The following is a 576,716-nucleotide window of genomic DNA, read 5'->3' on the forward strand; positions in this document are numbered from 1 at the left end:
GTGGCTGGTTCACTACCACTTATCCCACCATTTCAATGACTACTGATCATTTTTAAAGCTGCCTGCTTTTTGCTGAAATAGCCAGCAGTGGTAGAGCCACTGGGCTTTGATTTCCTCTTGCAGGGAAGGCTCAGGTCTCAGTTGCCACCTTTGATGTTTCCTGTACTACTAATGACTTCCGTGGAGCTCCTCTCTGTGGGAGCTATGACACAGAGAGCCATTTCACTACTGCTGTGAGACACATTCAGTGGAGTTCCTTGAGTGTATATATATATATACCTCACTGAAAGAGTAAGCCCAGCTAGAGAAAGGCACTTAATTCTATACAGATTTCAAAAAACATTTTTTATTAACCTGCATTAAAAAATGCATCTGAAAAAGCTGCTGGTTTAAGGAGGGAAAGTAGCAGGAGCCATTTCATGTACCAGCTTGCTACCAAGAGAGCCAGTGAGTACTGCAGAACTACTCTCTCAGACTCATGCATAAACTAAAATAAGTGAAGACACCTATCTTAGCATCCAATACAGATTAATACACATCAATAATCAATTATGAAAGCTTTTTTTAAGCATTTCCTTTTTATATAGGTAATCTAAATAGTTATCAATTTTTTGTAAACTCCTATTGTTGAGAAAAACTTACAAGAGTGCTATAACAAAACAACTAAAGTCTCAAGGCTGGAGCCCATATATTTTTAGATCCATTACAAAGCCAAAAGTTTTACTTCCTGGCAAAACCTTCGCTACCACTGAAGTCCTTTTTTAATATCAGAATAGCACTAGAGGTGCTGAGTAGTCACAAAGCAGCAAGAACTAGACATTCCCTTCATGAGCTTTTGGAGCTGGATTTAGGTGCCCAACTGTAGACACATGTGACAGCTTTAACCATCACTTCAAACTGGTTATTTTAGACCTATCATCTCTCTTGGATACTGTAGACCATGTGGTTCTGCTGACACATTGTGCGAATGTTCTTGAAATAGATAGATACACTCTTAAATCATTATTTTCCTTTCATTCCATATGGTCTGGGTGCCCTTGACATAATTTAAAAATACAGTGCAGCAGCACAATTTAAGATAAACCACTACCAATAAGCCAAGCAATTTAAAATCTCATATCCCCTTCACCTTCGAACAAATCCCCCCCAACTTACCATTCCTCTCAACCTTCCTGGAGGGAAAAAAAAATAAAATAAAAAAATGAACTCAGCAATGTTACTTAAAAAACCATTTGAAATTTTACTGTCATTCAGTAGTAAAACAGCTACTGGGACACCAGATCTATAACATCCCTGTATCATTGCAAACAAGTTGCAGAGACAACAATCTTTCAAATGCAGATGATGAATTAAAGATATAATTTTGGATAAATACACACTTATGCCATTCTGGTGTGTTGTCTGTTCTTTCTGCCTCACAGTTCCTGTCTCTAACCTCCTCTGCAACGGGCCCTATATAGTAACCCCTACACCCCAGAATTGTTCCCACACAAAGTAGTACTTTGTCATTTTTTTAAATCTTCAGCTTTACATTAATTGTGTCCTTATCTAAAGTCACTTGAGAGGTTCAGAGTCTGCCCAGGATGGGCTCAAATCAAGCCCTGCCTGGGGGGTTACACACTGCAGTGCCTGCATCCTCCCGACAGCAGCTCTACATCACTGTTCCAAATGGCCAGACTGCAGCAGTCAATCTGTTAGCATTTTACACTTACTTTTCCTAGGTGCAAACAGCAAAGAATTGGGCCTTCCATCACTTCCAGTTTTTATAAGGCTTCAGCAAACCAGGTAACATTTTGCCTCCTGTTTCACCCCTGAAACTACATCCCTGCCACAGGTTCACAGCGGCGTAACTGAGCACAACACCTGGCAGAAAGCCCAGAATTTGACCCAGCAGGTTTATGGCATATGGAGATGATATTAACACACACCATGAGCCAAATCTGCACTCTGGGCTGCTTAATAAAAACCCTACCATCTCCATCATTGTGTTTAACCTCTCATATTAACAAGAAAGCAGGCCAAAATGATCACTAAGAACAAGTTAGCCTAGAAAATTTACTATTTATCAACCACAAGCATTTGCATTTTGTAACCTTTTTTCACTATTAATAGCTTTTTGAGTAACAGGAACTGAAGAGTGACAGGTTCACAACATTTCACTAAACATCTAGAGTTTTTATTAAGTTTACCATGTGATTGCAGATGCACTTGAAAACTATAATCACAGAGCAAAATTTTCAATCTAAGTTAATACAAGGAGTTTAGTTAAATATAGACATCTTAGTAAACAACTGGTTTTTAGTACCATGACTAACACATATTTTTTCTGCATAGCAACATTTATGAACTGATCTTTTTTTTCCTCACCTGAAAGACAAAAACAAAATAAGCTAAAATTTTAAAGAGCATTCTATTAAGATCAAAGGAAAATATTTCACTTTCCTTAGGACTTCTTAGCTGTTTCTGTCATTAAGCCTAAGCATTTTCATAAAGAATGTCAAGATGTTTTGAGACACAGAATGATTTCAGGCAATGTAAAAGATGGAAAATGTCATTCATTAAATGAGTGGTCAGCAGGCAGTGGCAGAATGGTCACAATTCATTTCCTTGCCTGTATTCAGCTAGTTGTAATTACACATATAACAATAAATGAAGTGAAACCAACATACCATACATTGAATTGATCCCTAGTTTATCCATACTACCCTGCCAAGCCCCAACTGCTATTCCTTCAAGCCAGGTTACAGTATATGACTAACAGCTGAACACTACTGCTGGGCTGAATTAACATCAATTAGCATTTAAATTACATGTTTAAATGAGTGCATTAATGGGTGCATGCAATTTATAGTTCTCTCCCATCCACCTCCAGTCTTATCTAGTGCTAGAGATTTGTCAGACAGCTGGTATCAATCTGCCTAATCTCAGACTTAGAATGACTGCTTGCCTGCATACATTCAGCTGGCACCCACTGATTAGAGGAAAATTTTCCTAGGTTGGCTTTAAATTTACAATGTGGTGTGACTTACATCTTATCATCTGTATCTGATTTTACAGCCAGCTTTTAGGGGCCAAATATTATCTGATTTACAGTCACTTCCCAGTGCATTCAGATGCGCTGCACTTCATGTTAGGCTGGAGCAAATCTGACCCTGTGTTTTACTCTCTATCCATAGAGATATTGATGAATTGCCAACTGTGCCATGACATCTCTGCCTTCCCTGGAGGTGAAGCTCTGAATATCAAACCATGGTTCTTGAAGAGCAGTAAGAGTAAACAGCAAGAGAAAATTGCCTACCACTAGCTGCTAGTGCCATGAATGAGTTCATTCTGTACACCAGAAATTTTAGTCAGGGATATTCTGGAGGCTTACATGATACAGAAGTTCTCCTCCCTGAAATGAATTGGTAATGTTGCCATATTATGAGAAATAACTAGTGTGATGTTTTTATTATATCATTATATTACTATTTTATGTAAAAAAAAAAAATAGCCTGCAAAACCTCAGGTAATGAGACAAAGTATATGTTGAGGTAAAATAAAAATCACTTCAAAACCTTTTGTGCTTTGTCTGTCAGATCTGACTCCAAGGCTAAAATCAGATCAGTCTCACCACAAAGACTATGAGCTTGGGGGCCCAGCTGGAGGCTCATCTTCAGTGCATGTGTGCCCCAGACACCCCCACAGCTCAGGCAGCAGACCAAGCCTGCTGTCCAGAGATGCCCAGAGACAGACTAGAGAATGTCTGCAGGATTTCTGCATGGCAGCTCTGGGCATCAAAGGCTACAACAGAGAGAAGATCAAAATAGGACTACCTCCATGTAATGCTGTTAATATCAGACATAAGGGTCAATTACATAAAGATATGGATCCAGCTCTGGACCATACCAATACTGAAAATGTAACACCAATACCATATCAGAATAAAATTTCAAAAGCAATTTTTCATCACCACATTGAAATATAAAGCATCAGAGACAGTAAAAGCCATTTCAGATAGATTTTATGGGAATCATCTTAACTACAGTTAGCTGAGAAACACCACTTAGCACAAGAAATTTACAATAGGTAGAGACTTGTAGGTATAGAACAACAATTGTGTGATAATTAAATTTTGTTCTGGTATCTGTCCTCAAAGATGTTATGCTATTCTTTAAATATTTCATGTCTATGTACTGTCTTGAGATTTATTATTTATGCAATAGATGAAAGATTCTAAACTTTTCTTGAATAACACACTACTATGGCAAAACGACTCATCAAGGTTAACCATCCTTCTTGCTTACTACCTTCAAAAATTATGTCCTCAAGAGGGATGGCACAACCAAGTCAGGTAGTGTGGACAAATTTAATTAACTAAATGTCAGAGTCCACAGTTGTTACAGATGACATAAAGAGAAAAAAGAGATAGGGCATAACCTTGAGGTACTTATTAGTGCTGCCAAATGCTTTAAAGAATTGTTCACTTGGACACAAAGCCTTCAGTCTGTGGCACAATTAATATATATGTGGATCACATTGTGTCACTCAAAATAAAATTCCAATATGATGTTTCTCACCCTCATTGAAGAAAGTCCAGGGTGTAAGGGAATAAAATACAAAGGCCTCTGCCAGAGCAGATCTGACACTCACACACTTGTTAAACAGGAGAGATCTGGACCCAGTGCTGCTCTTTAATTGCAGCCACAGCAGGGAAGTCCAAGATTTCCCCAGCTCAGGCTTACACTGGCAAAGGGCCAGTGACCTTGGGCTGGCCACATGTTTGCATCAGATGGTGCATCTGAAGATGTCCTCTGCCTTACATCCAAACAGGGCTGCTGGCAGCTGGCTGCCCCAGCCTGGAGGAGCTGGGCAGCAGGACCCCAGGCATTGCCTTGAAGGTTTTTTTCTGTAGTCTAAATACTGAACAAATCTATCATTCACTCTTCCATCTATACTGGTTTGGGGAAGAAAATGTGTTGAAAAATATTTGTTCTTTCTTTTAAATCCTAAAAGAGTGATTAAAAAATATGTGCCACTGACTGAGCTGTCATATCTGGTTCTTATGGGCCAGAGAAAGTTTGAGGTGTGAACATGAAGTCCAGCCCCTTGATTTGGGAGAGTAAAAGGAGACATCTAACTCAATGCTTGCCTAATTTCAGCAAGGGGGCTCCTCGCTGGTCCCTTCTGGGAGCCCTTGGTGCCCATCCAGTGCCATTCCTTGTAAAGGGACAGAAAAAGTCTCGAACTTGCTTTCCTCCATCCGTGCACACCCAAGGGCATGCAAAGATTTTACAGGACTGACAGAGAAAAGAAGAAAACCTACTGTCCCCATGATGGCATTAAATGACCCAACAACTGAAATGACCCAATGACTTAGCATTGTGAAGAAGAAACTTGTATAAAATTCCCAACAAACTTTTTACAGTGCATCCATATTCATTTAAAAATGGCTTGTGAGTGGCAGAAGGAAGCAGCAAGAGTACAGAGCTCATTAAGTTTTCAGAAACAGAAAAAGAAATGAAGGAGAAGTCACATAGAGAAATAAACATTTAACAGAACTTCTAAAAAGGTCTGCAATAAACTAACCATCTCACAATAAACCCAAGAATAAAATGGAGGAAGGGGAAATTAGATACAGTGGCTTATAAGAATAATTCTGCCCTAGCAAAATAATTGTAATGCTTATAAATGAGACAAATATATCAATTCTCAAGTATGAGCTATCATAAATAAACAGGAAACCTCCCTTCAGGCTATTAGTTTTTGGAACAATGACATAAAGCAATTTTGTTTTCTTTTAAGAGAATACTGGATATTAATAAAGTAACATAATGATTACAAGACAGTTGTTATTAAGGTTTAGCAGCCAATACTCTATATTTGATATTTCAATAAGATACAGTGGGGTAGAGGAATTTTTATTATTGTTCGTTGAGAAGTCCTAGTGCCATCTTTAAGCATTTATGGGGAATATAGGTGTTATTCCTAGCAGAAACAACCTTCAAAATTTTCCAGGCAGCCTTGCAATGAGAGAAATTTTCCCATACTGTAATCACTGCTGGGAAATTGCCCTTTCTAGACATCCTTTCTTAGGCTTTGTTATGATAGGAATGAGCTAAAATAAAAGCACGAGAAATGAATGTGCACAAATAGAATTTGTTGTTTGATTCACATTCCCCAAAGAGTGTTAATGCCTTCAGAGATGTCAAATCATAAAGGCTATACTGCACAAAAGCACTGTGTGAAAGAAGAGATGAACATTGTTAGAATTCAAAAATAATAAAATAACATGGTTGTCTGGTACAAATGGCACTTACGATTTACACCAGCTTAGGGTCTCTCACTGCTGGTGCTTTGATACATATCTGGAAACACACTCTGGTTAAGTAGACTTTTAAGACCATTTTTGAGTACACATACCTTGCTTAAAGTATAGAGTTCTCAAAGAGGTGACCAAAGGGTTATCAAATTTTTTTTTCCTGAAAATTTGGGCTCTGTGTTAATGAGGAGAATCAGTTACTGCAGAGCTAGTTCCCACAGTGGGCTCTGTCTCTGTTCCCTGGTAGTTTCTTCTCCCTAGCAGTCTTACTACTTCCCTGATTTCTGCTATTCCCTTCTCACCTCACCTAGAAAGACAGAAAGGAAGAAGAAAGGGAGGACCTTTATCCCCATCTGCCTCACCTGGATGTAAAGTGTCCTGCTGCATTGGAGGGAGGGTGCTAGAAGCACTGGGCTCTACAAGGATGTGGATGTATGAGTAGTACTACACAAAAATACAGTCATTTTCTCATGAAAGTTTTCTTTTGACAAATATTCTCAGAGATAATTATAAAGGATCAGAAGGTTGTTCCTCTTCCTGCTCAGAAATCCTTCTTTTTGCTATCAGGCTGAGGTGCCAATCATCATACAGTGATGACATGCCAGAGGTGGTACTGCAGTGTTGTTGTGTAGGGAAATGTAGGGAAATTCTTTTTGCCCGCTACCAAAGTGCTGTGTCCAAGCAGCCGTGTTTTGAGGGGGTTTTTTGAGATTTTTTTTTTCAATTAAAACAGCTCCAGTTGGGATCACAGCACAGCAAAGTTATCCCACTCTCAGCTTGTTTAGAATGAAAGGGAGGAGAGGGCACACTCCCTTGTTGGACATCCCATCAGCCTGGGGTAATTGAAGAGAAGATTCCAGGTGAGCCTGTCTTTGGACCTCCTCAGCAGACCAAAGGAAAGACAATTCTTGATGAACATTTCCAGTTAGGGATGCACAATTCTTGATGAACATTTCCAGTTAGGGATGCACCCATTTTCTCGAGGATGGAGAACAAGAAAATAACCATATCCTGTCTGCCTGCCACAGAGCTCTGCCTCCCAGCCACGCTGGGTTAGGGGCAAGCCTGGTGAACAGCACTGCAAGTGGATTTTAAGACTACATACTGAATGTAGCAAATGTCTAATTGGGATAGAACCTCAGGTCTGAAAGGGCTGAGTACTGAGCACCTTCATTACCCAGAAAGTAATTTAAAACAGAATAAACAATTAACCTGCAGTCACTGATAGGCAGTGGCAAGCACTTAAGCACTCTCACAGACACTGTTCATCTTCTTTTTAAGGGAAAAATAAGAAGTAAACCATTAAAACAAGACATGCATGTTGCATTTAGCAGGGAAAATCAGCCTTCATTGAAGCTGGATATGGCAATCTCATTTCCTACAATGTTTCTCTGTCCAAAGGCAAAATCATTCACATCCTGAATTCTTCAAAATACATTATTAACAAAGAAACCCTTCCTATCACTGTATATTAAAAAGGAGATTCCTGAAATATAAAACTTGAAAAGGGAGGAAGGAAGGAAGGAAGGAAGGAAGGAAGGAAGGAAGGTTCATAGCTCGGAGTATATTCAGACAGAATTTATTTCCATTGATGTTTTTCTATGAATTCAAGTACCTGGAAAAAAATGCTTTATTTCTTTTTTAATGGATCTCTGCTGTTGGAATTAACCCTTCAAGGAGCAAAGAGACTGATGGATATTCCTGCATGCACTCAATGCCAATTGTGCTACTTACACCTTTAGATCAGCTTCAAATCAAATCATAGCAGGCAAGCAATTGCTCACTCCTAAGTGCTTATGTGGTTCTGTTGTTTAGATCTCGTGAGACTGCTAAAGCCATCACTTCAGGCTCACTGGTAAGAGCTACGTCAAATTATTTTGTAACAATTTGAGTTCTTAGATATCTATTATTTACCACTTCAGTGATTTAAAACACAGTGGAAATTTCTATGTGTTTTGCTGCTGAACTGAGCTAGATTGACTGGAGAAGGGGGAGAGAGAATGACGTGACCAAACAGTGCCACTATACCAGTTAAATGATGCTGCTGATTATTTTTGTGTTGGACAAGTCTGCCACAACAGGTATTACTCACAGTGAGGTTTGTAATAGTGGCAAGTGCTGTTTCAATTTTTTTTTCCTCTTAATCCTTCTCCTATATATTAATCCTTTTTCTATATATTCCATCTCTTTTTTGTGATTGCTGTTTTGTAAGTCTTTCAAAGGACAAGTAATACATTGCAGAAGTAAAAACTCAAGACCTTTCCTGAAAAAAACAGTGGGATATATCTATAACTGTGCAAGTCAGAGATGGACTTGGATCATGCAGTCCTCTCAGCCTCTGCCCAGCACAAGATTTTCCTTCACTGTAGGCCAGTCCACTTTTAGAGGTCTCAAAAGATGGAGATGCCCCCTTCCCTTCTGCCATAACCTCATCCTCTGCACTGAATGGTTGCCATCCCAAAAAGCTTAACCTGAGAGTCTTAACCTGACTTTTTATGGAATCTAACCACCTTTCCATTACAGCTGTGCATAACCCCAGGGTAGTCTGAGAGCAATCAGTGACTATTACATGTAAATACCACTTTGTAGGAAGAGGTGCATGTGCTGTTAAAGTACATAATTGGAGCCCTGCAATGCCCTTACCTTGGACCCAGGTGTATTCCGGGATATGCTGCAATAAGGCATTTCAGGAGGTATTCACACATCTCACTTCAGCTGGACTGTGTAGCCAATGATGGCAAAAGGCAGCCCCCTGACTCAAGCGCTCGAGATTGCTGCTCTTTCCATGAACTGTGTGAGGTGTTTAGGTGGTTCATTTGAGTGTTTCATACAGTTTGAGTTGTGAATACCCTATTTGTGACTTCATTATCTTAGATCTCTGCTGGCTATGCTATATATCATACTACTTGACAAATTTGGGCTTACAAGATGGTAATTACCAAGCTCAACGCCGTTCTTTTCAGACTTTCTCACCTAAATTGTCCTTTTACAGCAAAGGGCTGGGACTTATTTCTTGTGAACAGAATTGCTCTTCCCAATTGCTTTATCTCTGTTGTGCATGCTTCTGCTGTATTTCTCAGCCTGTAGTAATTGTTTTTATTCCCACTCAGTCTGACGTATGTTCGATTTGCATAATAACTTCTTCATTCCCAACCTGAAGCCAGCAGGATTATGATCTATGAGATTTGAGGAAAGTCAAAAAGACAAATATTCCTTAACCTGACAGAATATTAATTTTCCATCTCATTAAGAATATCACATATGATAATATACATTTTTTTTCCTGACTGTGTAATTGTCATAAGGAGGTAAAATTCTATGCCTAAATACATTTATCACTTGTGTTACTTTCCCTTCACTGTTAAATACTTTTATTACATTGGCTAACTAAAAAATTATTTGCTACAGATCTTGCCGAGCTGCTGACAGAGCTAATTGCTAAATTGCCACTGATTGTACTCTGGGTAACTTCATTACCAGGTTTGATGTCATCTCCAATCCTTTTGCCCAGAAGCTTTGTAAGACTCTAAGATTTATTAAATTTGACCAAACAAATTGACCATCCTGCTTCATGTGAGAACAAGGTTTAGTAATTTGACTCTATCTTTTACCTGGGAAATTTCAAACCAGCACATCAATTTTCAAAGGTCACTCACTTTATTTCATTTCACTCTCCTTACCCCAATCTGTTTGCCTTCCAGTCAGTCATTTCTGTTTTTCAGTTCATTCTGGGGTGACAGAGCTCATTACCTCTCCAGAACTCAGGAGAAGAATACACTTCAGTGTCATGTAGTGATCCAGAATCACTAATTATATTTACCAGTGTTTCCACGTGCTGAGGATCTTGACAAAACAGAGCATTCCTGAAGCCCACCTGCATTCTTCACTGCAGGTACCATGCAGTCAGAAATAATGTTTGTAATGCAGACACAGGCAGAAACCCAACAGAGCAAAAGAAGGGCTCCAAATAATTAGTTGTTTAACTCCAGATAAAAAAAAAATAAATTGAGAATTTATGTGGGCACATGGCCTAAATGATATTACTTTTTAAAGGCTGGGTTGCACACTTTCTTTCTCTTCAGTAAAGTTACATTTTTTCTGGCTTCTTCCCCTACTTTCTGCTTCTGCCTAAGCTCTTCAAGTGATATTAAGTTTGTTATGTCAGCATGTTAGTCAATCCTATTGCAGCTTTTATCAAACTGGCAGACTCTGGCTCTGTGGTGTTTTTATGACATGGTTGCTCTGACAGATAGCTCCCACATGACACTGGAAAATACAGAGACTCAAAGGAGCAGCTGGGAGCACACACTTTCAGCCAGCTGCTTTGATGGATTAGAAACTCCCAAAACCTATCATAGGGAGAGGTTTTAATGCTGCCTTCCAAACACATTTGCTTGCATCACACCTGTACTGAGAGACTGTGCAAATCGTGGCCATACTAATTTCAGCGATAATTAGGAAAAGCATAAACCCCAGGTTCCTCTCTGTTTTGGTGTCTCATACAAGCACATATAGGGAGTTTTGTGATCAGTAGTTCCACAGTCCATTACACTGTCTTTTGATAACAGACATTGGATATTTCAGAAGACATGCACAAGACGGTCCCAAAATAATGGGCCTTTAAAATTACTGGAGTAAGTTTATTGCAGCCCTCACTGTCTAAAGGCAGGTTTATGCCTTGAAGTAAGTGAGATTGCAATCAATGGAAGCCTCTGTTAAAGTTTACTGTTCTTCCTATTGTAGATCCTGGTCATTTTGTTCACTATTGAAAAGACGTATTTAAGAGTTCAGCTAAAATCCAAAGTGTCAGTAGTAACATGCAGGAATTAGATCAATAGACTGCTCTTTGTGGGGAAAAAAACCCAACTATTTTTCCATCCGGGCACTTTGAGTTTGCCAGTTTCTAAGCTTGTTGTGTGCTTTTCTAAGCATGGATTACTTGCTTTGGTTTAAAAAAAAAAAAAAAAAAACCAAAAAAAAAAAACCAAAAAAAAAAACCTAATGATTTGCCTTCTATAAACTTCTTGTTATCATTAAATAATTTTTACATTAGGTTTCTTATTTCCATCCTTCAGAATGGAACAAAGTTCACCCTTCTTTTTTCCCTTTTTTTTGTTTTTTTGGGGTTTTTTTTCTCCCTGTGTCTATATTGTTTCCATTGCTTGTTTTTTCATTCCTTGTTTGCTTTTGGCCACAAATCACACTCATAAATCCCCATATAGACAAATATAGCACATATTCAGACAGTGTCCATACCCATGCAGGAACCATTTGTGCTGCTTCTAAGTAGAGGATGTGGCAGAATGGGAAAGTGCAAGTAGGAGAGGGAATGAAACCAAGTGAGGTTCTGTGGTGATCAAAGATAAAATGAGCAATAGAAATTTCTAAACTCTCTAGAGGCTGCAGGAAGCCCAGGTGCCTCCTCACAGGTTCCATCACCTTGCTGCCTGGGCATTAATAGTGATCTCCAAAGGCTGATTTGAATTGTGGTTAAGTTCCACCCCAGCAAAATTTGGTATTAAATTTGAAGGGAAACCCAAAAATGACTATAAGTTCTATTTTTCCTTTTCTCTTCCAAATTCCTTTATTTTTTTCATATCTGGGCTGTCTTTTATGCAGTGTCTGATGCCTCAGAGTTCAACATGAACATTTGGTTTGTGGGAAAAATTATGTCTACATTTCAAGTAGCTATTAAGATCAATACTGTATTTTTATATGTTACTTTTTGGTCATCTTTACCATGAAAAAATAGATGATCATTTACATTATCTTCACTTCAGAACCCAAATATTTTTTATTCATGAACTCAGGCAGAGTAATACAGAGCATATAGCATTTTTCCAATGAAGAACCCGTTCATTAACACGTTGTAATATTAAGGATTAAAGATTAGTTAGCACACCTTACACCTTGCTGTGTTTAATTGTTAGAATTTAAAGAATCAATATGAATCATTTCAAGATTTTAATTTCCTTTATATTATTATATGTACACATAGTGTCTATGTTCAATTTTCTGTCGTATTGAAAAGGCAATTTAAAAGTTTGGCAAAATCCTTGGGCCAAAATATTCTGGACTAAATTTTCTGAAGTCAGTTTAGCGATATTGCAGTAACTTTCCTCCTTAATATAGGAATTTCTGCTGTTGAATGCAAGATATCAAACATTTATTTCAAAGTATTTGTCCAAATCACAGCATTAACCCTTTCAAAGATAGAATTCTGTGCATGTTTGTGACTACTTTAAAGTATTTAGGCATCTCTAATTGTAACCTGAAAATGTGGAATTTTTTGTTGTTGTTGTTTCCTTTTTCTCCCTCCCTCTTCAATGTCTATCATGGCAAATGCTAGGAAAAGAGATAAAAAAGCAGGTTTCCCATTATAGGACTTATGGCTTTGGGACTGCAAGGTGCACCATGAGATAAGAATTCAGAATTTAAAAAGAGTGTGATAAGGCTCCCTAAGACCATTTCACTCTCTGAAACTACCTGTTCTGGGAGACCTTTCCCGGGTGTGCATTTTATTTATCAGAGAGCTGTGGTCACTGAAACAGTGGCAATTGGCTACTGCAACTAGACTGGAACCAGCAAATAATACATCTGCAAAGAGCTGTTCCCTGTGAGTCAAACTCTGCTGAACAAACTGTTATAAGTATCTTCAAATATGTGGACTGTGAGAGGGAAGGAGAGAATCAGAGCATTTTTGATATCAGTGCTTTTTCAGGTTTGGGAGTGCATTGTGAAAGTTCAGCTGTACACCAAATTACTCGTAAGCTGAGTGAAGTGTTACTACAGTGCATCGCTGGTAAAATGTTTAAATATGGATCAGAGTATGAATGTGAAAACCACGTACAATCCAGGCTGCTTCCCACATGTACACCAGAGCAAATAATGATGTGATTTGAGAGACATAATGACAATATTGTGCCTATAATGCATTTGCCCAAAGGTACACTTGTGAATATGTTTTCTATTCATTTCTGTTCTCCATTGCACATTTCCCTCAACTTAATTATTCCACTGATTGTAATTAAGCTCCCTCTAAGTCTGTGAGTGTGGAGTGCATTTTCAAAATAAATATGAGCAAGCTGACTTGCTTCTGAAGCTTTTTAAAACTCTGTCAGCTCAATAAAAGCTGCCTGACAGGCACTTTATATCTGAAAACACAAATTCATTTTAGAGACTTTCTACGACTTTGTCCATTTTAAGAAGAGAGAGAGAAAATCTGTTGATTCACAAACAATTGAAATCAATCCTATGGCAATTTTTAAAACTGATTATTCTTATTATTGGTATAATATTAGCACTTATTAAAATGTGAGCACCCCTGCAGAGATTAATATTGTTTCACAGTTGTGACTGAGCAAACATGCATTAAGGAATGCTCACTGCCCAAAAACAATGCTTGTACATGGATACCCTGAATGGGCTGAAGAGAAGAGCAGAAAGTATGAGAGTAACTAGACAGCAGCAAAACTAACTGTGAAACTAGATATATTTTTGGCATAAAACTGTAGTCTCAGTTTGCCACCTGTCTAACCATCTCAACATTGCAACCTATTTTCATAACCTGAAGAAATTCCTTGGATTCTCAAATGTTTATATAATATTGATCTGCCTCAACTGCACTGTAGTACCCAATATCTGTTTTTCCTCTCTCTGCCTCTGTCTACTTCCCCAAAGCCACAATCTCTCCTGTAAGAGCAAATGAGGCTGCAGTAGCTTCATAATATAAACCATAAATTATATGCATGTTTGTTTGCTTCTGAGATGAAGGTGCTGTAAGAAGCTTGCGTGTAGTCTATTTTCATCTAGCTTAATTAATGGCCACTAAGATTCCTTTATACCTCAGCATTACCATGTCCAGTTTAGTGCATCAATATTATGCAACTGTAATATGTTCCAAAATAGGATAATTTGAAATCCATAGATATTTAAAGATTTCTGGTAGCAATGGATGCTGGATTTGAATTTAAAAAAAAAAAAAAAAAAAAAAAAAAAAAAGAAAAAGAAAAAGAAAGAAAAATATTTAATTAGAAACAGCTAGCAAAATCTCACATACAAAATAGGGTATAGATTTGGATACAGTAAATCATCAGATGAAACATAACACATGCAAGACCATATTGTAGCAGGATGAAGTCACTTTCTTACATTAAGCCCTTTTGTGTTTTTTTAATTTATCCAAAATAGAATGGTTATCCAAAAACATATTACTACAGAAAACTGATATTTGATAACTCTTAACAAATATTGGTTGAAACTAGTAATGAATTTTTTGCAGCACTCTATAATATTTTGTAGAGTGTTGCAGAGGTGTAGCATACCAGGTGGTATAGTTATAGTGTCACTCTGAGTTCCCAGTTTAAGTTCCCAAGTTTCATAAGTTCAGTGCTTAATTTCATAAAAAGTGGTATCTAAAATAGATCAGGTGAACTGCACCACGAGCAGTTTTTTTTTATTTCTTTATCAGCTCTCAAGGGAGCACAGAGCAGCTGTCGAAACCCAGACTGTACAGATCTAAAATAAGGCAAGATAGCTCCCATCCTTTGCATCATTTGACTTGATCTTTTCTGGTCAATCAAAATGGTAACAGTGAGGACTTAGCTCTGCATTGAAGCACATGAAGTAGTACAGAAAGAGGGATTTACAATAAAATAACAAGAAATGTGGCTCATCTTTTCATATGTTTGCAAGAGTAGACAAAATAATCAGAACACGCATTTTGTTGCATCTCTGGCGAGACACATCAACTTGTAGCTGCCTCTAGATCTCTTCACTATTACTCTTCACAGTCCTCCAGCTGTTTATTTATTTCTGTTTATTTATTAAGTCTGAGTGGAGGAGGGTATGATGCAGTATTAGAGTCCTGCTCGCTACTCACCTCATACACTGAAGCTTGTGAAAGAGGAAAAGTAATGGTTTGCTCCTCAAGGGGTGATATTTTCACTGACTTTTTAGCTTTAATATTCCCAGAAAAATGCTCAACTTCTCTTTCTGTTGCAGCCAGCAAGAGTGAAGCATCACTGTTATCTCATACACCACCTTGTACAAAGTGGAACTTGTAGCAGAATATGTAAGAGGAGGTCATGGGGTCATGGACCTTCAGTGACTTTGTGTCAAGATGGAGCAGTAAATAAACTGCCCAACCTCAGTATTTAGCATTCCTGGGATGATGCAGGAAAGGTAACCAAATTTATGGTGGCAGATGTAGCTTACCTGAATCACTGTTTTGGCATAAACATATCAGGTGTTTTGCAGATCATATGGTAAGCAATGTAACCGTTTAGATCAACTGATGTTGATGGCTTGCATTCACTACACCATGGTGTCTTACCTACTTACTCGTGTTACTGCTGTGCTTGGATCAGTTCATGGATAGATGTAGGGAATAAGGGGGGATTCTGTGTCCTGATAACTCTAAGGTGTTCCATTTCTGTACTGCCTTTGGCTGGGATGGAGGTAAGTTTCTTCTCAGCAGCATTTACAGTGCTGTGTTTCAGATTTGTGGCTAAAACAGTGCTGATAGCACACGGTGTTTGGGCTGCTGGTGAACAGTGCTTGCACATTGCCGATATTCTCTTTTTTCCCACTCTGTCTCCCAGCAAGTACACTGGGAGAGGGCAAGGAGTTATGAGGATACAGAGCAGGAACAGCTGATGCAAACTGTGCAGAGGTGTCCCATACCATATGATATCAGAAATAAAAGATTGAATTAGAGAAAGAAGAAACAGGGAACTTTGGCTTTCAGGGTGGCCATTACTCAGTCTGGCTTGACATCAGTCCTCTTGAGGCAGGTGGTGAGAGATTTCTTTGTGTCAGCTGGGTTTTTTTGCTCTTTACTTGGCCTATTGTACTGGTTTATCTTTACCTACAAGCTTTCTCCCTTTTTGTTCTTGCTGGTCTCTCCCCTGTCCCCTTGCACCTGCTATGGGTATGACATGCTTTCTTTTATTTGGACAATTACTTCAGAAGTCTCAAGTGGCCAGCTTGGGTAGCTGTCACAGACAGGATTTTATGAAAAATCCTTTTGCTAGGATCTTTTCTCCTGAGAAGATGGGAAACTTCAGCTTCTTCATGTTTTGCTGTTTTGGAATGTGATTTGGAGAATTGTTTACCCAGCATGTGAAATTGTTTTTACTTGATGACCAATGACAGCCACCTGTGTTGAGGCTGAGAGCAGTCACAAGATTTTGTTATTCGTTTCCTTTTCTTTCTTTTTTGGCTTTCTGATGGATCCTTTCTCTCTATTCTTTTTAGTATAGTTTTAGTATAGCATTTTAATATAATATCATATCATAATATAATAAATCAGCCTTCTGAAACACGAAGTCAAGATTCTCATCTCTTCCCGCATACTGGGACCCTTGAACACAGCCATAGGTAGCTGCTGTATGGTGCCATGGGAGCCAGGAGCAATCAGAGTCCCTGTAGGGACACTCACAGCAGAAGGCCAGGATACTGCTCCAAATGCCAGCAGTGGTGATGCTCCTTTCTGCTTTGGTTCTGAGTAGGTTTCAGACACAACACAAAAGTGGATCATGTCCTGAATGCTCAGAAACACTGGCTAGAGTCCAAAGTGAATATCAAAAAGGTGGGCTTGCAAACCTGTGTATTTGTCCAAGTGTAATTATTTCCCAGTTGTGCCCGCACAATTGAAATGAGGAATAGGATTCTCTCACAAACAGGATCTCTGCAGATTTTTACCAGAGACTGTCCTCTAACATTTTGATACAGTTTTCTGTGGGGTTCTGTTTGCCACTCTTTAATCCCTTCAATATGGAATACACTGATTTGGTACAGTACTCATTTTCATCATCTTTAATTAAACCAAATATTTTACAACAGTAAATTCACTATGTCAATATGGTTACTTTAATCAGCTCTACATGTAATCTCATCAAAAACAAACCAAATTTATTCAAAAATAGTTGGTTTCATTAAGACTATATTCTCTGTATTAAATGTATTAACCTCCTTCAATTCTTTATAGATTGTATCAATGTCATCTCCTTTATGATTTTTTAAATGATAATTTTATGCTGACCATTTTAACACTTTCCCAGAAGTCCCATTTTCTATGTTTTTCAATTACTGATAAGTACTTTTGTGGGTTTCTTTGTCTTGGAATAGTCTGTCTTTTAATATTTGTCACAAATCGATGTCAAGACTTCAAAAAATCCACTGATCTTTTCAAACCAATTCAGGCACTGGAGTTGTTTCATCCTGAGAATGAAGTTGTTTCATCCTGAGAATACCTTTAAATATGACAGTTTTGGCCTGATATTATTCTAACCACTAACAATAAAAAAATTAATAGTTGCATTAGCATCATTTGTCAGATATCAATGTGAGATGGGTAAGTCTGATAAATATACGGCATATAAGTCAATTTTATTGGGACATTTCTAAGTTTTTCAAGTGGTATCTTATCTTGTTTTCTCTAAAAAAAAATGCTGTAGGGAAGTAACTGATGAATATCTGAGACTTTCTTCTACTGTGACAAATAAGTCAACATCTTTTTCTTGGGCTCACACCTGTATAACACATCTCATGCTCTCTTGATATATTTAAACATTCTTTCTCACTGTATTTGTGAAGAAGTCAGTGAGAAGAGTGTAAGCGTAGAAAACCCTTAGAATACTTAAAGATAAAGGCCTTAAAATCAGCAGATGGCACCTCGTTTTTATGAGCCCTGGGCATGCTACTGCTTCTTCATCAGACCATGTCCTTATCCATTTACATCCTGAGTCTTTCATGCTGAATGTTTCCTATGCTCATCCATGGTCTGCATTCTAATCTACTGATTTATTCTATTGTCTTCACAAATTCTCTATTTTCCTTCTAAAAGCAATTCAAATGGTTTTTTCACCTTTTTTATCAGGCTTGATTTTTGTAGCAAAAAATAGCTTTTGCTATTGCTGAATTATGCTCTGGGGCAAAGGTTATCACCTATTGCTTCTGCATGCAATGCCCAATTACTATTGACACGAGTATATCTCATTATTTTTTCTTTTCAAACTGTGCTTATTTTTTTCATTTTGTAGAACTGGCCATTCAAAAGAACAAACTATCAGTATTACTGGCCAGAAGTAGTGTTTTGTTTAACAATAGCAAAGTAAGTCCATAAGAAGCACCAGACTTTCAAGCAAGGATCAAGTCCTGCTCATAGATCTACGGTAGAATTACTCTGAACTTGTTTCACCAGCTTTTCTTTTAAAAAGTTTTTCATGTAATTGATTAGGAAGATATATTTTTTTATAACAAATAAGAAAACCCAAACCAACAAAACCCTAAAATTATCAGTGACCTGGGATCAACATCTCCTCTCCTGGATCAAATTCTGCTATGACCCAGCAATTTCTGTCCACAGGTGTCACATAAAAGGTGACTATGCCCTCTAACATATGAATTTTCTCCCTAAAATTAACTTTAATCAATATGTTCCTCAGTGATTTATCAGTCTTAATACTACTCCATACATTTTCTGCTTCCTGTCCTTTTAAACTTTTGATTACTTTGAAGTTGAGAATGCCTGTACACATTTCATTAATATCCACCCACTCAGATATAATTTTAAAAATGAGTACTTATTATTCTTGTTTATTAGTATTCTTAGCTAGTAATAATTTAAAGACCACAATGAGAAAGATCTTATCTCTCCATATCCTAATGTCTAGATTATTTTTATCAACGTAATTTATAGACCCAAGAATAGAAGATTGCATATTATTTCACAGTTCTTTGAAAGTCACTGCAAGCTTTCATAAAATGAATTTTGATTTGATAGGAATTGTTTTAGATTAAAACCTTCAATACTGTTGTATTGGGGAAAAAAAAAGAGAAGTGAAAGTGAACAAATTAATTAATGTTCTGCAACAAAAAAAAAAAAAAAAAAATCACAGTGTTACTAATATTGATAATTGGAACTACTATAATGCATTACAGTTATAGCAATCAAATTACCAGTCTGGAATAGCTATTACATTTTTAACATTCATGAACAATGATGTAAATGATGGTTCTCTAGTTATTAACTCTGCAGAAAAACTAACCCCCCTTCAGAATTCAGCATATTTTTTTCAGCTGCAAATTAAGGGAGAAAGCAACACAGCAACAATTTTTCCAATACAGAATTTAAATGTTTGAATAGTCTAGTAGGAAGAAGTGATCAAATCAAAATTTAAGTGAATACCTTACTGTGACAAGTCTGCTCACTTCAGTACACATCTCCCAGGAGATCACTTTTAACATCTTTTATTTTCAAATAGATTGCTACAATGAGAAATATTTTTAAAGGATTTTAAAAGTTCAGCATGGTAGGTCCTCACAAGACTGAGAGTCTGGACACTACCAACTGCAATTACTCTTTTTGAATATAGGCCAGTGGATTATTTAAACAAATAGTTTAAATAGTAGGTGTTTAAGTAACTTATTTCCTCTTGAACCAGAGAAGCAAGTCTTTACAGCGTATTATTTTTATGTAGATTGTATTTCATCAGTTTCAATCTTGCTGCCTGTTAGTTTTCCTTGTTTAATTGTAAAGAGAAGCATGAAAAATGCTGATCTAAATGCTAATAAAAGTTGAATACAGAATTTAAAAGGACTTGACAAGGAGGTGAATATTTAGAGTAAGTCTTCTTTCACTTGAACCTTTCCTCTTAAATCTCAGCTTAAAAGACAGGCTCAAGGGTCTGTCAATAATTCATATTTCATAATAGAATAAAATTAAGAAGGAATTAAGAGGACCCCACCTACCCTTACGATCAGCTAAAAAATAAAATAAAATAAAAAATAAAAATAAAAGAGATTTACTTGGGATTCTGAACAGGTTCTAAAAGTCAGTTATCTCCAATCATGTTGTGTTTAAATAACTTTTAATAAGTATGGACTTCTAAAAATCAGGATATTATGGCCAGTACATTACACTGAATCTCCAGAGATTATTTGACTTACATTTGCCCAATTGAATGAATAGCCGGAAAAGTTCCCTTCTTTCCACACCCATCTACTTGCACATCTTCCCTTTAGAGATGAGAAGACAAAGGAAACTCTCAGAGTGTGTAAAGACTCAGAACTTGTACACTGACAATAGTCCTGCTGTGGGATCACCAACTGGCACTTCCTCCATGTATCATCCTGCATAAGCTCTTCTGAAATTCTGAAGGAGCTAGCAGATGCTGTGGCAGGATCCCTTCCTCTCATCTTGGGAGGCTGGGGAGGTTCCTGCTGGCTGGAAGCCAGCCAGTGTTATTCCCATCTACAGGAAGAGTGTGAGGAAAGACCCAGGGCCAGTCTGGTCTGTTCTGTTCTGTTCTGCTCTGCTCTGCTCTGCTCTAGCTTGGGATGAATTGCAATACTTCAGATCTAAACACTGCTAAAGGACAGAGCTGGGGGCAAAAGGGGGAGATGGCTGGGTACAAAAAGAAAAAAAGGGCTTGAAAAAAGTATATGACTGGATTGCTATGAATCAAGATTTGATAATCAAATTGCATTTCAATCTTTCATTGGTAAGTGTCTCAGGACTAATGATACCAATTTCTGCAAAATGTTCTTATGATGTGTCAGAGGCAAAATGTTGCTTTGTCTTCTTCAGTAAATTTGTAATCTGCTAACCTTGATTTAAGGACTGATATGGACAACAGAAACTGTGGCCAAGAAATGTTCACTTCCAGGAACAGAAACTGGTTTCTGTGAAGCTGAGCACCCAATGCAGGGTTATGATCAAGAACTACATCAAGGAATTTTCCCACTTGTAGGCACAACAATAGACAGGACTAAAATGTAAAAAAAAATGTGATATTTTGGTTAATGTCAATATTTAGAAAAAATTGAGAAATTAATTCTTCTGCCCTGTTGAACTTCTAGCAAAGTCGACATTGGTACTTCATGGGGGAAAAAATTTTCATACATTGCAATTCAAGCATAAGAAAGTTTGATTTCAAAGAACTGAGATTCTTACTCCCTTTTCTTTTACTTTTCACTCTTTCTTAATGTTCTTAATAATAAAGGTAAAAACTAGACATGTCCATGTACAAAGATGTATTTATTTTCTTCCTGTTTAAACTTAGACCTCCAAAAAATATTCATGCATCTTCCTATCACTAAGAGATTTTTATACAAGTGTAAATCAGCTGACCACACATAGGTACTATTACCTATTTCTGTATTTATAAATGAGATAAAAATCAGGGTCATAGTTTCCTACAGTGGTATGCAACACCCCATGTTTGTGAATGGGAGATAGAAAAAATCAGAGCAAATATTTTTTATTTTAAAGTATGCTTTTTAAATGGTAAGGAATATTTACACATGCAAATATACATTCAGGAAACATACTGTAGTAGTCATAGAATAGCATAAAAATAAATAGTAATAAAAAATGTGGTTTTGAATTACCTCATATATATATATATATATATATATATATATATATAGGGTAGGTTTTAATAGATTGGGAGACTTCTATATTTTTTTGTAACTTTGCAAAAGTGGCATCATGTTTTTCTTATATAAGACGTGAGTGAAGTTCAACATGAAACATACCACTTTAAAGGAAATAACTATCAATATCCACAAGCTATAATTTCAAATTACCAACAATAATGAGGGGATTACTATCCAGGTTTAGAAGCAGAACAGTTTACGACAAAGCTCTCTTTTCAGTACATTATTATCAAAGGGAGATGACAGAAAAAAACCCATAAAATTCTAGTTTGCTGGAGAGTTTTTATGGCGTAACAGATTCACAGCAAATAATTTGGTGTTTCATTGCTAGTTCTTCTCCTGTCCTCCTGATACTGAGAAATTAAATTTCCTGATTTTCTTTCCAGCTAAAAGTCTTCACTGTCACATCCATATAGATTTAAACTTTTACGTAATAGGACCTTTACCTATCACTGACCTCGGCTCACCTGCTGTAGTAGCAGCAGTAGCAGTGGCTAATTTGGGTTTAGTGGCTCAAATATAATGCCAGTGTTGCAATCTACTTCAGTGCAGTCAGCAACGTTTGTCCAAACAAATGAATCTCCAGGTCTGAAGCGTTTCTCATTATTCATGCACACTGCCATTAATTTGTTATGCAGCAGATTCTGGATGAGGGAACGAGCTGTGTTGCTGGTTTTTATATGATTTGTTTTTTATTACAGTAACAGTGACTGATAGAATTATTCCCTTATCTACAAAAACACGGGCAGATTTATGCAATATTAATATCTACAGCTAAGTCCAGGCAGGTAGCTCAAGAGTCCAAATATTCTTATGCAGCTCTAGTTATCCAGAGGTTTAGAACATCCCTTCACTGTCAACAGCAACCATAAAGGTAACATAAAATGTTTAAATTGCATTTAAACATTTACAGACAATAAGAACCATCTTTCCTGACCAGTGTACACCAAGCAAGGTAATAAATTCCTGGGAATTCAAGCTAGTCCTTTGTTTTTCTCTTGCTGCTTTTTATTATCCTGTCACTGTAAACCAGCCAGGCAACCTGCTTACTCAAGCTCATGCTTTATCCTCACCCACTGCATTTTTTAGCAAGACCCATAACCTCTGGCATCAGCAATCAGCTGCAACTGTGCTCTGCACAGAGTGCTGTCATCACAGTACTTTTCCAGTGATGTAAGGAAAATTCCATAAAGACCTCACCAAGCTTTTCTGAGTTCAACCACCTACTTCTGATTTCTCAGCTCTCCTTGGTGTTAAATTTGTCTTTCTTAACGTCTTCCTTCCACCATCCCATTCCTTCCTATTCCCTAGCACAAAATCAGTTTTCTAAATGCTTGCATGATGCCTGCAATAGCTCTGCTTATCCTTGCTCACAGTTCCAGCCAACACCATGAACATAGCAGCATTTACATAATTGTAACATATATACTGCAAAAACAAATGTTTTAAATATTTGTAAGATTGATTTGATCAAAAAAAAAAAAAAATAAAAAGCCAAAATTCTCATGATAGATTTGAGAGAAGTGGGAAAACATCATTTTTCTATATCAGTTTTGGATGTTATACTGAAAAATTATATAAGTAATAAAACATACTTATCTACTTGTCAATCTGGATGCTCCCAATGTTCTCAAATACTTTTTCTCTCTGTGGTTCTAAGACTTTCACAGTACATCAGAAAAATTTTTTCAGTATGAGATGTAACTGTGCAATATAAGGCAGGCTCTTTCATGCCTATTTTACCTTTACAAAGTGATTGCCATTCCTGGGGGAATGTCAAATCATAACTAAAGACATTTGTTTTTTAGTACTATCCTAATAGCTAATAAATTGTACTGTTCTTGTTATTTATACTGGGGTTATCATAAGCATTTTTTTTTTCTGTGTGAAAACTCATACACAAATTTATGAAAAACCCTCTTAAAATTTCTCAAGAACTTCAACAAACAAAGGCATGATAGTTTCCACTTTGTCTAACAGGGCCAGAGACATGTGGCCTCATTTTAGATTTTCAGTAGATACCCAGTAGCTGGCTAGGACAAACTTTATTCTGGAGCTCTAGCTAATGGAGAGAGAAAAATACATTCATCTTAGTTTATATTTTCTAATGAATTATGTATTAGTGCCTATTATGACTGATAGTTTTGGTGGAAGGTTATGGTATCTGTCTTATCAACCAAAGGTTTCTTTTCCTCATCCTTTCACACATGTATAAATAGTTATTTTTTATAAAATCAAAAGGTGAATATTTCAGGCAAAATTAGTATTTTGTTTCATTGATCACTTCTTGATGATAAATTGCAATAGTGTATTTTCCTAGATAAACCTTCTAATTTCAAACAGTTGTTTGAAATCAGTACTGAGTTATTAAAGATCAGTACTTTCAGTATTTCACACATTTTTCTAAACAAGTGTGATTTCAAATCTTCCTTATATCTAGTCCTATCTTATTTATCCTTTATCATAAATAGCATAGCAGTCAAATTTAAAAAAAAAATTGTCAAAGCATTTATAGAAATCTAAAGAGAAAGTCCAGTATTTCACTTCACCAACTTTTTGTCATGATAGTGTTTGCTCTATAAATTTAGGGGTTTTTTTTCAGGCAACCTATATGCGTATTATTTAGCATATTCTTCAAGTATTTAGCTTTTCATCAAGGCCTTTTATCTATTTCTTTACTAAGGATCAAGGAAAGAAGCAGGCAGAATGTTTATAACTTGAGAAAATGAAAATATCTTTTCAAAGATGCTTTATCTTATCAGACATATGTAGTACCACAAAAGAGATCTATTTTCTTAAGGAAAGTAATTTTTGTCAGAAAAAAGTCACTGTTACAAGACAGAAGTTGTGTGCCACATAGTAAGGTTTTTGAAGATGGGAGAATTAATAGTTTTTGGAAGTCCTAGTGTAGATTTAACTATTGCTCAGTGCTGATTTTGACATTGAATAATGTTTATTAAAAAAAATAAAAAAGCACAACATTTTCCTTTCAATACACTTCATGATAACTGCACCCACTGATGGAACTTCTGGTGTGAGTGAGAACATTGAGCCACTCTGCATTCATACACTGCCAAAATGCACAGTAATACCCTGAATTTTGTCCGTTTACTTACTAATGGTCAATATCTGCATTGATAGGAACTTGCTGTGATTTATTTCACTGAATTAATCAGTGTTCCCATTAGCTTGCTATTTAACATCAAGCCATTCTGGTTTAAAATAAAAAGGGGAAAGACATTATGCCACATATGTATGTGAACAGGTTAAAAAAAAACCCAAACAAGTAAAAAACCACTATAAAATCAACTCTCACTCTGTCTATAGCCAAGAAATGGATCAGAAGTGATCTCAAAAAAAATGCTTAACACATTGTCTGAACACTATCTGCCTGATCTTTTAAAATAAATTCTGAAAGCATATGAGAGCCTGTGCTCTTCACATATGTTACTAAATTTTATTATTTGGTCTTCCTAATACAGTGAGGCATCAGTAAACTGCACACTGCACCTGTGGATGTTTCAGAGGATTGTAACTGTCATAACATCTTATGCAGAAAGATTAAAACAGAGTTACTTCTCTGTTGGCACTGACACAGATAGGAAAGCTATTTTCATAAATAAAGTGTGCCAATATCCGAAATGATAACTCAAATCTGTCAACTGACAGGAACAGGACATTTTGAAGAATAATCTGCACATCTGCTAGCATCCTTTAAAATAAATGCTGGGTTCTATTAGCAAGAGAAAGAATGTGCTCAAATAAAAGGATAAAGAGTGTGTGAAAAAGTCAGTGAAAACTAGCTTCTCAGTTTTCTAATTGCAGTTGGAAATATTTATATTCTTTTAGGTAGGAAATATGAAGACTAATTACACCTTAATACAGACAAGTCACTTTACTAAAGCAGAAATATAGTCCTGAATTAAAGTCCTCGTGCTTCTCTTATAAGCATGAGAAAATTGAGAGAAGAAGATATAAAATTGACCAGTTTGATAAAGACTTCTCCATGATCACAATTACTGGTAATTGTATAATTACTGTGATTTAATTAAAACCAAACATAATTTTATTTATAAATTTTTTCATCATCATCATCATCATCATCATATTTTAATCCTGCATGTCCCTTGAACAAGAAACTGAAATTGGTTATCAAGAGCATCTTATACTCTATTTACATGGGAAAGATTCATTGTTATTTTCAAAATTAGTCCTAGGAACTTTCAAAGAAGATGGAGGTGCTCATAGACCATTCTTTTAGGTTGGGATGATGCAGAGACAACTTCTGAAAGTGTTGCTCCAGAATTGAGAAAGGCCACTCCACACTTACACAGATTTTACATTCTTTCCCTGCACACACAATCATTACTGGCACACAGAGCCAAGCACTGCTGGAGAAAGGATACTGACATTTTGTTGGACTTAAAAAAGCTGTTTATATCTTCTTCAGTGATAGTTATTCTTTAATAGAAAAATGTGAATTTTAGCATCTCTTCCAAAGACCCCACTGTTAAGGGACAGATAAATTTTCATATAAATACCCTTTGGTAGATTCAAAAATTAATTTATAAGCCATTCCAGTTCTACATATATGTCAACAAAAGTAATTCACCACTATAGTAATGGGCTTTTCCTGTGAAATTCATGAGAATTCAAATTCTTTATAACTGTTCCTTAATCAATCCTCATATCTAACCTAAATCTGATTCTTGGATTTCTTTGTGGTTTATATGAAAGCTTGAATATAACCAGAAAATTGCTCATGAAGATTTATTTGTTTCAAAAGGATATTTATATCAACATAGATATAATATTGGTCTATGCTCATCAACAACAGCTGAATTAAAACCAGTCAAAACAAACTCTGCAAGTAAATGGTTTAGTACAACTTTACAATCCTCAATTTAGTAACAAAATCCAAGGAGAAAATTGCAACAAAATTCTGGACCTTGAATATGTGGTTTATCACAATATGCAGTCTTTAGAGTCCCAGTTTTCTCCCTTAAAGGCAAAAATATGACTTTGAAGAAGAATAACTTAGGTATGCACAGAGATGTGAATAAGAAGGATCCTCTCAAAGGCATTCTTAATGTGTGATGAAAGAGACACAAATCAAAAACAGTCACAGAAGACAAAGGAGAATTAATTTTAGACCAAGATTATAGTCAACTTTAATAAGCATAATTGATTTTTCAGGAGTGTGAGACTGGAGGAAAAAAACTCTAAAAAAAGGTTTTCATTATACAGAAACAAACAGAAGAGTAACTCCTCAGAGAAATTCAAGGTGACTGTTCTAAATGCTTTCAGTGTCAGAGGGCAAAAAGAGTGAAGGAGACACCAGCTCTTGTGATACACTGGAAACCACATAAATATGGGACATAAAATTTATCTCACCTTATTTAGATATCTCAAAATTATTTACCATATATAAATCACCTTATCACAAAAGAATGGCTCTCTCTAGGTGGGCATCTCCAAAGACAAATCTATACCCTGAAGGGGCTCAGGAGTTTTTACAGCTTGTAGAGCCAAGACAGCATTTTACTTCTAAAATAGTTCTGTTTAAGTCAGGAATTAAAGAGTGGTGCAGTAATAGAAGACACAATATTCAGATAAGTATCCAAGTATTATTGGTTTCTACAAGGCCAGCTGCTATTTGTCTCTCCTGCTGTGAAAACTGACATTTCAAAGACCACTCAGCTTTTTGCAAACTAGCATTCTCCCAGCCAGGCAGACCACTTCAGAGCCTATTTCTCCCATTAACAGCATCTCCCAAATATTTCAGTCCTTTTTTAAATACTGATTTACCTAAAGATCAAGTTTGCGTCTTACGGTTCCCTTATTCCAAATTTCAGTAAGGATCAGACAAAAAAAAAAAAAAAAAAAACTTTAATGGACTCTAAATTGAATCAATACATTCAGCAGCCCAGTTCCAGAGTCTCCAAAACATACCAACCTTCAATCTTAACTCAGTTCTGTTATTAGCTATTATCTGCCTTTTAGTCATCAGCAGTCTACTGTGCCTTTAATTAACCATATGCTAAAATCATAAACACAAACATAAACATACATAAACATACATAAACAAGGTGGAAAATTTTTAAAAATTCATTAAATTAAATCATTGCCATATACCAGTTCACCTGTAAGGCATTGTGTAGTACACACATTCATATCATAAAGTGACACCAGCAGTCTTCATTGATCTTGTGGAGGATTGCAGACACCCGACTTATTAAGGGGTGTCCAGCTGTTTAGCAGACCCATTTCAGCATTCTAGCACTCCTTTTGCACAGTCACAGTTAGTTTCAGGGGCATACAGGGGTATTTCAGAGATTATTCATAACAAATATATCTGAGTGTGTTACAGTGTACACTAAAAAACAAATCAAGTGAACAGGTCTTTCAGTGACTGGTGAAGATTAAACAATAAATCAAGACAAAAGAACTCAGAAAATTAAATACAAGATTTTTGCATCTACAGACCACCAGCATTGGTGCTGAGATCGACACACAGGAAGGAAGACTGAAACATGGGCGTCATAGAGAGGGGGTAGAGCAAAAGAAAGTGTTGCTGGAAGATGACAAAGATAGCAGAATTGAAGAGATTTGTCAAAGGCAAATCAGTGTATAAATTAAGAGAAAGCACAACTAAGAATGACACAGACTGAGGAGATTTAGTTCTAATGTCATTCCATGTCAGTACATGATTCTGTGTCCAAACATTATTTTGAAGACTTTTGAAAACATGTACTTTTATATTTGATCATTTCCAGAACACCAAATTTGAAAGATATTTTGTTTACTATTGGTTTGAATCAGGACTTGACCTTTGAGCTTTGTGTCATACAGAAGCATTCAACAAAGCTTTTCCTTTAAGCATTTGTCACATGGAAGTAGTTTAAGTTAAGACACCTGTTCAGTTTGAGTATTTAAGCCAAAATAAGGCTTGTTATAGATGACAGCTGAGCTAAGAATTTCACAATATAAGCATTTGACAAGGTCTCTGGAATATCCTTCTATAAATTAGAAGTAATCAATGCAATTTATTGTGAGAATTAAAAAAAAAACAATTTTTCAGCAAGAGCACAGAAAGATGATAGTGAGTCTAACAATTCCAAGCAAGAAAAATTAGCATGTTAAAAAGCTCCCTGCTTTTCTAATTTTCTAAACTCTAAGTTCCTAAATTCTAATTTCAGACGTCACAAATGTAAAAGAAGGGAAAAGATCTCTTTGAACAATTTCATATATTTTTATCAGCTCTCCTGCAGTTGAAACAGCTTTGGAAGGAGCAGCTGTGTCTATCAGGGTTTATGTTAAGCAAGAAAAAGATAAATGTTACACCTTATGAAGTGGAAATTATTGAATTTGATAGAATACTAGGTTCTACCTAGCTAAAACCTAACATATTAGAACCAAGGAATCACAGATTATGCTGAGTTGGAAGGGACCCATCAGGACCATCGAGTCCAGCTCCTGGCCCTATGCAGGACACCCCAAAAATCACACCATGTGCCTGAGAGCCTTTTCCAAATCAAACTCTGCCAGGCCCAGGGCTGTGACCAATTCCCTGGGCAGCCTGTTCCGCTGCCCAGGAGCCCTCTGGGAGAAGAGCCTTTTCCTGATATCCAACCTAAACCTCCCTGACCCTGTTTCATGTCATTTCCTTGACTCGTGTCACAGGTCATGAGAGTGAAGAGATCAGTACCTGTCCCTCCACATCCCCGCATGGGATGTTGAAGGGCACAAAGAAGTGTCCCCTCAATCTCCTCTTCTCCAGACTGAACAAAACAAATTTTAAAATATGAATTAAGAGGGTTTTCATAAAGTTATATTTCTTTTATATTTCTTTCTGTAAGGTCTTAAGGCAGCTAATTGCTGAAATCTAACAGAGATCAAAGGTGAAAATAAGCCCATTTTTTGATAATGTGGTCAATAATTTTTGGGGCAAGTTTCTATTACTGGCTCAGTGAAATCTAAATAAGCCAAAGGAATGTTATTGAATTAGACATATAGAAAAAAATATAAACCATTTAAAATAACATTGATGTTTGCAAGATTTCATTTAAAACTCTTCATTTTTCCTTCCTTTATAAATTAAAAGAGAACAAACTATAATAAACGCCAAAATCAAACTACTTCTATTTTATAAAAAATAATCCTTTTGTATTGACCCAAGCTGAATTATTTCTGAATACCTTGTTTCATAATGGACTTCATATATAATTAGATTTTTGTGATGTAAGGGGAAAAAAAACAATCAAAGTGAAGAAATTAACTCTGAGATGGGAACTCAGTTACAGCCAGTTCCCCTGCTTACCTTTTTCTCCACCTGGCCAGGATCCTGATCAGCTTCAAATGAAAAGTTTTCTTTCACTACACACCACTAGACAACACTTAGAATATTCAGCTCTGGGTAAAGAATTAATGCTTCCTGGAGGCAGGCCTTCAAGGTTCCCCTTTAGAGTCCATGGGCCACCATTTCTCACTCTGCCAGAAGAGACAAGTATTTAAGTTTTGCTTCAATTCTCTGAGAACACAGTAATGGCAAGAGTGTTCCTTCTGAGGTAAATATCTATACCTAAACATTTTGGCTATTTTATTTTCTTCATGGAAACAGGATCCAGTTCAGGTCCCAGCCCAAAAACAACTACCTCAGAAGTGGCTGCAATAGGAAGTGGATTATGTTCTCTCTTTAAATTGAATCACTGAGTGAATGTGTAGACTGAGAAGCAGAAAGGAGACAAATGATCCTTTTTCTAGCCATCCTTGGTTCCTAAAGGCAGTTGTGACATGGACACATTCAATGCACCTTGAGATCTAATGTAGTGGGTGGATGAGGGTTAGGGGCAGATACTCTCTGTCATACTTACAAAGAATGTCTGTTTCACAAAGCTGTGTGCATTCTTTTTTTTTAGATATTTTCATTAATAATTTGGGTACCCCAGTTGCAGTAAATAGTGTATAGTGCTGCTCCAACTGTTTAGTATGTGTTGGATTTGTTCAGGTCCATGTTCTTAACTGACCTGCAGAGCACCTGGCTGTTGCTTGCTTGATTAGCCATGCTTATTATGCAAATGAGAAGCGTGGCTGAGAGAAGTCTGAAAAATCAGAACGCAGCAAAATACAAAATACCATAGAAAAAACAACACAGAAAAAACATGGTGCTCCAGAATCTGCCAATTCCAAACCAAGAGGCTGACTGCAATTAGACAAAAAATTACCAGAACCTGGGGGTCCTTGTGGACACCAGGCTGAATATAAGACAGCAATGTAGCAATGCACCCTCCCCACATAGAAGGTTAAACATATCCTGGTTAAATTACACAAAATATTGCCAGCAGGCTGAGGGAGATTATCCTTTTCTCTGTTCTAGTGATACATCACCTGGAGTATTGTGTTCAGTTCTGGGGGAGAGGCATAGTCATCCCAAAGAGAGTCCAACAAAGATCCACAAATATGATCAAGGGAACAAGGGAGGAAGGAAGTAAGGAAGGAAGAAAGACCTTGACTGCCACCTAAATTCACTCTCCTTTCTTGATCTTAATATTCCTTTTGAGCCCATCACTTCCCTTCTGAGCAGGTCCAGATATGTCCTGGGCTTGAGGAATTTGCTCCTTTCACATGATCCTTGATCTCAGAAGCCAGACATCTCTCTCTTCAATTCACAGCAAGAGTTTATAATCTTCTGCACGTGCCTAACAAATCCACATAGGATTGGATTTCTCACAAACACAGTTACAAGCTCAGGCAACAGAACCCAGCTTCTGTATAATTTCTGTACCTTACATCATAAGGGGGAATTGCTGGTTTCCACTTTATGCTGAATTAATTTAGTAATAAATTACATTAGCCAAACTTTAAAACATTTCTGAGATTAGAGGACTAAATTCAGGGTATTCCCAGCCAAGTGTGTTGAATTGACCTCCTATGTGCTGTCCCATGCCCTTAGACATGTACTCCAACAGAGGGCTGAAGAGCTGCACTCTGAGTAAATCACTGAAGCCAAGTCTCTGAACTTTGACTAGTCTTTAAGCATGGAACTGATGGGCAAATCATGAACCTCACCAGCACTTTCAAAAATCATGCCTATGCTCAATATTTCCCATTGTCTTCTGACTTGGTTGGTCTACCTCTCATAGGAGGTAAAATAACTGTATATACAAACCAATGAGTTTTATCCTAAGATGTTATTAAAAATTTTGTTAAAACCACCCTTATAACAGATATAATTAGTATTGTAAAGTTACTTTTAATTATATCACCAACCAATCCTTTGCAAGTGTGTATTAATTGTAGTGAATTTTACTTTTTTTATTTCAATGTACGTGCATTGCTTAAAAAGGCCATAGAAATATTAAGGTTAGTTTCCTAACATTTTGCTCAAAGTCCATTACAGCACCAATAAAAAGATTAAAATGTTTAAATTTCCTCTAGACTGAATTCCTACCAGCATGAAGATTCATGAAGCAATTGCATGGAGGCAGAACCTAGCTGTGCTTCATTCCAGCTCCCATTTCATCCACACTCCCACTGTGGAACCAGATTCCTTCGAGTCCCCAAACCTACTTGTGCAGGCCAGAAATCTTCAGATTTTCTGTTATCTGTGTTGAAGAGAACACTTTCAAATTCTGTATTAGTGAATACAGAAATTAAGACTATAATTTACTGTAGGTTTGATTATAGAGTCACTTTGCTGATTGATGGAGAATGAATCCTTTCAGGTATGGTACAAAACTCAATAAAATTAAGGAAAAATCCGTCATAAAGAAGGCATACCAAATCTTCGTAGTGAAAAATATATTTGGTCATAAAATAACAAATTTTTAATTTCAAAACACTGGAGATTAACTTTTTTATTTTTGAACACAATGTCAGGGAACATAAAGGAAAAATTTTCTTTTAATTTTAATTTTTGTTTTCAAAAATTGGACCTTTTTTATTTCATTTGTTCTTTTTTAAGTCATAAATAAAATGAAATACATTTAGTTGATTCTTCTCCTTTTTTTCTTTATACTGTCTTCCATAGGAACTTCTCAACATTTTTCTCTTTTCCTAAAATCTAAATGGTAAAAATAGGCACAAAAGATTCCAGACACCTCAGATTCTAATGGAGCTACAGATAATAAGGAAAATGCATTTTTGTGACAGTGATCAAAATTATTTTTTTTAATTAGAAATATAAAAATGTATTAAAGCAATCCTAAAAGGAACGAAGTATGAAAGGAAATTTAGAACAATTTTATAAAAGAATATCCTTTCTTCACAGCTTTTTCAGTAAGTTGTTAATTATTCTTTGCAACCTGAAAGTCACATATTTTTCAAGCATTTCAGTGTGAAAGGGTACAGATAAATCAGCAGGTGCCTCTTTGCTTTTCCAATAATATAAATAGCTTTAGAAATCCACCTATGTATCCCAGGGACCTTCTCAATTTTTTGAACATTCAGACCATATCAGTTTTGACGTATGTTTGAAGAATGGGCAAAGGTTAGGGCTTGTTCCTATTTCATCTGAGTTAGTTTGGCCATGATGATTCAGAACGAACTCATTCGTTCCCATGGCAATACGGTGAATTCTGTAAAACTCTGCTTCTGTCATTGCAAATAAAGCTCTTTTTTTGGTGAAAACATACCAGTTGAAAGAAAATATCAGGTAACAGACAAGCTTGAGGTCCTCAAAGATAAATAATTAATTTCAAAGGGATTTGCAAGTAATTCATAAACTGAAAATAGGTCACTAGAAATCTGAGAGGACTCCAGTAGGAAAAAGTGCAGATGAACTCCAGATAGGAATTCTTAATAAAATAAAAATTTGAAAAGTTCTCTTCTAGGACAGATTCTGTCATGTGGCCATCCTTGGGTATCATGGAGGGTTCTTGAAGCCAAACCCAAATAGATACCAAGGAAACAGGAAGTAATGCCTTTGCACCTCCATCTCCACAAGGGTGCAAGACTATTCCCCAAAGTTCACCTTGGTGGGGCTTTAGAGGAAGGACACACCCCTAAAAGGATGGCCCGTCAGGGAGCAGGAATCTTCTCAAAGAAGGCAGGAGTAGGCTTTTTGGTGGAAGTACTAGGTAGGAGGGCATTTCTCTCCCTGCAGTTTTTCCTGACAGCATCACTGGGCATTACCCAGGTCATTACACCAATTAACACATTGCAGATCCAATTCTTTTAAAAATTATTTTTTTGGGGGGGATGCATGAGCTATTCTTTACAGTATTGCATTTTGGCTAAGTTGCCATGACCCTTCAAGATGTTAGAATAATGATGAATCTACTTCTCTGTTGTGTCTTTATTCATGACCCTCCAGGAAGAAAAACCAACAAACAAATCCAAACAATACAAACAAATCAAAAAAAAAAAAACCCACAAAACTAAAATTTGTCACAAACCACACCAAAACAAAATTGTCCTCCACATTTCTCCTTATGCTTTTGAGGCTCTGCATTAAGGGTTTGGGGTTTTTAACCACTTCAAGGATGTTTTATCATTGTAGACAGACAAAACTGATAACAAACATCTCTGAGCATGCTGTGTCTCAGTTTCTGGATCATCTTTCCAGACCCAGTTCTCCCCTTCTCTCAGAGGTTGTAACACCATTTGGAAAGCAGTGGAGGAATTTTGTTCCTGTAGCACTTCTGCCTCAGCTCATCTTGTAGTGAGTTAGATTCTGCTGTTGAATAAATTGGATCTCCTGCTGCTACAGCTGACTTTTTCTCCATGCAGAGCCACAGATTTATTTTACCATCCTTGTTGCTTTGGGCAGAGAGAGGTACAGGCACCTTGTAGCAGGTGTTTGTGAGCCACCTTAGGGAGCTCAATCCAAAAATTGAGCTCTTTCATCTTTTGAACCACTTCAACAAATTGCAGTGTCTTAAGGCAGAACCCTGAGAGTGAAGCTGCTGCTGGGGAACCCAACACAGACAATCCTCAGACAGGTCAAGGTAAGCTTTGCTTTACGAGGTGTGGAAGCAACACAGCTCTGCCAGTACATCCACACAGTAATGATGAACTGAGGGCTATGTCACTCAAAAATGAAAAGACTCTGTTTGAACCCTTCAACAAAAACTACAGCCAGAAGGAATTAAGTTCCTCAGCCATGGCAGAAACAGCCAATACTTATTTTCAGGTAGGGAATAAATGGCAACAAATGCTACATGCCATGCATACAATTCCAATGTTCATTTATTATTAAAAAAAATCTATTTTAACACTGTTTACATCCCTCTGTAGCCCTCATAAGGCAAGAAGACTGGAGAGGTAATTCAGACAGACACTACACAAAGGTGTATAAGGCATACAGCATCTCCACTGTTCCATAACTCCACCAGTGAGACCAACAGTCCTCATGACCTGGTGAATATTTGAACTTAACCATGACATCTGGTGTTGGCCTTCTCTCAAGAAGCAGCACAGATTAACCATAAATGTCACAACGGTTGCTCAGAGGAAGAAGCCATCTTGCATGCAGATTTATGAATCTATCAATGTTTCACATGTAATGTCAGAAACAGGAATCCAGTTAATGGCCACACAGTTAGAAGAGCTCTTTGGGAAAGTTCCCGTGGCATTTAAGAGAAATGCCACTCTTGAACTGGGATTCTTGAATCTGTTGAATCATCAACAGATTTTTTATTTTAAGCTTAACAATAACCACACTTCAAACCTTGACTTGACTCTTGCCAGCACAAGAGAGAGAGTGCTCAGACACACCGCTCACCTGAGTCCCTTGCAGCACCTTGGCATAGCACTGCTGTGTGGCATTCTCATAGTGAGAATGGGGAAACCAGGCTGCAAGGTGAGCAAATCTTAACAACTGCAGGTGGAATCAGCACATTTTATCACACTGCTCCCAATTTTATCACTAAAGATATTGCTCTGGCTGTGGTGTCTTCTGCCTTTTTAACAGTTTGTCCAGTATAGACCATACATGTATTTCTATGCTCTGACAAATAGGCCAAGTTAGCATTGCAGCATCCAACTGTTAGGGGCCAGTTTTATATAGAAATAAAATAACTCTTATCAAATAGCAGTATCTGCTTGGGGGAATATGATTTAGTTTGTCAAAGGAAGCTTGGAAAGCTATCTGAGAAGAAGGATTTTAAATAGTTGTACCAGTATAACTACCATGCAAAACTGTTTCTCATTAGATTTTCATGTTTAGTATAAAGGTGTCTTATGCAAGTATAGAATATCCATCTTCCTATACAAAAATATCTGTACAACAAAAAGTTCTTTCCTAATAAATGAAATGATAACTTATTTGAAGGTGATCTGTATTGTTTTTCCATCACTGGATTAGCTGAAGTTAAGATTGGATTAGACTTTGCATTAAGATTTATATTGTTTATTTAAATAAATGACATGAAGAGAGGGTCAATACAACATACAAGGATTTTCAAAGTTGTTATTTAGTTTCATTTCAGCTTGAAGGAATACCTTCTCACCTCTGCCATATTTTTAATGAAAAATTAAAACCAGCAGACTACAGTTCCAGGCAACTCCAGACCTAGAGGTTCAGGGTAAACAGCTGACCTCCAAACATAAAAATACAGAAATGTCTATGCCCATGACTTCTGACTCAATATGACAGAGAAGCCCAAAGACCTGACATTTTTTGTCACGTGAGCTGCAGAAGACCTGAGCCTGACAATCTGAAAGTTGCATGTGTGTCCATCTGGTAGATTGGTAAAACTGGGTTATACAATTTTGGAAAAAACCAAACATTACAAATGGAACCCACAACACCAGTAGAGTTCAGCAAGGACAATGCCTAATGGCACCCAAAGATTCAACAATACTAAAATATCACCATGATCACCACATAGCGTTTCATACACCATGAATTAAAGTCCTTCAATAAAATCATTAAGTCAGTGAATTTTCATTAATATCTTTGTCTCCAAGTCACTGATGTCCTTGGAGGAAAAAAAAAAAAAAAAAAAAAAAAAAAAAAAAAAAAAAAAAAAAAAAAAAAAAAAAAAATAGAAGCAATTTGGATCATTCATTGATTTCAAAGCAGATATGAACCAAAAGTGAAAACCTTCCAAAGTCAGGTTGCTGGTAGGAAGGTAATGATTCATACTGCTTCTATTATAGCTAGGGAAAAATGAACCTATCTGGATATGAAACAGGAATAAAACATCAAGACATGTGGGTTCTACCAGTGAACTATTAAATTGAAGTTAAAAAGTTGGCAACACAGCACGTAAAAATCTGGAATTGTTAGATGTGCTGCCTGATTCTGAAACCGAATCATTTTGGCTTAAAAAAAAAAAAAAAAAAAAAAAAAAAAAAAAGTGAGAAGGGGAGAAAGAAAAAACAGGAGGGGTTGAAAAGGGAGAGACATTTTAGCTGAACCACCTTTAAATCCATCTGCATTTATCCAGATGAAACCACAAAACCTTTTGAGGTCCGCTAATTGTTACCCTGCTGCTCAAGCTCCCCTGTGTCATCCAGCAGAGATTTTAACCTTAGTAAGTATAGGATAATGAGTGCTTATATGGCACAAAGGAACTACAGTGCACACAAAAAATAATGATTCTGTCAGTTATGAAAAAAGTATTTAGTACCATAAAGTGATTTTTCTAGTGTTGCAGTCAACTGCCTTCAATGTCTGTTGTCTCCAAGGCTGAGTGAATCACCTTTTAAATATATATAAAGATCTCCTGTGAAATCACTTTGTCAGTAGCTCAGCTGCACAAGGTAGAGATAACCTATATCAAAAATTCCTGACAGGGACTGTGCTTCCTTACCAGGTCTTTGAAACCTTCCCACTCAGTGACCTCAGGCTCCAATGAGTCACTGTAAAAAAAGTCAAGCTGCTCTATGTAGGTAATGAATGCACAGATTCATACTGCTGCTATTACAGCTATGAAAAAAATGAACACTTCTGAAAATGAAAATCTGTGGAGTTTATATTTGGAAAATGAAATATAACAAAATCTCACTGATTTCACAGTGTGCATCTATACCGTCAGATGGGTTCAGCACCTCTTTCACTCTATGACACCAATCCCCAAGTCATCTGCACTGCATGTGTATTGCAAACCAAGTTCTCTTCTTAGCAAAAGGAGCCAGAAGAGATTCTTGGTCAGGAAGCTGCATTGCCCAAGCAGTATGGATGTGGTGAGCCTTGCCCATTGCATGAGGCTCTACACTTGAGTGGGACAGATATGTGCTTGCTTGTCTGGAGAAACAAAGCCATGGTGAGTTTATTCATGCTGGAATGCAGCATTAAGAAGAAAAGTTCTTTCATTTCTGCTCTAATCAGTCTTTGTGGCATCACTCCATTATGACAGATACATGGAATTGCTCTTTCTACCACGGCCTAGCACGGAGCTTTGCCAAAACTTACTGTGGTCAGCTAGAGGAAAGGGTAAAATGAGATTTTCTCCTATTACCTTCCCTTTTTTTTTTTTTTTTCTTTTCCAATATAAAACCTTTACAGCCTAGATTGTAGACTAAATGTAGTCTTAGGTGCCAAACAGCACCTGGCATTCATTGCAATGCATATGCTCTTATACAAACTCAGCCTACTATACAATTCATTATATAGTCCTTAATTTCAAAAGTCACTAGAACCAGTGTATTAGAAATGAGCTCTTTCACTAGAGTCTTTCTTATAGGTTTTCATAAGGAGAAAAAGTTGCAGATGCATTTCTTAAAATTCAGTCAGTGGCCAAACTGCAGGGCTGCATAAGTGTGAGCTGAATGAGTTCTCTATTTTACTAAATTAATGTGAGCCCCTACTCACCTAACCCAATAATACATAACAAAAGGCCTTAAGTCAGGAGCGCAATCTCCACAAATTTTCCCTTTAGTTTGTCTAAAAAATACAAACACTACAGGGAATGATTCACTCCCTATAATTCCCTGTTACTGATCAGTGTGGGGTTCAGATGTCTGAATTCAGCAGCTGCACAGAAGGGACATGACCCATGAGGCAGCAGCGTGGCTCCCTGGATGTGTTTTTGGTATCTTATAAGTGTTTTAATTGGCTTCTTCTCCTATACGTAAGGTTAAGGACACACATCCATGTTGCTCCCTCACACGTTTTTGAGCAGATGCCCACATCCAGACCTAGCTGTGCTGAAAGCCATTGCTATTCCCCCCTGCCTACATATGCAAATACACAACTTGCTCAGAACTGTGCAAATTCACCCCAGAAGCACGTGAAACAAAACCCATGCTCCCTGTGTGCCACTTCTTTTGTCTAATTAATACTCCATATGGTCTCTCAAGGAGGGAACAAGAAATCATGGGAGAAATATATTTTTATAAACACTCCATGAAACTTCAGAAATGGTCCTCTAATAAACATCATTATTGTTTGTATGCGACTAGATAGGTACTTGCACACATGTATAAATTTGTATTATCAATCACACCTTGGAAAAGCACAAATACAGGGATTTGCAGTTAATTACAGGTCCATCTGGTCTCTGTGGGTTGTTAGCAGGGTAGTTAGTTATATAGTTGCAAACTCAGAGCTCAAAATCAAATCCAGCTTGTGGGCTGTGGATCACACTCCAGTCTGTCATCATTTGCTGCTCTCAGCCTGAGGGCCATGCTCGATCTCCAGGGCAATTTTGAAGAACAACTCTCCAGTTTTGGGCTGTGGTTTTCCTACCTTTTATTTTTCTAGACATGTGTACAGGATTTCTTTTTCTTTCACATCTGTTTAATATGAAAATCTCATACAACACACAAGGATGTATAGTTTATGTATTACATATTTTATGACATCTTTTCTAACTTGTACTCAGTCAGATGAAATGGAGTGAGTAAGCTTTCTCTAAAGTCCTAAATATATATAGGTACACACAGCACACAACACTCTGTCAGGAAAACCAGCCACGTAGGATAAAGTCTGCTTTTGCCATTTGATAAACTGGGAATTTTTACTTAAAATGGATGCAAATTGTATGAATAACTATGTGTTTTTCCTAATAAACTAGGCTGTGTTGTCATTTGTTTTGAGACATAGATATATGTTCCAATATAAAATAGTTGACAATATTTCTGACAAAATTCATTAAATGCCAAATCAATTGATATCACAAACAATGAAGCTACTTCCTATTGCCCATATTCCCCATAGCAACTCCCCACAGCACTCTGTATGGTCTGGATGACATGGTCTTCAAAACCTGAAAACTGTAATAAACTAATTTCTAGCAGAGCTTTTACTGGTATTGCAATTATTAAAATAGGCACGGACACAAACAGGTCAACTTGAGGGAATGCATTCCTTTAAGACACATAATTTCCTAGGATTTTTAAAGCAGCCCATAATTCCCACCTGCTGTTTTGTAAATTGACAGATCAGAGTGTGACCTGACTGCTTTTTAATAAAAAATTATTATTATATCCTCACTGTCCTGTAGCCAGTTTCTAAGGTTCTGGACAACAAAGACAAGGGATGAAATATCCGAACCCATAATTTTCTTGCAAGCTGCTTCATGTCTGCAATTCCACTGACATTGCTATGCCAGATTATCACATCTGTCAAATAATATTGATTTGCATGAACACAGCAGTTTAATTTCCAGGAAGACAGTCCTGGGGAAGAGAGAGCAACAGGCAAATGTTTGTTTGTTAGCGTATTTTCTCAAGTGAGTGCAAGCAGGTCTGCTTATTTTATTCTGAGACTGGTCATTTCCATTTTCCTAGCCTGGTATTTTTGTTTAATTTGACCAATGTGTTTTGCCAAACAGTGAGCTTTAACTTTGCCTTCAATGCTGTTATTCACATGAGATCAGTATAAAACATTTTTGTGCTTTCCTTACATTTTGCAATTCTTACACAATGTGTATATTTTTCCTGTTAATCCCTTTGGATGACTTGTACATATCCCTTTGGAATTACTTTTTTAAAAGTCCTGCATAATATTTGAATACAATTCAGACTGAAAACACAACCTTGAAACATCTTGTTCCAGCAATACTGTATTAGTAGATCTATTCTCTGTGTAAAATGTTGTCTTCAACCATTTCAGTTCAGCTTAGAAAGGTGAACATTTTCTTTCTTGAGAAGGCAGGTAGATACTTCACTTCTTGAACTGACTGCACCATGCTTAAGCCAAATGATATAGAACCTGAATTTTAAAAGAAAAAAAATCTGTTTTGTCTTCAATTAGGAAAATATTTACTTTAATTATAAAAGTGATCCCTGTGTGTTTGGAAGTGCACAGAAAGTTTTAGCAGTAAAATTAGAGCTCTGTAGTCTCTTTTAGATATTTTTGAAGCACGGAAATTAACATTTTTCTGACCAGCATATAGCCTCATTAATCTTGGATGGCAGCAGATATATGAAGCTTAGAAAAACGGTCTGGTATCAATCATAACTCAAAAAAACTTTAGAGTGAAGAGCATTCTCATTTTGCATAATTTAGCCCTAAAACTCTGCTTAAGAAGTAATGTGCCAGCTTTACTGACCAGCGTGGGTTTTTTTCATTCCAATTCTACTTATTCTACAATCTTCAGAAAAATATATTCATTCAAGATTCAAATTTAGAAGATGGATGGTTTGTGAAGTTCTGTTGACACTTTCCCTAGAACCATAGGGCATGTTGTAGGGCATGTTGTAGTCTTCTTTAAAGATTTGGGATTTCCATCTGATTTAGCCCTGCCTTTTTCTTACCTGCACTGGATTTTCTTTTCTTAATAGTGAAGAAGAAATTAAGTATTTCTTTTTCAATTTATTGTTTCCCACATTTTTGTATCTGGGTTAATTCCATGTGGTGATTCTACTTCCAAAACTTCAAAGAAAGATCTGTGTAAAGTTTCTAACCTGCTAAAGCTCCATTCACAGTCAGAGGAAGTCAGAGCAGGAGATTCTCAAGATCTGACCTTACATGAGTCTACAGATTAGGAAAGTCTTTTACAGAGAGAAGACATCTGTACTCCATTTAGACTTTGATTATTCATCTACATTTAGGTTAATTCAGCACTAAAAACTGAACTCCACTCCTTTACCTTCAGGTGCTTGGTATAACTTTCTTTCTTTCTTTCTTTGTTACTTTCATTGTTTTGACTTGCAAAGTTCTGTTGTCATCTAAATCTATATGCTTTCCAAATTAATTTAAATTTACAGTGCATTTACCTCACTTTGTGCCAGTGTTGATTTTTTCTGGAAAGAGTTTCTCAGAACTGACAATTTTTACCATTATCTTCTTTGTTTAAGCTCCTGTTATCACTTAAAAACCCTTACATACTGAGATAATTCACCAGAGTAGTTTCTGGAGTCTTCCATCTCCTGTGAGCTACCATTGTGCTCTTAATTGTGAACTACTCAGCATGTCTTCAAGCCTGAGGTACCATCCTTGCAGTGCTTCAGATCTTCCATTAACTCAAACATGAGTAAACACCATGGTTCAGGGGCTTTAGCAGACAACTTCCTTGGCCTGGAAAAATTATTTTGTCAATGGTGAGCTCTGAATCTTTTAGTAGCCTCTTTCTGAGTGCTTTACCCTATATGGTCTCATAATTTAGTCAGATGTTAAGGACCAGGTTTAATCCAAAATTGAAAGATATCCTTGTATAGCTTGAAATTGTACAAATTCCTCCACAATTCTTGCAAACCTCCTTTTTCAGTCGAACAATTGTTCTGATGATTCATTTTTATATGAAGTGTGAAGTACTCCTTGAATTTTTCACTTCACTTTCAGAGTTGGCCTCTCTGCTTGAGTTACTAAAAACCATTTAAAAATCAAGTAGTTCAAAACCACCTACTGTCAGAAACCAGGCTCCTTCTGCCTTCCTTTTTAGTTGCTGCCCATTCCTTGTAGTTCCTTTTAAACTTCCTCCAGTTGTTCTCCAGGTTTTCCAAAGTGTTTAACTCTGCTGGGGTCTTGAACATCTCCTTTCTTCTATTCAGACATAGCTCAGCTGATTTTATTCCTGTTCCACTGTTTGGCTCAGCAGCCGCAAAGAACAGGCAGAGACCAGCTCCACTTCACAAAGGCATTCTCAAAAGGCAGAAAAAATTAAGTTATCCTTCCTTCAAAACTAGTCATTTTCTTCCTATTGTCACAGACAAACACAGCTTAAAGGGGGAGTTTCCCAAGACGTGAAGGGGTAGCAAGAGACAGGACATAGAGAAGATGGGATGAGAAACTCTGTGGAGACCCCAAAATTGATGTGGCCTACTGAGAAATGTCGGATTTATTACAGAGACTCAAACACTGATAAGCCTAAATAGCAAGCACTGCTTTTGCAGTTGTATTCTTCCTCTTTTGTCTTCCTAGCTCTTTGTGTAATTAATACCCTTTGAGGCAGAAAAGAGCAATGGTATCTCAAAGGAACTGCAACCTGAGCTGGAACTGCTGCTCTATTCAGGTTTGTTCTGCCACCATAGAAGACCAGCATTAGAGGAAATGGACACATCTCAAAGAGAGGAAATGGTATCATTTTTAGCAAAAGTATAAAAATAAGTTGGTGATGCTATTCTCAGCTTCACCTTTTTTAATCTACTGAGAGTTTAGAAATAGCTTCATTATCTATATAAAAGCAACTCCACTCAACTGAAAAATTTTCTCTTCTTAACATTTGGTTTTGTACATTACTGGCATAGAACCAGAATATTCTAAGTTTTTCAATGAGGGAAAAAATAATTAAAAAAAAAAAAAAAACAAGAAGCAAAGAGAGATGGAATACAGCCAATAGTCCAGCTAACTAGGTCACTTAGTAGGGATAGGAACTCTCCTTGCATCTCTTTGTATGCTTCTCTCTGTATAAATAACTAAATATTCACTGCATTACAAAAGGGTGGATTCACTATCTATGGTCTGATACAAAGTGTTATGGCTAGGCTACAAGACACTAATGGAAAAGCCTCTTTTCTTAATTATATAAATCAAAGATTTTATCTGCTCATAAGATCCAAATAAATCTTGTAGTGGCTGGCATATTGTCGCCCTGTAATGAAGATCACACTTTTTGTGTCCCCAAATATCCTTCCCTGATGCCAAAAAAATATATACACCACCTAGAAGACACTAGAATACTTTGAAGACACTTTTTTTTCTCCAGAGGTTTTAATGGCAAGGCTATTAATTGAAAAAATTGTGACCACTTTTGGAAAAAGCTTTATGTGGGATTTATGTGCAGGTAACTGATGAAAATGGACAAATGTTTCATGAGAGGAACATTCTTGCAATGCATATATTTTCTTCAAATGTAAATATAATAAAAGTTAATCACCTTCAACAAAATTGGAAAACTAAAAATATTTTAGTAAAATAGAGATTTAATTTGTAAAAAGTATTCGCAATATTTCACTGAGAAATGTTTCTTAAAGTTTATTAATAACCTTTCCATCTCTTATTCTATTTACAATGTATACATGACTTTTATTTGAAAGTTTCCTAGTTTTTCTCATTGATGGCAATAGAGTTACTTCACTACTACAGTATTCCAGTTGTCTGCTGACACAGTTGGATGGAAACAACATAGGTAGGCATTGGCAAACATTGAGTTACACAGGAATAATCAAGCTTCCATAAATGGAGGAAACTTGTTTGCATACAAAATATTTTTTAAAGGGCCATGTGAAAGAAGATTAGATTTGGTTGCAAGGAATTGGCACTTAAAATCACTACAGAGAGTTCAGTGCTCACTCCTCATCACAGTGCAGGGCTGAGCTCCATGCAAGCACCTGACCCGTGTGCTTTGGATTCTAGCGCATCACAGCAGCCTGTGGTTGTTTTGATGGGAAAGAAGGAGTGATGAAACAAACTGGGCATTTCAGCCTCTGCTCTACCCCAGCTTAAAACACAAGATGCTGTGAGTGCTGCTCTGTTGTATGCTGATCAATGTGATTGCACCTTTGAAGCTGGCTGTACATCACGCAGCAAAGATATCTTTGATTAATCCCCTTCTGGTTAGTTTAAGTGATAGAAAGCCCCCTGAGGACTTAAACTTGCTCTCCTTCTTTTCAGAGATCAGAGACAAATAGTTTCTTCCTGTGTTATTCTTGTCTTGTGTAAAGAGGATTTGTACAAGGAAATCCCTGGTGTAAACAGTATTGAAAAATTGTTCTAAAGGATTAAAGCTTCTCTAACGATCTGTCCCAGGGAGTGTGTCTCCCAGCAGCTGCTCTCATGTAGAGAGGTTTGGGCTTCAAGTAATGAGGCAGTGCACTGTACATAATGTTTTAACAAGATGTGAAAGACAGCAGCCTCACCCTATTCTGTTTATTAGAACAAAAAAGTAATGACAATTCTTGCGCTTAAACTGAGGTAATTTCACTCAATAAATTATATGCTCAAGAGCACACTAGTGTAGCATCAATTTTTGCCTCTTTCTATGCCTTGAGAAAAAAAGCAGATGAGTACTAAGGAAGTGGGATGAGGATGAAATCCTACAGGCTCCTCTGAATTCTCAGACTTCTGTTACTGTTACTTTAAGATGAAAAGGACAATTTTTTTTCCCCAAAATCAGAATGTTGTCTGATTTCATTTCTAATTCAATAAGGAGAAATGCTTCTCTGACTGTCAAAAAAAATCTCTACAGCTCACTAACTTTTCAACAATATTATCCAATATTTATTTCTCTTCCCTTTAGACTCTGCCAAAAAAGACCAAATTTTGTACCTGAAGTAGAACTTTAGTCAGGAGTTAATGCTTTGAACATATTTTGAATTCATTGGCTTTCTCTTACTAAATGGGCTTTTATTAGTTTTTCTGTTAGACCAAAGTTTTTCTGTTTACCCTCAGAAAAGGTAGAACGATTCTGTCTCATGGGTAGAATTGTATGAACATCCTGCCAATTACTTATTTTTGGAAATACAGAAGCCAATGGAGCCACAGAGCTATAAAGTCATATTTGCTTAGAGCATAATCTGTGTCAAAGATTTCAGTCTGCCTATAGTTATTTTCTTAAAGCAGGGAGACTACAGAGGAAAGGAAGATATATACTGAATGCCAAAACAACACTATAAAGAATTCTTTTTGTTCCACAAAACAACTCAGAGAGGAGACATAAAAGGAGAAGAAAAACAGTTGTTGCTTCTCTGTATAAATTGTGACTCTGGAAAAAACTACTGTTTGCACATATGTATATGTACACTGAGATCAAATTAAAATGGCCTGACAAACTCAATTCTTTTTTTTAAGATCTTCCTAAATATTGAGTGAGCAATTTGAATGGTCTTTATTGATCCATATTTGTTTGTGTTTGAATGGGAAATTCTTCTCATTTTTCACTAAAAAAAAATCTATATGTGAAATATTTAAGACTATATGAACCAAAAGTGATGTAATTTTTCTAATTTACTACCATCTGCCATGTAAGTTAGTGGAAGAATAGATTACATCACTTATCTTATTAATGGACTACCTCTTTACTCCATTTTAGTCTCAAAGTTACAGAAAGAAATCCAGATACTTGGGTGCACATCTGCCCCAGCTCCAGGGAGCATGGCCTGGGTCACAGATCACTTTTCCCTCTCCTGGCATCATTCACTTCCCATCTCTCTGTGCTGGATCTGTTACCCTCACAGCTTCCAACTTCCCTCTCTCCTTGCATGGTCTCACCTCTGCTGCTCCCTGCCTCAGTCCATGCTCAGGAGACATGAGCTCTCACATGGATATCGTATTTGAGTGCAATGTAGCAAACTGATAAATTCTTAAAGATGGCACTGAATTAATTCCATATTTTTACCTTTCCCATTTATCTTACTCCTGTCTAATGTCTTGCCAGCCTTAGAGCCTGAATCTGCCACAAAGGAGCCCTGATTGAAGCCTGCCCATCTTTGGAGTCTCCAGCACTTGCACTCCTTATCCAGGTTTTGCATCCTCATCTCACCAGCATTGTTCCCATGGAGTAGCTGTTGTTTCACAATTCTTCTCCCAGCCCATTCACACCTCTTGTTCTCCCCTCTGACCACATTGTCTCCATTTCGATCCTCTACCCTACTTTCACTGCTGGCTGGCAACAAGGATAAGTGACTTGCTGCTGGGCACCAGGGGCTGCCAGGTTCCTGCCCAGGTGTGAGCACCAAATTAGTCCAGCATAGTGAATCAGAGGTGCCTGCAGGATATTAATACAGAAGAATGCAAAAGAGAAGTTCTTTAGTAGAGGCAGAGGTGAAACCAAGTAGACTAGACAGGATCTTTATTTAATAAAAATCAGCATAATTCCATTATTTTATATTTGCAAACTCCCTATCCCTGTGTATGAAATGAGAACATTGCTAACACAGTCCCCATTTCATCAGGGCACTTAAGCATATATTAATCATCTATATTTGTTCAGCAAAGTATTAAGCAGATGTTTTACTTTAATTCTCACAGAGGTCAGCATATAAGAGCATATTTAAATGCTTACGATAATAGAATTAGGATGGAGCATCTGGGCCTAAGAATAAAACCACTGTGCTGCACAAAAAGTAAAAGAAATTTGAAGAGATAAAAATATCAGATTCACTCTTTTTTTACACAGCACCAGCTTATCAGATACATCATCTAACTTCGGTGCACTTCTGTAAATTTGTTGCCTTCCATAAATTTATTTTCTTAGATGCATTTCTTGGTCAGCTAATATTGTTCATATAAAGATTTCAGTTACTTTTCCAATCTGTACTTCCCCACCTCCCTTTTTTTTTGCCATGCTTCATATATGATCAAGAGAGAATGAAAAAGAGAGAAGGACTAAGGAAAGCAATCACAGGTTTTCTAGTAACTGCTGAAATAACTCCCTGAAGATGTTGTGCTGTGCTTCCTTTCCATTTTTAGTTGGCAATGCTCAAAAGCACATCAGATGAGTGACCTCTTTTGTCCTATCCTTGTCCTCAAACATTAATTAGTTTATGCGTTGTGACTGACTCCTGCTGACTAGTATCTCTGAAGTTAATCATGTCACTAGGGACATTTGTGTAAGCTTAGGTTCTGTGTAATAGCACTAATTATAAAAGGAGATGTAAGGTTATTTGGCTAACGGAGTGTGTTTTTTCAGAAGGGTACAGAAAAACAAGAAACATTTGCAGATATCACTGGTAAGAGGAACCAGTCAAATATGAACTGGCTTCATGTTGCCCACCAGTTCATTAACACCTCCATTTGTCTTTCTTCACTCTCCTTTCCTTCACTCATGGCAATGTCCTATGGCAATGGAATTAGTCAATGCTGGGGGAAAGGGAGTAAGGCTTTAGTGCAAATTTCTGCAGAAAAGCTTAGTGCAAAGGAAAAGGTGAGATGGAGGACAGGTTGCTTGAGACAATTTTTATAGGAATAGAGGTATGTATATTTTTTTTTAATTTATCCTTTGATAGGGCCTTCATATCACTATAAGGATGCTAAGTATCCTGCTCTTTGAAGTGAAATTATACTCTGAAAAGCTCCTGAAACTGTAGTTTTGTATGTGGATTTTGTTTTGGAATGGAGAGTTCTGGCTTTTAAAATGTTTCCATTGCCCGGAAAGGCAGAGTGAGGTCACCTTTTGTCAAATAGCTGCAGTTTTTAACAGTAAAGGCACTGGGAATTCTTACAAAGTTAACACTGGTTGTTCTAGGAGTAAATCACAGTGTTTGTCCTTGTAGTCCGGCTCTGAAGGAATCTTCATTTATGATAGTAGTACAAATAGAGATGAACTGAGAAGCAGTTTGAAAGTTCATCTATGACAGTTATTACATTCTTTTCATTTTGCACATGCAGCAAGAAGCTGAAAAATAAAACTACTGGAAAGCAAAATTATTAACCACTGATATGAAAGGAAAATGGCATAAAGTTTTGCCAGTGCTAAGTGGATTTGAATTAGAAATTATTATGTTTTTATTTAAGCAAAGAGGGTCAAATTAACAAATGTACAAAATTATGTCTAAAATTAATGGATGATTCTATAATATTTCAGAGAGGATGGGTGAGGACAGGACAGGACAGGACAGGACTAAAGAGCTGCATTTTATGTTATATAATATGCCACTGGAAGCATTTAAGTGCCAGAAAATATGTCCTGACTATAAAAAGATTGCCAAGGAGGATAAAGATACCTATTGAAATCAGAATAATTCTGACCCTCATAATGCACCTCCTGCAGTAAATGTGGATAACAGAACAGCTGTTTCAATAACTAACACTCCCCACAAATGACAGCTTGAAGACTTCTGCCAATGTCAATCATTCCTCCTGATGCTAGATCTTAAGTGCAAATGAGATAACCTCACTTATCCTGCCCTATCAAGAACAGGAACTAAAATGTCTTCATTTGCAAAGCGCTGGTGGCGCGATCCAAGCCCAGACCCTTTTGCAGAATGGCAGCCAGTGACAGGCTGCGAGACTGAAATGTTCTTCAAAGTTTCAATCACCCAAGGTGAGAAGAGACAGCATTTCTCCCATATGTTCCCATTGCACACATTTTAAAGGGGCAGTTAAGCAATTTAAATCAGGGACGGTACCGATCACATAATTATACCTAAATATTTTCTGAATATGTGCAATGAAAATGTAATTTCTGCCTAGGACACTGATTGGCCTATTACTTCCTCCAGCTACTTGTCTGAATGCAGAGCAGACTGAATTTCTGAGAAACTATTGTGTTTCAGTATGCTGTTATTTATTTTAAGTAAAATGCATAAAAAGCTTTATTCCAATGTTGTCCAAAACTATCAACACAACTAGGAGTTGAACCAGGCCCAGCTCTGTCAGCCTTTCCTCATAAGAGAGATGCTCCAGTCCCATAATCATCTTCATAGCCATCTACTGGACCTGCTTCAGGAGCTCCACATCTCTCCTGTACTGAGGAGTCCAGAATTGGATACAGCACTCCAGAGTGGTCTCACCTGGGAAAAGGAAAGGGGTAGGACCACCTCCCTCGACCTCTTCCCAATGCACCCCAGGATCCCATTGACCTCCTTAGCCCCTGGGCCCTGCTGGCTCCTGGACCCCCCAGGACCCCCAGGTGTTTCATCGTCCACCAGAACCCCCAGGTCCTTCTCCACAGAGCTGTTTTCTTGTAGGTCAGCCCCCAACCTGTACTGGGTTTATTCTTCCCCAAGACCCTGCATTTGCTTTTGTTGAGCTTCAGACTGTCTCTTGACCTGTTGAGGTCTTTCAGAAGGGCTGCCCAGCACTCCAGGGGACCAATTCCAGCTTTGTGTCATTACTGAACCTGCTGAGGAGGCACCTGCCCTTTCATCCAAGTCATGGATGAAAACATTACACAACACTGGACAAATATTAAATCTTGGAGGACACCACTAATGGCAGGGCTCCACCTAGACCCTGTGCCATGACCTCTCAATGCACCTCACTGTCCACTTGTCCAGTCTACACTTCCTGAGCTTTTCTATAAGGATGTTGTGAGAAATAGTGTCAAAAGCATTGCAAAAATCATGGTCAACTATACCCACTGCTTTCATCTCTACCGTCCAGGTAGTAGTTTCATCAGAGAAGGCATTGAGGTTTTTTTGTCACTCAGTTCTTCACTTGATCCTACAAATCCTAAAATCAGTAACCTTTCACCAAACCGTCTGTGAGAAGGAAAAGGTAATGTCTGACATGCAGGAGGAGAAAGGCGATGTCTGACATGCAGGAAATGGAAAACTCCGTCAGGTAGAAATGGCATTTAGATGTTGTTTTTTTTACATAGCTCAGCTTTAGCTGTATAAAGGCTAAGTTTCTCCATTATCTGTGGTGAGAACTGGCAATGGACAGCTATCCTGAAGCACATATTCCTGAAGGTTTCTGTCTCTCTTTATTGACTATTGGGAAAGCCTGTGAAGAGCCTTGGCCCAGACATCAGTGGTTTTATGTCTAAAGCGTGGATAAATTAATTCTCTCCATGGCCATCATAATAACTGTCGCAATAATCTTTAGTTATTGCAGTAAGTCCTTCAGCACAGGAAATATCTTTGTGGATCAGTTTTCCTGCATTTGATTAATCACCCTTTCCTCAGTGCTGTGCCCTGTCTAGAGCACTGAATAATCTCCAGCAACGTAAATCACTGTAAAACTTCTAATGCACCTCAGTGTTACAAACCCTGGCATTTCAAATTCCCTATGTTTTATACAAGATACCATATTCATCCCATCAAAAAGAAAGCTGCTTCTGCAAGGGCACTGTACTGATTCAAAGAGAAGTGTTCAGGGAAAAAAAAAAAAAAAAAAAAAAAAGAGTGACACTAGGTACCTAATAGGGTTAAACAGAAAATTAGATTTAAAATATTCATGATACTAATAACAATTAATAACAGGAATTTTCCACTTGCAAGCAAGCCCAATCTACAAATATCTTTTATAGAACATCATTCTTGGTAGTGTAATGACAAAGTGATTTCCACCTCAAGATAGGAGAGTAACACACCCCAGGGGCATTAAGGTTGTTTTGTCTGCATGTCTTCTGGGTTTTAAATTGGAATGAAAAACTGCTTTTACTCTTCTTATTGGAATAAGGAAGGCAGGAGAGGTCTGCATTTTCTTGACTAAATTCTTGTCCTGATAAAAATGGGTGTGTTATAGACTAACAAACTTGAAAATAGCAGTGCTGGCTCTTCAAAATATTTGTGAGCTGGGAGGTTGCAAACAGGTTAGACATAAGCTAAAAGAATTTGCAAAATGGTGGCCACTTGATCTGTCCCTCACAAAAAGCATCAATCTCCGAGGGATTATACTTATTAAAAATCTGATGAGATTCATGATTTTTAAATACAATATAGCTTAATCTAAAGGAACTGTCCTATTTCTTACTGACTCCAGCAGAGTCAGTCCATGTGCTATGATGGCAAAAATGTCTTTAAAAAAGACAAACACCTTGAGGCAAAGGGTGCTACTAAGTCTTCATCCCCATTTACAGGATTTATTAAAATAATATAAAAAGGCAATCATAGAAACCATCATTTTATCAAGGTGACCTTCAAAAAGGACATTTCAAAAGAAGAATCTGCAATTCTTTACATATAATACACAATACATTCAGTCTGCAGCCACCTAACTCTGAACAGACTGCACTTAAAGCTTTCAGCAAGTTAGTGGAAAGATTAGGTATGTTAATTGAATAATTGAAGCTTTATATAGTGGTATTTATTCTAGATGAATTTATAATTTACTATTACAGAATGTTGTAACAGATTAATATCCACTTATCAGTCTCTGAACAACCCTGTATCCATTACAAGGAAACTCACTGAAAGATGGAATAATCACACTAATAGAATAAATGTACTGCTCACAGGGCAGTCTCTTTATTTAAAAGAACATGTGAGGCATCAGCAAGGACAGAAAGTCCTTGGAAGGGGCATCTGGCCAGTATTAGCCTAAAGGATGTATCTGGAGATGTTCTAGGCCTTCACTGAAATCCAATTTTAGCATAAACTTCAGCAGTAGGGAAAAAACAGGTTAATATAGTTTGGTCCTTTGGATTGCTGAGCATCAGGAGAGAAGCCATTCCGTTTCACAGTCCATCTGAATAATGAGTGTGAATAGCCAATTAAGTTAATAAAGATACAGGACATCAGTACATTCACATCAAGGTGATGTATAAACTACTATCTAATGAATGCCTGATAGGTATATCTGAACTTAATTGACCCTTACCCTGTTCAAAATGGGAGTTTTAAGCACCTTATAGCTAGGTTGCCTGTATTTGTAGCAAATTGTCAGTTATCAACACTTACCCTCCTTCTAACAAAGCCTAAAATGCAAACAATGCAAGAAGAGTACTGAAGCAGAATACCAGGAAGAAGTAGCATAAATTTAATATAACACTAAAAAAAAATTTTAAAAAAAAAGCACCAAAACCTATTGCATAATTCTACTGGATTATTAATGGTTATACAGAAGACCCCATCATTTTCAAAAGCAGATTTACATACTGCATCACCCCAGAAACCAGGGTGGCATGCCGTGTTTTGGTCCTCCAGACTGTCTCAGTGGCACACTGATAGAGGCACATGAAGAGATTGGCATCATATATGGGAGATATAAGGACTGCACAGGGGTTCTTTTGTTTACAAAAGGGGATTAATTTTACAAGGGATTAATCCAGCACTTTGACTTACTTTGAATATATGAAGTCTAACAACATGATGCAAACACTGTGTACTGAGAGAGCATATTAGTGCAGGACCAATGTTTGAGATCTGTACCTGAGGTAGCTATATCTTTTCCTAGTATGCCGAGTGGACAAAAATAGGTACTGCTAGGTTGCAATTCATTTTATTCTAAAATTGATATCTAAAATATGTCACATCTGTAACATTTATAACATGCATAACACCCAAGAATTGTCTATGCTCCATCAACAACAAAGGTAGCCTAAAGCTAGATCTAGAATACACATTGTAGGCATTTTTGGTTTTGTTGAAATCAATTGGAACTTTGATGACTATTAGATATCCAAACAGTGCTCATGGTTTTTGTCCTGTTTTCTTTGGTTACAGGTATATTTATTTTTAGTCAACACTGAAAAGAAGCAGCAATTCACAGGCAAGGTAGAGTGAATAAGCTTACAGCTATACTGATGAAGAATAGGGGCCATAAGAAGTACAAGTCACACTTACAGTGCATGAAGATCACAGAAAGCATCGACAGGATAATCCAGAGAGCATCAAAAATGTATTTAGAATCTAGCCCCCAGTGCATTTCTGGTGTGTGCATGGGATTTACTACTTAGATGACAATTTGGTTTGCTCCAGAGCAGAGCCCTGGTAAATACAAGAGTTATGTTTCTAAATAAAAGATATTTCTATGTCTTAGAAGACAAAGCTTAATCATACCTCTTTGAAATATTAGCAGCAAATGTTGGCACTACAAAGAATAGCACTGTCACTATCTATAGGTGTCCAAAGGTAAAGACATCACTTTTCAGTGGTGCAGACTATTGATGTGGCTTTTGGTTCTATATGCAGATATGAAGAAACGGGTTTAATGAGGCTTTTTTAGTTTAGGAACATATTTGATGAGAGATTATACATGTGACAACCCCTCTGTTTCTACCTTTATATGTATTCGAGACAGGCACAATCTATTTATTTTGATAATGTAAGATTAGTTTATGAACATCCCTTCTCAGTAAAAGCAGTGAGGCAGAGATCACACCTCCTGGCTAATTTTGTGCATATAAATAGAAAGATTTTGTGATTTATTTTAGATTGTATTTCTGTTCTGATGTGCAGTCCAGGGATATAGCACCTGGGAAAATACAACTCTTTTAACATTAAGCATCACATTCTGATATCTTCAGGATCGTGATTTTCTCCACTGAAAACATACTAGTTTTTTTCACAAACCATCAAAATATTTCATCTGTGCAGAATGCATGAGTTGTTTAGAGTAACTTGTATAGATGAGGTACTAGACTTGGTCACACAGTGCTATTTTCATGTCTCATTTCTATTATTAAGCAAAATTGCAGCAGCAGTTCAAAGTTCAGATATACCTAGGAAGGAAGATAAGAGAAAAAAATAATAATGTAAAATAAATGCACTTTGAAAGTGCAAAAGACACAAAGCATTGATCAAGAAAATAGTGACTGAATGAGAGTAGCTATAGCTGAAAGCCCTCTGCCAGAGTAGCTAATGGCCATTTATGCAGGAAAATAAAATTTCTGTATGCACACAGAGATGTCAAACACCAATGTAAATGTGAAGAAATTCTTCAAACAGCACAATGTGACCACAAGCTTCCATGTCTGGGCACTGTATTTTAAAAGTAAAATTACATAAATAAGGACTGAGAAGAGGACAAGCACAACAACAGAGAGACTCAAAAATTCCTTTGGCAGCTCAAAATGTTTAGAGAAATTGCTAGGTAGGCTTTTAAGAGAGAAAAAACTGCACTGAGTCTAAGAAATAACTCTTCAAGAAATTAAAGTGTTTGAATGGAAATTGCAGTCATACCAGCAATGAAAGTAAAACCTACAGTATTTAAGCAGTCCAGAGCTTTATGGCTTTTTATTTTTAAGCAGAGAGAACTTCTTCCACACCTGCCTCCTACTCCAGCTCCTGCACATACAGAACTCTTCTTAGCAAACGCAAATATCCAGAGACTTAAAGAATCCCAAAACTTAACAAAGTCTTTGTCCATATAATTCAAAGTTAAGTTAGATAACTGAAGTTAAGCTGTTATGATTTACATGATTGGCAGCTCCACAGAGAGCAGTAAAACCGTACTTGACAGCCATGTGTCCTGAGCACGTGTCCATACATATACCCTAAACAAGACTGAAATTTGCTCCTCTGGTTTACAGCAAGATACTTTAAATGTGCTACAGGCATATGCCCACAGAGGGGCCAAGTGTGGTGACAAGCTGCCCAAATGCTCAGATTACTGACAGGCAGGCAATGCCTGGACATAGCTCAAGTTCCACAGGGGCCATGTGGAGTGTTTGCTCATGCACTGAGACCAAATGACTTCTTACAGTGGTCTTCAATCTCTGATTTGTGCTTTAAAAATTAGTTATTTGTGTTCTTTCTCTCACTTTAGTCCAACACGAGATGCATTTACTCTTTTTAGAGTATCACATATCTGAACTAGGGTAACTGGGTAAATTTCCTCAACTAGGATACGTTAAATGAGTAAGTGATGCCTGTGAGATACTACTATGGAAAATAAGGATTTACAAGCTAGAAGTTCCTTCAGAGGTGGTGGTATGTTGATAATATAGGACAATTTCCATCCCAAATTCAAAGAATGAAAAATTGAGTAATCCTGTGGATTAGCTGAAGGCCCAAAGAATCAAGCTATAGCAGGAGAGGGGTGAAACTGGAAAAAAACTCCAAAAGTGCCAGAGAAAATAATATCTATGCAACCACTGTTAGAATTTATTTCTTACAAGTAAAATCATTGCAGTGTTTCCCTAAATTAGGAATATTTTGAAAAAAAGTATATCTCCAGCCTTCATTTTAAATCAAGTTTCAAAATCTCACCTCATTGTAAGTTTGTGTTTCATCAAGAAGCACCTTCATGACTAGACCAATCTCAAGTATTTAAAATTTTTAACATCAAAATAAAATTTTTGTATTATTCACAAAGTGTAAAACAATCTATCAAGGATCATGTGGAAGATTTATGCTCTCTGCCCCAGCTGCATTTTTTTAACAAAGGTGAAGGGTGAAAGGACCTTAACCATCCCAGAATGTGTTCTACCTTCCCTACTACCTAGTTTTCTGAATTCATGCAGACATCTCCAAAGGACCATATATCCCACCTGGAGATAGGCCTGCAAGGCCGGGGCCTGAATTGCTCTCCTGAGTTACTTCTGACCTCTCACCAAGATCAGTTTGGATTAGCCAGTGAACTATCAGCTGACTCCCTTGAAGGCAGGGAGGTCCTGAAGGGAGGCTTGAACAAATTGGAGGGCTGGGCAATCACCAGCCATATGAAATTTAACCAGGGAAAATGATGGATTCTGCAACTGAGATGGAGCTGCCCTGGATGTACAGACAGACTGTGAATGAGAGGCTGGAAAGCAGCACCATGGAAAGGGACCTGGGGGTCCTGGTCCATGGCAAGTTGAACATGAATCATCCTTGCCCTGGCAGCCAGGAGGAACAACCCTGGCCTGGGGCATCAGGGACAGCACGGCCAGCCGGGCAAGGGAGGGATTGTCCCGTTCTGCTCTGGGTTGTGGAGGCCTCACCTCGAGTGCAGGGGCAGTTTTGGGTGCCACAATATAAAAAAGACATTAAACTATGAGAGAGTGTCCCAAGGAAAGCAACAAAGAGGCTGAAGGACCTTGAGGAGAAGCTGTGTGAGGAGCAGCCAAGGTCGCTTGGTCTGTTTGGCCTGGAGAAGAGGAGGCTGAGGGCAGAGCTCACTGCAGTCACAGCTTCCTGTGAGGGCAGAGGAGGGGCAGGCCCCGATCTCTGCTCTGTGGTGACAGGGACAGGACCCGAGGGAATGGCCTGAAGTTGTGTCAGGGCAGGTTTAGGTTGGATTTTAGAAAAAACAGAGGGTGGTGGGGCACTGGAACAGGGTCCCCAGGGCAGTGGTCACAGCATCAGCCAGGCAGAGTTCTAGAAATGTTTGGACAATGCTCTCAGGCACCTGGTGTGATTCTTGGGGTTGTCCTGTGCAGAGCCAGGAGTTAGACTTGATAATCCTCCTGAGTCCCTTCCCAGCATATTCTCTGATTCTGTGACTAATAAGTCAGTTCCCCATATCTATGGTACACACTTTCTACAAATAAAGCAGAAAATAAAGGCAGCTAAAGATTCCAGGGCTGAATCATAACTTGTTGAGGAAAGTGTAGGAAAAGATGCAAAGCCTCCATTTTTCCTGTTACTAAAAAGAAATTTTAAAAAATTACATTATGTTTAGCACTAAAAATAATGACGTTATATCAGGTAAGTGAATACTTTGGTTACCAACAAATACCAATTAAATGCTAAACAGAGCTCCATGTGTGGGTCCTAGAGGGAGTGTGAAAGAGGCAGGATTATCCTAAACCTTCCTATTGTGCTGGAATCTGTACTGTCGACTCTCTCTTACCTTGCAGATCAGAAACCCAAGCAAATGAAGAGCAACTATTTCAATTTATTCTTCCAATTTAAGGTTATTTAGGGTCTTAATGCATGACATCCCTGAATAGTTTGGTAAATTGACTTAGGAATGAGGACACATTTTCAACAGGTTTACTCAGCATTTAGTTATGTAGATTGAGAGAAAAAAAATGTAAGTGGAAGTAATATGAAGAACATATTGTTTCTTTCAGATAAGAAATGTTTTATGAATTCCTATGAAGTGTAAGAAAATGCATAATGAAAAATTATGTCATCAATAATATAAAGTGGAAGGACAGAAATAGAACAAGTTAGGCCTGCAGCACTTTATGTATGTAAAATAGTTCTTCTATAACATTGTCCTGATAAACAAAGAAAAAAAATTTAAAAAGTTTTTTTAATATAAATCTTTATGGTTTTGCTCTACTGTTGAAATAAGATAGACAGCAATTAGTAAAAGATATGGAGTGTAGCACCATGTCTTTAAAAGCAGGATATACGAAATATTTACTTTGACCGTGTTTAAGTCAAGAGTGAAAAAGAAAAAAACCCTACAACTTATTGCTCATTCCATTATAATACTTCCTATCAGTAGAAGCACAGTGGGAGATACTTACCTTTACTTATCTCTAGCAGTAATACTGTTTGCACAGGTGACATAGCAATTTTTATGCTCAAAGGCACACTTAGTGATACAAACAATTGTCTTAGTGCTATGTATGAACCGGCCTGTACAAATTGTACTCAGTAAATGTGCAGGAAAAAAAGAAGTGGATAGAGGAAAAGTATGATGTGGTCACCTTCTGCAGCAGAGTGCAGATGTTCCATCATAGTTATTAGGGAATTCAGTCTTAGCATTGTCCTGCCAGAATATACCACATTCATCTATGAGATGGGAGGCAGTTCCCTGGGTGTAAAAGCTGTTGTCCTCAGAGTGGGATCATTTGAAAGGAAGGACAAAACCTGATCCAATGTCATCAGCTCAGAAAGGATGAACAGAGCTCTGCCAGCTTGTAAAAGCAGACAATCAAATTCGAGGGAATCCCAGTTATCTGCTGTGGCTCTATTTGTGCAATGGCAAGCTATATTAAAAGTAAAATGAAGAAAGGTAGGCAGAAGTATTCAGAGGAGAAAAAAGCTTTCACAAGGTACCAAAAAAAAAAAAAAAAAAAAAAGGGCTGGCCTTCAGCACATTTAAAGACTGTTTTAAGAGGACATTATGCTAAAGGACACATTGGAGTTATTCATAATATATTATAATTAGTGGTAAAGGTAGGATCTGGCAGTAAAGACTGGACCTTTCTTGAAGTTAAGAGCCAAGAAGATTTCAACAGTTCAGAACTCTGTAGTTACTTATATATTGCATTTTGAACATCATTTTCTGTCTACAGGAGCAGAGAGTGAGGCAGTCTGCTCTTTGGATAGATCTCCAGAGATCAGTGGAAATGGCTGGAAGCTGTAGATTTGTAAATCTAAATGTGGTTTGAACCTTTATTTTGCTTCCTTTATAAGATGGGAGTGATTCCTGTGAGCTTAGGAAGCTCTTTTGTGCACTGTTGTTTTGCGCATTGCTGTGCTCAGGTCAGGGGTTATGACTAAAGCTGCTATTGACCTCTCTGCACTGGAGCCCCACAGGGGGGACAAAAGGCATTTTTAAGTTCAGTGGAGCAACCATTTTACAAATGTAACCTCTTTATAAATAAATAAATAAACCAAATTTAAAGTATTGCCTAGAAAAATAGATGAATGAAAAGGTGTCTCAGTATTAGCTGGACTTCTACAAGTTTAGATAAAGGAAGGAAACATTTCTTGGAACTGTGAGGATGCTGTTAAAAATGGTCAGTCTGGCTGCAAACTCCAGATAAGTGCCCAAGGACAAAAAAACTGCATCACGGTTCCAATGCTAGTGTTTAATGTGAAATTATATATTTGGCTGGAAAAGAGCTCTTTGTCTGACACAGAGCATGGAGCTTTTGTTTATGATGTTTATTAGGGCTTACCAGGAAAGGTGGCTAATGTAGGGTGATAAGAGCATTACTAATTTTCTTTGACAAATGGCTCTCAGATATTTTCCATTGTACATTGGTACATTAGACTGCAATTTCCTTCATGAATTTCCTTTCCTTACAGCTATGCAATACTGATTCCATGGTAATTCTAATGCTCAGACACAATGAAGTAGTATAAAGAGTGCTAAGAAAACAAGATTCTAATAAATAAACATAAGGCTAAATATTTTTGCAGTTGTGCTTCTTCAAACAAGCTGCAGCTATATGAAGCCTGGAGTAATTCAAAAATGCATACCTAATACTGGTATGTTAAAAGAAATTATTGTCTTGTCTTACCAGTATAATTTTCAGTTTCCCTTTATTATAAGATCTACCTGTATTAAAAATACTGCTTTCAGCTAAGTTAAAGCTGAAGGACCTGCTTAAGAGGTGAGACCAGAGTAGGCTTCTCTGCTTCTACTCTTGGCAGCAATTTCCTGACTAGAGTGAAAGACAGACCAGTACTGAGATGAGATACTTTTGTTAGAGAAATTATCCCCTGTCATTCTCAGAAAGGACATTTGAAACTGTTTATTTGAAAATAGCTATAATAAAATCTTAATTTCATGAGCATTTCTAGCTGTGATAACTAGTTAGAAAATCTCTAAAATATTAAAAACTCTCTGGTTTTAATCAATTAAACCAAAAAGCTTGAACTGAGCACAACCAAACCATGGAAGCTGTATAAAGTATAATAGAAGTTAAATAGATGAAAATTGAAAGCCTTAGGAATGTGGGGTAACAGTTATCTTTCAACTTCCACCAGAAAATATTATGCAATTGATATGTTGTTTTTTTGGTTTTTTTTTTACTTGGACAGAGAGTATCTGAACCTGATCTGAGGAGCTGTGGCATTTTTCACAGTGATCCTTTTCACCCAGACAGCCTCTTGACAATTTTTTTAAACCTTGAGGAGATCACATAACTGGATATCAAACTCTGTACCATGTTCTCCCTGAAGACCAACAGCTTTCCCATGTAAGTGCTATTTCTAGCTGCCAATTTCATTACTTTGGAAAGAGAGGCTGAGAGTAAGGAGTAATACCATGTACCCCTTGAGCATCCAGCTCTAATCCCCAGAGCAGAGCTCTTCATTACTAGGTTTGGTTTAATGGTACAAGCCCCTTCGAGGTGAAGGTCTTCATTGTTGTGTTCAGTGCTGCAGGATATTTTAAGAAAATCAAGTTCATTCAGCTCCATATGATCATAAATTATTTAAGCCATGTGTAATAGTAACTGCAGTAACTTAGTCCTGCAGCGAGAAACAATTGATGTGGATGGCATATTGAATTCTTGTGAGAGAGGTATTACTTGTGTTGTAAGGCTGGACATTGAAAATGCCCAACTTTGTTATTTGATATGAAGGAAAAAGCCTTTTCCCCAGCTCCAGAGAGCTGAGGCACTGAAATGGTCTCAGGGCTTGGCAAACCTGTCTTTTCTCTTTGAAGGCAAAGGCATCTCACCTTTCACTTACCAACCCTGCCACTGTCCCCAGGCAAGAGTTTTCTGCTGCTGGCATGGCAGAAAAACTCTCTTGGGCTTGTTCATCCTGAAAGTAATAACAAGAATAGGTCCAAATCCTTTTTGTTCCACAAAAAACATAGTAAAAGAAGTGGGATTGCAAGGATCCAGGACAGCAAAAGGGAGTCTTTGCATTGGAAAATGTGCTGAGATGGAGTAATTTTTGGTAATTAAAGCCAGATAATTTGCCTTCAAGGAACAGAAATGGGAATCATCTGCTATGGACTCTATTCATTCCTGCCTGAGAGATTATTTCTCAATGTCTGTGAGTCTGGGGATTTATTCCAAACAACTAAGGCTTTTTTTTACAATTTGAGTTGCTTCATCACTCAAGGATTCAGTACCTTTTAGAAATCAATACAGAAGTGCATATACTCTTGAGCACTTAACCTCTGCATGTTTTTCATGTCCCTCACGACTTCTTTGATTTTTTGGCACTTCTCTTCAATATCTTTTACTTTTGACTGCAAGAGAGATGATTGCTTGGGGTGGAACAGAAAGTTTTTCAGTATTTGTCTTTTCTTCTGTTCTAATACAAGTATGAAGCTTATCTTCACTTGTTGACACTTTATAAAATTGATCTGGTTTAACAAAACTGGTGTTTTGTTACTTGTAATTCAGGAATAGTACTGGAAATACCAAAATACTGAGTGCAGAGCATTGAACAGCCATCCAAGGACCACAGTGTTCTAAAGTTAGCAAGAAATTGAATGAAATTCAATTGAAATTCAACTGAAATTCAATTGAAATTCAATTCTAAAGTTAGCAAGATTTTAATGAGCAAATTCTGGAAAGCTCCAATCATTTACATCACCCTGCCAAGTCACTATATATGTCCCTACAAAAATGATAATATTGTGTGGATGAAGGAGTGTGTGGTGGGTTGACCGTGGCTGGACACCAGGTACCCACCATGGACCTCCGTGGGCTGCAGGGGCACAGCTGCCTCACCATGGTTGTCACCAAATGTTGAAAGGGAATCTCAGCTCCGGCACCTGGAACACCTCCTGCCCCTCCTTCTGCACTGACCCTGATTGTTTAGTAATTCCTTTAGTCCAGGGATTTTCCAGACACCATCTGTCCCTTCATGCTTGACAGAAACTGATGGCTTGTGAAGGCTGACCTAGAAGAGAGGAAGATCAAAGTAGGTATGTATTAAAAAGGCCTCAATGGATACACCTTGGCCAGTACAAGAGCCCAGCCAGGGCTACACCAAAGATGAACCCAAAATGGTCACAAAATGGATGACCAGTCGCAGGGTCTCTCACTTTTATAAGTTCTGCTCCATTTGCATATTGGAGTTAATTGTCCAATTATAACTTTAGCTTATGAAGTCCCATCCTTCTTATTTTTCTCTCTTCAGTCCATGTTGTCTATGTTCTTGAGGCTGAGATTTGGGTGGTTGTCCTTAGTCCCAAGCCAGGCTCTCTCTCCACAAGTACCCACATGGAGAAGACAAGCTACACCAGGAGGGGTTTCAACTCAAAACAAGACAGACTTTTTTTCTTTTCATTTCTTCAGTGAGAACAACCATTCCCTGGAACCTCTCCAGCTATATGGCAGAGTCCCCATAACCAGAGCTTTTCAGTGGGCAATCGGAGAGGGTGCCTGATAATCTCACATACTCTCTCTTTCTTACAAACAACCAGATGTCCTTTTAAGGTCCCTTCCAACCTGGCTGATTGTATGATATGACAATACTATGGCATTTCTATAGCAATGATTCCATTATTTTACCATACATTGTGAAAATTTATTTTTGTTTGCTTTAAGATTGCTACCTGCTCATTTCACTTGAATCTCCTTTCCTGAAGCAATGAATAAATATTTCCTGTTCACATAACTTATGAATAATTCATGACTTTATTGATCTCTGTCTTAATCATCTTTTTCCTATACAGAGAGCTCTAATCAACATAAGCCATTCCTTACTTTTGATCTCATCAGTCGCCTTTCCATTTACTCTTTATAGTTTCCTTTATGTTTTTTTGTGATAAGGGACACCAGAACTGCTCTCAGATACTCACAGAGTGGGCAAACCACTGAGCTGCGTGTGACATAATAATGTTTTATGGTTGGTGTGGTCATGTTTGTTTGATGCCTCTTAACAATTCCTAACATTTGTTTTGCTCTTTTGACTGGCTCTTCAGTATGGAGCTGCTATTTTCATAAAACTGTCAACTACTTCCCTGACATTTTTTTTTCCACATTGCAATCTGCAATATAGAAACTGAGGTTATTTATAATGCTGGGGTTTTTTTCTCCACATGTACTACTTTGCATTAATGAACACAGGATTTCATCTGCCATTTTGTTACATTTTATCCATTTACTCACTAACATAAGCAGTCAAATTCCTTTCAACCAATCTGTTCTCATAAAACACACATTTTGATAGCACAAAAAAAAAACCTCTTTGTGCCCTATACTCCCACTATGTCCTCTGCTTGGGGGATTAGAGCAAGTTGAGAAGACTGTAGGAAAAAGATCTTGAGAGACAAATATGTAAATCTAGGTTTTTCCAAAGTTTCTCTTCATAGAAAATCTATTTGTGGCTTCCAAGTTAGCATAAAGATAGCCTGTCAGTCTCCCTTGTGATTGTGAAGATGGCACTACTGAAAAGTACAGATTCTTTCCATTAGGACCATCCTATATAATACCTGAAAGGTATTTTTGGATAGAATTTTATATATAATCCAAGTATGAGAAACCATATATATAATTTTAAGAATTTGGATCACCCAGTTTTGCAACACATGTTATGTCATTGCCTGCCAGGCCTCTAAATCCTAGATTTAATCCTAGATAGGCAAATTGCATATCTGTGGTGAGGTTAGGGTTAGAGTTAGTGTTAGGTAGGGTATATCACCATTAGGAATATCACAGACAAAGTGCTAAATTTTGCATTTTGAGAAAAATTCCTTATCTGTGTTGAAATACAGAAACTACACTAAGAATTATGTTTTCTGCATTAATACACCATGGAAATGGATTAACCTAACCCATTTAAGACATTCTTAGAGTTTCCTAAGATGGTAGAATTCCTCTCACATCATTTTAATTTTCCTCTCACATAATTCCATTAAAGATGAGGACTTTAAAAATCATCATTGAATGTTATTGTCATGAAACAGATGCACTTTTAAGATATTAATTTTCTGCCTACTCTAGCAGAGGGTGAATCACCCTTACATTCCTCTAACTATACTGACCAGATCTTCAGTGACCATAAGGACATTTAGGTGGTCAGCTGGGTTGGAGCACATCTCAGAGTAAAATGAAGCCAATACTCTGCATCAGGTATTTTAGGCTGTAAAGCGTACTAAAGTGCATTCAAAAATACCATATTTTCCAATTGAAATAAACAAGAGACTTACTGAAGAAAGAAATAAGATAATGGCCACTGAAGCAAGAACGAAAGTTGTCAAAGATCTAAGCACTCTAAGAATGCCACTCCATTTTGCATTCAGGCAGAAATCTGAAATGCTGACAGTCCTGGGCTGGAGTTTAGGATGTGTTAATTTCTTGATAGTTCTAATGTGCTTGTCTTCCCTCTCAGAAGGAAATATGTTACTGAAAAATTTTCAGATGTGTTCTCACTGGAGAATTAGCAAAATTAATTTATAGAAAGATCAAATAACATTGATGGACTAACAAAGACAAAACCATTATTGGAATAAAATTTCACTTGGTAGGCTGGGTTAATTACAGGAGTAATTTACCCCTTTATTTCCGTTGCATAAATTCTGCAACTCTGATTTTGTGTTAGAGTTTTGCCATCTGGATTTTCTGTTTGACTGATTTTGGTTTTTATCTGGCTTCTGGAAGAATAAGGACTATTTGTGTTGACAGTTAGTCTGTTGTTTCTTCCCATATTTTTTACACAAATATGACTGAACATAATGAAAATGTCAGTAAACTTATTAAAATCTCTCTGAAATCAGAGAAAGAGAGGCCTTCAATGCTTGAAAGCCTGAAGTAAGATTGCAGCTCTTACTAAATATGATACTAATATTGATACAGAAAAGCAAGTACAAAAAAGTGTCATAAGACTTCTTCTTGTGTAACCACTAATATGCATTTAATTATTTCATTATTTTGTTTAATATATTGCTTTTGTGTTTGGTGTAACTGATATGAAATGTCTATAGATTTTCCATATCCAAAGTAATATATTTTTTAAAAAAATATAATGCTTGATGTCATGACCATTTTTAATCTTGTAAAAAATCACCTGGTTTCTTTTTGAAACATTTTACCAGCAGTCTAAGATAACAGTCAGAATGCTGAGAATGATGAGTTGACAACACATTTCCCAATTTCTTGGGAAATTAATTATGCACACGTATACACAACATACAAATCTCCTGCCCATTCTATAAGACCAATACATATGTTACTGTAAATGTTCAAAAGCTGAAAGTAGTACATTACAAATCCCAGCTGGAGAAAAATTAGAGCAATAAGACTCCACAAAAATTCCTCCATAATAAATTTGCTACACAGTTTGTTTTAGGGCTTTTTTATTGCATATATTTTTTAATTGCTTCAAAAAATCAAAGTGACTGATTAAATTTCTCTGGATTATCAAAAATCTCTTCTAACTCTTCAGATGGGCTTCAGTGTCTCTTGTCAGATTAAAAGTTCTTAAAGCTTGAAAACCATGAAATGAAACTGAGTGACTGTCACTGTGAAGACTTACCACAGTCACTAACACCAGTCTTGGTGTGATAAAAATTCAGACAGGCAATGACACTGAAATATCACCCACTGTTAATTTTTAGTCATTATAAAAATATTTACATTCTTAATTTTCTTTTTTTGTGAGTATAACGCAGCAAACCTGATCCAGAAATACGGAAGAGGCCTCTTGAATCCTGATATATTTTTTTGAGTAGAGAGAAGATGTATTGAAAGCAGCTCAACAAGAGGTACTTTCCCAGAATGAAGAACATCTTCTTACATCCCCAATGCCTTGGTAAACCTGCAGGACTACGTCAGTGTTCAGTGTCATCAGTGCAACTCAAAGTATCTGAACTTGTCCAAATTGCATCTCCATTCTCTAAAGAATAGAAATTTGGATGGGCTAAGATGCAGAAGCAGAATTGTAAGATTTTATGAGAATAACTTAATGCTAGTTTTCCACTGCAAATGTTTTGTAGAGTATCTACAGGCTTAGCAAGCTCTTAAGATCCCATCACATAGTCACTGTAAGATTGCATTTCACTGAAATCTTCAGTGAAAGGATTATAAAAATGGAAATTTCATTTGTTTGCATTTCTTCTTCTGTCTAGCTGAGAACAGCAACCAAATCTATAATCTGTAGTTCAGTAGAAGTTGGTGAAGTTGCTCCATGAACTTCATGGGAGATGGAGAAACTTTTACCAGCTAAAGACCTGACCTTATGTCAGATGACATGGTGAAAGTTACAGGGAAGTTGGAGGCAGTTGAGTCTGACACAAGCCCTGTTACCACAGAAGGTTTGTGTGTCATGTGGGCTCTACTCCTGCATGAAGCCAACCCCATCAGGTGCTTTAGTATTTGACTTTGTGCCAGCCTAGGCTTACATCATGCTTGCTTAGCTTTGAACTTGTTTTTTCCTCTATTATTTTGCAAGATTCCCACTGAGGTGCCTGCAGGATTGATCCTTTTTTCTGTTTGAAATGCAAATTTCAAGGTAAGAACAAAACTAAATAGGTCATGGCAGCTGACAGAAAGGCAAGACCATAATCTGTATAAAAATGACTGGCAGGATATTTCTGGTGTTGTCACATCACCAAAAGTCTCATAAAGCTTTCAGACTTTCACAGTGAGCAGCACCATCTGATGCCAGATAGATTCCTGGGACTGCTCTTCCTTTTTCTGGTGTAATTCAGAGGCAAGTTAAGGATTGCTTAAAAGATGCCAATTTGCTCTATAATTAATTGCCTTTCTCCAGCCAGCTTCAATTCACTGCAGACAAGGGCCTCATTCTTAATGATGTTGCACATTTTATCCTCTCCAATTGTTTAGCAAATCCTTTATTCTGTCATAAGTTTTTCATTTCCCCCTGACATTTCACCTACTATATTATGGGCATCATCTGAGGATTTAAATCCTAAAGCTATGCTGTGGTTCCAAAGCTTCAAATCGACATTGAAAGATGTAGTTCAGCTGCTCTTCTATAAATATGCAGCAATTATAAAGAAATAAGGGTCAATATAGACTCCCAGAGAGCTCTGCATTAACCTGTACTCACTATATTTAACTAGAGACATGAAAGCTACTTAGTTTCAAGGAAGCATTTAAGTATTACAAATTCATGAATTTACAAATTCATGAATTATTGATGAAGTAGAAACCTCTCTGGAATTTGAGCAATTTTTATTTGAACATATTCCCCATATTTATGTACAGGCATCTTAACAGCATTTTTCAATTTCAGTTTTGGGTTTTGAATATACAGCAGGAGGCTCTCATTTTTTAAGCATCTGGTGCATTTGCATTACAAGTATGGTTTGCGCCAAGTGTTGTGAGCTTCTTGTCACCACAGCCTAAAATTCAACTCACAACCGCATCCAGTTTCCCTCTGTCCTTCCCGCTCTGCTGGAGAAGATGGCATTTGGGATACAGAGGAATCCCAGGGGTGTGCTAGCGTGGGAATCAGGCAGGTGAGACAGGCATCATTTGGGAAGGATTATGTGGCTTATTGTCAGTTTGTCTTTCCTCTGTTTTATTCCAGAAAACACTTCTGTTACAATTTCCATCTACAGGACTGTCTCAAGCAGATCAGGAAGCTCAGAAGTTGCTGGTGTGATTGACAAAGTAGCAGGCCTAATTAGCAAATATTAGCAAACACTTAGAAATTTACAAAAGAAAAATTATTCACTTTGCAGAATCTATTTAAAACATATAGTGATTCAACACTCTCAAAAAAGGAAAATGCGTCCTGTGACTGCAGTTCTTTTGTCAGTAAAATTTAGAAACAGATAAATGACAGATAAATGATATCTCTGAGATTAGCTGACTTGGTTAGAGGATGGTGCTAAAAACACCAAGATTGTAGATACACAAGGCCTGTATGGGCCATTTAAGAGTTGGACTTGATGATCCTTATGAGGTGCTCCCAACTCAGAATATTCTTGAACTTGTGAAAGCCTGTCCATTGTTAAATTATGAAGAGAATTCTGGTTTTGGCCTCCTGCATAAAAATCTCAGGGTCAGATTTGGAATGCCATAACTAGGGAGGTTTGGGGTCAAGATTTCCTCTGCTGAAATAACTTCATGAAGCTGCAATTTCCTAGAGAGGCAAGGTGAAGTCACTCCCACATCACAGACACTGCATTTTGCAGCTCAGTGACATGACCACAAAACCTGGACAAAAACAGGTGGCCCATGAGGAAGGTCTAGATCCTAGAAGCCAGTCATATTTAGGATCAACACACACTGATTGGTGTTGGTCCCCAGTCAACCTTCCTTGCTGATTTTCTGTAAAGAAAGCTCTTTCTGGAGGGCATTTGACCTCTCCTTCTATTGGAGGAAGTGACCTGAAAGGAAAGTGAGAGGAGATAGAGATCTCCCACACTGTATTTTAAATAATTATGGTTTCAGCCACATGAAATCAGACAACTTTATCAGCTCTGATTTTCTACCACCTCTCTTAATCCCTGGTCATGTAATAATGCTTCTTGCCAAATGAAATTTGGAGTTTTAGCCATTAAAATGCAAGACTCACACTGTCTGTAACAATTTGAACATATCAGTCACATAGCCCAGATTTATATGTTTGCCCTGTCAAGCCAAAGACAGACAGACTCTGTTTGATTGGTGATAATTAGCACAAGTGAGTCTGCAAATCTACCATCATTGTCAATACAGGGGCATCCCATGGAGAGATATCAGTTGGATTTCCCATGGCACCCTGCAATATACCACCCAGGTTAATCTTTAACTGAGTCCTGAAGAGTCTGCATCTCTTCCCTTATCTTCAGCCTGATATCATTCCCTGGAGATTGTTTTCCATTATTTCTTCTTCACAGGATTTTCCTCCTCTTATTTTCTTTCTGTTCAACTTCACTGCATTATTTTATTCAGGACTGATGTTACCATCTAGGATTTCACTGCTGTGTTTCTGAACTATGTTTCTTTCCCAAGAGAGAAAGAAGCTGGGACAGGAAGTCCAGAACTGCCAGTCCAGGCAATACTGGTTTGGTACCTTTTCACACCTACAATCTTTATTATTTTATGAACCACATGACACCTCAGACTCTGCCAACCAGATGGAACATGACTGCCCAAAGCTGCAAGGACACTCAAGCCTACAAATGAGTTGTGCGTACCAAGGGAAGAAACTGCCTCTTCAACTCCAGGGCCAGTAGCACTGGGACATTTAATAAAAGGTGAAGTGCTGGGCTGTAAAATCCAATCTTAACTTTGTTTCCAGCACAAAGGTCTGCTCACAAGTCCTGCCCGTCATTTCTGGTCCCTTTCACTCTCCATAACAAAACTCTTCTGAAGCAGAGAATATGGACAATGTCCTTTGTTTCCAAAGAAAACAATCTCACTGACTGCAGCAAAGGACTTCTTGTATTGTAACATAAAGACAAAAGGGAAAAAGATGGTTTTTGTGTCTGGTTTCACATTATAATTCTAACTTGAGGCTTAGTTGGAGTCTTAGTGAATACTTGCTGTAAAATGTGAACACCCTCTGCGTTAATTCTGGGACAACTCTCTCCCTTGTGTCTTTTCATCCTCACTGATGAATGGACTGGTAAAATTTCCCAATTTTCTTTTGCATTACATGTTTCAGCTAGCATGTGATGTATTTCTGTTCCACTGGGGCAGCCTGAGCATCTGACAGCTTCCTAAACTCTGAAGGAAGACCAAGGTTTTTCACCATTCCTTTTGTAGTCCCTCAGTCTGCCCTTGCCAGACATTGGGAGCAAAAGTGATGCTGTTCTTTTGGTGAGTCTATTGATACATACAACAAAAATTGAGGAGACATACCCAAAATAAAAAGCTAGTTCTTTTGGAATATAGCAGCAAAGTTTTCTTGACAGGACAGAATGAGGACAGCAGGAGATGTGAGAAGGGGTGCTGTAAGGAGGGGAAAAGAACATTGGTTTAGTGTCTCATTTCTGCATCCCAAGAACTAGAACAACAGTTTACCATTTCCATCCCATGACTACCTGACCACCTGCAGACCTCAGCGATCTCAGGACTGGCTCAGACTGTTTGCAGAGCTTAATTCTGTAATTCTGAGCAGCCGTTCTGAAAAGCTGACTGGAGCAGAGCATACGTAGGGCAGTGGCAGCGGGCACAGGTGCTGGCAGAATTTTATCTGAAAGGTGAGTCCTTCAACTGTCCCTGTTCTGTTTTTTAATTATTTACTCTGCTTTTAACATTATAAGAACTAAACCTTACAGGAAAGTGACCTGTTTTATGTATTAATTGAGAAGAATGAATGGAAGAAAACTAGGTGCATAATAAGGGTTACTTCTTGAAAATGTGATGGCTGCTGGTCCATTCATTCTTTGGTCTGATGCTGTGTAATTTATCCTTTTGTCCCTCATCCCTTTGCAAGATGATTCCCAGGCTGTGTTTACAGAGGAAAGCAAGACTGTGCTGCATCACTCTGTTCAAAATGAAAAATTTCCAAGCATTCAACTTTAAAACCCTTCTTATTAAATGAAATTTGCACTGAGTAAGTACTATTTATTCCATAATGTTTGCTTAATTTCTGTTTTTATCATATGAAGAGGAATTCTGTAGTTCTGTTTATGATAGCAAATGCTCTGATTTTTCATAATTAAGAGCTTTGTTTGTCAAATTGTTGATGTTTGCACATCACATTAATGGAGAGAGCAGTGCTGTGTACACATGGAAGATGTTCACAGAGAATGCAACTGCAGGCTGTTGGTGTTTGTACAAGCTGTAGCTCTCAGCAAAACCTGGTGTTGTGTGTTGGGACATCATTGTATAACACACACTCATCCCAAAATTTCTTCTCTACTTGCATTGGGGAAATCTTTCATTCAAACAACGACCTCAGAACTATAAATCCATTTCCTGCTTGACTTAACACTGTGGTCTCGTTAATCTGGTGTCTAGGATTATCCAATTTGCATAGGAAGCAGGAGTATTTTCATTCTGGCACCTGGATGAAAAGTTTTGCCCATGAAGTGAAAATGACCTTTCCACTGAAAAATTACCAAAGCAGATCTGTTTAGTCTGCTACCACTCCACGATCAGGAGAAAGGCTTACATCATTTGCATGATTCTTAGCTCTTTACAAGGAAAAGAGTGGTGGATGCCTTTCTGCTCTATGCTGTTAGAAAGAGAAGTTGCTTAGCCTGATGCATTTGTTTTAGCTTCTGCACGTAGAATTCCTGAATTAACACTATTTTCTTACTGGTTTCTAATATAGAGTTGTATATATGTATAAAGATGAGTTGGTTACAGTCAGTGAACAGCACAGGATGTTCCTATTGGTTTTCTTGAAATGTGGTGAAAGTCTGCCTAAAACCTTTAAGTGTCTAATTAAAGAAAATTACTGTTCCTTCCTGCTACTATGGAAGAGATGTGGTGAAAAGTACAGTTGGTGACAGTCTCCCACGCATGTGTGACTGCCTTCAGAACTGTCCATAACAAAATTCTTACTTTCTGTCAAAGTTTTGAAGAATGTCTAATCTTTTCTAGATTCTATTCTGGCAACCACCCTTTCACAAAATTAAACAGCTTTGATCATTTTCTCCAACATCTCTTTGTGATTCATGTCAATGCTTATTGTGAAGACAGCATTCTAAAACAGAAGTCAAAGCTGATCAATCTAATCCATCCCATATTTTTCATGCAACAAAAAGCAATCATTTTTTTCTTTTTGCATATTTCTTTCATGTAGTTTTGAAATATATTGGTGCACAGATCTCTCATTGTTCATGGAAGACACATCTACTACAAAAAAATAGTAGTCCACTACAAAAAAATTGGAGGGCTAGGCAATCACCAGCCATATGAAATTCAACCAGGGAAAATGATGGGTTCTGCAACTGAGATGGAGCTGCCCTGGATGTACAGACAGACTGGGAATGAGAGGCTGGAAAGCAGCACCATGGAAAGGGACCTGGGGGTCCTGGTCCATGGCAAGCTGAACATGAATCAGCCTTGCCCTGGCAGCCAGGAGGAACAACCCTGTCCTGGGGGCATCAGGGACAGCACGGCCAGCTGGGCAAGGGAGGGATTGTTCCACTTTGCTCTGGGCTGGAACAGCCTCACCTCAAGTGCTGGGGGCAGTTTTGGGTGCCACAATATAAAAAAGACATTAAACTATGAGAGAGTGTCCCAAGGAAAGCAACAAAGATGGTGAAAGTCCTTGAGGGGAAGGCACATGAGGAGCGGGAAGTGGCGGGAAGCCTGACTTCAGAAGTGTTTGGAGAAAGCTCTCAGGCACATGGGGGGACTCTTGGGGATGGTGCCGAGCAGGGCCAGGAGTTGGACTCAATGATCCTTGTGGGTTGCTTCCAACTCAGCTCATTCTATGATTTTGTGATTTTTGAATAGCCAAAATTTAGTAAATTTCTGTTTTTATAGCTATGACTCAGTGAACAGGCTTTCAAGTTCCTCATCCTTCACTGGATCATTAAAATTCTGATCTGGTACTTTATCTGATGAAAACTTCACATGGTATGAATTTCATTTCCTTTAGTAAAAGTAATAATAATTAAGTTATAGATAGAATTAGTTAAGCCTACTAAGATGTTTATGTGGGAAGCTTGTCCTTATTCCTTTGTTGTTGTCTTTCATTCCTTATACTATTGAATGTTTGTGCTTCAGAGGGATGATACATAACACTACTCTGTTTTACATTTGAGGACTGAAAGATGTTCATCAGGGAGAAACACAACTTGTCTCTGAGATGTTACACAAAGTTTTTAGAGGAAGAGAAAATCGAATTTGCTTTTACAGACTTTGGGTTAGTATTAGAAATAGTGTCATGTTTTAATGTGGCATAAAAAATCACTTTTCACTTCTGCAACAGAGATTTTCTGTTAAAAATTACTGATTACCTGAAATCATGGGTAGCAGTTTTTTACTGATTTTGACAGCAATAGCTGCCATTGCCCAAACAGATGTCCATGGACTAATACTGCCTCAATAAAGTTTTTGTTTCTAACCTGTTGTTCAGACCAGAGTATCAGTTCAAATAGCCAAACTTAATGTATAGTGCCTTTATGTTGGAGATGTTTCCAGGGTTACAGTTCCCACTCTCCAGTAAGAAATCATTGTGTCCCTGATTGACTATGCAAATATATTTCTTATGTTAAACTACTATTGAAGTTTTGTTTTGGAGATAACATGAACTGATGTGTGAACAGTGGTGCCACAGACATGGTATCACAGATATGTTGAATTTGCAGTAAAGATTCTTTGCTGCAATTACTCTAACAGTTTTGTCACAGACATAGGCATTTTGTAATAAAATGTCTTTTCACAGATACATTTTTAAAAAATCACTTCATTCTTTTTTTCTTATTTTGCATTCCATCCTATATGGTGCCTGAGTTAGTAGGATAAATTTTATAATAAAAATTTGAATTAATTTTATAACTATAATTTTAATGCTAAATCATTGTATTTTGCAAAATTTTTGTTCTGCAAAATGTGTATGGATGTATTAAAATGTCAGCATAGCTGTCCTGGAAAACACTCTGACTTTTTCTTCTTCAATGGACTCCCTATCTCCTTGTTTTCTGTTTCAGTAATTTACTATTAGAACAATACTTTGAAGAGATTCTTTTATCTCTGATAATCACGAAAGCATTACTCTTCAGGAAATTATTGTTTAATAAGCTTGTCAGAAGTACATGTGTGATGAAGTTTAATCAGTCAATATACAATGTATTGATATTCAGTGGTGCAGAAATCACCAATCAGAGTTTTACCTTCAAATACCAGAATTTAAGGTTGATGGTTCTGAAAAAAAATATGATGCAGTTCTATTCTGCTCTACATGGGAAAGATAATTTTTATAAGAAATTTGTAATTTAATTTTTTTTTGATTGTTCAACTTGCTTCCCTTTTTTCATTAGCTGATGCCCAAGTGAGTACTTGACTGAAACCTGAGCTATTTGAGCTGCTTCTGAAGTGGCTGGCACAGTTGTGCTACTTTGTGCATCATGAGTGATCAGCGACACTAACAGAGAATGGGTTGTCACAGGGGAGGAATTTGCTCAGTGATTGCCAGTTCTCTGGGTGTATTACACTAACTGCTGGCTTTTGCATTCCTGTGGAAAGTGAGCCCTAATTAATCCAGCCGTGAAAGTCCTGCTTCATCTTCTGAACCTAGCTCATTATGAAAAATGTAAACAGCTCTCTCAAAGCACTCTGTGTGCATATTAATTTCTTCTGTAATGATGCTAATTGTCCGATTGACTTAGCTTTATCTTATTTTTTACTGTAACTGCATTATTTCTAGTTTTTGTTCCATCTTCATCTTTAGCATTCAGATTGGTGTTTTCCAATAACCTGCCTTAAAGTAAACCTTTATTTTTAGTACTTCAACTAATTGGCATCTCTCTGATATGCTCCAAAATGACTGCTCTAATACTGGTGTGGAGTGATCCTCCCACGGGCATGCAGTACAGCAAGGATGTGGCAGCAGCTCCCAGGGTGGGAATCAACTGCCTCAGGGAAGACTCAAAGAGCAATTTACTTCTTCATTGTTAGATATCTTCAGATTAAGTCATTTATCTAATAGAAATCATGCCTAGGAAGAAACTTTAATGGAAACAATACCAAATTCTCCTTGGTGCTTCCAAACTCCTTGAGGATATAGAAGCCATGTCACCAGGAGAATTAAAGCCCCTTAGAAAAGGTGGGGCCTTTCCCCCCTTTTGCCTCTGAAGGGCTGAGAACACAAGGTATTTATCAGTGCAAATCAGGATACCCAATCCTTTGATACACATTTGGTGGATTTCCTTTCTACGCCATGAAGTAGTTCCATTCTACTGCACAGTCATGTGAAAAAACAATTCATGAATGGAAGGCATGAGAACAGGCACATCATCTCTTTCCACAGGAATAGGTCCAATGTTTTGACTCATTCATTTGTGATTATTCAGGGAAAAAAATTTAAGAGAAAGATCAAGGATGCTGGAGAAAAGAAAGTGCAGGTGGGAGAAAAGAGGAGGAAGCACAAGGTCCCCATTTCTAGCATGACCACTTGCTATGGCTTTCATTTCGAGCCCATGCACTTGCCTTTTCCACTCTCAATGATGGAAGCCACTTTCATCTTCCTTCTCTCTTACCCACGTCTTCTAGAACTTGTTTGTCCCAAAAAGATAAAGGATCTTGATTCAGAGTGTTGCCAACTACATGCTGCATTATGGATCATTTTGATCTTCATTTAGCTGTACCTCATTAGAGGAACATGTTTTTGTTTAAGTAGTGATGAGGTTATTCATAAGTAATTCAGTGCCACTTAGAGAAAAATCAATTGTAGGAACATTAAATTTTCATTAAACATGTTAAATACAACCTGACAGTCAGCTGGTTTCCAATCTTATGTGTTTTACTGCAAGATTACTGTAAGTAACAGACTGAATGCAAGATTAGGTGGTAAAGAATACTTTACATGCTTCAAGATAAAGGATAAAAGTGGGGAATTTTTCCATTAGCATTCACTCTGTAGGTATCCTCACTTACAGGACCATCTGCACTTCTGGAGATGCTGTGAGTTTGAAGTGAATCGTGTGTGCAAGATAGCAGATTGGAGCTGTCTGGGCAAAGAAAAATCAGACACACTGGGTTTTGTGGGAACATGACACATTTTGTAGCTCCTGTAGGCCTGGGAACATCACACACTGCAACTTCTTGCACTTCATTCTCTCTAATCCTCACCTTTTTCTGATGATTTTGACATGACTTCCATGTCTTCCTGTCCCATAACATTGATCTCGTCCCCCTCAACACAGAAATTTCTATCTGTTCTATCCCAAACCTCTTTCTCATTTCACACCAGTGTTTTACCTACCCTCTCCCATTTGCTACTGCTCTGACTTTCTGTTAACATACCCAGTCATAGTCCACAGTCCATACTTCCCCCATAGCTGATACACAGCTCACAGTCCTGTGAGAGAGCCATCCTTAGCCCACATTTACCTGCACCCTGGTCCCACTCCTGCAATCTGACTGTGCCCTGTTTTGCTCTCCTCTTCCTCCAGCCTCTTCCTCCCTCCCATGCGTTTGCCGTTCATCCCCCTTCCTTTTTCTACTCCTTGCATTTCTGCCTGAATTCCAGACTTCTCCTCCCCACTTCCCTCCCCAATCCTTTTCTTTGCTGTTCTTGGTTTCCAGCTTAACCAAGCCCTTTATTTTTTGCCAAAGGGCAAGCTGCAGGCAATCCCTCCTGCTAGGAAGTTATGATGAAGCTGCTACTGGTTGCACATCCCTGGGCTGTAGCAGGGGGTAGTAAAACTTCTCCCCGACTACAGCATAAAGAGCTGTGCCAAAGTCACAGCAAGAGAGTCTTTCAAACAGAGCTTTATGGATGGAGCACAACCATCATTCAGCTTGTGCTGACTGATATTTATGACATTCTGAGAATCTCACAGCTGGCCTTACCAAGTTTAGCATGTAACAACAGCACGGCATGATCCTATTAATTTGAGTGCAAGGTTTACCTCAGCTCTTTCTGGTGGTGTTTCATTTCTGTTTATCTATCACAACTAACTGACTGCTGCTCAGAATGGGATGTGCATATGTGACACGTCTTTCTCTGGTTCCTTTGATAAGCCAGTGTGTAGCAGTCAGTTGGGCACTGGTATCAGAAGAACCTGAATTTTATTTTACAGTTGCTGCCTGTCTCTTTTGTTCTGATGCATCTGTCCAAGCATAGAAAATTATACTGTAGAAGTACTGAAAATCTGATTAGATATATGACTGCTTTTTCTGGCATCACAGATAACTACAGCAATGCAGCTATAACATATGATATCATTTTTACCTGTTCCAGCCTTTGGAAGGCACCAGCTACTGCTCTTCAGAACAATTCTATACTGAAGTTTGCTCTTGACTTCTATAGAAGAGAAAGCAAATGCACACGTTTTGCTGTTAGTACCTTGAGAGACTCATCTGCCTGGACAGTGTCAGGAAAAAATATTTCATCTTGATCTTGATCCACCAAAATTAAAGAGAAAATCATAATGTTATACAAAAGACCTCCACTGGCTTATACACACATGGGCTGTGGTAAACACATCTCTTTGCTTCAGAATTCTGTATATTTAACACCACTGCCTCTTTAAAATAAAGACGGCAAAATGACAAAGCAGGTTGGATTCACAGACAAATCACCTTCAATTAACTTTGGAATATAAAAAGCTGCCGTTCAAATGCAATAAGAGTGCAATAAAAGATGTTGAGCATTGTATTTTCCAAGGTTTCACCTATAAACATATGAAAGTAATTTTGCAAAGAATGGTCTCTTGCACTGATACTTAAAACTTTTATGGAACAAAAAAATTTTATTTGTATGTGAATGCTGGCATATTATCAAGATAAGTGGTCTGAGGAATTCAAACTAAATTATTGTCCTTATGATGGTGTTTACATCTACCTACCAGGCTGTTTCTCTTTGAGAAATTTTGATTCCTGGTGAATGATATATATTTTTTTCTATGCGTTTCTACAATGTTCCAAGAGTTCCTAAGAATTAACTGTTTCCACTGAGTAATAAACCTTTGAATTTCAGAGGATAAGTACAAGTCATAAAACAGCTGGAACCTGAGTGTTGAATATTGTACTTAAAACCCTTTTCCCAATGACTTCCAGGGATGAGGAAGACTGTGGCCTCATGTCTTCCCCTGCTGAGCACACCCTTAGCTGACCAACAGAGTAACACTATTAATGCACTATTGCTAAGGATGATTGGTTTTACACATTAAAAATAACTATTTTATGCAGTCACAAGTTTGAACAGACTTTTCAATTCAAGAATATGCTACTTTGGCTCCTTCCAGCCTTTTTTAGTGCTGACCTCCCTGGGGAGTTTCTAAACAGTTATATGATTGGCAATTTAGGAAAGCAACAGAATTTCAGGCATTCTAGAGGCAAGAAAGATGTCACAGCAAGTTCAATCATTATTACTTCAAAAAATGTTGCTGGCTTTTGATGGATGACATTTCAGAGCATGGGGTAATGTCACTCTAATTTGTTTTTAAGGGTAAATAAAGGTGGGCCTGTTCTTGTCCCCTTTTTGCTGTTGTTTAAAAAGTAAGCTTCTGGTCACATGCCCTAGCTTTCACTGTATTTCTCTTTGCCTTGGTTAAGTGATGCATAGATAAAAGATGATTTCTTGCTTGTATTCAAAAAAATGCCTTAGTTCATGCAGTCCCCAGCAGAGAAGAGCATCTCACAACAGAGAACAGTAGTGCTCCTCAGTGCCCTCCAATCAGCAGAGCCTTTATCAGGGTATCCTTTTGTCTGCCACAATCTAGACACATAGATTAGTTTACAATAAACTGCAGCAGCTCGTTTCTGCGTGATGAGGGGAACAGAAAGGTGCATTGCATCCATCTTCTGTTAAAAGCATAGAACTGCTATTAGTCAACTCTTCTGGATATTTTCTTTTTCAATGTGCTCAACAAGTTTTTACAAGACTCCTAATTAGGAATATATTTTCTTGAATTTCTATGGGCAGTGAGTAAAAACTGAGTGAAGGTTGTGAGATCTGGCTTACTGTGGATAATTTACTATTCCACTTCCAAAGATATACGCAAACTTTGCATGTTCATAATGACAGAGAGGCTGTTTTGATAATAAGAATGTTGGAGGGGTTTTTCCTAAGACTAGACAGGCATGAAGAGGGGCATTTTAGGCTGCTGTACCAGGTGAAATAATTTCAGTAGGGCTGACAAAGCCAAACAACAGAATAGCTGAATACAAAACATGATTTTAGAATACACAAAATATGCTGGAGCAAATCTATTTCTGCATTAGTATGACATCAAATAAAAGTATAGTAACATTTTTCAGATTTATTTATAATTCGCGTATGTCCAAACCAAATAAATCTAAGTATGTGGTACCTAGATATTTTGAACTAAGCCTTTTGGCAATATCTCTTACTTGAGTACAATTGAAATGGGGTTTAATTTCCTGCTTGCTAAATTCTGAACCATTTCAAACTTTAGAGTGAGAGATATGTTCCAAAGAATATCTACGGTATAATTTCTCAGTTACCTTTAGTTCATATTTACCACATAATGTTTAGGACAAATTCACAAATCCTTGGAAATGCACAGCTGTGGGAGCTTGATGCTAATCCTTCATGTTAAAGACCACTCTCAATGAAAGCAAATTATTACCACCAGGCTCATATTTGTATACAGTGAGAGTGAGAATGTTTACCAGCTTGTGTGAAGCCTTTGCAATTGCAAGATTTTGCTCCAAACTAAGTGCAGGCACAAGGGATCCCCACATGAACATTATCAGTAAGTCATTCAAGATAGCAGAGGATTTGACTTTAGTCTATTTGTATTTCCCTGTCATGTGGATTTATAATTCATCCTTACCATACATTTCAGTCAGATTCATTGCTAAGACTTAGCTTTAATTTTTTTATATTAAATTGCCATAAATTCCTATGGAAAAACTAGACTAAGCTTTAGAGAGATCTGTATTTAAGAGTTTGAAACTTCTTACAATGGCCATTTAAAAATTTTGTACCTTAAATTAAAAAATGCATTGTAAAAGCTAAACTTGACTTGCTCTAATACAGGAAATTGCAAGAATATTTTGTTCTTATTATGTGCATTATGTATTATTATGTGTAGTTATGAATATATCTGTCAAGTCAGATCTCACACTATCAACACTTTGTATTTTATGGTACAGATTTATGAGATATTTTTTCATGTCATACTTTTGTGAAGCCCTAAAGGGTTTGGAATTTGCTCCAGAAGTGCCTTTGTCATCTTCAGAGATTTCCAAATTGGAATAGTGTCCATGAGAAAGATGGAGGGTAGAAAAAAGAGTGGTTCTGGGGTCTGGGGTCAGTTCCACTTACTTTCCTTCCATTACATATGTCCTGCTTAAGTTTTTATTTCATTTTGCATTTCATACGTGAAAATGAGGTTGACTTCTTGGGATGAGAACTCCACAGGGTATTTTTGTGATTGTCCATGGAAGATGGAGGGCTGGGATCTGGACCCTGTAGACTTTCAAAACCATCTCTTTCACTGCCAAGAAAACTGCCCTTGCTGTTTATTCTGACCTCTCCTATTGAAGCAAAGATGCTATGGAAAATTCAGAAAGGACCCTTAAGTGGAAAGGAAACCTAATGCCAGCAGATAAGGTAGTTCTGAGGGAGTTATCAGCTTGATTTTTTTTTTTTTTTTGTGTCCAGCAGTATTTTCTCTTTGGTAAAACCCTCTATAGGGGTTTTATATATAAATGGACCTCTATAGATCCATTATATAGATGGTGTAAGTCAGTCTTTGGAGTCCTGCATGCCTCCTGTCCTTTGGTGAAGACCCTTATCTACTAGGTCTATACTTCTGTCTTCCAGCAGCCTTTTCTACAGCAGTTATGATGAGGTCTGACTCTGTAGTGTGTGACAGACTGAGCCTGAAAGTATGAATCTCCCTTCACACTTCCTATCTGCATCCTAATGAGGAGCAGAGATATCCAGAGCCCATCACTTGGGGGGTAAACTTGTAAGTCCCAAACAAAAAACGCAGATGTTGAGGGAACTTTAAGATCAAGAGGTCAGATGCAGTAAATACCACCTGATCAGGCTATAACACACTGTTCCTGAATATTTTGGTGTTTTGGACATGGTGTTAATTTTTTCCTCTATGCCAATTCATGTTTTGAAGTTCAAACCAAACAGAAACTGAATAGCCAGAAGAAAATAGTTTTGAGGAGTGAAACACTCTCAAAACAATATTTTTCTCAATTGCATTAAATTATAAAGTGTAATTACTGGAAATTTTTCATCTTACCTTATTTTTCCCTTGATTTCCTTTCATTTGGAAGCACTGTTCTGACATTACAGGCTGGCTTTAATGCACAAAAATCCTTCTAATAAATTTCAGTCTTGTTTCAGATATTGCTACTGTGCTGGAACTGCTCTTGAGAGAGTTTGTAATGAGGATCTGTTGCTTCAAGCTAACTGAGAAGCTCCTTCTTTCATTGTCTTGATTTATCAGCAGCCTTTGATGCTGTTGACGATGGGGCCCTATTACATTGCCTTCAGCACCTCCTGGGTTTTCCAGGCTCCACGCTGCCCTGTTTCACATCTTATTTAATGGAGCCCTGTCTTTACAGTTATATACTGCAGTTCTCTTGTCATACTTATGCCCGAAGCTGGGTTGTGCAATTGGATTTTGATGGTGCAATTTGCCAGACAGCACGGCGGTGTAGTAAAATTCTCACTTTTGTTTGTTAATTTTTTATATATAACACACACCAGGTGTGCAAAAGCGATAATCATTTGAGAAATTATGCAGCTGCTTGTTTATGGATCTGTATGATAATGTGATCTGTAACAGTACTTGACACTTCCATGTAACTGACTTAAGTTCTAAGACCATATGGTGTTAAACTTGCAGGTCTTGTGTTCAGAAAAAGCTATTTTAAAACAATTTTAAAAGGTTTATTATATTACTACATTAGTTTTTTTCCTTCTCATTACCATGCCTTGAAAGAAAGCTGTTCTTCCTGTTAACAAGTAGTGTCTGTTGCATACAGACTTTCCTATTTGCATCATTCATTGATTTTAATGTGGAGCCAGTAACCTGGCAATGGAGCTTGGACATCAGAAAGGTAAACTTGGAAAAGGTCTCAGGGTGAAAGTTTGCTCTCTGTCTCTGCTTCTTACATTCATAGGCCAGAGACACCTTGCTTTCTATTCTGGATTTCCTGCCATTTCATGCTGCCCTGTGAAACAGAGCAGACATACCTCCTCTTTGCTGCAGGGCTTTTTCCAAAATGACCATAAGATACATGTGGAATCCTCCTCATGCTCGATATGGAAGTTTCTCTGGTGCATGAAGAACAGCCTTCATTTGTAATGCCAGCTTCAGACCTTCTTTACATATTTTTTCCCATATAAAGTCTAATCTCTAACCTAATGGGGTATTATGCCCAGGAAGCAAGATGCCTACTTGTAATGACATGATAAAATTTCCTGCTGCATGGTTTTCTGATAGATTTGTACAATTTTTCTTTGCTAGTTTAAAAGCCAGTGCTTGTGGCTGTGGAAGGCTGCTTTCAGCACACCAATAGGTAAGGTATGCCTGCACTGCTAAACAAAACTGCCAGCTAATAAGCCTGAGCTCTGCATCCCAGACCACTTACTGGGTCAGTGTTAGCATTTTTGAGCTGGAGCTTGGCTGTCCACCCAAGGACTGCATGAACACAGGACACTGGGCTCTGAAGGGATGGACACAGGGGCAGGTGCTGCAGACCCAGCCACCCAGCGCCAGCCAGCCTCAGGGCCAGTGCATGGCTATCATTTATACTTTGTTCATTTTAGACACAACTAATGAAGCTGCATCTTGCTAGAAAAAAAAGCCTGAGGGGACAGATGGTAGCTGCTACCAGAGAAAGCCAAAGGCAGTTTAGGGTTAATAGCTGGAAACTTGCTGAGTCAGACCCATTAATGGGTCTCTGCTAGAAAAAGAAATTGAGCAGATTAGGGTGTATTTCTGCGGCACTGGCAATTGCATTTGGTTTTCTCTGAGCTGGAGAAGGTGTAAACAAATGACACCTACCAGCCTTCTCTGTAATGACCTTTGCATCCCTGCGGGCAGAGCTTCCACCCTGGTTCCTCACCTTCAGCTGGGCTAACTAAGCAACTGCTGAGCTTTTTGCAAATTAGCCCAGATTTCTCGATCTTTGGGATCCTTCTTATATCAACCTGACCTTCAGCATGCTAGGACATTATCAACATCAGGGTTTTTTCCATACTAGAGATGCACTTACAGGATAAAATTCAGTGAGATTTGCTAAGGTATGTAGCTCCAATGTTTTGGTTCAGCTTCATTTCTGCTGCATTATACTTTGCACTTTCCATTAGGTGAAGTGTAATTTAAAATGTGGGAAGAAGCCCCTTTTTGAAAGCACTTGCTATCATATTTGTACAGCCTTCACTTCCAAATGTGGAAAAGTAAGGCAATGTGGAATCCATTCATTAAATGACACATTAAGCAGCCAATGCCTTTTTTCTATATTGCCTGCAATAAAATATATTCAAAGCACTTCATATTTCATTAAAATTATCAGTGAAATGATTTTCATCTAATGTTATTTCTGCTTTTAATAAAAAGGCCCTGCAAAATGAATAACTGAACATTTTTCCTTCCTTTCTTTCTCTTTTTACAATTATGATATTGAAAATACCCCACAAGTGAGGGAATGACCCATAAATTGAGTTATGAAGGTCATATTCTATGAAGAGCAGATATTTTCCATATATCTTTAAAGGCATAATCATTGTGTATAAGCTGGTTTAGTTCACAGTGATTCTTTAACTGTGCTCTGAGCATGATATGACTGTTTACAGTAGACCATGCTGACTTTGAAGTGTGTTTCAAATACCTGCATGTACTCTATTGTTGTTTTTTTTTGCATGCACTGTGGCCATTTAACATTGTAACAATAGGTTTTGCCAAAATTGTCAAGTTTAAAGCAGTCTTGAAAGCTTTTCCTGAAAGTCAGAGCTGTGACAATTAGATTATTTCACTGTGATGCTGTTCATTGTTTACTGATTAGAGACTTTGAAATCAGAGAAATTATTAAATCTGAAATGGTCATGTAGGAAAAAAATACTTCCCAGACAGAATAATTATATTTCTTTTGATCTTAGGCTTATTGTGAATATAAGTAAATGTAAGCTTTGCTGCAGGTGTCTCAGATGGGTGTCAGATGCCCTGGAAAGCTTGAAAGTGGGAGCATAACTCACCCAAGAGTTATAAAGAATATCAAATTTGTGGGATTAGTGGAAATAATCTATTTCTAGAAACAAAGATAATTCATAGAAATGTGTTTAAAATAATCATACAACAAATAAAAGCAATGGTTTCCATTTAAGCAGTTTTAATGTTGCAAAAGGAGTACTTTGGAAGACTTCAATAAGGCAGTTAGTTGACATTTTCTAATTTTGAATGTTAATGTAATAAGAACAGGTCATGTCATAGAAAGGAAGTTATGAGAAACTGCTTGCCCTGAAGCAGATCAACAAGGATTAATATAAAGCACGCAGGTTAATCACACAATAATGCACAATTTTTAACAGCTTTAATATGATCTGTAATTATAAGTATCCCATCTGCAGAATTAGGAGAGAATACTCAGATAAAGACAGAAAAGAAATTAGAGTTGGGTCAGGAATTAAAAAAGAAGAAGCAAAGAACAGGCAATTATCTCTTTGCACTACAATTTGGAAAGTCACAGCTATATTCCATTCCAGATTCCTGTGACAAAAAGCAGACAATGAAGTACAAAGCTGAAGTAGTACTGAAGAATTCATGCACTGGAGAAAATCATACAATGAAACAAATTATTTGTTGGCTTCTTCTTTTAATGACCAGAAACTAAATCTTCTGTGCTGAATGGTCTTCCTGAGCTAAAAGATTATCTTCTCCATGTGTTAGGATTTAGAACAGCAGCACTCCAGGGTCAGTGAGGCTGATGAGCCCCACACTTAAGCTGCCTGGTTTGTTGTGTTTGAATGCTGTTTATCGCATTTTTTGCAGGTCACCTTAATTCCTTTCTCTTAGATCAGCCTGCTTAGCTTCTGCTCCTCACAGGCTGCAGGTGTCCCCTTAGAGATACCAGGGCTCCAGCCCCATCAGTGCCCTGCCGAGACCCTTATCAGCTGCAGGCAGAGAGATTTCTGATGGGATTAAAGATTGATTGTACGCTAATCACAACATCTAGACAGGCAAACAGGCAGCTTGTGGTCAACGGAATCTTGTAATCAGTGCTGGGATAATAACATGCATGCAGCTGGGATTGTTGAACAGCAGGTTTCAACACACAACCTCCATACTCAGGAAAAAAGACCATTTACACCTTAGACATCTTAGAGAAGAAATGGATAGTCAATTTGCCAGCAGGCACATTAGTTAAAAGTATTTCCCAAACCATTAAACCTGCTATTCTAGTAGTGTAAGTACTTTCATTTCCAAAAGCTATCTGTAAAGGTCTTCACAATAGGTCCACAAAAATAGCAACAGCCCACTGGCTGCACGCTCATAACAGCCTCAGAGGTGTTCAAAACTTGCCAGTTTCCAACTCTATCAGACAAACACTACAATGAAGTTTTACTTACCTTCAACTCAATCTTCACTTTTGAGAACAGCAAATCTCCTTGAGGTGAATTTGCCCCTGATACCTCAGCTCACTGCGGAAGGCAGCCCTTGCATAAACAGACAGGTGAGATAAACAACCGCAGAGCAAATCGTCTCAGGGGTTGATTTAAGCAGACATGCATTCATATGCCTCTGAAAAAGAAATCACCACACACATAAACACATCCCTCCAGAAAATAGATGGTTCTGCAGCTGAGAAAGTGTGCTGGTGGCTCACTGTTTGAGCATGGGGAGCAGTAATGGATGAGTAGCCACTGGAGTTGTCATTTTATGCCATTAAGATCAGAGGTCCAAACATGTTTTGACACTACTGACTGCTACGTCTCACAAAGATATTCTATTTTGGAGGATAAAGGCTTCCTTGCTTTTTGAAAGGGGCAAGGGTGAGAAGGAAAGAATCGTCTAGTTTTGTTTCAGACTGGATTTTTCACAGAACAGGATTTCAAGAAATATGAGAATTAGGAGCCACTTTTGGAAAAGTCTGCTCTGCTCACACATATTTTGCAAATGCACTGGTCAACAAAACAAAACAAAACAAAACAAAACATTTTCTTCCCCCCCCCCCCCATCCAAAGATTAGGAAAATTACATCTTCTTTAGGGATTCTGGCAGCATTAATAAATGCACAGGCTCAAACATATGAGGTGTTTTAGGATTTTGTCAGCAAACAGTAACATAGGCAACTGGATGGCATTTCTAGAGATCACTTTTTTCTTTCAACTGCTGTGTGTTAAACAGAACCATGCTTCAAATTATGTGCATTTGAAAACACCAGCTAGAACTATAAAGATTTGCCTCTGCTTCAAAAGCAAACAGAACCATATGTTGAAAAACTTATAACAATCCATAGCATGGCTTTTTCTTACCTGCATATTTAGGACTATCATCTGATTTTTTTCAAGAAATTGCACAAGAATAAGTTTGGATGGGAGGCTGTGCAGCCACAGCAAGTATCACTATAGTACAGTGGGATAGCAAACATGTGGGAACATTCACACTTTCAGTGAGGAGTGGTAAAATATATTTCAGCATTTTCTTTAATGTGTAAACATGTACAGATAATGATTATCTTGTGCTCTCAGTTTGCAAGTTATAATTAAAATACTGAACAAAGGCAACAGTGAATAGAATCCTAATCACAGAGGGTGGCTGCTACCTAGCAGAAATTCAAGTAATATTTATTTAATTTTTAAAATTGAGCATTTCCTTCAAAATTTATGGTATGAATACAAGTCAGAGCTAAGGGATCGTCTACTTTCATTTTTTCTTTAAGGAATAGAAAGCTTTTAAAAATTTGTCAAAAAACTTTAACCATTATGTTAAAGCAAAGGTCCATTGATTTTTCTTTTATTTTACACCTGTTTTTCCTAGCCAGAAAATTCTGAAGTTTTTTATAAAATTAAAGAAAAAAAGAAAGCAATAAAACAAAACAAAGCAAGAAACAAACACCAATCCATCCTGTATGTTTAACTAATTATTTTGAGTAAAAATTGTGGAATTCAGGCTTGACAGTAGGTTTTGTCACAATCAGATTTTCTTTACTACAGGAAGACTGCATATCACCATAAATGCTGTATCATTTAAAGACTCAGGATTTTACTTCCTCTAGGTAATGATGGGTAAATTAGACAAGTTTTCCAAATCTTAAATAAACTTAATGGCTCTAGTAGTTAGTGTCTAAATGTAAACACTGTCTGTGAAATTTTCTTTTTACCTAAATCATTAGTAAACTACAAACTAACATCCTCTTTGTTGTGCAGAATAACTTCTGAAGTAGAATACTTTGCATTTTATTTTGCAATTTTAAATGTTACTGACCAGGTTAGCCCTCTTTCCAACATCTCAATGGAAAAGTGGCAACCCTGGTTAGAGCACAGTTGCTGCATCACCTGCTCCTGGGAGTGGACTGTGGCTTGGTGTTATCAATGCAATCAATGACCTCGATGGTTGAATGACATAGTTGTTCTTACTGTACCCAGCAGCACTTCTATATTTATAGTGTGACTGTGAGAAACCCGTAGTTTTTTAATGTCTGTCCATTGGGAGTGCAAGTTTTAGATCAGTACATCTTTCCTTCCTTTCACTTTCAGTGCTCACTGAAGGAGGGTTGGATTAGAAAACTTTTAAGGATTCCTTCCCACCCTGAATTTTCTATGATTCTATCATTCCTTCCAAAATGGGTGAGAAGACTCCCCCTGAAATGCAAAATTTCTTTCATCCAGTTCCCTGTATGGAACTCTGCAAGGGAGAACACAACTTCCATTGGGACTAAAGGCAGGGGCAAGTGGCATTTCCTCCTTCCACATGGGGTCCCAGGTGTAAGTGAGGATGAGTTCTTCCTTCCTCAGGACCATGGAGACAAAGGCAGAGAGGGTAGAGAGGAGATGACAGAACACCAGGAGACTTCCTGAAGAGGATGGCAGAAAAAAAAAGACTGGTGTTAATCACATCCTCTACTTCATGAATGATGACATAGCAGAACTGAAAATCCAGGAGTCACCAGTGACATTAAACTTCTGCTGAAATATTTAATCTCATATATGGATACTATATAGGAGGGAATATATCCAATAAGAACATATGGAACAGCAAAATCTTTTAATTTCACTTATTATTTTAGTTTTGCTTTAGGAAAAAAAAGTCCTTGTCAGTTGTTTCACATCTGGAAGTAATCTCCAAAGTGAAAAGAGGCATTGGTTTTGAAAATTAAAATAATTGATTTTTCCTTTCGGCAATTTGAAAACCCTGCATAAGTTTATTCAGAGTCTTATTATCTTATCCATTTCTGTCTCCCTTGAATTAACTATTCTCATATTATATTGTTCTATTCTCTTAAATCCCAAATCCAAGCATGAAATTAAGTTAAAATTTTTCATCCTCCTCGTGATTCAAATACTGTCAATACAACAATTGCAGACTAGTAAAATCAGTGAAAATCAAACTTATTGTCCAGTTTGTGTTCCACCCAAAATTCATAAATATGTATGACCTTCCAAACATCTCTAAAGAAAGACAGTTTCACTCTAAACTATGTAACAGCATGCATACATCCTATGTTTGCCTAGGTTGCTCCTACAAATATTAAGTTCTAATCAATCCCATTGGGTAATTTCAAAAAAATCTAATGAAATTTTGTATAGAACATTTACATTGAAATCTCATCTCCTGAACAGAAACATCTCTGATTGAAATCTGCATGAAATTCCTTTACACAGGGAATGTACTGATTTAAAACAAGACCTGTCTATTTACCCTCATTTAGTTACAGATTGCCATAAAGTAATTCATATTTAGCACTTAAATTCAAGTAAAGGGGGAGAGGGAAAGTTGGGAATCAGCATAAAATATGAATATATGTGATAGAAATTCTGTGGCAATGATCACTGCCTTCTAATAGAGTCGTTGAAGGAAAAGGTTGTCGAAAAGAGATAGGTTTCCCATCATTTAATGTTCTGCTGATTAAATGATAAAATAACAATTTCACTCAGTGTTGTGAAATTGGTATGAAGTTGGAGAAAGTAGGGATGATTCTTCAAAAGAATAAAAGACCCATTTCCCTGCTAAAGATGGAAGAGCAAAGGCTTTCCACTCGGTGGATTCTGAAAGTAAAGTGGCCTCTAAGCAGGAACCCAGCAAGGAATAAAACTGAAGCCAATAAGGAGGTGTGCTAACAAGTCATGAGAAATCAGGGGAAATTCCTGAAGTGATATTGAGAGTTGGACAGGATCAGTGAGTGAGCCAAGAGCTCCATCAAATATAGGTGGAAAAAGTCTGAGTAAGGAAAGGCAGTATTTATGAAGGGGAAAAAAAGGAAGTTTCAAGGGTGCCATGAGGTTTGGACCTAGGATGATATCCTACAAAGCAAAGTCATAATATCTGCAGGTTTGGATTTGAAGTGGGCTAACTGAATAAAACCCTCAATGCAATTCTCTTAAAAAATAGATCATACTCTGACCTCAGATTAATATCTTTATGTAGCACAATATACTTAGCAAATACAATGGTGAATAATTTATAGTTTCATTTGTTTCTTTTATATCTGAATGCAGTTTCCCTAAGCAAATCACCAATGGTCATGGCTTTTTTAATAAAGAGATTGCTAGCTTGTACACCTTGTGAGGAGTTTAGAAATGGTTTTGTTCATTGGAAAAAAAAAAAAAAAAAAAAAAAAAAAAAAGGCAAGTCCAGTGTCAGGATGTTATGCATCTTATTTCAGACAGTTAATGTTGCTTGATTATTCCCCACAGTCCTGAGAGCAGAATAGAGTTTGGTCCAAGGGAGGCTGAACGCAACTGGGAAAATATCTTTTATTATTCTTAAGGGGAATTTTCACTGGAAACAGAGTGCTTGGGGTAGGCAGCATAGAAAAAAAAAAATACCAGGACGCTGTTTCAAAACAAAATCAAAATATATAAAGTAAATAAATAGTAATGCCATAGGGATTTTTGCTTGCTAGAACTGCTGGGAGTGTTGCAGACAAGAGGGTCTGGTATATGGATTTTTTTTCTTAGTATATTTGTTTGTTGTCTTGTTTTTAAGTTGAAAAATCTATTTATAAGCCTTAGGTCTTCAAGGAAAACTCCTCCAAACTTTTTAGAGAATGTAACAAATGGAGATCTATAGCAGGGGTTCTAGAAGCCAAATAAATTTCTCTCTAATCTCTAAACACAAATGACATTAACTTTCTCTGCTTTCATTTTTCTCCTGTTTTTACTGTATGTTGCTCTGTGTTACCTGTAGTACTCCCAGCTGTTTTGTAATAAGGCATGTGAGGTGCTAATTCACCAGTGGGGGGAATATCACTGATGCTGAGCTGCTACATTGTGAAAGACTTCTCTCAGATAGAACACCAAACTGAAGAGCTTCTTCTTGGATAAAGTCCACTCCCACACTAGATAAACAACTTTGAGGAATAAGTAGTTTATTTTATAGTTTAGTAATAAAATGGAGACAAGCTTACTTTGTTTACTTAAGGAAAAAAAAAACAATATAAGTGTTCAATGTTATAATTTTCAGTATTATCTCCTGCATTTGGAAATAAGAATAGATAACAAGGGGATTTTTAAAGATTAAGGTAGTTTCCTAGTACAGACTGCTGTGATTGTAACTTGAGAATCCACAATGGCCATCAATAAATATGTGGAACAATTAAATGCAATAGAAAAATTTAATTGTAGAGACCCAGAGCATGAAGTATGTAGTGCTTACTGGGTTTGGATCATGATGCTTACACAGCACACATAGCTGACTAATTAATCTAGGGTTTTCTTCTTTGGTTTTTTTGTTGTTTTTTTTTTTTTTTTAAAGCAGTTATGACACTTAATTATGTGCCATTTCCTCTCTTCACTGCTCTCATAAATATTGTTACTTGTCCTACAGGATGGCATGGTTGTGCCGTACTAAGCAATCTCTGACATTAATGGAGGGAATCTAAATAAATATATAGGTTGCATGGAAATAGATGTGCATATAATAATGCAGCAAATGACAGACTTCCTTATCAACAGCATCTTGAGATTATTGCTGTGTTTCAATGAAAGAGCCAGCTTTTATTAATTTGGAATCCCATTTTGCAGGTAGTTCTATTTGCCTGTATGTTTTGGTTCAAAGAAACACACAGAGGTCAGAAAGGTTTCTTATATATAAAAATATATATCAAAGGACTTATAATCTATATTATATAGAGTATATTTTAAAAGACTGGAATCTTGCAGAACTATTGCACCTCTTCCTGTGGGAAATGTTGCCTCAGTTCCTGTAGCAACAAGCCCTTCTGCAAAGGTGTCTGCTTGTGCATAAATGCAGATAATGTTATTTGTGTCTGCAGCTGGATGTGACTCAGGTGATGTTCCCGTGTAACAAGCTTCTGCCTGTTCAGTCCCTGTTAGGTCCAAGTGACTGCTCAATTCCCATCAGTCCTTGGCAAAGCCTGCTCCCTTCCTGTGCCTTTCAAGTGCTCAGCAGCAGGCACAGGACGAAACCCTGACTCCACTTCTGCACACAGGGCACAAAAGAGAGCTCACACATCGAGCCACAAGGCTCTAGCTGATCAGCTGTGTGAATTCCCATTCCTACATGAATTCCCCTTTCTGTATCCCTTAAGACAGGAGCAATAGCCCAGCAGTAAATATTGTTCCATCTATGCCCTTAACCTAAGGGAAGTTAGGGGGCCTTCAGTGGACTGTGATTCAGGATTGTGCTTTTGTTGCAAATGAGCCATCTTGAGCTCCAGAACTGGTCTTGTTAAAAATCTCAAAATATTAAGCCTCTCACTTAGCTCCTTCCTCCCGAGACAGATCTCTAATGCTGAAGTATTAACTGGTACAAAAGATACATTTACTGCTCTTCTCTCAGCCTGCTCCTTCAATAAAAGTTTTGCCCATTGAAAAGTAACTGGAAACACTTCAAATGTTATATCATATCATGGGATCTAGATCTGATGTCAGATGCTTCACAGTTCTTTATCTTCATTGAATCACTGCTAATACCTCCATTCTTTCAATGTCAGGAAATATATATTTTTAGAAATAGAACTATATGATGTAGCAATCCCATCTCCAAACAAAAAGATGACTACAGAAGACTAAAAACCACTCACCAAGAAGTCTTTAGGGTTGTACAACCATGAAAAAGGCAGAAAACTCATGGGGAGCCATGAGTGGAATTAACAACGTGATCCCTTAGATCATGACATTTTTGACTACTGTATTAATTGATCTTTTTTCAATCGAGTGAATTTTCTCTTTAGAATAAAATTGCATGAGCCATAAATAAGAATTATTTCTTCCAAAAATCTGGACATCTGTACATCAGGACAAACATAAACCTGTAATCATGCAGCCTTCCAAAATCAGTTAAATGCACTCAATTTGATTTTGGACATCTCATACTCAATGAACTGATCCCTAACAGCAATGGATTTTATAAACAACCCAATACATAGGGTTTATAATGTTGCATGACTCCTTTTCCTTAGAAGAATCTGGATGTGTTTCTCTAAAATCAGAACCTGGTCTTTACTTTTCCTGCCCTACCACACATTATCTCTGCTTAAAATTGGTTAAGGAGGACACATACAGAAATAAGTGTAAACAGCAGAACAAATTGTATTGGATTGGTTGTATTAATGAAAAGGCATTTCAAAAACAAGCATTCAATATTATCATTTTCAACTGAATGCATGAATAGGCATTTAACAAGATAATCAGATTTTATTAAAGAATAAAAGTAGTGTTATAACACAGGCATCTAACAACTTTTTTTATGTGCTAATTATAAATTAAGATTCTATAACAACCGCCAATAAAGACATGAAAAATTGAAGTACGATGGTGGAACTTCAATATAGGAGCCCACCGTGTGACACAGGTAATCCTTATTGGTTTCAATGCACTGTGCAAACATCAAATATAGCAAAAATTTGATTTCCTCTGAGTCTGTGACACATGGTCAAAAATATACTCTACTGTGCAATAGAAGGCTCATATTGCTGTCCTTTTACTTGTTAGCACAGTAGTAAAGTCTTTGAGCAGTAGTGGCCACCTTTTTCCATAAAATATGTAGATATAGAATATCTTTGAAATTTCTGCCTATTAAGTTGGGGTGAAATTGGCCAAAGAATCCCAGAAGTTTGCAAGGTGACAGTTAGGGGAGTAAATACGTACATAATTCTCAGGAAACTGGGTGGAAGAAATGACTGCCCAAAATAGACTGGGTCATACAAGAACGAGATGAAGTTTGTGCCAGTGTCAATTACTACATAAATTTAGTGATATGATTCACACTGACACATTTTATATTTGTACTGGTGATTTTCACTGACATTTAACTCAAATATGTAGCTCCATAGAGGCAAAGAAAACTTGCACATGTAGAATAGTGAAATCCAGATTATTTTTTTAATGCAGAGTGATAAGTCTGAACTACTTATTTTACTGTTAAGGATTTGGCACGATCAAATTCTATGTGATAAATCTATCTCCCAGACAAAATCCATCACTGGCACAAATTCCTCTTTACTTTGAACTCATAGTTTTATTTATGGCTATAATTTGATCAATGTTTTGAATAGGAGGCTTTATACTCTATCTGTTACGCAAAACAAAAAAAAAATAGAACATGATTTTCACTGTGTGATGCATGTGAGGAGCTAATACCAAATGCTGCCATCTATTACTCAAACAGCTCTGCTCACTGAAATGCATATGTGTAAATTTAGTGTGTAGTTCCATTTCACATCTGAGGTATACTGCTGCCAAAGGGGGTTGCTGATCCACTCTCTCCTAGTATCACATTCTTCTTCTCCTTGCACTGGATGCAGAAATTAGAAAACAACAGGATGGAACTGAACTATATATGTCACAGGTTACTTTTATGTCATATAAGCCAGTCAGCCTCTCCTGCAACATACTAAATGTTGCTGTCTGGCAAAACTCCTCAATGCTTCACTGAAAGCAATATGTAACTGGAAGCTGGAAAATAAGAATAAACTCCTTCTGTTCTTGTTTTCAGCAGATAAAGGAAAGAGAAATATCTTCTTAAACTGCCCAAATATGAGACAATTGCAGTTCCTGTGTCTGAGCTCTGACATATTTTCAGCTTGTCCTATCAGACCTTTTTGACTTAGCAGAGTGTATGTTGTGGCTCTGTCCATATGGAAATAAAACCCTACCATGGCAGTTCTGGATATGTGGCTGGATCTATACATAAGCAGAGCAAAGAATTGCGGTATGCAGCAGACAGTTTGGAGAAAAGGGATAAGTTGTAGCTTCAAAGACAGAATTTCCCAGACATCTTTTTAAGGGAATTTGATTCCCACAAATTTTAATGAGTCAGTAGCAGAAATTGAGGACTATCATGTGCTGTTGAGTTTTAAAGAAATGTAGAAGTATCTATATGGTGATACATCAAAGCATGTTAAATCCACCATGTGGCTGAGCTTTTTGTGTTTGTTTGTTTGCTTGGGATTTTTTCTCCTGGAATTCAAAGGCAGATTGTGTATTGTTCACTTTTGTAACTGAGATGGAAGAATATGAAATGTAATATTGGCTCAGGATCTAACCAAGACTCAGTCTGGTGGGAGCAACATTGAGAAGGTGTTGCTGTGTGCCTGCCCAGTTCTGATATTCTTCTTCTAAGTATCTTTACTGAAGAATATATAAAAAAGGTTTGGAGGAAGTCCATATTTAATAGCAAAGAACCTTTGAAAAGGAAGTGATGGTCAGAACTAAGAATTGATACAAAAATGCAAAACAAATGAAGAAAAGGACAGAAGGGACGTTCAAAAGAAGGAATCAACAGAGTATCCCTGGTAAGACAGCACTCCCTGAGAGCATCAGAGGATCCTGTGGGTGACACCCAACAGAGCTATGCAAAGAGCTGTGATATCATTGAGGACCTGAATTAGACTGAAACCTCCCTATTAAGTTCCCTCTGCATGGCTACAAATGAAAGGAGATAAAAGAGAACTCCTTTGCTTTTCTGGAAGAATCTCTGATCAGAAAGCTGCAGCAATAAATTAATCCAGGATATCAGAAAATCCAGAGAAATGGAAAAGGTCTGAAATCTGGGGCAGGGAACCTAAGTGAGTAAACTTTCCTCTTGCTACAAGATGGAGCAGAAGAGTGCAATGAATTTAAACTGACCCACAGGAACATTTTCCAATGGAAGACTTTAGAATTAAAACAGATTGAAATCTATCCAAGGAGGACATTTTTGAGCATTTTTGGTGATAGGATACCTTACATTTTGGTGTTTAGACGTGGCAGAAAGCTGTGGAAATTGAGAATGTGAACGACGCTTTCAAAATGCAGTATGCAGTTATCTGGCTGAACAGTGTTTCTGCCACTGCTAATTGCTCATGTGACTTTATGGGATCATTTTAGGGTGATCTCTGTTGGATTGGGAACTAGGAGCAAATGAAGGCTTCTCTTCCACAGAAGAGAATCATTTGCCAGTTATGGTCAGAAACAGGGCATAGAGGTATATTTTGCAGGTGGCACACTAGGACAGTTCCCCTCCTAAGAGAAAAAACTCAGAATGTATCTGACTTGTTGCCTCCTCAGCTGCTTGTATTACAGCACAAATCCTGGGAACATCCAACATACATTAGAGCTCTCTAAATGCAACTGAAGTAAGACAGTCACAGTGTTGCTACATCTACTAAAAGACAGCCTTGGGTTAAAATGATTTAACAAGTTTCTAGCAAGTTCTCATTTTCTGACATTGGATAGAAAGAGGAGTATGTTCTACTAAAAGCAAGCCTTGGGTTAAAATGATCGTTCCTAGCAAGTTCTCATTTTCTGACATTGGATAGAAAGAGGAGTATGTGATGTTTATTTCTTTTTAAGACAAATCTGTTGTAGAGACTTGAGTGGTTGAAGTTGCAAATCCCCAAGGAAATAAGTCAGGAGAATGTCAAGTGTACAGAAGGACAGCCACATGTGTAGGCTGCCATTAGCTTTATCATTAGTTTGAGATTTACCAGAAGTCAAACCAACCTGATTACAAGCATGGTAGTGTTTAAGTTGCCAATAAGGTGCAAGTACACCTGTCAGTGAAAGTACAGATTTTTCACTCTTTGAAACATTATCTGAATGTAACAAATATTTTTTTAACTTCTGATTAAACTCTTTTCACAAAGTCTCATGATACAAACCATAATCACCTTGTTGTTATAAAATTCCTCATTAGCTTACTTAAAAATAATTTCCACAGGCATTTCAACAATGACTTATGTCCCTGTTGAACCCTGGAGTAGAGAACCTGGAGTGGAAACTGTCAATAATAATGTCACATACATTTTTTTCCTCCCTGTTCTGAATTACAGCAATGATTTGAGAACGAGAACCATCCTGCTGAAGTGCACTGATGTTGCAGTGCTGAGGATCTGTGCGTTGAGGAACGCACTCGGTGCAGGTACCCCGAAGTGCAGCTGTGGTGGAGCTGCAGGTTGAGCTCTGGGTGGCAGAGCCCAAGGCAAGAGGCTGTGATCTGCTGTCCCTTGCACAGCAAAGGCACAACAAAGGGACCCGTAGCCAGCCAGGTGAGGGACACCCAGAGATGCAATAGGAGCTGGGAAACCCAGACTTTCACATATTTAGACTGTAAGGCTATAAAACCCCAGGAGTTCCTTTGTTCGGTTTCCTTTTCAGAAGCACCAGCTCGAGCTGTTACTCAGTTGATGCACCATTTTAAGGATCCAGACAGCTAAAACTCTGCTGTAGGAAACCTGGAGATGAGCCAGTAAGAAAACCTTGTGAAACTGCAAGAGAGTGCGGGCATGGCTGCAAAGGAACCTCAGTCTTAGCTAGAGGGGGTGAGAGTGTGACTGTCAGAGCTGCTCCCAGATGGTCAGACAGGACACTTTCCTTAACATTTACTCTTGGCCATGCATGTAAAATAAACATACTGTTCAATATTTTGATCCCAGTTTTAAAGCAACTCTTTGGTGGCATCTTCTGTGGCTTTTTTTATTTCCTTTTCAAGATTTCTTCTAAAGCTTCTAAAGGAAGATTACTTAGAAAATGAATTTCCTTTAAATAAAGCAACACTTTTTGTTAGACATGGAGTGAATTTACTCTGTGTGCATCCACATTGCTGAGCATGTGTTGTGAAAAGAGCCCTCAGCAGTGTACCAGTTTTCTGGGTCTTGTCATCTGTGTGATGCACCATCACACTCTGGGAAAAACAGTTGTATAATTTTGCTCAGAAAAAGTCTTCGGGGATATTTCATATAAAGAGATTTTATTCACTGACTATGATATGAGTCAAAATCTCTTAGACTTGTTACCATAGCTATTCTTGACTGCTAGTGCTGGTATTTTCTATACATATAAAATGTACTTTCGTTCAGAATTCAGGGATGAATTCTTGTAAAAAGCTTCAATAAATGATAGAAACACATTTCCTGCCTTTACATATAATTATGCAAAATAAGGATCTTCAATTTTAAACTTACTCTTCATTCTAGCACAGAAAATATGCTCTAAGAAAGGGTAGATGATATCATCAGTTGGAGTACTGCTGTATAACTAAGGATAAAAATTGGGGTTTGAAAAGATGTCTATCATTTATTGAAAAAGCAGGGATGTACAGGGACTCAGTCTATTAAAAATTTCTGTAGATAGTGTTATTCTATGCTTGTAGCAAACTCGAGTTTTTGCTGCCACTCCCACATCTCTAAACCAGGCACAAGCTGAAATATGGAGAGATTCCACTGATTGGCTGGCAAAAGGAAGCAGAACTGCCCTGATAGTCTGCAGATTCAAGAACAGTTTGCAGGGGAAGCTGCTCCATCAGGTATTACTTATTCAGGTCTTAAGATGAGCAGATATCCGGATAAAATACTTGCAATATGAACAAGAGAGTTTGAGATTAATTTAGACAAGAGTGAAAGTGGGTTAGAAGAGCATATATGTTGAAACAAATGCAAAGATCCAATGAGTCAGTTAATGTTGTCTTTAAGGTTGCCACTACTGAGACTCAGCCTGAAAGATTACAGTGCTTATCATTCAACAGAATTGGAAAGAAGCTTCCCCAGATATTTAATATAATCAAATATGAGCATCAAGATATGTTTTAGATTGAGTGCTTATGTTTTTCTCCCGGTCTCTGATGGGACTGGTGCTGTTTAACATCTTTGTCAACAGCATGGACAGCGGGATTAAGTTCAGCCTCAGCAAGTTTGGCAAGGACACCAAGTTGAGAGGCTCAGTCAGCACTCTGGATGGAAGGAATGCCATCCAGAGGGACCTGGGCAGGCTGGAGAGGTGGGCACATGTGAACCTCTTGGAGTTCAACACGGCCAAGTGCAACGTCCTTCACCTGTGTTGGGGCGATCCCAAGAGAAAATACAGGCCGAGCAGAGAATGGATTGAGAGCCACCTCCCCTCAGAGGAGAAGGACTTGGGGGAATTGATGAACAGGAAGCTCAACAGGTCTCAGCCTTATGCACTAGAAAGCCAAATGTGTCCTGGACTACGTCCAAAGCACTGTGGGCAGCAGGATGAGGAAGGGAATTCTCCCTCTACTCCACTCTGGTGAGATCCCACCTCAGTTCTGCTTACAGACCTGGAGAACCCCAGCATAAGGAGAATGTTTAACAGGAGTGAGTCCAAAAAGGGCCATAAAGATAGCAGAGGGCTGCAACACCTCTCTTATGAAGACAGGATGGGACAGCTGGGATTGTTCAGCCTGGAGGAGAGAAGGCTCTGGGGAGAATTATAGAGCCTACAGGTACCTAAAGGAAGCTACAAGAAAGCTGGAGAAAAACTTCTGACAAGGGCAAGAAGTAATATGTGAAGGGCAGATGTTTTTTTAAACTGAAAGGGTAGGTTTAAATAAGATTGTAGAAAGAAATCTTTTACTGTGAGGGAGTTGAGGCACTGGCAGATATTGCCCACAGAAGCTGTAGCTGCTCTACCCCTGGCAGTGCTCAAGGCCAGGCTGGATGGAGCTCTGAGCAGCCTGGTCTAGTGGAAGGTGTCCCTGCCCATGGCAGGGGACTTGGAAAGAGATGATCTCTAGGGTCACTTCCAACCCAAATAATTTTATGATTCTACAATTCTAGGATTTGGGTCTCATTTAATGCTGCCAAAACATTTCTTGTGGTTTAAATCATAACAGTTTCCCCACTCTCTAAATAAAAAAACATCAAGAGGAAAAGAAAAATCCTTTATGAAAAAATGTGCTGGTACAATAGTTAGGAGGAGAGAAATGTCAAGTGTTTCATGAAACTTCAGGAAAAGATTATATTGTAAGGTAAAGGAGAAATTTTATCTTTGGTGGAGCTTCTCCTCTGACTGTTACATACATTTGACAAAAATCTGTCCATGATGTGACACTCTGGCTGCTGAGACTTTTGAAACTCAGTCAAGTGTGCTGCTTTCTGAACTGTTTTGAGCATCAAAGTGAGCTCTCTAGCATTAAACTCATTCCTCTGCTCACCTTCCACCTTTCCCTGTATTCCTGACCTGTCCAATAATTTTTTAGCCCTCTGGACAGTTTCAGACAACTTGGAGATTGTAGCTGGAGAAAATTAAGTTCCGACAAGTACTGTGAAAAGCAATGACAATATGACACTTTTATGAAACTGCTGCCACACACTTCTGAGAAAGTCCTGCTTTCTAGGAAGCTTTATCTGATTTTGTACTAGACAAAATAATAGGCAAAAACCCCTAACTGTTTAAGATGCAGATTTGTAAATGGCTGAAGAAAGTATCTGTACACATCACGGTGCTGCTGTGCTGTCTGCTTCTCTTCATGTTCTCATGTTAGAGATGGTAATCTCACTGGATGAAGCCATGCTGCTAATATAAACAGAACTGGGACCCCAATTTGCTTTGATACAGAACGAAAAGCCCCATTACACAAAGGCAAGAAAGCAGCTCAGAAACAAGAGTGCTCAGGCCCAGTTTAAATAACTCTAAAAAAATTATGATGAGTATCCAGCAGCCTGCTCAGTAATGTGACCATTTATTTCCAACTTCATAACGTAAAAGAAAGCCTGTTAATATCAGCAGCTAATTACAGCGCCTCCTTCTCTCTCCAGACACATAAAAGAGGCTGTGAAGTGCAGGAGGAGAGACTGCAGCAGTGGCAGATTGAAGCTCTTTTTCTTAAATTAAATCTGGCTGAAGATGGAATGTGTTAGAGTGGACGGCAGTGATAATGGGTACTGTTTCTTCCGTGTGTCTGTGTATAAATTAAGTACCTTTCAGTGCTATCTGGACAATAAAGCTTCAGCAGTTTTCCTCCTAGTTCCACATATGCTGCAATAATTACAAGCATAACTTTATTTACCTCTGGCAGTAAAAGTATGAATAAATGATGTCTCATTGCTGTGGTCGTGTTCTTTTTGGCCTCTTCTCTCGTTCTGCTGTATCGCAAATCGTGTCCTCTACTCTGTTAATGCAAAGAAACACAAAGTTGGCGGATGTCTTGCTGTGTGACATATTTCCCTTGCACTTAGGTCGTAAAACATTCAGACTATTTTCTGAAAGGAATGTGAAGCTGTGATAGAAAAAGAGAGTGCCTGTAGTGCTCATGCAATGCACCGGTGCTGTGTCATGGCCCATGTTATTTCTAGATTATTTAAAATATTGCTATTACCTTTTTCTTACTTTATTTGGCTTCCCTTTCAAATCATAGTATCTTGCCATCAATGCTGAAACTAATTTGGCTGTGACCCTTATGTTTGGTGGCTAAATTGATTTTTCTCTTCCTGATTCTTGTTTTCCCTTCCATTACAAAGCATCACCAGGATTCCCATATGGATAATGCATCAGAGTTTTTGGACAACTGGGTAAAAAAATCCGGTATTCTCATGACTTGCAAAAAAGTAGTTGAAAAATAACAATAACAAGCAGAAATTAAAAAAAAGAAAAACAGCCTGTGAGTAAAATTTAAATAGATTATGCCTTGTTATTTCTGCACAGGGAAATTCAGAGAGCTAGATGCATTTGTGTTTTATTCCTGTAATGCCTTCAATTATGTTTTCAGTTTATTTATAAGATTCACATTATTTAAGAAGCGTGTTAGGCCAGCATTTGCAAATAAATGAATTTTGACCTGAAAAGACAAAATATAGAGGGGAAAAAAGATACTGTCATTCCAGTAAAGTTGTAAAGCCATCTTTATCTGGAATACTCAGTTGCTATAAAAATTAGATAAAGGTATTTCAATCAAGGCCAGGGTTGAGGTTCTGGGTTCTGCAAGTGTGTGTGTGTGTGTGTGTGTGTGTGTGTGTGTTGCATTTGCTGCTTTTAATTCATAAGCTCAGAGCTTTATAGAAAAGCACTGATATATTTTGACAGCAGCAAAGGCTTGATTTTTCAGACATCCTTCATATTCACAGCTTGAAGTAAATTTGTTTTTTCTCAAAAAAATTAAACTAAGTTTCCTAAATATTAGAGCTTACTCCTAATTTTGGATCTCAAAACTGTAGTTAATTGGAGTTTAGTATTGCCTTGACATTAAACTTAATGTCACTGTACAGGGCTGCTGATTCCTCCCCTCCTTGTAAACAAATTCCTGAACATGTCCCCACCTCTTATGTTAAACCACTCTTTGACAGAGGTAGGTGCATTCAGGAATGTTGCAAAAGCAAGACAGATTTTGGATTTTTTTCAAGCTAGGGTGCACCAAAAAAAATCTCTTTTTTAAGTAAAAGCCAAAGTTTTCCTTTTTCTTTGCTTTGGAAGACTTGGTGAGAGGTCATTTCATGTGACACAAGCGGAGCTGGATCCCCAGAACCTTGAAGGGTGTCTCACTTTTCCTGATTTTGGGACCTTGCTACAGGAAAGATCCTGGGACCATGTCCTGTGCTGCCCCAATGTGTTGTGAGCTCTCTCCCGTGCCCCAGAGTGCTGCTAATCCATCAAGGAGTAAATGTGATGGTTTTGAGTTTGAGCTCCCATCTGGAGGTTCCCTTAGTGACACTGTGCACCTTGCACGCGAGCAGCAGCTTTTCCTTTGTCTTCCAGGTGCTTTGTGGCAGCTGGCTGGAGCCCCATGACTGGTGTCTGGGTATGGATGATGCCTCAGGTTTTAATTTTCATATTATTCAGATTCTGAAAAGTACTGCTTTAGTTTGTTGTTCTGAGTTTCATATTAAATGATAGTAAGACTTCTCCACAAAGTAGGTAGACAAAACAATTCTTTCTCTAGCTGGGGACAAGAACATAAACAAGGGTGAGCTGAAGAGAGGAAAACAAGAAGGATGAGATTTCATAAGCTAAAGCTGTAATTGGACAATTAACTCCAATGTGCTAATGGACCAGAACTTGTAAAAGTGAGAGACCCCGTGACCAATCATCCATTTTGTGACCATTTTGGGTTCATCTTGGGTGTAGCCCTGACTGAGCTCTTGTGCTGCCCAAGGTGTATCCATGGAGGCTTTTTAATGCATACTTACTTTATTCTTTAGCTCCATCTAGTCTCTGTTCTAGGTCAGCTTCCACAAGGATCACAGCCAAGGAGAAGGTTGTGGCACTGCTCAGAGGGACCCAGACCTGCCAGAGCACAGGCACACCCACACCAAGAGGCTGGGATGTCCTGTCCACCCATGCAAAGCATCAGAAAGAAGGAAAAGCCTGTAATTTCCTGGCAGTGTAAAGAGGTCTGCCTCTTGTGTCCTGTCACAGAAAAGCATCATATCTATAACAGCAACAGGTATTTGGGCCTAAACCTCTTTGTATCTTAATTTCTTCCAAGTCAAAATAAGTTTACTGCCAGCCTTACAGCTGTAGTTTCTGTAGTTCTTTGATGAAAGATATTTCACCAGTGTAAATTATTATTTTATTACTTTTGGCAGACAGAATGTTTAGCAAGTCATTTGAAATGTATGCTTCTTCAAAACCCACTAAATGCAGTGGGAATCTTTACACAGAATCTTAATTTATCCCCTTATACTTCAGTTGTTTTTTTAATCTTTCTTTTGAACCACTGAGCAATTTTCAGTCTGAAAAGAGAATGAGGAACGATATGCAATTGTCACACACATCAGTCTTTTTTAAAAATGGGTAAATGACTTTGATGTAGTCTAGAAAAATGAACATATTCCAGAAACTTCTGAAGCTATTGACTGACTCACGGAAGTACTGCTTAATATTTTCATAATTGCCTCTTCTTGCTTTTGAGATATGAACATCTGCAAATGAGAACTTTACACAGGAAGTTAACTCAGCTTCCACATTCCCCTGCAAAGCAAGAGAGCAGATGCTGCTCACCAACCCCTGTTCTGTAGTTTGGAATATCTCAGCTAAGCACTGCAGTCCTTTGCCATTGATCAGTGAAGGTGGATGAACCATGGGGAATAACAGGGAGATACTAACTGCTGTGTGAACAGAGGTCCTGATACTGAATCTCTCCTTAACATCATGAATATACCCATGTGTTTATAATATATATTTATTTAAATGCAAATGCATTTTATATTGCAATGATTTTTGGCAGCTAGGGATTATGTTTTATCCTTTCCTGTATCATAAGGCTAATGAAACAGTCAATTAAATTAATCCTCTGCAAATTTAAAGTGGATGAGAAATGAACACAGATATAAGCTGTAGAATTTGCAGCCATAAGATATTGACAGGGAAAAAAGTAGTGCTGTTTGATAAAGAATTAGATACTTAGTCCAAACTGCAGATGCGCTGTGCAGAGATCATCTGCAGTAAGGGTAGTCTTGCAATGGTTGCAATTCTTTACAAACCTATATTTTTCTCGTGTTTATCTTCCTATTGACTCTTATTCTACAGAAATCACTTTTTTTCTGAAATTAAAAAGGATTCTTTCCAGCCTGGAGAAAAGTAAAAGGCTTTCTGTCTTCTCCACATCCACACCTTTCCATTCCCAAATTTTGTGCTTCTAAAATTATCCCTACCTCTAAGATGTAGCTCCTTTTGGAAAAAAATTATTGCACTGGAACAAGGATAAGCATATGAAATTTCCAGTACAGTTCTCATTAATCCTTTTAACAGAATAAGGTTCATCACTGGATTCTGAAATAGGAAATGCAATGGTCCCTCCTTTGTTAATTAGTTGGTAGAATTAATTAACTGCTAACTAATAACTAAATAACCAACCCTACAAACATTTGAGCATCTGCATGTCTTTAGGCACAAGAGTAATGATAGCAGAATTGACAGGAGATCTGTATGTTGAAAATTAAACCAGGTTGTGTTAGCAAAATAGAACTTTTAATATTTCTCTATATAAAGCCTGCATTGCTGCCTAGCTACTACAGCAGTGGATTTCATATTTACCTGCAGCAATATTTGCCTATCTGAAGAAAATAATATCTGAAGAAAACAATATTTTAAAGTAAAAATAGACATGAAATAAGAAGGAAAAGAACAAGAATCTTCTATATTGGGGCAGAGGGGAAAGATGTGTTTCAGTAATTTATAATTAGTGAAATAAATGAACCATGTATTGGTTAACAAATTTCTGTCTTGTTATGATAATACTCAGATTTTAAAAACACAGTGTTCTGGAGTAATCTCAGACTCCAACACAGAATAACAACACTATGATTTGTTGTTCATTCATATTAATACGCTACACTCAGTTTTTAAACTCCATGCCTTTTCTCATGCTGTTCCCTCAGTTACAGATGTTATAATTGCCAATATCTGTCTGTAATTGTCATTGCTCTGTGACAGGACACTCGCTGTCACCACAGTAGATCCAAAAACCATGGCACTCTGCAGCTTGTTGATGTGATGACTACTACCAGCATGATGGTTAACATCACCCACCAAGGATATTTATCTTCAAAATTTAAAAAATATTTCTGGTGCTGTTCCATGAGTGCCACGGTGAGTATTTCAGACTTTTTACAAAGAATCAACAGCAATCAGTCACCTGCACCTAACTTGCTTGTTTTTGTTTTGTTTTGGTTTGGTTTTTTGGGGGGTTTTTTTGTTTGTTTGTTTTTTGTTGGGGTTTTGGGTTTGTTTTTGTTTTGTTTTTTTTTTTGTGCAAGTAGAGAAAGTACAAAGGTGGCAGCTTTACTCTGAGATCACCGATGAGAAAGAACTGAGTGGATTTTATTCAGGGAATAATACAAAAATAATGTAAACTGCAGAAACTTTTTCTTACTCCTGGAATGATTTGTAAAGGAGCAATCAGTGTTCTCCAGGCTGTGGAGTAAACAGGAAGGAGGGATTTAATGAGCACTTTGTGAGTTACACATCTCTGTATATGGAGAAAGGATTGCTGCAGTTTTGCAGTGTTGCTGTTGCTCTGCTCATTTTGTTTTCATTTCTGTTTCTTATATATCAGAGACCAAGCTTCTACAGATAACCTCAAATTCACCATATTTAAGATAGTATAGAATCAAAAAATGGTTTGGGGTGGAAGACATCTTAAAAATAATCAAGACCCATCACTCTTCCCATGGGCAGGGATGCCTTCCCCTAGGCCAGGCTGCTCGGGGCCCCATCCAACTTGGCCTTGAAAGCTGCCAGGAATGGGGTATCCACAGCTTCTCTGGGAAACCTTTTCCAGGTACTTTGATACCCCCTCAGCTTTAGACCACCTCTTCCTACTTCAGACTACAGAGCCACGGCCACTGTGTGCCATACACAGTGGCCAAGGCTCCTGAGATGAGCTCCATATTTTTCATGCAGTGTGTTTTATTTTAAAAAGCTTCAAATGTTCAAGTTATTTGATCAGTTGAGATATACCTTTTGCACTAAGACAAAATGTACAAGACATGTCAGTGCTGAAGTTTGCTTTGTGCTTAATGAGAAGAGATAGATTTGTGTAAGGTGTCAGTTGAGTAAAGAACATTTGGCAAATGAGTAGATGCTGATGAAGTATCATTGCTGTGAACCAGTTATTCAATGTTTCATGACAAATTTACTGAAGATACTTAACATGCCTAATTTTTCTCAGAAAATGTGGCCTTGGTGCTGAGGAGTCAAAGACAGCTGCAATGGCATAACACTTTTCTTATACACTTTAATGGACTGCAAAAGTATTTCAGTTCCTAAAAAATTGCCTCAAAAATGTACCTCAGATTTTTATTCGTAAAATATTATTTTTTTACATACATCTAGTTACCAGTAGTCTACCTTGTTTTTTTTAGGCTTAGCCTTAAGCTTGAAAAAATTTGTTCCCTTTAATAGAAGCAAATGTGTAGTAGGTTAATGAGGAGAAGTATAAACTGTCCTCTGTCATTAGGATTGTGTTAATTCTTTTTTTTTTTTAATCTATCACAAGGGATTGTAAACCAAAGTATGAAAAACATAACAAGCAATACTGAAACAGGCTGAAAACTAAATTTTGCAACTTTGGACTTAATATTCTTTTAATGCCCAAACAATGCCATGTCTTAGGAACAAGATAAAAGCACTAACAGTGTATCAAATTCCTGTGAAATGATTCCCCTACTTTGCATGGTATAACATCACCTATTGAGAAACGTATTTGTTTAAGATGCTGCTACATCTGATTATGAGATTATGTTTAAGAAGATAATATATACTTTGCCAAGCATTACTTTACCACTTATTTAGTGCTGAAGTATAATCCTGTTCTATGTAAATGGCTAGAATACAAAATAGATCTGCCCTGACTTAATGAAATATATTTTCCCCCCTCAGTTTTTATGCTTCTACAGATGTGGGCTTTTCTGAGTTGGAAATGCTTTTTAGAGTTCTTCTTCACACCCTGGAGGGGCAAAAAGTAGATTAGGATTTTGGGGGTTTGTTGTCTTTTGGAAAAGAAGTTTTTCATGAATACCAAAATGAGAAGTGTAGCATGAAGAATAACTTAAATGGCTTTTCAGCATCGTATAAACAAACCATGGAAACCTGAAATAAATGAAAAATATTGAACTATGGAATTGGCACTCTGGGTGAAATTAGGTGCAGTATGAATTTCATATCCAGAACAGGTTTTCTATGTGAGATTACAAAGACCACCTATTAAAAAGTCCAAATTTACCAGCAGCTACACCTTGCTCTATGTGTATTTATGTGTATATTTCACATGTTCAGTAATTGTTACTGCAGAAAGTTATTCATTTTTCTATGAAAATCATTTGTATTTTGCACTGTGTTCACAGACTAGCCAAATCACTCAGTCTGGGGAGGAGGTTGACTATCTATTAAAGCTCTGAAAACTCAGACTTCTAGACTTAAAATATACACCTTAATGAGGGAGCTGCTGGAGACAGCAGCACGGGATGGAAAGGCACAGTGTGTTGATTCAGCAATATTTTTTTCTTGCTTCCATCCCTGTGTGAGTTCACACAGACTGACATTCCTTCAGCCCTGATTTTCCATTCGCCTTTCTGCAGGTTGTGCCCCTCAAGGAAATGATACTCTCATGGCTCTAGTATCCTAAAGCCATATAGCTATTCCCTGACAAGGACTTTACTGACGTCAAAAGATAGTTACATCTAGAAGGTATAAAATAACAAACAGTACTTCAGAAAAGATGCTCTATATATAGACCCTGTCTCACTCCTATGGGCCAGCTCTTTCTGCCAGCCAGGCTTTCCAAAATCTATGGCTTCTCTTGGGGCAGACATTTGCAGAGCATTTGACAGCTGGGAAACCCAAAGTACTTTTTCAGGTTGAAGTGATGGTGTGATGCTTTCCACCTGGGACTGAAGGAGCATTACAAATGAATCCATGTGAAAAATCATCCAGGCAGATCCTTTCCTCCTCCTTGGCACAAGACTGTTCTGGAAGTTCTGTGCTGCTCAGTCTGCCCTGAGCATTCTGCTGTCAGTTGTGCAAATTCAGTACTTAAACTAAATTGGGGTTAGGTATGATCTGACATAAGCTTTGACAGTCACATGCTAACTGTGTCACACTTCCAAGTCCTGTAATTGTGAACTTCAGTCATATGGCCTCCATTTCTCCAATTTCCACATGCTCAATCTGCAGTTTTATCAATCTTTGCCATTTTTTCCAAGGGCCTTATCCTTCCCAGTAAATTACAGCTGACAAGGACAATTGCAATGTGATTACTAGGTGCTAACAGAACCAGTTTATCCCTGTTTTGGAATTATACCCCACAATAATGAAACAAGGTCCTGGTTTGCTGTTTTTTCCATTCAGGATCAACTCAAGAACCTGGTAGATGGTTGAACTCAGAACTTGTTGACTCTTCCCATTTTAGTAAACATCAAAGCCTCACATACCATCAAAAAACATCTTTGCATGAGGGACTTTCTCAAATAAGACAATCTATAGCAATATTTTGATTATTTTCCTCAGAATGAGAAAATATTAGAACTATATATCTGGCACATACTTTTCTACTCTCTACTCAGCCAGTGCTCTGTATCAGGCAGTAATTTATGTAAGGTAGTGATGAGGCAGGTACCCCTTGCAGGGGAGAAAGATTTTGTTTCTTTAATATTATGAATGTCAGCAGCTTCAGTTTTTCCCTGTGCATGACAACTTTATGCTTCTAAGCGATACACATAGAAACAGGGAATTATTTAAGTTAGAAAAGACGTCTAACATCAAGTACAACCACTAACACAGCATTGTCAAGTCCACCACTAAAACAGATCCTCTGCTGCCACATCAACATGTTTCTTGAACCCTTCTAGGGGTGTTGACTCCACCATTTGCCGGCATCATGTTCCAATATCTGACCACCCTTTCAGTGAATACATTTTTCTTGATGTCTAGTCTAAACCTCCTAGTGCAACTCTTGTCCTGTGGCTTGTTCCTTGGAAGAAAAAGCTGAGCCCCTCCTGGCTCCAACCTCCTTCCTCTCCTGTAAAGAGTGACAAAGTTCCACCTAAGCCTCCTTTTCTCCAGGCTAAACACCTCCAGCTCCCTCAGCTGCTCCTCATAAGACATGTGCTCTAGTTCTTTCACCAGCTCATTCCTTTAATAAGACACTGTTTAAAGGACTAACCAGCAGCTCTGGTTTCTGCTGCTTCTATAACTGTATTGAAATTTAGACTTGCTAATAATATCTTTGTTTTATCCATTTAAATTATTTTCCAAAGAACTGTGAATTTTTCTCTTTCTGACTTTTCCTGATAAGCTTACGTGCTAAAAAATACAATGAGACTATTGGTGCAATTTGCTTAGCATATAACATTGTGTGATGTTAAGGTCAGGAATGGTGCTTGCAAAAAGGAAGATGGTTAAATTTAAACAGAATATTGTCCAAATGTTATTGGCCAGTTACAATGCTTAAAATTTAAAAAAATTAGCAAAAAATCCTCTTTCTTACTAAATTAATTTGAATATGAATGGAACAGAGGAGAAATATAATCAGAGGTATAGCTACCTGGTAGATCTAAAACTGGTGATATTGTATGTGGGAGGAAAATGCACACAAAATATTGGTTTTCCTTGTTATGACACCAAGTAAGCCCCAAAGAATTTTAAGAAGAAATCTGGGAATTATTTTATATTGAGAAGACAGCAACTGTGTGGACATAGGCTAGATTTTACATGTATCTATCACTTTCATTTCCTTGTATATGCAGCACACAAAAAGAGGAAGGTTGTATATAATTTGGCACTCTCATTGGCAGCATGAAAGAGAAGCGCTTTGTCAAAATTTAAGTCTAAAATTATCTTAACTTTATCTACAGTGGCTGTGCCATTGCTCGACAGGTTTTAGGGAGCTACTGGAGAAGCATCACTGTTTCTTCCCCAAGATAGTATAGAAAATAGCCACACATAATTGCAACCTCTCTAATTTGTTTTTGACCCAAGATGACAAATAAAACTTGAACAAATCCTATTTAAATTAAGATAATTAGGCGAATAATGCCCACCCTGGTTTCACAACTTTTTGTGAGACAAAATAGACTAAAAACCGTAGACAGTAAAGGCCTACTCCTCTAGAATATGCATCTCTATCCCACTAGGTCATCTTCCTTACAAGACCATATGGATGCATTTGAATTCCCCAAATTTTCAGATATATTGCAGTTAAGTGAGACTGAGAGTTAGTATTTTCTTTCCCAATATTCAACTTTCCTTTCCTGCTCCCCACCACCAGCCCTAAGGGCTAGTGCAGATTGATTAATGAGCTCTACATTCTCGTTGTTGGAGTTTTTATCATATTAAGGCTGTAGGAGTTTTTCAACCCCTCTGCAATCGGAGCAGGTCAAGAATTATGTATGACTGGTTATAGGCTTTGCAGACAATTTTTTTCTGTTACCAGAATCCCCTCCATCAGGTACCCATTTTGTTTTAACTAGTTGTTCTTCATACCAGAGCTACATGTAGAAAGAACTGCTGTACTCTACAAACGTGGGTGGTATAAATGCAATATATAAATACATATAATACACTTGGAGGACAGAGGAAATGTTTAATTTACCTAAGCTTTGCTTTATCATGACTCTTATTGCCAGAGATTCCATTAACAAGGTCATTTATTCTGCAAAGCAGGATGCCATTTCTCTATATTTTTGCAGTAACCCATTAAGGCTTTCTTGAAAGAGGAGATCTTTCTGTTATATAACATTATTTTTTCATAAATAGTCTTGACTAGTTTGGAAGTAGAGTTTTCTCTGACATCAATAGCTTGCGTTGCAATTCTGTGTTTCAAGTTCTGTCATGCCACTGAAGTTGAAGGAAAAATAAAACTGAACTCTCTTAAGCTATTCTCTTTGCCTTACTATAACTAGATTTGCAACTAGATACAGACCTGTGTATTTCTAGCTGGGCTGTAACCACGTGCAGCATATTCTTTTTGTTTAGGCACACAGCTAGGAAAAAGTAAAAAGAGAATGAGCTTTCAACAGCCTCAGAACTGTTCCCTTACAGCAGTGTGGTAGAATTCTGTTTTTAAATGTTTTATAGATCCAGAGTATTTTTAAATTTAATTAATGTTTAAGTTTAATAAAATAATGCACAAAATCATTATTTTGTGACATTAATGAAGTCTATTTTCTAGCACAGTTTGAATAGGCCATACTAAAATAGCACTAAAATACATTAACATTAGGTCATCTGCTTTGCATTTATAACAATAAGCTCACATTTTCAGAAAAGATAATCTTAAACAATGTTTTTTCTGTGCAAGCTGTACATCTTTATCTTAAAATTCCAAATATTTCAACAATAGATGATGATTAAGGACTAGACAATTATTCTTCATCTTTCAATGATTTATGGCACAGAGAAAGACCTTTCCTCAAGAGTTCAAGGTGCTAAAGAGGAGTTGGCAGCTCCCTACCTTCCTCCTTTTTTACAAGGCACAGAATTTACTTCATTGTTGCCATTACACTAGAAAATGAGCTTATTGACTTTATTGCATGTTTGGTCCTTGGTGTGGACATACATCTGGTTGAGTCCTCCAGCATTTGTATAAGCATACGCAGAAGATGAAAATAAAAGACACACATTCCTCGAGTAGCTAAAACAGGAAGACAAAATGCAATGGCAGGACTCATCTTCCCATAATGGGTTTTAGTATTTATTTGCCTTAACATGCATAATGTGCTATGTGATTTCCAGGCATTAAAATAAGCACTTTGCTTGTCTCAAGGAGCTCAGTATTTAATCAGGAGAAATAAACAGCCAGTAGGAAAAAGAAAAGCAGTAAATATTTGAGAGTGTTGACAAAACCCTCAGCTCTTTTTTCATGTGTATGTAATTTGAAGTTCATTGTTCTTTAAATTTTGAACACACTTGCAATAGTCTTTGGAGTCACTACCTTCAGGATTTTAGGAAAGTTGTATTCAGTATGAATAAAATAAGTGGGGAAATTGAGTGTAGTTTTGTCTGTTTCTCTTGATATTGAAGTCAGTGAACATTCATCACTTACTTGAAAAGGGCTAATACATCACCTCAAAATTCTAATTGAATAAAAAACCAGGTAACCAAAAAGCAAAAATATGATAAGATTAAATAGTCTACCCACCCTCTGAAATAACCACCACCAAGCTGAGAGTATTTTAAAAATTACTGTTAATATCCTGTGTATTTCTTCCACCTACTTTGTTTCCTGTTGTTTCTTTTTCACATGCCATTTCTAACTCAATAATCTCCCCCAGTGGTTGTCATACTGAGGAAGGTAGTTAATAATAACTAAAATCATGCCTGCAGCTCTTCGGTTCCCTGTTAATAAGTTGGTATATGAGCTGGCTACAACACCTTAGGCCAAAACTGTCAGACCTTCATCAATTTGAATTATACAAGACATCTCTCTAGCACTGGTGTGTGGACTGGCTGTTGAAGCAGCACAGGACAGTTCCATCCTGATTTTCTCTGACCTGGTGTTGGGATGGTGTGTGGGAAGGCTGGGGCAGAAAACACACACGTGCACTGGCCTTGGAAATTCTCATCTATTTAACAAAGTTATCCAATAAAGGATAATAGTTTACATAAAACTGCTGAGTTTGCAATGGTGAGTAGTAAATCAAAAGGCAATGGAGGACATATTACTGTGCATAATCTGTGGGGTTAACCCAGTGAAGTGTGTAGGAATAATCCTTCTCATTCTCCCTCTTTTCATCCCATCCTTAAGGCAGCTGTTAATGTCTTTTGTGTGTTTCTGTTTGTTCCTTTGCCTTCTTGCCATAAATGCAATGTTTTACTTCCTCAGTTATTCCCTAAAACTACAGCTCCTACACTGACCAAGGACTGACCATTTGTGTTAACGCCCTGCAGACCTCTCTTACCTTCTTGGCTTTGTGTGCTCAAACCCTCTGCTCTCATTCTAGGCTCTCCTCCTGGGGACTCTTACAACACCTCTTTCTTCCAAGGATTAGTCACTGCCACGTGATGTTGTGTACATAAGGAACATCACCTTACACAAACTCCCAGGCCTCCTTCCCCACCCCCTTCATGATTTATTTGTGTGTCCCAGCATTTTGAAGAGCTGTACCTGTCACTGGGTTTTCTGGGAGTGCTGAGATTGAAGACCTGATCCTGTTTTTATTTAGATTTTGGGAGTCATTAAACTATTTAGATTTTGGGAGTCATTTATTTAGTCATTTTGGGAATCTGAGGTGGACAAGAGGCCATTCAGATGTGCTGTTCCAGGCAACTTCTGTGGCCTTCACAACCCAGCCAGTGTGCTGGCAGAGCTGGAACGGCTGGTAGAAGTTAACTGATGTCCATTTCTGCAGTAGTCCTCTCAGGAGAAAAAGAACTATTCTGTGTTGTTTGGGAAACTGAAGATTTAGAAGATTTTCCACAAAGTTTCCCAGGCTATATGAAGGTTGTCAGGCAGATCTCCTAGGTGAGTCACTGAAACAGATTGTTATAGGTACATGCTCCCAGGTGATTTGTAATCTGCATGTGCCCTTTATGCATATCTAGCATTAAGGATAGAAGTACAAAAAGAATATAATTCTTAAATTGTATTAAATGGACTAAGAGTTTTCATTATTATTATTATTATTATTATTATTATTACCAAAAAGATTTTGTACTTCTATTTTTAAACCCCGTGTAATTCTATGATGCTTCTCCATTTATTTAATGTGCCAGTACAATAAAATAACACACAAAATCATTATTTTGTGACATTAATGAAGTCTACTTTTCGAGCACAATTTGAATAGGCAATTGAACAACAGTGCACTAAAACACATTAAAACCAGGTCATCTGCTTTGCATTTCTAACAATAAGCCCATACTTCCATGAAGGGTAATCTTAAACCACATTTTTTTCAGAGCAGCCAGTACATCTTTATCTTAAAATTCCAAATGTTTCAACAATAGAAGATTGTTAAGAACTAGACAATTATTTTTCAGCACCCATTGATTAATGACTTAGTCTATGACACACAGAGAAAGTGTAGAACAAAGGAGTGCATTATAATAATGCACAGGCATTAAACCATCTTCATTAATAGGGCCTTTTTGGATTCTGCTTAGCATGAAACAAAGTATGCCATAAAGAAAGTGAAGTATTAGCTTTAAATATCTCTTTAAACATGCCTGATAAAAATAAAGCCTACATTTGTACCCTTAATCTTAAAAATATTTTGTTTTCTGGGATTCACACATTCTCCCAACTAGGTGAACTGCAGCAGGGTTTCTGAGCTATCAACTGAGTTCAGTTCTTATAGGCCACATTCTTCATATTTCATATGTTACGTTAGGGCATTGCAAGAAATTTTGACTGTGTCATCCTTCCTCTGCAAAAGAGGGTTTTAAGGTACTGCTCAGCACTACCAGCAGGAGCAAAATCTGAATATTTTAAATCAGTTAACCTGTTAAGATTTAATAATGCAAAACTGTTAAAAGGCCCTGATAAGAAATAAGAATGAGCATAGTGAAACTACAGCTTTAACTACAAAAGACTCACCTTTATTAATGCTCTGTTTCAACTAGAACTCTGTAAGTGCTTTCAGGTTTTAATCCATGAGATGTTTAGGCATCTCCATTTATAAATAACTGTTTAACCCTGACACCATCCCTACTCCCACTGATCTTGTCAAGGCTGCTCCTTGGAAAGCACATGCCCACATGTTTGAGAGACTGTCCACTGTGCTCTCCACTTTTTCACAGCTATTGGTACTTAGGGCTTTTTTGCTTGTTTGTTTGTTTGTTGGTTCGTTTTCAAGCTTTTAGGTTAATTTTAAATAAAATAATATTGTCTTTCCCCATTGCTATTGTGAGTTTGTGTTAGTGATCTACATCACACACAACTCAAAGAATAAGGCTAAAATATGAACTAGGCATAGACCATGTTCATAGCACTTAGGAAGGACAGAAGAAGATGGATTATGAACAGGTTGTTGGAGCTAAGTGAATAATTCACAGTGAATAATTAATTTGACAAACTTAGCCTCTTTGTGTGTACAGACCAGATAACAGTCTCTTTCATTCACTCATTATTCAGATTTATTCAGTATCTTTTGAATAGGGCACAGCAGCTAAGGCATCCCATCACGGATCCAAAAGCACGAATTAAAATCTCTCCCTGGATTCATATTTCATTGAACTCCTCTGAAAACGGGGACCTCCCCACCTGAGACAATCAGGCAGCCAGAAGAATTGATGTGGTGTGGGCCAGAAGCCCATCCATCCCAGACCATGGAAAGCCCCACTTGTCTCCAAGAAGTCCATGTGAGGGTAGTGGGAAAACACCCTAAAAAGAGAATTGCTGCTGAGGATGTGGCTGGCTTGGATGGAGGATCACAGCTCACCCTGGCTGTTTTAGAGTGCCAGCCTGGTGGAAGAACATGGCTTTTTTTCCAAGTTTTTTTAAGTTTTTAATGTATCGACAAGCCTGAAGGATGAAGTCCAGTTCACATGTGCTACCTCAGACATTTTTTGCTGCACATATTTTCTGCACGCACCTACAGCATGCAGGAGTTGTTAACTGGGGTGCTGTTTTGGAGGAGAATCTCTACTCTTGAGTTGACACTACTGACATTTAATGGGAAGTGAGAAATACTGGGAATCACTAGCTAAACCCATCTATTAGGTGGCTGACAATGAAAAATATAATTGATACTGACTATAAGTTTTTCAGTTGCATTCATGGGCCCAAAATAAAAGTTTTCTGCCCCAAAGACCTTACAAACAGACAAGATGAGAGAAGTACATGGAAAAAAGTGAAACATATGAAACCATTATGTAGCAGGAATTTTGCCAGGCTAGCTTTAATTTATAAGGATTTTGTTTTTATTCACTTGCCTAAAAAACCTCTACACACAACTTTTTTTTCTGATTTGGATTCTATTTGGTGTAATGTCATATACTGCATGCTATATCTAACAATGGTAATTAGTGTTGGTTTTGTTTTGTACTCAGATGTAACAATGCTTTGATGAACTGCTTTTCACTTTAATTGCATTAATTTAAACACGTGTATCTGATAAAATATTTACTGACAACTTATCTGGCAAGGACATACACGGTTCAATAAGCACAAATCACACTGTACTTTGTACATATTTTATAACATTAATTCGTTGGTCAATGTTTAACAGCTTAGCACTAGAACCATTTCATCACACATTCTATTAGTTCATCAACAAACATTCATATTCTCTAAATGGTAAGCTGTAAAAAAGAAAGAATAATCCTCCCCATCTCTATTAGCATGTGACTGATAAAAATAAAATTAATGTTGATTGAAATGTAGTGATATCACAAAGCAATCATGATTTTGAACTTGCACATGAAAGAGAAAGTAGTTTTCTGCAAAAATTTAGAAAACTCTTTCTTCATATTATCAGAGATACCCCAAGTAAATTAATTCAGGAGAAGTCGAGAGTCATAGGTATTGCGTTTTCATCAATTGTTTTGATGAAAAAGAAAGCTAAAAGCAATAATTAAGGGTTTTTCAGGCTTCTAGGCTTTAATTTGCTTAATTTTATGTCACTTCAATGACAAACTCAATGGTTTTGAGGGTTTTAAGTCATAACATTAGATAGTCCCATTTAGGTCATGACTAAACAGGGTTACAGTTCCCATCTGCTCTGGACACTGACCATCCTTTAGGCTTTGTCTCCTCCAAGTGCACACCAGAATTAAATCCAAACTGAACCTTTAGAATCAAGGATTTGAAGGACATTTCACTGGATTCAGGGTCAAGGCTGGTGCTCCTGCTCCTGTGCCTGATACTCTGAGCCTTTTGGCAAGCAGGATCTCGTCCACACTGCAGCACAACTCTGGGACATTGCAACAACCACAGGGCCAGATTTGGTGCTGAGTGAATCCCACCCAGGGCTCACAAGTAACTTGGGAGTTTGATTTCTGTCACAGCCACAACTGCATTGCTCTCATCACACAAACTATGTCTGTTAGTTCAAGTTTCTTCCTTAGTCAACCTCACTGCAATTTTTTTCTTCAGTGACAATTAGAGGGAGCTTAGAGGAAATATTTTCCTTCACATAACAGGAGTTGATTTTAAGAACTGACCAAAGCAATGTATCTTTGACAAACTATGAGAGCCATGATTTACACAGAAAGAGACCACCTGCAAGACATATGCATAGAGATGACTTACCCAAATCCTCCTCAACTTTGGCTTACTGGTTTGTTTACTTCAGAAGACAAATTAAGCTTTGATAAAGATTTTTCTCTTCTTGAATAGTTTTGCTATAGTGTTTTGTACACATATTTTTGTGATTTATTTTAATGGAAAATAATTTTATTAAATGTTTTCTCATATATTCTTTGGGCAGGAGGAGTGCAGCTACAAATGCCTTTGAGTGGCTGATTTGAAGACTGAAATCCACTCTCAGCAGGTTGAATGACTCCTACACATAGCAATACATGGTCCAGGGAATATTTGACTTATGCAACCCAGAGGAAATCAGAATGAGGCATAATCTACATGCTCAGCTTGTGCCTTGCCTTCCTTCCATACTGTCACCTGCAGGGGAAAAAAACAATGCTTTTACACTGAACTGTAACATTTGTCATCTCTTTGCAACATTCCTGTTTGTACAAGAAGAGGGATCAAATAATGAGAGGTACACCAAGTCCTGATGCAGTAAGTTGGAGGTCTTGGAATTTCATGAAAAGTCATCATGTTCTAAAATTAGGGTTTGGGTTAGATGGTTTTTATTTCCATTCATAAGTTTACATTAAATTCTCCTCTTTTTAAATCCTTAAAATCATAATTTATTTTACTTCATATGGTCTGTTGCTGAACACTGCTGGCCTCTTTCTTATGCAGTAGATTTTTCCCTTCCTTGGAGTATTCGCAGGGGACTGCCTACCACAGCACCTGTTTTACAAAGAAAGAAAATATCCACCGCTGATTTGTTCCTCTCAATAGCCAGCCCAGATATCGGCGTGATTTCATTCATTAATGTAGAAATTAGTCCATTCATACTGGGTGCTCTTTTTCAGAAGGTAATGGCAGTGCCTAGTAAAAATGGGTCATGATTTGTAGTGGATTCTGTGGCAACAGAACTAGATCCTGACTCTCAATTTGCCTTGTGAGTTCTGTTCATTACAGATGAATAAATGTCCACAGCATGAAAACAGCAATGAAATGGTCTGACTAAATTTCTGACAGTTAGCCAAATTCTTGATATTCCTTAATGCACTCACCAATGCCTATTCTTATCCTGAATAGCACTTGACTTTACAATCTGGTAGCAGTTGATGAGGCCATACCCATTCTAGCCTACAGCTCCATTCCATGTCTTCCCTCATAAAAACCATCCATTTTCTCAGGCATTCCCTGCATCTCACTCTTCAATTAGATAGCTTTTTTTTTGCCTTTGGTCCACATTTTTCCAAATGTGCAGTGCACAGAATCACAGACAGTACCTGAGGATTCAGCAGTGCTGAGTAGGGCAGAAGGATTGCTTTCTGAGCCCAGTAGATGGTACTCCTGTTTAGATAGTTCAATACAGTATTTGCTCGTTTTGCAGCAGACTGATGTTGCTGACAAACACAGGGTGATTGAGCCAAAATGCTGCAAACACAACCCCAGAAAATGATCCTACAGTAAGTAAAAGAGATGACCTAGACAAGCTCATTGATATTCGTCATATTTTCCCCTGTATGATGAATACATATTCATTCATATATGTGAACTGTAACTATATTCAGTATTAGATCTAATCTTGTTGGTATTAAAGTTTTGCATTAAACCCTTATTGGCTTCAACATCAATGGGAATGGGTTTGTCATTTCTGTTGATTATATAGAGGCACTCAGTGCAGTTATACTTTTCATAGTCTATTTGCAATGAACCATACATGCATTCATAAAAGATAAGAAGACATCAGACTCAGTACTTTCAATGCCAAAAATATAAGTTGATGCTCTTTCAACTAAGCAGAATGCTGTCAATAGAAATTAGCAGCGTGAAAAAACGCCGTGCACCACAGGGAGATGCAATCAAGGCTTTCACAGACAGACCAAGTGTTCTTGGAACACTTTTTATTTTATACACCCTTAAAACTTAAGCAAGTTAACTCAAAGTGCATTTTATGAATCTGTAAATATTATCTCACTGCTGTATACATGCTCCAAAGCATTTCCCTTTCTACCTGGATGTTCAGCTCTCCTTTCCAGCAAGCTAGATTAAGCTTCAATGCAATCTGAATATTTGTGATTAAAAGGCTGATTTATCATTTTGTTAAAAGAATAATCATGCTTTCATAGGGGGACAGTGGGTTGATTTGGAATACCCATCAGCCACAAAGGAAATCCCTGCAAACAGGTAAAATAATTGGAAAAATTGCAAACCTATTTACAAATTTCTTAGCATTTTGTCTTTACACTAATACAACGAGGATTTTTGACCTCAGTAGCTTTCCCCAGCAGAGGCAAACAAGCTTTGAATTATTGTTCTGCTGCAATGTAACAATTCCATTGCTCTGACCCTTGGTGTCTTGCAAAATACAATAGAACAATAATTGTCAATCCTTCCTATACAATGTGCTAGATTTGACAGAGGTCAGCATTAGCTACAAGACCTTTGGCTGATGCTCAAAGAGGTAATATCTCTTCTCTAGTTCAGTTGATAAAATGTTAAATAGAATCAATTTTTGCCATGCTTTTGTGGAGACAGAGATAAAAACAGTTTTTACACTGTAGCGTTTTTTAATAGACAGAAAATAGATGACAGTATAGCTCAAAGTGCTTTGGTAAATATACTATTTAAATGTCAAAAGTTTTTATTCTTCTAAAGAGAAATGCCATAATTCTTCCTTCCAATTTGCAGTGTGATGAATCTAAGAAGGCTTTGCTGTGTGCAGAAAATAGAGGATTTTTGTTGCAGATCTTACATGAGTAATACATGAAGGAAAAGACTGACTCATAGACATTTTGTGTCAGCATGTGATTTGTATAAAGCAAGGATATAATCTGACATGGAAATAAAATGTGTGGTAGATGCTTCTCTTTGGCACCATGGAGAAGCTGGTGGCAAGGTCAGCAGCTACAATGTCTGAGCTCCTCACATTGTAAGCAGTTGTTAGTTAAAATTTTGCTTCGGTCCTAGAGCCTGAGTCTTTTGTCTGTCATCTCTGAGCATTTTGATCGAAAAAGCTTAAGAGAAAGAGACATTTATGGCACGCGGCAGTACTCCATATCTGAGGGGGAAATCAGACTTCCAGACCAGAAAGAAGAACTGGCATATGAAAAGAAAGGAAATATTTCTCATAATTCAATTTAATAACATTATTCCTTTTGGTATATTTCTAGACTGTGCACATAAAACTGTCTAATGTTGAAATAAACAGCAACCAAATAATTCTCCTTGTGATTACTTTAAGTGTACTGCCTAGTCTTTACCCATACAAAACATGAACCACACAAATCTTTTCTTCCCACTTCTGATGCTTGATGCTGAATACACTATTTTGAATATGCTGTCAGCTCAGGTTCACAAAGATTGGGGCAAAAAAAGCACCATTTTTAAATCAAGAAACCGTCTGTTAGAAAACAGCTATTTCACAAGACCATAATTTGACACTTCAGCATCTACTGTGATCTCCATGAAAAATATAAAATCAGAATCTGATTGAATTACAGGAATCCGAGCCTTTGCAAGATTTTCTTGTGGTGCATTTGTGAATTTTCTCTGTGCTGGGACACTGCTGGTCCCAAGAGTTTACTGTTACACACTAAAGGCACTTCTTCAGGGCAGCAAATGTGAGAACAAGGGAAACAAGGTGGAAAATAACCACTTGGGAGATCTTTCATCTTTTGAGAAGCATTTGTATTATGTTTATTCACACAGAAACTATACTGCCATACTGGTGACATTGCACATACTAGTGGAGTCAAGCACTAAGTGTGCTGAGCCTGTCTGGCAGGCATCACTTCAGATCTGCTTACTTCTCCCATCTCACCCCATGCCTGTCCCTGCCTGTCCTCATCCCCATTCTGATCCCTGTCTTTACCCCTGCTTCCTTCATCTTTGTTTTCTTTAAACCCAACAGTTACTGAGGCTCTGTCTGCTGATACAGAAGTGGTTCTACAGCAAGATAACAAAGGAGATAATCATCTAACTGCAACATGTGATGGAGAGTCTTTGCAATTTGCAAAAGGTCTTTGCAATACTTACTGAAAAATGCTTGCTGGAGTTCAGATGTCTGTGTCCTTCAATCCCCCCTTGTCCAAAGCTGAGCTCACCTAACTCTACCTCGCAATGAACCTCCCATATCTTCAGTGTGCTGACAGTGATGTGCTTGGTTTTAAGGCTGAGACAGTTAAAACACTTTAGTTATGAGATTGGCCACTCTTAGTCTTGGTCCAGCGGTCCCTGGATGTGAATTTTAAAAATTATTGTGAAACATGTTAGCAATTTTGAGTAGTAATTATGTTGTCCAGAAATTAAATGCTGACCTACAACTCATGGGAGAGAAGGGCAGCAGAAGACTGGCCTCCACAATTCCTAAGGAATTTGTGTTTCAGAGATCCCTGATTCAAACAGGAACAATCACAATAATTTTTCACAAGAAGGTTGGGATGCAAACAGAGAAATCCCTAAGAAATTTCATTTCACTTGATACGCAAAAGGAGAAGGGAGGTATACTTCAGCAGAAGCACATTAGAGGGAGCCAGGATTGGTAAGTAAGGGAGAAAGCAGTGAGAAAGGTAAGTAATGGGAAAACTAGCTGAAAATCTGAATGTCCCTGGAGAAAAAAAATGCCTACCTCTTGACCTTTGGTAAAATATGTTGTGTGGAAAGACATAACAATGAGCATGAACATTTATTTTCAGACAGTGTGGGAGAGAGGTTTACGAAGCAAAGCAATCTGTAATCAGTCCTTTTTTACTCCTTCCTGCATTTCCAAAAGATTAGTCCAATGCCAAACCAGCTATCTATCCTGCCTCTAAAAGAGGCACCTGGCAATTACAGCTCTGCAAAGATACAGAGCTCCCTTTGTGGCTGTGTGTGAAAGAAGCAAAATACCCACTTTCATCTTTGCATCTAAGTGCATTTGTACTACACACTTACACGGGATTTTTCTACAAAGACAGGAAGGCAAGGTCTGTTTTTTCATCATACATTTGAAAGTGAACTCTCACTGCAGGCATGGGGCAAGCAGCTTGCTCTTGGCTTCGCACACTTACTTCTCAAGAACCCAAGTGCACTGAGCAAATATGCACATTTTATTACTAATACTACTAGACAGTGTACACTGATGGTTGTACATACATATTTGTCCATTTACCAGCACTACTGCTAGAAGGTAGGGAGAAGAAACACAGTAGCAAAAAAAAAAGTCTATTACCAGGAAAGGTAAAAATTTAGTGACACAATTTAGTAAACTGTATGAAGCATGGCATTCAATGCTCAGGAAAACCCCAGATATTCAGGTCCTTATCTAAAGTATGTCCAAACTATCTGCACTTCTTGAGTCTGCAAAGCTGAACTGGAAATTGGACAAGACAGGCTTTTCTGGTATTGCCTGTTTCTGGCTTGGGCAGATAGCAGATGATAGCATCTCTCTTTACACACTTCTGCAGAGCAGCAGCAGTGCAGGGCTAACCAGGAAGCACAGTGATGTGAAGGAGAGATAATAAAGCCCAGGATTAACTATGGCAGGCCCTTGATTTTGTTCCCAGTGGAGGTCACGTCCCACGTGCCCCTTTGTGTGAAAGTGCTGGCAGCCTGAGCTCCCAAAATGTCTCCTTCCCACCCAGTGCTGGGGTGTCAGAGGCTGCTGGGTGTCTTTCTCAGTGGCAGATGGGCAATCCATTTGTGTCCTGCAAGATTTCTCCTACATAACCAAGGGAAACAATGGAAAAATAAAACACACCACAGGCCCTAAATCCACCATATATTCCTTGCAAGCTTAACTCCTGCAGCACCTTCTTGTGTCAGGAAGTGTGGTCACCTGTCAAAACTGAGATTTTTGTGGCATTTTGCTCACTATTTGAGGGTGCAAACCCCACTGTGGACTTCATACAATTTGGGAAATACACCCACCCTGATTCATTTGGAAGCTTTCTGGCCTAAATAAACTAGAAGAAAAAAAGACAGGGCTTGTTGACTCTATAGGGGAAAAAAAATAAAAATCAAGAGCTTGATTTTTTTTGCCTTGAATTATTTTCATTTGTAGGTAGGTTCATTTACAAGAACCAAACTGATTCTATACGACAATGAAAGCAAGCAGCCATACCGAGTGATTAAAGACAAGGTTACAGAATAAATACTGATCTACATTTGCAGTGCATTAATAAATACATTGAGCAAGTATTCTGTTATGTATAGCTTTTACTTCAACCATAAAAATGTACATTTCAGGGCTAAGGTGAAGAAAAACATAAATAAAATTGCCTGGTATTATGAAGAGGGGGGAAGGGATGTATGGAGTGTTCATAAATAGCTGAAAGTATCGACCAGTGATGGTGAAATACCAGTGAACTGTGCAGAGCACTTTGAGTTACCTCCTTGTCTTTGATTAGGTTCAAATGTTAAACTTAATCTGTAAACCTTTAAATGGGATTCTGAGTCAAGAGTCTCGAAGACCTGAGATTTCAGAAAACAACTGCTGATTTGATCCAAATGTCAGAACAAAATGTAGAGAAGGACTTCATATTGGACTTGGAAATGAAATTAAAAATCAATGAACACTTTTTTAGACATTCTTCTCCCCTTGAATATTAATAAGTGGATAAGAGGAATAGTGGCATCTGGAGAATTGTCTGTACTAAGACTCTATGTGGTCAAAAGTTTTCTTCCAAATTTTAAAAAATGCCATATAAGTATTTTTTAACATAAAAATAAGAAAATTAGAGGATTTTCTACTTTCTATGTATGATTTTTTTTGTTTGTTTGTTTATTGAAAGAAAAGGCTTTTTGCTTCTATATTTCTCTGAGGCAAAAGCATGTAGGTTTTTTTAGAAGAGAGAAGTTTCACCCTATTTCTTACAGGACACTCTCCACTCTTCAGCGTGGTTCCAAGGACAGCCTTGTTTTAACGACAGCCTTCCTCATTCTCAAGTAAATTGAGTTTTCACTGTTTTCTTGGTCCACTTGGGAGGTGGGCACTGACACTGGGGATCAGCTGCTGGCGGCGAGGGCTGCATTGTAATGCAGAACAAATGAGGGCTGGATACGTGCCCTCCTCGCATTCAGCCGCCGCCGCTGCCACTTACAATTACAAAGGACAAGAGCAGGAGACACTCCAGCAGCGGGGAAGCATGACCTGCGAGCCGCAGCTCATTTTGCACCGCACTTATTCAATACAGCGCTGCCCTATAATTTCCTATAGCATTGTTATCTGTTCGCCGGTTACACACTCACACCTTCATTATGTCCCCGGCTGCCGGCGCCGGCTGCTTGTCACATCTATTGATTGCGCTGGGGCTGCAATTTGCATGGATCACCCGCGACTGTCCTCAGCCACACCGACACCGTGCCTGGGACCGACACGGCAGGGACCGACATCCCTGCTAGGGACCAATATCCCTGCTAGGGACAGATATCCCTGCTAGGGACCGATATCCCTGCCAGGTACCGAGACCTCGTCTAGGGACAGGTACCCCAAACAGGGGCTGATCCCTCTCTTAGGGATCGGTGTCCCCTGTAGAGCCCGCTGCTCCTGTCCAGGCTGGTACCCCTGCTGAAGTGTGACACTCTTGTAGTGACTGGCATTCCTGCTGGCAGCGATGCTCCTGATAGGCACTGATGCCCCTTAGAGGCATTCATTCTTAGGGGCACTGGTACCCCTGCCAGGGACTCTGCCAGGGAACAATGTCACTTTTGAGGGAGCAGCAGCAAGCAGGGTCTCAGGCAGGTCTGGCAGGTCTCTGGAGCAGAGCTGAGGGCTCTGGGCAGCTGCACCCAGCAGCTGGCAGCCCCAGGCAAGGGTCTGGACACCCCTTTGGGAAGCCCGATACATGAGCATCTGAGAGAGACTGTCCTGGCTCTGCAACCAGCACAATGCTTGGGTTCCAGTCACTGTGATTGCCTCATGGATAGAGTTCCACAAGGAACTGGACACCCAAATCCCTCTGCCAACAGTTTGGCATTAATTTCCATCAATTATTGGGTGGGTGTTCTATCACAGAGGCTTGAGGAAAGACTGAGATACAGGGAACAAAAAAGGAAAAATGTATTAGACGAATGTCAGTGCTGTCTGTACTGCACTAGGTTTTCTATTTCCCTGTCATAATGAATGAGACTATCGGAGGGTGCAAGGATGTCTGTGAGTCTGAGGGTGTCTCCTGCAGATGGAAGCTGGTATGTCAGCAATCACAGCTGGCACATGCATGGAAGAGAACATCCCACAGCTGGGGAGTTGTGAACTTGACCTGAAATTTGGATGCTGTGCACTGAGCAGGTCTGTAGATGTGCAAACCCAACTGAGATGTCAGTATTTAGCTGGGACTAATGAGATATAATACTTAATCCCATTTGTCTTTAAAAGTCAGTAGGACAGGTCTGATGTCTTTGGCTGGAGGCAGGACTGGATCTGATATCAGAAGTAGCTGAAGATCTCTGTCTAAAAACTGTTTAAGTGGTTGCACAAGCAGAAGACAACAAGGTGATCAGATGGGGCTAAGAAAAGCACTAATTGTGTTCTAGGAGGAATATAAATAGCCTCTTAAAAGGTTTGGTGAATCATTTGCCCTTTCTCTTCTGCACCTTTGTGTTTCAGGCGGAGGTTTTGTGAGATTTTGACTGCAGAAGGAAGGAGTCCAAGCACCTGAATGGTGGTGGCTCAGTGGGATAACAAAATCCTCACATTACTGCAGAGCAGGCAACTACGCAAACCTTTTCAAATCCTCTCCACAAGTAGAGTGCAGATAAAAGCAGGCAGCAAAATGTTTCTGAAATTATCTGTGATGGAGTAAAATCATGCATCATTTCATGAGGGATGCTGAATCAATGCTTATTACTTACAAGTAAGGTGTTTAAATCTTTCAATGGGTATGGGAAGAAAAGAAAGGGAAGGGAGTGTCTGAGATGAGCACAGTAAATTGTACCATGAATTTAAAATAAATCCATCCTAATTATTCTTATTTTAAATTGTAACATATATATTCCTGATCATTCTCCATCCTTTCCTTTCGGTTTATGAAATTGTTCAATGTACTGATCCATTTGCTTCATTTTGTCTTCTCTCTTGCTGTCACACACAGCATTTAAAAAAAACTACACCAGTGCATATGAAAGTCATAGCTTGCAGGAAAACAATCTGATCCCACTAAAATATTTGTAAATGAGAATTTTGTCTTTGATTTCTGGGTGAGAAAAATCAAGTTTCCATTCCCAAAGAACAAGAATTATCACAGCTATTTTTGAGAATTAGTTCTGAAAAAGGCAATCATGCCTCAGATTGGTGTTAATGATTTCAAAGTTTCAACATTAATAAATAACAACTCTCAGTTCAGAAATGTTCAGTATCTATGGTAATGCAAAATTATAATTTTATTTATTATTGCATCAAAATAGATGATACTAAACTACAGCTTCCTACACACAGCTGAGTCTGGAGTTGTTGTTACGGTTGGATTTTTTGGTGAAGTACTGTACTTCTATTCCCAGTCGGAAGGTCATGAGAATCATAATACACCCAGACATTTACCTTTCACCATTCCTGCAGTAAAGAACACAGTGTCACTTTAAAAATTTACAGCTGAGGTCAAGGCCACAGGAATCAAACAAGCCCACACAGGCAGGGATTGGTGAGGAGAGGTCATCCCTGTGTCAGTGGGACCGCAAAGTGCAGCTGGCGGAGGCAGGGCAAGCTGCTCACCTCTGCTTTGGGACCCCACACAGACCGTGCTGTACGTGGTGGCCTGAATTTTGATAGTCACTAATATTTGTATCTTTAAAAGGAATCTGAAAATAGCTAACTTGCGACAGGATTGGAAAATGTGCTGTAGTGTGTGTGGGCTTCTCTGACAACAGCAGAGCTCAGTCTGATACAGATCAGGGCACCGTTTCCATCTTCCTGCCTGGGCAGAGTCACTTCCACAGATGAAGAGAGAAAAAGGAAAAACCTGCTGAAACTTCCTAAAGACCTGATGGGCCATGTTTTCTATCCAAATTGTCCTCTGAGCTCAAGGAAACTACACTCCCAGCCTTCAACCTAGTATGATTAAGGAGGCATCCTGTATAACAAACAACACTCTAAATTACGATTTTTCAATATTTTTACTTTTTTTTCCCAGAACTTTTTATGTGACTTGTTTAAATCCAAGAACAATGGTGAAGATAAAAGAGCAAGAAAGCTTTCTTGAGCTATTTCAGTATTTGCTGAACTAATAATTCAGTGTCATATATGATGATGTAGGAAGTCAGCAAACGTGAAATATCTCTAGGGAGCTCTTTGTTCTGCTATTTTTTTTTTCCTATCCAGTGCTTCTGGTTGTCAACAGAAAAACATAAAATAAATTTTCAGATTCTAAATAAGGCATCTTACATATGATCCTAATACCTCTTTCTGGAAAAAAAAAAAAAAAAAAGAAAAGAAAAGAAAGAGTAAAGCACTGATGTATAATTTTCTTTAACTGTTTCCCCTTTGATAAGATATAATGGGAATTGAGCATTTGAAAAGGATGTGAGGATGTTTAGTAAACTGATTCTATAAATGGAAATTATTATTTTAAGCCCTAGGATTCAGGAGAATACTTTATACTTTATATTGGTGTCATTTCAATCTTACTCTCCTTTGTCCCACTAAAAAAATCTAGAGAGAAAAAAATCACAGCCATAAAATTTTACCTATTTTTTTAGGGGAAGGTCTACTTTTCCCAGTTTTGGCTAGTTTTAGATTCAGAGAAACACTGAAAAATCCCACGTTGCCATAGCTTCAGTCAGTGAAGCTATCCAATTTTCTTGTGTTTAAATAAGAAAGCAGTTTCCAAAATAAAGTTGATGCTACTGTCTGAAGGCTTGTCTATCTCCAGTTGTGTGCCAAGGAGTGCAGGGTGACAAGACTCTTCACTTAGGTCTTCAACTGAGTCAAATGTAAAGAATAAGCGGGAACAATCCAGGCTTAGGTCTCCAGTCTTATGGTTAAATGACAGATTTAAAAGTGTATTCCCACTGAGTCTTTCCCTACCACTAAGCATGGCAGAGTTCACATCTGCAAATTTTATTCCAAAACTGTCCAGCAGTAAAGAGAAGTTCATTATTTTAAAATAACTCTTGTCAGTTTGGCTAAGGCTTTATTTGATACAGCACTTGTGTTTTAAGGCTTCAGTGCTGCCTGTCACTGTCATCTTGTAAAACTGATCTTCACTGGTATGATACACAGAAATTAATGCCTGAATGTAGATTCAGTGAGCAAAACTAAGGGAAGAAGGATTTGGACAGGGGGCAGAGACAAATCTGAAGGGTTCCATAGCTACTACTAATTAACATGGTAAGTGCAGAGTCACCAAGTCACTCTGGAGGAAATTGTTATTAAGTACAATGACTTTATCTATTTCTTATCTAAAGAAAGGGCTCAGGATTCACCACTGAGATGGATACATTTGGCTTTAACAGGTTTACCCAAGATCTTAAAATAATGTCTTTGACTTGCATCTGCATGTTAGGCATGAAACTTTTGGTCATATGAATCATCCAAAGATATCAGGTGGTTCTTTGGGACTTCCAGGGTAAGGGAGACACATAGATTAATTACTGTGCTCTCTGTGCTTCTTGATACCCCTGCTTCTCCTGATGCATGTTTTGAACCTGTTATCCATCTTTTCTGCTGCTTATGTTTTCCTGAGCTGTGGACACCATTCTGCTCCAGAAACTCAGTTGTAGAAGACCTACATGCAAACACCTCTAGGTATCTCTCTTTTCTGCAGATAGAGGCTTCAGCACTGCTACTTTCCTGAGGACAAGGAAGGAAAACTAGTTGTAGTTCAAGAGAAAAATTTAAAGGAAAATTGATGTGGGAGGTAGAGGATAAACCTGTAATAGTATTGACTGCATTGCATTCTACCTTTCCCTCTCTCATGATAATTGAAGGAGTTTATTTTTTTATTCAGTAACTGCTACTGTTTTTTCAGTGGTGCTTGTGGGTATTTACTTAGCTCTGTGATGGCAATCATCGCTCCATGACATTTCCTTATCCACATTATAATATAATCTAGACACCTCAAGCAAAGTTGCGACTCCATATTTGTAGGAGCTGCATCCAGACACAAGACAAAAACAGTATTTACCTCAACAGTTTACTGACCCAATGAAACAAAACTTCTGGGGAGCAATATGGCTTGCTGTCATTAACCAACTCAAGTACTTGCATAACTTATCTAAGGTCAGACCCTTTAGTGTGAGTTAAGACCTGACATCAGACCAACAGACCCTGTACTTATTCCATAGGATAGTCTGGTAGAGTAGGAAAGTCTACAAGAGATGGGCATCAAGGGATGCCCATCTGCATTTACCAGTTACACACCATAGTTTAGAACTGTCCTAGAGAGGGTTCTAAATGAAAAAGGACCAAGCAGCTGCTGGGTGCAACCATCAGGAGAAACCAGAGTCAGAACTTAGAGCTAGACTTAAATCACCCCACATCAATTTGCTATCATAGAGGAAATAAAATACAAAAAAGGGTTTTTTTAAAAAAAATACAAAGCAGCCTTCATGTAATTTGCTTTTCTCTGCCTGCAGTATGTATTCTCTATGACTCCTGAATGGCCACACAGCACACAGCAATCTTACCCAGGAAAGATGTATCAGATGTTTATGAGAGGGTTATCCAAGGATAAATAATAATTTTATGAACTTCACTATAGAGTTTATAAGTTAGTTCTTTCAAAAAAAAAAATTTTCTTTATTTTCTCAATGGCCTTACTCTTACATCTGTGGTAGGGTGCTCAGTAGGGGCTGTAGAGCCTTACAAATCTCAGAAATTTGTAGCTGTCTGCTGCTACTGCTGGCCAGCTGTTGGAAAACATATGCTTCTACAGCAGTCTTCTTGTATTTCCATACACTTTTCTGCATTTACATTCTGAACTGTTGTGTTCAGCTTTGCAGTGATTATATATCACATAAATCTCAATGCCTTTTGAAAAGTATGTTTAAAAATAAGTTGACAGAAAATTGCAGTGAAACTCCTTTTGTAAAGTGACTGGATATCACAGAAACTTGATGAATCTGGTAGGGGATTAACCTGTTAGCCAGAGGTAAATGCAATGCAATAGACTTTTCCTTTACTGACTATTATTACTTAACCTCAGCCACTGTCCCTAACAAGGTCAGTGACTGCTGCTGGAGGTCTCCAGGAAAAGGCTGTAACACAAAACATATGTCAGCCTGCAAATGTAAACTTTAGTCAAATTATACTTCCATAATAACTTCTTTAAACTGTAGCACACTACATTACTGAAATAATAGCAATAACTATGCTGTAGCATTTTTCAGTACTGCCTTAATTCTCTACAAGGCAGCTACTGCAAGATTACTCTATAAAACATTTTTAGAGTCCTAGAGAAGTTGGTTAAGGTTTCTCATGACACAGGCTTGCAGCATTCATTTTAGAAGATGGTAGCCTTTCATCAAAAATTCTGCAAGTCTTTGTGATCCACATGGCTGCTATGGGGAGAATTTATTCATCATTTAATTTTTGGAAGTTTTCCAAACTGAAAAGATTAGGGTGAAACATATATTGTGTGCAAGCAGCCCATGGTCATTTCAGCTTTCCTTAATCCCCTGACATAAGTATTTGCATCTGTATTTTACTGATGAAAAAGCTGTCAGCACAGAGAAATGAACAGTTTTGGACAATTCTCTTCTCAGGTGCCCAATTTCCCAGCCTGAGGCAACTGCATGATGAGGGTGATGCTGTGGTTCAACCTCTTGGAAATTCCTTGCAGTCAAGGCATTGGGTGGGCTGGGGACCCACCAGTGACACTGCACCCCTGCCCCACCAAAGGCTGATGAGGTGTCCCTCTCCTCTGTCCCAGGGTGTTCTACACAGCCCCACTGCAGCATGGGGGGCTATCCCCCAGCAGCCTTTGTCTTAAAGGTTTTATTCAAAGGATGTAGAAGACAAAAATGTGTTTTCAGTATTTCAATGTCAGAGAATTACTATTTCAAAAGAATAACAGTAATAAGAATTATAATAAATTAATAATAATAAATTAGGGGTAATAAAAAATTAACAATAATCTGTCACAACTTGATATATTTCCAAGTGGTTGAAGAAAGTGGATTGGGGTACTGAGCACAGAAAGAAAACTGTAGAATGAGGGCATTACAGAAGGCCTGTAAACAAGTAAATCTCATATGAACAAACTGTCTATGACCAGTCTGGGCTGGGATTAAAACATCTGATGACAGAATGAGGTTTCAGACATCTCTGCTTTTGGGACATTTTCATTCCACATTTTGATTCAGTTTATTACAAACACAGGAAACACTACTAAAATCAAAACTGTTTCTGGTGATGAGCTGTACCTCTACTCCCCTGAAGAGTCAGAGCTGCTGAATTATGTTCTAGTATGCCCATACAAACATCTTTCAGAAAGTTTTGTTTTATCTCCAGTGACTGCTGCTGGTTTGTGTGGCATGTACAGGCTTACTAATTACAATGATTTGCTGTCTTTGGTATCCAGGTGTTTTCCCCATTAAAGAGACTATTGTCTAAGCAGCTTTGAAATGTTTACCTCATGCTCATCAGGGAGTTGGATATCGCCTATTGCTGGCACGTTGCACTAAAGCCCCATCAGACTAGATATGGGTTTTGGAGAAATAAGGGGGACAGGGAAATAAGCTTCTCCTGTGAGAGAGGAAACTTGGCTGCTGTGGCTTTCCCATAGCAGAGAACACAGACTCCCAGATCCCTTCAGTTCTGTTGAAGTTTAGTGAGGGTGCAAATCCTTTTAGCGCTGCTTTAACATCCAGCTATGCAATACCACAGTGCTACCCAGCCCGGGATATTTCATGTGCAAGAATATGCGAAGCAGACAGGAGGACCTGTCTGCAGTGAGGCATTTTTCTGACAAACTTGATACACTGAATATGGATCCCTACCCTCATTGCTTCATCACCACCCTGTGATGTTTGGCCCCAAAGCTAAAGTGGTTTTTTGCTGCAAATAACCACACTGACAGCTCCTTGTAAGTAGGGCAAGAGTGGATTAGTGCAGGCATTTTGCGGCAGAAGGCTCTGGAGTCTCACCTGCACAGCCACACGATTGCATTCATGTCCTGCTTTAACGCCCTTGAGCATCTTTTATCTTCCAGATTCTAAGGGCTTTTTTTTTTTCCTCTAGCTACACAGACAGGAGGAAGGCAAATCAAACAAAAATGGGATGGAGAGGAGGGAGAAAAATAGATGGTGGCTACTGCATCTCTGCCCCTTCTCAGGAGCCTATAGGGCACGTCTGCTTCCAAGCAGTAAATTGCAAAAATTTCTACCATGGCCTGCTGCTTGCAGTGTACACAGCTCCTTAGGAAAGGGACAGTGCAGCTGCAAACTGTGAATAAGGCAACCAGATGGCCTCTTCTTCAAGGGTTTGTGCATATTCTGGGAAGTGCAGAGTCTGGAGCTTGCCTCTCCCACTTTCTGCGCTGTTCAGCAGGACCCTTTTGCTCTGAGAGGTGCACCCCCTGCAAATGCTGCCACACTTGTGCAGGGCATTCCCTGAGACACCTTAGATGTTCAACATAATTTTACATACTTGCATTTCTGTATGTTCAATATAACATTTAAATTGTTTCACCTGCAGTTTTTGTATTATCATGTCACTGAAAATCAAACTACTCTAAATTTAAAAAAAACAGGAATAATGAAAAAAGCTGACCTCATATTTATTTTGTTTCATCTAAATATGTTTGTACAGAAGAAGTACTGGCCACCCATAATACACATGGACCTAGTATTCAGATTTGTAGAACTTTCTCAAAGATTTTTTCTCTAAATTTGCTCATCTGAAGTCCTTAGCTGAAATAAGGGTGGACTGCTTTTTCCCTTCATCCATTTTAATTTTTTTCCTTTTCTGTTGATTACTAACTCTACACTATATTGCTTAGGCACGGAAATTTAAATGGTAATGCATAATTAAGGTGTGCAACCTGCCATCCAGTTTCACACACTCTTTCCCCGTCATACTCTCATAGTCACCATCAGTCTCCCAGTTAATAAAATATTTGGACTGCCCTTCAGCTCTCCTCTTTTGAGAGAACCTGAGTGAAGTGAATTGTCACAAATCCCGCAAAGCTTGGACTTCTTGCTCGGATACCTCAGGCACTGAGAGACACCTGTCTATCTCACAAGAACAGGACAGAGGTTTTTGATGTACTGGCTGGGATCAATGGGTTCATGAGAGGAGTCACAGCTGCCAGACAGCACAGGGAAGAGGAAATTACATCAGGACATGCACCTTAAACTCTCCTACCTGGCTGACTCACCTAGGCCTGGATAGGTGACTCTGCATTGGTACGATGTGCATTTCTTCACAGGCTGTAAGTCAAGGTGTGTGAATGCCTTTAAAACAGTCTGAATTACTTCAGTTTGAAGGTAATATTAACCTCCACAGGTTTTTGGCCCATGGAGATGAAAAAATCCTAAGATGCTTTACTCAACAAAACGGAGCATGGAACACCACTAACAATTGTTACCCGGGCACTGAGGAACAGCCATAACTTCTGTGGCATGATAAAACTGTCAAGTACATTGGCTAATAGTAGACATAAGCACATAACTGGGAGAGATGGTGTTATTTTATAATTTAGCTTTTTCCCACCTCATTGATACTGGTTTTGTATTTCCTAGTTTGAGTTTATCTCACTTTAGCAAAGTGCTTGAAAACATGTGCATGTTTTTCTGAGCAGAGTGACAGACCCAGTCGAGTGGGACTGGTAATCTTGCATCCAAGTTAAAAAAGGCTGTTGAAAAAGGGCACTTCACTGGGTGGAGAAGCCAACTCCTTCCATTGCGGGGAACAAGAGGAATGAGCACAGCACATTTAAGGAATTTTACTGACCTTGTAGCTGGACAGTATAAAAACATGACTGCCTTTCACACCTTCTTGAGCCAAGGGGAAACCTTTCACCAGCATGACTTCAGCTGTCTTCATGCCTTCTCCAGTCCTGAAACCAGCCTAGGAGGGAGCTGTACCACCAGTATAGGTCTGTCATTGCTAGTGCTGCCTTGCTGATACTTTCTTAGAACTGTGCCTAGAAATGAAAAGCAGTTCATGAATCTGTTAGCACTGAATAACAGTTTCTGAGAATTGGTGGCTTTTCACATTGGCTTGGTAGCATGACTTCTCTAGGGACTGGCAATGCTAGTCTGTCTTCTTAACATGTTAGATTCCAGTAATTTTGAGAGTATGTTAACAAAATATTATCAGAAATAAAGCCTTCAGAAAATTTAATGAGCTGAGCTTGAAGCCACTCCTAAAAATGAATTAATGTCCCAGGATGCTAATTTTTCTTTTAATTGGATCTGGCTTCCTTTTTAGATCCATAATGGAGAGAACACACATTGGTAGTGAAATACAGAAGACTCTTTTCTAAAGCTGGCTTCTAAACTAAGTGACTGAAATACCAGACTGGTCAGAACTTTGATGTACAGCTGAACATGAAGTTGTGTTTCGCTGCAGCAGTCACTGCTTCACACTACTTCACTACAAGTTCTTGCCACACTAATAGATGAGAGTCAGCTGTGGTCAGAACAACAGAAATCAGAAGGAAAAGGGGAGGAAGGTTAAAGGCTGAAACTGAAAATAAAAAATACTGATTGCCTTACTGTTTCCCTGCAGACAAGTTTTTTATCCCTGAAATAGACAGAAGCACTTTAAAGAGATGTTTACTTAAGCTATGTAGCAGTTTGGGTGACGTGTATATTGTAAAAAACTCAGCCAGTAACCTGTAAAAACTAAGCAAGTAAGAACCTACTTTCATGCAGAGCTTCCTGAACTATATCTGACATTCAAGCAATGCAGGTCTGTATTCTCAGGCTCTCTTTCTTTAGCTGTTGAGAGGGCAGGGCAGTTTCCCCCTTAGCCACATATTTGAAAGCAAGGGTACATAGGGCCTTCTTACCATACGTAACCACCTTCATGGAGCATAGAGGGTCCAAGAGGTGACATCATCTTGGCACACCTGAGTTATCCTGGTTTAAATGAGCACCTTTAAAGACTTTTATGGAAGTGGTTTTGTTTATTTTATTTGAAAATCTGTAACGTGTAGCTCTGCCTTATCCAAAAATTACAGAGGCCTGTATACCAGCCAAACACAGAGGGTTTCTAATAGCTGGGAGGGTTGCAGTGGAAGTGGTTAGCAGCAGGAGCCAGGTAACCTACATTCCAACAAGAGGAAGTTTTAGATTTAAAGGAGTTCTGGTAAACAAGGGTTTGCTGTACTCCTTCAGCCAACTGCAAATGCAGTAGGCACTAATGATGACATTCATTATTTAACACAATTTTTCTTGATATTCTTCCATTTTCCAGTCACCACCCAGGTTTCCAGATACGTATTTTCAAATGAGATAATATGCGAGGACAATAGAGCATAGAAGCAGTAGGTCTCTCGTAACTCAAAAGCAGTATCTTCTCTGTTGTGTACCCTGGCTTTTTGTAACGAGCATGTAATGCCTTGTAGTCAAGCTTTTCAGAGGATTGCTGTTGTCATCTTTCCTCTCTGTAAAAGCCCCTCTGCTCCCGACACTTTAATTGCACAGTTGCCGAAATGAGGCACTGCAGAGTGTTAATGTGTGAGTCTGAGCGACAACACACTCCTTTTCACAGAGCTTTTGCCCTTCATCGTGAATGTAACAGAGCACGTACCTTAAAAATAACTGGAGATTCAAGGGGAATCGCTACACTTATCGGCTTGCATAAGGTTTGTTGACACAGGGATCCTTCAACAGTAACTCATATTCTTTCACTGGGAATAATAAGCACCGCAATTAGTGAACTAGTTAATAACTGCGTGGCTGGGGAGGACAGCAGAGGCATTTCTGTGTATGTGGAGCCGGAGTGTTCAGTGTCCACATGGTCTAGAGCAGACAAAAAAAAAAAAAAAAAAAAAAAAAAAAAAAAAAAAAAAGCTTGAAATCCTCCCTGCAGCCTCCCTTCTTGCGACCTGCCCCTCCGGCTTCTCCAAGACGAGGCGGCAGGATGTTTTTATTCCCTACGGGGCCATTCTCCCTCGCTTTCTCCCGGGAGCCGGGCACAGCCGGCAGCCCCGGGGGAGCGGAGTTTGGGGGCGAGGGCTGGCGGAGCTGATGTCAGCGCCGGGCGGCGGGAGCGATTGGGCTGCGGGAGACTTTGCAGCAGCAAATCCGCCCCCCTCGCCCCCCCCACCCCCGCACCATCGGCTTCAAAGCGGCCGGTGCCCGGCAACTCGCAGAGGTGCAAAAAGTGGGCGCGGGGCCGGCAGAGCCGCGGCGGCGCCCCCGGGCATCGCCCCGGCCGGGCCCGGCACGTCGGGGCGGAGGCGCGACCCCTGCGCGGCGGCAGCGCCGAGGAGCCCGGGCACAGCCCCGGCACAGCCCCGCCGGCCCGACCCACCGCCCTATAAAAGCCGCCTCCAGAACGAGGAGAAACTCCGCGGGAGGAGAACACGTTGGCGCGGTGCTGCTCGCTGAGGTACCGGCATGACATCCGTCCTGGGCAGCGGCAGGGCGTCGGGAGGGCCGAGCGGGCAGCTGAGATGCAAGTCCAAGAGAAGGAGGAGGAGGAGATCAAAGAGGAAAGGTAAGAGAGATGTAATTTTCTTCTTGTTTTCTTTTCCCACTCTGTCCGCCTGCCATCTGCACAGCATCGGCTGCTCGCAGCTCTATTGTCAGCGCCCGGCGCTCGGCGGCACCAGCCCTGCGCTGCCCCGACGGCCGCGGCGGGCCGGGCGGTGCCTTGCTCGGGGCCAGCCGGGGACGGGAGCGGCCACCGCTGCCCCGCGGCCGGGCACAGCTCGCCGCCGTCCCTGCGTTGTGCCGGCCCGAGGCTGAACCCACGGGGGTGCGGCGGGGGGAGCTCGGCAGGCTCCGTCCCCGAGCCCGCGGGCAGCAGGTGCCGCTGCCCGGGCGGAGCGCGGCGCGGAGCCCCCGCGGCTGTCGCTACCGCTTCTGTCCTCTTCTAGACGGGGTCCTCCAAGTTTTTCTGTCTCGGTGCTGTTCCCCGTCCGTAAGCGAGCCCTGGTTAGGAAGGCGCTAATTGCCGTAAGCAGGAAAAGTGAAGCTACAGGGTGTCGTTGCGAACAGGGAATATGCCCTAGATAACAGCTCTTCGCAAGGCTGTCTTGCTTTCTCCTGTAGAGGGGATGACACACTACCGCTTGATTTTTGATGTTTTGCCTGAAAAAGACGAAGTTAACAGGCTGTGAGCATTTTAAAGTAAAATAAACTGATACGAGGAGCAGAGTGCCAGAGATGCCCAGCTGCAAGGTAGTCAGCTGCAGAGATGTGAAGTCCGAGTGTTTATCCAAGCAGTAAATATAATCTAACGTGTAATTATGATCTCTATGTGGTACTCACACAAGTTTTACTCAGCACTCAAGCTGATGCTCTGGATGCAGTGTTTCTCCTTCAGATTCTAGGAAACCTAATTTATAGGTGCCATTAGCTAAATGTCTCTTAATTATTGATTATGTTGAAGTCAGTAAGTGCAGTATTTGATAACTTTTTTAGGAAGGTGTCAAAAGCAGCTTTTGGATAGTAGCTGGTAAAAATGGGCCAGATGCTAAATGCAAGGCTGTGTCATTTGATTGTCATTTGTCACTATTTTTACTTTCATCTGTTAACTCTCTGTATTCAAAATCATAGTAACAAATAGTGACCTGCACACAAATAGAAACAACAGGCGTGCAGATATATCAGGGCTTCGGGCAGGTGTGCAGCCTGAACTTGTTACTCTGGATTTTTAGCAGGTTATAACACCTGGTGAGAAAGGCTGCCTTTTACTTGGCATTACAGAATAAATTTTAAAACTCTCAGAAAGGAGCACCTGCATACTCAGTACCCTTTAAATTTCCCTGTAATCAAATAGTGCTCTGCAGACTTTTTTAGGTTGATTTGTTCTGGAAAAACTGTTTTTCTATGGAAATGCAAACTTAGCCTAGCTTTAGTGACCTGTACTTGGCCAGGAGAAAAGAGTAAACCGTTAATCTATGCAGTGGAGGAAAGGTACTTAGTTTAATTTTGTTTTTAGAAGCAGACAAAAGTTAGGGTCTTTCAATAAGACTTTTCTGATGCATCCTTTTTTGCTTTGTTTTGCCAAACCAGGTGGAAGTTGAATGTCTTAAAATAAACAAACATGAAAACTTGCTCAACAATAACTTGGTAGCTGACAGCTATTTGCAGAATGCACAGCTGGAGGTGAATTGCATTCTAGAAAGTGCTTAACTGGCCAACATCAATAGGATGTGAACTTGAAGTGTTCATTTTTATTCTTCCAAATGTGCTATTTGTAACCACTTTTCAAATAATGTAGTTGGTTGGTATACTAATCACAGATTTGTGTCCGTATGATTTTGATTTTCCTTTCTTTGTAATTACAGTATACATTCAAAAAAATACACATTCCTATAAAATCATGCTGGCCAAAAAATACCTGTGACTTAAAGCATGCCCTGTATAAAATCCTGTTTGGATTTTACTGTTATGATATTTTATTTTTATTTAGTGGCCATCCTTTTTTCTTTTATTTTTATGGTATCTCACAAGGATGTGTTGCTTAACAAACAGACTGTGCAGGAAACTGGTCAAGAAAGTGTTTATTAGGCTATTAAATTACTATTTTTTTAATGAGATTTTTTGTTGGCTCCACTGTTTTGCAGGTTTGATCTGTTTAATAGATTGTCTTTGCAGAGAGTTAGACCAAAGACACTTGCTTTGAACTATTCTCCAGCACATATTTTGTTGTTTATAGCAGGAATGCTTTTAGTAGCCACTTTAAAGTGTGTAACTACACACATGTTTACACATCCATACACAGGAATATCTATGAACACAAGGAGGCAAAAACATTCACTGTAGTCTTAAATTTAAAGTGAGTATTAGACAAAGTAAGGAAATTAATTTATCTGTCACATTCCTAGTCCTTACAGAAATGGATTCAAATTATTTATACAACTTACTATATTTTATTACACGTTACATAGAACTGTGCTTAAAACCAGGTTGAGACATTGCCTAATATAATATCTAGGAATGTACAGCGGCAGAAACAGTTATTATTCTGTATTTAGCAGTGTTGCTTATCTCTTCTGTTCTACTTTCCATGTTTTTAGTCATCTTTTTGCTCTGGTTAGTGTGAATTATAAATTTGTGTGTGTGGGTATAGCAATTCATTTCTTTTTTACCTGGATGCTCTGTTTTAGGAGTTTCCTGGGGGCAGAAAGCAAGTTCAAGCAAGGAAAGCAAACAGCATTCTCTGAATATCTGAATTTCCTTGTGTGTTTGGCCTAAAAAAAAAAAAATGCAAAACACATGCAGTGAGAGTCAGAGAGCAAATATCCATATATGCGAATCAAGCACTGAAAAGTGTAGGACACTGAAAATTATTCCCCATGTACAATATTATCATCCAGTAATTAATTTGCATGCATCTTATTTTCATGCCTATGAAATCCAGCAACCCTTTCAGTAAGAAGATCCTGCCTTAACAATAAATGTCTATGCAGTGAATATCATATTGCAAGCCTAGACTTAGAGTGATTTTATTTAGCTTTACACTCTGTGCAGAATGTGTATTAAAAAGTTAAAATGTGGATACTTAAACCTATTTGTTCAATTAGTATAGGTAGAAATATTTTCATTGTCATTTAAAACACTATGGTAACTCTCAGTGGGAAGTAAATATCTTAATTTTTTAAAGATCTAATGAAAAATAAATATGGATGCTTGACAGATTATCTGCATATTAATTTCATGTGGTAGCAGTAATAGATATTTTATATTTCTCTCTATTTGCTTGGTTTTGAGTTGTTAGGGGTTTTTTTTAATTGGTGTGTATAAAATGACCAGAGAAGAGAGGATTATGCCTATTGATGTAGAGAAATCCATTTAAAATTTTTAGGGGTTTATAGGCGTTTACAGTGTTTGCGGGTTCTTGTGTCTTCTTAGGACTCTGGAATATGGCAGAGTACTGGCAGAACTCAGCACAGCTTGTGCCCATTTCGTAGCCTGTGGTATAGATTTTGAAAAGAAGGCTTGTTTTCCCAGATAAGTCATTACAAGTAGACCAAACAAAAGCAGAGTTGCCATTTACTGATAAAACTAAGAAGGCCACACTTCAGCAGCCTCCAGCAACTTCCTAGTAATCAACACACAGAAAGTAAGTATGAAATAGGGGATACGATAGATAACCCTTCTGAGTTATTTTCCAGTGTAAGACAACAATTAAGACCCCTTATTTGCAATGCCATTTATAGGGCTACTGGGTGAGGTTAATTAGTGGAAGCAGGAGGGCATCAGGTATCCCTGATGTGGTAGAAAAGCCATGGCCAGAGTCGCTGCTGATACAATGGGGCATGAAATAAAAGTTGACAATGTAAACTAAATAAGGGCAGCAAGTGGATGAGAGAGGCAAAATGATTGTGAAATGAAATTCCATGAAAAATTAATGAAATAGAAAGATTGTGCTGAAGATGAAGGGAGGAAACCAGCTTGGTTCTTCATCATCCTGCAGTGCCAAAGTAATAAATGAGCGTGTTTCATCTTGGCGAGGTTCAGGGACACAACTCCTTCCCCACAAAAGGATTGTGTTGTGCTTCACGACGTGTTCTGCTTATCTCGTGCCCTGACAGCTCGAGAGGAAGGCAATGGATTTGGTGATAAAATTAAATTGATTAAACCTTTATCCATCATCTAATTTGGTAGCTTTCTTTTTTCTTTTCTTTTTTACTATTACCTCCAATTTCTAGTGATCCGTGTAATGACAGCAATTTGAGATAGCATCAAGGACATTAGCTACGATGACTGAACTTAAATTTAGAATAAAAATATGGGATTCATGAGTCCATATCTAAATAGCAGACGATTAGGTTATAGCAGAGTTGTAAGTTCCTAGCAACAGCATGTAATTGTGAGGACAATAGAATGGTGTATTTTACTTTCAAAGAGAACAGCATGTAATTGTGAGGACAATAGAATGCTGTATTTTTCTTTCAAAGAGAACAAAACACTTCAACTTTATCTTGAAGTATTAATTATGTAAGTAGAAAAAGCACGGGTATGAATATTGACCACATCTTACATGAGCAATAATGTATTTTGTAATTTTTGCCTTTGTGAACACAGATATTGTCAGATGTTTTGCTTTCCTCAGTGGCAATACACAGGCATATAAAGCTAGTGGCAAGGAATCCTACTGTTGGAAATCACTTCATATTGCTTAAAATTTTGTGGGCTCTCCTTGGTGACTTGCGTAAGAAAATTCTCCCGTAAGGTGAGAGCCTTCCTTACAAGTTCCAGTTTAAGTGGTATAAATGGAGTTTTGAAAAATACTTAAAGACAGCCCTTTCTGAAGTGATACCCTAAAATGGAAAATGCTGCACTAAAAATTAAAGGTTAGATGAAATTGGCTTGTGAAATGCCAAGTTACTAAAGGTCTGTGCAAACTGTATTCTTAGGTTCCTTTAATGCCTTATAGGTTAGAAAGCCTCAAAAAAGCGAATGTGAGGATATCTGTCTGATCTCTGTTACTTGTACTACTTTTGAATTACTGCTGGCCAATATTGTATAGGTTTTGCGAGTAGTAATGAACGTGAATTGATCCCTGTGTTTACGGCTAACTATCTCTACAACCTTTCAGGCAGTTTACCGTTTTTCCCATGTAAGTGATTAGTTATCCAGACAAAAAAGGCTGATATGCATCAGTAGATAGATCATTCTCAAGGCATGTGGGATGAACTTGACGTCTGCTGTGTAAACCAGCTTGTTTTGCCTGCAAATTATGCAAGTTTCAACAGTAAAACGAAGCGCTTACCTTTCTGCTGTGGCTGACCTTTGTTCCCCGTTGTATGAATTTGAAACGAAGCAGCCAACCCAGAGGAGTTTTAACAGCATATTGTGATATATAACATATTAAAAAGACTGCTTTGTTAACTGGCGGAAGCAGCTTGTCAGCCCATACTAATAGGCAACCCTCCCTGAGTCATAAAATAGCCAAATTTAATGCCTTAACACAAAGCATTAAATAGATGGAGTTATTGTCGTTCAATCAGTCTCAAATTTCTTGCTTCTTACAGCAGATTTGAAATACGAGGTTGTATTTTTGGACCCTGAATTAAAAATACACACTCCGGACTAAGGACTGGACACTGCCATGGCTGGTTTAATGAAAATCTCTGCTAAGCAAAGCGTGATAACAAGGGAAGCACAGAGCAGGGCACAGTGTGTAGAGAGCAGGATGGCTAATATTGAAGATATTACCGTGACATTAATGAATGAAAGGTGTATTTTCACTGAGTATATTCTATTTCGTTCTGGCTGTTCTAGCTCCCAAATGTTTACTAGAAATAGTGAGGTCTCTGAATCATATGGCAAAAGGGATTAGAGATGTGTAAAATTTCGGTAGAAGAAAATTGATAAGATTTATGTTGTTTACTTTGGAGATAAACATAAGGAAAAATACAGTAAAATCATATTAAAGAAGAAAGATTATAAAGAAGGTAAACAGGCTACTCTAATTTATTCCTGATTTTTTTATTTACTGAGACAGATGCCTTTAAGTAAGGAAAATTTCAGCATTTTTAGTAGGAGTGGAAGGACTTTTTCTGTTGAGACTGTACATAGCTGGTCTGGGAATTTTGTTCATTCATGGTATGGAAAAACAAAACTTATTTGTAGGGAGTTTGAGATATTTGATTAGCTCAGCTGAGACTCGCACTACTAAGTTTGATGCTCAGTTCAGTGATTGTAGGCTTTGGCTTTGGATAGGGTACATTAAGAAGGATTTCATTTTTTTAATATGGGATATGAATCCTTTTTTTCAGGAAATTATCTGACTCCTGACTTGCTTGGATTAGGTGGAAAGGTGATTTGCAGGCAGTTTAATCGCTGCTGCTCACTGTGAGGCTTTTTGCACTCTGGCGTTTCCCCAGCGGAGGCCGTGGCGTGGCAGCGGTTCAGGAGGCGCCTTTCTGCTCGGCTCCGCGGCGGTGGCGATGCGCGTCCCTCTGCCCTGTGCTCCCAAAACCAGCAGCACAGCTGGGAGGGAGGCAGGCACATTTCCCTGGACTTTTCCTGACAGCTTTTTAAGTCACCTTCCTCTCTGTTCCCACTCTCTGCCCTTTGTGGTATATGTAGAAATAGACCGAAATTGAGACTGATTCCTACTCTCTTACTTTGATTCTGTACTGAGGTTAGAATGATTACAATAAAATTAATTCACCCCACCCATTTCTTATTCTCTTGAAAAAAAGAAACAAAAGGGTGAAATAAAAGGGGGTGAAAACAAATTTTACAAACACGAGATGATTTGTTAAGCAAAAAACCCCACAGGTACTGGCATGACTGCCAGTGCATCGTCATCAGATGAGTATTGTGTCATAGGGGATTACCCCTGCAAGCTAATCTGTGTTTTTGAAAGTGTTTCTGCTGGGTTCGGATTTGGTCTGGGTTCAGATTTGGTCTCAATGCTAAACCAACTACTGAGTCTGATTTTGGAGCTGTGCCACTTGTGAGTGCTGTTTCTGAACCTGCATTATGTGCTGGTGGCATTTTTTGTGCGAGTCTGGAATGAGGAACGAGCAATAAGTAGATCTCAGCAAAATACTTCGTGCTAAAGTGTGACATTTTTTTCCCCCATTTTTTGTTCCTTGCAAGAGAAATGGTGCTCCGAATTATTAACAAAATCACCTTTCTCCAAATGCTAATGAAACATCAGCGTGAAGAGTCAAAGCTGCTGGGAAGTGTGGGAAGAAATAAGTAGAATTTGACAGATATTTTATCTCCATCTTCTTAAGGATTTACACACAACTGATTTTATGCAATTGCTTGCTTCTTGCCACTTCTCAGAGACTGTGAAATGGCTATTTATTCCTTAAATAGTGGGATTTAACAAATGTAAAATGATGGCTTTCAAACCAACTGTAATAATGTGTTACCTTTGTATAAGGCCTAATTCTGCTGCCCCTACTCAGAGTAAAATTGAAATTGTGTCAGGGTTGCAGAACTGTGTTTCTATGTACATATACGTCTGTGCCTTAATATATAGGTACATATATACATTTTTGTGTGAAATGTAGTTGTCTAGCTGTATGAAGTGAATGACTGTAATAAACTCCAGGTTATATGAGACAAAGGGTCTTAAAGCCTGTAGAGTTCAAATTATATGAAGAATTTTTATATTCCATTGAAATATTTTATTTAGTGATGTAAAAATAAAATACTCTTATATAATTTGTGTTTCTTCACATTGATGCACCCAGACTGTATGAGTTTGTATTTAAAAATGTATGTATAAAATTCTCATCGTATTTGTGTGTGATCTTTCTCTATGCAATAACAGTCATCTTATAGACAAATCACAAAGGCACAACTGCACAAGGATTTTTTTTGTTTTGTTTTTAGAGTGAGAAATAAAGAAATGAAAGACAGTTCTTATAAGCCAGACTTTTTAGAGTATTTCTACATTCCATTTGTGCAGGTATGTTTTTTGAGCTAAGTAATTCAGCATGGTGAAGTCAGGTGTCTGTGCAGGAACCCATAATACTCAATGTCAGGAAACCCCAATCCTTTACCAAAAAGGTGGATTTGTTCTTAAGTTTCTTTGTGTGCTCATCTTTCTCCAGCTGAATCCTACAGAAGGACTAACAGAGCAGAAGCCAACTTTGAGCTCATGCTCTACATTGCATCCATGCCAGCAGCCCTGCCGCAAAGACAAAATGCCCAGGGCTTCCTGAACAAAACTTACCCAAAATTAACATTCATTAGCTGATTTCCAGGTTGTAATTTCCCTTCTTCTTGTCAATCATGAATTGCTATTTACATGTCCATATAAATGGGGATTTTGTGAAGCAGGCTGCAGTCATCGGCAGTGCCTCATTGTTGAGCAGCGCAGTAATTAAAGTGGAGCTCAGCTCTTGCTGCTTGTGGATTTAGGAGTTTAAAAGAAACAGTACAAAAAGGGAATGTTCTTTAATACCACTGACAGCAGGTTTCTTCCACTTGCAACTGCTTCAAAGATTATTGATTGACCTGTGTTTATCATTTATTTATACTAAAGCATCTGATGTGTGTCTGTTGTAAAATCTGTTGTTTCTAAAATCAAGATACTTGACTTGTTTGCAATTCATGTTTGTAATGATCAGTTTTTAGAGTTGTGTAACAGAGAATTGCTTTAACCGGTGCTGTGCCCACAAATAGGACTTCTTGTGCCTTTAACTGGAATCCATAAGCACAAGATGCTGTGGTTTTTTGGTGGTTTTTTTTTTTGTTTGGTTGGGTTTTTTAAATAAAACTGTTTGTGCAAATCCTTTAAATTTCGTACACAAGAAGAGGGAATATATAGGAGTGTTCAAGAATAAATGTGAAGCATTTCAGTTCTGCTAGAACAAGTCAAAAGCTAGTCTTTCTAGGTTAACTTGTACCCTCTTATATTCTTTTAAAATAAGACTTTATCTATGCATTCATTTTGTTAAAAAAAAAAAAATTAAAAAGAACTTTGAAGTCTTTTCATGTTACAGCACAAAGTGTAAACTGCAAGGTAAAAATGGGCAGCAAGTTACTAACACAACCAGTTACCAGGAGCTGGTTATTAGGTGTCAAAAAACCCTGGGAATTTAAAAATATATACAGTTTTTGAATAGTCAGAAATGAAATAGTCTTTTGCAGTTAGAAGTCTGGTTTGTAACAGAAGTAGTTTAACAGAACACTGCTTTATAGATTGGTTAACCCAGACACATTTTTAAGCGAGTGATGCATTCTGCTTAAATGTGGTAAGAAGCCGTAGACAAAGATGTTTTGTCAGATTTTCCTGAAGCTAACACTGAAATCCTTATTAAATTTGTGCTTTTATGATGTCAGGCACATTGGACTATTTTTCCCTGACAATGGTAAGATCATCCTTCTCTTCAGCTAGTTCAAACTCATCCCAGACAGCAAGGATTCTTATTGCCCAGAGTTAATAAAAATGCATCAGTGTAATCATGCTAGGTACACTCTCAAACTACTTATGGAAAGTTATTAACTCTCACAGGCAGACAGGCTGTGTTCACCCAGTTTGCAGGAGGGAAATTGAGTCAGAGCGGTTAATCTGTTGCAGAATTAATTAGCAAGAGGTAGGAATGCAGGAGTGTGTGGCTCCACTTTCAAGTGTCCAAGGAGCCTGGCTCTGGTTTGTAGCAGTCCGTGCCGTGGCTATGTCACAGCTGCAGCTGGATGTCACTGCCGGGGTCTGGCCCTGCCGGGATCCGGCACTGCCGGGGTCTGGCCCTGCCGGGATCTGGCACTGCCGGGGTCTGTCACGGCTGGGATCTGGCACTGCCCGGATCTGGCACTGCCCGGATCTGGCACTGCCGGGATCTGTCACTGCCCGGATCTGGCACTGCCGGGATCTGGCACTGCCGGGATCTGGCACTGCCCGGATCTGTCACTGCTGGGATCTGGCACTGCCGGGATCTAGCACTGCCGGGGTCTGGCCCTGCCGGGGTCTGGCACTGTCCGGATCTGTCACGGCTGGGATCTGGCACTGCCAGGATCTGTCACTGCCGGGATCTGGCGCTGCCGGGATCTGGCCCTGCCGGGCTCTGTCACTGCCGTGTGACACAGCGGTCCCCAGGAGCTGCTCGTCCCAAGGTGAGCGGTGTGCCCGGCTGCAGGCTGGCAGGGCACCGGGGCAATCCCTGCCTGCAGGGCAGCCTGGGCTGGCCATGGCAATGGCAAAGCATTCCGCCTGCTGCTGTTGGAGAGAAGCGCGCTTCGTGTTTACTTCTCTGTTTTGTGTTTGACAAAGGCGTGGGATCTGGTTCTTCTGTGGTGTTAAATCACATTTGCTCTTCAGCTTCTGTTTCTCCCAGAATGGTTTGTTATAGGTGCTCAGGCCGAGGTTTCTAGGTAGCAAAGTTTACATTTAAAAGGCAACTCTTTTTCAGTATTATGCAGCACATTGCGGGCAAGTCTGCAGAATAACCAGTTTTGTAATATACATTACTTCCTTCAGATGCTGCAAGAATTTGCTTATGGAATTCATTGAAACTGTTACAGATTACTTATTTTTTTTTTTAATGAGATTTATCCTTTTAGATTAATCACTTAATTTCACAAGGATTAAATACTAATTTTTAAATTCCATCACTTTCATTTCCATTAAAATCATAGTAACAGTCCCTACATTTGTACCTTGACTGTAGTTCATCAATTTCATTTATGCACAAGCTCTTCAGAAGACCAAGAGACTATTTCACTTTAGCTAAAATCACTCTAAATTCACTCTAGTCTTTAACTAGATAATTTTTTGACTAAAGTGTGGCAGATACATCTTAAGATGAAAAAAGAACCAAGCACTCATTTCTGAGTCTGGGAAAGTAATTTATAAAGTTTTTAGAAAACTTAAAACTCTATCCCTCATGCATAATTATCTTAATTTTGCCTCAAAACAATTGTCTCTGAAATTAACTGAAACTAAGCAGCAACAAATTACACTGGTTTGGGTCTTGCAGAGTGCTGTTTTAACAGGAGAATTAATTAAGCACTGCAGAAGCCATCTCAATAAAGATAATCACAAATCTTCCAAAAAATCACTCCTGAAATAAACATGTATGTAACCTTGAAAATCCACATATTTGCATTTCTTCAGTTTCTTTCTTATTTAACAAAACACCCATCTCTTTGCTCCCCTTCTTTTTTACTATCTTACTTCCCTTGTTTGTATCCTCACCTACTGAAGCAGCTGCTGTTCATACAAATTATGAAAAGGAAAGTATATATGAGGTTGGTGCCTGGAGAGGCCCAATATATCATCAAAGGTCTTTGGGGTAACGTATGGCCTTGGTTCAGCAAAATCACTTCTTCAGTCATTCCATTGCTGCTCAGAAAAGCAGTAAATAATAAGTAACAAGATCTGCATACAAATGTGCTGGTGCTTAGGTTTCTTCATGGAATCAGAATCTGGATAAGAAGTAACTATTATTTTGCTAAAGATTTTCTATATACAAAAACAAAATCATAATGCAGCTTCTTATGGCATATATTTCTTAGGGCTTGTTCTATTTTAGCATATCTAAACTGATCTTGCTACCGGTTCCTGAGCTGAGTAGATGTTTCTCTGATGCTGGCACATAAAAGTTGCTTCCTGTGCTCTTCAGGCAGAAAAGGGAGACAGCAAAAAGTCAAGATAAGAGGCTGAGAATATTCTTTTAATGGCCATTATAGCAAAAGCGATGTGTGCATCATAGGCAGGCAGTTGACTGGGAAGTGACTTGTTAATCTTGGTTAATTTTACAAACCTTGTTAATCTTGGTTAATTTTACAAACCTTGTTAATACTGGTTTCCAGTACCTTTCCTGTTGCTGGTTTGCCCCATACCATCCTGTTGAAGTGCTGGTGTCAGGCACACACCTGCCTGCAGGTGCAGTCCCGCCCAGCCCTTGTGCAGGCAGGCAGCTGAATTTCCATCAGTCATTTCCCCAACAGGTGTCAGTGAGTTTGCACGTTGTAGAAGAGATGATGACTCACAGAAACCCACATGGCAAAAGAGGCTTTTTGGTCATGATCAGATCAGGCTTTGCAGGGAGGTGCAGTACAGGTGGGTTGGCATGCTAAAGGCACCAGGGCATGGGATGCTCTCAGCACACCTTAGGACAAAAGCATGGCTTAAGGGTAGCACAAAAACATCTCCCTGACCAAATGTAGGAAACTGTTTCTATCAGCCCTTTCTGGCAGACAGCCTGTCTTTGCTGAATGTTGACAACATATTATATAAATTTCTCTGCAACAGCTTGTTTCAGAAACTTTCCCCAGTAATATAGATTAAGATAGAATTTGTTTTGACTGCTGTAATGCATATTCATTAGATAAAAGCCCAGACAATTACTATGATAGTTTCACTAACAGGTGGAGCATGTTTTAGGATTTGTTTGGCATGGGATTTGCTGGAATAATCTCAGACAAATTTGGGGGATTATTTTTGTGATGAAAATAATTTTGTATGGGAAGTGAGAACGTAAGCAGATTTGAAGGTGATTTCATTATGTTTTTACATTAGTTTGCTCTTAAAATTTTAAATCTAGAATAAGTTCATACTTTGAACAAATGCAGGTCTCTCAGGGCAAACAATGAACCACACAAATAAATGGTACCTTTGTAATACAGCTTAAAATTGCATACATGGTAGGCAAAGGTATTTCTAACAGGATATCACTATATTGCATTCATTTTCCAAAACTAGAAAAGAACTAGAAATTATTCTTTTTCTGTCTTCACTTGTATCATATCCACTTTCATCCATTAAAGTTATCTATTAATTTCAGTGGAGTAGATAATATTATAGCAAATATGCATCCATCAATGTTGTTGAGAAGTTGCAAACTAAAGCACAATTTCCTTTTTTGTTTCCACTAGAAAAAAGAGAAAGATTGAGAGCAGAATCAAGAGGAAGAATATAGGAGCTTAATCCTAGCCTATTACATGGGAATCTGTACTTTTGAGGAGCACCAAGCCCTACAGTTTATGGGACCTGCATCTCATAGGACATTCTCATATGGGAGGTGACACTGTCTTCAGCACAGATTGGTCTTGGTGATCATTTTTATAGGGATTGGGGTCATGCTAACTGGCACTATCAGAAGTGGATCACTGCCAAATTAGTTTCATGAAGTAAACAAGGAAGTTAAAACTGCACACCCAGGAAAGCACCTTACTTCATCCCTACAGGACAGCACCAGAATTTAATGTTAAAGGAGGTTTAAAAATACTCTTGCCTAACACAGAAGTTATCAGTCTAGACTCCCCATCTGTTGAATGCCTTGTAAGTATCAGTAGCACTTCAGTATCTGACTTAGGCTGATGATCATGTAAATGATCATGTAGAAATGCTAATAATTTCTCTACGCTGTTTTGTTACGAATGGAACTTCAAAGCTATGAATGCATATGTTTATATTCCATTTCTATTTATGTACTTAAGCACAGACTCTCTTCTACTATGCATATTCATGTGCCAATATGTGCTCCAGCAATGCCTGTATTAATGTACATTCATATTTCTGTAAAGGGCTGGACTCAATGGAAGTTTTGTCCTAGGCTTCATAAGGAGCTTCATAAAGATCCAACCCTGTATTTTTTTTAAATAAACATTGGATCAAATGTCCAGGAATTAATTTAGTTTATAACATTGCATTTTTGTTGTTGTAGTTGGATTTTAATTCTTAAGCACAATTTTTTTGTGAGCTGCATCATTTTCAGCTGCTTGTGTAGAGATGTTTCTCTGTTGACTGAGTTGCTTCCATACTTCCTTCTCCATCCTCCTTTGTCATTCTTGTTTTCAGTTTGTTTTAATTGTGCTCTGTAATCCCCTACACCATTATAACTGATTAATTATCAAACTTTCACTTTCAGGCTCTGAATTTTTCTCTTAGGCTCAGACCATTTATAATCTCAGCTGAAAAGACAAGATTGAACATCTGCCTTGTATTTAATCTCTTTGCATCTTGTACTCATCATGATTATTGTTTATTCTTTATTATAACTGGGGGGTTTAAGGGTGAAATGTTACATTATGCATTATCTGGGCTCTTAGCCTGAAAATAAATCCATGGGGAAGATGGGCCATGGGGAAATACAGAAATCAAGGAGTCCACAGCTTGTGGGTTTTTGTAGAATTTTGGACCTCTGATGTCCATTTTTTTTTTAAGAATCAGCTTAAAGAATCTTTGAGTGGAAAAAGAGAATGATGAATTGTTTCTTGCAGAGCTTGCATCAGTTTATATTTTCACAATTTTCTTTGCAAAGATGTGGGATAGAAATATCCACTTATTTGTGTACCTGCAGTAAGTAAACAAATCCAACATATTTATTCAGTTCTCAGATGCCAAGATCTGTGCTTTTCAAAAAATCCCATTAAGGGATCTGCAGCTGTACCAGCTGCTGGTGACACTGAAGGACCTTCCTCCTTCAGAAGCTCAGGTCTGAGCTTCCCTCAGCTCCTTGGCAAAATTTCCATGTGAAACCTGTTTGTTCATAGCTTCTGCAGGGAGCAATTTTCCCTGTTGCACTTGCTTGCATGTTTTTTGGTTTTTTTAATATAGTTGGGGTTAAGATTTTGAGGGATCAAGTACCTGTTTGCCATTACCTATTTCCAGCTGGAAATCTTGGGATGGCAAGCTTTCTCTTCCCCCTCACTAACTCACAGCATGAAGAGATAGTGGAAATTTCCCCAACACATTGTACATTTGTCAGCATAGGTAGAAGAGTGGTGAATAAAATAATTTCTTTGCTCATCCCTCCTACTGTCCTAGTCACAATCTCAAACACCAGGTAGCATCACATAGAGGGTTTGGTTGTTTTTTTTTTTTTCTCCAAAAGGAACGATCTGTCTCCAAGTGTCACATAATTTATGCAGAATTGAGTTTGCTTCCCCTTTCTGCTGCAGCTGGTACCCCTGTGACATGTCCACCCAAGCACCCGTGCTGTCTTTGGCCTGAATTGGGCCATGGGGTGTATTTGGTCTCTCCCATACATAATTTCTTTTATTAATTAGATAGTGCCACCCAGCTGCTGATGTCTCTTGCATATACACTTTTCTGTTATTCATGCTATCTAAGCTTTCCAAAATCTGCAGCAGCTCCAAACACATTATTGCAGTAGCGTTAGTGCAGGTTTTGGAATAATGCTGTAATATATAATATACAGCACATACAACAAATATGCTGTAATATATAATATAGTTTAAAATATTTTTATTCTGGAATTATAGGAGGAAAGAAGCTCATGTCTGTTACTTTTTGAATTGTTTTTTTTTAATTATTTCTTTCAGAACTCTCTGTGGTCGTTGTGGGTATTTGATTAAAAAGTAATTTCAAAAATGAATAAGAGATAACATGTGCAGGAAGCTTCATTTTGGCTAGAAGTAGCAATGTGAAGCACCTTTCTGGGGCTGTGGCTCCAGTCTGCCAGTTTCCCATGGAGCACAGAGCAAGTGTGGCTGAGACCACAGAGCTCTGTTGCATTTTGAAATAGTCTCCAGTGCTCATTTCTTTCTCCATTAAGAAATACTTTTAAGTATTCCACGAGGCCTTTCAGGAGAAATGGCATGTTCCTGTTCCAATTGCCTCTGTTTTTAGAGATCTCTCTTGCAGGTGTTTTTTCACTTACAACTTTGCATTGCCTGGATGCAGTGCTCTCTTCTCACACCGGTGCAATCTGGCTATTGCCCTTAGCTGGTGTCTTTGAACAGTAGTGTGTCAGCAAGGAGCAGGTGAGGCTGAATTTTGTGTCAAGTGTTTCTTCAGAAGATGGCTCAAGAGTTGATAGGATTTAGGGCAGCTGCAAGACCCCACCTACAACAACCTGCCCTCCGGCAGGAGAGCTGATGTGATACTTGCACCTGAGACCCACGCCTGTGTCGCCTTCTGCACATGCTTTCCATGGCCAGAAAACTCTGATTTATGGAGAAGTCTATGAAATGTGTGTGTCTGTCCAGGTGCAAGTCAGAGCCTTCAGTTTGGTGTGTGCTAGAAAGCTGTTAAAGGGCTGGGGTCATGGTGGTCCGAGCAGCTCCAGTTCTGCTGGATGTGCTCACACAGACCTGTGAGAGCTGCAGTTGTAGGAAGTCACACAGCCTTGGTTCTTCTGTGTCTCCTGGTGGAATGGTAGGAGTGCAGTGGGCTGTTGGTCGCCCCAGCCCTAACAGCAAGGAAGACCTGTCTTACCTGATGATTTTCTGAGCTTTGGGGGCAGGTTCCCACACTTGCAAAATGGATTTCCTCTAAATGAAGCTCTGTTCTGAAACTGGCAGTGCTGAAAGTTAAAATTAGCTTCTCCTTTATTACTAGGACATAATTTTAGGCCCTAATTCATGTCTCATGTGAACGCAGTCCTCCCACTCCCACGTTGGGAGTACTGAACTGGAGTCTGCGAGCTGTGCATTACATTTTCCAGAAATAGGTGCAACCCAAGATTTTGAATATTTACATCTCTGCCTTTTAAAAAAATGCACTTATTGATTTTAGGTGCATATATGAGTTTAAAATAGTGAAAAACTAAAGTAGAATCTGCTACCCTTTGGTTTTTTGTCACTCCGTTCTATTTTTATTTTGGTTGCATGAAGGCGAACTTACCTTAGTTTGCATCTAGGTGCTGCAAAATGCAAAAAAACCCCCCACAGAATATAAGCTCAATTGCTATGAAGATATTTTGGATGTCTCCTGTTTTCTGCCCTCTCTTTGGACCTCTGGAGTCTCTAAGCCCAGCCACTGGTGTGAGCCCTGGTCCAGCAGCCACTGGCATTGCCCTCCTGTCAGAGCATCTAAAGTGGTGTTCACAGAGCTCATCTCTGCTGAAAATGTTCTCCTGGGAGCCCTGATGTGCAGCAGGGGCAGGGCCTGGCCTTCAGAGCAGCTTCCAGCTGGTGCCATCAGGCGGCAGTGAAGGGATTTTGGAGAAATTGGACCTGCCACAGGCGGGGTGGCAGAGATGGCTGAGCAAGCTGGCAAGCCATGGGAAGGAGCTGCAGCTGCCTGTGATGCTGGAGCCCCTGCCCTGCAAAGCTCCTGTCCTGGTGACTCCCCACCAGCATCCCTGGGAACATAGGCAAGGAGAGCTGGGTCAGTACCACTGGCTGTGGACAAGGAGTTCAGAGGAACCCAGCTCACTGAAAACCCTGCCAATGCCACTTAGAAAACTGTCCAGCAGAATGAGCTCCAGTGAGGAATGGAGTATATTTACTGTGGAAACACAGCCCCTGTTCCCTTTAGGGCTGGTTCAAGGGCAGGGGACAGTCTTCTCCTGCCTGCTGATGCCCTGCTGTGCCCTCTCCAGTGTGGTGTGTTTTGTGTCTGCTTCCAGGTGTTGATGAGAGTCCTGAGTGTTCCTGGGGTTCATGCTGTGCTGGCAGACAGAGAGTGGCCTTGCAGCCTGTACCAGGAGCTGCCCTTAGGTGTGCATGCCTCCCATTCAAAAGGGTATCTGAGCCCAGGTATTGCAGGGATGGGCCCTTAAAGCCACATCAGAGCAGCCACAGGCTCTTGATGGAGAGCGCTGTGATCTTGGACATTGTCTGTCATCATGTGTTCTTACCAGGGAGATCCATTCCAAGGAACAGAGAAACAGAATTTTAGCAACCCCTCCCAAGGGCTGTCCCAGCAGCTCTGCACTGGGAAGGCAAACAAGTCCAAAAGACTCTGATTTTGCAGGGATGGGCCCTCAAAGCCACATCAGAGCCACAGGCTCTTGATGGAGAGCGCTGTGATCTTGGACATTGTCTGTCATCATGTGTTCTTACCAGGGAGATCCATTCCAAGGAACAGAGAAATAGAATTTTAGCAACCCCTCCCAAGGGCTGTCCCAGCAGCTCTGCACTGGGAAGGCAAACAAGTCCAAAAGACTCTGATTACTGCCACTCCACAAATTATAAAAAAGAGTAAAATATTTGTATTGCCACCAAATATTTGTATTGCCTCTAAATATTTGTATTGCCACCAAACAGGGATGGAATTATACATCACATAAAACTTAAAGTAATTATTTTCATTAAAGAAATATTAAAGTCTCTTATTCTGTCAGCATACTCTGCAGACTGATGTAATCAATCCAAGAAACATTGAAAAAGAAAAGAAAAGAAAAAAAAAAGTATATTGAGTTTGGAAAAGATCTGTTTCATACTATTACATAAATAAGGCAAAAATAAATGAGACATTTAGAAAATGCAAATCAAATCTTGTCTTTGTTTTTATCTATTGTTATGGGAGCTTGCAATAGGTAGGATTAGAAAATTATCACTGAGAAATATTGTTGGAGTACTAAATATTTCGAATCACTGAGGACTCTTTAAAATAAAACCATCAGCTATATCAATATATGAATGGAAACGAATCAGATATTTCTGCTTCTACAAAAAATTAATAACATAAGTCATTAGCATTAGTGCAACTTGCTTCTCTTTCTAATTTACAGGCACATATCTAGATTAACCATAAAATATTCCTGGGTTTAGGACACACTGTCCTCCATTGAATGCTTAGCCTGGAAAGGTTATTAACATTGAATGGGGACTGTTCTCTCAGGAGAGCTGCAGATAAAATGACCAGGGAAAGAAATAGCACAACTTCTCAAATTAGCATAATTAGTAATTATCTCTTAATAGCCCCACTTGGCTTTGGAGACTTGGCACTTGAAATTCCGCTTAAAGTTCAGTGAGGAAAAACAAATTTCACGCTGAAATGTCTCAATAACACAGCTGAGTTGCTGAGGTAATCGTCTGGTTTAGGTAAAGGAAAGGAGATGAACATATGGATAGGAAAGATCTTTGCTGTAAGCACTGTGTTTGTGTTTGCATATGTAAAGCACTCCAGGCTTAATGGTACAATTGCCACTTTCTCTGGGGGGTGAGGGGAGGGCAGGAGCATGAGTGGGACTTTTCTGTCTTCTTTAGTGGAGAGAAACAGATGAAGATAATAAACTAAAATGAGCAAACCTCATTCATTTTACACTAGAATAGTGTAATTTCTTTTGCAATTCTAGCTGAAATAAAAAACCCAGAGACAGACAAGCCAAGCAGTGGATAGAAAAGCAGCCTTTCTTGTAGCCAGTGGCAGAACTAAAACCTTTCAAATGGGGACAGTTTTCCAACATTTAACTCAAGGTAAAATTGGATGAATAAGCACAGGCAGCCTGGTAACCTTTTTTTTTTTTTTTCTTTCTGTGGCAGTGAAACAGATGGCTCTCTTAAGATGCTTTTGGCTGGGAAAGAACAAAAACAGAAGAGAAGTATTTACCATTTTTTACACACCTAAAGCCCAGTCCTCTTTATCCTCAGGCAGAAAGCAATTTATCCATCCATCCTGATGGAAACAAGCCTTTGTTATTAAGTAGGCACATTTTGATTTACATGTTGCACAGCTGGTTGGAAGCTTTCCACTAGGAAACACACACACAATTGATAAGCCTTCCTCAACTAGTTTGAAATAGAAAAAGAAGTTGTCTCACTCTGCCCTCTTTGGCAATTCATGTTGGGTGCCAGCACTTCAGCAGTGCATTTATTGTGGTGATTGTTTGGGGAGCTTTGTTTTTAGTGTAGGTTTATGTTTTGTCTGTTTTTTTCAGGGGGACTTGGCATCTTTTGGGGTTTTTGGTTTTTTTTTAATGTTGGTTTGTTTTTTGGGGAGTTGGGTGGTTGTATATATCTATATATATGTGTGTGTGTGTATATATGTGTGTATGCACATAAAAAAGCATGTATATTTTGAAGTGCCAGATTGCCGTATCCCAAAGGTGCAGGGTGTCAAGGCTTGCGGTGGTTCATGCCACACATGGCCCCTCCTGGGGCAGAGTCAGGTGCCCTCTAGAAGAGGCACTTTTTGTTCTGTCTGTAGAGTGAAGGACCCCTTGGCTGCAGGGAAATTACTCTTTTGGTACTGTGTCAACACATAAAATAGGAAAGATTAAGACAAACTAGTGAGAGGAGGTTGACAGCTGTTATAAAACTGATAGGCTGACACACTCATGGTCAGAGGAGGAAAGGGTTTGGCTTAGAAACTCTAATTAAAGCTGGCCAGGGTCCATAGCTCATCTTCACTAGTGGCTTTGCAACCTCACACCCTATGTATCACCCTTTTTATACAGGCTCTAGGTGAGAAATGTGATTAAGCAAGCTGCTATACTATGTTTCCAAGGCCCAGTCTCTGAAAGCAATTCAAATGCCTCTATCAACCAACAAAATCCATTTCAAAATTCAGAAAGAGCATGAAAGCAAAGAGGGAGAAGGGAGAAAAGAAATGGAAGCAGATCAAAAGAGATGAAATGACATTTGAAAAGTATGGAAATGAGGAGAATATTGAGACTGAATTAATTGCAAAAAAATCCTAAAAGATGCAGTAATCCAGCAGGTCTGATGTAAATATTTGCAGTCTGACAGAAAGCAGGGAGATGGGCCAGTATCATGATGAAACGAACACATTTCTCCCTGTTCCCCCCAACCAGTCCTACTCCCAAAGGAGCACTTGACAAATAAATTAAGCTCAAGCACCAAGAGTGGAGAGAATGCAGAAGAATATTCTGATGGACACCTGAGATATCTCCTGATAGAGTGTACGTGGGCAGCTGCTGAGAAGAAAATGCTACAAAAGAAAAATACCCACTCCCTGACAAGCCTCTTTGTGAAGTGATTGATATGTTTCTGCTTTCCTCCTTCCCTATAATATTGGGAATGTGATCTGCTGCTTTGCGGCCAGAACTATTAAAAAATAATAATCTGTGAACACTAGCTTGACTTTTTTTCCCCCAAAGCATGTAGCTGTAGGTAGTGAGTGTTGATTTTTCTTGATACCTCAGACTGGATTTTTTAGGGTAGATTTTTCAGAGCCGGTCTTTTGTCATTTTGCTCTTAAATTTCATCTTAGGAAATACAGTAGAACCAGTTGGGTAGTTGCACATGTGCTTGAAAAGCTCATTAGAAAGATGATTTTGTTAAATTCCAAGCTTGATTTCTGACTCTGCTGCTGCTGTTAGTGTAACTGTGGCAATCTGCTCACCTCCCCACTGCACTGGGTCTGCCAGGACAGACAGAGTAACTGTCATCACTGTTATTTCTAATCTCTTAGTGCTGTGAGCCCTTTAGGGACCATTAAATTATGCCTGGGATGATGTGATCCTGATCTGATTTGGGATGTCCTGGTTGCTGTTGTGAAAGAAATAGGAACATTCCTATGGTATTGTCACTTTTAGGCATTGCGGAAGCTGAGTGTGCAGCCTGCAGGTGAACATCCAAAGGCTATTTCTGTGACACTAGGTCTTGTCAGACCGCAGTTAATTATTGGGTCTAGTTCTGTGGTTCTTGGCAAACCTTAGTGAGGTGGTTAAAAGGCATTTCTATTCTGCTAAAACCAATGTTAGAGAGGAATGCTCAGCATTTCAGTCAGGATTGGACTTTTAAAATTGGACGTGTGAAGAAGAGAAATAAGCAAAAATTACCTGAGCAGAACACCTCAGGGTATTTCATTCTCTTAAAAAATTCCATTGGTTTATACTGACTTCATAGGTAGCATTTAATTGTGTCAAGCTGATGATCTGCTGCCTTGTTCCATTTTTTTCTCTCCCTTTCCAATAGGAACCACCTATTTTGGTTATTTCTTGAATTGCTGGTAATTCAGAACAGAGAATGAATAAGAACATATTGTGTATTATATTTGTCTTGCTTTCAAACAGAGTTAAGCATAACCTATATATATAGTTCATGGCAAGGAAATATCAGTAATTTTCAATGGAAGAGTAAAATGGACAATCTATCAGGTCTATTCTCCTTCGTTTAATAAAAGTAGGTCAATGTAGGTTTTATGCTGTTCACATTAGTGTCATTCATTTTAGCTTTACTAATAAAAGTGAATGGCTGGTTGAGCATTACTGGAAGAGGATATCAGAAGAGAAATTAGAAAAAAAAATGGGTAAAGAAACATTGCAGAAAGTAAAGCCCTACGTCATGGGGATGTTCCCGTAAAATTTGTTAAATAATGTCAAATCACACCCTGGTTTTAAAACTCCCATTTCTAAATGATTAAAGTTCAAATGAACTGGAACATGAGAAAAAATACATCTTGTGTACTTGTTTAGCTTCAGATCAACTATTAAACACTCAGGAGATGCTGACAGTGGGCTTTATGCAATCCTATCATGATTGCCATTTAACTCTTGAAGTGTTTATCAGATAGTTGAGTATGCCATGATCTGCTCTGGCCTCTGCAGTTCTGCTTGAGCTGTGACTAGCTGGTTTGGTTCCTATTAATTTCCATGGTCAGGTGCCTGCCTGAGGGGATCATTAATGGCATGAGGAAGGCTGGGTGGTGATTCTAAGTTAAAGACAGGGAGAATGTTATTTTATCTGCTGCTACCAGCATAAGGCTGTTTATTGGAGCAGATCAAAGAAGTATGTAAACATGCATACACATGTGCACACACATAAATCCCATTGCATTTCTTTAATTTGCCTCTTACAGGTTTTTTTTAATAATTTTGCAATTTTTTAATAATATTGCAATAATTTTTAATAAAATTGCAATAATATTGCAATTTTTCCATGTACTTAAGAAATAATCATTTTAGTATTTCTAATACAGGGCCTTGGAAACTGGTGAGTGAGAAGAGAAAGAATCAAGATTCTTTTTATTTGCTTTTCAGCTTTTATTTAAGGCATAGACTATGCTTTCATATCTTTCCTGAAAGACTAAAAAGCTTTCAAAACCCTTCAGAAAGGGTGAAAAAGTTGTTCAGCTTCACACAAAAAAGCACACAGATTTCCTTCATATCCTGCACCTTAAGTCACTCATTTTTTGTAGCCATTTCCTAATGATACTTGAAAGAGACCATTTTTATGTGTACCTAAAACTAGTTCATGTTAAAATTCGGCATCTATCATTACAGCATTTGAGGAACCATTATTTTTTAGTGCATTTGTTTTAGATTCTTTCCAGGGTCTTGTGAACAGTCCCAGTCTCAGATCACAAGTTCTGTTTGGGTTATAGTCTGGAATTGCTACAGGATGTGGGAAACCTTTTGGAGTCTTCCTAGTCCCTTCAATGCCCTCCTTTCATAAACCACTCTAGGTTACAAAATAAAAATTTAAAAAAAGGCACATCAGCAGTAACAAAATCAACTAACATAATAGGTAAACATAAGAAGATTTAAGGTATTTTAAATACCTGGCTTCTAAACACTGTTTCAAGACATGACTTAGATTCAGTTTGGATCCATACAGACATGACATACATTGGGCTTTGCTATTTTTTACTAAACTAAGAGGGAAAAAATTCCCATTCTTTTACATTTAATAAAGTAAAATTCCCCATTGCATGCTGAGCTAAGGATATCTCTTCTCTGTCCCCAAGCAAAATACTCTAGTAGCAACTGGGAGCCTTATAATTAACAGAAAGTGTTATTTCAGGAGGTCATTCTCTAGTAAGTGGAAAACGACAAGGCCCTCTGTGCATCTCACAGTGCTAAATTCAGTTTAGGTGCTCTGGGCTGTGCGTGGTCAGGAAACCAATGAGAACACTTCTCTTAGTCTGTCATTTGCTATGAAACACAGAAAGCCACAAGCTGATGTCAAAAAGAATGAGGGGCATAATTTCCTGCAGGGCAGCTTTGTTGTAGAATAAGACCAGTCCCTAGGTAGAAGTCATCAGTGGCTGACCTAAGACAGGGTTCAAGGTAGCACATGTACTTTATGTGAGGTACTGTGGAAAGCAGAAATGATGTTTTACTTGTTTGGAGATGGCAAAATTTTGGATGAACTAGAAGCTGGATTCTTTTGTAAAATGGGAAAAGGCAGTCTCTAGAGGAGTACAAGTGGTATTAGACCCTATTAGTGGTACTGTAGAAGGCATTTGAATTTATTTGACAATCAGTGAAATCAATAATTTTAATTTTACCCCTCAGTATGACATTCTGTTCTAAAAATTCTTTGAATTCAGTTTTGATGAGAAATCCCAAGATTTTTTGCCCTCACTGCTGAAGGATTGTTTTATTTTACACTCACATAAATTGTATTTTCATTTTGGGGTTGTTTGTAAAAAGAAACAGAGAATTCAGTAGAGTTCTTTTAATTCAGTCCCTCCGTTTAGTAAGTGAGCCATTCCTGAAAGAACAATATTTATGCATGATTTCAAGGAGGTGCCTAACCACAGCCAGGTCTGCATCAAAAGAAGCATGGCAGGCAGGTCAAGGAAGGTGATTCTGCCTTTCTACTCTGCTTTCACGAGATCCCACCAGTAGTGCTATGTTCAGCTCTGGAACCCCAGCAAAAGTAAGATGTGGACATGCTCAGGCAAATCCAGAAGAGGGTTACGAACGTGATCAGGGAGCTGGAGCACCTCCTGTGTAAGGACAGACTGAAAGGGTTGGGGTGTTTCAGCCTGGAGAAGAGAAGGCTCTGAAGAGACCTTACATCACCTTCCAGTGCTTAGAGGGAGCCTACAGAAGAGACAGGTATGGACTCTTTATCAGGGAACATAGTGATAGGATGAGGGATAACAATTTTAAACTGAGAGTGGATTCAGTGTAAATATTAGGGAGAAATTGTTCACTGTGAGTGGTGAGGCAGTTGAACAGGTTGCCCAGAGAAGCTGTGGCTGCCCCATCCCCGCAGTGTTCAAGGCTGGGTTGGATGGGGCTCCGAGCAGCCTGGGATAGTGGAAGGTGTCCCCACCCATGGTAGGGGGATTGAAATGAGAGGATCATTCATGTCCCTTCCAACCCAAACCATCCTGTGATTCTATGATTCATTCTTTCATTCTGCCATTCAATGTGTCTCTCACATATCTTGAAGGATGCACAAAGCTGTACACCAGCATTGCAACTTGCTCCAGGCTGGCAGCTCACTGATGAATTCTAGCCCCAAGGCCACGTGTAGCTTCGGTTTCTGCAGCACTGTCTGAACATCTAAGGCATGATGCACTTGTGCCTACACAGCGTAACTCCCAAATTGCACATACCTAAGGTTAAGCAGCAGTATTTTCAATGTGTATTTATCCTGATCACTTTAAAAAATTTGATAATAAAATCTATTTCTTCAGCAGTCAGTCCACTGCTTGCCCCTGCCTTTCCCCCAAACATCTGTGGTCATGCAAAGGATCTGGTGGCATCACAGAGATTAATTGCAAAAGTTAAGTATGCAGAGTCCATGCATACTTAACTTTTAAACATAGCATTTCTCTTTAACTCCCACTGACCCCAGATGGATTTGTGTGAGACTTTATGTGTTTTGAACTTCTAGATTTGTTGTATCCTTTTTAAAGAACAGGGGACAATAAAGCCTCAGTTTCGGAAATAATAATTTTTTAAAAAGCTTGGGAGACAGGATCAAAGCCCAAAAGATGTCAGCCTAGATAATTATATTGAGATTTTATAACCAACAGGTTGATGCAGTCACAGTGAAATGAATCAGAACAAACAGTAGTTCAGTTTGCTGTGGCATGAGCTGCCAGTTTTCCTTCTGTCTCCCAGAGAGGAAAGAGCTGCACTCTGCTTTAAATTCTGACATCTAGTAAAGCAGAGTGATGTATGATTCGGCACACAAGCTCGTACATTGCACAACAAAGTATGCCATTTATGAGGCTCTCTAAATATAGGGAAGCAGTTTATTTAAGTAATGCAGTAAATAACAGAGTAGATATTTTAGTTCAAGGGAATGTATAAGCCTTGAGGCTGAATTCGAGCAAGGACATTTTTATGTGGATACAGATCTTGGGTTATTGAGACTATATGCCTACCTGTCTATAGTTTCTGTATTACCCAGTGATCATTACTGCCTGGCACCTTGCAAGAAATGTTCATAATGGGCTAGAGATGGTGCAAGAAACAAATAAAACTCATTTAATTTGGCCTCAAAATTCTGACCTTTCAATATGAGAAGTACCCTTATGCAAATGTCACTGTGGTTCTGTGTTTTTCAAATTGGTGTAAATTAGGAATTTCAGGATCACCAACACTTTTCCTTATGAAATCCCAATTTATTTTTTTTTCTCATTCCTTGGCCATTGGTTTTAGGACTAGGATTTAGATTCTTCAGTCTAGAGTAATACTTGCTGTGTTAGCTCAGATCTGGGAGCCAGAGCTTAAACAGTGTACAGGGTAGGCAGGAACTCTTCCCTTCCTGTATGTTTAAAGGAAGAAGGTTATGGGAATGCCAGAGCCAGAAGTTACACTGAGCAGCCGTGTTCAGAGGCCACTGGTGAGCATGAATCAGTTCAATCCTTTGGAACATGTATAATTTAGTATATACACAGTCTTGCTTAAGCCAATGTCTTCACTGAAAGGTAGGTACTTGCAATTATAATTTTCCTATAAGTTACCTTTGATAAAGGTATAATGATGATTAACGTCTATAATTAACTGTTCAGTTCTTTATTTAGCAGCAAAGCACACCCCAAATTCTGCATGTGTGGCACAAAGTAATAGAGATCACATTCTGAACCCCTCTCCTTTTGCCTGCAAGCTGAAGCCAGCATGTGGGGGCTTGTTCAGGTTTGGTCTGAGATATTCACTCTCCTTGACCTTCCATCATGGCCCTGATGGGAGAGCATCCCTGTTCCCCCATGTGGGCCCCAGATGCCAGCACAGAGACCCAGGAGAAGGGCAAGGAGCACCAGCATTGGGAACTGCAGGATGCCCCATGCTGGAGCAGCTCTATCCTGCCACAGTGACTGCCCCAGTCTCGGATGGGTTTCATGGGCAGGGAAGACACCTGCTTCTCTTCCATTGTTCTTGAGGCCACAAGGATTTAGGTGAGGAATCAATGGGATCACAGGTGAAAAGTAACCCCTGTGGAGTCAGCAGATTGTACTGATTTATGTCAGTGCTGTGGTTACCCAAAATTCCTTAATTTTTCAAAAGAAGCTCTAACTCTCTAGTTTTACCATTAAGAGATTTCAGCTTTTTTTTTTTTTACTTTACTATTTTACCACATTTTTCTATTATTTACTATTATGCTACTGTGTAGTAGGTTTGCATATATTCATAGGCACAATCCTATTTACTCTGGAAGTTACTGCTCTCATGATTCCTGTTATTTAATACCACAACATAGTGAGTGAGAAAAAATAATACATCTATTTCTCTTTTTTATATCGGCTCCAGAGTTTTATAATCCATCCAGCTGGCAAGGCCCAAAGAAGTCATTTTCCCATAGAGCATGAGCAGCTCAGAGTCTGCAGCTCACAGTGTCAGGGGACCTGGTCTCCTGTACATGACCCTGTATCCAATTATTCTTGTAACCTGGCTGCTTAGTGTTTCCATTGCTGATTACAAGTTGTCCTTACCTCAAAATGATTTTTTAAAATCTGTTGGACTGGAATAAATGTTTTGATATTGCAAAAAATCTTAGATCAGGTGCAGAGAATTGACTATAACCAGCTGCATGCATGCATCCATAGATGCAATAATGTGCTCTATTCTTACCTGACTACATTCATAGACCTGTTAAAATAAATGGTACACTGTGAATCTAAAATATGTACATTTCTAACAAGCTGTGTTGGACTGAGGTGAATGCAAACACTCATAATGGCCACAGGCAATAAAAACAGATTGTTTCCTGAGCACCTAGCTGGCCTTTGTGCTGCAGGTAGTGCTGCATGAAGCCCTAGGAAAGCAACATCAAACTAAATTAAAGCAAGTGATGGCACCTTTCAATGCCTTGCTGAGTTTACTGAGCAATTCCTGCACTGCCAGGGGCAGCGTGGCTGCCCCAGGTGATGGAGGAAAGTGAGAGAGGTTTAACACGGTGTTGTATCTCCACCTTATCTCGCTCTTTCCAAAGAAGCTGCAGGAAAAGTACAAGGTTGGAGAAGAGAAATGTGGCCTTTGAGCTTCCCATTACCTTGCCAAAGCCATCATTAATAGCTGTGAGCATGTTCCAGCATGTTGCAGTGAAGCAATTGAGGCATTTTGTGCATTAGGTGCAGACTCCTGTCATAACCCAAACAACATTAACTTGCTTTCAGTTTCATACAAATGAGCTGCTCATCAGCTCTGTTATTACACAAACGTGTAGCAGCTGCACTGCAGAAGCAGATTGCTGAGAAAGGGCTTCAATTCAACTCTCTTATGCAGCCTTCCTATCATTTTGCTCAATTGATTAACTCCAATTTTGCTATTAATTTAATTTCACTGTTGTCAAAGTCCTCATGTATTTTTTCACATGTTTGCGTCTTTTGGTCCTGGCTGTGTCTAATACACCCTTAAATCAATTATTTAAAGAACTCTGTAAAGCCTTAATAATTTTTAATGTTATCACAGGCAGCAAGTATCCAGTAAAAAATATTTTGATAGTTATAAAACCTGCAAAGTTTAATGGCATGACAACATGCCATTGTTTTTTCAATGATTCGGAATTTTATTTTCTACCCCTTCTTGCTGTATTAAATAAAAATTTTAGCTAGATTGTGAAAAGCTCAGAGAGCAGTAAATAAATAAATTAATAAATAAATAGAAATTAAGGTTTGAAGAATTTAGAGCTGGCATTTGTGACTACAACAATTGTCAGTTATTGTCAAGTTTTTCTGTTAGGTCTGATACATTCTGGATGCGTGCACTCAGCAGATGAAAAAGCTTATCGTTTTAATTTGGGAATGAAATGTGAGTCAGTTCTCTGCACACTTAATTCAAATTAATTCAGTCTTACAAAACCTATCATACTGGTCATCATAACTAGTATGTGGCTGAGAGAACTCTTTTTCTCCTTTCCTGCTTCTGTTTTTCTGTTCCTATTACCCATCAACCACACAAAGAGTTTTACGTAAGACTGCACCTTATGGAATGATTCTTCTCCAGATTCTCCAGGCTGTGTGCTACACTTCCATCACCCACCAAACCTGTTGGTACCTGGCTGTTCCCTAAAGGGCAGTGTTTCTCTATCTATTTTATCCTACCAACTAATCTGAGTCTCAGGGCAACTTGTCCTGCAGCATCTATGGGGGAGCATTAAGATCCTCATGCGAGATGCTGAGAAAGAGTCACTGCCAAGAGGCAGAGCCCTCTGCATGGAATGGAAGGATTGGGTTGCCTGTGGTGGGGAACACTGGGAATGGGGGAGCTGGACAGTCAGAAACTGATTTGTTGCCAAAATAAATATGCCATTGTGCTACTTGTACAGTTCACCAGAGCTTTGTGTGCCTGAAGGAAACACTGAGACTCTTCTGGAAGTCAGCACAGGCCAACAATGGTGTAATAGCCCTTGCCATGGAATCATGGAATCTGCTTGGAAAACACTCAAACATCACTGATTCAACTATTAACACAGCATTGCCAACCTAACATATCAAAGTCATTGTGCCCACACCCTTTTGACATCTTCATTTCTATTAGCCATATAGTAAAAGCCTAAGGAAAAGAACTTACAGCTTAATGTTCAGTTTCTTCTGCATCAGAGTAAACGTGTCTCTTTCACTTCTGCTTTTTCTGTTACAGCAGGAGACCTGTACTTAGTTGCAACAGTCCCTCTGATTTTATCTCATCCAGAGGTCCTTTATTAAATAATATGAAGGATGTTCTTGTATTGAATCTGTCCTATTGAACATAATTAATGGACAGATAAGTTTGAAAGTGAGGGATTTTTTCACTCTAGTTTTCTGATGGAGTATGCATCAAAATTGTCCTGCATTTAGAAGTTAATCTTGTTCTTACACAATTCTTACCTTCTCTGGGGAAGAAGTTTTCCAGGTGTGAGTTTCCTAGTTCTCTAAAAAGTTCATGAGCATGACAGCCATGGTCTGACTGCACAAGACCTCAAACATTGGCCTTGCTTTTCTGTTTTGTGTTATTTAATGCCTATCATGACAGATTGATTATTCTTGCATTATAATACAATATAAATGATAATAATAAAGTATGAAGATTATTTTCTAAGTAAACCAGCAAGCAGTCAGTTCTAACACTATACTGCTATTTGTTCTGTGTAGATAAAACCACAGGTGCTCTTTTTTTTATATGAAAGGTGACTTATCTATAAAACAAATAAGGTGGGCACCAGCTGCCCAAATTGCTCTCTAATGCTGTTCAAATAGTGAGCTTTGTGTTTCCAGGAGAAAATCCTTCCTTTTTAAGTCTATAAATGGCAGCATAAATTCATTTAGGTGCACAATAAATTTTCTGCTTAGGAAAAAAAAAATCGTTCAAATTACTGAATGGGATAAACAGAGTATTTTTCATCAAACACCACTAACATGGGTCCTGCTATTAGGAAAGTGCTCATTTGGTGTTTCAAATTATGAAGCTGTAGATAAATCAGGACACTCTAAAGGGCCCAAGAATGTATCTGAGCATTACTCACATTTTGTGAGAGGCATAAGCCCCTAATGTCCTCTGTTCTTATCCTGTGACCCATGTAAGACTTCTGGGAAGCCCTTCTAGCTTCGTGAAGAACACAGTGGCTCAAGCAAGTGCAAAAGGAGAAGTTTTGCAATAGGACTTTTTAAATGTTGGGACTTTCAAGACATACAGGGATATCTTGGGGAGTTCACTCTCAGTTTTGTATCGTGCTTCTTTAGCCTGTGGGCCATATAGACAGATACCAAATTTTAGTTTTTCTCAATCAAAAAACTGTTCCTTTTCTTTTCTAGACTACTGAATCTTACTCTTTCTTGCCCCTTTCTTGCTCTTTCTTGCCCCCTCCCCAAGCTAAGCAATAGGAGCAGATGAAATGCTGACAGAATGTCCATTGCAGAGGGCAATTTCCACTGATGGATGATGTGTCTATAACAGGTGGATCATCATTCTCACTTCTGTCTTTGAAATACATTAGTAACTATTAGTCAGTGTTATCACTGGACTTGCCTTTGCAGCAGCTGCACTGCTCTGACTGCTCCACTTTGTCACTGTCTTCGCCCTTTTGCTTGCCCAGCATTTGACTTTACAGACATTGACCTGCCTTGGCCTCCCTCTTATTGGTATAAATTATGCTATTCTAATCCTCTGGTTTCTTTTCTCACTTCTACCACTTTTGTTCGTGTTTAATTTAAAATATTTCAATTTATCCAGGCACTTTTGGGTAGCCTGAATCCACTCTATGTATTGAATGCATCCAGACTGTGAGGGAGCTGAAACTCAAATTCTGAATCTTCTGACTTCATATTAGATGCTGAGTATCCCTTTATCACCCTTGATGTGGTTGGCTGTTTCTTCTTAGAGGGCTCTTTGCTTTTTTACAGTATGAAATGGTAATCAATAAGGAAGGAAAAGAAAAGGAGCTAAACAGATGTCATAAAAAAGTGGTCATCCAAATATCTGAATTGAAAGCATTCAAAATCATTAGCTGTCTTCACTGGTTTCACTAGGCCTATATAAAAGGCATGCAATATATATTACTCAAGACTCTCATAAAGTGGGAACGACTGGGATCGGGTATTTAGTAATGTCAGGTTCCTTGAAGTTTAGTACTTTGAACTTCAAGTGTACATGAAAACCTTTTTCCCATTCAACCAATAATAAATATATAATAAGCATACAAAAAGATGAAGGTAAAATGAAATTGCATTTCAAATAAATGTTGGTGATGATGACAAAAAAATGGTTCTTAGAAAGCTCAGGGCATAAAACTCAACAGGAATCAGGACCCTCATCCCTCCTCATCCTTGAGGCTTTTGTGTTCCAGGAACTGTGGAATAGAAGCAATAGAAGTTGTACCAAAAGGATGGAACACGCTTGAAGCTCCTTCTCTCTTTGGGGTTGTCTGTTGCCTGCACTCTTAAGTAAATAGCCAGGCCACAAAGAATTAATCTTGGAGAGGTCACAAGTTCCCAAGCATTTGCCAATCAGCCTTTCAGTGTGGAGCACAGATTAAGCAACCACAATAGAGAGGGAGCCTGCTGAAATTGATCATTCAGCTTGGGAGAAATCATAATTAGCTTTCCTCTAAAGCAGTTCCACGGGAATGCAGCTTCTGAGCCTCCCTGAGACCCTGACAGATCTCTTGGAAACTGGTTTACTTATTCCTTTTGAGATTCAGCTCGTCTGCTGCATTATGAGCATGAGATCTGCAAGTCCAGGGTGCTCACAGGCAGGGTTTGAAGGGTCACATTCTTGTGTGGGTACCACACAAAGGCTCAGTCCAGTTTCCTTTTCCCAGGGGTAGCCCCATACTGTGCACTGACCAGCAAGGCAGGAAACCACAAAGGGAACCAACAAAGAGTCCACTTGTAGCTTCTTACCTTCCCAAATCTTTCCTAGTTGTTCTACACTTCTACACTGCTGTACTATTCCTGAGCATGTATTTGTAAGTGTACTGGCTGCAATAAGAAAATATATTGACTCTCATTCCTGCACCAGTTACTCCCTTTGGTCCTGCTGGAATAAAAAATTATTTCCTGCAAAGTCGCTTACACTTGCTGCTAACTTTATTGTAATGAACACTGACCTTTTAAACCACTAAGCCTATAGAAGGCTAAATTATAGAGTTTACCTCCCTAGATGCTCCTTAGCTGTCATAATGAAGGAAGTTTACAGTGGGAAAGTGAATGAAGCAAGCATGTTTCTAACCATATGGTAATTATCTGCTATCTGTGCCAAAGACATAAAGTGTTGTTTACTTGATGTGAAAAGAGCATCTGAGAAAGGATTCCCTGGAGAGGGAGTGAGGGAGATTTGGCACAGTGGCTGCTCTTCAGATGGCTTGTAATAGACCCTATAAATTTGGAATATGCTATTGTTAATCAGTGGGGATTGGAGTTGCTTGGCACATAATTTTTTAGTTTTAAGGGGCAGGTAAGTGTCTTGCAGAGCAGATTTTTTTTTTAACTGTAATGGAATTACGCGAACATATAATTGTTTGTTGAGCTTTGAAAGTGAGAATAAAAAAATAAATGTGTAAAATTACATCCTTAGCTCTTTGCTGTCAGTAGCACATTAAATAAGAAGGAAAACTTACTCTGGCAGTAGAGACCAATAAGATATAGGCTGTGTTCACTCTCCTAAAAAGCATAATTTAGTTTGAGTTCTCTTTTCCTGCTTCCAGTACCAAAGCATTATATTATTTGCTTATTAAAAGAAAAGGGGGGGTGAGGGGCAGGGAGGAGAAGGGAGAATATGTCCTAACTGCAACCACACATGATTGCAAATCATTTAATTTTCAGTACATAAAGTTACCCAGAGTAACTGCCAAGGCTCATTTGCACAAATGTACTTAAACTGCTTTAGCACTTCTTTAACACTAGAAAAATCAGTTGTGAAAATCCAGCCAAATCATTTGCACTATAGTGGCTGAGTCTGGTGCACACTTAGAATCCCATAAATCGGCCCTGAAGTGCACAGACTCAGCCGCAGACGTGTGAATTTTTTTTTTTCTTTTTGGAAATGATGTGCTAAGTGCCAGATAAGAAACTTCTATATCATTATTTTATTTTTTGATTGATGGTATTCAGCTTTAGCCATAAAACCAAACAATTTTTTCTGTGCTATGTGGTAAAAATATTCACTACATGATTAATGCTTATTTTTTATGAAATTTTCTTTGTATTCAGAATATTTGAGAAGATTTCCAGGCTAAGCATACCAAATTTAAGCAGTGAGAACTTCAGGTAGAGATTTCAGAGAGGTAGGATGGGACGCTGAGTTGTATAGATGGAATGAGCTGAGAAATAAAGATATAGGAAATATAAAGAAACTGAATAAATCATAGAACATCCAGAAAATGATATGAAGAAAATGGAGATAAGATCCTCAGAGTATGATCCTTGGAGAAGAAATGAATGAGCTGGACAAGAAGGGTTTAAAAGCAGAAATCTGGGAAAGCTGTGGGAAGGCAGGATCATGTAACATGCAGGTCCAAAGGCAGCAACAAAGAAATAACACAGCCAAAATAAAAAATGTTTTCCACTCCATGGTGTCCCTCAGCAACGCTTGAAGATGTAGGATGTTTGCCTTAAAGTCCTTCCTTGTATGAGAAGTCCTTTGATATCTGTCAGACTTCCAGTTGTGCTAGTTACTTGAGTAGGTATTTCAAGGAGCAAGTCCTTAAGGTATAAATTTTTCATGGCAATTTTTCAAACCAGGCTCTAAAGCCCAGTGCACATTTATGGTACCATTTAAATGAAAAACAATAATATATGATATGGCCTGAATATTATACTTAATGAGCTATATTTTCTTTTAAAATAAGGTTACTGACTATAACCAGAACATTATGCTGCCATAAATTTCATGAGACTTTTTTCTAAACACCTCAGTCTATAAAAGTCAATGACTCACAGAGTAGACATAATCTAAGGGAAACTTTGACCTTTTGCATAATAAGAAGCCTTCCAGCCTGTCGTGTCAATGCTCTGATTCCTCTGAGTGTACTCTGAAAGCATCAGTAAAATACCGGTTACGGCAATTTCCATCTGGAACTTGCATTTTAATAATTCTGTAATTATGTTTAAGCAGTAATCTCCTTTGTGCGATTCCCCTTTTTTTGCATTGTTACTCAATGGCCCACATGATTATTCACCCCTTAACCCACAGCAGTTCACCTCGTAGGATTTGAGGAAGCAGGTTGCAAGCCATATGATGGGGATGCTGTTGTTCCTTATGGCACTCAGAACAAACAGGGTGTCTTTACCTAGATGTGAAAAGTGCCTTTTTCACTGATATACCTGGTTATAGGTTATTTAAAGCTCACAATATTCAAAACCTCCTGGTTCTGCCTGCACATCAAACCCCTTCAGTTTTACACAGCTTCCATTCACAGCATTTTTGATCAGGTACACAGAGACTGAGGTCAGATAACATTTCTTTTTTCTTGGAAAGAGAGCTGAGATGTTCTTGTGCCTATGTCCCTCATCACTTTGCTTATGTCCAAGTTTTACTTGATACTTGCAAGAATACAATGCCTGTCCTTACTTCGCAAGTTGTTATTTTTTATTCTTCTACATTTCCCATACTGTAGAGTTTGTTCTGCTCTCAGGTAAAAACAATGTACATGGACTTCACAGAAACAGCTTTGGAGAATTTGATGTCTGTGGATATGTTTATGTGATGGAGAAAGTAACCCTTGATTTCACTGGCAGTAATGGTGGCAGAGGATCTGTGCTGATTTGCCAAATAATTTTGCCCTTTGCCTTTCCTTATCTCAACAGTCATAAGCCAAGATTCCTCTGATATAAAGTAAACACTGGTAAAATCAACTTTCAGTTAACAACGTGGCATTCCACAGGAGCTGAAAATGAATTTTTGTGACTATTTTTGTTGAAGTCCTTGGGTCTCTTGGAAGTGTTTTTTGGGACCAGACTGAATGCTTCCCTAAAAGGTCAGGCAAGCAGCTTCCTGTGTCCTTCATGATGGAGAGAATCCTGCTTTGATAAACATTTTTCTTATCAGGGATCTGAAAAGGATCTGATCAAAAGCCTATTAAATAAATAAGTTATGCAAAAATGTGGGTTGAGCCCTCCAAAATACTTGGCAATCTATAATTCTATGAGTTAGGTGGGGAAAAAAGGTAAAGGATGAGAAAAGAAGGAGAAAGATAGGAATTTAAAAATACCTAAGTGGATTATTTTGAATGATTGCTCCCCTGAAAAAAAAAAAAATCAGTGTATTGTTTTGGCTACATTTCCCTGTTTTCCAGAAGAACCTATATCTGTACTAAACTTTTATTCATATACTGTGTTACATATTTTACTGTATTCATGGTTGTGTCCTTTCTTCAGCAAACAATTTTTCTTTAAAAAGCAATAATCTTCTTTTCTATAGAAAGGACACACAAAAAAAAACCCCATTGTGATTATATTTTTTTTCCTGACTTAACTACTAAACCCATAATGGAAGTGAGCACACTTCTACACAGCATCTTGTGGATTCCAGCATGTCATCTCTTTTGTATTCGGGTGGAAGGGAAGACATGAACTGGAAAACTCCATGAGGAGGGAATGGAGACCTCAGGTAGCCTTTCTAATTGTTATGTACTCAATTATCTGCTTTTAGTTCACTGTAGATAAGCTGTGAGCTCCAACCATCAAACATCTGGTGAGGTACATCAGCCTTCAGGGTCTTGGCAGCTCTTGAAGTGACCTGAGATTGGGTTCAGCACTGTCCTATCTCATGACTTGTGGTGGTTTGAGGTTGATAGAATAAAGTGGACAACTAAGAGCAAGTTTTATTACCTGTCCTAATTCTAAGATGCTGACCCTGAAGTCCTGGGAAAGCCTTGTCAGGTGTGTTATGGGATGGCTGTGTGCACTGGAGGTGTGACCTGCAGCAGGACGTACAGACTGCTCTCCTCCTGCCTGTCTAGCAAGTGCCTCACCTGGGCTTTGAGCTTCATTCACCTATAGTCTGCTTGGTACTCTCCTATATTCTTTATTCACATTTTCTGATTTATTTGGTATTTTTATGTTTACTGACCCTCACTGTTTCACTGTGAGCCTTTTCCTTAGCTTTTGATTTAGTCTATCACTTGATTTTTATCCCTAGTCCAATATTCAAGGTAGTATTTTACTCCTTGGGCACATATAATCAAGCACAAATGCCTAATTTCATGCATATTTCTAGTCCCTTTAAATTCACTGCTGCTTTCACTTTAATTTCAATGAAACTGCTCTTTTTATTTTATAGTGTTCTCAAAGAAATCATTTCTCTTATCATTAACAGACTAACAACAGAAAGATTTTATCTTTCCCCATATACCCCTCACTACTTCTTTTTCCAGTTTATTCATTAAAATTATTTTGACCTCTAAATGATGAAGTGCACAGGTTAGTAACATTTATCTTTTAAAGTTCTAACCTTCAGGTTTTGTACAGAACATCAAATAGGAAGGTGAAGAATGAATACAAAATGTTTAATTCTGCTTTCCGTGCAGAGGATGCAGGAAATTGGCAAGAAATAATTGCAGGGGGTTTTATTTTATGCTTCAAGTGAATAAGCCTGACTTTGTGATGTTTGTACTCTTCCTGTATAAAGACCAAGTGACTGAAAATACTGAGTGAATTGATGGGGATTTATTTTGCAGTAGTACAAGTCTAGTGTGTTTTTTGAATGTGAATGTGATCTCATTGGCAGGGTTTGCACACAGATGTGTGGCATTAACACAGTGGATAATTGGATATTGCAAATGAATTATCCAAATGTGGTGACTAACAGGATAATGTCCCTAGCTGATATATTCAACACTCCTTTAACATTAAGATAAAAAAAAAAAAAAAAGTTATAAGAATAAATGTGCCTCTTTACATTTGATTTTTTAATTAGTAACAGACTAAATTTTCATGACATAATTAACTATATTTATGTGTACACATATATTCTTATATGTGGAATATATCTTCACAGCACTATGCATATGTATATAGAGAGACATATGTTTATAATATCTGAATGCTGTTTTAGTAGATACATGAGGTATATATATATGAAAATAAAAGATTCTACCAGAGGGCCTCAGCACATTAATAAAAAAGTTGATTGTATGTCACAACGACAGAGAAACTCCTGTTACATCTTTAAGACTTATGAGAACAATGTTCAGATAAATAAATAAAAAAGCTAAAAAAAAAAGAGATGCAACTATTAGGAACATTATACTTTGTCAGAGATACAGATCAGTCAGGAAAGATGCACTGATATTTCCAGTTAAAAATCTAAAAATGATATTTTTCTTCCACTTTTTAAATAATTAATAACCTTATTTATGTTCAATCATATTATGTAGTGGTCTGCCTTCATCAATACTGTCCCTTGTTTCATACAAAACTACATTTTCAATTTTTACTGTAAAATAACAATGCCTACTGTATTTGGTATTTTTCCAAGCTTTATTTTCTTCCCAGCTGAAATGAAATTAAAATATCACAGTGATTTATCCTTTTAGGTCCTACTGAAAACAGAATCACTTTCCTCTCTGAATCTTTATTGGTAAAATATTATTCATTTTATTTCCTAATTGAGTCCAAGTTTCAGAAAAATGGTTAAATGATAGCATAGCATTATTCATATAGTGTGACCTGCATCTTATTTCTTATTTGTGTAATGTGCCTGCAATGATTATTTCTTGTTAGTATTCTGAGGGATGTTTTAGGTGTCAGATGTCCTACAATACTGGTAATATTTTCTTTGAGATTTAGCCCTGGAACAAACTTGCTGTTTATCTCTGTAGGTACAAAAATTGCTGGGTCTTTATTATCCAAATGTAAAATTACTTTTCTTGTCACTATTATTGTCAACTGGATGAATTTGTTTCCAAAAGTATATGACTGTGCTGCTGCTACCTTAAAATATAGACATTCTGGGTAAAACTTAAGACACATTTCCCTGTAGTACATTTTTTAGAAGTAGCTACACAACACATTCAGTGATTTCATTTAAAGCATTGGAGTTTAGTTTATGTAAGCCAGGAAATAAATTGTATGTTACCTTGGTCTCCTGTTATTTGTGCTTTTAATGTAATTTTGGGGGGCTATTTAGTGTGGAATTTTACATCATAACAGTGTCATCTGTGGTGTCAAATTAAATTCTCCTTCACTTTTTAATGGATTAAAATAGTGTTTTACAAAAATGCTTTTCAAGTTTGCTTGCTAGGCTATGCTTCAAATATAAATTCAGAAAAATAGATAACTTGCATTTCTATCATCTTGAAAATTATGCACAATACTGGGCATGAAGGTCGCAACAGTTTTAACTATTTGAATTCATAAGATGTTCAAAGCAGACTAAATCCATCAAAGGACTCGCTCCTGGCTGACTTCTGTACACCAGATGGATGTACATGCTGTTACATTAATTTTAATGGGCTTGCCTTAAAAGGTGTGTGTTTAGGTGTGCCAAAAACCTAACATTTGTATGCAGTGGGAAAAGAATGATATTTTACTTCTGGGGTGTCGTGGTTTAACCCCAGCCAGCAGCCAAGCCCCACACAGCCACTCACTCCCACACCAGTGGGATAGGGGGGAGAATCCAGGAGGGTAAAGGCTGGAAAACTCTTGGGCTGAGATTAGCACAGTTTAACAGGGAAAGCAAAAGCCACATGAGCAAACCAAAACAAGGAATTAATTAATTCAGTGCTTCCCACGCGCGGGCAGGTGTTCAGCCATTCCCAGGAGAGCAGGGCCCCATCACACACAGCAGTGGCTGGGGAAGACAAACCCCATCACTCCAAACCTCCCCCCTTTCTCCTTGTCCTACACTTTACACACTGAGCACGGTGTCACACGGTCTGGAATGTCCCTTTGGTCACTTGGGGTCACCTGTCCTGGCTCTGTCCCTCCCAGCCTCCTGGCCACTGTGGCTGCAGGGAAAGCAGAGAAGGCCTTGGCTCAGTGTGAGCTCTGCTCAGCAATAACAAAAACATCTCTGTGTTGTCAACCCTGCATTCAGCACAAATCCAAAACACGGCTCCACACCAGTTCCTGTAAGGAGATTAACTCTACCCCAGGCAAAACTTCTCCTCTCAACCCCCACAAGGAGTGGGAAGGGGTGGGAGAATGGGGAAGAAGGGTAAGAGGACAAGGCAGAAAGAGTAATGAAAACCTACCAGGCACAAGAAGGGGGTTTTTAAGGCATGTGGGACTGTAAAAAAATCCTGTGTTATTATGGGAACCATCTTTTTTGCAAGAAGCAGAATCTTCCAAAACAACTTTCCTTATAGATTTTGAACACTGTTAGTTAATAACTTAGGACAATGGCTGCATCCCTGCAAGTTAATGAAGGACGTTTCTGACAGTACATGTATATGGTGCATGATTTAAAATATTTTTTCCTTTTGCCTCTCTCCTTGAGTCTACTATGATTTTACCCTTACCTGCATGAGTGAAGGACTAGCTTTTTTTTGTTTTTGTACTTGTCCTAACTCTGTCCAAAGCTCTTAGATGAAGCCATAATTTTAAAATTATAAAAAACATCTTCTAAAACTTAATGGGAAATGAAAACATATTTTAATGTTGGAGTGGAAAGGGGAATAAGAGTTTCAGGAAACAAAACCTGATCAGAGTGATAGAATTTTATCTTCATTTATACCTGACCCTTTCATCACAACCAGCAAGTTTAAAACAGTCTTAATATTAACTTAGCTGCAACTTGATAACATGCTATGAGAGCTTTGCAGCCTCAGAAACACGTAAGAGACCTACTGATAAATTTTATCATATAATCCACAAAGTGCCCAGTCCTTCAAAATGTGCTTAAATGGGAAAGGGCAGCAGTGTTGCATGCTGGAAATGTCACCAGAAATGAGAACCATTAGCAGAACATCACGACACATGTCTGGAGGCTGAGATGGTAACTGCAGCCACACTGCCAAGGTCAATGTTTAAATGGAGTTCCTGAGTTCAGGAAAGGCACACAGGTGTGAAGCGTGTCTTTGTGGAGATGAACAGGAAGGAGTGTTACAGTTAGCCAAGAGGCAGCAATTTATATCATGTACCTGAGGATCCTGCAAACAGCAGCAGGATCCTCAGAGGATGTATTTCTCAAACTCTGGAGAAGCTGAGTCCTTTCCTGAGATGTGTATCTTCATGCAGACTTTCTTGAAAGCAATCCAGGTTTTCACCAGAGGAAATGACAACCAGTTACCTAGATTCCCCTGCTTATCCCCAAAAAAATGAGCTGCTGTTAGCCATTAGAAGGAGTCTGCAGTTCCCTGTAAAATATACAAATGTAAAACCACAACCTTTAATGCCATGTGACTTGGAGGAATTGAGCAGCCACTCTCTAAAGCTTTGCAGTTCTTTGAGTTAAATGGTGTTCTGAAAGACAGTAGTTTGTAAACACTGATGTTTGTTAGTAATTTTTACTAGCCTGTAAACTACAGAAGTTCATAATGTGTCTGATCAATGTAAATAAGGAAAAAATACAAAAGAACTGACTTTCAGCTCTATAGCTCTTACTAAAGGAAGTCAATAGGTGGGAATAATTGGAATTGGTCCTTGATTTTTTTTCTAGTTGATCAGTGCATTTAAGTCTGTCTAAAATAACCTTAGAAGGATTAGGAAGATTTTCTCTCAACAGTGTGAGAAAATCCAGGAATTTTTTTTTTTTTTACATTTCTGTAAAGAATATTCATTTTAATCATCATAAAGAAGGGAGGAGATATTATATACACCTTAACATGGTTCAATCAACTTCTTGTCTGATGCTAGTAAAGGCAGGATTCTAAGTCTGATTGGCAGAAGAAACCCTAGGGCTAGCCACTAAAGATGGCCATTATCATTTATTAAACAGGTGTTGAAATGAATTGGTCTTTTATCGTAATGCAGATTTACAGTGCATTAGGCAATCCATTTTTCAATTTAGTGTACTGCCTCTGATAAATTAACAGATGTCGATTGATTTTTTTTCCTTCAGTCCCCCTGTTTACACCTGACAGCCAATGCTTTATAGCTGAGCAGTTATTTGAAGTTATAAACATTATAATTAGCAATTTTTTAATTAGGCTGACAATTAACAAGAGATTTGCAAAGCTGCTAATTTGACATGTCATACTCTCCACAGTGTTTATGTTAACCACTACTTGAGTGAATTCAATTGAACAGAACTACGGTGTCTGAAAAATCAATCTCAGAAGAACCCTTTTCCCCACTTGGGTAACATTATGGCACTTCAGGCACAGAAGTGGGACTTCAATGAAATTTTACAATGTGACAATTCCAATACTTGAAGTTTAAACAACATGCCCATGTTAGCTCAGAGATGCAATTAAATGTGATGTGCCAAACACATGCATGGTCTGGGCTCTTTTGCTATTGTTAGGCTTTAAGAGTTTTATTTTTTATGGACTAGGACCAAAAGAAAACAAACAGCTGTACAGCTCCAATCAACAGAGCGTCAGCCCAGAACATAACCTTAGCTGTTTGAGATGAACAAAGAAAAAAGAAAATACGTCATTCTAGTGTCTGTGTGGTCATTGATGAAATCTTTGTAGTTTTTCCCGTAGCATTCTGCATATCCCATACAAACTGGAGTAGCACGTGAATAGAAGTATTACAGAGGTCCTGCTGAAGCAGGTGGGAGTTTCCTGGCTCTTTCCAGTAATCTCTCCTTCCTCACAGGTTGTACAAAATGGCCTTCCTTGTGATTGAATTTCCTGTGTGAGCGTTTCCCATGGAACGTCACTGCCACTCCTACACAGAGAAGGTTGGGTGGATGCAGGGCAGTGATGGGTTGGAGTGCTCAGCAAGAGAGAAAAGGCTTGGGTATGGAAAGAGACAGCTGCTAAGAAGTTGCCTGCCAACATCAGGGTGAAGATAAATCAGAGGGGCAGCCTGAGAAAACATGTTTCTCATTGGTTTGGGTTAAAAGGATGTGTTCTTAGGTAATTTCTGTGAAGGCATTTAATCACATGCACTTGGTAAAGGAAAGAAGGCCAGCTTTTAAATGCAAATGGACCTGATTTTGACTGAGAAAGCTGCCTGCCTCAAAGAACATGAGTATTTCTTTCTCTGACATAGGCATTTTCTTGGTTTTATTTCACAGGGGCTTTTTTTCGTCAAGTCGTGTACTTTCATAAGATACTTGCTTCCTTTGTATTCCGCTTCTGAATTGTCTCATTCTTTCTGCTCATGGCTCATTTGGTGGAAGAACCAGGAGCCCTTTACAACACAATAACAATAAAAAGAAAGAAAAAAGTGCAAGTTCTTGCATACCTTTTGAAAATCTCTCTTTTCAATCTTCTGCAGCCATCCAAACACACCTCTTTCCATGTGAGCCTTTCTTCTCTGAGGTCCTCCCTTGTAATGGAGGCAAGACACATCCTGTTTCCCTCCCATCCAGGAGGAAACAGAACGTGCACCCCTCTCCAAAATAGTCACACCCTGCTGAATTCCCCCAGGAGCTCAAAAAGAAATCTAGACACAAAGTTATTGAAATTTTTCATTTTAGTGATACTTCAACTTCCACATATCTGTGAGTTTCGTCACTTTCTGAACTCATCTGCTTTCCTAAAAAGTACAAAAGAGTGAATAAGGTGAGGGACTTAGAATTCACTCAATTGCAATAGTAATGTAAAGAAAATAGCCAGTTTAAGGGGTGATCTCAATAAAAGTCTCAGGAGTTGATTTTGACATGGTATTGCAATAATTTCATTTGAATGGTGAAGTATTTTACTACCTAGGTGCATCAAGTCACCAAAGAACAGGTCCTTGGCTGGTACAGGTTGACACTGGCTCTGCCTCTGAAATATCCTGTTTTCTCACACAGTTAGTGACTGAGTTTTTAATTTCCTTTCAGTGACTAAATAGACACAGTTTTGGGTTCACAAACCAATATGTTTTAAAACTTATAAGTGTTAATACTGGTTTCTTTCTGGAGCAATTAGACTGTGTCTGAACCAAATGAGTTAAAATTAAATATGTGAAGCTGTGATGCTAGCATCTGACTGTTTTTGAGCTCAAACAGTCCTAATTAGTTACATGAATAATACAATGCTTGAGATGAAGTATATTGAAGAGTGTGTCTAATACTCGTTTGATGTAAAATCCTGGTTGCTCATTTCAAACAGTCAAACACTGCTGCCAAGGAGTGCTATTAATGGGTGAAGTATCCAATTTGTTTCCTGTGGTACCAACACCCATCCCCGAAGCAGCAATTCTCCTCTGAGAATGAGTCAAAAAAAAGTATTTAATCACAACTAACATTCACTGCAGAGCTCATCTTCCTAACACTGATTGGGCAGGAACGAGAGAAAGTTCTGGATTGTAAAGATGTCCTTGGGAAACTAAGAATCAAGGAGAATTCAGGAAATGAATAGGCAGGGCCTTTCACAGGGAAATTTTTGAAATGGAAGAAGAGAGGGGAAGAGGTAGTTTAAAACCTCCAGTAAAGATTTCTAGATAAAATACATCAGGTCACAAGTGAGTCAAGAGGAAGGAAAGTAATTTCAGGAAAAAGTCGAGGCAGGGGGTGGGGGGGAAGGATAAAGGTGAAGGGTACTTACCAAGGTGGTAGAAATAAGTTCTGGAGAGTAATTTATGGGCTGTGAGATCACTATTTGAGGAGATCTGGAGGCAGTGTAGGGTGCTGCAGGGGTGGTGCTGTGGCACTGACAGGCTCTATCAGGGCAGCAAACCCTGCAGGGTGAAGCTCAGGGAGAACAAGTCTTTGCTCTAAAGTTCAGTAAAATGATGCTTTGGGAGAGGTGTGGGAAGGGGTTTAACTCCTCAAAGCAAGCTGGTTGATGCCATTATAACTTTTAAAACCTTTGCATAGTGTCAAGAAGGCCCTGTCCCATTAGGAAAAAGTAGACAAAGGAGGCACTCTGTTAATGAATATGCCAGAAAAGATGTGATAAAAACTGTAATTGAGAAAACTATTTATTTTGAGCTGTTTGTTTAAGCACAGGAGGATTCCTAATGGAGCCATCAGACCTCACTCATTGGCTAATAGTTTAATTAGGCCCATCTGGTGGAGGCTGTGGAGAGAACTGTCCCAGCTCTCATACTGGCAGAGAGGTAATTTGTCATCCTGTGGCCCAGTGACTGGCACGTGAACATCTCTAAAGCCAAACAGAAGCTCAGCAATCTGTCTCACATGAGAATAGCTGAGAGCTATTGGAGGCATTTATGTGGTTCACCTTGGCACACGGAGGAGAAATGAAACTATTGCACAGTATCCTTCAGATAACCTCAGCAGAGAAATGCAGGCAGAGCCCCTGAAAGCCAAGTCAATCTTGACATTGTTAGCCAACCCAAATATAAGGAACAGATTTTTCCTCTCTTTTTTCTCAGCATCTCCTCTTCTATGTGATCCTAATAAAACAACAGGGTAAAAATGTTTTCTGTTTAGGAGCTTGTATACTTCAGATACAAATTTCACTCCTAGTATGTCAAGAAACAAGATAATTTCCCTTTTGGATAGGAGGAATGTGCTATTTTTAAGAAATCCTAGTTTTACAAAATGCTATCCAGTGATGCAGTTGCAAATAAAGAAAAGCACTGCAGAGACTACATATAACTGTAACCAGTCGGTAAGGTAAGTTGATAAAACTATGGGTTAATTCAGCTAGAGAAAGAAAAGAATTCAGAATGCTAGCAGTAACTGCCTGAAAAGCTGAAATCAATATTTTCTTCTCATTCTAGTGTTACTGTTAGCATTAGATAATAAGATGTTAAAACCACCACTTTAAGAGTAATATTTGAGAAAGCATGGGACAAGATGCCAACAAAAGTTACATCTCACTGTGCCTATCCATGAGTATTTATGTGGCACTTATTAATCTATTACAACCCACTGCCCATTACAAAACCCCAAAAGCACTTAATATGTGAAATATTTTACCAGCTCTTTTTTTTACAGGCTTATATCAGGTGCTCTCCTGCTCACCTGTGATCCCTCTCCAAGCTCTGGGTATCTATGGCTGGCACTGCCATCCAGCTGGTAGGAGTGGGACAGACTGAGGTTCCCTGCCCCAGAAACCTTTGTTTAAAGCTCTGTTCACCACCTGGGCGTGCCCACCACCTGAGATGCTTTTCCCATCAGCACTGTTTAGACCCAGTTTCTCAAAGCAAGTCCCATGATCTCAGGAGCCAAACACTGGCCCTGGCTGTGGCACCAGTCCTGTAACCATTTCCTGAATCACCAGATTTGACTGGCCCTTGCAAACCCTTTTCCTTTGACGAGGAGGATTCATGAAAAATTATCTGGGCTCCAGAGTCCCTTACTATCATTCCATGAGCTCTTGATACTCCCCAGACTGCTGCTGGCTGTATCAGCCCACGTAAAACACCATCAGAGGATGGTGTGAGGCTTGGTAGCCTCAGGGTGGCACTCCTGGTACAAGCCCTCAGAGGAGGCATCATAGCTTAAAAAAATCTGTATGTCAGTAAATCACTACACTTTGTGTATGTCATCTATACCTTAAGAAGCAAAAAATTGAGACAATAAAGAGGTTGAAAGGAGCTACTATTTAAAAACTGAAAGCTGCTGAAGTGAGTGTTGAAAGTAATCTCATGGGCAGTCAATTGTGATCTCTTTATATTAACAACTATTAGTAAATTTTTAATTACTTTTAAATTATTTTTCTGTGTCTGGTGGTGTAGACCATCATTTCTTCAGTGTAAGTTTTTTGGGGGTTTTTTTTATCATATGATTTTTACATGGGCTAGACTTCCCAGAGGCAATGTGCAGTGTTTGAATACCATAAACTGCACTTGAGCAACCTGATCTGGAGAAGGGTGTCCCTGTCCATGGCAAAAGGTTGGACTAGATGATCTTTGGAGGTCCCTTCCCACCCAAACCATTCTATGATTCTGTGAAACTGGGTTTTGCTGCACTTCTCACCTGGTCTGCATATACATGCCATTTCAGATGCACAGACATGCATTCACAGTTCATGGATGCTAATTTCTGTGTATGACTCTTACAATGAATAGACACATGATTTAAAAGTCACACATGTGAGTTCAGAGTCTCAGTCTGCAGTTTCAAACCTAGGAATTAATGCAGTTCACAAAAATTCTGCCAGTCTAGTTGCCCCTTTAATTAATTTTGCTTCATATGCAAGTGCAAGCATCATTAGTTTGTATCATTTTTAGCAACATCTCGAAAGAATCAGCAAGTCAGTTTTGTGCTCAGCCTGATAAACTGTCAAGACAATTTTGCCAGCAAAGCTAACTCACACAGTGCAAATATTTACCAAGAGATTATCTATTCTTAAAACAAAGTCACTAATCCAGGTTGTCTCTTCCAGACATAATTCTGAACATGTATACTGAGTGAGCTAAAAGCATAGTAACAAAAATGTTTTGCAATGTAAGAGCTTTGTGATCATCTCTGCCTTCAGCCAAATCTCTTCTGAAAGCTTGTCGTGTTTCTGGCTGCAATGGGATTTCTGCTATGTTTACAAAAGTGGAGGAGGCAGTGGGTAAAATGGAAATATTTTTCAGGTTTTATCTGCACTTGACTAGTATTAAGTGGTATTTTTGACTCCTGCTGATCAGATTTCTCCTCACTCGTCTGTCTCGCTTGTCAACGCCGTGTGGAACAAGTGACAGTCTTGTTCTTGTTCCTTGTATTTGAGCTCATGTGTCTAGATTTGAATTTGTTTAGGTACTTCTATGATACAAATACTTCATAATAAATAAAATGCTACTAAAATTTCTCAGCCTTTTTGCTACTGAAAAAGGACAGGAGTGCCTCATGTTGCTAAACTTGGAACAGAATTCATCTGCCATCATTTTTGCGCTGGTAAAGGTGACACACAGAAGGGAAGCCAGGAAGGTGGGAGCAGTCTGAAGCTGTGGCATGGAGCTCCGTGAGCCACAGCAGCCACATCCAGCTTGGATGGTGCAAGAGTGGCTTTCCAAGGAGGGATTTTCCACAGGAACTGCACCCCTGAGTAAAAGAAGAGGCAAGCAGGGCAGATGCCCAAGACACAGACACTGCCCAAAAACGTGAGGAATAAAGCAACTGCCCAAACCGGGCAATGAAAGGCAAAAATGGCAGCAGGACAATCGATTGCTTTGCTGTGACCCAGAGCAAAGTACTGGATTACTTCAGGGAACCCCAAAGTGCATTAAAAGGCTCTTTTTCTTATGAAGAATGAGAATAAAGGTATCAAAGGTTTCTTTACTCTTTTATGTTAAAAAAAGACAATCCAACTAGAAAGGCTCAAGCTATCAAGTTATCTTCATTGGAGACTGTATGGTTATTTATCTTTTTTAATTATGCTTCAAAAGAAAGATGGTGCTGCAGTAGATAACATTAGGCAACAATAAAGGGAAGAGCACGGAGTGCTGCTTGTAACGTGTTCTCCTCACCCTCTTCATTTTAACCTCCATAAAAGTGTGGGGTTTTCCATGTTTGAGGTATTGAAGATGGTGATATTTCTGGAAGCAAGTGAAACACAGCTGCTTGCTGATTAAGGGGATACAGGAGATGGCAGGATTACATTAGTATGATGCATGTGCTACTACTCAGGGACCAGCAAGCTCCCAAATTTAGTGCCAGATACACACACACAGTTGCACCTGAGCACATCTAAAAATGTGGCCCTTTCACCAAAGCCTGAGCAGAGTTTACTAGCATGTATGTACTAGTGAAGAAAAGAAAAAAAAACAAACTAACAAAAAATCAACAACAACGACAAAAAAAAAAGCCAACAACAAAAAAACTAAAACCACAAAGCATAAAATTTCTGCATGAGGACTAGGAAAGCACTGGTACTTCTTTTAAGAGAGTTCAGGTAACTTTGAAGTATTTTTTTCACTTTTGACTCTAAAGACACCATCTAGGAAGGGCAGGTGATCTTCAGCAATTTTGTTGGTCCAGATTTCCTGCACATTAAAACATTTTCAGAAATAATAATTTTTACAGAGCTTCCTTTGAGACATTTTCCCTTAGGACTCTTACAAAGAGATTTGCTTTCCAGAAGGTCGAGTGAATGGCATCTATCTGAAGTTTGCATCTTTCTTAATGTTTGACACAGCTTGGGCAGTCAAATTCACTGCTCTTTAGTGTTGTTTAGTATTTGAAAGCAAATTAAAGGAAATTAGTTAAGACTTTTTCTTGTATAACTTGGGCCCTAAAGCTTTTTTGTAATCATGGTGGCAGTAATGTAACAATTTATCTTACAGACAAGTCTAACAGCAATGTCATAATTTCAAAAGCCAAACAGTCTTTCATATTTCTTTCAGCAGGAGAGAACTGTTGGGATTTTCATGTATGTTTTGCCTTTGTAAAAATAGAAGTTGAAGTGTGAAACATAGATCATCCTTCACACTCATTAGCATTTTAATGGATTCTCAATTGTTAACAGATTTGATGTAGCTACTAGAAAGATAAGACTGGGTTGTGATTTACGTCTACACTTTCCAATCCAGTAGTAGTCAGTTATAATACATTTTACTAAATGTAATGTCAGGCCTCTGAAATAAATTTTCAACCCTTTTAAAAAAATAATAAAGACAATGACAAAGAAAAATGCCAATATGCCCCTCTAATGTCTTTGCAATAGCCATAGTTCTGATTTGTTATTTTGGAAGAGCACAAAAAAAAATTCCCAACAGAAATAAATAATAATTAGCTATATAATTTGAAAATTAGAGATGGTGTATTCTGCCTAATGTAACCTTATAGAGTAATAGAATAAAGCAACATCAATATTCACAGCAGAATGATTTGCAGAACTTCTAATACAGAGAAGTTGTTTGAGGATTCATTTTTCACTGTATTTTCAATGTATGATTCTGTGTTTTTATCAAGAACATTATGGCTTATTGAATCACAAACTCCCTTCTGCACATGTAGGATGTAGCTATTACCATTTGCACACACTAACTTCTCACAAGCTATCAGCTCCAAAAAAGAGCTGTCAAACCCAAGGGCACCATGCCATTATATTTAGAAATATTCTTAGTGTCAGGAATGATTTGAACTATCCAAATTAAACTACAGAGCACAAATACACAGAGTCTGTCTGACTCCTACCATCTGAACACAGTCTGCTGTAGCCCCATGAGTCATTCATGGCCTGTCCCTTTTCCTTTCCCTCCCCTAAAGACAGGGCTGAACCAAACCCTGAATTTAATACAAATTTTTAGGATCTAAACACTCTCTGTGTGTATTTGACATGCCTCTGTGGTTGGAATCCTTTGGAATCCAGCACTCCTTGCCCAGTAGTTCCATGTCCTTAGCATCAGAGGAAGCCAGAATCCAGAACATCACAAGGATCCATCACCAGAAGGTCCAACAGAAGGTATTTTGTTGGCAGGAGCATCATTACTGACATAGCTGAACCAGAGTGAGGACTTCTGAATAAACTAAAGACTGTTCTGAGGAGTCACTATATCAACCAAATACATCAATTAACATTTTGGATCAGGGGTTGGTTTTTTTCATTTAGAATTTTCCATTCTCTCTGCCATCTCCTAGGCAACTGTCCATAGAGAGTATTGATGGGGAAATAGACACCACTGGCATTTTTCCATAGGATATTGTTATAAATGAATACTCCAATTCAATAATTTTATAGTATATATCACAATATTAATGTACTAATGATTCTGTTGTCTATTTTATCTGTACTGGCTGTGTTATGGCCTAGAAAGTCTCCAGCAGAAGTTGAACAAAACTTCTTCCTACATGGTTCATTTATTTCAGCAGTGGACTTGTAATACAGCACATAGTGACTTTCAATATTATTGTCTGTGCTGGGCTTTCTGTATCGAGGCAGAGTATTCGAATTTTCAGGTGTGCTACTTCAGTGTATCATGATTTTTGGTGGACTGGAGGGAAAACTGCTTTTTGATAGCTTTTTTAAAAAGAATGAAAGTAATCTGAAAGGCTCCCTTTCATGACCTGTCCAGTAGGTTTATGATCTAATGGCTCTTTTGGATAAAGATGTGCTAATGTTCCTCCAACTGTGAGGGTGATGTGAATGCACTAGATGCAACTATCTGAGGATACCTTTTGTGTACTCAAAAATCATTCTGGAGTGCAAGATCATCAGGCTGGCAAGGGGGCAGGAGGGTGGGGGTGTTGGGGCAGAGGAAAATTGGGGAAGGGGGTAAGAAATGAGCCAGCCAGTTTTTCTCAGGGCATAGCTTGAGTTTATATTTGCCCAGTGCTGTTAGTAAGGGCCTTGAATGCACTTTTCATCACATGGCACATTAGATCTCTTCCTGTCAGAAAGTTAGATTCTAAAAATGTAAAATGTCTGTGGCAGAGATTTCCAGCTGCCAACAAAAGGCTCACTTTCATGAGGAAAATAATTCAAAATGCTTCTGAGTCATTGTGAAAAATAGAGGCCATGACTGTGTCTGCAAAATCCCATTGAGTCGAGACACCGAAGACAAGAAAAATTGCATTCATACCACTGTGATCATCATCTGTCCATTCAGCACAGGGCTCTCCAGGAAAAGACAAAGCTGGAGTGACAGCACAAGGAGCATCCTGTGCCTTTCTGTGTCACTGCTCGCGCTGACCTGTGGCACCGCACGGGCGTGGGCAGGCACAGGAGTGTGAGAAAGGAAATGGGGTTTCTTTTTCCTCCACTTTTTCCCTCATCCCTGAAGTCTTGATGTAAACTTGCTGTGATAGATGCAGGTGGCTAAAAATAGTGTGGGTTTTCTGTACCATACTAGCAAGTGAATAACTTCTTGCTGCAAGCAGGTGCCAAGGATAGCAAAAACCTGATGGTAATGGCAGGTGAGGTACAATGATGGAGTGCAGCTTCCAGCCCTCTAAATCAGTGGCAAGCTACTTGGCACATTTGCCAATGCGGCTGCAGCCAGAAAAAAGCCCTGGGGACACTCTCCCTGCATTTAAAAATTATACTTGAGATGTACTTGCTTTATCCTAGGAGTTTGATGATTTATCCTAACAGCGTGGGAACCGTGCAGTAACAAGTGATAGTTCTTGTTATATTACTTGTTGCAGCTTTCTTCTTCCTGGATTTTCAGGTTCTCTGCTTCTAGCTTAGAAAATACCACATGTATCTCTGCACAAGTGTAATTGTCTTCAGGCATGACAGTTTAAAAATTGCAGTGAGTGTTGGACAGAATCTAGGAAGAAGCTATCATGATCTGTTCAGGCTGTCTTGTTTGTATCTGTCATACCACCAGTACTTATTTAGGAAGTTGTTTTATACAATTACAGCAGATGGGACAGTTCTTTTGTAGAGGTTTGTGCTATGATTTTTCGACAAGTAGGAAATCCTCTATAAAGATTTACATTTTGAGACTGATTAATATAAATCCTATTATTATTTAATGTTCTAATGTCATACTGATTGTTGCTAGGAGGAGTTTTCATCATCAAAAATGAAATCCTGATCTTTTGAAGTCAAATGGTGAAATTCCTGTTGATTTTGGTAGGACAGATTTGACTCCAGAGCAGTGCAAGAGCTTAAGTGATTTGCCACTAGCCAGATCCTTCAGCAGTGGGTATTTTTATCAAGTCAGCCTCATAATGGAGTTGCCTCAGAAAGTCTACTTAGACTCCAGAAAGATGTGACTGAAATAAAGCAGGTGCCTTCCTAATTGGAAAGTGGGGGAGGCTGAGTTTTACAAGAACTATTTAGTGCTAAATAAGGAATAGAATAGTTTCCCTAGGGAGCTTGAAATACTTTTAAAACTTTTATAGCTTCCTATTTCTTTGCCTCTCATTCCCACTGCCAGATGGAGCATTTCATGTCCCATTTCATGTGTCCTCACCAGGCTTGCCACACTGGAGGCCATGGAGGGAGCAGCTGGGAAGCTCCTGCTATTTGAGGGGTGATGGCAGTGATGCTGCTCATGGGGGGCAAAGAGGCAGCACAGAACAGGGTGCCTTGTCCCTCCTGTGCTCAGTGTTATTAATTGTAAGAGTAATGGGATGTGAATTGCATCCCTACTGCACCAGTATGATCTAAGAGAAAAAAATTTTCTACTCATCATGTTTGTTTGTCCCACCATTGCAAGAAAACCAGATTTTGGAGGATGCTTAGATCCTTTCCTCTGGATAATGAATGTAGTCTATAGCCACACTCTCCTCATTATGCAAATAGTTCAGACAAATCTTCCTTCCCTCCATTTCTCTATTTAAGTGTGCTTTAGTGAACTAAAGACCTGGTACCACTGCAAGGACTAGTATTAGATTGTTCACATCATTAGTTGAGATGAAATTGCAATTACACCATCTGCATTTGGTTGCACTTCATTCAAACCTTGTCATTGCCTTTGCCAAACTCAACGTCTTCTGGGGTGTTTCTTTGAACACAATTTGTCTGTGTTTCCAGCCTATTCACTGCCTGTAATGGCTGCATTTAATTTCCTTTACTTACACATTGCTGATTTGCTGGGTCTTTATGTCAGATTTCCCGTTCCACATTATTAGTATTTAAACTTGCACCTTTTTAAAATCGGATGATAAATTAACCTCACATTGCTCTTTTTCCAAGCATTAGTCACTTGCTAGAGGCCCTGGAAATTAGCTCATTTTCTCTCATGCCTGACACTGGCAACCAGATATGGAAACCAACTTGATCAGCTGGCAGAGTTCACCATCCAGTGGTTGGCCCTGCTGAGCACAGGTTGGACTCAAAGCAGAAGCCCTGTGATCCCCTGGCAGCAGATTGGTGATATGGATGCCTCCTAGATAGCTGTTAAAAGGAGCCATGTCCTGTGCTAGTGAGCTGAGTTGCTGTGAGCTGGAAGCAGCAGTTCCCAGCTCTGCCCCTGCCATGGAATGCGGTGCCTCCCACGCCGATGGTCCCAGGGCTGGTGACACCTGATGGCCTGCAAGGTGCTGAGCTCTCAGGTGCTCTTTAGTTCTTAACAGCAAAGTCCTGCCAGTCTGATTGATATCCCTCCAACAGCCTGCTTTGTGTGTAGTGGGGCATTTCCAGTGGTACCTCCAGTTTTTATATTAATGTTCTTTGTTCATGACATTCGCCTGTCAAGGGAGTCACTCTCCCTGCCCCAGCTGCATTTAGCAGCTGTGCTGGTGGCAGGTCCCCACTGCTGTGTCCTTCCTCAGATCCCTTCTCAGGATGGGTGAAGGTTGCCAGGCACACCTGCCAGCCTGCTCCTGCTCTGTGCCTCGTCTCAATTCCCTCTCATCTGAGGGAGCTGAGCAGAGGTCACGAGTGATCATCTTTTGGCTGCTAGAGGCGGCTCTGGTGCCCAGTGATGAGGCAGCTGGTCATCCTCTCCCCCTGCTCATCTGCCTCGTTTCTGATGTCCTTGCAGGGACAACTAAGAGGCTCGGGGAGAGGATGCTGAGATGCTGCTGTAGGGAGAAAGAGGCACAGAACTAGCCCTTTGCTTTTTATTTAAACAGGCTGCAGCCACAAGAGCTATCTGCATCTTTCCCCCATCTTCCAGAATAATTTGAGGGCAGCCTGTGACAGGTTCTGCATCATTTCTGTCATCAGAAGTAGAACTTTTGATTGTTGCTGCATCCAGGGTAAGGTTATGGCCATTGCAGATTAATAATAACAGATAACACAGATCATTAAATTTGCATAAAATTGCGCAGGGAGGACAACACAAAGTGGCTGCTTCAAACAAGATACATTAGGGAGAACAAAAGTAGTCCAATTTATGTATGTGCAGGAATTAGTTCCTCTGATTTTCTAAGTCTTTCATTTGCTTCCTTATTAGAGGACTATCAATTCAGTGTAAGGACTTTCTTTTCTGTATATTTTAAGGCTCTATGTGTTGTGGAGGCTTAAGAAATAGCAGTAACCGTACAACAACACAAAGTTACAGCATATGTGCACAGTATACAGCACAAATCTTTTATTAAAGGGAAATGAAAGACAGCCAGAGTTAAATTACTGACCTGGGTCTCAGGAAAACTGAAAAATTCCCTGAAGTCTATGTCATTCCTTCTCAGCATTTTCAGTTTCCCTAGAATATTGCCCTAAATATTTAAACTGCAAGCCAAACTTTGTGTACTGTCTTATGGCATATGTATTGTCAGTGCTTAGTTTGGCCAGCTGCAAGCTTTTACAGGACCCCTAGATGCTACTAAAATTTAAGTTACAAATAAGTAACCTTGCAATATTTCCTGTCACATTCACCAAAGATCATTTGCTGAGGTTTGGAATGCCACAAGATGATTCAACAAGGTTTTAAATGTCTGTTTAAAGTGTCACAGACAAAACTCACCAATTCACATGGTTTTAATAAAATGTATTCATTTTATTAAATAACATTACAGGTATTTGTAATTAAGAAATTAAAATCAAATTTTAAAAAGGTAGCTGGCATCTGTCTGCACTTAGCAAGGAGAAGTTAGAAGATGAGTACAGGACCCTGAGCTGTAGTTTATTACAGCTTTTGTGTAGACCAATATTAAATTTGCTTGTTAATTTGCATATATCTAAACAGCATTACTGGTTTTACATGAATGCTTTGCCAATATGAATACTTATAAAATGACAATATTTTCCAAAATTTTGGACTTTTTGTTATTTTCTAAGGTTGAAATCGATATTTTAGGCTACTTTCCTCAGTTGCAATAAAGGGCATCATTCTTGCCATAATATTTTTTAGAAATCTGTTCATTTTTTTACATTTAATTTCAAGTTTAACATAGTCCTTTGAGGATGGTAATGCCAGCTAATGAGACTTGTGAAGAGAGTCTTCTGGTGTCTCAAAGTGCCCGTATAGCAAGGAGTGGAAAGCTAAGATTCCTTTATTCTGTTTATGACCTGACTCCAAATGATCCACACTGTTGGAGAGAAGGTAATTTAATGGCCATTATTACTATACAATCCTGCATCTTCTTTGAAGCTGTCAGCTTGAAAACCAGCTCCAGTCATGTGTGTTCATTTGAAACATGTGCCTAGCTTTTTATCAAAGCAGGACATGGAGATGATTCCTAAACAGCTTCCCTTTCTCACACACCCAAATTAACCATTTGCTCCTCATCTAACCAAAGGCAGAGATGTTTTGAGGTCCAGGTGTATGTAGTGACTGTTGAAACATGGCATAAAGAAAATGAACATACTAATCAGATTGCTGAGGCACTTTGAAAGGAATTGCTCCCCTTACAAAGTGTGCAACATGGCTGGGAAATTAATTCAGTCGTAAAATAAATTATTTAAAATAATAAATAATTAACTTGGCATTTTAGTGCAGTGTCTCATTAAAAAGCAAAAACATGGAAATTTGATGCATTTATGAAAGTACAAGACAATGCTCAGGTTGTTTGTGAGGTGGCAGGTTTGGCTCCTCCTGTGCTGAAGTGAGAAGAGCAGATTCTCAGCTGTGGGGTTGATGTGCTCTACAGGTGTCCTCCAGCCCAGTCCCTTCATCTGCTGACCTTGGTACCTGATGGATGGGCACATCACTCACAGCCTGGCTGCAGGGGGGTTGGACTACTTGTAAAGCTTTTACAAGCTGCAAGGGAACGTGGTATCTGAAATAATTTCTTTGTGGAAGGACACAGGGGAATATTTTATGACCCTGTGCTTTTTTTATAAACTGAGCCTTCTCTGTGAGTTTAATTTGTCTGCCCTTTCCTGATTCTCAATTATGATGGGGACAGTGCTGGCTCTGTCTGCTTGGAGCTGTTTCTCTTGGATAATGTGTTCTGTGCTGTGGTCTCCCTTGCTCCTTTGGGTCAATAGTGGCCAAGTACACCTAGAACATGGTTCTGGATGGCTTGGTGTCAGGAAATACAGGAATTTTTCATCAGTAGGAAAAAAATTGAGAAAGACTGTGGCATAGATTAACTGTATTTTTTTCAAGGAACATGTACAATCCTGACATTACCGCAACAAAATCCATCCAATGCCTGAGGGAGTCAGAAAGTCACCCATGCCCAGGGATGAACCAGCTGGCAAGGAGGTTAGAAGAGATGACAACAGTTTGGGTGCAATAAGAGGGAAATAAAGACTTTGCCAGTTTCTGGATTTCTAATTTAATCTGTTAAATCAAAAGGGAAAAAGAAACTGAAACAAAACAATATGAAAATTAAGGAAGGAATCCTCACAGATCCTGTTACTGTTCTTTTGGGCTTCCTTTTCACCTGAACAAAGGCACACAGGCCTTTTTATACTGGTGGAATCCATACAGAATTCACCTTTCAGGCAACACAGCAAAATCAGTGTATAACTGTGGCTCATTTCTTGATGGCTTCAGAGGGTAAATAAGTGTCAGGAAGGCAAGGAACTTCTCTGTCATTGTGAAAGTCAGAGGAACAAGGCATCTCTATGGATTTGGACTTCAATTTCAAATCACCTTGAGCATTAGCAAAGCACTACTGGATGTGCTTTGTCTTTATCATACTCAAGTCTACTATTAATAGCAGCTGTACATACACTTCAAAGAAGATTGTTTCTTCATGAAATCCTAGAAGAGATGGGACTGACTTCAAAATTACTAAGTAGAAGGAGGGGACATTGTTAATATGTACCAAAAATGTTATCAAGTGCCTAGTGCTGTAAGCAGAAAAATCTTACAATTGATCCATGAAAGTGAGGTGAATTCTGGAATCCTTGATAACCAGTTTCAAATATTTGTAAGCAAATTTCATTAATTTATGTATTCCTGCTGTGCAAAGACATTATAAAATAATTTTTAATAGAAACATCACAGAACAGTAGCTACCTTTGTGTGCTTGACATTGGCATGCAACTTTTCATAATAAAGCAATGTTAAAAAGCAGTAAGAGATGACCAAGTAAAACTGAAATAAAAAGAATCCACTTAGGATGCTTTGAAAAGAAACGGGGAGATAGAACACTGTGTGTCCTGCCCTGACTACACACCAAACTCTGCATGAAAACCTGTGCATCACTTGGAAATCATACACAGAAACTCCTCCACAGTCAGCTTTTAAGTACAGTTGCCAGTAACTTTTGAGAAGCTGCTTTCAAAGGAAGCCCAAATATTTAGGCTGCAATATGGGATCACCTCACTGGGACAGCTGAGCTGTCCTGAATACAGAGTTTGGCACTCAGATGTGCTGCACCCACACTGCACTGTGAGATCAGGGCAGCACTGCATGCTGTAAGGTATTGTTGTCTTCACTTCAGATTTTCATGACAGCTTTGTGATTCTTTGGGTTTTAAAAGCAAGCATTTCTTACCTAGTCGTTGCACTTTAGCACTTTTGTAGGAGTACAGGGTGTGTCCTGTGCTGGTCTGTACCTCATAGGAAAGTGGTTCTACCCCTGGCTTAAATCCTGAACTCCTGAAGTTGCTGTCCTAAATCAAAAACCAAGTGTTGCTGGATGTGTCAAGTAAACTTCACATAGAATTACTGTCTGCATGCCCATCATCACTGAGGGTCATTTCAGTGTCCTTAAGCTCTGGCTGCTGTACTGGAGATTCCTGGACCAATGGAGTCCACAAGCATCAGATAAGGGGAAGCACCAGCTTGGTGAAAATGTCAAGGAGTGTATGTGGAGGTTTAAGTTTGCATTTAAACCTTAAGCCAGTCCGTCCTGTTTACAAAAATGGTCTGCTTAAATTATTGGGAGAAAGAGAAAAATGAGAGTGCCATTAAAATAAGATCCTGTAGTAGTATCAGTAACAAGTCTACTGCATTTCAGAAATGTGTTCATTTCAGTTAATGAGCAGTGGGTGCTAAAGAAATGTTTAAACTATCTTTCAAGGATTTAAATGAAAATTGGCTCCTATAAATACCAATTGGTTTTCTTAAATGCATCCAACTGTGACAAAGAAGTAGTAAATAGAAGGAGAAATAAATTGTAAGGAATAAAAATGCATTTGTTTTGAGAAGTGACTACTGATTTTAGTGAAAAGCCATATCAGGTTGAATAAAAGTGGTGAATATTTGCTCATTTATTTAAACCATATTCTTTCCATATATCAGTATCAGTTCGACTGTTAATGAAACAAATTCAATTAAATGGGTTCAGCAAAACTATATCAATTAGAAAAATTAAACTGGCAACAGTAATGGTAACACCTAAGTCTTTGATGCAAAAAGAATAATCCCATTGAAATTGATAAAATAAACACAGAATTAATCCCAGGTACAGGATTGAATATAAATGAAGTGAGGATAAGTCTTGGATGTACAGTTTGTGTATGTTTCTACTATATAATATAACTGTGAGCAGCAATCAAGCATCATAGTTGAACATGGCTGTAACTGTTAATAGATGTGTAACTGTTCTTTAACTAATCCAGACAGAAGATGCAAGAGTTTAGAAGTCTGGGATCATTTAAAAAATAAATTAAAAAAAAATTAAAAGAAAAATAAATAAAAAACACCAAGAAACAATAAAGACATTAAGGAAGGTCAGAATCATACAGCAAGGCATGTTCATGTAATATTTTGTCATATAATTATCTTGCTTCTTTTACGTAGTTTTAAACCTGTGCATAGCTTTCAGTGTATTAGGAAGTGGATTTATGTGTGGCAGTAGAGACATAACTGAAGTACATTACAGAGGCAAAGATTTAATACAGAGAGGAGCTGATCTTCTGCGTGACCTTCCTGCTCTTTGTCCTTTTCCTGGAGGAACCACAGCTGTGGCTGAGGCAAGGTTACACTGAGGAGAGCTCTGAGCAAGCAGGTGCCATCCTGTCACTGCCTGAGCCTGGCTTGCTGCAGTCGTGTTTCCTTGGGCACATGGAGGAGCTGAAAGTAAAGTCCAGGCAGTACACAAACTTTTGAGAACTCTCTCTCAAATTCAGGAAACCCCATGTTCATCTGTCCACGTACATAGCTCAAAAAACTGGTGGCAAATGTGATTAAATACATTTGTTCTCATCCTCGAAACTCAGCTCGATAATTTTGGAGCACTCTACTAATCAGAAGCTTCCCATGCCAGTTCTCACTTTGGTGGAGTTTTTGCAATGGGATTTGTAATTAGCAAAGGAAATTAAAGGGAATGCATTTTTCTCAAGCTGAGGAACATTCCTGTTTTGTTTTGATTTCCATGTGTGGGATCGCTTCTTTAAGATCAAGACATTCTTACTTTGAGAGGTCTCTGTCTTGTCTTAGTGTCTTGTCTTGTCTTAGAGTTCTAAAGTGCATTTTCTTATGTTTGAAACAATTTCCTCCACCTCTCCACAAAAACCAAACAAACACACAAACAAACAAAAAAACTAAAACCAAAACCAAAATCTGGTTTATCTACTCATATTTTTAGCATACTTCCTGTGCTGGGATTTTGCCCATTGAGGCCAGTGTATTTATTCATCAGGAGATTAAACTGTCAGAGATGCAAAGAGAGTTAGGACAGTAGTTTCGACTAGTGCACCAGTATGGCACAAGTCTACAGTTTTACCCCAGGTGAGGAGTAGGTCATAGGTTGTGCTTTGTAATAAACATTCTTCTGCTGCCACACCTCTTTTCCATAGCTTAGCAGCTCCTTGCTTCCACAGTAATAAAATAACTGAGCAGATATTAGTGAAGTGCAGATACATTTGAACCGGGGTCCCTTTGCATACCAGAAGAAATGTTGGTTTGTTCTGCAGCATCTTTTCCAGATGGCTACACAGAATGTGCTGCTGGTTTTGTTCACTAATGATTTTATAATGTCTTTTAATCTGGCACAACAATTGACTAGATCATTCTTACAGATATATTTCTTAAAACCCAAATAAATATATCTAGGAGTACCACATCATTGAAATGTAATTGGAGGAAGCCACAGGCTTTCTTACCTGCATTAATCAACTGTTGATGAGCTTAATTAATCTCTCAGATCTAAATGAAGGAAGAGAAATGAGAGCTATTTGCTTGAAAGACAGTATAGCAGGCTTTGAAAACATAAGAGCTGTCTTGTTTACAGGTAGAGATGTGTAATCATTGATGTCTTTCTTAAAACTGTTCATCTCTGTGAAAGAAAAACACTCAAACCTTAGGGAATTGGTTTAGTTCTAAAACATAGTTTCTCTCACAAGACAGACTTTGCTTTAAGCTCTATTGTGTTATATCATAGAAACATAGAATCATAAAATTACTTGGGTTGGGGGGACCTTAAAGATCATCTCGTTCCAACTCCCTTTCTATGGACAGGGGCACTTTTCACTGGACCAGATTGGTCAGAGGACCAGGTTGGCTTGCTCCAACCTGGCCTTGAGCACTTCCAGGAATGGGGCATCCACAACTCCTCTGGGCAATCTGTTACAGTGCTCAACGCCCTCTCCGTAATAATTTTTTTCCTAATATCTTATCTAAACCTGCTCTCAGTCTGAAACCATTCCCCCTTGTCCTGTCACTTGGTAAAAAGTCCCTCTCCAGCTTTTTCATAGACTTTCTTCAGGTACTGGAAGGCCATAATTAGGTCACCCCAAAGCCTTCTGAAGAGAAGGCTGTTCCAGGATGAACAGCTCCAATTCTCTCAGCCTCTCCTTGTAGGAGGGGTGCTCCATCCCTCTTATCATCTCAGTGGCCTCCTCCAGACTCATGCCAACAGGTCCCTGTCATTGTTCAGATGGACACAGTGCTCCAGGTGGATGTCCCCTGAGCAGAGCAGGACAGGATCATCCCCTTGATCAGCTGCCCACGATGCTTTTGCTGCAAGTCAGGATGTGGTTGAAGGTCTGTCACTAATACCTCACAGTACTTAGTTTCTTCACTAACTCTTCATTATTTCCTAGGAGAGTAAAAGTAAATGTCTACTTCTTATTAATATTTTATGAAATTTATAGAGGTGAAAAGAGCGAAAATAGTAACCGGCTGCCCAAGTACAATCTCCTTTTAGGCTGTTGCATTTTCCAATGTGTTTAATAGATTGCTAGTAGGAATTTATGCTTTAGGTGTAAGGCAAATTTGTTCCTTTTCATAACTTTTTATGTTTCCCTCATATTTGTGTATGGGTAAATCTGCCAAACTGTTCCAGTCTCAAATTTTTTCTTCTGCATCTTCTTCCTGACAGAGTTGGTAGCTTCCTTGTGCTAGCAGGTCCATGAAAATTAGTTCCAGGGGGAGAATTGTTTTGTCCAGTCTGACCAATCTATTATGAACTGTTAGATCCCATTGACTCTGTTTTGCTCTGTCGTGTGTGCTCAGCCAATACAGCAAGGCCTCTACAGCTGCTTGGAAGTGACACAAAGACAGAAACTCCACCACTTCCTTTTACAATTTTTCCGGTTAGTCAGGCTCACTGTTGCAAATTTGTGCTTTATTCCTAATTAGAACTTGTCTGGCATCAATTTCCAGCCAGTGGTGGTGCTCAGCACAGAGGTGGATGCCTCTTAGGTCTCTCACTCTTTCTGTCACATAATTGATTTTTCATGAATATCATAAAGTAAGGCTGAAATTAGCCTAGCAAAGCAATAAGAGACATGTTAGATCAAGAAGTCTTCCTGCATGAGATGAAGGTAATTTTTTATCCTATTTATTCTAATATTCTATTGAGCTTTGCATCAAGTTAGTGGATACTCTTTAACCGTGACTTCCTCTGAGGCAGCACATTGTTGATGCTAATGCTGAGAAAATATATTAATCATTTGGCCTCTGGCACACTCTGCTTTTGGTCTCTCCCAAGCTCCTTCTCCCATTTCTCAAGAGGATGGTAATCAACATTTCTCTGTGTCACTGGTGGCTCAGACATGCATAATCCAGATCTCTGTTCCACAAGTGTGGGCTTGTAAAACCAGTGTCTCTGGATTGCTTTAGGCTCCTCTGCATGTAGGCACACATCTCTTGTATGTGTAATCTCATTGTTCAGGCATAGGGATGCATATGCAGATGCTCTCAGGCACTACATCTCGCTTAGATAATAGCACTAGCTGATAGCAGTTGATTTACAAGGTCTCTTGATGTTTTCATTAAGTGGATCATTTATGCACTTTATTTATTTTTAAATGTTTGCAGTTTAGGTCTAGTTGCAGCTCTTCCCATATGGAGCTGGCTGAAGTTTTGTAGTTCAGAATCCAAGGAATAAAAATTAAACACAAGGTTCATCAGTTTGGGCAGTAATTTGGTAATTAATGGTACTCAGTGCTTTCCCATACACCTGAAAAATCCAAACTGACTGGAAGTCTCTAAAGTCTTTTTCTGGAGAGAGGCCAGTGGAGCTGTAAATTTGATTGTGACATATTTCCTGGTCCAGGATGCAGTTTGTGGTCAGAAGGATCTAATGATAGATAGAATCATACCAGAATAAGCAAGTACCAGAAAATCAGATTGTGTGCATCCCTCATATTCCAGCATTGGTTCTTCCAGCTCTCCCACACCTAAGGTATGTATTTCAGCAGTCTCAGTGTGGAGTCTATTTCTTTCAGCTATTGGATCTGTTCCACTTGGTTTAAATAAAGGTCCTAACTCTGGAAATGTTGGCATGTCAGAAATTTCTTAAATTCTGGATAAGAAGAGAGCATATTTCAATGTTTGTGCAGATCAAAATTTAAAAAAAAATCCTATTTTGGAAAATAGAGGAGAAGAAGATTTGAAAGTGTTAAAAAATATTTTTTCTCTTTTTTAGATTATTTCTATTATTAGCACTGTTACCTAAATTTAATCTTTCTTTTAATTATCAGAGATAATTACTGTTACAGATTACTACAGGGCATAGCAGCCTATTACCATTATTGCACGTAGCACTGCAATCCTGCCTGCTTTCCCCTTGACTGCACCATGGATTAAACTTTTAAGGCTGACCATTACAAACATAAGAACATCAGCAGGGATGTGTGATTTTGATAATGTTGTGTGATTTTGATAATGTTAGTTTTGAAGTAATAGCATAATATAGAACAAGTGGCACACCTCATATCAGCTTTTTTTTCTCATTTGATACCATAGTATTTTCTGTGGTATCAAATGTAAAAATAACATTAGTTCTATGTCCATCACCATAATAATAATAATAAAAAAAAATGTATGGTGGGTTTTTTTCCAAGTCACAAGCAATATGCTAGCAAAAATTTGATTAAAATATCCACTTCAAGAAACTGGGAATGTGAGTGCAACCCCTTTACTCTTCTCACTTTCCTTGTGTGCCAGAAGGTATTGATGTATGTGTGGGTTGATGAAAAACAAAAAAGTTTTAGTGAAGTCTAGATAGAATGCCAAATGCCAGTGCTGCCTTGGAAGAACAGTTGTGATCAGTGATAGCTTATCCAGTCTCAAATAAAGCAAAACAATTCAAAACATTAATAAAAGTATCTGTTTGTCTCTCCTCTGCTAAAAGGCTACTTATTGATTTCTTTCCTCTGCTTTTACAGTAGCAAAATTTGAAATGTTTTGAAAACATCCCTTAGAGCCACACAACAATAATTAACAGCATAGCAAGTGCTGAGCAGCAAGAAGCTGATAATGACAGAGTCTAATGTCGACTGAATGCAATTAATCATTGATACTACCCATGGAGCTTTGGATTTATACTCAGCTATTACAAAGCATTGATGAGGTCTCCTCTCGTTCTTTCACAATGTATATATTAAGAGCAACTCTTCACATAAGCAGAAGAAAGCAGAAGGAATGCTTTGAGACTTGCATTGCTTAATAAGTTTGCTATCACTCCGTCGTGCAGTGAGTGCTGTTCTCTGAGGAAGGCAGTATCACAGAGGAGCAGGAGCAGTTCATCCCTCTAATCTTTCCAGCAGACCAGACAACTTGCAATATATATGTGGTCCCAAATTGGCAAGTAAGTGCCAGCATACCTTTACACAACTTAAAAACTACCTTTCCTTGTACAGTTTTGCTTAGGTTAAGCAATGATCAGGGCTGTATGCGTAGCAATGACCTTATAATTTGTGTAAAATCCATTATTTTCCTTCTTTGTTTTTTCTGCCATCATGCTCCACTTGGTCATTCCACACTAATGGCTGTTTGGCATTTGAGAAGTGACTAGTCTCTTAACCCTGAAGTGAGTTCAGAGCAAGCAGAAGGGCACAGGAGTTTGTCATGTTGCAGCACACTTTAGTACCAAAACTCTTCATGGATGATCCTGAAACTCTTCATGGATGAATAAAGAAGATCTCAGTACTTCCGGCTGTATCTATTCAAACTCAATTCAAACACAGCTCACTGTCTTTCTCTCCAAGAAAGGTAACAAAGGAAATTGTGACTTTTAAAACTTTTAAACTGAAGGATGCTAGATGTGCATTCCTAGACCACCCGTATCCCTGTATACAAAAATCTGCTTTAACTTCAAAACTGAATGCAAATAAAATAATAGGTCAAAAAGATGATTGCTGACACGGATGGAAGGATTTTTCAAGACTGATTTTGAAGCTGGACTCTGAGAACTCCTTTGGTGATGAAGACACAGTTACAGTCAGAACCCTTTCTTATTGCTGCCTCTACTTCTTTTTTAGAGTTCACAGTAAGCCTGTGGAGCCTGAACATGAAAAGTTGCCTAAGATGAAGGCTCAGCTAAATTCCATACCTGACCTGATACTGCAGCAAAAAGTGAAAACCTGCACTGAAGTGTGGAGGGTTTTATTTATTAATTTATTGATTTTGGAGCATGGGAAATGAGTGTACTTAAACTGAAAAGGATGTAAATTTCTGGGGTTTAGGCAAAAAAAAAGTATTAAACAGAGGGAATGGAAAGGAAAACTCCCATGTGGCCAGAATTCCTCAGTTGAGTTTCCTCAAAACTGGAGCATATGATATGAGCAGTTTTTTTTCAGTAGGATATTGTAAGATATGCAACTTTTGTCTAACTTTGTGAGGTAACTCCTACATCCCAAAGCAATTTCATAAGAAAAGTCGAGAAAACAAAGCAAGAAATAAGATTTACAATATTTCTTTCTAAAGAATGCTTGGTTTTGGGTTTTTTTTTTATTGTAATTTCTCTTCAAGCCATTCCTCCATAGTGCTTTGGAGAGTGATAGATAGCCATTGCTCTCCTAATGCCTTGGTTTAAGTGAAATGTGATTCCCTTGTGCCTGATTTTCACAGCTAAATAGAAAAATGCAACTCACTGGAAATTCAATTTTCAGACAAGACATAAAACTTCAGAGCATGGGTGGTAATTACCGAGTCTACATAACTTTCCACAGAAGTAGAAAGTCCTTATTCCAATTTCTTAATCATCTTGTATTCATGATTTTTCAGTAGTCCTGCATATTCCAGTGAGTTTCTTTTAATAACATCTTTCTGAATAGAATGGTCTTTTTTGGCAAACATGAACAAAGGAAATAATTTGTTGGGAAAGTACCATATGACAATAAACAAGCAGAATAAAAAACAACCAGTAGAGAAGAATGAAATTTCAGTCTATTGAAATAGTTTTCACAGAAAAATAGGATTATGAAAATCCTATTTATTTATGGGGGCACATTTTGAAAATGTGCCCCCATAAATAAATAAATAAGCAGCAAAGCCAATAGAAGTCAGACAAATAATTAATCAAGGTGTTTTGAGTAAAGGGAAAATTTAATTATGCAAGTTTGTTTTTTGGTTTTTTTTGAAGGATGGTATTTGTCATGTGTCATTCTAGTCTAATTAAAGTAGAAGACATCTTTAATGCCAAAGATTCCTGTAAGGTGAAATTATCATTTTCTTTCCTATCACCTATCATTTTCTGTCTTCTTTGGATTTGTTTTTTTCATGGAATTCAGTGTGGCACTCTTAAAAACAAGAGGGCTATCCAAACATTTTTTCTTCTGTGCATATCTTGATTTTACTCTTTACTGAACTGAAATCCATTAGTTGTGTCATTGGTGTTAGTGGAAGCTCTAACGAGAGACTTTTTCAGATCAAATGTCCATCTATCTAACATGAGCATAGGATTCATATTTTCCCTTTGTTTGCATATCAAGAAACATAAGAATAGAACTGCTTGTTCAAGACAAGGAGTTGTGAATTATCAGTGCCATACCAGTTATACAACCTGGATTTTTTTCTGTCTTATCACTTATTATCAGCACTTATTTCACTTGTCCCCAACACAGAGCAAATGCCAGACAAGCTTTAGAATTCTGCATCTTTTTCTTCCATACGTAAAACCATTTTCCTTTTACTTCTCTGAGAGTGGCTGCCATGAGTCTGAATTAATGACACCATATGTGTGTTAGCTTCATGATGGACATTTAGTCTTCCAGGTATAATTTCCTGTAAAGAAAAGTAATTTTATTTCCAGCTGAATAGGCACTCTATCATACTACCCAAATCAAACAAAGTTATTATTTGGCTTTTTGCCAAGTCGTACAGTATAAAAGGTCATATTTTTAATAGCTTTGTGCTCCATGGTAATCAAATTTGTAAGCCTGGAGAAATAAACAACTTGAATATTTCAGAGTTCTCTGTGCACATTTAACCATTGCTGTTCTGTTCGTATGGCTCCCTCCTGTATTAGCTTTGTATGGTAAGGTATAACCTCCTATTCAAACAAGAGCAGGGCTAGCTGATTTGAACTATTTGTTGCTAAACTCCAGTCTTGGGGACTAAACCAAAAGGTACTCTTTATCAGGAATCTGCTGACAGGCAAGCAAGATTTCATTTGTGTAAACCTGGGAGCATATAAGCGTTAATAACTTGCTTGAATCAACAATAATTAGAAAGAACACCTGCTTTTAAAAGTCATTTTTCTTCCAGTTGACTGGGCATTGCATTTGTGGGAAACGGATGTTGATTACATGTAAATGAAAATTCTAAGTTTTCTTTGTATTTATTTTTTAAAAATAATCATGCCCTGTTGTGCATCAAGAATAATCCAGCTCAGTTATTGTTCAGCAACACCTGTATGTCAAAAAAAAAGACCTGTGAAAGCTGTGAATTCTTGAAGAGTCCAGAGGAAAAAAGAAAATTTTGCATCAGCACTCAGTTATCTATCTTCTTAAACATTAAATTAGCCTGAGGTTTTTGTGATTTTATAATAGCATTTGTTATGAATTGGCTTTGAGTCAAGGTACAATCTGACTGGTGAGGGGAGATGAATTATTAACCTGTAACACAAGGGCTGGGAATTGAGGCTGCCAGACAGGACTGCGAGTGCGATGGGTATTGATGGCTCCTTGATGGAGAGCTTTTTGTCTGTCTCAGAATAGCTGGGGCTAGTTGCAATAGCCACACTTCTTTGGTAATGATGCCTTCCTTGGCCCATGCTTTCATCGACCTTTTCCAGTTTCTTTCCTGAATTTTACCTTGCCTTCAGTTTGGTGGTCAGAAGTGGAGGTCTACAACCTTTGGCCACATTTCTTGGCCTCTAGAGTAAGGCAAGACTCCAGTCCTAACCATCTCTTTAAATAGCATTTCTTGCATTGAATTGCTAAAAATAGTACTAAATACCATTTAGTATTTATTCAGAAAACCTAAGCAATATTGTCATGGAGACAGAAATCTTGCTCACCTGATACAGATTTCATTGTATCCTACAGTGCACTCCTAGAACTGCAAATTGTGATTTGCCTATGCAGCATTCACTACAAAATTTGAATTCAAATTGCCTAAAAGTGTTAATTTAAACTGCATTGTTAAACCACATGATGTTGACCCTTTTTCAAAGTGAAAGAGTTCTTCACTGGATTTAGCTTAATTCACTTTGGGAATGTCCATATAGAATTGCAATGCATTTTAACTGATCAGCTGTAAAAGCTCCTCCAGTGTACCTTAGCTGAGTATTGCTCAGCCTGTTCTCTGTCTAGAACAGGTTCTCTGATAAAAAGCCTCTCTGTGCCAGACCTGTTCTTTAAAGGCTTTAGAGAACAGCTACGTGTTTTACCTGTGTTGGATAGTGCTTGCCTCGTGACTGAGAGTCACAGTAAAATACTGTAGTACTCAGGACTCACCTCACAATGAGGCACTGCTGTCTGCTCCAGAGTGATCCAGACTTTCTCCTGGAACTGCTTCCCCGCTGCAGGAAAGCCAAACCCAGCCTGCTCGCTCCCAGCACAAGTCTGTCAGCTCTGAGAACGGTGGCCAGGGGGCCCTGCTTTGCATTTTCAGTAAGTAGGTCACAGAAGAAGTGGCTTTTGTGAGGTGAGCCTGCGTAACTTAGGAAATCATCATTTGTGTAGAATTAAATGGATGCTCCAATCTTTGACAAACAGTCTTCAGAAGCTGGGTCTTCATTGAGAAATGAAGAAAAAGCAGTGCAGTTTGAGTTTTACTCCTTTTTCTTAGCTCTCCAATTTTTAGCCATCTTTTCTCCAATGAACACTTTTTCTTGTCTACTGGAACTTCATAAAAACAATGCTTTTGGTTCAGAGGTGGTTTTCCCTTTCTTTGAAATTAAATAAATTCTTCTTGTGTCAACTTATTCTAATCTATATTTTAGTTTCAGGTAAATATCCACAGATAATTTGCATCATCACATAGAGAATAGAATTTAACAGAACAGAAAGATCAGCACACTCTTGATATTTGAAATAATGCATCACAAAAATTTAGCACATATGAAATGGAGTCATGAATGTAATTACATTCAAAGTTCTGTGACTTCTTGTTGCCATATTCATAATAATATCACAATCATTTTGGTGCTGACTAGGTAGTGATCTTCAAAAATCATTCTCCTGAGATGGAGTTACAAATATTTACAAGGCAAGATTTTTTTTTTTATCTGTAGATAAATTTAAACATGCACAACTCTGTTCCAACAAGAGATACTAGACTGGAATGCTTGAAGTAATATTTCTTAAGGGTAAGTTGCCTTCTGATGCTTTTAACAGAATTAATTAAATCTCTGAGTGAAAATTTTAATTGACAAAAGGCTGATTTTAAATACGTCCTTTGTTTTGTTGGGAAGGCTCCAGGCTGTGACTGCTCTGCGGGCAGCAGCGTGGTTGTGTACAGTCAAACAAACAGCCTGTGACACTGACACATCACTCGTGTGGCAACTCCACTCTGGATGAGGTGATTGATTGCAGTCCCCTTCCGAGGGATGCTGTGGATAGACACAGTGTGGCTGCAGCCAGGCAATTAAAAAAAAAAAAAAAGAAAAAAAGAAAGATATCTTCAAAAATTTCCCCTTTTAAGAAGTGTAGACTGTGTAAATTTGGACAAAGTGATTAACACTTGATACACCCATCCTTGGGAGCAAATTTTGTGAAGACAGTGGTGGAATATCTTACATTTTCATATGTTTTGCTGCTTCTTGCCAAAGATATTTCTGAATCTGTTCCTTACTGGCCTATGTACCAAAAAGTTACATGATGTCACTGCCTTTCCCCCTTTGGCTGCTATTTCTCTTCTCCATGAACTGGAGATGCATACATATTAAACACTGAGGATAAATCCATTTCTAATGTATGTCACACATTTACATTAACAGTTTCTCTGAACATTAAAAGATGCTGCTGTCAAGTGTCAGGCAAACCTGTTCCTGCTCCCCCAAGCACTGGGGGCAGAGGTCACAGCACCAAGCAGCTGTGCAGTTAATTGTTTGCCTGTAAAAGTCTGATGGACTGCATGATACTGCAGTGATACGTATCCAAACCAAAAAATAAATCACTTAGCAATCATTTGTAGGGCTAAAGACATAAGTTGTTCCCTTAAGACTTCAGGCTGCAGTGTGTAACTTTGGGCAGCTCGTGTAGGCATTTGGTAAGGGCACAGGCTCCAGACCAGTCAAAAAATGAGTGTGATGTCCGTGAAGGAACTGTCATACTCTGAATTAAAACATTTCAACGAACAAAGGAAAATATTAATTGTGCTCTCATCCAAAACCCAAGTCTAATGTTGTGAATGTGCTTCTAATTGTTTGGGTCACGGGGTGTTGCTGGTACAACAGCTATCTGGGAAGGAAGTATTTGTGTTTAAAGGCATCTGAGAAACACAGAGAGTCACAAAATGGAAAGGTAGAACAAAGAGATGGGTGGGGAGCAAGGGACAGAGTAAGGTTTCTTTTGCTTGGTTTCCCTTCCTGTTCTACTAAAACATTTCTGTTGCAATAGGGAGACAGCAAATGGTTAACAGCCAAAGACAAAACCCACTGTGACCGTCAGGTCTCTGTGCAATCATCAGCAGAACTAGCTATTCTAGCCAATTTAATAGCTTGAAAATGAACTCATTAGTGGTCTTTTATCAGTGGAAAAAAGTCTATTAAATCCGGATGTGTGAAGAAGCAGTACGGAGGCTCATTTCCATCCCACTTGTGACCTGAACAAATCAGAGAAATGCTTTTCAAGGAACAGGGTCAGGCTTGACTGCAATAAGATATTTTCTACGCACAGCACCCAACTTGTATCTTTCCTTCAAGTTTCTGATGCAGTTAATTTTAATTTACAGTCTATTTGTCACTCCCCACATCTCTCCCTCTCACCTCCTTCCCTGTACCACTGTCATCCATAAACATGTGGGCTGTTTATAGTTTATAAAGAGAAAATGTACTACAGTCTGTTGGATTTTTCGATAAACCTGCCCAGTGATAGCCCTCTGACAGCTCTGGACTTCACTTCTCACCATGTGAGGGAATAAGTAAAGATTCAGATCCTCATCTGGAAGGTAAAGACCACAGCAGAAATGCTGATGTAAAAACATAGTCCAGCCTTCCTTCTGCCCCTTTGGAGAGCAGAAAAGCAAGTGTGAAGTGTATGAGATGTACTTCCCCCAAAAGAGGCAAAAGCACTGTTTCTGTCAGGATATTCAGGATATTCACTTTGTTCTGGAATTGTCTCAAAAGTATCTGTGCCATTCTTTTTTACGGATCTTGCTTCTGGCATGATGCACAATGTTAAGTGGCCTAAGTAACCTGAGACTCAAATACACATTGCCCCCAGAAGGTGGTAAATCCATGGGATAATGATAACAGTCCACAGTGAGTTTTAAACCTTTAGCCTCTTGAGGAAACAAGCATTTAAGGACTGTCATTGACAGAAATATTAAAAAACATCTCACATAATGAACAAGTTAATTATCTTTGTAAGACTAAATAAATCTAAAAACAACTGCTTGAAGTGCTTCTAAAGGACTGCATTTCCAGAAGGAGTGATACTATTGTTCCTGAAGAGCTGTGGCTTTCTCTGCATACACAGGGAATAGCACTATCTTCAACACTCTGTGGGAAAGGCTTTTATTTCACTTTTTCCTTGCAACTATTTGGTCAAAAGTTAAACTCATAATGGAATTAATTTATTTTTTTTATTTAATTCCAGACATTTTATGCACATGTATTTAAACTTACATTACTTAATAATATACTAGGATTACTTAATGGCCTCTCATCCTGCCCTGAAACATAACCCTATTATTCCAGTCTTAGCTCTCTTATGAATGGAAAATCCCAGCTATGATAAATTCCTTTAAAATTATGCTGGGATTTTGCAGTGAGTCTGTGGGCTAGTTTGAGACCACCAAACTCATTTACTGCTGTCTATTAAGCCAAGCATAAATCACAGATCTCTGGGGTGGAAACTCACTTTATTAACCCCCTGGGTCACCCAGCTACCAAGGCAACGGCTTTCTGCAATGAGTAACTCCATAACTAAAGCATCAGCCACATGAAACCCAAATCCCTTGATTAGAACAGGGGCTGGTAAACCTCAAACTGGGCACATAAATACTTTTCAGAAGTTTGTTTAGCTCTTAGCAGAAGCTGTTCTCCTTCACTTGGTTTGAAAGGAACAAAATTGAAAATTGTTTCCCAGCCTGCTTTGCCAGCCCAGAGCCTGTCTGATAACTTGATTCACATCTCAGCCTCGCAGCACTCTGCAACAATCCTCCTGTCATTGCCTTGTGTGCTCCTTCTTGTATGCCCTGGTCCTGGGGGATGTCCATCAGTCCAGCATATCTGGCCATGTTATTAGCTTGTCTTGTAGATGCTGAAAGAGAGCCTATCATGCATTTTATTGTGTCTCACAAGATGAGACACAGGGGATGCTTTATCCTATGAAGTCCAAACTAAAATAAATTTGGAATTAAGACTATTTATTTAATGTTCTAAGGTAAGCAGAAATCTCCTTTACCTAAGAAAAATGATCCACCCTCTTAGGACTTCCTAAGTCTGGTTTAATTGCTGGATCTCTCTCAAAGGCATAAAAAAGGTCATGGAATGACAAGAATATGATAGCCAGGAAAAATTTGTTGAACAGTAACTTTCTGTCTGATTTAAGGTGTTAAGATTTGTGTCCTTGTGCAACAGTAGATGTCCTGCAACACAGGCAGAGCGCCCTTGGACAGGTACCATTATTACAGAGCATTGCTCAATCTGCTTCCTCACTGAAGCTTTTGACATGCTGTAAATTTGTTTGCAAAATTCCACTGTGCTTTACTTAGCACATCTATAGACCAGCAGACATGTGCATTTGTTGCTGAGAAGTAATTTTATGTTGTCTGTATCCTCATTTTTATGTTTCAAAGTCTTTCTCCACACACCACTGGGAATGTTAAGCTCTCACAAAGCAAGGGGAGAGAGCCATTTAAATAACATGCATAGAGATAACATGCTGGCTTTTATTCTTTGTTCTCACAAAGTATGCACTGTACAAGAAAGGAACATGGTCACCTATCCCCTTACTGGAGAAACTGTCATTTCTAATTCATTTACACAGGATGCTTAATATGCCTTGAGCAAACTAAAATAGCTTTAAAGGAAAATTAATCTAGTTTGACTGGAGAGAACTAGTAATTTTTCTGGAAGTGTAACACATTTGTTAAAGAAAGAGGTTGTGCTGCTTTGTACAGGACTCTCAACAGATCTTTTTCCATGCTTTCCCCTCCCCGTGGTGCATGATTGACAGCACAGACAGCATCACCCACCATCCAAGCCACAGTGACAGGCTGGATGCTCTTGATGCTCATTTTGGATCTGGACTGGCTAGGGCCATGCAAGGTGACGAGTGATGTCCTTGCCCCCTGTGGTGAGGGACACCTGAGCCACCCAGCCCAGTGGTGGCAGGGCAGTGGTGCCAGCTCTGGATGCCTCCCAGCAAACAGACTGGGAGAAATGAAGGAGCAGGACCTCTGCTGCCAAGAGGAGGAGCAGGCTGGCAGGGTGGGCACTGCAGAGAGACAGAGCTGCTCAGGAGTGAGCTGATCCCGTGCTGATTCCATCCTGAGCCAGAGGTGTTGGACCTTCTCTGCTGCAGAGTTGGGGAAGAGTGAGTGTTGAGTGAGAAAACTTCTCAGTTCTGCCTGCTTTTCTACTCACACCTCAGGGAGCCCCATTTCTGTGTCTGTTTGTGTTGAAGGATTTTGACTTGCTGCTCTGTGAATAGGGACCCAAAGCAGTGGTTTTTCTTAGGGCACTAGTGGAAGTATTTTGTAGAAATTAACAGACTATTTTCCATTAAACTTACCAATTTACCTTTTTTTTTCTTTTTTTTTTTTTTTTTTTTTTTTTTTTAGGAGACAACACTGACATGTTTGTCTGATAGGTACTGCTCTCTGTCAGTGTGGTGGCAATGTTCATGTGTTGTTCCTCAAAAAACCAGATTAGATTAATTAATGGCTAATGTATCAAAGTAGCAACCCTTCTTTATGTGGATGAATACTTTCAAGAATACTGCAGCTGTCTTTCTAATGGCTGTATGATGGTATTTAATGATGTTGTATTATGGCAATATCACTATGTGCAGAGTATTTTTATCATAGAATCCTAGAATGGTTTGAGTTGGAAGGGACCTTAAAAATCATCCAGTTCCAAACGCCCTGCCATGGGCAGGGATGCATTCCACTAGAGCTGGATAATTTCTTACAGCACAAAGTGTTTTTTAGGGCTGATTTCTGTTCTTTGTGTTCATAGACTTGATGATCTTAAAGGTATTTTCCAAACTTAATGAATCTGTGTTTCTATGGAAAATATTTGGACTTCTCTCCTAAAAATGTATTCCAGGAAAATGTTAGGACCGCAGTCAATTTTGGAATTGCAAAATGTGTCTTAAAAAAACAACCAACCAACCAATCAAATCCCAAGATGTATAATTATTGTTTTTTGAAAAAAAGAGAATTATAAGCTCACATGACTTCTTATGGAAAAACACTGAGATGTTACACTAGTTGAAAATAAAGCTTTTAAGAAATAAGGTGAACAAATTTCAGTTTTTATTTATGGACTACAAAAATATTCAAAATGTTGTCCTGGGCCAATGAAGAAATATTATTTGGAAAATATTAAGGTAAAAGCAGTTTGGACAATAAAGAGTATTTATCCATATACATATTTTTTTAAAAAAACCTGTACTCAGTATATATAGCATCTCTTAATTTTCTTTGTAGCTCTGCAAATCACCCTGCTATAGAAAATGTTGTGGATATTCAGAGCTAGGCATTGCTGCATAGTTAAGATATTTATTCTGGTACCTCACAGATGTCCATGCCAGTACTTATCCCTGCAATGTTGTCGTCTGTGCAAACATGAGTGCTCTGTGTGTGCTGAAGTAGCTGCACTGTTACACTGGCTGCACAGCACCTGTTGTGCAGGTTAGTGTGGGTTACACAGCAGCAACACTAAAATGGATCTATGTGTTACATTGCAGCAACATAAAAATGGATGTTTTCTAGGCATGAGTATTTCTGGGTTCTGATTTCAGTTCTCCAAGTTAACCATGTTTATGCATCGTTATCTTTAGAGCATGAGGCTCGCAAAGAAACACATAGGTCATAGTCATGGTCAACCAGAAGGTCACATTCTTATATTTGATAACTGGTGTTGTATGCAATCTAGCACTATTTTAAAGTGGTTATTATTAGGTGTGTTTTTATTTTATTGTTTTATTAGGATGTCATTGTTAGAGTAATGCATTAGATTCAGATACCTTTTCTCTGTTCCCTGTTCTACTGACCAGCTGCACCTGAACTGCAGTTCAGGACATGCCTAAAAAAATATACCTTTTGCTCTGCTTTGATGGGTAGTGAGGAAAAAGAATTAGACTGTCTGATGAGATGGGACTGAACTGTTGCAAATATCCCCAAAAATGGTAAATTCTACCTCCTTAAGAAAAAAAAAAAAAAAAAAAAAAAGTGCATCTCATTAGTCCTCTGCTGTCATTTCCTGCTTTCCTGCAGGTTATCAGCTTTAGAGAACTCCTTTGAAGAGTCATATAGCTGATCTTAAAATAGGAAGAAATTATCTTGGAACTTTTGAAGAATATTGGCATTTTTCCTTTAATGATTTAGAAGCTGAAAGAAGACAATAGCAAAAAAAAAAAAAAAAAGTCTTGTCTCTCCTCCCTGCTCCATCAGAACGCTGTCCTTTAGGCAAGATCTTTCAGGGATACACTGTCTCCTGACTGTTATGGCTTATATCATAGAGAAACACCTATGAAAAGCTAAGAAAAGCAATGTTATTCCATCAGTCTGCAGACTACTGTAAGTATGTATATGGTTGTGTAAAAATTCCTAATAAATTACAATGATACTGAAAAGATGACTGTAGTATCTGAAAATGACTTATATTTCTGAGACCCCAATGTCAAAATATTCTTGTTCAGACAGATGAATTTCATGAAACTGTTATAGACAGACAGAGAAAATATAGTAGCTGTAACTCTTGTGTTGCTCCTGTCTAATAAGACTGAGCTTTGGCAAAGTGATTGCATGATTATTTTGATTTAAAGGAAAGAAAGGTAGTATTTTTCCTGAATAGAATTGTGTCTATGGAAGGTCATATTATGTAATGCTGCCTGCATTTAAGGACCAAAAGGATCTTAAGATAGTACTGATTTAATCTGATGAGAAGGTTTTCTGTTGCAGCCATTATTAATTGGAGTTATCACTACAGCACTGAATGTTCTCCTTATTCCTGAAAATTATTCTGGCATAATTGGTTCACTCTGACTTCAGTTTACCTTTTTATAGCCACTGTGAGTCCTGGGCAGCAGAGTCTGAGAGGTGAGAGGTGAGACATGCCCACAAATGTGTACCAGAGGAATGCACAAAGCAGAAACATTAAAACATGTGTGAGTGACAGGAAATTGCTCAGGCACTGTTTGAGCTGTATTTTTCACCATCAGAGTCCAGCTGGCAAAAAACACACCAGGGAAGACCCATCTCAGAGCTGCTGCTGCTGCTGCTGCTGCTGTTGGCCACCAACAGGGCAAGCTCAGCACGGCTTTGGGGAGCTCAGCAGCTCCTGGAACAGTACTATAGAACAGAACAGTACTGTAACTGAGGCTCCAAGGTTGCTGTCTTCAAAATTGTATTTCCCATACTAGAGTGGGTCAGCTTTCAGGTGACTAAAAATCACTCAAGTGCCTCACCTGTTCATTCCTCTTGTGCTTTATGTTTCCATTCTGTGTTTCTCACACAACAATGTAATTAATCTCTCTAGAGGACTAATATAAATAAGTTTTTCCCTGTGATTGGAATCCCATCACCAGTTTGTAAGGTGCAAGAACAGATGAAGTATGCTTCACTTTCTGTCAGGCTTTTGTTACATTTATTCTCTTTGCTTTCCTTCTCAGTTAACTTTTAACAAGAGTGAGCTTTTCTGAACAAGCCCCTATTCATTCATTTTTGTTCTTTCGTTTATCTCCTGATGCTCACTGTGGACAGGAAGCCTAAATATATTTCACTAATGAAGCATGTGAAAATGAACCAGGTGGACAGAGAAAGTTATTAATTAATTTTCATGTTTCTTGGGTATCATGGTTGTGCGAAAGAGTTTGGCAGATTAAGAGCCCATTTTAACCTTATACCAAATGCTAACTGAATGAACCTGGAAGTCGAAGTACTGGACTTGAGTCTTTAGCAGCCTCTGTAGCACACAGCTCACACCTGCCTGCTGGGAGTTTAGGGCAACATAAGAGGCTGGATTTTGGCTCACCAAGCACAAGCCACAAATGCTTATCTGAATGGGGAATACTCACTTGCAATAGAAGAGTGTCTGCAACCTCAATACACAACTGTTAGCAAGCAGCTTGTTATTGTAACATTTGAACTGGTCTTTTGATGTACACAGCACAGAGGAAAACTCCAGTAATACTCCTTTGTAGTATAAAAGAGAAATATTGGTGTTGTAAATGAAATGAAAAGAGTTTGAGGTTTGTGAGTACTGTTTTTACTGTGAAAAACCAGGAGTGAGCGTGTGGCTCCCAGCAGAGGTGTGTGGAGCTCAGTCCTGTGTCTTTGACAATGGGCATGAGGGCAGGGCACTGCTGCTCTGAACAGTCTCTCATTAGCCACTCACCTGCAGCTGAAGCATTTCTTGAGCTCTACATAGTGATTTCCACTGCAGGAATAACAGGGAAGAAAGAGGTGTTGGGTAAATTACTTGATTAGTGTACAGAAATTGTCCAGCTGAAGACTATTTTGTATGATAGCATAAAACCAGAGCCCATTGATTTCAGAGTGCTTTTAATTTACTGTATATGAGCTTTTCTTTCTAGAGGTGCCTTGGTGTAGCTTTCTCTGGTTTCACCTGATTTATGTGCCCATTCCTGTAAGTGCTAAATGTCCTTCAGTCATTGTTAATTGAGTCTGAGTCAAAGTCACCCACCACCAGAAGTACTTAGCTGCTAATCTCAGTCCCTGTGATCACTATTTTTTTATTATTCAGTGTAAGTTTCATCCCTTTGCCTGAATTCAGTTTCAGAAAACTTCCTGTTCTGTTCCTCCTGTCCTGCCTCCTGAGAGACCCAAAGTGTCTCAGCATCTTATTCCTCTACATTACACTTTACTTTTAGAGCACTGATCAGATCTGCACGTTCCATTACCTAGAAAGCTGTTCTAATTTAAAAATCTTTCTGGATTCTGTTTTCTACCTCTTATAAATGTAGGTAATATTCCAATTTCAGTTGGTATCTACTAGTGTATTTTATTTTCCTTAAACAAATGCTTCAGTACAGGTCCCTATTCCCCTCTTACTATGAGTTACCATTTATTGAGATTAAATAAGCTTAGATGCTGAGATAGATAGATAGATAGATAGATAGATAGATTCTGCTTCCTACATTTAATATAATGTGTTGCCATGGAGATCAGTTCTTCTCTATCTGACAAGTAACACATAAGCCTAAGAAGGTATTGCCAAAATAATTCAAAGATTGGAAATGTGATATTAAAAAAAAAAGAATCACCACTGAGCTAAATTATTTATTTTGCTACTCTTTTTGCTGTTCTACTTTATCTCTTCTCTCCTGAAGCAGCTTTAACATCCCCGTTCCTACTAACAGGACTGACAGGAAAGTCTTTCCCAGTTTTGCTCCATGAGCTGGATTATATGTTACAGAGCAATGGAACTGGCATTTGTCTCCCTTCTCTTGCTCTCTGCTCCCTCATCATCAAAGTCTGAAAGACTTTACTTCATCAAAGTTCCATCAGTTAAGGTTTTTTTGTCCTCCATCTAGCATTTCACTGCAGATATTGCAGCACTGTGGGAAAGGTACCAGCTGGGATAACTGAGGAGAAGCTCCTCTCCTTCTGGGGTTTAGACTCATCATTTTAGTTGTCCTTGGTACTTCTCCAGAACTCTTTGCCATTGTGTGCATAACTCTACTGGATTAGCAATTTAGAGTCTTGTTCTTGGGGTTTTCTGGTTTAATTGGTTAGATGCACTGAATAGTCCATTTAAAATACCCACTTGTCAGGGCAGAGCTAGACAATTTCTATCCTGTGTGTGTTCAGAAACACACTGAAACACCAGAATAAAAATTTATCTCTTACCTTATTAACTTAACCCCTAACAGGGCGGTGAGGGCTGAGCACTCAGAAAGAACAGAACAAGGTCATCAGTGCAGTGGAAATGACATGAAGAGCAGGAGCAGTGCATGGAGCTCTCCCAGAGAAAGAAGAGAAAAACTGTGCTGGCCCTGAAAGCTTTCATACTGAAAGAGACATTTTCTGAGATAATAATTCATTCATCTTTAGTTTGCAAAAGTCTCCAATGCAGGGGGCTTCTCCGTACTAAGCAATCACCACCTTCCATCTTTGGTGTATGCATATCAGCACAATTTGTTTCCAAAAAGAACTGACTGACTTTCATGTCTGTGATGTAAATGACAGTGGTCTTTAGAAGAATTCTGGCTGATGGGAAAGGACATGGTAGAATTTTCCTAGCAAATCACAATGAACACTAGTTTGGGAAACCTGAAATTCCCTTAGCCCTGCTAGGAAAACACATTGCTTTCTTTATTACATATTAATTCAAATTTGGAAGGCAAACATTTATGAGTTACGGTGAAGTGATGCTCCTTTAAGTATAAAGGCATATTTTTCAATTAATCAGAAATGTTTTGCTAACATTTAAATTTATTAAAAAATTGCAAACTGCATTTTTGGGGACATTTGCTCGAAGACTGAGTACTCCCCAATCATATTCTTTTAATTAGCAGAATAATTTTTCACATCACAAAATGTTATCTTTTTCCCCTAGCTTGATGGTCTAAGAAATAGGGGAAAGTCATAGCCAAATTGATTCCAATATTATTCTGGTGTCCAACCAAAGTTACTCTAATTTAACCAAGTAATTTTATTTCATTATTAAGTATTCCTTTAAAATGCAGCTAATTAAAAAAAAAAAAAATCTAAGTGTGTCTCAGGAAATCCAAATTCAAAGTAGGAAAAATGGAGTTAAGTATTCAGTGGAATTCTGAATTACATATAAGTATCAGCAAAAGCATTTCTGTTGTTCTCCATAGCTGAGAACTCAGGATCAAGGAGGCAAGACCAATAGGATGAGTATATGTCATGTGAGTGAGAAGAACATTTCTGATATTTGCATTTAATAGTTCTGGATATTTTTTGTTTAAAATAAATTAATCACATGAAAACCTTGTGGTCCACACCAACAGCTATTCTTGTAAGCCTTCCTTCAGTTTTTAATGTTCACATTTGGCTTCACACTAGAACTATTAGAATTCCTGTCATTATCTCTCTTTGCCGTAATTTGGAAGAGATTTGGGGAATATCCAATGCAACTGAACTAGCTTCTAAAAATAATTTGATTACTTCAGGATTTCTTCATAACTTTTCTCATACGAATTTTTAAAATTATGGCTTAACATTTGTGTGGAAAATATTCTCAATTTTCTTCATTGAGCAGTGTTAATATGCCAGAATAAATCATGCTTAACCATTCCCAAATAAAAAAGTCTAGTTAGTCAACTGAAGGAACTACCTGAATGATGAAGCTGCATTTGACTGTGATAGAGGGATCTCACTTTACCATTCTTCTGCATATATTAGAAAATTTCTATATTCAGATGTTGTATTAGGAAAATGGTAAAAAATGCGGTTGAAACAAGCCTCATGAGGCTTCAGTCCAAGCCACAGCCAAAACAAGCTTGTGGCCAGCACAGGACTAGGTCAGCAGGGATGTGTAGCCAAGGACGTCATCGTCACAGCCTTGTCCTGTCTTATTTTGCTGTCGTGACAGATTTGGCTCTGTCACCTTTGTAAATCCCCTTCAGGTCATAGGATGCTTTGAGATCACCCCTGAGCCTTCCATTCCCAGACCAAGGAGGCTCAGGTGCCAGCGTCCCATGCTCTGGCTCCTGGACCATCTTGGCCTTGAGCTGGGCTCTCTCCAGGATCGCTCCTGTGCAGGGGGACAGAAACCTGCACAGAGTTCCATTGCTAAGCTTCACCAGCACCAAGTGGAGGTGGGCAGTAACAATTGATCCTGGCCTAAGGCCCCAGTTCCCCAAATTCCTCTTTTGGAAGCCTTGAGTACATTATCAATATCCATCACTGTCCTAGGTCCTCTCCAGCAGGGGTGTTACTCGCTAGTCACCTCCCAGTGGTTAATCCTGCCTTGTACAGAGCATTTCACTCACCGAACCCTATGACATTCCCCAGGTGTCCCAAAGTCTGGTTTCTTCAACCTTTATCTGCTGGAGGACAAGTCAGTCACCCTAGTCTAGAATTATTTGCAAGGATGGTTCTGTTTGAGTTCTAGAGGAAAACACCAGACAATCTAAGCCCCACAGCAGTCCCTGGTATATTTTTAGCAAAGTTGCTGTCATACAGTCTTCATGATGTAGCACATAGCTTGCTTTCTTTTTGCAGAAAACATAATGAAAAAAACGTATAAATGACATATTCCTTGTAGCCTCTTACAGTAGGGCAGAATTGTTCTTTGTATAACTCTTCTGGATTTGGACATTATTTTCCTCCTTATTTGCATGAGTAGATAATCTGTTCTTTCACAGTTTAACAATAGCAATCAATATTATTTAAAAGGTTTCACTTTTTGTATCAAGAAGTCATGACTTTGAGAGAGCAGAATTAATTTTTTTAGAGCCTTGCCAGCTAATAAGTATCATAATTTTCTTCTATTCTAAAGAAATTCCTTTCCAGTCCATCTAGGTACCAAAAAGCTTCAGTGAAACATTATTAGTGTTTAAGAAAAAGCACTGGACATTTGTCAAAAGCTTTACTGCTAGCAAACTGCAGGGTTTTACTTCAAATTTCTACAGACTGTGTATTTTAATATTCAGCCTCTGTTGGCAACTAATTATCTGAATAACTTCATGTCAACTCTGGTGCATATTCAGTGAATATTCAGTATATCTGTTCTGAAGTGCCATAATTCAGAAGGGGATATAAACAGACCTGACTGGAGCAAACACAAGGCTGGAGGAAGACACCATCCATGTTCTTTTCCCCTGTGCTTATAGTCAGCAGACTTCAGTCATGGCAAGATTCAAGCTCATCTTTTCTTTGTACTTTATAAGGAAACAAAGGGCTTGCATAATGAGACCTCTCTTCAGGAATGCAGGTGGAGTTCAGCTTCTCCTCAGGGCATGGATATACAGATCCGGGCTTGGACAAGAGATGGCAGCTTGGCCAGGTGCCCGTTGTTAGTCACAGGAGACCTGAGACCTTCTTGCTGCCTCCGAGGTTACCATTTTCCCAGTAATACCCCAGGGGAGCCTACATGTTCCTCAGTTAATGTGAACAAATTAAGTTGCCCGATCTTTTCTGGATCTCTGTCTCATTCTCTGTCTCTCTCTCTCTTACATACTCATGCTCATCACTTTCTGGGAGCAGAGCAGGCATGCTTGACATTTTGCCAGTAGGAAAGAGGGCAAAAATCACCTTTGACTAAAATAATTTTTAGATATGTTCTTAATGTGAAATGTTGAATGCTTGCATGTCAAACAATTGTCTTTTCCTAGGGGTTTTGGAGAGCGAGAACACAATCCTGGAGGGCCTGCACAGTCACGTAGCATTTCTTCTTTTTTGTGTTACTGTTTGCTGATGACAGCAAAGGGATGGACTGCCCTGGTGCTTTCACCAATACCACAGCCACGAGTCAGGTTTACTTTTAGATACTTAAATCTGCTGGCAGGTTGCATATGTAGAGGGAGTCTCTTGGAAAGGGAGCAAGTGGACTTATCCATCGTTGTTTGAAGTTGGCTCAAGTACTCTTGCAGAACGATTGCCATGATGTTATCCTGCATAACTTGGTAGCTTGAGGGCTGTACAGTCAATGCATGTGATCCCTCCCAGGATTTATTTTCAGGGTCTGTGCTGGTTTACCTCCACCTGCTTCCTTTTGGAAATGTGGTGAGACTGTAGGACCAGAGCCGTCACCACTCTGTCAGTGATGAATTACCAACGTGTTTGTCATTCTCCCTGTTCATGCCATGAATGCTTTATGCTGCCTTTAGCAGATGTTCTTTGGTGCAAAACTTGCAAACTAGTTAGAATAAAATTCTCATCTGAGACAGTTTAGCAAACATTTCTAGTCCCAGCCTCAGGATTCAAAGTGTGGATGCTTCTGTTTTTATCAAACAGTTCTGGAAAGCCTGAAACACTTCCTTTCCACTAAGTCTGAAAGTTCTTGATGACATTTCAGGAAAGCCAAGTTACTGTGAAAAAGTTTTCATCAGAAATGTTTGTCCTCAAGCTGTCCAAAGTAAGGCTGAGGTGTCCAGTGAGCTGCCAAAGGCTTTGATTTGGGTCCTTCGCTTTGTTTCAGACAGTCCTGCTGCTGGCATTACTTTAGATTTTCAGAATTATTTTGGAAGCTACTGGCAAGATCAATCAACACTGGAAGATAACACCACCATAATTTTGCTGTACTTTTTCAGTGCCTCAGTGTCCTTCATGCTCTCATAAACCACTTTATCCAAATATCCCATCTTTGTCCAGAGTCAGCTGGACAGTAGGAGAACATTATATATCCCTCACCATATCTTTGAAACATTGTCCTTCATCAGCATCAAAGGAATCTTTTTGTGTATTTGAATCAGAACAAGAGATTTCTTGACCACCTTTCCTTCTACTTACGTAGGTTTTATTTTAACACTTGAACAGCTATCCATATTTACAGAGCACTAATATAATGAATTAATCTTCTGCTTAATTTTATTTACCCTCTTTTATCAAATAGTGTTTTTCTCATTTGTCTCTATTTAAAAATAATGATGATAAGCATTTTCTTTGCTGTCTCAGGTACAGCACTTATAAGAAAGGTTTTCACACATATCACAGAATCACAGAACAGTTTGGTTTGGAGGGAGCCATAAAGATCATCTAGTTCCAACTCCCCTCAATGAACAGAGGCATCTTCAACAAGACCAGGCTGCTCAGTGCCCCATCCAACCTGACTGGACACCTCCAGGGATGAGGCACCCACCACCTCTCAGGGCAACCTGCTTCAGTTTCACCACTCTGATTTTTTTTTTTCCTTATATCTAGTCTAAATTGACATTATTTTAGTCTGAAAACAGTAGCCCTTGTCCTGTCATCTTCCTCATGAAGTCTGGCAAGGCATCTGCAATTCCTAGAATATAAATGTTTGAGGAATTTTATATGTTTGGTAAACATCTTAAAAAAAATAAGTGAATGAAGTGAATGTTAGCTCTGATAAAAGGACCAATAAAGAGTTCTGGGAAGTGAACAATGTTGGCCCAACACTGCAGGCAGGTTTGCATCTCCATGCAGATCTGCAGGGATTACTCCTATGGGTTCTCCTATGGGTTTGACTACAGAAATCACTGTTTCTGTAATCTAACTGCCAGCTGACATGGCTTGTGGGACTGCTTTGTTAAGAGAGGATTTTAAAAAATGGTCAGTTGAACTCAAAAATGACTCCTGAACTTTTAGGGTAGTTGAATACCAGGAGAGTGTAGCTCCTTTGGAAGCTGTGGAGGAGGAACAGAACTGAGGTTATCAGTACTCTCTTTGCCATCTGCAACCATCCATTCTGTAGTTTTAGCTACTAAGAGGCAAGCAAGCCTGGTCTCTCTCATACTACTTTCAGATCATTCTAGTTCTGTTGACTTTCCTTTCAAGTAGTGTGAAAGACAAATTGCTGTATTAATAAGGAAATATTTTATTCTCTGTAATCACACAAAGAATAACAATATTTTAGAGTGACAGGGTAAGACAAAGAGTAGTGTAGCTGAAAGTCAGACTTGAACATTTAGTAGAAAAACGAGTTTTGGGATGCATAGAATTTCTGTTTAGGCAAGTTCAAACTAATTTTATGAATCGCTCACCCAGCTCAACTTTCTTTTTCTATCTCATTTTCCTTTTACAAGCTAAAAACAAATATAGAAAACATCAGTAGACCTTGAAAAACGCATTAAGATTGAGCACAGGGCTCTTCCTTTTTTCAATATATCTCAGCTAAATTGAAACACCACTATATTTTTAAGATGACAGCTTTCAAGAAAATATGATATCAAGTTTAACTTTAAAAAAAGACTGTGTTTAGTTCAGGAATTACATTCAATTAGGAATTTATGTAATAATATGCTATAGAATACGTTGCAAAGAACTATTAAAAGAAACCTACAAAAATGGAAGGCAGCATACCAAATTATTTAAAGCTCTGCATGTGTGTTGCTTGGTCTTTACAGGTTGTTCATTTTTAAGTTATAAACCAGAAAGAACCTACAGCCAAAGGCATTCATAATGATGTTAGGTTGAAGAATATGCTATTGGATTTGTGAGCACTTACTTCCATTTTTCTTACTTTTCTTATTACTTTTGGGTATGAGTTGGCATTTCCATCCCCAAGAACAGAAGTTTCAAACAAATTCCGTAGTCCATAACAGTAACCAAGCAGCTTTGTGCCAGCATTTCAGCTATGACTTGGCCTTTTTTATAGGAGGATCTGAGTTAGAAAAGTAGATATAATTAACTGGCCCCAAAATTCTGAGGTGGGGGTAGCTGGCAGTTTGGCCAGACCTACTGATACCTCATCACATGATCGTGATATCTACTGAACCTCTGTGGTGCTTAAGAAATTAAGACAAACTTCACCTTCTTAAATGAGAAACGCCTACCTTCCCCTGAGGTTGTTCAGTTTCTGGGCAGGGTCTGAAACTTCCTGTCCTGCCCAAGGCACAAGGCAGTCTGTTTCTATGGACTGTCAGCACAAAATCCTCATCTTTATGTCTTTTAAGTCCCTGCTTATCCTGTCTGCAGGACGTCGGAAAAGCAGATTTTCCAAAACTCACCTTCTGCAATGCTTATTCCATTTAGTTCTGATCTTTGCATGAAAATCTCTCTTTTTTCTGAACTCCATAAAACTTGAAGAATTGCTTAGGTTGATTTTCTTCTTTCCAAAAAAAGCTAAAATCCAGCCTTTCTTCCTATTTGAATGAGGGCTTAGGACGTTCACTCTTAACTGAAAATTGTTTGCTAGTTACTGTTTTAGCCAGATAGAAACATAAGTTTCAGCCATAAATTCTTGCAGAGTGTTGCTGGAAGTTACTGTCTAAGCATAAGCCATCACAATTTCATTTCACTTCCAGGAACTTTTACATTTGCTCTTTCCAAAGCAATTCAGTGAAAAATGTGACAGTATCATAAGTACTGAGAAGCAGAGATCTGATAATTCAAGATGCAAATTGTTTCTGCTAAAATTTACTAAAGTATGGCTTTGATTGATGTCATGACTGAAAACTGCCATGACTGATGGCATTTTGATGGTGTCTGTGAAATGGAACGACCTAAGGCTTTAGATCATCCATCATGTGCAGATGCTTGCTTTACTGCAAGGGTTCCCCCTCCTAAAAAGTGGTTTGCCTGGATGGGTTAGAGTTGGAGCACCAGCATTCTCCATGACATCCTGACTCAAACCTAATTGAAGAAACTCAGCACTGCCAGGTCTGATGCTCTGCACAAAGTCTATTTTAGAATTTATCAAGAGAAATAAAATGTTGACACACAGGCATTGCACACAGGTCCCCTCTTTTCTCAAAAATCTGCACCAGTGGAGATCACTCTAGCATTTAGAAATTAAACATCATTTAGTCATGGCAGAATTGTTTTCTGGACTCAGTGTTGATATGAGGTTTTGGACCTAAAAGTTATAAGTTTCTTTTCTCCAACTGAAGTTCACCTGTAATTAGAGTATTTCTTTTGCTGAGGAGTAAGGTGCTGTTAAAGGAAACACCAGTGATGCTCCACGAGGGACTTTGCTGCTCATGTTGATACACATGTAAGGGCTTAGATAACTATGCTGATAGGCACAAGATAAGCAGGTAATATGAGAGTGCATAGATCAGATAGTGTATTGTGTGCTGTTATTCTGCTATATAGTGTGTGTGATAAGTTGTGCAGTGCTATTTAATTCATACTTACTATGCTTACAAAATTGATAGATTGTGTTTATAAATAGCCAAGTACACTGATACTACCAGTCTTAGATTAAAGGAAAAAAAACAAAACAAAACAAAACAACCAAAACAAACAAAAAACAAAACAAACAAACAAAAAAACCAAAAACAAACAAAAAAAAAAAAAAACCAAGGAATTGTTTAGCACCCTGCAGGCCTTTTCAGTCCATCAGGACCATTTTCCTGACCAGATTATTGTGGTGCAAAGGGTTACCAAAGAGGTAACAGCTGCAGAGTGGAGGGGTTGCTCTTATTTTAAAGCAGAGACTAAGCTAAGACCTTTGCCCTTAGTTTGAGACCTGTGGTGGCAGCTGTGAGAGGCAGGAACTTGGGGTGTGATGGGCATGTGATAAGGAATGGGAGAGGGAAGAAATAGGGAGCCAGGTCTTAGATTAAGGACTCAAGCACATTCAAAAGAAATATAGGTTGGAATAGAGGAAGGGAGACTTGACAGCATGAAAGGAGAAGACAAATTTGCATTTTTAGGACCCAGCTAGGTCCAAAATGTCTAAACCCTAGCCTAAAAGCAATTTCCAAATGTTAGCTTATTTTTTAAAGTATATGTGTGATATTCCAGTTCAGTAATACTAGATGTCACCTGGGGGAAAGTTAAGATCACATGTTAAATTTTCATGCTGTCATAACTTGACTGTTATTCAAGAAATATTTTTACCAAGGGGATTTGTATTTGCCTGCGTGACTCAACATGCCAAGTGATTGCAGGTACTTCAGTCACATCCTTTTCTCTAACACTGACTAGATGCAAGTTGCTCACTCTTTTATATACCATATATACTTAAGAAAATAAAGTTAAGGTATTTATACTTAATAAAATATCCATTCTTGCTAAAAATAACTTTTAAGAAAACAATAAACTGAAACTGTTGTATAAACTGAACAAGCAGAACATCTCGCTTGATCAGAACACGTTTCTGCTTCATGCTCTCAAAGCAAACATCTCATCAGGGTCCAGCCCTCATAGTCTCCCTGTGGTATTGCCCCATTCTCCATTCAGAGCCACCTTTGGGCCAGCACAGTTAGGTGACACTGTCCATGTAGCCCTGTAACAGGTATTGCCATGGCTAAAAGAGACCATAGGCTCTGTATTGAGTTTTTAAGACCTCAGGACTGAGGTTTGATAGTTTTAATCCATCAGAACTTCTACTGACTTGCCTGCAGCTTTTATTTCCCTGTTTTATCTGTGCAAATTCTTTAATTGAACAAGTACCTTTGGCTAATTTTTAAAATTTGTTTCTCTTTGTGTGGTACAACCTGCAGCCTTATACAGATGTCAGTAACAAGCAGTAGAAGAAGTATAGAATAAGAAGTAGTAATTGTATAGCAGTGTAGAATCAGATATTTATGATTGTAACAGAGCAGTGTCATACAGAAAAATGCAGACTTGGAATGATAGCAGATGGAAACAGGATGGGCACAGATACATGCTGGCCTGGGGTGATAAGAGACAGGGCACGGGTGAACACTGAGCTCCCATGTCTATAGACAGCTCAGAAGTGGGCAGTTAATGAAATGCAGACATGGAGATGGAAAGAAGTGGGTTTGGGGGTAACTCAGCACAGAAGTAGTATCTAACATATGCAAAAGTCATCTTGTAAGAAAACTTGGATGCGTGGAACTGCAGACCTGTGAAAAATGAGCAATGCTTCAAAAACATGTTACCAGGAATTAAAAATAACCTGAGTGCATTCTGGAGTGAGGAAGAAGAAACTACATGGATATCATGCTAGTCCTAGTGCACAATATCTAACAAAAACTGTGTGCCACAGCAAGGTGGAAATGTATTACTTTGTTTTGCTTGTAGTTCTTTTTGAACCATCCTGGCATATTCTGCCCTTAACATTAAAAACATAAATATTAAGAAGGTTTGGTTGAAGGTGATCTAGGGTTCTGTTCTGCTTCAGTGTTACACTAGCTGGAAATAAAGTCAGGTGAAACAAATGTTTGTTCAGTATTAATGAACAAAAATGTACTCTACCTTGGCATAAGACAACTAAACCTTAATGACAAATAGTTGCATATTTTTGTTCCTAGCACACCATCATATATCGACTACAGCTTTAAATTCCTGTGTTAGTCTTCATTATGCATGAAATGACACAGTTCTGTTGATAAAGGTCTCTTGCCTTTAATAAGGCAACAGAAATGAGAAATTTGTCATAATTGCACAGTTTTAAGTCAGAATGGGATTTCTAGCATCTAAGCTGTGTTTGCCAGGATATCTCAGGATCTGAAAGAACAGAAGAGGCTATTAGTTTTTGTTCTGGGCACTAAATTGGTGCAGGTGTGAGATACCCCTGGTGTAGTTCAGTATCTGCTGTCTCTGGCACGTCTCTGAAATCTCCCCACATGCAGGTCTGCACACAGCTGGGCAGGCAATGTGGCTTCAACTGAACCGTGCACTAATCAGGCTTTCAAATGAAGATGGAGCATAATTAAAGTCAGTGTAAAATAACCCACAAGGCAGTAGCACATTTCAACAGGCCCTAGCTCTTTTGACATTTATATCACAAAAAAACATATTTTCTCCTCAGGGGTGCAAACCCCAAAGGTGTTTGATCTGACCTAGCTGGGGAGGCTCATGACCTCCAAAAAGATGTGCCATGCCTTGCAGTATTCAGCTATAAGGCATGCAAACATGTTCATGTTTCTTTCTGTTTCCCTGCCACAGACAGCAGCCTGGCTTGGGGCCTCAACTCACATGCAGAGAACAGCAGCAGAAAATAATAATTCTGTTCTGCAGAGGCAGCAGTGCTTTGAATGTCACCTCACACATCAGCTACTTTTTTGCCTCTCATGCATGGAAATACTTACATTTCCCAGAGTGGTAGAAATTTTTTGCCAGCTCTGTGAACTCATCTGTTTGAACCAAATGAGCTTTCAGGTGGTAAAGGTGCCTAAGCAATAGACAATAAAGGCCACCCAGGAGTTTTCCGACCTCAAGTAGGACATTTCTCCAACCTGGGCACAAACAGAACAAAAATTATGGCCAATTCAGGGTAACTTCTCTTTCCTCCATGAATGCATAGTAATGGGATTCCTGCTGTACCAGAGGAAAAAGGCTGGTTTGGGATAATTAGTGAACTGGTGTGCAGGTGTTTCAAAGGGTTACATCATGTTCCTCTGTTCCACCAAGACTGGATGGTCACTGTGACTGAGAGAGTAAAAGAAAAAAATCAGGCATTTCATTTAGAGTGGCTGCTGAGGCAGAAGTTACACTACTGTGTGCATAAATTCACTCCAAAATGAGAGTAATATAGGGGGTCTAGAAAAATATTTGTGGTCAGGAAGAAGCAAGTAGGTATCCTGCACAAATACAGCTTCCTGGTATTGGTCTGGTTGGTTTGGAGGAAAAGTGGGACTTCATGAGTGAAACCCTTCTGGGAGAAGATATTCCTGTCTGCCAAGGTCTGTATGAACTTTTATCGGGTACAAAGTAGGAGCAGGGTGGAGGTGAACTCTTCAAGAAAAGCCCCTAAATAGACAGCAGAGGCACTGTGTCAGTCCCTTTGCACCTGAAGTGTTCAGGGTGTCTGGAGGCTCCATCATTTTCTCACTGTCCCAAAGTGATCAGCTGCTACTTAATCCATTTTCCCATCTCATCATCTTGTAAATGAGTGTGGTATATTTCTCTGAGAGGCTAGGAGACTGCTAAGGCAAGCAAGTATTTTTGGCTTGACTGGAGTAAGTAAATATGCATGGACTTCAGATTCCATACACACTTCCCATTTTATTTACAGAAGATACATAGAAAAACACTGATGGACTGTAATCAGGAATTAATCAGAATGAACGAGAAGCCTGTTAAAATATAAAGCAGCATGTTCACCAGGGTTGATATAAAAAGATAAATAGCTTGGTAATAATGCTACTCTGTCAGTATTTCTATATACTTTTCTTCTTAGGCATTCCTAAATCTCTGATGAAAAACCAATTGTCTCAGAGTAAAGGAACAGTGGACAAAATTTGATATCATATTATTTAAGCATTGGTTTTAATTTGAAATATTTCTTCTGTTTTCCACTGTTGCTTTGCTCATCTTCAACAAAAAAAGACAAATAGTTTTATAAAGCAACCCCAAGGAGGTAAAAATCTCTCATTTGAGCTCAGCTGTTCAGATTTAGACTCCTCTGAGCTGTGCATTTTCCCTCCCACTGTCATGCTGGGAGGCAGCAGGAGGGAAGGCTTGGAAGGAAGGGTCGCCTTGGCTGCTCCTGCTGCTTGCAGCCGTGCACGTGGGGCAGGGCCCTTTGCTCGTACCTCACCTCTGAGCGCTGGGTTTCTGCTGAGAAAATGCTCTCCACATCTGTGCGTCTGCTAATGGGCATCTGTGAAGCTGGCAGTGTCCTGGTGATGGTGTGCAATTCCACAGCCAAGGAGAGCTGCAGCCCTCCAGGTGGGCATTATCCTGCCTGTGGTGCCAGTAGTTGGATAAAAGGTTTATCCAGATAAATAAATAGTTTTACTCCGTCTGCTAGGGGTTGTAGAAACCCAAATGGGCCGACGATGTTTGGGCCCTTTCTGCCTTGCTTGTGACTTAGAATTTTGTGCTCTACTAGTGTGAGGAGAGCTGCTGCAATTAAGATTGGGAGGGCATAGGAGAGGGCTATGATGAGGTCAACCAGGAGGGTGTAGTTAGTCATGGGAAAAGGTTGATTTGGGTTAGGCTAGGGAGAGGATTTGAACCTCTGAGTTAAAGGACTTAAGCCTTTTGCATTTTCTGAAATCTGCCACGTTAGCTAGTCCTTTTCTTGGACATGGTGTAGTGTGATAGCCTTTTGTAATTTAGTTTATTTCATTACTTAAGGCAAAGGCTTGCTTGTAGTATTGGCCTCACTTTTTCTATCCTTTCGTACGGGGAAGAGTTCATCATAGATAGAAACCCACCTGGATTGCTCTGGTCTGAACTCAGATCATGTAGCACTGTTAATTGTTGAACAAGTGAACCCTTAGTAGCGGCTGCACCACGAGGATGTCCCGATCCAACATCGAGGCCGTGAAACTCCTCGTCGATACGGACTCTCAGAGGAGATTGCGCTGTTATCCCTGGGGTAGCTTGGTCCATTAATCAATTGTATTGGGTCTGGATGCTATCAGCACATTGAGGGGTCACTCTCAGTCTAGAAGTGCGGTCTAATTTCTGGAGGTTTTGTTTTTCTCCAAGGTCTCTCCGACCGAAACTGGGCAGCTGGGGCCATTGCTACGTGAGCACACGGAGGACTTGTACGGCTTGTGCGAAAATGTAAAATAGCAGCTGAAGCAAAGGAAGAGGAAAAAGGATGGGAATGGTGCATTAGGGCTTTAGTTTCAAAGCATGATACTACTAAATATAGGGTACTAAGAGACTGATGGCAAAGACATGTTTTCAGAACTGCGTGTTCAACATATCCTGAACTACAGGGGCATAACTGAACAAGACACAAGTCAGGAGTGTGCACCTTTAGACACCAAAATGCCTTTTAAAAATCTGATCTTCAGTATTTTACATCTTTATTGTAAAACTTTGACACCTCTAAATTCTAAGAATTTCAGCCTTCATATTCTCTGCCTACCTAGGCACTCCTGATATTTTTCTTTGGTATAATTAAACAGCAGGAAAATTGCAGGTCATTCTCTAATTGGAATATTATGATTTGATATTTTCTAAAGTAATTTTTAAGAATTATAGAACTGTATTTGGCTTCATGGTCTGTAGTTCATCAAGAGCCTTGAAATAACAGATAATGTTAATAAATTCAATCAAGTGCTTATTAGTGAGTTTTACAGGTAGTTTCAATGGGCTTGACTTTATTAAAATAAAAATGGATTTTTTTTGTTATGATAGAAGAAAGTACTATAAATTAATGGTTTTGTTTCTTGGCTCATTGAAGAGGTAGCAACTTGATATTGCATTGTTGCTGCTGATTATTTCTGCAGTGAGAACATGTATCACTGTTCCTTTGAAGGAGTAATGGCAGATAAGAATTGATTCTAGAGATCCCACCAGAAAACCTTAGCCAGTGGAGAGATTGAAACAGTTCAAGAATGAACAAAAGAAATAGATTATTCCATATAAATTGCTATGTGTTATAAAACTACTTCTGATAGCTGAATAACTGCTGAATACCAGAAACAGATGCTTAGAAAATTTTTAATACTTAACCAAAAGTCAACATGTTTTCACCTGTATCTGTTTCACATGTATAAGTGCATCTGACAATAATGTTCAGACACTGCAGAAAATCTGTTGTTGTCTTAGAAGCATATTAAGAACACCGATAAGAACAAGATTCAATGGAACATTTACACTATCCAAATGAAACAGTGAATAACTCAGCAGAAATTAAGAGAAATGCCACCAGAAAGAAAATTTCTATTTCAAGTCTAACTATATTTGCTTGCTTTGTCTGTAATCAAGTTTAATCCAATATAAGGAAGGCATGGAAGTTGTGGAGGTATCTTTGGAAAATTGCAGTTCTATTTCTTATGAAAAACAAGGTTTGTTTTACAGTGGACTATTCCTCGATATTGCTTTATTAATTGAATTTTATTTTGTGGGCTATATTAGTTCCACAAGTTTATCATTCTGCCCTGCACATCTGTGTTGCTCTGGGAGCTCTGAGAAAATGTGTAGAGAAGGACTGCTGCTGGTTGTCATGTGGGGCTATGGTAGGACAGTATTTGGCTTTAAAAAAATAAAGGAAAGAATTCCAGAGATTCCTAGAGAATACTTCAGAGTTTGTACCTCATAAGCTAAGTAACATAAAAATAATGAGACAAAGCAATTTTCCAGTGGAATAAGGGACCCCCAAGTGTTGTTACACAGATTTAACCAGTATATCTGTAATTATATCGCTGAGTTGGCCGATTAGGCTGAGCAGCAGTTCTGAACCAAAAGACAGCCTGCAGTAGCTGTCCCAGGATCTCTTCAGTGTTGGTGTGAAAACAGAACCTGGAAGTTGCACATCACAGGCCACATTGTGTGGGAGAAGGTGACCTTTCAAAGCACTGAACGGATGTGCTCTGCTTGTGAAGGCGTCACCCCATGATTGCTGTGAGAAGTGATTCCCTTCCAAAGCCATACCCCCGGCACATTTGTGTGTTCCCCTAGGGACCTGCTCCCTGTAGTCTTGGTTTCAAGGGCCTTAATTTGTTGTAGAAGAAGGACTACGGTGTTCTCTGGCTTGGTAGCAGGTGGTCACAGAGTTGTGATGGCTGTGCCTGTCATGGTGAGGATACCAACACCTTCTGCTCTGGTAAAGGGGTTGGGAACCTCTTGAGAGTACATGAGTGAACAGTTTTCTTAAATTACAGGAAATTCAGCTCAAAATCCACCATCAGGGCTCTGAATACACAGCAGTGGCATCTAAACATGCAGAGCTGTTTTAGACCCAGTCTTCTGAAAAGAAAACATCCTTTGCTGCATCAGCTCTCAAATTTATTTTTCATTAAAGTCCCTCTTAATGCCCAGATTCTCAAACTCTTGTACATTAATTTGAGATCCTCAGGCTTCAAAAGATGTGAGGAGTTTTGGATGTGTCCTGAGTACCACCAGCTTTTACTAAATTAGTTAGAGCCAAAGTCACTTATTTTGCAGGCAGTGTTTAGTTTTACGTGTCAGGGTGTTGTATCCAGGTTTTGGAAATAATTTCTGGATGAACTGTGTCGAGTTCACCTGCTTTCATTTTCCCCTCACAACACAGATTCCTTGGATATTTATTTTGTCATGATTACAAGAAGTAGAGCAAAATTGCATGTTTTCTATCTTGGGAAGTCTTGACATTTGTAATGGGAAATTAGTTGGGAAAATAATGACCATTTAAAGGCCTGATAAACTACAAAATGTTAGAGAGCCTTTCTTGTCTTCCTGGTTTTTAATATAGATCTATGGTGAAAATACTTAAATCACTATAATTTCATTGTTTTTGAGCATATTATGACATAGGTAGCCAGAAATATCTTGATATCTAAGTGCAACAGATAAAATATCTAACAAGACCATTTTCCAGACCTGATGTATAAAAACTTCATTAAGAACTTCCTGCAGTTACATAACAAAATATCTTTGTTATTGACTAAAATAATTGCATCCAAAGGGATAACTATCACACCTTCCCAATACTTTTGTCTCTCATCTTTACCAGTTTGAGTGCAGCAGTGGGCATAATCCTGGCAATTTAAAAAGGAGAAGTTTTGCTGAAATCATGGTTTTCACAGCCTAATTGCAATCTCTAATTGTATAAATGAGCCTAAATTTTTGCACCGTTCACCTAGGCAAGTATATCAACTAAGGCATTTAGTTCCTAGTCACACAGCTGACATTTTCCAAGACATTTTTGGTGAAAGTGTCTCTTTCCACAATAGTTTTTGACACAATGGGATCTTGATTACATCTGTGATTACTGGCTGGTGTTGTAATGCAGAGTAGTAATGACCTCACCTCCAAGAAAGGACAAATGAAAAACTATCAGATAAAATAAATTAAAGGTGAAGAAGAGGTCTGAATTTGCTTGGAGAGTCATCATCTTTGGAGGGATATTTTCTTTCTTTTCTTTATTGTCAATCTCTCTTGGTTTTTCCTGTACTACATGTGACTCTCATGTGACTTGGTGCTTTTCCTTTTGAAATTAATAATCAGTCAAATTATGTGACACTTATCCTTAAACCAATACATTTTTTTTCTCTGTTTATAATCAGTAAATATTATTCAAAGCAATTTCTCTTTTCCTTGGCACATCATTTACTGAAAATTATTTTTATATATGCATCTCTGTGCATGAGGAAACAAACATATTTACATATTCTTGAGTTATTTTACCACATAAGTTAGATTGCCATATATGCACAAGAGAAAAGAAAATGGAAGATTAGCTTTGAACTGAGCAAAAGACCAAGAATTGTGTAATAACTGGTTTTTTGGAAATGGGGCTTGTCAGATTCACAGTCATGATAATTACTCTAGTGTTCAGTGTTCTAACTAATATCAGTTTGAAATTGTGACATTCAGGGGGATTGCTTATGTTAATAAACACTATCATCATCTAGTGACCAATTTTTCCATGGTACAGCACTTAAAATTTAAATTCTCCAGATATAGAATAATTCATAAATTTAAAAGAAAAATAATAAAAAGCCTTAAAACTTAATATTTAGCCTGTTCTGCCTGCAGAGATGTCTTGCTGAGTAGCTAATTTGAAACATAGCATATTACAGCATCCAGTCACAGCTTTTTACTTCTGCCACATCTTCCTTGAGGAGGTTTCACAGTGTTTTGCAAACGTAAGGAAAGTTCTCCTCATTACCAGAGGCAGACAAGTGTCAAATCTATGGTACTAATTATGAAATCAATGTTTCATTTACATTTTTAGTCCCATTAGAAAGCAGAGTTGAAAGACACTTTCAGGCATTACACCTGCCTGTTGGTGACACTGACAAATAGAGGTTTTACAGTTGAATCATAACCTCTAAAAATGTTTGCCCATCTTCATTGTTCCTCAGGGAAGAGCTTACGTGAACAAGAGAAATGCTAATACCAGAAGAGAGCAAGGGAATAGAGGCTACATGCAAACTGCTGTCTAATACACTATTAAATAACCTGAAAAGATGGGTGGAAAAAAAATGTTTTCTCATTACAAGTTTTAAGGAGTCCTTTAATAGAGAGAGACAAATTTCTCATTCAGGGTAAGGTGATTTTTCTTGTGCTCTCTGAACCACCTCTTGGGTGCTTTGGTAGATACTTCCCATGTGGAAGGATCCGAACCTCAGAACTTGAAGAAGCTGTCCCTTAATTTAAAAGGCTCTGAGCAAAGGGTCTCCTGCCTCCCTCCAGAGGCACTTGCTGATGTCCTGAGGAGCCCCAGGCTCATTTGAAGCTGTCCTTTTGCAGTGTAAGCGGCACAGGCACTGCCTCGTGCCAGCACGGCGTCCTTAATGGATGCGCCGCAGAAAGAGAGTGACTCCATTAAACCCAAGTACAGCCTTTTAATTCCCTTTGGTCCTGAGCACTCACTTATCGCTATCTCACAGCGTCCTACATCCAAATCAAACCTGCCAGCTGCTCCGAGCTCCAGTTGTATTTAATTTAGTTAGTTAAAGCAGCACCTCGACTTCTCCCTCCCAACCGCAGACAGGTTCTTTTCAAGCTATGCTGAGTGGGCGTTTTCGCTCCTGACATGAAAGGGCAGCCAATTTGTAAGGGGGTAAATTAAATTTAGGACACTTAGTTCATATGAGAGGAAGGAAAATCAGGCAGGGAAGTGAGTCAGGGGTATAACATTTATAATGTGCGTTCAACACGCTTGCAGATACAGTAAAGAAATTAGATGAAAAAGAGGTAAAAATTTTTGAATAAATGGTAATGCTGTGACTCTCCACAACAGGCAATTCTATGTTTACTGCTAAGACTTCATGACTTTTATAATTTTTTTTTTCCCCAGAGAGAAAGAAAAATCAAGTATTCTTCTACCCCTGGAAATCCACCAAAGCCCTAAACCAAAACATATTACCATAAGTGTGAGTGGTCTGAATTCAAATTTTTATGTGCTCAAGAGTTCCTTTATGATTTTGAGCAAGCCAGTGAGCAGTTACCACTTACAGTGCTCTGCTCCTTCATCTGTGAAACAGGACTAGGTCATTTTTCTTTTAGGTCTCCATTGATTGCCATCACTCAGGAACATTCTGAAGCATGGATAGACTATGGATATGTGCAGAACCTATCAAAATTAACTCTGAGGTCTATTTCTTTTTCAGTCTGCCTGCTTGAATCCCCTTAATACCAGTCTCTATAGAGCTGTGACCCTGAAGCAGGAGGTTATAAGGGAGGAATTAACTGTGAGAAAAAATAAGAGTGGATATGTAGATGTTAGAAGATACTGAGTGATTGTTCAGCAGGAGGGCATGCATAGGCATATGCTGCATCCCTTAGGAAAGGCAGCCAAGAGTCCTGCTGAAGTTTTACCATCTAAGATCTGTTCCCTAGAGAATGACACATTTGCAGAGTAGATGAGTGCAGCTTCTACTTATGCAGTAGAGCAAGCCTGTCTTGGCTCACAAACTTTCTGCATGATGGAGAGACCACTGTTGTGGAGGCTTTTGCATCACTAAGCTTCCTGGAAGCCCTGAAGTGAACTCCAGTAATTCAGATTCACATGTACATTCTTCATATAGGTGTTCCTCACAAACAGGAAATGTGTTTCCCTTTGTCAATTCAGACTGAATACTTGGGTTTTATCTTTTTGAAGACAAGTTCTTTCATATAATTTCTCCTATCCCATGCCTTCCTGCCTTGGAGCACTGGCAGCCTGTAAAAGCAGAAAGGCAAGGGATTCATCCTGGACAACTTCTTGTCCTGTTAGCTGTGGATGACAATAAGGTAAAAATAACTCTTCCAAAAGGGAAAAGCAGATGGGCTGCTTAATTTTTTTCCTAAAGGAGGCAAAGGTGATCCTGAGATTCGCTCAGCTGGTCAGAGCATGGTGCAAGTTATACCAAGCTTGTGGGTTTGAACCCTGTATGAGCCATTCACTTAAAAGCTGGACTCGATGATCCTTGTGGATCCAACTGTGAATATTTTGTGGACAGAAGGTGTCTTGGCAGAGCTCTGCTGACAAATCCTTAGGCACCACTGTTGGACTATGAGTAACCAGGTCCTCTTGCGTGCAGAGTCATCCATACAACCTTAGGCAACGATTCTTGCCTAAAACCTTACTGACTCTGCAAACTAACTTGAATGGCAAACAGGTTTTGTAACTTTTGCTTAGGTCTGTTCTCTTTATTCCTGTGGCTGTGTCCTGAATTTAACTGATTAGGTTAGAGCTTCCCCATAGGACTTTGGGATAAACAGCTTTGTATTACTTAAAGTTCATGGAATTCAATCTGGTGGTTTGATATACGAGGTCAGGAAATATTAAAAAGATTATGCACACAAATACAGTGTTTGATGCAGATTGTTCTTTTCTCTGCGATTGATTTGCCATGGTGTCTTGTAATTTATTCATGCAAGGGAGCTATGATGGATGATGTAAATTATTTTGCTTTTCCCTTTTGACTTAAATAATAACTGCCAATATCATTGTGGAGTATGGAAATATGGGGAGAAGGCATGGAAAAGTGTTGAAAGTTACTTTTTTTTCTTTAAGGTTATACCAATTATAAACATCAGTTCATTATTCAGAAATAACGTGCTTCTAAAATTGAGTGAAAATGTCACAGTTTAAGAACATCTCCTAAATGCTGAGATGAGGTGCTGTCAGACATATTGAAATAAAAATGATCAAATGGAGATACCTTTGTTGGGTTTATTTTGAGCCAGTGGTCCTTTTTTCAATCTTAAGTCATTGAAACAGATACAAAATTAATAAGTTCTGAAGATGAAAAACCAGGTTCTGTCATATAAGTACACATTTTGTAAAGCTGCTTCTCATCCATGTCTCTAGGGATGGAAGCCTAGAAATATCATTAGGAATTGGAAAATGGAATATAAGGCAGCTGGACACAACTGAGCTGGATCTTGCAGAGCTGCTCCCAGTCCCAGTACAAATCACTTCATCTTTGTGAGCCTCATCACTGTTATCTTGATTTTAAAGAATTGATTTCTAGCAGAGTCCTGTTTGATGTGTAAACTGTCCATAAAGTTTACCAGAAAGATTGCAGGAGTGTCCACTCGGGCAGGAGTCTCTCACCCAGACCCTGTCATCCAGGTCAGGGATGACCAGGCACTGCCTTTACAGCCTGAAGTGGCACAAAGGAAGCAGAAGGACCTGAAGTGACTCAAGTGACCTCAGTAAAGAGCAGCAAATCTGAATCCTCATCCCCTGATGCAGTATCCTGTGCTGCAGGCAGAAACCACACTGCTGGATTTCTTTCTTCATTGTACCATGGAATTTGAACCTTCCCAAAGCTCATCGTCCTTTTGCTGCTTTAAACACTGTTTTATGGAAGATACCTACTTAAAAGCCACACACCTAATTTCAAGTTTTAATGTTAAGATTTACTTCATGAGACATGAGTCCTGCAAGGTCATTAAATTCTCACCCTTAAGGCTCACTGGATTCCACACTGCAGGCAGTGCTCTGTGCAGCATGATGTAGTGGCTCTGTTCCTCTTCATGCAGAGTCACAAGGTTTGGATGATTAGATCAAGGTCGCAGTGATTAGATGCTCGTGGTGAATGTGCCTTCCCAGAGCCCATTCCCATGTCTCTGTTTTCTACTGTGACTGCCAGGTACCACTGAGGGAGGAAGGACCTTTAACAGCATCATGCTTTTCTTGTTGTGGCCCCAAGATGAAAGGGGCTGGTGCTGGGTCACTGCAGGAAATAACTTTCTCTGTTGGGACATTGTGTTTGAAGCGAGGGCTTTAGACAGACCAAGAGGGTGGAATTCAAATGGGCTCTTTTTCCTGGAGGAGGCAATGCTTCAAGTGCACAAAAGGCAGCAGTGTATCTGTATCAGAAGCAGCTGTCTGCCAGCAGTACAAAAGGTATTGTCCCTGCTGTTTCCCATGGAACAAAAGCACACGTATGGGAATCACAAGATGTTATTAAAAAAAAAAGAAAAAAAAAAAAGAAAAGGAGGAGGTAGCTAATTGGAAGTGGTAAAACCCTTCATATGCTTTCTCTTCCTGTAAAATCTAAATTCATTGCCTCAGACACAGAAAGTGCTCCTTCGGCCAAGTCAATGATCATAAGATCAAATTCAAGTATGAAAAATAAAAAATCATTTGTTTGATGTCTGATTCTGCTGTGCAGTGGAAACAGGTGACTTTCAAATAAAAATCCACCAAAAACATGTGAGCTAACAATGCATTAGAAAGTGTGAAACCACGTATTATTTGGATAAACCTGTTCTTACACTGCTTTTGCAGATAACGTGCACGTGCTTTTACAGTAATAAGCATATCCCATGGATTTCTGTATTACCTGCAAAGCACTCAGGCTGATTAGGACCAAGTTTAATTTGGTCCTAATCAGCTCCAGGCAAGTGGACCGCGAAATTAGCTTGACACATTAATTTTTTGTTTTATAGTAGGGAGACCTGCCCAATTTGCCTGACTATGCTAGACCAATTTTATGTCTCCCTATATACACATGAATCTGTATATGTATTTTATATATATATAAAGCATTTCATTTGTCTTAAACACAGGCACCATGATGTAAGATGTCCCATTTTTTCTTTGGGCCACAGGAAATTCCTCCTGGGCCTCACATTTGAAGCATCACACTTTCTTTTAGTTCCAGTCTGCTGATGGTGCTAATGTCTAGTGACAGTTACTCAGTACTAATGATCACCTTTGGGGATTTTCAGAGTGCTTGCCTTTTGCTGGTCACTGGTGAAATATAATCAATAAATCTGCCAGCCAGGCTTTTCCTCTTGCCTTTCCTATTTGAATTAAATGAACATCTCAGTAACAGACTCATGATGGAGACCCTTTGCTATCCAGAGCCATTCCATGTGCAAGTAATGCTGGTTTAACTGGTCTATGAAATGTACCTTAATATTATAAAAACAGACAAGTAATGATCATACTAAGATTGTTCTTAGGTATAATTCTTGCTTGGAAAAAAGGACGACAGTTAAAAATTGTTTAAAGATTTGTTCTACTTTGTTCTTACTTCTTTTGTGATGAGCTGTTCCTATCAGCTATTCTCTTTCTAACTCACATCTGTATTGGCATGAAGGACTACTCCTTATTTTTCTTCTCTGACAAGTTGTTCCAGACATTTTTCTTTTCATTTTATGTGGTGCATTACTTATTTACTATATTTTACATTTAGTAACTGCCTTTAAACTATTTTTGCATTGTTTTTCACCACAAAAAAGCTGCCCATGTTTTCTCTATAGGGAACAGAGGATGTCATTATGTAATTTATTATCAATTAAGGGTTAATAATATTTCATCTGGAAAAGTACATTGTTTATTTTAAACCACCTTCTTTAGTACAGTGACTTTATTTTCTGCTTATGATTGTAAGAGTAATTTCTCTTGTCTTTCCATCTAATATAGCATTCAAATATATGCTAAATATTTAACATGGAGTTGAGAGTACTGGGCCTTTGACCAGAAGTAGAGCAAGATCCTGCAAAGCACCATGATGAAATTACACGGAGGATTAAAATTTTCTTCAAATTGTAATGCTAGACAGACAACTTCTGGAGGACAGAGGTCTGTCTTCATGTGCTAAGAAGCAGTATAACTGCAGAGATGCTCAAACCATTGATTTGTCTACATTCTGCTTTGCTTCACCAGTGGAAAAGCACAAAGTTTATGCCCTTCTGTAGCTCATTGAGCTTTTATGAGGGCTGACAATTTAAAAGCTGAAATCTGTAACTAAATTGTTACAATAATTACAGTCTAAATGTGGTCAAAAATAGCTACACCTAGGGAAGTTGTGAATTATGAAAAAATGTGTCCTCTCATGGCAGTGGCCAGCTTATCTTGGCTGATTGCCTGCTACTTTCTGGGTAATATTGTGAGCACCCAAAAGACAATTGGCTCAAGCACTTGCTCTTCCTGTCAGTAACTTATCCCATGCAAGCCCTTGGGAGGATTTTTGTCTGAGAGCAGCAGCAGGGGAGTGGGGGAGTGGCTGCCCTGGCTGAGCATCCCCTGCTGCCCACAGGTCTGAGGGTCTGCTCTGGGGCAGGACCCCTGTCTGTGGCCAGCACTCCTCTGCTTTGGCTGCTCAGCGTGGGCTGCCACGTCACTCCTGCTTCAGCAGCCTCATCCCTTACATTCCCAGAGATTGCTATAAATGTATTAGGACTTTCAGTAAGTCTCAGTTACATCATATAAATGATTCACACTCTGCTTTAGTCCTGGTAGGATGAGGGTCAGGTTGGTTTTTTTTTGCCAATTAAGAAAAGTAAATGCTGTCAACTTGCAGATAACTGCAGTTTCCTGAAGTTTGTGAGTTGTGATCAACAGGGAAAGGAAATGAAGCACAATGGAGATGAAAGAAGGTGAGCTTGTGCTGTTTTATGGTGCTCCAACCTGGTGGTGCCCCAATTCATACAAAGATTAATTAAATAATCTTGAAGGTTTAATCCTACTTTGGCTTCATTTTCTTATAAAAGCAACTACTTTACTTCTGCCAGTTCTAGATTCCACATATTTTTGAACAAGTTAATAAGATGCATTTTTCTTAAGCCAAAGGTAACCAAATACTGAACCTGAAAATGGTGTACATGTAATGAAGCATTTCAGAAGCTGAATTTGGGAATAGGCTATGAACATATGCACATATGAAATGTGCAACACCTACGTTTGTGTTCTGTATCACTCCTCATATATGAGTTCTGTCATACGCATGTGAATAAGTAGCATATGGCTTTCAAAAAATACTCCTGTGGATGCTCTTAAAATACATCTCACAAGAAGTTATACCCCTCCCCTATGGAAAACTTCTATAGTTTTTCTTCCCAAGTGCACTCATGTTTTAAGCTTTTTTCATCAGCGTGTTTGCTGTCCAAACAGGTGAGCATGGGGAGGGTACTCAGCCCCCAAAAGAGCTGGTACAGAAACCCACATGAATCCAAGTGCTGCAGTTTACAGTGGGGAGGAGCTACAGTATCCACCAGGTCAACAGGATCATGCAGGGATCAAACAAGATCAGTGGGGTTACATATTCTCAGTATCTCCTTCTTCTCCTCTGTATATAACATGGAGGAATTTTCCTACTCCATAACATTAGCAGAAAAAAAAAGATGAGATTTCAAAAGCCCAATGAGAAAAACATTGCTGAGGTTATTCTCATTGATTCACCCTTTTGTGAAAATTTTAAGCAGTGATAGCATCACTCTGAGATGACAAAACCTGGCCAACCCTGCCTGCTCCTTTCTGCTCCCACCACAGCCTTCACCCTGGATTGGCCACGCCTGTCGTCTGGCAGAGCAGCTGTCCTGTAATCTGAATCATTAACGTGGTCCAGGTTAGAAACACACCTCCAGGGAAGGAGAGAGGTTGTGTTTAACTGAGTGTGATTAGAGCAGACTCTGCTGTGGGAGCAGCAGCATGAGGTAGGGACAGGGAGCCCTGCATCAGGGAGAGGTGAGCATGGAGAGCATCCATGGGAAGGGCATCAGCTGCGCTCTTCCCTGGCACTCTCACCCTTTGAAAAGTTCCTGAAACAAACTGTAAGCACCAAGCGATTTCTGCTCTGACATGAAGTGTTTCTGTTTAACAATTCCAGTAAATTACATGAACAGCAAGACTTCCAACCAGACCAAAATCCTTTGAGCAACGCAGCACTGCTGTGTGTCAGGGAGGAGCTTTGGGAGGGACAAGGCAGTGCTGCTCCCCCACCAGCATCCCCTCTGCAGCAGGCACACCAGCTCCAAAGGAAACGTGCCAGGCTCAGCTCCAGGTGGACATGTCCTCAGGAAGGGAGATGGGATTGGGATGAGGAATAACTGCAGGAGGCTGGGCTGCTGTGTGTGACAGGCAGGGCTGCTAAGGCTGCTGTCCTCTGGGTTGTCATGTTTGGGTTTTGTTAAAGCACAGAGTTGTGTTGCCAGCACTTCCACCTGGGCAGAATGAGAGCAAACTCAGCTGCCCACATTAGTAAGCAGCATGTCCCATAGAAAATACTGACAGGATCAGGCCCAGGGACTAAATAATTCTCATTAAAAGGTTTTCATTTTTTATCACTTCCATTCCACCCTGCCAGCCCAGTTTGATAACTAACACCATTGACTTCAGCTGGGCAAAGATTACATGAATACAGTGACTGATGGATTAGGCCATGACATGTGAGACATATTTTCTATTTCCAGAACACTTTGCTTTGGTCTTTTTATAGATGACAATTATAGCATTTGTGCAGGCTGATAACACTACAGTGCTGCAAATACTAAATTAAATATTTGCTCTGGGTTTTCTCCCCATTTTCAGTAATTGTATGCATGCCAACATATTTTGAATGCAGTCCAGCATTTTTTTTTTGCACTGTATAACTTGCAGATATGTAGCAATTATAAGTCATTAAAATGAAACTATTTATGAAATGCAGATGCCAATTTATAACATAAATCAGTGCTTCAGTTATATGACTGAATTGACATTTATTATGTAATGAATAATTAGAACAGGCATTCCTTCAAGCCATCCACCATTATGCAGGGCTACATTATGTCCCTAAAGGGTTACTGTAGGTTTAGATACTGCAAAGGTGCCTACCTTGGGGAACCCCTGGGAGGCTGGGAATTTCAGGTGGGCTTTCCTGTATGGAAAATCCTTTCTGCAGAAAAAGAAATCTGGCCATGGGTGCAAGAAATGTTTGAAGCAAGCTGGAACATTTTTTTGTAGAAGGACATACAGGTCCTGTCCCCAAGGACATACAGGTGCTGACTGCTGTGGTTGTCTGTTTAGGGGCAGGACATGGCTTGGGACATGGCATAGCACATATGCATAAGAAAATAATTTTCTATGAGGTGTTGCTGTTTTAACATGAGTGTTGACTATTTCTATATCAACATGTCGAGGATATTTCCATATGCTCTACAATACATTCACAGTTCTGCATCCTGAGGCCATGTGCCCAGATCTTAAAGGATAGATAAAGAAGCTAAGAATTATTTGTTCTGTTTTGAGAGAGTATTCTGTATAGGACCTGGCTTCATATAAACATGCCTGTGTTGTTAATAGAAAAGGCAGTTTCACTATAATCTGACAGCCACAGAGAGAAAAACCTGTTACCTGCCCATCCTGGCAGGGCTAATAACACCAATCTTCATAGCATTTTATAAACTGAGCTGAGGGATAAGGAGGGAAATTAACACACTTAGGAAAGGAAAATCATTGCTGCAAGTTATTAACATATAAATCAGCTTTCACTAATGTGTTCTGCCAGGACTTTAATCTAGAACCACCTCATTCCCATTGTCTGACCACATCTCTGTGGGCCCAAAGTGACATGCACAAAAGGAAGGTTACTAAATCCAGCTTCCTTTTTCTCTCTTTTTTTTTTTTTTTTGGTATATAGTTTTTTTCATAGAGAAACGCATCCCAGCCTGGAAGTGAAGGCATGTATCAACTTTTTTTGTGCATCAAATAAGCATCTAACTTTTTCTATGTCATAAAATAAAACCAAAAGAAACTAAACCACAAAAACATGCTGTTAAAGTAAGAGTGTTTGGATGAAAGCAAGGGGTTTCAGAGTTAAGTGCCTCATGTCCTTTAACTCAACCCCATTGTGTCTAGAGAGATTGCATTTTGCAGCACTTCACTGTGTGATCATTTCCATCTCTGCAATCCCAAACACAATGGGCTGAATTAAGACTGCAGGAGAACTATTAACTACTTGTTGCTGTGGGTGCTGTCAGACAATCTGGCTGGGTAATAAGTTGCTAAAAAAAGAGATTCAAACTGCTGAGAAAAGTCAGAGCTTGGTAGTCCCCAGGGGTTCCTGTGTGCTGCTTAAGACCAAAAAATTAATATGAACAACTGACAAAATACTACAGCATTGCCCTATTTCTACTCTTTTTTTTTCCCTTGAATTGCATCTCTCATATTGCCATCCCTCAAGCAACAGAAGTGTGAAGTGAATATTTTATACATAGCCTTATACACAAAAAATTACATACATAATACATTATGGATCCTTTTACTTCCATACATAATATCCCACGTGGTAATTTCTTTTCCTGAAAAGGACTTGTGAGAAAATGGCAAGTCTATTCTGGGTTGTGACTGTAGGCAGCATGTTACTAAACCTCTTGCCATCACAAATTGAATGTAAAAGAAGCTGTGCACCGGTTCCCCATAATAAAGTGCATTGTTGGTTCTGGGGTTTTTAAATAACTCTCACGTGTAGTTTGTTATTTCTGGAGTTGTTGACAGCAGTTGCAAGGGCTGCAGAAGCTCCATGATCAATTCTGGGTTGCTGGCATAAGGCAACCACTGTTGGATGTGGTTCATCAGAGATCACAGTGGCCCTATTGCTCACCAAACTGGGCGCTTTTTGGTACTGCTAACCAAAATTGGGTGCTTTTTGGTACTGCTAACCAAAACTGGGTGCTTCTGCTTCCAGTCTGCAACACATGCCAGAACATTTGCCTGACTAGATATTCCTATGGGCTCCAAAGGGGCTGAGAATGACCCTGACGTCTCTGAAGACCTCAGTCAAGAGATTTCTTTTCCACAATGATGGACATCATGAAATTGTAGGTGTGGGGATGCATGGTGGATGTGAAAGCGGCCATGTGAACTCCAAGATGTGGAGAACAAATCAAGGCTACACGTAGCCCAGAGAAGATACCCTGTAGGCTGGTTTTTACTGAAAACTTAGCACAAAACCTTCATGCAGCTGTTCCCAAAGTCTGGATCCTCAACGTGTTTTTAAAACCTGAAGCAATGGCTTGAATTTCAGCATGTACCGCTCACCCAGAAGTCTTACCACAGACTCAGAAAATCAGACTGCAGGTTTGATGTCAAATTTATCATTATTTTTTATCATGAGTTTCCTCTAGCCTTGAGACTCATTTGTGTGACTTTGGATACTGAAGGCATAGGGAGATTAAGTGACTTTGTCAGTGACTTTCATTACTCAGGTGGGTCTTTCATTGCTTTCATTACTGTGGTAGGTCTAGGAATTAGACTTTGATGTTGGGCATTCAGAGGAGTAGTTCTGTTCCCTAATAACTGAGTGGTAATACACTGCATTCTTATTTGGAAGAATCACATTTGATTTTCTTTTCTTTCATCTCCAGAGAAAGGAGTGCTCTGGAGTCTGAGCAGGCAGCCTCTGAAAGTACATGAGCCACTATTTCTGTCAATTAACAGAGGAATGGAAAACGTCCACTCTGACATACACATTTAAAGCAAGGGGTGAAATAGTAGGGAATATTGCAAGCTAATTATTCCCATGTGAACTATTTTTCCCAATGACTTTTTCTTGTGGTTCTATTACAGGTTGAATTCAACTGCTCTTTAAGCACGTGCCCTATAAAAAGGGCATAATGGCTGAGCTGAGAATAAACATAAAAAATTTGAATAATTTTAAAATAAGCAGTCAGCCATCATTAATTCACTTGGTACTCATTACAGTAATATTAACAATGACTTATGCATTAGGTATTAATATAGTCTTCAAATGAAAAAGCTGGCTTTTTCCTAATTTTATTTCAAGAAAAATAATTGATACTTCAAACTTGACCTGTCCTTCCTAGTTTACTAATCTTTTAAAAGAAAATAAATCATATGTTAGGTGAGCAGTGAGCTAGGAAGATTTTTAGTCTCCAGCTTACATCCCCAAATGTAAACCAGGGTAAAAGCAATGAGAACACTTTTATTCAATGTAAAGTCTTTGGGGAATAAACATGTTTAATAATGAGTACTATCATCTGTATATTGCTGAAGTTCTTAATTGGCCTCCAATTAAGCCTGAGGTTTCTGAGAATGCTTTAATAGATCTCACTTTCAGGCATAATAAACTATTAAAGCCAAAAGCAAAACCAGAATTCTGCTTCTGGACATGATATAAAATCAATTGGAAATTGCTCGAAAGGGAATGGGCTGCATAGTCTTCACTCTTTGTCTGGTCTGACTAGCCCTCCAGGAAGTCTCTGTGGTTTTATAAAATAGGTTTATATACTCATTAGTGTTTAATAGACTGTATTTTTCAGCAATGGTTTTATTTTACTGTTGAGATCAGTAATATAACTCCTTAAAATCCAGCCACGCATAAGTAAAAACTGCTGTTGCAAAAAGGCTCATTGGACTGAAAGAACAGCTATTCCTCTTGGAAGAGGAGAATATGAAATAGTTGGGGCATCATCTTGCACCTTTTGACCTGAAAAAAGTATCCTCATTTTTGGCCCAGGTTTCATGTTTCATATGACTTGAGGTGGGAATCCACTGAAGGGTGTGACTGGGGCACTTGCCATCACTAAGCTGCCCTGCCCCGGTTTGGGTGCACATGTGCTGTCAGTCTGTTCCTCCCTCTCCCTGGCAGGACTTTTAGGGATTTTGACAGCATGCACCCCACAGATGTGTCCCCTTCACCCTGCTGTGCAAGCCCCATGCTGGGCAGCAAGTGCCACCAGTGTCCTGGCACCCACCACCCTGCAGAGAGGGAGGACGCTGGGCTGGTCCCCCCTTCCTGCCCTAGAAAGATGTGCCTTGGCATGGCTGCCAGTCCCCTGTACAGGTTATTTTTTTCCCCTTTTTTTCCTTATATTTTTTTCACATGCACATTCTTCAGGCATTGCCCTAGTGCATAACCATTCTCCATGTTTGCACTCTGGGTGCTCAGTGTCAGACATGAGCCAGGATAAAAAATAACTTGTTTTTCCCACTGTTCTTAAAAGTAATGGCGGGAGGGGTGGCACTTGGGGGAAGGGGAGGAACAGGACAAGAAAACACAGAGCTTTATTTGGTCCCTAAACAACAACAAGAAAAAATCAAAAGGAGTAGCTGCCACTGCTCAGATTAAATCCCAACTGTCTGTTAAACCTCTAATTATCAGCTTGCCTTGTGGGTAAAATGGTACCATTCAATTATTGTTTTTTGTTCACTTGTCAGCTGAAAAAAACATATTATCACTGCTTTTCAAACTGGCAAAAAGAGCAGAAATTCTGCAAATTGCTTTCTAAACATAGTTACTTTAAACCTAATACCTCTCTGCAGCATGTCAGCAATTGTATAATGTGATGTTGCATGCAAATTGTATTTAATGTCGGTATTCCAACTATTTGTTTTACATTATGTAATTTTGGTGAAATTATTTCCTTTGTTGCCACGTTATGTGTGGCATGTTAGACTTAGCATGTTAAAAATAGATACATACATACAGACTAGCCTGCACACATTTTATCAAGCTGCTGTAAAAATAAGCAAAAATTGTCAGATGATAATTCTCTGCAACCATGGTGAGAAATAAAACCACTTTTTCAAGAATAATCTCAGGACTGATTGCATTTGACAGTTGTTCTATGTATTTATTTACTTGCTTAGTTAATCTTGGAGGGTGCAAGTGTCTAGGGTATCCTTGATCAATTTATTTCTCCTTTGCTTGTGTGTGGTGCTGGCAGCCACTGAACACGCCCTCCCAGGCACTGCAGGAAACACGAGGGATCTCTTATACAGCTGGAATGACTGAAGCACTGCTACTCCTATGATCAAACACATGACACATTTACATCCAAGTTGGCTGGCAGATTTTGGATGTTTCAGTTCCTCAGCTTTCCATTTTTCCATTCACATCATGTGAAATCTATTTCACTGAAGCAGAGGCAGCTCAGGAAATATTTCTGAAGGAGGGTGTTAAAACCTCCCCTTCCCCTCCCTGGCTTTTCCCTCCATACAGCCCTGTGAGTAATCTCTGCCATAAACTGGGATCTGTAACACCATCATTGGTGGCAAATAAATACCAATTTTTGCTGAGCTCCTAACCTGAGAGCAATTCATCTTCCCAAGGTGAGCTGAGAGCTGGTTCTAGTTTAGGCTATTTGTGTCATATATTGCTTCTGCCATTCCATAGGACCCTGCAGGCAAGGATTCCTGGGAATTGCTTTCTCTGACCAAAATGGAGACTTTCAAAATATAATGGCATTTCTTAAGGTAGAGTCTGGACATTGCAAAAGGTAAGCAGCATCTTCCTGCTCCCAGTGGAAAACTTCCATGGGTTAATTTGCAAAAATAAAGCTACAACTATCTCACACTGCTTAAGGCAGGACTTACTCTCCCTTTCTGATGTTAGAAACTGTAATTTATTTTGAGATTAATCCAGCATTCTCCTGCAATACTGCTTTTAAAAGCTACCAACAAACTGTTCAGTTAAAGGACATATTCTATTATTCATCTTTTTTTATGGGAAGAAATACTTCACTGAATAAAATCTCAGTGCTTGACTTGCCAAAAAGAACTTACTTGCCTTAGGCAAGTGGTTAAGAGAATATTTCAAGGTTGGTTTAACCCCCAGGTGGGCTTTCTTTCAGCTCTCACAATGCTGCCACCAGATGTATTTTTCCCGGACAAAGCGCAGCAAGGCAGGAGTACACACGGAGTTTCCCCAAAGTTTCCTCCTCTGATCGTTTCCTGTCCTCACTCCAAGACAAATGATGTCTCCACTTCCATTGACTGAGAAGGGGTCAGAGGCACTGAGCTCCAGCGAGGCCAGGCAGGCAGGGCTGGGCAGTCACACCTCATTAGTAGGCATGCAGGTAGCAGAGCTTTAGATTTGTTTCAGGCCCTTTACAAAGGTGCCTTGACAGTTTGAGTTATGCTGACAGCCTCCCCTCAAAGGGAAAGAGAGTGTCAGGCAAGAGAGATGAAACATGTTTCACTGTCACCCTTCACACAGCCTAAATGGATGGCCCAGCATCTCGCCATCAGCGACGTTCCCATCTGGGGAAAAAATGGAAGAGTTGAGTTTGATGTTATAAATCACCATAATTTGTTACAATTTCCAAAGACAAATATGACAGGGTGGAATTACTTTGCAGTGCTGAGACAGTCATTTGCAGAACCCATAAACTGCCAGTATAAATCTGAGGACGAGATCTATTTAATCTGAAGAAGCAGATATCATCTCAGCATATACTGTGTTTACCAAGAACTTAGCTGCAATGATACCATGCTATTGCAGGTTGCTCATTTTATTTTAACCTTTAAAACAAAAAGCTATTTTATAAAAACCCTAATGAAGTAGAAAGATTTTTATTTTGTACTTCCTCTATCAAAAAGCAGAAATACTTATTATGTCCTCAAAAAAATTTTAAAAAGTATGCCATGCTCATTGTTGACAACAAAGATTTTGTGGGGTTTCAAGTGGGATTCCAGAGAGAGACAATGCATTTCTACATGTTCATAACTCTTCACAGTTGCTCCTGTTTAGCAGCTCTTAAATTAACAAAGCCCCCAGTGCAGTGTTCCTTTTGGAAGTGTCCAGATCACAAGCATTACTTCCAAAAGCTGCATCTTGGAACATTTTTTTCTCCCTTCATTGGTGATGGCATAGGCTGAAAAGACATTTTGAAGACAAACTGCTGGAAAAAAACAGAGCTGAAGTTGTTGCCTTGTGATATTTACGTGGTCACAGTCTAGGTCATTGATTTTGTCTCCTCTATAACAAACACCATTTGAGGTGACACATGGAAAGGAATGTGAGTGTTCAAAGTGTAGAAGCTGAAGACAAATTTGCTAATCATTGCCTTTTGGGGGTGAGTTGCTTAACCTGCCTGTACCATGATTTACCCACACGTAAGACGAGGACATTGCCAGCCTTCTTCACTCTCCCTGTAAAATTATTTCAGTGGTCCATGAGTAAAATGGTCTTCAAAGAAAAGTGCAAAGTCCTTTTTAACAATATACATTTTATTAGCAATATTTTTATTTCCCAGGGGAAAGAATGATGGCATAACATGAATGTTTCTTTTTTAATGTCAGAAAAAGAGATACATAGGTCTAAATGCTGATTTGGCACTTACACAGATAACCCTCCCCAAAGGCCTGGCTTTTTTCTTCCATAAATCCCAGTGTTTTTATATCAGTGAGTAGCTGATGATATGTTCACCCATTCCACATTCGGGTGTTATCAGGAGAGAGATGAAACACATTTTGGTGTTGCAGTTGCTACTGAATAAATCAAACCTTGGTGATGCAGTGTGATGGTATGAAAATCTCACAGCCTGCAAAGTCAGTCATTCATATGTGAGGAAACTGGATCACTCTCCTTAAAACACGCTCTTAGCCGGAGCTCTCAATATGTCAGCTCGCTGTTCTGAAGGAACTGGCAGGTGTTTTGAGCTTGTCAAAATGAGAATAACTTTAGAATGGTTTAAGAAGAAAGGTTTTTCTGCTGCCTTTCCCTATTCCTGCTGTATTTTGGATGGGGTTAAGCTTTTTTCAACCCTTCACGATGTCATAAGATCTAACACTGCATTCTACCTGCAGTGACTGCCTTCACGAGTTGCACCTTAGTTGCTAATTTTGCTAATTTCCTGAGCTCTGCACTTGTCAGTGCCTCTAATACATAGCCATGATAATGGGAGTTTTATTTTCATGTTTGTGTTACCATTGCATTTCCCTTTTGTTTCTTAAAAGAGGAGCTCATATGAGTGGCTGCTACCCATGAAAAGTGAGGTATGTTTCTAAAAGGTTTGTGTGTCAGGGATGCACCAATGGGCATGTCTTTGCCAATGCTTGGGGGCTTGCAATGGGTTTGTTATCCTGCTTTAGACAGAAGGAAAATCACTTGAGCAAAAGGGAAGAGTATCCTTTTTCCTGCTGAAATGATGTATAAATAGCATGGGAAAGTTCCTTCAGTCTGACTGCCCAGGTAGCTTCTGCTCTGCTTCCAAAAGTGCTCTCAGATGTTTTTCACACCTTTTATAAAGACTCTGTTTAGACAAAAAGGAAGTTAAAAAGCACTGTACAGAAATAAACACCTGAGTTCCATCACGAGGCAGAGTTTAAGACAGGAGAGGTTCAGGACTGCTTCCTGTAGTTATTCAGTGTAGAAGGAAACAAGTCATTCAGCATCTCACTGGTCAGCACCAATTTACTACTTCAATGAGTAGAACTGTTGGGGGTTGGGTTTTTTCTTTTCTTTTCTTTTCTTGTTACTTGTGGAATTTTTTCCTGTTGAGTTGCTAAGAAGCACTGATGACTGGGTGCCTGAGACAGTGGGGAGGAGGAACTCCTCTGGTTTTTAGGAGTTTTCTCTGGTGGGGGGGACAGAGATACCAATACTGCGAGAACAGAGGCAGGTGCAAGATGAGGGCTGGGGAATTGGGGAGGACAGCCAGGCTGTCCCTTACTGCAGGGAGAATTCACCAGCACCACTGGAGCTCGCCCTGAGGGACCAATCCCCATCTGCTCGTGTGCCCCAGGAATCCCAAACCTCGTGTGTCCTGGGAATCCTGAACCTCCTGTGCCCTGGGAATCCCAAACCTCGTATGCCCCAGGAATCCTGAACCTCGTGTGCCCCAGGAATCCCAAACCTCGCCTCTCCCATCCCTTGTCAGAGCCAGGCTGCCACTGTCCTGCCCCCACTATTTCCTTGGGACTGCTCTGGGTTTCCCCACGCTGTAGCCAGCACCATCCCAGAGTTCCAGCTGCCACCACAGAACTTCTGATACATCTCATCCACTCCCCCGGGATTTTTGCCCATTCCTGCTGGCTGTGGCAGTAACTGCACCAAAGGGGAAATTGCCAGTGGCCAAAAAGGCTTTTACTGGGTCCTGGTTCTATTAATGCCATAGTTGTTGTTTTGTTTGCCTTGTTATACATACTAGTAAAGAACTGTTATTCCTATCCTCATATCTTTGCCTGAGAGCCCCTTAATTTCAAAATTATAATAATTCAGAGGGAGAGGGTTAACATTCTCCATTCCAGGGGTGTCTCCTGCCTTCCTTAGTAGCCACCTGTCTTTCAAACCAAGACAAACTGGAGGGAAAATTAAGGAGGCACTCACACACACAAAACATACTGTGAGCACAGAAACATCTGCTCAACTAAACACCAAGGAACCAGGAGGACAGAAGACACATCTGGTTTACTACAGGCTGGTCTAGACTGCCTGAGTGATGGTAAATAAGCATCTAACCCCCAGTGCAGTGGTGAGGGGGGAGAGGAGCAGTGAAGGTCTGTAAGTGCCCCCAGCACCCGCAGACTCTGCTAGCAGGGGGACACACAGGTGAGGGCTGGTGAAGAGCAGCCAGGGTTTGCATGGCAGATCAGTTCCTTTCAGGAAAAAAAAATTATTTTAGCAGAGGAGATGGTAGGCTGGAGCCTGGCTGTGCCTGGGCCAGGGGATGTGAGCAGGGTGGGATGGAGATTTGCAGTTCTCCTGGTGCGAGCTAGGAGTGAGAGAGACTCAAAGAGGAATGGAAACGTTAAGTGTGTTTGTCTAAATTTCCTCACTGTTTTGCCTCTGCACTGACCTTCAAGTCTGACCAAAACAATCCTGAAAACCTTTCAATCCATTTTGCTGTGAGTGCTCCCCAAGGAAAGTGGCTGGACATTTCTCTGTGTGAAGGGAGAGAGATGTAATCACTGGCTGGGGCACCCCGAGGTGCTGCACAGCCATTAATGGAAGGTGATAAGGGCAGCAATGCCTTTCTCCAGCAGAAAATGCCACTTTTTCTAAGTGCCACCAGCCAGCACACTACTGTGCAAACTGCTCCCCTGCCATGCCCTGCTCTCTGCCCCCCCCCAGGGCTCAGATAACCTTTAACTCTCCGGTTGTCTCTGTGGGGTTTTTTTTGTTCTTGACGTCTTCAGTATTTTAACAACAACAACAACAAAGTCCTTGCAGTTGTATCACTTCCTGCAAGCTGTTGTGAGACCTTGTAAAGCTGCTTCAGGCGTGGAAATGGTTCACAGGCAATGTCAACAAGGGGAAGGAGGGAGCTGCAAGAGAGACTGGGGAGAAGTACATGAACTGCTGCCAGCACTTTCTGGAGCAGCCAGGGTGAGAAAGTGTGAAGTGTTGCTGGTTGGTGTCTGCTGCTTCACCAGCTCCTGCTGGTCTTGCTTTCAGGGGCATCGTTTCAGTGAGTCCGTCACCTGCTTAGTGATCTCCTGATCTTTTTGCAGTTGTGTGTTCCTGTGCCACCATATGCTCTGCTTCTCTTACCAAGTCTCACTGCAGCAAGCTGTAATATACCCCAGAGGCAGTGTGCAATGTTATTTCTTAGGCCTTATTAATCTTAAAACATTTGTATAATTTTTGGGGTAGGAATGATCTGCAGGATTAAGCAAGGGCCTAGAACGACAGCTGGATTTTTTTTTCTCTTTTTTCTGTTGTGTCACTGTATGAACATGAATAAGCACACACTCTGTCTGTGCCCACATCTGCTGTGGTAAGACAATTGTGACCATCTTTGTTGTGCTCTGGCAGCTCTGATTAGTAGAATGGTTAGGGTTGGAAAGGACCTTAAAGATCTTCTAGTTCCAACTTCCCCCTTAATAACAGACAATAGGGATTATTTTTTTTCCTGTGACCTTAAAAGGAAGAGTAGTTATGATTTCATAGTTTGGTACCCATATGTGACAATGTGCACTTAGCCCAGAGGGGATCTGGAGCTGTTCAGGGTCACACCATGACCTGTTGCAGCTTCCAAGTGTCTGGGTTGAAGTAGTGACACTTATCCATCACCTCTCAATTTGTGCACACTTACAGACATTTAGGGAATTGACCACAACCCCTTGACCTAGAACAGCTCACCACGATGAAACTTAGAGCAAGTGATAGACATTTACAGCATGAAATAGAAGAAAAATAATTTTCCTTGTGTTTATATATCTGCTGCACCTCTTTCTCATTGCCTTCTTCAGAGCTGAAAGTCCTTGGGTTTTCTTTTCTTCTGTTTCACCCTTCTTTCAACAGCACTACTCAAAAAAATTTGAGTTCTCTTTAAGATATTTTTGAGCTAATTCCAGCCTTTGTGAAGGAAATTGAAGGAGAAAAGGGGATATCCCAGCCTTCCAGACACCTTGGTTCAAAGACAGAACCTGGAGAGTTTGTCTGCTGGGAGAGCTCTCCCATCAGCAGAAAACCCCTATGCCCCAGGGAAAGGATGGCTGCCCAGTCTTTGAGAGGGAAAGGAGGAGCAGGGGGCTATGGCTCAGTTCCAGATCTGCTGGTGGACATCCCATTGCTCACCTGTTTCCACCAGACCTGGCTGGGAAGAAGGCAAAGGGTGAAAGAGAGTCCTGCTCAGCTTTCCTGTGCTCTAGGGACAAACTCAATTTCACCATAATTTAATTTACTGCTAGTTCAGTACCTAGCAATTGCGCAGCCATTCTCAATGTGCCCTCTCATCGGTGTGATAATAAAGAGCATATTCTGCTCTGAAAATGACTGGGAACCTGAGCTTCATTAGTATTCATTTTCCCTGGGGAATCCCCTGTTTCTCTTTGTGTGCTGTCTGTCCACATGAGTTCTGTAAAGAGCAGAATATCTGTGTCTGAACTACAAGAAGTGTATTTTGGCTCTGAGAACTCTGAGCCAAACACAAGCACCATTTCAGAGGATTGCTCTCGTGTATCCTTGACTTTTCACTTAGTTTTATTGGTGCAGCGCATATCATAAGAATGCATACCATACAGTGAATAATCTCTTGAGTTAGTTGTCTGTTTGTCCTGCAGGGTGTAGGCTTATTGCTTACAGTTTTATCATGTGCTTTTACTGTCCCTAAAGGTCAGACTTCAAAACTTCTCCTGGCAGATCCTTCTCCAATCCAGCAAATCTTTCAATTAGCAAAATGCTCATTATATGCAGCTAATACAGTATGGATTTGTTCATTTGCTTTCACTGCTGCTTCTTGGGATGTTCTGAATAATAAGATATTCCATCTCAGAATAATTCATAGACTCTTTGCCTGAACACAGTATCTTTCAATAATCAATCTAAATTGCAAAATACATTAAGCAGCAGCATTGTTTGCCTGGCACCATTTAAAAACCATGAAAGCAGTGGAATGAAGGATGAAGGAGCAGATCTATTCTCTACTCAATACAGTATCATCCTTGAGAAGGGGACATTGAGAAGACATTGATATATAAGTCGATGATAAAAAATTGGTCTTTTATGTATTTGGGAGGTGAGGCTGAGGTGTAAATCATGATCATTGATACTACTCTCGAGCAAGTAACAGTGTATGTTCTAGTGGAGCCTGTAAGGAAAAGGAACATAGTCTATTTCTAAAGTCAACTTAGTATTCTTTAAGGTGCCATACCAAATGTAACTTGTGTATCCATAGACTCAGAGTATAAGCAGTTGCCAGGTGAAATTATATTTTTACACGGTTTATAACAGGTGCTTGCATCTTACACTCTCCTCATTTTTCTGCAGCTCCCAGTTGCATCCAAATTTCTAGACGTACTATTCTCTGTATATGTTAGAAATTGTTTCTTTGCTATCTTTTCAATGCCTAAAATCAGGTTCTTTTCCAGTTCCCAAGGAACTGGATCAGTGAGTTTTTGCTGCTGTGAGGTCCCCAGTGCCAGCCTGTGCCCTGTGTTATCATCCTGTGCCTGCACTCTTGTGTGCCCTGCTCTGTTTCCATCTCTCAAGGCCTCTGATATCATGCTAAGACTCTACTAGGACTCTTGACACCATCATTGTAATAGTCATAAAAATCCTATTCTGCACAGAATAATTGTTTATTTCTGTTGTTGGCATAAAACGATATCTGTCCAGTGCAGAGATAAACATAAGTGAAACAAATTAGCAACAGACCCCTGATCAATGAGAGCCACTGCAGTCCCAGCCAAGCCAGGGCACACGGAGCTGTGGCCAGGTCAGAAATTCACACAGAGCCAGCCTGACAAGTCTCTCCTGGGTCCTTGCAAGCCCAGAGCACAGCCCATGTCCTGACACGATGACAGGGTCTGTTATGGGGCTTGGGCAGTGTTGTCACCACAGGCGGTGGCAGTGAATGCATTTTGGGGTAACGCAGCCTCTGAATTCCTCCAGCTGGCCACAAAATGAGCTGGGAAGGTGATAACTTCCTGTTCTGCTGCAAAACCTGCTGCACCTCATTGTGGGAGACATATGAACTCCTAAAACTGTTTTAACCTTTAGGAATAAACACAATAGATGAAATGTGGATTACTCCTGTAGAAGTGTAATCACCTTGCTGCCTACCATCCTCCCAAAGTCATTATCTTAGTCCTAAGGAGCCAGGTGTTCCTAAGAGTTTGCAAATGGTGGGATTTTATTCCATCTAATATTAGAAATCTCTGCAGCAACTTTTCTGCTAGTCATCACAGATTCTCCTTCTAGTCTGCAAAAACAACAGGCACTTTCAGTGTTAGCCATTTCATCTCTGGATTCTTTGTAAATGGAAAAGGCAAAATGGTGAACTTGGTTTTATATACTGCTACAAAAGGAGGCAACTAGCTCAGATAAAGACCACAGATGTCTAATTTTGAGTGGCATAAATAATTCCCTAAACATCCACTTAAAATGTATTCCACAATTCCTACATTGTTCTGAGCTTTGTACTGTGAAATAAAAGCACTTGCATAACATTAATAGAGGGCAACAGAAAATTTCAGCACTCACAGTTCTCCATTGCTGTCCTGTTCAGTCAAAGAAAATTTATTGTGTGTATTTTCAGTTCTTCCCTCTGTAGCAAAGATGTGGATGTACTACCAAAGGTATGTAGGGGTTAAATTTACAATATCAACCTAAGCAAAAAAAGTAGTCAAATACAGAAGTACAGATTCTCAATAGGAATAATGGTGGAGGATAAATAATTACACCTCATATTTCTGAGTTCCTGAGGACTAAGCCTCCTGTAATAAAAGATGCATGGAGCCAAAATGATTTAGCACAATTACATACAGAGCCAACATCCCAAGAAAAATAATCAAAGCAAAGGATAGCTGGAAAGCCTAGAGGGTTCACAGCTGCAACTCAGCAAGCCCAGGAACTGCTAAATCCAGACCTCATATATCAGTGGAAGAAGGCCAGTAGGACAATGTGTCCTGTCTGTGACAGCCCTTTGTGAGAAACTTATGGCAAAGCCTCAATTTTCCTAGATTTATAAAGCTCAGGCCAGAAAGGATCATCTAGTCTGATATCCTATATATCACAGGATGTTAAATTTCTTCCAGTTAGCTCTGAGTTGAGCCCAATACCTTAGGTCAGCCAAATACATTTGAGACTTCAGGATGTTAATTTATATTGTGCCAAAGAAATATATTCAGTAGCTTGCTAATACTTAGAATTATTTAACATTTAAGTGTGGACCAAACAGCCTTGCATATGATTATGACTGATCTTGCAGATCCATGAACTCTGAAGAGACTTGCTCTTATGGTGTAGACATAAATTCATCTGCATGGCTTTATTTCACACTTTAAATAGTTCAGTTTCACCATACAGCTACTTTTGTCTCCTATGAATGCATGCCCCACACTTCATCAAAATCAGAAAATATTCTCTGGGATCCCTGGGACAGATTTGCCATGGTTGTCTGCACCTGCACAGAAGACCTGTGTAGAACAGAAATTTCACAGAAACTTTTTTTCTTTCTCTTTCTCTTTCTCTTTCTCTTTCTCTTTCTTTCTCTTTTTTCCTTTTTATCCTTCTCCTTCTTCTTCATATGACAAGGTATGTTAGGACTTTTCTGTCCTCCCAAAGCAGGAGCAAAGCAGAAGATTTGTGTGATTTGTAAAAATCTCCCAGTGTTCTTGCAGTGTTTCACATTCTGATCCTAATTTTACAGCCTGTGAGTCATTCATTCTTCTTTAGTCTTCAAATCATTTCTGGGCTACATGTGATTAGGTAAATTTCCATCTAAATTGCAGCTATTGACAAGGACATCAAGGATATAAAATAGAATGGACAGTACCACATCTTTAGTGTGTAGCTGCCCAAATAAATTCCTTATCAGGTCAAGGTGGTCTGTAAGTAGGGGATTAGGTGGTAAAAGAACTGATCTTTGTGGGATGCTGAATGTAGGAGCTGTTTGCAAGACAAAAACGGTGGAGTGTGGTTTTTCATAATGTAGTGGAAAGGTGGTATGGAAACCTGGTGTTCCTGTATTCTCTGTCCATGTAACTGGAGCAGCCCATGAGGAATGAATGTGCTGGAGCTTGATGGCACAAGGGTCATTCACCTAGACCTGTCCCTCCAACTTTTACTTTTTTTGGAAAAATGAGGGATGCATACCTAATTTGTAGATCTGACTCATGCTTCGCTTTCACCAGTTTAATGGAGCAGCTGTATAAGTGTCACATTCCCCATATGTGCAACACAGATAATGAGGTGCCCCATAGGCCTCCAAAAGGAGCTCCTGTCTACCAGTTCTGGGCAGGCAGGCAGGTTGTGCCCCTTGGATCCTTCTAAGGTAAACACAATAATCTGTTTCTCTCCACTGGTTATATTAGAAACTCACTGTATGTAGGCTGCTTCATTAGATACCTAAAATGTAATGAAGCCTGATGTTTAAGTTAGGTGGACAGGCTCCTATAATCAGTATGTCCTTACCTTCTGCTAATTACCTCATGTCATCTAACTGTGGTGAGATCATCCTTCTAATGAGCCTGCACCTTGTCCACTGGTGTGAGGAAGCAAACTGAGAAGAATGCTCTTTTTTTCTTGAAAATGGACTGTGCTGTGCTAGCCAAAGGCAAATCAGAAAATTGTCTTGGATCCATTACTACAGAGTACAGACAGGCTTCATAACTTCCTATCCTTTTCTGAACCACACAGTGATGCTGGGATTGTAGAGCTTCTGCAAAGTAAAAGGCTGCAATGACTCCTTTTATATCTGACTCAGTATTGTTCACATAACCCAGCAGAGAAATGCTAATTAGTAGGTAAATTAGATGCCTCTATTTGCACTTGTCCTTGGAGAGATGGTAGATATAATTTTCTAGCAACCTTGTTAGCCTTTCCTCATTCAGTGGGCTGGATTGAAAAACAGTACAATAACCCAATGGTTGTATCATATAACAGAATATCTGCTGTGAGTAAAACTCAGCTTAACAGCCAGCCAGTGCAGACAGTGATGCTTTACCCTGTGTAATATAACCACATAGCTGCTTGGTGCTGTGGTGTAACAAAGGATGAGGAGACACTGGAGAGCATTCATAAGTTTTCTATTTCCACACAGCCTCCTGACAGCTAAACAATATAATCTACTTTGTGGTATATTGCCTTATTGTGGGAAGCATGCCTCAGTATATTGCAATAAAAAAGAAGCATTTGAATGTCCTATATCTCCATTGCACATACCTGTCAAGTTTCAGGTGGCCATTTAGATGATGCTATTGCAGTGGGTAAGTTAATAGAGGAAGCATCTTAGACCTTTGTTTTTCAATCCAGTCCTGCAACTGAAAAGATTCAAATTGTATGTTCAGACTCTCTAAGTGGAACTGCTATTACAATAACATGAGAGTGGTTTAGTCTGACATGTTTTACTTCACGCTTGCCATTGTCTTGGTGCCTGCCCCAGTTGGTTATGACAGCTTATTTTATTTACAACAGCTCTCTGAACAACAGTGTTTACTTGATCATATGCAGGTGCCTGGGCATAGCTACAGTAATATCTATCTTCTACAGAGGACCTAGTTTTACTAAAGAAAATACTCCTAAACCATGTCACTGTCACAGCTTTACCCCATAACAGGACAGTCAAGGGTTCTGCCTTGTCACTGCACTGCAGAGACTTCTCCGTTTCTGGCAAATGAAAAATTGCTCTGGGAATCTGAATTCCACTGGTCTGGTGACAGGGCAATGTATTTTAGGTCCAGAAGCTGCAAAAAGTTTAGGAGGATTTAGAAAAGATTGTAAAAGTAGAGAAAACCCAAGTGATTTGTAATGGCAGGCTAAGAGTTTGTGATTGCAGTGGGAAAGGGATAGGCAGAACATCAGAAACAGGATTTTGTTTTGAATTGAAGAGGTGTTCTGACTAAAGCAGGAGAAAGGTTCACTTAAAAGGAAGTCACAGTTCTGATGAGGAGATAGATGTTAATCAAGAACCTACTGAGCGACTCCAGGCAAATCACTGATTCCCAATTCCTCATTTGTGAAATGGGTACAGCAGTGCTGTGCAATACAGGAGAAATGTGTGCAAGGTACATCCTATACAGGCTCAGTGCTTAAACATAGAAGTTTAAGCACCTAAAAAGGCAAGGAAGAACTCTTCTAAAAATACATTTGATCCTACTGCTTTCATAAGGTCAGGACCTCCTAAGAATCGTGACTATAGTGTTTTGCCCACTGGTGTAAATGGCATTACCTCACAAGACGCTGATGGGAGAGCAAGCCGAAACCGTTTCAGTACTTAGCTAAATGCTTGCCTGAAGCAAGATCAGTTGGAACTGAATGATTTCCATACATTTTACATGGCTGTTAGTCTTCAGTAAGGAATAGGAACCTCCTTAATTGAAGAAGTTAAAAGTATGTTTTATTAATCTGTCCGTGTAAATTGTTATAATGGGCTAGCAGGTGTATTTTTAAGTGTTCTGAAAAAAATAAATAATTTTAGGATTACATTTGCAAGATATGTCTGCTGTGTAACTTCTATTCCTGAATCAGTAAGGTGCTCATAAAATGCAATACTTTGGCTACTTTTCTTTACAACAATATATCAAAATTTTTTAAAAATGCATATTTCATAAGGTAAAAAAAGAAAGGATAAATACTGTGTTCAAGCTATGACAGGTTAGTCTGTAAGAAACTGTCATTGTATCTTTTTGGTCAAGAATATATCAGGATTGGAAAATATTGTATATATTTTTAAATATCTATTATACATATAATGTATATAATTTTACCTATATCTATATTATAGATATAGTATACATATAAATATATATATATATTTTTTTGGTATTTATACAGCTAAGAAAAATATCCAGCAATATTAGAAGATTTTAGAATTAATGCAAATCCCTGTGCATTGGGCTACAAGCCAGTGTCTAATTAATCAAGGTTAGAAAGAAATCTTAAGACAAAATTCTCAATTCTAAGGATTTCTACAGGAAGTCTTTAGCTTATTACTCTCAGTATTTTATGTCCAAACAAGCTCAGAGTAGAAAGACAAGTGATCAGGTTCCATGTGGGATTTGCTCTTTCTGTTCCTCATTTTGTATCTAGCACATGCACATTTATATGTCTCTCACACAATATTTCTGCATTGTTCCCCATTATCTGGTGTCACAGGCTATACAGATTCTCACTGAACAGGATATTCTCTGTGCTCTCAGCAACACATCAGTTCTTCCTAACTGCATGACCCAGCTGTCTTCATTACACATCTGATCAATAAATATCGAAAGAACTAAAGTGGACAAATGAAAAGCATTCACTAAACAAGGCTTTTTTTCCCCAAGAAAGCTCCAGTTTCAAGTATTAATTACTATATATATAGAATTCATTCTTTGCATAAAATATGGAAGAATAGCAAATTTGCAATTAATTTGCACGGTGCTTCCAGCGCCCCATGGAAACAGCATCCATGTATCTAAAATCATGCAGTTGGTCTGCAGAAAAAGCAGAAGTGAGTGCCTTTGCTCTGTGCTGCAGCTGAGCAGGCTGGAGGGATGGACTGCTGCTCCAAGTCCCAAATCAAGCTCAAGAACTGCAACCCTGGGCATTTCCCAGCTTCCCCTTTTTGTCTCCTTCCCCCACACTGCAGTCTGACAGCCAAAGCTCTTTTGAAGCATTTTCAACTAAATTATTTCCTGTGTTGTGGTTTCTCAGTTCCAGAGAGAACTTTTTCATGAAGAGGAAGGGTTATACGACATTGATCTGGTGGTGAGAGCTTCAGCCAGAGTACTGGAGACACACATTTAGCTACTTGCTTTGCTTGATTTAGATCAGGGGCCATGACCCTGGTTCTCCCATGTTTTAGATGAGTGGCCAAATCACTGAGCTATCAAGGCAATCACTTCTGCTCTCTGGCCCTATTAGTATCTCATTAGTGAATTAAACAGAGCGGCACATTGAACAGGGTCCCCCACTCCCCTGTGTGTGTCAGGCTGGCTGATATACAAGGGTCAGGATCCCTGCCTTCTGTGAAACACCTACAGCAGAACTTGGCTTCATCTTCCTGGTAAAGAGGAGGAGTTCTGAAGTCTCAGGAAGAATGGAATAAAAAAATAGTCTTCCTCAATCAGTTTCAAACGCAAATCTCCCTTAGGCTTGCACCCATGTATCAAATCTTTATAAATATGACTAATGGATAATTTATGTGTCTCTTGTCCTATAAACTGATTTTTGCAGAGCTAGAACTAATGCTCTTTCATCAGTTTAAACTAATGGATGGGGATGCAAAGAGGTGTGTGCTGTGGGGTCTGTAACCACTACTGGGGCAGCACAGTAACGTGCCAGACCCATGTGACAGCAGTCAGCCAGGCCCACACAGCCTCAGAGGTTTGCTAATTCACTTTGGAAGAAAAAGACATAAACATGCAACAAAACACTTGCCCACTTTGTCTTCCCAGTTGGGGCAGAAGAAAATGGCACAAAATGAATGGCAAGGGTGTGGTTGGACACGTGCTGAGCTATAGACATTCAGGGAAATGTGCACAGGTATGTGCTGACATGTGTCCTCTCCAAAGACAGAAGATGTAAGAAGAAACAGAAAAGCATTTTTTTAACCCTTCTGTAAGTCTGGTAGACCTATTCTCTTTGTGGAATTGCTGAAGACCTATTAACTTCGTGGAATCTGGTACATTGTAAATGATGTATAAATCATCCTTGGAATATACGGCAGGGCTCTGCATTCCCAGCACTGAGCTGTTCTGTTTGCTGAGCTAATCATTTCAGACAGAGCCACAAACCCCCACCAAGCTCACAAGTTTTGGTTAAAAGAAACTAAAAAGACAGAACATAAGTATTGTATTTTGTGGGATGATGTAGTGATTTATGCAACTGATTTGAAACACATAGACTCCATTAAACCACAGATTTAAATCCCAGCTAGGTTCTTTTCATCCTTTTATCACTCAGAAAGAGATAAATTCAGTACTCTGAAGTACCTCTGAATGGTTTCCACAGACAAAATCTTTTCAAAACAAACAAACTCAAATTCTTCACATCTTTGAATATTTTCCTTCTCTAAGTTTTAAAAAACTTTGTGTTCATCTTGATGGCAAAATGTACATTTTCTCTCCAGCGTGCAATAATGAGTTAGGGGAGTTTATGATGATACTTGCCACAGTGAATCCCTCTTTGGCAATTAACACGGTTAAAACACGTCAGGGTTACTCATCACACTCTATTTCATCAGACCTCTGTGATGATCAAGGACTAATAACCACTTGGGTAGCACTGAACAGCCTGCATGTTTCCAAAGGACCAATTGGGCTCTTCTAGAAATCAGGATTGCTACAAGGAATCTTCTCTTTTGGCCTGCCAAAATTTCCCCTGCTGTAATTATTTTATCCTGTTATTATAAAATGCCCTACTGACAGAAAATAAAGTTTTGTGAACCTGTTCACCTGGGATTTTCTGTTCCTGTTAAAAGGTGTGGTTTTCAGTCAAGTGTAAATAAAATGTTCAGCACTATGGCCGTTGGTTCTGGGTCTGTTACATAAATATCTCCCTCTCCTCTGTTTCCAGTCAACACAAGCAGCTGGTATTTTTGTGTGTTTGATTTTCTTTTTAATAGCCATTCCCTATCTGAAAATCTCTATTCCTGAAAATCTCTATTCCTGTTGATATTTGTTCTTTGAAAATAGCATCAATTGCTCTGTTATTTCATGTTAAGCCCAAGTCAGAGCTAAGTGTGAATCCTTAACTCAAATGGCTCAACACCCAGCACAAGACTCAGTGCTCCATTGCCAGGCTCTGGAAAGGGTTGGACCTGTCCTAGTTTCCACCAAGGACAGGGTTAATATTTTGCAGTAACTGTGAGGGGGCTGAGCCTGGAGCCGTGTGGGCATGACCAAGCCATTGTGTTACTGGATACCATCTTACATCATGGCCAGAGATTAAGGGAAGGGACTGGCTTGGACTGTCTCACATTTCCATGGTTTCCAGTCGGGACCAAGCGTGGTGGACAGAGCAGTCAGGATGTGGCGCCGCTGGCAGCCAGCAGTCACATAATGTTGTGTCAGGTCAAGCTCTTCAGTGAGCAATTTTGCATCTAAATCATCCTGTCTTCGTACATTTTTATTATTAGTGTTTTTGCTATTACTTTTCCTTTCCCTGTCTTATTACTGATTCCAGCATATTGCTCCTATCTCAACCCAAGACCTCTGTCTTTTGTCTCCCACTGCTGGGTTGAGGGGCTTGTGGTTTTGCTTTGTTTTCTACTGGGGGCACTAAAGTGGGGAATACCATTCCTACATCACAACAGACACTGCAAGATGGGAGGAAATAATCTGAATTCAGCACTGGTCAAAGTCCAGACAAGTTGCCACCAGCCTCCCAGAAACAGATCAATAGGAGAGCCCAGCCTGGAGTGCAAACTCCAAGAAAGCTCCTCCATTCCCCAGTTTTGCCAGGGCCATTGCTGTTCATCTGGGTCTGGATCCTGTAATCTTCAAGGCCATCTTGATAGAGTGATTTGGGTTGGAAGGGACTGTAGAGATCATCTAGTTCCAGCCCCCAAAGCTGCAGCCCAAATGCATCTACAGCTCCCATCACACCCACAAAGTTTCACCCGCTCTGTCTGATTGACAGGAACCACTTTGGTCAAGAGATAATTTCTTGCTTCACTGTATGTGTAGTAACAAATCCTTCCCTCCATGGAAGGGAATCAGCTTCCTCCAAACACAGTTCCATGACTGACCAGCTCCATAACTCCCTTAGAGGTTTCTGCACTCACGTTCAGAGCACGTATTTTCAAATTCCACCATGTTTGCTGTTACATCTTGAATCCTTTGCTAAATCACTACCAAAGCAGAAGTGCCAAGGATGCAAATAACAGATGAAGCCATACAGATAAAGACCTGGTAACAGCAGCTGAGGCCTTCCTGTGGGCAGAAAAGCTGCCTGCACTGAGGATGAAATGAAAAGTACATCCTTGTGTTTAGCACTTCAGAAGTTTTCCTTGGGTGGAACACCTTTTGTCTCGGCCAGAAGCAGTGTCATCCCCTAGGAAACAGTCATCCTCTTGGAAATAAAGACATATTTAGATTACAGAGACTTCCAACAAAATAAAAAAAAATGAGGAAAAAAGGAAAAAAGGCAAAATCACAATACAAAGCGTTAAGGTTAGAATGTGATGTCTGCTTTGAAAAAAGAGGATCAAATACTTAACAGGGCTAAGAGTATTCTGTCTGAAAGAAATGCCTTTACAAGAGATATAAAAGTAGTAAAAATAGCCAGTACTCACAAGAAACAGTAAAAAATTAGACTCTTTCTGGGAGAAGATCTAGCTGTACATTAGGTTAAAAAAAATAGAGCAGTCAAAGAGGATTTTTCCCTCCAGTGTGTATTTTTCTTGGCAGTTGTGCTCACTTGTGAATAGTGTTAAAGCACTTTAGTTTCCATTGTAAAAAATCGAGTCAGAGAAAACAAAAGTGGAAGGGACCTCAAAAGGTCATCTAGTCCATCTCATTTCCTAAAGGCACATTCAGCTATGCCAACACCATCTGGACAGATGTTCCGCTCCTTAAATGGGCTTTTCACACATCCATAAAGACTTGTTCAAAATTAAACCACATCAAACACCAATTCTCTAAGAGACAGCATGTAGCTACACTGTCCCAGGAGCACTTTAGAGAGAGAAATCATTTCAGGTTTCTGTTTCCCTTCTAATTTCCTGCTGTGGTGTCAGGAAACAGGTGCTAATTCACTGCCTGTAAGCAGGAGAGAGTGGTAGGGATGGGAAGACCTGTCCTGTTGTCCTGGCAGCAACAACAGGCAGAGCAACCAGGGGTTCTCTGGTGGGAGAGCTGCCACTGCCTGAAATGACAGAGTGCTGGTGGCTGTGCAGCCCCAGATCCCAAACTTACCATTATCAGCACAAGTCATGACCCACCAGAAATCAGCTCCTAGAACAAGACGGGATCTTAGGGGAACATCACCAGCTCAGAACTGGAACACATGAGATGATGCTACTGGGACACTTGGGATGGAGATTCCAAGATTTACTAAAACTAAGCAAAAGATCACAAATGCACTGTCAGTTGTTCACTCTGGTACAATTGCAATTTATCTCAGTGATGTTTCTGCTGACTTTAATTGAATTTTGGACCTTATTCAAACATGTACAGCATTTGTCCTTGTCCTTTAAATATTATACTCCCCATTTCTCTTCACAGGGTTTGTGAAATAATTGGTTGAAATGAGACGTGAGCAAAGAAGGCATTTTGTAGAATGAAAACAACTAGATATGCAAGGAGCAGAAAAGGGATGCAGTTATACGTTTCATCCAAGTTCAGTTTTCCTAAGTGAAATTCATTAATTTTGGTAACAAATCTGCTTTCCATTTTGAAAGTTAACCTGTGGCTTATTTTATTTCTTTGGTCAGCCAAAGCTGTGAGAGGATCTCACACATATCCTTTGCAACTCACTCAAACTCTTAAAGTTTGAAGAGAGGAAGACCTCCTTGTCCACTTATTTTACAACTATTTAAAATTAGTAATGACTGTCTAAAATTTTAGAAAATATTCAGATGGATACCTGAAGAAGTATCTTAAAAATATTTCTTGAAGTATGACATTCAGGCGCTGTATAATGAGATTTCAGTATTCAATTATGCAAAGGTGTAGCTGTGGCTCTGCTCATGCACACAGAGTGCTGCAGTCATGGCTGACAGAAGAGTAGGGCTGCAGTAGATTGTAATTTGTTGCAGTATCTGTATTTGTTGCAGAAAGACTGTGGTCTTTCCATTTCAGCAAACGATTTTCACTTAAATTCATGAGTTTTGTCACTTGAGGTTTGGACCTCTTCAGAGCATCTTGCCTTGGCTGCAAACATTGTGAGCTGTACAAGTACTGAGCAAATGTGTAATGGCAATTTTCAGCTGGCCACAGGTCAGTCACCATGCACGAGCTCTCACCAAATTTTCATTTCTTCAGTGAGGACTTTCTTTCAGAACCAAACTTCAGCCCTCAGGCATTTTCTTCTCTATAAAGTCATTGTAACTTTCTACGACAAAGGAAATGTTTTTTTGCCTGTGTTTGGGCAGAAGGTCACAGCCACATTGGAGAAAATTTCTCCTTCTGTGCTATAAGCCCAAATTTTTTATTCAGATTTTTCTGCTCCAGCTCATGTGTGTCTAATGTCTGCTTTAATGAGAAAGTAGCCCACAGGATGGTATTTCCCATCTGTAACATAGATAATGCTCTATCTTTATGACACATTTGTTACTGCTATTGTTTTTGGTAGGACATAACCAAAGTCCTTTTAAGTCACTGTGAAGACTTCAGCTCCTCCCCAGAGGTCAGAACTCCCTATGAAGAAAAATGCCACAGGATAATTTTGTTGTGTTCCATTTTGATGAGGCTCATCCTTTCTAGAATTGTCATCTTTGGGAGTATCTCCACACATCTTCCTCTTTTATTTTCAAGACTTGCCTGAATGATGATCTTCCTAATACTTCCTTTCAGCAGAAAATCCTATTCCAAGTCAATTCCTCTAGCAATAAGCAGTGTTTCAAGGACAAGTTTTATTGTTGATTTGCACTTCTAGAGCATTATGGTGCTTTTTGTGTCACCACAATACTATGGCTCATGTTGTCAAAATTTGTGTTTAGTAAAGTATAATAAGGAGAGAGAGTGTTTCTAGTACATATTCCAGAGGTGGGAAGTTTGGATTTTATTTAGGAGATCATCACTTCACATTATTGCTGTCAAGATGAGTTAACTGAAGCACGATGTATACAGAAATTACTTTTTCAGTTAATAGAAGTAAGGAAAAATGGACATAAGTGCCGTATCACCAGTGAAAGATTTATTACACTGCTGTTTAGGATCCCTGTAAATACTGGAGTAGATTGAAGATGTGGTGCTCATGCACAGATCATAGATCTCAGAGCTGCACAGGCTCCCTTATTTCAGACACTGTACTCAGTCTGAGGCTGTGTTATATTTCACTCTGCTGAGATTACAGTTTTTGTCAATACTGGGTACTAATGAATGATTTTAACATTTACATAATGGACTTTTCCAATACCTTGCACATTTACTGGTGAGGAGAGAATCCCTAAAGATTAGGAGTTTAATTTCTTTCAGTCAAAAGCTTATCGGTACCTTTGCACTTACTGAGCTGCTTGGAAAAAGAAAAAAACAATTTCTAAATTAAAAATTAGGAAAGCTGGTGAACTCTCATTTGTTGTAGTGTTTTATCTGGTTTCCTAGTGCTTCCTTCCAGAACATCTGAGTTGAGGGAAAGCAACCTCAACTGACGTCATTTAAAATAAGTGTAGCTGGATTTCACACTCATTTTTCCATCAGGTTTCACTGACCATGCACCTCCACATTTGCATAGAGAGACTGTGATTACTGAATACATTTTACTGACGTTGCATTTGCCAATAAACCCCTTGCTTCCTGTTAGTCCCCATAACCAGATATATACAGATATAACCATATCTTCAGGACAGCTCTACCTTCTTGGTTTATATGAAAACAGAACTATGAATGCATTTTAACCTCTTTCAAAATATTCTAATTTCACATAAAGTTTTATTAAAACAGTGTTTCAAAAAAGGAACTTCCTCTTTTATTTTTTTGCATGTTCTTCCTGAGATTTTGCATTGGATTTGAGTCTCCAATGATCATATTTTCTACTGATGAAAGCAGAGTCCCATTACAGCTGAACTGATTTACTACAACTAAGAGTCTGTCCATAAAGCCAAATCAACCTTTAAATTAGGCTCAAAAGAAATACTACCAATTAAATTTAGTCTGTGACCTCTAACATAGTTTAACAAGCTCAACATATTACGGATTTCAGTAGGGGGAAAAAATCAATTAAACTTTAAGAAAAAATAAATTCCCCAAAGTCTAAACCTTGACAAAAGTAGTTCAAAAATCCTGTCGCATCCAGCTGTTTCCATGGTTTCACATCCTGTGTTCCAGTTTTTAGGGTGCTATATAGGATATGAAAGCAGCTTGGGAAAAAAAAAACCTCCATGAGAAAAACCTTTTTTTCAGTTCCCTTATTTGTTCTGTTTCTGCTAGAGTAGGGGGTTTTGGTTTGATTGGGTTTTGGGTTGGTTTTTCTTTTTTCCCTCCCTTTCTCAAAAAAAAAAAAAAAAAAAAAAAAAGCAAAAAAAACCCCTGTATTTTAATTTGAATTTGAGCACTTCAAAGCCCTGAGAGATCATGGGACTTTTCCTGCTGTAAGCAACAGCAAAAATCTCATTGCCTTTGGTGGGAGCTGAGAAAAGAAACTGAGGGAAGAAATATCATCTTTCCTCAAACTCCCTTTTCCCCAGAAATAAGCTAACATAACTACCCTGATGCAATAAGTTTATTAAAAGCAAATAGTCATCTTGTGCTACAAATCCTTTGAATACAGTGTTTTGACTAAATGACATTTAACAGTGTTGTAGCTTTAATGGTAAAGAAAACACTAGCAGCTCAGTACTTAAACCTCTGTCCCACAGTGAATATCATTTTCAATATCCTGTAAAAATTCTTTGAAGTGTTTGTATCCAGTCTGCCCCAATGGATTTACTCAGAATTAGTTAATAGTGAGAAAGCATTGAACTAAATTTATCGGTTACTGTCTCTCATGATCGCATAAAAAATAAAATTAAAAGGAACCCTCTACAGAATACTTTATCAGGCTTGGTAATGGCATCATCTCTGACAGTGAGGCAATAAAAGCATATTAGTGACCCCCTGATGAAACATGTTTGCAGGCAAAGTCAAAGAGATTGATCATTCTCTCTGGATAGTGGCATTTCCCTTCAACGCACTCTTACTGCCAGTCACAGAAGCATACTGATGGGCTAATGCATGGCAAGCAGGAAATGTATGAAACAGGGTGCAATTGTCAAGTCCTGCTCAGCTTTTTGAGGAAAAATCTGTTCTGCTCACAGCCTGAACTCCGTTGTTGTACAGCAGCGTTGCCAGCACTATGTGAGAGCCAAAGGCCGTAGCTGAGGCTCCAGGTGTTGTGCTGGCTCCACACAGGTGTCATTTCTCCCAGAAGTGTTTCCAGCAGGAAAGAGTGACAAGAAGACTGAGAACAGAACCGGGAGCAGTTAAGGAGGAGACTCTCCCAAGGTCATAGCAAGGCCCAGAAAGAATCTCTCTTCTAATGCCATGATACCACACTGGGTACTCTTTCCAGTAGCAGTCACTGTTGGGTTTTTCAGGTGTGATCTTTGGGATATACTCTGTGTGTTCATACTCTTCAAAATCCAAAGCCCTGGTGACACACATTGTTTTCTGCAGTTGCATCATCTTGGGGAGTTCTGATTTGTTGTGGTTTTTCTCATTTATAAGTATTTTTTAGTCTGTCACTCCAGCTTCTGTATTTCTACTTCTTTCTCCAGTTTCTTCATTTATTATTTGGATGAAAATGGCAAATTTTGTTTTTCAGACATGACAGTTCAAATACTATTTTAATAACTCACCTCTCAAAAAATGATTGGTATGCTACTTGTTCCGAAACCACCATGTTCCCATTCACTCCCATCTAAATTTTCTGTAAAAGGAAGGAAAACCAAAGTTATGCATGTCTGAATCACTTTTAGCCCTCAGCTCATCTCCCATCTTAATAAGTCAAACATCTCCTGGAGTGTGTCACAGTGCCTCTGAACATAACCCAATTTTTTGTGTTTTCCCTGTCCCATTTCTGTCCTGTCCCCCAATAACCAGCCAGCATGACTGGCATGGCTGCAAGAGAGGGGTCTTAATGTAAATGCATTTCCTCAATGTAGTTTTCACAAATTGCAATTGCTCAGTGATTAGCCAAGTAGATCTCTTAGTGCCACAAAGCTCTCTTCCTTGATTTCTTGAGTATTCCTCTTCCCTGATGGAGAAAGTATCAGCCATTCCATGTGGACATATGGAGTGGGATGAGCAGGGGAGGTGGGCAGCCCGAGCTGCATGCAGGACAGGGAAAGGTATGGGCTTAGGGAGGCTGTCCTTGGAGCAGGATGGTGTGTGGATGGGCACTGGGAGCAGGACAGGATGATGTGTCTGCCCGAGCTTGGAAGGACTAGGGAGGAGTCAGGTCTCAAGGGATACCTTTGGTATTTGGGGTGTATTTAAACCTTCTCTTTCTCTTAGCTTACTGATGGCATTAAATGTCAAAATAATCATAGTTCTTGGTTACTCGCTCCTGTGCCATCATTCCTATTTCTGCATTAAGATCCAGCTGAATCATTGCTTTGCTGAAATAAATAGGATACCAAATATGAACCACATAAATGCAGGTGAGAAGAAAAACCTTAAAGGACTGATTAAGACCAGAGTTTTCCTTGATGTAAGGGGCTAAGGTTTTCCCATCTCAGCCAAGTCCCGTGTACTTTGCTGCCTCTGAGTGCTCATCCCTAAGGTAGAAAGGCCTTGTTCTAGCTAATCCAGAGACTGCATCTTTTCCTGCCAAGAGGCAAAAGGATCAACCTACCCCCTGTTTGTCACCTTTTCACTAAATTACTGAACATTACTGTAAGAGGGGTTGGTGGAGAACAAGATGAAGAGGATCCAGATGGTTCAACACATGGTGACCTGTCACATCAGCAGCACAGATTTATAAGAGCTGATCACCCTTGTCTTCTTGTTCAGTACAGTGTTTTATTATTAAAATCTTTATTTTTGTGGCTTTCCACTGTCTGGAACTTGACTCTTTCCTTGACCCCATTTTTGACAGTGCTGATTATCTGTGGCAATAATCTTCTATGGCAAGAATTTCTGTGCAACAGCAACTGACAGACACCAGAATAAGCCTTCAACAAAGACAACAGGATCTTCTAAATGGACCTTGAACCTGAGTTAAGGGTGAACATCAAATCAACCTTGCTCCCAAGAACATCTAAAATTTGGTATAGAAACATATAAAATATTTGTTTCAAGATGTGGCTTCCAAAACTCACAGTCTGGAAAGAAATGAGAGAAGAAAAATTAATATTATTGAAAAGCAGGTACGCAAAGTTCTTCCCAGGGGGAAAAAAACCAGTGATTTAGAGGAACCTAGGAGAATCTGCTGCCTTCTAATATTAACAGTCTTAAAGCTCAAGAGGTGAAAACCTGCATAAGAGTGTCTGTGTAGTGGAGAATTTGGTTTGTATATCTTAATAAAGAGGATTAGAAAATATAGAAAACATAAGATGTAAAAGCATTTTTAAATAGGAGTTTCCCAAAGATTGTCATGAGACTTTTGCTTTAACACTTTATTACTGCAGCACAGTGTTGTGCTGTAGAAAGCATTTCATCCTTTGCACTTCAAGAGGTTGTTGGCTCAGACAAGTGTCATTACCAAAGACAATTTTCACAATGCATTCAAGAGCTTCATTAACTGCCTGTCCGACAACAATATTGGCCTTGCTGTGTTTAGGAGCTGGAACACAGATCCATAGCTGCCTACAGTTTCAGGCAGAGGAGGTGAATATCCATCTTTGTCCTGCAGATTTCTCTGAATTCATCACATTGTCTGCAAGGCAGAGGTCAGTGTTCCTAGGTCTGTGTGGAGAGAACTTCCTAGTGCTGAATGCCTTTCTGGTTAAAAACAAAAACACACACAAAATTGCATCAGAACTGGAAAGTAAATTGATCATTTTGATAAGACTTCTTCAATCAGAAGAAAGCAACGGGAGACAAGATAAAGGCAAAGCTGTTTAAGGATTAATGTAACTCAATAAATCAGATCTTAAATTCTTTCCTCACCCCATACCTCAGAAAAAAATGACCAGAAATTACAGAAAGTTATTTGCTCTATTTAACTGAAAGTGACTGTTATGTTTAGGGTTTGTGAGAAATAAGAAAAAATTAAACAAATACTAAGGGGAGAGCAATACAAGGGGGTTATATATCCAAATTCAACACCATTTTGAGGGCATTTGCATGCTATGGAATTTGTAACTGTGAAACAAATTAAACACTTTCTAAATACGTGTTTAGCTGGGACAGTGGCAAGTCACTTAATCTTGTGTCTCAGATGGACTGCACAGGGTAATAACAAATGAAGTCATGTGGGCTGGGCTCAGCAGGGAACTAAAACATCCAGACTTTCCTCTGGGAACTGTGAGCAGCAAAGAAAAAAATAAACAAAAATATAGGAATAGGGGACAGGTTTGAGTGAAAGGGAATGAGGACTGGTTTTGAAGGTTCATGAAAAAGAAAACTGGTTTAAATGTTAAAAATTCAGTTGATTAAGCCAAATTGAGGTCCTTATTCAAGTTCCACAAAGTAGAAATTTATCGTCCGTGTAAGATGAAGTGAACATCATGGTTAATGAAGAATTGGTAATTTTTGCTGTTAGGTTGAGGAATACTGGTATGACAGTACTGAGTGGCTGAACCAGAGTGAGGAGAGCTTCTGAACCCATTTGCAATCCACCTTTCCCAGCATTACAGGTCTCTGCTGTGCTTTCCTGGAAACAGTGGTGCTGTTTGTTTCAATGGCCTGGAAGCCAAGAAGTCCCACTCTCCTGGCCTCAAGGCCGGGATGTCAAAATGCATTCATGGAATCACAGAATTCTTAAGATTGGAAAAGACCTTTAAGATGATCAAGTCCAACTGTCAACCCAGCACCACCACCACGTTCACCATTAAGTCATGTCTTCAAGTGCCATACCCACACAATTTTTTAATAATTCCAGGGACCATGGCTCCATCACTTCCCTGGACTGTATGTTTCAATGCTTGAAAAACATTCCTATGAAGAAATTTTTCCTAATATCTAATGTAAACCTCCCCTAGCACAACTTGAGGCCATTTCTTCTCCTCCTGTCAAAAATCCCTTTTATTGGATTGAATTCAGTTTGTCCTGAACCATAGTCAAGAAAGTTCCTGAAAAGTATAAATTTCATCTAAATAAAATCTTCATCAAAATAAATGGCAGTGTTCCAGCCAAACTCTTGTTTTCATAGTATAACAGTTTGCTTGAAAAATACTCTGTAGAAAGAGTTGTCATTTCAACAAGTGTCCAAGCCCTATGTGAAATGAGATATTCCCACCTCCATTCTTCTCCCACCTCGCCTAAAGGCTTGTTCTGGCAACAGCCAGCTCTCTATTCCAGCTCACTGCACAGCTGAAAGGCTTGCATTCAGCCTGCAAGAGGAATTTTCCTTCTAGCCCAAGGAGAATTCCTACTCCACTTAGGTTATATATTATATATTTTGCTCAAATGTGAAGTCCAAAAATTATTTTCTTAAAGTACCATAAATATGTGAAGGGATCATATCTCCTTCTTAAATATAATTGCCCTGAATTTTATCATGCTATAGAAATAATACTTTGCACTCATTTGTTCCCAGTACTCTGGGATCTTAAAAGATAGATAAGAAAGACTCTTTTGCTGATACTAAGAGAGTCAAAACACATTGGAAGAATTTCAGTTGGATAATTAGCCCTGCTGAGGACCTGAAACTCCCCCATGAGTCATTCACATTTTTGACAATTGACGCATAAAAAGCATGCCCAAGGCTGCACAACAAGTCCCCTGGTAGGATACAGGACACAGCTTAGGAGATATTAGTCATTTATGCCATAGAAAATGCTTCATATTCTCCTACCTAGAAAGCATTAGTTAGTTCATCACACTCATCCTTCTTGTGGTTTCAAGAAAGCTAAATTAGTCTCATATTTAGAAACAAGGGGATACAGAATCCACTTTGTTTTGCTGCAAATAAATGTATTTAGGAAAAAATGTTCTAATGACCATCCAAATGATGATACCATCCAAAACCCATGAGTTTAGCAGACCAGCCCTCTTCTTTGTAGTTCCAATAGTAGCAGTTCCCTCTTTATTTATCTAGTTCTATTTAGAACATGTCTTGCCTTTGACTCCATCTTTTGCTGTGAAGTCTGCAGTGTGACGGGGGCAGAGAATGGCAGCAGCACAGTTGATGACATAGGCAGAAAGCTGTGGCAGCTGATGTGACAGTACTAATCCACTAAAATGACACCAATTTAATGCCCTGTTTTTCACAGGGTATTACCAGAATAGCTTTTGCTACCATTTGTGAGCAAAAAAAGAACCCTCCTCAAAAAAACCTACAGGAACAGTATGTTCATGGCCTTTGCAAATCTATATAAGCCCGGTTTTGTTTTCTGGGGCTCAGGAAAAAAAGTACCAGAGCTTTAGTCAGCTAAAGGTCATCTGTCAGCTAAAGGTGCTGGGCCTTAACTTTGCTGTCACACTGTCAGAGGTTGGCACTGGGGAGACTCGTGGTTGCAGGGGAGTACAGTATTTCAGCATTTTATGGCTCAGACTGGCTGAGACAATGGAATATTTCTTTCTAGACTTGATTTTCTCTGGGGATGCGTTAGCAAGTGTCACCTGTACTAAACCTGGCACTAAACCCTGCACTGTAAGTCCTGGGGGACATCTCAGAAATGCTGGTTCTGGTCACAGTTAATGAAGGTAGGTCCCAGTGGTCACTCCAAGCTGCTTTGAGATAACATTGGGTAAAAATCACTCTGGGTAGCCAGGAGAAATCTGGGCTGTTATGCATGTGCAACTGCATAGCAATGAATACTGAATGTGTCACCTAACTTTAGATATCCTCTCCAGGAATCTCAAGAGATAGTTTCCCCTTAGTTTTGGGTGACAGCTCACCCAGAGCCCCCTCTGTGGTCAGTAAACACTTTTCATGAAGAATTCATCCTATCTACTTTGACTTCTTCGAGAGGAGACAAATCATTCCCAGCTCTGGTTTGATATATTGACTGCTGAGTTGAGCCAGTTGAGCTCAATTCATCTGCATGGCATTATGCTGGGAATGAGGCAGGAAATATTTCAGTGCCCACAGTGACATTGGACTCTCAAGGCTGGGACACTGCATCTACCTCTGGGAGCCAAAGCTATCCTCCTGGTCAAGCAGCTAATCAGAGATCTGCTCTTATTCTCACAGCAATGAACAGTAGGGTGGGAGCTCTCTGGTGTTGCAGTGTCCTCTCTGATGATCATGGATTTCCAACACCGCTATCAAAGCCTAATAATTATGACCCCATTTCTTTTTGTGGAGACTTGAAATTTAGAACATCACCTGTAAAATTCTCCACACAGCTGCACATATTACAGAATATATAAAGGACAGGAATACATCTATCTGTACACACAAATTTTTGTTTTTCTATCTCTGGTAAACAAAAGTTCACTTTAAAGGAGAAAAAGAGGAAACATGGAGAGATTTGGGAGGCAAGCAATGAATCTTGGATGCCCAGCATGCAGTGTTAGAGTGCTAAATTCAGGGAAACCAGCTTGCATCTCCCAAGCATATGCTGCTGTAACAACAGCTACAGTACAGAGAGCTGTGCTTGGAGGCACTGTGGAGTGGCAACCCATAGGGCTCCATCTGTCCCATTTCAGGCAAGGAAAGCTTATCTTTCTGCAGGAAAGCAAGCTGCAAACTGATCCCAATCATCTGGGGCTGGGGTTTCCTTGCTGGTTTATATTTTTAAGAATGAGTGGCTAGATAACCCACTGTTTTGGATCAAATTATAAATGTTCACAGTTTGACTACAATGTTCACATTCCAGCCATCAGCATCATGCAGGTACCAAAGTGCTCTTATGTCCTCTGTGGCATTATGAGAAAATCCTACACAGGCAATGTGCTCTGGCTTTTTGGATCACTCTTTTAAAAGTAATTTGAGAAAAAGACAATTTACTCTGGAATAGTAGGTGGTAGAGAAATGCACTAGGTGACCTCTCGTGGTCCATCCATCCTGGTCTGTGATTATACAATAGTTAGACCTCAGAGTTAAGTCTCCTCCACTTTTTTTATTGAAAAATCTCATGAGGCTCTGAATAAAAAATTACAGTGAATCAGAAAAGCAGAATTCATGCTCAGAATATAGCTGATATGTCTTATGTTCCTGTACCAGTACTCAAGTCATCACTTATGATAAACCTTCACAAGTTTTTCCTGACTCCTTTGCAGAACCTTGGTGTATTCTGCAATCATCAGTGACTTCCCAGCACCCTTTCCAGCACAAATCCAGGGTGCTGGTATCAAAAATAACAGAAAAATCAAAGATTCTATTCAATTTACTCCCAAAATAATAGGAATATACTGAAAATATTATTCATTTTCAGGGTTGTGGTAATGTTGCTTTAATTGCAAACACTGTCTCCCTAACCAGGTCATCTGTATGTATAGAAACATGTTCTTCCTTATGGGATACAAGCAAGTGGGTGAAATTAAGGCACAAAGATAATAGCGTACACCAGAGAAAGAGAACTAAGCTTTTGCTTCAAAAGCATTCTTCACAGAAGGATCTAGAGGGATTTGAAGTTTTCTCCTGAAAGTAGGTAAAAGTTAGAGCTTTCATTTGAGTTTCACTTTATATTTCCAGTTCATTTCAACCCACAGCTCAATGTGAAATTTTAGGATTTTGGAAAATGAGCAAAAACCTGAAGACGTGCATTAAAATGTCACATGCAGAAATATTCCAGTTGGGGCCTTAAGGCACAATTCATTTTAAAGCTACAATGGAATTTTGCAGTTTGACCTTCAAAGTCTTCTTTGAAATTCCAGTCTTAAGCATCCTGTCCAGTACTGGGTCTCCGTGAGTCTACAGGACTGACTCCTTCCTTTCCTACTGCAGATCTGTCTTAGGTACCTTGAAATTGGAGAAGGAATCGAGATAAATGCTAAAATATCTGTCATCCCCCCATGTTTTCCAGTAGCAATACAAATGATATATAGGCATGAAGGAATTAATTTATTTTTTTTTTCTTTTGGCTGTATCATGACACTGGTGACAGTGAAAGAGTATTTGAGCATGACATCCAGCACCATGCTAAAATTCATATCACATTGAATATGGATGTAGGGATAAAAGGAAGGGAGAAAAAAGTCTGTGGGGGAGTATCACAGTTCAGCAGCAAGCAAAGAATACAAAGAGATTTGAAGAATAATGTTTTATGTGTGTTGGGTTAAAGAACATAATGACCTAGTTCTAAAAGCAAGAAGATCCTGTTCCAGCTCAGGATCCGGAGTAACCACCCCCAGGAATGGCTTGGGGCTGAGGAGCTGCCAGGTGGGTGCTGCTGAGGAGAAAAAGTGTCTTGAAGTCTCTTAGATCTTGGTCCTCTTCCCACATTTTGGTTTTGTCAAGGCAGCAGACTTTTGCCTGAATAAACAGGAAGATTTCTTCATCTTGGGTATGCTCCTGTTTTTTGGAATGTTCAGGTGTGTGTGAGAGGTCTCTGGGCCTTTAGCAAGCTGAAATTCAAAGAGAAGAGTGTTCTTTCTTACAGCTTAAAATTTCATGTGCTCTTATTCTTCCTGCAGAGAGAGGCTGATGAAACTTTATACGTCAAAAAGAGGAAAGACTTTTCTTTCTTAATACAGAAGTCATATGATAATTTCCAATTTAAATTTTAAAAGAAATATCCAAAATATGTCCATAAATACAAACACATCTTTTAGTTTTATTATTTCTACCTATTTAGAAGGTGTTAGGAGCTGGGATATTTTTTATTTATGTTTACTCGTATCAGTTGAATTCAGAAAATAGTTGGGATTTTATCTACAGGCTTGTTTTGATGCAAAAGTAAAGCAAGTTAAAGCTTTCTACAGGAAGAGCTTCTGAGCTCGAAGGGGAAAGTTCTGGTCAAAACCAAACATGATAAAAGAGTACAGAAAGCAGAAGACACAAAACTGCTGTGCTGCACTTGACAGATTTGTCCCATGTCAGAACAGAAGCACAATCTGCCTGTGATGGCAGCTGCTTCCAGCAGAGCAGTGCCAGGCACTGGTTCCTTCTCCCATCCTCCCTCACTGGTACTAAAGCTCCTGGTCCCATTTTACCCTAGACCTGTGTTTCCCTGTCTTCCCTATCTGTTTCGTACAAAAAACAGTATTGGAAACTCTTTGTCATTAGTGGTTCCTTTGTTCCTTCGAATTTGGGGTTTTTTTTCCCTTTTCTCCTGCTCCTCTGTTCAGACAAAGTAGACCCAAGTCATCAGAGGTTTGGAAAAGGAGATTGGCACACCCCAAGGAAGAATAATGTTTTATGTCTGTTGTTAGAGCTTTACACACAACCCCAAGGAAGGGTCTGGTCTACATCATTCCCACTGGTAACCCCACTCCAGCTCATAGCATTTGAATTATTAGCTCATAGCTCAGAATTATTAGTGAACAAATATTAATTATTTCCCTCCTAATCAGAATCTAATATTGTAAACTGGAGTTGGAGTCAAAAAAGAGGGTTCAACACTTACCAAAAATGTAAAACCAACAATGTCCTCCTGTTTAGTTTGAAGTCACTAGAACAGATTTTTCCAGGTGGAAAATCACTACAACCTCTACCACAAGCCATAGTGTCTTTGGTGGAGCACAGTCCTGTTCACCTGTGAGACAAGCTCCTGTTTATAAACCTAAGACCTCTTGTTTGTGCAGTTACTTAATCACTGTGAAACAGCACATTACTGTTGTCACATGGTTATACTAAAAGGAATATTTAAAAGGAAACAGAGCTTAAGGGTAAGCTAGGGTTTGGTGATCTGCCAAGCTGAAAATAGCATTTAACAGGCTTTTAATCTATTTCATAGGTTATTGTCCCCATGAGTGCTGTTATAGTCTACAGATAAGAAAAATGAGAACAAAGGGTTATTTTCACTTACAATTCAGCAGCTGCTGGTATTATTACTGTGTCATTGATAATCAAACAGAGGTACACTAATAATTGGATCCTTTAGAGTGCAGTATGCAGTAAATATTTGTTGTTTTGAAAATAAGCAGGCTGTAGAAATTAAACTGCTCTTTCTGTCAAAGTTAGCAGATTAAATGCTCACAGGGCCAAGCACCACCACGAGAGAAATGCTTGGCATTTGTGGAAGATTTTGTTGATCTTTGCAAGATTCCTCAGGTCTGTTTGCACCAGGGAGAAAAATAGATGTTTGAAGTAAAAAGGCAATTAAAATCAAAATTAAACACATGTTTTTGCTTTTGAATCCTAATTTGTAGATGGTACATAATATACTGTTTTATACCTTAGAGATAGGCAATTACCAAAATAACCCTCTACTTGCATCCGCTTGACTTGCTGTAATTACCAGAACACACAAGGTAAGAGAAGAAAATCTCTTCTATCTTTCTGCTCATCCCTCTCTTTCAGGATGGAGAGCAAGGATTTCTTCACACACTGCAGAGGACAGGCAGATGGCCCACCAAGACACTTTTCTCCATTTTCAGCAGCACAGAGGAGCTGCTGGAGGCTTTGTTTTGCCTTGTAAGGACAGGAGAAAGGAAAAGAAAATTTCCTTTGCTTGCAATTTTGCCTCTTCCACAGAAACAGTGACAGAGTGTAGGTTGGGATAGCAAAATGCCTTGTCCTTGCTGTCTGACAGGACTTGTTCATACTGCTTTTGAGTGTTGTACCCTGGAGAACCTGAAACAAGAGTGGAGCACACATGGTGCAAACTTGCAGGGCTGGACAGGCCTAAGCAGAGAAGAAGGGATGCTGAGAAGATGAGAAGTGTTTTATCTTTGTTGCACAGCAGGACACAAAGTGCATGACTGCATTTAACTTAATATTAGATGTCTGCAGTGCAGACTTCACCACTGGAGCTGTCTAGAGTCCATGAGAAGCATCTGGCACTTCTAGTGACTATGATGATTCTTTCTCATTCAAGAGAAGATGCAAAGAACAATCTCAGGGAACACAGATGCATTGCATTTATACTTAGGCCCTGTTTCTGTCCAGTAACAGTAAAGACAGAACAGAAAGCTGAGATGAGTTCGTTCATTTTTGAAATGTCACCATTTTCTAGGAGACTTTGTCTCATTTTCACATAGGTGTTAAGCACATATAAGCCTCTTTTTTGTTAGAAGTCAGTAGGATTTATGTTCTGAAAAGTATACATACTTATAAAAATATTACCTGAAGTGACTTGCACTGGGCAAATGGTAAAACAGGCATAGCTGTGAGCCATAGCACAGTGCTTAAACAGTGCCTTTGTTCTCCAAGGGGAGCCACATTGACCCTGAGGCCAGCAAAATTGGTTAGAGCACGGTGCTAATAACACCAGGGTTGTGGGTTCAATCCCTCTCTGGGCTATTCACTTCAGAGTTAGATTTGATGATCCTTGAGGGTCCTTTTCACTCAGAATATTCTGTGATCTGTGACTTCTGTGATCTGTGACTGTCCAAACAGTGTAATAGCAGGAAAGCCCAGCTACCTCGACTTATGGGGTTTCTTTTAAACATCTTGAAATATTTAGGAGGCTCTTTGAAATTTGATGATGATAATAACAAAAGTTTTTAAAAATAATAATAATAAAGAAATAAAAACAGGGCCTAGAAAGTCTTTCTGCTTTGTTCCAAGCTGCATGCAGTAGCCACTACAACTTTCCATAGACAGGGATTTTTTTGCCTCTTAATCACCCTTTGGTTTTGTAAGTGAGGAAGGCTCAGACAGTAATAAACTGAATCTGAGCTACACATCTGCTTTTTCAAGTAGTGTTTGGTGCAGGGGCAACACTGACAGATTTCATTACAGCCCTGTTGATGTATTAACACTGTCATCTCGGATGCAGCCGGGATGAGAGAGCCCTTGAGTGAAGCTGAGAGCTTCTGATACCAACGTGGCAAATGATTCAGTGCAGATCATTATACACATTGGCCTGTTATCTCCTCGGCGACGTGTGAGGCTGCGAGTGAGCTGTCTGCCTGCTTCATTATTTATTTTTTCTTAGCTCCAGGCTCTGCCAGTCAAGCAGCCTGGAGCAGAGCCGAGGAGCTGTTTTGGTTTGGGAGAAAGCAGTGTGAGATCATGGCACTGCCAGGGTCTCCACTCATGCTGGAGCACTCACCTTCTGCCTCTGCAGTGGAAGAGGTCAGGGATGTCACAGGACACCCCACTGGGAAGGGTGGATGGCTTGCCATCTGTGTTTCTCTGCCAAGGCTTTAACTGGGGCCATTAGCGGGCTCTGGAGTCCAGTGTTTTGGAGAGAAGATTGGCTGTGGTGATGCTGATCATCTATTGCATCTTGTATCTGAGCAAGTATAAGCTCTTCGTCAAGGATTAGGCCTTTCCCTGCTTCCTGCAGATAAGCAAAATTATCTTTGCTTTGTAGATTGGGAAACTATAACAGGGAGATGGGATTATTTTCCTCAGGTCATGTTTGAAGAGCAGTAGCAGAACCAGGAATAAAGAGAGAAATCCCACATAGTTTTAGTCCCACCTAACACAGAATCCCAGCCAGCCCAGGAATGAACCCTCCACCAGACTGGAGACTCTGGCACCTACAGGTGAATATTTATTTATGGGAAAGTATTTATGGCAAGAACTGTCAGGACAGGACAGTAGAAGCGTTTCATGCAAATGGCTTGGACTGGAGCTGGTGCTCAGAGTGCAGCATGCAGCACACTGAGGGCCACCCACAGGCTGCTGCCACAGTGTCACCACTGCCCAGCACCTCCCCACGGGGACTGGAGCTCAGGTCAGCCACTGGGCAGCTCAGGCTCCTCAGCCTGTGCCATGCCCTCACCTCCTGGACCCTGGCATTCCCTGGAAACACATCATCATCCTCAGTCCAGCCGGTCCCTCAGCTTGTGTACACTTATAGTGCAGTCTTATTTAAGTGGAAATAGTCTGTGTGAGTCTAGCCAGGAGTCTGGTTTGTACCTCTCACAATAGGCTTTAGCTTTAAAAAGCCAGAGTTTTTCTGCTTGTCAGAAAAAGCAGACAAAAGCTCCGTCTCTGACAAGAGCTCTCTATAAGCTTCAGCAGCTGTTTCATTTCAACTTTGCCCATGAAGAAAGCTGTATTGTAGAGCAGGGTGGGGATAACTTGTGTCAAAAGCTTTTCAAAAGTTACTTTGAAAGCATATTTCATCTTCAAAATTTAAGTGGCTTATCCAACTTGTGGTAACTGGAATCAGCTTTCCTTATATTGATGCGGGGTGTCCCTCAGCTAGTCGTCAAAATTCAGCTGAGGCAGCAGTTTGGGGACAGCAGAAGAGCTGACACGGTTGAGAATGTGTGTGACATGCCACATCCCTGTGAAGGGTGCACTGCAAGCCCTCTCCTGTTGTCCCTGGAGATCAAATCTGAGCCTGGACCTACAGCAGAAGATGAGGTTGGTGGGCTTATCTCAGCCCCTGTGCTATCAGAGCACAAACTGCCAGGAGGTTTGGAAGTTTTGTTTGGGTGGGAGAAATAAGAAAATCCATGTCTGGCATCATAAGGGTGTTTCATCTGAGAATTCATAGTGAAACAGCCTGGAGACACCTGTACACATCCCACTGCATCCTGCATGGCTGTGCCTACTGCTACAAGCCCTTTATTGTGAGTAGGGTTAGTTTGCTTCCTAAGTGCTCCCTGCAATCCCTTTCTTTCCCAGCCAAACCCACCCAGATGCCAATGTGTGCTGGGTATGGGGGATTATTGATGAAAGCTGAGCAAGACACCACATGTGGCAAGTTAATTAGAGGGTTGCCAAAACAGTGAATATCCATGAGCATGGTAAAATTTCAATGAATAGAGCCCAGGGGAGTAAATTCTCAAATCAAACGTGCAGCTTGCATTGGAAGTGGAGGAGAAGCTGAGTAACTGTGCTCTGCACATCAAGTGGAAATCTCCTTCTGTACACATTAAGGCTGATTGTTTGCTGAAAACACCTCACAACTCATTCGATAAAAGCAGCAAATAATCATTGTTTGTGAAGAGGAGATGCAGAAATGTACATTTAACACTTTTCAACAACTCCCCTAATGCTGTTAGGGCATTTGTCTATTTTTACACCAACTTAAAAAATGCAGTTCCTGAAGGTCACTCTTTAGGAAAGGCCTTAATTAAGATTTCTGCCTGCAGCAAATTGTATGAAGTATAATACATCACGCTGTAGCAACCCAGATACAGATCATTGGCTACCTTGATCCAGTCATGTGGTATGAGCAAATATTACCATTTTCTTATCATCAAGGATCATTTTACAATGTGAATTAAAAAATTAGCAGTATCTAGATTTTCTTGAAATGTCCATGAAAAGATAGAAAAATGTCTGAAATTCAGGCTAAATAAAGCATTTCTGTTAGGCATTGAAGGTCAAATGGAGACATATACTTTACTGAAAGAAAAATGCAAATCTTCTTTGCATCATAAATATTAAAAACAATACTGTTTAAAAGGTCTAATTTATTTTTATTGAATTAATTTCCTTCCATCTGTTTTTCTGCTCTTTCCCTCTGGATCTCCAAGGGCTATCCTTCCCAAACCAAGGACAAATCCTCTGCCTGCCGAGCCTGAAAGTTCAGTCTGGATGCATTTCCAATTCAAAACTTTTAAGCCCTTTTTTCCAAAGCTCTGCCTATGTTCAAAGGCAAAAGGCTCAGTACCACATCCCTGAGTCCATCTCTTTAACCCCTTCCACTGTCACTGAAAACCTCCCCCCACAGCTCATTATGGCAGAGCACCCATACATTCCAGAGGTTGCACATAGACAGAAAAGCTCCTTCTTCAGAGACAGCTGCAAGATCATTTCCTTTCTACAACTGCCTCAGAGTGAGGCTCTATTGAGGTGGAGGTTCATATTTTATTTTCCAGGTAACAGAATGAGAGGAAATGGCCTCAAGCTTCATTAGGGGAGGTTTAGATTGGATATTAGAAAAAAAATATCTTTACAGAGAGAGTGGTTAGACATTGGAACAGGCTACCCAAGGGAAGTGGTGGAATCATCACCCCTGCTAATGTTCAAAAATAACGTGGATGTGGCATCCGGGGGCATGGTTTAGTGGTGACACACAGCAGAGCTAAATGAACATTTGGATTCAATAATCTTAGAGGTCTTTTCCACCTCAACAATTCTCTGATTTTGTAATCAGTACCATAACAGACACCCCTTTCAAGTTTTCAAACTTCCATTTCTATTCAGCAAAAGATCTTCCATTTTTGCTTCTGTCCATGCACCATTATTCAAATAAATATTTTACTTTCTGCCTAGATAAGCTATCTTCATAGTAAAAGGAGCCTATTTTTGATGGTTCTTACTTCCCAAGAATAAAGTGTTTTCTGTTCAGATATATTCAGGAATGCTCATAAGCTGCAAAAACATAAGTACTCAACTTGTTTTTAATGATGGTACCTCAATCCTATTGCCAGGAGTGAGGAAGACAGAGGTGCTTGTTAGTGGAAAGGGTGAGTGGTGTAATTATACATGAACCAAACCCAGACACTGCTGTCAAGTGTCAAAGACTGACTTATTGGGGACGCTTGAATTAGGGGCAGGGGACTAGGAAAAATCATACAGCTACTGATCCTCTTTCCCCCAGGCAAACTTCAAGGCACATTCAAGCCAAGCCCCTGTGGCAGGTTGATTGTGGAGTTTGTTTTCAGATGGAATTAGCTGTCAACAAGACAGGAGGATCTCTGTCTCCCCACTTTGAAACTGGCAGCTTTCCAGGGGGAGGAGGAGTGAAATCAAAGCCCTCAGTAGCTGTGATGTTTCCCTCCACTCTCTCATGTTTGTTCTCAGCACTGCTGATGCCCCGCCCCATCCCAAAGCAGAAATTACGAAGGAATAAGGGAAAAAAAAGTCTGTGCAGATTTTCCTTCATAGCCAGAAATATCCCTGAATAATAATTTTCCTTTAAATCTTCTCATGAGTAGTCCCACATTACCATAGTAACACTTTTGCCCAAAGATTAGCATTTCCCAACTAGCTGTCCTTCCTCTTTCCTCTACTGCATGGCTGCAGTGTTTTGGAGTTTGTTTTCACTGTAGCAGCTGCAATTACAAGGAGCTGGCCCTTGCAAGCACATTCCTGGGTCACATCCTCAGAATGCCTCTAGAAAATGCATGCAGTTTTTGGGGATAGGCACCCATCTCTCACAGATCACACCTTTCCTGGGAAGACCTGGCATCACAAGTTGCCAGAGTTGGCCTAGTGTGCAGCAGGAGCACAATGCTCTGGAAGGGCAGCACACACTGAATTTGTAAGGAGCTCACCAGCACGTCTTCCAAAACATCTGCTATTCTCAAAATATTTGGAAAGGCAAGGAAGAAAGTGAATTCATAGGGACTGTCACCTGCATGGGGCTATATCCGAAGTAAGAGCTTATCACATCTCTGAGTTGCAGAGAGATTACTGCTTACTCTGCATAATATAAGCACTTGAAAGGAAAAGGAAAATGCAAAAATGTCTTCTTAGTCTTTAAAACTGAAACTTGTTCTAACGTTTTCTTTTTTTATTTCTATTGGAGGAAGGCATATCTCTTCAACAGCTGTCACGTCAGTGAGGAATAATTTAGTGTTTTAGCCTTGTGCATCATAAGAGGCCAGTAATCAACCACTCCCAGAGTCCTGCTAGCATTTAATATTGCATCTTTTTAGGGCATGGCAGCATAGGTGGCCTTGAGAATGTGGGTGTGGAAAACAGCAGTGGGTATTTAAAAGAGGCCTGTCTTTAACAGAAACAGACAGTATTCTTCCTTTCCTTGTAGGCAAAATGCCTCTGTGATACAAAGCAGTTAGAAACAAATGACAGCAGCATTTCAAAGCAGTCAGGAGTGCAGTAGCCTAACTACCTTCATGCCTTTCTTTCGTTATTTAACTTCCCTGTCATGTTGGGGGAGGATTTTAGTAAATGTCATGCTGCCACAAAGATGAGTGATGGGTAGATGGATAGATAGATAGATAGACAGATAGATATATAGATAGATAGATAAACAGACAGGAAAGACTTCTCCTGAGAAAGAGGCAGTTTACCTATGACTTTCTTGCATGTCACTTCTCAAGCAGATTTTCAAGGATTTTTTCTCCCTTTTGCAGCCGAGTGAGAGAAATATAGCCTGCACATGAGAGATAATATTGTCCTGGGAAATATCGAGTGGATTAATGTATTTCCACTGAAGCTAGCAGGAAATTGTGTCTCAGTTTGTGCTTATGTGCTTATTGTGAATACGTCATATTGAGAACAATTTGTTAAACAAGAAACATAGGGTGTTAAAAAAAATCAAAAGGGACAATAAACTGGAATGTCAGGTTCTATAGTAGACTTGATGTGTATCTGTATTGTCAATAACCCTGATGCCAACGCTGACTCCCTTCATTCTTGTTTTATAACGAAACAAAGACTATGGTTTTGCAAGTTATTTATGGTCCATCTCTAAGATTTCCTATACTTGTGGAACAAACTATTGATGGGACCTCAGGCTTACCCACTACTGCAGCTGGTTGAGATATTTCCATAGCCACCACCTGCCTCTGTGCAGGAGCCTTCCTAGGATTCTGAAAGCTAATTCAACAGCAAGGAGGCTTGGCAGCATGCAATTAAAGTCTCTCCTGCTTACAAAAGCAGACCTTGTCCTTTCGGTGTAATTTCTGTGTGTGCATATGTGTGTGTATATATATGTATTTTATACATATATGTGTGTGTGTATATATGTATGTGTGTGTATGTGTGTGGATATACATATATATATATATATATATATATATATATATATATATACACACACACACACACACATATATATACAGAGCCAAGGAACCAAAAGTAACTAAAGGGCAGAGGCTCTGGTTCTCCTCTTTTTCCTTTGAAAGCTGAATATTTTGCTTCAAACCACTGACAGCAGATCTGTATTGACACTTTGATCTCTCAGAGTGTTTATGCTGGGGTGTGTGTCAGTGTTGGGTAGTAGTTCCTCTCTGTAGGTGACACCTTTAAATGAGAGTTTTTCCTGCTGCTGAAGTGTCTGATCCTGTTTCCATGGAAACCAAGGTCAGATTATGGGAGAAAGGTTTAGGGGATATTTTTTCCTTAATTACTTTAAAATCTTACCTTATTTTCATCTTTCTGCTGCCCATTTTTCACGGAAGAGAAAGTGAATTTTTTTTATTCCTATCTCTTATTTATGTAGCACCATCTCCATGTGGGTGTACAGAGACACACATGCCATAGTTTACATGTCATTTAACAGAGGGAACCTTAACTGAACTTCAGGTTGAGTTTTCTCCTGCTTACATATCTGTCTTCAGCTTTAGAAGCATAATAAGAAATATGATTCAATGCAACATGAGCAGCAGCAAGTTATAAGAATGCTGTAGTTTTGACTGCTCAGCAGCAGAGACAAATTCTTCTGACACTGGAAGTAAAATAATTACTCCAGACCAGGGTTGTTGCACCATGCAGGGCAGTTGTTAGGATCACTTCCCCGCTGCATCATCAGTTAAGTTCAACCTTTGGTCATTCTTCCTTCATTCCTTCCTTCCATAGAAAAAAATTACATATTTCTAAGGGAGCAGAGAAAAATAAATTCTACCTGCTACTCAACAGTTTGAGGATATGGCATTGAGAAAGTGTCCTATGTCACCACTAGAAAATAGACTGGAAAACTTGTCACCACAAGAAATAAATTACTAGAGCTGATAGAGTATGAAATTTTATGTGTTTGTGACGAGCTCTGTCTCAGCTAATGCCAGGCATGAGGTCTGAAGAAGTTCTTTCTGCAGTGAAATGATAAGGGAGACAGACACTTCCAGAGGGAGTCAGCCCTGTCCTGAGCCAGAGGTATTCAAGGCAATTAGCTTAAACACTGACCTTTTAGGTGGATAAGGCTAGATAAAAGAGTAGGGTAGGATTTCAAAAACAGACACTGAGCAGTACGGAAAAGAAATGGATAGACATGGCATGTACACTGAAAAAATCCTTACAAATATATTGTATTGGAACCAGTGCTAAATATGAGAGCTGGCCTTCACAAATGTAATGTCTCACATTAGCTGCATTTCATATTTATCCTTCTCATATCCTTTTATGACAAAATAAAAGTATTTTTACAGATCTAGCCATACAAAATATTTGTTTCCGGAATAACACAGCAAAATATCTTTTTTCATTAAAAAAGTACCAACTGATTTTTTTGGAAGGGGAAAAAAGAAAGTTTTGTCTCTGCTTTTGTGCTGCTTGGCAGGAATTTTTATGCCTTGGCTTTTTATTTTATCCTGAAACTCATATACTATCAAGGGCACACTCCACACTGCAGTCAGTGTATAAAAAAGCAATTAAATCCCTCCTGGGTGTCAAAAAGTAACCTGGCTGTCAGCACTGTATGTGCAGACAATCCCACATCAGTTCGTGATATCAGAGGTTGGATCAAGGGAACAAGGTAAGAGAAATGAATGTAAGAGGTTGACAGTTGAACCCATGTAGGTTCCTTAAATTTGTAGCCAGCCAAGGGAATGGACATTTGGGTGAAATTTTTGAGGGAGAGGATAGAGGCTCTGGGTGTTTTTACGTGCCTGGGATCCAGCTGGTGTGAGCCAAGAGAGACGAGTAGTGCTGGGCCCATCTATTCCACCAGGGAAATGGCTCACCTCTGCTGAGCTGAGTGTGTAAGCACACAAGAGGCTTCCTCTGTGCCTCTGTCCTTTATAGATGCAGAGATAAATGGAGACAGCCACAGCAAACAGGTATGGGTCAGAGTCTGTAAGTGTCCATTAGCTGGCTGCGGGCGAGGATAAACCATCCTCAGTGTCTCTGGGTAAGTGTGATGGACTGCCAGCAAGTCTTGTCAGGCTGCCCTGCAGACCCTGCCCTGTGTTTCAGCTTCCTCCCTGAAAATGCTCAGCTGAGTCAATCTTCGATACAAGAAACTAGTTAAGGTGAGTGTCCTCAGATCACTGAGCTGGAAAAGCACAGCAAACCCTCTTGCCTGCTGAATGAGCATTAGGCTCAGCCAGAGCCAGGCCACGGGAGCAGTGCAGAGAGCTTTTGCTGAAAACTGCATCACTTGAATGTTGAGCTACTGTATTAATTAATTGGGTATGCAAGTCAGGGTTTTCCAGACACTAAATCAACTTCATAACAGGTTATTCATGAATAATTTCAACCTGGTTTTCCATTATTAATAATTATTTGTACAATAATATGACATCAAAAGCCCTAATAAATGTAAGGTTTTATTGTGCTGGACACTCTACAAACAACATAATAAGGGGCAAGCTGATAAGTCTTTTTAGTGGGCTGAATGAATTGATCAGCATTATCTGGAAAGACTCTCTGTCCATAATAGGATTTCACTGTAGAGCTGCTTGAGAGTGAAGGGTCCCAACCCTATTTCCAGAGGAACCATAAGCCTTTCCAAGCTGCCCAGAAATACCAAAAAGAGGGTCAGGACAACATGACACTGCCATGAGGGCAAAAGGCAGCTTTTGGTAAAAGGGGAGACAGGGAATCCCAAAGCAGTCAGGTGTGGGTGCAAGGCTCAAGACAGACTAGAAGGTTGGAATGCAAAATAAGGCAGATATTTTGCAACAGAAGCATTACAGTTACTAGTGATATCTCCTTTTCTTCCATATATTTTTTTTCTCTCCTTGTTCATAAACTGCACTGAACCCAAGAAAACTTCCCTGAAGGAAATTTTAGTGTGACCTAATTTCATTTGTCCCCACAGAAAGCTTTGATTTTACCCAGGTGATGGTTTTATGCATGTGATGCTGTCTTACAGCCAAACTTTGAAAAAACAGAAGTAAACATGTCTTTCTCTAGAGCCTAGAGCTAACTGCCTAACAAATGTCATCCATAACACATATTTCATCTAGAGAGAGGAAAGGCCAGTGATCTGGATAGCTGGTGGGTGATCAGATCAGGAAAAAAAAAAAAAAACCCATCCCTGAGACTCAGATTACCACTGTAGGAGGGAAGCCAAAGTATTACAATTGAAGAAGAGAATTTAAAAAGACATTTTCAGTGAGGTGACTGGACTAACAGAATGGTGTAAAGTGCCTTGGCTTGGCAGATTGACCTTGAACCCAAACCTACTGTCTTAGTTTCATTACATGCCATGGTGATTTGAGTTTTGTGGCTTGATTTGGGTTTTTTTACAAAAATATCTTATTCTGATGATCCTGGTACCTTGTTACAGAGTAAGGACCAAAACTAATCCTTTCTAATCCTGGTAAATTTCACAGGATCTTTTCTTTAAAAATACTGTAACACTGTAAGCTTTAAAAATAATTTGCATTTTTCAGCCATTTTGAGGAGACTATGTTGGAAAAAAAAAAAAAAAAGAAAGAAAAAGGATTGTTTTTGACAACCATGCCATCCTAACATATTAAAAACATATTGCCTGAGAAGTGATAGTTATAAATAGCTGGCATTGTAGCTCAATACATTAGTGTGCTACTCTTTGATTCCTCTATAATTATAGAATGAAAGCTTCAATCCCTGCATTGGGTGAGCACTTAAAATTACAGCTGAGGTTGTAAATTGCTGGTCCTCAATGTCCTAGTCAGACAGATTGCTTTCAGTTCATAAAGAGAAATTCAGCGTTGTGTCAGAGGCAGATTTCCCAGTGAGCTTATTGTCTTCTGTTTAAAACTAGTCAGTGAACTAAAGGAAAAGCTAGAACATTTTACAATGCACCGACATAAGCAAGAATTCTTATTTTCAAAAAACAAGCAGCACCTGTGTTGCCTCAAAATGTTCACATTGTTGGTATTGATTTTCATTTTATACATCCCCAGGAACAAAACATACCAGATAATAGATTGTTTTTGTTAGTTTCTCTGGATGCTGTATCAGTAATGGGTTTAACTCTTTTGTGAAGGTAACACGTTGGGCCTTTTGAACCCACTGATGGACATTTGATTCAAAGTGCCATTCTGTCAGCAGGAATCCTAATAAGCACAACCCCACTCCCCCCTTCCCAGGAAATGCTGCAGTGAATTCTCATTCTCACAAATCTAGTCTTCTAATAAAATACTGTCTTCTTTGGATTGTTTCTGAAACAAAATAAAGCTAGGTATTAGGCCCAGAGGTTAATTTCACCTTTTTAAAGCCCTGCAAAGCTGTCTGACTGAAATCCTTTAGCCATTGTCTAAGGCAATGTCTGACAATAATGTAACTACACATTGAGAAAAGTCCTGTGTGTACTGTGTCTACTCAAGATTTGGGCATTGATACAAAAAATGTGCTGTCTTAATATGTAAGACATATACCTAATACACTACCTAATATAAAATTTAATAAATTCAATGGGCAACTTCCCATTGAAAATCCTGCATTTTCACATTCAGGTGAATATGAGATCAGCAGCATTCAAAGGGCAGAGGACAAGGGTGAGGTGACCCTGTCAGCACTGGCTGCTCTGTCTGGAGCTCTTGGAAAGGTGATCACCAGCCCAAACCTGTGCTCTTCTGCCTTGAGGCCTGAAATGGTCATGGAAGGCAAATGTGCCCTGGATATATTTCCTGGGAAAAGAAGTATTTCCACCTTGTTTTAATCATGATTTTGTCTCAGCAGAAAGGTAAAGAATTAACTGGGCAATGAGATGAGCTGGTTCAGGAACAATAGGGTTGGTGCTGACATGACATTTGTGCAGTGCTATGAAGAAACATATTCAAAAATTCTTAAAAGACATAGGAAAACCTAAGTACCTGTGGAGCTTGCCTATGAAAATAAAAAGTTCCTTGGGAATATTTGGCCAATATACCAGAACTTAAGCAGTCAGACATCTGTTTTATGAAAAAATCTGCCAGATAAAGTTAGATGGAAGCTCAGCTAAGAACGCATATTTATCAGCATGCCTGGTATTTTTCACTGTCTTGTAGTAATAAGAAGCTTATGTGCAAGAAGCAGTAGTTACTAAGGTCGGTCAATATTGTGAATCTTTCACCAGAATTATTAAAAAAATATGTATATATGACTGTAGGGTTAATGCCAAACATAATCTAAAAAGATTAAAAACTCAGTTGTGAACTGAAGAGGTTTTAGATAGAATTTTAAATTCGTGGGATGATGCCTTTTAGCAGGAATGAGAAGGAAACTTATTTGAGCAGGAAAATTGGAAGATGAAAATGGCCAATCTGTTGTGTGAGATCATTTCAGCCATGAAGAAGCTAAGCATCAGTTCAGATCCTGTGAAAAATAACCTTGTAGTGTGTGCTGTACACTCTTCTCTCCACAGCTGAGACCAGATGGGCAGCTGTGTCAAAAACATCCATGCCAATAAACACAGAAATTTGCTTCTTTAGTCTTCACATTCAGATGCTTGTGGACAAATGCCACACTGAGAGAGAAAATAATCAGGACATGTATGACCAAGGTGCCTGTTTTTGTGCAGCTGCAGTGGTGGAAACAGGGCTTGGTGAGCTAATTTTCAATTGCTTTGATGGAGAAGGTTGGTTCTTTTCTTTTTATGCAAGCATTTTCTGTGGTGTGTGGAAATGAAACAATATTGTTCATCTGGATAACCTTTCACATGAAAGGTCTTTTGATATTTGCCTGTCAAAGCCAAAGGATCACAGCATTGTTGGAGATGTAGGTGGCTGCTTGCAGTTTGAAACACATCTTTTTGTCTATAAAAAGTTAAGTCGGGAATGAACCCTAATCCTTTTAAAATAAATACATATTGGCTTTAAATGTATTAAAATAGGCTTGGGAGCTTATTTCTTTTGCTCTTAGATTGAATTGTTTTATGCAGTGTGCTCCTAACCTCATTGTTCTATTAATCTGGCTTTGTTGTAAGAAGCAGAGCAAAAGCTGCTCCCTTTCTATGCAGAAAAACTACATTTGCAGGGAGAAAAAAGCATCTTTTCTCTAGATCAGGATGCATGGAAAAATGGAAGGAAGATGGGAAACCTATAGTCATTCCACAACATTCTGAAAGTGCAAAGAATTATTTGATTGTATTCCAGGGATTTCAGTGTACACATTTTCAAGCTGGGCAAAAGAATTCTTACTGTTAAGGTAACAGGACTAATACTGTTTCTGAGGTCAGTGATTTTGAATTTGTTTTGAATTTATAGGCAAGAGCTGGCTGGGGAAAGGAAGGAAACAGCTGAGTATTTTATTTTGTTGCTAATACAAGGAAACTATCCACTTTACTGCAGCATGTCTGATAGAGTAGGTGAGTGAGATGAAAATAATGACATCTACCAACAAGATGAATGACATTTTACATATTAAAAATACCTACATTTGATGACAAAGATCATGAGTTAATCACTCCATATGGCTAAGCTTGAGCTGGTATTTAAAACACAGACCCCAAATTAATGGAATCTTAGCAGAGAATAATTTAGATCTGAAGGGACTTCTGGAGATCATCTTGTACAAGCTCCTGCTCATGTTGCTCAGAGCCTTATCCTGTCAAGTTCTGAAAATCTCCAGTGACAATGTTTCCACCATGGTTCTGTTTTGTTTTTATCTTTGCATGGGGTCAGAAATGCTGCAACTTACAACCTTTGCTGTCCATAATTCCCTCTTCTCTTTACTTAACAAAATACTTTTCATCCCTTAAATAATTTGTAACAGAGCATTCTTTCCAGTCTTGCAATCCTTTTCATTATTCCTCTCTGAACCTGTTTGAGATATCCACAAGGTTCTAGATTTTACTGAAGTTCCCTGGCACTGGTTGTACCATATCAAACACCAGGCACTGCAACCCTCCTATTCAGTGTTTGTGAATTATCTCTGGTAATTCTTTAACCCTTACTATTTAGAAGCATCAGCATACTGATGGCTTACACCTGAAGTTTTCCTGACTCACTGTTTCTTAGGACAGAATCCCCTATCCTGTTAGCAGACTTCCTTGTTTCTCCATGTTACATTTGAACAACTTCATCAGAACAACTGTAGCCATCAACAAATGATCTAAATTCCATTTGCAGTTGGTAGAGAGAAATTAATATTTTCAGCATGCTGTTCATGTCTTTATAAGCCATTTGTCTTAATTGGCTGAATGAATCACACAGATTCCAAATTCCTGTATCTCTACATTGTCTCTTCACATGGCCAATGTGTTCCCTTCCCTGAGGAGAACAAGAATCTGTTCCATTAATTCCTGTAGAATCTTTATATCTCTTAAGTGTAAACATGCACGTGTGTGCAGATACATAGGTGCACATACAGACAGCTTTCTAAGCATGTTTGCGTTTGAAAGTGTTGCTATGTCACATTGCTGAATGCAAAGATAAATAGTTGTTGTGCTGAAGAGCTCCTGTACAGCTTCCCTGGATGCACCAGCAGCACAATCTGATGAGATATTATCTGTTTCATACCCACACTTACTGTCCTATGAGCAGCTCAGGCTGATAAGATGATGAAGCAACTGATTCAAAAATATACCACAACTTTTCTCTGCTTTTTTTTTTTTAATGACCTTTAGCTAAGTATTTATTAGTTCATTTTTCAACTTCAGGTAAAAAAATAGTAGGGAACAATAACATTATTTTTAATCCAGATCCTCTAATTTTTGAGAAATTAAGTTAATCTTCCATTATCACTCTTCAGTTCTGCACATCTCTTTCACTTTGGTTAATGAAATCTCTGTAATTAAGCAGCATGCAGAATGAGCATTGGAATATTTGAATGAACATAGAGAAAGAAAATCCCTTTAATTTTGTCAGAAACCAACAAAGTTTCTCTTGCACTGTTCCAGTTCCAAATAGTGGAAAGAAATACTCACCAGTAATTAATTTACTGAACAGCTGATGTCATCTATTAGTCCTGCTTTTTCTACTGATTTGTTCTTGCTAATGACTTTGGTGGTAGCAGAAACAAACCCTTTAAATGCAGAGAAATGGTCATTATAAAAGGACACTTGGAATAAATATAAATGTAGGGGGGAAATCTAAATTGAAATAAAATTAAGTGTAACTACATGATCAGATTTTATGAGGAGAATGGTAGTCATTAATTCCTTAACCAATTATGTTTATCAAGCAAAAATATAATGGCGCAGTTCACAGAAAATAACTGAAAACTTTAAAAATCCAACTATTTCTCTTGAAAGAAGTGAAATTAGGGAAAAGCAGACATTACACTGTGTGAAGCTGTAATCTTCAGTGGAATTTTCACTTACATCCTTAACATTTTGTTGCTGTTAGGTGGTTTATGCCTAGCGGCAGGTGGGTACAAAGTGCTTGCTTTGCCCATGGGATTTATTTATATGAAATCTTGAGTGTAGATGCACTCTGCTGTTGTTATGGAGAGTTGCAAAGAGTCACAGGTGTCTACTGAGGACATAAAAGTGAATCTCAAAAGGCACTGATATCTTACTATGTCTTCCAACCTATGGCTAGCTAAGGTGTTTTGCAATGGTAGCATGTGAAGGAAAGAAAATGGAAAAAGACCCTAAAAATCCTTGCTAATCTGAACATGTTCCTGGCTGCTGCTTTAGAAATGCTCCGGGTTCTGCTTTTACAGGTCTCTGTGTCAGTAGTGCCCAAATGTGCCTCCTCACAGTCCCTGGTTTTGAGATTATCGAGCCATCCAGCAGCACAGGGCTTGATGCTTCTCATAATCCTCAGTTTTAAATTCTTAATTTCTTCTGTCAACAGCAAGCTTTAGACAGGCTCACAGACAGCATTCCCTTGGCCTGGGAACTGGGAATCACCAGCTCTTGTGTTTGCTGCTTTAGCAAGTGCTGACAGGCTGGAGAGGAGTGGGGGCCAAGCAGCTCCTTTCCTCCATCCTGCCAGCTTTGACCAGCCCCCATACAGCCACACACTGCACAGCCACATCCTCCTGCCCAGACTGGACCTGAACCTGCTGTCATACTGGTTTTACAGTCTCAGCTTTCCCCAAGAAAAAGGCCTGGATACCATCAGAAACCTTAGCCTGACTTCACTTTTTCTGTGGACATATGATTTTTTTAATTTTTATTTCAATCAATTTTTTATTAGTAGCTTTCTCAGGATACATAAGGACTATGAGAATTTTGAAAGGAAAATCTAGTTGGTGAGACATGATTTCCAGGAAAATATGATACATGGAAATCCAACACCGTGCCTTTTATTGTGGCACATGCTCATGAAACCTGCAAGAGGTGCTGCCTTATCCTCTTTGGGGCAAAACTAAGATTGTATTTTCTCTTGTATAAGGAAAGATTTAACAGACAAAGGTTCAGTGTCTCTTGAAAACCTCAGGCAAGCCTTATCTTTTCACTCTCCCTCAAGTTTTTTCCCTTGACTTTACATCTTACCCAGCTGCCTGCTTGCACTGCCCTGGTGCAAGAGCAATTCTAAAGCCACATTTCTCTAACTTACAGGAGGTGTTGTTTCACCTTCAGGGGTCAGAATAAAGAGAAAGGAGACAGGATCAATATATTTAAAACTTCTCATGGATTGAAGCCCTGGAGCTACACTGCTGCTGTAAATAAGTGATAACAGAAAGTCTGTGTGACTTTACCCACTCTCACAGAGCACATATGACATCGTTAGGAAATAAATGGACATGAAGGTTTCTGTGGAGTATCAATTAAATAAAGAGAAGGTCAAACCAAAAAATACTTCCTCCTTTTCATAATGAACTTCCATTTCATAAAATACTAAGTCAATAAATTAGATTGAAACTCTTTGGTCTTCTTGTAATTATGTATTACAGATTATCCCATCTATTAATTATCCAGGAAGAGATCTAGTAATATAATAATCAGAACTGAATTATAGTCTTTGGGAGCTGAGTCCCAGTCTTATAAATGAAGTCTTTTCCTAAAATTCTATTTTTTCACTGTTACTGATATATGGATGCAGATCAGCCCTCTGGGAGAGAGGATTGTTATATTTTTAAGAGGCAAAGGAAAGGAGAACCTAAACCATTAATGAAGTGTGTTCCTTTCTTCCAGTTTGAGTACCTTATATGTGAAATGCTTCACTTAAACCCAAATGTTCTATTTTGAATAATTCCCCATGATTGGGTTATATAACTTGGATGAAATTTCCTTGTGGTTATGCTACAATACCTTTCTTTTTACTTAAAATAAACTGAGGAAGGACAAGTAGCCTCATTAAAAAAGGAGGGTAAAATGAAGGCATTGTGAGCAATTCTCTTAAGAGGTCTTCAGATTGTCCCATTATGGTGAGATAAAATATTAATGAATACAGAGGTTTTCTCCAGCTATTAACAGCTTAACTTTTTGTCAAAGGCCTGAGTTTAGCTGGATCTCTGCAACCTAGAATCCACCATATCTTTTATTTACTAACAAATATGGGAAAAGATTGTTGCTCTTTTATTGTTTCAGAATGACAATGGCTTTTTCATTTGCAAACCTAGAAAAGTAATCAAATATTATAACCACTAGCAATACCAGTCACAGCAAATTAGCATTGTATTTCCTCATCAATGACCTAGTCCTTAAAACGTTCCAAATTAACATTTTAAATGCATTTCATTGCTGTTTTTTAAAGTAATATCTAATGAATAAATTCCTGCCAGGTGGTGTCTGATATGCAGCTGGCAAAAAAATATGGAAGCAGCTGCACTTTAACAAGTAGCCTTCTTTTCACCTGCTAACAAGCATCTGTCAGCTGGCTGTATGGATAAGCAGGACGTGGATTTGCTTGTAAATAAATTGTACCTGAAAATCATGTGGTGCAGCTCTTCCCTCTACAGGATAAAAAAGAAGGGGAAGGACCCCCTTCAGGAAATTATTTCAAGAAGTGTTTCAAGTTGGATATAAACTAAAGTTGCGGTAACCTGGAACTTTTACATCCTCCCTAATAAGTTGACACCATTTATGTTTAAAAAACAGAGGCCACTGGAGAATTTAGAAAAAAGGGGAAAAGGGAAAGCACAGATAACACAGGGGTTTTTTAGGGGAACTGAGTGCTGTGGTTTAGGCAGAAGTTATAGGTGTAAAAATAGGCATGCTTCTAATAATTGCAAAAGCAAAAAACTTTAGTTAGAGGAAAATGGATTTGGTCCTTCCTGCAGACCATCTCAAAGCTTATTCCAGACTGCACATTTTAAGATCTAAAAAACCTGACTTCAAAATAGATTAGAAATTTTCCAGAAATTATTCAAGGTTCCATGTTTAAACACTAGTTCTGTTATAAGGTTATTGTGGCCCAAACCCAGATCATCTGCTGCAGGTGCCAACCTTAGGTTGGTAGTCACCAACCTTCTCCTCTCCCTCTCCTGACAGCTCTGATGAGAGACAGCCCTGAGTGCTCTCTGCCTTCTGCTGCTGGCTGCTGGATTAGTTGGGGAATCAAATGTATCCCAGAAACTGGTTTGGATGCTGGTCTGAGACCCCAGACTTTTGTACATTTTGAGTGGACAGAAGAAATGACTGGAGCAAGGACTGTGCTCACTGGCTCCAAAGGCATTATTTGTGGTTTAGGAAGGCCTGAATGCTGAAGAGAACAGAAAAACTTAGGGTCCACAGGAGGAGAGATTCAAGTCCTTCCTGCTTTTCTTTACCCAGCCAAAATCTGAGGAACATCAACTGCAAATGTGTACATCTAGGGAATCACCATGAGAGATAAAACACAGGGGCTGCTGATGCAGGTTGCCTGAAACAGCACTAATTTCATGTAAACTCTCCCTGTTCTTCCTCACCCCAAATGCCAACATGCAGTCAGTCACCAGTGGCATCAGCCTGCTTGGGGAATTCTCCTCCTCATCTGCTCTGCAGAGGGAGCAGGCCCAGCCCTGAAACAAATGTCACATTTTTTCAGTGATTCCAGCAGTCTCAGGGCTCCCAAACCTCTCACAGCTGATCTTGGGCAGAGGAGATGATATCGGACTGTTGAACTAACAAAACCTGTGCCATGGAGAACATGTATAAAACAAGAGCAAAACAGAAGAGAAAGACATAGCTGGAGCACAGAAAGATTCCCCAGTAATTTTTCAAGTGTGATAAAGGACTGGGAAAGTCTGGCTGTGCTCCCCCTGTGGCTGGTGCCCCTCTTCCATCCTGGCTCCACTCTCTGCCTCCTGCAGCCCATCTCATTTTTGTACCATCACTCCAGACACCCTATCAATGAAGTTATGATTAAAAAGCAGGGCAACAGGTTTCCAGCACCTGGTGGTGCTCCAGTGGGAAGCTTTCTGCCTAGGCACAGAATACTTCCACTGCAACTTAGGAAAGTACAATCCTATCACAAATACTGAAGCAATCCCTGTGAGTCACTGCTGAGTGGTATCATCATTAATTGCAAGGAATGTTGCAAAAGTTCATGGCTAGCTGAGGGAAAAAGTTATATTCAGTTTTTATTTTATTTAAGGAGCTTTTCTTTTGGCAGATAATGATCAGCTCTGCAAAGATAAAGTGTTGTCTGGGTTATTGAGAAAAGGCAGATTTGAAGTCAGAAATCCAGCGTAAGCTTTCTTGTCTTTTTGCATAATAAAATACTCTGTGGCTTCTTTCTTCATGGCAAACTGCTAGTCAAGAAAACAGATGATAATAAAAATATTTACACTAATAAATAGGAAAAATAGCTAAATGTCCATGTATTCTCACTAACCATGCAACTTTCTTTCTCATGATAAATTATATTCAGGCAAAAGTAAATATCAGGTGTGGAAGGTTACTTTAAATAAATAGGTAATTTAAATGCAACAGTAACTTCCTCATTGCTGAGTGTTTATTTTTAAGAAGACCGCTTATCAGGAGATGAACTCTCTGTCTCCTCTTTCAGAACATCTGAGGGCACAGATCAAGGTCACTAACTCTTAACAATCTGAGTCAAAATCTGTCCAGACGCTTTTCTAAATCTAACCTAAACCAAGGATTACCTAAAAATTATTTCCCTTTTAGGGTGAAAATCAACTGAGTTTGAGAAGGTAGAAAGTGTAGATTTTTGCTTCCAGAACAAAATCTTTTCTAATCTGCATCCATGGATGCATGGTTGAATATTCAAAATTCAGGTAGATAATGATGGAGATTTAGAAGAGGTTTTGACAGACTGATGATCCTTACACAAGTTCCATCCTTCATAGTTTCAAGCTGTTTTCTGCCAAAAATGGGAAGGGTAGCCTTCAAAAAGACATATAATTTCTCTCAGGCTTACATAGGCTATAATTACTATGGGTTTAATCCTAACTGCTTACCCTGGGCAAGACAGGACTTTATTTTCTTATATTAAACAATGTTTTATAAAGACATAGATCAATAGACAAATGTACACATACACAGAGCATCATGTAACTTCTTACATGGGAACCAAGGCAGTTTTGCCATTGGTTGAGCAGGTTAATATAACCATCCATCATCTTTTGAAACACCTTTTTAAAACCACTGTGGAAATGAAGTAGCAAAAGTCTTTGCAGAAATGAAGTTTGCTGTCTTGTGGAAGCACCAGCCTGAGCTAAGTCTCCATTCTCCAGCCAGGGGAAACCTTTTCCCTTTATCTCTGCTTTGTCTTTTTTTTTTTTTTTTGTCTTTTTTTTTTTTTCCATTAGAAACAGATCTGTGTTCAGTAGTACCATATGTTTTCTATTCAGATACTCATTTGCAATCACTTATCAAGCAGCTCAGCAAGCTATAGGCATAGTTTATCTGAAGTTTATTAGCAAAACACAGTGCTGATACCCTGATAAGGCTTCGCAGGATTTTTAGCTCTCTCAGGTATATCATTTAGCTCTCCCAGGTCTATTCTTTAGCTCTCCCAGTCTCAGAGCCATCAGAGCTGAGCAGGAGGCAGGAGAGGAGAGCCATCCTTTGGTGGCATGTGAGAGTGGAGCAGGGAAGGCTTCATCCTTTGCTGTGGCACTTTGCAGTGTCCCTCAAGATAGATGGAAACAAACTTCAGGTAAAGCCTCACAAGTTAAAGGTGGCCTTACCAGCCTCAGTCCTGCACTGGCAGGGTTCTCCCCCCAGTATTTCAGCATTAGAGAACAAGCAAGGTGATGGATCATCCTCTCAGGTGGAGCAGGATCCTGCAGGGACCAGCTGGTATTTGCAGCACACACTTTTTTGACCCTGCACCATCATCATACAGGAGTGCAACACTTGGGTCATGCTTGGCCTTTTGTCATGGTTAAGACTTCAGAGGTAACATTAAATTTTCATCACTCACTTCAAGGTGCCATTTGTACCTTAGTGAGTGTGAATTACCACATCCATGGCAGGTCAGATTCTTTGGGGTCATTTGCAAAGTGAAATGGGACCTTGTTTTCCAATGCAAGTTCACTTTGGTTTTTGTTTTACCAGATATTCCAGAATCCAGAGGCTTCCTGGGTTATTTGTTTAGAGATGGTACTATGGCTCAGGATATGAACCACTTGCTTGTAGTTATTTTGTTATTTCAGTTGTGGGGGACTCTGCCATTCCCCACACAGCCTGTGGATTAAAACAGCTGCTTTATCTGAGGCTGTGCTTTCTTAACTCTGCCCTTCCTCTTTTTAAGCCTTTTAAGCTCAGTAAAAACAGGGTTTAAACCCTACAGTTTAAACATTACTTATGTTACCAACAGAAGCTTCATTATTATTTATGAACTTATAACTCTACACTTCACCTCAGATAATAATTCAACATCTTAGATAGGTTTTCTAATGCTGTTTTTATATAATTTATTGCAGTCTTGATATTATTTTACTATTAAAATATAATATTATTGCCTACTTTGATTATAATGATTTATATTTCTGTTTTCAAAGGAGCCTGTCTGAGTAAGACTTAGAAAGACATGAGTAGAGGAACAAAGTGATTTTTAGTTTCATATTACTGTTAGGAGTTTACCCCATGGAAAATCAGCAGACTTTCCTGTAAGGAGATTTTCTGGTCAGTGATTTGCAAGAGTGTTGTTGATGTAGCCAGTTTTTATTCCCCCCAGTGTTCCAGAAGATGAAATAAGAATCAGCACATGTCATTTCAACTCTTTTGAAGGAATTCACAATTCCTTCAATCTCTTGTCTGCTACAGATTACTTCCGTGCCCAGCTGGGAGATTACCAGCTACTCAGTTCTGTGCCAGAATAAGTTTCTCACTCTCTGCTGGGTTAGGAACTGGCTGGATGTCTGGGCCCAGAGAGTGGTGGGAATGGTGCTGCATCCAGCTGGCAGCCAGGCACCAGTGGTGTCCCTCAGGGCTCTGCGCTGGGGCCAGCTCTGTTCAATATCCTTATTGATGACATGGATGAGGGAATTGAGTCTTTCATTAGCACATTTGAGGATGACACTAAGGTGGGTTCTGTTGATCTGTTGGAAGGGAGAAGGGCTCTGTAGAGAGACCTGGAATGGTTGGATAGATGGCCAGAGTCCATTAAGACGAAGTTCAACAAGTCCAGATACCAGGTTCTGCATTTTGGCCGCAGTAACCCCCTGCAATGTTATAGGCTGGGGCCAGAGTGGCTGGGCAGTGCCCAGGCACAAAGGAACCTGGGGGTGCTGCTCAACAGTGACTGAACACGAGCCAGCAGTGTGCCCTGGTGGCCAAGAAGGCCATCCTGGCCTGGATCAGGAATGGTGTGGCCAGCAGGAGCAGGGAGGTCATTCTGCCCCTGTAGTCAGCACTGGTGAGGCCACACCTTGAGAGCTGTGTCCAGTTCTGGGCCCCTCAGTTTGGGAAGGACCTTGAGACACTCAAGAGCATCCAGAGGAGGCAACGAGGCTGAGATGGGGCTGGGAACACAAACCCTCTGAGGAATGACTGAGGGAGCTGGGGGTGTTCCCCCTGGAGAAAAGGAGACTCAGGGGTGACCTTATCACACTACATCTTCCTGAAAGGTGTTTGCAGTCTGGTGAGGTTGGGCTCTTTCACCAGCCAGCAACTGACAGGACCAGAGGACACAGTCTCAAGCTGCAGCAAGGAAAATAAAGGTTGGATATTAGGAAAAAGTTTTTTACAGAAAGAGTGATAAAGTTCTGTAATGGTCTGCCTGGGGAGGTGGTGGAATCACCATCCTTGGATGTGTTTAAAAACAGACTGAATGTGGCACTGTGCCATGGTTTAGTTGAGGTGTTAGGACTGGGTTGGACTTGATGATCTTGAAGGTCTCTTCCAACACAGTCATTTTGTGATTCTGTTATTCTGTAGGTGGCATACAGAACTCCTGCTCTTCATCTCCAGGCCTGGCTCAGAATTTGGGCACAGCAGGTTAGGATACCCTACATGGTCTGACTGGCCCTGGCAGTGAACACTGCTTCAGCTAATGGCCTCTGAGCTTTACAGAAACTGCACACCGGGGTTGCTGAGTTCATGCTACCTACATTTTGCAGTTTTTCCATGTCAAAAGCTGAACAGTGGTACATCATTTTACCCCAATTTTTTAGTCTGAGCATTCAGACTGCTACCAGCCCTCCTTTGTGCCTTGTGTGATTGTATTCGGCAGTATGTTCTTTCCTCTGTCTGCAGTCAAGGATTTGTGGCAGCTGCTGGAGAGTTAGTGCTTCAGCATGAGCATTTTTTTGCCACCTGTCCAGCAAGGCACCCCTAGTCTGTCAGAAAATATGTGTTTGTGTTCAGAAAAGTGCATCCACCATTTCTGGCTCTTTTTTACATGAGAAGTTCTGCTAAAACATTTTGGGAGGATCTTCTCATCTGATGTGTCAGTGGAACTGCTCCTCTTTCTGTCAGGCTTCTGGCAATGACACAATAAATATCCAGGCCCAGATGGGACAGAAGGCTGTGGATGGGAGAGGTCTGTGAAATCAGCAGGACCATCTCTTTGGGCACAGCTCGTGTCAGTGCCATGTCTGGAGGAGCTGCTGCTCCCTGTCAGGAGGACATGGTCCAGTATTTCCTCTGAAGGCAGAGAGAATGATGTCCTGCATAAAAATAACTGTTCCGATATTAAGTCGGACCACTAAGTCATTGCAAGATTTCCTGTGTTTTTCTCTTATGGAAGGAAACACCCACAGAAATCAAACAAAAAAAGAATGAGCTTACAGGACATAGTGTGCAGGGCTCTGAGACGTTTTTGTCCCTGCTCCATATGATACTACCATGTGAGATCTGGTTAGACATATATCCAGTTAATTAACAACCCCTTCAGCTTCTTAATCATACAAATAACAAATCTCTCTGCTGCACATGGAAGGCAAATTAAATTTTCACTGTCCACGTCTCTGAGATCCAAGTCGTCCACAATTTGTAATGCACATTTCTTTTCTTAATTATGTAGTGGTTTTTGAAAATGAGCTCAATCACTTTTTGAAATCTAGGGCACCTGGAAGTCTTTCTACTGGAGTTTCTGCTCTGTGAAGTTTGCCAGAGTGCCTCAAAATGTCCTGCTAGTGACCCAGATGACTTCTGACCTGTAACATGATGAGCACCTCCTGCCATTTGCCCTACTTAGCAATGGAAGGGAAGACAAGGCACTTTCCTCAGTGATGGGAGGGAAGTAAAGGCACTTTCCTCAGCTGTGGCAAAATTACACTGATGAGAACTTGAGGATAAGTGAGACAGAAGTCCAAAACAGACACTCATCATCATCATCTCTACTGCTGTTTTGGTTAAGACTTCTTCAAATTCAGAGACAGAGGATATGAATGTAAAAGAGGATTTATTATCTGACATGTCTTATAAAAATAAGAACTGTATAATAACAGTAAATTATAAACAGCAACCTCTCCTAAAATTACCCATCTCATTTTACAGAAAGACTAACTTGCTTTACATGCATCCTTTTAAGTAACTGTGGGAAAAAAACACCCATTAGAGCAGCTTATTTTAAGGGATATAATAGGATCCATACTAGGAAAATCAAATAATATAAACTGTGCACAAAAAGGGAGGAATGTCATTTTACATCCTTCTGAATTTCTATAAACACAGGGAGTTCCTCCTCTACACACTTGGAAAAAGTGATATATGGGGTTGATATTGTTAAGTGGTCTATAACAAATGGAACCAGGTAACAAGGATACAGACTCACGCTTGTCTGCTGGACTTGACAGTTTGTGTGTAGCAGTGATTCAACTGACACCACCAAGTAATCTCAAAAACCAGGCTGTCACACCATGTAGAGAGAAGTTTTATTCTTTAAAGCTCTGTAGAGGTGGAGCATTTGTAATGTCTGCCCTATTCAGCATTTTGTAGTATTTGGCCTGTGTTCAAGCAGTAAAAACCTTTTTTATTTCAGTGCATCATATTTTGTTAACACTGTGCATAAAGTATGTCGAATATTGACCCTAAAATACCATGGTTCAATATATGCTGTGCTAGAATACATCTTGTTAGAGAAATATCTGATTAGAGACAAATTTTGTTTCGAATTTGTATCTCATTTATCTTTTTAATTTTTTTTTTTGTTCAAGCAATAAAAGGAGAAAATTGCATCTTGGCACACTGGTATAACAACATTTTATCTTAGAAATAGCCTGGCCTTATTCCAACAACTACCTTTTACAAGGAGATATTATGATTTTAAATTCAGGTCTCCAGGTGAAAGTAAAAAGAGTGATTTAGTTAAAATTAGATTGTTAATTTAAAATGGCAGCTAGGAATCTAAGGCTTGTTTAAGTTATGTTTCTCTCCCACCATTCAGCTGCTTTTAAGCCAAAATAGGCTTTGCTGTGAGCAGGGAAGGAGTTCTTTTATAATATTGATCCTGCAGTAACAATTGATACATCCCAGACCATTATGTTGTATAGACATATTCAAAACCCAGTAGCTTGATAATACTGAAAAAGTCTTGCTATTTATTTAAAGCAGGGCTGTTCTGTGAGGTTGCTGTTGGAAGTAGACCATGCTGTGCTCATGTGCAGCAGTAAGGATGGCTCCCTGATTTTGCCAAGCTGATGATGCTATTAACGGCCTGTATCCCATTTTAGCTTTTCTTATTATATAAGAGCATGAATTTCATGAATTTCAAACTGCCCCACTGCAGAAAAGACCTCAGGTCATTTGTTTAACTGCATGAATTCTCCTCCCAGGGGAAAAATGGGATGCAGCAATGAATCCTGTGTCTGCCCAGTGTGAGAAGTCACACTCAGCTATCAGCCATCCCTGCTCAATTCTTTTGCACAAAGTGTTTCCTTCCAAACAAGAAAGGAAAGAAGTGATGTCCAAGAAGAACTAGTGGATTTTCATTCTAATTCAGTCTCTGTCTCCTGGTCCTGAGCAGTAGTAGGAGACACAATAGCATCATCCTGCACAAAGTAGCAATCAGATGATTAGTGCCCCAGCCTGTACCTTGATTTTTAGGAGTACATTCTGTTGTGGAACAATTCTAGGCATTAGGGAGTATTAACATAGTTCAGGTTCAGGTATTTATTTAGATGTCTCTTGGTCCCAACAGTCCATATCTAATTTATATTCCAGATCCTGTGGCTCATGGCCCTTCCCTGGTGCCCAAGCCATGTAAAAGTTTATGAGTCTGTGCAACCTTTGCTTCAGCATAGCTGGATCTTTTTGAGCAAAATATATTTATGATTTGAGATAAACAGCATCCACCTTGTATCCATCACAGCACATTGATTTTGTAAGTATGTAGCCTTAGAAAACTTTCTCCTTCCTTCTTCTCTTCAGAGAGCCATACTCCACCAGCAGTATCCGTCTCTGGTTTACTGCTGGAGCTCAGTTCAATAGGATTTTGACTGCACTTTAGTAACAGTGGAACTGTTAGGACAGACACTTCCTTAAAAAATTATGTGAGCTCCAGGTATGAGACTTGCACTCATTCCATGCAAAGACAAATTTTGCTCTGTGTGTGTGTCTGCTTGTTGGAGAAAGTGGGGGGTTTAGAAAGTGGGGTTTGTGTGTGGACAAACTTGGTGAAGAGCTGTGTGAGCCATCCTTGGAGAATTCATCCAATTTTACTGCATAATAGCCCATGATCATATAAAGGTACTTAACATTATGGCCTTCAAGTCTTAATTTAACAGAAAAAGTGCAGCTGGGAATGTTGTTTTCATCATATAAAAAACAAATGTCAATAAATACTCTCAGCAAAAATAAATGGATTTCCCTTCAGAATTTTTGGGGTTTTTTTAAGGTACATCCTAAGCCTAGTTGTACTGACACTTAGATACAGTTTCATAAAAGTAGAAGTAGAGACTTCTCAATTCTCAGTTTATGCAGAAAAGATCCTTTTCAGATATATAACTTTACTTTTAACATCTCTAATAGCAGGCAGCTGAGTAGTTTATTCATGTGAATACAGAGCATTAAATCCAGCAAATGTATTTATCCAAATATGTAATTACCTTATTTTTTATTTTTTTCTCAATTTTCATGGATGCAGATATGGAGATATTAATATAAAGTGTTATGTAGTGGATGTGGAATGCCTTCTTAAGGAATCTTCTCCTTGAAGGAGTATATAGTCAGTAATAAATCAACATGCTGCAGGGCTACTTGAAGCAGCTGCATTTCTATCCCAGAATATAGAACCTTTTTATTTAAATGAAATAGCTGATTTAAAGCAAGAATATAAAACTTGAAATGACAATTAAGTCATCCCACCCCCAGGGGAAGTTTAGATGTACCTGGATGCATTAAGAGTTCCAGCACTGATTTTTTACCCCCTTAAAGCCATTGCAATTTAAGATATGCAGACTTGGAAGTTGCAAATGAAGTGTTACTTCCCACCAGCGTACCTGGCTTGAGAGATGGTAAAAGCCTGTCCACGCTGTTGTCAATAACAAACTTCATGTCAGTCCTGATATGGACAATGTTCCCTTGTGGGTGTTCTCATAAGACCCTTAAACCTCAACAATTTAACCATTTCCATAAAGACCATAGCAAAATTGCCCAGGAAGGGACATGGCAGTCCCAAAGAAGAACATGGAAGTCATAGGAGCAGAATAAGTTTAAGTGCCTGTGTGTTACATTCCATGTAAGAAATCACAGGATCAGCCCCCAGGTTCAGAGATGCAACTTAGGAAATGTAACATCAACATGTACCTTCCTCTGAAGACTGTCATCCACGTTGTACCTGTTAATAGAAAAGGCCAAGTGTTACCTACTGTGGCTTATTTTTCACCTGCCTTTATCAAATGGTAAATGGGATTTCAAATACCAGCCCTAGGTAGCTTGTAGGTGATCTCTGAAGCAGGAAGAAAAATCTTAAACTACAGGAACACATAAAGCTTTTTCCAAAATAGGTCTCATGCTTGTCTCAAAAATAGAGATCATTATTATAAAAGTTGCTTGTGGCTTGTTGTTGTGTCCGAGTGCTGCCGACCTTCAGGAAATTTAAGGGTGCTTCATAAAGGTAAGTGACTTCAGCAGAACAGCTCGTGTTTGCATAAAAGTATTCATTCCATTCATAAAAGATGCTGAGAGTTTTTCAGGATTTATATCCACCATAAACTGATGTTAGGTTAAAAGAGTTTCTGATTGGTGCAGTGAACTTAACATTTCTCCCTGGCTTTCCATGGTCAATAAATCACTGCAGCCAATTCAGCTGGCATTGATTTGGTCAACAGGACATATGCACCCAATCAAGAAAGGAGAGAATGAAAGAGCAGAGTAAAAAGCCACCAGCCACTGCCTAGAGCCTTTCTGGATGGCAGGTAGAGCCAGCCTCTGCATCCCTTCTTGCTGACATGTAGGGCTGCCTCTTGCAGCAAGCATTCAAATACCACTTCAGGTTAAATCTGGGAGTGGCATTCAGGATAGAATCCCTTCAGAGGTCAGGCTCAAGAGTTATGGATCGATTCTTGTTATTGTACACTCTCCACTCATCTCCCAATTCTCCCATCTCTTGCTTGGCCTAGAAGAATGAAGGTGGCAGTGAAGTAGGAAACAGCAGAAATGTGGCAGTTTTGAAAAGAAAATAAAAATCCGACATTGAGTTCTCCCATCATGCACCCGTTTCAGTCTGTGCTACTTTTGACTTTCTATATTGACTGAAAACTGACAGAAGCAAAGGGCATGGTCATTTCCATAAGTGTTATATTCTGTTTTCACAGCCAGCAGAGATTATAAAAAGCCCTAACACACACAGTAACACCAGAATTAATCCCTGCAGGAAGAAAGGGTTTTCAGAAATCTCTGTCACATCAATTTTACACTAAGGCAAACAGAAGCAGACAAGTAAGGAATTTTCAAATAAAGTTTTATTTGTTTGACCCTGATGGAGTCAGTGTATGACACGGGGGGAAAAAAAGTCTGCCCAGACTTGCAATGTCCTATGAAGTTTAAATCAAATGATGCTAAAATTGAGTTGCCTTTCAGGTGCCTGGCTTGTGCTGTCTAGCTTTGGCTTTGATTGTAACCAGAATCAGTCAAATTCTCTCTAAATTGACTCTGATTTTCTGTTTCACTGAATGTAAAACATACAGAAAGTCTCCTGGTAAAAGCATCAGATTTCCTCCAAGTCTTTGCAGCTCTACAGAAATGGGATTTGTAACAGGAAGATATTCAGAGTAAAGAGTGAAGGAGAAAAGTGAAGTTTCTGAGTTCCTGGGATTCCAGCTGCTCCACTGGGGTTCTCAGATGAGATAAGAATTTATTCCTGGTGAATGTCCCTGCTGAAAACCTGAGGAAATATAATCTTCCTATGTGAAGATCTCTCTTCAATTAGTGGATAGAAATCAGAAAGCCAAGGAAAAATACTTTTGCACATCTTACGGCCTTGTGCAGTTCTCTATTACCTGTCTGACAAAACCTCTGCCTCACACCCACGATGCTTTTTCTGGGCACCTTCTGCTGCTGTTTGAACCAGCTTTAGTTTTGGAGCCTCTACCCATGGACATATCCAAACTCCAACTGGACACAGTCCTGGGCAGCTTTCTGTGCCTGCCCCTGCTTGAGCAGGGGAGCTGGTCTGTGCAGTCACCAGAGCTTCCCATCAACCTCTTCCAATCTGTAGTGAATCCTGCCACTACAAAGCTGATTTTCAAGCCAGGACACCAAAAAGCAAGACAATCAGTTTTAATGTCAGGGTGGAAGAGGAAATAGTCAAAGCAGTTGGTTTGTTTTGAGTGTTACAAGAAATTAATTTTTATATGAATGCAAGGTGCATCACCATACTGCTGCTCGCCACAGCAACTACATGTTCATTGCAGCCTTTTTTAGAAAATAATCTCATTTAGTGCACGCCACACCTCTGTGTTTAAGCAGCCATCTGAAAAGCCTAAATTGTGTGAGAACACTTCATTATCAAATTATACTTTATGTGAAACCAGCTACATTATGGGCTGTTTAGTCCGCAAATTATTCAGCTCAAAATGTGCTTTGCAGTCATGAAAGGCTGTCTTAATTTTTAAGGATTCCCTCAGCATATCTATTCTGGTTTACAAGCCTGCTCGATTTATGGGGTTTTTTTCCATAGCAAGCTAAATGTCTGGCATACCCAACTTTAGCAAGGTTTATCCCACTAGAGACATGAAATGGATTTAAGAACACAAGACACACTGGCAGTATTCTCATACGCTGTAATCTAGGTGTTGGCAGGAGTGAGGAACATCCTCTTCCATCACATCCAAATGCCAGTTCTGGCCCAAATACGTTCAGTGTTCAGCCACAGTGGGGGGACCTCCTTGCAAATAGGCACAGTCAGGATCATGAGGCATCTTTAGTTTTGTTAGCTGTCACTCAATACCCTCCTGATTTTGGTTTAAATCTTTCTTATGTAATTCAGTAATTAGCAGAGAGGAAGAATAAGGGCAATTACAGAGTACTCTGGATCACAACACAGTACTCATTTTAGCCAGAGCTCATGTGGGACTTGTGTTCAAAGCTTAGGAGCTCAACTTAGGCACTCAGAGCATTGTGAAGAGCTGGGAAACACACATGATGTTATTATTGTTCCCATACAGATAAGGTGCTGGTTGTTCCTTTCATAGTACTGGAGAAACAAGGTATGGCTTGTTACTCAGATCAGCAGTTTCAAAGGATTACATGTCATTAAGTAGAAAAATATTTTCATTATTTTGAAATGGCTGGCATTAAGTGTAAGTTATGCTGCTATATTGCAGATCATTCAGATTAATTATAAGAATACATGAATACTTAATTAGCTACAAACAGTTCAATCCAGTATTTCTGGAAGTTATATGCCCATTGAATGGTCATGGGAATCTTTCCACTGTGTTTCATAGGCTTTCTTATATTTCGGGAAGTTCTTTATGTGTATCACTCAGCCATTAATAGTATCTCAAATTCACACCTTCAATCAGATCTGCACTCTCATGGCAGAACAGCTCTTGACTGATGAAAAATGGTTTAAATTAGCCACACAATCAGAATTTAATGCAATAAAGCATTTACAATAAGAATGTACAACAATAAGGCTGGAAGAGAAATGACATCCAACATTTTGATTCATTGGCAAGAAGATGAGGTAAAATAAACATAACAAATCATAAATCACAGGGCTGTCTTTCAAGAAGATGATCAGCATGAAGAACTATGGGAAAAAAACATTCTCAGTCTTTATTGATTAACCCATATAAACACCAAGGTTCCTTTAGGAACTTTACTTTTCCCTGACAAACCAATCTATTTATGGTCAAGTTCCTGACATAAAAGATGTAGCATCCAAAGGTGATTGTTAAGATCACCCCATGTACACCAGCAGCATGAGCTTTTTCTGCCTCCTGCATCACTCCTGTCCAGTCAAAGAAAACTCAGCCAGCTGCAGAAACAGATTGGAAATGTGCACACGGACAGGGAGGACAAACAAACTGTTGGTTGCTCAAGTGATTTGGTTTCTTCTTGCAAACACAAAATGTCTGAGGAGAGATTGCACTGAAATTTCCACTCATAAAATAAAATAATAAAAAAAATCAAAACAGCAAATCCACCACTGACAATCCTTGGAACAGCTGGTGGTTTCTACCAGTTATTCCCCAGTGGCCAGCAGTCGCAATTTGTGACTAGTCTTGTCTTCAGCCATCTCAGGGTGACCAAAATGCGACAGGATGACAGATAGTCCTTTCAATAGATACTGACAAACAAATTAGTGCAAAGATGCTTTTCATAGCATACCAGATGTGTTGAGTTCTATCATATGGAACAAGGAATGAAAAACTGTCTACGTCCCATCTGTGCTTTTTCAGTAATCAGTGATGCACTTGTTGTGGAGTATAAGGTACAGTAAACATTTGGACGGAGTTTTACATGTGAAATAAATAGAAAACGCCAGGTCTTGGCCTCATCATCATTGTCTGAAGCTTTTATATTAGCAAGAATACCTTAAATGCCTGGGAGAGGGATGTTCAGGAGTTAGAGTATTGTCCTGGTGATTAATTGAAAAATTATGCAAATTCCAAAAGAAAGGTTTATGCTAATGAGAATAGACTGCAAAAATGCACTTTGCTTCCGATCGCACGCAGGGCTTCCAGCCTGTCATAATAAGCAATAGGTTAAAGAATTGCCATTTGGATTTACATCATTTCCTCTCTTGGGGCTTATCTGTCCTCAGACTGTTAACCCAGATTTAATTCAAAGTGGCTGCAATTGCAGCTGCAAGAGCAGCGTTAAAATGGAAACAATGAAAAGTGAGTGCTCTTGGCGGGTGATTGAAAGGCCCAGGGCATGGCAGCACATGCATTTCTAGCTCACTGTAAATGAAACCAATATCTCTCAGGAAAAAGGCCCTTTGTGAGGGCTGTCCTTCCATTCAGAGCAAAAAACCTCTGGCCCAGAGTAGGAGCAGGGCGGCAGGGGAAGAAGTGCAATAGCATGTGCCAAATATCTATAATGAGAGAGTGTAAATAAAAGGAGCAGAAGGTCTGGTCCAGATGCTGAGTGTAGGGCTGAGCTTTACCAGCTTTTAGCTCCTTTACCTTAGATTGAAAGACTGTGTGTTTTCCCTACAGTTTTCTGCCAGAAAATAATTTCCTAACCGCTTACTGCTCAGGCACCCACTTTTGACTGCCAGTGTCATTATCCTGTGTCACAACCAGCCCTGGTCCCCTGGGCCTTACATGGAGATGTGAGAATGCAGCCACTCTGGCCCCCATCCCATCCCATCCCAGATTAGGGCCTGGCTTCAGGATCCCCTCTCAGCATTGAGGGTTGCATTGCATCAACCCCTTGTCCTGCCTCTCCTCTGCCCATGCCCAGGCACCCCATGTGGCAGCTGTGCTTAGGGGACACGCAGCCAAGTCGTGTGGCTCTTTGTCATCCTCTTTGCCTATGTCCAGGACACCAGAGGACCTCTCCTCTCTCTGGTTATGTTGCCTGAGGCTGCTGATGCAGGCATGCATACAGCAGGCTTCTCTCTGCAGCCATGCTCGGCTCTGCAGACACCCAAGCTCTCACCTCTCTCCTACCATGAGGCTCAGTCTCCCTCTCTTGTCACTGCCCTCCCTTCCTCCTTCCTCTGCTCTGTTGTACAAGCCCCTTATTATTGCATGAGAAATATTCTCTGAAAAAATCCATTTTGCTATCTCCTTCCTTTTTGGTTGGTTAGACAATTATTAATCCACCTCCTTTTCATAAAATAGCTGCAGCCATAATAATAAAGTCAAAATATGATTTCCCCATAATATAGTATAATCTCTCCCCTTTTTTTATTCCTTGCAGATGGTACACCTCTTAGCATAAACAGCATGTTAGCATACTGATTCCAGATGCATAAAATACGTACAAATCTTCACATTTTCTCTCTCCCCCAAATGAGTGTGTGTATATATATTATCCTTGCCATTTAATTTTCCCAGCTTTTCATTTTGATTTCTCTTTTAGGACAACACAGACTTGTCATAATCCATCTGGGATTTTATTCTTCATCATACAAAAATGTTGCTTGAAGGCCAGTTTTTACTTGGCATTAAGAGACTGAAGCTCAGCCTAAATCAGAATCAGAGTATTATAAACCTCTTATAACAAAATCCCTTCAGTTGTAAATTTGTTGTCTCAATAATTAGATAAATATACCAGACCACTTGTTACCAGACTAGCACAGGAACTAATTACATTATTTCCTATGACTGCGTTTGAGGCACCAATTCACCAGCAAAGAAGAGGCTCCAGAATCTGTTCCAGAATCTTTTTCTGAGGTTGTTGTAAATAACTCTAGTTCTAAAAAGGGGTTATAGTAAAGGCTCTCTTAGAATTAAAAGACATTCAAACAAAGGAATCTAGGAGTGTGCTGTGAGGACTAAAGGATAAAATGGATGTATTTTGCATTGGTAGGTGAGGGGTATAAAATTCTCATTTGATCATTTACAAAAAGCTTCTGACTTGATTGTGAAATGTTTTCTCTTGTGCTTAAATTTCATGCCACAGATTATTAAAAATTGACTCTGTGGTATTTATTTTACTTATCTATCCCAGCCAGGCTGTGCTTAACCATAGATTTTGTGAATTATTAAATTTTAAAAGCAATTTGTGTTGGATTTTACACTCCAGTTCTGTCTGGAGGGATGTACACCTCCAGTTATGTCCCTGAAGCTGAAGTGCTTTGATTCATCTTTAATCTGAACGATCTTAAAAGTGCATGTTCCAAGTTGTAAGACAGGATGATAGTCTCCAGTGTAATGCTTAACTAACTGCTTGTTACTTTTAACATTTAACATACCCTGAAAAATAACTAGTTTCCATAGGTTATCTGAGCCATAACAATGTTCAGCATAATTCATTCAGTCAGATAACAAGAACTATTTTCAAACATAATGAGGAGCTAATAAAGGTCACTGTGCCCACAAAAACATATATATCACTGCTAATTTAACAGTACAATGCTGAACAGATGCATTTCAAATACAAATCTCCTTAACTGAAACTGCTTGATGCTAGAAGAAGGAAGGCAACAGAATAAACCTTCAGTATTTAAATTAAAGCTAGGCCCAAGTGGTAAGACTTAAATTTAAGTGAAGAATTAGACTGGTACTAGAACCAGGACTAAGAAGCCTGAAGTATGCAGGTGTAAGGTCTAAAGATTAAAATAAGTCTGCATTTTCCTAAAGTTTGCAGTTGAGATCCATTTCTCAAGTTAAGGGCAAAGATGAGGAGTTTGCAAGTAAATTTGGGTGCTTCCCTTTTAATTTATGTAAATCGATTTCCAGAAAAATATCAACAATTTTTCAGGATATTGTCAGACACCTCCTGTAAACTGAGTCCCTGTATGAGATGGGAAATATGAAATGCTAGTGTTGAGACTGAGAATTTTAAAACTTTGTTCTACCACTGCCTAGAGAACAACAGCAGCAAATCTCTTCAGTTCTGTGTTCATTGAATGCAAACACAAATTTGGGATTGACTTGGGTTTTGTTAGTATGTTGATATCAGATATCAGTGCCTTTGTGAGGATTTTGCTGCCAAGTGAGATGCATTGAGGTGTTTCCTAAGTCGTACAGGTGAAGCAACAGAAACAAAAGACAGCTAATGTGTAACAAATAGCATAAAATAATTGCTAAATGGAACAGAAGCAAAAAGACTAGAATATATTTCATGTACAAACCTCTGTTCTAGCTAGGTCCATAAAAACAAACTAAAATGCTAAAGCCTGGAGGTGCTCCATATTATAATGAATGCCAGATTTCAAGGTGAAATTGTTTTAATTATACAGAGCATTGGCAAGATTGGTACATTCCGTGTTGGCCTCACCGGATTTTGTTTGTTTGTTTTCTGGTTGATTGCAAAATTGATGCAATTATTTACATGAGGATTTTTTATTTTAATGCTTTTTTGTGTGCCACAGAGCAAACAGTAAATCCCCATCGTCCTCCTGAGCAGCCTGTCAGAACAGGGCAGAAGCAAGAAATAGGGAAGAATGGAAGGAAGCCTTCCTTTTCCTTGCTCTAAATTGTTTTGGAAGCAGCTATGATATTTTTTTGCTCTTTCAGTAATAGTGTAGAGCAGACCTGCAAAAAGAAAATCATCCTTGTGAGCCAGGAAATCCTATTCTTCTACGGGCTTATAAGCAATATCTGGGGCAATTGTGCATCCTAAGTCATAATGGGATTTCTTTCTAAAAATATATTCTGTGCTATTCCTTACAAAGGCACTATTCATCTAGATCTACCTCCCTCCAGATCTCTGTCCTTGATTTCTTTTCTACAAGCTTCACCATAATGGCTTTAAAAACCTGTGAGTCTCTAAGCCTTATATGAAGATTTTTCTCTTGGACATAGGGAACCTTGTTTCAATCATTAGTGTCTTACATGGATGCCAAGAACTCTGAGGTGTAAGTGGCTCCTGTATGTGTTTAGGTGCTTGGAGGCTCTGACTGACAAATGTGTTTGGAAAATCACAAAGTTTCCTGTAAATGTATGTCTGTGTGTATGTAAACTTGATGTAGATGTACATTCTCTCATAGACAGCAGCCATAACAGAGATGCAAGGCTGTCCTCAAGAGTTGGGAATCATTGTTGTCATGTGCTAGAACCTTTTTGGATGACATTGACTCTGTTTTGAAGGTGGGAGGAAGTTTATGGATGAGATTTGCCAAACTGTAGAGGATTCCATGCATATCCATTCAAACTGCAGATATGCACAACATGGCTTTGAAAATTTCAGAGCCTTTTTGCCAGCTTTTTCTGAGTCACACCTTGAAACCGGTTTACAGCATCTTTCCATTGACAGCAGTGCACATTGAAAGGACAAATCTACACAAAGAGCTATAGATAGAAGCAATGAAATTAGAATGATACAGAAAAGCCTCTGTCAGCAGAGTGCTCAAAATAACAGCAACGAATGACCTTCCTCTACAAAAATACGTGCTACCTATTTTAGGTCAGATATCTTTATTTTTATTTTAGTTTTGTCACATGTAATGGTGTTCCCACAAGGAGTCATGACAAGGTGTTTTGGGTTATGTCCAGTCTGAGTCAGATTTTCACATTTGCAAGAGAGTGGAAGCCTTTGCATGTGACCCCAGACTGGCCATTAAAAAATGCAAAATACTCTGATCCATAACACATGTTTTTAACCAGGTTGTCAGAAATAAATATGGCCCCAGGAGGTACCTGAGACTTCAGTGAGCTGATGAGGCTGTCACAAGTGACGCGCGTTTGGGAACTCTGTTCTGCTGCACTCTGAAGGCTGTGGCACCTTTGCCCACAGAAGTGTCATTAGCAGTCAGATTTCCTCTGCAGTTCATTCCTTAAATCCGTGCTAACTAACCACAAAAACAACATGCTTGTTCCATGGGGGTGTCAGAAAAAAGGCAGTGTCACCTCTGTACTAATGCACGAGGCTTTTATCAGCCTGGCACTGGGAGTTGTTTCAAATCAAAACAGTCAGAGTGGGGTTCATCTCATCTAACCTCAGCCATTACTGTGCTAAGCATCAAGCTGACCGGATGAAAGGCTCTGGGGCAGTCAAGAGATTGTGATTTGGTCTTGTGAGGCTCTCTGGTTTCATTCTCTAGGAAAGTATGTCCACTGCCGTTCATCAGGAACAACAATCACAACTCATTTTGCAGAGTAAAAAAGGGAATCTTGCTATAACTTACCCAATGGATTCAAACTGTGGGTTTAGTTGTGCATTTCAGACCTCCAGGTCTCTTCAGCAGCAGCCTGGTAAGTGCCATGCCAAGCAAAGATACATCCATGTTAGAAGTTTTATTTGGCTTATTTTCAATTAAGAATTCTGCAAGCAAGCATTTACATATTTTTTAGTATCTTATGAAGAGATTTGGAAGTAAGTTTTACATTTTAAATATGTCTGGGTTAAAAAGAATAATGAAAATGTTCCTTTTCCAACTCATTTCATGTGTATGCTAATCATTTCCATCACTGTTTTCATTTCTGCCAGGACACTAAGCATATCTGTTGAGACAAGAGACAGTGGCACTTGTTATGTGACTGAAAAATAGCTTTTGGTAACCTTATTGAGTGACTGGAGACAGATTACAGCAGAGATTTGCAAAAGGAGTTCAGGGCACTTCAGGGATCAGTCATCTGCAAAACCAGTGGAAAACTGCAGTTTGCCTTAGGTGGCTGGTTACACAGCATGAGTAGTGAACAGTCAAAACAAATAGTTTGCATAGGCTGAAATATGTTTGCAAAGTGCACTTGAGTAAATTCTACTGACAAGTATATTTGGAAAAATCAAAGTCTGATACAAACAGAAAAACTACTGAACAAATTAGATACAAATTGCTCTCTCAGCAGTAGACATCAGCTAGACAGATCTTGAGATCTACACATATCAATGACACAAACCTCAATCTACTGCCTAAACCACCTGACAGTGTCAGGGCCATATGGAGCATGACTTTATGGTCTTGTTGTCCCTTTAGGGAGGGAAGATATGGATTTGTTTTTCTCCATCTCTTTTTGAATTGAAGAGGTTCATTTCTTGCTAGTAAGTCATTTGTGGAAGTGGCAGAAGTCACATTGCACTCTGAAGTTTTGTCACTCAGACCCAAAGAAATGAATGATTGTGTTGTTTGTATTTAAATCACCAGTGTTAGATAATTACCTTTGTCCTGATAACCATCTCTAAGGTCTGGAAGCAGAATAGTGGAAATCGACCTTTTTCCATAAAACTCTTCACTGGAGATTTACTGTATGGCTACTTCTGGAGACAAATTTGTCACCTTTTCTTTCTCCCTCTCTCTGTCGTCGTAACTTCTGCTAACAAATATGAAGCAAATCTATCTGTTGAAGCTCAGCTAAGGCCAAAGTACTTCAATTTTCTTACCACAAATGCTCCTGGACATTTTGAATAGTCTTGGACAGTCAAATGCCTTGGAAAAGTTAATATATATGGTTGCAATATCTTGGTCTTTAGCCATGGCACTACAGGTGTGACCTCCTAATATACCCCGCTGTCCTGGATTCCACATTTGAAAGTTCCACACTACAAAACTGAACAAACCAGAGCACAGCCTATTTCCAATAGTGAAGACTGAGGTTAGAAGTATTGTTTTGCTACACTGGCCTAGCATTTATGTACAGCAGCACAACAAAGAGCCATCAACCTGCAGGACATGGGGCCGCAGGCTGGCCCATCAGGGCTTCTCAGATGAGCCCCGTGGCAGCATGTGCCCTTCCCTGTCCTGGCACTTGCTGCCAGCAGAAATGTGCCAGCTCCTTGGGGGCCATTCACTGCCCCCATCAGCCACGGGCTGTGCTCAGGACATGATGCAGTGCCAATGGAGGCGGCTGTGCTCCTGTGCCTCCAGCTCTGCTGCAAGGTGCTCACCGGGGAAGCCATGGATGGCAGTTCCCAGATCTCTGCTGTGGATCAGAACCTGGCAGATTTTAACCAAAAGGCTTGGAAGCCAAGCAAGGCCTCGTTGAGCATGTCCTTAAGTATGTTTCTGATGCAAGGACTAGTATTTTGGGTGTATTAGTGCCTTGCAGGGGCAGTAGAGAAGAGCAGGATTACTGGTAAATATCTGTTATTGTTTCTTCCTATATTGAAAACCTGCTGGTCAAATGTAAAATCTGCATAAAACAGCATTAAAATGTACATAGAAGTGGAACTGCACGTGCAGGTAGCCAGACTGTGCTAAGTGTGCTGACTGTGTGCTCCCTGAGGGCAGGGATGGGCTCCCCCACCCTGCCCACAGCCCTTCCAGGGCTGTCAGTCCAAACAAAATCCTGCTCCGGATAAATGCAGTGACTGTGTCACCTGGCTACAAGGGTCTACCCTCACTGTCACCCACAGCTACCCCATTTTAAAAGACTCTGATTCTTGTTCCCATTTCCCACCTGTTTGAAAGACAGGGCTTGGGCATCAGTCCTCAGGAAAAATTCCCAAACTGAAGGGGTCCCTCCACAAGGGGTAACCACAAGCAAGTTCCCCAAGCCCTGAAGGGGGATAGATTTTGGATACACTCTAATCTTCAATATTTATTACTGAATACTTTTATGAAAACCACAATAAGAAGGTTGTCATCTGCATGTCCCCTTTTGAGGCATCGATGCTAGATGATCTCCAAACTTAATGAATTTTTTTAGGCTCTGGTACAGGGTTACAGGTCCACTTTGGAGGCCACAACTGTGTGCTCTATCTATATTTCTGTGCCATCCAGCTGTAGGTATGACCCTCAACCACCTTTTGACACCATATTTTGTCTACATCTGGTGTCATTTTCCCTTCTTCTATCACCTTGTGTCTGAGTTTTCACAGAAAGAAAACCCAGAATACAGTGAAGAAGGACATTTCATTTCAGATGTAAGTGTGAAAGAAGTGTGGGTGACCAGACATATGACGTTGGTTTTATCTGACCAAACGTTTACTTCTGTATCTGAGCCAGGCACACATCCCTTTGCAATCAATAGAGTTTAAGGCATGAGTCATTTTATCCTAAAATTCAACTGAAGATTATTAAAGTTTGCCACTAATGGCAAAACAAAAGGTATACAGCACCAAGAGAGTAAGGTTTTGCTGACAGTGAGTACACCCACACCAGCAGTACTTTCAGTCCTGCAAAGAGGTAGCTTTTATTTTCTGGTGGCTTAGGAGAGGACTGTGGTCATGTTGCCCTGTGAGCACACCCCTGGTTTGCCTGGAGTTCATTAGCTATGGCAGATACTGCAGTCTTTTGAATCAGTGAAGTTCAAATAACTCCTGCTTTACCAGAAAAGGGGATTTTCTTTGTTGTTGTGGAAGGAGGAAAGATGGTTCATAGGAGGGAACAAAAGAGACTGAATTCACATGACTAATGGAGTTAGATACATTTGAAAAGTGTGAGCTATACATTTTCTAGTAAAGGGCCCTTCTCCTCACCAGGATTTCCTGTGCCAGAGGGAAGAAAGTTACAGATTGCTTTGCATTTTAAAATGAAAGAACAGAATATGGGAGCTGCTTTATAATCTCTTGCTGAGATCAAAGGAGAAGGGAGGTAAATGCATATGCACTCCTTTCTCTGCTGCTGCACCAGCTATTTAGTAGAACTAAATAATGGAGCCTCCAGTGTAGAAGAGACACAGATTAGCTTCTTCATCTCTACTAACTGTAAAGAGACCAAAAGGATTAATATTATTGAGTGAATTTTAGCTAGAAAGTAAGAAGCAGATTCTCTCTCCCCTCTTCATCTTTTAATCTTTGTTTCCAGAAACAACTCTGAACCAGGTTTTCAGCCTCCCACCCTTTCCTTTTGGTTTTTTTTTTTCTTTATTATTTCTTAGTAGAAACAGACTTGGAAACATGTAACACCCCTAAGAAGATTAGGCATGGTTGAATTTTTGACAAGTTTGAGAGAGAACTGAAAAGGACTAATGAGACTGAGCAGTCATGACAAGTTTATGGGATCAGAACCTTCACTGGTTTGAAACAGTGTTATTCCACTGACCTCAGCTGGCATGACTGTGTATGTTCATGGAGTCCAAAAAAGAAACTCACTCCAGCTGAGGATCTGACCTCTGAAATGAAGGAGTCTTAGCCAAAGCAAACTGAACTTTTGTCAGGAATTGTTCTTCAAGGGAAAATAATTGCTAATTCAGTGACTCCCACTGTTTTATTGCAGCTGCTGGTCATTTTGCCACTGCAAAAAAAACTTTAGTTTTAACTGGTGAATCAAGAGCTTCCCCAGCAGCTTCAGTACATGGAAGATCAGAGGTGCAGAAATGTGTTCACAGTCCTTCAAAAGTTATATATTAGAAGGCAAGCCCTGCAGTCGGTTTATGAAGCAAAGTGAGATACTCAAGAGAAATCTTCCCAGCTAGATATTTTGCCTTGCTGTCCTATTTGCTTTACCAGTAAATGGGGACAAAACATCCAAAATCCTGGTTTAGATGGCACTTTTGGACACATGGGGGATTCTCCTAGTCAGGGTTAATTTTGTGTAGAAAGAGCCTGAAAGAGCTCAGTGGGACCTGTTTTCAGTACACCAAGCAGTAACCCTGGCATCTGTAGAGATGCTACAGCACTATCCAGGCAAATTAGCCCACAGAATTGCAGAATTTGGAGCTGAAGAAAGCAAGCAACCTGCTCACGAGGTTACAGCTCTTCTGTTCCTCTTGGCAGCTACTGAAGGGAGATGAGAAGGAAAGAAACACGATAAAAAGTAAATAGCACTTTCCTGCTAAGCTAATCAGTTCTGTTTGAGAACAGAGGGCCGTGCCAACTGCAAATCAATGCACTAAATCACTTTCATTCTTGTGCGAGTCCTGCTGCCATGGCAGCTGCTAACAAGGGAATAAAGAAAACTGTTATTGGATATTTAGTGGACTTTTTAAGTGCTTGTGTAAAATAACATATTTAATTTAATGCAAAGTATAAATGTAATTGGAGTTTATGGACATTATAGCAGGGAAGAGAAGAAAGAGATTCCTCTTCTTTCTGCACAAAGAGCTGGTTTATGTTCCCAGACTACCCTGAGCAACTCTGTCTGCAGTGTTAAAGAGCAGCCTTCCTGTTGGATTCTAACACTTCATCATTTTGTTAAGGGGTAAACACTGAGATAATAATATGTCTGATATTTTGTGTGTTGCTTAATATGTTCAAGCTACAGAGCATAACTAATACATACTTACCTTAGGAGAAAATCAATGCTCTATAATGCCACAAGCTATACTGACTATTCACTGACTATTAAAGAAAGCTTATAGTGGCTGCTCCAGATGTTGATATGCACAACAAAAGCATGTGTAGATTTAATCAGATAATCCCACTTAAGACAACAACACCTTCACCAGGGGATTTATTTAATGATATAGTATTATATTTTCTTTTTCCTATTCTTTAGCAAATTATTCCCAAATAATGGTCTTATTTGTCCCTAGATGTGACTGGGACTATCTCTTCCTGCAGCGAGTTTCTGCAAATTTTCAGTGGTGTTATTCATATAATGGTTTGGGTTGGGAAGGGTCCTAAAAGGTCACCTTGTTCCAAACTCCCTGCCATGGGCAGGAACACCTTCCTTTGCTAAATGGCTCTTGAGGAGGTTGCAGTTTTCCTAGAAAGCTCTGTTTCTGCAGCACTCTCAGAATTCCGAGCATAAAAATAGAGGATGCACATCCCTGAATTCATGGTTTGAATCACTTCTGCCCATACAGAGCAGCCCAACCCTGTCATCATTTAAATCATCAATCGTAGTTGTGCTGTGAAATGCTTAATATAAAATACCCATGGGCAAGCAGTAGACTGCCTTCTCTTTAATTACATCAATCCTCAATCACCCCAAAGCAATGCCATCCTTGGAAGTACTAACTCTGACAGGTAGTACTTCTGGGAATGCCATAAAAATGCCAGCAAAGCAGCAATGGCAGGGAAAATAAGCTGCCTCATCTTTGGAGAGTTATTGAACTGTACTAACATTCAAGGGTACAATGTCAGCACAATGCAGAAAGAGTTAGATGCACAGCCCCCATTATTATTGTTGATGGGAGTCAGGTGTCAAGTTCCCTTTGCATCACTCTGAAAACTTATTCTTCTTTGTAAAGCTTTAGCAAACTTTTCCTTTGTCACCATTCTTAATTGAGAAAAAGATTTGAAGTCATTTGTCCTAGGATTGAGTAAAGACTGAGAAAGTAAGAAGAAAATACTAACGAAGTATCAGTGGTGAACCTGAGACGTTAAGACTCTCTACAAGCAGTGATGGAAAGTTTAATATATATTGAAGGGTCATGCCTTGACAGGTGAAACTGAAGGAGTTGCTTTTCAGTCAAAGGCGCTGTAATATCAGCAAGACCCAGGACAGACCCAGGACAGCCCCTGACTCCTCCTAGCTGTCTCAGCTCCCAAGGGGTCAAATGAGAATTTTAATGCCTAAATAATTAAATAACTGGCCCAATTAGCAGACCTGACTTCTCTCAGTAGCATCTTTCCTGAGAAAGCCCTGCAAGTCTCTTATATCACCCTGAACTGTAATGGCAATGCCATTAATTTTCTGCTCACAGAAAGATTAGTTAACACAAGACTGCCTCCTGTTACCAAGGATAAACCAGGGCAGGAATCAGGTTAAATATGCATTATTATTCTTATGGAAGTACAAAAGGGAGAGGTCATACTTGGCTGCTTACAGCAGATGAACAGAGAAGAGCTTTTAAAAAGCCTTTCACCACTAATTGCCAGCTGGAACTTTCTGATGCAGACCATTCGCTTCCCAATGTTTAAGCAGATATTCAGTTTGGGAGGGAGGGGGTTACAGCTCACAGAGGAGTGCTCACAGGCAGTGTCTGCACTCAGCTGATGTTCCACATCAGTCCCATAGCCAGTTTTGGAAAGGAGATGGGCATCTCTGCATCTGCATTTGTGGGCTTAACTGCAGATGAAACCTTAACTGCAAGTGAAACCTTAAAAGAACTAAAACAGCTGTTTGTGTTGAGGTGAAGCACATTGCTATGCCCATGTTGGGTGACTCACTTTACAGTGGAACTTTCATTTTACAGAGCATAAAGTATATACTTAGCTGTTCATCCACATTGCACCTACAGAAATATCTTTACCGTTTCTCCATGTAGTAACTCATGATGTTTGCAGTTCTTTGAGTGCCTTAAGTGGGATCTCTGTGAGCATAAAGGAGTTTTGATCCCCCTTTCAGTAACGTGCCATTCAGTTCATTACCCAAACCTATGCATAGATCAAGGACTGAAAATACCAAGAAAATATATCAATAGAAGAGCCTACTTGTAGGGGCTGCAATGCTCAGGGAAGCAGGACATCCCCTTCTGCACCTTGTAATCCAGACACAGGCAGTGGTAACACCCACCAGAACACAGGTCAGGATTTCCCAGGAAGGTAGTGTAGAAATTATGTCTCCTAACTTTGGACATCTACAAGTTAGTCTTTTAGCCTAAATCCAGGTCCCAGGTGAAATCAATAGGAGCCTGCTGAGAGGGCTTTATTGCATTTATCCCATGGTCATTTATTTGTATGAGTCCATGCCCTCCTTTATTTGTATGAGTCCATGCCAATGAGAGGGCTTTATTGCATTTATCCCATGGTCATTTATTTGTATGAGTCCATGCCCTCCTAGGGCTGTTCAGCCTTTCTTACAGCAGATAATGGCTGAACTTAGAGACAGAGTTTGGAAAACTGAGACTTGGTGTCAACAGCTCAACCTCATCCTAGAATTTGTCTACCTGAGTGGACTGCTCTTTTCATAAGGTGGCAAAACCCTTCAAAATCAGGTAGTGCAGCACAAAGCTTTGCATCCTCCTTGTCCTTCTGCATGGACAGTGCTGGGCCTTAGTCTGTACTCCTGCCTGCAAAGGCAGCTGCTTTGCTCCCCAGCTCCACTGGCTCCAGGCACCCTTTTAAATATCTTTACTAACGGGCACTTTGGGTTAGACTACTCATTTTTCACATAATCATAATTTAGTTGACAAGTTTAAATTAGTAATAGGAAAACCTCTCTTAACCCAAATCAAGAACTTTCAAACAGTTTTCTGTTCCAGCTTAGCAAAGTCTCCTTAAGTAGTTCAGATTTGTACAGAGACACAGGCTGATGAGAAACTAACCTGCTGACCTTAGAACTGGCCAAACTAGTTGCCCATATGACTGAAGATTTTCTCTTTGATAATACTGTTTGGCATACAATCAAGTAGTCATAGTTAATCATACTGATTTATTGTATGCTTAATAAATCCACTAGCCATTTTTGTGGTCTTCTTGCATTTTTATTCAGCACACATTGGGAACAGGTGAGTTTCGTGCTATTATTTTCTCTGTGCTTCTCTTGTTTTCTAAAGTGATGACATCCCAAAAAAATAGGGATAAAAAAAGAAGAAGAAATAAAAGCATATCATAGTTTATAGAAAGCAAAATAAAAATATTTCCAAAATGAATGTTCAAATAGCATAAGAAGCTTGCTAAGAAGTGGATTTTAAACTGCCATTTCCAAGCCACAGCCAGATCACTTAGAAATACATAATATAGTACACTCCACAGGCAGACAGATTCACATAAACTGATAATAACTCAAGAATTTTTATCTCTATGTATCCTCAAGCAAGGCATCAGGAGACAGAAACACTCTAGCAACAAAATTAAATAGCTTTAGATCTAATTTTACTAGTCTGAACTAGATTTCAAATTGATTTCCAAGGAATCTAACAGAGAACAAAACACAGACACATTGCCTTTCTTATTAAAAATCCATCAACCACCTTGTGTTTTTACTTACTTTGCTCTTTACTGGAAGTAATAAGAAACCAATATTTCACGACACAACACTACTCTACATTCCGTAGAGTCTTCCACGATGAAGGAGCTTGGAGTGGGCTGGAACAGGGCACTGAAGTCAGCCCCTGAGATTTGTCTATGCATGTGCCTGTTTGAATTCATGATAGATCTGCAGCTAAATCCCACTGTCTCCATTCCAGAAATGCAGGAGAGCTGCAGGACATGCCACTGTAGAAAGAAATTATGTCTTAATGCATGATGTGATCAATTAAACATATCCCAGTGTACCTCAGACCATATTGAGTGAATCCATACAAATCACGTGCACGGGGCTTTTGCTGGTCCTTTCTGCTTCATAAGTGATAAGGCAGAAGTTACCTTGGCCTCAGAGTAAATGACTGCAGCCCTGTGTGGAGGCACTGGTGGGGTGCAGGGCTGCAGAGGGGCCAGAGCACAACACCTGGTGTTAGGTGTTGGACTGGCCCTGCTAAAACATTCCACACAGCTGGCCCAAAAGCTTTGCAAGGTAGCAGTTCTGGGTCAGCAGACAGCTGGGACGGGATGCACAGAGGATTAGTCCAGCTGCCAGGCCCCTCAGCTAACTGATGTTTCACATTCAGTGTCCTCTGCAGTATCATAACACCATAAACTGTTCTTGCTATTTAATATAATTGCATTTCAGAGCTCTTCTTTTGGACACAGATCCCATTTCACTAAGCACTGAACAAGAATAGAGCAAAAAGATATTCTCTGCTCCAAGAACTACATAAAAAAACTTATACAGGCAGCAAGTAGATCTATTTACAGAAGACCCCTGCACTTGGCAGGCCATGCTCAACTTCCAGGCAAGGCAGAGAAGCAGGTGCTTGGGCACTGCATCGTACTGAACAGCTTGTTGCCCTGTTTCAGAGGAAGATTTCGTGGCTCCAGGTTCACACCTCTGACTTCTAACTCAAGGCACAACCTGCTTCCAGCAGCTGAAAACCTTCTCCTAAAATGCTGACTACCAAAATGTTCCCTGGTTTTGTCTTCCTTTTAGTTATCTGTCTAAAAACAATATGCTCTGATATTTTACATTTTTGTTTCAGGTCCATGCTGAAGCAAAGAACAAATAAAGTAATGATGAATATATTCTTCTCCTAATATGCTGACTACCAAAATGTTCCCTGATTTTGTATTCCCTTTAGTTATCTGTCTAAAAACAATGTGCTCTGATATTTTACATCTTTGTTTCAGGTCCTTGCTGAAGCAAAGAACAAATAAAGTAATGATGAATATATTTTTTTCCTTTCAAAAACTAAACTCCTTAATCTGAATAGTCCCTTTTGTCCCTGTTTTTAAGAAAATTGTTTCAGTCAAAAATCACATTCAACCAGAAGGTTTTTCTCTCTGCATATTTCTCTGCTACCTCCAAGGAAAGCTTGCCTTAACAGTTCCCACGTGGGCCAGGGTGAGATATCACAGCAAATGCTCTGGATTAAAAACCAATTATAAAAAGCAGACCTTTAGTAACTGTCCACCTCAAAGGCCACGCTCTCAGGGGTGCCAAGCATCACAGCTACAGACAGGAACAGTCACACATATTTTAACCCTTTCATATTTTCCAGTTCAAAGACTCTTTTTTCCCCCTTGTACTGCTCAGCCAGGCTTGCTGTTCCAATTGCATTGACTGATGGCTCTCAAGGGTCCATGATGTCAGCAGAGCTCCAATTTAAGGCCACACAGGGTAGGGCTGAGAGAGAAAACACAAACCAAGCAGGAATGGGCATGTGCCAATAGTCCCTTGCAAATATTTGCAGGCTTGAAATTATCCCGTGCAAGGCACTGAACTGGAGCTCCTGCAGCAGCCAGAGCTGCTGCTCTGCCTATGGAAACACCAGCCCTCTGAAGGGGTTTAGGGCAGCCACACTTCCAACTTCCACACGGCTGGAGGGGATGGACAGAGACCCTCCCAGCCCCAGTGGAGCTGTGGTGGCAATTCATGGGGCCCCCAGCACAGCTTTGTCAGTGTGGATATAAAAGCATCACACAGAGCCTGCCTACTTGCCTGTGAAGCAAAAAGCACTTGGGCAATGCTGCTAAGCCCTGCACACCCAGAAACTTTTGCTTCAACAGCTGGTTCTCAAGCTCAGCTGTAAGGGCTGATTCTGACACCATGCAAGTAAATCCTTATCTAGAAACTGGCTGCTGAAATTAAATGATGCAGCATGGTGGCCATACAAGCCATCATTTAGAAGGCATTGAGCCTTCCCAATAAGTGCTGTGGTTTAAAGATATTGTCATTCTCTCCTCAAATCTGCCATATTTTTCTTTTGCATTAAGAATCTCTTCATCCTGTCAGTCAGTGTCAGCCCAAGCCTGAACTGACTAAAATATAGGGAGGAAGATAAAGAATCATCTCCTGATGTGCAGGCTCTGTTTTCCCTGTATCCCCCCTTCCCTTTCAAAATAAATCAAGGCTAAACACAACTGTAAAAATGTAACTATTCAAGTAGCTGCAAATACTGCTTTAGAGAAATATAAAATAAGGGTTTTTCCAAGAGAGTTTACACTATTACATCATATTTGTCCCTTCCTGAGTAATTTCATACTCTACACAAACCAAATTAATTACTTAGGACTGGTTTATAATGTCCACATTGTGTTTTTAAAAGAATACTATTGAAGGGACCTCTGACAAGTAAAGTAGTTTATGGTAATTAATTTCAATATGAGAATGAAGCTAATTCAGTAAAACATTGTTAACTCTGATCTGGCAAACCACTGGTATCCATCTGTCTAATCCTTCTTGTGTTTGAAAGTTGCATTTTTTAAAAACAATTATTAATAGTGCTCATTAGCTGCCAAGAAAAAGAGCATGCCACAAACTTCTGAAAACACCAGCAAATACTACTCGCTTTTCCAAGTTTGAGCTAGAACCTGCTGCAGGAGCTCATGGTCAGGGCAAGTTTTTCTACTGGAGTCTGCAGAGATGGGAGAGTATAAAGGATGGGCTCTTTCTCTAAAGGAAGTGCAACCCCCTGCAGATTCCCGCTGTCTCCCTACAGCCCTTCAGCACCTCCCCACCAGACAAGCTATTCCAGCACTGCACTATCCCTACTGTTAGGAAGGGTTTTTTAATGTCTAAAGTGAATTTTCCTTGGTGCAATTTAAGCCCATTACTCCTAGTTGTGTTAATGCTCATGGAACACAGTTTACTCTGCTCCTCCATGCAGCAGCTCTTTATGTGCTTGCAGGCTGCTGTTATGACCCCACTCAGTCTGCTCTTCTCAAAGCTAAACAATTTGTCCAACATGTATAAGGGCTGATTTTTAAAAGTGTTGAGCTCCTGCTGTTCCTGTTGCTTTTATTCTGGTGATTGAGAGTGAAAGAACTTCCCTAGAGTTGATGATCAAGCGGTATTGTCTGGTGCCCTTCAAATACTGATAGGTATGAAGGGCACAAAGGTGTTTATAGCTGTATATGTGCATTCTTGTCTTCACAATAAAAGTGTATTTACAGGACCTGTGACCAGCCTTCTGACTGCATCCCCAGGGCAAGAGCAACTTCACAAGAAAAGCAGGTTTTAGTGGAAACTTGCCTGCCTTATGTGCCGGGCTTTGCTGAATCATTTGTACTAAAGCATTTTCTGTATTTCATGCAACACATATCTTGCTCCATGGGTTTTTTTAAATTTAAATTATTTTTATGGCTACAGTAAAAACACTGTTCATGATTCTATGTTAACTATTTACAGTTGCTGGAAAATATATCCTTGGAAGAGTGAACTGAAATCCTTTTCCATCCCAAAACAGAAGAGTGAGGTTTCCTTCCTGTAATAGGCTTCTCTTCAGAAGAAATGATGATTTTTGTGCTTATAGTACTGGAGCAGATTTCCACTTGGAAGACTGTTTTTATAGTGAATGCACTACAAAATATGATGCTATCATCTTGCCATAGTGTTCCAGGGCATCTAAAGATAAATTCCACTACACCTGCTCTTTGTCTCTCAATTTCCATTGAAAAAAATGCTTTCTTTGTGTCCATGTAGGCCTTTATGAAACCTCTTCTTCACGGCATCAGAGACTTTGGGTGCAACTTTAATGCCAGCAATAATACCTCCATGTATTACTTCTCATAAACGTAGAGTTATATCGTCTGCAATTCTGTAGAAAAGAGTTTTTGTAATGTCTTTTTTTTTTCTGTTTAAACTGTCTTTCCTAACTTTAAAAAATAAATTCCACAGACAACTACAGAGAACATTTACAATTATAAAGTAAAAATAGCTGATCTAGTTTTGGGCTACCTGTCATTGCTTCTTTTTGGGGGAGAAAAAAAAAAAGAAGAAAAAGAAAAAAAAAGAGCAAAGTCATGGAAGGAAAAGAGAGTGAGAGAAGCTTTTGTGATATTTCTCTCTATGATTTTTTCAAATCCAACTTTGTCCTTTATTCTTATTTATAAGATTTCATCAAACTTCTGGAAACAAGGCTAATTATGATGGGCACTAACCTACACAGGGACCATAAAGTATGACTACACAAGTCTCCTAATCTTGACAATTAACACTGAATTTCACTATTGGTAATAAAGCTGAAGTGTCTCATGGTCTATACAGCAACAGGCAATAATGAGCAAAAAATGGAAATGCACAATAATACCAATAATTTTAAACCTAACCTGACTATTTCCTTGTAAACACCTTCAATAATTATTCTGTCATTTATCTTTTCCTCCTTTGCTGGGTCAATAATTCATCTGTACAGTGTGTATACTACAGCTTTTCTCTCTTTACAGAGCTCACTCAAAACCCTGCCCTCCTCCCAGACACACGCTAAATGTTCCCTTGCTTAGCCATTGGATTGACATATTGAATTATAATCTTTATCACTGGTATTGATAGAGTATATTCTGTTATTAGGACCTGCCTGTGTTTGGTTGACATAAACCCATCCATCGCTGCTCCAAGCAAGCAGCAAATTTTACATCCTGGTTTCTCTGCCACTCAAAGTGAAGTCACAGCAAGGGCTCTGGGAACAAGTGGAAAACAGTACCAACAAAAGCTTGAGATGGTTGAAGGGTCCCTTAAGACAAAATAAAAATGAAATTGATGAATTTTAAATCTACATTGCAAATTTCACCTATCAATTACACAAACTTAAATAATAAAATATCCCTTTACCTAGCAATAGTATAGTATAAAACTAAATGGATTTGCATTTTGATTAGTGGCAGGAGTAAGCATTAGTCACTGCAGCAAGAAAGCATTTCCATGTTGCTTGGTTAATGAATTAACTCTCTATGAGAAGTGAGAATATTTTCTCAGCAAACAAGATTTAGGTTTGTGTGTGACATCAGTGTCCTGAGGGTTAATCCTGAAGGTCTGACAGCTGTCAGCAGTCAGGCACAGGTGCAGTACACACACTTTAGGATCTCAGTACCCAGACACAACAGTCACTGCTGGTACTACAGCCAAGGGCTGCCCTGATCCTGAGTCTATCATCTGAAGCATTTCCCTTACCAAATGCAGCCTTTGGATTAGGTCCCAAAAGCCTACGCTCTTTTCACTTCAATCAAAGAAACCAGCTGAGGAAGTCAGGAGTGAATACCAGCCTTTATCAGGATCACAACCCCACAGTCTCACACACAGTGAGATGTCGTACAGAGACACCACATTTCTCAGTGAGCAATGCCTTAGCAAAAAAGCGTCAAAGAATTCACTTAGAAAGATCTTCTGGCTATAGCATTCATAAATAGCCTCATTCTTTTGGTTCCTGCCATCACTGCAATCCTGTAATGAAATTGCAATTGAAGGAGGCTAATTTGTGCTCTAATTATATATTAGTCTGGGCTGAAAGGTTTCTGGACGGAAAAAGGTTTTCTTCAGGCAATCTTTTATTCTGCTTATTGTATTTACTTAACAAAGAGCAGTCAGCTTTTACAGTGAATTCTTGTAATAGAGTTGAGCTGTAATGTTACCCAGCCAAGGGCAAATATATGCAGTCATTTTTGATGGGTTCTGATAATAGTCTTTAACAAAAACAAGGATTGTTTGCAAATGTAGGAAGAGCCAGGCCAAAAAGCTAACTGATGGGCTGCTGAAAAAGTTTAAAGAGCTCTTCAGCTGGAATACCTTCTAGACCAGTGAGACTTTAGCAGACAGTAGTTTGAGGAAATTCAGAGAAATATTTTGTCAATGATAAAGAAATTTCCCATGGAAACATATTTCTTGTATCACTTGAAAGAATACATTCTTCGTCTGATTTTCATGCTTCTGCCACAAGATGAGAGGCCAACATTGTTCACAATGTGCAGGATGCAGAGCGTTTTCACTGTGGAAATAGGTGAGTCTCAGCCGCCTATTTCCTCAGCCATAGTTGAGGCTTTCTAAGCAGAGAAGTACTTTAGGATAGCAACAAAGTTCTTCAAAGCTGTGGATCACCTTTGTTAGCTGTGTTTCTGTTTCTTCTGTCAAGTAGACTCTCTGCTATTGTTGGTCCTTAATAAAGTCTCCGTAGTGTGTCGGAAGGAATTCAGCCTAAACAAAAAAAAAGTTCAGCTAAACAAACTAGTTATCAAAGGAAATAAAACCCTTAAATATATATCTGTTTCTAGCTTTTGTGTTAACTTCAGCTTTTCCCTATAGATAAATCCTGAGCCAAATATTAACCTAGTATAAGTCAGTATGAGTTCTCATTTTGCTGAATCTGCCCTGGCCTCTAATTCAGTCTGATCATGGCATTGGAAGTAAATGTCTCTGCCATACACTGTCTGCAGGATAAACAGAAACTGCAGTTAAAAGCACTTAATATCAATCCACAAGAGGGATTTCAAATAGTGTTCTTGCTGAGTGAACAATAGCTTTCTGGGCACACCATAAGGGTTTACCAAAGATCATATCAAAAACTGGTAGAATTACAAGCCATGGAAGTCTTTTGTGCCATCCATCACTGAGTTTTCTCTTAAGAATTCTGGTTCAGCCTCCACTGGGGAGGGGAAACAAGTGAAGTAGATGATCCCATCCATTAGAGCAGAGCTCATGTCCCTTCTCCCAGGGCTGACTGCCTCCCCATTCCCAGCTGGACCAGTTCAAGCACCCCGTACTCTGCAGTCCTGGGGCACCACTGCTGGGAAGCACAGTCAAGAAACACTACATGGGGTCAGAAACCAGGAGGAATGTGTTTGCATGTGCCAGCTGTAATAAATGCATGGAGGTTCAGTAAACTGGTATGGTAGAGTCACAGAATGTGCTGAGCTGGAAGGGGTCCATAAGGATCGAGTCCAACCCCAGCCCTGCACAGCACCATCCCCAAGAGTCACATCAAGTGCTTGAGAGCATTGTCCAAACACTTCTGGCACTCTGTCAGGCTGGTGCTGTGACCACTGCCCTGGGTCAGTGCCCAGATACCTTCTGGGGGAAGAACCTTTTTCTAATATCCAACCTAAACCTGCCCTGACACAAGTTCAGGCCATTCCTTCAGGTCCTAAAACCAAACAGACTTACCAAGACGTTTTGACCTGAGAAAAAATATGAAGTAGATGTGAATGCATTGACTAAGTACTGATTTTATACGTATCTTTTCTTCTGTTTTCTTCTAGAAAAACTAAGCATACTGTCAACCTTCATAGCACCGTTCAAGTACCTGAGCCCTGGCCCGACCACCATGGAGGATGAAGACAATTTAAGTAAGCAGTCTCTTTTCTTTATAGACAAACAATAAAGTTCAAAAATAAAATCTCTGCAGTGAAGGAGCAATTGTGGAAAGGAGGTGGTTGTGCAACTATTGGCTAGTCCTCGTGTGAAATCACAGAAGGGAGCTGGCAGGGAGCCACAAGGATCATCAGGTCCAGTTCCTGGCCCTGCACAGAACCATCAAATTGAGAATTGATTAAACATGTTTTAAAAAAACAGTTATAACCTAAAAATTAACCACTCTTGGCTAATTAGTATTTTCTTGGGCCTTTACACCTCAACCAACTGTTTAAGCCCATGGCTGTACAGCTGGGGGAATTAACAACCCTCAGTAAGCCCTTCCATTTGTCACCTAGAAGCAATCGTTGTGTGTTGTCCTGCCTGCTTATTGTAACAAAACTTGAATGTTAAAAAAAAAAAAAAAAAAAAAAGGAATCTTTCTGAATAAAACTTGAATCTTAAAAAAAAAAAATAAATAAATAAATAAATAAATAAAAATAAAATTAGAAAAAAAAAAAGGAATCTTTCTGAACCAAATGAGCAATGTTTTAGTATCACCTCCCAGATTAGTTTTTTTTCCAGCCAGACACATGCTACCATGTTGTCCTATTAAAGCCACCTAGTGGGAGGAATTTGGTGTTTTCCCCTTGTTGCTGCTGATCTGCCTTGGTTTGGTCATGGTGCACACCACGGGGAGGAGCTGCTGGCGGAGAGAAGCACAGCCTGCTATTTTCTGCTGCTGAGCATCACATGGACATCACACTACAGCGAAAGCAGGCAATTACAGATCTTAGCAAAGGCAAAAAAAAATCCTGAAAATCCTTCAGAATTGCTCCCAGGAAGGCTGTATTTTCAGGAAGACGTGTGAGAAGTATACACACACACACACACACAGAGGAAACATATCCTGCACACCATGAGCTTGTGCAGGCGCCTCCTGCGTAATAGTTCCCAAATGTGCTACTTAGTTATTTTTAGGTAATGTAGGAAGTTTGTACAAGCCAAACACTGTAACACCATTTTCTTGTTGCTACTGTAACACCAAGACAGCTTCATGCCTGCGTGGGTTGTAAAACAGCTCACATGGACAGGGTAAGCTACGTTTTCTGAAAGAGAAACAGCAAATGTCACTGTTTTCAGGGTCATCCTACCCAGTTCTCCCTTTGGTCAAACATATGCTCCAGTGAAAAGGCAGCTATGTATTTCTTGGTACACAGACGGTGCTTTAGGTGTTACTATTCGAATCTTTAAATATTTTTTTTAAATATGAATTAATTTAAATTCATCCATATTTCTGTGTTCACTTGCAGTATAGTGGCCTAAATCCCACTAAAGCCTATAGCACACATGTACCTCTGGAGTAATTCCATATTTTAAAGAGCTTCAGAGATTTGCTCTGAACAAGTGGAAAAAAATCCTGAAAATCCTTCAGAATTGCTCCCAGGAAGGCTGTATTTTCAGGAAGACATGTGAGAAGTATACACACACACACACAGAGGAAACATATCCTGCACACCATGAGCTTGTGCAGGCGCCTCCTGCGTAATAGTTCCCAAATGTGCTACTTAGTTATTTTTAGGTAATGTAGGAAGTTTGTACAAGCCAAACACTGTAACACCATTTTCTTGTTGCTACTGTAACACCAAGACAGCTTCATGCCTGCGTGGGTTGTAAAACAGCTCACATGGACAGGGTAAGCTACGTTTTCTGAAAGAGAAACAGCAAATGTCACTGTTTTCAGGGTCATCCTACCCAGTTCTCCCTTTGGTCAAACATATGCTCCAGTGAAAAGGCAGCTATGTATTTCTTGGTACACAGACGGTGCTTTAGGTGTTACTATTCGAATCTTTAAATATTTTTTTTAAATATGAATTAATTTAAATTCATCCATATTTCTGTGTTCACTTGCAGTATAGTGGCCTAAATCCCACTAAAGCCTATAGCACACATGTACCTCTGGAGTAATTCCATATTTTAAAGAGCTTCAGAGATTTGCTCTGAACAAGTGGAGAAATCTTCTCCTGTGTTAACAATTTAACAAGGGCCCAGGAGAATGCTGGCAAGGTAGAGAAGCAGGTTGCTTATCCCTGTAGTTTTCTGCTCACTGAGCATCCTGTGGGAGCACTGCTTCCTGACTGTGCTGTATCAATGGGCAGAGTTCCACCAGCTGAAATGGATACAAATCCCGTTTCACATTCCCTTAGGCCTTCTTTACAAAGGGAGCCATGCAGTTTAACTACACCTGCATTCTCAACAGGTGATTATTAGCATACAGACATGATTTTTGTGGTCTATAATCAATGAACTAATACTAGAAAAACCTATCAAAGGCACGATGCACCTTTGGAATGGAATTGTGGGTAATCATCTGTCTCTGATGAAGGTTTAATCTTGAACATGGAAGGAAAGGAACACCCTATTCATCCCCAGAAGGCAGTTGTTCCTAAGAATGTAAGAAATATCACAGAGGATTAGAAGTAGGAAGCCTAGCTCTGTACATGGTCTTCAGCATTTGTTAATGATTCTTTGAGAAAAAGGACATTTAAATGGGGATCTTTCCCTTGGTATATCCTTCTAGCCCCTAGCAAAAATTTACTCTGCTAGAGCTTGCGCCTGAATCATCATATTTCTTAGGCATCAACAGAACTTTCTAGTCCTCTCCAGAGCCCACTGATAGTTCTGATCTCAACAACAGCCAGGAACAAGGAGTGATGTAGAATGCTGTCAAAAAGTGCACCCTTTTATTGCTTCAGACCTGCTGTCTCTAGTGCTGGGATTGCATGAAACAGCAAATAATCATTGCCTGTTCACTGCTTAAACCTGTCCTCCTTTCATGAGGTTACAAGCCTATGCCTGTCCCTGATCTTTAAATGTGCCATCCCCACTTTGCCACGGGATCAAGGCAGATTGTCACCAGCCACAGGTACTTTTGAATCCAGATTGTACCTCTAGCAGGAGCACATGATTCCTGGGAATCTCATTATGGAGTGCTGCCACGGGCACAGGCTCAGGGCAGCACACACCTCCCCAGTGTCTGCAGAGGGAGCTGATGGTCCCCAAGACGCTGATTTCAACCACTGCAGCAGTCTGGAAGGTCACATTCCAGACTCAGAGTCGATGTACTGAAGCATGTTGGTCAAATTCCTCACAAGACAGCAGGAGGCCCCAAGCTTTTGTTTCCACAGTGTGGGATACAGCCCCATACTGTGAGACAGATAACCCTGTCTCTAAGAAAATAGTGAATAACCTGTTTCAGGAGGCAGAGCTCCAAGCAATCCCTCACCAAAACTATTTCCTTATTTTTGTTTTTAAAACTGTGTCTATTGCTATCATTTGGATTTCTCCAGGCCCTAAAATATTCTGGTTCTGATTCGGGAAGGCATGTCCTTAAGTTTGTCCCTGCCATGGGCTGCCCATATTTTCTGTAACATGCCATTCTTTGCTAACTTGGGCAGACAGCACCAGAATTTGAGTATCAGTCTAAGTCAGGTCATTAGATTATTTGAATAATTCCCCTCATTGGTAAGATCTGTAGTGGACACGGATTTCACAGTTATTTCAGACAGTTAGGTGGGCAAAGCAGAGTATGTTCATTCTGGAACAGCTAAAGACAATGGCAGTCACCTTTCACAAACTGTTTATCTTCACTTTAAGCAAAGTCCTGTACTTTTTTCACTGGTAATGCTTCTCTCTGCAGTGTGGTGTTACACACCAACAAAATCTAATGACACTGGTTTTAACCACCTGAGCCCTGTGAGCCACCAGAGAGTGTTCAACAGCAACAGAGAAATCATGGCTTGCCTAGGCTTTTTACATGAAGATTTAAAAATACATAAGTGTGTTTTCATGTGAGAGAGAAAATAGTGATTTCCTTTGTTAGCTTCAAGTTTATCATTCCAAAGTCAAGAATATCAACCTAAAAATCCCGGCAGAAACGTTCCCAATTCTTGGCTGGGGAATCAATAAGTGTATGGAAACGCCAACTTGCTTGCAAGAGGAGACTGCCCTACACTGCATTTGATGTCAGAGCTGGCCTTGGACAGAGGTACCATGGCTCTGGCTCCTGGGTTCATACCTACTGCTTCTGATTCAAGATTTTTTGCTTTCAAGTATTCCAGGAATTATGGAAGTCAATCCTCCTAACATCTGTAGTCAATGTGATATAGATAAATAGCGAGCAAAAATAATCCATGCTTACTAAACATTTCTAAAGACAGTAACTACTTGTCTCAGAGCTATCAGTTGAATCAAGAGTTGGCTATAATGCAGATACTGAAAATTCTTTCTTTTAATATCACAACTTTTCAATAATGTAGTGTCTATTGTAATTCAATAGTAAAGATGCCAGTGAAAATTAAGATGCCACCTACCACCTCTCCTTTCCCATCCTCCCTAGAAGTTGGCTTGGCTGCAGAATAACCTTCAACAGGAACAATATTATCTCTTCAAATGTAGCGTGGAGTATTGGATGGTTAGTCCTGCAGAGCCCTTAAGACCTAGAGACATAGTCAGTGTCATTATTAGTGATGCATTATAGCTCTGAAATGCTCTTGATGATGCAAACTCTCTAGGTTAACTCTACTGTGCATAATGACCAAAAGGAGAAAAACATGAAAGAGCAGTCAGAATATTGAGGAACAGTGCATAAATAAATGTATTTCACTAACTGCTTTCCTTTCTCCCATTCAATTACTGAAGCAAATACAAGATCACAATGTCTCCTGTTGCCTGTGAAACGGTAAAAATCAATTAATCAAGTTACCTGGGGAGATATTACAGTGCAAAGCTGCAGGACTGTTTTAGAAATCTTACTAAATAAATTAGAAACTATTGCCAAAAAACTGTATTTTTCTTCCTCTTTTTTTTTTTTAACTCCATCCCCTTTCAATGTTATTATTCTCCAACCTTTCATCATGGAAGAGCCATAATTTATTATCTTTTTTTTTCCCCAAATGTAAAGAATATATTTGGGAAAGTCAAGAACAAAGACATTATGAGAAATAACAAGACTGAAAATGATCCACAGTTTTGCATTTTCCCTGTGTGTATCCTCTGACTTACCCCTTTCCTTTTAGCGCTCTTCATTTCTAAAATTGCTTGTGATTGTTCTATTACAGCTGCTTACAGTATTTATCTTGTGTAGTTTGGTGTCATTTGCCTGCTTTGTCTGATTTTCACAATAGAAGTACATGTGCCACCATTAGAGAGGTAATCTTATGTCTGCTACACAGAGGTCTCATAAAAGACACATTTCAAAGACTTCCTATTTCAAAGATACCAGAAAGTATAAAGTAATTTCACATTTCCTGGCAGCTGCCAGGGATCACACGAGTCCATCAGGCTCACAGACTTTCTGAGGCACTCACTGAGTTTAGGGTGCCTCTGCTTTACAGACAATGATGACTCTTGGCTGCTGCAGCTCCTACTGAGATCTGGCCAGAACTGAGCTGTTTCCTGGTGTTTCGGGACCAGGTGCTCTAAATCTGGTTGGCTGTAAGGGTACTTGCACAGATTTTCTTCCTTGTGACAAGGCTAAAGCACACCATAAATACAGGCATGGCATCTCTGTGCATGCCCAACTTTGTCCACACATCCTTCGTGCTTCATCTCTGGAAGTTTTACACTTGCATCTCTGCATTTTTTTCACTTCATCAAGGCAAACCATCTGTTGGCCAAAACATGGACTAGACAATTTTATAGACACAATGTAATAGAAATAAGTAATGTTTATTTTGTGGTTTTAGTTAACCATATTTGTATTGAGGGTGGTTAAGGTAAGATGTTAAGGTCACACATTCATGTTCACAAATCCGCAGTTCTTTGACCGTGAAAGAAAAACCACATGGAATAAGACAATATGAATGATAAACACAAATAGCCTCTTGAGTTTTCCTATTCAGTGGTGCATAATCAATACAAATTCTTTTCAAAGCTGAATATTGTGTGAAGCAGGAGCTATCTTTCTTTTCATGCTTCTTGACTACAGTATCATTATGTACCATAATTGGCTCTGTAAAAACCTATTAGGTTAAGATGAGAGAGGAGGTGTGAAATACAGAACCAAACCTGTTTCCTGCTAAAAAAAATATGTCTGTGTCAAAATATTTTTCCTTTACATTACAAAATACACATAACTAAAGAGATATCTTCTGAGTGGGATGAAAACATGAGAAAGGGTCATGACAGAAAATGGCCAGAGACACTGCCAAACTGGATAGAGGACGTTAAAGCTGATATTGCCTTTCCCTTCAGAACAGTCTCTATAAATAGAGTTGTGAACTCAATGAGAATACAGCACATTATCCTTGTGCCTTAGTTATCATGATCTTTTAAATGTCTTATTTCCAGAGAGGCTGGTTTAAAGATGTCATATTTTATACAGCTGAATACCATATGATGAAACTTTTTTTTTCTATTATGTAGGTCTTTTGCTTTTCTTTTCTTCCTCACCTGTCTTCATTCTGTCCCCTTAGCTTCAGAAAGTAAAAATTAACTAGTCACTAAAACCTTAATTTGTCATGTTCTGCCTCAGCAAAGCACTGCAGAAGAGAGCTCTTTGGTGATAACTCTGGTGAGACACAGACCCAGGCTGGAAGCTCAGTGTGTGCTGCAGGGTTTTCAGGTGAGGGAGCCTAAAGACAGTTCTGCAAATGGGCCCCCACACATGGCACTTGTGCCATTATTATTACTTCTGTCTAAGCAAAGGCCCTCTTTCTGTGGAACAGCTTGGATGAGTGCAGACTTAGTGCTCTGATGGGAAAAAGTCTTTTGATATTAAAAACAAGTGTAACATTTCAGGATACAAAGGAAGTTTTTAATCATGATGGCTGGTTGCACATGATCTCCACAGGCTCCTGTGCTTCTGTTGGCCCAGCCTAATACTGGGGTGCAGCACAGACATAGTGCTCCAACAGGAGTTTCTCAAAGCTTAGCCAGAAGCTCACCCCTTACATACTTACCAACTTACATTATCAGATTAGAGAGAAAACCTGGCCATGGGAAAGAAGAGAAATGGCCATGCCCCTACAGAAAGTGGGAGGAGCATTCTCTGTCCCCTAAAGACCACACGGACCTTCTCTGTGCATGGGACTGACACAGTCTGTGCAGGTGGCATGATAGTGTCTGACAATAACAAACCAAACCTGGGAAAGGCTCCATGCCCAGCAGTGCCTGGAGTACAGCAGGCAGCTGCACTGTACTCTGTGCAGGAAAGGGATCAGGTGCATCTCTCCTGGGATGGGTTGCCTTGTAAGTTGGTTACACCCATATTTACTTCCTCCCTTTGTCTCTGTCCCAGGGAATGCACATGAGGAGGATGTGTCAGAGATGCAAGACATTAAAACAACTCATCAGAAATTACAGAAATTTTATAGGATGGTTATTTAGCCAGCAGCACATCTTGTGTCTCATTCAGGACATCAGTGGGATGACTCTCCTTTCTCAGCCATGCCTCTGCTGTGGCACAGAGCACTCACCGCCTTGCAGCACATTGCACAGGAATGGTCCAGGGCAGGGGGGATTCATTGGTTCAACAACAGAGTGCTCCCCACTCCATAGCTCCCCACTGGCATTTCATTCCCTTCCTGAAACTCCTGGCAGTCACTCTCTCTCTCTCCTGTTGCTTTTCTTTGACACAGATCATCCTTTACATCAGTAATTGCTCCCATCATGATGTTCTGGCTTCTCCTGGTCTCATTGGGATTTATCTACAACTTTTGCAATACTAGTTGTTGCTGATGCAGAAACTAAGGGTATCTGCAATTGAGTTTGACAGAAAGGCACTCACTTCCTAAACTGAGATTTGAGTCCAGACCAAATTGTTTCAAATGCTATGAAGGTCTGTCAGATCATTTCCTGGTCTGGATTCATTAAGTTGACAATGCAAGAGGCTATGGTGTGAGCAGAGACAGTCAATGTATTCATTGCAAATAGATTATTCAATGAATTGGCCCATTTTTCTGTTTGTGAATCATTTCTGGTCTCTAATAATGTGTTCATAATCATTCACCCACATGGATTATGGAACAATTGTCATCCTAAGGAAATTTTTCAAACTATTTACTGTCGCTTTGATTTTGTAAGACTTTGTTAAACCTTCTGATGTTTACATTCTTTCAACAAACTTTCTCACACACAGTTCTGTAAATAACCTATGTTTTGCATTCTTTTATGGAGGTGGAGAGAATTAATGGACCCTTGGTCTGTCCAGTGGCATTGGAGAGGTGGCACTGTCACCCTCCAATCCACTGTCACCTTTGGAAAACTATAAATGTTGGAGTCAGAAAATAAAGGTGCTTCTTTTTTGTTCCCCTCGAGAGCAGCAGTGTCTGTGTCATCATTTCGTGCCTTATCACAACAATTTACATTTTACTAGCAATTATCAAGCAGTTCATTTAAGTCACATGGCATCCATTATGCTTCATCTTTGAATGATGTCATCTTTTCTTAAAACAGAAAGCTAATGACTAATAGAAGCAGACCTTTAAGGACAAGTAAACATTCAGAACATGCGAAAAAACTGTGCTAGAAATAATAAACCAACCATTACACAGATATTTAAGGAACACTCCTAAAAAGGGCTTAGCAACTATTTCTTTTTTTTTCTTTTTTGGCTATTCTGACAGCCCTAGGCGTAGTGTCAGCTACGATGATGACAATTGTAATGCAAGTTGTTTCCTTTCTTTACTGACAGGTACCAGCAGTGCAGAAGTAAAGGAAAATCGAAACATTGGCAACTTGGAGGATCATCCAATAGCATCTACTGATAGGGCAAGAGGGGGAACAACTAGCAGTAAGAGGAAAAGACCCTTAGAGGAAGGCAATAATGGCCATTTCTGCAAACTTCAGCTTATCTGGAAGAAAGTTTCATGGTCAGTGACGCCAAAGAACGCTCTGGTTCAGCTACACGAACTCAAACCAGGATTACAATATAAAATGGTGTCCCAGACAGGTCCAGTGCATGCTCCAGTCTTTGCTGTTGCTGTGGAAGTAAACGGACTTACGTTTGAAGGCACAGGCCCCACAAAAAAGAAAGCCAAAATGCGCGCTGCAGAGCTAGCTCTCAAGTCATTTGTTCAGTTCCCCAACGCTTGCCAAGCCCACTTCGCCATGGGAAACTGCATCAGCCCATCCACGGACTTCACTTCCGACCAGGCAGACTTCCCAGACACTCTGTTCAAGGAGTTCGAACCATCCACACACAGCGAGGACTTCTCAGTCTACAAGCCGGTCAATAACGAGCTGCTCTCCACCGCCTACCGGCACGGGCGCCTGCTGTGCCACACGCTGGACCTGATGGGCCACGCCAAGCCGGGCAAGCACAGGATGGCCAAGGCGGAGAGCGAGAAGAACCCGGTGGTGCTGCTCAATGAGCTGCGCTCCGGCCTGCGCTACGTCTGCCTCTCGGAGACGGTGGAGAAGCAGCACATCAAGAGCTTTGTGATGGCCGTGAGAGTGGACGGCAGAACGTTTGAAGGCTCAGGACGTAGCAAGAAGTTGGCCAAGGGGCAAGCGGCGCAGGCGGCCTTGCAGGCCCTCTTTAACATTCGTCTGCCCAGCCACATTCCCAGCAGGAGTAAATGTCACCACTTGCCACAGGTGAGAGCTCCTGGGTAGCTGCCACCACCTTGGAGGAACTCTTTTGATGAGTGGGATTGGTGTTGCTGTAGCTGATGTTGGTCTACCCAGTGTTTCCTCTCATGTTACAGCAGGTGTCGTGCCACAAAACAACCCTTTTCCCTTAGAAAAACCCACAGGCAAAAGCTTGGAAATAGTATCCTGAAATCATTTGGTACAATTTGAAGCTCATTCCATGGGAGGCATAGAGGAGGGGAATATAATATAAGGGGAAATATAATGTAAGAGGAAATATCAACATTTCACTTTGCTACAGACAACAATAATAATGACACAGGCAGAAAACTCAGGTAATTCTGTGGTACTGCATCTTTCTTAACAGAGAAGAGCCCATATATATAGGGATGCTCCATCTCCTCCTTTTAGAGTTAATTTTTGATAAGGACCATGTTACTCAGAGGAGACATCAGTGATAAGGAATGTGCCTGTGTCAGAGAAATTCTGCCACTGGAAAAGTTAAGAAATTTTGTTTCTTATAGTCTTACTATTGGGGTTTTTTTTTTGTTTTGTTGTTGTTTAGTTGGTTTGATTTCAGGGCTTGGTGGTTTTGTTTTGCTTTTTTGTTTTCACATGTGCTTCCAACAGCACAAGATATACTGAAAGTTTTGAAACTTTCCTGAAACAAATCTAGAGTTTACTGCCGTATTCATACAGAAAATAGAGATCTGAGGTGCATGCTTAGCACATGAAAATTTTGTAATTGGTCATACACCAAAGGCCATCTAAGCATTACTCAGACTTGTGTCAATTTTCTAAGTTCACAGGAAGTCAGGATTTGCAGACACAGGAAAACATTACATGGGTTCAAGTAATTTATGGATTTGTTTGCGCTACCAGAAAAGGTTTGATTCATCAGCACCAGGAGGTGATCTACAGCTACAAAGCTCCCTTTATGAAGGGAGCTGTTAATGGCCAGGATTTAATGCAAAGCACTAGGAGCACTAAGAGTCATTCTGCTGTTGGCTTGCTGTGAGACCCTAGGCAAGTCATTTAAATTCAATATGCCTGTAATAAAAATGAGCATATTATATAAAAGAACACTTCAAGATCCTTAACTAGTGTGTAAATGCAAATTACGAGTAGCAATTCTCATTAACATTAGTAAAGATGGTCATTATATGTTCAAGGAGTTTGATAGGGGATTAATCCTCTAGGTAACATGACTGCCTGCAGGACCCAGGAATTACAGCTGGTGACCCAGAAGTTTCTTTTCTATGTTTCCAAAAAGAAAATATGTTAAATGTGAGAAATTCTAAAATACACCGCAATCCTCCTTTTTCTTTTAATTCCAGCCTGCAAACTCCGTGAACCAGTGGGGCAATATCATAGTTCAATAATAACAGTGATCTTCTAACAGAGTGCTTTGCAGGCATTTTGGAAACTTTAGCCAACACGTCAGTTTCACCTTCCTAGTGCTCCTTCAAAGTACACACAGTTTTAAATGAGATACCTCTAGTGTTTCCTACCCAAATGAATTCTGGTTATAAGCAATCCTATTCTGGTGGTTGCTTTGCTGCACCCAGTGAACTTTGCTGGGTGTGTCAGCAGGTAAATACCATGTATTTATTGACCTCTCCTTTGTCATGTTCTGAAACTACACCACAAGAATCATTGCCTCAGTTCCTGAGCTCTCTGAAATATTCCCTAGTTTCTTAGCTTCACACTCACCTTCTGCCTGAATATCACATTTTACTTCAGTCTCCAACTGTTCATTAAGCAACATATTCTCCAGTGCATGTTCCCTTTTTTTATGGCCTTTTCTCCTTTCTGTAGACTGCTGCCCTCCTTATCTTCTTCTTCTCTTCACTATTCTGGAAGTATAAATGTCAGTGAAAAGGTGTCACTGAACTTTCTCCATCAGTATTTCTTGAGTGGTTATGTATTGTCCAACTAAAAGATTACTTTTAATGCCAGCATTCAGCGCATTAATTGAGAGATAAGCCTTAACACTGATTTCTGCTGACCTCCTTACAAGCTGCTCTCATCAACAGATATAGCAGCTATGACACAAAACCTGAGTTTGTGTTAGTCGCTAAATCATAATTCAAATTCCGCAGAAACCAACAGACTTATTTCCACTGACTTCAGCTTAAGCATTAAATCCAGCAGCATCTTTTCCTGTTCTCACTGTGTTATTATGCAGTACCTCATCAAGTGACTGACTTTGCTCACTGCCTCACAGAACAAGGAGCAACTACTGTCCTATGCAACCATTCATTCCTTTTATGTATTTAATTGTATTTGTTAGCATATCAAACAGCTAACTCATTGGTAATGAAAACAGGCAAATGATCAGCTGTATTTTGAGTATTTTGTAGAATCCAAGAGTGTGGTTTTTAATGTGTCCTTTCAGAGAGTATTCCCATTTTGCATGTCTCTTCTCCTGTTTGCCTTGCTGTTATCAGTGGTGTTAGGAGGCCACAATTTGGCTTTTTGTGATGGGAAACAGGAAATAGCCAAAAGTCATAAAATCTGTTGTCCAGTTGTCCTGAAATTTTGGATTTCACAGCATCCAAGAGAGTTTCAAAACAAATCAGATGTCTTTATGAGCTGGCATCCAAACCACTGACGTTTCTGCCTTGCTCATCAGGGCTCCCAGGGGACCTGGTGTCCCTCAGCCTGGGCCTCAGGTGGACAGACAGACACTTTCTCTTGCTGACTAGGGGAGATTCAATGTAAAATGTCAAAAGAGGCACAATAAGAGGAACTACCTAAAGGAGGGCAGAGCTGGGTGGGGGTTGGCCTTTTCTCCCAAGCAACCAGTGACAGGACAAGAGGACATGGTCTCAAGCAGTGCCAGGGTGGTCCCAGCTGGACATCAGGAAGAATTCCTTCCCTGACAGGGTGGTTAAGCACTGGAATAGACTGCTGAGGTAGGTGGTGGAGTCACCAACCCTGGAAGTGTTCAAGAAACAATTGGATGTGGCACTTAGTAATGTGGTTTAGTTGGCATGGTGATGGTCAGTCAAAGGTTGGACTTGATGATCTTGGAAATCTTTTCCAACCTTAATGATTCTGTGACTCTGTGATTCTGTATCGTCCAGTTTGTCCTGAGAGGTGCTGTCTACACAGGAGGCTTCCTGAACCACCAGGAAATGCACAGCATGGATGCAAAACCCTGTCACCTTGATCTCTTCTGACTCAGGTGAAACAAAGGGCTACAAGAATAGCAAAGCCAGAAACTGATAAACTCCCTGGGTCATCTGCAATCCAGCTTGCTTCTTCAGCTGCCTCTCACTATGAAAACACTTACTGAAAACACATTATGAAATTCTGAGGAGTTTACAATACCAGTGTTTTCTTAAAAGAACATTGCTGTGACTCTGACTTTCTTTCCTGTGATGGCTGCACAATGTGTTTGGGCTAACTGCAAAACTATATACAAAAGGTAAACAAAGGCATATTACAATTTACACCAGAAAAAAAAACATTTAATCTCATCATTTAAAAGCAAGATAATTGAGATCATGCCTTCTTTACTGCCATCAGCAGTGCATCAATCCACTTCTGTGAGTCTCATACAGGTACAATAGTGACTGGGAGATGTGTGCACTTGCCAATGTATGATGAAGAGAAGGTAGTTAGCTGAGATAACCCAAGAATCACCTGAAATGATCACAAGATTGGCACATCAACCTGCCAGTTCTTTCTCAACCAGATGTTTGATCTGTGCTAGGCACTGAAGTACAAGATAATGACGGCCAGAGACTGGGCACACAGTGTTGATTGGAGTAGCTAAGATAGGAGCCTGGAGTTATACTAAACTCATGGCAGACATAAAGAGAATCGAGAGAATGGAAATTACAACTCTTCACTGTACCTTGTAGAAGTCACTAAATATTACTCCTTATTTCCTGGCATAGTTTGTCTGAACTCATATTCTCCAACAAATAAAATGCAATTTCTTCAAATATAAGCTTTCATGGAAGTCTGACAATTGTTTCTTCCCACTTTGGAAGCTCATGTTCTTACATTCCAATACAGGAGGCAGCATGAGAGGGCACTGACCTAACCAGGACTAATGAATCTGCTCTGGTGGAAATTCATCCACACACTCCCAGGCTTTCCAAATGCAGTGTGTTCAGTTCAGGAGATCAATGTGGCCCCCAGCTGCATCTGACCAGCTTGCAATTCTTTTTATAATCTTGTAGTTCTTCTAACCTGTTTTAGTCTAAATGGCATTCTTACTTCTGTAGAGCAATAACATTAATTAATACTGCCATAACAAATTAGTAAAAGAGGGGAGCCTGGATTTCAAATGAACCTAAATTAGAAAAGAATAGGTGTGAAAATTGCATTCACTGTGCTTTGAAATGGCTTAATGCTGCTGCTGCTTGTTCATATCCAGAGCCTCCAGAGCAGGGGTTGTCTGTTTATTTTAAAAAAACCTCATTGTGTTTTGTGTGTGTATCATCAAAAAGGAGCAGGGTTTCTCTCTTTGGCAAATACAGCTAACCTTTTGGATCCAGTTAAATCCCCTATTTGCCAAAAGATTCATCTGCAGGCTAAAGCAACCTCAATCCCACATGCAGTGATTCTTTACTTTGAGCAAGTCAAGGATTCCTGCCAGTTAACTTCAGTGCACCTTGGTGAGACAGTGGAATCATCATGGGAAGAACAGCCACCATGTCAGGGAAAGCCACATACCCCACACTTCTCACCCACTCCCCTCCAGAAACCTGTTTTCCTGTGTTGCAAAGCTGGTTAATTTTCGTGCAGTGTCAGTTGTTCCAGCCTCCTTAACTTTATTTCTCTCACTGTCCTCATTCACCAAGTTCCTGACAGCTGTGGCCTCTCACCCGTGTCACGGTTAAGCCAGGACTGAGGCTGGCAGTGATATATTTGACTCCAGTGTGAAGAGCAGCAGCACATGGAGCAGGCATTGAGCTTCAAGAAGCTGTTCCAACAGGTTTCTGTGAAGAGCTTTGTCTGGTTAACTGAGCAAGTACACAGTTTTATAAACTTCTCTGTTTTCTCCTGCACAAAGAGAAACAGCTGATAGGTGTGTGTGCAGCTCCTGACAGGAGAATGCTAGAAAGAGAAATGGTGGGGACCAGAGAGAAGCCTTTGCAATACAAATAACATTTGATTTTCAGCCATCTATTTCTTACTCTGTAGGTGGGGAAAGTTGCTTTTATAATCAGAGCTACAGGCAATCAAGAAATTTATAGGATTAAAGTTTCTTAAGCAACACAATGGCAAAAGAACCAATTTAGAGGCACAGCATTATTTTGCTGGATACTGTTATTATGTTGGCTGCTAATTGGATTGTAGTCACTTCTAGGCTCACAGTGAGTAACAAGGACCACCTCCTCACCCTTCATACAAGAGGAATATCAAAGACATTTATTGCCCCAGAGAGATTACAGCTTGAGTCTCAGATGAAGAAATTACTTTGGTTTAATGTATATAATCCATGCAAGATCAAACAGAGATGCAGAATGGCTACCTGCATGGAATTACAGGAAATAAATTAACAGGGTAGGAAGGACTCTGGTTGCTTGCTCTCACAGCATCAGCACATATATGTAGACACAGTAAGGGATTTGCATATGAAAAGCAAGTATCACTGCAAAACAACACATAACTTTGCATCAGCTGGGCTCCAATAATCCTGCAGTTCTCTGCTGCAGAAAGAAGGTGATGTATCCATCTCCACACTCCCTGCCTCTCTCTTTTGCTCCTGAGTTGCTGTACTGTGTAACTCCCAGCCACAGATAACTCCAATCCCCAAAAGATTCCCCTGCACTCATCTTTAAGTCCTATGTGATATAGAGCATGCTCAGGACTTTCAGAGCATTAGGTATGCTAAACAAAACTCTCCTAAATGAGATGTTAAATTCTAAATGTACCACTCACCTAATTAATAATATTTGGTAATTGTGGTAATAATTGTGGTAATTAGTTAATGAATGGTCAATCCTAATTTACAGAAGTAAAAAAAAACTAACTGTAATATCTTCAAGGAAAAAATATATAAGGCTGAAAGGTATTTTTCTATGTAATTTAAGCTTTTAAGCAATCCAAACCTCTTCTTCCTTTGAAAAGAAAGGAAAATCAAAAGTTTCTAATTTTCCCTTATAAAAACTGTAGGGGTCCATGGTGATCACAGTGCATTCAGAGTAGGGTAAATCAGATTTAACTATCTAACTTGGCTGCTGGGTGCTCTTTTAGCTCTTTAGTTGTTGAAAATACTTTATACCATCCATGAATCCACAGAAACAGCATTTGATTTCTTCCCTTCAGATTGCATATTAAACATGGCCAGTGAGACCCAGCATGGATTCTGCTGACTTGTGCTGTTTACCTCAATAAACCAGCCTTGTCTATCCATGAAGCTGATGGTGTGGATCTGATTTGTGAAGAATTATTATTTGTGCAACTCATTAGGGTGAGACAGTTTGTGCAGAATGATGAGGGCTCCAGCAACCAGCAGACCTAGTTAGTACATGAAAGCTGAATCCCAGTCTGGTGTCATCCAGACATAAAACCTTCTTCTAAACCAGACACTCTCGCAGCTGTCAGAGTTGCTTCTGTTGTTTTCTGGCTTTGTAAGTGAGCTAGGGACACTTCAAAAAGCTCCCGGCAAGCTGGACCTTGTTAAAACTGCCGCTTAATCTTGGACTTGCATCCCAACTTTGTTTATGATGGTTCATTATTACCTACTAAATACAGCCATGATCGTTCTGCTCCACTAAATGGAGCTGTAATACAAGTGCCCAGAGTGAATTTTTCTTTGGTTGACTTCCATGAAAAGCCTTTTCTGTTTGAACTGGAGTGTTAAGTCCTGCCAAAACCATGTTCTTTATCTATTTTTATCTGTATTCACATCTAGGAAGCCTTAATTATTCAAGCAGAATTTTTCTTCTATGTAGAGTACCAGAGGCAAGCTCCGAGCATTTATTTTACGATGACTGCCTCCCTCTTGTGGTCCTTGTGCCAGCCCTGTGGCAGGCAGATCCATCATCGTGTGAGGGGAAAACTAACAACACAAAATGCCTTTGCACCTTGGCAGGGCTGCGGCTCAAAGCCTCCCAGAGATGCTGCTGAGAATCCCAGTGCCACATGTAGCAGAGGGGCCACCCCCTCCCACTGAAAAGGGAACACCTTGGTCCATTTTATTTTTCTCTCAAGTGAATAGTGAATTTGTGTAGTAGTCATGAAGAAAAGCAACATTTCTCCTGCCCCTTTTTCTCAGCTAAAATGTCCACACATAGTTCAATGTGAAACGATTATGTACATACGCACACACACACATAATAGTATGCAGGTCATAAAATTAAGGGGAAAGTATTTAGGGCTGAATCTTAGGACTGCTGAGAAGTAATGAACAGAACAGACTTTGGACTTGTTGTACTAGATGTAAAATATGATTCATGAGTTTAGACCTTTATACAACCACAGAGAAGTGGCTGAAGCTCTTTGAGATAGTAAAATTCTTTGTTGTTCACACAGTGCTCTCTTGATACAGGCATCTTACTAGTGAGTTTGGATTTTTAATGGGAGGAAAACTTTAGAGAAAGGGTATTGGTTTTTTTTCTTTTTGCTCATATATGATGCATAATGTGAACTTTTTTAAGATAAAATATTTTTACAAATTTATAAGAAATAGAAAGGGGAGATAAATACATGTAATCACGGGAAAAGTGGGTAAATTATCCATCTCCATTCAACACATTTTAGTCAGTGAAAGCAGTCAACACTGTCTAGGTCTCATGACATCCATCAACTTCTTAGACTGTATTCTAAGACATATAAAATATTAATGCATCCATTAAACTTTTCTCCTCTACCTTTCATTCTGCAATACTATTTTTTTTAAAACAAATTCATGTTCGTTTTTCACCCTTCTAGTTTTCTAATTGACAAGTCAGAGTCTACTTCCAAGTGAGCAGTTATTTCCTACTTGTCTTCTGAACCAGGGTAGGCATTTGATATGAAAATACCTAAGCATGATTGCTCTTAACCTACTTGTCATCACGTCTGCTGCAGACACAGCCCCATAATCAGACCTGAATTCACACAATGGTACCTTAAAATCAGTGCTACAATGAGATGTCATCCCAATGAGCCCATGCTACTGAAGCCATGCTAATTTGCAATTCCTTTTGTGCTGTCTCTGCTGTCTTTATCCAGTTCATCTTTAAAAACTAAAGGTGGAAAGAGTACATTCTCTGAGAAAATGTATTCAATTAACAAAATGAATGCAGTTTTGTTTATTCAGAAGAATAATCAAAGCATCACATGATCTCTAAATTTTCTGTTCCTGTTGAGTGCTCTTCTTATTGAGTTCCTATTTTTGGGCCATCTTCTACGAACTGGGCACTAATGCTCACAGAAATAATTATAATCAACTCCTTTCCCTCTTATGTGGGTCAGTGCTTTAATAGGTTAAACACAAGGAACAATGTGTGTCCCCAAGGTCTGGTGGGGAGGGTGGAGACAGCTACACTGCCTTCTTTTCTTGTTTGATAATTAGTTCTTATCCAAATCAACTCTGCCCTGTACTTTTAAGGAATAATCCTCACAGGGATATTGGAGAACAAACTCATTACTCCTGAATGAGACCCCTCTTTTCTTTTACTTGCCTTGAAATACACACAAGTAATTCTAACTCCCAGTGCCTAATAATCCTATGGAGAACAGCTCAGAACAGCATCACAAAGATACTGCTAGGCCTTGGTTGTCCTGGTCTTTGCAGAGAAACAGTGTCCAAGAGAGGAGTAGAAATGCTTATTTTATCCTGACCCAGCTACACAGAAGCCCTCTGCAAACCAAGCCAGTGGCCATCAACATGGAGCAGATAAAAAAAAAGCAAGCTAGAAAAAAGCAGGGAGCAGTGGTTGGTAAGACAGCAGTCAAGTTTCTTGAAGGCTCGTGGTTATGGCAGCAATAAGGGGTAGATGTGCTGATTGATGCACACTACAGGACACAAATCAGAGACACACAGATGTTTTTGTGTCTGAGTATCAGCAATTTGCATCAAAAAAAGAAACATATCACATATCTGTTAAAACTGTTGTCTGAGCCAAAAGTTAGCAGGCACTGCTTGGAAAGCAGCATGAAAAGTGTCCAATATTAATGTTTATAGCAGCTCATAACACAATCACATGGAGAGAAGAGGAATTATCCATGAGGGTCACCAGTCTGGAAAACACCTTCACAGATGCTAAAGGTAGTTATCAGCTCTTACAAAAAAAAAAAAAAAGCCATGGCACATGGATTCCTGTGGATCCTATGGATTACTGAGGTTGCAACTTCAACTTTGCCCAAGTGTTTGGCTATTCCCAGCAAGGAGTGACAACACATTAAAACACTGTCATATTTTGCTGCCTTTTGTGGCATTGCATGTTCTCTCCTCAGTGCTCAATTAAATCCAATCAGGATTTTTTCCTGTATGGATTTACATGGACATTACCAGAACAGGGGCATGAGTTGCTGACACAAAGATACCTCCATCTGTTCTGTGCCTGACTTCTTCAAAGATGCACCTTCAATGCTGCAGCAAATTCCTGCTGAACATAATTCATGGCTCTCTGATGGTTTGGGCATGGCCTAAACTATCAACATTTACTCCGGCAAGTATCTCAGCATGTCTGGAGGAGTCTGTGGACTGTATTTCCCTTCCACCTGGTGCTGGCTATTAATTAGAGAAGAACAGCAAAACATCTTAAAATTTATAAGTTTTTTGCTAAATTAGCTATTTTACTCAAATTCACAAAAAAAAATCTAGAAACAAAGCCACAAGATACTGCCATATGAACTGTCAAGATAAGATTATTTTCCCTTCCATTTTTTTCTTTCTTTATTTAAATGTATGGTATTTTTTGTCACAATCATAATACTACTGATAGGAGATGCCCTCTGCTTTTTCAGGGCAAAAGCCTTCAGCTGCATATTTTATATTTTGACTTTGAGAGACATCAAAGTACAAGGGGGATAAGCTACTGCTGTCACCATGCTCTGGAGAACACTGATGGGAAGAAATTAATAGCATTCCCCAAAACACTGACAAGCTACAGTGCATAGATTTTTCTTTTAAATCCTAGATTCATGGGAAAAAAAGCAACATGACTTTTACATTTACTAGCCTTTGATATAGATATTTTGAAATTTTTCCGCTTATGAATAGGCAGGAGTTTACATTTATATCTTTGCCTGCATCTCTTCTTGGACATTTGTGAACTTAGAGAGATGTTGAGCCCTCCTCTCTCCACAAGAAAAAAAAATTTAAAAATTGCATTCTCCTTTATATAACAAAAATCAATCAAGCAAGCCAAACTAGATAGTCTTTACAGGCAGACTAACATCCTTGCCATGTAACAAAGCTAAAATCTGGGAAAAGCTGCCCCGTGGCAAACCAGGAGTAACTTGTGCAAATCCAAGGGATCTGTTGGGGAGCCCTTGATAACACGAGGTCACCAGATAAACCAGCCAGTGACTGAACTGAGCAGGGGAAGAGAAAGAAACTGGAGACAGCAAAGACAAGCTGGAGAAAAAAAAAAAAAAATAAAGCTTCCAGGCTGCCTTTGACAGAAATTGATCCAAACAAACAAAGCACTCCTACTGTAGTGGTTAGCAGCAGTTGGTTGGGTTTTTCTCCTGCCTTTCAAACCATGAGATGCCAACAGGGGGATCAGCACAGGTCACTTGCCTCTGCTACCTCTGTGGCATCCACTGTGCAGGAGCAGGGCTGCTCCCAGCTGCAGATATGAGGGCACTTGCTGGAGTCAGGAATAGAAGCCTATAATACAGAAACTACTCCCTTGAGGACGTAGGAGCAGTTTTTTATGGAGTGAGGGGTGGAATTGAGCCCCTTGGTGAAAATCAAGCAAGAACCACAAGTGTGGGAAGGAAACTGTTGGAGCTACAGCACAGTCTTGAAGTGAAATCCTTGCAAAGGCAGACATAGAGAAATTCTTTGACAGTAATTTGAGCTGTGTTTTGCTACCTATGCCATATATTGTATTTTGGGAGCTTATTTTTTGCACATATACCTGCTACCATAACAAATATTAAAAGTCCTTTTTGTGTTTGAGAGATTATGGTGAATAACTGAACCAACATAAACTAAATTTTCTCTGAAATACATAGGCATGAAGCCAAAAACAATGTGAACAGATAATACCTTTATTCCATATTCCCACAGGCATAAACCAGAGCAGAATTTGAACCTGTGGATTTATAGAAAATAAAACTTACACTGAAATATGTTGCAGCTGTTTCTCATTCCATCCTGCAGCTGATAAATAGCTAATCTCCAGTTCAGGCCTCTCTATTTAAATAAGCACACTAAAAAGCTGAGGTACCTCTGACTGAACTGCTTCAGCTGAATATCCTTAGCTCATTGCTTCTGGCCTCTATTAAATGCAATTCAGATAAATTCTGCTTTCTACTAGTATTTGTTTCTCTCTTGACACAGTTGGTTATCAGGTCCTGCTTAAAGCTTTCAGACTGGAAGAAAAATCTGAAAAAATACATCATTTAGTAAGCACAACTAAGCATCACTAATACTAGGAGGACAAAGGATTTCTTCTGTATTAGCTGTGAACAAATTGCTCTCCACGGGCAGCCTCACCGCTGCCATTAAAAGTGATGATTTTGCAGAGCTGTGACCAAAGAGGGATACATCTTTCCCTGAAGCACAGCTGACGAGCAAGAGCTGTCAGACACCCTCCGCTTGCTGCACTCTCTGCTGTCCTGCTCCTGTGCTCCAGAGCTGCCTCTGTCCCCGCTGCTGTCCGGCAGCAATCCGGCTGCAGGCAGGGGTGGCAACTCTGCCCTGCCAGGGCACGGGCTCACAGAGTCTCCCGAAGTACTCAGCCTGATTTCCCTTCCCAGCTCTGACTGCCCAGCTGCTGGTTTCCATTTCCTGACGCTCCCTTTATCTCCTCTCTCCCAGCACACCTCGTCCAGGCAGCAGCAGGCTGGAGCTGCAAGGAAGCAGCTGTGAGAACAATTCAGTGTGATTTCAGGTTAAATGTCAGCTGCCCCGTCCTTGTGATAATAGCTGGCATTAGAGCACATTAACACAATTGCACTTGCTGCAAATTAACAGCAGCAAGATCGGTGCAGAGGCACAATATCAAGTGCAATAATAATACACATGTATGGAAAGCAACATGATCGCTACCTAATTAATTAATAACCGGTTACTGATTAAAAGGGGAGCATTTGGAGCTAAATGTGTCCTTGACAACACTAACAGGATTGGTTTAGCACTGATTGTATTTTCCAATAAGACCCATAAGTGCAAATAATTGCTTCCACTATATCATGGAATTAGTTCCATGACAGTTCAGCTGATTACTTCAAGGTTTTATCTGTGTTTTGTAGCTGCAAGATCAGCTACCATTTTGCAGCTTACCAGCTGGTAGTGAAACACTCTTCTGTTTACATGTATTGCATGTACTGTAGCAGGAGAAGCAGAATCAATACTGTAGATAAATACAGTACCTGCATCACAAAGGTTACCACGCTCGGAAAATAGCTGATGGAAACTTGAGGTAATGAGCTGAAACATCCTGCAAGTAATTCCTAGCAGCACTAAAAACAATAATATAACTTTGCCTGACATGGGTAATCCTCCACAGACTGAGGGAAGCATAATTTTTTCTGGAAGGGAGTTTTGTGGTCCACTGAGGGTTTGAGTGAGATATGGGATATACCTTACAAGTGAGGAGTGGCTCGTAACTCAGGAGAGGTGGAACCTAAATGAAGTCACAGAGGTCATTCTTATTTTATCACTGGGAAAAATGTGCCCTGTATATCACATGTGCCCTGTATATGTTGTACTTAGAATTATCCCACTAACTAAATGTGTGAAAAAACATTTCACACATGTAGTTAGTGGGATAATTCTAAGTACAACAAAATATTCTTTTTTTTTCATCTTGTATATCATAAACAACTAAACACAACTAAACACTGAACAACTAAAAACAATGGCAGAAGGACCATTTGCTATGCAAGTCCAAAGTTAGGCTTCTTTATGTGAGTTTAGTGAAGTACATAAGAATTCTGTGATTTGTTTAGGGCATGGAGCTATCAGCTAAATATTTTTGCACATTTTTCCATACATTTTTTGCAGCGACTGCAGTGCAGAATCTAGAGGGCCAATGAAGCAGTCAGAGAAGTTTGCCCATCCTTTTATCTCCCTTCATGATAGCAGACATTCATGTGATGTGAATATTCTGCAAAAGAGATTTCTGTGCATGTTTTCAGGCTGCTTTCCAAATTAGTTTTCTGTGATCAGCTTTCTGCTGCTCTTAGCAATCCTTGAGACTGTTCAACTAAATTTGATAGCATAAGATATCTCAAGGCATTCATTCATCTATACAGTTTAAAAATAGGGACTTTGAAGGAGCAAGAGCAACCCAAACTTGTCCTGCACAGGGAGCAATGCACTCACAAAAACAGTGCATCTTTTATTTGTACCTGTGTAGGTAACCCAAAAGTGATCATCAGAGTTTAAATGTATTGTAGTAACAGCTGTGAACAATTTCACTGTTTCTCAATGCAGTGAGTTGCCAGTTCAAAAAACTGTCAGTAATCATAACAAAGCTATTTCTCGTTTTCTCAAAGAGTAAGATAAACTCAGACATAGAATGGTTACATTATCCTTTTTTTCTAACATATCTAGTTCTGATTGCTGACAGGATTTATTAGCAAGAAGCAGAAAGGTTGAGAAATGGTTGCTTAGAGGTTCAGCTGTAAACTGGAAATATCCTTAGTCAGATGTCCGTTGATGGGTCTGCTGTGGTACATTTGTTACAGGATAGATGGGGCAGCTGTTAAAATCCTTATTTAGCAAAATTGAAGCCAATCAATGTTGACACTGGATTAAACAGGAGTACTTGTTGCATTTGGCAGCTGTGAAGGGGTTGCAGTTTGTTAGGGGAAGGGAGAAGTCCACAATGCATCTGTGGGGGTTGTGAGGTTATCTCATGATACATGGGGTTATGAGCCATGTATCATGAGATGAATGAGCCAGTGTTAGGAGGAAACTGAATGGGTGCCTGCTTTTGGCTGGGATAGGCTTAATTTTCTTCATAGCATATTTTATGGTGCTGTGTTTTGAATTTGTGAACAAAAGAGTGTTGATAAAACACCAATGTCTTGCCTGTGGCTGGGCAAGAGTTACACAGCATAAGGCTTCCCTGCTTCTCACCCCACCCTACCAGCAAAAATGCTGGGGGTGCACAAGAAATTGGAAGGGGACACAGCCAGGGTAGCTGACCCCCACTAACCAAAGGGGTATCCCACACTGTATTACATCATGCTCAGCAATAGCAGCCTGGGGAAGAAGGAGGAAAGGGGAAAACTCAAGAGTCAAGGCATTAATATTAGACCAAATAAACCTTCTTCAACTCCAGCTGTGAATTTTCTCACTTTTACCTTCTGATTCTCTTCTATATCCAATTGGGAGGAAGAGTAAGCCCATAGCAGTAGCACAGGGACATAACTGTGGGAGGTATATAAAGCCACCATTTATAAATCTGCATTGACATGCTGGCTTTCACTGAAGCTAGTGGAAAAATTTTGTTTGGTACAGGTTCCATGTTAAAAACCACACTTTGGGAATATTTGTACAAGAAAATGCTGAGATAGTGTAACTTAAAACCCACATTGATGACTGTTCTTAGAAAGCTGCTGGTTTCCATTCAGACCTTGAGAGGCTAATCAATAAAGCATAATTATCTCCTCTGTTTATAGGGTGATGTTTGTTCTCAGTTTGAATTGAGAACTATTGAAAGGACATATGAGGAAGATCTGAACGTATGTGTCAGGATCAATTCAGAGTTTAAATTGCTTATAATGGCTTTTTAATGTCAATGCAGATATCTCTGAGTAGCCTAAAGAGAGGATGACAAAAAAAGTAACTGGCTGTGTCACCAGCTAGTTTTGCTTTTTTTTTTAATTTAAAGGGATATTGTCAATAGGAAACCTAGGCACAGAGCTTAGTATAGGTCTAAACATAGCACTTTGCATCTTGGTGATGCAGCCTGTGATTGTTTTATTAATTTTAGCTTTCTCTTCTCTCTGACTGCTATTTGAAGATTCAAATTTTTAAAAAAATAAAAAATAAAAAATATTATTACTAATTATGGAATTTATTGAAAGTAGGAGGTGGGTTATAAAAGGTTTTTATAAATGGGATCACAGAACAGCTGAGGTTGGAAGGAATCTCTGGAGATGATCTAGTCCAGTCCCAGTCCCCCCAGGGACTAGATGACCAGGTGCAGCAGTTGTCCAGGCTCATGTCCACCTGTGGTTTTGAGTATGACAACAGATGGAGGCTCCACAAATTCTCTGTGCAGCCTTCCTGCAGTCAGATTGAATGTAAGGTTTTCATTTATGCCCGTTGCCTCTCATCCTCTCTCTGGGCACTACCAAGAAGAGTCTGGCCCTTCATTCCCTCCCATCAGGTATTTCTATACATTAATGATATCCCACTGAGCCTTCTCTTCTCCAGGCTGGACAATCCATCTCTTGCAGCCAGTCCTCCTATGAGAGATGCTCCAGTCTCTTGATCACGGCCCTTTGTCAGACTCAGTCCAGTATGTCCATCTCTCCCCTTTACTGGGAGGCCCAGCAGCAGCCCCAGCACTCCCAGTGTGCCTCACAATGCCGAGCAGAGAGAAGGATCATCTCCCTCCACCTGCTGGCAGCACTCTTTGTAATGCAGCTCAGGAGGCTGTTTGCCTTCTTTGTCATGAAGTGATACTGCTGGCTTCTGGGCAGCTTGTTATCCACCAGGACCCCAAGGTTCTTCTCAGCAAATCTGCTCTTCATCTGGTCAGCCCCCAGTCCATCTGGATACCTGGGGCTGTTGTTCCGTGTATGCAGGACTTGACTTATCTCCTTGAGAAATTCATGAGGTCCTTGTCAGCCCATATCTCCAGCCCGTTGAGCCCCCATCCCTCTGGATGACAGCATGGCCCTCTGATGTATCAGCCACTTCTCCCAAAGCTGGGAGGCCACTCCTCCCAAACTTGCTGAGGGTACACTGCCCCATCACCCAGATGACTTATGAAGATGTTAATAGCGCTGGACCTAACGTTGACCCCTAGGTACACCATTAGTGACATGCCTACAAGCGGACTTTGTGGCACTGTTCCTACTCCTCTGGTCCCAGGCTGTCAGCTGATTTTCAGTCCAATACACTGCCCACTAACCATCTAACCAATACACTGTCAGGTTGTGCATTATGGTGCTGTGGGAGATGGTGTCAAAGGCTTTAACAAAGCCAAGGCAAGCAACATCCACTACTCTCCCCTCATCCACCAAGCCTGTCACTTCATAATAGAAGGCTATCAGGGTCTCTCAAACTCAATTTCCCTTTCATAAATCAATATATACTGTTCCTCAGTCTCCTTCTTTTCCTTCATGTTTGGAGAAACTTTGGAGAAGGATTTTGTCCACCACCTTCTTGGTGGTTGATGTGAGACTGCGAGGCTTGAAGCTCCCAGGTTCTTCCTTCTTGTCCTTGAAGATAGGAGTGACATTTGCTCTTCTCTAGTCTTCAGGAAGCTCTATCAGTTACCATGAGCAGGAGCAGGATAGAGCAGGGTATTTTTGATTTGGTTTTCCTCTCAGCAGCATGTTACTGGGCTACTTTCAGCATGACAAAACTTCCATGGTCAGTGCTGTGCTGGAAGCGGGATGAGGAGATCAAAACAGCTCTCTCTGACTTCAAAATCTTTGTGTTTGAAATTACTCAGAATACTGTCAAGTCAAATGCAACTGATAAAAATACAGCGCTTTTTATTGTAAGTGGATCATGTCCCTTTAGCATGGTTATTCAGTAGTCCTAAACACTCTTGTTAATAATGTGTGACAGGCAACTGTGATGGGAATGCTTCATGATTGCTCCTTACGCGATATCATGCTGGGATTGCAGACCCATGCTCTGCTGTTTTGTTATCTGCACTTCACTTCAGACATGTTTTATTATAGTACTTTAAAAGGAAGAATGGAACATTTTATATTTTCCTGCCAAACCCCTTTTGTCTGTTGGGCTTTTTTTTTTTCCTTAAAGAATTGTTTTTATCATCTATCTTTTACTGTGTATCATATCATTATCTTCACCTGTTAGGGGAAAAATGAATGGACTTACACTGTACAACAGACTGACAGCAAATCATAGCATGGATGTTCCCTTCAGAATGACAGTTATACCCTAGATGGCACAGTGACTAAATAACTCATTGTGAAAAACTCCTTCGCACAGACAGTTGTTAAATTGAAGGTATTACCAAAACAGAATGCAAGAATTATTGCTTGTTCTATGGTCATTTTTCTCTAGGTAAGAATATGAGCTTCTTTTTTTTCTTTCTATTAGAAACAAACTGGAAGAGCCAATCCAGCCCTCAGCATCATTACAGCACCATAATTGTTTATGCTGACCTAGTATTTTCACTATAAATCCTGTTTTCCACATGACTCTTGAGACTAGGATTCATTTGCAGTCCAGACTTGTTTCAGGGAAAATATTTTTTAATGCACTGTGAGGACTTAGCCTGGACCTTTTAAAATTTTCAAGTGACATAAAAACAAAAATTAATTATTTCAAATGTTTTCTGGAATTCTCTTTCATTCCTGTAGCAAAGAACTTAGAGCTCAGTTTGGAGCTGAGATTTTTCTAAAATTTAATGGGAAATTACTATAGATCTGAGTGATCACCATCAACCCATTAAGATGAATATCTTATTTATCTAGAAAAGGGTTTATTTTTTGATAAGACATGAATATTCAGAAACTTTACGAATACAATACAAAAACTCAGTTACCCCTGGTACTCCAGAGACTCACTGCAAGGTGTTTTGTTTCATTAGAAGATCAGCAGCAGACTTGTAATGCAGATGAGCAGATCTACCTACTTTAAACTCAGTAGGACAATAGATTAACAAAACAGTGTCCACTCAAAGAGGAGAAAAGCAAACACATCTTGTTCCTGCTGAGACACAGCAGGAGTGCACTAAGTGCCCTCAGTGGAGGTGACCGAAGCCTGTGCTTTGGGACAAGGACCAGTCCTGCTGCCAGCAGAGCTGGCACTGCTGGGGAGCTGCTGGGGACATCTCCAGCTGGCTCTGCTAGAGGAGGCCTGACCATCACTCCAGCTCATGTTATGGCCCACACCATGTAGCTCCAGGGAGGAAAAATGTGCTTTAAGCCTATTTCCAACAGAATCTAGCATTTGCCCAGCAGCTCTGTGGCAATGAGAGGGGCTGTGGTCCCCTCTGTGTCCCTGTGCCCAGCAGGTCCTGGCTGAGTGCCACCGTGGAACTGTGTGTGAGGGCCCTGGCAGCAGACAGGAGCAGGCTCCTACCACAAACACTGGCTAAACCAGGCTCCAGCCCAGCCCACCAGGACAGGAATACAGGTTGGACAGGCTCTGCCAGGGCCCTGGCTTAGTCTGTGCCTCTGTCTTAACCAGCAGAATGCCCTAGCTAAGGCTGTGCTGGATGGTGTAAGCCATCTGGATTTAGTCTAGCTTGTTCCTATTACCCGTGGTGTGCTGGATCAGCAGTGTCTGCAGGGACAGGAGGGGGACGGGAAGCAATTTTGCCCAGTCCATGTGCACTGGGAGAGCTCCCACTGGGCAGCAAGCTCTGCTTCACCTCTCACTCTAGTGCTCAAACACACAGAAACCTGCCCAGCAGTGTAACTGGAGTAATACTCTAGGATAACTGAGCCTTGTCAGCCCAATTTCTGCTTTCCAGAGCCTGAAGGTGAAATTATGATTGATTCTTACTTAAAAAATGAGAAGGGGAGGGGACAAGAGAGCTCCCATTCCTGTCTCCCGCTGGTTTGTAAGTACATGACAATAACACAGCCACACATGGGCGTACACTGGTTTGGCTTCATACAGAAACTAACAGCTGATTTAAATTCAGCAGGTGCAAGTTTTCTGTGTGGACAAGACTCAAGTTGATAGGAAATCAATGGATTTAGACATTTCGGAATTCTTCCCTAGCGCCAGGCAGTACGAAATTCTGTAGCCTTGGGGTAAGTGACTATACAATGTGCAGGTCAACACCGAGTCAGGCCAGCTGGATGATTCTGATAAAATCAGTTTTCTACCTCCCATTTCACATCTCCTTTCTTTTTATTTTATTTTCAGATACCAGCATTAAAATTACTTCAGGATCCTAGTCTTATCTGGAAAAGATTAGGGACAGAGAGAGAGATTGAGAGGGCTGTTTGCAAAACTGTCAAGAACATGGAACAGCCCAAGTGTGAAAGCTATTCACCTTCACTTTATACCATTGATGGGTATAATAAAATATTTTTCATTCATCCATCAGAAAATTTTGAGCTATTTACACATATATATGCAGAATGCCCAATGTGATTTGGTATAAATGCTGTAATCACATGAATTTCAGGTGTAACCTACTTGTAGCTGCACAACTGAGAGTGTGAGACATCTGTCTTAAGTGCCAGCTGATAATAAGCATCATGAATCTTCCCTCCAGATCCCGCAGCACTTCCCAGACAACGGGTTTGATTTGGCCTGGGCTTTCATGCAAAGCTTTTACTGAAGGCAAAAGCAATTCCTCGTGCAGAAGAGCCCACTGCACTACACAGACAGCGACTTCTGGGGGGGGAAGCACTGCAGCTTTGTTCTTGTGAGAATAGTCTTTTCTCCCCTAAAATACTTGAGCCAGAAATGTTAAAGAGTCATGATAACACTAATGTCCAAACAAAGACAGAGGATCTGTTCTGTGAGACTCCTCTGTAAAATTTTTATCATGCTTTTAAAGGAAAGAAAAAAGGCATCTGCTACTCCGGCACACTGCAAAAAAAAAAAACGTGGAGGATGATACAAAAGCATGGAATAGTCTTTTGTGATGTGTGGAATGGACAAAAAGTCAGTAAAGGAAGAAACAGTGCCCATTTGTAAATGGAGAATAATTTTATTTCCATGTATTTATATATATAAAATACTTTACTTTCTGTTTTGGCACTGAAAGGGAGAAGTAGCTTAATTCTGATATCGTGGTGTTAACCATATGAAAAGCAGCTTTGTTGTAATTGATTTTGCTCAATTTCACATGTACACCCACACCCATACATATGCTTGTACATGCAGAGGGATACAGCAGGCAAATTAGTGAGGTAAACTCAGCTTCCAAAATAAATCTTTTAAAACATGTTTTTTTTAATAAAATCTCAAACGGGAGAAATAGATGTTAGAGCTGTCTAGCTGTCTGAAAATAAAATTTTGAATTTTAAATACTTTCCAGAAATATTTGTAAAATTATCAGAAATGTTCCTTGAGTCTAGTCAAAGAGTGATTGGAGGGAATTTTTTCATTGCTGCCACTTGAATTTCATCTGGCCATATTTACATGAATGGATCACATTTGAAGGGAGACATACATTTGGTTTTCAAGACTGTAGAGTTTTGATTTTTTTGTCTTAGTTTTGCAGATATTTATGTAGAAAGATTTTTTTGCTTGAAAATCATGAATATAAAATTCGGTATATTTACACATTCTGAATGAAGCCCATGGAAGTCAGTGCTACAAAGTAAAGCTCATATACAGTGAAAATCTCTAGCATTAATTACTCCTGAATGTTTGTGAGTACCCAAAATCCTGACATAAAAGCTGTAATTTCTATGCAAAGTAGATAGGATGATTGAGTTATAATTAAAATGGTAATTATACCCTTAATGCTCTGTATTTGACTTTTCAAAAAAAAATGTTATGCTCCAAGAAAAGCTATTTAAAGATCAGAGAAAAATGTTTGAAAAATGAATGCATTCAAGACAGTCTAGATCTTTCAAAATCCAGTTACTGATTTTTACATGCTTTCATGTATAGTCTGAAACATTTTCTTCATTTATTTCGGTCCGCAGAAATAATAAAAAATCATTGGAACGTGAAAAGTTTAAATGAACGCAATATTCTCCAAGTTGATATTTAACATGATAAATATTTGAAATGTTGGAGGGCAGGCAGCAGTATTCACTTGCTGACTAAAATCCTGGCCTCCATCCTCTTAACTGGGCAGTGCCAAGGAAAGAGCTGGTGGGAATTTGGCAGCCCTGTAGTTCCCCCCCGGCTACTTCAAGCACATTGACTGGACAAATACATTTCCTTCAATCACTCATTGACTCTTTAGAATTAAAGCAAGAGCACCTAAAGCTATACATTAAATGTCAGCAGTGGCAGTCTAGTGGAGCTGTGTCAATATTTGATGATGAATGGCTTGTTGGGAGGCACTGGGAACGCTGGCCCTGGCAGAGGTGACACCCTGAGCTGCTTCGCGCTCAGCCAGCCCCAGTGCCTGCCCAGGTGCTGGGAAGGGGTAGGAGAACAGGACCCACGGGGTGGGATGTGCCTGCAGATCCAAGAGGATCTGTGCACCATTGCAGGGCCATTTCCCAGCTGCTGCCAGACTCGTGCTATTTGCACACGTGCACCCATCTGCCCGCGCAATTGGTGTGTCCATACTGGGACTCTGGGCATCGTGATTCACTCTGCAGTTGGTACAGCAGCCCCTTCTGCTCCTCAGCTAAGCACTCCTCAGGGCAAAGTAAAAGGAGGGCCTTAGGGTTTAAAAAAAAAAATAAAATTGGTAAAGTGGTGCAATCTTAGATACCTGTTTTTTTGCAGCACATCTCAGCAAAGCCCCTTTGTCTCCATTCATCTATCTAACCCGCATACACATCACTTATCTTGGACTCCAGGACTTTTCTTTCTTATTAATTTTCAGATATGATTGAAAGTGCCCAAAAAAAAGTACAATAGGGAGGATTTAGGACAGAATTTTCCAATTTAGGACAGAATTTTCCAATTTTTTGTAAAATACAGAGCAGTGATTTCCTAGTTTCTAGACAGCTTTCTCTATCATTAAAAAAATAAATAAAAAAGGAGCCAAGGACTTTCCTGCTGCTGGTCTATTTTTCTGCTCCACAATGGGTGGTGGTGAGGAACTGTGAGCATGCTCTGAAATTGGGGTAAAGCTGAAAAGTCACTGAAGGAAATGAGCTTAATTCCTGTTACATGCTGCCCCTCCTCATCCAGTACCTGACCCAAAGCCAGGGCTAACAGGCAGAACTCCTCTGAGGACCCATGATATCAATCTGCTTGGAAATATCTCATGCCCGATCACAGGGATGATCACACTCTCCAGTGTGTGCTCTGAGTATCATCCTTGGCTCCATGTGTGGCAGCTTCTGTCCCTGTCCAACACCAGGCTGTACCACCCAGATCCAGCATCACAGTATTCCCCTCTTTCCCATCTATCTGTGCTCAAGACCGTCCTCTACTCCAAGCAGACTAGAAATGGTAGCAGGAGGAAAATGAAATTTAAAAACTCATCTGGAGGGTAAGAGGGGAAGGAGTTTGTGTGTGGTAACAAGATAAACCTTTGTGAAGAGCATCAGTGTTATTCAGAAGAAGCAGTAAAAAGCTGTACAGGATAAAGAATAGTAAACAAGCAAGTAGTGCATGAGGAAGAAGGGAAAAATCTGTAAGGAAAGATAGGGGACAAGGATTATTGGCTGTCATCTCCTCTTGCTTTTTTCAAGAGACGTTTGTGAAGTCTTTTCTTCCTGAGCGAGTCTGTTTCAATACCCCACCCCTTGTTTCATATGGTGGTTTATAGTCTCTCTGCAATCTGTAATTGAGAGCTGCTATTTGCAATCCCCTGCAGTAAGTTCTGAGTCACTGATTTTTAGTCATTGAGATTTTTAGAAATAGTATTAGTTAGCAAAAGACATGCTACAGGTATTTATCAATGCTAGTTGGCCTGAAAAAAATGTATAGCCATGAGCTATTCCAAATTTGTACAGCTGTAAAATGAAATAAAATGCACAAGAAAAATTTTTAAAAGCTTTGCATAAAAAGCTGAACTCATAAAATAGCAAAAGTGTTTGATTTTTAAAGACACAGGAAGTCTAAACCAAAACCTGCTTAAGGAAAGGTAAAAGTCTCAATAGATTTCTGAGCCAAAGTCTGGCTCAGATTCTGAATTCTTTCCTTAGTAACATGACTGCATTCTAGCAGAAATTCTTTGAGGGAGGGGGAAAGAAAAAACTTTCTGAAATTATTGATGATGGTGGATTTAGAAGTTGGTTTTATAAGTGCTTTCTCCACTAAAATTGAAGCATGTTAGATGGCAGTCTCAGCCACACACAGCTGGGCTTGCCAGATGAAAATGGATGTGGCTCACCCTATTCTTACTAACTGGGGACATCAGCAGCTGCAGTTCCTTTGCCAGTGTGGCACAAAGATGTACCAGTCCCTAATAAGTGTTTAGTTATTCTTCACATAATGCTAGTCCATGCCTTTTGAGCTGGGCTTTATATTTGAGGCTTCTAAAGTAAAATTCTCAGCATAGATTGTATAGTGTTGCTTGGCTTTGCTAATCTTTTAGAGACTGTTAGAAAATTTTGTGCTATGAAAGCTCCCGGATCCTTGACTTTACAGGGAAAAAAAAAAAAAAAAACAAGATCAGCAGCTAAAAGGGCTCATCCTGTATTCTGCATAATGTAGAATCATAGAAACATAGAATAGTTTGGGTTGGAAGAGCCCTTAAAGTTCATCCAGTTCCAACCCCCTTGTGATAAGCAGGGATGCCACCCACAAACCAGGCTCCATCCAGCCTGGCCTTTGACACTTCCGTGTATGCCTGTGAAGCTGCTGCAAGCTGCAAAAACACTCTTGCCAGGCACTAAACCAGAACATAAATCAGCCCACAGTCTCCTCAAGGCCAAGAAAGCCATTTTCTCCTTAAAACAAATAGTCCTCAATGGCACTGGTGTTGCTGGCTGTGATGGAGTCCCATGCCCAAATACTGTTGCCAAGGGGCTGTCTCTAACCAGTGGCATCTGGTCAAATCTGCTGTATTTCTGGTAGGACTGGTGTGGAACTCCCTGGAGAGCTCATGGATGATGATTTCCAATCAGCCAGTACACAAAGCCAGTGGCTGCTGCTGGAGCTACATAGTGAAAAGTGGTTGTCCCCTCTTCTGTAAGGTGTTGGCATCTCATGCAGTACTCTGCTTTCCTTGTAGGGCAACCAAGAAAGCAAAATTAGCACCATAGCCCATTTATTTTAAACCCAGGAGACACAGATAAAAGGACATATTTGGGGTGTCATCTCCCATTGGTGTTAAATATGTTGCATTGCTGGTTTTATAACAGAATTACACCTGCAAAAAAAATAAATGTTTGTTGTGTCTCTTTGATGACCTGTACCATGTTGCTGACATGCCAACACTGTAATTGCAGTGCTTTGCTTTGCCCCAGAGATTACTTACTGAGGCCACGAGAAAGGTGATCCTTGGGGGGCTGCAGGCAGATAAATGCAGGTAGAGAAACTGAGGCACAGGAGTTCCACAGCTGTTTCAACAAGGTGATTGTAGCTTCTGTTCTGGTTTGTCATGCCTATACCAAAGAGCATTAGATGCTTAACATCCTTGGTATCTCGTAACATAAAAGGACAAACTTATGTTTCATTTGTGCCTGCAGTGAGAACTCTTTAAAGACCTCCAGCCATCTCTCTCTGAAAGCCTGATACTTAAAAAACACAAGGGAAACTCATGTTTTGTCCTTTTCTGTGATATGCCAATATATTTTGCAATGACAATCATTTCCTTCAAGGCTCCCATGAGAGATTTGCCATCATCCTTGTCTTGAAAAACTTCTCTGTACCTCTTCGATTAGAGTTCATTTTGAAGGTTTTTTCAGTTCTAGCTAGACAAAAAATATTATGGACAAAAACAAGTAGTAAAGTCTGAGATGTGAAAGTTTGGTCAGAGAAAAATGGTAACACTGCTACATCTCTGTTAGAAGCTGGTGTTAGTCTCCCAACAGTTAAACCCAATACGTGCTAAAGAAACCATAAAATACATGATACACAGCATAGATTTTAGCAAAACATTTGCTGAGATGTGATGGAAATGTCATCTATAAAAAGCCTCCTTGAGCACCTTAATATATATATAAAATGGCAATCTACAATTTGGCATGACATATGCATATATATATATATATATATATATATATATATATACACATATATATATATATAAAGTATGTGACAAAATACAGCTGCACCACATCATTTTAGTCAGCAAGGGTAAGCCTTGATGTTTGTTTTTCAGGTCAGAGGGTCTGTGATAATTTCATTAGCTGCTGAAACATATTTTTACTGTGTTCCAAGGACAGTGTTAAGTGCACAGGACTCCTATTACTGGCAATGAAAATTAATATCTAGGACATTGCAATAGGATCTGAACATTTCACTACAAAAGATGGCAATGTGATGAATGCAGAGCTAAATGCTGTGTAGGTGAGGGGATTTTATTCCATTTCCAGGTATAAGGAGATCACTTTATTCTGATCTCTTACCACTGGTACCTATTCAATATTACTGCACCTCTCAAACTGAAGGGGTAGACAACCTATTTAATCTGCTGCTGAGCCAGTAGATCAGGACTCTTCCTGCAGTCAGTGGGAGAAAAAATCTCATATGGGAAGAGATGACCAAAATATGGCCATCACTCAGGGGTCTTGCATGACTCTGGACTGACCACTGGAAATGAGTACACCTCAAAATAACAACCCAAACATTCAAGAAAAGGTATGGAATGCTCAGATTTTCTAAATCCACCTCTCCTAACTAGTTTGTCCCAGTATAGCCTTCTCCCTAGGGATCATTGCACTGCTTTTCTATCAGGGCACTCTGCCCCTCTGGACTGAAGCTTTTTGTCTTTGACAGAGACATGTTGCAGCTCACCACACTGTATTACTAATCAAGGAGACAAACATTTGTGACATAAATTGCATCCTTTCACAGCACAATCTGAACTGAACCATCTCTTGATTGCCCATGGCAACAGAGGGATGTGGTACCCTAGGACTCAGATAAAACAATCTAATATGCAGGTTAGGTTTTAAGAGCATGCTGGATTATAAGAACAAGGAAGAAGAAATCTAAGGGAGAAGGAATGTAAGAAAGAAGACATAAAGAAAGCCTGTGCTGGCCATGGGGGACAGAGAAACTGAGATACAATTGTGTTGTCCAACCATGTATTACCCAATCATTTGTCAAGACAGATATCTTGGGGCACAATGTGGGAGTGATGAGGAGCCATCAAACAGAAGAAAGTGGCTCTGTGAAGCTCAGGGAGGGCTTGAAGGTGTATGTCTTTGGTGAAAGGATATTTGGTACTGACACTAGACCCACAGAACCATGTTTCCCAGCTCAGTGACCTTGTAGTGCACGGTCTGCATTGCATAAAAGAAAATGTGCTTACATGTTATTATTACTGCATTACTTCACAATTAACTAAATGTTAAAATGTAGTAGACTACCCACTATTTCCCTGCCAAGAGACATGACTTTTCTCTCTGTCTCTCACAGTCCCTGTTTCTTGTTTTTAATCACTTTCATTTCTAAACATACACAGATATTGTTGCATGAATTAGACCAGCGGTACTCAGGCTTGCAGAAAAACCCAGGGGTTTTTGATGTTTTGTCAGTTGTAACCAATGAGAGCAAGTCTGATGCTTTTAAATTCCTGTCTGAGGTTTCCTTCCATTCACCTTGCAAAGCACAGGAGTTAGACCTGCAGCATACAACTCTGCAGTGAGAAAGGAGCAAATGACTGGCCAGGTCAGTGTGTTGTGTGCCTTATTCATACACACAGACCTGCACGCTTTCATACCCCCACTGTTCTGAAAAGAAAAAAAAACCACAAACCACTGCTAGAGGAGACTGTGCCAACCTGCTACTCACCTGTGGTAGTGAACTACCCAGATTAATTACCTGACAAAGGCTGGACTGCAGCTGTCAGCTCAGAACAAGAATAGTGTGTCAACGAGAAACAAAACTGGAGACATGCTGGAAAGGCTTTTTTTTTTTTTTTTTTTCTTCTGAGAATTTCCCCACTATTGCTATCACTTAGTTTTTCCTTGCAGTCATACCAAGGTGCACTGGTATATGCCTGCCTTGGGATAAATTCTGCGCAGACATGGAGCAAAATTGCTGCCAACCACAAAGCCACAAAATTCTAACAGAATCAGTTATACCAGTGAAATCGCTGCAGTGTTAACCATGTCCCACAGGTGGTGGTTAAAATGACAATAGTTGCATGAACTAGTGGTTGGAGCATTTAATTCTTCCTGGTTCTCTCTCAGGACTCAGAAGTGGTGCCAAGAACGAGCATTTTTTCTCCTGGCACCTTCTGTGCTCATGCTGCTGAGTGCAGGATCCAGCTGCTCTCAGGGCTCACCATGGCCACACAGCCAGTGCTGGCTGTGGCTTTTCTGCTTGTCATCCTGTACTGCCTACACCTAAAGCTAGGTGCTATGCAGAGTGGAGGGGTGGGCAGGACAGAGCTGGGCCATAAACTGAAATAAAACAGAATCACAGAATCACTAGGTTGGAAAAGACCTTCAAGATCATGAAGTCCAACCCAACCTTAACACCTCAACTAAACCATGGCACTGAGTGCCACATCCAGGCTTGGTTAAACATATCCAGGGATGGTGACTCCACCACCTTCCCAGGCAGACCATTCCAGTACTTTATCACTCTTTCCATAAGAAACTTTTTCTGAATATCCAACATAAACTTGGTGCAGCTTAAGCCTGGGTCCTCTGGTTCTGTAAGTGCTGCCTGGAGAAAGACATCAACCCCCACCTGAGTACAAACACCTTTCAGGAAGTTGTAGAGAGTGATAAGGTCACTCCTGAATCTCCTTTTCAGTACTTTGACCCTTACCTGTATCAAAGAAGTCAGATGCATGATTTCTTGAGAGTTCCCATTTTACAAACTGGAAATTGAAGCAGGGGCTGATGGCATGCCTGGCATCATCAGGCTGTAGGGGATTTAGGCACAGGGGCAGAAACTTACCCTACATCCCTGAGCCTTCACCCTCCCCATTCCCTGCTTGCCATTCACACTCAGAAATTCTTCTTTGTGCTAATTTGACCACAGCAAAAACAGCATTACGAGGTGTTGCAGTTTGAAACCTATACAAACTCAGGAAGTGCCCTGATCCTGTAGATGAAAAACTTGCAATGCAGGCAAGGGTGGCCAGGCCAGCAGTGAGAGTGTGAATCACTGCTCACCCCAGAGCTGCTGGAGCTGTGACCTCATTCCTTACACCTCCAGTTGTTTGCAAACAACTGTTCCCTCTCTCCACCCGGAGGGAACTTTCAGTCAGATGTGTGTAGAAATTCTCAGATTAATTTGATTTTTGGGAGGAGGCAGAGGGATTTAAGTGAGAGGGTTTTTGTTTGTGTTTATTTCTCCCCTCAGAGCTGCCTTGCATTGCACATTTACTAGTTCTGGAAGACAACACCCTGCTGACACTTAGAGAAGCATCAGTGAATAAAGTCTGTTGTACAGGCTGCAAAGCCATCTGGACTTTCTGCAGAAAAGGTTGGACATGGTTTTAGGCAAGATTTTATCACATCTGAAAAAAAAAAACCTTCTGTACTCAGTACCTCTTCCAAGGTTGATGTCAGGGTGTTTTTTTTTCTTTTGTCAGTTGCAAAGCAAAAAAAAAAATGACAAACAGTTGGAAGGCAGTAAGGATGGAGATATAAATCTCTAGAGGAAGGTTTGTCAAAGGTAGTGGAGTATAAACAAAAAATAAATTAGTTTTTGTGTTATCAGAAACTGGACAGCCTTCAATTTGTATAATAGTTTGTCTGGGTTTCCAGACCACCTATGCAACGCCTCTGTGAGGCAAAGTACAGATTCACTCGACAGAAGAAGTGAAGAAAATGGTTAAACTATTATAGGAGGAGAAAGGAAGAAGACAGGAAGACAAAGGTGCAATGGCAGACAGCCTTGAAATCCAAATTCCAAGCAGAATGTTTTACCTTGCTGTCCATATTAATCAGTTCTTGTGTCCAAGAATTTTGTGTATCACTTGTGTTCTACACCTCCCTTGCTCAGTTTTGGCAGGACAGTTTCATAGACTGAAAAGGGTAGCACAAGGCTTGTGTGCCAGCTCCTCCTGGCTGAGGATCCCTGTGAGCAGAGCAGGAGAGAGAAACATGCTGAAAGTAATTTATTGGAGTGCCCTTTAGGTTATGTGCAGCTTAACAAGTGAGCTAACAACCAGCGATTACCTTAGAAACACAGATTGGTGAGACAGTTTTATATATTCTGAGAGCTGGCTAAGGAGCTGGATATTCCTCTTTTCTTTCCAAAATTGCTGTCTGAATTTCAGGAGATTTTTTCTTACCCCACAGCTGTAAAAAGGAGCCCAGATGTGTAATGCCAGACCCCTTAGAGATACTTTGAGGTATCCTTCCTCAAGTACAGTGTGCTGGTAAAAGAAATGTATTCATATTTGTTTTAGCTTTTATCTTTTTTTTCTGTAAAGGAAGAATTGTACATTTCTTGGCTTTGACACTGACTTACCTGAGCAAAATATTGGAGCAGATTGTCTCTCAGTTTAATGATCTATTTATGGGAATAAATATGTTTATATTTCTTACATAAATTTTATAGGGGTTTGGTCAATTTGTAGGTAAATTGCTTTGATATTTTTGTAAGTACATAAATAAATAGAAAAAATAATTTTCTACTTAAAATGATAAAAGTTACTGGTTTTATCCATCTATTCCTTTCCTTCTTCACAAAAAGCTCTCATTTTACTGCCCACTGAGAATAAATCACTTAATTCCTCACCATGATGAGCAATTTTTCTAAAAAAGATTTCATTTGCTGTAAGAAATATTGAGCTCTAACTGAAAACTATGGCATTGCACTTAACTGCAGGCAGATATTTTACACCTCTCTCACAGGAATGGTTACAAGGGAAGGTCATCCTGTGGAGGACAGCCCACCCAGTGCCTCATGGCCTCATGCTCCTGAGTTCTTGGTTAAAGGCAAGTCTGCTGAGGCAACAGGTTTTGCCCAAGAGTATTGTCACAAGGTTTAAAAATTACGTTCTCAGGTTTTAGGTGTGAACTCTTGGTTAGGAGTTTCTTGAGTGGAGGGGAAGGTGACAGAACAGCGATGTTTGGGATTTAGAACATGGGCTAAAAGTAAGATGGATTTTTTGGCTTCACATGCATGTTCTTGGCAGGTATTTAAAAAAAAAAAAAAAAAAAAAAAAACAACCAACAACTCTTTATTTCAGCATTGTTGTGTTAATTACTTGTGTTTGTCCAGTAAGGGACAGCAAATCAGGGAAGAGGTGTTTTAACTCTGGTGCCAAGCACACACCAGTCCCAAATGGCTCAGAGGGTGCCTGAGTGGCAATTGGGATTCAGGGGAAATCATGGTTCTGCCTCTCCTAGCACAGCCTGGATGAAGAGAACTATCCCTGCTAACTGCACATTTGAGAAGAAGCCCAGAGAAGACTGAGGTAACACGAAGTGCAGTTTCCCTTACCACCACTCTCAGCCAAAGGGAAGTTTATTAGCAAGGTTACAGACAAATTTTGAGAACCATTACAACAAGTGGCAACAAGATCTTTAACAAGAAGAAAGGAAAAAATCCAGTGTCTGTATAGTAATTGCCACACAAAGTATTATATGCCTTGCTCTGCAGTGGTTCAGAAAGTTGAGTCGTGCTGTGCCTTGCTGGGATCAGCAGTTCAGAATAGATTAAATTTGTTTTGGACACTGGCTGCTCCCTGCTTTATCTAACAAAGCACATGTGTGACGGGCAAGGCGCTTAATAGCACAGAGCATTAATGAGAACCATAAACACACAGGCATAGATTTTCAAAATGATGGTCAAGGGATTTGAGCAAGCACTGTTCTCTCCCTGCTTTGAGCACTTACCCAAGAGCTGCTAGCTGGTTAAGCTTTGGGAAAGAGTGGACCTCGAACAGCCGGAGAATTGTATGTGACAAGGGCTTTGCCACCATCAGTTTCCAGAGGATATTCATTTTACTGCACCTAAGCAAGATAAAGCAAGGAAACTGAAAACTGAAAAGACATTTCTCAGATAAAGGATTGATTTTATTAAAGAGAGGCAACTCATAATATTAATCTAAAATCTAGGTTTTTTATAGAGACTATAAAAGTGTTTTTACAGAGTTAGCCGTTCCTAGACACTGGTGCCTTTACAGAGCTTTTATCTAGTTAAAGAAAACCCATTGGTGCTAATTTAATATCTGTAGTGTACAACAGCTTGACACCTGAGGCTTGTCCTAAAGCAGGCACAGGGCTGCAAAGCGAACACTACTTCATTTTTTGAATTATTCAGCACTTGCAGCCAACCTTATGTGTGCCTCTCTAGGAAGAAGGCTTTTGGATTAATGATCAGTAAAAGAAAAGTAAAAAGGCAAACAAACAGCCATTCCTTTCTGCTGTTTGTTAGCAGGTGCAGTATTGACTTCAGGAATGATTCTGCAAAATTGCTGTGGACATTCTTCATTACCAGAGCTGTATGCAGAAGGAGCAAAGCTGGCAACCTAGCACGGCCTGCTTTAGGGAACAACTGTTCATGTCAGTGGAAAAGCTTGTTTCCCCTAAATTCATTGAAATGCTACCTATTGGTAGCATCTCTTTAGAGCAAGATGAATGCAGACAGCAATGAATCAACCTCAAATAGAGAGGGCCCATACATTAGCATCCTAACATTAGCACATTAATGTAAATTTAAAGATTCTAATTAAACCTTTATGCAAAATGTTTTTCTATTAAATAGAAAACCTTACTTTTTGGAGGAGCTGAGGCATTTGGATTTGACAACGTTTCCTTTTTCAATAGTATGCTTATTTTATGTGTTCTATTTTCTTTCAGTCACTCCAGGGGTTTCTGAAACAAATAAAAAGATACATTATATTGTTTGATTGATTCCCTGTAGTCAAGGGATATATTGAGAAAACAGACCAATTTTTTTCACTGAGCTTGTAGAATAAATTTCACTTTAATCTTTATGCTTCCTACTGTGGCTACACATTTCTTTTGAGATATTTAACACTGATTAAACTCATTTAAAGGATCCCATATTGGTACTCAGGTACAAATTCAGAAACTTTTTCATTATGGAAGGACTTGTATTGCAGCTTTTGGTTTCTAAATTTGTCCCTTCCCATTACCCCCAAATACCCCAAAAAAACTTGGAGTGTGTTTCCTCCATTTTAAACTTGATCTTTGTGTATAAAACTCAATATTTTAAGAAAAAAATATATGAACTTCCAAACAGTTCCTCTTTGCCAGTTGTGACTAAAAACTTCACTGAAAATATTTTAAACAAATTTTATTAGGAGACTTTTGTGGTCCCTAGTAAAAGAGATTCAGATGCAGTGGAGGTCATTCAGCTGGCATTTAGCCACTCAAGAACATAATAAGTGAGAAACCTAACACAGCCTTTAAGCATTGCTGAAGCATATGCTGGGTGTATGAAAATCTGATTATATAGTTTTTTAGCAGATCTCCCATTCATTAAAATAGGGTCTAATCTAAAACCTAAAGAGGTCATTGGGAAACCTAATGCCAAGTTTTACCAAAGATGGACCTTAACCAATCCTTCTATTCCACCTTTTTCTCATCTTAATTTTTCCATTTATGCTGTATCCTCCCAACTCCAGCACAGGCAGTGCTATCCTTTTCACAAAGCCCTAAGTTTACTGTGAGGCACAAAAGAAAAATGGGTGAGAGAAAGAATTCTTTTTTTTTTAATCCCATTGTTGGATCTTTTGGGGCATTTCATCATTCTTCTGTCTGCCACACAGGGACTATGTTCAAAGTCTGCTTCACACAGCAGCCAGCACAGTGCTGATATTTAGTAAATGATCACTAATGATAGAACAACAGCGTGGAGGCAAATATGTTTTGTGGGGCCTGGGAAATTAGCAAAGCAATCAGCCTCCAGCCAGGGTGAGGGAGGAGAGGGAAGTAGACAGCAAATAATCACTCTGAGCCCAGGAGCTGACAGCACAGTCTGCACAAGCTGGCCAGGTCAGCCGAGGTCACTAAGCCACTGAGGAGCCTTTACAAATGCAGAGCAAATTTGGGACATTTGATGATCACAGAAATAAGGAATTCATTGAGGTAGCCCAGCATCATATGTAGCTAAAACACTTGTAATTGGACTATGAACAGACGGGCGAGGGTGGTGAAAGTGATTCTTTTGACTGAATCAATAGGACCAGTTGATCTTCCTCATCAATCTTGATAAGAAAACTGTGAGGATAGTTAGTGTCAGAAGTGCTTTATTGGAGTTTTCATTAAAAGCTCTGTGTGGAAATGTGTACCCAGCTGTAGCCACATGCAGCCTGTGCAGCACAAGCCCGCTCTAAATAGCACAACTGAGAAGACCTCTCTGAATCAGGATGTACACAGGATATATCAGCGCAGTTCAGCTGAAATGAGACATACAGCCAGACAAAATAAAACCATGGCCATCTAAGATAAAACAAAGCCCATATATGCTGACCCTGAGGGGTAACCAAGAGCCAGACATAATGATCAATACTCTAGGAGTTATGATCAGTGAGAAATAATTCCTGTACATCCCAAGGAAAGAACCACGATGAATTCCCTGGCAGAGCCTTGTTCTTTGAGTAATAATCTGCAAATACCTGCACATGCTGAAGAAAGGCTGAGTTATGATAGGCTCTGGACTGCAGCCCCCAGTCTGGCTGCAGAAGCCCTTGTGTGACTCTGCTTGGAGAGTCTCATCACTGACAGTGCCATTTGCCTCCCAGCTTCCCTGAAATATACGTAAAAATTGTCCCCTTTTACCTCTGGATAAAGGGGGCTCATGGCAAAGCAAGTGGTTTGCACCGAGGCCACCAGGAAGGAGAGCAAAGAATGAGCCCAGCCACCAATGCCCTGCCTGTGACCACCTTCCTTCCTTCCTTCCTTCCTCCTTCCCTCTCCATTCCTCTAGGTCCTTGCTCAGTGCTCTCCACTGTGCTGGGGAGCCCCTGGCACTAAATTGATTTCAGAAGACTGATAGAGGAGGGCAACCCACGACCCTCAGCTATTTCTCTTCTCAAGGCTGCATCTTGAAGATGATGAAGAGCCTGACTAATTCATTGACTTGAGGGTACAATCACTTATCAATGAATCTCCAACTAACTACAGCAAACTTATTTACAAGTCTGGGAAAAAAAATGTGTAGCAATTTGCTATTCAGCCTGACCAGGAGCAGCTCTTCAGGATTGATCTCTTGTGCTGTGTTTTCCTCCCCTCCCATTTAGAGAGTGAGAGTTCTCTGCAGGAAAAACGTACAAACTCCCACTGTCAATGTTTCCCTCTCGGACAGTGAAAAGAACTAGGTGTGCATGTCCTTTTATCTGAAGAGAGTTGTGAACTTAATTCAACCTGATCCCCATTCATCGTGTTCAACATTTAGCCCCCAAATGCCAGTGAGATTCTGGAAATAAAGTACTAGAGAGACAGCAAAAACAGAGCCCTTAGTGATATCTGTATAGTAGAATATTTCTTCCCATCCATATGCAAATCTAACCTTTTTGATATTTCAACCCTATAAACCCTAAGACAGGATTTCAATAGAAAATGTTTACTAAAGGCTTTCTCCTTTATAATCTATTGATTTTAATATCCTTACTATTCCTGCTGAATGTCAGTTTTACCCTGAAGACTCCCATTGCAAACTTGAGCACATTTAATTATTTATACCATTTGAAATATTAGTGCTGAGAAATCCCTAAAAGTTTTTTGGTTCTGTAATGGTGTGATCTAAAGTTTGATTTTCTTTTGTGAATAACAGAAGTAATTTGATATACTAATCAAGGACAGATGAATACTTCAGACATCACAATGCAGTTATAATAGTACTGACATCTATTTTTCATCTTTCCAGACTCCTTGTATAAGTTAAAATACAGCTCATTAAGTACTGTAGGATCTCTCAGTGAACAATTTAGCATTATGTTTCCTTTCTTCTGCCAGCAGCCTGAGCAAGAAACTTGTTTCCATCAAAGGCAGAGGGCATTTAGGCAGTATTCAATGTCTGAGTGCAGCCTAGGGCAGATTTGCCCTTGGATGGGGGTCAAGCAATCTCCTCTGCCTTACTTGCATCACTCATTGTATTCACAAGACTGACCTTGTCTCTCTGAAACAATTATTTTTTGTACAGAAGAATTTCTGTGAGGACCTATGGAAAGATTTTGATAGCAGGCAGATCAAAGCAGGGCATTTTAAAAAAACTCAGCACCTTGAAGTTCAGTTCTTCCTCTGACTCCTGTTTTTTACTCCCAACATCCACCCAAAGCCAGAGTGATGGAGCTCACCCTGCCTGGCCAGGGTATGAGCATGCTTGAGCTCCCATCCCTGCCACTTGAGCCTTGTCCAGAACATGTAAGAGTCAGGAATACTTCCACTGGCTTCAGTGGTGGTTTGTACCCCCCCAGAGTCCAGGGGATTAAACCCCTAGGCATCAGTCACTCCTAGGTTCAGCACTCAAGAAGCATTTGAGCATTTGTTCTCCCATGTATTTGTTCTCCCACGTATTGGAAAAAAATTTCAAATTTCTGACTGTCCATATCTTTCTATTTTCTTCACCCATCCTTCTGCCCTGAGCTGCAATTTCTCTGACATTACATGATCAGAGCAATTGCATGCATCTCTATCAATTACACTGAATTTCTCTTTCATAAGGTAAGTTTCTACTCTTATTTTTCCCTCATCTTCAGAAATTTTCCCTTTTCTTCTACCAACCTGATAGCTGTTCAGAAGCTGCCAAGATGTATTTGGCTCTTGTATTTACTCCAGATGGAGACTTTTATTTTCACTCATATCTGGCAGTAGGAACTGTGGTATCACCAAACACAACTTTTCTCTGAGATTGTTTTGAAAGAAGAAAAGAACCGTTCCTTTTGCAGATGGTTTATAAGTTACTTCTGATGGCAGATAATATAGCCTAGCCTGGATCCTTAAAGATCAACAAGACTCACAATAGCCGTAAATACTTGGATTTTTCTGCTTTATATCCCCTCAGGAATAACCATCTGGATATTTATCCTTTAGTAGTCTAGGATTATTGTTTAAAAGTAAAGCTAGAAAATATCTGGAATGAAATCTGTGGTTCTACACTGAGCAGGGATAAATGCAGCCACTCTTATCTCCACCATATCTGTCCTGTGTGCATAGATATGTCTGTAACCAGTTAATGTTTCCTGAGAAGCATTGAGAACCAGTCTTAAGGCTCTAAATAGGCAGAAATGCTTCTACTGATTTCATTTCACAGAACTAGGTCAAGCCAAATAGCTGCTCTGCTGTGGCTAGAGGGAAGCCAGGGTGCTGCATGGATGGGTGTAGGTGAGGAACCCAATGCCACACCCAGCTCTGCCACTGGGCCAACTTACAGGACGAGAGTATTCAAAGCTCTGCAATTATTTCTGCACAAGGAGGAGCAATCTTCAGAGTATCAAATCTCTTGTGGGGCTGACCTAAGCCTCTTCCTTATTTTTCTCCATCTGAAAAAATAAACTGCTTCTTTTCCTCCTTTCCATTTTACTTTGGAATATCCATTTGGAAATTTAAGGCAATATGATATCCTGGAAATGGGCTCTCAGATTAGACACTCTTCCTGGTTGTTTTTCCAGCATTCTACATGTATTCATCTTTGTTACTTCTTTGCTTCCGTGAGTTTCACTGGCATCCTTTTAGGCAATGGAATCAAGACAAAAAAATGTTCGCCTGACTTATTTTAGCTAAGAGGCTTCATATTTAATGGATTTGCTGTTCTTTAACGTCCCAGGTCACTCCCTGAGATCAGCAAATACTGAATTTCTTATCGCCCTAATATGTTATCTGAAGTCATGTCGTTATTTCGCCTTTAGTGAGTCTCTTTGCTCTCTGGCTTTGGAACCCACTGCCAAATGAAGTAAAGAAAGCTTTGACTATGGGGAATTTCTAAATCCAAAGTTAAAAGTTATTTGTTCTGTTTAGCATTTTTAAAATTATTCTTTTAGGAATTGTATGTGCCTCTGAGCTAATTAACTCTTAATGAGCGCAAAATGCCCTGGGATGCAGATTTGGACGGTACAGTAGAAATGCAGACATGGATTGGACTGCAGTACTGCAGCAGATGACATTTACAATTTGATTCTTTTTTAAATGATGGTGCAGATATTTTTATTGAGATACACTTCCCCCCACCCCCCCCCTCTTTCTAGTCTAAATAAAGCTGATCAAATTTTCAGTCCACCATATGGGGCCCAGTTATATCAGTTCTGCAAATACACTTTAGTTTTTCATTATGGATGAAGTCACTCTTCAGCAGGGAAAACAAGTTGAGAAACAAACTTTCATTTTATGAAAGACAGGCAGTGTTCCAGCGCTGAGCACTTAACCAGAGCATCAGGAAATCAGAACACCTGGCTGTGCCCAGCTCTGTGCTATTCCCCTGGACCAGTCCCTCACCCTTTTAGTGCCTTCACTCATTCATCTGTAAAGCAACTGTAATTGCGTTTATATCACAAGGGTGCCTTGATGCTTGGCAAATGAGAATTGACCCAAAATTCATCCTTCAGAAGCACTGTATGAGCAGTACCTTGCTCACATGGTAATTGCGGACAATTAGATTAGAAGAGGTATAAATGCAGTGAAAGTGAAATTCCATTTAGGAACTGTCAAACTGTTCTTGATCATTTTTCTTTGTTTTCATCTAATTCTAGTGTGGAATTTTGCATGCATCTCCCAAAAAGGCTTTATCTGCCTCTTTTCTTCTTCTGCAACAAGACAGCATATTTTATTCCGTGTTATATTAAACTGTATTTTGGGCAAATGGTTTGTTCCCAGAACAGTACCTTGGAAATCTAGGTTTAAGGAAACAAAGAAAAATTATTGTGCCAAAGAAATCTTATTCTTTATGTATTTTAGCAAATTGCAATCACTTACAAGGATTGTACACAGAAAAAAATATTCCAGGTTTATGAATAGGGGTTTGCCTAAGTGTTGTTATGTTTTATTTAATTAGGGGTTTTTTTTATATTTACCATAATAATGTTCTAAAATTAAGCTGAATTTCCACAACAAACTGTAGAAACATATGGTGTACAGCCTGCAGAGGCACTTAATGGCAGCAGCATTACTGATATTTGTGAGTTAGAACCTGCTTTCCTCTGAGAAATAGCTGTGTGTTCTCCCAGTTTAAAACTGTTTACATCAACCTTTTTTCATTGCAATTAACAATTTGGGGAGGAAAAGAATGAATGGGATCTTCTTAAATACATTTCCTTATTTCCACGTGGCTGTGGATATTTCAGGGTGAGGAAAGTTGTGTATCAGACTCAGCCTCTCCTCCATGTGTGTCATGAACACAATGAAACAAAGTGGATTAAAGGGGGCCTGCTTCACCAGGACCTCCTCCAGGTAGCATATCCCAACACCAGAAGAAAAAAGTGGAATTGTTGTTTGGTTGAGCCACTTTTCCTAACAAAGGTACAATCCCTTGGGGCTAACCAGATTTCAGGATGCCAGGAGGTCTCTGTCAGCATCCCAGAGAAAGCTCCATCTCCCAGGAACTGCTTCCAGAACTGCTGTAACTGCTACAGCTTGGGTCACTAAAAGAAATCATGTGTCTGAAAAAAAAATCCTTTGGATGTTACTTCTTTATGTTCAGACTTGCAAAGCACTTTAACAACTCATGCTCACAAAGAGTGTTCCACTGACTTATCTCTAATGTATGCTTGAGAGGCTCAGTGCAAAACAAAATGCAGAGATTAATTAAATTAAAAGATACCAAACATTGCAGCAGGGAATCATTCCAAGTCATGGTGTTCTCAGGAGCACCAGAGCTGGTTTAGGTTCATGCTCACCCATGCAGAGTCTGCAGAATTCACTTTTTAGACCTTTTTAATGTTCTCTGTTTTAGTAACCAGGCTCCCAAACTCTCCCTGGTGATTGGACTCATTCATACCTGAGGGTTCTGACCACAAACTCTCCAGTGCCCAGCCCATGGGAAAATCTGACCTTTCAAAAAATATGCCATGCTCAGGAAGAGACATGGCAGACCAGTCCCTCCCAGAGCGCTGCACACCCATGCACTGCAAGCAACATTTTTGGCAGGATATGCAAGCAGAGATTCCAAATCATACTGTCAAGACAGAAGCAGGACAGATCATGGTGCTCCTCTGGCAGATTCCTGAGCTGATTGCTTTGCCTTAGTAGCTGTGAGTCATTAAAAGCTCACTTTGGATGCAGAAATAGGTGGATGTACTGATTAACCAGGCTTCAACTCAGCTCTCAGTCTTCAGTGGGCTAATGGAAATTTTCTCTGGGCTCATAGAAATAAATGGTTTTGTAGGACACAGGTCCACCAGTTTATTTTACTGTAATAAAGTGCTTTAAGTTCCTGTGAACTGGTCATTAACCAAAGTCTTAAGAGACTGGAAAAAGGTTCAGCCTCTAAAATCTTCTCCCTTTACTTCCAGTCCTAGTCAATCTGGATCTCTAGGCTTTCATGCAGTTAATTTTGCTATTGCTGAGGATGATGTAGGAATCTGAAGGAGGGATACTCATTTTATCTTTGCTCAGATAGGTGCTGTTTAATTCTAAAGTGCACCTCTCCACAGCTGACATCAGGTGACCAATCTGCACAAATGCCCAAGTTCCTCAGTCAAAGAAGTAAAAAAATTCTTTCTGACTGTCTCTTTCAGGATTTTGCTGACTCCATATACCAAATGGTTGCACAGAAGTTCCAGGAGCTGACAGACAATTTCACTTCCATGCATGCACGCCACAAAACTCTTGCAGGCATTGTGATGACCAAAGGTAAGATATCCTCTCATTTATTTTCCTCTGGCATTTTTCATGACTAAGTATTACATTATTTACCTGGTTCACAATACTGAAGGATGACTTTACTCCCACACAGAAAAATGAATAGTTATGCAGTGAAAAGAAGCATTAAATATTTACACCTCAAGTAAGTTCACACAAAAAATATTGGCAACAGAGTTGAAGATTTATTCATAAATATGTCGCTACATTTCTTTGTTTACAGGACAAAATGCAGCCCTCTCTGATTTTTCATTTCCTTACAGATGGGGGAGAGAGTTAGTTATCAATAAAAGTAGTATTATTTATTAATTACTTTTTTAGGTCTGAATACACCAAGTTCTTGTTATATGACATAAACTTTGTTTTAGACTGGCAACAGAAAAAAATAAAAAACAGAATATGTGTAATTTTAGTTCTGCTCTTCTCTAGCCATGGGAAATACTCACACTTACCAGCAGGGAAAAAATTTGGTATTCACTCATGTTAAGACTTGACTGATTGACACATTCTGTGTTGAAATCCTCAGTGCTTTGATGAAACAGTAGCATAGATGGTCCTTCTCTGCAAGCACCCCTCAGGTGGGGCACCTCAGTATTTATGAGAATGTCAGCAGTGGAGATGCCTCCATAAACGTTATTCTCTCTCTGACACATGGAGCAGTGGGTCCAGTACAGAAATGAGAAGAGAAGCTAGGAGGGGAAAGCCATATATAATTCATCCAGGCTTGCCTCACTCCTTCCTTTCAACAATTGCATTAGCTAGATTCAGTAGGGACAGTTGTGAATATTGCAAGACAGCAGGATGGAGACGGGATTTTCTGATGGATCTTTTCCAACCACAGAGCCTAAATGCAGATAAGATTTCTGTGCTGAGCATCTCCTTTCTGATGTGAAAAGAATAAGTAACCATATTCAGTATGAAGGAAAATAAAAAGGAAGTGTGATTGACTTTGGGATGTGAAAGATGCACACTAGACCCAGCATACCAGCTGCCTTGTCATTGTCAGATTTCTTGACTGTGGCTCTCATCAGATTTAAACAAAGTGCTACAGTTTATTTAGATGAGCTCTTTCCAAGCAGAAGCACAAGGAAGAATGTTTAAATATACTTTTTATAAGAAACTAAGCTACAGGAGCCAAGAACTATTGTTTTAACCACATGTAGGGGGAAAGCACAGGGAAAGTTACTCAATGTAAGAAATGTAAGAAATGCCTGTAGGAATTTCATCCCATTCTACTTTGCCAAGGAGCTACTCCTACATTCTTTAGCCCAGGTCTAGATCAGCTTTATAAAGCATGATAGAGCCACCTCAGCTTTATTTCCACATGTCCAAAGAAGCACATTTAAGACCCACAATATACGAGAAGAACAGTGACTGGAAGGAGTCATAATTCCCAAAGCTATGGCTGCTGAGTGCATGCAGTTCTAGGGGAAGAAAAGGGCACTGTCTATGTCTCTTCTTTAAGGAAGGGCTGAAAGTGCCCTTATGCTGTTTGTTTCTTTTGGTGGGTCCCATGCCCTTAGTGGGATTTTACAAATTTGTGTTTCATGTTTCATCTTAGTCAGCATTAGGACAAAGTATAATTTTACTTATGTTCACAAACTATTTCCCTCAAGGCTTCTTTTTCAATTCTGAATTCCCTCCCATGAATTTGTTCAATCTGTCAGCCATCCAATTTGTCAATATCTCACTGGTTTTTTTGGAACCCAGAAAAGAAACTTGCAGATATAAGGTGATTCACAGAAGATGCAAAGCTATAAACAGCCTTATCTTAGTATATTCTCCAGGAAGATTTGAGTTCTCTCCAGCACAAGAATTTCAGCCAACCAAGGCAAGATGAATCATCTGTCATTTGTGTCATTATTTTCTGTACTAAAGTTGTAGGTTTGTGGTCTCTTCTTCACCATCATTCCCAGCAGTAGCAAGGACATCGACACACTGTTCAAAGATGGCACAGGCAGGTTTTCCACATCAAGCACTCAAATGAATTCCCTGTGTTTTTAACAAAAAAAATTTGGCAGAAGCTCTCTTAGATCTCTGCAAACAATTTACTAATGACATAAACAAAAACAAATCTGGAAATGCCTTGTTGCATTTGGTACCATAACTGACAAAAACTGATTTGTTTTTACCTTCATTTCAATTTACTGTCATCCTGACTAGAGGCAGATTTATCTGTGCTTGTACAGTTTCCAGGCAAAGCTGCTAAAAAGCACAATGGGATTCTGTGATAACTGCTGTTAAGATAATGCAAGATCTCTGCAGACAAAAAAGAAGTGTGCTAGATTGGTTTTCTTTTTCTGAACTCTTGACATTTTTTCTGTCATTTCAATTTCCCAGGGAAACCAAAGAGAATTACGTTTGGCCACTGTAATTGACTTATGCTGTAGCACCCGGGGCAAATTCCAATGTGTAAGAAAGAAAAAAATGTGGAAAATTGTGTTATTGACAGACTGAGAATGTTCTACAGTAATAAATTGCTAGTCAGTGAAACAGGCAGTCCAAAGCATTTAGAAATGCCTTGCTCTGAATTGTGATGGCAATTAAAATCTCCATGTTTTTTTGTGAAAGTAAGTTTAGCTGTTTAGCAGACATCAAGATAATCTTAAAAATATGGGCCTAGGCAGGAGCAATTTACCACACTAGATACCAGCTGATGTGATCTTATCTGGTGTAATACAATAATTTAATATAATAATAACTAAAAAACTCACATAACTGATCTTGGACTAAATGTTTCAAAAGACTGAAGAGTTTAAGTAAATTATTTAATAGCTACAATATATACTGTTATCATGTATTAGGAATCTGCTAGTCCTCTAACATATTCTAATTTTGTTGAAACTCAGAGAAGATTGTTCTCTCAAAAATGGTTTGATCAATTCTAAGAAAAATTATTTAACAAGTAAAGTCTTCCTCATACAGCAAGCTATAATCCAGAGACTATAGAGATGATCTTCAAGTAGAACAATAAGTATACTTATTATTGTAGCATAATATTTATACGAGGACCTATGCTTTACTGCACATTGACTCTCCACAGCAGATCTGCTGATTTCTCTGAAGATATGATGAATTCACACATGGTAAATTAAGAACATCAGCTCACCTGTGGAAAAGACATTCTGGATAACACCATGTCAAACACAAGGCATCGGCTCAGAACTTGCATCATGTGATGCAAGTTGACTTCCCTCATCATATTTTGCATTAGTGGCTAAAACACAGTAGATAACACAACATTTTGGCTATTTGCTTGCAAAGTACCAAGACTATCTCTCTCTCCTATCCCCAGCAAGTGAACTGGAGGTGAGCAAGAGGCTGAGAGGGGACATAGCCAGGACAGGTGTCCTCAGTTGATGGAGGGAGTATTTCTTGCCATAGGACACTGTGCTCAGCACTAAAAATCTGGGGAGAGGGAAAGGGGGAGATAACTGGGTTTATGGCATTTGTCTTGCCAAGTAGCCATGAACTATCATTATATCAATGCATTAGTCTTGCCTTCCTTCTGTTTCTTCCCAGTCCCACTGCAGAGTGGAATGAGCGAGAGGCTGTGTGGGTGTTTGGCTCTTGGCCAGGATCAACCAATATTTCATTTCAACAGCAGCTGTTCCTTGATGTTTCTTGTTGTCAGGGAAAGAAGACCCATCAGCTCCCCATCCTTCTGTCTCTCGGGTGCAATTTGGACATCTTATTTTGACTCACTGGTCTGCTGTATCTTTCTACTGAAATTTTTTTTTCAGAGAGAAGTAGTTCTCAATATTGTGGTTGTTATTGTTATGTCAGTTGATACATTTGAAAAAAATGAAGGGCAAGCAAGCTATTATTTTCTAACACGAGGTGACAAATGCAAACCCAGAGCACTCTCACATACATACCTTGGGCCCAATGCCCAGAGTCACAGATTGTGGGGTGACAGGAGGAGCCCCTGTGGTCCCCCCATGGGTCACCAGGCAGGACAGCTGACAGGGCATTGAGGGGACAGTGTGACAGTGCTGCCTGTCCCCCAGAGCTGGGAGGGAGGAAGCCCCAGGCCAGGGCAGAGCAGGGTGGGAGATGTGAGCCTCACACTGAGTGCTGTGATCTGAAGGCTGGTGGCATTCACAGTGTTTATTGGCATCACAGAGAGAGTTTGGCTTTTGCTCTGCCTGAAATCGTCAGGCATGGTAAAGAATTCCTGTCACTCCGTAAAGAGATGATCTATTACTGCTGAGGTCCTCTGCAAAAAAACCCTGCCATAATCATTAGGGACAAAATGAAACTGCTATTTAAACACAATTTTCCCATTTGTGTTTGACAAATCTTAGTAGTTTAAATACTGATAGGAACTTTTTGTCATGCTTTCTGTTTAAAATGAAGCATTAAGAAAGTTCAGTCCTTTTCACGGCAGTGTAACATTCATAGAAAAAGATTATGAGTTGATTCCTCGCTTCAATTTTCTCTCTTCTATATGTATATTTTTTTTAAGGCTGACAATCATTTTGATGTTAAAAGCAAATTAGGAGGTCTTCTCAGTTATCTTGTGAGAAATAAAGATGAACTGGACAAAAGAGCCCTAAATAGAAATTTCATGCTGTGATAAAAGATGGGAAATTATCATCCGTATCTCATGGAATGGGTCTTAATCATTGCTAAGTGGAGTAACAAAAAGAAGTAGTTAACAATATGTCTCCATGATTCTTTGCAGTCACATTAAGATTCACAAAGCCTGGCAGTACAATCAGAAATAAGTACAATCAGAAATGCTGCTGTCCAATTGATTTCTAATCCTCAGTATGAGTAGGAAAGTTGCAAAGCAGTAGAATGCAGTAGAATATTCAGGCCATATGTGGAGTACCAATCTGCTCCATCCCATGCTGCACTCGAGTAGCCAAACCAGTAGGAGAAAATGTGAACAATTTACACATTAGTGTCCCTAGCAAATTCCTTCAGAAAGAGAGGCACAGAAGGAATTTAGGCTCCCAGATCCCATTTACATAGTTACATTGATGCTAAAAGCCTGGTCCCAGTGAGATTCAGTGTTTCTGTGAGAATTGAAACTTCTGAAATCAAAATTGAGTGTCCTAACTACTGACATACATATTTTTGAAGATCTCAGAAGGTCTCTTCAACTACTGCTGCCTGATGCTCTCAAGGACATGGCAGAAAGTCAATTGACATTCTTGTGAACACTGTTGACTTCTTACATATGCCGAGGTTGACACTTCACCAGTAGATGACAGTTTTGCTCAAAATAATTTAAAACAGGTAAATAGATATGTAGTTAGGAACCATATATGTCACTTTTTCTTAGAAATCTGTTTTCCTCCACTTATAAACCCTCAACCAATAATTTGCAGATTCTCTCTAAATAGTTTTGAACCCCATAAGACTATCCCTTTTCTACAGCTGCAACTCTATTCCTGAATTTTGTAATGCCCACCTATAATGGGCATAATCTCATTTTCCTGCAGCTCAGGAGACTTAGGTTTCCAAATTCCAGCTCAAAGAACATTTGAGGTATTGTAGTTAAAACTCTGGCCCCACCAGATTCATCCCTTCTATTAAAATGTGGGTTTAGGCATTGTGAGGACTTCCCCTACAAGAGCAACTTTGAGTGTTTCTTCATCATTTCTGTCAAACAAAGGCTAAGGAATAGAAAGTAATTGAAGGCAGATTACTTAGAAATAGAAAATATGAGATGGGACACAATCCTGCAGCCTTCAACAGAGTAGGGGAAAAACAGCTTCAGGGCAACTCTCCAGGCCAGTTTATATGTTTTGCATTAAAAAAAAAAAAAAAAAAAAAAAAAAAAAAAAAAAAAAAAAAAAAAAAAAAAAAAAGGGAGAAATGCAAGCACCAGCTGGGAGTAAGTACAGAACCAGAGCTTCAGTTTTAGAGAAGAACACCCCAACCTGCACGCACACAGCCTCTCATTGCTGTTATTGTCTAACCTCATTCCATCCTCTTAGATGTTTGGTGGCACAGGTTCAGAAAGAAGAGGAAAAAACACCCCTCTCATATCAGCAGTTTTAGGCACTTCCACAGGAAAATGGGAAGGGAACTAAGTCCCTCATTTCTCACCAGCTGAAGCAGCTGTAGGTGTCTCCAGCATACTGCACTGCTGCCTTCTGGTTACTCTGGTTCCCATCTCTTCTCAGACACTGAGCCTTTTTACTTCCCTGAACATTTACTGACTCTGGATTTAGTTTTTCATTCCTGCTGTTCAAAGTATTTTTCCGATTGAAACACCTCTCAAAACCTGGATGCAGACAAGGCCTTGGCTCTGTGTCACATGCGATTGCATTGGGCACAAGGATGGGTGTAATAATTAGCATAAAGCATGGAAATTAAAAATAGGCACTTCTGTTTCCTAAGTGTGTCAAGCAAGGAGTTGGCAAGGTCAGACTTTCATTCTGCTCTGTGATAAGGCAAACTGGAAGCTGTCCCACTGTCAATACCAAGAATGCGTCTTACCCTAAAAAAAAAAATTTCTTTGGTGAATAAAGGCTTGGAAACCATTGCTTTCACCTTACCAACCTAGTAAAACACATAGGAAGATGTTTTTAGATGCAAATACACCAAAGAATAAAAAAAAAATACAGTATAAAAAAAATCCCACATAAAATGAGGTTCCTCCTGCGCTTAACTGCCAAAATTCATATTTAGGATATCATTCTTTCTCACTGTAATTTAGAATCTTAGTAGCATCTAAAACTGTCAATTTACTTAATGCTCAGATATCAGTGGCACGACATTTATTAGAGAAACACAGTATCTGCAGTCGGGACAAGGCAGGAAAGTGCAATTCAGTCCTGCTTTAAAATCAAGAATTATTTGCAAGATCTCTTCTTGAGGAGAGTATTCAAATTCACATCAAAGGATAAAACCCTCAAATAACTTTGATACTACCACTATGAATTTAGATATTTTTAAAAAATCCTCAAGGATATGGTAAGGGGGTGAAGCATGCCTGGGCTGGCTGACCCTCCTCCCTCTCAGGATTTCCAAAGCCCACGGTGAGGAGCAGAAGGAAAGGTAAAGGGCACTGGTGCTCACAAACACAGCACTGTCTCCTTCCACATCCTCAGAAGCAAAGCTGATGGGATTTCATCCTTTTGGTCCACAGAGGGGAGGGAAGAAATGGACCATAGAAATTAGAACTGGGAGAGACGACTAAGTCGTCCAGTCCATTTCCCTGCAAGCATAAGATTGTTCCCAAGTGCTCTTTCCAGTCTAGATTTAAATTAACCAATTAGCAATGGGGCTTTCAACAGTACTTTGGGAGACCATTCTAGCCTAATGGATCTCATTGTTAATAATTTTCACCAGTTATTCAGCCTGACTTTTATTTTCTTTGATGTCATCTCAGGACCTCAGTTCTGCTGCTCTAAATTTAGTGCCCCCTTCTCTTCTTGGGGTTTGTACCTTTCAGATACTCAGAAACACGTACACCATATTCATAGTTTGCATATTCAATTTTTGTACTCTCTCCTGCTGGGTCACTCTTCTCTGCAGCCCCCAGCAGCCTTGCCTTTGTTTTCTGATTCCCTTCCGCTTGGGCAACCTCCTCACCATTCTTTTCCACACTGGAAATTCACCTTTTGAATGAGTCTTAAAGGAAAAGCCTGCACAAAAAAAAAAAAAAGTCTTGCAAAATGGATTAGCATAAGAACCCTTTCTCAGGCATCCCGTGATGTGATCAAACAGTACAAAATGGGCTTGTGTCAGAAAGGGATTTTTGTTTCAGAGGAACTGAATTTGGAACTTATTTACAAGTGCACTCCCCCACCCCTCCCCACGCCTGTGGGTTTGGGCAAAATTTACTATGCCCGACAGTGAAAGGAGAGCCATGGCCACTGTCAGACAAGACCCTGGCTCTTGCTTCCAGCACAGAGGGGTCAGAGATCAGGGTAGAGAGGAATGTCACTCTGGCCCTGCTCCTTCACTGATGAAGATGAAGAGCTGTGCAAAGAATAACTTTCCCTGGGCAGCACAGTCAGAGGGAGGACTACTTAACACATTAATAAGGGAAGAAAATATGAGGCTCTCAGAGGCCCCCTCTTCACCCTCTCTTTCCACAGAAATACAATATTCAGTTACACATAATCCACATTTTGATGTAAGGAAAGGAAAACCCTGTGTAACTCCAGTGTTTCAAAGACTGTTCCATTTGTACCCCTAAATATCTGTAACCTCACTGCTAGCCACTTCTTTGTTCCTATTATTTGCTAGCTGTGTTATCTGCCTTTTGTTCAGACTTCTGCTATTCCATTTCCTAAGCCCTCAACATGCTTCTTTCTTCCCATATTTTAGTCAGCTGCTCCACATCAGCTGCTCCCATCCACCTCAGGGGTACTCTTTGGGACATCCAGTGTGAGCCAGGGGTTACAGCCAGGGTGCTCACTGAAGTCACATCTTCCTGTTTGTCACTGAAATAACCACAATCGCTACCACAGGTACAATAGAAAATGGAGAGGAAAAAAATGAGCTGCAGCAGGCTTTATGGCTGGCAGAGAAATGCACACTGTGCATTGATATATGCACACTATTAATCATCTCTGCTGTACACACTTCTTCTCCTATGGCTACACATTTTCATTTTTTTTTTTAGCCATGATTATGGTTTTGTTCCCCATGCAGAGCTGGGGACAGGAGAGCTCTCTGTGCCAGGAGTGCATATCAAAACTGAAGAGCAAGATACACCACGCCTCACACCAGCCCCTCAATCCCCAGCTCCCTCCTTGCACATACATCTTGATTTCACTCCTCTTGAAGCCTCGGAATAGAGGGGGTTGTAGATGCCAAATTGTGGGGAAAATGAACTGATGGACCTGGGTAAACACATCCCTCCCTTCTAACCATAGACCTACCCCTCATGTAAGCACTGACACACTGGGGCAATGGTTTCCATTTCTAGAGAAATGTGTCCTTTTCCTGTTTCGTTTTGGGTTTGTTTTTGGGGGGTTTTTTTGTGGTTTTTTGTTTTGGTTTGGTTTGGTTTTGTTTTGGTTTTGGGTTTTTTTGGTTTTTTGTTTTCTTTTTTTGAGGGAGAAGATGGAAAGAAGAGCTCTTTGCCTCTTTGGCAGTATTTTCTGTAGGATATTGTCCACTGCTGGGGTGGCAGGCAGCAGCCTGGCAGCTCAGTGCCCCCAGGGCCCAGCACAGGTTCAAGGATTTGCCTTGGGACACTGGGGTGCAGGACTGTACCCACAGCACATCCCTGCAGACAGCTTTTCCAGCATCACTGCCCTTTCATGTCTTGACTATCTCTTATTACAAAATTAAAGCCATTCTAAGAATGTGATAGGGCTGCCAGGGAAGAAGATAAGAGAAAATAATGCAGGACTTGTCAGTGCTATGTAATATCAAAAAATTTTCCTTTCCTAAACAAACCCGAAATGGAAACCTGAACTTATTCAGCTGTGAGTAGAGGGTATTTAAAAAAAAAAAAAAAAAAAAAAAAAAAAAAAAAAAAAAACTCCTCTGTGATCAGAGCTCAATTAAGCTGCCTTGAAAATTATTCCAAATACACTTTTTTTCAGATAACAATAGACAATCCTTTTGACTGATTTGTTAAAAAAGGTAAAGAAAGAGCATAAAATTATTGCTTATCAGAGAGAGAAGCAGCACCATTTAAAATAACATGAAATTGTATCCCATGAATTATTCAGAAGGGCTGATGTTACACTATCATTATTTCTGGCTTTCCTTTTTCCTGCATTGCATTTTGTGTAAGTTGTCTCCCATTCAATAAAGGAGGTGTGGGTTTTCTTAATTAATCAAACCTGATTTTTCTGATTATTTTTTTCTAATTTAAAATGAATATATTTCGAGCAGTGAGCTGTCTTCACAGTGTCATGCTGAAAAAGAAGATGAATTTCACTACCACTAGCAGGGTCTAAAACATGCAGTGCAACAGTCACTTGCATACTGACTGGTGCTTCTCTACGTGTCATGCCAGCTGCTGAGAAACCAAAGTGTGATCCCAGTTGTATCCTGGCATTAGCAGTTGTAAACTCCATCCTGTTCTGTGTGAGTTAGGCTCACTGAATTTCACAGCTCTCTGATGCACAGCCCGTGTGATTTGCTGATTGAGGTACCAGTCTACACCTCCTGTGATTTCCTCATGATTTTGATTTTCCTTTACCAACACAAAAAATATGCAAGGCTACAAACTCATTCTTATGGAAGGACCTAATGATCACAGCCCACTAGAAGAGTAACTCTTTTAAAATCAATGGAAGCATTGACTACACTAGGCAAAACTCATCTGTTTTATTGGTAGAGCTGTGTCTCCAGGCAGGTGGGTGTAGGCATTTTGTGTTTATGGCCACAACTGACTTAAACACCCAGCTCACAGCCATATTCCATAAGATGTCAGCCAGTTCTCCACATCCAGTTTGTCTCCTGAGCAAACCTTCATAATTTTGCTTACTTACTCTCTCTTCTGTCAACATCTTTCTGAACCATTTCTGTTAAAAGCTCTGTGGCTGCAGGCCTGGTGCTTTGGGAGGTCACATAGGGGAGATAGCCCTGTGTTCTTTCTGTGTGTAATAGTTCATCTCAAGGCAAAATGAGCATCCTTGAATATACTGACATTGATACAATTATCCTTAATTGTTGTGGGGGAAAAAAGCTGAAAAAAAAATCTCACAAAGTTTATACATAAGGGGAAAAAGTGTAAAGGCCCTAGATTTGTTCTCCTTGCCCTCTTATGATTTGGGGAGTTTTGATCTGTATTTTGCTGCTTGGAAGAGAAATCTTACTAAGAGCATTTCTCCACAGTGTAGGAAGGTTTATTCTTCTGGCTGTCTATAGGTCTTCAGAGTTCATGAAGAGAAGCTGGCAATACTGAGATGTAATGTAGACTATCAAAAAGCAAATACCTAAACTAGGCCAGATGAATCACCTCCTAGGAAAATTCCTCTCCTTTGACTATAAAGAGAGTCTACAGCAAATTAGCTCAGCTACGGACATCTAAACTCTAGTTATCCAGAACAGCTGAAATGAATCTCCCTGCTGGTGTCAGCAAACTGGAAATGGCTTATAATAAAACCCAGTTTCGTTTCAACAGCTCAGCTGTGACGTGAAAGTCTGCACAATCACTGACAGACAAAAAATGAACATCAGGGTTTCGAGGTTCCCCCTGCCTGGCTGTGAGAGGAGTTCCTGCCTCTAGACACTCAGGCTTCCAGGAGGGCACCAGAAAGGATTGTTACCTCACTGGATATGTGGTCAAAGGCAATGTGCCATTTATGTGTACATTTTTGGTTTATAATGTAACTAATTAATTGACAGAATTTGTCCAGATAAAATGTAGTGAATTCCCTCCCTGCTCTCTCAGCTGTCCTCAACAACAGGGTGTTAGCCAGGACCCAGCCACTCTGCTGACACAGCTTCCCAGTTTCCTTTCCCCTGCTCCATTTCCTTTTCAAATTGAAAGCTATTAGAAGTCTTTAGGCAAATAATAGAAACCTAATGCAGGTGCCTGTTATAAATTGTTCACTGGTTACTTTTAACCTAATGTCTCTTCAAACATCACTTTGCAGAAGGCAACGAGGGTAGGAAATGCCTCATGGATTCTGAAAATCAGTGGGTCAAGAGTTAAGGTCATAATAATGTAGCCCATTTCTCCTTGTTTGTCAAATAACCTGGATGCAGTTACATCCCTGGATCTTTTAGCTGAGATTGACTGCCCTCAGTAAGAATGTGAGTCTCGTGGGGAGCAATCTCTGTCCCGAGTAAAACCTTCTGTACAGCCCTAAGCAGGGTGGGTGCCATAAGGCTGGTGGTGCCAGTTACTGCTCATGGAGGATTCTGCCACTCACAAGTCCACAGCTTTCCTAGGCATGGCTTGAGGATGTGCACAGTCTGGATCTGCTACATGTCTGAGGTTAAATTAATCAATGCTTATGAGGAAGCTTGACTTTCATAAATAGAAATTGCTTGAGAAACTTGAAGTATTCTGCAAGCAAAATAAAATAGGAAGTAAACATTAATAACAAGAGTTAGTAATTACTGGTTTTAATGCAAAATAGACAAATGTACAGAAGTGCCTATTAATTCTGAATCACTGAAGCAAATATCTAGGCTCCAGAGCTGAAAATGCTGCCTAAAATGCCAGTGTGATTAGTCAATGCTAAAATCTGCCTTCATCAGCTAAGCATCACATCTTGTTCTCAGAGAAAAATTCCTCCCATGTTCACTGGCAATAATATCAAGCATTACACAGGGGATAAACCTCCAGCTCTGTGTGTGTACCAAACAAGGGGACAATCTGTTAGCATGTATGCTCCTGAACACAGCGGACAACTGTCAGGTTGTTGGAAGTATTTCTCATCATGCTGGGTGCCCTCACAGGCAGCATTGAACAGTGCTACGTTGGTCACAGATCACTTTCTCCATTTGGCTCCCCAGTGAGGTGTAAATATTTCAGAGCTAATGCATAAGTCATGTACACCTGGGTTTCCAAGTGCCACAGCAGCGAGACATAACTCTTGGGTATTTCTGAGCATAGAGGAGCATGGATTATTTTCTGACACTGCAAATGGAAAATACATGGAGATCTTTAATGTTTAACACTCAGACTGGTTCTGCAAATTCTGGGAAGCCATTGCCTCCCAGCCCCAGGCAGCATCTAAGTGATGTTCTGCAAGCATGTACACCTTGCCAGGACTGGCAAACACCCCAGGCTGTGTCCACACGTGGTACCCACTGGGGCCCCACATCACTGCAAGTCAACATATGGAGTTAATTCACACAAACTTGAACACCCCAAGCACACTGGCTATTGCTGCGCAGGTGGACATTGTGATACAAACAATATCAGAGGTGCATTATTGCTGCATCTGATAGGTGTTGGGTGCCTTTCTGTTTCATTTGTGAATAAATCGAGACCTTACAGGAAATCCTGAGTGCATTCATCAGCTTACCTTCATCTGAGAGGAGAAAAAGAGTTAAGTTTACTTGTGGATAAAATTATTGAAAAAATAAAAGACATGACACTGTGTACTGGGCTGATTGAGGGGTGAGGAAGGTGTAGATCCCAGAGAGCAGGAGGGCTTACCCAGGTGGTTTGCTCTGTATTTTCAGATGCTTTGGCTATGAGGTGAAGGGGGAGAGGAGGAGGCACACCAGGGGCTTGCTAATGCTGGGAGAAGGAGGCATTTGGTCTCTCTGCCCTGAGAAGGAGTATTGGCAGAGGTCCTCAGGGGCAGACAGAGAGGCTCATGGGTTTCTGTAGGAGGGAATTGCCTCTTGGTACTCCTGCTGTGCCGAGGTAAATAAGGCTCTACCTACAGTGGTAAAGAAATAAAATTGAACAAAAAAATAGCTGATTCTTTTCGTGGGCCTTCCAACCAAGGAAAATATTACATACTGTTGAGGAAAATATACACTGATGTTTGAGATGCTGAGTGGGACTCAAACACCTCAGTAGCAGGCAGTGGCCCATGAAATGTTTGATGCTAGTCCATGTGAAAGACACTGTTAACTAGATGGACATGTCACAATCTAAGATACCTATTATTTTTCTCATGAAAGCAGTGACCCTAAAGCAAAGCAATTTTAATGTACAGACTACAAGCACATTTCTTTGTAGGGAACAAGTAATTTTTCCACCTCAACTTTTTACCTAGTAATAAAACTGGAATAAACACAAAGGATTTTTCTCCTACCCATTTCTCCCAAGTGTTCCCATCTCCATTTTTTGGGTTTTCAAGATTTCCAGCTCTTTTTTTTCTCCCGAATAAATACTCCAAAGCACTTTTTTAGGGCCACATCTATAGTAACAAATAGAGATTAAGCTCTCAGCACAGGCATACAGTGATGTGTACTTTGTCACTAGTACCTGTAACAACTTCTATATGAAATTCTCACACCCAGGGGCTCAGACGGGATTAACTGAATTTTTCACAATACTTACCCCTCTCCTACACATGCCACAATGCTGTTGTGCCACATTACAACTAAACTTTTTGGATTACTGAAGATTTTCTATTGATATAGGCATGAAATAATTTTGATAGAATTTGCAATTATATTCATTAAGCATGGTTACAGCATGTCATCCACTAGTAGTCCCAGTGTTGTGTGGTGATTATGATGGGCTGTTGATGGTGTTTACTAACTGGGAGATCATTGACAGCACCAATCCTTTTGTTTAAAATATTATTTCCTTCTCCATTCAACTCTTTTGTCATTTAACACCAATAGATTTTATAAGGGAACATGGCCCCAAACATGGCAAGCCAAAAAAAATCTCTGCAGTTTTTCAGTTTTTCTGCTATTCAATAGACCTTGTAAGAGGAAAAAAAAATCTTTTTGCTGACTCTATAAAACTATTCCTAATGCTTTTCTAAAGCTAAAGTGATACTATAGAAACAGCATCAACAGGGACCACAGGAAGATTGTTTCCATTCCTCCTATGGGTATTTGCAGTCTCAGACCTGTCTTCATTTGACTTGTCACACTTTGAGGTCTTGATTCAGTTACCTAAACATGGGTGTGTGTTTTCACTGAGCCTCTTTATGGATTTCTGTGTGAGATGCATGGGGAGTGTGCAGAACCTCCTGGGCTGCCCAGACTGCAGCCTGACATCAGACAGGATATCAAGGGCATCTCAGGTGACTCTACCTGGGCACAGCCACACCAACACCTGCAGTCTGAGCTGCTGTGCAGGTGTTTGCCCACTCACAGCCATTGTGTCAAACACAGCCCTACACTCAGGGGCTACTTTGTCCCTTCTAGAGGAAGCACCTATCAGGAAAAACAATTCTTTTTCCCAAGAGCTGTTCTCCTGTTCTTTGGTATTCAGAAAGATGAGTCCAGAGATGTGTTTTTCAAGAGATAATTTAATTTTGGGGTCAATTCATTCTGAATTCTACTTTGAAATTGTCCACAGGGCTGAAGGAACTATGTTTTAGAGTGAAACCCAGATCCTGTTGAAGTCTCTAATCATTTTGCATCTGACTCCAAATAACTTAGGATTTATTCCTAGAAAGTGTTATCTGGACCAAGGGACATCTTTCAATTGCCATCACCATTATGTAGAGAGGCAACAGATGAACAAAGCTGGACTCAGTGATAAATGCTCCATCCCCGAGACCACACTGGAAAGAGCACTGATGTAGCTGCTCTTGGAGAAGCTAAAAGGAAACTGGACTGAAAGTCAAATCTGTTAGTGTATTTTCTTCGTGATTTTTAAAGAGCGGCCCCAGAAACATTACTTCCATTTTTTCAGTACTTAGAATGCAACAGCAATGAAAGCTAACATTACAGGGAGTATGTGCTCCCACCAGAAAATGTCTTCAACAGCTCATAAAAACCTGGCCATTTATCAGCACTGCAGGAGATCTTTATTACCTCCCTACAGCATATGCTCTGCTATGATGTAGTTATTGATTTAACAAGTAAACTTCATGGCGAGCTTTTATCTTGGAATTAGCAGCAAGACTGAAATATAGACCTTATTATTCTAATAACACAGAGATGTGAGATTCCTGCATATTCCAAAGGCCATATCATCACCTTAACAAGCATCTCATTAGGGCTATCTGGCTGCCACATCAAAGTGTGTGCCGTGAGGACTTTAACAATCGTGGTATCACACTCACCCCCAGCAATTTCACAGCACTTTTGTTTTTCTTCCTACAGGTTTGGACATCAGGCAAGCTCAGGTTATTGTGCTGTCATCGGGTACCAAATGTATAAATGGGGAATACATAAATGACCAAGGGCTTGCGGTCAACGACTGCCATGCAGAAATTGTGGCAAGAAGGGCATTTGTTCACTTCCTCTACTCACAGCTGGAGCTACACTTAAGGTAACTGAATTCTGTTGATTTTTGGGGGCTGTTATATGGCCTTCAGTGGAACAGATCCATCTTACAGACAACTGAACTATTTGGTTTCTTATGTCATTTTTTCTGTGTGTTTAGGTGATGAAGGAACAATACACTGCACACAAAAGAAAATTGAGAGTTAGGTAGTCTAAAGTGTTGGGTCATGAGCTGCTTTACTTCAGCTGATTCTCTTTCAGCAGCGATTAGATATGACTCATAAAGCTGGGCTTTATGAAGCCTGATGATTTTGTACAAATCTTTACGTGCAGGCTTATTAGCATCATTCACTGACCAGAGACTTGAAGGGAGTCATTTTGCTTAATGCAGCCATTTTCCTGTCTTCCTTGCTGCTGCTGAAAGATCTCAAAGAAGTGATTTATTAATCATTAATGTCTTCATTGACTCACTACAGAACCAATGAGTGTTAACAGCACAGCAAACTTTGTGCCAAAGTGTAAGATGCTATCACTTACTCCTTCTTTATGATGTTTTAAAATGTTATAGCATGTAGAATCATTACAGTGGAATTATTGTTCCTGTCTTCAGCCAAATCCACCTTGTTATCATTTAAATGGCTAATGGGTCACAGACTGCCTGGAAGATGGTAGTAAGTGGGATACCTCACCTCAGAATGCTGTTTTTTCTCTGATCATGTCTATCAACAATCTGGAAGAGGTTACATTGTGCTTGGTTATAAGCTTTGCAGGGGACACCAAAATGTGGGAAGCACCAGTCACTATGCTTGATGGCTGGTCTGTCATCCCGGCAGGCTGGAGGGCTGGACCAGCAGGAACACTGACAGAAAACAGCAAGGACAAATGCAAAGTTCCACACCAAGGAGGAAAGAATGACATTCCTCCTTTCCACCAAGAAGGAAAGAAATCCAGGCTGGGGAGCAGCTCTGCTGAAAAATGATGGGGCTTATAGGCAGACAGGGACCAGAACATTAGCTAGTGGTGTGCCTAACAGCAGGGAGAACAGCAGGATCCTGGAAAATATGAAGAGTCTGCCAAGGGATGTGTGCATCCACCACTAATCAGCACTCATTACAGCCCATCTACAATGCTCTGTGCAGTTTTGGGTGCCCCATCAATCATCTGACACAGATTCAGCAGAGGCTGCCCAGAGTCTCAGGGGCCAGAGTGCCTGGGCTGGCTGGAAGTGCTGACAGACCTGGAGCTGATCAGCCTGCAGGTGGGATGGCAGAGCCAGCAAAGCATGCCAGCAACACAGTGGAGCTGACATCTTCACCAAGGTGTGCAGAGGGAAGGGGGCAGACAGGAGGCACATGCTGAAACAAGAGAAGCTCAGTCTGAGTGTGAGGATTGATTTTCCCCATGGGGTTGGGCTAGCAGTGGGACAGATCACTCAGAAGGATTGTGCAGTCTCCCTCCTGCCTTGGACATTTTCAAAATCTGGGTGAATAGAACCTTGAGCAATCTGTCAAACTAATTTGAGAAGGAGGTTGGGATAGAGATCTAAAGACCTTACCAGCCTGAATTATCCTATGATGTGAAAACTAAGCAGAAGAAAAGCTGAGGTGGCATTTATTATGTGGAAGAACCAAGAAATTAAGGAAAACAAACAAAAAAACCTCTTTCTCTATAGGTCATTCTTCTGCCCTCCATTCTTAAGAGCATATTCATGTGACTTTTTCTGAAGGCCATTAAACTCAGTGCAAAAACTTCCTTTGACTTCAGAAGGTTTTGCATCAAGTCACAGACACAAGGGTTAACCTAAGCAGGATTGTGTGCTCTTATAAGCACCTGTGATACTGTTGCACCTAAGCAACAATAGCAGGAATAATGGCTATTTTAACTTCAGGCTGGAGCTGAAGACAAGAGAGTATATTGAGCACATGGGTTTGGCTAACAAAGGGGGACAAGAGCATTGAAGGGTTTAATCAAAAACAATATTCTCTCTATTTCATTCTGAATTGCTTTCAAGTTTACATTAAATTATTATGTCTTCAGCAGTGTAGCAGCCCTAGTACTTGCTTTGTGCTATGGTCTCTTGGGAAACAAGTGCTAACACTGTATCTTAAACTATTGTATTGATCCACCTCCCCAACATGTTCAGTCATATTATTATTTTATTTGGATCAATGTTAACAGCCTTTGTTAACAGAATCCTCAGTGAAGCACAAGCTCTGTTCACAGTAACTTCAAATTATTCTCTGTTCAGCCAAGACCAGGCACCATCACTTGCCTGACCAGCACACACCATAAAAATCTCAACAAAAATTGTCAAGGCTAAGCACCTCTGAATGACAGAGCTGGAGTTACTGTCAAAAAAGTCCATGGAGAAGAAAAATTGTGTGTTGTTATATATTCTTAAATTTTAATATTTATTGCTACACACAGTTTTTTGCCATCATCAGGAGTTTTATCCTGTCGTGACAAAATGGGGGAGTTCAAAATGAAATAAAAAATGCATTTTCTGCACATTGAAATCATATTTATTCCTTTTTCTCTGGAAAAAGAGAGATCTTATTTTCACAGAGAAAACACATGATTCTGCCACATAGCTATAAGGACAGAGCTTTTAGGGCTGAAATGGTAACTCAGCTCCGCTGGGACTACCTGTGCACCATCTCCTCAGGCTTGGGGGGAACACAAAGTTATTGTAATGCATTTGCATTAACCTAGCCCAAATTAAACTCCTCTCCTACACCAGGAAACTGTTGTACAAAGTAATAAAAGAACTGAGACAAAAAAAGATGGTTTTCTTTTGAGAGCATTATTCTTGACTTAAAGAACTTAAATTTTCCATCATTCACTATGGAACAGGCAAGTTTGTTCTGTGGAGAGTATTTCCTTTTTCCACATACCTTCCTCCCACCAAGACTACCTGCTGAGAGTGGTCTCTGCAGCTGGATTTCAAACTTCAGGAACTTCCAGTGCAATAAATATTTTTCTGTGTGATGCTGTCTTTGAAAAGGAACCTCTTTTCCAAAATTTACAAATACTACCATTGATCTCAGTGTAAGCAAAACACACGCTTGGCTGAGTGTAGCATGAGGGCTTCTAAGAGCAAGGGCAAGCAGGTTGGAGAAAGCAAGGGCCAGGATATAAAATTAATGGCGAAGAGACACGGATTCACTGAATTGAATTTACTTCTTGGCAGCCAAGTGTTGCCCAGGCTCCTGTGATCACCAGTGGGGAGATGGGCACCTCTGAGGTGGAGCTCAGCAGACCTGTCCAGGTATCTGTTTGGGGTGAGATAAAAGGCCAGGTACTGGGGCAATTTATTTTCCATTTCTCTAAAAAGAGAATATGGCAACTTCTTCACATTTTTAAACTGTAGGACAATTCCATCTACAAGCCAATGTTGCAGCAATATGCAAATTACTTCTTTTCCCCTTCTCTTCTTATTGCTAAATGTTAGAGGTATGACTTTCCTGACTTTTCTTGGAAAAGAGTTCCAGAAATGGAACTTTATCCTCTCTAAGAAGCAAGAGTGACAAATACTTCAAAAGGAAACTTTCTTTCAACAATTCATTGTCTAGAGCTCGAGTTAAATAAAAGCTAAAAGCACAACTAAAACCTGTCAGCTTCTAACCAGTGTGATTAAAACCCTTAGCCCTCCCAGATTTCATTTTTATGACAACCATAATCCTCCAGTTCTCCAGACTTTCACGAAAAAGATGAGAAGACGAAAATTTTCTGATGCACAAAAGAAGGACAAGAAAGACCTTTTAAGAATCTTTTTCTAAGAATCACCACCAAAAAGCACACAAACTCAATAGTCTGATTCTCTTGAAATGGTGATAGGAAAATCATTTTCAGTGGTATTATTTATATCAACCGGCCAATAGGGAAGAAAAGAAAATACAACTCTTCTTTTTTATAGAAAAACAAAATTAATAGAGTATCCTTAAAATAAATCAACACCATTGCAGGCTTGCTGCTGTAGTTCACCCTTCAGGTGCCAGGGAGATGATTTTGCCAGAAGGTAAGCTCTTTCAGCAAGTCAGATGAAAACCACTGTTTATTTTATACAGGAAAGGAAAAAGGAATAGTCTTAATCCAGTCCAGTTAAGTTACTTTTTCCAGGAAAATCAGCTGCCTGTTACACATCTACTAAGCATGCTGTTAGTTTCTCTGGGACACTAGAAACTTCCTGTAAATACACTTACATGCTAAAAAACTGCTTCTCTGCTTGTCAGACTTTGTTTCACCAAAATGCTTCATATATAATAAACCATAAGCATGTGCTAAAGTATCTTCTTCAAGTCAGCTCAAAACACGGGCATGTGTTATGCTGAATAATGAACTTAAGCAAAAGATTAGAATTTAGCACGTTCTTAAATGTTTCACTTGAATGAGCCTCAAATCCTAACTCCCACAGAAATTTGTAACAGGCAAAGTTTTAGGGATGAATTCTGCTCTTTTAGCCACTGCCAGTACACAGAAACGACACTTTCATGCCACCCCCTGAACGAATGGGATCTGCAGGCTCACTGTGGGCTCCGTTGCTCTGTGCAGGTTGTGTATGGCTGTGCAAAGGAGGTTGCAAAGAACAGCTGCAAAGTCACCTTCCCTCTCACAGGTCACCTGTCCCAGAGACACGGCACGAGGCACTGCTGCTGGAGTAGAGGTGACTTTGCAGAAGTGCATCTCATGCTTTACCTGGATTTGAAATACACCAAACATGCCATGCACAATAATCTTTACTAAGCCATGGCAGATGATGTTGCAACCTAAACTTTTTCCAACAATACTCGCTGAGTTTTGTTATGAATCCTATTCAGCCATAATGCAGGAATGAACTTCATATTTGAGTTCAGCTCCTAAAAAAGCATCCCAAAGGCAGGTCAGGACCCTATGTGATATGAAGAACCTCAGTCTGCTGGAGGAGAGAGTCAAGCTGCCTTGCCCTCCAGCCCTGCCAACTATTTTTAGACCAGCTGTCTATCATCCAACCTTGCAGCTACACTGGCCACAGACCCTTGCTGGTGCTCATGAAGAGGTAAGAGAGCAAGGTTAATCAGTGAAAAACAATGACCAGTGAAAACAGGACTGAAGCTGAACTCCTGAAATCCAGCCCAAAGCATGACTGCTCCAGCCCTACATAGCAACTGTCTCCAAGTACTGTAAGCTGCCCCCCCAACACTCTGGTGAGATTTAATGTAATAATAGCAGGCATTTGGACTGCACAGCTTTGTATTCTCCCAGCTGATTTTGCAGTGAATTATTTAGAACTACCTGCAATTGCTCTAAAGTCCAAGCAGCAGGACTTACAGATATTTTATTATTTCAGAGGCTTGCATCAGGGCGATAATATAATTAGTGCAGTTGGGAAGTTCCACCACAGCCAGCAGAAAATGAAGGAGCAGCATGTGGCAGCCCCAGCTCGGCAGCCAGTGTGACTCCCTGTCCCTGACAGGCGAGCTAATGTGCCTGTAAATTCCTCCTGACAGCAAACGCATCCTGGCATCAAGAAATGACAAAACACCCAAACCATGGAAGAGTGACAGCCAAACAGCTTCAATAGCACAGAGGCTGCACTGGGAGAAAACAGGCAGAGGCAGGTTGGAAGAAAGCCAAGGACTCGCTCAAAGGCTGAGTAAAAAGCACCCCTGTTTGCACTATCAGGAGGCAGAGAGACAGGCAGAAATTGCCTTGGTTAATGGGCTGTCCTGCAGTGAATTAAACGGGTGGGATTCTGCCTTATTAACAGCATCCTAGGAAAATCATCTGCAGGTGCTGCTCTGTTCAGAGATATTTCTCCAAAAAGACCCCTGAGTTTTTGAGGGAAGGACCAGGCCAACAGAGGGAAAGGAGTCTCATCACAATTTCACCAATCACATTTTCACCTTCAAAATTATAATCATGACCATCGCCCAAACACATGTTAGAGGCAGCTGTCTGTCAGAGAAATCACCCATATCTTCCCCAATGTAACTCATGGGAGGAGCTGCCCAGCAGCAGAGCCTTAATGCTGCAAACGGCAGCGCTGGGAGGGTTTGGCCTCCCGGGCAGCTGTTGCTAATGGAATGTGTGCACTGCATCCCCATCTAGCTGCTGAACCACTGCAAAGATAAAAGCTCCGTCTCAATAAGTATCTTTTTCAACTCAGCTGAGAAAATCCTGCACAAGTTTTGTCCAGCCTTCTTAAGATTTCTTCTGCTTTCCAAAAATGCCAAGTGACCAAGAGGACCCTGCTGGCCTAGGTGGGGCACTTGTTGGTGGCTCTGGTTGAATGGGGCAGAAGAGCAGGGAGAGCCGGCAGTGACCATAAAATTTGGGTGCTTTGTTAGAGGCCCTTTTCAGTGGAGCATATGAACACACATCTCAGCTGTGGTGATTGATGTTAATGGGATTCAAACATGTGCCTAGGCACTGTGATCAGCAGAGCTGATGTGTTCACATGAGAGCCCAAGAGAACTCCTTTTTCATGCATCAGAACCACTTTAAAATCAGTGTGTTTATGCATCTGTGCATGTAAGGAAGGAGAGTTACCCTTCAAAAATCCACATTTTATCATTAGAACATATCTTAGGTAAGCAAGCCAAAAGCCCTTTGGCAGTCTTGACCTCTTTCACACATTTCTTCACCTGGAGAAGCTCATTGTTTTTCTTTTGCTGTCACTAGGCAAAATATACGATGCCGGGTGCTAATAAAAACAAACAAACAAGCAGAGGGAGAAAGGAGAGAGAGAGAGAGAGCACAGAAATGTTTCTGATTTGGCATGTAACAAATGACCTGGAACCTCTTTTGTGATCATAGCAAACGGCGAGAAGACTGGGAGCGATCAATCTTCGTGCGATTAAAAGAAGGAGGCTACAGGCTGCGGGAGAACATCCTGTTCCATCTGTACGTGAGCACTTCACCCTGCGGAGACGCGCGCCTTAACTCCCCCTACGAAATCACAACCGACTGTAAGAGAAAAATCTTCCCTCTCCTTTTCCTCCTTTGTGTGCCTTTTGTCTTTCTTTTTTTTTTTTTTTTTTTTTGGTTGGTTTTTTTTTCTTTTTAAAGATCCTTCTTGCTCTCTTTCTTTGCTGGCAGAAAGGGTTTCACTTGAGAGCAAAAACACTACAGGCTTTAGAGGGTGTGTGTCTGCCTGTGCAGCTGGTGCTCAGTCCTGTGTGCTGGGGGAAGGTATGCAGGGAAAGTCAGAGCTGGGCAAGGCAGCTCTGCACACCTGGGGCTCTGTGGCTCTGCTGGGGAACACATCCCTGCATTTCCTGCTTGATACATACAACCTTAAAAGTAAATAAGTGTTTTGGGAAGCATTCCCATGATCAAAAAAATTCTTGAAGCCACAGCCAGAGGCTGGACCAGAGGATCAGGGCTCTAACTGGAGATACATAGACTCTTCTCAGGGTTCTCAGACTATGTGTGGGTTGAAGGGTTGCATTTTCACAGGCTGCAGCAGCTGGAGTCTGAAGCCGAGCACTGATATGATACAATATATGATACAGCACATCTGTAGTGTTGATTGTTCATCAGACTCTCTTCAAATATCATCTGCACTTGCAGCAAATAACGGCAAGACCTGTGTAGAAAGGATGCTTCTGAAGCCATGCTGCCTATGTCAAATATTCTGCATGGTCACTGCATGGCAGGTGGGTTTGTTGGAGTCCACCAGGACAGCCTTAGAGTCCCTGGAGCCATACCCATGGCATTCAAGCAAACACATGATTTTCCAGGGATTTCTTCTCTAGAGGTGATCCTGAAAATGAGATTAACAAATCAGGTCTTGGGTCAGTGTGTGCCACCAGCAGACCTGCAGAGCTTGCTGTCCATGATGACAAATCCCACCTCCACCACGACCCAGCACTCCCACCTCATCACTCCCCAGGCATGCCTGTCCCTGCCCTCACCCTGCCATGGCAGAGGCACGTCCTTGCTGCTTTCCCACTGCACCAGCTTTGTCCCTGCCTAGCCACGTGGAATGCCCCCAGCAAGGGACAGGGGACCCCAGAGATCTGTGTCTTGTTATCACATGCCTGTCACCCCATGATCCAATGCACAAGGCACTCTCTTATCTCTGCCCCAGCTACTGCTCCTCATACCTGCATTTTACAGTGCTGCAGAGCCCACAGTGCTGGCTGCCAAATGTGCACATCATGAGAAATGGTCCTTGCCTTGACTACCTTGAATGTGAGGCAGGCAAGACAAAAGAATGGATGGAGGAGGAAGCATAGACATGGGAATGTAAAATTAATCACCCAAGGTCACACAACGACCTCACTTCCTCACATGCAAATCCATCAGACAGTAGTTTCACTCCTTTGTGATTTGTTATTTGTATAAGTTATTTATTAATGATTAGGTATTATTCTGCCCAGAACAGAATTTTTTTTCACATGTGAAACAGCAGCTTGCTGGGGCAAGAAGCAGAATGCCCTTATTCAGGAATGAAATGTGGTCCTTGCCTGAAATTATTTCTGCATTGTGTCTGCAGGGTTTATAAAATGAATAAAAGGAAGTAAATGCTTAAAACTCAAAATCAAATCAACAAATTCCTGATGAGTTAACAAAATGAAAAGACATAGCATCTTCTTAAATCAAAATTAAAAGTAAAAAGGGCACCCTTATGAATATCAGAAAGCAATAGTGATCTTTGGCCTCCCACTGTATAGGTGTATCAAGAGATATCTGAAAAGGCTTTATGTTTCATTGAAGGCACTCATGTTTTCCAGAAGGCAGATTTCCTGGGGCATCCCTTAGCTGACATCACAATTGGAAACACCAAAAATCTGTAATTACTTTTTAAATGTGGTCCATTCTCAAGGGCAACCAGAGGCTGTCCAGGCTGGATTCTGCTCTTGGCATGAGGAGCTCGGTGCTTTGGGCAGCTGAGAGCCCATGCTGCCTGATTATATGCAGCTGAACCCAGCCCTGGAGGTGAACCCTGCTTGGCTCATGGATTTCTTCACAGACGAGATAAATCTCCCAGCTAATGAGGGAATGCTTCTGTAGATAACAAGATACACAAGGAGCTGTGTTTAAAAATATGCAATCACACAGTACATGACACAGACAGTAAACTTGTCAATAATCATGAAAATAATTTTCCTGTTGGCTATTACACCAATTATTTTCCCAAGCAGAAGCTGTGGCAGAAAGGTCTGTGTGGCTTAGCCAAGGTTACACAGTGATTCAGTAGCAGGACCTCAAGAGATGCCACACCTGGCTCATAACTCACTCTTTTAAACAAATCCCTCTACCTTCGTCCTGTGCTCTTAAAATAATTTAACACTGTGTAGAAAGCCATTTGCCAAAAGCTGTCCTTCAGAGAGATAAGCATTTCCTCTCATCTCACATTATCCCAGAGACATCTGGGAAGATAAGTATTTTATAATGTTTATCATCCAGATCCTCTCTTTCCTCTTTTTTTTTTTTTCCTAAAGAAATAACCTTTCTTTCATCCCATAATGACAAGAAACTCCAGATGAATGTTGTTTAATTTCTTAAACAACAAAGAGACCTCTCCTAGAGCTAGCACAAGCCATCAAACATTACTGATTATTCTCTAAAGATGCATTAACATTTAAAAACGTTGTCTCACCATGTGGTTCCTGGTTTTGAGAAGGAATATGATAAGCCTTTATCAATATAGGGAGCGAGTAAAATCCACTTCTCAAATCTCCTTCCAAAAATTTCCTATTATCCACCGTGTCTTTCCAGCACCCTCAGGGAGGCCTCACATTTCCTTCTTATGAGCTTTGTTCTGGTAAGGGAGGACGTAAGCTGGCATGCTTTTGAAACCCAGTTTACTTCTCACTGGATAGAGCAGAGTACCAAGTTTGTGGCATGTGTAAAAGTCTGAGAGCTGCAATGCAGAGGAGAGATCCAGGCAGCCCACAGCCATGCCAGCTTCATGCAGGAAAGAAAGAGATTAGGGACAAGGAGATAAAATCATACTTTAATTTGAAGAAATGGCCTTCTTGAATCAGAAGTAAGCTGACTTGTTTGTTGATAACATCCTTAGACAGCTCTAAAAGAGAGACCAAATCAGTTGGACCAGGCTGCTTTGAGCAGGGAGGGGAGTTTTTCTAACTCTTTTTTGGTGCCTGTAGGTCAGGAAGTGAAGTCAGAGCTTTGGAAGAAGGGACAGTCTGAGAGAGCAGGAGAAGAGGCTGAGGGGAAAGAGGCCAGAGCAGCTGAGAGCAGGAGAAAAGACCAGCCAGGGTCAGTGGTGCTGCAGGAATATGAGACTGGGAAATGCCACAGGGGTTTCAGATGTTTTCATGGGTTTGTCCTGGCTCATCCTCTCTGGTCAGTCTCCTTCTCAAGACCCTTTCCATCATTTTCCAAGGTCAGCCTCAAGGTTGTGGCAAAGCTTTATGACAAAAAAGCAGCTTGTTCCTGGTGTCCTCACAACTCCCATTGCTCCTTCACACACACAGCTTCTTCCCCTCCGTCAGTTCGGTGCTGCAGCTCAGGGAGCCTGGGACATCTCCCTTTCTGGTGCCTTCTGCCTTCGTGTACATCTCAGCCAGGTGTGCCTGGATTTCTGAGCTCTCCCAAGGGCAGTACCACAGCACCAAGTCACCGTGGGTTTCCTGAGGAGCCTAAGGGAGCTGCTGTTTCCCATTATGGCACACACACTCCTGCTCATGAGGTGGAGCCCTGGGGACAGCTCCCCCTGTAGTATTTGTTGCATATTTTTCACTTTTTCCTAAATCTAGGGCAAACCACAGAATAATCAAGCCCTTGATTTGCTACAGCACCATCCTAGCTAATTTAGTGCTTCTGGATTCATTGGCTTTTTTTCCTTTTTTTTCTTTTTTTCTTTTTTTTTAAGTCTCTTGAAAAGCAAAATTAATTGATTGAAAATTTGAGCTAAAAAGAATCCTCTACTTCCCCCACTCTCCTTCCCTGGCAGCATTTTACCTCATTGTCCATCTTTTTTCTAGAGATGTGCTCTCTCTTTTTCACTACATGGATCACCAAAGAGACAAACAGAATCTGCCCCAGGGCTTGTCTCAGTTCTTCTCCCCTGGGCTGCTTTTCTATCTCTTGCTAACATGCTGTATTGCCTTGTGCCATTGACTCCCTGATAGCCCAGCTCCTGTTTTATCCCACACTTCCTTTAGGTCTGAAACACACCATTGCATCTGCTCCACATGGGGTTTTTCTCCTGCTTGTCTATTAACCTACAGCTGTGCTGAAGCTCTCATGCACACACATTTGACAGAACTCTCATCTAAGCAGGACCCGCTTGCAGCCACGTGAGCCACATCATTGCCTTGGTAGGTGATGTGATGAGGAGAAGATGTGCACTGCAGTTTTCAGAGACTTGGGGAACTGAAGAGTACCCAGGGAGACACATTTGTGTTTTCTACTTCAAGTGTTCTTTCACTGGGCAGACCTGTGCTTTCCCTGCTTGCGATTCTGGCTGCTGGATTTTACATTCCATTCTCAGAAAAAAATGCTCTCTTCACCCCCAAATCCAGGGCTGCTGGGAAGGAGTGTCCTGCTCACAGCAGTAACTCAGCATTCTGTGTTCAGATGGGGCTGACCAAGGATTTGTCATCCCAAAACCAGACCCCTAAAAGTCATATCCTGAGCAGACTGGCTGGAGAAGTTCAGATTCACACAGAGACTCTCTAAGGAGTCTGATGATCTCTTAAAACTGGCACAAGAGCCTCAGCCCCAAAAGTCAATATTCAGTCCTTCAGGGAGTTATAGTATGGAAATACAATGAGGATGCTTATGGCAGTAACTGGGCTAGAATCACTCCCCAAACCATTCGGTTTGATGAACACTTCTGGATGTGCAAGGGGAAGAAATCCCTGCCATCTTTTTGCCAATCCTATGTTTGGTTCAATGAACAAATTCTGTTCTTGAAAATAGATGGTAAAAGGGGAAAGCACTTCAAGAAGAACTATCTAAGTAACTCAGTGAACTGAAAAGAAATTAGACATCTGGAACTACAAGGAAATTCAGGTTCTAACATAGTGATATACTTTCCCATTACAAAAATTGAGGATAACCATAGGTCACCCTTTGGACATGGGCACTATTTTTCGTTTCCATTACACAAGTGCTCTCAGGTATCGCATCTCTCTGTCACGGCTGCTGGCCTGATGCAGCTTGGGAAACCAGCTTGGAAATTCTTAGCTGTTTGGTGCATGGAGCAGCTTCCTCCTAAGGCTGTAAAGTTGATTTTATGCTGATGAATGGCCCATCTGTGGAACTGGGATGAAGGTGCATTATTTTCCTATTTTTCATATGACTGAGCAGAACAATACCTTGGGGGATCTCAGAAAAAAATTATCATAGAGAACCATGCCCAGAAGTAACAGGAAACTAAAAAAATGCACACACCACAGTAGGCTGTAGTGCTGAATACTGCCTCAGGAGAAATAATCCTAGCTCTGGATGAACTATTATGGTCAGCCCAGATTGCTTTGTCATACAAAGGATGCTGCAGAAACTGCAGATACAGCAAGAGTCTCTTGCATTACTTCACAGGCTAGGGAATTAATATTAAGGAAGGTGGAAGGAAATTGTCCTTTCACTTCATTAAGACTGGACTGGGTCTTATCCAAAAGGTTTGGGTTCAGGTGTGAGCAGAGCACCCTTCGTCAGGCCCCTTTGAGGTCATGTTCCATGGAAGTGATGGCCCCTCCTGCTTTGGCCACTGACCCGGCCTCAATTTACCAAAGTAAAAAAGAGGAAATGCAGCAACTTTCTACAGCTGACTAGAGGCTGGGCTGTCAAGGAGCTTGTGTCCCTGCTCCAGACTGTTTGCTGACACTAGGTTTGTATGTAATTGCCCCGTTTTCTAACTTGATCTTCCCAGGCTGCTGAAATGCTGTTTCAGTGTGACTGCTTTCACTCTAGGTTGGTAGGGAAAGCATGGCCACAGGACAGTTCCCTCTGGTTAATTCTCACCTTCACTTGCACACATCACCAATGGCTGGAGCAGAGGTGGAGTGTGCTCCTGGGCAGGATGGGCAGGATGGCAGCAGAGCCCAGCCCAGCTGTGGTGGTCCTGTGTCCCCACAAGTACTGCAGGTCTGAGCAGGTCTGGTTTAGCTCAGGGCTTTTCAGGTCTGGAAGTGGTGCTGTGTGTAGACAGTTCAAAGATTTCTTTCCAGCATCTAAAATAATTCCATGTTGGCACTGTGGGGGAGCTTTCTTCTTCTGGGGAAGGTGGGCAAGGGGATTTCAGCAGAAGAAAATGTGGCTGAGAGGAATCAGTGGGACCCTGGGACAGAATGGGAAAGTTTGAGGGAGAGTGGGTCTGTGACGTTCAGCTGTGATGGGGAAGTGGGCGAGAGACAGCAACATAAAGCCTGTGAGGGGTGGGGAAACTCTCAGGATGAGTGAAGCCCCTCTGCTTCTTCAGTGCTCAACTCCCACACAGGACCTGCAGGCACTGGCTGGAGCCATCTCCAGTGCTGCAAGAAGATTTTCCTCCTCCAGCCTCTCCTACTCACTCTCTGCTCATCCAAGGCTGCAGGGAAGAAAAAGAATATAAAAGGGGGGAAAGACTCCTGTCAGGGGCACCAGAATGGAGACAGTGACTGGCCCAAGCCCTTTGCTGTGAACCCTGAGCCCTTCTGAAGCCACCTGAGGAAAAAGCTGCAGCAGCAGCAGCAGCAACTGCTGCATCTTGATGCTCAGAAGGAGCAGCAGTGCCAGAGGATCTGCAAATACATGGTTCACATGTTCTGGAAATCCCATCCCTTTTGGTAACCCAAAGGAGAGGTCTGATGCCGCATATGACTGTCATGCTAAACCTTTTGCCAGTCCCAAAGGTCCATTCTAGCCCTTAAACTAGTGGTGAAAGAAGTTTTCTTGCCAGAGAAACTAGTAGTGTCCAGGCTTAGGAGAGCTGTGAAAGCATTCATGGCTTTATTGTTGGTATTATCTGCTGGAGCCCAGGATGCACCTTGGAAAGAGCCTCTCTTTTCACTACATTGGTGTCCTGAAGCTTTCAGTACAATTAATCAACTTGTACAAGTTTGCTGTTGCTTTATATTCCATTATTAATCTCCACCAGGCTGGGTAGTTAGGTTCTTAGTAGAGTTTTGCTAAAGCTGACTGGTGAATAACAGCTCCACTTCATGGACAAATTTTAGGTCTCAAAGAACTGACTGGCTGGAAAAAATTCAAAACCATTCAGGCAAAATTTAAAAGAAAACGATTGTGTGAAACTGGGATCACATTTTATATCTCTCATATCTCCTGGTCATCAGTAACAAGGGGTAGGAAAACCCTGTTTCATTTCCTCCCATGCCCAGTTCAGGGTAGGCTTTTTCATTCAAGGCCACTTAGAATCAAATGAGAACTTGAATCTGTGTCTCTCAAGTCCTGGATCAGTGAATTCCCTCTCAGCTGAGCTAGACAGCTCCCTTTTTTAACTCTCTGTTTTAAAACTTTGTCAGAACTGACACATCACGAGAAAACTCTTTGCCTTTGACAATGCATCGAAAATGTCCCAATTCCTTCTCCTTGTGATATTCTTGGCTGCTTTTGCTTATTTGAGTTTTGTTGTTTCAGGGGGAGTTTAAAGTAGAAAATAAGATTTTTAGAAGTATGTGTCAGTGCAGTGTGTGTCTATCCAGGAAAAGAGAAAGAATATGCTGAAAACTATGGATTGCTCAGAGCCAGCATTGGCCACAGCTTTGAAAAGCTTTCATGTAAAGAAAATGAGTTTGTTAAGATTCAGGAAAACAGGTTTCCAGCTATAATCAGATTCTAATTTTAACAGAATGCTTGAATTGCCAAAGGGCATTGCACTGCATTTATTGATTCTGCTTTGTTATGGGTTTTGCTGCTTTGTAAAACACTGCATTTGGATGCAATGTTCAGATGTGATAAAAAGGCTACATTAATCAGCAAAAGACCATGCCTGAGAAGTTTTCAGAACAGCAGTAGAAAATTCCACCAAGAAAAGCTCCTTGTCCCCAGATTTGTCCAGCCCAAGGAATAGTGGTGTCTCCAAAGCCCTCTGCATCAGGGAAAAGAGACCACATGCTCCTGGACTTCCCCCCATTCCACCCCAACATCCCATAGCCTACTATAGATATGCACCTAAGTAAGGCACAGATTTTTTGGGTGGAAAATATCAAACCATAGTTAGGAAAAATCTCTGTGGGTGAAAACTACATCCACTCAGGTCTAATTTAGTCTAATTTGCCCTTCCACTGAGTGGGAATTACAAATAAAACTCATAAGCTGAGTTTTAGGAAGCTTATCAGACAGCTCCAGGTCCAGTTAAGATCTTTGTGGGACTTCTACTAATCCTTAGATTTCTGGGAGTTTCTTAGAGTCAGGAGAGAAATCTGAAGACATCTGTGTGAGTAGCAAACAATTAAATTCTTACCGTGGTCCTGCAAGCTGCCTTCTCTAGCCAGACTGGGGCAACTCACCTCACTCTGGTAATTTCCATTTCTATACCTGTAAAATAGGAATAAAAGGGATCCAGCAGTCACAGCTCTGGGAAAGGGTAGTTAGTGCTGAGAGCAGAACACTAAAATGGAAAACACTGTATGTTCTATGCACTACTGTAATTTTATTCAGAGTAATTTAACAACTTTAATCCACAGATTTTTAAGGCTGACAGGAACCACTTTCTGGTGATCAAGATTTAATTTCTTCAGCCAAAGACCATAGGACTCCAGAGCTCCAGAAGCTGAATTAGAATATCCTGGTGGTACACCAGGAACCACAGCCTCTCTAGACTCACATCAACTACAGTTTGGCTGAAAATCTGGTGCCATTATTGACAGATTGCTCCTATTTCTGTCTCATGGGGTTCATTTTCTGTTTTCATATTTTGCTGACTTCTTCCACAATATTTTCCTTAAATAATCTTTGAAGATTTCAATTTTCCAACTGTGACAGAATCCCAAAGCCACATGAATAACAGCATATTTTGTTATCAAAAGAAAGAGGGCTATGATGATTAACACATTCTCTCTATGTTTGTGTAAACTTCTTGATTAAAACATGGCAGGAGAGAGAATTGTCACCAAACAGGCAATTCCAGTGAAGTTGATATATTTTTCACATAAAGTATATTTAAAAGATAAAGCCTAGCTTTAAGAGAAAACATTTCTCATTAACAAAAAGTGAAAGATACAATATGCACAGCTCAGGGCACAGGTGAATAGCTGCTTCCCCCTGATCTCGCTCTCCACTGGCTTTGATCAGCTGCTGACCTGGGAACAAGCAGCATCTCTGCCCAGGGTCAGAGCTGAGCTGTGCCTTGCTGGAGACCAGCTAGGGGCCCTCTCTGCCTGCTGGCAAGCCTGCTGGGGGCTGCAGAGGCAGAAGTCCTCCCCAGAGAGTTCACAGATATCTCTCCTCAGAGAGTTCCCAGCCCTTTGCCAGATCTCAGACTTTGCTCTGTAGGAGCAGCTGCACTTTCAAAGCCACGGTGGGACATGTCTGATTTTAGACAAGAGGAGCAATTAGTAATTAAAAATAATAATCTTGAAGTGTTTGAGTTGTATTTTCCTTGATTGCCACATGCACAGAATCTTAATCCTTCTGATAAATCTTGTACTTTCGGCTTCAACATATTAATGCTTTTCTACTCCAGAGCAGGCTGGAGTCCACAGCCCTGTTTGTAGGTGGCACAAAGAATTTCCCTGACACCTGACCCAGTACTGCTCATTCCTCCTTGCCTGGAACAGTCATTTATAACTCTTAGAGGAAGCTGTGCATGACTTTGCTGCCAGCAAATTGTTTTAAAGTGAATTTTAACTAGTTACTCACATTTTGATCCCAGGCATTCCTTGAAGACAGACATTAGAGAAAACTTGTTTGTAGGCTTTGAGCTATTTCTCTCAGATTTTTTTTCCTCTCAGGGTATTAAAGCCTGCTGAGAGTCCAGGCTTACTTAGAAGTTAGTCTGATGGTAAAATGGATTTTATGTGTTAGAGTGTCATATTCTGCTCTAGCACTGGTTCAGTGAAGGTATTTTGGGACCTCTCCCCAGGATGAGCTTTCAATAAATTTCATATTAAGCTACAAAAATAATAAAAGCCCATTGTAAAAGTGCTATGTTATCTGAACAGATTAAATTCTTCCCCTCAGTAATCATACATGGAGGCATTTTGATGGATCAAAATGAAAAGTTTTCATTAAAACATTCACTCATAAACTTTAATATGCTGGAATACCTTTCTTACACCCTTCCTACAGTTACTGTCTCTAACGTTACAATTCAATCAAAAAATAATAACTTAATTAATAGCTACTTAAAGCAGATAAAGAAAACTAATTGTCATTTCCTTTCTGTTCTTGTGGATTCAAACTTCAAGTTTTCTTTTCACTGCTTCTTCTGGATTAAATGACACATATTGTTAATCTATGGATAGGCAAACTGACTTTGCTATCACACCTTGTCAGTACATCACTAGAAACTATTGGCAGATGAAAAATTGTGGAAGAAGTAGAAAGAGTGAAAATTGTTATTGAATTTAGTTAGTGAAAAGAAGAAAGAATAATATGCCAAAAGGAACATCATTTATCAGGTCATGGATTCTGTCAGGTTAGGGACTACAGTCCAAAGCCAGTATTTCAGCCAAGAAAGAGGCAGAGAGAAGAGAAAAGGTAAAGTTCAATCTCCAACGTTAATTTCAGTTCCAAGAATTACAGGTGTCCCAGGTTTGTAACATTGCCATGTAAATTACATATTCATATTTTTGTTTGTATATAGGTGTTAATGATACTGTCCAAACCATAGATCTGAACTGAAATCTGCTACAACGTGCTGGGTGCCACATGGCTCTGGGAGCAAGCAAATCTCTCCTAGGACTGCCTTCAGATGCAATATCTCTCATGGCCTATATTTAAAAGTCATATTTTGACTTTTAAGTATTCATCTCAGCATGCTTTTGTCATGTTTAACCTGTACAAGACAGTCTTGTGTTCCTTTCTGGTAGGGATACATCCCTGAAGTCACTGCAGTAGCAGCTTTATTTTCACAAATTCAGACTTATTTCAGAATAGTACTAAAGTTTCTTGTTTTCCAAAGCTGCCCCATGGTATTTCAGCCTGGCTCTGTGCTGGTCACCAAAGCCCAGTGCAGCAGGGATTTATCTGGCCAGCATCTCTGCCCAGCAGAGCAGACACAGCCAAAGTGTTCAGTGTGCTGTGATTCTCACTTCAACACTTCCAGAAATAGTAATGTTGTACATTTAGTCAGGATCTGGTCAAGGAAAGTGCATCTCTAATAACCATCAAAGTACAAAGGCAGTCAAATGTTAACATTTGACTTCTTTCCACCCCTTTGTCTCACACTGCTCTAAGGAAGCTTTATAAACCATGCTGAGGAGGGGAGAGTCTAGCACTGAAAAAAATGCAAGATAGGCTCTTCTATTTCTTCTTTCCTGAAGAGAGAACAGCCTCCACTGAAGCAGGGAAACAGAAAATGAACCTCTGAGGCAGTCATGCAAAATTTCAGACAGATCCTTACTTGTGTGATTCTGTTTAATCACCGTCCATTTCCTCTTTACTCTTTAACTAAATAATAAATATGGAGGGGCTTTTTTCATTACCATATGAGCTAGAACTGGTCCTGGAGCAAATATGCAAATAAGGGGTGAGGCTTGAAATCAGAGGGTTTCACTAATTTTAAATACGAGGCACCTGTCTGTGTACATTTCTAATCCAGTAATTAATCCACCACCTTTTTATCTTAGGAACTCTCAGGAGTAATTTCCACATCTGAGTGTAGCACACATCATAAATCCACTCCAAATGATTTTTTAATTTGTCCTTTCCAATTCTGGTTTGAATTGACATTTTGTTCTGGTTGAAGTGGCATCCACAGACACCTTCTCCCCTGCAATTAGCTGAGATTAAGCAGTTGGAGAACCAGCACAGTGAAGATCAGAAATGCTCATAGTTACTGATGTTTTGATCATACTTAACAGCAGAACAGCAGTAGGCTGTAGTTGATGACTTTAAGATGCATAAATAAATGTATTTCTGTGACTGCATTAAAATGATCTGTAGGAGGCTGTGCCAGCAAGTGGACCAAGTGGTTTTTTACTGCTAACAAGCAGCTTAGTGCTGGAGTTTGTCTGCAGCTTCAGTGCAAAACTCACAGATCCTCATCACTTCCTTTGGTTATAGCTTCCTGTGCTACTTAATGACATGCTAAAAAATAACTCAGTGTGTTCCAGTTACAGATTTGGATTTATTTAATCATTGGCAATCTGAAAGCATTCAGAGCTCTGGGTTATTAGTATTTTATATAAATGCCACCGATGAACCTTAGGAGCATGTGTCCCAACCACCCCAGCAATGTGAACAGCCTGAGACAGGCAGCACGGCTCGAGGTTTGAGTCACACCCTATTCATTGAATTTAATAGCAGTTGAGCAGCTAAAAAGCCCTTATCAGAGCTGTGGGAGTGTGTCCTGGGGTGAGTGTACAGTGGCCACAAATGCCTGAATCCTATCAGCCAGCGCCGGCTGCTCGGCTGCAGCCTGGGCAGGGCGCAGGGACAGGCAGCAAAGCTGGGCACATGGCTGAGCCAATATGAGCATTCAGAAACTGAGACTATCAGTGCACTTGCACACCTCAAGTGCTTCTTAGAAACTTTATTGTTCAGTTTCTGGAACTGGCAGTCCAGGGTTGAGATGCTGTGAGAACAACCAGTTGTAGAGTGCTTTGGCCCTTGTATTTCCTCCAGTCCTGGGAAGATCAGACAGACAAATGATAAATTAAATAAACAGAACCCCCCAAATTCACTGAAGTCTTTCATATACCTCTCCCCCAAAATTTTTGGCCTATGTTTTAAATTCCCCAGCTGCTCAACAGCTGTTTGTAATCCTGCTGCTCTTTTTTCCCCCGAGCTTGCTCCTTATCTCTGTCAGCATATTGTGGGATGCTTTGCCCCTCACTGAGGGAACATTTATGTACTGAAATCAAAGCCACATGAATGATGGGCTGATCATCTTATCCTGCAGTCACTAAAATTCCCTGGCAGTCACATGTGTCTTTGCATATATGGGAAATGTGGATGTATCAACACACTGAATTGCTTGAATAAGAGAGTAACCCAGGAGATCAAGGCACCTACAGGGGAGGCTCAGAGCAGGAGCTGAGAAAGAGAGGAGAATCAACAGAGATGGGAAATGGGAAAAGTGTAACAAGATAAAATATTTTTCTTAAAAGTTGGAGAAGGAAACAGTAAAAAATCATTTTGTCTTGAGGGACTTCCAGCACATGGACTCCTGTGGTAGATCTTTCCTGGAAGGATTGCATCTGTTTTTCATAATAGTTGTTAAGCAGTACCTTTAAATGAATTTGCATAAGAAGGAAGTATCATTATCTTCATTATACTTGTGGGAAAGCTTAGGAAAAGAGAACTGGTTTGCTTAAAGTTATTCTTTCCACCAGCTGAAACAGCAATAGCCTCTTGAGTCACTCTTCACTGCTTCCTTGGCAGAGATCTTGCTCTGCTGTGCCATCAGTTCTCAGTATGTGCAGACAAAGGCTAAGTGGTTTTGGTAGACATTTCTCACTGTTGTTCAGCTAGATGTATTTGCTAAGTAGAAGTGATCATTTTCTACTTTTGTTGTCCAAATGTCATGGTACCTTTCCCACGACTCTGTGGTTTAATTATAAAAAATGCTGCTCACCACTGTTTCAGGTTTTTAAAAAATGTTTCCTCACAGAGTCCCAGTAAAAATATGGGCCAGTTCCCAGATGGCTAATACAACCCAAAGAGCATCCTCTGAATGATGCTGCACTTAGCATCCCAGACAAGAGGGATGTACAAGAGGACAGCACACATGGTCATGGAAATGGTTTCCTGACAGTGTTGGCGCAACCAGAAAATTTGAGACCAGTGGGATCTGAGACATTTCTGAGACTTCCACATTTTTGCTTATTAATTTTTTTTTTTCTCTATTGGCTGTTCCCAGTTTCTCCCAAACTCTAGTTTGAAAAGCCACAATAGTCCAAGTCAGGTGATTACTGCAGTGTCTTAATTTGTGAGGTGCTGACAACTGGGCACGAGGACCCTCCACATCCCCTGCTGCTGGGATGAGGTGGCTGCTGAGGGAGATGGCAGTGAAACAGCCACTCTTCCCCAAACTCAGATGCTGTAGCAGCATCACTGTAACAGTATTTACAAACAATATTTTGTATATGATGGAGATTGAGGTTGGGTGGAAACTGGTTTTGGTCATGGCCAAGCAATCCATTTGATACCTGTCCCAGCCTGCTGCTGACGCACATGCACCCATCTTAAATTCTAAAAAAGCAGGAATAAAGAGAAGAGGCAATGGTTGCTGAGGCCCCTGCTGCCCATGTGCTGGCAGGTCACAACTGGCTTTGCTGCTCTACATGTGTTTGCTGCCTCTGCTAATCCCAATAGGCTGAAGCAATTTATTATTCCTCTCCCTTCTTGCAAACCACCCACTGGCAGCAGCCAGTCAATCCATTGCTTCCACCAGCACTGGGGACCGTGCACAGAGCCAGCTGCTCATACCAGAGGTGCCACCAGCCCCACAGCCTCTGGCACACTGGTGTCCCTCAGTGGCAGAAGCACTCAGCCCCACAGCCCACTGGGGACTGAGGAGCATCAGCTTCACAAGTAGAAGCCTTCTGGTCCAGATGAGGAGCTGGCATGGAAAAAATACACAGGACAGTTGGCAATGTGGGCAAAAGCTTCATGTCTGTAAATGCAGCACTCCTTTTCCTTGAATGCAGAGGCCATCATGTTCTGCCATCCATTATTTTTCCATTGGGTTAGAGGGAAACTGTGGAAGGTCTGCTTCAGGGGGAAGGTGACCTCCAGTGAAACCCTCCGAGGGTGAGGGAGTGAGCAGATCCTGAGGATTTCCTTGCTGCTCCTTCTTGTTCTTTTACAGCCAAAATACCCAGGGGTAAAGTAGCAGTGCAAAGAGCACTAAGAGTGATTCTGATAATGAACTTCAGTTTTTCTCTTTTCATAATAATGAAGGTGAAGTTCTTTTGAAATATCATTATCTTCTGTATGTACTGCATATCTGCAGGACTCAGTTCATCATGGTCCAGGACAAGTGCTTTAGCTGCTTGCCCTGTGCCACCCCAGGGGCTGCTGCCTTGCACTCAAATATGGAATATTACAGAAGTGATAAAAGATCTTGGTATGACACAAGGCAGGAAAGCACCTCACTTCAGGGAGACTGTAGGAGGAATTTCAGCCAGCAATGAACAACTAGCAAGTTTTGATTTGCCTTTGATCCAGAGTATAAACCTCTAGCTTTTCAGAATTTTTCAGTGAAATGTTATGATAACAATTCAAAATCTCACTTCTGAAATTATTCAGGAAATGTCACTGAATATCACAGTAAAGCATTGGACTGGTCTGCATCATGCAGCTGAGTCTTTGATGACACTTACTGAACCAAGCTTTTTCAAATATCCATCCATCACAACTCGATTCTAAAATGAGAAATTGTACTGGTTCTTAAAAAGACAGAGCACCTTTCTTCTTTTTAAATATATAAGGGAAATAGAAGGGGAACATGAGCTCAGTGTGTGCTTTGTGTAAGGTTTGATGGATGCAAAAAGAAAACCATGCAAGAAGCTCCTTCCTTTCTGCACTGCGCTGCTTTCTTGGGCTGTTATCGCATCTAATTTTGCATCCAATTTAAAGGACTGTAAATGCAAGCTTTGGCATCAACACAGCCTCTCACGTCCTTTCAAAAAACACTCAATTACTGTCATTCTTGTGTTTATTTTGCCCAGTGAACAGCAGCAAGCACATAGTGAGGAAATACCGTGGGCACCTGCGGACAAAGATCGAGTCTGGCGAAGGGACCATCCCAGTGCGGTGCCCCAACGCAGCGCAGACGTGGGACGGCGTGCTGCTGGGAGAGCAGCTCATCACCATGTCCTGCACTGACAAAATCGCCAGGTACGTGATGGGCACACCTGGCACAAGTCTTTGCATGTGGAAGCTCGGTGCCACAGAGGATTATGGTGGCCAGAGGGAAGCAGCCGGCAGGTGCTGACCAGCCCTGCAGAAACAAAGATCTCCTTTGTATGCAAAAGCAGACCATGTAAATAGGAGGGAATGTAAATAGGACGTTTTCCCAAATTCTCTGTGGGTCATTAGATGCTTATTACAGTGTGACAAAAAAATAAACTGTCTTTGCAGGTTTTTCTGCCAATAGAATTTCACTGTGCAAATAAAATACATCCACTTCGCTGTTCTTGGATCATTTACCCCAAAACTTGCAAACCAACTATCTTACAGATAAACTTGGCTCGTCTGCACCAAATTGAAAGAAGTGCCCTAAAAGCCACCAGGAATATTTCTACGATTTTGAATGTCATTGAAGAGCTCTCCTGTCACAGCCCCCTCTGTGGGTTTCTGCTATGCCCTATAAATACAATATATATTTATGTAGAATAATTTCCATGCAATGAATATTTCATAATTATTCCCTGATGACAAATAAAATGTAAATACATTCACCATTCTCAGTTTAGGGTGTTAACTAATAGCAAGTGGTGGCTAATACAATCCAAAATCAAAATGTGTGTGCTTGGTTGCACAGTTATTGCACTATTAGTACATATCTATACATGTATGTTTATCTTTATAATTTATACATATATATGTGTATGTGTGTATATATATATATGTATAAAATGTACATTATATATAGATGCAGTTCTACATATAAAATAACTCATATTATATCTATTAAAAAACATAAATGCTATGATCAAATTCTCTGCTAGAATATCATGCCTAAGAACTCAGTTAAATTCCATTAGTCAAAAATTTGGCCAAATTATTAAAGGCCAACATAGACATTACCTTTCAATAAAAATCATAGAAATTTTGTTTAATCCAAATGCATAAATTCTGCTCTTAGCTTTAACTGGATGACCTACCAAAGCTAAATTAGTCTAATTAGCAAAGCCTGCCATTTTGTCACAAAAATGTAGAAGGGAACCAGCAAATGGAAATACTACCAGATACACAAAATCCACCCTCTGCTAAGCACAATCATCACAACTGTTGTGCTTGCATGAAGGATAAAGAGCAACTTCTGCTGTCATGTTTTCATTTACTCGTAAGGAGATAACAGAAAACCCAACCTGTGTTCAGTGGATTTCCTCCACTGTGCATAGATGCAGTTGGATTTTCCAAATTCAGACTCATACGGAATCAAAAAACTAAACAATTTTAAGTTCAAGAATATAAAAATTGCACTCTCTGTGGTTTTTAATGTCATTAGCCAGTGAATTAAATATCAGCTTTGCACACATTATTACATTTCCTGTTGATGGGGGTGTTGACAGCAATGCACAGTCTCAGGAGTTGGGTTTTCTCCAAGCACATCTGCTAAGCACTTTGAGTGAATCCTTTCATTATTGACACACATCTAAACAGCACTGAAGTCTTTGAAGAAAAGAAGAATCTACTACAAAGTTTTTCCAAGATAAAAAAAAGAAAATTGCATCTCTCATCATTGATGGTATTATTTCAATATTGTAAGAAAAACTGCACTTTTTATTATTTTATTTTTATTATTTATTTTCAGTGTAATTCAAATGAGCTTGGGATCCTTTTTATTTTATTTTTATTATTTATTTTCAGTGTAATTCAAATGAGCTTGGGATTTTTATAGATTAAAAAAAAAAATAAAACAGCAACCATTATTCCCGGCTTTCAACAGCATATGTTGCAGTTTAAAAAGAGGCTGAGAAAATCTGCATTATACTTTATCCCAAATTTCAGTTTACCACATTAAATGCCATCTATGATTATTTTTTGTCATTATTATCCCCATGTGTCAGGGGATAAATCAAAGGTTTCTTCACCTGTCCTTTGTTTCAGCACATGTAGGACTCTTTTCTGCCTTCTTCTCCTCTGGTCATGGAGAGCAGAGGCAGGAAAGGAGTTCAGTGGAAAAGGAGATTTCTCCATGAGGGCCTTTCCCAGCCCTGCCCCACCGCAGAGATCAGTGGGTGGTGACCACACATCATTTCAAACTGCAAATATTTGCCCTACCACATCGCTAGCTGACTCTTTAAATGTCTGCAGGATGCAGGAATCTGGTTGCACGTTATCTGAGCTTGTCTTGCAGTGAGAAGAAAAGAGATCTCTGAAGCTGAAATTCATGTTTGTATAAGCAAGATTTGACAAAAAAAAATCTCGCTTGTATGCTTTGGATTTTATTGCTTGTAAAAGTCCCTCAGGAGCATTGTGCTATTAGAGAATGTTTCCTCTTGAGAATCTAGCCAGTAGCTGCTAAAATATACATCATTTTGCATTATTTGCAAAGGGCATTGCTATCAGAATATCAAAGACCCAAGAATGCACAGAGTTACTGAGAAAAGCGAATAATATTCTATAAATCATGTATCTAACGATTTATGTTCTTTCTTGCTCACAGGAAAGCTATAAGCAGAGAGTGGTTTAATCAGATTTATTTAGCCGTTTTTATTACTATCACCACAAGTTTGAGAGAATTTGATGCTTGGTATGCATTATTTGGGCTCTATGGCTTTGTTGAGATCTCAGGATAAACACCCTGGTATCATACCTGTTCCCTCACTGAATTAAAGCACAAGTTCTGTGGTATGAATAGTCATTTTATTTGGCTCAGGCAGGGAACTACGAGGTGAAATTCTGCAACTTGGTTATAAAGAAGGTCACCCTAGATCTCCGTTGTTCCTTCTGGCTTTAAAACCTATGCATTTATATGTGAAAATTTAAAGTTTGGGGTCTGTGAGTCCCCACATAAACCACCCAAAGAGAGTGTCAGCTTTTACACACATTACTCCTGTGAGCCTCACAGTGCAGCTGGAGTGACTTCAGGATCTCAGTGCCATAGAATTTAGGATTAAACCACATTTTTTAGCCCACAGTTTATTAATTATACTAACACCTTTTGACCTTCATTCTCGTCCGTAATATACATTTTATACATTTGCAAAAAAAGTAACAATAACATGGGAAAAATAATTTTGAAAATAATCATCTGTTTGGGGAAAAAATTATGTCATTTAATGTTTTCTAGATGCTAATCATAACCTATATTAAAACCTTTATGTCGACAGAGACATTACGGCCCTAAGATAATTTCTGGTTTTTGTGACAGCAAAATTCATACAATGGGCCAAATTAAACCTCTTTTCATCTCCCTGTCTCACACTAAGGCTGGATGCAGGACTAGCTCATACCTTGCTTATTACAAGGTCAGTGCAAGGTTAATGCTGCTGCTAATGGAAGTCTCTGCAGTCACTGTTTGGGAGCAGACAAATGTTTGAAGGAAAATTGTTCCATGCACACATGTGCACACAGAGCCATGCACACACACACACACACACACACAAACACACATTTTTAGGGGGGAAAGAAACAAGGGTATCCCTAGAGCTCAGCTCTTCTTTCAGGCTATAAACATGGTAAGCAATCCTTAGGGAGGCTCAGCACTACACTCTGTGTCTGATCCTCAGAAATGTTCAGGACTGGTATGTGTTCAGCTGATATGTGCCAGCTGCAGGGGTGGGATTTGCAGCACCCTCCTGGTGCCCCAGAGCTTCGGGACACTGTGTCTCTGTGTCCCTTCACTGACATGACGAAGCCAGCCCAGCACTGGGTGTCTCCTCCCTGCTGGCTCCCCGCAGCACACAGTGTGTAAGTCTGTGTCAGATTTGCAGGTAGCAGTCCACATGGCTGCATATATAAAATCAGCATTACCAAATGTCTCTACTTCTTATTCCTACAGCAGAATAAATATGAAAATCTGGGCAAAATATCAAAGACTTATGCACTTCTCTTTAGTCCATCACCCCTCTGGACAGACTTATAAGGGAAATTCAGAGAGAAACCACCTTCCCTTCCACACTTTGTCCTCTGACTCATGGAAGCTCTGTCTGAGCTTCAGGCCAGTCTCCCTCCACCATGGCTCATCCTCTAGGCTCACCATAACTCAGATTTAGCAGTACACACACCTCCCTTCTGTATAAAGTTTCCTGTCCCATGCTCTGGGCTCATCAAGTTTATTTATCTCATCACCAGCACCTGGGCTCCTTCTTCTTCCATGCAGAAAACTGGAGAAATCTTTTCCCCCAGTGCCAACCCTTCTGAAACAGCAGGGTGCTCTGCCCTGGGTAGCTGCACAGAGAGGTTTGGTGCTTGCCATTGCCGGTGGTTTGGCAGAGCATGGCAGTGGAGCTGGGAGCACAGGGAGGACACCACGGCTCCCCAGAGCACGGCAGGCGTTCCCAGACCCTGGGTCACCTCCTCACCTTGATGTGTGAAAATCATTTTAGGATCTTGGTGCAAGCATTCAACAGTAGGGTTCATTCCAAAAATTAGTTCTTATCTGGGTGTCCCAGGAGAGAGCTCTGCATTGCTCTACTCTTCCCCAAACTCTCTTCCATGACAGACCTCAGATGGGACTGGACACCTCACACCCTGGCCAGGGCAGAGCACACTGTGGCTCACTAGATGTCAAGCTGATGTAGTTATTTTGGAGAGCTGACAGCCTTCTGTGCAGCAAATTTGCATCTAAACACACAAAGACTGTGTAAACTTATTTGTAAATGGATGAGCAGTGCTACTTGTCCTCTTTCAGAGTCCCCTTGCAGGATGCAGGCTGAGGAATGTACTTTGCATTGTGCAGGATTTGCAGGGAGTAATCCTCATAAACACTGTCTTTAAACAGCACATAAAAGCCAGAATTCAGTGTTTGTTTTATAAGCTCTGGCCTTAAAATTGTTTTCTTACTACCACTTCTCAAAAGGTCACCTTTAAAAGACTGTGTATTTTCTTGCCACCAGGTTAATGGTCATCTACTTCCTCAAACTTCACCAAAAAAGTGACATTCAGCCCAGAAGTAAAAAATGCTTGAGTATCTAAATAACCACATCTACAAAACAACACAAACAGAAACAAAGGACCTCCAAATTTTGCATTACATAATGAGCAGTCTACCCGTGTCCTGTGGCTAAGATTTGTGGATTATTTGGGCCCCACAAGCTAGAGAATAGGAAGAAATCTTTATTGAGAATATGTTCAGAGTACTGCAAGGTAGTGTAGCCTTAAGGCACTGTTTCAGGATTTATCAGTGGGAGTCTGAAGTAGCATTTTATAGGATGAGTTGAGCACATTAAGCTGTATTTAAATGTAGCATATAAAAATGCAGGACTAAAAGTCAGTGTTAGAAATTGGCATTCTTAGATCTATTTTAGTGTTAGCCTGTCGACCAGAGCCATTGTTAACAGAAGGCTGAGCCTGACAAGGTAACTCTTAAGAAAAGCTACTTCAAAGGCTACATATTAATGCAAATGAAAATCAATTAACACAGCTAGATCTTCAATTAGAGATGATTTGTGCACACGGTTTGTAATTCTCTCTCTTAACCCCTTTCTGTGTGACTGGGAGTTCAATTTCAATCTTTCACCACAAGGTATGTTCCAGAAAACATATATAAACCACCCACTGTTAAAATACAGATCAAAAACGAATGCACTAGTTCCAGTTTCCAAACCAATAATAGCTAAATGGTTGTATAAATAGGAACACCACAGGTGTCCTTCTGAGCACATGCCACCCTGAATAACAATTTATGTTGTGTGAAGCATAGCTGGAAATATTGGTAATAGAAACTGTGGTACAGGAGGTTAACAACACACCGAGTGGATAAGACTTGAAGCTCTTAATAAAAAAAAAAAAAGATAAAAAAAAGTCTTTTACAAAAAGCCTTATCAAAATAAGATTTTAAATTCCTCAGCAATGCTTTTTCATGGGCAAGGTTTCCACAGGTCCCAAGGAGGCACTTCAGTCTCTGAGCATCCGTGGCAGGTGGACAAAATTCCCTGAGATGTTTTGAAGCATCAGGCAAATTTCTGCACATCCCAGTTACAAAGAGGTTCAAATGTTGGCCTTCAGGTCTAACCACGCCCAAGTCAATGCTGGAAACACCAGCAGAGGAGCTCCAGCTGTGACATCACACCTCAGCAATGGGCAGGGAGCCTTGTGCCAACCTGAGCAAGGCTGCATCCCTCTGGTTTGCCTCCAAACCCATCCCTCGGTATTTTCATCATCCCTTTTTCTGCTGGTCCAAGGGAGGGGCCATGGACAACTCGTGTGCTGGGGTGATGCTCCAGCACTCCAGCACGTGGAGGCTGTGCTGTGTGGCTGTGCAGGGGACACGTTTCCCTGCACACCTCGCTGTGGTCCCAGCTGCCAGGAGCCCGGAACTGGGGGGGCTCTGCAGGAGTGTCACGCCCTGCCCTCTGCTTCCCCAGGACTGGGGGAGCACGGCATTTAATTAAAGAAAGGCTGCCTGCTCTGGGATGCCTCCCAGATTGTCACTGGCATTTCTGTGATTGACAAACAGGCAAAAATATATTTGTTTAGGGATTATCTATATTGAAAACTGGACGCAGGATTTTGTCTTTGTAAACAGTGCAGTAATATCTGCTGTTTGAACAAAAGGAAGGGTATACTTTCCTTCCATTTAAAGCTACAAAAGCTCCCATATTTGAGTGAAAAGGGGAGACATTCTGTTTTGTTTATCCTGCCTGCTGAAGATTTGGGGATTTTTAAATAAGATCTGTGACTAAGGGAGCAGTAGGTTGATTTTCACTTTATTGGAAGGGTTATTACAGAGCGCATAGCATATGAGTTATTAGAGAGATGCGTGTCCTTGAAAACAGCCCTTAAAATCTTGCACAATTACGAAAATTCAGAATGATCCAGTATATTTCCTCATAGCAAGAAAAGTCACTTTGATATATTGAGAAGCCAAAATGTAACACTGCATTGCTTTGAATAATAATTTTATTTTGAAAAGCCACATTTGAAGAGAGCTCTTTGTTACAGATGGGAACACAGCTACTTTCATGGACCTAAATTAAGCTGCAGAGAAATAGCTCCTTCAAAATTAACACCCTTATTGATAGTTTCACTGTTGCTCAGATGGATCTTTCCCTACCATCTACCTACAAATAATTCTGTAGATGTTCATATATCAAAGGATCAAGTCAGAATATTAGTCATATGTGTTGGTCAAAGGATGAATAATACACAGGATAAAAGACTTTCCCCCAAATATTTGTCAGTAAAATCTAATGTTTCTGCACAATATTGCACTGTCTGCCCTTAAAGGTAGGCCTTTTCATCCACAGAGCAGCACCAGCATGAGGAACTGAAAATTTTCCCCAACATGAATGTGTTTTTCCTGTGCCCTGAAGAACAGCAGCAGCAGAGTAAGGGTCTGGCAAGTACAGGACCCATCTTTTCCTAGGACTTGTGCTGAGTTAATGGGACTCACACACATGATGAGGACTGCATTCCAGAGAGAAACTGTCTAAACACTCTGACAACCTGAGCTAGATTGGAAAGCAAAGCTCCTTCTTTGCTTCTTGCCATTTCTCTGACCCGATGCTGCTAAACCAGTGCTGAACTAGGAGTGGCAAAACCAGCCTTTGTCCCCCAAAAAAGGAAAGAAGCCCAGAAGTTTCTCTCAATGATTAAGTGAAAAGCCACCTCATAGGACCTCAGAGACTTCACCAAAAACTAGAGGACATCTAATTAGATAGAAGCCAAAAAGTCCCGCCTGAACCATCAGGTAGAAAAAGAAGATAACAAAAGAGCAAAAAACTTTTGTAAAGTGTTTTTACCAGGAGCAGACCTCTGCACCTAGCTCGAGTTTTTCTGTTTGTCATTTTGCCTTTTATTAAACCTTTTTTGTTTCTAACACTGCAGCAGAGGTCATCCTGCTTATTTTATGCCCCCAAAATAATAGCTGAGCTATCCTTGAGTGTATTATATTTCTTTTGAGGGCTTATAAGACCTGGCCCAAGAAAAAGAAACATAGTACTGAACCAGGATGTGGCAGTGCCATCAGTCTCATCCCTCTTCACACCACCTGGGGGACACCAGCTCAAAAACACCCAGCAAGTGATCCTCACCAAGCATTGCCTTCTTGGTGCCTTTCCTGGTTTCTCAGTCCTTGCTACCTTAGGATGCTGTCTGGTTCTGGGACATTCTCTTTTTGCACCATACATCAGGCAGGGCTTGCTCTGGTGCTGGTATTCTCTGATTGGTTTCTTCTCCCTTGGTTTTTTTGTTTTGTTTTGTTTTTTTGTTTTGTTTTGGTTTTGGTTTTTTATTTTGTTTTTTTTTGTTGTTGTTGTTTTGGGGGGGGTTTTTGGTTTGTTTTTTTGTTTGTTTTGTTTTGTTTTGTTTTGTTTTGTTTTGGGGTTTTTTTGTTTATTTGTGGGGTTTTTTTTTTAATCTGGTTGTTCTGTCCAATTTGTCTTGGAGTCAAACTTATCCTCTGGGGTCAAAACCCACCATGGCTGATACAGAAGCTTCATCACCCCTACACCTTTGTGTGCCTTCTTTTAGAATGGGAAAACAGGGTTCTCTCAAGGGACAACTATTGCATGCAGAAACTCTTACAGACTTCAGCAGGTCTTACTCCCTTTCTGCCCTGATTCCCCAGGGTGCAAAAATGGGACTTGACCTTACTGAAGCACTGCAAGGATTAATTCAGGTTTATGCAATGCTTTCAGTACATAGGGGGTAACCTGATCATGCTTATATTGTGGTTTTCAATAATGTAATTCCACTGACATTTGAATCCCTTTTTACATTAATATGTCCATAATTATGTAGAGAAATATCTCTAAAGAAAAGGCAGATCCCTTGTGATGAATTTAAATTACCTTGTAATTTATGACCCGAACACAATCCCTTATTTTGGTAAATAAAACTCAGATGATTTCTTGTGATGTGCATATTGCTGAAATCCCAATATTGTTGAACATATGTTGTTTTTAGTGTAGCTGCTTTTCTTCTCTCCTTCAATCGAATATGTAAGGCTTTTTAAAGGAAATTTTAAATGCTGAAAACAGCATTGATATCTTACAAGTTTCCATCTGGACAAAGATATCTGTGTAAATTTTCTGCTTACCTTAGGTGCTGGTTGAAGGCATAGTACTGTTAGCTGAATTCATCTCTGTTTCTTAAGCTTGCATTATTAATTTTGCATCATGATAAGTTATTTATTCAAAGAGGCAGCTAGTTCTTTCCTTTAAAAGTGATGTGATTTGCAGAAATGACCACACTTTTTTTTTTCTCCTAATGAAGTTATGCAAATCTGATCGACTAAAGTAAATGTTTCATAAAACCAATGACTGTTTAAATTGTGGGACTAAATTGTTTGTATATAAATATTACCTTTTATATTTCATTTGAGTTTTATGTAGATGAACATATTACTTTAATGGCCTGCATTTACAGAGGGAGACAGGGAGAGTCTGACTCTGAAATCCTCAGCAGCCAGATGGCTGCCTTTTCTTGCATGAGATTAAAAGATGTTTCTCATTCACAGCCCTGCTTCGGAGGCAAATTAATACAGCCAGCTAAATTGCTTGTGTTTTTGGAATAAAATTTAAAGAGAACTTTTAAAAGCAATTGGTGTCACAGGTTCCTAGAGCAGATTGCTCTCCAGGTACAGCATGCTGGTTTTAAACATTCAGTAATTAATGGAAAGTATTCCATGTTAATTGACTGCTTCAGGAAAGGGAAATATAATGACTCCTTATTAATCATGAAAAGAGACATACAGTACAGAGGCACTGCAATAATTGCACTAACGGTTGAGAAATGTTAATTAATGAAAAGAACAATGATGTAAGAAATTAGCACCATAATGCTTGCTGCTGATGGAAATTCTGCTTTAAACACATTATTTAGCATGGCAGACACTGGATGATGCCTTATATAGCAGACACCTCATAGCTTTTCCTTCAGCAGCTGCCGAGTTCCAAATGTTGCCGGTGTTTTGGGTTTTAATGAGCCAAAATATACACTCCAAATTCCATTTTCTAAGCACTTTCAGTTTGAACTCCTGAACTCAAAACTACTCAGACAGACTGACAGAGTTCAACATATGTAAAAATATTATCCAAGTGTAAGAGAGCCTGTTAGCATTTGTGTGGTGGGAAACAACTTCTTAGATGAGCTGAGCTAAATAGGTTTGCCAAGAAGATAACTGCATCATGACTTCTTTCCCCTTTTTAATTTTTCCACTCATTAACCAATTAGCTGTCCCCTGAAGAATTTAGAGGCAAGCAGGCTGTCATATTTGTGCCTGGCTTGATGTAAAAATTCATAAGCTATTAAAATGCAGACCCATTCTGGCACCTACTCCACCAGCAGCAGCACGGAGCTCTCAGTCAGCAACAGGTGGAAGGTCCCAAGGTTCCCACCATCGCTCTGCTGCACCTTTAAGGCAGCAGCAGGGTGAGATGTATCCCTCACTCTGAGCAGTTCAGAGAAGGTCGAGCTATCAATTACAAATAAATTTCCTAAAAGCTCATGTCTTCTCTTCTTTTTCTGATTCAGGACCTGGATTTAATGGATATCTTCATATCTTCATGGACATTTCTGCAAAGAAATGTCAGCCTATGAGACATTCAAAGATTTGGGGGGAATTTTGGCCACCTAAGTCATATGTTAGTTTAGCTGTATGACATGCAGACCGTACTTAAGCAGCGTACAAAGGTAGAATATCAAAAGCTCTCATTCTACCTCTACCATTGCAAGTGAAACACTATAGCTGCAGGAAAAAATAAAATTCTGCTTGAGAGATGCCAAATGAACATCCATCAAACACAAAAGCTTTTAGAAAGAAAACCTGTTGATAAGAAGCTTCTGTTTGCAGCAATACAAGATGGAAATGCATCCCTTAAGTGAATAGCACCAGAGTAATCTCAAATCCTCCTGGAGGTGTGATCAGCCCATGGGTGTAAAATAACCCAACAGTGTTTTCTGTATCATAGGAGAGGCACAGGAATAGTTTCATCCCTCATCCCTCTAACCCATGTGCTAGCATTTGCTGACTTCCCCAGGGTAGTTCCAGGATGGCCATTCCTCCACCCATGTGTCATATTGCTCCTGAAATTTTTTTTCAGGTGGAACATCCTTGGGCTCCAAGGCGCTCTGCTCAGCTCCTTCATCGAACCCCTGTACTTGCACAGCATCATTGTGGGAAGCCTGTGCCACACTGGCCACCTGTCCCGGGTGATGAGCCATAGGATAGAAGACATTGGTCAGCTGCCAGCTTCCTACCGGCGCAATCAGCTGCTCCTCAGTGGTAAGCAAACACCTGCCTGCAGACAAATAATCCCCCCTCCCATCTCTAGTCATGCTGCTGACCAACAGGAAGGCTTTTTGTTTGCATTGACTTGCACCCTTCTTTTTTTTTTTTCCTGAAGAACATGAATTTGTAGAATGAAGAAACCTATGTGTTTAAATCCTCTTTCATTAGCAGCAGCCACAAAAAAGGATCATTAATGGATATAAGCTGACTAGGAAAATAACCACTGTGCATTGAACACTCAGAGTGGAAAAAAAAGTGTGACTAAGTAAAACATTTCTGAAAACCAGAAGGAAGATTTCAGTAAATTTCAGATTTAACTGTCTTTAGGTCATCATGAGCCATGTGAATGCTAACAGACACCAGTTGTGCACCATTCTTATTTTAATCTTTGATAATTGTTCTTTGGGAGAATTCCTTGAGACATTAATATGATGTCAGTGTCACAGAGCTGGGAGGTCAGGACATTTTAGTCGAGTACCCCATTGCCTTTCAACGTCCTCTGGGTTCCTCAGTAAGGAGAGCTCTGGTTTATGCCTTACCTATTTCATGGGCTTTTTTTTAATATGTCCTTGTGACAAAATTTGTTTGGCTGAGGCAGAAGTGATAGTTTAGCCACTGGGGAAATTCTCAGGTTCTGTGTGTTTTAGTACATCCGCCAAGTGTAATGTGCATGTATGTGTTGTGAGGTCAAAAGGCTTATCCTTTTCTGAACAGCTTATCTCCATTTTTTAACTCTTCAGTGCAGCTGCAATCAAGTGAGTAGGAAGCTGTGATCCACACTCTCCCTCCAGTTTATGTCCCCACCTGTTCCTCCTGCCCTGGTCCAGCATGGGCATGACTCAGCCTCCTCTTCCTTCCCACACCACATTGTGGTAGGGAGGAAAGAACTCACAGCTGGCTGGGAGATATCTCCCCACTTCCCAAATCTGGCTGTTGTTTGACAACACAGCCCCATCTGCCAAAGCCACTGCATCTCCCACTGGGAAAGCAGATCTCATTCTGTGCCAGCCCTAGCACACTGCAAGTGCACCCACACATTAAGATCAAAGGCACACACAACTTCCTTGTGTCTGCAGGATGTACGTGGAAGCCCACTTGAACTGTTGAAGGACTGAGAACACAAAAAGGGATTTTGTAAGAGTTTTCACCACAGAGCAGCTATTGCTTTGCTGGGTTGGCCTTGCAGAGTAAAAGCAATGGGTCATACTTGGCCAGAATATGTGTGTATGTATGTACAAGAGTCATTGCCAGAGATTTCAAGGGAATAAGAAATTAATCAGAGTGAGCCTTGTGTCACTTTAAATATCTGCATGTTTCTGAGCTGTCTTCCTCCCTTCCAGAGGCTTCTCTTTGGAAAAGCATTTTCTTCGCTCTTTGGTTGTGTTTGTGGGTTTTCCTCAGCCCAGGAGAAGCAGTGGGAGGAATGTGTCTCTCTCTCTCTGCATTGTTTTTGTCTCTAACACCATTATTTATAATCTTCCCTCCCTCCACAAATCTCAGGGAGGCAATGCTAATTAAAACTTACATTGCTGAGGCTTATGTCACAATTCTTTTTCCTGGGAAATCCTGCCAGCAGCATATCCAGTGACTAAGGGATGGGCACCTAGAAAAATCTTCTCTAAATGCATTAGAGACCAGACCTACACAGTCTCAGCCGGGCAACTCCACCTCCCACACTTGTCTTGGACATCAGACCAGCCCAGGACTTCAGGAGTCCTTAAAGTATAAGGGTGTCAGTTATTTTGCCACTAGATCATAGCTGTAAAACATTCCAGTGGAGAGGAGAGTCATGGTGTGTGATGAGGTACCCTGAGATTGACTCCTTGGCTCCACTGAAAAATAATCAGTGAGGTTTTCTGCTCAGTTTTCTGCCAGTCCCAGCCAGATGGAGCTACACTCTTCCACTGAGATACTCTTGGGTGTAATTTTTAGAAGAAATGCCTTTTTTATATCCTGTCCTCTTAAGAGTGAGGCTGTTTTAAAGGGTGTCCTGATGGGTTATGAGGTTTTGCTGGGAGAGAGAGGAGAAAGAGGACAGATTTCAGTTCACATCCCATAGTACTCAAATTCGTATTATTTGTGCAAAGACTTTTCTTTTTCTTTCAAATCTGACTGTCTTCTGTTGTACTCTTTATTATGTGGGTTTTAAGAAGGATGTTTTACATAGCGAGAAAGTAACCTAGATTATTTGAGTGTTACTATCTAAATATATCAAAACAATTATTTCTCAAAAGAAAAATATGGAAGAAATTTTTTTTAATTATAAAAATGTCAACAATCAGAGAATATATCCATGCTCTATATTTGTTCTGTTATGACTATCATGTTTTTTTCTTTAAAAGTTCTTATTTTGCCTTCAGAAAAGGATGCGAAAATACCTTCTATTTACCTAAATACATCTATTTACATATGATAGCTGGGAAGAGAAAGTATGAAAGCCAAAGGAGCCCAGAGGAGTTTCCAGGCACTGGGACCAGCCTGGGCTACTCTCACAGCCCCATCTGATGGGCACCCACCACCTGCTCTCCCCCGTGCTCAGCCTTTCCTTCTCTTCCTCTAGTCAGGGAATTCACAACATTTTCATTTATTTACTGTCCTGTGGCAACTTTGCATGGCAGGGTGTCTGCTATCATGCTTTTTGGCACTCAAATCCTCTAAGCTTTTGGGTGCTATCTTGACAGAGAGTGGTGCATAGTGTCCAACAGCTGATTTTGATCTGTTTGCATCTTGTTCTGCGAAGAGACGCTCGAGCAGCACTGCAGAGCTATCTGATTTCCAAGCTCTCTGTTTAAATCCTGTTGCCTAGGTGAACTGGAGTTTTAGATGCAGACTGATCTGTTATCTCTGGGGGGAAAAAAATTGAAAGAGGTATTAATACGACATGAATGTGTTTACAAATCCTGGGTGAGGTTATGACTTAGCTGTAATTCTCTTCTACACAAGGTAGAGAGTTCAGTCCCAGTGACTGAGATGATTTCTGCAGTTCCAGCTTTGTCACTGATACAAAGTGAGTTTGCCATATAATTTTTTTTCCTTTCAAAAGCCACCTTTCTCTGTGTGTGTGTGTGCTAAGTTCTATTTGTCTCTAGAAGTTCCCTCCTAGGGCAGAGTGGACAGGGTAGAGAGGGGGCATGTCCCTCAGCGGCATTGCTCCTCATGATGCTGAGAGTCTCCAGGCAGGATGCAGCAGCTGCCCACAGAGGCAGCATCCCGGCCAGACAGACCCTGCATAACCCTCCACTTCTCCCGAGGTGTCTTTCAGGAGCTTTCCAAGCTCAACACATTCAGTGATGGGTGCAGCATTCCCACCAGCTCCCATCTCCTCCCATTCTGCCTCAGACCAACAGATGCTCATGGTATGCATCTGTTTTGAAAATGAGATCCAGGGCAAGAAGGGCTCTTTGGAAAGGAGGAGCTTTGATCTCTTTTCTTTAATCTCCTTCTCTCTGAACAGCCCATATCAGTGGTTCTTGCTCTCTGCAAAAGTTCTTTAAAACTCTCTCAGTGGAAAATGCAAGGGACCTCTCTCTGCTGCCCTCCACCCAGCAGCAATGGAAGCAATGCAAACCATGAGCTGTTGCTGGAGCTGCTGCAGGCAGGAGCTGCCATTTGGAAACACAGACCCAGTCCTGGCACTGGCCTCTGCTGGGGTGGCTGTGCCAGGCAGCTCCTGCCCACCAGCACAGTCCCCACCTGCTGCTCACCACAGTGGCTTTTGCTGTCCAGGTCTGCAGGCTAGTGGCCCACACAGCAAATTAGCAGAGAGAGACACAACAACTGGATCCAGACACATTATCCAAGGTCCATGTTTTCAAAAATATTCAAAGTGCTTCAGGTCATTCTGAGTTTTCCAGCCTTGGAAGCTCCCAGTGTTGATTCTTTGCTGCAAAAGCACTAATGAGCAGGGCAAGGCAGAGCTCACTTGTTTGCATTTGTGCTGTGCTGGAAAATAAGCCAAACACTTTCTTTATTCCTCTTCTAATCCTTCCCTGGTTTCAGGTACAAGAAATGAAAAAGCAACAGGAGTCATGGAAAGGCTGAGCTACACTAAATAGTTAAAAAGAGAGAAAAAATTACCTGATTAAAAATAACTCATATACACACCCATAGCAGACCTTGTAGCCCTGGTCTGTATTTAGAGCCAAAGAGATCTCACCCATGAAGGCATTGGCTCACTATTGGCCTCAGATGTCCAAAATTGGCCGTGTGAATGACACTAAGGTCATGCAGTCATCCCCGGTGACTGTAAACATCATTATTGCAGCTGTCTAAAATTACATATGGTGAATTCCACTTAAAGATGTCCCAGATATCACCGTTAGGACACTAACTAGCTGTTGAAGAAATTGATGCTCTAGTACAGGGTTGGAATCTGGCAGGCAGACATAAGGTGGGGACCAAGAGTGTTCTGTGCAGGTCTGTGATGTCTGCAAGGTCGTTATTAACTTGGATATAATAATATCTCTCTCTGTGATAATGAAGTGTATTGTTTTGTATTTTCTTATCCCCTGGGGTCTAGACATCCCTTCACAGCAAAGACAGCAGGAGCTAATAAATAAATAAATAAATATGCAGGACTGTGGGAAGCTCACGTGAAAGGACTCATGGCCAAAGCACTGTACTGCTTAGTTCCTTGTAAAAACCTGGTATCCCATTAGAGCATTTGTGAAAGATTCCACTCAGCAACCATCACACTGCTGTCAACAGCTCACACTCCAATCCAAAGTCTTTCCCTGGGCTAATGGAAGGTTTTCCTGCAAGGTGGAAAAAATCTATAGGAATTGCTAAGCTATTTTTCTCCAAGACACTTGGTCTGGTAACATTTAACCAATGGTGACAAGAGCACCTGCAGTGCACGATGCCAGCGGTTCACTGGGGGTGTCTCCCATGCCACAACAACCCAGCAGCAGCCTCCTAGTGAGCACTGGGGCTTACTGGTGTCCCTCTCCTCCAGGGGTGAGCCACGCCGATGCTCGGCAGCCCGGAAAATCTCCCGGCTTCAGCGTGAACTGGATCGCGGGGAGCGCGGAGCTGGAGGTGATCAACGCCACCACGGGCAAGCGGAGCTGCGGGGGCCCCTCACGGCTCTGCAAGCACATGTTCTTCACCCGCTGGGCCAAGCTGCACGGCAAGGTGGGTCTGGGGCCCTGGGAGGCTGCTCAGTGGCTGTCCTGCAGCACGTGCAGAATGAGAGAAGATGAAGACAAGAAAAGAATTATTTAATTAAGTGCCAAAACCTCTTTCCTGTTGGGAAACGAGTGGAAACAAACAAGATAGTGATGGTGGGGAGGGAAGTCGGAGACAATTCCACCAACAAAGTCATTAGGGAAGGCAAAGGAGCCTGCAGAGTGGGCAGGTTTGAGCAAAAGCCCCAAGGGATTGTTCTGCTCTGCAGGACACCTCAGGGGAAGGAGGCTGGTGGCACTCATCGCATTGCAGGCAGTGGCGTGGTCTGACCTTGTGGGGAGCAGAAAAGACCACCTGCTCTCTGTGCCCAGGGCTTGGTCACAGTGTGGTGACACAGGTCCCAGCCTATTTCCTGCACAGCAGGTAGGAGAGGCAAGAAGCACTCCTGCCACCCTCAGAACAGAGGGATCCTCACAGGAACAAAACTGGAGCTATGGCTGGAGCTGTGGCTGGGAGAGCTGGATTGCTTCTGGCTCACACCAGGGGTGAGGTTGCAGTGAGCAGGAGAGAGTAACTTGTGGCTGAGCAGGGCACTTTGCCCTTGACGAAACAAGGATTTGATAAAGTCATCACTCTCTACCTCTGGGGAACAAAGGGAACAAAGAGGCAGCCAGAGAGAAGCCACTGCTGCCAGGCCAGCTTGTGGCCCACTGACACCCAGGCTGGCAATGTCACCCTCCCTTGCTGACTGGGCCAGGACATCTCTAGCCAGTACAGACCATGGAGGGCTGGCACACAGACAGGAGCAGCTCATTGCAGGTTGCATGTTCACCTTCTCCTTTAATCTGCCTCTCAGCATCAATCCTGTATAGAGACAAGGAAAAGAGCTATTTGCTCATCAGGCTTGCCTTGAGGGTGCCTTTCCTCACAGGTTTGGCATGGCAGAGACTTGGGCAGGTCAGAGGAGTTTGTTTAGTCCTTCTGCAGAGCAAAGGGTGCTCCCTCCTGCATGTCCTTCCAGGGGCACTGCACATGTGATATTGCTGTGGGTAGCTCCAGTGTTCCAAGAGAATGTTCAGTTTTCCCACACCAGCACAAACCCTGATGCCTGATTTCTGCCCTGTCCTGGACAGGTTTCAGAGCATTCCCAGCAATAATAGACTACAGAGGGGAAATGGGAGTGTGTGGAAGGCAATCCTTCTTTTTCTGTGTTTGGGCATTACTTGGAAGCACTGAGCTGCTCCACTTCCCAGGCTAAATTTTCTTTAAAGTAGTACATGCTTTAAAGATCCCCAGAAAGGATTTCTTTCAGTTTTGTCCATAAAAATCATTTTGGCCGAGAAGTAGCATTCTGCCTTTGTCGAGCACACCAACACTTGCTACTGCCTATGCCCACTCCAAGGCAGAGCTGTTCAGCCCTTTCCTGCTCACAATGGCTCAAAACTATGTCACCAGCACTTATTGCTTCTCTGGCTTTCTGGTTGTTAATCCAAAAGCAAACACACAAAGCACAGTGATTGCTTATGAAATGTAGACAGGAAGATTATACAGCTACTGAAGCCTCATGTTTCTTTTGGCTCATAGGTTGGGTTTTTTAATTTTTTTCCCCTTCCCTGATTTTTGTTCTGCAGCTGAGCACACGAGTACCAAGCCATGGAGAGATGCCATCAGTGTACAGCGAGGCAAAGCTGGTGGCTCAGACATACCAGTCTGTTAAGCAGCAGCTGTTTAAAGCATTTCAGAAAGCTGGCCTGGGAACCTGGGTGAAGAAACCCCCAGAGCAAGATCAGTTCCTACTAACTGTGTAAATCACTCCACACCTTTTCTACATGACTGGATCAAACCAACTGGAGAGAAGGCAAGGCAGGACAAATGAGCGAAGAGAATTGAAGCAGTTTGAGATTTAATAGCAACCTCCATGGGAATATTTACTTTTAATCCTGTATTGGAAATACATAAGTAGAAATGTGTCTGATGCACTGAACTCAACTTTAGAAAACTGCTTTTTCATGATCCCTTCCCAAGAATGTACCTGCCCAAATTATAATGCCACCCCCACCAAGATTCTGCTTTTTATTGTTTATTGTTGTTGGTTATTACTGATTTGAGGTGTTAGTGGGCCACCTGTCTGAACCAAAATAGACCTTTGTTTTCCCTCACACAATCAGTGCAAAAGTCATCACTGAATAATGGAAAATAGTGAGCAGAGATGAAAGTACCCCAGGCACAGAGCATGACAGCAGGTCTCAGAGCATCCATAATCATCCACCAAAAAAAAGGTTCCTAACCTCTATGCAAAAATCATCCTGTAACTGCCTAAATCTGTGACAAAAAATTTGGACCTCAAAGAAATGCAGCATTTTTAAACTGATTTTTCCACTGCTGGCTCTGAGCACAAAGCCAGCCGTCAGGATGCCCTTGGATTTTACACTTATTCCCTCTGACACCTTGGACAAACCACTTCACAACAAATCAACTCCAGTCACAATTTGCATGCTGCAAATTTTACTTGTCTGGCCCAGTTAACCTCACATGCCTTTCAGACACCAGCCAGGATGCAGACCCTTGTCAAGGGGGCAAGTCCCCCCTGTGCTGCCTGCAGGGGTGCACAGCTCTGCAGGGGCTGCCAGTGAGGAGCAGTGTGTCCATGCTCCTGGCTCTGGATCTTCAGGAAGACACCTAAAGTCAGGCAGGCTGCAGCAGGACCCAGAGCCTCAGATCTCCAATCTCCTGATGACCCAGAGCTCTGAATTAAGTGGGTGTGAGCTCAGGATGCTCCATGCATCTGAGCAATCACCAGGCTGGGTACCCACAAGTAAGACATCCCCAAACAAGAGCACATTTGTTACTTGGCTCTTCCCTGCCTCAGTTTCTCCACCTGCCAAATGGGGATTACAATAACTGCTTCACATCTAAGGAACTTGGCAGGATCAAAATGCTCTGGTCATATGCAACAGTTTAAGACAGATTTTGTCAATCTTGCAGTGAGTTTTACCTCTCCACACAGCCCAAATGACATAAGCACAGCAGAGGCAACCACAAGTTTGGGTAAGGTCTTACTGAATGCATGAGCTTTCAGATTCTAGCTCTGTGTAAATGCCAAGTGTTATTATTACTCTTCATGCTCATCTGCAGCCTGAAAAGCAGATGGGCTTTGTCACTTAGGAGACAAGTATCACCCAACATTTAAATATTTTCTTCATAACTGGGCTGGGTCTGATACAATCTCATCTTTGAACCATCCCAAACTCATCAGAATGCAGAAGATGCTGTCATGGGAGAACTGAGCTTTGATTGTCCCACTGTAAAGCCAACCTTCAAACGCCCTGCACATTTCTCCAAGTTCCTGGGTTTTTAGATGACAGGATTTGCGGGTATATAACTACTGTTTTCTTTTTATTCCTGTGATTGTCTTTAAATCTGTATATAACATGCTGCTACTGATTTGTGATAATTGTCTTGGTATTTTCTCAGAACTGTCAAGCTGAGTTACTTTTCGAACAACACAAGGCTCATATTTTTCCATGTAATTTCCTTTACACGGGAAACTGTTCCTATCAATAAAGATAGATGCTCTTTGTATAGGGTTTATCATGTTTGGAGAGCCATATACAGTAAATACATTGTTTATTGATGCCCACAATAGAATAGCTACAGTATTTTGATGAAATTTTATTTTTAGATTATAAACTACAAGATGTATCTATAGTGTCTTGTATAAAAACAATTGTGATAAACTAGAATTTTTAAATTAGGTAAAACAAAGCTCTCCCCTTCCAGAAACCTTTTCAACAAAATAATACATTCCATACTAACTACCAAAAATATTTTAAAAAATACCCTTAGAGTAGAAATAGCTTGGGAAAAAAAAAAAAAAAAAAAAAGCAACCAAAAACTGAGTCTTTTCGATAATGGAAACACTTTGTGGTAACCACTTTGTCAATACTTTGACCACTTTGACCGCTCTTCTGATTAATATTTGAATACTTTTGGCGCCTTCTGGAGCTTCCAGGTACCTGCACATGGTCCTGTCCTCTAACACAGCTGTCGCTGCAGACCTCCAGTGTTCCAGTGTGATTTGGGCAGCGGGCAGGGCCAGCCCATGGCTGGAGGTGTGGGAGAGGCTGCAGGGGACATTGGCACTGGTGGCCCCGGTGCTTTGGCTGCTCCCACTGAGGAAGAGAAACTACAGGGCAGCCAGAGAGGAAAACAAGGCTCCTCATGCAGAGCTGCACAGGGCAGGGGGAAGCATGTCTTCTGCTTTTCCTCTCTGAGTTAGTCCTTGTCTAACACACATGAAACCTCAATGGCTCTTCCTTACAGCTCCCTGCCCTCACCCATCCTCCTCCAGCCACGGCATGAATTCAACCCAACTAATGCATTATAGTTCCACCAGGCTGGTGTTGCAGCTACTGTGACAACAAAGCACCATGCCTGGTTATTTTTAAGGACATAGAAAAAGCGTGGCAGGATGGAATGATCCTTTGTTGCAGGAAATACATAAATGCAACCCTGGGTTCAGCTGCCAAAATGAGTTTAGTAGTGGGGACCAAACTGAGTCCCCACTGCAAGTGGGCATCAACTGATCTCAATGGAGTTGCACCTGCTGGCACTAGGGTTGAGTATGACCTTAAATATCTACTTTTTCTCATTATGTGCAACAACAGTGTGATGGGACTCCATCCCAGAAGCACACAGGACCTACACACAGCATTTCCTGAAGCAAAGGAAAAACTGCTCAGTAGTAATTCTTTAGTGAAGATTCTGTACATAACATGCATGAGTGAATGGCAATACTGTACTAATGGATGTACATTTGTAATATTTGTAAAAAAAAGAAACAAAAAGAATGACAAAAGAAAATAAATCTGAATTTACATATGTGAATTTGCTGCTAAGTTCTGTAAATTGCACTTCAGTGATACCTGATAAGTGAATGTTTCTGTTAAGTGAATAAAATGCCAAGTAAAATTGTTCTTTCACTGTTTATTGACCATTTTTCACTATGACTTAGCAATCAATTGGAATGTGCTCCAGAATGCTAGTTTGTATTTTCAAACACACCTCCTCTAGATCTACAGATATCTTTTTGTTCAGTTTGGATGTGATGCATTGTGGGAATCACACATTCGTGTTGAGAGAGGGAGGAATGTGCCTGCTCATGTAGATCATGTAGATCATCATGTAAATGAAGCCATAAAAGGACACAGTATTTTCCTGGAAGAAGAGTGAACTTGATACATGTCTAATTTGATCCTTCCAGGTTACTCTCAAAGATCTTTCTCCATAAAATTTAATACATTTTTTCAAACCCACATTGCATGGGACTTGCGCACAAAGCTGCTTAAGAAAACTGAAGTGATGAACAAAAGGTCAGAACATCTCTACAGATCTCTGCTTCATTGATGGAGTGGCTTTGGATTGTTCTTGCTTTGAACAATCAGTATTCAGCCACAGCAGACTAAACTCACACTGAGCCCAAACAACACCATCCCCACAAGTGTTTAACCTGGAGATGATTTCCCTTTGCCAGTCCTTATAGAGATCTCTGGTGTTACCAAAACATCCAAAGCTTTTCAGCATCACTGTGAAAATATGAATACACCAACAGCAAAAATGTTCAAGAACAAGATTTCCCGGTCCATCTCCCTGTGAACATTTGGTTCCAAGATGAAATCGAGCCTGACAGCTCACAGGGAGCCCCATCAGCTCACTGGCCCCACAGGTCTTTGCTTGCTCCTGTTGAAGAAGTCAGTGCCAGACCCTCACAGACTATCCCATGGGTTTCCTTCCCCAGCAGGTGTTGTGCATAGCTTTATTTTCAAGCTAAGACTTTGCTGCAGTTTCATTTCCTCAGCTTGGATCTATGTCATTGGGGCAGGTTGAATAGAAGCAGGGAGAAGAAAGCATTGGCAAGGTGAAGTTGCTTGTGTGGAAAAAAAGTCACTGTGAGCTGACCCAGTTCCATCAGAGCCATGGTGGACTTTTGCCTTGAGCTGTAGCTGCTACTGCTTGACCATGGCACACACCATAACACAACAGTCATTAGGGCAAACTGTAGGGATGGATTCCATGCTTAATCTCATTAAGTTTAAAGGGTAAATACCTGAACTTCATTTAAAACTTTACAGTGTACATCCCAGCACAGTTACTTCTTTTTCAACTCTATATTGGAAAAACAACAGAATAAAAGATGAACAAGGTGATATATTGACTAATAGAGGGCTTCACAGAAGAGCCTGCTTCTGAAATAAATAAGTCCTTCTGCTGCAATTAGACCTTGATAGCCATGCTCGTGTGTTGAAGAATGAAGCAGCTATCTAAGAGCTTTTAAAGCTTTTTGATTCATTACCATTATGCCTGTTGTCCAGCCCTGAGACCTGATTAGTTTGACTGGTTTCAGCTTGATCAGGTGGATAGCTGGAAATCTGAGTAAAGTCTGAGATTTTTTTAAAGGAGAGTGACAGTCTGCTTGGATGAAAAAAAAAAAAAAAAAAAAAAAAAAAAAGAAAGAAAAAAAAAAAAAAAAAGAAAAATTAAACAACTCAAAGATATACAAGCAAATGCAGACATATAGACATATGGTTTCTTACTACTCCAAGGCCTCCTGAATAAAAGACATGGCTTGGAAAAGGGGGACTAATAATTATTGCCTTTTCAGCAATGAAATAGTTCTGCTCAAATGCCTTATTCAACCTGGCTTTCCTGGTAATTAAATCCTCTATTAGAGAAGTTTATGTTCTATTTTATCAACTTCCTTTGCAATATAGAATTACTTCCACCAGACCATTAAAGCCTTGTTCTGCCACAGAAATGAAAAGGCCATGTTCATTCTCCTCCAGCCCTGAACAGGTGCCTTTACAGCCTATAATGCCATTAAATGATCCAAGCCAAGAGGAGACAGCTCCTTCCTTTACACACAATGTTACAAAAAACACCTCCCACAAAGAGAAATAGCTATGTGAAGAATGGTGCATGCTGTCAGGCTTGTTCTTCTGCCCTCCACCTCTTACAACCTCAAAGCCAAGCTCAGGTGTTGGCAATGGAAGTTGTTGACACACCCTGAAGGAAGAGCTGTAGGTGCAATTCCCTTCCTCCCCAGCATCACCAGCCCAACTACACCTAGCCCTCCCTTCCATGGCACACTGTTTGCTGCTTATTGCTTTTATTTCATTTTATTTTAATAAGTAAATTCAGGAGGTTTTACTCACTTAGGAGTGCTAACTCTTAGATCTATAAGACAACACATTTCTGCTGTGGGTTCTAAAATGAATTGCTTTTTTCTAAAGCAAATGGCTTGTTCATGTCCTGGTCTCAGTGGTAAAGGGAAGTATTTTCAGGAATAACAGCAGCATCCCTTTGACACCACAGGCTCCTAAAATTCTGACCATGACGTAGAACAGTGGAACTTGCTCCTAAATCTTAGGTTTCAGTGGGAAATTATCAACTGATAAACCCCTCAGGCTGCTGGCAAAAGGGACAGGCAAGAATTGCAATCCCCTGAAAATTAGCCAGTTGTGTGCAGCAGATGTGTCTCATGTTTATATCATTTCACAATATACAGAAAAAGCAAAATTATTTGTGATTATAATTTAACAACCTTTTGGCATGAAAGAGAACTAAAAAGCCTTGATAACATAGCTGGTTTGGGGATGCTCACCTAGGAACAGAGCAGACTTAGGTTCTTGTCTCGATTTTACTCTCAGAAGTGAGAAAGAGATGAACAAGTGAAGACCCCCAGAGGAGGGAGCACTCTCCCTCCAGACAACGAGTTCCCAGCACAGGAAAAACCTCCTTTGTTCCAGGATCATTTTCATGATCACTTCATCCACCTGGAGGATAGGTGATTAGCTTGAATCTATTTCCTAAATTCCCTGCACAGAGAAAAGTGTCGATTTGTGCCACTTAAAACTGTGTCAAAGAGATGTGGAGAACCTTCCTGCTCAAGGGTCTGGCCTCTCCCCACTCATGGAAGGAAATCCAGGCTCCTGCATGGAGAGGTCAGTGCATGGGCAGGTGACTCCAGTCAAAGTGTCTGCAAGCCACAGGACCTTCTGTTTCTCCATTCTAAAAACCTGTGACTATTCCTTGTCACAGAAAGATGCCTTTTGAGTATTAATACTACCAGGCTTTAAGAAAAGGATACAGTGCATATATATCTATATATCTATATTTAGGTATATGTATATATATAGGTATATGTATATATATATAGGTACATATATATGTGTATGCATATGCAACAGACTGACCTGCTTTTAGAGTTAATGTGAACATTTTCAAATTCTGGATAAAAGCTGTTCCAGCCATAAGTTTTAGTGCCTAACTAAATTAAATTAACATATACTTCACCTATGTGGAGATTTGGTGAAGGAGTTTATTCTCAACATCACTTTGCTGCCATTGAAAACATTGAAAGGGTCCTTACTAGCAACAAGAGACAGGTAAATACCAAATTCATGTTTCAGCCTGAGAGCTAAGAGTATAAACCCATGTGAGTTTTTTGTTTGTTTCAAATCTTCGCTCCTAGCCCTGACACCCCTGTACACACTGGAAAACCAAAACCATACATCACTGCCATCTGAGCCTTTGCATTAGAGTTTCCTTGTGGTGGATCAGCATTTCCCAGATTTTTTTTTTCATCTGACCCAGTACCTCTTTGACCCTGTAAAAAGGGAAAATACATTTGAAGAACCTTTCTCATTATTTAGAACATTTGCTGTACAAGTTCAGCTCTGTTTTCTGTGTGCAGCTTTCCTAAAATATTCTTTTATCTTCTTTTGCAGTTACTTAAGGGGTGAGGCAGAGATCAGAAGTAGCTAAATTGTACATCTATTTGTCTCATCACCTGCTGGTCTTTCTTGAAGAACTGTGGCAAAAGTGAAGACTGAATCATTCTGAAAATAACCCCTTTTTCACTCAAGGAGGGATGTGGAGATAACTCTATCCCAAAAATGTCAGTGAAATGCAAAAAACCCTATTTTAGCTCACCACACTATGGGATTGTTCATCTGCCAGCTAAATGCAAAGGATTTCAAAGGACTTAGAGTACTGCAACTGAGTAGTATTCAGTTTATGAAGGGACTTGGGGGTTAAGGTCACAGGATAAAGGTACATGAAAATATTTCTTCACTCCCTCTCCTTGTGCTTTCACAGAGCAACTCAATGATTTGCACCACTGGGCACCGAATCAGCCTGTGAGTGTCTCCAGACAAGGCTGCCCTGAAGATTACCCTGTGAAATGACATTAAACTGGTGAAGCATTTTAGTGGTTATGGGATTGGCCAGGGAGTGCCATATTATAGTCCTGCTGCTAATTTCTCCTCTCCCTTGTCATTCTTCCCACAATTTTCATGGGAAAAAAGCTCTATTCAGTCACTGCAGGTAAGATTAGACAAACTTTCCTGGGAAGACAGAAAGGAAAAAAGGAAAATTTAAAGTGGTTCCTCCCCATCGCAGCAGTGCAGAAGCTCTGTCCCAGGACTAGCTCCATAAAATCAGCTTAATTTTCCTTAAACACGCTCAGTTTTTCACTGCTGAGTCTTTCTCCTTGCCAACTCTCATTACAAATTTACCTGGCAGAAAGATGCACAATGATGTCCCAAATTCAACTGTTTTGAGAGCCATGGTGCCACTGAGGTCAGGTGCTTTTGTGTTCCCTGCTAACACTGCCAAGTGCCTGCTGCTAATATAGATAAATGTACAACACCACATGCAGAAACAGTAAACCAGGCTAAAAAAATACCTTAAACAGAGCACTTATCTGTGTCTTTTACAATAGGAGGAGGTTTGCAATAGTTTAACTATTACTCTTATTACTGGTTGCATAGTTTGGCACTTTATACCCCCTAACCTGACTTTTTTACTGTGGAGGGATCCTAAGCACACAGGCACAGGTTGCTGCAGAGGTTCTGGGTGTGGAAACTACTTGGCTTGCCACATGCTGCTTGTCTTACGCCTGCAGCAGCTGTAGAAGTGTGCAGGGTCCTTTGCCTTCACCCACCAGCTCCTCGCCCTGCAAGGGGAGCCTCCACCAAAGGTGATTAACGTGTTATTGCCACCAGTGACAAGACAGATCATGCTTATGAGTCATACTGGCCTTTAATATCTGCAAGCCAGAGAAAAGAAAACTGCATCAAATTATATTCATTAATATAAATTAACAGAGGAGAGCCCTTCAGTCACCCACATGCTTCTCCCCAAGCATTGGCAGCAGCAGTCTGAGCCAGGGAAATGGCAGGAGCTGCCCAGGAAAAGTGAGCTAACAAACCTTGGCAGGGCTGGCCTTTGGTTTGCTTCCCAAAGGGAAAAGCCCTCATTGTCTCCAAGGAGCTTCTGCTGCCCACGGGCTGATAGCTTTGGAGTGTATATAAGTCTATAAGTGCATATTTATATAACTATATTTATGCACTTTTGCTGAAGTACTTCTTCACTCTATGTGCTGAACAAGGACATGGGTTCTCAGTGGCCCATCAGCTGGCCCAGAAAAGGGGGTACAAGACTGTATGTCCTGATGTTTAAGCAGTAGTTTTACTTCCATTTAAGCCAGGATTCCCTCTGAAAAATGTATATGCCCCCAAATCCCTGACACTGGAGTCCAGGCAGGTGCCCAGTGATGCAGGGCAGGAAAGTTGATGCTGCTGAACACCTGGTACCCTTTTGTTTCTCTTTATCCTGGGATAGGCTTTCGGAGCAGATAACATGGTGGAGGGGACTGAAAGGAAGGCAGGCAGGTGAAGGGACCACTCTGCACAGTGAAGGTGACACTGCAAACAGTTTCCCTTTCCCCTTCTGTCTACACTCAGACCATCCACCCTAACCTCCCTATGAGCACACACAACTGAAAAGCACTTACAATAACACTGGAATAACTCACACGTTCATTGTTCCAAACAGACCCATTTTAGCTGTAGTAAATCCCATGTCCTTACCTTTGTAGTGAACAGTACAGACACTGGTCCTTTCCTGATGGGAAACTGAGGCACAGAGTGCCAAGGTGGCCACAGCAAAGTCCTGCAGGTGAGAAGTGCCTCTGACAGGCCATGCAGCCCTTGGGCAAACACCTTCCTCCTCCATAAACCTTCCTGAACCACCCATGTGGAACCTGGTGAGGAGAAAGGCTCTGCCCTGGTGAGCCACAGATAGTGTGCAATGCCCCAGATCAGCTCAAGTACCATAATTCCTTTAATTGCCATGAGGAATCAATTGCCTGGGAAGGCAGAGGAATTCTGGTTTGCAGCACTTTTAGACAAAATCCTATGAGAAGCACAATGTCTGACTCAGCCTGGTGGCAAGAACACATTGGATCATTTGAACTGCTGGCCTCAGTTTCCTGAGCTAAAGCACTAAAGTACTTCCTTTCAGTACAAATTGACCTGGGAAAGAAAAAAAAAAGGGATGGCAGCAAGCCAGAAAGGGTTTAAGATAAAACATGTTAAACCTCATTGTTTAACTATAAAATGCAATATTTAACTGTACGATCTATTAATTTATCATATTGTGTTATGTTATGTGATAGCTACAACTAACTATGTCATAAACATATGATATATACACATATCTTATAATAGGCACAAATATTAACATATCATGATATAGCCCATCTTTTTTGTCATACCAGAACAAAAAATACTAAAGCCTCACAAAGATAAAATCCCAGAGTTTCTTGGCACTATCTAACTGTATATGTAGGTATGTGAGAACAAAAGCTAAGACAGACACATTCCAGTTTCTGCCCAGTTCAGCACTTCAGTCCCCATCACACAGGCAAGCCATGAGGAAGCATCCAAGGTGGTGGGAGCTGACTCTCCATGGTTCCTCAACACTTCTAGGCTCAGGACTGATCTAAAATAAAGCTTCTGGTTGTACTTTGCTCCTACATCTGCACCACTGTGGGCCTGAGGGGCTGAGACAGCTTGCTCTGATCTCACAGAGGGATTAGCAGCCCTACAGTGCAAGGATTTAATCATGAGAAGTTACAAAGAGGCACCTGTGCAGTGTTTCATCAATATTTTTGATGATGCACTTGCTCAAATGGTTTAGTTTTAGGTAGCCCTGCAAGAAGCAGGGAGCTGGACTTCATGATCCTTATGGGACCATTCCAACTTGAGATCTTCTATGATTCTACAGTTCTCTGTCTCTCCCTGTCTGCCAGTAGCTATCTGACATCCTCTGTGTTTCCAGTGTATTTAGTACAACATGTATTTTCTCAAAACTTTCTATCCATCATCCATAATGTATAGCTGAAGTGTTTGGCTTCAGTACATTTACATGGTAATCAAATCATTAGCCTGGGGGAGGCATAACACATTAATGACTTTAGAAATGTTGGTTAAACTCCAGTCCTGATCAAAGAGACCAAAATTTATTGTCATTCCTCTAATAGCCATGTGGTAACCAAAATGAAATCAATTTGATGAAGATAATTAGGTTCCCATCTCCATCACCACACGCTTAGTACAATTAGGTGGAATGAGCTTTCCCTCCCAGCAATATGATACTGTTAGCACAGAAAAAAATACTCCAGCAGCCCCAGCCAGGAAACATTTACTGAAACAAATATTTTTCAAATTAGAAACTGCTGGTTCATCAGAATCTAAATACTCCCAGGAGTCTCCACGCCACACACACAGGTCCAGGGCAGAGCTCACAGGCAGACACAAGCAGACAGAGGGCATCACCTTAGGTCCTTGCCTGGGCTGTTGAACATGCACAGTTGGGTCTTGTAGTCCCTTGGGAGCCTACTCCTGTTCCTGTGGGGCTGAGGAGATGGAGTCACCCCAGGGGCAGTGCTGGTCCCTCCCTGCTGAGCCACGAGCAGCCATCCCAGTGAGTGGCCTCGGTGGTGTTTCTGTGGTTCTGCTCACGAGTCCAAGCCAGGTGCAGGAGAGTGGTGAAGCAAAGCTCTGTGGGCAGGGTGGTGGCTGCTCTCAGCAGGGATAAGGCTGGAAAGCTGGATCCTCTCCAGGCATTAACATCTCCCACCAGCTGGGATGTTTGCACACTCTACACCCTGTGCCTCCATATGCCAAGCCCTAAGCACAATTATTTTTCTCACTGAGAGGCCTTTGTATCAGCTTGGTGCTGAGCAGGAAAGGGAAATTAAATCTTTGCTCTTCCAGTGCTGAACTGAATGGGCTCAGCCTTCCTCTTTGCATCAACTTCATAGGCAGAATGTATTAGTGCCCATGTTAATCAAATAATGGGAAACCTGATTTGTTAACATACTCATTAAAAAGTGGACAAAATGCATTTCCAGTTTCCTAAAAATAAAGGATTGTGTGTGTGAATATTCAGCTGTTACTCATTTAATTTATTCTGAATGTTTGAAAACTTCAATAATTGCATGGATTTTAGCAGGAATGACCCATATCTCTTCAGTGCAGACTTCAGCTACGCAATAACTGCTGTCAATACTTTGAAATAGAGGTAAAGATTAAGTGACTTAGGAACCCACAACTGATTTTTGGTCAAAGCTGTTGAAAACTGCTCACAAAGTTTCATTCCCCATATTTTAATGAACACAATATTTTGTCTCTGATATTATCCTGCCACTTGGAAATAAAAGTCATAGCATTTCCTCAGATTTTAAAATCTTACACAGTACCTATATCTTAAAAGCCAGCTTTCCAACAGAAAAGTATTTACAAATTTCCTATGCAATTTCCCTCTTCAAATTTTCAAAACCACCCTTTGCAGAGCGTGGTGTATGACAATTGGCAGAGGGTTGACAACAGCATCCATTGACATCATAGTGAGAGGATTTTATAGGTGCAGGAAAGTGAGGCCCAGGGGAGCTTGTTGCACAAAAATTAAAGCTATCTAATGTCCTTTTCCCTTCTGGGTGTGTCCCTCTTTGTTGCATTTAGAATATTTCTTAGGCACATTTTGGACAAAGGCAACCTATGTCTCCATGTCCAAAATTTCCAGCAGAGTAGGTCTAGCTACTGAAGAGTGAGATTTTGCAGTCAAGTGGAAACTGACGGGAGAGGAAGATGGGGACAAAGGCAAACAGCAGCCCCAGGACAGACAGGGAATGATCCACACCAATCCCACCCAGTAACAGTGATGGAAATGGGCCCCACATCTCCCAGCCTGCAGGCTGGAACTGTGGGCAGAATATAATATTTTTCCTTGTAGAACTGAATATTACATATCCCACTCCTGACCTCAGAAAGAACTGTGGATTACTCCTCTCATGATGCATGTATTGGACAAATTAGTGCAGGAGAATTCCATCTAAAGCTGAGAAATACAAAGGCATTGTAAACATCTCAGGAAGATCTTGCTGCTGGAGACTGGGATGGTATAGTTGAGAGACATCCCTGCCTGCTTGTCCTGTTCCTACTCTTTTCTCTAAGGGCATCCATATTCTGCTGTCAGTAACAAACACTGGGGTAATTGGAAGGGTCTCAGCTTAATAAAGACATCCTATAATGTTTTTACATTAATCTTTAGGATCAGGACCAAAGCAGGTGTCCCCTAGGGCTTACTCTGATTTGTTTTGTGGTTCTCATGTTTTATTAGACCTTGCTTGACCTTCAGGCTGTAGCTTTGAGGTTTTTCCAAGTGGAGCTACTGGTCTGTGCTGGAAGCAGAAAATAACCTCAGCCAGAAGTGAAGAGCACAGTTAATGTGCAGGGCTCTGTGCAGATCTGCCATAAGTACCTCAGAAATTAAGGCTGTAAAACAATTAGACTCCAAAAAGGTGATCGAAATTTCAAAGAAGAAAATACATTAATTATTCCTGCACTTAATCACAGTCTCTGCTATTCTCAGAGGAAATACTATGATGAATAAGCAGAGAAAATGATCAAAATCCTTGTGTAATGAGCCCTGTGTTAATTGCCCCAGTGTCCAATGAAACACAAAAGGTACTGATGAACCTCGCAGTCTCATCATCCCTGTCTGACTTTTGTTAAGCCTCTGCCTAAAGTTACGTGCTCAGGAGAAACTGTGGGATACACAGACATCCAGCACAGGGATTCACCTCTCACCTGGGAGTGCAATGTCCTCTCTGGGCCTGACTCAAAACTGGCCATCTCAGCCAAGCAGAACTGTCAGTACCCTGCGGCCCAATGGCCAGAAGGAAATATGGAATAATCCTCAATTCTTTCCCACATTAAAAGGCGGTGCACAATGCTCCCGGTCCCTCCCCAGCCATCACTCCCTTATGTGCCACTGATCCTCAAGATTTCCCAGCAGCAGGAGAAAGGTGGGTTTTTTTCTCTGTACTTGTTCTCTATAGGACAAGTTATTATCACTGCATCTTTGGGGGTTTTTGGTGGTGTCACACCACATACCCACTCTGCTGAATAAACATGACACAGCCAGGCCCCTGTGGCTCTCACCAGGGTTACCATGACCAAGACCAAGGCAGGTGAGGAGCACATGCCTTCAGAGCAGAGGCTTGCCAGCAGCGTGGCCCTGGTGGTGCAGAGCTGTTGCCATTCATGCACCATGCCCCAGTGTAGGAAGGGAGACATCTGGAGTTTCTCTGGACCTGCATGGAGGTTTCTTGGATCATCTGAACTGGAGCTCACTCTGACTGAGATTTCCTTAATAAGCCAGTTGTTATTTTGACACAGCACCTCTGATTCTCCAGCCAAATGCCCTAAAACACACCACAGAACCTTTGTCCTTTTCCCTTATCATGGATCCAAGCTGCAGTGAGAGCTCACAGTGGGGAGGAGGACACGGAAGGTGGATGTGTCCATTGGGTGCATACGCCAGGTCATGGGAGGGACGTCCCAAATTCATCCCCACTGGAATCAGGTCTGGAGGAGTTGCCTTGAAAGGCTCAGCCATCTGCTCTTAGCTGACAACAGACAGTAACATCAGTTATTCTTCCCCCTTCCTGTAAAATGCCCTGACATCCCCAGGTGAAAATGCACTTCAAGTGCAACATATTTTTGCTTATAAAGTATTTAAGGCACATCAATCCGACTCACAGAACTCATTTCAAACAAATGAACAACCTTTGAAAACATTTTATGGACATTATTTCCTCTCCAGCTGAACTTCATCTCTTGAATTTAGTCTTATGTTATGGTCTGATTATTCTCAAAAAGAATTAAATTGGAGGATGGAAGAAATGAAGGTATTCCCTGGAAATCCTTTCATTTTATTAAAGCTTCTGTTATTGCTTGTGTTGTGTTTGTCCAAACCACTTGTCAAGATTTCATTACCCCAATTTAAAACAGCAGCACTATGTCAAAATGTGGTTATGACTGAAAATGAAGGTATGCTGCAATATTCCCAGGGAGAGTAGAACACGCTGCTTTTCTGGGCTGAGCTTGGAGAAAATGGGTTATGGGTAATACACACATTCACTCACCAAATATTACACTACAAAACAGTGCTAATGTGCTAAAAGATATTTTACAGCCCCAACACATTAGTGATTTAGGCAGAAGTTACTCTTCTTAAGCCAGGAATGACCAACACTAATCAGTACAAAATTGATCAAATGCTATTGACCATTACGGACCAAGAGTGAGCTTGACCCTCCACAAGATCAATTAGCAGCAGCAACTTCTCCAAAATAGCCTTGAAACAAAGACGTGGTACAAAATCAGTTCCAAAATGTGCTGGGCCAACAAATCACACCACCTGCCCATTGACACTGGGGTGGAAACCACCTGTGGAAACAGGGCTAAGAAAGGAGGAAACAGCCCAGGTCACTCAAGGCAGGAGTGGAGAAGGCACAAAACCAGAAATATTTAGGGACAGAAAACAGGCTGCCTGTCCAGAGAAAGCTCTCAGAACAGTGGTCTAAACCTTTCCCCCATGTGACCACTTGCTTGAGGGAAGCTTCACCCCCAAACAGGGGAAGCTCAGGCAGAGCCTGTCGCCTTGGCAGGCTGTGGGTGATGCCACGGGCTGGGCAGAGTGTGGTGGCCCTGCACCAGCTCCTGGGCAGCACACATGGAAAAGCCATGGTGTGAACTTCATCTGAGGAGGTCTCCTTGCTATCACGTCATCACTGTATGTATGAGATGCTGCACCAGAAATTTTGAAACTCAAAAACTGGGGAAAGAACGCTTTGGAGAAGTGATTTGAAAAAATAACTCATTTATATTTGTTAATTTAACTATAGGTGTCCAGTTTGAAATAGATTGCTGCACGTTGGGGAAAGAACACTTTGGAGAAGTGATTTGAAAAAGTAATTCATTTATATTTGTTAATATAGGTGTCCAGTTTGAAATAGATTGCTGCACACTTTTTAAAATATACCTAATATTCATGCTTGATCTCTGCAGACCAAAGTTTATACTCCTCTAATAATTATATACTTCAAGACAGACACTTAAATTTGACACACAAGTACACAGAGTTATATTACTGCTCGGGATGGTGCATATTTCAGTTCTATTATTATTAATTTCTAACAACTGTGTGTTCTTGGTATCAATCAAAAGCAAAATTCATGACTGCAATTCTACTGTGCCCATGCAGTTTGTCAGTCATAATTACTGCACTTGTTATCATTCTTTCTCTGTAGGAACATATAATTTGTGTTAACCATTTACTAGAAATGTATATATATTTATTCCAGCTATTTAAAATTTACTGAAAACGTGTTTCAGATCAAAAGTAACTACTGCAAAATTCTGAACAGCACACAATATCCAGAGCACAGTCAAGTGCTCCATTCCCACCTAGTGACAAACACAAATACTTCTACATTTTGTACAGCTTTTGTTACTGACGTCGCCTGGAGCCTGGTGTTGATGGCAATAGGAAGCATTCAAATCCCAAATAATCTTAATGCAGCACCAGCTCTTGGCACCAAACCCAGCCACCTCTGATGAGCCAGGGAGTTGCAGGACGAGGCTGCTCCCCTCTTACACAGCCACCAGAAGGGCTCCAATGATCACCATGTTTGCAAACACAGCAGAGGGAGCAGAAGAGGTGCAGCCACTTTTTAATAATAGACCAATGTCCAGAAAGGACTTAGAGATGGGCAGCCAAGGAAGGACATCCACCATGTGCCTCTGGCCACCCTCCCCAGGCCCTGACAACACTGCCTGGTTCCCACCTCCCTACACCCAGCAGCAAATTTGGACCGCTACAAACAGCATCGTCCTTGTAAAACAAAACATCAAATTATTGCTCACCCTCAGCACAAAGTATTGCCCATCCCCTCTTCTCTCTCTGAAACCTGAAAGGGGAATGGCTGTATCCTGCTCAGCTCAGGCCTTTCTAGCACAAGCTGTGTCTCCATTTAAACCCTAATTCATCTGATGTCCAGGGCAGGAATGCTGGCTACATTCTGGAGCAGCCCCACATGCATCCCCCTTGGGAACCAACCACTGGACTTGATAGTGTGGCCTTCTGAGGGCTGAAAAGCTATTTACAAGTGTCTGTTTATGAACTGCTTACTTACATTTTTCTCTTTCTAGGATCTTGCATGATTTGCCAGCTATGGGTGCATAAAATAGGCCTAATAATTGTATTCCAAGTTTTCTAAGGTCTGTTTTCAGGGATCTGTAATCTGTAAAGAATATGGAATATGTTAGCTTAATAGCATGTAGTGGCTCCCACTTAGTCTGGGACTGAGTTGTGATAAACACAGATCCAGCTCACAGAGAAGAAAAGTATATGAAGGAGGAAAAAATAAAAGAGAAGGGAGGAAACACTTATAGATAGATACTTTGCTTCTTTAACCTTTCTCCTATGCTGGAAAAATCACAGTAGCCTCCTACACTTCAGAATTGCCACTTTTTTTGATTTTTTGCTATAATGGGAAGAGCCATAAGAATACAACAGGCTTTTAAATTAAACCTTGTTATTTTGCAAATGTCTCTCAAAGCCCTCCCTTCCTCACTCGTTGGGAACAAGATTCCAACTTACAACTTTGCATACATATCTCTGGAGTGTATGTGGGAATTCATCCCCTGTGGCATTTGCCATCCACAAGCCCCACATTTGGTGTAAGCTGGGTGTGGGCACCTATTGCTATCACACCTCCTTTTTGGAGGGAGAGAGCTGAGATGAATTTTCTGTCAGCACAGCACAGCACAGCCCCTCACTCCAAGCACGATCCCACGTGCCCAGCGCCAGGGCAGAGGCAGCCTGGCAGCAGGGATGGCCTGGGGCACGCAGGGAGTGCCTGGCAGGGAGCTCAGGCAGCAGCACAGGCTGCTCCCCCAGTGCTGCCCTGACTGCAGTGATCATGGAAAGCTGGGATGGAAGCAGGCTGCAGGCACGGCAGCGATGGAGGTGGTGGGGACTGCTGGATACACTCAGCTGCTGCTCTTCTGGCTGCTGGCTGGATGCTTAGGAGTTTATCCTGTTTAGGGAATTACAGAGCAAGAAGTTGGCAGAGCAGACAGCTTGAGACAAAATTGGTCCATAAGTTTACAGGGCAAGGTTTAATGAACTCTTGGAGTCCGCAGAGGTTACCAGTGCCTTAGGTGTTAAACATGTTTATTTATTGCTCCACCAGTTCTCTAGTAGAGTTTATACATGTTTTGGCCAAACAAAGCAAGCTTTTTGAGCATTGTCTGTACTTCTTGTAATTCAGCTGAAGGCTTATATTGGGAGATTGATCACACACCAAAGGCAGTATTGGAAATATTACTGTATCTGAAGGAATTTTCTCATAAAGTGCATGATGCCTTGCACCCATGCACTTCTTTTACAGGCAGTTTGAATTATCAAAATATATCTGCCAGGTTACTTCCTTTCTGAAAGGGGAAAAAAAATTGACTGGATTGAAAAAGATGTTTTGGTTAACCTCAAATTTGTTTTATTTGGGAATCTTTTTGCTGCTTAGGTAAAAGGACCAAAAGCTGCTTAATTACTTTTAAAAAACATATTACTTCAAAGCTGTGCAACTTTCCAAGAGTAGTAATTACTTGATGTATTTGCAAACTATGTTGGTCAACCTTAACCACAACAGGTAGTTTTGGGTGGCAAAATATTTCTCAAACAAATATTACCTAAAAAGACAGCAGAGATTTTACACTGGTCTTGAAGGAAATCCTAAATGAATAATGGCAACCACCTTGGAGCTGCTTTCACCCATGGGCTTGTGCCAGCAACCTCCCTCCTGACAACTAAAAAAATTCCTGAAGAGCCTAAGTCACCACCATGCTTAGGTTGATGCTACACACAGGTTGCTTTACCTATTTATTCCTGCAGTAAAGGCCTCAATTCAAGCCTGTGGCAGCCAAAAAAAGAACCAGCAAAAGTTTTGGAGCCACCACCCCCCAAAAGGAGCTTTGGGGCTGTGCCAGCTGCCTCAGCTGATTCCAGGTTTACATCTGAGCACATCTGGCTTTTCTGGTGGAAGAATCTCACTCTCTTGAGAGAATCTGAATTTTTTACATGGTTTGTTCTCCCTTAGGAAAGCCTCAGTGAACTCTGCCCCACCAGAGAGGGGGAGCTGGCATGGGGCCAGTGCTGCCCCTGGCCATCCACGGGTGGGTTCAGCTTCCTGCATTTTGGATCTCGGGTAGCTGCAGGTGCCACCTGTGCACTCTGGCAGGGATTGTGATCCTTTTGTCAGGCAGGGCTGGCACTGCCACCGTGACCCACCACTGGTGAACAGGGACAGAGCAGGGAGCTCCAAGTCCTACCCTCCCCTGGGTTTGCAGCATGGCCCCAGGCAATGCAGCATCTCCAGACTGGTGTCAGCTTGGTGCAAGTAAGAATCAACTCCCTCTATCCACCTGCCAAACAAACCATGTTTCACTGGCTCCGAAATGAGAGTTGTGGTCCTAACTTAGGAGCAACAAAAGTGTAGGAGAATTTGATAAACAATTTACCTGATTAGCTAAAATACTTTATAACCTTTAAAAACTGGGGAGAATAAGCTTGCAGTTTTCTTTTTTAAGTGCTACACGTTTTTTATTCTCTCTCCACCCTCATCAGCTGCCTTGCACCTGGGTTGATCTGGGCCATGGAGTCAGCAGCTCACACCACCAGCCCCTGCTCCCATCACCACCCCTTGTGTCACCAGCAAACACCAGCCCAGAGCCCCTGAGGGGCAGGGGACAGCCTGGACTCAGTGACTTTCCAGGGTCCTTAAGGCAGAGTACCAATGGATGGCATCAATATTTCCCTTGCAGTGTGTTGGTGCTGGATAGCTGCTAGCATCTGCTGTTGGACAAAGGCCTGAGCACGTTCTGTCCCCAGGAGGATTCACATTTGGGTGATTTCCATAGCACAATCCCACCCAGACAAGCAGTCTAAGCTGGAAAACAATGCCCACCACAAAGCAGTATAAATCTAGCCCAGAAATGCAATAGAAGCAAGCTAATTTAAAATGATAGCAAAATAAAAGAGATGTAATTATTAAAAATCATAAACGCTTTTGAGGCTTTAAAACAGCAAAACTGTGCTTGCATTATTGCCTCTAAATGTGGTGGGGGAAAGGTTAATGGAAGGGGACCGGGTGAGCCAGGAGAAGGAGCCTCTTTTCTTTCCTGAAATCATGTTACATTCATAGATGTTTTAAGATATTTTGCTGATTGCTTTTGCAAAGCAAAATACCTCCACTGCCCTAAAAGATCAATTATATTCCTTTACAAAGTCCTACAGGCACATGAATTATGAACCAACAGAGTTTTGCTTAACTCCTCAGACAAAACGAAGAGACTCAATTTTATTTTTTTCTTGTCTTCATATCTTGGTGTGCCCTCTGCTGGCATTTATTCCTAACGACACATCCCCGTGTGTCCAAACCCTCCTCCCTGGGAAATACCTGGGGCCAGCAGCTCTGCTCACTCAGGGATAGTTTTTGGTAAATGCACACGATAGGAGATTTCTGACAGAAAAAGAATAAAATAAAGGCAGGCACATTAGCAATAGAGCAGGACTTGTGTAGAGCTGCGAGCTGAGAGCAGATACCCTGTGAACACCGAAATTGTTCTCCCCAGCCCTGAGACAGAGGTTCCAGGGAGGGTGGGAGGGGTGGCTGGAGCTGGGGGTCCCAAACGTGCCCATCCCAAACGTGCCCACCCAATGGTTTGGCAGCAAGTCTCTGACACAGGTTTTGCTGTGGTTTGGCAGCCATGGCAAACACCATGTTCTGGCACAAATCCAGCATGCACCTGCTGTCCTTAAACAGCCAGAACATTCCTTTCATTCTTGACACAAGTTTTTACAGAGCTTGGTGCTGGTTCATACTTTGAAAATCAGTTAAATGGGAAAGAAATGGAACACAAATAGCAAAAATGAAGAATTTATTCTGGCATATTATTGTTGAATTATGGAGCTCTAGGGACAGTGTCAGAGAGTTCCTTATTTAATGTCTTTTAAGTGTATGTTGACTCCTGAATTTTTACATTGAAAGGGCCTGGGATCACACAAGCAGGAAAGTCCATCTTCTCCCTGCAGAGACACTACTAATGGAGCAGAAAAAGTTTCTTTTCTTCCCAAAAAGAAAAAGAATCTCTCTGCTCTTGGATTCCTCATGCAAAGCAGTTGTGGTTAATAGAGGAACACCAGTATAAAATCAGTCCCAGAGAAAAGGTGGGCTCCCTTGCAGGGAAAAATGGTGCAGCCCTGGAGCAGCACTCTTGGCACAGAACACATTTGCTGTGGAAAGCCCTTGGACAAGAGTTATTCCCAACACATTTCCACGGGGCACTCACTCAGCAACCACATAACCCTGTCCCAGTGCCTGCAGCTCCCTGGTAGCCAGAGCTCACCTTCAAGTCTGGCAATTCACTGATAACTTGTGGACCTAAAAATGGACAAGTTCCCTCCCTCCCTCCCTCCCAGCATTTGGGTGCTAAAACCCCCCCATTCTCATTCATCTTCTAACTGTGACTCCAGAGCTCCTCAGAGGAGGATCCCAACCAGGTCTCATGTCCCATGTCCCCAGATCTGGGCTGACCCACATTTGCACTGACTGCTGGAGGTCACCTCCGGGAGAGATCCCGCTCTTCCCTGCCATGGGAAGCACAGATGAGCACAGCCCTGCTCCCACAGAGGCAAAGTGCTGCATAGGAAGCTGCTGCTCACCAGCCTCACCCAAATACACAATGAGGTTGATCCTGTGCAAAAACTCAGGACATAAAAAATAAGGATAAAGGTGTGAGGCACCAGAGGGAAGAGGCAAGGATGGGCAGCAGCAGCACCTTTGCTATCCTTGGGCTGAGCACTGGGCTGTGCTGCCTCTAACCCCAGCAGAGGGAACAACCTACCCGTGGTACTCACAGAAAAATCATAAACCAAATATTTCCTGCAAATTACCCACATTATTGGCAGTTTCTCCAAGTCAAAGCTTGCACATTTGATGGAACTACAGGACTGGAAATCTGTGCCTTGATAGGGCTCCACTGAGCTCAGCTGGAATTGTATAATCATTCAACTTGCAGGATCAAGGTCTCCATCTGTATTTTGACATTGTTTATTTCCAGCAAGAGCTCTGAAACTTGTTGGCAAGACTAATGGTGTTTAGAGGTCATTTGTTCTGTTGCATCTGGAGAAGAGGAGATAACTTTAAACACTTGTAATCAGCTTATTAACAAAGTGGATCAGAAGTCAGATACAATTTCTCCTACGATTTTATACTTGTAAATTTCAGGAACAGGTTAGAGGAAAAAAATCAAAAGGATATTAACTAAAGATCACAATCAAATTAAGCTGTATTAAAACAGCTCTACGTGTTATCAAGTATAACACAAGGCTGTGTTGCAAGGTGAAATGGACGTCCAGATAAATTAATCTTTGGCCTTCATTATGGGAAAACAAATACAAAGGCTATTGACTGAGCAGCTTGGTTGTGGCATCACAGAAGCTGCTTAAGAAAAAGCCTGATGAGGAAAAATCTTTGTTTGTGCATTTGGCTTTACCTTTCTGTGCCCCCTCAAGTCACTTTGAGAAAGGAAGACGCTGAACACGGAGAGAAAAAGCCCTTTTTCAGGAGGCAGAGAGAACAGTGGAAGGCAACATCCCAGTGGCTGTGGCTCTCCAGTGGGAGAGCAGAAATTCATGATGTTTCAGTGGTAGGTGATTCAAGGTAAAATGCCAGAAGAGCAGATGAGGCTCTCACAAACACTTGACTCCTGAAGGCTTGATGAGGCCAACAACATGGCACGGAGGGATGGGGTGTGGAAAAAACAGAGTGCATTTGGACACTTAGAGAGCCCAAAAATAGGAAGCTTCTATATCTGTGATACTAAACACTGCATTCCTGGAGCAGCCAGGGCAGTGCACAGCACTGCTGCACACACGGTGTCTTGCTGGGGAGGCCTCGGGCACAGAGAGGTTACTGCAAGGGATGCTTGACCTTGTGGCAAAGCCTCCTGTACTCAGTAATACAAACTGAGGCCTCTCTGCTCTGGTAAAGAAGATATTCCTAAGATATTATTCCTATTATTCTTTTTTAAACTTCAGCTATAAGGCAAACCTTTAGGGGTTCAGATTTTCTTTTTTAAAACTCAGATGAACTTGATTTCTCAGCCCGTGACCAGTCAGGACCCAGCTGAACTCACTCCCAGAATTCTCAGCCAAGTCCTCAAATACTGTGTTCCTGCTCACTGCCCTAGATCTCATCAGCTCCTCCAAAAGAAAAGTGACAAAACCATGATGTCACCTTACCTGCTCCTCTTTTTACTCTCACAGACACTGACTTGTGTCAGTTTTTTCATCTTCTCGACTCCTTCGCTCACTTTGGTGACTGAAGCCCATCCCCTTCACACCCTCTCACCCTCTCCTGTGATTTCATGGTCGAGCTGATGTTCCCTTCCCCGGGGTCCTTGTCCCAGCCCCCTGCACAGCCACCCAGTGCCACCAGCCCCAGCTCTGGCACTGCCACAGAGCTGCTGGGGAGCGCTGGCACTGCACTCCTGCAGCACCACAGGGCCCTGGCATTGCCAGTGCCAGCTGAGCTCAGCTACAGAGCTGCCTCCCTCCAGACCTTGTACTTCTATTCACATTCCTCTTTGCCCAATCTCCCCCAGCACTCACCTGATACTGAAGGAGGGCAGAGCTGCTTCTCCCCAAGTTCTGCCTTGCTCTTGGATGTTGCCTTTATTTCAGGTTTTAGTTCTGCACATTTTTTATTTATGTTTTCTTACACCACCAGTGAATCACAGCCTTTCCCTCTTCAGCCAAACTAAAATGATGGTGCTGGTCACACCCCAATTTCCTGCAAACTCCTTTCCTTTAGTCTCACAGTTGATACAGCTGAAAATTACATTTTCCTCTGACCATATCAAACATCTCTGTGTTGTTTCCTTTTTTTTTTTTTTTTTTTTTTGTTAAGGCTACACAACCTCACAAGATTCTTGTTTTCATTGCAAAGACCCTTCGTAGCTCCCTCCTCCCACCTCTCTCTGTTTTTGGAGGCCCACCCTGACCAGACACTCAATATCTTTCCAAGCAAACATTTCTGTCCAGCACCTCATCCTGACAATTCTCTTCACAAATCCCTTGTTATTCATCTCCACCTTCTTCTGTCCCCATGCTTCCCACACAGCCTGGCACAGAGAAGAGCTGGTGTGAGGAGGTGGAAGGGGAAAGAGGGAACTTGCAAAGTTCTGAGAAGCCTGAAAAATGTGAAGGTGAAGCCCCCAATATCTGTGGGTGTCTGTGAGCACCCACTCGCTGTCTAACAGCTTCATCTGTGGAGCAGGAGCAACCCTTGGCACGCTGTGCTGGCAGGGCTTTGCCCAGCACTCCCTCACTGCTTTATTCTCCAGAAGCAGCTCTACCTGCTGGTCTCTTTCCAGCAAAGCAAAACTTCAGGATTTCAGATGGTCTTGCCTGCTGTACTTGTATTTTTCTTGTGGCTTTATGTGGACCACAGCTAATCTCCACAAGGATATGGCTCTAATGGGCTCTTGTTGTTAAACTTTCCTTTAATTCACTGTTCACAGCTGGTTTGTTTATACCTGTTTTTTTTTTTTTTTAAGACCTTGCCAGTTCTTAAACCTTAAAGCAAAATACAAGTTTGACAAAATAAGTCATATCATTAAAAATACTACTGCAAACATATACCTGTATAGACTAAGGAAGATGCTGCAGCTGAGCAAGAAAAAAAAAGAAGAAAAAATTCAGGGTTTAAAAGGTGGCTCCATCTCTTGCCGGCACAAAAAAGTCACAAGCAAGTTTCATTTGATGCCATTTCAGGTGCAAGGTGAAGGTCAGGCTCCTGTGCCTGCACCAAAGTAAGCAAATGCTGAGCACTTGGTTAATTCAAGGAAATTGTATTTTCTGGTCAAAACCATTTGGAGACAGAAGTATGTGCCTTCTCTGTTACCTCTTGTTTTTACATTTGTTTCTGGACATTGAAGATCCGCCTTGGTAGCTCATCTGCAGATGGGCATCCAGTAGTGTCCTCAAGTAAGCACAGGAGAGATCTACCAAAACATCATGTTTTCACAGAAACTCAGCATCAGTCTGGATGGTCAGAGCCATATGCATATAGTCAGGTTTGATTTCCTCAGTTTTGCAGATAAGGGCAGAAATGTCCGGGACTTTAATCTATTATCTATCTATCTATCTATCTGCACATTTATAATCAGCTAATCCTTGCATTCCCTTTGCTATGGAGAGCTCATGCTATGATGTCTGCATTGGTGAGATTTTTGCAAGATGAAAAATGAGCATCTGAAATGAAGTGTTTGTTCACTGAGCAGTAAGTAGTTATATCTGGAACTGACGCAATGTAGCTTCAGTTTCCCAACAGTAAACTCTAAGTAGCCTTATATAATTTGGGAGGGAAAATAATTTCTCTGCTTTTCTTATATTTCAGTAAACCATGCATCTGTGGCCAAGAACTTTTCAGCTCATTAATTCAGCAGCAATATAAAATATATACAAAATTAGGGTATCATTTTCAAAACCAGGCTCCTAAAATGAAGTTTCTAGATCCACATTTAGGCTCATGAATCTGATTTTCCGAGCTAGCAGCCACCCGCCAGACTGCGCAGAACGCTGACGGGAGCTCAGCACCTTTGAAGATGGCACCACTCAATGACAGCATCCAACATTCTGACAGCCTTCTGGCAGAGACAGCTTTCACAAGCTTCATAAAACACGAGAGGCCAAAACATGTCCTGCAATTATCCACACTGAAAAACAACCTTCATTAATAATGATGTCATCACTACACCCTCTACCCTTTAAAGTGCGGCAGAAAAGTTTTGCCTTTCCTTCATGTCTCTCCCTTCTAATGTTTAATACTGTACTTTAAGTTTTTTTATTACACCATCAACCTGATTTCAGTGGTGTTTGTTGTGTGGTGTGTCAGATTTTACTCTTTCTCTGCATTAGGATTACTCACCTTTCTATATGCTCAAACATTAGAGGACACACTCCGCTCCACAAAATACTCAGGTTCAGTTTTGTGTCTTTACAAGGCTGATCTCAATGACATAGCAAAGAGTTAAATAAGATTTAAAGAAAACCTAAAATTGAGATTTCTGCCTTTATCCAAATTAAGCACATTAAGGAGTAACATGCTTAAAAAAATTTAAAGTATTGAAAAATCATTAAAAATAGTAAATTACAAGTATTAAATGCGAAACCCACATAAGTGTATGACATTATTTGATGAAGTCAGACAGCTATTTGTTTTCCTTGCTGTCAAAATGCCACCTCTGTGTAAGACTGATCATATCTGTATTTAAGATTTATACTTTGACCAAAATCATTGCGGCAACTGGAGTCAGACTTTTGATCACTGAAGTCAAAATCTGTACATATTTTCACTTGGATTTGTGAATGAGATTGTCAAATTTTGACAGATCAACATGGTGAAAATTTGAAGGAAAGGCCAGTTCTGCCTTTCCCAGAACCAAGGCACTACTGAAAACACAGCACTATCTCCCTGATGCAATTTGTATGTTTGGATGCCCCTGTTTTGGTTTAGTTAGAGAGATTCCCCGGTCAATTCAGGCTGTTCAGGCCTAAAATACTGAAGCTTCCAGTGCTTAAATGAGGCCTCTAAGAAAGTTGGAAACAAAATTTTTAGAAGAGCCTGTTGTAATCGGGCAAGGGGTCAACTTAATTCAAAGAGGGTCAACTTAGACTAGATATAAGGAAGAAGTTTTTTACAAAACTGCACTTTTCCCAATGTTTCACAGGATGTCCAGGGAGGTGTTGGATGTCCCATCTCTGGAAACATTCAAGGTCAGGGCTCTGAGCAACCTGGTCTAGTTGGAGACGTCCCTGCTCATTAAAGGATGGTTGGACTTGGTGGCCTTTAAAAGTCCCTTCCAACCAAAACCACTCTGATTCTTTCTAGACTGGCAAAGTAATCTCAAAGGGATTGTGCAAAATATCATCTCCATCTTCCAAATCAACTATTCCCTCAAGAAATTTCCAGTCTGGGAGTGATTCCTAATTAACCACATGCCCCACTGCCATACCTGGAGTTTGTATGTAACATCTGTACTTCTTTGCCAAGATTACAAATCCTTGTAAATTGTAAACCTAGCAATGCATCAGCTGTTGAGTGATCTCTGCACCATTGCAACACTTGAAATGGAAAAGTCAATATATACAAATGAATTTGTCTCTATATATGCAATAAGCTTTTCTCCCAAAATCAAGGATGTAGAAGCCAAGAAGACTGATTAAAAAAAATACAAAGGAACCTTAATTTCTAGTTGTTCCCATTCTAGGCTCTAGCCATAAGCACATCCCCATATCCACGCTTCACCTGAGCTCAGTCCTGCTGTTTTCCCCTTTGCAGGCTGGCCCTGCCCTGCTTTCCCTTCTCTGCTTTCCCTGCTCCTCACAAAGTCAGGAGCACTCACCAGACACTGACTTCCCAGCAGTTTATCCCCAACTGACCAATAAATCCCACCTTTTAGACATGCACTCCTATGAACCACTTGGCATTTTCTTCCTGCCTACCTCCCACAGCTGTCCCAATTTTATTCCAGTTTCTCATCCTCCTTCATTATTCTTCCTCTGTGTTCTCATCTGCAGTCCAAACGCTTTCACCACAGATGTGCCTCTGTGTTTCTCAAATGATCTTAATTCCTTCTCAGATGGTGTGTCACCACTCTTGCATACAGCACAGAAGCTCCATACTAAGGGAAAAGTTCTGCAGCACTTGAAATCACTGGATGCTCCTTTCCAAAGCCTTAAGTAACCTACAACTTCACTGCAAGTCTGTTTTCTCTCATCAGTTAAGGTGCACAGACTTGATTCAGCCTTCACTAACCCCATTAATGCATACAGCCTTCAGGAAAAAATCATGAAGATGAAAAGTGCACATTGACATCAGTCAGCTCTCTCCTCCCAGCACAGGACTGCGGGATGGTCTTGTTTCATTGGTACAGGGCTCTGAAATAAAGATGTAACTAAATTTGTTCTGCCCTAGGAAGAAGAGAAATGCCACAAACACAAGTGGGAGAGGAACGACACAAAATGAATGTTAAACTTAAACAAATGCCAAGTATGACAAGTTTCAGTGGAAGGAGGCAGAACTGTAACAGTTTCTAACAAATGGAAGTGAAGCTTCAAGCAGAGTCAAGCAACACAATTAACATGCAGTGGGGTGGTGCCATTCCACTGCACAGCAGTCACCAGCCAGGCTGAAGCTTCCATTTTCAAACAATTCAAGGCAGAGGCAGAACTTTGGGATTTTTTCTACATTAACATTCTTCTATTGTACATGCCACCACTGACACTTTGCATCATTTCCATTTTCCTACAGTAAGTCTGAATGCATGAATTCCACCTTCTACATGGAATGCTGAACCATGCCAGAAACTCCCCAAACCTGTACCAGACATCCAAGCTGCTAATTCAGGAACAGGGGTTCAAAGCTGCAAATGCTCACCAGCCTCAGCCCTACACCTCTGAGAAACAGCCCCTTGTGGCAGTACTGAATATTCCCACTTGGAGGACATTGACAAGCAGCACATCTACAAAATCCCACACTGCTCCAGTATAACACACCTCTCCCAGTTAATGGTATGTTTTGACCAGGACTTACAGTCTGAATTAAACAGGATTTCCTCCATAAGCTCCTGCAAATTACTTATGTTCAGAAAACTCTGACCTGTGGGAATTAGAAAAGGTAACAACACTCCTTAAAAATAAAATATCACCAGGCTGAGTAATTTTTCAGTGACAGACTCAGGTCTCAACAGAGCATTAAATAAAATTTCTATGCTGGTCTAAAGAGCAAACTATGGTGCATGACAGAGTGGTTCTCCTGCAGCTCATCTTCAGGTTTAAACACAGACAGACTCCTGAAACCACTAGTTGTACATGATATTTACTAAGGGGTTTAAAATAATACTAGAAATACTAAGTTTAAGTCAGATTTGGAAGCCCTCAGCTAAAATCAACTAAAGCCCAGGGTTTGGCATTCTGCATCAACCCAGCCCTTATGTCAGTTCTGCTACCTTGGAACTCCAGTCTCTTATTTTTGGTCCATATCACCAGCAACTCTGATTGATCCCAAATGAGGCAATGAGGGATCCTAAAGCACATTAAAGGAGAATCAGGTGCACTCAGGTACCAGCCAAGACTCTGCCCTGGCTTCTGAAACCCAAGGCTTTCTGCAACACCAAGTGCTTTGGGTTTTACTCCAACACTACACAGCTTTCATTTGAACATGGGTACCACAAGAAACCAACCTTTAACCTACAGAAAAACTGAGTGTGGGTTCTCCTCATCAGAGTAGTTTTGCAATACTTTGCTGTATTCTAAATATATATTAAAAAAAAGTTTAGATTTCATTTTAAAATATCAGTTTGTAAAGTGGGGTGAAAAGCCATGGAAACTCCTGCATATTCTGCATAACAAGATGCAATTATAATTTTTTTCCATACAGAATGGGAGAAGACAATACAAATGCAGTCCTGAACACCCTTTGAGTCTAGATACTTTACTGGCAGTGTGACCATTAGTGCTACAGAAGACCTACTGTAATATTCTCTTCCAAACTGTGCTCATCAATGCCTCAGAAACAAACAAACTTTTTTAGTAGAAAAGAGTGGAAAGTGAATAGGTAGATCCTTGGACTACAAAAAAATGAAATATTAACATCAACAGTAACCTTAATGCAACACAGAAAAACAGCAAATTGCAAAAAAAAATTGTTGAATGTTTTAATGCATTTTGAATTGTAATGAAGAAAAACATTTTACATCTAAAAACAAATTAGCAGAATAATAAAAAGTGGTTCCACATAACTTATAAATTCTTTTCCCCAAAAGGTAGTTTTCACAGATTTAGGCAACAAATAAGATGTTTCATTCCAGATCTTTCTGATTGTAAAGTACACACAAACTTTGTGAAAATTGATGTGCATTGCTTGAAAGACACAGAAGCTTGGTTTTGCCCAGTGATGAGTTTTCTGTGAAATTCTGCACAATACTGAAACTGTAACTGCAACTCTGCTCCATTTAATGAAATGCTGGACATTGTTCAGTGCTGAAAAAACACTCTTTAGAACATTTAGAGCCATGAAATGTTTTCCACATATTTAGTCAATGTAGTATATTCACTACCCCTGCTCATATGTTTAGCTTCAAGGGGAATGGCAGTTTGGCTTACCCTTCACTACAGTATAGAAAACTAAACTAAGTGATAGTTCAGTGTTCAGCTGATTTAAGTATTAGCCTGCTCATAAGAACGTGGCTCTAGCACCTTGTTTGGTTGATTCTTTTCAAAATGAAACCATGTAATCACCCATTCTGGTGCCAGAGGATGGTCCCTCTGGTGATATAAAAAGTTTGCAGCAATGATGATTAAACTGCATAGAGTCCAGTGGTTCTGTACTACATATGTATGAGAGAAGCTTAGACACTTTAGTTTAGCAGGACCAAAACCAGTGACCCCCTCCTCTGCCTCAGGAAATAAAGGAGAGCCATTGTCCAGATCCTACATGCAGGCCATGCTGGAGAAACTGTTTGTACTGGCCAGACACTTTTCTCTTTTTTTAAAAACAGCATAAACCTTTGTAAAGTTCTCTATGTTACCAACTAAAAGAAAGTGAGTCTCGTTTTCTTAAGGAATAAAACCTGTAACCCAACATCAAATGGTTTTAACCCAGAGCAAAAAACCCAGGAGAAAAAAAAATAAAGTGAAAATAAACATTGTCACCATCATTTAACTCTTACCACCAGAAGACTTAAAACTCTGCAGCTGCTTTCTGCAACCTCACTAGTTTTAGTATTTAAGGTTACTTCAGCACAGTTGTCCATCTTGTATCTCAAGAAAAAATCCCAAACCCCACAACAGAAAAAAACAAGGGATCAAACCACTCTGATGACATGTACTACAAAGACACTACATATACTCTCCATTAAATATTTTGCATTTCCTCAATGTTACAGTCCAAAACAATGTTTAGGACCCCCATTTTCCTTCCATTCCTCACTGATGCATTCATTATCCCATGCCATCCCACTGTACTCCCATGCCACACAAATGTTAGTTAACAGGAGGACCAGCTAACACACATCTTAATGTCATTATAAACAGTGATGCAGAGGACATGAGCACAGCTGTAGTTGCACAGAATCATGATGATGAGATAAAAAGCTCCTAATACATCTGCCAACTCACCATGAACCCAAGATTCCACTGTCAGACAGCACCCTTCCTTACCCCCACCCTTCATCTTACGCTGTGATATGTCAGTCAGGGGCAGCACCTCCCTTCAGCCAGAAACCAAGTGTCTGTCTGAAGCAGCCCTTCCATTCTTTCCAAGTCACCAGCTGCCACCTGCATTTACTGACAGCAGCAGCTGCAGAGTAACACCCCACTGCAAAAACAGCTAAACACAGTGAGGAGCAAAACCAGAGTAAGATCATTTGGGAGAAAGAAGGGAGAGCTATGCTAACTACCCCCTTTTGGAACAAGACAGAGGCTGCAGTGCCCCTGTCATGGCTGGGTGACATATGATGCTGACTTAGTGTATTGCTCCACTAGCTTTATATGTTAACTACCTTAAGGATCACATGTAGTATGATTGTCTTTCCTCTCCTGTCAGAGATAATACTTCAGCCAGAGACCAAAGGTGCTTTTTTCTAGGCTACAGAGAGATTCCATGCATCTTGACCAACATTCATTTTTGAGGTAGTACTCATTTACTTTGTATTGCTGGCTCAAAATAAAAGTATGGGAAGTGAACACAATTAAAAGTATGCTCACTGTAGGTACATAAACAAAATTATCAACCCCCAAATAAATTATTTCCTTTCTGGGCAGATCACCAAAAGGAATTAATCCTTCTTACAAAGGTTAGCTCACATTCACTGGTAAAGTCAAACTTTCATAAATGGTTTATAACAATAGCTATAAACTAAAGTGCTTCAGAATTTGCTTGACTAGATTTCAGTGATTAGAATTGTAATATTCTGGATTTTTGCTAATATGAAATGTGAAAAGTTTCAGAATCACTTTATATAAGAAGGGCAGAATGAATCTTTTTCTTTTTTTCTTTTTTCAAAATAAAAAGTACAAAAAAGATTACAAATAAACCTGGCAGTCTATACTCACTACAAGTTGCTTGCCTTTACCTTCTCAAATCTACTATTTCTCTAGTAACTGGAGTAAAAATGGAGTTGAAGTTGCGCTATATGGCAGCACTAAAAAAAGTATTCAAATCAGATGCAAACAGGAAAATGTTTACAATCATACAACTAGTGAAATTCACACTTCATTTCAAAGTTTTAGCCCTGCAGATTCCTTTTAACACAAGGCAGATATGTAGAGTCATGGAAAAACATAACAGACTGTATACACTCTCTACAGTAATTACATAAGTTTCACATTTATGTCACAAATGTAATGCCCTACTGTGTAACTATTAAATGCTAAATAACTTATGAACATTTATGTGCTCTACACAACAGTGAACATATTGACCAGTGGATGCCAAAATATAAAATTTCATACACAAGACAAACCAATTTTTAAAAAATCACATTTTTCTGTACAACCCATGCAAACTGTGCACAACGTGGTAACAAGAACAACACTTGCTCAAGTCTCCCCTCACGGAAGAGCTTTTACAGCGACAGCAGACCAGTGCTCAGAACAGTCTGCCCAGGTGTAGAAGTCCACGGCGACACAAACTCTGCAGAAACTCTCAACACTTCACTTCTCCTGTAGCAAAGCAGGGATGTTGATGTTCCAGCCGATGGCCTGACGATCAAACCCACACGTGAAGAGGTTGCAGATGGCGTGGTCCTCACACCAGGCACAGCAGCAAACCATCCTCCTGTGGCCCTGCCGCCGGCGGGAGACAGCACCGTTACTGACACGGACTGGGAATGCTGGGCTCACTGCAACCCACACTGCAACCCTGCCAACCCTCAGCCTACTCCTTGCAAACAGCCCTTGGGAATCCTAAAGGTCATTGTTACCTGCATCTGCAAGCTAAGTCTACATAATGATGTGACTCCTCAGCACCAGCACTGCATCCACAAGAACAGATGCATACAAAAAGGTGCATCAAAATTTTTTGAGTTCCCAAGGTCTGTTTGCTATCTAGTTATATTTTCTTTATAAAAGTGAATCAAATTTTGATTTTAGCAATTTATTTATAAAAGCAGTCCTAAAATAAGGAACTACTTGCTAGCAACTACTTTGTAACAAGCTTGCAAGACTAAGTGTCCATATCATTCATAATTCAGGAGCGATAATACTGTAGCAGGAAGAATGTCATACTGACAAAATAGTTCAATACCAACAAAAATATCCAAAATAGGTTCTGACCAACATTCAGATTAAAAAAGAAAGAAATAAAGTAATGATTTCAGTAGTGTCAGCTTGAATGGAATTACTAAGGAAAAAAGGAAGACATGCACACGTACACAAAAAAAAAACCTCAAGACTACAATAAATTAAAAAACCCACCTAAATTAGGAAAAAATCTAAAAGAGATTAAGTAAGTCTTAGAACCCCTTCCTAACTTCTGTCAGGAACTGCTGAATCAACCCTTAAAAAGGCCTATTTATGTGACATAATCCAATTAATTTCACTTAGTCTGATTTGCTCCATTAGTGATGCTTGCCATGCCAAATAGTGCCATAAATGCACAAAACCTGATGGCTCTAGCAAGGATGGTTTATTACATGCTAGGATGTATCTAGAATATATGTGAATAAGCATAAAATAAAAAAATTTGAATTTATCACCAAGTCATACAAGGTGAACTCAAAAACTGACCCTCACTTTTTCCCTCTATGTTTCTGTGTCATAGAATCACCAGAATGGTTTGGGTTGGAAGGGACCTTAAAGATCATCTGGTTCCAATCTTCCTGCCATGGGCAGGGACACTTTCCAGTACACCTGGTCTCTCAGAGCCCCATCCAGCTTGGAATATATAAACCAGCTAGACAATGTATAATTTAAAAAAAATCACCATGAGAAAATCACCATTAAACCTCATCGTGAGCCATTCTTCTGGCACAATTCACATGGAGACACATAAAAGTGTGTAAGAGCATCAGAAGTGCTCTTACACACTTTTTCCATTTCACAGAGAAGGCAGACGTGTTTCACTTCAGTAAGTGGAAACATCATGATGAAATTCACTTGAAACACCATTTCCAGCTCCAACAAAAACGTTTAAAAAGTTTCACATTGGCACGTCGGCTATTTTTAATAACTAACAGCGTATTTTTTCAGACCAGTGCCGTTCAGCATTTGCTCAGCTTTAAGCCAGGCAGACCAAATGCCATTTAACCTTGCCTGAGGAAGGACAGGCACTCTGAAGGTGCAGCCCTGCAGGTACCTGTCTGTTGCTGCGAGGGAGCCGTGCCAGCCGCACCCCCGACATGTCGAAGAGCCGAACCTGCCGGTTGTCGTGGGGAAGGGCGATGATCCTCTGGCCAACGCACACGTTAATCCTGCAGAGAAGGGACAAAAGGAGGCTGGGCAGCAAACAACCAGCCTGGCAAATAGAAACTGACAGCACTAATTTAAGCTCACGGGAAGGGATGCAGCTGAATTTTTCCTGGCTACAATTCACAAATGGAAGATGAAAAAAATATTGAACCATTAAGGTATTTTGTATTGTACTAGATCCTCAAATAGCCTTAACATATGCATTTTCTTATAGAAGATTTCTTGAAAGCGAAGTACTTACTAAAAATAAATGTTGATCACACCTGCACTTTATAAAACCATTTCAGACCTTTTTCAAATTCTTACTGAAGTTTAATTTCAGGGACAAAAAATAAATGTATATTCAGTGAATTAACAGAATAGACTATTTCAGTTGAAAGGTACTTGCAACAACCATCCAGTCCAACTACCAGACCAGTTCAGGCCTGACCAAAGCTTAAAACATGTTATTAAGGGTATTGTCCAAGTACTTCTTAGATACTGGAAGGCTTGGTGCATCAACCACCTCTCTAGGAAACCTGTTCCAGGATTTGACCACCCTCTCAGGAATGAAATGTCCAGGCTAAATCTCTGTGGCACAGCTTCAAACCATTCCCACATATGAAAGAAATTAAGAATTAATTAAGAAAACACGAATTAAGCAAAGCAGTAACGCAGAGATCTGCTCACCTGTTGACTGCAGAATCTGTGCGGATCGTTGCTATAGGACTCCTCATGTTTTTCAAATCCCAGACTTTTACTGTACGGTCATCACTACCAGAAACAACGTTGTCTCCCACAGTGAAAACTGCAGATGTCACAGTGCTAAACAACCAGGAGTAAAGACAAAGATGTCAAACTCTAAATTTCTTTATTAAACTAGCATCTGATTTAAAGTTTTATTTCCTGCTTCTGTGCTTCCTTTAGCACATGTAGCTCGCCTTTTTTTTTAAGCAGAGTAATCCGAAATTTTTAAATTTCAAGCAGTTACTTTTGAATTAAAAAATATTCTTACAAGAAGCTACGACACTTAAGGCGAACAGGGCTTGAGTGGCCCAAGTGCCAAGAGAAGCAGCCCAACAGTAGAGACTCTCTGGAGGCATCTTTCATACGCCACCGATTCTGACAGGAGCTAAACAGGCCCAGCCTTCAAACCTGAATTCACTTTTGAAGTTCTGCACTAATGTCCAGCAGGTTTATCCCACAACCCCAACTGAATTAGCAGCACAGAGTACAAGTCTTAAGTGATTTGAGATCAGTAACCAAGCTTTTCATTCCATCCAAAGATTTCTGTAGAGCTGTCCCAGACATTTTCATTCACTGCAGATACTGAGGAGGTCCCAAACACCTGAGATGTAGCTAAAGCTCTTCTGTACACACACATGAACATGCTGTAATCCACACACAGAGTCTCCACTATCAATAGCTACAGCAATTAACAATCTCTAATTGTGGTTTCTAGTCCTGTTTTACAAGCAGCTAAAGTCTGAGAGTCAGATAAAAAAATGGCAAGAAGCAGTAAGAAGCACAAGCATATACAGTTCTTCAAATTTTACCTAGCATGCCTAGAAATGCACAAGGGAAGCCAGAGAAAGACTCATGGGAATATTTCTAGCAATTGAAAGTCCAACATATTACTTCCAGAAGCTATTTTAAAAATATTTTTATTTTAGAATTTTATTATCTTTGTATTTCACAACTTCAGATAACAATATGTCATCAATATATTGGGCTCAAAGAAACAATTTTCATGATGATTCTACAATTATTTTTAAATACTTTACCTTTATTTCATATTAACCAATTAAAAGCTTTTGTACTACAATTTTCATTGTAATTGTGTGAATTCCCAACACAAAACCAGTTATTTTCTGCCCACACAATGTACTAACAAAGCATTTTTAGGGAAGGCTTCTCAATTCTGTTTCTACAGATTTGATTTAATGACCTATCTTGTAACTTGGGTCATGCACATCAATTTCTTAGAACTTAGTAATTTTAATTTAAGTTGTCAGTTGCTACTGTCACTTTAGTTGTTCTGCAGAAATTTGAATTCATGTCCTATCCAAGCTGCTGATTAAGATTAGCACAAGCCAGGTCACAATGGACCAGTTTATGCAAGCCTCTTAATTTAAATTGACACCAAATTAAGTTTTAATTAGGATGAAGGCCCACTTTTTTCATGATACCAAGTTTCCTAACACATTATTAGAGTGCAGCTAAGCCACCAGGGAGATGATTACAGAAAGAACCAAGAGGTCTTCGAATAATCTTCTGGACTTTATGAACAAAAAGTCAAAAAGTTAAAACATACATGAAGGCCACAACTGCTGAGTCTCTTTCATCAGGCACCTTCTTATTTGGGAAGAAAACTCACTTATGCACAATACAGCTGGCATGTTCTTACCACCAAACTTGTCTCCTACCAGCCCAAACTCCTTTGAATTTACCACCATCTGCACTTCTCACTAGTTCTCCACACACAGAAGATCAGAAAAAAAAATTCAGGCTTTTACTAATCTCTATACTGCTGCAATATATTTGAAGCAAAGTTTACAAGTTTAAAATTCTCTATTCAATCTCCATAATTTCCACACACACTGGGAGACTTCCTAGCACACAACAACATAAAGAATTCAAGTCACAGAAAATCTCCAGGTGAATGAAATACTGTTCTTTAGTATTCTGCTGCCAGCAAACAAATCTGATCTGTTTTCCCATCATACATTTTATTCCAATTACAGCTGGAATACATTGTGAAACTGTCTCAAAATAACCCTCCACTTTTGGGTGCTTTTTTCCAAAACTTTAAAGAGCTTTCCAGCTTCTTTGATCTCATATTGGTTTTGCTTTATCATTTATCACTTTCAAACATGGTTAAGTTTCTTTGACCACATAAGGTTCTCTAATCCTTAGATTTATCATTTTTTAAATGAAAACATTCAAAACTATTGCCAGGAAAACAGAATGCCAACCCCAGGTTAGCTCAATCCTTCCTGCTCCTCCAAAGACTCTCAAAAGATAACAAAATCCTTTCCAGCTTAACTTACTCTTTCAGCTTAACTGTTCAGATATTACTGGGTACACCAAGCAAAAGTATGTAAAATAAAAATGCATTTAAATTCTTCTGTAGTTCTCTGGAAATAGCACACGAGATAGAAAGGCAAAAGGAAAGCTGCCGGTGTGTTTTTAGTGACAACTTTAAAGGTGCTTAGTGCTCTTAGCCCTCCATTCACCCTCAGCTCAGCCCTGCAAGGCCCTGCAGGCTGGGATGCACTATCTGCAAGCACATAGGACTATGAAAACAATCTTTTACATAAGGAGCTTTGAATTTAATAGCTAAATATAAAAACACTTCTTACTGAACCCAGTGTTTATGACCAAGAATTTTGGTCCCAGTTCCAGGGTAATAGTATATGGATGTCTGCATAACATTCCCTGTGCTTTTACAAAAATGAAGCATGACTCTTCTAAGGGAAACACTCAGTTCAGCTCTCATAGGCATCTCATTTTCAAAATAGAATTGCAAGGCTTGAAGTTTTAAGTAACTTAATAAATCTAAAAAGGCCAAAACAGTATCATTCTCACAAACCTGACAACTCTAGGGAGGGTTATTAACACTTTATTCATCTGAATAAAGACAAAGTGTTTGGGGGTTTTTTGGGGGTTTTTTTGGTTTTTTTTACTTTAAAGTGGAACATAACAAGTTGATATTTTAAAAAATGCATCTAAATTCAAAAGCATGTCCAACACTACAGACCTAAAACATGAGCAAGTGCTGCACTCATAAATCTCATGCAATACAAATTACATTTTGTCTCCTCTGATACTCCAACTGGGGCATCTCAATATGACAATATGACAGATGCATCTCAGCAACTTTTTCCTTGGTTTTGTGTTTATTTGGTTTTTTTTTTTTAATTAAAACAAAATAGAAGAAGAAAGATCACTTCCTACTTATAAATTAAACCAGCCCAACTGGAATGGTGACAAGGAAGAGAGGGACAAAAAGTCTGTTGGAAGAAAGAACTTAACAGAATCAGCCAATAAACAAATAACTTTTCAAAAGCATTGCCCCCATCCATATCACAAAAATAAAAGCCTTTTCCTTCTATTTTCATGTGGCTTAAATTAATTTTTGTTTGTGTTAGTTTTCAGTTTGTTCTAACCCAGATAAAATTCTGGTTAACATCCCCTTGGCTAAATTAATAAAAAGTGTCAACAAAAGATTATCAGCCCTCATGTTAATTGAATGCTAGAAGACATTAGAGTTTTAATAACTCAAAAAGATGACAGGTATTGTAGAACATTAAAGAAAAAAAAGAAAGAAACAAGCAAAGAGGAAGCAGTCTTATGACACTTCAAACTGTGGATCCCACAGGGAGTTTGGTGTGCTACAACTATTCTCCAAAAAAGCTTCAGCCTCCGCCAAACCCCAGCAAAACTCATTTATCTTGTCATGGGGAGCAGCCGAGCGTGTACGTGCAGCTGACAGCGTGGCACTTCCTCAGCACACACCGCTGCCTGGCCTGCACCATCCTGCTCCCTCCGTGGGTCTCAATCACCAGAAACGCTGTGGTGCTCGCACTCCTCATTAGGCTGAACAGCTGTCTCCCCAGTCACACTGAGACACAAAACTGCTTTGCATAACAATCTGCTGAAATTTCACACATAGGGGAAGGGGGGAAAGAAAAAACATGGAAAATGTTGGACCATGAAATGCTGATGCAGATCTCTCACTGGCAATCCACCAAAAAAGAAGTTAACACTGCTCTTTCCGTTTTGATTTGCAACCTAAACTGGGATTTACCATCTAACTGGGAGACAACACATTTTCATAGCCTTGAACAGGCATCTACATGCATAAATCTGTGTGTGGGATGAAAATGGACTAAACCAGAGCCTTCAGATGAATTTATTCAAGGTAACTTGAATACATACAATTACCTACAGTTGTATGCAAGCAGCAAAATTTGAGGCCTCAAATATGCTTCTCATTTTAAGTAGTAAAACTGAGAAACAAAACCTAAAGGAAGCTCAATTTGATAACACATTTTATGCACAAGTTTCCTTTGTTTTAGGGGAACAAAGCATATCCCCACATCAAGCAGTCTGCAGCCTGAGGGGAAGCCAGGAACTGTGCTTAAAACTTCCAGATGTGGACAACCCCACTGCCCATCTCAACAGGAGATGGCACTGGCCACCCGAGGCCCAGGAAAGGAACCCACCAGAGCCTCCACATTTGAGTGCGTTCAGGTTTCAGAAATGCTAAAAGCACTCGATTCCAGCAGGAGCTACACACATCATTCCACATCATTCTCAAAGTCTTTCTGTGGATTCAGATCCAAAAATCAGCAGAGCTTTTTTCTGCAACTTAAGAAACTGTAAGAACCAGCCATGAAGGAATTACACAAGCACAGAATCATTTAGGTTGCAAAAGACCTCTGAGGTCATCGAGTCCACCCTACGATCAAACAGCAGTGTCAACCAGACCATGACACTGAGTGCCATGTCAAGTCTTTCCATAAACACCTCCAGGGACCACGACTCCACCACCTCCCTGGACAGCCCATTCCAATGTCTAATCACCTTTTCTGTGAAGAAATTCTTCCTAATGTCCAACCTAAACATCCCCTAGCAGCTTGAGACCATTTCCTCTTGTCCTGTCACTGGCTGCCTGGGAGAAGAGACTGACCTGGCTACAACCTCCTTTCAGGGAGCTGTAGAGATGGCACCTTGATAACTCTATGCTAGTATCAGGTTGGCACTGTTAGAAAAGAAAACTGGGAATTCAAGCTGTGCAAGAGAGCAAGAAGTGGTAACTTGGATGGGCTGAAGGCACGTAAAACGTGCAGGCCCTGGTCTGTCCTGAAACAGATCTATGAAGAAGCACTCAGCAAGGGAAGTGAGGCACATTCAAAGCTGGATCCCTGAGCTATCAGTTATTAAGGCCCCTAATAAGCCTAAGAAAACCACTGAATTCTTATCATGCTCTGTTACATCTATGTAGTAAATGTAAACCAAAAGGTTTTAAAAAATGTCCAGAAGCACTAGAAGCATTTCAAAAAAGCTAACCTTAGAGCTTTGAGCCCAGGCCATAATCTTCATTTAAAGAATATTCAAAATGCAAATGTAGGATCAGAACAGTGTGGGAAATATTTGGAGTCTTTTTTCAATGAAATGCAAGAGGAAAATGTCCCTCAGCAGACAAAACATGGTAGGAATATTAATAGCAATATCAGAACCATCTACTTAATCGGTGAGGCTTGGGAAGAAAACTGAATGTTTCATCACAAAAATTTTGCATTTTTTACAGCAGCTAGATTGAGATATCCACACATGGGGAATGCCTAAGGCATTCTTTGATGAGAAACAACAGAAAAATGGTAGACAAAGCATCACTAAAGTCATTAATAACTGAAGCAAGAACAGGACTATCTTGAAAAGAACTGAGACAACTGATAGATGTGTTAGACTGATCAAACACCACTGATAGCATCCAAGTGGTTACATTCTGTTTGGCACAAAAGGTTTTAACTAAAAGCTCAAGCACAGATTTAGTCAAAGGTGCAAAGCCTGCATTTTTAAGACTACATCTACATACGCTTTAACTTCACCAATAAAGCATGGTTGAGTAAGAACACATAGCAGTGACCTTGTAATATTGGGCATATCTAGAATAAGACTTCTTCCAACAGGGATGTCTACTGACATCCTGGAGAAAAGGCACTTCTCCCCCTGCCATGACTTGCTCTTTCAAGAACAATATATTCAAAACAGACACAAATAAGATATGAGAATTAAATCTTGCAGACCCAAGAATCTGAGAAAGCCAGATGACCTTGGCAAACCAAGTGCCCACAAAAACTAAAGCAATTACTAATCTCTTGAAACAGAATGTCATTTTGACATTAACTCTCAATTCACTAAATGCCAGAATTCAGCCCAGCATCCTAATCAGCAGCTGCTTAGTAATTTTTGCATTTTTTAATGCAGATTCTTCAGCAAGCATAGGAGTTGGAAAACATGAAGTTGAAATAAGACATATTTGCAATTCTCTAATTTTAAAGTCCTCAGGATGAAGCACAACTCACCATTCAGCTGGCACACTCAGAGACATACAGGCAGCAAATGAACAGGAACTTTCCCTTCTGGTCTCTTAGAGCCACACAAGCAGAGTGAAAGGAGATGGAATATGCTGCAGTCCATAAGAGCTATAAGCTTTTGTAGGAAATAACGTAAGATCCATGACCAGCAATTTTTTTTCCTGACTTTTCCCAGAAAGTAACACACATACAGATTCCACAGCTAACACACATCCATGCTTGATGCACTGGCCCAATTTAGCCACAAGCATCAGTAAGTTTGAAAAGTAGTAAACAAACTTTTTAATTTATCTGGGCTAGGACAAAAGTACCCACTCAAATTTATGGAGGTTTTTAAAGCTGAAAATGCATTCAATTACCATGGCAAAGTGGTGCATAACTATATACTGAACAACCAAAAAGCATTAACAAAGGATATTCACTTAAGGATAGCAACCCAAAGCTGCTTCTGAAGTATTCTTTGAAGGATGGTATTTGCAAGTACAGACTTGGAAGCCCTGCTTTTTTTTTTTTTTTTTTTTTTTAAAGCTTTTAAAAACAACAAGCAATGTTTACAGAACTGGAAACTTCCATTGAATGATACAACTTCAAAAAGGACCCCAGCTGAATGCAGCCTTGAAGGGCAAAACTACTATAAGTGTGATATACTTAGCCTATAAATATCAAAATATCCTTAGAAAAACACTTTGAGGCAAAATAAGTAACTTGTAAATAAGAACAGAAAATACAAGAAGAAAATATAGGAAACTTGTATAATTAACATAAGAAACAAAACTCTTGAAGATAAAAAAAGCCAAAAGATAAATCTGAAGCTAGGCAGGCTAAGGAGGCACAAAAAGTTTAACAGGGAAGTTAAACAAGCGACTTATAGAATTTGCCTAGAAATAAGCTGAAATCTTTACCACTGGAACAACCTAACATACAGCTGGTAATTCTAAAATTACCTCTTAATTGAAAAGTTATAAATGCAAGCAGCTCAAGACAGACAGGCTGATCACAATGATTCCTTCTGGCCTTACTGAAGAGAATTTATTTTCTTAAACTGTCTTAGTACCAGATGATAAGAAACATTTTGCTTTTAATAAAGCTATTTTCAGGACACTAAAATGAAAGGTGATTTCTTAGTCCACTTAAGATACAAATAATCTCTCACAGACGATGACATACCGTCACTTTGACACACAGGACCGCAACTCCTCATTTTTTGACATCAATTAACACTATAAAAGCTTTATATATTCTGTCTGTAAGGGGATTCTTTGGTCGCTCAGCACATCAGCCTGAGTTGTAGTTTTCACACGACATTCCAGCCGAGCGCCGCTCATTAGCCCAATTAAAGGCGGCGGGGAGCGCCCCGCTGCTCGGCCGGGCCGCGGCGCCGTGCTGCCACCTGCTGGTGAGCGGCTGCAGCGCCGGGAGGGAGGGATGGCTGGAATGGCGGGAATGAGGTTTTGGGGGAATCTCTGCCCACATGTACGTGCTGCACACCTGAGATCACAAGGGCTGACCCACCTTAACCTGTAATGCACACCAGCAAAAGCAGCTCTCCGGAGCAAAACACTTGTTACTGGAGATCCCACATCTGCAATTTTTCCAATTTGCAGCTTTTCACTTCCGAGTGGCCCTGATTAAACTAGCTGAATACTTGTTTTCAGCTGGAACATAATACAAACACCTCTGGAGAAAATCTTACAACTTAGTTTCATTCTAAAAGAAAGCGTCTCACATGTTCTGAGACAGCTCTACAGCACAACCCAAAGCACAGTGTGTAGGGATAGCTGGGAGAGTTGCATTGAAAAGTGCCCTCCTAATTTGAATTAAAAAGTTGATGTACACATACCCCATCTCATCAAACCATGCTTGTGCTACAGGATGAAATTCTCTTTCCCTTATCTCATTTTTCAGGAAAGCTGAGGAGTAACAGTGCCAGAGAAATTTAAATGCAGTCACAAAACTTCAACAAATAAAAATATATCACTTCCATGCGTAGCCGCCCCTCTTATGAAACCATGGTCAGAAAGTTATGGACTTCTGCTGAGTGACCTTCCACAGCGGAAAACCCTTATGCTAATCCAAGATGATGTGAGACACAATAAACACAGAATGCTGGCCTCATAATTGAGATGTCTGGCATCTAATTATATTGGCATAGTGCATTAGGAGTTGATCTGGTGAAAAAATAGCTGCTCTCTGAGCGCCAGACTCATCAGGTACTATTCAGCCAGAGGGTGTTAAAACTTATGGTTGAGGGCTTTAAATCATCAGTGTTAACAACTGTAACATCCAATTTACAGAACTGATGCCAAGGGCCTATCAAAATATTAAATACTTGGCAAATTATTCAAACAGACATTCAGAAAAGCCAAAAAAAAAACCAACCACAAAACAGTTTCTTCTATGCTGCTTAATGTGAAGAGATTGTTGCAGTATTGATTAGAGAGTAATTTAAAAATATTTTGCCAGTAGGTAGTACAATAAAAGAACAAAAATAGAATTCCCCCAAGTATGTCTCAACTGCAAAAATATCAACCCCCCCAAATCTCTGCTCTGTCTGCATTCACCAGTGAAACACCTTCTGTGACAGAATTGCCCCTTCCACAAATGAGAGCCTCAGAAGTCCTGGCCACTGAAAAGTAAAATCACTTCTGAGACGGTCAAATTTAGGGTGTATTTGGTGAAAAATTCTATGTCAATACTAAAAACTCACACATTCAAAGTACAAAACAAAGACAGCTGATACAGCAGACAAACACAAACATAAACATGATTAAAAGATAGAATGACTGAAGAGGTTGCACAAGGTCTATTCCATTCCTAAAAGATAAACTCTGCTAGTTTACAGGTCTCAGCAATAGAAGCCAAAACTCCAGCTAACAGTTTTTACAGCATGCACCACCACCCAAGATCAACATCATTTGGTCTCAGCAAATAGATGGGAAAACACAAATGTCAGTCTTGGTAATTTCTCTGAAACAAAGCAGTTAATCAGCATGGGGGGAAATGCAAGCACCAATGGATACAAAACAATACAACTTTATACAACATTCTAGCAAAAGTGATAGAAGAATACAAAGGTGATGAGATGAAGCAATTCTAGGATGCAGGCCACAAAATCAAGCCACAAAATCAGGAGAAGATGGCCACATATACAGGATGATAGTAAGCACCAATTTATCAAGCTCAGAGGCCAGGGCAGAAGGGGTTAAAGATGTTTTTGGTTATATATAGGCTAGTCAAGAGCTGAGAAAATTAAAAGAGAGCACTGAAACTCAGTCATAATGTAAATTACAGAATTAACATAAAAACAGATATGTGAGTAAATACTTAGGGTTTGTATTTTGAGCTAGGATTAACAATCATCTCTTATTCTGAGGAAGGGAGATGACATTTTTTTCTGAAACAGCCAAGCTCACACATTCACAAGTCAAGAAAAGGTTTGCTTCCTTGGGTACAGTATTTCCAAGTTACACCTGCATTTTCCATGTATCAGAGCTCCAAAAACCTGAAAGTTAAGTAAACACCAGAACACAGATTCTCAGGACTACATTTGTCCATGTTTAATAGTAGTCAGTATAACAATATTAAGCCTAAATTGGTAACTAAAAATGTTACATCAGAATCACTGTTTTGACAGAACATGGCAGTCAGTGCCTACACTTTTATTTCTTATTTTATGTAAAAATTAGAAGCTTTTGAGAGTAAAAATTAATCCTTTTTTATCCACTGGTTTCAAAGGAGTAACCTTTACTTCACAGTGAGTATCAAGACAAACAAAGGCAATCTGCTTGATCCACTGCATTGCAGCAATAACCCCAAACTGCAAGCATAACCAACGCCAAAAGGAACCTCATACCTCACCTTTAATTGTATCAATTTTTATCAAGACTTACCATAGGAGCAATAGCACACCAAGAACCCTGGCTGCTGTTTTGGAAATTATGTACTGCTGTGCTACATTTGAAGGAGGACAATTGGGGGTTTCTGTGAAAAATCAGTCTCACGAAACAGGAATGAACTCAGCACCTTAAAGCGCACAGGAACAGTTCTGGGCAGATTTGCAACTTTTCAAACTTGAAGAAAACCTGTGAAGGAGCTGTCACTTACTCTGTGTGGCCCTGAAAGACATTCACAGAATGGATAGAAGGATCTCTGAAATCCCACAGGCGGAAGGTGGTGTCACGGGACGATGTCACCACGAGACGCTGCGTGGGATGCGTACAGCAATGCGTCAGCTCTTGGTCGTGCCCTACAATCACACAGGAGAACATGTAAGGTAATGAAAATAAGACTTTTCATTCCCACATACACTTGGAATGACATGCTGATGGTTGCTTCTCTTTTTCCCAAACAGAAAGGAGTAACGATCATTCTGAACTTGAATTCTGTTACTGCTGTAAAAGTTTGGGAATGTATTTGAAGGCAAAAACCACGCTACTTATTTCACATTCAGTAGTGTAGGTTATTGCTGCTTAACACACCATGAACACAGCAAAAGCCCTTTTCAAGAGCTAAAACTTGGGTACATTCAATTTAAACAACTATTTTTTCATAGGTTAAATCATAAGCTTAAAAGAAGACAAATTCATGCTCAGACGATTTAAAAGACTGCAATTTTAAAAACTTTTACAACACTAAGCAGCAGATAGTACACACTCACATCCTGCTCCAAAGAAACAACTTTCTTTTCTCAATATTTTAGTATCTACAAATAATCCCTCATATAAAAACAAACCACCAATTTAATTTTTTTGCACATGAACAAATACCTGTAAGAGAATGGACAAGTTCAGAAGTCTCTACATCATACAGATTTGCTGTCCTGTCCCACGATGCTGTCACAGCTTGCTTCCCCCCAACAAGCCAGTCAGCTGCTATGACCACTCCTTGGTGGCTTTTCAGGGAGGTTAGTGGGGCTCTGACAGTGGGGCAGTCACTGGAACCATCTCCATCTCCATCAGGTTCATCTTTATCTGAGATTTCAACTTCATCTTCTCCAGACACTTGCTGTAAAATGCAAGGGGAAAAAAGGTGTAGATTAAAAGGGAAGGAATGTCTCTAAGTTACATTTTGCAGTGTAAATGCTTCCCAATCCCCTTCACATGAATGTGGGTAAATCAATTCTGCTGCACCCAGCCTATTCCAGTACTCACTATCACAAACTTAGTTGAAGGAACATAACCAGTAAGTTAAGTGCAGTTTTAATAACTCCTTTTAACAGCTTGCTGATGTTGTGCAGCTGAGGGAACTGGAGTTGTTCAGCCTGGAGAAAAGGAGGCTCAGGGGAGACCTCATTGCTCTCTACAACTCCCTGAAAGGAGGGTGCAGCCAGGTGGGCATCACTCTTCTCCCAAGGAACAAGGGATAGGACAAGAGGAAGTGTCCTCAAGTTGCACCAGGGGATGTTTAGGCTGGATATTAGGAAAAATTTCTTCACCAAAAAGATTATCAAGCCAGGGAAGTGGTGAAATCAACATCCCTGGAAGTATTTAAAAGATGTGTAGATGTCACCCTCAAGGGCATGATGTAGGGGAGGGCTGTGACATGTTGGATTAACAGCTGTACTTGATGATCTTAAAGAGATTTTTTTCCAATCTAAAGAATTCTGTTTCTACTTCATTTTAAAATCTTCTCCAAACTCTTTAGGTCTGAGCATCAGTCCCCTTTACTATCTGCTAAGTGCATTACCCTAGAGTTTCACTGCAGCACATTATCAAGGGACTTTTCTCTTTCAATTTTTACAGGTAGGAAGCATCTAACAAGACACTGACTATGTTAATCTTTGGGAAGACAATAATTTACAGACATATTTTTATCCATTAAAAATCAAATCATTACAGCAATATTTGTCTGTTGGTCAACACACAGTGATCATGCAGTGCTGATGTAAACCGGATACAAAATAAATTCTTTTGCTCATCATTAAACATCATTCTCTGAACTCCTTTTACACTTACACAAGACAAAAACATCTTTCTTTTATGTTACTTGGGGGTGGAAAAGATAACATTTGTATTTTCCTTCAAAATGGAAATGCCAAATCAAATAAACTGAATCAAACATTTTCCATTCAGAAATCTATCTCATATTATGCAGCCAACTCTTGCCCCTACTTAGCCTACTGAGAAGCTCATGCTATAAATTATTTAGTAAGGGTGCTTTTAAGTAAAAAAAGCATTTGACAGGTTTATACTTTAAAGTAAATACTGACTAAATAAAGGCCTGGGGACAACAAAATCAGACAGTGTGATGTGTGCTGGCAAGGGCTAATTAGAAATCAATGAAGACTCAAATAAATGCCAAACTCACAAGTCTTTACCATCAGTTTTCGATCCACAGCAACTATAGCTAATACAGGTGCCTCAGTAAGTTATGCTACAAAAATTTAACCAATTTAAAAAGAACTTCATTATTACAAAAAATAAGTTGACTGTTAATTTACAATTCATTTACACATTTACTACCTAGAACAAAATATTCATTTGTCTACTTGAAGCTGTAAATTCTGTTCTCCACCAAATGCTTTTGAAAACATGAAGGGAGTCTATTTTCAAAGAAAAGCTGAAATGCAGCTGATAAATTAAAACCTTAAAATCCCACCTTTGGCAGTCCTGAAATCACGTAATTTTTAAATCATGTGAAAATTTAACATTCAGTCTTATCATAAAACCTGTATCTGATGAAATTGCTGTGCAATTAGTTTAGTTGTAGCAAGCTGATTGCTTACATTGCAGTCTGCAGTTGGCTGAGGTGTAGGCAACTGTACTATGTATCTCCAGATGTGAGCTGTCTGGTCTCCAGAGGCTGCACAGGAGAAGCAAAAAAAAAAAAAAAAAAAAAAAAAAAAGTAGGAATTTCCATGGGCAATAAAAACAGGTTTTAATATTACATTTAGCAATACTAAGTTGCATCTTTTCCTAACAGACACGAGTATGAACTTTATGGTAAGCAAGTCTCAACATCTCAAACACAGCTCATTATGCAAGACATTAGCAGCTACCAAATTAACCACTCCTACAGTGAAACATGCACTTGAATACTGCACATCAGAACATGAGTCTCACCACTGCTCAATATGTAGCATTTGAAGGAGGCATTTAATACATCACCAGATATTCATTTACTGTTTCTCAAAATACTGGGGTTCTTTATTCAGTGATTTCTTCCATAAAATATCATGGTTTTAATGAGAAATCCAAAATAACAAGTGTGAAGCTGTTCCTCTTCTGCATTAAACAACTCAGCTTAACTAGTGGCAGTTTACAGCTCAGAAGGCAAAAAATATGATTTTAACTCCATCTGTTTTAAAATAGACTTATTAATTATTAACTAAGAACAAACTCAAGATTGTCCTTGCAATGGTCAGAACAAACAAGTTCTAATCCTTCAGGGCTGCTCTCCAGCCACTCCTCTCCCAACTTATACTTGTGCTCAACTTTACTCTGTTTTAGGTGCAGCATCTGGCACTGGAACTTGCTAAATTTTATCCCGTTACTCATCACCCAGTGCTCTCACTTTTTTGGATCCCTCTGAAAGGCCTCCCGGTACCTCACAAGAATCAGCAGCACCTCCCAGTTTGATATCACCAACAAACATGCTAATGATGCATTCAACTCCTGCACCCAGGTCGCTGATAAATCTATTGCACAGGGCTGGCCCTGGAATTGATTCCTGAGGAACCACTGGTGATCCTTTGCTGACAGACACAGCCCCATTTACTGCCACCCTTTGAGCTCTGCCCTTCAGCCAGCTGCCCACACAGCACACCGTGAACCAGCTCATCCCACAGCTGGACAACTTGTCCAGAACAAGACTGTGAAGGACAGTTCCAAAACCCTTACTAAAAACCAGAAAAACTTAATCCATCACATCGTCCTCCACTAGGCAGGTGACCTCATCCTAGAAGGATGCCAAATTAATCAAACAGGACCTTCCCTTTTGTGAACCCATGTTGACAGTGCCTGATGACTGCATTATTCTTTAAATGCCTCTCAGCAGTACCCAGTATAATCTCCATAATTTTTTCAGGAACTGAGAATGGATTAACAGGTCTGTAGTTCCACTGGTCTTTCCTCACACCATTTTTGCAATATTGGAGTAACACTAGTCAGAAAAGACCTCTCCAGACTCCCAAGAACTTTGGCAGGTAATCAGGAGGTATCCTGCCATAACACCCACTAGCTCTTTGAGTACTCTGGGATGAATTCCAGAACATTCACCTGATGTATGATTCTAAGTGTCTGGTTTGGAGCAGGCAAGCACAAATGACAACATGAGATGAAAAACACAGATGGCAAGATCTAGCTCTGATTTGTTATGCCTTCAGATGTAAAAATAATTCAATCAACAAGGATGCTGACAAGCAATAGGGAGAGAGGCTGCAACCAGAACAAACTAGCAAATTACACTTATTTTTCATCAAGATTAACATACTTACCATATGAAAAAACTTTACATACCTGTAAGAGCCACTTGCTCAGTGGGATGAAACTTAATGGAGTTTACTGTATGAAACAAATCAAAGTTTTAAGTTAATATAGTAAAAGAATTATTTCACAATATTTTATCATTAAAAGCATTGAAAAATCAAGTAGTCTTAAGTTTTCAGCAATTTTTGGTAGTCATCTTTAAGGTGATATGAAAGTGTAGTATCAAGGGAAGCAGTTACAAGTGAAACAACTGAAAGCAGCTACATATAACACATTTTCTAGCAAGTTATTTTCTGAATCTAGTACGAGTGGTTCATGTTAGAGAGGATAAACAAACCAAATCATATGTAAGCTGACAGGGGATAATGCTCTGGAATTCCATACACAGAATTTAAGCATTCATAACTATTTCTAACTCAATGAAAACTTACTATATGTCACCATCAACATCCTGCTTATTACTTAGCATTGCAAGAACAAATGCCTGAAAACCTGATGCAAGTAACAAAAATCAGATTTCAGTCCTGCAACCATATGTAATCGAAATCAACTAACAAAGCTCTTCATTTCATTTCAGTGAAGATTCAATTTCAAGTAAGATTCAATTCAAGACAGAACTTAGAACTCATTTCCATCCATTATGCAAGTAAAATAGATGCATATGTTGTTGGGAGAGCGTGGTGTAATGAGTCTAAAAAAATACTCCTTAAACTGAACTAACTTTATGGTGCACCAGTTGCTGGCACCCAACACCTTTGCACCATTTCAAATCAACTGTCAAACAAAAAAAGTTTTATTACATAAAAAATACATTATTTATAATTTCTAGATTTACATAGTTGTATAAAATGTATATACAATACAACTTATCTTTTGTTGTTGTTCAAACACAGTTGTTTAAACACAACTGTTTAAATACAGGTTAGAACTTCTTATTTCTGTAGTTATCCAAACAGAAATTTTAAAAGAAAACTACCAGCATGAAAGTTCAAGTGAGTGAAGTTTTCAAACGTGACTTTATAGAACTTGGAGGTCCATGTAGCAAACAGCCTGAGATACCTGAATGCATTAACATGTTACCAGTTGTTTCTATGAATTTATCTTTGTGCTGTATGAGCTAGAAGTCATGTAGCAGGAATAAAAAGTACAACTCACAGCTGAAGCAGTTCTAGAGAATTTAATTCTATTTCTACCCTTGCCACAAAGGTCGTGTGATGTGCTGAGTTATTTACTAAAAAATCCTGATCAATAACTGGGCTCCTCACTTTCCCAGGGTATGATCACTCAAAGTGCTCAGGTCACAACAGCAAGTAAAAACTATGGAAAACCTCTCCAGTTTTGGTCTATAAAATCCTGCATTCTAACTCATTAAGAGGCAGAAGGTTAATCAAGTTCCTGTCAAATTGGACACCAAAAATTAACATCAAAGACATTCAACTGCACTGCACCTCCCCACTCAAAGAGGGGTTTAAAAAACAGTTTCCACAACATTCATACTGGTATAAAGAAAGAAAAATACCCATATTTAATTAACTGTCTTAAAAACAAGATCTTTGCATTATGCAGCAAATTATATATGAGATCTTAAACAAAGAAGTGCAAAAAGTTATTCACCTAGCATCTATAGTTCTACCCAAATATAACACAGATCCTGCAAGACAGCTAATTTCTGATTATATAAGCTTCTTTTGTTCTCCACATGCACAAGACCACATTGAGTTATAACATTTAACTTCTGAGTGTCGTAACTGTGCCAGTAAATTTCTTTATATGGACTTGTTTATTCATTTAGCATTTGCAGAACTGTCTTAATGTGCCTCTCCAATAAAAAATCATATTACAAAACGTTCTCCATATGAAAATTAGTGGAACTTGACAATTGACTTGTTAATGATGTTGGCAAACCTGCAAGTGAAACCACAATAAATACTTCTGTAGCTGGCCAAAACACATTTCCCCCTCCCATGCTCTGTTCCCAGTTTTCACAACATGCCCTTATCTTACCTGAGCCAACATGCCCTACATACTTGACAAGGCACTTCCCTGTTTCTATGCTCCACAGCAAAGCAGTGTGATCTACAAAGATTAAAAAGCAGCTGTAAATAGTTAAGCACATACGTTTTTCATTTTTACCCTTTCAAGAAACAAGTTATTTTCCACTGTAGCACATACCATATGAAATAGATTTTAAATGTGGAACTCTTGACTACCACCTTATATACAAAACCTAACATTTTTTTTATAATTGTACACATCTCCCCCAAAAAGTAAAGGTATCAGATTAATTTGCAGCAAGGCAAATTGAAAGGCAAATTCTGTATAATGCTCCAGCTATGTATCATGAGACTAAGAAAAACAAAGAGAAAGCATTCCATGGTGAAAACGGCAGCCACTACAAACAGGAATTCTAGGCACAATCTATTTACTTCCTGCATGGAAATCCCAAATGCATACAGGTCACTGCAGAGCACTAAAAAATTAATTTAAAAAGGAAATCACTCCAAATGCCACTCCTTTATCCTGCCACACCCAAAACTAAATAATTAATTTAAGTATTTAAGTGGGTAGTACCTTAAAGCTGAATTGGAGAATGGTTTCCAAGTTAAATCAGGGCAAAGACAAGATGTCCCACACAAAGACAAAATGTGCCCCCTCAGCAGGCACATAAAAATTATAACAGTTCAGTTCAAGAAGCAGAGATTTCTGGCCCATAAATATTGAAGTCTAGTCAATACCTTCAGATTCTGTTCCAGCTTCAAAAGAATGTCACTTCAAATTGACTGGTTCTATCTGGTCATGATTTATTTTCCTAATAATTTTCCAAAACTACACAAGTCTCAACATTGATTTTTGGACTATAATAGATTTAGTGACTTGTTCATCAGTACTTGTACCCCCTCAAGTGGCAGGAATAAATCCAATAAAGCAAAAAGCACTGAAAATTAAGATTTTTAGCTGCCCCTGTGTTCTGAGACAAAAGATAGAATGCAAGAATACAAGAATATGCAAACTATGACCACACGTACAGCTTCTGTTAAACAAAGACTAAACAATGCTAGGAGAGAAAGCCTGCAGGGATCTCTGTTTCCAAGCACATGGAATTCTGTGCCAGAGCCTCCCTGAGCAAGCAGCTCCCCATCCCACCCACCCAATGTGCCAGAGCTGACTAAGGAGAGCGTGACCTGCATGGAAGTGAACTGGCACACACTTTAGGAAGACCAACAAGTATGCTTGAACCTTCTAAGGGAAAGGAAATTCCAATTTTAAAAATTTTTCAGCTACAGAATTTCTTTAAAAGGACTCTTTCAGTGTGAAGCTCAGTTTTTGAGTACACTTTGGATCTGTATTTGCTATAGCTTAAGGACTTCACCAGAATTGTCTAAATATTCAAGCAACACAAAACTTTACCAGCAGATGCAGTTCCCAACACCACTGGCTGAGTTTTCGCGACACTGACATCCCAAATACCATCCCTGTGGCCAACATATTCCTTTACCAGCTGACAGATTGCCCTTGATGTTGTAGTTTTAAAACTGGATACAATCTGAAATAGCAGAGACACCAACATTTTTTTTTCCACATCAAACCAAGATTAGGTAGTTATCTTACAAATAAAAATAGATATTAACTTTTCCATGATTCTTTAATGTTCTGATAAATCACTACTGTCAAAAATTTGACATCTGATGGTAGGAAAGTGAGTTTGGATGCAAACATACCTCTCATTTATTTTTTTTTCTTTTTTAATAGCAGTATTTTTACAGAATGCAATACAAATTATTCTGTACTACAATAATGCAATCTTACTGGAATAGTGTGTTGTACAAGTGCAGAGTGCATTTCTCTTTCAGCCTAGGCAAGTATTTTAATGAAAAAAAAAAAAAGAGCAAACCCAGCAAAAGATCTTAAAATTTTCCTTGCCTATTCCCAAACAAGTACATCTGGTAACTCAGACAATCCCAGCAAGCCAGTGTAATGTCTTTGAAAAAAATGTACTTATTACATAATTCTAGTGAAACTCAGAAATAGTCCAAATTAAAATGCTCACTGCTGTTTTTCTTTAAAACTGCACAAAGCTAATCAAATCAAACATCAACCTGAGAGCATATGCCTGTTTAATTGTGTAATGAAGCTTTTTAAAATATATATCAAACTCATCTAAACATTTGATAAGCATGCTCCCTCAAAGGGAAGCTATTAGGGGGAAAACAGAGAAAGCTCATTAAATCCAAATTACTATGTGCATAAGTAATATCAAACAAAAGGAAGAAAAGTGTAGTAAAACAGTAAAACTCCAAGTCACTACAGGGCAGGAATGCTCAAAACACTCAGCATCTACAGAAGGAATGCAAATTGCAGAAATTCTATATTTTCAGATAAAGAGAAGTGCAATATTCAAAAAAAAAAAAAAGTTTCTCTTGCCTAACACTTCCAGAGACAATTGAAACCATGAGTCATTAAAGATGGCTTTAAAAAGTGAAGACGACCATTACAAATACCCTATTTTTACCCCACGAGTCTTGAAGCTCATAACTCTTCTTTGAAAAAGACTACCTCAAAAGCTTTGTTAAACTGAATGAAAAAGACAACTTCAATTTATCAGTGCTTTCCTCAGCATGGAATTACAGGCAGGTATCTGACCAGTTAAATCAAAACCTTTAAATACATCAACACAAATCACATTAAGACTTAACTACAGCTTAGTAAAAGTTAGAAAGTTAATTAAGTCTACATTTCAGATACAATAAACTAAGGTTAAAATCCCATTAGTTTCTGGTATTAAAATAGAAGGTCTCAACTATGCCATTAAAGCAAATTACTTCAAAAAAGATTTTTAAAGCTAAAAGAAAATCTGCAAGAGCATTCCAAACCCTGAGCATGTCAACTCTCTAATGATGAAATGATAATGCCCTATTTGAATTCCAAATTATCAGCTAATATGCATTTTGGTTTCACAGCAGCAGAAGGAGCAGTCATTACAGATACACTGAAAAGAAAATGGGCTAATGGTAAAGATTATTAATTTAACCATACTGCAGAATTTCCTAAATTCTGAACAGCATCCTACAGATACAACTTTCACACTGAATACAGTCCTCAAATTAAATGGACTCATGTATGAAAAGTGGAACAGCTGAATTAAGTACTAACAGGAAAGGACTAATACAGCACTCAGCTCAAACTCCAAACTTGGTATTTTCCAATTCAGCCTGTGCTTGCATTCTGTTCTGTCTTTCTAATGTTGAGTCAAACCCCCATGCAAAAGTTTTCTAGGAGAAACTATCCCCTACCCATCAACAAACACAGAATTTCCAAAACTACTGGATAGTACTTTCACTGATCATTTAATGGCAAGGATGTAAAACCCTTTTGAGGTATTAGCAGTCTTTAATTAACACACAGAAGAGTTCAAGAACACTATCCAACAGTAAACATCCTGATACAGATATTTACTCAACACACACTTTTTCCAAGCTTTTTTTTTTTCCTTTCCTTTTTTGCTGCCCTTCACCTCACATACCAGCAATTGGATAAACCAGACAGGCCTGGACTACTTCCTGCTTTGCTAAACACACATAAACAACGTCCCAAGCCAGGAAAGGAAATATTTAAAGAACATGCAACTTGCTAAAAAGGTCTCTGTAGTGCAGAAAATTTCTGAAGTAACTTCTGTAGATCATACACAAATAAATGACCAGCCACATCCTGAGTGTTTCACCTCTGCCTGTCCTCTTTCTTAAATTGATACAGTTTCATGTACTTGCTTCTACAAAAAGAAATTTGTACATAGGGAAATAAATGTCTACTATGTAAGCAAGTGAAAATTGAAAACAAACTGAAACAATTGCATGGCAAGCAGAGTGAGGCACCCTGTAACAAAGTTTCTTACACAGACAGGGCACGTTAGAAATAAGAATGAAAACTTGATCAACTCAGGACCAGTCCAGCAGCATTACACTGTGCCTGATGAACAGAATGTCCTGTAAAGCAGCTTTAAGCAGTGAGGGCAAAACTACATAGTCAAAGAAGCTTTATTTCTTTTAACTACTGGGTACAGAAATACTTTTTTTAAAGAGTCTTTATCCTGATCTGGACAAATCAGAGATCCTGGTATTTCGTTTGGATGGAGCAAGTTACATCATTTCAGTTTATTTTAGGACTCTGCATAAACAATTGATGCTTCCCTGATGTTGTAACAACTTTCATAAGCCAGGCATCATTAACAGCAGCCATTACATTTTGTTAATATCAAAACATGGATTTCATATAGTGATTCCTGCATCTAAAACCAACTGCAGTTAAATTACAGAATCTTGTCCATTAACAAAAAATGAGTTTTAAGGTTACCAAATTTTAAATCTACTCTGCCTCTTCAGGATTTGGACATTGCTAGATAACCCTTGCTGCTAAAACCATGCTTTTCTGACATGAGTTTTCCTACTTGATATATATCTAAGTGATGAAAAATATTCCAGTATGGAAATTTCATATAAAGGGCTTGAATTAAGAATGTTCACTTCAGCATTTTCCCCAAGAGAATGAACAGATTGCTTTAGTATTTATTACCATGTCATAGTATTTTTACCAATATTAAAGCAGTCAAGGATCAGCCTTCTCATTAGATTAAACAAATAGTGAAAGGTTTTTTTCAGGAAAAAAAATAATTCTATATGCACTGCCAATCTGAAAAATGTAGTTGTGTGCAATTACACAAAACAATTGGTTTGTAAAACTTAAGCCTCTTCTAATCTTCCACAGGGAAAAAAAAACCCAACCAATCCAAAAAACCACACACCCAAGAAAGCCCCTGTATGGTAGTAGTATAAAGGCAGGGCTGAAGAGAAAACTTGTGATCTGCTACCCCAGGGAGTTTGAAACACAACCATTTTGGGAAACAGCATTGTTCATTCAATGCTCATAGAAAGTACAGCCATAAGAATTTCAAAGCTGTTGAACTCTTAAAACTATAAATGTGTTTTTCCTCAGACAGGGTATTGGGGAACTACATCCAGTCAGGGTCCAGATGGAAAAATCATGGTTTGTTAGAAAGCTGTGTACTTTCCTAACTCTTTGCTGTAGTCTCTCTGTGGGTCAAGAGACAAAAGTTTACAGCTTTGATTCTTCTGTGTGAGGAGGTCAAAATAAAGCACCTCTGTGAAGTGCATTAAGGTTACAAAGAACACACTGGACAGAGATATTCTCAGTGTTGTAATTTCCTTCAGCTCCTGTCTACTCCCCAGTACATTCTGACTCAAAGTTGTGAAATACATCAGCACATGCAGATATCTGTTGGCTACCAATTGAGACAAGAGATGAGCACAATGTTCAGGTATTAAATTCTTCATGCTCCACTACTCATGGCTGCTTTGCTGTGCATGCAGATCAGCTCCCCAGGAGTCCCCTCCTCACACTTCCCAGCTTCCCATGCTGAAGCTGTGAGGTCTGCCTGTCTTGCTCAGCAAAAATTACAAGTGCTACATTGCAACAAAGGAAAAGAGGGCAAGGATTTGGCACCTGCCTTTAAAGCCCAAACAAAAAAAAAAAAAAAAGAGCCCCACAACAAAACAAACTAAACAAACAAAACAAAACAAAAAACAAAAAAAAAAAAAAAAAAGTACCACAAAACAACACACTACACTAGAGGGTACTAATTCATAACTCTATAGTAGGTGTACCAAAACTATATAGCCCCTATTAATGTCATGGTATCACTATTTAAGTGGTCTCATTAAAGAACTTTCAAGTCATTAAGTCTTGAAAGAGGCACCTTTAGGCATCAAATTGGCAAGAATAAAAGTCTGAAAAACAGCAACATCAAAAGCAGACCAAATAAACCACCGTAGCTTCAGTCTATTTCACTACCCTATTCTTACTCTCAAACTTTCATACTTAAGAGAAGGCATTTCCAAGACACCTACACCACGTATCAGCCTGCATTACAGGTCACCACAGAGCTGCCTATACAGCTGGCTGACATACCAGATTCCACTGTGGTTTCCTCACATTTTATTTAACCTTAATAATGTATCATTAAATGACTCTGATATAGAGAAAAAAAAACAGCAGCAGGTAAACTCTCTGCAAAAATTGAAAAAGAGGAGAGAGTGAGGGAAACAAAAATACTAGGCTGATGCAGATGTACAAAATGAAAAGCATCAGAAAGGTTAACAGTGCCAGTACACCAAGGGAAAAAACATCACTAGCTACTGATGAGCAAGACTTGCAACATAAAGGAAACAAATTGTTCTAGTCTCATAGCTAAAAATAAAAATTATTTTAAAAAGGAACATGTAATAGTACACATAGAGGCGCCTACTTAAATCCCCATTTCAACTGCAATACCCAAATCTTTATTCAGAAATCCACTAGCAAGTTCTCTATTTCCCTCAGAAACAGAATTTTTTTTTTAGTTCTGTTTACAAAACAGCACTCCCACATACACAAGTGCACACTCTCTCCCGTCCAACATCCCTTCTTCAAAAAAGGTAATTATTGTAACAATATCATATGGTATGGTTGAAGTAATGGGTCATTGATGAATCCAAGATAAACATACTGCTCCTTAGGAGGCAGATTTACTTACAGACCAGCACTACCCAGCTAAAGAAACCCCAATTTACAACTTAAAACACAGTCACATTAGTTGCACATGGATGCACACATGGATGAGTAGAGATTTAATTTGTCTCATACCTTGCTAGTAGATGCCTTGTAAGTTGTCTTTAATTTCTGAGAAAGCTGACTGGTACTATGACTGGCTGTTGAGACAAATAAATTCAAAGATAATTCAAATACAGCATCAGCTTGTTCGTACAAGTATTAATTCCTATCAGCAACATTCTAAGTTTTGGTCAACAAAGTACAAAAAAAGTGGATTCAAAAATACTGGTTTAAGAAAAATAAATTCAAAGGAAGATATTTCAAATACAGCATTAGCTTGTTTGTACAAGTAACTGGTATTAATTCCTATCAGCAACATTCTAAGTTTTGGTCAACAAAGTACAAAAAAGTGGATTCAAAAATACTGGTTTAGGATTCTTTGTGGCTCTCTTACCTTTTGTTTTCAGTTGTCCTTTGCTCAGTTCAGCACCATCAATTGTCTGTCCTTCACCCGCTAAGCGCTCATTCAGGGTATCAATCTCCCTACGCACTAACAAATCCAGAAATCCACATTACTACAAAAAACTGACTATCATTAATAACAGCATTAACATACTATTTCAGAACTGCTGTGGTTAGTAAGTAAGCTATTTTATGCTAAGGAGAGGAAAGGAGATGAACTGGGATTTTATAAAAGCAGGTCTCACTAAGACATAAAGCAAGACTCATGCTGAATTTTCCAGAGATCAACCTTGACCCAGATTCTGCATGAAGTATTGGTGGCTTCTAATTACTCTTACTAATAAATGAGGCTAAGGTTTAACAAAACCATTTCTGTGAAATACATGGCCCATCTGTATTGAATTAAATCCAGCAGAAGACAGAAAACTTGTGGCACCATAAATATTTTAGCCACAGAATGAGCACATCCTTTCTTAACACAGGTTATATCAATCACAAAATAGCATTCTCCCTGAATACTTGTCTACTACTAGAGTCTCAGAGGAAACGTAATGCTGCAAATTACTATTTTTTATACTTTGGAATTTATTTTTTAAAAAAGTTCTGTGTACAGTAACTCCTGCACTACCATAGGAATTAGACCAGGAACAAAAAATATTAGATTCAGCATGAGAACAGAAAAATTTGGAAATTGTCAGGGGGTTGAAAAGAGATAACAATCATGACTAGAGCTGTGAGGTGAAGAAAGTAGATAAAGAAATGGAAATGGAAAAGAAGGAAAATAATCATACTCTGGAAGGTACAAATCCACCACTTGTTTTCTGACAAGCATTTCTGAAGGCTGGGAGGGAAATTCTACTCTTCTTGCTACCAGCCAACTTCTCAGCAGGAGGCTGAGGATTCAGTTGTGCAATTTGTCACTAAAAAATGCATACTTTTGATGATAGCCTTTAACCAAAACAATCACAGGTTTTAAGAGAATAAAAAACCCAGAACATGTCAAAAAAGCAGGCAAGAATTTTTAACTTTTTTTTTTTTTGTAATGTGAGTGCCTGGTTTAACTGTGGGAACTGATTAGGTCTGGAAAAAAAATTGACTTGGACCAAAATCAGACATATTCCACAATTCAGAATCCAAGCCAATGTAACACAAAATTCCAGCAAGGGAGGCTTGACTGTATAGACCTGTGTTACTTAACTTGGGATCCTCTTACATCAGCTTGGATCACTTACATTATCAGACAACTGTTATCAAACAAATCTCTTTTTAAGATAACACCTGGAATTTTTATCTCACTGCTTGACTTCAAAACTCCTGAACAGCTGCAGGTGCTGGTTATGCAATGTGTAAGTAGTTGAATCCAAAAGCACCCCATTTTACACTTTTTCAAGCAAGTAGGTTTTCCAAATTTATTTACTAATACTACATCTACTAATCAAATTTATCTACTAATACTACATCTACTACATTTACTAATACTACTACTACAATAAAAATTACGCCTGTAATTATAAAACAAAGCAAAAAACTTCAAAGGCTGGATGGAGTTTCTGGAGATTAACATAACCAGAGCCTACAATAATAAGGAGACAGACCCTTCACTAGCTTTGACAGACATCAATTCCCACTGCTTGCACCAAAGAGCTAAGAAAGTGATTTTTCTGAAAAGGTGCAAACTCCATCTTTGGCTACAAGTTCAGAACAACTACTAAACTGCCCACAGAACAGCTACACTAATTATACTATAATATCCAATATAAGTGTTTTAATTAGTGTTACTTCAACCTAAATACAAACAATTCAAGTTGGAGAAAAAAATAGATACTCACATTCCAAATTTTCAATATACAAGTTTTCAAATTCCCGCTCTATTTGTCCAAAAAGTTCAAGGAGTGTATTCCGGACAGCAGATGGCAACTTAGAATCCTAGGAGGCAAAATATTGGGGGTTATATTTTTCTTTACATCTATTTAATACAATTACTCTTCAGTCTTGAACTGATTTTAACAGCTATCTCCATGTCCTAGCAAGGAGGCTGCTAGTGTAGAACACAAAACAAATAACTCTGTGCATCATAGAGTTATTCATTTTATATATTCTTTCGCTTTCAAGGGATATAATTCAAATCACCTATGGTATTTGTTTTGGTTTTCTTTACTAGAGAAAAATTATAAAAATCAAGATGCATGTACAATTACTTTTAAAAAACAAAGTGAGGAAAAAAATTCTTTTTAATATGAGTATGTTTCCAGTTCAAGAAAAAAGAATACCTTTGTTTGATAAAGTAATTCAAAAATTGACTATGCAATGGGTTAGAAAGCTGTAAACATAATGCATCTTATTACCAAAGCTTAAGACAAACTAAAATTTTAAATGTATTTTTAACATTTACCTACTTTTATCACTAACCATAACTAAGTGTGAAGAAAACTACAATTTCTAATCCTTCCCTCCTCAGATATTACTCGAGAAATCTATTCTTCAGTTGCTTGTAGATCAATAAATTGGCTTACTACACTTACTGTCTACCTAGATAGCCAGCTATAAACTTCTTTTTAAAAAAAGTTTCCACTTAACTGAGTCACCTTCCGCCACAGCCCCGGGAATTGTCTGCAGGCACAGCGGGAAGGGCCCGCCATGACCCTGGCTGTGTAAGTTATTTCCCAAGTTTAAAGAGGGAGCAAGAGAAACCACTCATAGCCATGACACAGAGCACACCTGCTTTGTGCACAATTTTAGACAGGTTCACAGCTGGTTTAAGCGGTGGCACTGTGCTGGAAGAAGTGGGACCATGCTCCTTAAGCCCCTCTACATCATTCCTTTCTTCATCTGCCTCTCCCTTGATTAAACAAAAATACTGAATACATTAAACACTATTAAAAGAAACACTGAAGTTAGAACAATTATTTCAATTACCCAATAATTTCACACAGCAAGGTTATGGAAGAAACTAACTTATCCAACAACTTTTGCAACTAAAAAGGAGATGTAGAAAAGTTTTTCAAACCATTTCTCAAAGCCCACAAGTATAAACAAATCTAAACTTGTAATGAAGTAACCAAAAGAGTAAAATGCATTCACTTCCTGTGCTCTGTTTAAAGTTAGCATTGTTTAAAACAGCTTATTAAAACAGCATGTAATAATGTTATCTCTTTATCTGCAGAAGTCCTTAGCTAGATCTCATGAGGTTTACAGCTCCACTGTGAAGGGGCACTAATACTGCCTACCAGATAGAATCTGCCACCTAGCTGCTCAAGGTCAACAAAATCCAACAAAATGATAGATAAAACATTTTTAGCATCTATGCATGACAGTCTAATACACTTAGAGTTTGCTTAGAAATACAAAAACAGCTTAATATTTTGGTTTACTATGCAGGGGTGACAGCATATCTTGACCTCTCAGCTGCCCTTCATGCCTTTCCTGAAGTAAGGCTGCAGTAGTTACAAATGCATGAAGAGTTTTCTATCCAAATACTTGATTCTCCAACTTCTACATGACTAGAAGCAACAACCTAAGCTCTGTTAATTCCCAGAAAACTAATGCTGTGATTTACTGAATAATAGATTTAATTAAAATAAAACAGTCATAACACTGAGAAAACACCAGGTTTTCCCTTCAGCATATCTGCAGTGTGAGGTTTCTCGTAGCCAAATTCCATTTGTATTTCAAACCGTCTCATAAAAATCAAGTTTTGCATCACCTTTGCTAGTCCCACACTAACACTGTGTAGTCAATTTGACAATAAATACTTTTTAATCAATTAATTAATTAATACTTTTACTTTGCCGGTACTGCTTCTGACAGAAGCCTTACCTACAAGTAATCTCAGAACTTTTAGGTGCAACATTCCAAGTCCAGATTGCACCCACTACACTGGCGTGATTAAGAAAGCTACAGAAGCAGTGGCTGCCGTTCCTTCCCTTAAATTTAATCCCAGAATAGCACACCTTCATTTGAGCCAAACAAGAAAAAACCCACACAAATAAAAATCTGAGTTAGCTCACACTTCTGTCAGGCAGGCAGTATTTGTTTACTTTATGGAAAGGAATGCAGAACAGCATTCCAACTAATATTTTCCCTATCAGAGACATCATAAGAAGTATTTGGTTTATTCACATTTCTGGATTGCTACTATTCCAAACGCAAACTTATAAAAGCAAGAATCAATCTTGACCTTTTTCTTTTGCAGGTGGGAGGGAGAGGTTGCAGTGAATAAACAGGCTGGGGTTTACACTGTTTTATGGCTTGATAATTCACCTAAGAAAACACCGAAGCTGATAAACTCCACAGGTCTCAACACAACCTGAAACACTGTCAACATTCACATCAATGATCTCCAAAGGCAGTGAGCACTTACGAGCAACAAAATCTGCTGTTCCTGCAGCTCTACTGGACATATTTCAATATTTAGGTTTGTTTAGCTTCTCCCCATAGGGAACACATAAGGAAGTGATGCGAGCCCCCAAGTACCACCTTACCTGCCCTTCCAACATGTCTCTCTGCAGTCCCGCCCGCTCCTGCTCGGAGCTGTTGGTTCTCCGGATGGAAAGGCTGTGTGATTTACGTTTCTGCTTTGCTTGGCGAGCAGATGCACAGCTTCCACTTTCTATTGGCATTACTTCAAAAAAACAGCTTCACAGAGGCTCCTATGATAAACTAAGGACAAGCATCATACATTACAAATTGCTTTGCCAAACGAACCGCTATTTAAATATTTTTCTCAAAATGGAAGTATTTAGTTCTACTAAACTTTGGAGTTGTTTGGGTTGTCATTAAAAAGAAGAGATCCCTCTTACTTACAGCTGTTCTTCAAACAACATTAAGTTCAAAACCATATGCATATATGTAAATAGAATGGAATTGCTTCTGCGTTATTTATTCATTAGCTAACAAACCTCCACAAAAGAAAAATAAATTCCACTTCCTTGCTCATTTTGGAGAACACCAGCAGAGACAGCCCCAAAATGCTTCCAGGAAACAACTATTATGCATACTATAGTTAACTGAAATGCATGCAAAATTAAAACCCAGCTGGAAAATGAAAGCAAACATGGTAATTTAGGGACACTGTCAGGTTAAAAATGTATTATTCAACTTTAAGCACTGCTATACAAAATTTAACAGAAGTCCTTGTTTAGAATTAGGCAGAAATTAATTTTCATGACATAAGTTCTGAAAACTACTTTCCACCATTTTTGGCAGCTCATGGTTTCACTTCCCTTAATAATGAAAATGCCCATGAATTTATGAGAGTAGTGAAAGTGCATCCGACTTAACAGGCTGCTGGTGATGTGGTTCATTTCTGTCCCCTTGATAAAGCCAAATATATGCATTTCAATACGCCTAACACCACCTGACAGTATCACCAAACAGTATTACCATGTATGAGCTACTGCTTCCCCTCTTTAAGAAAAATCAAATTATGTCTGATTTATTGCATAAATGTGGAGAATATATATGAAAAATCAAATTATGTTTGATTGCATAAATATGGAGAATACGTTTTTGACTGTCAAAATCTTATTTTTGCAAATATTTAATTATTGGATTTGTTTAATTTAAACCAAACATTCAACAGAAATTAATTTTTGTTTCATGAGGTACCAGTTGTTAAACATTTCAAATATTTCAGGATTGACTGCCCAAAATTTTTCAATCATGCACAATGAGAACAAAATAAAAATTCATTCTCCAGCATAAATCATTTCTGAAACAACAATTAAAACTTAAAATAGGTACAATAATCTGCAGAGAAATAGGAGAGCAGAGTTGGCAAAGCTAACCAGGCAACTGAGCTTCCTTTTACACAAGTTGATCAGAGAAAATTTAAACCAAACCCAGGGCCACTTCCAATTTAAGATCCGCCAACACGCTGGATCTCACGCTAGGAATGAGCACCATGGCTATTAACAAGAGCAGGCATTAACCAGTTCAGGAGTTTGACATGGTGTTTCCAACTTTCTAACAGATCATATAGCCAAGGAAAGCATATCTTACTAAAAACACTGTATGCACTGTGACTAACAAGAGCTTGAAATCTCTTTTGGGTTTTATATCACAAAATGAAAATGTATAAAGATACAGATATTAGTATCAAAAATTAGATTAGATTTAGTTAAGATTTTAATGCCCATCCATCCTTATTAAAAAACCTGATATTTTAATTAGCTTCTGGAAGAACCGTGTTCCAGTAACCTGACACCAATTCCATAGTGAATCTAAAATAAAATTTACGTTGCACCAGTGACCTGTACTGTACTAAATTTTATTTTTCATATCCTCTGGATTCCACAGAGTCCTCCCCTGCACCTAATCCCATCAGAGCTTTTTATGTGTGATTAATCAGTAGTAACTAAATAGCTATAGTCACAAATTACAGAGACTAGAAAAAACTACCATTGAGTGGTTCCCTATTTGCCTAAATTCTGCTATTCACTGTGGCTAGATTCCTCTACAAAATTTTTTAGAAGTCCATCCCATAAACAGTTACTGCCAATTTTCTGGGCTTCACTAAGTACCTTCCTGTTCATGGACATATGGTCAAGAATGAGGAACAGGTTTTCCATGCTCATCACATTTCTATTTCTTTTCAAAAGAGGATCAGATCCCAAGCACACACATATATATATATATATCTTCTCCCCTCTTCCACCCTGCTTTCTAGCTCACTTGGGAACCACTCTTTCAATGGCTTTCAGTTACCATATTCTGCAGTTTGGGGTTACATTTTAAGGCCAGAAGCATCAGTGTGCACACAGGTAGATTTGTTAAGACAATTTTATCCATACACAGAGCTACATATAATCCCATAAATCCATTAACACCATTTCATTTAAGATCTGGGGGCAGAGGAGTGTAAAAACATCAAAAGACAATTTCTAATCCCTGCCAGATGTGGCTCCTGAACTGTTAGACACTAGATGTTAATGTGGCTTATGCCTTACAAGCCACTGTTTTAACTATGTTAGTTTCACTTGCCCTTTCTGCCAAACGACTTCATTTTGGAGGACACTACCGAGCAATATCCTTTTTTTAGTAGAATGATTTGCATTGGAAGGGACCTTTAAAGGGCATCTAGTCACATTCCTCTGCAATGGGCAGGGACATCTTTATCTGCATCAGGTTGCTCAGAGCCCTGTCCAACCTGACCTTGAATGTTTCCACGGGTGGGGCATCCATTGCCTCTCTGGCCAGCCTGTGCCCATGTTTCACCACACTCACCGTAAAAAATTCTTCCTTCTATTTAACCTCAATCTACCCTCTTTCAGGTTAAAATCATTACCCCTTGTCATATCACTATAGTCCCTGGTAATGTCTCTCTTTCTCCAAAGTTCCCTTTAAGTATTGAAAGACCCGGACAAGGTGTCCCCAGAAAATCCTCTTGGGCTAAAACCCCCACCTCTCTCAGATTTTTTTTCACAGAAGAGGTTTGCAGCACACTGATAATTTTTGTGGCTCTTCTCTGGACTAGCTCTAACAGGTCCACATCTTCTTGTGCCACTGCCAGCATGCACACATTTCTGCCTCATGTCTGGTTTTTCATGCCCCAATACCCCCAGGTCCCTCTCTGCTCTCAATCCATTCACCCTCCAGCCTGCACTGATACTGGGGACTGCTCCAGCCCAAGGTACAGGACCTTGCAGTTGGCCCTGTTGAACTTCATGAGGTTTGCATGGGCCCACTCCTGAAGCCTGTCATGGTCCCTCTGGGTGCTATCCCTTCCCTCAGTGAATCAACTGCAGCACTCAGCACCACCACCCGCAGATTTGGCAGCTATACGCTCTAGCACACAGAATTTAAAGGGACACAGTCATATGCATGAGATTACACCTTTACAGAGTGAAATTCTCACGTTCTCTACGTAGAAGTTTCCACTTTGGCAGCTCGTGAGCAAACGGAGCAGACTGGGTAGGAATCACGGCCGTCACTGTCTCTGTTTGGTAGCAGCACTTCACCTGCAGCCAGTGTCACTGCCAGGGACTGCCCTCTCCTCATGCAGCAGCATGACACACCACCCATGCACGTTCTGGAGAGGGCAAACATGCAGCTGTTCCCAGGCTCGGCAGGAGGGTGCACACAGCCACAGCAAAGCTGAAACCAAAGAGGCCACAAGCAGGCATGTGCATACAGAGGATGGCAAGGAGAAGTTAAGGGGAATAGCTTCACTGCCTTTAATATTATTGTTCTGAATCCCACCAAACAGCCTTACAAACTTTGAGTAATGGAGCAATAATCAATGAGTTTTTTTAGAAAAAGGATTTCAATTCAGTTTTAAAATAGTGACAGTGTCCCTTTAAATATTAACTTCACTTTGATAATTTCAGGACTCTTCTGATTCTAATTGCAGCAGTAAGAAGCTATAGGTTTTTCAAGAGTAGATTTCACAAAACAGATCCTTGGCAATATGATGCTAAAAAAAAATAGGTGCTCATTTCTAGCAGTTACCTGATTCCCCTTATTATGTAAGGTTTTCAAACAATGAAAATTACCTGTCCAGAATATCAGTGTCATGTTACATATCCTATGAAAACCATATTAAATATTGATTAGTGAAACAGTCAGTAGTACACAAACCAGTCAAAGTCTTTCAATTCTTTGAAACTTTCGTAGTTAGAACACACCAGACAGCAGGAAAGGGGGGATGAGGGAAAACAAATACAAATCAAGGCTAGACACCAAATCCCAGTGAAACCAAGTAAGAAAAAAGTGCTTCAAAACAATCCATTATATATTATTAGCCAGATATAGTTAATCTTAACTTTCAAGTGTTCCAAATGGGTTCTGAAAAGAAAAATTCACTAAGGTCACTTTCCTTCTAGTCAGTAATGCCCCAAGTAGGATGGGAAAAACCACCAAGAAGTACTGGAATCTTGCTTCCTGAATAAAATGAAGCTAAAAATTAGCAATCAAGCATAAAAAAGGCTGAACAAATGTACTTTCTGAGAAAAAAGGGAGAGGGGGAGAAAGAGGAAGCATATTGTATTACTAAACTATTTTCACTAAGGGTGGCAGTTCACAAGTACTGTATTACTAAGAAGTGAGATTAAGAGACATACTGAGCTATTCTGCTCAATCATTTTGGAAAACACTCCATTTGCATAGACTTCACACAATGATCTGTCAAAGACTCGAGAGAACCTTTCTAGCAATATAAATCTGCAGAAGTAGGGGAGTAAAAGATGTTCCAGAAAACATCTACACCACAGGTGGTTACTACTTGCTGAATGCAAAGATACTCCGGTATTTCAGATATGCTGTTTAATTAAACTCACAGGATGTTTTACAGTGTGTTAAATTAAAGTTCCACCACCTACCTTTCTGTAACAGATGTACTCAGTCACAGGAAATATTTCATCAGAGTAACAGTAAAGAGCAGATGTGTAACCAATTACTGTTTTAGTCAGCTACAACAGAGAAACAGGACAACAAAGAGTGCACACACTGGCCTTTCCAGACTTAAAAACTCACTGCAGCAGTAACTAATTGTACTTGCCTACTTCTGCCCTTGAACACAGAACAAGAAGGCTGCTGAAAGGAAAGAATTCCTGGGGTATGCATGTTGCTGAAGCCAGGGAGAAAAGCTGTGCTCTGCTGTCAGAGCACAGACAGAACGGCTACAGTATTGCATTTCCTTTTTTGTTCATTCAAGACAACACACAAGTCTGTAAAGGGAAAGCACCAGGAAGATTCAGCAACATCTTCTCCAACATCTCCCTGCTCCATTTTCTTTAGAGTTTAGAAATAGCAACAGTTACTATTTAAATGATTGTGTTAAATGAAAAAAAAAAAAACCATATAATTTTAGTGTATTTGTGTGTGCTTAAACATCTTCATCTCATGTCTCCCATTTTCAAACATGGCTTAGAAGAAAATTTCTGTGTATCCTACATAAAACACAAAGACATTTTACAATAGTAATTATTGTCTAGCGCAGCATTAAAACCTTACAATACAAAGATGCCCATTAATGCAGGGGAATGTGTGGGTTTGGGGCTTTTTTTTCACAAAGCAGGGAGGGAAAACAGAAAGAGAGGAGAATTATTACAGTTATTAGGTTCTTAATTACATGGAACTCAGTTTGACAGCATTATTCATGAGTTAAGGGAATTTAAGTATCAACATATGCCACTACACTCTTTTATTAATATGCAAAGAAATCAAATTTAAAGGAGTAAAACTTCCATTTTGAGGTCTTCATTGAACAATTTGCTTCAGTGATGCTGTACATTCAAGTGCCATTAATTCAATGCAAGCTGCAAGACTACAGCACACCTGAGAAAGATGAGGCTAAACAGACTGCTTAGTAAGACTAGCTGTTTTGCTAAAGGTAAATATTTAGGAAACAAAACCATTCTGGATCATCAGAGATAATGCTAGAAACACTAATGAGAGTGCTCAAACCTTGTGAAATCCACTCAAGCACTATAACATTGATTTTTCTTTTTCTATATTTAGTGCAGCCTTCTTTCAAATGAAACTGCATGTTCCTCGAAATGCAGAAGGGAAAGCACGCATCCACCACTGAAGGTGACAACCTCCTTTCAACAGAAAGCAGAGTAAAGAAGCAGCACCAATAAATTTGAAGTATGTTATACAGCTGAAATCAAGGATAAAAATTTTAAAACATTAGTGAGTACCTACTCTAAGCAAGCTTCTAACACCAACATCCAAATGTAAGCCAGCCCAGTTTTGCAGCTAGCAAGCTTTGATCTTGCTAATTCAACTATGTCAGCAAATGCTGCAGTCACACCAAAATGCAGGGCTGACCCAGCCTGCCATACAGTCTGCTAAAGCAAAAAATGTTACTCTCACCACATTACCTAATACTAAACAACAATAATTAGCACACTTGGATTTATTTTTAATTTTTTTTTAAATATAGTAGAAACCTTCCTGGGTCCACTCATAATCACCAGAATAAGACCTATTTAGTGAAACTGCTGATGTCCTGAAAGCTTCCCTTGGAGACCCATGCCACCTGTGCTCACTGAGGGTGCTCATTGTTTCAACTAGTTTAAATGGTGCAAGGTACAATATAATCTTATGTTCAACACTAGTTAGTAACCTATCAGTATATATTGCACCTTCTTTTACTTAGAGGTATTGATGAACTGACTTTATTGAAGAGTTCAACAGACAGCATCAGGTCCTGCTAAATTACTTACAGCTAGTAACTCCTAAAATATGTTTGAAGGGTACTTTATTTCCTCAGCTGTTTCACAGACACTGCAGCTCCCATTTCTGTATTGGCAAATCCCTAACAGCCTAGAAGTAGCCTCCATGCAGGAACAGGGATGCAAATACAAGACCTGAGGGTGAGGAATCCTAAGGAAGTTTAAGAGCAAAGGCAATTTAACCAGGTCTTTGTCCAAGGAAGTACTGCACCACACTCAGAAGCCAGAATCTTATTCTGCTAGTCCCTAAACAAATAATATTTGTGTACTTGTTATGGATGTATTAATTAATTGCTATTATGGTCTTATTCAAGCAGAGTGGCCTCTAGTATCACTGCTCTTCATCTGGGAATATATTATTGGCCAGTAAACTAAAATCTTTTTTTATTTTTAAGACTTGAACAAAAGCAAATAATTTTGACTCTAACTGTAATATATCTAGCAAGCTCTTCAGAAGCACCAACAAATAATCTCTGTACAGCACATTCTTGAAGCATTACCTCATGTGGTCGAGCACAGAGAACTACAGAACCTACCAACAGTCCATGTAAGAGCACTGCGAGCACCCAGCCTACCATCTTGAACACCAAGCCTAAAAATAGCCAGCACATATTGCTTGCAGATGAGAAAATACAAATCACTCTGGCTCGCAAGAAGACCATCCTGATTCCTGTCCACTCCTCAGACATCATTCACAGAGCAGTAACCAACTCTCCTCCAAAGGGCTTTGAAGGCTTGGCCTCCAAAAAAAGCCCCTCACCCTGGCTTTCACCTCACAAGACACCCTACTAGTCTTAGCTCCAAGACTTAAAATTCCATGACATAAAATGATCCTAATCTCATCTCAAATTTATAGAATGTAATACCACTTAATTCCTCCTCACTTGGCACATACTAGTTCTGGCTTGCAATTTCAGGATTTCATAGAAGTAAGATCTTCTCGTAAGCCATTATCACCACACTCACAGTATTTGCCTTGTGACTGTACTAACAAACTTAAGCACTTCAAACATGCATGCTTCAAACAAGTCCTGAATTAAAAAACAGATGGTGGAAGGGCCTGTCTATATTAAAGAGGCAGTCTCATCTTAAAATCTTTAGATTTAACATGATAAACCTAGTTCAGGGACAAACATACACATAAAAAACTGGCATTAAAAAGACAATCAACATTACAGTTGGCCTCTGCCTTAAATGCTAATGTTTGGTGCCAACACCTTTTCTTAAAATAATTGCCCAAGTCCACAACACACAAAGCGACATCTAAAGCTATTACGAGACAGGTTAGAGCTGACACCACACACAAAGATTATCTAATCTAAACTACTCATTAGAAAACATACTTGTGGGTTCTTGGGGTTACCAGCTCTCATTCAAAAACATCAGAAATGCCAACAGCAGACTTGCTTGGAAAGCAGTTTCAGAAATTTGCTCAAGGAAAATGATGCAGTTGTGATGTTGTAAAATGGGTGCCTGAAGAACAGAGGTTTGTATCATGTCAAGGTGTACTCAATGACACTGAATCACTTTGAAGAAGCTGTTCCACCAGTTCCTTACGTAAGCCTTCCATGACTTTACTGTTACAGAAAGCCCACTTTAACAGCAATAACAAAATAAATTTGACAAGCTGGACAAGAGAGATAAAAACACACACAGAAGTTTCTCTTTTCTCACAAACACCATGACATCCTTGAGCCACACATCAACACAACTCGAAAGTTTTCCTCGTCTTTGCATAAGGAATGCAACCTAAGATCCACTCAACCCCTGAATACATTTAAGCATATCTATTCTTCCCTCAAACTTATTTTCACAGGGTTTTAGCTCAGAAAAGGAGACAACTACTGAAGATGGCTCTTTGCAGACAACTTTTATCCATCTTGGACACTTCCATGTCATCCTCCCACTACTGAAGGCCAGATTCACCCCATGCCACCACAAAGGGCGCTCCCCTCATCTTTTAGCTGTGCCCCACTTCAGAAATTTGGGAGTTTCATGTTTACCCCGTTTGTACAGGTGTCAGAGGATCTGAACTCCACCTGTGAACAACCGGGGCTCTAGGCTTGGCCTGTCCTTAGCACAGGCAGCAGCACACGAGCAAAGTTAGCAGAGGAGTCTCCTGAGCAGCACCCTCGGCTTCCCTACCCGCAGACCTGGGACCATCCCTACAGCCTCGCGCTGCCAGCGCTCCAAAACCGCGACACACAGAAGAGGAAGGACAGCTTGTTTTCGCTGATTTCGGGTTTTTATAGGAGAACGTGCAAGTCATTTCACGCGGAAATAAAGCAGAATAGAACGGGCAGGGAGGGGGTGCCCGGGCAGGAGCCCCGGTTTGCGCCGCGGGCCTGGGCGGCGGCGGCGGCACCGCGCAGGTACCGCCGCGATGGTGCCACCGCCGCTGCCCGGAGCCCGCCCGGACGCCCGCACCCCTCAGCCCCTCGGGCGGCCGCGAAGATGGCGGAGGGTCCGCGCCCCGCTGCCCCCGCACTCACCTGTCAGCCACAGCCGCGGCGGCGGGCGGGGAGGGGCAGGGCCGCAGGCGGCGCGGAGAAGGAGGAGGGGAAGGATGAGGACAACGAGGAGGAGAAGGCGGGAGGGGCAGCAGCGGAGGCAGCAGCAGCAGCGGCGATGATCGCGGCGCCGCTCGGGCAGGACGCGCCTCCCCGGTGCCGAGCCCTCGCGGCGACATCCGGCGGAAGCGGCGCGGCCCCCGCTCCGAGCCGCGATGGCGACGGGCTGGCAACGGGACAGCCTCCCGCCCGGCACGGCCCGCGGGCTCGGAACGCCCCGGCCGCAGGGAGAGCCTCCCGCCCGGCACGGCCCGCGGGCTCGGAACGCCCCGGTCACAGGGAGAGCCCCGCGGGCTCGGGAGTGCCGCCGGGCCGGGCGGGAGCTGCCCCGCCACCACCGCCCCGCTCGGCCCCGCTGCCGCAGGGAGAGCCTCCCGCCCGGCACGGCCCGCGGGCTCGGAACGCCCCGGGCACAGGGAGAGCCCCGCGGGCTCGGGAGTGCCGCCGGGCCGGGCGGGAGCTGCCCCGCCACCACCGCCCCGCTCGGCCCCGCTGCTCCCCGGGTCACCGCCGTGCCGGAGGTTAAACAGCGCGGTGTGTTCCGTGCCGAGCGGGCCCCTCGGGGTAAGGCTGTGTCAGCTTACCGTTACTGTTACCGAACTGAAACTGCCGCTGCTGCTTTGGTTAGTTACCTCCAGTAACGCTGGATCAAGGGGACTGACAAGGGAGATGAAACTTTGCGGGAACACGACTGGAATTCCATATTTTTTTTTTAATACAGAAGGGCTGGGAGATACCGATTGTGGAGTTTTTGTCTGCAGACGGAGTGACGGAGGCAGCGCATCAAAGCTAACCACGACGTTCTGCAAGTAGGCTGTTCACTCTGAAGCCTACAACGCGTAATTGAAATGTGATTAATTCCCCTGCTGATTAGCACTTGGAATAAACCTCCACCTAAAATTCTTATTCATTGTAGCAGATAGTGAAAGTCAGAAGAGGCCTTCGCCTAATTATTTTCTCTCTTCCAGCAGATTATCTTAACTGCCTTAGAAGAGGTCTGTAAAAAGGCCAGAAGAACATGTGCCAGTGAGAGCTGGAAATATTACATTTTCTTTTAATGTGCTTCCCAACTACAAATGTGCCTGCAGTTCTCATTTGTCTTTTTTTTCTTTCTACTCGCTTCTGTGCAGTCATGTCTTAAAGCTGTATTAAACAGCAACAAAAATAGTGGTTTACCTGTTTACTAGCATATTGCTCATTACTGGAGGTCATTCTCCAAAATCACCAGCCTAACTGGTTGAGAACATCCTGTAATTTAGCCTATTCCCTTCTTCAAAACCACTAAAAGAGAGCAAACTAAATAGCTAAATGGCTTCAAGGAGTGGAAAAGAGGGGAGACTGAACAGGCAAAAGGAGAAGGACAAGAGATGGAACAGAGGTGCCCAGGAGGAAGCTGAGCACAACCTGACCAAATGCCCCAGTTCGATGCTTTGAATTCTCTTTGGAGTTGGTGCAGTTGTGGGCGGCTCAGCCATCTTGGCCAAGTGACAATTCGAGTTCTCAGCTGTTCAGTTTCTAACTAGGCGTTTTTAAGCCTCATAATCCCTACCAAAATTACTTTACGCTAATATAACAGTACTGTACTGTTACAATTTTAGCTCTATGTGTGAAGGAAAAAAATGTCCAGCAGGAGTACAAAGATTCACATCAGAGATTTCCTGGGGAGAACACCTGGCAGCTTCTCCTCTGGAGCAGCACACTCCCCAGGAGCAGAGTGCATTACAGAGATGACCATTTTTTTTATCTGAAGAAATGCAAAATACTGAAATGAGGAAAGATGAGTTTAAACATTTTTCCTTGGTACAGGGTGCCTCACCTGAAAATGAACAGGCCCTGTTTGGATGCTGTTGCTTTTTCATGAGAAGAGAATGACAAGTGGCCTGTTGTAACTCTAGCTCTGCTGCTGGTTTGGTTTTGTCATGGCACTGCAAGAGTAGCAGGCACAGTGTAATGTGTAGGAGCAAGTACAGAACAAAAGACTGCTTTTCACAAACTACCTGATACAAAACGAGACATAAATAGCAATACAGGAGCCTAGGGAAACAGGGCAGTACTAGTCAGCATCTTTTCAATACCTAAGAAGGTTTTTCAATAAGCATACAGTAAATAGAGTGGAAAAATTAGGTTGTCGTGGACAAATCTACTTCTGCACCCTTGGCTGGACTAGAAAAGACAAGATAGGAGGCTTGGGAAATCAGCAACACAACAGAACAATAGCTGAACCTCCCAAATGAGCATTTTTCAAACATGTAAATGTAGCAAGAAAAGGCAAAGCCTTCTGTCCAGAGCTCAAGCCAAAAGAAATAAAAACAAAACCAAACCAACCAACCAAAAAAATTTAAGGGAGAAAAGGACTCAAGAGTTATTTCTTGATTCATGTAGGAAACCTTCTAATAACTCCTTCCTAGAAGAATGGTTTCCTATACCACTATTCATTCACCTTATGCTGTATAAAAACATTTGGAAGCCATCCATCACAGCACTCTTTCCATCAGCTTGAGATAGCAGAACGAAATGCAAATACAACATCCTACTTAGATATTTAGCATATATGTATTACATTCTTACTACAAAGACATCTGTCTTCTCTGAAGCGAGCTGAAGCCAACCCACTTCCCTGAAAGAGGCCTTTTAAGAACAGTCAAGGGAACAGGAGATTAGTTAAGACTGGGAAGAATTTACCTCATTTCAGATAAAACCCAGGTTGTTTTTCGCTCAGCACATGACTGGATCATTTAGACAAATATTTTCTGAAGAGCTACAGCTCTAGGCCGGAAAGAACTCACAAGAGAAATTCTCTAGGGAGACCAGGAACAAGGATAGCTCTGTAGCTGAGAAGGGTGAAGTGGAAGTCTTAGACATCAGAGCAAGTTAACAGGTAGCTGAAAAAGAAGTTTGGATGTGAAGGGGGGAAAGAAGCCCATTAATTTTCCTTGGCAAATCTGAAAACTGAGGATAAGCATTTTTCAGGATTTTATGCATTCTAGGCTGGGGTCCAATCCCAGGTTTGTTCAGCATTTATTTCATCTTGTAGCTTGTGATCGTCTTGTTTAACTTGCTGGAGAATTGAAAGGTTCTTCTTCAGTTTGGTGGGAATTGCCCTTCTCTTTCTCTTAGTAGGCACCAAACTATGTCAGGGGTTTGCAACTGGTTGAATTTTCAGGTGAATGAAAGACTTTTCAGTTGTTACAGGAAACTGTCTTTCCCTTGGTAGCCGAGTGTTTGAAAACAGTCAGGGGACTTCAGGAGATACAAAAATTAAGTCTCAAAAGCATTTGTATGTCACTTCAGGCATTCTGTTTATGCAGGGTGCAGTAGAAGTTCTGAGGTTACAGTGAAGTGCATACCATTACAAAAATTAGCATGCTTTATTTTCAACACAGAGAGCTTTGAAGGCGAAGAGCAAGTCTGGAGGGGAGCAAAAGGAAAGAAGATACAGGTGACATAAAACCTGGTATCTGGTTAAGGGCTTGGGAAGTCTCTCCCTTGTTTGTTTTGTGAAAATGGTTTGGTTTGTCCCTGTCATCCTTTGTCTCTGCTTCTTTGCCTCTCATTATCCCCCAGGACTTATTGCTATTTCTTGCTGCTCACCAGCATTGACTCAGGTGAAGTGCTTTGTTTGTCTGTGCAAGACAGGAGCTGTAATTGTTTCTGACTGTCAGGTTCTGAAGTGCCTGTATAGAAGTTTTCAGTAGTTATTGCTAGGAAGAAAAGCCTCTTTTCTCTACCATGTATAAGCACGTTTTTCCTGGTTTCCCTCAGCTGTGCAGCCTGAAGGTCACTGTGTACACCTGCTGATGTCCCATGCCAGCTGTGCCCCAGGCACAGACACATCTCTGCCTCCCAGGGGAGTATTTCTATTCTAAAAGAGCTTCACTTGCAGAAGAGCTGCTTGTTAATTCTGTTGTCATCATATGAAATCCTGGTTTCTATGTCCATCTCAGTAGTTATTTTTTTGATAGATCTGTGTAGCTTGTTTTGTTACTTTAGGAAAATGATAGAAGAAAAAATTACAGTTTTGGTTTTTGTTTGTTTGTTTGTTTTAATCTGGAACAATGAAACAAGCAAGTGATTCATGTGGTGAAGGATGTTCTCAGTATATCTATGAAGATATATCAGTATATCTCAGTCTCCAATTACTGTTCTTTTGTGCCAGTGACTCAGCAGTAAGTAATCTGTAAAGTAATGAAAAGTAAACTCAATAAAAAGCAATCTGTGTACATTTCTGTCCTTTCTGAAAGTACATATTTATTATCAACAGTCCTGTGATAACATTAAATGTGTAGTTTATTAATGAATAACACAACATTAATAGATAATGTTATGTTTTATGTAGTTAAAAGGATATGTAGCAGCCAACACATTGTTACAGTCTTCTTTTTTTAATTTTTTTTTTTAACTTTTGATGCTCTGCTGGTTTCAAGTGGCTTTCACTCAAATCACCTCCACTCTTCTTTCTTTCAGCAAGCTCTGCAGAGGGGAATGCTGTGAGATAACCCACCCCACAACCCCCTCCACTGTAAAATATTAACTGTCCATTTAGACATTTGTGCTGTTAATGATATCTCTCAGTGACAGGCCATCTGTCCTGTTCACAGGAAAAATCAAGCAAACCAGAGTGAAATGCTGGAACTTGAGCTGAGAGGAAATCAGAGCAAGCCGTGCCTCCAAGACATGTTAAATGTCATTTCTAGGCTTTTTATGGCATCCAGTCATAAACCCAAATCTGTGGACGAGCAATAAACCAGCAAAACTCTTGCTGAGGAGGTATTTAGCCATGGCGGTGTGAAGTTTCTAGAAGCTGGTATTGAAGTTTTTCTAGTTTGTTATCTGTGCATACCAAAACTGCCCTATCTGACCAGTTTATCTTGACATCCCGCCTGTGCTCCGCTGCTGCCCGGGATGTTTGTTTGCTGCTTTCTCTGCCCTCGAGAGCTCACTGAGTCGGGCAATTCCAGAGCTTGGCTAGCTCGGGAACTGCCTCCCAGCAGCGGCAGCTGCCAGCGCAGGAGGAGTCAGCATTCCCCCGCTCCCGCTGCCACAGATCCGTGCGGCACATGCCGAGCCTCCTCAGCTCGAAGGATCAAAGAAAAAGCATCCAGGATGGAATGTGCAAAAGCCCTGCTACTCTGCAGTCCGGGCTTACGGCCGCCCTGGAACACTCGCAGAACCGAGCAGAAATTCGCTGCTGGAGCTGCTTGCCACAAGCACCGGCACATTTGTAGCAGCCGGCGCTTGGGCACAGCCCTTCGGTTTTCGTGGGCGGGTGAAAAGGCCATAAGCAGCGCTGAATGTCAGAAATATTCAATCTTTAGACGTTGGAATGTGCTGCCCAGGGAGGAGGTGGAGTCACAGTCCCTGGAGGTGTTTGAGCAAAGTGTGGATGCGGCACTCAGTGCCATGGTTGAGATGGTACTGTCGGGTCATGGGCTGGGCTCGATGACCTCAGAGGCCTTTTACAGCCTCGCTGATTCTGTGATTCCCGTCAGAAGCCAAAAGCTTCTCCCTGCTCAGGGAGCCCGACCGAGCCCCGACCCTCTCCGGTGCCGGCTGTGGGCACGGCCGCACGCCGCGCCCTCCCGCGCCCATTGGCCAGCTCGCCGCCGCTCCCTGTTCCTATTGGCCAGCGCCGCTCCGGGGCTGTGTCGCGATTGGCCGCGCCCTCCGCTTCCCCCACCTGGCACCGCTGGCACCGCCCCCCGCGCCGCAGTGGCGCGATCGGGCGATGTGGTGACGTCAGCGCCGGGCGGCGTCGCCATTGGCGGGCGGGGTGTGACGAGCGATGTGGCGCGCGCTGCTCCGGGCCGGGAGCGCGGCCCCTCGGAGCGGCCCCGGCGTGAGGGGAGAGCGGCGGGGGCCGAGCGCACGGACAGCGAGGTGAGCGGGGCACGGGGAGAGCGGGCACCCTGCCCCTCAGCCCCGCCGAGGCGCACCCAGAACGCTGTGTCCGCCTCTGGACTGCTCCGTACCCGAGAGACGAGGAGCTCCCGGAGCGGGTCTGCCGGAAGGCAGCGAAGGTCACGAAGGGGCTGGCGCATCTCCTGGCTGAGGGAGCTGGCTCTGCTCAGCCTCGAGGAGAGACATCGTTAATATCTATAAATATCAGTGGGAGGGTGCCGGGGGATGGTCCTCATTGCTGAGCAGTAAGACAAGGGGCAGGAGCTGATGCACAGGGATTCGCACCCGGGCGTGAGGATGAGCTCCTTCCCTCCGGAGGTGCCCGAGCACTGGGACAGGTTGCCCGGAGTGGAGCCCCTTCCCGGGGATACTCCGGAGCTGTCTGGATGCAATCCGGTGCCGTGTGCTCTGGGATGAGCCGGACGGAGCAGGGAGGTCACCGGTGACCCCGGGGTCCCTCCCAGCCTGACCCGGTCAGGGATTCTTCGGGAGCCCCGGCAGCAGAGGCTCGGGGCAGGGCAGGTGTTGCTTTGGAGGTGCCTCGGGTTGGAACCCTGTTCCCGAGCCTTTAAAGACTGGAGAGGAGAAATCCTCTCGCTCAGGATGCCCGGCGTTATAAAGTGGCCAGAGCTGGTGCACAGCTTGAGCTTTGGAGCTGGAATTCCTGCCACTGACAGCCCACAAAAATGTTAAGCTCAGCGTGGCTGTCCTGCAGCAGCTGCTGCAAGGCCTTCCTGAGAAGTAAAAATGTTTCAAGTGTTGCTATGTGGTTTCTATCGTGGATAAGAAATTTCAGGAAGCTAAAAGCATATAAACCCTCTCAAAATAAAATCGGTGTGCAATTTACACCATGTCAGGGAAACAAGGCATTAGGTTATTTCTCACACACACTCTGCCCAGAACCTTATGGATGTTGTTTTTAGTGAGTGACTCTTCATTGTCTGTCTTCAGTAGAGCGTGTGCTACCATCACGATGCCTGAAGTCAACACGGATCACCTGGATGAGCAGCAGGTGCAGCTCTTGGCAGAGATGTGCATCCTTATCGATGAAAATGACAACAAGATTGGAGCAGAGACCAAGAAAAACTGTCACTTGAATGAAAACATTGACAAAGGTATGGCTGGCGTATCTTCTAATTGAACCATTAAGTTGATTAAATATTTTCAGAAGCATAGTCCTGATTAAATTAAAGCCTTGATCTCAGGTGAGTGTTGGATCAAACCAGAGCAAGTACCTCCCCATAGGCCCCTCCTCCTCAGCATAAAATATTTAATGTTAAAATTCTGCAGAGTGGAGGAATACTCAATTAGAGGCAATTGCAAAGGAGAGAAATGTGTGATTGCACATACAAGCTTGATAAATATTTTTAATTGTGTTTTGAAGATAAAGTAGTATTTTTTCCTATTATGGATACCTGGTTCTATGTAGTTTTTTTCTAAAGAGTGCTATTTGCTTCTTTGCTGAGTCCTTTTCAAGTAGAAAAGGATTTAATTTTAAAGCAGTTTACCCAGGGTTCTTCTTCAAACACTGCTAATAGGAAAGGGTTTAACTGATTTTGGGTTTACTTCAGGTTGATCAGATTCAACAATTTCTTGTGGTGGTGTGTGACCTCTTTATATGTACTTAGGGAAAGCATCTTCCTGAAGAGTGAGGAATAACAGACTCAAAAGGTGAAGAAAACAGAAATTATACTGTTTTTAGTGCAGCCTATTTTTGTTCTGCTTTTGCAATTCTTGGAAGGTCTTGAAATTCAGTTTTTTTAGGAATGTTTGAGTAATCTCTTTTTGACTGTAGATTTACGGGTGCCAAGCTCTCCTTAGCAGCTTGCCCAAATGTGCACATTGAGAATGGTGAACTGTCTGAGTTTAGAACTCCTCTGTTGCATTTTTGTTCTCTCTAAACTCTAGGAACTCTTCTAATTTCATGTTTTGCATAAGCTGACTTAGAAACCTGAATAATAACTCTTGAGTTATTTATTGAATCCCTCGTTTTTAACATATATTATTTTTTAATTGGATTATGTGAAAACGAGGCCATTGTAAGCCCTTAACTGTCTTCATGTATTTTATTGCTCATCTATTAAATATCTCAGTTTTGTTGTTTGTTTTGGTTTTTTTTATTTTTTAGGTCTACTGCACCGAGCTTTCAGTGTTTTCTTATTTAATACAGAAAATAAACTGCTGCTGCAGCAGAGGTCAAATGCAAAAATTACATTTCCAGGTTAGTGCTGAAACACTATTTATATAAATGTTTTATTTGGATCAATATTTTTAAAAAAAATGTCAATCCAGTTCTGCAGTACAACTCATTCTGAGGTTTTAGAATTTACTACTTTAGAGAGGTCATACTTCCAGTACTTTTGAGTTCAAATTACCTTGTGGGTGAAGCAAGATAATGGGAATGCTTGTGTATTGTTATATATATTCTTGGGAAATGGTTGTTCCCTGCCATGTTTGATCCTGCTCATGCATGGGCAGAGGGTGTGGTGTTTACCCCTCTGCTGCAAGACATTTATTGCAGTTGAAGGAATGGCTCTGGTGGCTGGGGAGGGTGTCCCATTGCCCTGGTAAAAGCTGATGTGAGCAGAGCCCTGGTGCCTGGGACATCTGGGGACCTTTGTGCCTTCTTCACAAACACTTGTTTAACTCTGCCAGAAGTGAGGCTGTGTGGCCAAACCATGCAGTGCATGACTTCTGAACACTCCTCAGCTGTTACTGTCAAATGGAAATAGAGAGGCATAAAAATAAGGAGGGGAATCAAATAGAAACAGCTTACATGAGGCATGCTGGAGGGAGCATGAAGTTGTCTGTTGCAGAATTTTCAATGGAAAACAAAATCAAGTGTTTCCAACTTGAGGAAGGAAGACCTTTTTCTTTTTTCCAAGGGGATCTTTACTTTAGAGATTGTTTTTGTCTATAAAAGTCAAGCTCAAAAGCATCTAAAATAGAGTTAGAATATCTACAAACCATGTTTGAGCATTTTGACTGGTTAGCAGAGAAGGAAAAAGTTTAAAACAGAGTATAGATTGTTTGTCCTTTAAACACAGGTATAAACATTGTGTTTTTAAATATACTTACTGCCAGCTGCTTTTGAAGCTCTGGGAATATTTTCATTATTCTGTTATATATGAACTCCCAAAAGTAATTTTAATTAACATTTGAGAGATAAACAAGGTCAGACTGGCTCTCTAAGTAGATATGTTTGGGATAAGAATGCCTGTCCTCATGTGTATCAAACACCAGCCTGCAAAGTAGTGCTTGGCAGAGGCAAATCCCAGTGCAAAATATGCAAAGGAAAATAAGAGGTGACCCTTCTGTGCAAAACAGAAAAGAACCTGGGATGTGTTGAATAACTGGCCTTTGTCTCTGGGGGATTTTGGTGTTGTGGGTTTTTTTGGGGTTTTTTTCCAGGTCCTTATATGTGTCAAAACTGAACTGATTGAACTTCTTGCAGATTGTTTTACCAACACCTGTTGCAGTCACCCTCTGAGCCATCCACAAGAGCTGGAAGAAAATGATGCCATTGGTGTTCGGAGAGCAGCACAGAGGCGGCTGAAAGCAGAGCTGGGAATTCCCATGGAGCAGGTAAAGAAAGGAGGGAGAAACAGGAATTGTTGCCAGCATTTGCCAGTTTACAGACTGTGTCTGGCAGACAGAGTCAGCCTCAAAGCAAAAAATGAACTTATCTTTGGAGATGCAGAGAAATGAGTGAACTTCCAGAGATCCCTGGAGGACAGGGTTACCCTTGGTCTGTCAGTACATGGTTCAGGTTGTTGTCAAGTCTTTTCCTTGGGAGGTGAGGAGTATGTGCAAGTGTTTGTGTTCACCAGTGCTCAGTGAGTGTGCAATAAAGTCTGGTAAACGTTATTTAAAACATATAATGTAGGGGAAACACACTCCCAGTGTTACAGAGTGAGTCTGGCTAGAGAAATGCTGTGCAATTCATGCCATCAAACTGCTTTAAGTGGTTTTTTTATGGTAATTCTTTGTGAAAAAGTGCATTGCAGTTGTATACTTGGGAACAAATAATTTCTGAGGATAATAGCTGATAAATTGTACTGCAATGCCCAGCAGTACAATTCTCCTGGTGTGGCAGCACTTCTAACAAGTGTTTTGGTTGTAGGTACCTCCAGAAGAAATCTCCTACCTGACACGAATTCACTACAAGGCCAAGTCTGATGGCATCTGGGGAGAACATGAGATAGACTATATCTTATTTGTGCAGAAGGATGTGACACTGAATCCTGACCCCAACGAGATCCAAAGCTACTGCTATGTGACACAGAAAGAACTGAAACAGCTCTTGGACAAAGCTGCCAGGAATGAAGTTAAGATTACTCCGTGGTTCAAGCTGATAGCAGAGACCTTTCTTTTTAAGTGGTGGGATAACTTGAGTAACTTGAACAAATTTGTTGAGCATGAAAAAATACACCGAATGTGAATGGCTGGCATAAAAGGTGCTGAAGGCTAGCAGAGATGTGTTTTCTCATTAACACTGATAAATCATGATGAAACATGAGAATTGGTCCACATGGAGCATGTTTAATTTATACAGATGTTATAGCCAATGTTTTTTCTTCTGTTTTTGTCACCTCTTCCCCTCATCCTTGGTTCTCTTGGGCCTGTTAAGATCTCATGTAAAAGGGGTAACAGTAGCATGAAACCCCTGGGTTCCTCTTCCTCCATTGCCTGGTGAAAGATCCTCAGCCCACGTGTGCCCTGCACACCTGGGAGGGAGCCCAGGCACCTCCTGCCCAGCTCAGGGAACACTGGGGTGTTCCCACTGAACTTAACCATGCCTTAAATAGTGATTACACATGACTGTGGGCTCTGCTGTGATGTTGAGAAGACCAATTGCCAGAAGTAATCGGGATTATTTTTAATTGCAGAAAGCAAATCTCTTCAGCTGCTGTACTCTATAATTAACCAAACCCATAAAAGCTTAAGTAATTGGATTGCCTGTGTGGAGTAAGTTTGACTGTGAAGTGCTGACATATGTGTTAAAGCTTTAGATAATAAACAGTGTTTGGGGCTTTTTCCCCCACCAGGCTTTTCTGATTAGTTGATGGTTGAGTACTGGACATCACAAATTTTTAAAAAGGGTTAATTACAGCAAATGTAAATGGTACCTGTCTAGTGTCAGTGGTCTGTCTTTGGAGACAGGATGTGCACTAAATGGCTTTTCTCCATTTTCCAGAAAACAAGGCATCTTGATACAAGGGCTTTTCTTTTCCTGTGATAGTCATTCCCAGACAACTCAAACCCCCTGAAGCCTATAATTCAAGACTGACAGTTTGTGGGCTTACACTAGGTCTTGATGTCAGTTAATTAGAAATTGTACCAGCTAATTCTTTTTGATCTTGCAGTCAATCAACTGCTAGTAACTTAGGAGGCTTTTTTCAATAAGACAAATACTCAAGGGTACTTCAATTTTAATTATAGACTGGGGACAAGGGAGGGTCCTCAAAAAAGTTTGTGATTTCTTCTGTTAGCACACTAGTCAAACTAGTTTTTAAGTTCTCCCAGAGCCTAATGAAATAGGATGTTTATCATACCACTTACAATTAAAAGTAAACATGGTTGTAATGATTCTGTGTCTGGATCTGGGGTAAAACTAACTTTTTCAGTGGTCAAGGTTTCTCTTTCTCATCCCTGTTGTGACTGCAGCACAGAAGCTTCCATGTACCAGCACCTCCAGTGGTTCAACACTTTGAGGTTTTAGAGCCAAGTTTGTTGTGTATTGGCCAGAACTGAATTGTTTTAGAGCAGTTAATACCAGGGGAGGGAACAGGGATGTGATGTAGCAGCTCTCTTGAATTCAGTGCAATCAGCCATGATACCCAGCTGTGGGCAATGGAGAGGTTCTCAAATACTTTCTAAATGTAACTTTATAATTAAAACACCTTGCCTAAACCCTTGGACTGTTGTTTCCTTTCCACATGTGAAGCCACATGGAGAATAGTCTCTGTCACTGCCACACTCTAAGCAGCACCCTGCCCATTAAACACCACTGAAGCAGCATGATGTGGGCAGGGCACAGATCTACTGGAAAAAAGTTCTGTTTTTCTAGTTCAGCTTGGAACAAAAGCTGGCAAAATGGGTCCTGAAGTAGAAGCCCTGTGCATGCAGAAGCTGAAAGAAAAGTTTTGCTTAACAGTTCCTCAGAAGTTTTTCTTGACATTGGTCTTCTTTGTGGCATTACAGTATGCTTTAATTCTGAATTTATTACACAAAGTAGATGAGAGAAGCTCTATCCATTTACACATGCTGCCAAATCTGACATCTGAGTAGTTACTGGCTGTATTTCAAAAAGTAGTGATTTGAGGGCTCTTTCTTCCCTCTTATTTTTTGGGGGCTGTGTTAATTTTTAACATGGATTTGAAATGTACTGTTCAAACAACACATTTATAATGCATAATTTTACAAACCTCTGTGTAACCATTGACAAAGTAGGGGCAAAAATAAAATACTGCACATTTGACAATGTATTTATTTTGCCTTGAACAGATACAGAATTTTATCTATCAGGTCCTGATAAGAAAATGTCTTGCTAAGCCAAGGATGACAGCAGCATGTGCTTGGCACGAAATTTCAGTCTGATCCTCATTCTCTACATATCTGAAATATTAATATGAATCTGAAATTCAAGATTGTAAGGTGTAACCTTCCCTGCCCCTGCTGTTTTAGGTTATTACAGGCAGCAGGTCAGTACTAGAACTGCAGTTTCTCCTCCAGTCACCCTGCAGCTCAGTGAAGTGGCAGCATTGCTCCCATGCTTCAATGCACAAACAAAAACTTTGTCTAGTTCTTGATGCTCTCCTGTTACTTCCCCACCTGTTTCAGCCTTCACCAGCAACATAAACTCATCACAAAGGACTACCTGTATGCAACACTCCAAACCTTACTGAACTCAGGCATTTTTTATTAATGGCAGTTTAACAAAGTGTTCCCATTTCTAGATTTAACCTCATTTTAAATTAGGTTTGTATAGAAATATGAACACTTTACTGATACATGAAAGTCAGGAATAAGAATATGGAAGGAAGTATTTTTTATGTCTGTTTGTAAATGGTTTCTGCCACTAGAATTGAGAAATTTCTCTCACAGTATTTCTTGGAACTGCAACATCAAGATATTGAAATACTGAACTTGAAGTATCTTAACCACTCACATAAAACACACTTAAACACCAAGTATTACCAAAAAAGATGACAGGACTACAAATTAGTTTTAATAAATTTAATTTTGATTTTAAATTTGTTTTTTTGATTATTTTTAAATTTTGATTCAGAAGAACGCTTATCTTCTCTGGGTTTTGCCAGATTTTCTCTTCCCAGCCAGCAGATGTCTTGGCTTCAAGTTAAATATGTGCCTGTCTGCCTCTCCTTTCCTGCCCAGGCGATTCATTTTCTTTTGAGCTTTCTTTGCCATGAGCTTGACCTTCTTCACCATCTATTTAAAAACAAACAAACAAACAAACATGCAGAGTAACTTCCTCAGTAACTCAGGTAACAAGCTTTACCTTTAAGGAAACACACTAAGCTGGATGGTTTTATCAAGGACATTAACACCAACTCTAGAGCAGTATGACCGTGACACTATCAAAGTGACACCCTCCCTTGGCAAAACTTTCCAGTGCACTAACACAGGATCATGCTATGCCTGGAATTCCTCACCTACTCAAGGTGGAGAATTTGCAGAATTCTTCCTTCAGATTTGCATTTAGAGACAAGAATTACAATGTACTTCCTTGGTCTGTATTATTACATGTAATTTGTAAGAAGGAAGCAGAGAAACAGAGTTCAAATGAAAAGATGCTCAAGCTGCAGGGAGACCAAACACAAACTCTGGACAAACATAACCAGCCTGCTCTGAAGTTTCCCAGGGGCTGCTCTAGGTACAGCCATGCTGGCTGAGCTGCCAGGAAGGTCCATACAGGTAACAACAAACCTTTTCATCGCGAAGGCCAGACACGTCCCGTGGTGTGCGAGAGCAGCTGCGACTGCGCGACGCCGACCTGGGCGTCTCGGACTCGTCGCGTTTCCGCTTCCTCGTGGTGCTGCGTGACCTCCTCACGTAATGTGCCTGAAATTGAAAACATCATTTATCCCCTAAAGCCAGAAACCATCAGCTCGTTTCTAATCAGAGTAACAGCAAAAGTGGGAAGTGGATTGCTGTGATAAATTATATCGGTCATCCCACAGTAATGTAAAGATCCTGACAGCTGTTGGTCACTGCCTCTCTGTCCTACAGGAACATTCAAATTTCAGTGAATATTAGCTTTTCTTCCTCCACAATTACTAACTGGCTTTTTTCTTTGGGTGGAGTAGACTCATAAGTAATCAATAAAAAGATCAATACTAATGGATAGCAACACTTAAGCAATTTTGCAACAGCAAAATAGCAGTGATGAAACCTACCCTGATTGATGTCCTGTGCACTGGGCATAGCCCTAAAGAATTTCAGACAGGAAGACTGATCATGTCATATCCTATGTATTACATTCCTACTCTGCACCTACATCAACATGGCATGGCAGCTCTGAGAACCTTAAATACTTGCTTCAGATGCGTAATGTTGACAGTTCTTGTTTCCTAACTTCTTGTTTAGCTAAAGAATTAGAGATCTCAAGATCCAGGGAGCTGTAATACTGCTGGATTTGCCATTCAAAATGTTTTGGGGTTTTTAACTTTTTGTTAAAAAAAAAGTCTCCTGAAGGCCAGTCTCTGATGAAGTACTTTATCTGCCTTACACTTAAAGATGCCAGCTGTCCTCAAAAACTTCATTTACAGCTCATGGAATTAATGAACTATAAAAAGATAGGCCTGATCTGTTGCTATTACTATTTCTGACATAGCAGAATCTCATCCAACAAAGCAGACTTGAAAATTAAGAAGTATGCTTAGCTAAGCCTGTTCTTGAATCCTACACAAATTCCAAGAAAGCAGTGCACATGATATATGATCCTTGATGTTAGTTTTCCAGCTTATACATCCTGTTTTGATCACATTATTCAAAAAATTCCAGTACCAACTGCCTTATCTGCAATTCCTAATTCACCCTTAATAGACCCCACCTCTCTCTTGTGCCAAGTATAATAAGCATTTCAACTCTGCTCAAAGAAATCTAAGTATCTTTTAGTCAAATATTACATTTAATTAGCAAAAACTTACATCATCTTTATTAGTCATGTCAAGTCCAAGATCAGTCATTTCTTTCTCTAACACCTTCCTCTGGACCTGTAAAAATACAGTTAAGAAAACACATTTCTTTTAAAAAAAATCCTTCCACCTTACTTTTTGTCTCAATATACCACCACAAGTCCATTATATTCACTATATATTTCTGGCTTTATCACATCCACATGCAGGTCATTGACATCCTACCTTCACATTTTGTTTTTTGCAACTTATTTTTTTGCACCCATAAATTCTGCTTCACAGGACTCCAGTGGCCCAACATTTCCTAAAGATCATATAATTAGTTTGCCTTTTTGGGGGAAAGCTGACAAGGAGAGGTAGTTCACTCAAAAATGTTTCCTTTTCTCCCAAAAGGCACACACTCTGGAGAAGGTAAGAGATCCTGGGGGCAACAGCACCTACATTCATTTTCTCAAAATGTCCAGTAATCAGTTTATTACTTTGCAATTGTCCTGGACTGATGAGAAGAGACTCTGCCATCAGAAAGAGTGATACCTGGCTACTAAAAAGACACATCATCTTTCCTGAACAAATTTTACATGATTGTGATTTTAAGTAATTATCTAATTCTTAGCATTATTTGAATTTTAAGCAAACAGACAATATACAATGAAACAACTCAGTTAAACAAACTGAATCATATAATTAAAAACCTTTTCTGCAATACATATGGAGTTTTACACAAGATGCACTTATGTAACATGAAAAAAAAGGGTTACTATCCCTCCTCAGCTAAGTAGCAACCAGAACTCCTGGGAGAACAGAAGGAAGCAAGCAGTGAAGGGGCCAAGTATGAGCAAAAGCCATCAGCTCCATTACCTGACAGTGATACATGCTTTCATGATGGTGTTACATAGCAGCAAGTTTTTTTTACAGAACATGTTCTACACTCACCTTTTTAGCCGTTCTAGGCATCCTTGGACCATGAACATCTTTTTCCTTTGACTGCAGGATTTTCAGCTTCTTCTTTTCTCGTATCTTCCTGGCCAATTGTCTGATTTCCATCATTTCTTCATCTTCACTTTCTGGTTCACTGTCATATTCTCCAGCAGCTTCTCTCAGCTCTTCTTCTTTCTCCAATTCTTCCAGTTTCTTAGATTTTGAAGGGGTAAAATGGGAGATCAGATCTTTGACTTATGATCCTCAACATTGCATGTGTACATGGTCCTGGGCCATGACAGCACACAGGCCCTTCAAAGAAGGAACTACATTGCCTGATAGCCACACTAATGGGGCTGGTGATGACAGAGATTACTGTGAACCCATGGACATGCTGCTGTGCACACTAACTCCATCACTCCACATTATCACTTGGCTAAATTTGTGTGGCTGCCCAAAGCTGCCCAGTGTGTGAAAGCAGCTGTACTGTCCTGTGAGCCATGCCTGCTGTGCCATTTCTGGAAACAGACTCTGAAAAACCCTTCTCTCTGTCATCAACTTGAGTCCAGAACACCAGCAATTCACAGGAACCCAGACAGGTTCCATGGGCTGCACTCACCACTCCTCCTTAACAACCCAGCAGGAAATCCAAACAGTGATTGTCATTAACTAAAAATGTTACAAATTGAGCATTCAGTCCATTTCCACCATAGACATAAATCTGATGGATGAATTTAGTATTATTAAAATACATAAAGTTTGATAGCTACATTCCTGTAGCTGTAGTCAAAGAACAAAGAAATATAACTTCTAGTGCAAACCTCATATTTTAGAATGGAAGAGATAAGATCACCATCATTCTGACAAGGTGAAGCAATTTTCCATTCCTCTGAAATTCTGTCCTTTATCATTCAAAAACTCGTATTTTTTCCCAAGTACAGACAATGCAAAAAAGAGCAGGTTCTCATGATACATTGTTTTTAATCTACAAATGATAACTGACATCAAACAAATAAGAGATAAAGAGGAAAGAAAAGTGTAAAGCAAAAAAATGGAACACTCACTCTCATTATATCAGGATCAATGTAGTCAAGTATATTATGGCCTTCCCATATCTCTGGAATCTTATCATATTTCTCAGATGAATTCATTAAGTCCCAGTATTCTTAAAAATACAACAAAAATTGATAAAGAGACAAAAATTAATTTCAAAGAATGTTCCATGACAAAAAACAACACTCAAAACACACACACAAAAGAAGTGCCCTATCCCTAAGATTTTGGCAGCACCTCTGCTATATTCACAAATATTTCTGATCTCCATCCTACTGCCAAGATAGCTCAGTTACGGCATGACCCACTGCCCCAGGACAAGCCAGGCAACAACAACCCAGCTGAAACACAAAGTATGCAGCTCTCTCTCCTACTGATACTTTCTTAACAAATAAAGTATCAGAAATTAATGAAGTATTACAATACAGAATGGAAAGAAAAAATCACTTGACTCATCAGACCAGCTGTTTCATGTCTGTGAGTCCAAAATGGAAACAACTGAGTAACATCACAAAACACATCACTAAAGATCTCCAGTTCTGGAACAGAAGGATAGCATGCAATGAAATGGTGGCACTGGCAATTAGTTGAAAGGAATCAGGTTTAGGTATTCCCCCTTAAGGCTGAAATAGCCACACTTTACTGTTTAGTAATAATAATGGTAATACCAATTCTTATCTAATACTTACTCTGCAGATCCAAAACGTAATCATCTCCCATTTCAAGTTCAATATCTCTCTCCTGCAAAGACACACATGGCTTTAGATACCACCTAATTTAGAAGCTATGAACTAACATGGACTAACACAGCAAATTTAAAATCCAGCTGCTGATTTCCTGATTTAGAGATGCCACTTACCAACTTCCTCTTGGGAGTGTCCACTTCCATGCGTTTCTTACGAGCTACTACCCCTTCAGGTATAAAAGGCAGTCGCTCCTGGAATAAATCCACCCCAATAAAAAAAGGAAAAGAAGTTCATAACAATTTTTTTACACTGCTGTAAATCACCAGCTGCACTGTAATGCATTTCTGAAGAATACAAAATCCCAAGCTCCCACCAGGAAAGGCACTTACAGATAATAAATTAGAAAACTTCATCATATGAATCTGTTTGCAGATTAACAATGACAGAATTCTTATCCTTCAGAAATACTGGGAAATACATTAAATAGTGTAAGCATGTAGCCTACCTTGTTATCTCTTTTGGTTGGCATGGCCAAGTGTAATCTATTCAGCACTTCATTCACTTTGTTTCCTTTCATTTTAGTATCAACACGATGGGCCAACAGTCTGTCACAGGCCTGAAAGTGCACATGGCAAGGTAAGGAGAGGAACAAAGCCTTTTAGACACAGCAAATGACACTGCAGGCATTCAGTCCCAAGTATCTGGCTTCACATCTTATTCTCTTTTTGTCTTATACCTCTAATTCTCAAGAAAGCATCAAATTATTCTAGATTAAAGGCATAATGGGAAGATGCATATGCAGATATTTATTTTTTAAAAGGACTCAGAAAAAACAATTTAAAGAAAAAAATTATTACAACATTATTTTCCATTTTTACCCAAGCTCACTGAAGCATAACAAGAAAAATATTTTTAAGGTTTATCACTATAATGCAGTCTGAGATGAAACTCACACAAGTGAAGCAAGATGTTAGCTGTTCATTTGGGATGAAACCAAAAGAACACACCTACCTCTGTTTTAACTTGGATTACGCCTTCTTCAGTTAGCGTACTTGTCTCTATTACAGAAAATCCTTCTGCTTCAAAAGCTTCAAATATTTTCTAAAATTGAAAAATTAGCCCAAATAATGTCACCCTGTGCATTTCTTAATATACCACAATACACTAAGACCAGAAATCTTAATCCAATATCAATACATACAATGCCTTACTATTTTATAAGGTGTTTCGACAAAGATGATGTCCAGTTTACAATTACAGCTCTATTTAATCTTTCTTATTTTATAAGCAAATAACTACTTTTCAAAAGGTACCTATAAATGACCCATAAGGGAAAAAGAAAAAACAAGTGGGAGAAACAAAAATTACATGTGCTTTAGCCTACAGATATAATTGAATTAAGCCTACAGGAGCTTTCACTGCAACTGTTCATCAAGACCTCTTGAGTCTAGTGCTCACTGTGCTGGTCACTGAAAGGATTATTGAGTCAAACTATTGTCTAACTTCCAATTAAGGCAGTAACTGAAAGTTCTCACACCATCAGAGATTTCTGAAACCATTAAGAACCTGCCTTCTGTCTGGCATTTACAATATTCAGGCAAGAACTACATTAGACAGTACTAAAGAAAGATGGGGTCAAGACCTGCAAACCTACCTTCCACTGCACTATTAGAGCAGTTCAATAAAGAAATAATCATGTAAAAGATTTTGCCCAATAAAAATTATAACCATCCACAATGCAGACACAGTATTTTTGTAAACATCAGATGACAAAGAGACAAGAGATGCATCCTAACCTGACTCTCTTCAGGAAGTTCTGAAATCCTCTTCACATCGCATTTGTTTGCAACAATTATAAGTGGCTGATAAAAAGGCAAAAAAAAAAATCTTAATTCAAGTTACCATGTTATAAACCCCTGGGGTTTGTTAATAATGTGAACAAAACTCACCTTGTTAGCAAACAATGGCTTAATATTTCTGAAGAGCTCCACCTGCTCCTCCAGGCTATGCCCACACTGCTCAGACACATCCATCACGTAGAGCACAGCAGCACGCAGATGTGCCAGGGCAGTGATAGCCTGCATCTCAATGGTGTTCCTGTCCTCCAGGGGGTGATCCAAAATACCAGGAGTGTCTACTACCTAAAATTAACATCATTAAGCCAGGTGTTACTGATCAGCTATTGCAGAACATGTGTTTGATGGTTCATCTATATTGTCTTTTTAAAGACAGTGACAGTTTTAACTTCAGTCACAAATAGAACTGTGAACTCTACCAAACTGAGAATGTGGAAATGTAGAAATGGAAGAAGAATGAGGTTTCATAACCAACACTCCAAGTATTGCAGAGGAAGGGAAAAGGCTACCCAGCCCAGAATCTGAGAGTGATAAAAAGTGATCTGGCTTTAGTCAATAATTCCATTTCCCATCTTCCCTCCAACTGAAAACAGAGCCATGCATGTACATTTTTAGAACAGGTTTTGACTGCTGCTCTCACTTGGCACACTGCACCTTGCACTGCAGCTGTCAGACACAGCCTGTCTCATCAAGACCCAAAAATGCAGCTCCCATGGCAAAAAGGCAAATCGGGCTATAACCAGCTCACTCTTTCAAGAAACTGCAAAATAGTAACAGTTCTTACCTGCCAACGTAGATACTTATAATCCATATGTCCCACAAAGAGAGATTTGGTGGTAAAGGCATAAGGCTGCACTTCTACATCTGCTCTTGTAACCTTAAAACAAGATTTAGTCAAACACATTTATTTAAAAATTTGTGAAGTTGCAAGCAGTATATCCTAATTAAAATGCACTGCCTTTGCTACAGGGAAAAAAAAAGCTAAAAATTCATTATTCTAATTTCTCTGTAAGTATTTATCAGAAAATATGTTAATGGGATGCTATTTGGAAAAAGATCAGGATTTTTAAGAGTGAAATCTACCAAAACTTTCCATTTATTCCTCCAGGAATTTCATTCAACATCTACTCACACATTTGAACTTGCTACTGCTCACATCAAACACTGACACAACTATATCAAATTGTTTAAAAGTTACCTTATTTTAATTAAATTGTATCTCAATATTATCTATGGAAAAACCATTCACATACCTTATTTATAAAGCTGGATTTCCCAACATTTGGGTAGCCACACAGCAGAAGGGTTCGTGTATTGGGATCAATGGTTGGCAAACGAGACAAATGCTGTCGCACTGAAATGTGAAAAAACATTTTTTAAGCATCTGAGATAATTTAAGTTTTACTGAGATGGAATAACTATACATATGCTGAATTGTTTACATAAAAAATAGAAACATTTCTGATACATGGTCATTTAAGAAAGTATGTAATAATTTGCAGACTCCCCAAATATCTACATAAAACAAAAATAAAATTTCATAAATATTTAAGAAATGAAGAGCACTGTCTTACAGCTAGAATGACTCCACCAAGTCAGGCACTTCGGTAACCTGAAGGACTAATAAGTCTGAAGTAAGAAGTAGTGTCTGCAAAATCTTTAGCAAAATTTTTCACATATATGTTAGTGAAAAGAATGGTAAGTAAAAGCATGTCTGTGACTTTTACAGAAATAAAAGGTTTTATCACTTGTTAGTGATACCATAACACTTAACAAATATTCAAAGAGAAAACCATTTTGTTGAAAAATAAGCACTAAGTATTTGAGGATTTTAAAACTATTCCTGCGTTTCCTGGATCTGTAACCTGTACCAAACACATTCCTATAAATGCTACCAAACCTAATAAACTCTATATCCAATTCAGGTGCCTTCTTTCAGCCCATGTGCAACACCAACCTTGCTCCAAATACTCCAGGCTCTGTTTCTGTCTCTTGATGATGGTGCACATGCGTCCCAGGGCGGCGCGCTTGAGCTGCTTGCAGCGGTACAGCGAGTCGCCGTACTTCATGAGCCGCACGTAGTCCTTGGCCACGCTGCGGGCACAGGAAAGCACAGCTCAGCCAGCAACCCACAGGCACGGCCACAAACAGACAAATCAACGGCCCTTACTTGTCAATCAGATTCTTGGCAATATTGATCTGCCCCAAAGCCAGCTTGTAGTGATCTTTGTCGTACAGAACGTTCATCAGGTCCGCGTAGAAAGGATGAATATCCTAAAACAGAAGCGTGATGTTTAGTCCGGTATTTTCTTACTCTAAGGTGATTATTTCTTGCACACAATGGAAGTTCTTTTTTTTTTCTCCAAGTTCTTTTTTTTTTCTCCACAACAACGGACTGGAGAACAAATGAAACTAACACAAATGACACTAAAAGCCAAACAATCTTCATTACTAGCTTATGTGAGAAAAATAATCTGCTTGGTCATCAAATGCATGAATCTTCATTGCTCTGATCTTCTTTTTCTTCTTCTTCAAACACCTCTTTGACTTATTCATACAGTTTCCATTTGATCTTTTGCTTTCTAAAATACTTCATGTTACAACTTTGAAGTCTCTTTTTTAAGTAAAAAGCTGCAAGAAGCCAACAGAAATAATTTCTAAAAGGAAATTCATATTATTATTATTCATTATTATTAGCAGAAACATAGCAATACTATTAATTCCTTTTCTTTTCCGAGTGCTGCATTAAATTCTACACAAGAGTGGACAAAAAGGGTTTTTTAAATGCCCAAATAAATCCTTAATTTTTCAAGGAAGTGACATCTCCGGTACAAATCTTTTAAGCAGAGTATTTCAGCTAGTTATACATTTACGTGAAGAAATTTCATCATGTGATGTTAAAAAAACCCCAGAAGATATTTCTGCGAATTCTGGAGCAACACTCACTGGATATGCAATTATCAAGAAAAACAATTTAACAGGTGAATCATTTCAGTCTGTGCAGAAAACTGCCCACAAAAAATTCCCACTGGGCACGTGGATACAGCTGCAGTTGTTGAAGTTAATACTGTATTTCTAACATGACCCTTTATGGTGCCAAGGACAACATTTACGTTGCCAAATTTATTCCTGAAGATGGAAAGCAATATGATATATTATATATTATATTTCTTGATATTTCCTCTGGAAGATTAAACATAAGCAGAACTTCCATATGCACAGACAAAGAAGAAATAAGCAGACACAACATACTCAAAACCCCCACATTTTGTCTTAATTTAAAAGCAACTTGTGGCAAACATATCTGATCAGCTAAAAGCTTGTAAAATCCAGCCTTTAATGACCATCCACGGGCACAACTTAGACTTCTGCTCTTCACAGGAACATACCACTTTTGCAGTACAGGTTTTGCCTACTACTCACAGTAAAATCTACTTGAAATCAGCCAAATTGTCTACACAGAGAAATCAGCAAATGAGAAAACACTTACATCTAATTTCGGGAAATCTGTTAAGATCTGAGTGAGCCGGTCATGGTAATTTTGTTGAGTAAATTTGACTTTTCGCATATAAAAATGTCGAATCCGATGGATTTGATAATGTTTATGAATGACAGTTGGGGTCTTGCGCTGAGTCTTTGACAACGTCAAGTCTATGAAGTCCTGCAATCGAGGAAACATTATTAATTACACAGAATGTCAAGTTCTTGTAAAGGCAACAATTTTACTTTGGTGGAGGAGCACAGTGACGAGTTAAGCACATCCACAGCTGGACACGTATGTTTTGGGGCAGGCAGGAATGAGCACTTTGCACGTTCCCCGTCCAGTTCCTGTTTCAATGGAGCGCTGGCTGCCCCCGGCCCGGACAGTCCGAGCCCTGCGGGGAGCTCCCCTCACCGCGCTTAAAACCCCTTTTTCCGACTAGCAGAAGGCTTTATTTTGAAGCAAGGCGCTGCGATGAGTTTCGGTATGAGGCAGGTTTGGAAAATAGGATGGATTTTTATGGGGGACACCCCCGCAGGGAGAAGCGCGGCCTCAGGATCCCTGCTCAGGATCCTGACAGAGCCCCCCCCCCCCGACACTGTACATGGTACTGGCCGCAGGGCGCAGCAGCGCCAGCACGGGCGAGTCCACGGCTCCCGCGGGAGGGGGAGGAGGCGAAGGCCGACACCACGCCGGCACCGCGGAAGGGGCAGGAGGGCAGCGCGGTCCTCGGAAGTCGCCGCGCGGGAGGAACGGGAGGGACGGCCCGGTGCGGAGGGCACCGAGGGCAGGGGCAAGCGGCCGGGACAGAAGCGGGGGAGCGCGGTCGTACCTTGGCAGACGGAACCACCGTGATCTTCTTGAAGTTGTAGAGCGCCATGGCCACCGCCACCGCCGCGCCACGCGCCGGAAAAGGGAGCGCGCCCGGGGCTCTCGCGAGAGCTGCGCGCGGCCGGCCCGGGCTGGCCCGGAGAGGGAGGGACAGGGAGGGGAGAGGGGGAGGAGGAGAGGGATGGAGCGATACGGGGAAGGTGGACGGGGGAAGGAGCTGCGGGTTGGGTCTGGGTCTTGCCAGAGAAGCACTTGGCTGCGAGCAGGATTCTGGCAATGGCTCCCTGATGTGATGATTCGGGGCAGACATGGCTTGAGCCCCGTAGGGCCGAGAAGGCGAAGTACACCCTCACCCTGCTGGGGGATGAGGAAAGGCTGATTTCCATTAGTACCAAGGAGTTAATAACAGAGGGAATAAGGATGGTGGAAGGGACCCCGGAAGCCTTACAGCGGCCAAGGGCCCAGGAGTGGCCTGGTCCCCCGGCTGTCACAGCTGGCAGTCAGTGCTGTGCCCAGGAGAGGCACCTGCCGGAGGGATCGCCAGGAGCAGCCCTGGGTCACCCGTGGGATACCTGGAGGAACGTCTTGGGATTGTGCAAGAATCACGGAATCACAGAATCTCTTAGGCTGGAAAACGCCTCCGAGGTCATTGAGTCCAAACACCACCATGTCAAATAAATGCCACTTAGCCATGTCCATAAGTCTTTCCTCAAACACTTCCAGACACAGTGACTCCACCACCTCTCTGGGCAGCCTGCTCCAGTGTCTGATTATCCTTTCTCCGAAGAAATTAGGAATAATGTCCAGCCTAAACTTCCCCTGGCACAGATTGAGATTGTGTCCTGATGTCCTGTCACTGGTGCCTGGGACAAGAGGCCAAGCCTGCCCTGCCTGCAGCCTGCTTTCAGGGAGCTGTGAGAGCAGCAAGGTCCCCCTGAGCCTCCTGTTCTCCAGGCTAAACACCCCCAGCTGCTCCTCATGGAACTTGTGCTCCAGACCCTGCTCCAGCTCTATAGCCCTTCTCTGGACACAATTCAGCACCTCAGTGTCTTTATTGAAGAATGTCAGGTCTCGGAGAATGTCTTGAAAGACATATGGGATGTTAGGAGGAAGAACAAAAGCTGTGAAGACCAAGGGATTAATGTGGATAAGGGAGGGGAAAGTGTGGGGAAATGGTGAGAAAAGGGGATAAAAGAGGCTGGTAGCACGCCATGGTCAGTACAAATATCTGATCATACCCTGCACACCCTATCACTACAGTCTGCCCTTTTTACTAAACTCCATTCCTGACCATTTTCCAGATTGAGGAGGCTCTGTGTTCTGTTCCTGTGAGTGAGAAGCCAAGTGCCTGCCGCAGGAAAAGAAGCAGAGATCCATGGTGACCATGTTCCTGAGTGCCAGGCACTGGAGGGGCCGTGGTGCATGCACACTGTGTGTCAGTGTAAATACACATGTACTCAACAGGCTGAGAAACTTGGGGCTGTTCAGAGAAGGCTGTGTGGAAACCTCACAGGAACATTGTTGTGTCTAATGGGGGCCTACAGAGGAGCCAGAGAGGGACTCCTTGTCAGTGAGTGATTGGACAAAGTGTACAAGTGGGTACAAACTGAAAAAAGGGGACATTTAAGTTACATATTAGCAAGAAATTCCTCACTGTGAGGGTGATGAGACCCAGAGCAGGTTTCCTGGAGAAGCTGTGGATGCCCCATCCCTGGCAGTGTTCAAGGCCCCGTTGGATGGAGCTCTGAGCAGCCTGGTCTAGTGGAAGGTGTCTCTGCCCATGGCAGGGGGTGGGAATGAGGTGATCTTTGAGGTCTCATGTGTGTCTCAGTCTTCTTTTCAGCTGGGTCTGCAGTCATGGGGCTGCAGCAGCCTCACCTCCATCAGGCTCATGAATTCCTAACCCCAAACAAACACACTCTTACTTCCCTCTTTATTGTTTTTCCTTAATCTATTTTTTTTCATAGTAACTTTCAGTGACTTCTCTCATACTTAATTGTAAATCCTTTCAGATGAAGACAAAGCATGAGTGAATTCTGGAGCAGTTTATGAACTTGACTGTACCTTGTGCTCTAGGTTTTTTTGTGTATCTTCAGCAAACAAGAAATCCAGATATCTAAGATACCTGAATGTAGGCACGTCCTGCAGTCTGCATGTCTATCCCTGTTTTCCACTTGACAGTAAGCTGGCATGCACATCAGTTTTAAATAAATTGCAAATTACTTGATACTCTTTGGGAGGGAAACGAGATTAAAAATTAGTAATTCCCTTGGCTTCCACACTGGTTTGGGTTTTTTTCTCTCCACAAAACAAGACATTTTTCACTTGAGAGAATTTAGTTATGTGTTAATCTGTGATTGCACATTTTTCTACAATACAAGAAATTTAAATGCATAACTCCTTTTCCTTTATTTGACTGTGGTCCTGGTTTTGCTGAAATGCTCCAAACAGCTGTCCAGTGCAGTGGAAATTTGTAAGGTATTTGAAAAGTAGGAATTCATTTTATCAGCTAGATGGTAGTTAATCCTTTCCAGCAATTAACTTCAGTAATGACTGTATGAGCACTACTGGATGATAAACATGCTGTCAGAGCCATTCCTGTCTCGGGTCTCACAGTGGGGATGCAGCTGCCCTGTTCTGAAGGGACGTGCAGCTTCCTAAACATTTTGATATCACCACTTCAGTCTGCCTTCTTGAAGCGTCCTTGAGCAGTGAGATTTGACTGCACTCTTTATTTCTATTGCATTTTGCCTGCAAATACATCATTTTATGGAATAGAAGGAGCTTTTCTCTAGTTTCGGGAGAGTTTCCCCAGTTTCGGGAGAGATCCTTCCACAAGATGGCCTGGGACACTCAGAGTGCCCAGCAGCTGGGACCAGCAGACCCAGCCTTCCCCAATCCATGGCGTTTTTAGGTGTGAGCCCCTGAGACCCATGTACCTGTTGCAGCTACTCCAGACTCACATGCAGACATGCCCTGTGCAGCCCCATGGAACTGATCCTCAAGATTTGGATTATCCGGGAGCAGGCCTGGCAACCCTGCTCTCACACTGCCTGGAATTACTACTTTCTTGGACAGTTTTCAAGAGAATGAGTTCCATGACAAAATTTGGGTATCGTTCTAGACATTGTGTCCTCTTGTTTCAGAAGTCAGAAGTAAGACCGTGTAAAGTTATGTTTCTTTTAGACCAGAAAATTCCTTATCCCAGCTGGTTTTCTACACTCATTCTCATTCATGTTTATGATAAATTTCAGGCATGTAACACTTATTCTCTATTTCATGTTTAAAACACCATTCTAATAGACTGTAATTCATATAAATTTGAAATTGAATGACACAAAATTATTCTTGTACGTTGTGCAAGGGTAACTAATGGCAGCAGCAAGGCTCAGACCAAGTGCTGTGCCAGTCAGGCAGAGAGGAACTTGCAAAAACAGGCACAAGAATGGACAAGGCCCAGGGAGCTATCCAAGCATTCCTCTGTAAGAAATGCTTCTGCAGAACACATGCAGGAATTTTTATTGTGACTAGATGTGGCATTACAGAATTGTAGACTCAATTAGGTTGGAAAAGACCTCTGAGACCACTGAATCCAACCTATGACCCAACATCACCATGTCAACCACACCATGGCACTGAGTGCCACGTGTCCACTCTTCCCTTAAACCCCTCCAGGGACAGTGACTCCACCACCTCCCTGGGCAGCACATTCCAATGTCTGATCACCCTTTCTGTGAAGAAATTCCTCCTAATGTCCAATGTGAATATCAACCAACACAGCTCGTGGCCATGCCCTCTCCTCCTGTTGCTGGCTGTCTGAGAAGAGACTGGCCGGGCTGCAGCCTCCTTTCAGGCAGTTGTAGAGAGTGAGAAGGTCACCCCTGAGCCTCCTTTTGTTCAGGCTAAACAACCCCAGCTCCCTCAGCTGTTCCTCATATAACTTGTGCTCCAGATCCTTCCCCAGCTTCCTTGCTCTTCTCCTGTTTCCATAACAGAAGAAAGCTTTTCAGAGGGGTTATTTGATAACCTGGTCTGGCAGCAATATGCAGTCCACCTCAGCTTTTGATTTCAGCAGCTTAAAAGCCAACTAACAGGCTAGTCAGAAAATGGTATTTCTGGAAGCAATTTTGCTTCAGTTTAATTTCTTGGTTTTGAAAATCTCCATGTCAGTAGCCAAGTTGAAGAAAAATATTCAGTCCCACTCTGGTTCTTACAAGGAAAATCCATGGCCCCAAACAGACCTGGCAGCTTCCCTAACCTTTTGCTCTATAAATTGGATGCAAGAGGTCAGGGCCAAGGGACACTGGTAGATGCCAGGTACAAAAAAACTACTGCTTCTTCTCTAGCAACTACTCCAGGCTTCATCAGAAAATATTGATCTCTGAACTACCAACCCAGGAGTATCACATTAAATACAGAAAATAAAGCTATAAACAGACAACAGTGCTTACACTTATCTGCAGTATCTGAAATATCAAGAGCACAATTTTATTTTGAAATAGTGCCATTTCTTATCAGCACACAAAAGGCACATCACACACAAAGGGGAAGTTCCAAAATTGAATTATTAAGTATCAGACTCTCTTCCTAAATTATCATTACAAAGGGCATGCATAGTGATGGATCAAAGAGCTTTGCAGAGTGACAATACTGCCCCAGAAGAGTCATGCCATTGAATTCATCCCAGGAACATGGCTGAGGCACACTCAGGAGTACAGTATTAATAGTTGTAGTTACTGTGTAATCCTGGGAAAACTTTGAAGTTGTTTAAGGAAGTCTACAATAAAGACACACCATGTTTTGTCTTTCCCAGCTGCTCCTCTTTGTGGTTGTTGGGGGAGGAGAGAGCTTTACCAAAATAGAGATGGGGGAGTATGTCCTTTTGTTCCATGATCTGCCATGGCAGCAGTACAGAGAATAGCAATGGTGAGTGGAGAATTTGCTCTGGGGAGCAAATTATCAGGAATGCCTTGTGGAGGGAGCCCCTCATCCCCAGCATCAGGATAAGCAGGGACACATGGTGCTGCTGGGGTAGGGGCAGAGTCATGGAAAGGGCTCGGGAAGAGCTTCCTTCTCCTGTGTCCTCTGCAGGCATTCAGCCAAGAACACAGGCTGGGAGATCCTCTAAAAGCCTTAAAGAGCCCCAGGTGGAGCTTCTGAAGGGTCTTGTCTCACCCTCCCTTCCCCGAGGAGTTGACAGCCAAACTGAAAGAGTGGAGATCCTCAGCAGATCATACTGAAAGTTGCTACACTACACATTGCTAATGCTAAAAAAAAAAAAAAATCCCCTGGAACCGTCTGAAGTTTGGTGATTCTTATGGTCAGGAAAGAGTTGCTTTGCTGATCTTTCTGAATATGGACACAGTCTTTGAGCTGGCAGGGTTTTGTCATGCTTTAAGGAATAGGTAATTCTTCTGCAAAAATAGTGCCTCATGTCAGCCTTGTCAATGCTCTGGCCCCGACACCGTGGCACCAGTGGGTTACATTTTCAAAACCAGCCAGGTCCAGCCTTCCTTTACTGGAAGAAAGTGCTCACAGTGTGCAGTGCAACAGTGTGCCCTGGGCAGCTCCCCAAGACACCTGAGGGGAATGGTGGGCTATTAGCTGGCTCTCAGGTGCAAGAGAGTTATTTTTGTGTCCCACTAGCTCACTTTCTAATTTTTTTTTGTCATCCTCATTTTAAATTACTTTACTTCCTAGGCTGCTGATCCAATCATGACTCATGGTAGCTCCATGGAAAAAGGAGTGTTGGCAGAGACCTCGCTGAGAGTCCTTGTGATCAGAGGCTCTTGATAGAGGCCCAAGGTGTGGGATTCATTGGCACTAAGGGTTAAACTGCACTCACAAAAGGCTAATCACTTCTGTGAACCTTCCCTGAATAGTGACAGCAGGAATCAGCCAGGCAGCACCTACCATGAGAGAGAGAGAGGAAAGGAAGTAAAAAAGAAGAAAAAAGAAAAAACAATAACAGCAGTGTTGGAAAGTAACACAGAGCAGTACCATATTAAGATTTTATTTAATTATTATTTTATTTATCTTGTTTAAGGCTTAAAAGACTTCAAGATCCAGAAATGTAAAAATCAGAAGGAGTCAAGATTACTGAGTGGGTATTTCTCCAAGGACAGAAGCAGGATGTGATTTGTACATGCAATAGATATTCATGTCCTACATTTTTCAAACTTCATATGCTTGGAAATGATTTCCAGCGTTCTTAGATGTTTGCATCTATAACATCTTGACAATATTTGCAGGTGTCATTTTTGCTGGCACACATAATTGCAGGCACATTTTATTGTACTTAGATGCTTATTTTGTTTTGTCTGGCAAATGAGCAGTTTGACATCTGAATGTGCCTCCAATCAGCTATGACATAAACTCTACAGATGTATTTTTGACATAAAATTGGAAATGAAGCTGATGTCCTTTCCAAAAGTAATGCCTTCGTCCTCACTTTGCTACACTAAAGATAGCAGGTTTCAGGTTTTATAATAATACTAAATCTTTGTCATCGTGTGGTTAAAATGTATTAGCAATGACATTTTGAAAATATCACCCTGATATTGCTAAAGCCATTGAAAAAGCCAAGGAGCTGCAAGTAGATAAAACAATATTTGGTGAAGGTGGCAGCTGGGAAAACTCTGTGCAGTGTGGGCTCAGCAGGTGGGGCTTTGGAGTCACAGCATTGTCACACTGCCAAAAGCAACACTGCAATCCTCTGGGTAGTTTCAGGGTAGTTTCAGAGAAGATTTATGGCATTGTGCTGGATCTATTGTTTCAGTGTAAGGCACAGTAACAATATTTTTGCCAAGTGCTGTATTTTGCCAAGAGCTACTGATATTGTTACAATTTGCCCTAACGACTCATTCTTCATTCTTGACCTAACTTCAGTGGGTGGTCCAGGACCTCATGTGCCTGTCACCTCATGTTTCTGTGTTGCAATTGCTGGTTATCCAAATTCTGGAGCACAATTCGGTTGTGTTCCCTGGTGCAGATCCCACCAAAGGATCTCCAGTCTACCACCATCGCTGGGTTTTGGCTCTGCAAGTCACTCTACCATGTCAGGCCAGCAGTGGTCTGAAGACTCAGCTGCCCTAAGCTGGAGCATGTAAGGCTGGTTGCAGGCTGGTTTCAGCCAGCCAACAATAGCTCTGCAGTCCCCTATTCTTGCAGCCACAGAGGTGAGAGAAAAGACAGAACATTTCTCTTGATTCAAAACAGAGATTCCCTTGGATGGTGGGAGCTTCCCTCCTCTGAGCACAGGGCCACCAAACAAGTTTATGTTGCACTATTTTAATTTTGTATTTTCATTACTTCCAGTCCCACAGCCCTTCAGCTGCCAGTCTCCCCACCCATCACAAACCCTTTCTTTTCACATCTTTCAGTCCTGCCTATACAGATCTGTATGTCATTCACACCAGCGTTGTCCTTGTCAATCACATGAATGCTGCCTGGCATTCTTTCTGAAGAAAAACTAAAAATACCTGCTAATTACATGGCTGTAGAACCACTCATTATTTTCAGAATTAATTTTTTTTTTTTTTTTTTTTTTACCTTTCATTGATCCTTTCTCAATGAGAATGTCCTTGCAGTATTTTTTCTTAGCCATTAAATCAGCAAAACTCCCTGAGAAGTAATTGTGACTTGGTGCTGAGCATTTTGGGATTTCCTTCACCGTTGTTTCTCCTGTATTTGCATATGGCACACAAACACACTGCACTGTGAAAAGATGCCATTTGTATCACAGTGTGACAGAGGAAATTAAAACCCTTTCCTTACCAGTTTCTGACTGGATCTTTATAAGGTCACCTTGTGAGTGTGCTGATAGAGAACCTTTCAGCAGCACCTGTATGTGTTCACAGTTCTTGAAATAATAGTGAGCTAAATCCAGGAGAGCCTTTGATAGCAAACTATGATGGTGACTGATTTAATGTGCATAATTTACTATATAATCTTGTAATTGCTATGAGTCATTGATACTAAGGCAGTATCAGAAGCACAGACATTGTGAACTTAAAGGGACCTGCATGTTATTTCTCAGGGGTATATTATCACAGCATCATCTGTGAATAATTACTCTTTATCATATAATAATTTATCATATTGTCCCTCTGCATGCATACATATATACATACACACATGTATACCTGTTTGTAATATATACATATGTGATAATGTATATGTCTTATATGTTATGTAACAAACAACATATTAAAATATACATAGTTTTATAATGACAAAACATTCCTAGGCTTTAGAATTTATTTCTCACATGTTTTGAGAATTATCGTTTGATACGTGGTCTGCTGAATTAGTGCTGGTAATTGAAACTTGTGTGGTACCAGGATAGCAAGTTAAAGCTGCAAAGAAATACCTGGAAAAAAACTGATGCTGTGAACCATTGTTCTATAATACTTAGGAACACTTACACAGCACTTTTCATTTTCCCAACTTTAAAAAACTAATTAATTAACCTTTGCAACATAGTAAGTGCTCCAATAATTCTCAAATAATAGCACATATCTAGGCAGCCCAAGAGGAGATACAACAGAGGGCTCCAGAGACAAGGGGATTGTGGATGGAGCTGTAGGGAATGCAGTGCTCCTGTTTGCCTGTGGTCTGACCCAGAGCATGAGCTCCCACAGACAACAGTGTGCAGACTGAACAGTAGCTGGTGTTCAGTCTCTCCTTTTTTCACTGGATCAACACCAAGGATCACAAAGGATCCTGTGCATGTGATGCAGAGAGCTGATCCCGAGACATCCAGTCACTGGCATTTTGTTGGAAGTGAGACAACAGGTGTGCCAGTTACTGAGAGAGGGGCTCTTCCATGGAGTCTGCACATGAGTCCCACATACACTATGACATTATCTACATGCTTCACACTCAGAGCTACACTGCAAAAAGCCACATGTGCCTGGCTGGGAAGCAGCTGTGCCTGTGGTCCACATCTGCAAGGACCATGTTTGTACCCACAGCTTCTTTGGCAAGAAGATTTGCCAGCAGCAATATGAATAAATACCAGACACATAAAGTACAGAGAGCTTTTTACAACTGAGCAGTGTTGTTTTGCATTAAAGGTATTGGAAGCTGCATGCAGACATGGAAATTCAGACACCAGTCCTTGACTGCAGCCAGAAATGCCAGCTTTTGTGACAAACTGCACATAGAACTTGGGAGACCTTGTTGGTGCCTCACACGGTCTGCATGCAACCTTTTGCAATTAGGGCTGCACGCCAGCCCTTCACTAATGACAGATCTGCCCTTTCAGACTCTTCACTCACTATGGCAGCTGGAAAGAGTGAGAGAGGGGAGGGAGAGAGGACCAGGCAGGTCCTATTCTCCTCCTCCCCACCATCTTTGGACGCTGACTTGGAAATATTGGCTACGAGCACATGTCCAGCTCATGGGGCAGAAGCACTGGGGTTGGGAGAGGACTGTCCTCCATATGCCTTAGGCCATCCACAGAAATTATGTAGGTGCAGTCCCTGGGTACATTCCCTGGTACTGTTCAGTGTACCAGCACAGATGTGCCCAACATGTGTCACTCACAGGCCTTGGGAGCTCAGTGCCACAGCCATGGCCAGGTCCACGCATGGTCCTGCACGTGGTCTGGGCACTGCAGGATGCCTGCCAACACAGGCATAGCCAAGGGATTCCTCCTGACAGCCCAGGCCTGGTGTAAGTGCTCAGGGGGAAACCAGGACACTGATTTGAACCCAGAAAGCCCTAATGGCTTTGGATATGGTTACCTGTGACACGCCTTCCTCTGTGTAAGTGGAACTACTGTGCAAGGAGGGCACTGCTGATGGGCTGTGCTGTCCTAGGGGCTGGGACACAACTGCACTCTGTATCCATCCCCTTGGAATTACCAGAGTCCAGCTGTGCCATTCCAGATGCTTCAGTGTTTCTTCCTTTACCCCTTCAAGCTAGGGAGTGGCTTCTTTGTGACAGCCAGCACAGAAAATGCACTTGAGAAGACCGTGCTGTCTTGCTAACCCCAGAGTCCATTTACTTGCACTCTTCCCTCCCCTCCCGGGAAGCTGCTGGGCAGGAGGTGTTTCTGTGCCAGCCGCTCCCGGGCTCAGCTTGGCCAGGCCTTGAGCTGCTGCAGGAGCAGGTAAACGGAGCTGGGAGAGGATCTCCTGCCTGTACCCGGGGGTAGGTACCAGCTGCAGTGTCTGGAGACATAGATACAATAACTCTACCTTAGGAAATTGCAGGCCATCCACGCCCCAGGAGTTTGTGATGGATCAGAGTGCGCTCCCAAGGCCTGCAGGGATGCCATCCATCACAGCAGCAGCAGCAGCAGCCCCCAGGCAGCCAGTCAGGGGCCTGTCCCCAAGGGATGGCAGGTCTGTTGTGTGACATGTAAGATGGGCTTTGGAGAAATGCTCTAGCAAACTGTGTGCAATTTTATTTTCTGCTAAATGAAGGCCCTTCGGAGTTGCGGAAGTACAGAGGAAACATCTGATGTTAATTCTTTCTTTGTATCATCAAAATTGAGAAAGGAAATTAAGCTTTGCTTGCAAATAACTGAAATACAGTCAAGATTATTGTATGTCAAATTACGACTTGCAGTAATAATCCTTCATCTCCACATTATGAATTCATAAAAGGAACTGCAGCATGTTTTTAATTATTAACTACCACATAATGGAGTAGGCAATACAATATCCTAGAGGTTTTTGGTTTGGTTTTTTTTTTTTCCATATGGGAGATCTCAATTTAAATTCTGGATATGGCTACAAGTTCTCAAATTTCAGTGTCACTTTTCACTATTCTCACAACAAAAGCCCAATTAAAATGAGTTGCTCCAGGAACAAACATGATAGTGCTGATTTTGTCCATTTTCAAATGCAGATCAACATATCCCTATGAAGGGATCTTGCACAATGGGTGCATATTAATGTCAGGAATACCACATCCCTCATCCAGAAAAAAAGAAAAGGAATTCTGATGATCTCATTCATCTTCCCTGTCAAGTGACCTGCAATGCATTTATGAAATGAATGGATATTTCATAATACCTATTTGTAATTAGAAACAGCTAGAGGATGCGTACTATATTTCCCAAAACAACACTGGATTCTAGATGCTTTTTACTTTAAATTCTGTATGTGTTGAATACATCCCCTGCTCAATTACCTCTAAGTGAGATGGATGTTGGATGGGTGGGAGTATCAGTTTAGCTAAAGTGCTTTTTATGACTTTATTTGTCTGAAGGAATCTGGAAGTGAATGGAAATGATGCTCTGCTCCAAGGAAAAGTTCCTGGGCTATAGGTGTGTGCAGATAGGATGAGATGTCATGTATGGACCATGACATCTTGAGTGGAATTCCCTGAACACGTGCAGCCTGTTCCAGAAGATTGTCTTCAACAGAAATGGAACAGTGACAAAACAACCTATGCTTATAACTAGGTGAATGTTCAGAAATATCATATCAATGCTCCCACAGCAGTCTGACAGACCCTAGATGCACCATTTGCTTTGTTTTTCACGCTAGAAATACGTTTTAATAGGACATTGCCTGGGGCTTCTCTACCCCCTGGCCCTGACAAAACCAGCATGGTTAGGTGCTAAATTATTAAGATTTAGGTAAAACATATATCAAGAGGGAATCAGAAAGCAGTACAAGTTAAAGAGAAATCCTGGTTTTACAGTGATTTCTCTTTGCTATTTCTGAGGAAGGTGTCTGCGTACACTAAACTCTGTATTAGGTTTTCAGAGAACTGACATATCTCAAGGGCACAGGTGTGAATCCCTCCAGTCATTTTCACTGTAGTTTACCAAGAAAGACTTTTCCTTAATGAATTTTTGCTTGTAAACTTGTTCTGCTCTGATATAGTCAGGCAATTATTATCCCTCTTAATGCTAATTCCTGAGGTTAAATTTTAAGTAATTAGAGATTATGCCCAGGATCAATTTTTTGAAAGGTGCTTTGGCATTACAGTGTGTTGCCATCTCTTTATTCACGTTTTCTTGCACGTACTATGTTTTAGATGATTCCTGAAGCATTAGGACCTGTTGTACAGCTTGAAACCTGACCAAAGGTGTGCTCTAGTGCATAGGCAAGCCATTGGGGCTTTTTATACAGAAATTGTATTTGTTACCTAAACAGCTGAAATCTTACCCCCTGCTTTAATAGTTTGATGGGAAGAGAAACCTCTCTATACTCAACCTGAGCTCCTCAGACCTTCTTTAATATGGTATTATCATGCTGCAAAGAGCACCATAGTAGGACCTAAGGCCGTGTACAATGGAAGGTGTGGGATTACAGAATTCTTTCCCCTGCATGTGTGATGAAATCCACCCAGCACACTGTTAGTTCAAACCAGAAATACATCCCAGTCCTTTCAGCTTGAGGAATGTCTTGTATTCCCCTCAAAGGGGCCAGTAGGGTCTGCAGCTCCCATCACCAGGGCAGAGGTTAAAGGAGGAATGTGCTTCCCTTAAAATAGAGTGCTGTCAAAACTCAAAACTGAATGGTAGAACATAACACTGGGACAAGAGAAAAAGTGGCATAGTGGCACTCCTGTACTCACTCAGAAGAACCATCTGCTGGGAACGGCAAAGGGAAAGGGGAGCTCTTCCATGGCATGAAAGCAGGAACCAGTGGCCGTGTCCCCTTTTGTCCTTTTTCTATGTCACATGCTGCTCCCTTTGATGCCACGGAAGAAGAGCAGAAGCATTTCAGTACACTTCCACTTCTGTCAGAGAAAAGCCCTTCCAGCCTGGCAGCTGGGAGCAATTTCTATAGGAAATAAAAATTAGTGCTTTCCTGGTAGAAAACATTCAAATAAAGGAAGATATGCACAGTGCAGGGCTTCTCAGTGAAGGCTGCTGTGCTTCACAGCACCAGCCACTGCTGCCAAACTCTGAGAGGAGCAGAATTAATTCTAAAGAGTCTTCAGAGAGGTGAGATCCTTGGTAAAAAGAGAGGTTTTCCTCTTCAACCCGAATGAATCAGCTGGGAGGTGCTTCTCACTGGGAGGAGACACCAGGTTCCCCTGCCAGCACTAAGACCTCGCCTGTCTCAGGGGAAGCTGGGCTCACCAGGAGAGCTCACTGCAAAGGGAAAGGGCAGGGAAAAAACTTCACTTTCATTTTCCCACATGGGAAGTGAGAGGGGCATTCCATTTTCCCTGAGGTGGTGAAAAGCAGAGATCAGAACAATCGGAGTTCTTTTTCTTTTAAATTGAGCATTGTCTTAACGTTAGAGGGAGTGAGAGGCTCTGCCGCATTGCTGCAGGGAGGGGAGGATCTCTGAGCAGACTGAGCAGTGGAGCTTGGTTTGATCTTACCGGGTGCCTGGACTTTTTGTTACCTTTCTTGGTCTTCTTGTGATGGAACAGGGTGTTTCTCCTGACACTGCTTTACAACCTCTTGTCTCTACTTTTGTTTGTTCCACATTCCCCGCGCTGCAACCCCTTCCCCTAAGGAAGGATGTGCTGAGAGCTTGCCCAGCCAGAGGAGTGCAACAAGGAGTAGCTGCTACAAGGGGTTTACACAGAGACAAGCCATGGTAACTTCACCAGCTGAATGGTGCAATGGTGCTAATATGGACTGCTGTTTGGCAGCCTGAGCCATACACCACAGACCCTGGCACAAAACCTAAATATCTTCACTCTGAGCCCAGTCTGATGAAGTCAATAAAAGTATTTAATCCTTCCGGTTTAGTACAAAATTCAACTTACTTTGCCTTGGCTCCTGGTTTGTCTTGTGGGATGATACTAAGAGCAGACAGAGCAGCTGTACTTCACCAGAGGAGCACCATGGCTGAGCTCAGCTGTGTACAAGTGTGTACAGCCCCAGTGATTGATGTAACACGAGTCACATCAGCATCTGCATCCCTGTGTGCCTCCAAGGAATGTCACCTCCCTCATGCCCCAGCAGTGGGCTTCACCCTGCCCTGTGCAGACACTGCCATCAGAAGGGAGCTGCTAAAACTCACAAGGTTGAGCAACTCAAGAAGCAAGGTCAGGAGCTTTCCCCTGCCAGGCAATGTGAAGTGAAACTTCTGCCCATCAACAATTTGGGCAGCTGGATTCCCACAGGGTTCTGAGTGTTGGAATACTGCAAAGCACTGCAGATGGGCAAGTCTGTCTGAGTTTACACTCTCGTTTCTTTCTCTCAGTGCCTAGACACAACTGTGACAAAGAAGGAAAGATCTTCAGCAGGAACCAAAAGTTGGGAGTGAGAAGTAATTACCCCATGGCAGACAGGAGCATCCTTCTCTAAGGCTGATCTCCCTCCATTGACACTGTTAAATAAATCACTTCCTCAATTTCTCTCAGCTGTCCTTACCCTGTGGCACTCGGGGTTACGGCCAGAACTTCACCAAGCTGAAATGCCCCCCTAGTTTGAGGGGTTTTGTATTTAAAAGCTGTTTTTTCCGTCTCTGTTTGGCACCCAGCAGTGATAAATTCAGAAACGCTTCTGGGAAGGCAGCCAGTGCTGTCGAAACCCAAGAAAAATCAATCTTCAACAAAGAAATAAATTAAACTCTGTCACTATCTATCAATACTTGCCTCTGACTCCACACAACATTTATATGAAAAAGGACCATTTGCTTTAAATATGGAGAAGAAGGGAACTACACACAGATACGTTTTGGAGAAAAAGAGATTTTTTACAGCACAGAGCTATTCCCAACTTACTATGTGATCTCCTCATAATGGCCACTGCAGGAACAAACACTAAGTCAGTCTTAAAGAAATATAGTACTGTCACTTCAAAGTCTTTCCACCTATAGAAATAATCTTCTCTTTTTTATCTGTGCTGCATTTTATACAAATTTCCCACTGACTTTATAGCCTAGATAAAGGGAAATATAGCACATGCCACTTATCTAGGACAGCATCACCAGTGGGGCATTAGTTGGTGAGCTGGCTCAGCTGCACACCCATGAACAGCATGGATTCTATGCTCTGGGAGAACAGACACAGACAAGTGTCCATGAGCAACTGCTGAACACAAAGACACTACCTCTGGCTCAGGAAGTCCCTGAGCTGCACATTGCTGGAGGCTGGGCTACAATATATTCAATTCAGGAAGGCAAAGCTGCACATTTTCTTGTTCTCACAAGCTCTTCTGGAAATCTGCTATGAAACTGTACAAGAGGCAGTGTGCAAGGCTGGACAGAGCTTTAGTCCAACCCAGGCTGCCCATGCTCAAATTCCTCACAGAGATCCTGCACCTGAATGGGTGTTCACTCCTGTACCATCCATGGGATGCTGTGCTTTACACAGGCACCCAGCTCCTGAGGGCAGCCCACAGGCTGTTCATACGTGCATGTTTAAATTACATTTACCCCCTTAAAATATATATCCAGATTATTTCAAACCTTCTTTCTTTTATACATTTTGGTTTCATCCTTCACCTGTTCCACAAACTGAGAAAAATACTGGAGAAGGTGTGTCACAATATCTATAAATTCTTTTTTTTTTTTTTTTTTTTTTTTTCTGGACCTTTTTCTCATTCTTGATGGAAGACAGGAGTTTTGTCTGGGTATTTTGTTGTAGTTGTTGTTGTTTGGTTTTTTTACTTGTTGAAAACTGATGTCTTCTGGCTTCTCTTGTGTCACTGTGCTCCTCAGCTGTGTCTGTCCATGAAGTGTTTGGGGTCAAAGGTGCCCATGAATGGATGCTTATTGGGGCTTAACAGAAGAGAGTTTGTTGGACTACATCCTTTTCTGACTCAGAGATGGGGCTCATATGTGAGCTGTATATAAGATCTGCCTCTCTAGCCCTTGTACTGGAGCTACACATGGAGCTACACATTTCCCAGAGGAAATGGGGAGCACAGATCCTCTTGTTTAACTATAAACCAAGTAATTATCCTATTCCTGGAACAAATATAAATGCACCACTGGGCTTTTATATTATTTCTCCCTAGGAACCAGATATTCCTTTGATACCATTCAACACTTCAGCTGTCAGGAAATAAGAGGGATGAAAAGGAAACTGGTAGAGGTCTCATATCTCACACCTGTAAAAGGTTCTGGCTTGTGTGAATTTCTTCAATACAGAATATCTGACAATACACAGCCTGAGGTAATCTTCATCCCTTTCTGTATTTTGTGGCACCAGCATTTTCAGTATGATGGATTTCAGTAACACTAGTCAGCATTACATCCAGGGCTGCTCCCTGTTGAGTTGTATAATCAGGGTGAGAATGCAGGTATATTACTCCTGTTCCTCCCAGCCTCCTGTTTACTGTACTATCATGGTTAAGTGGGAAGTTTGTATATAAAAATAAATAATTCCTCACTGTCCAAAAATAGGTCAAGAAAACCTCTGGGCATGCATAAGAGAGAGGTGGCTTTAAAGCACTGACTAAAAGTGATGAGGCTCCAAACTCATGTGGTTGTAATTCTTGATGCAAGTAATGGTGACAGTAATTATAACCACAGTCCTTCAAAGGCAGCCAGGTCTCTAGGCTAGCCTGCCAGCGTGCTCAGTCACTGGGCTTGTTTCCATGCAGAATATTTATTCAAATTTCACCATGAAAGTGCACAGTGTCCTCTGACCTGCCCACGCCTCCTCCTGAGGTGATCCTCCCGGGGGGCGCTGGTTCCTCTATGCTGAGGGGAATTGTTCCGTTCAAAAACTGAATGCTGGGTAGGCTTAGGGAACACAAACTGGGCTCAATTCCTAATCCAGCTGCTTTCCTTTATTATTGAACTGTATGTGTTACCCCCTGCATCAGCGAGATTTTCAGCTGTGTTATTGCAGCACTCCTTCTGGAGCTGAATGTGCAGGGCCGAGTCCCAGCAGCGCACACCAGGAATGGCCCCTTAAGAAGCAGCACCACCCACAGCCCAGCGCCCCCGCTCCTGCGGTGCTGAGGGACACTGTCACCGCTGTCAGCCCGCGAGCAGCAAAACCCTACCGACGACAGGGGCAGAGTGGTGGCCGCGAGTGCTCGTGGCGGACACAGCCGGAGCTGAGGGGGTTCGCTCGGCTGCTCCGAGCCCCGCTGCAGAGCGCAGAGAGAACACACGGAGCACAGAGCGCACAGAGAGAACACAGGGCGCACAGAGAGCACAGAGAGCACAGAGAGCACAGAGAGAACACACAGTGTACAGAGCGCACAGAGAGCACAGAGAGCACAGAGCGCACAAAGAGCGCACAGAGCGCACAGAGCGCACAGAGCGCACAGAGAGCACAGAGAGCACAGAGAGCGCGCAAAGAGCGCACAGAGAGCACAGAGCGCGCAGAGCGCACAGAGAGCGCAGAAAGAGCACAGAGAGCACAGAGCGCAGAAAGAGCGCACAGAGCGCACAGAGCGCCCGGCCGGCCGCTCGTCGGGGAAGAGATGAGCGCTCGCCCCCAGTACCCGCAGCCTGCGAGGTGAGCTCGCTCGGCGTGATCAGCCACCAGGAGGAGCCAGCGTAATTTGTTTCCGGGCTAATTAAAGCACGAGCTTTCAGGTCACATAATGAGTGTGGAGGGGTGGAGCAGGGGGAGATGCTATCTGACTTCTGCGTCCTTTTCCCCACGAGCACCTTGCAGACAGGTTTTGTTTTAGTACTTGCATTCTCTGAGGGCAACGCTTCCCAGCTTCCCAAACCAGGGTGCCTCAGTCCTTGGGTACAGACCTTGCTGCGGGCGTTCAGGAGTGTTTATAGCACGCGGTGATGATCATGCACAGCCAGTTCAGAGCTAGCGCTGAGGGATGAATCAAAGCCACCTAAATGAGGGTGGCTCAGCCTTTTCCTTTTTGTAGTCAAAGAAAAATTGCCTGCCTAAATCCAGGCCTTGGCTTAACCTCTTTTCCTTCATACAATCCCAAATAAAAATAATATGAAATTGTTGTACATAAGAATAGGATACTGTTATTTTTCACAACTTGAGCGTTTTGGAGATGAGTCTTGTCATTTTAGGGGCTACCAGAAACCACCTAAGCAGCAGACTGTGAACAACAGGGGTTTTCCTAATTGTAGATTCAGTCAATAGAGTATTTGGGGTCCAGTCATTCCTCTGTGTCTCCTTTAAACTGTTGGTTGAAGAGGGAAAAAATGTGCAACACCACTGAAGACAATTTCCCTGCCCTCTGCTCGTTGCCAGCCTGAGTCAGTTTTTTTGGCTGCGGGAGCATCGTTACAGCAGGGATGGCTCTGGTCCCCCAGCTGCACTTTGCTGTTTGCTCTGGGCCCTGTGCTGATGCACTGCTCCTCTGTGAGCACACATGGGACTTCCACCACAGATCTCAGCTTTGGAGAATAATCAGGTTTTTAGCAGTTTAATTGTTTTCAGGTTTTGAGTTGTTGGGAAAACAACTGTGAGTAAGAGTTTGATGCAGGCCGAGTTGCATGCAGCCCTGGCCATGTGTGGCCTCTGGCACCAAGGAGTGGCCAGAACTTCCTCATCCTCATCCAGAGCCTTCAGCACTTTCTGAAACAACACAGCTTAGGTGTGTGCTTTACAGAGTGAGAGAGTCTGTTTAAGTATTTTGCTGAGTTGCATGCAAGCAGGTGGGGTGCCCACAGCCCTGGCCATGTGTGGCCTCTGGCACCAAGGAGTGGCCAGAACTTCCTCATCCTCATCCAGAGCCTTCAGCACTTTCTGAAACAACACAGCTTAGGTGTGTGCTTTACAGAGTGAGAGAGTCTGTTTAAGTATTTTGCTCTAGGAAATTTTTGGATATTTTTCATTCTCAAAACGTGTTTTATGACACTGTGAAGTCAGTTACAGTGATTCAAATGCTGAGGAACAAGAGAATGTATTACTCCATGGGATTATTTTTAGATGCTGTGTTACATTAATTTTTTTAAGACAAGTATGCCACTTGTGGTTTAAGGAGACCTAAACTTCAGACAGCTTAAAGCTGGGATACTGTGTGGAAATGCTGCTGTTGGAAAGCTCTTCCATATGTCTGTTACTGGAAAGCTCTCTTCTGTATGTTTGCTATTGGCCACTCTTAGGAAGGATACCAAAGAGCCACTAGTGACTATTTACACACATTTGTGTCTCAAGAAAATAATCCTATAAGGAACCTCCTGAATGACTGGACAGGCTGGTCCCCATAAGCCTATTTTATTGTGCTCTAATTCTCTTTAATGAGAGTTCTGCATTGGGAAATCAGACAGAACCTAAATTCAAAACAGAAGTGACCAGCCACAGATCTCAAATGAGATGGCTTCCAGTAGCTGGGAAGCTACACCTGGAATGGTCATACCCTGGCTTGCCATAGAAGGTGAAGGGCTTGCAGAGCAGAGAAGCCTCTGACCAGAAATCTACCTAATTCCAGCACTGAATCTTATGCTGTTTTCCTGGGTGTTGATTTGTAAAGAGGTGGAAAAAGAAGTTCTGTGATTAAATGCAAGAAGAAGACAGATTTTGAAGAAATTTCACATTCAGCTCTTGGCTGTGTGTGGTGCCTCAGGTCCCTGGGAGGAAGCAGGACTGGGAGGTGGGCAGGAACAGCCCCAGCCCTGGGCATCTCCCTGGGGATGGGGTCAGACTGAAGCCAGTCCAGGACAGCAGTCCTAACACCTGCAGGCCCTCACTGCTGCTGTTGTGGCATCCCCAGTCTTTTCATAGCTGCCAGGATTTTATTAATAAAGTTGGTATATCACCTCTATTTCACAGTGGCAACTAATATTAAAATATACATACATGTATATAATTATTTGTATAAATGCAATTAGATGCCTTCTAAATCACAGCAGAGGTGATCTGAGTTATCAATATCATATCCCTTAAAAATACTACTCTGAGGACATACAGGTAAACAGCTGGGGTCATTCTGTGCAGTGCAGGGCTTATCCCCAAAGCATCACCTTGCAGGGAAACCTGGTGCCTGGAACTCCATCCTGGCCAAACCAAGGAGAACCACCACTGCTGTCTTTGAAGGAAAGAACAAGATTCCCTCAGCTCTCAGCTGAGAGAAACCCCTGCCCTGCCCTAACCATGCTATCTTAATCATATTGCTCTCTTCACCTTCTCCAGTGCTGCAGAGGTTTTAATGAACTAAAGTGGTGTCAAGTGAATAGTAAATTAAATGTTTAGCTTGCTCAGGTTTAAAATATGCTAGTGCTTATTATTTGAAAGCTTTGTGCAGGAGTAACCATTAAATTAAACACAGTGTGGTTTTAGTCCATTGTGCTGAGTTGCAAAAGTAGGTTTGTCCCTCTGCAAACAGTGTATCACTCACTCAGGGGCACTTCCCTGTGTTAAAGACACCCTTATGGTGCACCTACAGGATAAGAGAGAAATCCTCCTGGCTTCACAGTCAATGGGAAAAGGATTCTATTAGACTGAGTCATCCTTACAAGCCCTGCTGATGGCCCTGATAGGAATCTCTGCAGAGAAGCAGGACAATGAGATACAAAGTGACACCATTTGCTCCAGCCCAGGAGCACTCCTGTGTGGCTGTGGCTACATTGCCTAGACTCACAATTTAGGAAGTCCGTGTTGCAGGCCGGTTCTGACACATTTCCCCTGGGAATGCAGGGTACTCCAGCACAGCTGGTAGCCGGATGCCAGTTTTGGATATTCCTGGCAAGCATTCTGGGTGTGGTGGTGTCCCCTGGCCCTAAGCAGCCCATGCTCTGCAGCTGTCAGGATCAGTGCTGGGCTCCACACACTGCCCCAGCAGAGATTCCATCATCTGCCACGACGTCCAGTCCTTGGCTGGGCTTGCTCATGCGGGTGTCCAGTGCTTGGCTGGGTTGTGCTTTACCAAGAACCATTCTCTGTTTTCTCTTAGACTAATAAAAACCAGAGCCGGTACTAAAGTGATTTCAGCTTTTACTATAAGAAAAAGAAAGGCCTAAAGCAAGGGGCCCCGCGGGCCGGGCAGGAGCGCTCCCGTCGAGGATGCTGCAATGCCGGCACTGGGTCTCCTTTTCAGCAGCGATGTCCCCGATGTCCCAGATGGAGCAGCACAGATTCAGTGGGTCAGAAGCCCCTTTTTATCCTGTTTTTTGTCCCTTTGGATTTGTTTCTGTTGGGATCCTTCATTTGCATGAAGGTTTAAGGCGCTTTATTGGCCCATTACAGTTCTGTCCAGGCCCCATCTCGCTTGGGGGGTGGTGCACTTTACTTAGGTGTAATACGGTACACTGAGTACCGAATTTCTTTTAACCACCCTTTTAACCCCTTTTACAATATAATAACCAAATTAACAGTACATGCTTTACAATTATCAACTATTTTACAACAGTTTCTAACCCATTTTTAACAAGACCACAACTTCAAAACAAAGGCCCTTATTTGGACAACACTTTATTTGTGACCCAAGAGGTTTTGGTGATGGGGTATGACCATCAGAGTCTTCCTGATCCCAGCACAGAGGGGACACAGTGTGGGACCACCAAACACCTTCTTCTCTGCTGATGCATCACTCAGGTTCCCTCAGACTTCTCATATTTATGGATATTTTTGCCATTCACCTACCAGCTAATAGAGAAGCCTGGTCTCAAGACCCACTGCCTTTGAGAAAGCGATGCACAGCTCTACCAGCTAATAGAGAAGCCTGGTCTGCCTGGTCTCAAGACCCACTGCCTTTGAGAAAGCGATGCACAGCTCTGCTGCAGAAGTTCTGACATTCTTAAAAATAGAATAAAGATGATATAATAATTAAAATACAATAATTTTAAATAGTCCTTTTCGACAAATTAACATTCTTTTGTCGATGGAAGATAGTTATCTTAAGTAATTACCCTGTTGTCCTAGTGACAGATTGTTGGTGACCTTTATACTGCAAGTGAATTATGCAAATTGCTATTTTCATTAAACATTAAATAACTCCCTTGGGAGGAAAAAATGTTACTTACTGTATATTGGCTATTAAAGTCTAATGATATGATTTACCACAACTTTGTTTTCTACCTCCAAGGGCTCCACAGGAGAAGGGATTAAGTCGTGGTTTGGAATTTGAGGTTCAGACATGTGTAGACAGGACAAATGAAGTGAAAACACAAAAGAAAAACAAATACCAGTTACTTCAGCCTGTGCTCCAAGCTTATGTTCTCTCTAGCAGAGCATCAGTACAACAGTAAAATAAATGCCTCCAATCCCACACTTTGCAGATCCCCATGCACCTCAGAATCACCAGGTAGCCTTCCCATGATCACAGCCTCCTTCTCATCAACCAGTGCTCCAAACCAACTCATCAGCATCCATCAAACTCAAACTTGCCTTGTTGTCCTGCTTTCAGCCTTTCACGTGGACCACACATGCTCCCAAAACAAGCATTGAGCCACTTGGGCTGCATCAGGCCCAGGGACAACAAAATGTGGGTAAGTAAAGCCTACAGGAAAATCAAATTCACCCGATGCACAGAGGTGGCAGGAATGCTGGAGAGCACAGTTCCTGCACAGTGGAAGTGGCAAAAGTTTATTGCATTACCAAAGTCATTAGGAATGAGGCCAGCAAGACAGGCTTTATGAATAAGAATTGCTCTGTTTCTTTTCAGCAATACAAAATGGGCTCTTGGTAACAACACAAGTTATGCAGAAGGCAAAGCTCTTTGTAAGTGGCACTGTAGAAAGGTTTAGTCCTTAAGCATTGCTACTCCCACAGATTTCTACAGCTTAAATGTCTTTTTGGAAACTTCCACCATTGCATCCAAAGTGATCTCAGTAGGAGTGCACTTTATTAAAGATAACTCAACATCCATTCTAAGAAAAGCAAGAATGTGCAGCCTTCTGGGGTGCACCATGAACCACACACAGCAAGGGAGGTACATCCTGCAAGAGCTGCCTTACTCCTCTCAGCACCAATCTTGGGATGAGTGGGACTGTACTGCAGTGCTTCATGTGAAAAATCAAAACATTAGCTCCTTATTATTTGGTGTTTTGTGCTGAAGATAAACCAGTGAATACATTTCTCTGAAATGTCTCTGTTTGTACAGTCATGGCCTCATCCAGCATGAGCGAACTGGGGTGCCTGTGTGTGTGCAATGTACATTAACACTTGAGAGTTAATTTAACTTGCTTTTCAACATATTAAAGTATTAACAGTCTGAAGAGCAGATGCCATTGCCACAGCTTTAGAAAGCACATTCAACAGTTGTGTACTTTTATTTTGAAATAGCAAAGTTTGCTGGTTCATTAAATTACCATTAATATGTCCTTTATAAATAAACAAACAAACTCACCACACATCATTTTAATGACTTAACACCTCTCTAGTGGGCTGTAGGAAAATGTAAATTTAAAAATTTTATGACAGTTACAACAACCCACCAATAACAAAGTTTATTTTAGATGTAGCAGGCTGCCAGTCCAGAGGTGCTGTTATGTGCAGCCCCTTTGGAAGACTGAGCAAAGCTGAATTCAAGGGAGAAATACTAAAGCCTAATACTAAAGTCACAAAGAAAAGTGTTTATATCACAGTCTGCTCAGTTTAGGGAAACTCTTGTCGACCCTACATCTCTGAAAAATCATCAGCCATTTAAGTTAATCTACATTATCACTTGTTTTCCTTTTAGAGCAAATGGAAAGGGGTAATTGCTTAATGATTAGGGAATTGTGTTAGGAGATGAGGAAAATGTAATATTCTGGTCTTTTTCCCCAGGGCAGGTTTCCTCAGGTCTCCCTCGGTCTCACAGAGTGGTCCAGAGACAAGACTATTGCAGAAGAGCTCACCAGTGATTAGGGAATTGTATTAGGAGATGAGGAAAATGTAATATTCTGGTCTTTTTCTGGGCAGGTTTCCTCAGGTCTCCCTCCATCTCACAGAGTGGTCCAGAGACAAGACTATTGCAGAAGAGCTCACCACCAGCTTGACATTCAAGTGTCTGTTTGAGGACAAAACTAGTGGAGAATACACCATTTTCATTGGGTAATCTGTTGTGATCTCATCCCTTGACATTCAAGTGTCTGTTTGAAGACAAAAATTAGTAGAGAATACACCATTTTCATTGGGTAATCTGTTGTGATCTCATCTGCATGTGTTGTTGAAATAGTATTCATTGCTAATAAAAATTTAAGTCTTAATTTTTTCCTGTATTCTTGTCTCTGTTAAACAGCCCTTAATTTACAGTGTTTTGTTCCTCTGATAATGCTTATATACTATAATCAAACTGACTCTCAAAGCAAGGATAAACTAAACAGACCCCTGTAAATCTCAGTATATTGAAGTAGTTTATAAGACAGGATCAAATGATGCATCAGAAACTTGTGTATGTGTCATAAAAAAAGAAAGACGAAATGTAAAACTGAGCTTTTCCACATTTTCAGTTTATTTAGATTTGTTTGGTTTATTGCTATAATTATTACTACCACTATTACTGTTGTTATTACTACTACTGTTGTTGTTGTTGTTTTTCTTGTTAAAAAAGTAGTTGTGAAATCAAAAAAAAAAAAAAAGCATTTTCCAGATAAATGTTAATACATTACATCTTCATATAATGAAATAGTATTTCAAAGAAATAAGATTGCTTTTTCCTAAATAACCTCATTTGAATTTTGCTTTCAAGCAAAGCTATATTAATCCTTTGTTGTTATTCTATGTCCAAAATTCTTACTAGAGACAGAAGGTTCCCATCAGTGCTTGGCACTTTGTCACAACACAGAGTTGGTGTAAATTTAAATATGCAGAGAGGACCTTGGCAGTGGCTGCAGTGTTCTGATAGCACAGCCAAGTTTCAGGTGGTTTGATTTCCAGGGAAACAGGCTGGCTCTTCTACAGTACTCCCTCCATCTCCAGTGTGTGGAGCACATCTCTATCCTTCCATGTCATGTTGTGGGAAGCTCTCTTTGGAACTTTTATTCCAAGATCAGGGCAATCAATTGCTCAGATTCAAAACAGAGAATTAATTTTAAATTTAAGTAATATTGACTTAAATTTCTACAGTTCAAGCATCTTTCTGGAAACTTCTGACATTGCATTAAAAGAAATGTCAGTAGGAATATATTTTATTAAAGATATTCCACTATCTGTACTGAGAAAAGCAAGGGTATTCAGGCTTCTGGGAAATACCACTAGGAAGCTTCAGCAATTGCACTTGCATAACAATTGATTTAAGTAATTTTAACTTTAGAGACCACCTTACTGTCCCTGGGGCTCATCCTTCTCTGCTTGGCCTTGTGACAGATGCTTTTCAGCACTGAGGGTCCCTTTGGTGTCTGTGCTAAAACATCAGTGGAACTGGGATCCAGGCTGTGTCACCCCCTGTCCTGCCACCGTGGGCACTGATAAAAGGGTGGCTTATCCCCAAAAAGCCAGCAGGACCAGTACCTACACCCAGCTCCACTGAGTGACAGCAGAAAGAACGAGGTAAAACCCAAACAATGTGTAAATGAGCTGCTGTGCACATGAGCCTGACCTGTGGCCCTGGTTAGGCAACTGCAGCTGTTGAACAAATGTGATCTGACAGCAGGGCTTTATCCCAGATCATCATTTGTGCACTGCAGCGCTTGGGTGTTTGTGTGCCCTGGTGCTGCGATTCTGCAAGCTAAAGCCACCAACCACAGCCTTGCAGAGAATGATTATTTAAGGTGAACAGGCCACTGAGGATATCCTGACACCTTCTGTGCTGCAGGTGAAAAAGTAAAATTGCTTCTGTCCACCCCAGGAGACATCCAGGACTTGATGCAGTTTCCTAAAGACAAGCATGTTCTGTCATTGGAGATATCTCTGGACACAGGAGATACTCATAGAATCATGATAAGGGTTTGAAATGGACCTTAAAGACCATCTAGTCCCAAGGCCCCTGCCATGGGCAGGGACACCTCCCAACTACCAGGTTGCTCAAGGCCTTGTCCAACCCTGCCTTGAACGCTGGGGTTGGGACATCCACTGCCTCCCTGGGCAAACCAGTCATTCCATTGTCTAACCACATTTAATATCTAACCTAAATTTCTCCTCTTTCAATTTGTACCCATTACTCCTTGTCCTATCGCTGCAGTTCCTGATCAAGAGTCCCTCTCCAGCTTCCCAGTAGATCCCCTTTAGGTACTGGAAGGTTGCTCTGAGGTCTCCACACAACCTTCTCCTCTCCAGGCTGAACAGCCCCACCTTTGTCAGCCTGCCTTCACAGGGGAGGTTTTCCAGTTCTCTTATCAACTCCATGGATTTATTCCAACAGTTCCACATCCTTCTGTTGTTGGGGACACCAGAACTGCTCCCAGTACTCCAGGTGGGATCTCACAAAAGCAGAGTAGAAGGGGCAGAATCAGCCCCTTCAAAAGCACACAGTATCATAATAGACACAGGTCCTTCTGAAGTGACATCTGAAGAGCAGGCCAGATGTGCCAGGTTATCCCAAAGGGTGTGGATCATATCCACCTGCTTGGTTGGTGAACTGTCAAACAGCCAGTTCAGCTGATCCCTCCCAGTGAATTTTGCTGATGAGGGGACATGATGCAGCTGGCATCACATAAATGTGTGAAGCCATTTGAGATGCCCTGGAACAGCTGCCTTGAGTTACTGATTCAGGTGAGTGTAGGCCTTCTATGGACTCAAGGAATGTTGATTGGAAGGGATCTCAAGAGGTCACAGAGTCCAGTCTGAGGATCCCAAGCCACAACTCATGGCCACTGTCTCCTGTTTCATGAGCTGATGCCAGTGAAGCTGAGAGGAAGAGCAATGAATCTCCTCCACTACCACTTCTCCCTGGAGCAATGGCCAGACAGCACAGCCTCCAGCAGACAGACTGTGAAGTGCTCCCTCGCTCTTTTAGAACAGAGAACATTATATGCTGTCTAAACTTTTTTTTTTGATGTGGTAAAAGACACTTAGCTGAGGCATAACACATGCAACTATTTAAGCTATGCTTAAAAACTGCACCTGCAGTAACCATAAACCCCACAAACTGCTGCCCTCCCTTCAGCTTTGCCAGAAAGGTTAAGGATTTATTCTGTGATATTTTCCTTCTGTACCTATTACAACCCCCTGGAGACCAATGACATGAACTCCCCATGCTGCTGGAAATTATGTAGACTGCCACAAAGAGTCAGTGCTGCACAGGCCTAAGAACATAAAACTGGCCACAGAGACCGGGTCAAGATCCATCTGGTGCAGTATTTCACCTCTGATATGTGGCCAAAAGTGGATACCTAGGGAAAAATCTGCTGAATGCAGAAAAATAATAAATAGCAGTATTTTCTCGGAATAAACACTCAGTCTGCCATCACTTATGGCCTGGGAACTCCCTGAGCCAGAGGAGATAATTTTGGATTTAACAGTAGCACATTTTTCTCTCTGGACACTTTAAACTTAAATCCATGCACGTGTTAATACCTTTGATGCAGGCTGGTCTGAGCTGAAAAGTGTGATCTTGCAAGTCCCTGCCAAACCACTCCGAGTAATCTCTCGATCATTCCAGATGAACATTGAACCAGGAAGCACACACAGATGTTACAGTTCAAAGCTCTAGGGAAAATGCAACCAGTAGCACATTCTTTGAACCCTGCCTCATATCTACTCAATGTACATTTGTAGATATCAAGGCCAGAATGAATCTGTAGATCTGACTTGCACTATAACAGATAGCTGTATCCAATTATTGCCCCATTATTTGAAGTGTGGAGTCAGCTTGCAGATTAGAACCCTCTAACACAGGTTTTTATACCTGAGCTCAGTACCTAAATGTGTGTCCTAGTCATTTCCAATGTCACCAGTGCACACTGCCAGGAGTTTGGCAGCTCTTCTGGCTCACTTTGACAGAGAGACTGAACTCTGCATGGATGACACTGCCACTGCCAGGAACAGAAACCTGCAAAATCAGCCCAGATTTTGGGATCTTGACTGTGGGGTGAGCTCTGTGTGAGTGATACAATCAGCTCCCAGAATGACATCTGAAACTGCCTGAAGTTCATACTTCACTGCCAGTGTTTTTATGACTGGGTATTACGTCAGCCTGAAGTTTCAAACTCTACGGTTATTAACTTTTGAAAGACTGCTTTCCAAAGGGTTAATGAGTCATATCACTAGCTGATAGAAATGCCAATTATCAGGGATCAGCTGTAGAAAAATTAGATGCAGAATGTGAGCATTAGGTATGCACAGAAGTTACAAAACACAAGAGGATAGTGTAAAATTGCAGTTTCTAGGGAGCTGAATCTCTAGAAACCCGTAGTCAAATTTCCCAAATTTGGATCCCTTTCCTCCACTTACACAACAAATGAGAGTTTTCAATATAATTCAGATTACATTATATATTTAAAAATATTTAGGTCCTTAATAAGGCATTCAATTTCATTGTACCACAGAATCACTCAACAGAAAATGATTTAATGAATACATCTGGAAAATGCATGTATTTTAGTGGCTGATAACATCTACAGTCACCTAGCAACATATTTGTGACAGTGACCTGGCAAATTGTTGAATGACATTTTAACTGCTTAGCCACTGTGCTGAATAGGTTTTTCTCATTTCAGTCAGATTTGGTATTAGATTGCAAGTACAAGAAAAAAAAAGAATTGTGTATATAAATGTATTGAGAGTGAATATTAGAAAAGGCATTGATTTTGGAAAAGTATTCTTGTGATTTCAACAAAGCAATGCTGAGAAGTTTTTCACATTTTCCTTTGCCTTGGTTGCTTAAGCTGTGTCAGGTATGTAGATTATCTAACTTTAAGTCTATCAAGGACACAAGAAATCTATTAAAGCATAGACTGGTTTTGAATATATTTCCTGTGCCTTAGAGAACAGTATTTATTGCTTGTATTTTAGCTAAATAATGTTAGCATCAAGCATATTTGCATGTAACATGATCTATTAATAGACAACTATTAATATATCTGGATAGAGAGTGTGGCTTTTTGCATGCCTTTATGCTGCATCTCTTTAACCTCTTCATATCATATATAAGTGATGCACTAATCCTGGAACTAGGCATATGAAAAATTCACAAGTTACCATTCCTTCCAAGAATTAGCTATAGCAGGTCTGTGACTTTCATTTCAAACACAGGCAAATGATCTTTCATTTACATATAACATAATTATCAGCTTTTTATGGCCTGTGAGTTTATTTCTTCATAGCCTCTCTACAGTGAGCTCAGCAGCAGCAGAGATAAAACTTCCACGAGCACATTGTTCCTCTTTCCTGCTGACAATACACAACATCTAATGCACATTTCAGTTCAGCTCACAGGCAGCTGCATCACTGAATACATATGTTCAGCAGCTCACTGGGGAGGGGGATTCAGACACAAGCAGTGGGCAGCCAGCACGTGCTTTAGGTCTACTGCCAGTAGTGATTGAACTTGCCTTGACTAGAGTGAGCTCAGACACTCGTGCAGTCTTCAGGGGAAAGAATAATGAGTGCTGAATAATGCATGAATAATGAATTCATATCCCTCCCTCGGTCTCTTTTAAGTTTTATACAACACACAAGAAGGCAAATGTCCCTTCCTGGTGAATGTCTTAAGGGATTATTAAACCACAAGTTCCAGGCTGGCTCAACGCACGTTTCAACCTACTGCCATTTGTGCATGAACATTCCTTCCTTATTGGAAAAAACCTCACCCTTGGAAAATTATGAATGAACATGGAGAGACTGCAAAGGGAAAAACTACTCACAGGACCTACTTGCTGCTTAGTGGCAGTGAATGTAAAGCAGAGGTGAGTAGTTGGATGTTCTAGAAACCATTGTGGGGAATTTGGATGGACTCCTTCCAGACGGATTTGGATTTAAAAGAAGTGGCTTGTGAATAGCAGGTAATTCCAATGGTTAGAATTCTCCTCTAGCATTATAATTGACTCTGTGCCTGTATTTTCTGGACTTAGAAAGACCAAATTTTGGTTCACATTTGTACTGCATGTAGAAAAGGTATAAATGGGGATAATTATGGTTAATGTGTGCACATCAGGGCCTTACTAAGGCACTAGGTGGGCATTAGATGGGAGATTGCAGCACTCAATAAACAGGCAGCACACATTTCAGGTATATCCCAATTAACTGCTGTTACTCTACACTTTATTTCATCAACCTGCATTCATGAGTGGAAAAAGCCTGTCCTGAAAGTAGTCACTGCTTAATACCTCTATCATTTCTCTTTACAACCATGCCGCTGCTGTAATGCCCATAAAATGACCTGACAATGGTTAGGCAGCTGGTGTCATCTGATTGATCCTCATTAGACTAATTATAAGTGTCTCACCAGTGTCTTCTACTTCTCTGTCGTCAGCTGGGCCAGAGTCTTCTTTTGTCTCTGAAACTTCTTCAGGGCAGGAACTAACTTCTGGGAAAAATATCCTGCCTTGCACAACAGGACCTTGACCTTTGACTTAAATCTCTGGATATTGCAGCTTATTGTCTGAGAACACAAACAGCCTGGGTATGCCTGGACAAAAGCTTCTGGTAAGAGAAAAGAACACTGAAAAGAGGTCCTTCCTAAGTGTCTGAAACCAGCCATGTAAAAAAACAGCATGTAAAGGATCTATGAACATGCGAGACTGTGCTGTTGCTGTTCACTGACATTTTTGGCTGAATTTATCAAAAAGACAGGAAATCTTTACCCAATAAAGTTAAAATTCACCAAGAAGATAGGCTTATTGTCCTTCTACAAAATGGAGAAATTGATGAGGAGGATATTCCAGACAACTCCTCTCCAATTTTGGTGTTTTCAATCCACATAGCTTGACCTGTCTAGCAACACCCTCACCTACTTCCCCCTCCATGCCACCCTTTCCCCCTCCAGCACTGCTCATACATCAGGTGCACAATGGTCGTGGCAGCTTTTGCCCCTCCACGTACAGAAATCACCAGAAGGATTCCTTGGCATCCTCTTGCTACAACTTAGTGGCTTCCAGCATTCCATCCCCCATGGGAGGTTTGGGCTACAGCTCCTCAGGAGCACAATATCCCAGTATGATCCTCAAAAGGATGCTGCGGTGTGCTGCCATGAGCAAGGGAGCGTGGAGGAGCAGGCAGCTGCACAACCTGCCTGCACCTCAGAGGCTTTGCAGCAGGGACAGGTGACATCCTGCAGGGCCGTGACGGAAAGGACAAGGCACCAAACAACACCACGGCTAATAGGCACTAACAGTACCTGCAGCACCAGTAGAACTTCCTGTAATACCAGTCCCAGCCAGCATGCTGAGGGTGGCTGTGCTTTGAGCCACCGTGAGGCAGGGTTCCTCCCTCCCACGCCCCTCTGGGGGAACACACCAGCTGCCCTTCCCCCCAGCCCTTCCTGCTTCCTTACCAGCAGCATCCCTTCCTTTCTTTAACACACAGGCAGAATCAGAGGAGTCCAAAATGGTCCTGGGTGGGAATGCCTGATAGGTTCGAGTCCCCACATGAGGAAGCGGAGTGGGACAGATGGTGACAGGCTCCTCCTGTCCCCATGGCATCCTGTAGTGTGGCTTCCCATGGTGAAGCCTTCAAGAAATAAACTGCGTGTCCCAGCAAGATGGGATTAGCTGATGGACGTAGAGTTTGGTGAGGAGAGCTTTCCATGTATGCCCTCAGCCCCACTGTGATTGGTATCCCTATAGTTACAGGTGCATTAATGTACACCTGCAATGCTAGGGTTTGGTGAGGAGAGAGAGCTTTCCATCTATGCCCTCAGCCCCAAAAGCTTACTGGCCTTCACTGTGATTGGTATCCCTATAGTTACAGGTGCATTAATGTACACCTGCAATGCTAGCAGCAACTGTGTGGTGCTACCACATTCAGCAAAAAGCAGGATGAGCACAGGCACAGTGACAATGGAACAAGGTCCTGGCTCTTCAGAGCTGGTGCATGACAACGCAAAATTCATTTGTACCAAATCTGCTCTTGGTTCTGTTCTGCAAAGGATTTTACACCTGTCTGGGTCTGGAGCAAAACCTGAGACAGAAAAACCCAAAGAACTAAACATTACCAAACTCTGAGAGATCCACATGAATTTGCCCAGCCCAGAAAAACCCAAATCCAATCTTTTGTGAATTTTGGGTCTGGAGATCAAGTTAGAGCTGTACTTCATGGCTTGGTCCCACCCTTAATATAGAAAAAAATATTTCAGCCCTTTAAGCCATTCTTTTTTTGTCTTGCATGACTGCCTTTCTGATTTCAGGATTTCAGTGATGACTAAAGACATGGTTGTTACTGACTTGACCTCTCCCAGCGGAGGCATCTTCTTACCTACGTGTTTCTTTGGGAGGCAATTATTTTCTTCCTGCTTCTGAGGTTTGCAATTTTGGAGCTAGTGCTTTCTTCCAAGCTCCCACAACCCTCTCAGGAACCTCTCCAGGTAAAAGCAAATGTTATCTCAAAGGGGTACTGAGGCTTTTATTACATCCTGACTTCACTTCTGTAATTCGTTATTTGCTGATCTGCCTGCCATTTCCCTGAGGCATTTGCAGCTCATGTTGAACTTCACTGTTGAAACCTGGATTTCTGAGCATTTTGCTTATTTCCTGAGAGAACTTCTCTGATTTCATCCTGGTAAAGTGGCAGTTTCAGGTTGAAATTAATTTTCTACTTGCCAGCTTTCAGAGATGCTTTCCTCTTCTCGTAATGTTATTTTCCTATTACTTCCTTTGTAGCTTTGTCCCTTTGAGTTGCTTTTCATCTCCTTCTGTTAGAGTCAGTTTCACTGGCACACCTCCAGAAAACTGCCAAAGCCCCACACTCTGTGCAGGCCTCAGAGTGAGATGCCCTCACCTGCCAGTTCAAGTCACCCAAAATGGGACTTTGTAAAGGGGGACTGACCAGGACTGGCTCCAGCTTCCCCTTCAGTTCTTCTGACAGGTTCTTCTTGCCTTTTCCCTCCTTTCCCTTTTTGTGATGGAGACTTGCAGAAAAGCTAAGCATAGGGTTTACTTGTCACATGGCCAGTAAGATAGACAAATTCAACTTCAGTTGTCTCCAAAGACAATGATACACATGATACACCATGAAAGACATAAATGCTAAGTCCATCTAGCATTTATACCTAGCTAGGGAACCTAAGAAGGCTCACTTGAGAAGACAGTATTTGCCTAAGGATAGCTCTGTGGTTGCACTGAGGTTTGCTACAAGCTAATGAGCAGAGTTTAAAAATCCCTTTAACACTGGAGGTTTCTGTGTAAGCTATATGCATAATAAGGTCAAACCCTGCTTCCAATTCCACCTCCTCTGTACATGTCCTCTCAAACTGCAAAGGGAAAAGAACATATATTTTGGCTTCTCTAGAAGCCAAATAGAGGAATAGTTAGGTGCCACAAAACTTGTGTTGCTTGTCTGAGCCCTCAGCCATGCTGGGAAGGTGGATGCATTTGGTGGTGACCCTTGGCTGGGACATCCTCCCAGTCAGTGACCAAGGCTGCTCTGAAACATCTACTCTGCTACTATAAGTGAATGGTGATGGAAATTCAGCTGTGCCCTACTTTTTGTGCTTGCTGAGTTCACTTCAGCTGTGCTCACGGATGATTTATCTTCTGGAAGGCATTCAAAGAGTCCAGCTATGTCTGCTCTCACGTCTCCACCTGAGAAGCACAGCAACTCCTCTGGCTTGCAGCCACACCCATCCTGCCCCTGCTGAACAACCTGGGGCATATGGGACTGCCAGTGCAGCTCAGGGGGGCTGTTCCCAGACTGTGGCACCAGCACTGGGCACGTGTTCTGGAGTGCTGACCATGCCACAAAACCTAGACAGAGACAGTGGAAGGGAGCAGGAAACCCCGGGATGCCATTCCTTAAGCAGCCATATCACCCACCATTCTTCAAAGAGGCTGGAAGGGTTTGCAGCCACTGCCCAGAAATGGGGCCCGGGGTAGCCAGACCTGCCATCTGCTCCAACTTGCTAGAATGCTGCATATGAGCACTTGGAAACCACAAGAGTTTGCTTCTGACTCCACAGGCATCTGCTCCCCTAGCAGAGATCAGACCCAGCAGGCACTGCCTGTGCCTCCCCAGTGCAGACCTGTCCATGACCTGGCCCACCTGGCTGTGCTGTCACACCCATGAACTCACAGCCCCTCAGGACTGCACCAGCATCCCCCTCTGCCACCATCTCCTGATAAACCTTGCCTGCCTCCCCCGTGAAGAACCCAAGACATCTGATTTTGTTCCTCCTGTCTAGTCCCTGTTGCCAGCACTGCTGAGTTCTGCCTTTTCCCATACTTGCTCCACAAATAAAAGAGCAGCCTGTCCACGGAGACCACGCTGAGCTCAGACCTAAAGAACAGTGAGGACCATGGCACACCACAAACACCTACCGTGGCATGCCCTGACAGACAAGGGAGAAGCTATGCAAGAGAATCATTCTGCACCAGCAGGATTCCTTAGCTGCTTTTCCAGATTTTGTAACATTTGGTTAGTTTAGGGTAGACAGTGAAAGTCTGATTTCAAAGGCTGGCTGGATTTCACAGGAAAGCACTTTCAAAATCAGGTCTTTTGAACTGTGCTTTCACGTTTCAATGGCTGCTGTATTGGTAGCAGCTGGAGTTAGCACCTAACTCTTGACTTGGGTTGAATAAATCAAATGCTTACTGATGAGTCTGCTTCCAGGCTTGACATGGAAGCAAAATACAACAGTGAATGGTAAAAGGTACATACAAAAGCTTTGGGGGCTTTGCGTGGATGACAGCAAAGAGAGATTCCATTTTTATTAGTATTTTCCATTTCCAGCACTTAGGCATAACCTTTTAAAAATGTATAGGTCAGATCTGTGTCTCAGTTAAAGTCAGGAATATCTTTTCTACTGGTTTTGATGGAATTCAAGTTCAATGCATTAACACTGGTGTATCATTATCTTACAATTTGTACCAGCATTAGCATTGCTAATAATTTTACAGTGAATGTCATATCTATAAGAAGATTTTACATTCAGCTTACTAGCAGAATATAACACTTTTAAATGATACATGACACTTTCTAGCTGATAAGATCTGAAAAGTGTCAACCCTGAGTATTTTAATGCAGAATACAAATAACAGCCCAAGGGTAATATTTTTGTATTTAACTCCTTAACCCAATTTTGGCTTATTTTGTAGTTATAAGGTACTATTTTTCAAAGCTTGTATTTGGCAAGACAGCTGATCTTTGTTGTCATCAATTGTAATAATTATTCCAGCACCAGGAAGTCATCATTAATTGCTCCGACTTCTTTAGCTGATTTTCACTTTTATTTCTCAATTCCCTCATATAAATAGCATTGATGCCATACCAGTAGTATCTTGAATTTTAGGCAGGTCTGACATTCTCCCTAGAAAAGAAGTGGTTTAAGGAGTCCAGCAATCTTGTTTCCTTTTGCTGCTAAAGACCCCTTGCACAGCAGACATCTGCCCTGGTTCCTACAGCACCAAGTCATCCTTGTGCGCTCTGAGCTGGGCAAGACCCTGCAGGGGTCTGGTCCAGGCTTGGCTATCACAGAGCAGATTACTAATCTCTACTACCAATGCTGAAAGAAGAAAGCAAACAAGAAATGCAGCCTGGCAAGGAAGCCCCTTGTGATGCTGCAGTTTTTACACCTATTTAAGTACCATCTGTTGGTCAGGGCTGTGTCTGCAAGTACAGAACACATTTTATTGGAATGGGCCTGGAAAAGCAGTGTGAAGGGACAGTGAAGCAGTGGTGGAGAGCACAGGCATAGTGTCTGGTAGCATGATGCACCAGAAACTTGTTATCTTGTTGTGTTCCTTCATTCATTCATTGCAAGGGGAATGTTTCAGATGCCTGTTCCTCCCTGCCTGCAGTGTGAGGCACAGCACCGCTCCACAGCCATCTACTGAGAGCGAGACACATCTCACCATGGATACCCATTTAAACAGAGAAGTCACAGGACAGTTGCTATTTGTGTGCCTGAATGGAACTCTATTGTGCTGTTTTTTTTGCTCCAGTGAAGCAGAACAAACCCTTCTTTTTCTTTGTTTATATGAGGTGAAAAAACATACTGGTACTGACTTCGAGATAAAACACCTCTTAGTTGTAGTAAGTTCCTTCTCTCTTTAAGAACATCTGGGGATACAGAGACAGTCCATCTGTCCTGCTCCAACACTGAGACAAAATTCCTGTGATCTTAAATACCCTTCTAATTTCCTGTCTGATTACACCTCATGCTGTAGCCCTTTGTGGTCAAGGACTGTTTCTTTTCTCCATATGCCCATATCTAGAAACTCCAAAAACTTTCAGGCACCAGCCAAATACAAATTTTTGATATCATGCATGGAATTTTTTTTTTGGTTGAGGTATTGAGTCAAACCTCAGAAGACCCAGACTTGTCTCAGAGGGCCATTGTCATCCTTGGCGTAATAACCTCTCTCTGCACTCTGCCTTTCTGTCTCTATTTTTAATTTGTTTTGCCACAGCGTCCTTGTCAGACACTAGGGGCTCCATGTGCTTCTCTTGTACAAACATGTAAGCAAACACTAGTTATTGCTGCAGTAAATTCACATACTCAGAAGGAAATTACTTCTGAGGAAAAAAAAAATTAAGGCAAAGAAAAGGCCAAAAACAAACAAACAAAAAAGTGCAATGCATTTTCAGCAACATCTGAGACGTGCTCTCTGCACAGCCTTGTGCACAAGCCAGAGCACAATGCCAGGCCAGTGGTTGTCCCTGAGAGCTCCCTCTGCCCAGCCCTGGTGCTCTGGCAGCAGCGTGGTGTGAGCCAGCTCGGGCTCCACGCTGTGCCCTGCTCAGAGCAGGGCTGAAGCTCACATTCTCACATGCAACTCCAGCTCCACTTTAGACCCCTCATTTTAAAAAAGAGGTCAAAGAACTCTCACAATGTCAGCATCAATCAATTGTTAATGTATTATCTTAAAGGACACTATGCAAATTCTTGTCTTGGCACACATCTTAAAGGATAATAATATTCCCCTTGCAGGTTAGGAGACCTAGGAGGTGTCCATATGTGGATTGGATGTCCCGGCTTCTGCTGCAGTCAGTGGAGTCCAGAGCCCTGCCCACTTCACCTCAAAGCAGACATCTTGGCACACCAACTAGCTGGCTGAACTCAGATGTCTAGTGCCAGTTTTGCCTCTGGTATCCAAGATATTTACACAGAATTGCCAAATATTAAACATGACCTTTCTCCCTCCCAAGTGGCAGCTGGAAGTCAGGGCCTATTACAGGATATCTCAAATGGCTCTAAATAAATAAATGTGGACAACTGAAGCAGTCAGCAGGATAGCTCTTCAGGTTTCCTGCCTATGATGGGAGTTTGGATCTCTCACACAGAGACGTTTCATCCTTCCTGAATGTCACAAAAGAAGACAACTGTCAATTTTTTTCCTTCCTAAAGGATGGGAAGCTTGGCTCCAAGTTCTAAATCAGCTCCTCCCCAGAGCTTCTTTCCTCCCAGAGGACATCATGGGGCTCACCCAGCTCTTCATGGCTTTCCATACCTCCAAGCAGTATCCAGCCTGCCTTTAGCTGATGCACTGACACGGTTTTGTGCACTGTTTGAATTAATTCCACTATAATGTAAGCTGCTGAAAAACAACGGTGTTTATCCAGGACTCAGCACCTCTCAGACTTTCTCATTACTTACATAGTGTTTATGTTGCTCAGTGGTGCCAAGCAGGGTAAGGATTTATTGCTGCAGGCTGTTTACTGCTCCATATCTGAATATAGCTGCTGCCCTGAAGAACTCAAAATTTCATTATAAAACAAGATGCCAGGAGTTTAAAAGAAGAGAGAAAATTGATGAACAGAAAAGGAAAGAGTGACAAAGTCAGGAAAATCAAAATATTTTTTATTTTACTCTGTTTTTTTTTTTTTTTTTTTTTTGCAATTATATGCTTTTCAATTAAAGCATTTTTTTTCAATTAAAAAAAACCCCTGAACAACTAACCAAACCACACATGCTTCATTTCTCTTTTCCTCCTTTCTGTTTCTCATTGTAATTTGTATTTCTCAGTAGAAAGATTGGACTTTACATAATTGATGTTTCCATTTAATCCTATTTAAGATTCTCTTTCATGTTTATAACTTCCATCTGCTCATATACCATTGATTCAGGTGTCTCTCCCAAGCTCGGTGCTGGCTTATCAGCAGAGACACACAAGGCCTTTCTAGTGGTCTATGAAGCAAGGCAGGTCACATTCATCCATTTTGCCTCCATTCCTCTTGGTTGATTTGCCTCCAGGCTGGACCATGTGCCAGCAGGTAAGTTTCCCATTGGTTTCTCAGCAGGACCTCCTGTGGATTTCCTGGGACCATCAGTCCTGCTGTGAGTCTTGAGACATCACCCACCATTGTCCTATCCCGATGAATCCCTGCTCACCTCTATCTGCCATCCAATTCACTTCACAGAACCCATGGACACACTTTCTCAAGAAAAATACAAGATCACTTCTAGCATTCATTCAAAAAGATAATTTGTGTTACCTCTGCAGGATACCCCCACTTATAACTCAATTTGATAAAAATCAGAAACATATGACTGCAAGTATAACCCATATTATAGCAGACACCAAAACGTGCTGCTGCTGTGCCACATGCAGGAGAAGAGGCACTAGAAGTGCAAAAGCATCACAGGCAGCATGAAGCTTTTTAAAAAAATCAATGGGTATTGAAAATCAGGGTTTTGTATTGAAAATCAGTACACACATTTGCACTGTTATCTCCTATACAGATTCCACAGCTGTACTCCCAGAGCTCCCTTCTCTCAGACACAGAAGAGACACAGGAGGTTGGAGGGAAATACTCTTCTTTTGTGTCAGAAAGTGGTTGTTAAGAAAACATCTCCTGGATGCATAGGTCACCCTGCATTTGTCTCACCTGAGCTCATCTTTGTGTCATCAGGCATTGGCCTGTCCCAGGCAGCCTGGCTGTCATGCAGAGAACTTCCTGATGTATTTATCCAGTGAACACTGAGCCACCTGCACATGTCACAGATGCCACCAGACATGCTCCCAGCCCAGCTCAGAACTGACCTCACTGGGTTGAGGAAAGAAAAACAGTATAAATGTATTTTTCACTACAGGGTAGATCTCATGATGATTTTATCCATCTGTAGTAATACCAGAAGGATGAATATGAAGTTTGTGTCCAAAGCCTGTGTTAGCTGACCATGCCAGTAAGAAAAACCATGGCTGCCTGCCACCAGGAGAGAAAGCTCTATTGTCTCCCTGACACTGAACTTACCATGTTGCACTTAGCTTAGTGAATCAGTCAGCTGGAGCTTGCTATTCAGACTTCCTACAGTACAAACTGCTTTTTTCTTTTCCCTTTAAAACAGCTTTCTATTTTCTCTCGTACACCCAAGGGGAAGTTAGAGCTGAGATTGCACAAAAAACTCTGAATAAATGATACAGTTTTTATGTGCACCTTGAGGTGCACAGGGATTTCCCCATACTTGGGTAAGTATGCTCAGTTTAGGTGTCTAATATATGTGTCAGTAGGTCACAATGAGACATCTCCAGTCACCATTCATGTGGGCTCCCTCCACTCCCTTTACAGGCCATTCCACTCCGAAAATCTGGCACACATTATCCACTCAGGGGTGGCCACAGCTCTCAGTCTGGTACACTCAGCTGTGCTTTCATCTCATCCTTGTTTCATGGGCAGCAACTACTGTTGGGGCAGCCAGGGCACTCTGGAGCTTCAGCTCCAGAATTAATCCATCACCACCAAGTGCCTGACCTTGCCCAACCCGTGGATGACTTAAAACCCTGCATTTCTCCTTCTGGGTGATTCCATTAATTGGACAGGAGCTACAAGTACTAATCAAACAGCAAACATTCTTTCTGCCTGCTTGGAGCCATGTGTACAGACTTAGCAGGGAGACGTAAGGCATGGACTAAAGACCAATCAATATGATGGAAAAAACACACAATCCTAAGAAGGGGAAAACTTCACTGGAAGAAAGACAGCGAGTTTTCACACAGGGAGATGTAAGGCATGGACTAAAGACCCATCAATATGATGGAAAAAACACACAACATCCTAAGAAGGGGAAAACTTCACTGGAAGAAAGATAGGAAGTTTTCAAGCAAACCAGCTGCCTGAAATTAAGTGTTACCATCACAATTTGGAAGAGAAGAGAGTTGGTGTTGATATCAGCATCACAGGTGAGTCAAGGAAGCACTGGGAAGAGAGGAGGAATAAACTCTAAACCCCTGCTTCCTCAGAGATAGTTGCTTCAGCAGGAGCTCTCTTTGTGTCTTGAAGCAACCAACAGCCTTCACAGAAGCTCTGTGGTAGACAAGGAAACAGATCAATCAGAAATTTTCATGAGAGCAACAGTAGTTTATACAGGAAAATGCTTCCCCTGAAAAACATCCTGAGGATCAAGGCCCTCTGGTATGGAATATGTTTGAGATGTCAAGACATTTCATGTGAAGCATGAAATGAGAAGAAAGCATTGTGTCTTCTCAAACAGGATCTAACTGCATTATCCTTCTGAGCATTAGAAAATAACAGGTGTGAAAACTGTCCCCTCTTACTGGAATCCTTCTGCTGGCTGAAAACCAGAAATGAATCCTCATGCCATGGAAAAGGGCTCTGCCAGAGGGAAGAGGATTCATAGGGCTGTATTGAATAGATCATCTTGACAATTTCCAGGATTCAGCAGCACGGAGTAATTTTTTTTACAGGCCTCCGAAGACTAGTTGTCTTCTTTGACTGAGGGGAAGAGGTACAAAGAACAGTCAGATGTGACTTCACAGAATATCAGCACCTGATGGCCTTTTCTTTTTGAAATCTTGCTTTGTTCCCTGAGGGCCTGCCTGCTCTTGCAGAGCACAAGAGATAGATCAAAAACCTTGATGAGGGTGGGTATGTGTGACACTGTGTCTGTAAATTATAGGTACAGAATAACTGGAGACAGGACAGCAGAGTTTCTTTAACACAGATAAACCCCCAACAGCTGTGATGTACAGCAATTCCCAAGTATTTAGAAGCCCAGCTTTTCAAATGCAAGACTCAAGGCCACTCTGTCCCTCTGCCAGAGGTAACAAGGGTAGAGGTCTTCCCAAAGCAGCTCAACCAGCTCTTCTCTGTCCCTTTTTTGCTCCTTTCCTTAGAATTACAGGGAACTTAGTGTCAGTTTATCAGAGAGCAGACAGAGGATAGTGGGCATCTCTGAAATGCACCCAAAAAAATCTATCTTGAAATATATGTGCAAGTACAGGTAAAAATCACCATAAAATGATTTCATTATTTTAAAGTATTCAAGAATTATCTGAGATTCTCAGGAGTGGTTGTTATCAATTCTCAGTGACTACACACCCTATTTTCATGTGATTCTTATTTGTAATGCACAAGCTGTTAGTTTTTCATTTATATAGCAGAGCAGAGGAGATCTACAAGAGAATTATCCTTTAAACACTGCAGTATGGGAAGAATAACACCCTTTTTTGACTTATCTAATAATCACCTTGAGCCCTGCAGCTTTAGAAGCAGTAAGCTCAAAATTTAAAAGCATATGTGAAAAGAAACAAGCCAAGAAGTCCTTCAGTCCTTACTAATGAATACAGCAACCAGAGCTTTCCTGCCACCTTCTCTGCTATTATCCTTAATCACACCTTCTAGCAAAAGTACTTTTTGCATCACTTAGAAACATGTAACCTCCTAATCCAGCCATGAGGTGTAAAACTCTCAAAGATCCCTTTTGTTGGGTATGTTTCATTATAAGCAGTAGTTAGCTCAGTTCTCAAAGCTGTGTTAAAAAAAAAAAAAACAAAAACCAAAACAATCAAGGCCAGAAACAACCATCCTGGGGGACAGGGAAATGAAGTGTCAGGGACTGTACACCCAGTACCTGGCAGAGGATACATGGTCTCCTTGCTTGCACTGAGAGATTCAGTGCATCTCAAGATGTGCTGCATTGCTACCAGAGAAAATTTGCAGCTCCACTGCTCTCGGCATGGCCTGGGAAATCCTTTCCCAGCTACACCAGCTGCTGGTGGTCTCAAAGGACTGGAGAGCACCTGGGAATCACTGCAAGTGTTTCTGGATTGACTTCTTTCTATCCTGAGCCACAGTGACCCTAAAAAGCAACAAATGTTACATTACTGCAACTATGCCCTTAGGAAGTCCTGCCAAAAAGGACCATCCAGCATTTTGACATAAAAGTATCTCTCAGACCCTAAACTAGACCACAGTAGTTCAAACTATTTTTTAAACA

The 576,716-nt window shown here is 40.3% G+C and overlaps 5 protein-coding genes across 10 annotated transcripts; 3 read left to right on the top strand and 2 right to left on the bottom strand.

The window, feature by feature from the left end:
- The first annotated feature begins 136,007 nt into the window (after positions 1-136,007).
- Positions 136,008-438,582, top strand: ADARB2 (adenosine deaminase RNA specific B2 (inactive)). 3 transcript variants are annotated; one of them, XM_041408485.1, is made up of 11 exons: positions 326,439-326,477; positions 331,100-331,121; positions 332,322-332,408; positions 341,108-342,012; positions 381,630-381,744; positions 397,390-397,558; positions 404,308-404,459; positions 420,249-420,417; positions 431,460-431,641; positions 436,602-436,780; positions 438,406-438,582. In XM_041408485.1, the coding sequence occupies exons 1-11, from the start codon at positions 326,439-326,441 to the stop codon at positions 438,580-438,582; spliced, it is 2,196 nt and encodes a 731-aa protein (XP_041264419.1). The 3 variants fall into 3 exon arrangements, with proteins under 3 accessions (XP_041264417.1, XP_041264419.1, XP_041264420.1); XM_041408483.1 differs by lacking the exons at positions 326,439-326,477; positions 331,100-331,121 and adding an exon at positions 136,008-136,107; XM_041408486.1 differs by lacking the exons at positions 326,439-326,477; positions 331,100-331,121 and adding an exon at positions 329,064-329,088.
- A 29,214-nt stretch (positions 438,583-467,796) lies between these two features.
- On the bottom strand, positions 467,797-511,150 carry WDR37 (WD repeat domain 37). 3 transcript variants are annotated; one of them, XM_041408588.1, is made up of 15 exons: positions 510,808-511,150; positions 505,631-505,662; positions 501,620-501,797; positions 498,968-499,064; positions 497,131-497,226; positions 496,770-496,834; positions 491,484-491,619; positions 490,080-490,151; positions 488,106-488,150; positions 486,374-486,450; positions 484,416-484,653; positions 483,754-483,895; positions 473,234-473,368; positions 472,452-472,566; positions 467,797-470,941 (listed from the first exon to the last, which is right to left on the bottom strand). In XM_041408588.1, exons 3-15 carry the CDS (start codon positions 501,755-501,757, stop codon positions 470,810-470,812), a joined length of 1,488 nt encoding a protein of 495 aa, XP_041264522.1. In that variant the 5' UTR covers positions 501,758-501,797; positions 505,631-505,662; positions 510,808-511,150; the 3' UTR covers positions 467,797-470,809. The 3 variants fall into 3 exon arrangements, with proteins under 3 accessions (XP_041264522.1, XP_041264520.1, XP_041264523.1); XM_041408586.1 differs by lacking the exon at positions 505,631-505,662; XM_041408589.1 differs by lacking the exons at positions 505,631-505,662; positions 510,808-511,150 and adding an exon at positions 504,994-505,011.
- On the top strand, positions 509,828-512,050 carry LOC121337944 (translation initiation factor IF-2-like). The gene is made up of 5 exons (XM_041408406.1): positions 509,828-509,872; positions 510,377-511,164; positions 511,250-511,449; positions 511,607-511,694; positions 511,854-512,050. The coding sequence occupies exons 1-5, from the start codon at positions 509,828-509,830 to the stop codon at positions 511,864-511,866; spliced, it is 1,134 nt and encodes a 377-aa protein (XP_041264340.1). The 3' UTR covers positions 511,867-512,050.
- A 4,594-nt stretch (positions 512,051-516,644) lies between these two features.
- Positions 516,645-522,696, top strand: IDI1 (isopentenyl-diphosphate delta isomerase 1). 2 transcript variants are annotated; one of them, XM_041408583.1, is made up of 5 exons: positions 516,645-516,762; positions 517,735-517,898; positions 518,912-519,004; positions 520,238-520,368; positions 520,907-522,696. In XM_041408583.1, the coding sequence occupies exons 1-5, from the start codon at positions 516,668-516,670 to the stop codon at positions 521,222-521,224; spliced, it is 801 nt and encodes a 266-aa protein (XP_041264517.1). In that variant the 5' UTR covers positions 516,645-516,667; the 3' UTR covers positions 521,225-522,696. The 2 variants fall into 2 exon arrangements, with proteins under 2 accessions (XP_041264517.1, XP_041264518.1); XM_041408584.1 differs by having other exon boundaries at positions 516,658-516,762; positions 517,738-517,898.
- Positions 522,697-524,007: 1,311 nt separating this feature from the next.
- Positions 524,008-534,894, bottom strand: GTPBP4 (GTP binding protein 4). Its single transcript, XM_041408582.1, has 17 exons — positions 534,771-534,894; positions 533,948-534,118; positions 532,628-532,731; positions 532,415-532,551; positions 531,711-531,811; positions 531,242-531,334; positions 530,551-530,742; positions 530,398-530,463; positions 529,613-529,702; positions 529,107-529,217; positions 528,775-528,852; positions 528,605-528,656; positions 527,927-528,027; positions 526,878-527,075; positions 525,957-526,022; positions 524,734-524,868; positions 524,008-524,235 (listed from the first exon to the last, which is right to left on the bottom strand). Exons 1-17 carry the CDS (start codon positions 534,816-534,818, stop codon positions 524,083-524,085), a joined length of 1,896 nt encoding a protein of 631 aa, XP_041264516.1. The 5' UTR covers positions 534,819-534,894; the 3' UTR covers positions 524,008-524,082.
- Between the last annotated feature and the right edge of the window lie 41,822 nt (positions 534,895-576,716).

Source organism: Onychostruthus taczanowskii, unplaced genomic scaffold, assembly GCF_017590055.1.
Source record: "Onychostruthus taczanowskii isolate IOZ18803 unplaced genomic scaffold, ASM1759005v1 scaffold3, whole genome shotgun sequence".
Lineage (NCBI taxonomy): Eukaryota > Metazoa > Chordata > Aves > Passeriformes > Passeridae > Onychostruthus > Onychostruthus taczanowskii.

Excerpts from the sequence above, each read along its gene's own strand:
- LOC121337944 (XM_041408406.1), top strand. The coding sequence starts at position 509,828 with ATGACACTGAATCACTTTGAAGAAGCTGTTCCACCAGTTCCTTAC. Across the intron at positions 509,873-510,376 it reads CTGTTCCACCAGTTCCTTAC|GCTTGGCCTGTCCTTAGCAC; the intron begins GTAAGCCTTCCA and ends CCGGGGCTCTAG. Across the intron at positions 511,165-511,249 it reads TCGGAACGCCCCGGTCACAG|GGAGAGCCTCCCGCCCGGCA; the intron begins GGAGAGCCCCGC and ends CCGCTGCCGCAG.
- GTPBP4 (XM_041408582.1), bottom strand. The coding sequence starts at position 534,818 with ATGGCGCTCTACAACTTCAAGAAGATCACGGTGGTTCCGTCTGCCAAG. Across the intron at positions 534,119-534,770 it reads CGGTGGTTCCGTCTGCCAAG|GACTTCATAGACTTGACGTT; the intron begins GTACGACCGCGC and ends CCTCGATTGCAG. Across the intron at positions 531,812-532,414 it reads CCTGGAGTATTTGGAGCAAG|TGCGACAGCATTTGTCTCGT; the intron begins GTTGGTGTTGCA and ends TTCACATTTCAG.
- ADARB2 (XM_041408483.1), top strand. The coding sequence starts at position 136,008 with ATGACATCCGTCCTGGGCAGCGGCAGGGCGTCGGGAGGGCCGAGCGGG. Across the intron at positions 397,559-404,307 it reads CAGCTGGAGCTACACTTAAG|CAAACGGCGAGAAGACTGGG; the intron begins GTAACTGAATTC and ends TTGTGATCATAG. Across the intron at positions 436,781-438,405 it reads GGGCCAAGCTGCACGGCAAG|CTGAGCACACGAGTACCAAG; the intron begins GTGGGTCTGGGG and ends TTTGTTCTGCAG.
- WDR37 (XM_041408586.1), bottom strand. The coding sequence starts at position 501,757 with ATGCCAATAGAAAGTGGAAGCTGTGCATCTGCTCGCCAAGCAAAGCAG. Across the intron at positions 499,065-501,619 it reads GAGACATGTTGGAAGGGCAG|GATTCTAAGTTGCCATCTGC; the intron begins GTAAGGTGGTAC and ends TTTGCCTCCTAG. Across the intron at positions 490,152-491,483 it reads GTTGGGAACTGCATCTGCTG|ATCACACTGCTTTGCTGTGG; the intron begins GTAAAGTTTTGT and ends TAATCTTTGTAG.
- IDI1 (XM_041408583.1), top strand. The coding sequence starts at position 516,668 with ATGTGGCGCGCGCTGCTCCGGGCCGGGAGCGCGGCCCCTCGGAGCGGC. Across the intron at positions 517,899-518,911 it reads GAATGAAAACATTGACAAAG|GTCTACTGCACCGAGCTTTC; the intron begins GTATGGCTGGCG and ends TTTATTTTTTAG. Across the intron at positions 520,369-520,906 it reads TGGGAATTCCCATGGAGCAG|GTACCTCCAGAAGAAATCTC; the intron begins GTAAAGAAAGGA and ends TTTTGGTTGTAG.